Source organism: Mauremys reevesii, linkage group 16, assembly GCF_016161935.1.
Source record: "Mauremys reevesii isolate NIE-2019 linkage group 16, ASM1616193v1, whole genome shotgun sequence".
In the NCBI taxonomy this organism is placed as follows: domain Eukaryota; kingdom Metazoa; phylum Chordata; order Testudines; family Geoemydidae; genus Mauremys; species Mauremys reevesii.
Genome location: NC_052638.1, coordinates 23,086,570 through 23,584,069, shown reverse-complemented (window position 1 = coordinate 23,584,069; position 497,500 = coordinate 23,086,570). Strand labels below are relative to the sequence as shown.

The following is a 497,500-nucleotide window of genomic DNA, read 5'->3' as shown; positions in this document are numbered from 1 at the left end:
GATTTTTTTTCTTCTACACATTTTAAAATGTGTGTGTATATATCTTGGATGTATGTCATATATCCCATCGCTTTAGATCCCAAAGCACTTTACAAACTAGAGTCCTAACCCCACAAGGATTTACATATGCTCTTCAGTTTACAGAGCGAGAGCAGTCCCATTGAGTTTCTTAGCCCTGATCCAAGGCGCCCAGGGCCGCTTCCACTGAAGTCAATAAGAGCTTTGCCACTGACTTTGAAGGGGAAAGTGGATGAGATCAGGCCTTGTATGTATAGGAATCACTAAGTCATGTAGCTGGGGTGGAGCTTGGCAGCTGTTTAACTATGCTTAGTAATGAGTGCTTAGCACTTTAAGGATAACATTTTAAGCATACAAGTATTTAGAACAAGCAGTAAACAGGAAGTTGTGTGTGTGTTTGTGTGTACTTAGATTGTAAGCACTTTGGGGAGGAGACTCTCTTCCTGTTTTGTGTTTGTACAGTGCCTGGCATAGTGGGGGCGTGGTCCGTGACTAAGGTTCCTAGGTATTACTGCAGTACAAATAATAATAATGTATGTATGTATGTATAATGGGATAGATTCTTTCCTGCATCCAGGAGCCCTTGCCATGAGCAGGAGGAGGGGTCAAGGAGCTGGCCTCGTTCTGTGGGCTGGTCTTCATCAGCCCCCGTGTGACTTTAGATACCATGTGCCAACTTATAATTAGTGGAGTAGAGTCACCTTCCTCCAATATGCTCCCTACACTGAGTGGGGGTGGTTGACACAGGTGCTGGCTCCCCCAGCTTTATGCCAGATTCTTAGATGGCATAAAGTGAGAATGTACTCAGTGGATGTATGTGTGTGTGTGTATGATGGTATATGCACAACAAAGGCTAAAGTACTACATGTGTGTGACTGGTTTTAAGTGCATATTTTATGCTTGCAAAATTAAAAAATGGCTTTAGCTTAAAAAAAACATATGGCTTATAATGCCATTTACTTGCACTAGGATTGAATCTGGCCCTGACTGCCATGTGGATTCAGTATTACATCACCATTATAAACATGGATAAACTGAGCTGCAGAGAGGTTAAATAATTTTCCCACAACAAATTAGTGGAAGAATTAAAAGTAGAACCCAGGCATCTTGACTCCTCCACCCCACTCTAAACACTAGACCATAATAAGTTCCTTTTCAAAGGTAGCTTTCTGACTTTTACTATGTATACTCAACAGTTTACACATTTCTAACAGGTGTATTTCTGCTTTTTTGACTAGTTCAGGGAAAGGCAACCTATGGCACACGTGCCAAAGGCAGCACGTGAGCTGATTTTCAGTGGCGCTCACACTGCCCGGGTCCTGGCCACCGGTCCGGGGGGGCTTTGCATTTTAATTTAATTTTAAATGAAGCTTCTTAAACATTTAAAAAACCTTATTTACTTTACATACAACAATAGTTTAGTTATACATTATAGACTTAGAGAAAGAGACCTTCTAAAAACGTTAAAATGTATTACTGGCACGCGAGACCTTAAAGTAGAGTGAATAAATGAAGACTCGGCACAGCACTTCTGAAAGGTTGCCGACTCCTGGACTAGTTATTCCTGATGAAGTAGAGAAAGGCCATCCAGGGGGACAGTACAATGCAAGTGTGCTGTTTAAACAAAGTTATCTTTCATTTATTTCATGTTGAGGGAGGGGTGGAGGTGGGGGAGATTCAGGGTGGACATAACTAAAATGAGTTTCTGCTAGAGCTGAAAACAATTGACAACTGATGTGACTCTTCATAAAGCAACTGAATTGCAGGTTGCAATCAAAGATTTAGTATAAACATGTGTACCTGATATCTCTCTTCACAGTAGTGTGCAGTCACATGAGCAATGGGTAAGACTAAAAGAACTGCCACACAAAGACCAATGGTTCTTTTACACTTAGGTTAAGACTCCAACAAGACTGTTACTTGAAAATAGGCTTCATTGGGTGTACACACTAAAATATTATTTACATCCATCATACATAAGTTTTTAAATAATATCATTAAAATGTTCTTTAGCTATAATTGTATGAGATGGATGCACCTGCCTGATGTAGATATTACACCGTTATTGCTGTTGTACTGTAAAAGGCCTTTTTTAAAGATTCCTAATGGTAATGAAAATATTCTGATATAGCATTAAGGATTTTGCTACTGAAGTGTGTTTAATGTAAATATGCTGTCAGATACCCTTCAAGTAATTGACAAGAGCAGATGATTAGCAGTGTTCTCAATAGTGTTTTTGCATAATCTTACATTTTGACAGAACTCTTCAGCGGCTTGTTATTGTCAGCGCTCTGCAATCAGTATTACTTTTTCCTTGACAACATTTACTTTGTCATTATAAATCTTGTAAGTGGTCATTTAACTTGTTCAGTATGCATGTAAGAGTATCATTACTAACACAGTTTCTTAACAGGAAGACATTTTTCCAAATATCGTGAAAGTAAACTTTAAAAAACTCTGAATGAAGTAGGTTGACTGCTATTTCTCTGAAATACTCACCTGTATCAGTGGTAGTCTTATTTATTATATGTTTCAGTGATTATTTTGTTCAATAAGAAGGAGATTACATTCTCATGTTGCCTGTCAAATTCATCTTGGTGGTTTTGGGCTTTTTGTCAGTGTTTTCATTCTTTATTGTTATTGTTTTAGTTATCATTTACATCTAACTGGCCAAAATTAAGCAGTTGTTATCCATAAGCATTCATAATTACTTACAGTATGTAACATTAATAGCCAATATAATAAACCATCACCTTTATTGAAGCATCTCTTGTTTCTACAGCAGTTCTTTAATCTGTCTCAATAGATTTCTAGTGTACAGCTCATATAGATTTGGTCAGTGACAAGGGTTAGAGTAGTCTTGTAGAACATTTACTTGTAGCTGTGAAAAGCCCACATTCATCAGAGGATTAGGTCGATCAGATTGTACCAGGATCAATGGAAGGCCTGTGTGATCCCTCTTAGGCTGTAATGTGTTCACCTTCTTTGGAGAGAATTCACATACACACACATTTCTCTGTCTTAAAGCCATTTATCTCAGAATGTCAAATTGCAATAATTAACCATTATTGATCTTAAATTCAATTAACTTCATTAACACAGGTCATGATGAGGGTGCTTGTAAGGGAAAGGCACTTGACAAGTGTCTTTTCTTATGTGACATTGAATGTTCACAGTTGTGGCTATAAACTACCATAGGAACATCTTTTAAAAATGACAAGAGTTTGGTTGGTGACTAAGAGGAGATGTTTTAATCCCCTCTCCCCTCACTATTTAGATTTCAGGTTTTCCATTGTATTCCCTTTTCAGGAATCCGTGAACCTTGTACTTCCAGCTTGTGATTTTAGTGGGGTATTTAGTGAACTGCCCAACAGTGCAGTTCATTAGCTAATGCAGGACAGAGACCCATTTCCAAAATAGTATGATTAGCAGATGAATGAAATGAATATTCAGTGTCTCTCTCTGTTGTACAATACAAAACAAAATGGAAACATCTTGTACAGGGAAATCCTGAAGTCTTTACTCAGTTCTTAGTCCTAACTCAGGCAAAACTCTCTTATTGTAGCCGTTAGGAGTCCCTAAGTAGGGCTGAATAGAAACTGCGTAAGGACACCAGGTGTTGACCCATAACAAAGTCTTTTCATGGAGTAACTTCATTGGAAGTGGAGATTCACAAAGCTGAAATGCAATTTGCACAGTGCAGTGCATTGAAACAGTTTGGGAATTTCATTGTATTTCACTGTTCACATATTGCACAGAGTTCATTATAAGCAGGAGGTGCACCTAAAACTGCTATTGAAGCCACTGTATAAGCGACTTCAATTGGAATTTAAGGTTCACCAGGAATTAAAGATTAGGCTTGAAGGCCTTTTAACGTAAGGAAAGAATTAGCCAATGCATTTTGAACGTCTTGAACTGCTATGATCATTTAAAAAATACTCTATTAGAATGATTTCTACACTCCAATTGAAATAATTTTTAAGGTAAAATCATTATTGTACACCTGAATTTTAAAATGTAGCATGAAGGTTTTGCTACACATCCAGAGATCCATGTTTATTTTTCATCTTGCTAATACTAACACAGAGCCACTGTTCAGGTCATTAAAAAGGTTGCAAGATAAGTACAAATTAAAAGCAACCAGGAACACGGGAAGATTACAGAGAGTAAAGATGTAATATTTTTTCCTAACATTCTCAGAAATTCTAAGTAATAATTAGAAGAATAGAATCAGATAAATTTGGGGAGAGGGGATACCATTCATGAACAGATTTCTGAGACAATTAAATGGTCATTTTGTCACTGCATTTGCTATTTCCACTCCACTATACAAAACATTTGCAGAGAAGAGGCAGGGCAGAAGCAGAATGGTTTGATTACGGCATTTGATCATATGAAGAAACTAAAGTTCCCTTGCAACATCTGTTTGCTTAGTGAAGGATTATAATAATTAAGAACTATTAGAGCCATATTGAGAACTTTTATGTTCATGACTATTTATCCTGGAGTTGGCTGTGAATCTTGTATTAGTTTGTCAAATGCCCTATATACCTCCCAATGATTAAAAAACGCTACCCAAATGTTGATATCAAGCCAGGAGTTGTGGCATTGTTTTTGTTTGTTTTTGTTTTTAGAATCCATTCATTAAAGGGTTTAGTGCATGTAACCTTGTGCTGATAACAACCTTTTCCAAATAGATTTGTGTTTCCTGAGGATTTGATGGAATAATTTTGCCAACAAAAAGAAATTGATAATTTTGAGGTCAGAAAACCACCACGTAAAGTGTGTCAGTAGCTAAATATATGGTCCAAATCCAAACTATGGTTAAGGCTACAATACTGTCTCTCTGTCTCTCCCTGCGGACACATGACTCTCATTGTATTATACACCTGCATAGAGTGGAGAATTCGACACAGTTCTGTACGTTGCAGCCAAGGAACCTGCCCTGGAAACCAGCAGGAACTGGAGTTATGTCTTGCTTAGAACTGGTCACATTATTCATAGTGAGTAATTCATACAAGAAATTTAACTTTAGCTGAAATAGCTGCAAATAGACTAATTTTACTAGTTTATTTGTTAATTGGAATTGTTGCATTCACTTCAGCAATTAATGATTTACCATTTGTAATTGACTGCTTTGCTTAGTATTGTTCCTACTTTCTGGTTGGCTGACTGATACTTGAAATATTATAAGCGGGAGGAGTACAGATATTGAATACCATATTCACCTGTGAATAGCTCTGTTCTTTGGCAAATAGGTGTATTTTTACAGAGAACAACCATTCTCCAATAATTTGTGTGCACTGAGCTAGGTGGGTGGGTGAACTGTTTGCCTTCACATGTATGAGACGTGAACAAAAAAGGACATGAATGTGGTCAAAGCAAACAGCAATTCAGAACCTGAATGAATGGTCACAAGCACTATTTTTCTGGTTGCCTTGCTCTTACTGTGATGCTGCTCATAAAGGACAAGGTTGTGCTTGGCTATTACATGCATGCAGTGAGGGGAGGAGGTAAGAAGCCTTTGCACAGATTGCAGAACGGCCAGAAAAAATTCCAGTCCCTGAGTTCACAGGACCACAGGGACTGGCTCAGCATGTGTAGTGGCTCAAAGGGGGCAAGGAGGAGGCAGGGTCCTAGCTCTATCCCCCAACAGTGTATGGCAATGGGCATACGTGGTGTTTGCTCCTTGGAGCTGCATGAAGCAAAATGCCTCCTGGAGCTCCCTCTAAGGCAGTGTGGCTTTACACTGCTCCTAATGTAAATGGCACAGTGCAGGTCTTGCTGCTGTCAAATAATAGTTTGCTCCAGAGATTTGTGATCACAGATTCTGGGCTTTGCGCAATGGACACAATTGTGGGCATTTCACTGGGGAATTCAATCCTTAATTATTTTTAAAGATTAAAAGTGTCAATTATTTCTAGTTTTGCGCACATGCAGAGGAAGTTTAGGAACAGAAACTAGAACTCCAGATTCCTGGTTCTGTTCTACTTATGTGTTTTGCCTGTATCCCTTCATTATAGAAACTAACTTAACAGGTGATTTAAGAATTCTAGGTTCCTTTCCTAGAGTTTCTATGTGACCTTAAGCAAGTAGCTTAACTCTCTGTGCTTTCATTTACCCTTTCTACAAAATGGGGATAATAGCACTTACCTATACTACAGGGGTGCTGAGAGGAATAGTACATTAATGCACGTTAAAGCTGTTGAGCTCCTTGAATGGAGGGCCTGACTAGAAAGGCCAAGATGTTATAAAAATTCATCTGCTATAATAACTTCAGTTTTTCAGGTGTGTGTTAAATGTGTTTATTACTACTTGCCCTGGGGAAATACATTGTGACTAAGGGAATAATATAAACGAGAGATATGAAGAATCATCTTTGACTTATCAAACTTTTAAGCAGTAGTTGGTTTCAGACAGGAGAATGCCTTCCTTATCTGAATAAGTAGCCTGAGTAAGTGCCTTCTGACGACTTAGTCTCATTTGTGGGCTATGCTTGTTCCAAACTGCATAACATGGAGACGAGATATGTGAGATTTTTCAGACAGAAGTTTACTGAACCTGAGTAATTTGAATGGGAGATTTGGGTTCTGCTGCTCTTTCATTTGAACTACACCTAAAAGCAAGGAAGCATGGGATTCAAGTGACATGAGAATAAGGTGCTTAGTGTAGATTTCCTTCACTCTGTGTTCAGACTGGTCCACGTTTCAGTGTAGCAGAAACTGTTCTTGTTATCATCTGTTCCCTATGTATTCATGTCTATGTAATTCTCTTCTCTAAATGCTAACAGTTGATTTGCGCTCTCTGAAGTTGCTCCAAATGTAATACCAGTACAGGATGCTGGATTAGAGCAGCTGGCTAGCTTCCTGTGGCCTATTTCTGAGCTTTCTGTATCAGACAGCTGCAGTACTTTCAGCAAAGAACCAAATGCTAATACACTTCAAAGTTTCTGGCGCCTAATGATAGCCACCCATTACACTGGCATGTTGTCACATCCATCCCCACTCCGATCCCCAATAATTTAATACCACATTATTATTGGCATGAAGAAGCTGCAGATTTATTAACACACAAAATATCCAACTAAACAAGCATTAATCATGCACATTACATCAAATTAACATGTAGAAAATTAATATTCTTGACCTTGCCAGTGGGCAGAATAATAAATCTTGGAGTAGAATATTACTCCAGTGGAAGGTACCAACTACTCCAGCCAATGTGTGAGAGAAGCATGGATCTCTCCACCTGGAAATAACATTTCACTCCAGCTACAGACAGTCCCACCCCTAGGAAACAGAGCCTCTCTAAGCAGGAATAATAGCTAGATTGCCATGCCTCTTGTAAAGAAAGCATTGCCATTCGCCATTTATGTTGCCACTCTTGGGGGAGGGGGGGAAAAAAGGCAGTCCACCCCTAATTTCTATTAGATAGCAAGGCGCTTCTGAAACGTGCCGATTGACAACAACTTGGGGATCTTCTTTTTAATCCAAATAATTAGTACATTCTGGACAATGATGGTACAAGCCTTTGCACAGCATTCACCGCCACTAGGCTTCAGGTTGATTTTCAGTGGTGTATAGCTCATTCAGTGCTCCACCTCTATGCAGAGAATGCCAGTTCTGTTGGTTTTTCTGTGATGTTTGTATACATCTTCAAGGAACTGGACTGAGATACCGATTCATTTTCCCTATGTTTCAAAATTTCCATCGGACAGTAATCATTTTCATTCACTACCAGCCTGGGTTGGTTTTCATCCAGTGATCTACTCTAAAGGTGAAAAGTTCCATTCCAAACCCCGTGAGCTCTTCCCTCCTAAATCCCTCACTTTCTTAGTTATTTCATACAAAAATGTACAGGCAGACCAACAACAGGATATCCCTTGTCTGTTACTGATAGCAGTGAACACTCATTGTGTATGTCTGGTCTGTAATTTATGTGCTGTCTATTGAAAGAAAATAAAATTTTTCTATTGTTGTGCTCAACATTTTGTGCTGGAATCAGATCCCTGTCCAAAGAACCAGCCATATCAACTCAGACTGTGATCTCCTGAGATCTCAGACAATAAGCAACATCAGGCCTGGTCACGATCATTTCTGCTCCCAACCCCTTTCTTTTTGTCCTCCCTTTTTAATGGAAGAATTTAAACTGCTTCATATTTTTTAAAGGGCTTTGAAGCTTTTGCAAGGTGCACTGAAAATCAACTGAATGCTTGGGCCCTTCAAACAGATGGATTTTTATATCTTGTATAGATAAATATACATGCAGAGCAGATTCTGCTTCCCCTTTCTTCCTCTGCAGAACATGGTTCTGCTGCTCAGTGAGCAGGGGATGGAATGCCCTTTTACGGGCCCTGTGTACCATGTTACTCAGTGACTTCTATGCTGCCGCCCAACGGTTTTTAAGGTGGAGTGGAGGATATGCTAAGGTGTGAATCTGTCACAAAGCAGATTCCCTGGCTGAAAATGTGACACCGATGTATGGAAGCAACCTGAATTTCTGAGGCTGCAGTGATGGCGATGGAGCAGCTCCATAGCCAGCGAGGGGGATTTTGTTTATACTGGGCTTGGCACCAGGAATTACCCATAATAAGTACAAAGAGAATGTAATATTAGACATTATTATATGGCGTCTTTCAAGTGGAGAGGAGAATTGTGTAACTCATAAGTATTTGAGCAAAGTGAAACCCTCTTGAGTTGTGCTGTGGTCTTTCCAAACTAATTAAATTAGAGCTGTCCCTGTTTGAGTCATTTTGGGCAGGAGAGAGGCTGTGTTCACAGTGTGTGAAGAAACCTGGCATAAATGAGTGCAAATCCATTGGCTTCAGTGGAGTTGTGCTTGCTTACATCAGGGCTGAATTTGGCCCAGGGCGTCAGCAGAGCCATTACCAGTATAAACATTTTGATTTAGCCGCACAGTAGCCTCCCATATTTATAGAAATACGATGGACTGATATTAGTTCCCATTGCTTGCATGGTGTCCATGGTGTGTGTATGGAGCATGTCTGTGAGTATATCCATGTATGTATAGTATGTGCATGTATAGATTGTTTTGGGCAGTGATGTAGCACATGTTATTTCTGCTAGCGAAGAAATGATGCATAACTCAGTTATGAAGGTAATTCCCTCTTGTAGGAAATGAATTCCATTATATTACAGCTTACTGTTACGTATTTATATTAAATGTGTTAATTTCATTTTTACCTGGCAGTTTAGTTAATAATTATAACAAATGTTAATGAGGGAGCTGTCTGTTCTCGACTTCTCTCTACCTGTACCAAGGATAGGTTTCTTAACTCTTCTGATATCTTACTTTTCTGTACAAACCAGGGCCATTCCAGGAAAAGCGTTTTCCTGGTTTTGTCAAATGGTCTGTCACAATCATAGACACATTTGGGTTGCAAGTGACTTCAGCAGGGTCACCTAGCCTTGCAGGATGTAAAGTGAAAAGTTTTGTGTGGAGTTTGTTTGTTTGTGTGAAGGGGAAAAAAGCCAGAACAGAACAACATAATTGCTTTCATTTCAATTCTTACTAACTTACTTTGCCTTTAGAAGCACCTTTAAAGTCACCCCCCCAGACTGTGCTGTTGAGGTGTTTAAAGAACAGTCACACACACACCTCACTGTTTCAAACATTTACTTTACATATGAAAAATATTAAAATAGGAAAAAGGACAAAGAAAATAAACCCACACAAATAAACATGGGAATGGGCGACAGGGGATGGATCACTTGATGATTACCTGTTCTGTTCATTCCCTCTGGGGCTCCTGCCATTTGGCCACTGTCGGAGACAGGATACTGGGCTAGATGGACCTTTGGTCTGACCCCGCATGGCCGTTCTTAGGTTCTAACATTGTTGCGGCTTGCATTTAGTGGCCAGAGCGGATAGATGGAATAAATAGGTGACCAGCTCCGGGATGGCACCAGCTCCAGTTGGTTTGGATGAGGGTGGTTTACGTCTTGCTCCTTCTCATAGGTACCCTCATCCTCAGCACGAGGGAAGGGCATAGAGGTTCTTAGCACAGGTTAGTTCTCTAGTGGAGAGAGTTGTGGGTAGAACTAAGTGTCATCTTCCCTGTCACTTGTTTAACTGGATAACCTTACTGCACTGGACCCAAATAACTGCCTAGAGCTGAAGAGGGTGCAGTCCCCTTTTCCCCCATGTTGTTTTGGGATTAGTTCATTAAAGTTGCACCTTCATATGCTGAACCAATTCCTCCTCTCCATGCCTTATTTCCTGAATCAAAAACTCTGATGTCACAAACGCAGCTTCATGACTCCAGCTTGGGAAGGAGAAGGGCAGTTATTGAGGCGGTAGCTCCTAGTTAACAGGCAGATATGCTTGATAATGGGTAAAAAGGGCAAAGAAAGCACAAAAGGGAAATGGATTTAAATTTAAATGCGCTACATGCTGGAGAATTCCAGCTAACATAAAAGTTACTCTTCTAAAAGCGGTGAATGTGACAACACAAGTGGCTCGGACCAAGCAAAATTCCAAAGGTTTCAATAGCCTGAGAAACAGAAATGTAAGGAAAACCAGCACTAATCAGGGACTAGATTGTTCAAGCTTTGCTCACGCTGGTGAGCACCTATTCACACAAATAGTTTTAACGTCCAGGAACTACTCCTATGACTACTCACTGTTATGAGGGTGGGTGGCACTCTCTAGCCCTACATGAATAAAGGGAGAAAAAGCCAGGCACACTTATAGACCGCCTCTGTGTGCTGCCTCAGGATACAGGTGTGAAAAGGAGATCTTCCTAGGTCAGGTAGTGTGACAGTCACTTCTCTTTTCCTTTATGCCGTAAAGAGGGTGTGATTTCTGTTCGGTAAGGGAGGCACAGGGACAGGAGTTTTTATTTTAAACAAATATGAACAAAAACACACCTATTTTTACAAAGAAGATTCCACAGAAAAGGATTGTACTATTTCAGGCCACATTTGCTTTTACATCATATGGCCTGCAACATAATTTCTTTCTTCCTTTTCTTTTAAAATGCATGTTTCTTGGAGCTTTGGAATTGTTCTTCAGTTACTGATCATTGGTAGCCAATTATTCAGATATTGTCATTGTCTTAAAATTCTCACTTTCAGAGGGTGGTTTTCACCTTTTGGGTCTGCTGGGCTACCTGATTCCACTGGAATTGAGAAATACCCTGATGCAAATAACGAAAATAAGACAACTTGTGTTGCTCCATAAGAGGATGAAAGTGCTGAATGAATGACATTGTGCGATTGTAAACACTTTGGAGCTTGGACTGTTTCTCTGTCAGTGTTTATAATATATATAATATAAATATTTCCTAGTAATGATTAGAGAAGGCTTACAATCAACCTAAGTATTTCCAGATAGCATAAAATTACAGCAAAATAGATAGCAGTTACATTGTCTTTAGATTCAACTTACGTATTTTTAAATTTAAAAATACAATCTTGACATCTCTTCAGATACATTGCACATTTGATCTGCAACACCTATGCACAGTTGTGTGTTGCTCTGACTTCATATGTTTGTGCTTTCAACGGTTTAACTCAGAATACAAGGGCCAGATTATAACCTCACATGGTTTGAAGCAGTTTTGCTAAAATCATCCACGTGAGAAGGCACTAGTAAAAAAAATTTTATATTTCCCAACTGATTGCACCATACTCCTTTTGAAACTGGAAGTCCAACTTCAGTGTTACTTTAACAGTTATATTGTCATTAGTGCTTCACTTAAACACAACCACCCTGAAAAGAAGCATGAAAGATTTCTAATGATAGATACATGGTACAGTATATATCCATTATACTTTTCTCTTTTTTCCACTGCCCTGGATGAAACAGCTTCATTTGATCAATATAAGGTGTACACTCTTGCTTGAATAAACAGGCTGCATAGATTGTTGTATATGCTGAACTGTGCCATGCGTGGCCAGATGCCCTCACATTCCAGGTGTGTTGTGAAGCCAGATGCTTTCAGCCATCTGAAAACTATGGATACGTACTGCAATTGCGTTTTTTCTAAGCATATTATTATTTTGGTAATAGATATCTAGCAAGTTCTCCATGTATGGTTATATGGTTAGTTTAGTTCTTTTAAAAAAAACCCAAACTGTTATCTAATATGCATATATTTATATGTATTTTATCTTTTCACTTATCTTTAGACTAAAGCGTTCAGTAGAAATAGATTAGTTTGATCAATTACTGATCGTGCTCTTAATGTTTTGATAGAATTTTCCTTCCTAAAGGCATTACTTTTATGTGTAAAATACACATAGAGTGCCAGTATGAAAAACGAACATAAAACTAGTCAGTTCCTAACTATCCTATTCAGGAAGAGTGTATTAGATTTACATCACCAGTTGCATTACTTAAAAAAAAAGACAGAATCCCTGTTGGGTGCCCATGTAGCTTATGCTGAGTAAATATTGACAAAGTAGTCTAAAGAGCAAACACTTTGACATTTGTAAGGTCCAGTGGAAGGTCTTGTATATATTTATACAGCAAGAATGAGTACAGCATACCAATTTTCTTGAACTTGCTCCTGACATAATTCTGCATGGGCTTTCTTGTTGGGGAGAGAAGTGTGTTTAAATGTGAATGGGTCATTTGTTGCATCCATAATGAATATCTTGAATCACTGTTAGTCAGGTATTTCCGAATTTAGAGTCACCAGCTTTACCACAAAAAACAGAATAAAAAAAGAAATCTTGTTTTTTAATGTATTGTAATCAGCATACATTGTTTTTACTTTGTAGGAATTTTATTGATAATTTTGTCCTTTATATTTATTGAAAATTGAGTCTCAAAAATGTAATGAGTAAAAAATGCTTGCTTAATTTAAATTGTGAATCTGTCTGTTAAGAAATGCATTAGGGGTAGGAGAAGCATAAGACATATTAATTGACAGACAGGAGCTGCTGTCTCTGAGGTTGATACAAGTAATTTATTACTTTAGAAATGAATGCCACCTCCAGAATGTGCTTCATTAATTTCAAATTTAGTTTTAATTTCAAGCTGTTGCCCCTTGAGAAGAATAAGGTGGCAAATTATGTTTGAAGAGCAGATTTTTTTTCTTGCTCTGAAGAAACATTAAATTTTAACTGTTTAATTTTACAAATAAATGCAGTTCTTTAGCTGAAATATTTAAACAGCTGATGGAAAGTATGATCAACAGTCACTAACTCTTGTTGTTTTTGTTTTGTTCACAATAGCCTATGTTTCAGATGAACTGAAGGCTGCAGCACTCGTGGAGGAAGACATGGAACCTGATGAAAATGCAATTGATGGGGAACCTTCAGCAAAATATGTGTGCCCGGAAAAAGACTACAGTAAAAACTGCCAGAGCTACCAAAACTCTCCAGCTGCTGAATTTTCCAGCCATGAAATGGACAGTGAGTCACACATCAGTGAGACAAGTGACCGCATGGCAGATTTTGAAAGCAGCTCTATCAAAAACGAGGAGGAGAGCAAGGAAGTTGCAATACCACTTGAAGATTCTGCTGTATCTGATAGTTTAGAACAAATGAAAGCCGTATATAATAACTTCCTTTCCAATTCCTACTGGTCCAATCTCAATTTGAATCTCCACCAGCCGACTTCAGAAAAAAACAACGGTAGCAGCAGCAGTAGCAGCAGCAGCAGCAGCAGTTGTGGAAGTGGTAGCTTTGACTGGCATCAGACTGCTATGGCAAAGACACTGCAGCAAGTTTCTCAGAGCAGAATTCTTCCTGAACCAAGTCTTTTTAGCACAGTTCAGTTGTACAGACAAAGCAGTAAGCTTTATGGCTCTATATTTACTGGAGCCAGTAAATTCCGTTGTAAAGACTGTAGTGCTGCCTATGACACTTTAGTAGAATTAACAGTGCACATGAATGAAACAGGACATTATCGAGATGACAACCATGAAACTGATAACAATAACCCTAAAAGATGGTCCAAACCTCGTAAACGTTCTTTGCTTGAAATGGAAGGGAAAGAAGATGCCCAGAAAGTATTAAAGTGTATGTATTGTGGCCATTCATTTGAATCTCTTCAGGACTTGAGTGTTCATATGATCAAAACAAAACACTACCAAAAAGTGCCTCTGAAGGAACCTGTTACACCTGTAGCAGCAAAAATTATCCCAGCTACTAGAAAAAAAGCGTCACTGGAACTTGAACTTCCAAGTTCTCCAGATTCCACAGGTGGGACACCAAAAGCAACAATCTCGGACACCAATGACGCGCTACAAAAGAATGCAAATCCTTACATTACGCCAAATAATCGTTACGGTCACCAGAATGGTGCCAGCTATGCTTGGCATTTTGAGGCAAGGAAATCACAAATTCTCAAATGCATGGAGTGTGGAAGTTCCCATGATACTTTGCAAGAACTCACTGCCCACATGATGGTGACAGGACATTTTATAAAAGTCACCAACTCTGCCATGAAGAAAGGGAAGCCAATTATAGAAGCCCCCGTGACGCCAACAATAACAGCTCTACTAGATGAAAAAGTACAGTCTGTGCCACTCGCAGCCACCACTTTTACATCTCCCTCCAACACGCCTTCTAGTGTCTCCCCAAAATTGAATGTTGAAGTAAAAAAAGAAGTAGATAAAGAGAGAGGGATTGCTGATGATAAAATGAAAGAGAAAGAGAAGTCAAATGAAGATGAGGAAAAGTATGATATATCCTCAAAATATCATTATTTGACTGAAAATGACCTGGAAGAAAGCCCTAAAGGGGGGCTAGATATTTTAAAGTCTTTAGAAAACACAGTAACATCAGCTATAAACAAAGCCCAGAATGGTACACCAAGCTGGGGTGGCTACCCCAGTATTCATGCTGCCTACCAGCTACCTAATATGATGAAGCTGTCGTTGGGTTCATCAGGAAAAAGTACACCCTTAAAATCTATGTTTGGAAACAATGAAATAGTGTCGCCGACTAAAAACCAGCCCTTACTGTCGCCACCAAGCAGTCAAACCTCCCCTGTGCCAAAAACGAACTTTCATGCCATGGAAGAACTGGTAAAGAAAGTCACTGAGAAAGTGATTAAAGTTGAGGAAAAAATGAAAGAACCTGAAGGAAAACTGTCTCCAGTGAAACGCGCGACACCTTCGCCATGCAGCAGCGAAATCAGTGAACCCCTCAAAATGGATGCCTCCAACGATGGTGGTTTTAAAAGCCAACAGAACAGCCCAATTCCTCAGAGGGATAGTTGCAAGGATAGTCCAACTATAGAACCAGTGGAAAATGGTAAAGAGCCTGTAAAGTCAATTGCAAGTACATTAAGCAGCAGCACAGCTATTATTACAGATCATCCTCCTGAACAACCATTTGTAAATCCATTAAGTGCACTGCAGTCTGTCATGAATATTCATCTCGGAAAAGCAGCAAAGCCATCTTTGCCTGCTCTGGATCCAATGAGCATGCTTTTTAAAATGAGCAACAGTTTGGCAGAAAAAGCTGCAGTGGCCACCCCACCTTTGCAGTGCAAAAAAACAGACCACTTAGACCGTTATTTTTATCATGTCAACAATGACCAACCCATAGATTTGACGAAAGGCAAGAGTGACAAAAGCTGCTCTTTGGGTTCAGCGCTTTTGTCATCCACATCAACATCTTCTGCATCTTCTTCATCTACAGTGACAACAGCAAAGACATCTGCAGTCGTGTCATTCATGTCAAACTCGCCGCTACGCGAGAATGCCTTGTCAGATATATCTGATATGCTGAAGAACCTGACAGAAAGTCACACATCAAAATCTTCCACACCTTCCAGCATATCTGAGAAATCTGACATTGATGGTACCACAATAGAGGAACCAGAAGAGACTACACCAGCTCAGAAAAGGAAGGGACGTCAGTCTAACTGGAACCCTCAGCACTTGCTCATTCTGCAGGCCCAGTTTGCAGCCAGTTTACGACAGACATCAGAGGGAAAATACATTATGTCAGACTTGAGCCCTCAAGAAAGGATGCACATTTCAAGGTTTACGGGACTCTCAATGACCACAATTAGCCACTGGCTAGCCAATGTGAAATACCAGCTCCGAAGGACGGGAGGAACTAAGTTCCTTAAAAATTTGGACACTGGGCATCCAGTGTTCTTTTGTAATGACTGTGCTTCACAGATCAGAACTCCTTCAACTTATATCAGTCACCTTGAATCACATCTAGGTTTCAGGTTAAGAGACCTGTCCAAACTGTCTAATGAACAGATTAACAATCAGATAGCACAAACAAAGTCACCATCTGAAAAACTGGTGACATCATCCCCAGAGGAAGAAATTGGAACTTCCTATCAGTGTAAACTTTGTAACAGGACTTTTGCAAGCAAGCATGCTGTGAAACTTCATCTTAGTAAAACACATGGGAAGTCACCAGAGGATCATCTTCTGTATGTTTCGGAGTTAGAGAAGCAGTAGCATTTGGTTTTGATTAAAATAACTGTAATTTGCTTTGAGGAAACTGTCAAAGACGCCTTAAAGCTACTGTTTAGTTCTTGGCACATGTTCTTATTTTAACTCCAGAGAGTCACTCTGGCCTGAACTGTTTTGTATAATTGTACAGTGTTTAATAGAGGTGCATAATCAGCTGTTGTTACTGGTAAAATATGAAGGTTAAAATGCAGTGGTAAGTGTTTGGAACTTTGTGTAAATTGGATTTAGTTGCTGTGCATCCCTCTGATGCATCAAGCTGCATGCATTAACAGACAGTTTAATTAAGCATTTATAACTAATCCTGGTGCACTTTTTTCATGTGACCTAAGTGTGCTGGTATTTCTCACCCTATAATCTTTAGCCCTCTGAGTACTTTGAAACACCTTTGCTTTAATTTGGTAAAATGTATGGATATGTTTTTTTAAAACCCTTACCAGCTTAGTTCTAATTACTAATATGAACCTCCATTTATGCAGAGGTGTATCACACCTTGAAATTTAAAATATTATTTTCACATTGAAACATAGATGTATATATTGTATAGATTTCAAAATCTCTTATGGAAATGTAATTGTGATTAATGCCATGTTTTTCTTCAGCATTTTTAGCAATGACGGTTTTTGTACCTGATATACCTCAGGTATAAGCTACACCTATATATAGTGTATATTTCTTTTTTAGGTCTAGGGGTTTTTCTTTTAACATCCAAACATTGTAAATTATATGAAAGGTACCACAAATAGCATTTATAAAGTATTCAAAAACATTATTCTTAAAGCAAAGTATGATTGTTTTGTTTTGCTATACAGTACATCTATATTGATAGAGGTTCATGTTTAAATTATACATATTTATTAGTATCGTTATCATTTGTTTTTAAACCAGCTGAATAACAGAAGCCACGGACTGCATCCTTGGCATGCATTATAACTATTTTGCACAACATGACTTTTAAAGGTATTTATTAGTAAAAGAAAATTTAAATAAAATAAAAAATGAGAGAATTCAAAATAAACTCAGTGCTCAAAGGGTTAAATCTATTTGAAAAACTTGTACTGTATTTCCTAAACATTGATAAAGCCTTTAAAATGTTTGTACTGTAATATTTTGCTTAAAAGTTATGAGGCATTCTGTGATATAACCTTTTACTTATTTATAAGCGCTATTGGTTGTTATTTCATATTGTAGAATGCCTTTTTATTTCAATTGGTAACTTTCTGTTTTGTTCTGCCTAATTATTCTCCCAAGATTCCATACTGCAGCTTTATCTTTAGGCATATGAAAGGTAACCCGTGGTTACCAGCACACTAAGTGATTCTGTTCGTCTCCATTTTTGGCAGTTAATTTGCAGAAGTAACTGACAGCTGACACCATATGAGAATCTATGTATAAAATATTGGCATGTAAACAGCACAGACACTGTAATGCACTCTGTGCCCTGTTTTGTTGTTGACAATGAAGCACCATTATATGACTCTTCATATAACCTTTTTTTCTACAGCAGCATTAAAATTGTCTTTTTGCTATAATTTTGTGTTGCATTCACAATTATGTCTGAAATGTGCTACGACTAACGAGCACATTAAAATTAAATTGTATGCTATCTGTTTATGACTGAAGCTTGAGTAGGTTTCTTCATCTGCCAGGTGCTGGCAGTCAAAAGCTGCACATAAATCACTGGAGTTTTAGTGAACTTTAGCATTTAAAGAGCAGGGTAGCACTTATTCAAAGGCTGCATTAACAAAAATTTTCCCCAAGAAAAGATAAATGAATGTTATAACTCCACTTTAGAAATCGGGTAAGACTGACTGTAAAGAAGAGAGTTTATAAGCAACATGTGTGGCAAGGCAAATAGGTGTTTTGCTTTGCTGTACATTCAGACTCAGACAGTGATGCTTAAATGAATTCCTCTGAATATACTGAATAGAGTCTGCAAGTAATATTGGTAGGTGCTTCATGTCCAGATTTTTATTTAATAAAAAAAAAAAAAACAACCCCAAATAATCTTTTAAAAGTGACCAGTTACCTGCCTACTATTATTTCTTTCTTTTTGGTTGTCCCCTGTAATGTAATTGCTGGTATCTATTTCTTTTAAAACATTAGAAATCAGTCTGTTCATTTTATAACTAACACAACTTGACGTAATATGTATTATTAGTAAACAGGCCCTATGAATAGCAATAATCAAGTCCAGTACTTGGATTATGGACTAGAACTCTGGGGTGAGGAGGTTTTTAGATTTTTGTATTGTTTTTTTTTTCTTTTTTTTCTTTTTGTCATTTGGCTCAATATTTAAATCTGATTTTAAAGACATTAGTGTATTGAAGTTGATGGTCTCAATTCGGATCCTAATGGACAGTTATCTATATGACAAAACTGCAGCGCATAATTTTTGCTGATTAGCTGTATCCTCTCAACTGTATGATCCTACCTTCTTAGAAAAGTTAACCCCTTCAGGCCAGGGCTGAGGTCTTTTTCTCTTTAGTGAAACATTCCTTAAGGCTGTCTGTATTTTTAAGACTAGATTATCTCAGTCCACATTGTAGCCAGAATCCTTCCTTCTGGGAACACAGATTTTCTCCTTGAAAATTAGAACATCTTAAATATAGCATTGGATTTCAGAACAGAATTTCACTAGTTGTGAGGTTGGCAGATTATTACATACATTGCAACCCTTATATTTTCAAAAGGCACCATTTGGTTGTAAGGTGGCAATGGTAAACAGCATTGTACAAATTTTTTCTATTTTTACAGCTTGAGGGAAGGGAAAAACAGGAGAGACAAACTCCTCAGTCCTTTTCAGTGTTTGTTTTGTTTATTTTCAAAATGCAGATGGGAGGAGGTAATGATTGTGAACATCAAATACTACATATGCAGCCCCTCCTCATTTGTGGTGATAATCAGTACCTGGGGCAAAATATCATCATATCAATATGCAGTGAGGAGGGGAACTAGTAGAAATACAGGGAGCAGCCACATCTATTAGCGTGCACCATAAATGACTTTTTCATACATTTTCAAAATATGTCTGAAACATTGCAAATAGCTAATCAGGATCTGGATGCCCCAAATTTATTAAAATAAAGTTCAGCTTGCATCTTTGAAGCTCCAAGACTGGCATACCAATGTGATTTCACATTATAAAGAATTCAGAGAATCAATGATCTAGTGTAATATCCTTTTTCCCCATACACTGATATGTATTTTGGCATGGTAACTCTCAGTCCTAACCAAATCATCAGCCTCTCTCTGCTGGCATACATTTCTCCCGCTACTAGACATGAAGATAAAAATGCAGGATTTTAAACTACATTTGAGTCCCTAATTTTTGCTTTGCTCCTGATATTTTATCTAATTTTAGAAATATGCAGCTCAAATGTGAGAGAGAACAAAATGCCTAAAGAAAGGAGTTTTAAATGAAATTGTGATGGGGTGGAAGAGCTTTAAATCACAGGTGTATAAAGGTGACCCTGGTCTAACCCCACCCAAGTAGTGGCTTGTTGCAGCATACTGTATATCTTCCAGCCATCACATTTACGCAGTATCTTAAAATAACATTTGTGATAAATGTGCAATTTAACTAATTTATGGTGCTATGATGTGCTCAGGGCTACATGCAAGATGAAAATCTTAAATGGAGCTTGAACAGCTCACTTCACAACAAGAAATCAATATGCCAGATCTTAGAGAGCTGTTCTCTGGAGTCAACATTTAGCAAAAATATCAGTGAATGTAGCTTTAAGTTTTAGGCAGCAAGAAATCTATAATTAACTGAAATATTACTTTTAGGTTGGTGTAAGGAATTTTTACTGGAACCTAAATCTCTCCAACATTTTCATTATATTTTTCTTTTGGCATCAAAAATTGAAGATATGTTGTTCTAATTATACAGTTGCTTTCACGGTGCATACTACAATGTAATTTTCTAACCAAAGCAAGACAGATTAGCGTTATTTAAAAACTTAATATTCACACTATTGGGATTATCTATTGCATTTTAATATGGCTGTTAATAAATGCTTAAATGATGTTTTTAAAAGTTAGAAACAGATATATCTATACATTTCATGGCAACAAGAGGTTTTGCTGTTTCTATCATGAGGTCATTTAAAAAATTATACACACACGTAAAACTGAAGCAGCAATTCTGCAAGGCTTCATTTGAAAGCTACATTCAACTGCAACAGAAAATTAATGAAGTATTCTATGTAGTATGAGGGGAAATGAGATGATAACAACAGCTAAATTTATTAAATTTTGCATTTTAGAACTTGTCTCCAGAGAGCTTTGTAAGTTTCTTAGTAAATATCAAAATATTACAATTATTTTTTCCTGCTTCATCCCAGTAGCTTTTTATTGTAAACCTGTGATAGGGCTTTACAAAGTAGTCTGATACCTGTACTGTTCAGCAGAGCTGATATAGCATATGTTATAATACAGGCAATGATCATAAAACTAAAAAAAAGGTTCCAAAGTTATTTAATGTTTAAAAAGTCATCGTATTTATCTTTTAGCAAGCAGTGAAATCATCCATTGTATTTGACTGGACAGTTATTCCTTTGGTATTAGAAGCACTAACCTGTATCTCCCTAGAGTATTATTAGTAAATATATATAATCTTTGGCTAAAGGAAACCAGTAAATTCCCCTCTCTTGGGACTTCATGCCAGGTTGTGCCTTCCAGCCTTTAGTTGACTGGCTGTAGGTAAATGAGTGAACAAGACATAATTATCTTCTGAATATAAAAGAGGTTCTGAAGTTCAGGGTGTGGTAACATGGTAACAGTCTGTGAATTCCACTGAGTTTTCATAACTGTCGTAAAGTAATAAAAATCTTGTATATTCGCAACCCTGATATTGCAGCCCTTATTGGGGGAAACTCCCGATTAAGTGAATGCCTGATTTTCCCAAATAAGGACTGAAGAGTTAGGGCCCTTTATGAGAGGGAGCAGAATTCTGTATTACATGTGCAAAGAGTGTGTGTGTGTGTGTGTGTGTGTGTGTGTGTGTGTGTGTAATGAATCAGTAAACATAAGGAATCTATGTGCATGAATCAGGAATGTACAATGAGGCTAACACATGTTTTCAGGTCTTGATACTGAGCAGTAATTTTAAACCAACTGTGTAGTACAACAAAGATCACTAACATTTATTAATACCTCACTGAATGATTTTATAGATAATCCCATACACCCACAAATTAGACATAGTTGCACAGATACCATGGTGATGAGAGTGGTATAAAATCTTACTTTATACACCTACAGTGTATGTTTTGGTATACTGAATATATGTACAACATAATGAGTGTAGAGAAACAAACATTAGAGAAGGTTGTTTTTTTTTAAGCAATAGATTACAACATTTACCTGGGACATATTTAATGTTTTCAACAGCTGTTGCTTAGTTCACTGTGTTTCCTTTGCCATATTTATAACTGGAAATGTGCTTCTGCTTAAATAATCTTTTAAGAGAGTTAAATTTAGATGTGCACTTTGAGATAGATGATGATGTGCCTACACCATTAGCTACCTACATACATGCACCCTTGTGTGTAACCAAAATATGTAACTGAGGATGCATAGAATATTTTAGTTCTATGAAAATGTGCCTATCCTTCATTCTAGGTGTACTTATAAACAAATGGATACAAAAAAGTTTTTTTTTAAAATTACAACCTGAGCGAAGCATAACAAAATATGAAGCCTTTTGGGTAACTATATAACAAACCATTCCTTTAGTAATCAGGTTTTAAGGGACACTTGGCTTGTTAAAATAAGATACAAAATTCTTCTGGATAGAGGCAGATGGGGTAAAACAGAATTCTCATCTGTATTTTACAACATACAGGGGGCCACCTCTTTACATATAGGTAGGTAAGTCTTCCATAACTACGGTAAAAGGGTTATCTGCACTCCCCTCACTAGTTAGATTTTCCTACAGTCAGATTAGAATGAGGTTGTACATTTTTACTATGAGACATCCTGTGTGGTAAGGGGACTTGGTAACACAAAACTCGGGTAATTTTCTGGTTTCTTACATTTTAATACCTGAATTTTAGGGCTCTATTGAATTGAATTTCATATGATTTAGCACTGAGGGAGAGCTTGTGTTAGACCTGTCAGCCCCACGCTACTCCCCGGAGAGGGTAGAGTGTTCATCTTTTTTTTTTTTAAATCAAAAAATAAATGGAGAGAGGATAACTCTTTTTTAACTTTTTTTGTATAAATTAACAATTAAAAATACTTCTTTATTAAGCTTCAACATATCACATTCATTTTTTGCCCAGCAGGAAACTGGAGACATGTTTATAGCCATAATAATTGTGAGTTAGTGACCTTTCTAGCCAAGTGAAATGAAATTACTTGAAAATGAAATTCTTTTTAATTGGCGCATTTGTGGGGAGTGGGATGGGAAAAAGAAAGAGGATTTTATATCTGTATCTATCTACATGTATAGATATAAAAGCCCAAGGAATGTCCCCAGATTTAAACCTGTGCAGAGAAGGAGAATGAGGTAGGTGTGTCAGGAAGCAGAGTCATATTCTCGGTGCTTTTTTTTTTTTTTTTAAACTGGAGGTACAGTCACTGCAGTTACGCCTCAATGACCATGAAACCGAGTCGGCAAAAGCTGAAGGACTGAGCTCCTGAAAGCCTCATCAGGACTTGTCATCGCTCTAATGAATATCATTTAAATTGCTTTGTATATTGGTGGAGTTTGGATGTCGATTTAATTTGTGCATGTGTTTGAGTTCTTCTGCTTGGCTAGGCTAACAGAGAGCAACAGCCTAATGAAAAGTGAGTTGGTGACAGTGTGATGAGCCCCAACCCAATCAAATGTGTTTGAAGGGCTGTTTTGACAGGGATCTTAAAAGTAGATCTAGAAAAGAGGGTGTAGTGCTTTAGTTTAGTGCAATTGTTTCAGGCGAAGACGAGTGCTTTTTGTCTCTATGAATGGCTGAACATTTTCTATGCAAACTCCAGCTTGTGATAAAACATGAATTCACTACTGTAATTATGTTCGGAGGAATCAGAAGAATGGTGCTCCTAAGTGTCTTTGAAAATCACTCTAGTTAAAACACAATGACATGTTGATAAAGTCATTATTGGGGCACTCCCATTAATTGAGAGAAAAATGAATTCCTTACACCGGGGTTCCAGTGTCCGTCTCTGTGTGTAAGGCTGTGTCACACAGGGAGGGTGAATAGGGGGGACAACACAAGAGGGACTGGTAACACTGGAGGGCAGAGGTCATCCTTTTAGGGCCTCATGCTGGAGTTGTCATGCACATTAATTCCCATTCACGGCAATGGACTTATGTGTGTGCAAGGATGGAGGAGCTGACCTGGAGGGCAGAGCAAATGGAAACATCCTGTAAAGTGCATTCCAGTGCCACTCCGAACATCAGGAATACCTCTAGGGCCAGATCCTCAGCTAGTGTAAATCAGCATAGCTCTTATTGAAACAGATCAGTACTGATTTACACTGCATGTTTGCCCTGACCTGGTGGGGGTTAGGATTTAGAACTTTCCTGTCTCCTGACAAAGTTACTATATGTGTTGGACCAGTGGCATATTCTCTTGACTAATAAATCACATTTACTGAAAAGTTAATTTTACACACATACGGGAAAGGACCTACGGAATTCTATATGATTTGTTTTAAAGGCCAGTAGAAAAAACAGTTATTCAAAACTGTATTAGCCATCGGCATAGATGGGTATTAACTGTGCACCTATCACTGTGGTATCTGCACTGAATGTCATTGTGTGACCAGGGTTGATTATTCTTACATTAGCTTCAAATCTAAGTATTTCCAAACCCCAAATAAGAATCATATTCAATTTTATTTAAAAGATCTATGCAGCTGGATATCTGCATTGACTACATGGAATTCCAGTAGGATTAACAGGGAATGGGTAAAATAGCCACATTAATCTGTAAGCCAAACTAATGCCCCCGATCTCCTAAACCTGCTTTCTCTGCTCCCTCCAATGCACACAGTTTGGAATGTGGGGAAAAGGAACATGCGCTTGATCTTTACTTGCCAAGATGAAGATAAATCAATTTCCAAAACACAATTACTGTCAGAGAAGGGAAATAAATATTAGCCCTTGTTCTCTATTGCATCAGGAGTCATTGAACTTAAGAATAGTGCAAAAAATTCTTGTACTCTGTCATTCATCACAGAATACCACAAAATGAGCATACAGAAAGTTAAACATAAACATTAAAAAATGCAATTTTATTTTCTTTGAATGAGCACAATAAATGTGTACATTGGAGGAAAGAGCTAAAAAGAAAAATCTGCAATCCCGATCCTGGTTTCTCAGATATGATTAATGCATCAGATAAATTGTTCAACAATGGATCATGGAAACAAGCCCTCTATAATTCTGCCAAAGTTCAATGAGATCAGTGGGTTCTGTTGAGTGATTGCTGCACTGGCCACTCAAAAGAAAGCACCTAACGGCAGATGTAACTTATGCTAATTTTTTACTCCTTGTGATTTCAAAATACTTTTGAGATGACATGATGTGTAATGTTTTTCTCCCACTCCATTTGGGACAAATTCATTTATGACCCTCAGTGAAATCAACCGGAGCTGTTTGGTCCTAATTTGGTGCAAAATTAGGTCCTTCATATTTCCTTTTTTGGGTCTAAATTGAATGCACATCCTCCTTCTCTATTTGATAAACGTTTTAATGTGTACATCAAACTCCAGCCAGGTTGTTTGCTACCCCTAATTTGAATGATGGGACTCCATTATGTCACTTAGTTAAATAATACAAAGATCTGGGATAGGCAAAGCATACTTCTGGGAAGAATGCAGCCCTAATTCTTGGTAGGAAATACTTGTTATAGGACATGTGTAAGTCTGCAGCAAAAAGCTATTATGTTAAACACTATGTATAATCAAATTCAGGACATGTGATGGAGTATTTAATGTTAAAAATCGTAAATTAGGTGTTGAAGAAGCACAAAGCACCCACTTGTACTTTCTTAATAGGGCTTTTTATTAAACACACTAGAAGAGATTCCAAAGAGGAAGAGATCAAAACAGCAGCCTAATCAGCTTTGTGTATTATCAGCTTCTCAGGAAGCACTGAACAGCAGACACAGCCACACCAATCCACAAGTGCAGGCAGATTATAGTGTAAACAATTTTGGTCCCGAAGGAACACAGTACACACACGAAATACTCTCTTTGAGCCCATGTGCATGCACTCTGAACAATGCTTTAACCACTCTGCTGTTGGACTGCAATATTGTGCAAAGCATGCACCCACCTCACACTCCTCTGTAAACAATACCTTCTATATGTATAAAATAATGATTTCCACATTTCCCTCCTGTCAGACGCTGTCTGAAGCCATTTTCTGTTTCCTTTTGCAGGGTCCTCTCTTTTAAGATGCTGAGCACCTCATGAGAAATGCTAAGTCCCACCTTTCCCGTATGGGGTACTCTGTACCTTACAAGATTTGGCCATTAGTAGGGCAGAATTGTTTGTAACAGTCTGTTGCTGCTGAAGAACTTTGAAGTAGGCCCAATAACGTGAGAGAGACTGCTGAAATTCTGCAAGTCCTCTGAATCACAGCAAGCCAAGCTGCTCCTTGGCAAGTTTCACCCATAGATCGTGCTTCCAAAGTATGCAATGCCTTTTAATGTTCAATCCTCTGCACCTGATTTATAGACACCCCCCATCACTTAATTATTTATAATCACAAGATACAGACTTAATTCAAGGACCCTTTTTATTACACACTTACTCCCCTGTAATCTTTGCTAAACACCTGTTTAGCAGCAAGTATGTGGACTTTCACATTTTTCTGCCTGTCTGTTTTCCTTGAAATTGCTTTGCTTTTGGGGGTATTAAGAGAAATCTAGGTTTTTAAAATAACATTTGAAAAGCAACTCAATTGGGCTTTCCTGGTTTCAGGAGTTGCACAACAAAAAAAAGCCTATATGATTGCTCTCTTACATCCCTTTTTTTCTGTTGCTTTTTCCATGTTTGGACAAAACACTCTGCCAACTCTGTTGATCTGAGATGGTAGCAGTTGGCACTGTATGTTCTATACCAGATGTCTTTAAGGATGCCTGTGTGATGTTCCTCGCTGAGGAATTGAAGGCCAGGGTTTGAGGCAGCTTGTGTAGCAGCAATTTCCTCGAAACTGCAATAGTTTTGCTAGAGGTAATGGCATTACTTTGGGACATCTCGGATATCATTGACTGTTAAGAGGAACAGTTGCTCGTCCTTTTCTGCAAAATTGGTACGACTTTCTACCTTGTGTTCTGAGCTCATTGCCAACAGTCAAAGGATTTAATGGTGGGCATCTAATGAACTGGTTGGGATAAGTGGCACTGCATACTCATCAAGTCTATACTGTGGTCCACATTTGAAGCCCGAGCTGACCATTTTCATTTGAACTATTCTAGTGTGGTTTTCATGCAGTCTTGTCAACAATCTGACTTACCGGGGTGGTCATATGCCTACCCAGATGAAACATTTACTTTCCCTGTTTTTTTGGAATACAGGTGACTTCTTAGCCTCTTTAGCTAATAGTTTGAGAGTGAAAGCAACTGGGCTTTCATTCTGGCATTTTGGGGTGTGACTGCACTTCTGTGTTCAAGAGGTAACAGTTCTCTGACAGTTACTCCGGACACTGCTTCATTTTTTTTACACTGGCAGAGGTTTAATGCGTTCCACATTAATTGTAAGACCCAAGGAAGTTACTTGCGACTAGACAAAGGCACCCTTCTCTTTCTTCACTAATAGCACAAACTTTTTTGCCCGTTTCAACACAGACTTCAAGTGGCTCAGATGAGTTTCCTCATTTACTCCTGTAGTAAGTATGTCATCCAGCTGGCAGACTGCACCATTTAACTCTATAATCTTTAGGTTATTGGCAAGTTGGAACTCTAGCTACTCTCCAGGAAAGGTTGTTATACCAGAACAATCATTTATGGGCATTAATGAGAAAATATTTCTAAGAATCTTATTTGAGCTGCACTTGCTCATAAGATTGAAACAAATATAGTGTGTTTAGCTCTTGTGCCCATATTAACAGATCCTGCCTTTCGTACTTATATTGGACTACATCCAGCCAGGTGTTCACTATTACCATATAGTCTCCCCAATTGCCTCCAATTTCAGAATACACTCACTGTGTGTGGTTCATTCCCAAACAGCTACAATGACAGGACATAGCTTACTTTACCACACATGATATCCATCTAGCCTTGTACAATTTGGGTAGGTGCTTGCAGGCTAGTGTAATGCAGTTTTCCACGTTTACCAAACACAGCGTAGTAAGGAATATCTCAATCTATTTTTCATATAAACTTCTAGAACATTTAGATGATCTATCCTGAATTAATTTAGGCCAATGTACTTTAAAGTGTAATTATATTATTTTAATACGTTTTTACAATCTGAGTAGTGATTGCAAATTAAAATTACTGTTTTTGTTTGAAAGAAACCTTTATAAATATTTTGTCTTTACCTTATATGTTTTTTTCCCCACTAGGGCCTGGCTTCCTTGGGTGCAGACTTACAACATATGACTTCCTGTTTGCCCAGGGGGCCCTGTGGGCCACCAGCCAGAAGTTGTTAGACCATAGCAGGAAGGGATCTCACATGTAGTTTCATTTTGTCCATCAACCCAGGTTTTGGAGTGGCTGGTAAAGCTAGGGCACTACTTTGGTGCATTGTGGGGATGTCAAGGGCCTGGGGCAAAGAAAAGGAGAGATCCATTTGCTCAAAAGTGGATGTTCAGGCCCTGGAGAAATTAGTGGGGCTGGGGCACCTGCTTTGGTGGGAGAGAGAGAGAGAGAAAAGTGCTGAGGAACTTTGCCTATGTATGGGTTTGCAACCAGGAAGTGGGTCACCTTAAGGGGAAAAAGAAAATACAAAGTACAACTAAAATATGAAGTAATTATATATACACACACATTTATTATTGTACTTACCAAATGTTGTCCAAAGCTTAGCTACCATACACTTGAAACATAACCCTTTATGGGCCAACAATAACAGTTTTGATCCTTCTGTTATGATGAATCCAATTACCACTGGCCTTAGGTTTCCTCCATCATTCTTATTCTATGTTTCGCGTACAGAACTGTGTTTTCCCACAATGTTGTTACTTTTACCTTAGGGCTTCTCTGTTGTCAAAGAAAGCACAGCCACAGCACCCACTTCTATTTCCACAGAACAGTTGTCAGAAGAATGTGCTGTTGCTCTGTATTAGAGAGCTACAGCTGACCAGCAACTGGAGCTACCTTCTGTAGGTCTGCAGATTAAACAATGAGGTACTTTCCTCAGCCTGAGGATTTCCATCTCTAGTCAATGGTGTCCCGTGTGAGGTTGCTCTCCTTAATTACCTCTTTCAAGCATGCCTAGATGGCTCCAGTTGTGGCAGACTACTCTTCAAAAGGTGATTCTAAGACAGGCCTTAGGTACAGTAAGCAGTTCCCAAACTGCTATGCCGTTCCTTATTGGAAGAGTTGTGAAGTGTTTGTGTGCCATTACACACAGGGTTCAAAAACTTGGTATATCTCTATAGCCAAAACTAGTGTAAGAAGTGTTTCTTTAGCTCACTAGAGACAGACCTGTGTCAAATGGTCTTTCAGTCAGGAATTGCTCAAAATGAAACATCCCTACCATTGTCTTTGCATTGTCAATGTACTCAAAAAGTGCCTTCTAGCTGAATTCACAAGTGCATCATGTAATGTTCTATGATAAAGTTTGTTCTGGGAACATAACATCTCTTTCAAATTTTAATTAAGGTCTTTAATCATTTTTCACTTGTTTTTTTATGGTGGCATTAAGTTTGCAAATACTCTCAAATTCACCATCAACGAAAGTGGGCACAACTCCATTCATGTTAATGCATTTACACCTGTTATCCCAGCACTGAATTTGGTCCCACATATTTCCTGTCTGTCCCCTGTGTATTAAATAAAAAACAAAAACTCAAACCATCTTTTGTCCTCCATCATCAGCAATTTCATTGGTAAAGGAATACTGCTTTAAGCATTCACCATATGCATCAGGACTCTCCATTTTCATAGAATGAAAATCCTCTATTGCACCTAACACAGCTATTTGAACAGCTCTTCCTTTTGAGACTTGCTGCTTCCTCTTTTGTGGGTCCCAGTCACAGCAATTCTTCTGGGAACCAATCAGAAATTGTTGTCATCCACTCTGGTTGATCTAAGAGGGTATTAGCTTCATTGCTCAATATTCCCTCCTGAGTGCTGAAGAGTCACAAAAACACCCTCCCAGCTTGATTTTTTTTCTGAGCAAGGCTTAACCTTCATTTGCCTAAAAAATAAATTAAAATAGATTTCAAAGAGAGAACAAAACAGTGACCTAATCAGCAGCAGAAACTCCCCCTAACCTCATCAGCAGACAAACTTGGTTAGGCCAGAGCTGAAGGCAGATTGCTGTAAAATACTTTGGCCATTTAGCTAAAAGGAGCAGCAACCATACCATTTAGTTCAGTCCACGTGTGTTCGCTGTGAGAACTTAACTGACCCTTTGATCGCTGGATTTCAGTCATGTGCTGAGGTATAAATATATCACTTAACATGATTTAAAACAAATCAAAAGGGAGCCCAGACTGATCTGGTTTCCTAGTGGCTAGTGCCCTGTGCTGTCAGGTGCCAAACTTGGAGCGAAATTGAGGCCTCATTGAAGTCAAAGACAAAATTCTAATTGACTTCAAGGGAGTCAGGATTTCACCTATTCACTTGATCTATAGCTCTGAATGCCTTGTTCTTCTGCATGTCAGGGGTTGTGAATGTCACTTGGCAGTGATTCTTCTGGCCAGTTCACAGCACTATCAGACCTGGTTTTAAGCTACTCTATTTAGGTTCTTATATCATGCCCATCACCATAATATCTAAACATGGATGGTGTTGCCAGGGGTGGTGGTGGGTGTAAAACAAGCCCTTAAGGTATTAGAGTGGGGAATAGTAAAGAGGAGAGGTCTTTATTGTTCTGATCTATTGTGATGACCATGAAAAGACAACACCACCACTTCTCCAAATTGCTATTCAAAAACTGTGAGCAGGATCCTTATCTGGTGAAAATCAATGTAGCTCCGTGGCAGTCCAGGGAATTACACAGACTTACATCAGCTGAGGCTCCATCTCTATGCCTTTTCCCATTTATAGCAATTACCTGTATATCGTAGAATATCAAGGTTGGAAGGGACCTCAGGAGGTCATCTAGTTCAACCCCTGCTCAAAGCAGGAGCAATCCCCAAGTAAGTCATCCCAAGCTTGTCAAGCCTGACCTTAAAAACCTCTAAGGAAGGTTTTTGTATATACCTGCGTATATACATGTATATTGACCCACGTATCCAATTATGCATCCTTGTACCTTCCCATAAATAAATAACTTCTAAAAACACAAACAGTCAAAATATGGTTAAGAAATTTAATGCTTCAGCATGAAAAATCATGGCACAAAAATAGGGGTTACAGGAAATTAATTTTGTTTGATTTCACTCTCTTGAGTGTATTATATATCATGACTCTCCTGCCACCAACACACCTACTGTTCAATCCATCCGTATTGATGTATGTTTAGCTATTCATTTTATGTATATTAATTTAAGCAGAACATTTATTTGGCTTAAATTTTACTTTCAGTGTTGGAATGTATGTTCCAAATGCAAGCACAGATGATTTGCTAGGATTTCATTAGAAGGAATGTGGAATGTTAGTTTACAAAGATAATAACTGAGCTATTAAAGCCAACAACCCCTTTTAAAGCAAACATATCATTAAAATATAGGAACGGTTTATAGTATAAATAAAATTGAGGATATGGATTACTTAAAGATAAAAGATTTTAGGGGTAGCTATGAGAGAAAGTTGAATAAAAATGTGTTTAATTGCATTACATTTTTTCCAAAGTGAACTTCAAAAATGCAAATAAAGGAAGATATTTTATTTTTTTTAAAAGAGACAGAGTGACTTGACTTTTATTTTCCAATCTGAATAAGACTTCTGAAAAAAAAATGTGCTTGAACTCATAAATGGCAGCATTTATCTTGCTTGTGAATCCATACAGTGGAAAGAGAAGCAAGACATTTGCTTCTAGATCATTCTCCTGAGCTGAATGACAGATACAATAATTCCCTCTATTAGCCAGATCCATTGTCTTTATTTTGCACAGAAGTACTGTATTGCTGAGGTAGACTTCCACTGCTATGCATATTTTAAGGGTTATTTGGCAACACGAGTAAAGCTAAAAGTAGCCTCTTAATCTAATTAATTGACATTTCTGAATCTTGCTTTCACAACAACACATGGTTTCATGTTCTGGGTTTTAGCACTTGTCAAGCTTTTTTGGAGAATGTTTTGGTCAGACTGACAAGATAATTTGTGACTGAGGCTCCAAGCTAGAGAAGTGTTTAAGGCTATAATGATTTATTATCATCACAGAATAACAAAATTTACAAAGCGTTTCATCAGAATTTTTGAAGTAAGTTTGCCACCGTGGTAGAAGCATGCAGGGAAGGAGGAGGGAGGGCCTAATCTTCATACACAAATGCCATTGTGACTTATTTATAATCATTACAATATTGCATTTATTTTAGAGTATTACTTGACAGACTTGCAGCATGGTCAGAGGAGAAAAGGTGAGAGAACTGAAACAATTGAGAAGGTAAAACGCTTTTTTCCCCTTAAATTAATACTCTATGCAGCTGAAATTTTAAAAATATGTATGCTTCACACTATCGATAATGTATACATGGCTGCATTAAATCACAAATGTTGACATTTTGGCAAGGGACATAGAGAAAGTAGCTGCACTGTCTGTGTAAACTTTGTGACAGAAATGTTTGTGGTTTTGCCATTCAAAGATACAAACTAACTATTTTCTTAAAGGGTAAAATAAGTGATATTGCTGGGTGACAGCACATTAACATACTGACATTTGCAGACTTTTGGAGCATTACCATAAAAAGAAATAATGCAGCATCACTAATTTTGACTTCATCTTTATTCCTTCCTAGGCAAGTTAATGATGCCAGACTTTCTGAGAGAAAATGTCTGACTTTGAATGCAAGACATTTCCACTTATTTTCCATGTTTCTATAATTTGCTTATTATGTAATTAAATACCTAAAAACCTGAGGCACTGGTTAGTTTAGACAGAGTTGTGACAGTTATTTGACTTCAGAGGCCGGGAATAGAAGCTATTTCTCCAATGCCCTAAAGTGATTTTGTTGCTGTTGTTTTGTTTGACTATCAAATACATACCTTTCCAGAGAATTTTTTTAAGAGGCAGTCATGGCTCATCAAGAGATGAGATGAAGAGTAAACACTTTTGGCAACAATAGTATAGCTTTTAATAATAACAATGATAATATTGTACATTCACAGAGGGTCTTTCGTCTCCAAGGATCACCAAGTGGTTGCTGTACGGTGATCTTCCAGCCTTTAGCATATTTAGCACAGTGTTCTAACATTAGGCAACTTCCTTGCTGGCACAGAGACTGACCCCTTGTGTTCCAGGAGGTTTTTTGCAGAGGAGTGTACAGGCACGTGCACAGAGTCAGCTGGAATGTAAAGATCTGTGTCTTCCGTCTCCTACAAGTGCGTGCCAGGTTCAGGCTCTGATAGATTTCTGGCAAGAGTCAGTTCTGGAGCCAAGGATATATCTATTTATTTAATCTCTATACAGGCGTTTCTAAAGCACTCTTCCCAGGACTATCAGAACATGTCACAAGAATTAAAGGTACATCTTGAATTAAAGGTATGTCACTGACACCTAGAATGCCCTGCCTTGCGGTTAGGCTTTCCATGGGGACTCCATAGCTTGAGACAGAATGCTAAGACTGTGGTGGGAGCCAAAGGGAGAAGGAGTAACCTCAGGTAGCTGGGTCCCACACATAGGATAGTAATAAATACTTTGAATTTTACTCATTTTCTGCCATGCACATGCCTGCCAGTATCAGTTTCTTGACAGGGATCTGCTTGAGAGAGCTTGTTTTCATCCAATCTTCACTTCCACCAAACCCTGGGAAAGTGGGAAGGCTGTGTCCAGGCTCGTTGAAAAGGAAATAGATCACTGAGGTCGGTGTGACACACAGATGAGCATCTAATGACCTCTCCTGGAGGCTTCACACAGATGTTGACCAAAGGGGGTGGGAAGCTTGAGTTCTATGACACTTCACATTAGAGAAGCTTTCACAGAGGAGGAGCAAATTGCCACAGTCATCAGGAGTTTCTTGGAACAGAACTTTGCTCTTGTAAAACAATCTTTCTCACTTCTTCCCTGTCCCATTCAAATTCAGCTGCGCTTTCTGATTAATGAAATGAAGGCAGCTGATAGCTCTAAAAATATTAGCAGGGCTGCTTGGCCTCTGTCCATTGCCATGAGGAGATAATCAGTTCCTTCCCCCCAGATCAACGTGTGCTATGGCTGTAGCTGAAGCTTAGGCAAGGGGCTTGGCTACACTTACAAATTTGCAGCGCTGCAGCAGGGTGTGAAAACACACCCTCTCCAGCGCTGCAAATTGCGGCGCTGCAAAGCGCCAGTGTGGTCAAAGCCCCAGCGCTGGGAGCGTGGCTCCCAGCGCTGTACGTTATTCCCCACAGGGAGGTGGAGTACGGACAGCGCTGGGAGAGCTCTCCCCCAGCACTGGCGCTTTGACTACACTTAGCGCTTCAAAGCACTGCCGCGGCACCGCTTTGAAGTGTAAGTGTAGCCAAAGCCTAAAGCACCAAAGGCAGTAATGTGGTGCTGGAGTTAGCCTTGAACCCCTGCCCAATGATCTTCCCTAGAAAGAGGAGTTTACAGACCAGGCTGTAGTTGGTGAGGTCATTAGTGTTAAATTATGTGTGTGTGGGGGGGGGGGGGAGGAGTTGTTAGGAGCCAGACCATCTCATGTGTAACTGTAGCTGGCATTTTGAGGCCTCCCTCAAGGACTGCAATGATCCCTGTCTACAAAGGTCTAGTTGCCTGCTGACTTTTAACTGCCCTGAGTGGCATGGACCAAACTCACAGGTAATTGTAGAGGCTTTTCCCAGTCCCATTGGCAGGGCCGGCCCACAATATTTTGGCACCTGAGGCAAGGAGCTCAAATTACGCCCCCATGCCCCCTCTCTTGGGCCAAAACTTTGAAAGATCTGAATTCTGCCTTCTTCCTGTTCTAGTCCTCTCATGGCACTGCTCTGCTACCTACTCCAATAAAGGAGAACCAACAACTTAAAATGCCTTGTTCAAAAATTTTAAGTAACACTTAACTTTCAAACGCCTGAACTGCAAATGGTGCTTTCCGTGCCTTCTTGGTTGCAAAGATTTGAACTGCTTCCTGAAGGTCCACAGTCTGGGCCAGCTAATCAGTGGTGTAGCCAGGTTCTAACAGCAGGGGGAGCAAACACATAAAAAAGGCACCACCTGCCACGAAGCAGCCAAGAGAAAAAAAGAAAAACTCAAGTCTTGCCACTGAAGAACCCGCTGCCGAATTGCCACCAAAGACCCTGAGCGACTGAAGAATTCACCACCGAAGTGCTGCTGAAGACCTGGACGTGCTACCCCTGCTTGGAAGCGCCCCCAAGTGAGTGTAAAAATTAAAAAGGCGCCACTTTTGGGGCATGTGCTCAGAGGGAGTGGCCACTCTCCCTGATCCCCGCCTAGCTACGCAACTGCAGCTCATGTTCTATTGAGATGGTTGCAAGGCTGACCAGCCTCTCCTGTGCCATTGTGGAGCGAAGATGTGTTTTTATTAACTTCAGCTTGGAGAAGCTGCGTTTTCCACTGGCAACTGTTACAGGAAGTGTTAGAAGTATGTGCAGAGCAACAAAAGCATTTGGAAAGAGGGTGCTCATCTTATTTGTGTACATATATTCCAGAACAGCCTTTGGAGTTGATCCTGCTGAAATGTATCTTGAAAGGGCTTTCTGTTCATCACCTAAATCACTCGCATCAATATCGTGCATGTCATCATGTGTCAACACTGTCTCTAGTGCCCTGCATTGCTGGTGCAGGTCTTTTTCAGGTATAATGAGGAGTTTTGGAATATCATACAACATCCCAAATATACTGCTGTGTTCCTTGAGCTGCATGAAACGTTCTTCAACTGACTGTATTGCACAATCTAGCACCTGGTTACAGAATTCAACTTTGAATTATTGTTTGGGGTCTCTTATGGGATTATCCTGTGCCTCGTAATCAAAATGTCTTCGTCTTTGGTGACTCTTGAATGGGTGGGAAAATAGGTTCAGTGTGAAGTTCCTCTGCCAACTTCTGTGCACTCTGCAGAACGTTTTGAAATCCCTCATCTGACTGGTAAGACTGTAGGTATGACTTTCCTTTGTGCAGTTATTCCATTGCTCCAGATATATCAAGGTCAACACCTTGGAGTCTCTTGCTCACAACATTTATTTCAAACAGTATGTCAAGCCACAACACTAAGCCACACAGTAATTTGAAGTTATGTATATTTCTGGTAAAAAACAACAAGGAGTCTGGTGGCACCATAAAGACTAACAGATTTATTTGGGCTTAAGATTTCGTGGGTAAAAAACCTCACTTCTTCAGATGCATGAAGTGAAAATTACAGATGCAGGCATTGTATAGTGACACAGGAAGAGAAGGGAGTTACCTCACAAGTGGAGAACCAGTGTTGACAGGACCAATTCGATCAGGGTGGATGTAGTCCACTCCCAATAATAGATGAGGAGGTGGCAATTGCAGTAGAGGCAAAGCTGCTTTTGTAATGAACCAGTCACTCCCAGTCCCTATTCAAGCCCAAATTAATGGCGGTAAATTTGCAAATGAATTTTAGTTCTGCTGTTTCTCTTTTGAAGTCTGTTTCTGAAGTTTTTTTGTTCAAGAATAGTTACCTTTAAATCTGTTACAGAATGTCCAGAGAGATTGAAGTGTTCACTTACTGGCTTTTGTATGTTACCAGTCCTGATGTCCGATTTGTGTCCATTTATTCTTTTACATAGGGACTGTCTGGTTTGGCCAATGTTCATGGCACAGGGGCATTGTTAGCACACGATGGCAAATATAACATTAGTAGATGTGCAGGTGAATGAGCCCTTGATGGTGTGGCTGATGTGATTGGGTCCTCTGATGGTGTTGCTAGGGTAGATATGGGGACAGAGTAGGCAATGAGGTTTGCTACAGGGATTGGTTCCTGGGTTGGTGTTTCTGTGGTGTGGTGTGTAGTTGCTGGTGAGTATTTGCTTCAGGTTGGGGGGTTGTCTGTAAGCAAGGACTGGCCTGCCTCCCAAGGTCTGTGAGAGTGAAGGATTGTTTTCCAGGATAGGTTGTAGATTGTTGATAATGTGCTGGAGAGGTTTTAGCTGGGGGCTATATGTGATGGCCAGCGGTGTTCTGTTGTTTTCCTTGTTGGGCCTGTCCTGTAGTAGGTGATTTCTGGGTACCCGTCTTGCTCTGTCAATCTGTTTCCTCACTTCCCCAGGTGGGTATTGTAGTTTTAAGAATGTTTGATAAAGATCTTGTAGGTGTTTGTCTCTGTCTGAGGGATTGGAGCAAATTCGGTTGTATCTTAGAGCTTGGCTGTAGACAATGGATCGTGTGATGTGTCCTGGATGGAAGCTGGAGGCATGTAGGTAAGTGTAGCAGTCAGTAGGTTTCCGGTATAGGGTGGTGGTTATGTGACGATCACTTATTTGAACTGTAGTGTCCAGGAAGTGGCTCTCTTGTGTGGACTGGTCCAGGCTGAGGTTGATGGCAGAGTGAAAATTGTTGAAATCCAGGTGGAATTCTTCAAGGGCCTCCTTTCCGTGGGTCCATATGATGAAGATGTCATCAATGTAGCACAAGTAGAGGAGGGGCACTAGGGGACGAGCGCTGAGGAAGTTCTAAGTCAGCCATAAAAATGATGGCATACTGTGGGGCCATGCGGGTACCCATAGCAGTGCCACTGACTTGAAGGTATAAGTTGTCCCCAAATCTGAAATGGTTGTGGCTGAGGACAAAGTCACAAAGCTCAGCCACCAGGTGTGCTGTAGCCTCATCAGGGATACTGTTCCTGACAGCTTGTAGTCCATCTTCATGTGGAATATTGGTGCAAAGTGTTTCTACATCCATGGTGGCCAGGATAGTGTTTTCAGGAAGATCACCAATGCATTGTAGTTTCCGGTGATTCCATTTCCCTCTGCCACTGTTGTCCCACAAACAGTTCCTGTCATAGCATTATCTTCCATAATGGGAACTATGGCATCATCTATCTTCCCAATTTGGTGTTTGATAGGCTTTATCGCCTCCACTCAACTTTCCCATCGTGTGGAACTCAGTGGTTTCAGTGTCAGAGAGGATGTTTCCAGATGTTGCTTCAAAATTTGCCATCCATGAGTTGATGCAGAGAAAAATACATAGATGCTTTGAATTATATTAAAATATTCAGCAGCCTCACTAGAAGCTGAAGCTGCATCACTGACCGAGTTCAATGAATGAGAACTGCATAGGACAAAAAAAGCTCGAGACTCTCGGATCCATGTCTGCACTCCTCTGTTCTTTCCTCTCATGTTGGCACCATTATCGTAGCCCTGACCTCTCATATCAGCTATTGCAATTCCTGTATCTTCCAGCTTTTTAAGAAGCACATTTGTCATACCAGCTCCTGTAGTATCATCAATGTCAATAAATTCTAGAAAATGCTCTCTGACAGTCACCATTGCAGGGACATTTTCACTAGGTTTTCTTGTTGTACAAAACGCACCATTAAAGTCATTTGTTCCGTATGGCTGACGTCAGATGTGCAGTCCAGAATAATGGAGTAATATCTTGCTGACTTCAGATCTGCCACAATCTTCTGTTTGACTTTTGTTGCCAGTAACTGTGTGATCTCATTTTGAATTGTTTTTCCAAGGTAGTGGTGTGTGTGAATTTCTTGGGTGGTGACTCTTCTTAGATGCTCCTGGAGTACAGCATCAAACTCAGCCATCAGCTCCACAATTTTAAGGAAGTGTCCATTGTTTGGCATATACAGCTGATCTGAAGTGTCACGCAGTGCTAGGTTTTGGGCATTCTCACAATGCAATGAGCCTTTTCAGAACATTTTGCCAGGAAAGAGACTCTGATGCAATCTTCTCTTGATGCTGATCATCTATGGTGGCCTTTAACTTTAATCTCATCTCAAACTCTTTCCACCTATGGAATGCTCTCTGGTGATTTGCTGCCTTCTCAAGGCATACTAGATTTCTAGCCAGATTTTTCCAGTCCTTTGTTCCTGTAGAACCCAATGTGGCTGGAATATTAGACTGGAAGAGTTTACAACAAAAACAGTATGCAGCATTCTGGGTTTTTGAGTACATAAGCCATGGCCTCTCCACTTTGTCTCCATTGGGGATTTCACACCAGTAATGTGTTGGATGGAAACTGCTATTTTCATTGTCTTTGGGGAACATGAAGTTTTTCACTTGGTGTGGCCCATGCAGTACAAGGAAGTCCCTCAGGCTACTGCTTAAGTGGGTCCACAGCCCTGGATGATCTAGACTTAAGGAACTAAACTCAGCAGCAGCTGTTTCTTGTGCCTCCCCCACACTCTTCTCTGATCTACACTTTTCTTCAGGAATGTGCATGGTTACATCCATTTGAGATGGAGATACGGATGCTGCAGTAGCTCCCAGGTCACCTGCACTCTGACTAACTGGAAGATCAAGCATCTTCTCACCACTCACATCCTCACTGGGGCCGGAAGGCTCACCATGAACATTTGTGTCTATGTATCTCAGGAGAGCTCCTTCCTGCTTAGATAGAAAAGCTTCCTTTGCTTGCTTTCTTTTTCTGAATGCTGCCCCAGAGGGGCGTTTTATTCCTTTCACTCGTGACTGCTGTTCTGTGCCAGCTATAGTGGCTCTCAACACTCAACTGAAGAGGACAAATAAGCAGGCTGGTAGCAGGGCCTGAGTGAGGGAAGATATCAGTGTCTTAAGGACCTACTGGCTCCTACTACTTCAGTTGACGGCCTGTTCTCCTCAAGTGGGTTCAGGAAAGCAGCAGGAAACAGGAAGCTCCCTGAGAAGTTGGTGTTAATCAGTCCAGGCTCCTGGGGGTGCTAGAGAGGTACATAAGAGGCTCCTCCTCTTCTTTCTCCCTGCAGCTTCTTCTGCTTTCTGTTATTCCCTTTCACCTTTTCTCTTATCTGCCTGTTATGTCTCTTGTGCCCTACTTCCTCGAGCAGAGCACTCCACCATCTCTGTGTATCTAGAGCAGAGAGAATACATATGCACCAGCACAATTTTCTACACTCTGGGTCCTAGTGGTGCCCCCTCATAGTCTGGCACCTGAAGTGGCCGCCTCAGTTCGCCTCTTGGTAAGGCCAGCGCTGCCCATTGGAGCACTACTTGTGACAATGCATGAAGACTGTGCAGTAGCTCAGCCACTGCAATTGAGCACCACAGAGAGACCATCCTAAATCCTTTTACTTTTGTCTGCAAAATAGGTTGTGAGTTCCTTGTAGGGAGCAATACTCTGTGCGTGCGTCTATCTGTCTCTCTGATAATAACAATAATACAGTACTTATAGGAAATACGTTGTGGTGTTGTGAGTTTAGATCGACTACATTGCACATGGTACGATCTCTTAACATTACCCTGAAATTAAGTCACTTCTGGGGTAGAATGTAGTGACTTCCCATCAACAAGAAGTTTAGGACATCTTTACACATCTACTTGTGTGCACCTCCCTTATCAAAATATTAATAACATGCTTTTAAACCCCAGATGTCCTTTTCATAGAATATCAGGGTTGGAAGGGACCTGTAGAGGTCATCTAGTCCAACCCCCTGCTCAAAGCAAGACCAATCCCCAGACAGATTTTTGCCCCAGATCCCTAAATGGCCCCCTCAAGCATTGAACTCACAACCCTGGGTTTAGCAGGCCAATGCTCAAACCACTGAGCTATCCCTCCCCCCAAAAATATTTTTCAAAATATACTTATGTTTGTACAGCTATATGTATACTTAACACTGAGTAAATTGTCCAGTGTTGTACTTGGTGTTTGTTTAAGATACAATCATTGTTTGTGAGTAAATACAACCTTCATAAATGTCTTGATCTGTTTTTCTCACTGTGGTTTTATTGATGCCTTTTCCTGGGATTCTACATGTCCACTTGGTTTAATACTATGTATCTTATGATGAATGAAAACTCCTTCTTTGTTTAAGCAACGTATTTATCTGTTCAAAATCTTGGTGCATTTGACACTGCATATGTAAATTTGACAAAAACACAAAGGTAGGTAGAAATAAACAGACTGCTCCTTAGGGGGTTCCCAGGAACGGTAAGATATGTTGCACACTTAAGACTGATCCAATCACACTTGGATTAGCTGGAGAATTGCTGTGTGGTTAACTAACTTGCAGGGTGATATGGGGAAGCAGTCTCTCAGAGCGTAATTAAATGATAAGTTCACATTCAAGGGACAATTGTAAGTTACTGAGACTGTCATATACAACGCCAAAAATAGGCTGTCTCATGATGAATACCCTTATTAACAGCTACACTGCTCTGTGTTCATAGGATATGGCTGGGGAATTTGGCAGGATGTAGTCCTGTTTGCTGAAGATCTCCCTGTAGATTTTATAAAGGATTTATATAAAAGACGACGACATCTGAAAAGCAAACAGACCATATAGCTGTAGCCCATGTTAGTGTGACTGTTAATGATGTGTTAATGGATAAATTTGATCTCCAATCTTCCACTTCATTTGATGTAATCAAAGCCCTTTTTCTCAAAATGCATTGATAAAGACTTTGCTAATGTGAGAGAAACCAGTTATTTTCCTGTGTATCAAACTACTTACTATGGAGGCAGTTAGTTTGGTTCAGAAGACTTGCACCTCCAGCATTTTGTTATGGCTTTTGAAGTTGGGTCTGTGGGGGATGGTTCATTGGCTTTCATTTATATTGTATCTGTTATCGTCCCCAATTTGTACTCTGTCAATAAAAAAAAATGTGCCTCTCCTTTATTCCAGTCATTCCTGACACAGTTTAAATATATGGCTATAAAAAATGAATACTCCAGTAACCCCCTAGAATATATTTAATATCTCCAATCCTCCCAGTCCCTCACAACAAGAGGAAACCAGTTTTGCAATGGGCCCTGAAAGTGCATAAATATAGGATGATTTCTGCCTGGAGCAAATGAGTACCTCTGCCAGCTGCCACTCCTCTTTGGTATAACTTGGGTGCCAATTCCACATTGATCTCAGTTGTGGCACTATGGCTAGAGGAGAGAGACATGGGCCTTTAGACAAGTAGGCCACATGCCATCTAGAAATGTATAGGTCAAAACTAACATAATAAGTTCTATAAGGTGTGTAACATTGGTGTAATGTGCTCATGGCAAGATATAATAAACTAGCTACTAAATAATGCCCCTGTTTCAATTTCTGGATAGATTTAAAACGTCACCCTACATAGAGCGCATTGCAACCTTGTTTATTTAAATTAATTAAGCTTTATTTATTTAAATAAAACCAATGTAGACTTTTTTTAAGCATTCTAAATGAATCTGGTTTTACAGTAAAGAAACGTACATCAGTTTTCAGCAGACAGACAGGCTTTAGGGGAGTATAGGTAAGCGTATACAAAAGGCCTCATCCTCATCAAAGGAAGAACTCTTCTTGACTTCAGTGACCTTTGGATCAGACCTACAGACATCAAAGATATGAAGGAAAGGACAGTCTCGTTTCCTTTAGAAATCCCAGTCATGTAATCAGTCACTGGGATTTCTTCAGATCCTTGTTTAATTAGATATTGGTTGTAGGGAAAGAGAAGCAATTGGGTATAGAGTATATTTTGAAAGAAAACTCATGTGACTCCTGAACAGACTCTGGGGGTGAAATCTTGGCCCCACTGAAGTTAATGGGAGGTTTGCCATCAACTTCATGGGGGATATGAGCCACAGCAAACTGGGAACAGGATGGTTCTCACATGACTTTGTGGTCATCACCAATGAAGGTCTCATGCACAGTGTGGTTCATTTTTCCATCCCTCTCACAATCTGATTTTACTCATGGCAATTTTACAGTGGTGTCTCTTCATTGACTTCAGTGGAGAGATCCCCGATACTACACCAGTGTAGGTGAGAGGAGAATCGTCTGAGTAGAAGTGAAATCTTGCATTTCAGAATCAATTTTACTATTCTCACTGTCTGTAAACCAGCAACAGTTGAGGGTAGTGCCAACCTGAAGAGATGGGAAAGAAACACAACTTTAAGGTTAGAAATTTTTTATTTCCTTTGAACCGTACTCAAATGTTTTACTGTATTTCCTTGGCAGAAAGGAGGGAGTCCACTTAAAGACAAGGGAAAATGTATAGGCTGGCTGTGTCCTTGGGTCATAGAAAGGAAAATTCTTAGGCCAGTAATACCTGTGTTTGGGTTGAGAGGGGAGAGTGGCAAGGTGAGGAGAATGGCTGATCAAACTTGTCTTGGGGAAGGAGATAATACTATCACCTTGCCTCCAATTTGAATGTGAAAGGGTATATTGGGAGGAGAAGGTAAAGCTATAGCTGGGACCTGGGAAAATAAAAATGGGGAGGGGAGTGCATGGAAGTGTGGAAGAAACAGTAGGAATAGATGGTGTCTTGTTTTTTCAGCACTGTTTGTTTTTTTCACCACAACTTGAATGAGCCCAGACTGCACAATACCTATGATACCAGCCAGAATGCAGATTCTGAAACCATTCTGTCCATTGTACCCGGGTGCACCTTAAATAAGCCCCAAATCTACCTAATGCTCAATGTAACAGTCCAAAATTTGCATTGATTCTGATCTGACTGACACTGATGAAACTACATTAATGTCAATGGAATTGCTCCCAATTTAACCTGATGTCAGTGAGATCAGCATCAGGCCCTATGGAGTATAGTGTCGAGCTGGACAACTAGTAAAAATAAAGTAAAACAAAGAAATCCCTGATTATTCATGAATCCTGAAATTTTACTACAGATGTTTATATGTCCAAAAATTAGCATTGTAAAATTAGTCTCATTGACTTCAATGACTGTAACTGCAGAGAGAAATATATAATAGGTCCTGCTTATGCTAGAAAAGTGAGCATCCATATTATAGCAACTGTCACCTGTGGTAGCAGCTATGTAGACACTAGTGTACAGAGGGCTCAGGAGGTTTTACCACCATGCCATGAAAACTTGCTCTGAGAATAACAGATAACAGACTTCCCATGCTTACTTTTGGATGAATTAACGTATCTCACAAGTGCTTAAAGATAGGCATGTGCATCTTTCAAAGATTGGGATTGTACAGAGCAGTTTAAATTTTAAGTGGTAGCTTTATTTTAGAATTCCCTTATTTTACTTGGCCACGTTCTGCTTTGTGGTAGATGGGCACCTCCTGAGTGTCAGCCCCATTGCATTGGTTGGGTGTCTCAAACGTGTTTATTTGTATTCATTTTACAGAAAGGAAGTGTGTAGGGATGAGCCAGATGAACTGTTACAAATTTGCATTTTCTCAGCTCCAGGTCAGAGGAATTTTATTATTATGCTGCATAATATTCTGTTGTGTCTGTAAGATTCTGCTGGTTGCTCTTCCTGTTGGTGTCATGGCTGCCTATTGTAAGACAGAGCATGTAGGTTTGCAGAAGAGCTGCCATAAACATATTCTATTCTATTCTACTCTTCTGTATAGATTCTGATACCATGCTCACTGCTGTGGTATCTGCACACCTTTCAAGAGCTCATTAAGCAGTGTGACTAACAGCTACCATGTGTTTGTTCTGTCATCCTGTCCCCAGAGTGTGTGCTGAAGTATTTTGTTTTGGTAGATTATTTTTTAAAATGTACACGGTGCTTTGTGATTGTGTTAGAGAAGGTAATGGCAAAGAAATGGACATTGCATTGGCTGTGGAAGGTGGTAAGCTATGGGATGTGCCTTAGTTCTTGGCGAAGTTCATTCCACAGTAGCAGACCTGCCCCTGAAAAAGTTCTGTCTCCTGCATGGATGAGCTTTACCCTTACCGTAGAAAGTTTCATTGCTGGAGTAGCAGACTTGTTTATCATGGCCCTCATCCTAGAGCTTTTAGATATCCTTGGACCAGGTCAATGAGTGCCTTGAAAATAAGGAATGAGACTTTGAACTTCATATGATAGTCTGTGGGAAGACAGTGTAGAGAGAGTGCGGTTCCAGCAGTGGGCTTTACAACTCCGCACAAGTAAAATGTTACCAAGGGTACGTCCATACTACCCGCCGGATCGGCGGGTAGCAATCGACTTCTCGGAGTTCGATATATCGTGTCTCATCTAGACGCGATATATCGAACTCCGAACGCGCTCCCGTCGACTCCGGAACTCCACCACCGGGAACGGCAGTGGCGGAGTCGACGGGGGAGCCGTGGACTTCGATCCAGTGCCGTAAGGACGGGTAAGTACTTCGAACTAAGGTACTTTGAGTTCAGCAACGCTATTCGCGTAGCTGAACTTGCATACCTTAGTTCGAACCCCCCCCCCCAGTGTAGACCAGGCCCAAGAGGAAGAAGATTGGTGGGTGGGAGGTAAAGGGAGAGCTTTCCGGGTGTAGTGAGCATAGTCCAGAACAGATTGCTCCGGTCAAACCGCTGCATGTCTGTTACACAGACCAGTGCTTCTACTGAACCCAAATTCTATACCCAACCCATGATGCCAGACAGAACTTCAAGTGAGCCCAGATTCTGTGCCCTTGCTCATGATACCAGAGAACGCAGAAAGTGAAGATGAACATTGTTTTCTGTTTAAACTGCAGGGGGAATTCAGGTAGGCAGAATATAGTAATCCTAACTGGAGTTTGGCTAATGGTTTGGGATTAACTTCCCCAAAAGGGTCCATGGGAATGTTAATAACTTTGTCAGTATAGTTATTACAATTTTTACCACCAGCGCAAACAGCAGGGCATTTGTTGAGTGCTGACTGGCTCTTCAGGATCATGTGTCCTCTACTGATTCATCAACCCCACTTGCTGCAGCAACCCAAAGCCCAGATTCTGCAAACTGCTCCAACCCCCTGCACTCATGTGTAGCCCCACTGAATCAATCTGTAGGATTTTGGGGATGGGGAGGAGTGTCTAAATTTAATTTGTTTGGGATCTCCTCTCCCAGCCTAATTCTGCTAAGCTTGTGAGAACATGACAAGGTCAGAGTGCCAAGTGCTATGAATGTAAGAATTTTCTAAGGATCAGAGCATTTACATGGCAATGGCTTATCTTTGTTATTTTAAAGATCTCTGATACCAATCTTGTTTTGTTGGTCTTGGGTCAGTCTGAGGATGTTCAGTCATGCCTTGTAGCAACCCAGCCCCTAGCCATTAACCAACCCTACTGAGGGATCAGTGCTTCTGTCCTGCACAGGCAATAGTTAAAAGAATATTGTGACTGTTGCACCTACCTCTGTGCTTTACCTGAAGATAAAGAAGCCTCTCATAGGTTGGAATTGTGACTAAAGAGCTGGAGCTACTCTATTCTGCAAGATCCAATGGTGGGAAAAGTGTGAGGAAAATATGTACAATTGTTGGCTGAGTTTTTCAATAGAAACTCAAGGAGTTAGGAACCTAATTGCATCGCAATTCAGCTCTGGTGGAGCTAGACTGCTGTGGTGTGCAATGAACTTGTTTCTGTATTTTTCTTGAAAATGTATTAAAGCGTGGGGGTGAGGGGAAGGGGTATAAAATGTTTGCAAAAGGTTTTTTACACTGTGATTGATGTGACATGACTGCCAGATGCTGGGTTTTTGTCTGCCTCTCAAGGTCTTGAGTATCTTATTTGTTATTAATATTTTTTATTTGTTCAAAACAACCTATTGCCACATAATTCCATTGCCTCATCGTGGAAGGGTGACGAGGAATTGAATACTTTATTAAAATCCCCAAACAAATAAGTTTTTTTCCCTTTACAACAGACTTTCTGTTTTGACCATGCTCAATTGCAATAAATTGGATTGTCATGGTTCACTGGGACACACAGGACATGTTGGTTTTGCAAGCCAGTAGGAAGTTATTAATCTATCACTTACTACTAAGATGACAGTGATATTTAGATTCAGAACTCAACAGGAATGTCCATCACAATTGGATGCTGCTGGATAACAGTACCAGAAGCTCCTCTGTGATATGTGATAGATCTATAAGACAATTGTTTCAGGGCACTTTCCTGTATATTGTAAATATGATGCATGATGACGTGACCAATTATAGCAGGCTAATGTTCAAACAGCATGTCACAACCTGTGTATCCATGTATTAGATCTCTTCTCTCAGCAAACAAATGACACTGAGAGCAAGAGCAACTGCAGAGTCATTGGCCTAATAGAAGGTCAAGATATTTTTTAATGGCCTCTGCAATACTACAACATTATTACATCACTATTTAAACCAGTAAAGGAAATTTGGTGTTAACCCTTTCAATCTATTTCTCTCTTCATGGTGGCATTCTGCACTGCATACAAAGGTCAAGACCTACTCCATGGTTGAAAGCTGGCTTCTGCCAGAATGAAGCTTGGCACAGTGGTGGAACATTTACCAAGGGAGGTGGTTGTGGCAGTGTGAAGTGACTGCAAACTCCTTTTGGGAGAGGGCTGTATGGCGTTATCACCGCTTCAAAAATGGGTAGCCTGGCCAAGCTGGGAAGAGGCCATACAAAACCTGGTTTGATGGGGAGTATACCAATCTAGTGCCTCCATGGGGGAAAGCCCAGGGGAGGTCTGCAGCAGAAATGCTGCCGCCCATCTCTCAAGGTAAATGTTCCTGGGGAAGAAAGAAGTTGTCTCTTTCTTTTCCTTTCTTGCACTAGTTGTAGTGAAACATGCCCAGGCATTGATTTGTCAGGTTGCCCCATTTAGGGCCCTGCTGTGTGAGGCACTGAAATCGATGAGAATAGCACCTGGTGGGATTGGGCCTGTTGTGTGTATGTTTTTCATTCACTAGATATCAGGAATTGGTGGTTTTCTTCTTACACAGATGGACTCTGTGTCATGCTTACCTGTTTGCATTCAATTACTTTTCTGCTGAGAGCATATTGCAAGTTGCCTAGTTTTGCTTCATTTTATATATTTGTTGTAGACAATGGAATAGCTGTGTGCTCCAAAGAAAAATCTTTGTATGTGCAACCTCGTCCCCGTTGAGTTTCTTAGTCCACATCCATTTGGGCACAATCAGATGCACCGTGCAGGGACAGTGTTTCAGCAATGTGGCTCTAATGAGACAAACCTTCCACTTTAGAATACTTTTGGGTCACTGTGGTCATTCCGAGTACTTTATGGAGGATTTGTGAGCCTATGGTTCTGTTGTATGAGCAGAAACTGTTATACGGTAACATATAAGTTGAGAGGTAACCTTTCAGCAGAATGGTTTGAGTTAAAATAAAGGGATTGAAAAAGAGTACAATGGCCAAAAAAATCTATAAAAATGCAATTGCGCTAATATAATTTTATCACTTATTTAAAAATTTAGTCGACCCAAAAGACTACCAAGTGTGAAATTAAGGAACAGCTCCTCTACTTTTATGGAAATCACTCTTCTTCACTTGTCTAATAGCCTGATTTTGTCAGATCATTTATTTCCATGGTTTTAAAATGAGCTTGACAGACAGAATTTTATAACACCACTTTACTGCAAATAAGAACATCATTTTCGCTTATTAAAACTGAAGCTTAGAGAAAGCATTAAAATTAACAGTTCACTCTGCTTTAACCTTTTGAATACTACTGTGACTTTACAGTCTGGACTATGTTTAAGGAAAGAGTAGGGTTCAGAAGTAGGTGGTAGAGAGTTCTTAAAGGGCATCTGAGTGAGAATCAGCCTGAACTATTTGCTGGACTTTGCTCACACTTGCTTTTGACAGTTCTTTATATGCAAATGTTTCAAATCTCACACACAAATGAATTCTTGCCAAAGTGACTTCAGGCCAGAGAACGTGGTGGTATGGAGCTAGGGTGTTATACCAAACCTGATCTGAGATAACAGGCATGTTGCCCCACACCGCAAATCGTGTAAAATGGGGCTTATTTTCCTAACTGATATATTAGTTTCCTTTTTGAGCAGTAAAATTTGTGACTACTTTTGGAGGTCACTGACAGATAATAGATACCTAGTACTGGCTCTAACTCAAACACTGGGGGATGGTGGTCGGAGAGTCAAATGTCTTTTCCATAAGTACAGCTGGACTATATCTGCATTGGTGGAATCAGAAGGGACAGTTTAAATCAAGTTTTCCCATGCACGTTCAAGCTGCCTTGTTTTATTTTATTGTTTTGCTATTAGTTACATGCCCAAAGTTTCTCAGTAGCAGATGTATTCAGTTATTTTTAAACCTAAGTTCACTACAGAAATAGGAGTACAAGGTCACACACTGTTTCAGGCCGATCTGTCTTAGCTAGGTCATCACTATATCCACCGTGGTTTTCTGTTGTAACCTATCTAGTTAATGCTGATGATAACTATTACTTTCTTCAATTTGTATGATGTAATTTGTAGACAATGAGCCAGATCCGCTCCAGGGTCTGCGCTGGCACCAGGTCAAAGGACCTGTCCAAGGACCTGTCAAAGGCCATTCACCCAATGTGGAGGATGCAGAGATATAAGGCACCCAGAATCTTTTAGGGCAACACTAAAATTTTTGGGGCAGGAGGAGGGCTAGCAAGAGAGGAATGTGGCCAGCGGACGTGCTTGATTTGTGTATGCCTCATCAGCCTCCATGGCCATGCTCTAAAGGAACCCCAGGCAGAGCAGCAGATTAAACACACTCTTCCCTTCACCCAGGGTGGGATTTCACTAAACGCAGAATTAGTGAAGCTGGAACAGAAAAGTGCAGTTTGCACCTGATTTCAATACCTCTTTCTCTCTCTCTCTCAGTGGTACATACAGGAGCCACACTGGCAGGGCCAGGTTATTAAAAGCCTGCAGATGTCAGGTGTGGAGAAGAGTGTTAAAAGGAGAAGGCACTGACCGGAAAGGAGAGCAGAGCTCTGTTTCTCCCTCGGTGAGGGAAGCCTGGTTTCAGCCTGGAGTCTGAGACAGCATGCTGGCTGGACAAGACTCTGGGTGTGTGGGGTGACAGGACCTGCTGACACAAACCAAAGGAGTGGAGTTGGAAGACAGGCCCTGAGTAGAAGGATGGGATCTTGCCAAAGCCTCATTGGATCATCCTGTTTTGAGTTCTTATCTGTCTTTAGTTTATGGACTTTAATACTCTGAAGGGGTAGCGACTCAAGTGGAGGGCTAAAGCATGACTGGGTTGGACCCTGCAAGAGGGGGACTGTCAGAGACCCTGCATCAGGGTGAGTAGTGCCGTGTTGAACCACAAGGGGGCAACATAGAAGCTGTGATGAGGTATTGCCATGTGCTGCCAAAAATGCTGAGAGTCTGAATCACAAGGAACATCTTTGTGTAACAGTCTATTGACCTTTTTCACAGTTGATTCCACCTTGCCAATACTCTATTGGAATGCTGGGGAAGAGGTGTGGTGGTTACCCTCCTGTTTGCCTGAAAATTCATTTAATTCTTCTGAGGCCACCGGGGTCTGTTGTCAATGGATACAGTCTCTGGAATGCCATATCTCACAAAGTGGGCCTTCAGTTTGCCAATCACTGACTTGCTTCTTGTATCAGACAAGACACTGACCTCTCAAATTTGAATTGTAGTCCATTAATCTGTGCATGTGACTACATTGCATCTAATCTAACTCCCTGTGGTCAGGACCAGCTCCAGACCCCAGCGTGCCAAGCGCGTGCTTGGGGCGGCATTTTACCTGCAGGGCGGCAGGCGGCTCCGGCGGACCTTCCGCAGTCATGCCTCCGGGAGGTCCACCAGAGCCGTGGGACCAGCGAATCTCCCACAGGCATGACTGTGGAGGGTGCGCTGGTCCCGCGGCTCGGGTGGACCTCCCGCAGACATGCCTGCGGATGCTCCACCGGAGCCGCAGGACCAGCGCGCCCTCCGCAGGCACGTCTGCAAGAGGTCCCCCGGAGCCACGGGACCGGCGAACTGCAGCGCACCCCCTGCGACGTGCCGCCCTGCTTGGGGCGGCCAAATTCCTAGAGCCGCCCCTGCCTGTGGTGCCTGTTTTCCTTGTGTTTTGCCAATAACACTCCCTCCAATGAACATGGGCCCTATGATTCCAGTTCCACTGATCATGATAGAGTCACAGGTGTTTTGGACATGCTCAGGTTTATAATGAAGTGAGAGCCTACAGATAGTTCACAAGCCTGTTCACCAACATTCATTGCAGGTCTACATGTAGTCTGAGTTCTAATCGTGGTAGCTGTGTGGTGTGATTAAGCCATCATTCCTTGCCTTTAGGGATCAATCCTCTGGACTAGAGATTGCGAATCAAATTGCCACTGTGCCCTGAAGTCTGCGAATCAAATGAAAAAGTTTATTGCACTAAGGTTACAGATTTTAATTGCACTAGAGTCTAAAAAAATGGCCAGAGAACTTTTTACTGTGATAGGGAATTAATCTCCCATTACTTCCAAATGATGAGTTGCACACCAAACGGTACAAAAAATAAAGAAAGAAGTGGCTGTAGCATTGGAAAAGTACAGCCCTGCATTGTCTTCACAAATGAAAGAAACAGAGCTGTATAATTTTCAAACAGCAGTCCCAAATTCAAATTATGTTTGATGGTGTAGGAAAATCTAACATTCGAAGTCTAACATGCATCTCCAAACTTAAGTACTAGATAAGGAAAACAAGTTTCTGTTAAATCCCCTGGCTGCAAGTATGGAAATCAATACACTTTTAAATAATCATTTCCCAACAAGGGATCTTCTTAGAAATGCCTTCAGATAAGGTAAAAATATCTTATTGTGAGCTACAGCTGTAATAGCCAATTAGCCATCCAGTCGTCTAGTGTGCCATAGAGATATCATCAATCCAGGATGAATATGTTCTGCAGCTATTCAATAACACACCAAAGAAATATAACAGCTGTAGGAACAAGTGGCGATGAAATGGTGATAGAATAGGCTAGTAAATGCAGGGAGGTTTTTCATCATATGACACCATCTTGCAAAAAATGCAGAGCAAGAATTACAAAAAATGAAACACTGTAACTCATAATTCCTTCTTGAAGTGACTGGAAAGCTACAGGTTTTTAGTCTCAAAAGGAGGATTCTGATATTTTTGAACTTCTCCTCCAATGGAACACACATACATTAGTTAAGATTTTTAAGTTTAACGTAGAGCTCAGCAGGAACCTTCTTTGGAAATCAGGCCTACTGGAAGGAACTGTATTTTGATATTTTCCACTTATCTCAGTGGGAAATAGAAACATTTGGGTGTGCCAATAGTGTAATTGATGGAGATTATACAAAAATTACATGATTTGCACATGGAAACACAAGTTTATGAACACAAATATGGGGTTTTGAACACTCAGACAATGAAAGCAAAATTTTGTAGGTGCATCTGTTGTATCTTAAATTTTTTTTTTCCTAAATGACACCTAAAAAGTCACTTGCTGGTGAAAACTGCTAGAATATCAGAAAGCAAAGAGATGGGTTATTGGGCTCAGAAAACCAAAACATTATCCTGCAGCTAAATAATGAAGAGGGAGGTGAATTTGACTGAGATTTTATGTAAATCCAGTCCAGGTAGTCCACACCAGAGTTTGATTTACAACTGTAATGGACTGTGAGGGTGTGCAGAGTGCCGATAGTAAGCAGAAGAGCAGTTGCTCTGGTGGACTGCTAACCAAATCAAAAGATGGACATTCCACCATCTCTTTGGTGGGTTTTCTGTTGGTCCAGCAATATTTGCTGTTGAGGAACAGCAGAACTCAATTACCTAGGGCTCTAGGTTTGTAAATTCATGACAACTAGCAAAGCACAAGCAGTGTGCTGGATCCTACAGGTACTTCCTACTTGACAGCACCAGGAGTCAGAGCAACTTGTATTCCAGTGCTCAGCAGCTAACAGCACTTAAGTTACTGAGTTTCCTAGTTTATTTAATGTCATTGGCTTGCTCAAAAATCTAGTTAACTTCATCGAGGTAATATGTTTCAATCTGTAATACAATCCATCTCATAGACAAATCCATTTCTATATCAGATGGAAGTAACGTAAGAGTTTGTATGTCTGAAACAACTCAGCATGAAGGAACAGGTCACCTGCCGTCCTTCCTAAGTTATTTCCCTTCACTGTGGCATCAAAATAAAAATATCCAGTGGTGATATGAATTAGTATTGAGATGTCCCACCACACCAGACTTATTAAGCAGGAATGCCATTTTTCAATAATAGTGGACTATATTATTGTGGTTCTTAATGGGGCAGCAAGCTGAATCTAAAATCAGGATACCAATAACTGGTGTTGATCTCCATTGCTTGCTATATCACACAACCTTCTCCACTCCTGGTAGTTTCTGGGGTTATAAAACATCTTGGGTGAAATCCTGCCCCATTGAAGTTATGAGGATTTTGCCATTGACTTTACTGGAGCCAGGATTTTATCCCGAACATTATCTTATCATTTGCCGCCAGAGTTTTTCAAGATCCTACTTGACAAATATAAATCCCCTTCTATGGCTCTACCCAGGTAGGGCATGGCAAGCCCCTTAAGCTACATTGTATGAACAGGAACTGGCCCTTCATTGTAAGAAATGTGAATTTTTGGTCACAATTTGAGTGTGAGGGCCATAAATACAAATAGTACTAGAAATTGTGCACACACTCTTTTGCAACATTAGAAATTTCAGCTTCTTTGGGACTCTTCCTCCCCCAGTAAAATTAGCAGCAATTTCACCCCTGTTTTCTCTCTACTCCAGCCCCACAAGTGTTACTCAACCTATGAGAGATTTGGGAAAATTAACATTAAAATTAAAAAAAGCTGCCTGGAGTGCATTCTGGTAAAGTGCTCTACAACTTTCCAGACTTTGAAGCAGCTTATTTGAAACTGTAGAAAAATTTAAGGTAAGAAAAAAATTAGGGGTCCAAGTTCTCAGCCAGTGTAAATCAGAGTAGTTCCATTGATTTCAGTGGATCTCTGCTGATTTACACCAGCTGACTGCCTGGGCCTAGATCTCCCCAAGTGGTGTAAGGATATATATTTAAAGTAAACCTTTATTTCATCAGTCTGTTGGTGAGCACTTTTACGTACCATCTTCCTTATCATTCCCCTGCATAGTTCAGTTGTTAACATTTTCTCCTTTCATGGTCTTTAAGATATAAATAATCACCTGATTAAATATCTCTTGAGAAGATTATGCTATGGATACAGGACCGTCATTGCAGCCCTCATAATCAATGTTTCACTTGTTTATATGATATATGTACACCTGCGAGTTGTTGCCATTACCCTTGATTGCAGTGTGGGAGATTCTTAGTTTCAAACATAATCATGCAAACTCATTTTTTTAATAGTGTCTAGTTGCAAATGCAAAAGTAAAGAAATGCACCTACTGTAGATAAACAAAGCAGCATGGCTGTTGTAAAAGAAACAAACAAACCAAAAAAACTCTAACAACAGTTGTTGAGGCAGCTTTACTACATTCCTCTTATCACAAGCGGGATGGGTTTATAAAGGATACACCTTGCCAGAAAATCTTAATTTCTTTTTTAAAAATTAATCAATAAGGAGCTGTGTTAGATACAATATATCTGGATTTTGGTGCGGCATTTGATGTTGTCTCTCACAAAATCTTATCTGAAAAATTAATTCAAATCAGCTTAAGTAGAATCACTGCCATGTGTATTGAACCCTCAGCTAACAGATTGTACAAAGGGTAACAATAAAAGGCAACACATTGAGCGTAGGGGAGGTTCCTAGTAAGGAACATGTTAAGTCCAGGCTTATTTAACAGCTTTGTTAATGATCTGGAAGAGGGGAGTAAACAACCACTTAATGAAATTACATACCAAGGACATAATTAAGAAGAATGCCAGTGTGGACAAATGCAAGGTAATATACTGGGGAAAAATAAACTCAGACACCAATACTCTATGGGAGGGACAAACCTGCAAAGTAGTAACACAAGGCTGAGAATGAAGAGCAAATTTACCAAAACTCTGCTGTAAAATAACCAAAGCAGTTCTGGACTACAGATATAGAGGTACTGCTAATGGTCGTACCCTTTATGCCAGAGGGGAAATGATACAGATACTGAGAAAATGACTCTGCACTACCTGAGGATTCTTCCACTGGTTGCTTAAATAGATTTCAAGGCTGCTCCATGCTACCCAAGAGATGCAAATAGCTTTAGCAGACCCAAGAACTGGGCCCCAAGAATAAAGGAGAAATTACGTTGGATTGCCCAAAAGAGGAAAACTACAAGTAATGTGATATTTTTGGGGAAAAAAATTAGAAAATGTATGCTGAATATCAGGCGGTAAAACCTCCCAATGGTGAGCTCTATTGGGTTGTAGAATAGTCTGTCAAGGAAAGTAGTTCAAACCCCATCACTTACGATATTTAAACACTGACTGGAGATAACCCCAGAAACAACCCTGCATTGTCAGAGGTTGTCCTGCTTCTTACACCTCTAACTTTTATGATACTATGATATAAATCACTAATATTACTGCAGTGTTTTAATCCCCAGCCACTACACTACATAGACACACGTGATTTTTTTTTTAGAAGGTTTGGAGTATTAGCATCTCAATTATGGAAACCTTTGTGCTAAAATACTTTTGTGATGTATTGAGATAAACCACATAATTCAATAACTCTCAAAGTCTTACTTATCTTTTTCTGAATGGGTGCAGTTGTTGAACTTCAGGGTACATTAAAACATATTGAAATATTGACACAACACCTGTTAGAGGAAAACTGCCTTTATGCTATTCTTTGCTATGTACTATTTTGTTTTTCAGTGTGTGTCCATCCTGAGTTCTGCACTCAGAACGTGAAAAATGGCCAAAGTAGGTTTTGAGAAATTTGGTCTTGTAATTACAGTAAAAGGGCACCTGTCAGGAAAATGCATCAGAGTAACCAAACAGATAAAAACATAGCTTTGAAGTGGGAGAGCCAATTCAATCACACTATAAGAAGGCACAACTCCCACTGAACATTCTTACACTAGAGTAGAATTTGGCACCGTACACAAATGCATTGCAAACAAACTGCAGCTGTAGACTTCATAAATAGGTGAAAATGACTGTCAGAGTATACATCTGAACTACACTGTCGGCATAAATATTACTCTAACTAGTATCTTGAAGAGAATTTTAGAAGGCAGGCAATCATTTATAGCTAAAAGACTGGAAAAGGGTTAAATAAGGGATTATGAGGTGGAACTACTAAGATGGTAAGATGCACTTTCCAGGAGTAAATATAGAGCACATTTTACGAAGTAAATAAATAAAAATACACCCAAGCAATTTGTATCCCATGCACTCAAACTCTTATTGGAATGGCAGGTCTCATATCCTCCTCAGAGAAGAGACTGTGAGTGTAAGGTTTGGGTGAAAAAAACAACCTTCCTACTAGCAAGATTCTTGCAAATTTTGAGGCACAACAATTTCACAAGACAGGTATTCTAAATCTCTGCTGATCATTTTCACTTCCCTTGCTTGCAATAATTCTACAGCACTGCTAATATTTGATTGATCAAAAGTAAGCTTGACATGAAACTGTCAGGAAAATGAGAGTGGGACAATATTTTTGGTTGGCTTTACACAGGGGCTGTTTGCCACAGTTTAAATGTCTGATTTACAGACCCTGGCCTATTCTTATGCATGCACAAAATTATTCATGCACGTACATACACCCACAGTTTACAGGTGCAAACACGGGCCAAATGCAGCACTGAAGTCAATGGTGGTACATGAGGATTGAACTTGGTCCTATGATTTCAGTAGAGTTATTCCTATTTAAACCAGAGTAAGTGAGAGGAGACACAGTGGTGTCCAAAAGTCACCTCTCGGTGGTAGTGGAGAGATCACAGTTATTACTGATTCCAAGTGTAGAAGCACTACAGTATCTCAGTCACTGTGGTGTGGTAAGTGTCACTTAAATATTGACTTTTTAATGGTGATCACTGTAACCTTCTCAAAACAATAGCTAATGGGTATGTTATTGAAAGGGTAAAATAACACCAAGGTTGGGAAGACGTTGTATTAATTAAAGGAAAATTTATGCTGAAGATCAGCAAAACATTTTGTGATGGTGAGATCTAGCAAGCTGGGCCATAGTGTCCCAAAGAAAAAGAGAGAACACATTTACATTTTCAAAGGATTATACATAGACAAACTAATAAGGCTTCCTACCCCTCAGTGATCCAGGTAGATAAGTATGATCATGAGTCCCATTTCACAGAAAGAAAACAGAAGCACAGAGAGAGATTGACTGACATTCCTATGTCACACAGCAAGTCATCCAGGGTTAGATGCTACAAATAAGTAAGTAGCTTTTTACAGCTGAGGAATCTGAAAGAGAGGCCTAAACTCATCATTAATGTAGCTGCACTAATGTCACTGGAGCTACCCCAGGAAGAAATGTGAAAATGTGGCAAAAGAGATTAAATGACATGCCTGGGAGGCAATGGGGTAGTCTGACAGATTAGCCATTGGCTACTAGCAAGTGCTTAAATAACCAATGTCACCTAATCTTTTCCCATCTGGGATGAGTTTGTAAGTGGGAAGGGGACATTTTTAGCCGGTAAATGGTGAGTGTGCCTGGCTGGCTGCTTTGTGTCAGGTGGGAGAGTCTCTCTGAGAGTGAACAGATGCTCTTTGAGCTCCACATAGTTGTGTATACTCTGTTCCCTTAACGTTTTGGCACGAAGCCAGCTTTACCTCTTACAGATGTGCTGGATCTTCCCATTTTATTACCCAAACAGTGGTAACCCTAATAAAACAGACTCCATCTTAATGGCTCATTGGAAGGTAGTATCCCCATTTATAGCTAAAGAGCGACTTCAGATAACCTACACTGGCTAAAATGACACAACCAACTGCTGCAGGGTGACTGAGGTACCTCTTGCATAGCACAACTTGGCAAACAGGCCTAATGCACTGGTAGTCCAGTAACAGTCAAATTAACACACTGCCATGAATCCTATACTGTCTCCTATTCTAATCAGCACGTACTACATTCTCTGTTCTCAAAATGATATATTTAAAAACATATTTAGCACAATACAATATTACATAGTTCTACCTGTGTCACCTGTCTCTTGTTCTAGTGTACATATAGGGCCCAAGTTGTTGGACCACTACAAGCACAATTGTGTGGCAAAATTTAATATAGGCTTCGGCTCAAGCCCTAAATGTATTTGTTACTTGTGTGCTAGTAACTTACCTACCCCATAACTGTGTCTTCTACTGAAATACTCTGACAGTAAAACCATACCAGTTGTTTCAGGAAGCTGTGTATTTGACAATTTAATCAATCTCTTGCTCTTATATATAGAGAGTAAATTATATACATATATATAGTATTTTCCATCCATAGACTTCAGAGTGTTTTACGAAGGAGGAAAGTATCATTATCCCAGTTTTACAAATGGGGATACTGAGATTTTGAGTATTACATTAGTCCACTTATAAGTAAAATACTAATCAATAGGGGGATACAATGTATACATAGTTTACATGAACTACTTTAACGGCAACAAGAAATCTGTAAGATATTGAAGACTGACACTTTTTTCATACATATCTTGTTTACGTTTTCCCAAGTAATATGGCAGGTGTCCTGGATATTTCCTTGAAGGGTGTGTGTGTGTGTGTGTGAGAGAGAGAGAGAGAGATCGGCATTTCAATAGACAACCCCTTCCCCCCCCCCCCCCCCGAAACCTTCATTAATGAAAGCTCACAATGTGACCATGCAGTAGGTAGATGTTAGCACATCCATTGTACAGAGGGGTAATTGAATCGCTGTATTGCTTTAGACATGTCACAACAGCCTGTGTATGAGTGTTAGAGTTTGGAATATACTCCAAGAATTGTGTCTTCTACTACTGTGCTCTAACAGATCCATTGCTATGGTATCACTCCAGTACAGTCACAGAGCCAATCTTTTCCCAAAGCCACTTTTACTGACATACTTTAATAGAAACTATCTGGATACAGAAAATCCCTGTCTGATCAATGGGACACTCAAAACAGTTCATATTTCCTGAAGATTTATGGAGTGAGCTGCTAAAGGAGACTTCAGCTTCTGTAGCTGAATTCTGGCATTGGGGTCCAGAGATGGACAAAAGTTGTGTGGAGTTTTTTCAAGTTACTACCAAACATTTACCCTAAATCTTGAATTACCATTTATATTAGACATTTCTTCTCTTTGTGTGAATTACCAAAACATGTCCAGAAATTTGGCTATCACTAAGAATGGACTATTTAAACCCAAGGAGTGAGAGTTCCTAGCATCTCCCTGCCAGCCACATTCAACATCTGAAAATACCCAATATCCATTCTGAATCTTTGAAGTGTTTTTCAAGCCTTTGAAATATTGAAACAACTTACTGGCCATTTTTTTGGATTATTTTAAAGATCTGAGCATTCAAGTCTCTTTTACTTGTCCCATTCTTTATTTCCCTGCTAGGCTCCAAACACTGGAAAATACATGGGCTGCAATGATGCAAATAAATGACATCCTAGCAGAACCTAAAAGCAGGAATTGGTTAGGTACACTAGGGAAGAACAAACTTCCACAAGGGATAGGTGAGGAGCCTTGTGCCATTTCATGTAAACGCCTAAAATTATTGTAGGCGATCAATCCACTTGCCTGAAATATTTTGTAGCCCAAGGAATGAATTTGGCAGGGAAGTTAAATGATTTATTTAGACGCCTTAGGCTTATTTTTAAAAACAAATTAATGAAGAGAGTGTTTCTTGCTCTTTGAAACTTTCTTCTCTGTTTTCTCAGCTCCTGAACATAGTGAGTAACTCTGTTCACCCAGGCCCTCTCAAAAATATTTCCCTTTTCCTGTATCTAGGTGCTGTTTGCAAGTAGCAATGCACCAAACAATTTGTTCTGGACTATATTGCAAATCAGCATTTATAAATCAGAACTTTGAGTTAAAGTAAAAGTAGGATTTCATAAACTAGATCATTATTGTATAGCTTCAATGTTATAAATCAGTCAGTTGTATCCTAAGTGCAGAGTGAGGATTTGTAAATCAAAGCATTTTATTTCAGAATTTCTCAGCTTGATTTGTAAATCTGTTATAGAATTTGTAAATCCAGATTGTGGTATGTAAATTGATTTTGGGACCTATAAAGCAGTTGAATGTTTTAGCTAAATCTAATGTTTAAAATAATGATTTCTGAATCAAAATTTTCTGCTGAAGATTTACTGGCAAGTTTTATAAATCAGAGGCAAAGACATATAACTCAAACTGTGAGAAGTGCAGATTTATAAATCCAACTTGTAAATCAATGGAAAAAACATCATGTTTTGCACTAAATATTTTACAAATGGCACCTTGTACATCATGCAATTGCCACAAATCTTTTACATGGAAGTCAGGGTACATAATGTGGGACTGAATTGGAAAGAAAAATTATGAGAAAATTTGCTTAGTGGGTTAAACGCTCAGTACAAGCTTCTTAGATTGGGCATGTGTTATCAGGGAAGAATATTCAGTTGTGTCGACCTAGTCAATAGTGGACGTTTGTCCAAATCAATATACTGTGGCATGATTCACAGTGTTGGCAATCTCAGTTGAGAGGAGGCCGCACACAGGAATAACAGTGTGTTGTAGATCATGATTGTAAAGGCATAGCTGTGTAGAGAACCTTATGCAGCACCTCTCTGCAGTGCACCTGTTATAGCAGCCTGAGAGAGCGCCAGAATCACTGAAAAAACTAAATGTTACCACTGGTGCATATACATGAATGGGAGAAATTTGAAGCAAGAGCCTAATTCAATGAAAACATTGTTAAGGGGATTTGAAAGACAATTCTCAGCTTTTTACTTCTAAAGGAACTTAATCACATATGCACAGCTGAACTTAGATCTAAGAGCTGATAATCACAATGTACGGCTGGTTTCTGTGCATGGAGGCTCTCTAGACACTTCTATATCTTGGCAGTTGGAGATTCTAATATTGATTTGGAGGACCTGGGGTTATCATTTCTGTAGCCACGGAAAACTGTGTTTTTCCTTCACCTTTTGGAACCAAAAATTTCTGGCCCTACTGATTGCCAACTGGTAACACATCCCAGTGCCTTCCCCAGCCCCTCTTTCTACCATCTCCAACACGGACGTGAAGCAGAAAATCCTGGTCGGGAAGATTATGATTACACTTACTTTTCTGGTTCCTTTCAGCAGTATGGGGATAACTCGGTTAGCTCCTGTTTTCAGTAATATGAATTCCGTAGTGTGACTCAGTGGGATTCTAAGCAGCCATCAGGCTTTTGCTTTTCATCTGGAGTCTAAGAGGCAAATGGTAGTAAGCTGGAAAGGTTTGCCTAGTGAGTATAGTATCCAAGGTACTTGTTTGTCAGACTCTGAAGGTATGTGTACACTGCAGTTAGACAGTATAGACGCCTATGGCCTGGCTGAACTGGGCTTACGGGACTCAGGCTGTGGGGCTATTTAATTGCAGTATAGATTTTCGGGGTTGGGCTGCAGCCCGAGCTCTGGAAGCCTCCCACCTCACAGGGTGTGGGCTCCAGCCTGAATGTCTACACTGCAGTTCAACAGCCTCTTAGCCTGAGCCCTGCGAGCATGAGTCAGCTGGCACTGGCCAGCTGTGGATTTTTATTTGTAGTGTAGACAAACCCTGAGTCAGACAAGCGCTACCTGAATCAAAGAAAAATTGCACTGTGTGAGGTGGTGAAGTTCAGGCTTGTGTTCAACTTTTTATATGGGATCTACATTCTGTTGTCCACTTTCAAGGGGAAATATCTTGAATCTCAAAATATTTTAAAAGGTTCTAAATGCTGGACTGCATGACGTTCAGGAATGTTAAGCTGGTGTTTGTGAATAAGTATCACTAACTTTTTAAAATGTAAAAAAAAATCTTAATAGACTATTGTAAATTTTCAAAGCAAAGAAATTAAATGTTAAAGTTGCACTGAAATATGTTCTAACAGATTTTAGTTCTGGAACACAAGCAGCTCAGTATATTCCCAGAGAAAAAAAAGTTCAAATTGGGTTGAAGTTATGAACACTTATCAGTATTGAGGGTAAAAATCATTACAAGGATCCTGTAATTATCCCCCAAACCAGGACATTCAGAGATCTGATTACACGTGACAGAAATCCAGACTTGTATGAGTAGAGAAGTACACAATGAGGGCCTAAACAACCTTAGCTCTGTCCTGTAGTGACACCATGCAATCACTATACAATGATGATTAATGCATTTCATAGTCCTTTAGATAAAACTGATATTTGAAGACACGTTGGGTCTTTCACATTTTCCCCCCTCCTAGTGTAGTGAAGTGGTTATGTGCGAGGGGGTCAGGGAGAGAGTGAGGCTATAGGCGGAGGCAGGGATAGATGTAATCAGTGCTGGAGAGGAGATGGCAGTGGTTGAGGAAGGGGGCTATGTAAGGGAGGCTGGCAATAAACGTGAAGGTGAAACCTGAGTTAGGGAAGACCCGGCACTGAGTCCCAATGTGGCTGCACTTTAAAGGCTCCCACTGCACCCCTGCCAGAGCTTCATTAACAGTGCTGCCTTAGTGTCCAGTGGAGCCAAGCACTATCTGTGGGAACCTGGCTGCTGCACACTACAAGTTCTGTAGCGTGCTTTGACATACTGCTATTTCACACCCCAGCCTTCAGGTCCACTAGAAATGGCTGCAATCCCACACAGACATTCCTCTCAGCTCTCTAACCTACCGTGGAAATCAGGGACAACACTGATAAAAAATAATCAGGGAAATATTTGAGGAGGAGTAACGAAGACGCAGACATTTAAGTGGCTGGGAATAAAGAAGCTCAAATATAACTTTAATATTTGGCTCGACTTCTTGACTTACAAAATTTGTGTTTCTAATAGGAGACAATGTTGCCATTCAAAGTCAGGTCCCTTAAGTTACATTATAATATAGTTGAATGTCTGTGATGAAAGTGAAGCTCTGTCTTGTGGAAGTAGGGAAAGAATTAATAAGGATTTGAAGGGGATCTTAATGCATGTCAGTCAGTTAGCAAGAGTTAGGCCAGCTGTAACCCTAATGACGTGAGACTTCTAGAAGCAAGGATGGTGTGAGGCGAGAGGGAAAGAACTGTGTAAAAAGTTATTACGACCTTGCAACTGATAACCAAATATGCAGACTGGTGTCTTCTAGGAGTGAGAACAATAAGATAGCAGGATGGCTTATGTATAAACAAAATGCAGCTGTTGCTCATTATTGTCTGTATTATTGCTTGTTATTGTCTGTAACAAAGGTATAAATGCTTGCTGTAATTGTTTACCTGTTGAGAGACCTGTCCGGGACTGGGGCGACCCTGTGTCCTAGGACACTCTCTCCCTCCATTGTAATTACTGGAGAAATAATAAAGTATTTGATTTTGCTGCACCCAAAGAAAAAGCGAGAACTGAGTTTTTCTCCGACAGTCTCATGCCATTATTCCAAGTTGCCAGCAACACTAACTTTGTTATTATTTGACCCTGCTTATAAAGGTTCTTTCCCCCCTCTTAATTTTCTGTGGGTCAGAGCCTGAAATAGGCATTGTTATGGGTCTGAACCTGGATACACCTCTTCAGCCCAGCTGAGCTCCATGCCTATCCAAGTGCTGGTCAGATCTTGGAACCATCCAGCCGCTTCAAAGCTACCAGGTCCTATCCCCTCCCTACACTTGGACTTTGACTATTGCCTTATCACAGATGAGCCTTTCCCCCTCTACTGTTGCTACCAGGGGTGCAGAAAACAACAGTGGAAGCACTAGACAATGCAAAATACCTGCAGCTGCAACCATTTTATCTACTGTGTCATTGAAATTTGCTGTGAGCCGAGTTAGATAACACAGTGGTTCAAATACTGGTGGCTACGCAGTACCTTACATATATTAGGAAAGAAAAGGCTAAACACAGCTGTCCTTAGCACATTTTGAACCTGTTGTGCACAATGGAAGCAGCTGCACCGGTGCTGACAACTGACCTGGTAGCGTGGATGGGGCTCAAATGTTCCAAGCCGGTGTTCTTGACAGAGTGCTGAAAAACATTTGAGCTGTGTTTACATCAGAACTTTCATTGCTATCACTATGGGTGCAAGTGCACCCATGACTGGAAAACGGGTAGAGAATATGCTAGGGTAGACAAGACTAATGATAGCTAGAGGTCCTATTCAGAACAGAGGGTGGGGGAGGGAAACAACCAAACCAAAACACCACGGCAAGCTAAATTACAGGGACTTTGATCACCAGGTGAAACAGAAATGTTTTCTCATACCACCAGAAAATTTGCATGCAGTTCTATGCTTGTCTGACTTTAACTCATGCTAGCGGAGTCAATTATGCTTTTCATACACTGACCCACATATGAGTGATTCACATCAAAACCACATAGTTCTATTTACTTTCTTTGTTGATGAGTTAGACCCTCCTGAAAATACATTAGAAGAAAGCAGGATCCTGGGGTAAAAAGAAATAGAGAGAGGTTAATAATAAATAGGTAAATGTTGTTATTTGTATAGTGTTTACTCTCAAAGGCCTCAATCATGTTCAGGGCCACATTGTGTATGATTTAAAATAGAACAGGCTGCTATTAGCAATGCTAATTTGCATGTATATGCATTATTCACTTTCCAAGGTGGGTAAGTAGTTTCAACCCACTTTTAAAGACAGGGAAATTGATACACAATGTTTAAGTGACTTATCAAAATTATATGAGTTATTAGCAAAGTTGGGGAATAGAAACAATATCTCTCAACTGACAGTATCTTTTTCTAATCACTTTACACTTTGCTGCCTCGCCAGTCAATAAACCCAAATCCAATTGCAAATGACATATTTTGGGATTAAAATATACTTTGGATTTACCCAATCATTGTTACTTACGTGGTCTGATTAGTTATGTAGTGAAGCCAATGCAGCTATAATGACTAATGCCAGCTTGAGGATCTGGCCCGTTATCTAGCTCATCATGATGTATAGCTAAACAAAGTATAAATTCATTATGGTTGACTAGACCTCCTATTTGTTGTTATTAAGGAAAAATTTCAATGAAAATGAAAGTCAATGAATGTGATAGAAAGCACAGAATATATTGCATGCTATAAACAAATCTCTAAAACTGGGATCTCTATAGTTCTAGAGCAAGTCAAACCAAATGGTCAAGGCAGTTGTCAAGAATGATTGTGATCTAAGTTCTTGCAAACAGTAGCTATAGTTCTTCCAGATTACTGGCTCAGATGTGCAGCATAAATCTACACGAGTCTTCCCATTTGTGATGTCACATCCCAATGTAACTAGCGGTACTAATACTTGAACTCATTTAAACTCTGAGCACAATAGCTAGCACTCCAGCTAATTGTACACTTACAATGTGCTTTCAACATGTCCACCTTTGCTAACAGCTTTGGTCTTTTTGCTGGCCTTTTCCCTTTTCCTTACTTGTAATTTTCACCTAAAAAGGACTATATCATTACACAATCAGTGACCATGACTTTCCTTGTATTTGCCCTTTTCCAGGCCACAAGTAGGCAGACAGAATCTTTACTTTTTTCTGGCAGTAAGTGGATTTTCACACTGTCCATATCAAACACTTCATCAAAAAATACTCATCAACTTGAAGCTTTGCGTGCAAGAGTTTGTCAACAAGATCTTGCCTCCTTTGTGACTGACCTATTCCTGACCAGGGACAGTATATTAGTGGCTGTTATTAACACACACATTCCCATTTCAAAAGGAAGAAAACAAGCAAAACAAAAAGTTGTTAAAACTTCCATTCCTTTTGCAAAGCTGCCATGATTTTGTCCAAATTTCAGCAGTGATTTCTTCCATGTAAGGTCTGGCTTCTGAGCTTCAGCCGGACTGAACCTAATGGAACAGAGACAGCCAACTTTATTGGCTCTAAAAATAATTGGCAACACTGACTCCTGGAGGCCTGCAGGACATTTCAGGGTGTCATTGAACTGAGAGGCAAAGGGAGATGAAGTAGTTAACCTTTCCCTAAACCTTACTTATGGAGGAAAAAGGCAGAGCAGTCCCACCAGCTAATCTGGAGCTGGGATTTCCTGTTATGTGCCCTTTGTCTCCTTCTGACAACCCTGGCAAGCATGCTGGCCACCCTACATTTAGATTTCAGCATAAATATGTTACTTGATTTATGGTGCAGTGTATTGTCTTCATTTGTGTGTGTTTTGTTTGTGAGCCAGGAGTCAATCTGGCTATGCAGACAATGTCAGGGATACTCAAGCACAGGGGGCCAGTAATAGATTACAGCTGAGGGGAAAATAGCAAGACAAGACTAAAGGACATGCTCTTTTACTAGCAGGCTTAAAAAACCGCATTGTGAGATTAGCATAAGAATGACCCCAAAGGTCAGATACCCCATAAAACATCCAGCGAAAAGCTTCTATTAAAAGATATACAAATGTATGATGCCATTTTGGCTCAAAAGTCAACAGATGAAGACTTTGTAGTTGAAGAAGCTGTCTTGTGTTTGTTATGATTTTTGTATAAATGACTTAGTGGTTCCTTGATTATTTACATAAAGTAAACTACTTAGGCATAAGGAGAGAATCTTGCATCTCTGCCATCTCCTTGAGAAACATATAGAGGCACAGGGCCCTGTTGTTTTCCTGCCATTAACACCCTGGTTATATCTACTGATAGCATGTTTCTACATCAGAGAGCCATGTCAGGAGTATCTCATCCTCATCCTCTTATACAGCGACATTTCCCCATGATTGAACTAAAGTCCAGGGGCGGCTCCAGGCCCCAGCAGGCCAAGCGCGTGCTTGGGGCGGCATGCCATGGGGGGCGCTCTGCCGGTCGCCGGGAGGGCGACAGGCAGCTCCAGTGGACCTCCCGCAGGTGTACCGGTGGAGGGTCTGCTGGTCCCACGGCTCTGGTGGACCTCCCGCAGGCATGCCTGCAGATGCTCCACCGAAGCCGCGGGACCAGCAGGCACATCTGCGGGAGGTCCACCGGAGCCGCGGGACCAGCAACCGGCAGAGCGCTCCCCGCGGCGTGCCGCCATGCTTGGGGTGGCGAAATGGCTAGAGCCGCCCCTGCTAAAGTCAACAGGAGTTTTGCCTTGTTGAGGTGTGTGGGATAGGACCCATTGTTAATCTCATTCAGCCATTTTGCTGAGGCCTTTTTCAAAACTTCTCCCAGTATCAAGTCACATTCAAGGGACATAAGAGTGCCTATGCATCCAACAAAAGAAGTGTTATTAAGAGATAGAGGCTGCCAACAAGGAAATTACTTGAATTTACCTTGTGAGAAATGGAAAAGATTTTCAAGAACAGGATGTTCTATATACCATTAAGCAGTACTAGAACTGAGTCCCACCTCTACTTCATTTTGCACCTGTAAATATAACTGAACAAAAAATTCTAAAATAAGTTTCAGGCCCAACACTTGTCCAAAATACCAACACCAATCTAATTAATCAGACACACATTACGTTTACACACTAAACTATAGGCGCCTAGAAAGCCATTTTGCACAAGGTAAGGAGGTATCCTCCAACTAAATTGAGTTACACAGTGGAAAAGGCTCATTCATATAATTCAAGCAATGTTTTCTCCACGACATCACACTTCCACAGTGATTAGGTGCATTGTTAGGGGAGAGGAGGTAAAGGGGACCAAGCTGGATCCATATTAATTGTAGGACCTGATTTCCAGAGTGACTTGCTACTGTGTACACAGCCTTTTGCCTGCAAAGCTATTTGAGGACTTCTCAAACAACTGCTTTTACAGTTGAAACATTTAGCACCTGCACAGATGAGAGAATTTTCACGTACAAATCTCATTTATCCATCTGCATGGCCAGATTCTTTGGCGTTTCTGTAGTTTTACTGCTAATAAGGACTTATAATAAGACTAGTTCTATGATAATATTTGTGGATCTGACTAAATATATACCCATGTTTTTCTTTTCTTTTCTTTTCTTTTCTTTTCTTTTCTTTTTGTTAAACCACCCCATGGTACTTGTGTGATAAGGATGTTAAAATACTCTTGTATATACATTCTCATTGGAGATAAATATTGATGCAAATACAGTAATACGGGAGAATCATAATACAGTATTTTTAAACAGTATTATCTTATGGAAAGAGAGTCATTATGTCTAGAATTTTTTTTGAGCTTTTAATTATAATTTTAATATTTGTGAGACTGGAAACCTGCTTTTAAATGTGGGTTTAAAGCTTTGACTGACCAGGGTATAATGGTTCAGCATGCTGCCTCCAAACCACTTGAATTCAAGTGCTTAAAGGACAATAGTTAACTATCCCAGACCTGAATCTATCGAAGAGCTCACTTTGTAGTCTGCCAGCAAAGTGAGTGGTTTGACATTAAGGGGGGGATGGGATTTGGAGAAAGTGCCATGGAATCTATTTTTAAAATGCACCTGACATTAAAAAAAAAAGGCTATCCCAGAGGAAGTAATTTTAAATTAAACCAACAGGAGAAGTCAGAGATCGTGTCACTTGACTTGATTATATCTGTTTAGCAAAAGAAGGGGATCTTGGGAGTTTAAAAAGGGATACCTCTGCAGACACAGCTTCCAGATGCTCTGCTCTTCAGTGACCCAGCTGTTGAGATCCCCAAGTGCATGGATTGTAAGTATCTGAAGTTTCTGCTTATCTTTCTTTTTTTTTCTAGTTAAGTTTCTTTTCAATACCTCTTAGTGAGTTCTCAGAAATAGGTTTTCTGCATTATTCACTTTGATATTTGCATGTTTCCTTTATTGTGTTTGGCTTTGGACATAGTGTAGCTAAATTGTGTGTCTCCTCATCTTTGTTCTTGAACTGCACTGGTTAAGGCAGTTCTCTTGGGAACCTTTTGATGGTACATTTCTAAAACATATCCCTTAGGATGGATCTGTTTGCTCTTCATTAGCTGGGACAAACTGCAGTGTGTTTGGACTGAAGCCCAAGCACCTATACTGTTGCCTTATTCTAAGTCTTTGAGAAGGGGGAGTTGGCAACACTGAGTAAGCTTGGGCATCCATTAAATGTTTCTGGCTGTGACAAAAGGGCATGTGTGAAATGCATGTAGAATTGGGCATATAGGAAAGAAGTTTGTGACAATGACCTCTTTTCCTTCCTAGATCTCTTTATAAAGAAAAGTAGGATACTGAAGAGAAGCTTTAGCTTTTTCTCTCATTCCCTGATGTTTTTCTGTCTTCCGGCCTTTGTTTTCTCAAGATGGTGTTTCTTGTCAGACTCACACACCCAGATGACTGGTAGTGATTTAAGAAATGCACAGACCTGTGTTTTGTCTTCTGGATATGGGATTCCTCTTTCTTATTCTGTTTTCTTTATCAGTTCGATTGGGCACTTCCTTCTAAAACTGCTGGATAAATTTGTGATTGATAATTAGGAAGAGCAGATAATGCTGTATAAGGCAATGCAAATGGGTGCTGATAAGAAGAAAGCCATTAAAAGAAAGATGAGACTTCTCCTTCTACATTGTCTATGTTGTTTGTCTCTGTCCCTCAAAATCCTGAGCAACTTTAGGAGTTCTATTCTTTTCTATCATCTTCTTTTCTGAATTGCTTCCCTTTCTAGGGGTGCTTTGTGGCTGGAAGAAATGATGTAAAAGAAGAGCTCTTTCGGAAGCAGACAGTGTTAGTGGTGGGGAACAGTCACTATTGATCTGATTTTTAGAGGAGGCCAAGCACCCTCACCACTCACTGCAATACATTGGGCAAACTGGTGCTCAGCTTCTTTGAAAATCAGTAAGTATGGAGGGATGTGAAGAGGGTATAGAGAAGCAAGTTCATTCATGGGACAGCAAGGCTGCTGTTGTGGAGGAAGAAGAAGATGATTGAGGGCTGGATGTGGGTAAAGAAAAAGATGGAGGAGTCAAAGATGGGCCCCATGTTAAAGGTCTGGATGACCGTGAGGATGGTGATTATGCAAAACCTTAAGGAAGCCTGCTCAGAGGAAAAGCATGATAAGCATAAAAGGCTGTCCTGTCATATCAGTTCATGTCTGTATCTCTTAAAATGTTATCCGCTGCTTACTGTTTTGTGTACCTAGGATTCAAAATGTAAAATAAATTAGTGATGGGATTACCAATTAAAGTCCAAGGTTCAGTTCAGTATGGTTTAATGTTTGGATTCTTATTGGGCAGGTTACACCCCAAATTATTCTTATTACAGGTAACTGAGACCAGATAAATCAATTAAATCACTCTTTCAACCTTGGACTCAATTATGGTGTAACTGGACTTTGAAAATGGCAATAATTAGGTAATTAAAATGTGCTTCAATTCCATTATAATATCCATAAAATTCCACCATCTACAAACTGTGTTTTAACATATTTTACTAAATATAATTCATGTAATTGTGAATTTTATACCCTACCCAGTTATGCAATTAAATAGTATTTGACTCTTTCTTACAATTAAAGATTACAAAAATCTTCCTACATACAGTATGATATATTGAACAACTTTTTTATGATAAACAGTTGACATAGTTAAAGTTATATTCATTTAATTCAGTTTTAATTAAACAGTAGTTTGAAAATGTGAGCTTTTCATTAATTGGCATTGCTCGTATTTTTGCTAGCTCTCTTTCCATAGTTCTTTCAAATTATGTATGTGCAATGCACTAATGTTCAACATTATTATTCTATTGGATGTGATGCCAAAAATGTTACCTACAGTAATGTTAAATATATATTTCTATATATGTGGCTTTTGATAGGTGCAACTACAGCCTGAGATGAAAATCAAAGTTACGAATAAGTATTAATCCTGCAGAGAAATCCACCACCCTGGATCTCCATGAACCTGAGTCAAACAGCATTTCTCCTCTTCCGTAGCTAGCTGGAATAGCACAGCAAAAGCATGCGAGTAGGGTGCAGACAGTTTAATACGTCAACTACTGGGGGAGGGGGGGGCAGGGCTGTGGAGAAAAGACAGAAAGGGGCTTGGCAGAGAGCTGACAGGAAAGAGATTGGGAGCATTTAGCAGTCACAGGGGTCCAAGTTAAGATATCATCATTGACTAGTCATGGGATTTAAAGAATCCAGGACAGAACAACTTAACTGAAAGGACTTTACACTTTAACAAGGATCCAGAAGTAGCATTTCAAAAGGGACTATTCCCAAGGGAAGTTGTAACCGTGTGGCTTGAAAGCTTGTCTCTCTCACCAATAGAAATTGGCCCAATAACAGATATTGCCTCACCCACCTTGTCTCTCTATTTCCAAGGGATTTTAATAATTTATTGTTTGAGTCTGAATTATAAAACTGGGAAAAGGTGATATTAATTTGAATTTGTTATAATACTTGCTTTGCACAGTTAATGCCAGTATATATATAGCTGGGGAAAAGATTCCAGCTGGTTATAGGCTAGAAATTACCATATTAATGTTTTATTTGTGTGGCAATCTAGTTGTGTTAATTAATGTTTTGATGTAGTTACCAGCACTAAGTGGTCTCTGAATGTGCATGCTCTGCTGACTTATGAGAATTAGAATTCTCTAGGTGCAAATGGTACAGCATGGGCCCCATCATGAAATCTCTACTCAGGTCAGCCTCCCATTTATTCTAATGGGAACCTGTCCAGCATAAGGACAATGGGATTGAAATTTAAGACAGCAGAGTGGAGTTCCTCCTGGCGAGAAGCAGTGAGACAGCAGTACTCATAGAGAGATGCCTTGAGGGGAAAATAGTTAGAGAGAGATATTAAAACCTTGACAGGTGTTTCCAAAAAGTGTGATATTTTGTTGTCTGTAGCTACTTTACTGCAGCTTTCCTTCATATCAGTTTTATCTTACATTTCTGTCTCACAATGATTATGTTCCCTCTATTCAGAAAATGTTTCTTTAGGTACCTTATTGAATTCTGAAGGGAACTGTTCATTGCTTGAACTGTGGAACTATGACTGCTCCTCTTTCACAGGTCACAGTTGTCTCAGTTTGCGCCACCCTCTTTCTTGAATTAAAGCAAACTCTTCCATCTTTTTGCTTGATCTTTTCTTCCAAATGAAAAAAACAATGACATGTAGAGACATAAAAAAATATAACGTTTAACCTTAAAATTGGGTGTCATTTACTAGTTTTTCTTCATTTCCTTCTCTTCCTCTCTGCCTTCATCACTCTCTTTCTCTCTCGCCCCCTTTTTATTTTTTTTTCTCTCCTTCCTCTCTGTATCTGTTGGCAAAAGCTTATTTTTTTAATGGCAACTGCCACACATGTGCCTCTGACTGCTCTACTGTAGTTGGGCTGTGGCACTGAAAGAGTTAAACCTAACAGCACTGTGTAACTTAGATAAAATGTGTGAATTTTAATGTCTAATACAAAAAAAAGTCTAGCAGGTATGATTAGCAATAAAATTGCTCAAAAATGTTTAAATTGAAGGAAAACAATTGAAAATGGATTTAGAAATATAATGTTTAGCTCAGCAAGCTATAATGTTCTGTTATTTTAATCAGCATTGTAAAGTAATTTGAATTATGCAGGAAGAAATGTGTGTGTTTTAATATATAATTTTTTTCTCCTAGCATTGATCAAAAGTTATTTCATGTTAATGTTTTAGTAGCATGCTATAGGTGCTAAAATTCCCTCTACTGGAGGGGGGGCAGGTGTTCTCATTTTTTGATAATTGTAGATCTATTTCCTACAGGCAGCACACTGGAAAAAATAGTAAAATGTATCTCCGGTACTGCTCCACGACCTTCACCTTGGAAATGTTGATGTTCACATCAAATGGAAGCCTCAAGGTGCTGGCCATAAGATGTTTCTTTTCACCTCTTGATCACTGGTTTGAATCCAGCTGCTCGCTGATACTTGTGACCAACTCTTATTACCATCTGGTGGCTGCTCTGTAGTCTGGGTAAAATAGGTGTTTCAAATCAATCAACAACCCACTATTAGAATGAATAGCCCCAGCAGAGAGGGAAAGAATTGAGTGGCTATGGACACTCGTGATCCTAGCAGTGCTTCCACATTAGTTGATGGGCTATTGTGGGGAACGATTGTCATGGCACTGCCTGCAGTTTGACTTCCAATTCTATGACTAACTAGAGGAGTTCAGTTTCCATGGCTTTGTCTGCCACTGTTCCCAGCCATGACATTGACTGATCCCATTTTACAGCAGGAAACTGGTTTTTAAAAGTCAGGTTAAAAATAGTTCAAATTGACAAAAGTTAGGGAATTTGAGTGCTATTATTATACATGTCTGGACTCTACTGGCACCCAAAGGCCTCCTAGCTCCATTGTTTTAGATGCTATATCGATGCACAAGAAAACATGGCCTTGCCTGAAGCAGCTTACCCTTCAGTGCTGGCTTTCTATTCTTACTATAGGTAACTGAAACTAGTGAGGGGCAACCTTACAAGGTTCAGATAAGCACTTCCCAGTTCATATGTTTGTCTGGACATTATTCAGACTAGTCCACCCACTTTCTGGCCTCCCTCCCACTTCTGCAATGCTTCCTCTCTTTCTCTACCTCTGTTGTGGGATGATTCAACCTTCCCATCTGGTGACAGCAGGACTTCTTTGTGGGGGGCCTTCTTCTCCCTGACTTGCTTCCAACCCCTCCCATCTCCTTTGGGCTGGTTTTGTAGGCCTTGGCACCATTGGTTGCATTCTTCTGGGTAGGTTACATGACCCTTGCTCTCCTTGCATGGAGGAGTTCCATGTACCTCCAACTTCCTGCCATCTTCTTGCCACAGCAGGGGAGAAAAGAGGGCTTTGCATATCCATTCTGTGGAGCCATCCTCCCAGGTCCTCTGAGGATATGTCTAAAAACACACCCACGGTTGTTCCGTGTCAGCTGACTTGGGCTCCCCGGGCTCAGACTGCAGGGCTATAAAATTGCAGTGTAGACATTGGCCCTGGAGCCCCAAGGGTCCCAGAGCCCAGTCTTCAGCTCAAGCCTAGATGTCTACACTGCAGTTTTATAGCCCCACAGCTCATGTCCCGTAAACCCAAGTCAGCTGATATGGGCCAGCCATCTCATGTTTTATTGCCGTGTAGACATACCCTTAAAGGAAAGGTTCTGCTTCCTCCACCTTCAGGACTCCTCTTGTGGAGAAACAAAGAGTCTCTGCATTCTCCCATCTGGTCATACCGGGGTGTGGTGATGGTGCTATAGCCCTTTCACAGCAGCAGAGAGAACACTGCTGCCCCTTCAAACTTTCTGCCTCTGGCATTTCCCCAGTGGAGAGACTGCAAAGTGTAACTGAGTGGGCCCCAGAATGGCCACGTTTGGGAGCTATTTAACAGCACCGTAACCTTTGGGTTCTCACACCTGAGAAATCTGCAGTGTGGTCTGATGGAGAGGGAGCTGCACTTGCAGTGAGGAAACCTGGGTTTCTTATTCTGGCTTTGTCACTAACCTGCTGTGTGATGAGGGGCAAGTCACATCCCCTCTCTGTGTCACTTGTTACCTGCCAACCATTTGTCTGGTCAATTTAGATTCTAGAAGCAATTCAGAGCATGGATTCTCTTTATGTGTTTGTACAGCACCAAGCACAGTGGTGTCCTGATCTCAGTTAGGGCCTCTGGTAAAACAATTAAACAGCAGCAGCTCCAGTGAGCAATATCCTGGAGGCTGGAAGAGACCGCAGAGAATCTCCTTTCTCCTCCATCAGCTCTCTCCTGACTCTGCTAAAAGTCAGATTCGGTTCAGTTGAAGGAAATGTTCTCTGGTGTTTGTGGGCGGGAAGGGGGGAGATTTCTCCTTGTTAGCTGTGCACTTCTCCTGTTGCTGAGTACACACAGCACTTTAAAATGCTTGCACCACCGAGGCACCAGGGGGGGTGAATCAGACATGCAAAGGCACATGTTGTACTAAATAAAGTCCTTACCAGTTTTAAACAAGGCTCTTTAGTATTTAGCATGTATCCAAGAAGATTTGAACTTTAAAATACACACGAAAGCTCTGAAATGTGCTGAATTCACTTTCTGTGAGACTTCAGTGCCAGCGCTGAACTGAGGGGAGGCGGGTGAACTTAAATTAACCCAGGAGAGGAGGGTGAATGCAGCTTGCAAGAAGCAGATGCTGCAACACCAAATAAGCATATTGCACAATAAATAGCAGTCATGGCTTTAATTAGGAATTCAATTGAAGTTGGAAACCACTTGCCTACAGTAAAATTGTCCTATTTAACATTTCTATCAACATTTTTATCATTGGCATTGTTGCTTTTAATTTAACTTTCCATTTTAACTTTCAGTGTTACTGATAAAATCTTTGTCTTTACCCCATTTGTAATTCTTTCTCATGAATCTATCTCTACTTTACATTTGAGTCCCAGGCACAGAATGAATCAGAGGAAGATGCAGACCAAAATATACAGTCCATCGATCGACCCCCCCCTTAACACACCTGGTACTAAAAAAATAAAAAGTGTGTGTGTTTAGTACCTGAACAAAATGCCGACATTAAAGTTCTGTTGAAATGAATGTGGTTATTCATAGTGCAAGGAGGAATGAAGAGCTTGACCCCTATCAGTGCAAAAGTGGAGTAAAATGCCACCATTGTGACATGGTAGCATTTTACACTCACTTTGCACTGAGGTAAGCGACTACACAAAGTTTAGGGCACCAGCAAATTGGGTCTGAAGTCAACCTGGTGCTACCTTTATGTTCACAATAGAAAATACATCTTTATATACTTTCTCCCATCGTTGATCAACTTGTGCTAATTAGCCATAAGTTGTTATTTCCGATCCCTTTAGCCTCCTCACTTCTGCCCATAGGCCTTTAAAGAAAAGACCGTCATTGGTGCCGTGGGTCAGAGAAGAGGTGAAGGGCAACAACCCACAGGTGTATTGTTCAGATTAGGGATGTAGCAAGCTTATGGGTTGAATAACGACAGCTGTTGAGCGATATGTACCAATGCTCAGACAAGAAAATCTTGCTTGATATGTTTAAGCAACGCACATGTCGCGTATCTATTGCGCCTCAGAGTGCAGGGGTTTGCTGGGGCCCTGGGCCAGAGCAAGTGGGGGGCCCCACTCACTCCTTCTGCCTGTGGCCCCTCCCCCATTCCACCCCTTCTGCCTGTGGCGCTGCCCACAGCCCCACCCCTTTCTGCCCCTTCCCTGGGTCCTCCCCACACTGCAGCCCTACAACCCCTTTTGCTCCTTTCTGCCCCCCACTGCGGCCCCAAGACTGGAGAAGCTCTGTCCCCGCGCCATGGCCCTGGGGCGCAGCAGGGAGTGAGAGCTCCTCCACTTCCAGGGCCAGGGGGTGGATTTTTTCTGGGGCCTATCAGTTGGCTGGGGCCCCTGGGCACAGGCCCCATCAGCCAAGTGGCAAATCCGCCACTAGGTGAGCGGCAATGGTGTAACAGGCTAAAAGAGAGCAGCAGGCAGGGCAGGTGTTTCATGCCCTAGGCAAAACTTCCACCTTGCGCCCCCCCTTCCGAGCCCTGTGACAGCCCTCCGCCCTAAGGCGCCCCTCCCCCACGGCAGCTTCCCACCTCCTCCTCCGCCCTGAGGCGCCCCCCCCCCGCGGCAGCTCCCCACGGCCCGGGGAGCCATGCAGCAGCTCCCCGCCCCAGCTCACCTCTGCGCCGCCACCACCCCGAGCACGCCGTTGCTGCTCCACTTCTCCCACCTCCCAGGCTTGCGGCACCAATCAGCTGTTTGGCACCACAAGCCTGGGAGGGAGAGAAGCAGAGCGGGGTGACATGTTCAGGGGAGGAGGCGGAGCAGAGGTGAGCTGGGATGGGGAGCGGTTCCCCTGCACGCCGCACCCCCCCTTACTTGCTGCAGGTGGCCCTCCCCGCACCGCGCTGCCCCAGCTCCCTCCACCTAAATGGCGACAACGACCGAGGCGGCCAAAGATCCAGCCGCCGCGGTCGCCACCGAAGGACCCGAAATGCTGCCCCTCAAATCGTAGCGCCTAATGGGTTGCACCGGCCCTGGCAGCAGGTTACAAAATCTGCATGTACAAGGATCCAGCACCACTGTGCAAGTGGTATGGAAGGTCTGTGGTTGCTAATCCAGCAAAAGGTAGAGATGGGATAGAGCATCTGCCAGTGGGGAATCCTCTGGATCCCTGCCTGTAATTTAAAGGGACCCTCCCCTAGTGGAGAGCTATGGTGGTACAACCGTTTGTCCTAACTTGAGGGAGAACCTGTATTCAGGAGTAGTTAAGAGCAGGGGAGCAGCTGCAAACTGCACCCTACAGATGTGAATCAAGCCCCAGAACTGAATTCCAAATTGCATGCTTCTAAAAGTATTATAAATAAAAACTGCGTAGGCTTCCACTCAGTACCACTCTGGCGAGGAAATAATGATTCATAAGTCTGCTTCCCAAATCCTACGGAGCACACCACCAATGCTTGTGCTGAGTCTCATAACAGCTTACAAAGTGGAAACTCATCCAGCAGGAATCTGGATATAATCTGTTCAAAAGTACAATAGAAAAATGCTATATTAGTAAATGTACCAAACAACATCTCCTCCTCCTTCCCCCCAAAACCCCCTAAGAGCAGAGAACCTGATAATGTGTGTGTGAACATGTTGCTGAAGGAAAACATAGTGAGTTAAAAATACTCAGGAACAAATTTTCTTCCCATTTGTATACTATGGAACTCTTTTGGAATAAGTTTAGTCTCTGGGTTAAAAGGCTGATGTACCCATTACTAAGCCTTCTAAAGACATGAGGCATCTGACATTCTCTTTTCCTCAGAGGTAAGAGGAGTGACACCTTTCCAAATGGGGCTGTAGTTTGGGCAATGATGCAAAATTAATAAAGTATTCCTATGCTGCAGATTGGTGGGAAGAGGAAGCAATAAGAATAAAAATGACACTGGAGGGAAAAAATTTACCTTCTAAAGGTATGCAGCCACTAGGGACCTGGCTACTGAGGTTCATTTTTTCAACAGAAAACAGCTTTTCAACCAAAACAAAAGGTTTTGTGGGAAACTCTTCTTATGGTTGATATTTTACAATGTTCAAACCAAAAAATAGATTTTTTTCAGTAAAAAAATATTTTTTTTATTACTAAAAATGATTTTGAAAACCATTTTATTTTTTATTATGGCAAAAAAAAGAATTTTTTTGTGTGTGTGAATCTTAAAAAAATATTTATGGTGAAAAATAATGCAAAGAGCTCTGAGATCCTCAGAAATACAAAGTTTTATTTGTTATTATTTTGCAAATATTTTTAAATGGAGACCTGTATATGTCCATAACTATGAACTAAAATAACAGTGACCAGGTTCAGAGTGCAGATCTGGGAAAACCTGCCTCAAGACCAGTCTGCCCAGAATCTGATATGAATTCTGCTGCCCTTAAACCATACACAGATATGCCCAAATTGGATTTTGCATTTTGTTTGTCACTTTAATACTCTTCTAGCAATGAGAATAGTTTGGATGCGAGCTTTGCATTTCCCTCCCTCCATTCCAAATATTACCTGGAGTGATTCAACAAATGCAAACTGTAGCCTCTCCACTGCATTTGTTAACACAGAGTTTCTTATTAGAAGACAATGTAGCTTTTAAAAAAATTCTATTTTTTTTAATTTGCATTCTGTTTTTAACACCCAATAAAGAAATGTTTGATACAAAAATAAGAAATCACAACATCTTTTAATGGCAATTCTTCATTGCCTTTGGCTGAAGATGAATAATAACTTGCCTCGAATTGCTCATCTCCTGGAAGAATCCACAGATGTGGGTACAATATTGTATAAGAGCAAAACAGTATTTTTGCATAGCTAGTACAGACATGTTTGAAACCACTGTAATTAGTGTAATCTTTTTTCGTTACCTGATTTCTAGCTAACACATTTAACTGAGTGTGTGTGTATCCCTGCTGTATCACAGATTTGCTTTATAGTTCCTGTGTGATCTTGAGCACTTAACATATTTCTGCCTCTGTTTCCCAAAGCGGACTTTGCAAACTTCACAAGATTGTTGAGAGAATTACAGACATATTTGTAAAGCACATTGAGACTCTCAGATGGAAGGTGCTGCATACATGAAAACAATTATCATTGTTTGTGATTAAAAAAAAAAGTTTGAGAAATCACTCCTGGAAAATGACTAGGAAAACTTGCGTGCACGTTGCTATGAGAAGTCTCTTGCTGACCACTATTATTGTTTCTAAGTAGTAGGTCTTAGTGCAGCTGCTATCTTGAAATGCATTTATTTTATTTTAAATATCATAGTATTATCTATTCAGCAATTTCCTTAGATTAATATTAAAAAAAGTTAACCTTTTAAAATGTTATTCTTTGCACAGAAAAAAAGTAGGCACTGCAAAAATAATTTTTTTCTTCTTATGTTAGTATAATATTGGGCTAATGAAGTTCAGAAAAATATTTTAGGTACATACCCAACTGTGTATGTGAGACTGATATTGGTTAACCCAGTACCTGGAATGGGTGAAGAGAACATTTTTTTTCTCTTCCATTCTGCTCTACTGACCTTTTGCTTAGCTTTTTGCTAATGTCATTTTCACTCTTGGTTGGGCTTTCTTGACAGTTAAGATGGCTTCTTTATGAAGATACTGAGATAAACTAGGGTCATGCATTCATTCACATCACTAAAACCACTTAATCAGTTACTGCTTCTGTATGAAATACCCCTGATCTAATCAAGAAAACATCAAAATCCTGCAAAGCGCCCTTGTTAATCCTGTCACTTAGTACCTAGCCAGATTTTGAAAAATGTAATCTAATTAAAAAAAAAACTTAATCTTCTTTCAGAATTATTCACACAAGTTAAAATGTATGCTTTTGCTGAAGATATAAATAATTTGCATAGGAAACTAAGTGAAATGGTAACACACGTTTAAAAACTGGATTGGAGCCTCCATTTTTTTGTTATACTACAAAACAAATATATGTCTAAATTTTATTAATGTTACCAACCCCCCCAAACCTATACCAAAATTCTACTTTTAATAAATACATAATAGGAGGCTGGGGGAGAGAAATTCTAGACTAAAAGATCAAATATACATAGAAGAGTATGACCTCTGCATTCCAGCCTTTAGTTTTTATAAATCCAACATGGCCCATGGACCGCAAATTCTCCAGTTACAATAAAAAAAAAAAAGCAGCCATAGAGCAGAATGCACTTCTAAACAATTATTTTTTTTATATATATATATTCCATTTTAGAAGTGGTTGCAGGAAAAAAGCAAAAATAGCAATGAGCAAATGCCAAGTGATCCTATTTTAACCCTAGCAGCATTTCAATAAAATGTAGACCTAATTTTAAATGTACTCTTTATTACTATATCACAGTTATAATATCAAAGTGCTTCTAAGGTGTAATTAAAGATTTACCTAGATTTATGAGACTTTATCATTATCAATAGGGTTAAAGAATGCCAAGGAGACCCATTGTGCAAGGATTTTGCTCAGCAGTTTCCACAGCAGTAAGGGCATTACAGAATTACTTTAGTGCTTTAGGAAAACTTGACTGTTAGGCACTAATATGAAGGACATTATTAGAAAGGGAACACTCTGGACACGTTAGTCAGGCCACCTCGTGTCTTATGCTCTTCCCCGAAAGGGAAAGAAGAAAGGGGCAGTAAAAGGGAACTGGGGGGTAGAATTCTTAGAAGGTGTGAAATTAAATAGAAAATAATAATTATAATAATCAAATAATAACAATTAGTAAAAATCCTGCAAATAGATGTTGTCATTCCTCAGAGGGATCCTGACAGTCCAGCTCAGTGTGTTTCCTTAATAAAATTCCTAGCCATGGTAATGTATCAATGCCCTTCAGTCTAAATATTACATAACTGAACATTCAAAATGCTGATGCTGAACATGATAGGTTCCCAGACATTCTCCGCGTTTATTCTAAGATTGCCTAGCATTTCCTGCTAACTAACTTACATGTGCCCTCCTAATGCAACCTAAACTTTGTTTGAAGTGGGAAGATGGGAGCCATTTTCACTGGCATTTCAAGACAGCATTCTGTCTCACCTTCCAGTTTAATCCTATGGTCAGATATGCTAAACTCACTTTGAATAGTAGCTTACTCCTCAAGCAATTCCACTGATTTTAATGGATCTACTCAAGCTGTAAGGTACAATTCATTGTTAGGGTTTCACAATCTAGCCCTTACCAAGTCAACTGATCATAGCCACATTAATGCATTTAAGAAGTTATAGTATGGTTGGATTAGAAAAGTGATTCCTGTATTAATGGTAAACTCTTTGAGACTGGATAATGTATGCAGTTATCTCCTTTACTGTACATAGACCTCACTGGAAACATCTCAGCTCTCCTACGCACAGAATCTACATGGCCTAACAGTTTATCGAGGGCAAAGGATGAAATTCCTACCTGAGTTTCATATAATACTAGATTCTGTACATGGACTGGAAGCACTAATTGGTTGTCTTGCCCTCTAATATTAGTCTTTTCCACTGTGGATCTTTGATCCTTTGGGCAAACATTTCAGTTTCTATTTGCTAAGGAAGGGTTCCATTCTCTGCATACATAGTATTATGGATGCCTGCTTCTTGTCACTCTCTCCGAGACAAGGTAGAAAATCTAATATTTGTTGCACATAATTTGCTTCATTGTTACTGCAACTTACATTCTGTCCCTTCCCCTCTTTGAGAATTTAGGATTCAGATTGCAATGGAAATATTAAGTCATGGAAAAAGATTCTCATGAAGAAAGGCTGACTCCTTTTTTAGCTAGACTGTTGCTTTGAGGAAGCTAGATAGGGGAGACTGGTGGCAGTGTAGAAAGCAATAACATTAATCTGCTGATTGGGTTGCTTTTCTGTAAGCAACTCATTTTTCGAATTGCTTTCAATAAAACCCTTACGTGTGTGTGTGTGTGTGTGTGTAAGTACATACAAAGAAACCTAGCTACTTAGCTATGGTAAAAGACTATTACAGTTGTAAATTCAAGCACTCAAAAATTTAAAAATGCCAGAATTTAAGTTACCCAAGCAATCTTAATTGTGCCCCCTTTGTGCATATATTATGATACAGTCTTTAACTATCTGATCACATTGTAGTTTTTTCCATAGGATTTCTGCCTCACTCAGTGCATGGGATGGACCGTGTTCTGGTAGTGCATTAGCGTTTGTACTGAATTATATTATTTCAGTTGTAGGACCCCTACATCGTTTGCTTTAGAATTTGAAATGTGGGTGGAACACAAGGCAGAGAACTGCTGTAAGAGAGGGGATGATTTTGTGGTGAAGGCAGGTGAAAGCCACTCAGAAGAACTCATTTCTATCCTTACCTTTGCAACAGATGTAAATCACTTAATCCAAAGTTTCAGCAGGTGGCCATTAATTGCACATTCCTTATTTTCTGGGTGCCCAACTTGAGACACCAGTTTCCTGATCTGCACAAGTCCTGAGCATTAACAGTGGCAACTGAAATCAGCTGGAGGTGCTTAGATATCCACCAGCACGGGCAGTAACTTTGAATGCTCTGAAGACATGACCGCATGGCGCAAGTCAGGAGGCCCTGACTTATAACCCTGTCTGTGTCACTGCAGGGCCTGGGATGAGTCTCCCTGTCCCAGTTTCCCCATCTGTAAAATGGAGATAATTGTACTCTCCGATCTCACAGGGGAGAGGTGGAGATAATTCATTAATATCTGTGAGACATGCAGATTCTGTGCCGATGAGTGCCATAGAAAAGACCAAGAGGAACGAAGTAATTCTGTATTGAATGCAATAAAGAAAGCAGGGACCACACACTGAATGATGAGGATAAAAAGAAACACTGAATAGTTGGCTCATTTCTTGAGCACCATCCAACTTGTGCACCAAGTGAGGCACAGTTTATGTGGAAAAATAGCATTTAATTAAATGGTTTTGCACAAAAGGACAGAATAAAAGGTGGCTGGGCGTCCTAAACTATGGCATTTCCTAACTTTTAAGTGCTTTGCAGACTAAATAATATTCTTTACCATTGTGTGTGTGTGTGTGTGTTAAAGAAAAAAGGTACAAACAAATTCTATTTTGTGTAACTGAAACAACTCGCATCAAGAATAGGATTTGAACCTTGATCCCTCAGAACACACTTAACTGAGTCACAGGACTAGTTATGTTAGCTGGTACAGGAGAAGGCTATTGACTTGGAGGGGATGGGCTGCTGAGGTTATGTGCTGATTCTGAGACACTTAGCTCTCTTGCTTGACCCTCTCCATCCTCAGGATATGGAGGGAGCTCTTTCCCTACGTTGGGCCCCCAGAGGTGGGGGATGGGACACTGGGATCATATGCTGAGTCCAGAGGTATGGACTCTATATCAGCGGTAGTCCTCCTATTCCTCTCTTTCTTCCTCCCAGAGTTCCAGTCGTGTGTGTGCTGCTGCTGTTGCTGCTTTGTCAGTGGTGTGGCCCTGGCTCTTTAGACATTTGTGTTCATTTATTTTGGCATGGTACCAACATTTTGCTGACAATACAAGTGACAGAAAGACAACTGATTTTTTTGTTTGAAGTTTATAACTCAGCCAAAGTTGAAAAGAATTTAACAAGACAAAAAAGATACTTCTGTAGGCCCAGGACTTTTCTCCTTGTCAAATTTCAAGGGATTGCTGCAAACAATTAGTTTGTGGGAGCTTCTCAATTAAAATAAAAGTTGCATGAATCTTTTATAATAAAGCAGTAAATAAAGTAATAAAGTGTAAATATAACCTAAATTACCACCAGCTCCCCCAGGAGCAAGGTTTAAAGTAAGAGAAGACTGGATTCTTGCAGCTTAAAAATAAAGTCAATACAATGTTTTGCTTCTTCAGTTCCCAAACTCAGAGTTAAATAGAGTGTGCATGCTGATACAATAAATAAATCTTTAAGTATTCTAAGCATCTAACCCTTTAGAAGGCTGAAGACCTGAAATGACTCCAATAATAAAAAGCCAACTTGCAAAGTATTGTCAAGTATAAAGAGCAATGGGAGTGTAGTCGGAAGAAAGTCCTGCAAGGACAAGTACAGAGGAAAAAAATATCTTTTTATATTTTCTCTCTATATATAATCACTCTAAATCCATGTGAGAGGAATGTTTTACCATTTACAAGTATTATCTCACATACCATGCCTTAAAGAAGAGATATACATCAAAACTTAAGCCATGTCTTTTCCTTCAGCAGCTAGAATTCAAACAGGACAGCTTTCCAACAGTGTACAGCAGCTTCTAATACATTGTACTGTGAAGGGATAAAAGTCTTAATATAACAATGTAACTAAACTAAATCCTGTCATTTCGTTTCTTTCACAGCTGCAAAATCATGGCAGCCCTGAACTGGCCACACAGCTGCTTCTAAAAAAACCATTTAGTAACAACAATAATAAAATTCTCCTCTCCGTTAAGAAACCATATATATGAAAGAGTCACACAATGCCATCTCCTTCCCTCCTCTGTGAAATACTATCTTTGACTTCTAAACTTAAACAGCAGCACTTCCCTAAGTGAGGGAAAACAGCAGCATGGCTGTGTAGCTGCAAAAGGCTGACTGGCTGGGTAGCCATCACACAGGGTGAACTAAAATAGTACAGACCAGTCCTACTGAAAGCATCATTCCACACTGGAGAGTCAAAGAAACAGACTCAAATGGGCCATAATCATGCACCAGCATGAAATGCCCTGGGGAATTTCCCCAGCACAGAGCACCCCTCACCAAGTGCTGCCCCCACAGAAATCGCTTGGAACAGCAGGTGTTCCCAGGTGGATTGAGAACAGGTTGGAGGTGGGAGGGTAGCACTGCAGCAGAAAGCAGCACAGCTAGTTCAGTCGTGTTCCCCAGAAACATTTTGGCTGTTGCAAAGCCCAGAGGTACCATGACACCCAGGATACAATTTAGGAGACCCCTTGCTTGTGGCATAGGCCAAATCCAACTCTGGTGACCAGATGTCCCGATTTTATAGGGACAGTCCTGATTTTTGGGTCTTTTTCTTATATAGGCTCATATTACCCCCCACCCCCATCCTGATTTTTCACATTTGCTGTCTGGTCACCCTAAACCCAACCCAGAAGCTCTGGGATCAGAGAGGTGCATGTATTAGCACTGGTACAGGAGTGAATTAGCCCCTCCTAGAGGAAGTCTGCTCTCTGGTGCCTGATGACCTTACAAACAGCAGCAGATACCTGAGGGTTAAGGTTGTTCTAAAATAGATTCTATACATTGGGGGAGTTGTTTGGGGTCTGGAAGGTGAGGATGAGAAGCGTGAACATAATGCAGAAGGTGAGGAGAAGTCAGTGAAGTGATTCAAAGAGGAGCATGACCTGGGTAGAAGAGCTAGAGAGGTGGAGGATTTTAGCTGCAGAATTTTGTGTTAATTGTAGTAACAATGAAAGCATCTATGGTATTTCATAATAGTAATAGCACAGTGTGAAAACTAGGGCAAGCAGGACTAACCTATTGCTGTACGACTCAGTTTCTTAAATGCTGATAAGTGTTTTTAATTCCATTCTATCCAGGTTAGTTATAAGCTCAGTGATATCAGACTGTAGCGAATCATGTGGCCAGCCCTGTCATCTCTCACCTTAATGAGCTCTGAAAGCGAATAACTAGAAATTGTACTCAGTACTCTGCAGAGTAGTTCATTATATAAGTTCTACATATAGTTAAATTAGTAGCCTAGTTGACAAGAAGGTGACATAGCTCAACTTATTTTTTAAATTGCTTAACTTTATCACTCTATCGAACAGATTGTTCAAGTATTTATAGAGCAGTGTGCGACATCCAATGTGATCTGTAATTAAAGTAAAAATGGTCAGATAAAGTAACACGATCAAGTCGTTTAAAAATTAGTTGACCTCTGATTGTCATCAAACAAAGGTTCAGGCTTGACCCACTAAATCTCATTTGGAATCTATTATACGTATTATACCAGAAGCCTCATTAAAAGACATGGCTTCTGCTGCTCTCCATTTACTAACATGTTGTTGAGTCCCACCGAGGAGACATCAGACTTGTAAATATAGGAGGGACCTAGTTGCCATGAGACTCTAAGCCAAGAATCGGGACTTTCTAAAAGTTTCTTGCTCCTGAAGGATATGGACGCTAAACTTCACTTCGGCAGAAAGTAGGGGATTAGGTAAGCGTACTAAGGACCTGATCCAAAGCCCTTTGTTTTCCACGGGAAGACTTCCATTGGCTTTAATGGGGTTTGAACCAGACTCTAAGTGGATAGGGAAGGCCTGTCTATATGTGCATATCCCTACCTCCCTAGATGTTAGAACGCAGAGCAGATAACAGTATATCATATTTCCTGCCAATAAACAGAATTATCTGTTCTTAAACTCAAAGATAATCACATTTGAGTAACCAGGGAGAAGACTGCAGCCTGTTGGTGGTGTTTGGGAAGTGCCACCTTTTATCATAGTTGCCAAGTGGTACTTGCTCACATTTAGTGTTCGTTAGTAGTATTTGGCAAAGGTCCTGTTGCAAGACCAATGACTTGCAGAAAACATTGAATGCTGCTGCCACCCTTCTTATTGAGTAGGGACTGTACTCAGACATTTCTATGTCTGCATCTCTTATCTAAGATCTAATCCAAGCTTTATAATGGTTGTTCTGAGTGATGTATGGAGGCCTGCAGCTGTGACAATGAGTGTATCTACATCAACCTTGCTTTTAACAGAGTGTCAATGTACTTTTCTACACAGGTGCAGAGTTATACTGTGGGATCGTGCTGGTCACTTGATAAAGCATCGTAGATTTACTATCCAAAAGAGTTTTGGGTTTCCCTGTAAAGCTGTATCTGTATCACTGAGGATTTTTGTGTATATGAGGTTTACAATTTTTTGATAGAACCAATTCACACACTGGTGGGCCAGGGTCATCCTAAACTGCATGTTTGTCAAGTAGCCACATTCTTGAGGCTGCAAGAGGGGTTGTTTAATTATGCAAAGTGATTTAGTAGAACATCAATATCACAGTATTTAGACTAGCTGGTTTGTCTGACTAGCACATTGAATCACTTGGTTCTGGATACTCCACTGGAAAAAAAGGCAAAGCAGAATCAGAGGTTTTAACAGAGAAAGCAGATTGACCCTCTGCCAGCCTAGTGTCCATAATCTTAGCCTCTAAAAAGGCATTTTTCTCACCTTTACAGGAAAACATCCTATAAATCCTGTTGTATGATTTATTGGTTGCATTTTCCAACCTGAAAAGTCTCATGTTGAAAGCCTCTCTTTCACACAGATTCACTCAATATCGGGGAATCCTTCATTACCAACAGAACTGTCTGTTTCCACTGCATCTCTGTGAGGCTTGGCAGGCCAATGCAATAAAATCACGAGTCACTGGCTGGTCCTTCAGTACCTTTGGCAAAACTTTCCAAAGTTCTGGGAAGGGGAGTGAGAAATAGGTAGAGGAACTGAGGACAAATTCAGATAATAAAGAGGCATCCAGAAATTAGTGCTTTGGGACCTTATGAAAAATGTTAGTTGTATGTTAATGTTCCCCATAAGTACCTCGACCCAGTGAATGACTTGGCTCCAGAACATTCCCTCTGATAAGATCTTGGGCTAATTAAGCTGTTAGCCATTGAATTCTATCACAGGAATCTGTTAACTAGCTAGACTTGTACTCCTTTCTCTGGCATAACTGTAGCTTGCCTGGCCCAACCTGAGTAGTTAGCACATGGAGGGAGGGATCTTTGGGGATGGGTGAGGCAGGGAAGAAGAGACGCCGTAGACCCTACTCCTTGCTGTGCACATCACAATAACAGATTGTGCCCGAAGGGCATCTTGACATACCACTGAAATTAGTAGTACTGCGTGAAGCCTCTGCAGCCCTCCTCAGGGATTATTATATCCTGGTATGCAAGGGTTTTTGAAAGGATCTTTGGGCTGTTTTTGAGAAGGGGCTCGTTTGAGTAGGGGATAGCTTTCCATCACTGAGAGGTGGCATGGCAAACTGAATTCAACAGCTCACCTTAATTGAGTCAGATGGTGCCTGCCATACACTAAAACTTCAAATTTGATCTGGTCAGCATGGCTGTGCACTGCAGAGGTAGTTTGATGTTGGATTTATCCTGCCATGGGAACTGTCTTCATCAATGAAACAGTCTGTGAGTCTCATGGACTGTGGCAGGCTGGAACTCCAAACTCAAATAGGTAGCTGGGAAGAGGAGACAGATGGGATCCTAGTAGTCAGCTACTAGCTACTCTTCCTTCCACTCCTTTTCAAAACTTGGTTTTATTGTGTACAAATCCATGCAGGGGTGGAAAAGCAAATGCATGCATCAACCCTAGGTTGGTACACAATGTATTTTTGGGCTTGGCAGGGCAGGGTCCCTTTTATGGTAAGTGAACTTTGTAAAGTCAACCTGCCTGGCTCCCTGTACAATCATGATAATTTTTTTTAAAAGAAGAAGTTCAATGCTCCAGTGTGATTTAGCTGTACCTGTCTAAACTTCGTAAGCTTGACATGTCCACATCAGAATATGACACATCCTCATCAGAATGATGTGTGAAGCCTGGGGCATTTCAGGCATGCTGTTTAACCACACTAGTACAGTTAGCCTTAAAATGCTGTTTTAATATTTTAGTTTTCAGTACCATTCAGAGAACAGCATGAGTACAATGGCTTTACACATAGGGAGAACGGCGAAGAATCCATGTCAAGCAGGGATATGATGGGGCCACATGTTTCTAGCATCTATCCAGCTAATCTAGAAGGAGCCAGATGACAGGAGGAAGAGAGAAGGATCATTTGGACAGGTTGATTTCACACATGCAAAACTCATTCTCTGCATGTGCAGGGTTAGTGTGCACAGGCGTTAGTGCCCCAGAAGTGTGCATGCATGTGCCTTGGTGCTTGGCTTAGCACATGCACAAGTTGAGTCCCAGCTGAACAGAACTTTTTGATTCCAAACCTGGAGAACAATGTGCATTAATGGTAAGATGAAGAAACCGGTGGAGGGAAGGGAAATGACTGTTTGTCCATTACTTGAAGTGAAAGCAGCAAAGAATCCTGTGGCATCCGAAGAAGTGGGTATTCACCCACGAAAGCTCATGCTGCAAAACGTCTGTTAGTCTATAAGGTGCCACAGGATTCTTTGCTGCTTCTACAGAACCAGACTAACACGGCTAACCCTCTGATACTTGAAGTGAAGCCTTTGGGAAGATAAAAATGATAGTTTCCCCCCCTCTTTTGAGCTTTCGCCTAGGACTTTCCATAGTGGGTTACTCCAGTAATCCATCTAGGTCAGTATTTTGCAGATAGGATTATAATTCTGGACAAAATAGGCAGAGCAAGTGTCCAAAGAGAAATATATCATAGTATAGCTGGTCCTGAATGGTACCTCCCAGGAGTATCTGAGTGAGTCTGTATTCATGAGATTTCCAATCCAGTTTGGTTGATCCAAGAAAATGGGATAATTTGCATAGAAGGACATTTCCCGTTCACTTGATCCCATGCAGTTTTGCTTTAAAACCGCTTTGCAAAATTCTGCTTGCCTAATACCTCACCCTCAAAGATTGAGTATTTTTGTGTGAATCCTGAGGTTTCCCCTCCCTCTCTCCCAATGTCATCTGACATCATGGCAAAGGATGAAAGCCAGAAGAGTTGTGATAATCTAGTCTCTTCTATCACACAGGCCTTAGAACTTCGCCAAAATAATTCCTAGAGCAGATCTGTTACAAAAACATCCAATCTTGATTTAAAATTGTGGGTGAATAGCTTTGGTGTTTGGGCTAGTCTATGTTCATGATGATTTTTCAGGGCTTCTTTTGAAACATCAGAAAGGAACAGAAGTTCACAAAGAGTATTTCTGCTTTTTTTTAACAAACTGTTCGATAGCATATGCACCACTTAATATGGCATATGCTAACTTCAGTGTTCTTAAATGATTAGCAGAGTAAATAGACATATATAATAGGAATGATCTGTCAGCAGATAAGTTACTGGTGTCCTGAGGCTGCAGCAAGGTACATACTGTTCTCACTCTTTTTCATCAACGCCCTCCTTTGTTGTTGCTTTTGTTTCTATTGTTTTGTATTGTATTGTTGAAAAATAAAATCTCTAATGTCACAATAACCATTCTAACCTGCATTTTTGCCCTCACAAACTGTACAGCCTAATAGTATCTAAGTGTAAGGTGGCATTACAGATATGAAAAGTAAAAGGATTTCATGAACTACAAAATATATAGCAGAGTAACTACAGGAGTCCAATTCTAAGAAGATGGTATTATAGTAAGCTATGGTACATCCAAAGGTTTGTATGTGAGTGCAATTGGACTGGGCTGCTGCAGAATTGGAGTGGCGAGCAGGGGTCTTGGAGCTGGTGTGGATGGAGAAGCAGAGCCCACATGTGCTTCGTCCTGCAGATCCCAGGGATCCATGTGGCACATGGACAAATGGCAGGTCTGAGGTCTAATCCTCTGCTTTTTTTTTTGGAGGGAAGTAAACCCTGCTTCCCCAGTGGAAGAATTTAAAGAAGACTCTGTAAGGAGAATCTTGCAGAGTTCTCTTCCATGTTCCCCTTCCATAATCCTTTCTACGCGGATGGAGGCAACCCCAGTGTTAGAGTTAGAATTAGAGCTTTTGGTCTTGTCCAAACCACTGGAGCGATGATACTGAAGTGCGAATGTTAAAACAGATATTGGGAGCAGTTATTGTACAGTATACAAAAGCCACATCTCACTATGTAAAGTGACTACACCGAGTGAACTAGTGGACGTGAACATAGCAGAAACCACAAAAATAAGCTGGATTTGGGAAATATATTACTCTCCCCAAACTTGTGTTGCTTCCCTTAACATTTGCATTAATAGGAGTTCTATGCCTGAACAGGAGGTCAATATGTTCATTGTTTGCTCTGTGGCAAATTTAGCTCTAAGTTTCATTAGAAAAATTCAGCTCAGACAGCAATGCTCAACCCTCCTTCCCACCCTTGAAGAATTCCATTTCTGAAGGTGGGTTTGCAGAGTCTGAGACATTTTGCAGGTCGGCCTCTGAGATCTTAGGCATAACTCTTCATATACAACTGTTATTCTTAGTTACTGCTCTGTGGACAGCTTTCCTAAGAGACATAATCTAAACAGTTTCCCTTAAACCAATCATTCTATCTAAAATATTGTAAAAACATCCATGACAGCTCTAGATAGATTATTTTAGATACAGTAGGTAAACTTAGTTGTTTTTAACTGATACATGGGACATATTTCTTCACAGTTTTGATAACCTTTATGCACATAGCAGTTAACAGCTGAAAACAATTTTTTTCCTTAAAGTGTATCATCAAAATACAAAACCCTACATGCAGTAGGACAAAGGCATTAGGGACCAAGGCTTCTTGTTACTCTCTGCATGAAGCTGACCTTGTCTGTATTCTATAATGGAAGTTTTCTACATCATTCCAGCTTTGGGCCTCTCCTGAGCAAATGCTGCCAATCACAAACAATTGTGCCAAATGGTATACCAGCTTTGTTATGTAGACAAATGTCCACTATGGACAAACATGAGATCATCATCCCTAACCCTAATAGGATTTAGAATTTGTTTTCTTTCTGGAGGAAAGGCAAGTGTCTAAGCCTACAGGGTGCTTTTGTTTTCACAGCAGCCTTTAGTGATTTAGTAGGGAGTTTGTACACTGCCAAACATAAAAGAAATGAGGATGTTTTATGGGTTCTTCAGAGTTTTGCAGACAACAGTGGATTCTGTACACATTGGGCCAGGCCCTGTGCACAATACTTAGGTAAACTCCCAGACGCTTTGATGGAAGTTTGCCAGGTTAAAGTCCTCAAGTTCTGGCCCAATGGGTTTGCTTGATCATTATTTTGACTTACTAGATAATTTCTGTATCTTTACTTTCTTGTTTGTATTAGTTCTGTTTTAATGAAAAAAATGTGAGGGGAACTGGATATCTTAAGGGGCTGGTTATGGGAGACAGAGCCTTTCACAATTTTAAATCTTAAGTTTAAATCCCACTCACATCTCTAGTAATTGATGGGACGTTTGCAATTCTGTGGTGAAAATGGGGAAACCTTTATTTACCTCCTGCATGGCCACAGCATAAGATTTCAACAATTATTTCTACAGGAGTTGGTCAGACTCAGGATGTCACTTTTGCCCTGCCACTCTGCCTTTCTCCCTTATCACTTCATCAGCTGCAGATCATCAGAATACTATGCTGATCTATGACAGCTAAGCCAGTGAGAGAGACAGCATTTAGCAGCCAATGGTTGTGGGCAAACTCCGAAGTCCCAAAATTGATAAGTAGTGTTCTTCCTCATTCAGAATCCTTTGGACTTCCTCAGCTTCCCAAGGGTCAACATCAAAACAGGTCCTTTTCCCCAGAAGGAAAAGTACACCCTGAGTTCTCAATGCAGGCAGTAATGTTTGATCCATTACCTTCAATCCTATCCTCAAAATTGTAACCAATTTCCAATCAATGATATCAGCTGAGCCAGGCACCAGCAGAGATGGTCCCACATTTGACATGGTGGCTATTAAAACTGGTGTTAGTACACGGGAATCATCACCAGTCTGAACGCTGTCTAGTCCAGTCTAGTCTGGTCAGGTTCTTATACCATGTTTGTCACCATGGTATCAGAGCACTGATGTCACCCACAAGATTCAGGCTGTATAATTTAAAAATAATCCAACCATTTTTTCCAAATATTTGAAATCCACCCTCCCCCAAAAAACCCAACATTGTTTCAAAACAAGGGCCAAACTCCATTTCTGGTTGTGGTATGGGCAGTGCCTGCTGAATTCAAGAGAGGCTATGGCCACTTATTTGGGGGCAGGATTCTGACTGATTTCTTTTTCTTTTTCAAGACTAGCTGCTTAATATGTAAGTAATCCTCACAGAAAAGGGTTTATAATGGAAATATTGGCAAATACTAGTGTTACCAGGGTGAGTTAGAACTTCCTCATCTGACTACGGGCTCCTTTCCAAAGCCAGGGTAAATACATTTCATATACCCTCTTTCTTTTAAAACATTTGAAGTAGTTCTGAGAGTGGAAGGCTAATGGCATTGACTAAGGCCAAGTATAATGCAGACAGTTGATGTCTCCATAGAACTTTTCCAATGTAACATAGTGCAGATCTGTAATAATGGCGGTTTCCCAACAGCTCATAAACCATTAGGATGGTGATATTTTTTCAAATCATGAAAATTTTATAATTTTGATCTTTTATATTAAGTTCCTCTTCTAAAGAATTTTTGCTGTGCAAAACTAGTTGATTTCTCTATGTAAGGGTTTCAGTGTAATTAAAGTGATTGCTGAAAAAGACATCATTCTTCTTTTAATAAGGCAATTTACATATTCAATAACTTTAGACTCACTTGCTGAAAGACAGTTTGAAAGTTTATTTGTGTGTTCTTTCACTCAAATGTTTTCAGGGTTTCTTGTCATGTTTCCATTAACACTATTATAAATGAAATCAAAATATAAGGTGATGAAGTTACAAGATATAAGTTATTTTTGTTGGTTAGCAAAACAAGTTACAATAGGGCCTAACCCTGCCACCAGTCAGGTCAGGGGGAATTTTGCCATTGACTTCCATAGGAGTAGATTTTGGCTCTAATAGTTATAGCAACAAATAGTTTTAGAGTGATCTGGGAAGGTAGTGTTTTGCAGAGAGAATCAATGAGACTGAGTCATTATACAGTTCTTCAGATCACGTACTCCATTATAGGTGTGACTGAACAAATGCAGAGGATAAGCTTTACGTTTTTAAATGCTTGTTATCAGAGCTCCAGTTTCTAATAATATCTTCAGTTTAATTTTAAAATATACCGTGATTTGATTTCTGGAAGGATTTTTACCAAGGAGAAATTATTGCATTTGTTCTTATTGCTAAAGCAAGACTCTTAACGGTAGGCAAGTGTATACAGTAGAACCCCATTAACTGGGACACTGGAATGACCTATTTGTCCTGGTTGTGCAGTTCTGATCAAAGCTATTTGCACTAAATAACTTACTCCATGAATGTTAGTTCTTTTTTTTTGCTGTGCAGATGATCCACAAATAGTGTTTGATCGTTATAGATCTGTTTGTTATTCAAAATCAGTTGACAAATGTATTATGCTAAGAATTTCAGCCTATGCAATATGAACTCTTGTTTTATGAATTAGGCACTACAACTATTTGCTATTGGTAACTTGCACTTTGATAGATCTCTGGAGTCGCATAGTATTGTCTCTGCTTCTCTGATTGTCTGACTGCAAGCTTTATAAGCACAGGAAGGGCTTGGGTAAGCTTTTTGAAGATTCCCATGGATTTAAACATTCACACAAATAGATATTTCCATGAGTATGGATAGCTCTTCCAGCATGAAAACTCAAGTGCATATATTTTAATCATTCAGGGTAAAATTTGTACCTATGCAGAGGGCCAACACAAGGCCCATGGACCACTTAAGTTCAGTTTGGACTTCAGTGAAATTTAAATGGAGTAAAAACTTTGTCTGGCCCTGTACCTTGTGCAGCACCTCCGTCTTTCTAAATGGAAGAATTTATAATTCATGTGAAATTTCCTCTAATGAACAAATTAGGGGGAAAGTGAGTAAAAGAGGTTGTAAATTTTGTCAAAGTGAATTTGAATTTGAATGCACAAGTGAATAATTTTAAGGTTCTTTACAATGAAATAAAAGACTAAAATACTATTTATTGAATTACATTTTAAATTCATCTCTATTTTTTCTTATTTGGCAACTTCTTTATTAAAAGAACAGAGATTAGAATTTCACATCCATCTAACACCTGGTTAACCACTTAACCCCTTAGCACTGGCCAAATGCATCCCTATTAAGCAGAATTTTTGTTACTACCATCCCAATTAAGCAGCAGACATTGCTATTCACTAACATTAACCTAAATTAGTTTCTTGGGAGGTGCCTTAATAAAGCAACCATCCCAATTAAGCCCATCCTCATTAAATGGTACAATATTACTGTTTTATTGTAATTGAAGAAAGGCTCATAGTCCCACTTCACACAGTTTAGCTATGGAAATATTAATAAAAAAACAGTCCCAACTAATATATTACTGCTGACTCAATATCTAACGAGAATGACCCATAAACTGTGGCACTTGTATATAATCAGAGGCATCTTACTTTACTTCTGCGAGCTACTGGAATACAGTAGAATTTTGCCTTGTTGTGATGTCCTTGTTCTTCTCTGTTGACATCATCACATTTAGTCTGTACAAAAGAAGTGTTGAAAAAAACATTGACATTGCTGACTTAGGCTCCTTGGAGCTTTTTGGAGGTGATGACTATGATGAGCTGGAATCATATGAGCTTATGGCATTTTCAGTTTCCCAAATGTAATTCAGTTGCTTTGCTACCTCTAATTTTTAGCTTTAGCTCCAGTTGTTTCCTAATACAATCCTGAAAGGGTGAATTTGGACAATCTCATCTTGGCCATTTTGAGCACATATGCTAGAACTAAGTCTTTTTGGCTCAGCTGCTACAGAATCTAATGAAAATGACAGATAATGCAGAGCGCTGTGTGCCTGCCAAAAAAGAGGATATTTCCCATGAGATAGCACCTGGTGATGCAGAAATAGACACTATAGATTTGTGATTGGCTGGTACTTACCAGTATTCATATCTAGTCAGTATTATCAACCACACAAGATCACATCTTGGATAATAACAGCAACAATGGCATGCATAAAAAATTACTGCAGCAAAAAAGGGAAAAAAATAGATCAATTATGTCAATTATATGGTAGCACTTTTTTCCCTCACAGTTTCAACACTGAGAAAAGGTGGCATCTATCTCTGATCTAATTATTCACATGCTTATTCGTTTTTTTCTTTCACTTTTCTCTTTTTTACACACATATAAAAGATCTTCCTTTTTAAAATACACTGTAGAATCAAACATGCATACATTCGGTATGTGACTTACATTTTAGCAGCTGAATAGTTGGCTACTTGAATCTAAAGCATAAAAAGCAAATCTTGTGTTGGCTTTCTCTAAAGGGATATATATTGAAATGACCTTACCTGAGAGCAAAAATGCCATCAGCCCCAAAAAATGTCATAAATTAAACTGCTATTTAAACCCCACTTCTAGTAAAAGGTCCAGATTTCCAAGGTGCCCCTAATGGATCTCCGTTCAGTGATAGTGGAGCTGTCCTGTGAGGGAATGCAGTCATAAAACTCTACAAACACAGTGTCAAAGGTATAGTAACCTCCTTTTATTTGCACCCTTTATATAAAAATTTGAGTAGGTCTGGGTAATTTCTTTCTAGGTTGAATTTAGCTTACTTAAGATGAGATAATGAACAAGGTAATTTTGAAAAAGAAATACAAAATCATTAAGCAGATCTGTAGAATTTTTACCGAATCTTTTCAATTAGATTCAGGCAGCAGCAGATGTTAACTCATTTTGGCATGCCCAAGCTTTGAGGGTCTTAGGCTGATTCCCTTTTTAAAAGAAACTTGATGAATCTCACATTTAGTATTTTGCATGAAAAAATATGTGTTTATGTAAAAACAGATCAGACAGAGTCTTCATTTGCTGATTAATGGGTCAAGCCTCTGTTTTGATACCACAAGGGGTTTTTAATGTAAGCAAGTGATAATAGGATCACAGAGACAACAAGCTAGGGCTTAGTGCTGCTGTTGAACTCTGTGGTATTTCTATGGGGTCGCTGGATATTTTCTCACTGTTGTCCAGCTGCACTATGTCACAATTCACATCCTTCATATATTTCAATGTAGGGTAAAGCATTAACCAGTCCCAGTAGACATGGTGGGCAGCTGAGCTAATGTAATAATCTGGGGGCTTATTTCTCTTAAGATAAAGCAGAATCAAATGAAACACACACACACTAGGTGCTTAAAAATGTTTGCATTTTAAAAGTCCTGCATTTATCAACAGGGAGATTGTGGCACGATGTAGGATTTAAGATTCTTCTCTCATGTTGTTTTCCTTTCTATCCAAAACCATTGAATGCTAACTAATATCCCTGGACTCTATCTTGCTCATTCCTCCCAACCTCATCGGCCATCATGAGAAGGGTACTATTTGTTTGCATTGAGCAACTGAACAGATGCCTCCATGATGACACTGTCTGCCTTTGTACTGGAAGGGAATTTCTGCTGGCTCATAACATTTCCTGAAAGAGCTGTCTCTTTAAGGAGTTATCTCATATTTTCAGAAATTGACTGTGAAAATTCTAAGTAATGGTGTGACATGATCACACTCACTTTCCGTAGTTAATCCTTCACTAGGGGTCAGGCGCTTTCCCTGCTCAATGACTCATTTGATTGTCATCTACCTTGCACAAAAAACTCCGAAGCCCCAAGCACTGTCTGGTAAGGATGACAGGCAGTCACAGTGCTGAGCTCTGTGCAGGAATAACTGAGTTAGAAAAAAGCTGCTGGCACTGTAATAAAGCGTTTAATGGACAGACAGCCTCCTTTACCTTCCTTGGGGTAACACTAAATCCCTTTTTATTGTAGTTTGCACAGATGTTAGTGAGTTATCCATTTCTCTAATCATACTAGAAGTTGGCACATCCATCTTAAGTAAGAAGACCAGCCCACTCTGTTTTAGAGAGTCCTTTTTCTAATAAACTTGTGTCAGTTTCAGGTCAGTTTTACCAATACAAATAAAATTCAAACAAATAAAAAGTATATTGTCTCATGATGAGATGTATGTAATCATGCCCCTTAGGTCAGTTTAAATTTACAGAAGGAGTTACACTCTGTATAACCCTTGCTGCAATCTGGATTCTCCTCTTGTTTCAGCTGCACCTCTTCCCCTCCTGCCCCCCAAATAACAAAACAAAATACCTCCAATATTTAAACAACATATTGCCCTTCAATGGGGTTCTCATTGTTGGAGCTGGTCATTGAACATTCATTTTACTTTACAATTTTTTGTATATAAATGCAAGAGATTCTGGGAACAATCTCTCCCCTCCTCCCATCTGTAAATCTTCGTGAATGGAATCCACTTGTTTTGGTTAATTCCTCTCCAAAGTGAAGCTAACGGGCTCATATACAGAATATATATTTGTTGTATTCTTTTGCATGGAGTTAAAGTAATTGTATCCCTTTGTTGAAGACTTTATTTATCTTCAGATATTTACTCTGAAATGCAACCTTTTTATTAATGAAATAAAATAAAAGCATCAGTTGTGGAAAAAAGAGATTGTACACAACAAGGTGCTACATGCTTCAACTTTCTAGCATGCTTGCAAAGGTCAGCTAAAGTTCAGGGAGGGATAAATGATTGCTAGTTTGAGGGGGTCCATGGTAAGCCTTGTTCTTTTTTTGCACTGAGTTGATGGGTTCACAGCGGTGGCTGAATTTTGATAGATTGGCAGACACTGAAAGGAAATGCTAAATCTGCCACAGGGACTCTAACTTCTGTTTCTTGGGGCAAAGGGTAAGAGACAAGGGGTACTGTTCAAGGGCAGGACATCATATGACCTGATCAACAATGCTACCAGTGTTGTTTGTTTGGAGCATTGCCTTGTTGTACCTGGCTTCTTAACAAAAGACCTTACCAGCAGGGTGGGCTATCAAAATAAACATGAAAGGTTCAGGGGTTGATGCTAGTCCTTTGTGTATGTAAATTTACAGCTCTCCAGGGTCTCACTGTAAATGAGAAGGCCTGTCTCTGTTTTGTTTCCTGGTAAAATACTTTTAATAAATAAATCAAAGACTATGGAACATTAACTATTTCTCACCAAAATGGAAAGAGAAAGATCAGGCAGTTATTTTTTAAACGGTGTCCCCAGACATAACTTTAAAAAAAAAGACAAGAGCTGTGATCTTCCAAATACCCAAACCAAGTTGTATTGGCAATCTTGAAAAACCACACACACACACACACACACACACACACACACACACACACACACCTCTCTCTCTCTCCCAGGTTGCCTTTTGAGTTTTACAGAATGCTAAGGCATTAAATAGAAAACCTCAAGTTTTTATACATAGTTTTTTCAAACATAAAACAATTAATCAAACTGAAGGCCACATTTCAGAAAGTTTAGTTGTGCCATTGTACATGCAAAATGTATGCACAATTAGACATCCAGTTAGCACCTGCAGTTGGAAAGGTTTCATCCAGAAACTGGGTAACTGTGCATACATGGTTAATTAGGTGGATTTGCCTGTTCTACCAGCCAGATTGTGTGCACAGTTGTGGTAATTGTATATGTCTACATTATTTTTCTTTTCAATCTGGACCCAAATGTTTTTGATTTAAGTTCCTTTGTCTTGTGATCACTTAAGAAAATAATCTATGATTCCAGGTAACATACTAAAATGCTAAGTGAGAAGTGTTGGCAAGGGAATCTGAAACCATGTGAAACTAGCCAGTTTTCAGGTTTTGTTACAAACTAATAATTTACACCAGTGGTTACTCCATATGGCAAGCATTGATCTAGTGTTCAATGAATATAGGTTGATTTATAGCATCACACAGAAATTGGTCAAAATTGGTGGCTTCATCCAGTCTCTAAAGAAGAAACCAGGTGATACTTGGTGATTTGGCAGATTTTGGTGTTTGGTGTGAAGTCAAATTTCAGAATGAAATATGGTGGGAAGCTGAGCTTACACAACTCCCAACCTTGCCCGGCTGTGTTACAGATACAACTATAACTATGATTGTCACACTAGCCAACTGCAATCAAACCCATTGGTTTCGTCTAACATTGTAAAGGTTATTTATCTTCCTACAACACTCCAAGAGGAATAAGAAGTGCCTTTCATTTTGATTGTTGCTCATAAGGCAAACTCACTCAACGTTCTAGATTCAAACACTGCATAACTTTTGGTTAATTTAGCTTTGTTTCCATTTTGGGAATTACACAACTAACTTCATTTTGCAGGGATTTTTTTCCAGCAAGGAGCAGGTCCCAGAGCACTCTGCCTCTCACAGAACAGATCCAAGAGAGATTTCTTGAAAGACTACACCCAGCCTGAGTCCAGCAGCACAAATGAGGACACACATAGGTGAGCTCTGTTTACTGGGGTAATTGAGAACTGGAGAAGGACAAGAGGGAGAGTCAGAATGTGTTCTACACGAAGAAAAGCCAATGACTCATGTAGTTTGAAAGTAAATCACTTCCCCTCATTTTTCTCCATGAGTAGACAAAGCTTTTGAGTGGAAGTATTATGTGTAATATTGGAGCCAAAAGTGATATGTAAATAAAGCAAGAAAAAAACTACTATCTTTACAAGTTGTGTATCTGTTTTGTACTGTAGCTAGTGAGTGCAATGAATTTTGGGCAGGGATTTTTAATAAATTATTTCAGGGGAATTTCAGAGGTTATTCTAATCTGATATATATTTTGGTTTATTTTAATTTAAATTTGAGAAACAAAGTTGGATTTCAATTGAACATGCATTTGTACAGTCAGTTCACCTGCTGTAGTTACCAAATCTGTCGAGCTTTTGTCAGATCTTTCACTGAGATATATTGAGATCTCTGATCTCAAAGTTTTATATTTGGATCCAGATACTTTATCCAGATCGCTATATTTCATTTAATGATTTTGTGAACAATACAGCAGCTCTGTCATACACAATGTAATTGGAAGCTATAATTCATGTATTATTTCAGAATTAACCTCAGTGAGCCAAAAAGTCACAAATATGATTAACAAATCATGGGTGAAATCCTGCATCCTTTGAAGGCAATGGGAGTTTTGGCATTTACTTCAATGGAGTCTGGATTTTATCTTCTGTGAATACTTTTCAATGCTGTATCTTATGTTGTGAGCTTGTTGGATCCCTATAGGCTTCTGCATGCTCAGATAGGACCAGGACCATCTGTACTTGACTGAAGCAGGAGAACACCTTTGTTTTGATATGCACCCCAACACAATGATTTATAGCTTTGTCACCTTGAGGCTGTGTTACTGCAATGTGCTCAACATGGGCCTACAACACCCAGAATGTGCAGAATGTGGTTGACTCACACTCTAAAGTCACTCTCATTCCCCTCCAAGATCTTATCAATTGTAGAGTCACCAATCTTTCCCCATTTGCTTCATTTTCCCGTTTGCTGAGACAGCTGTACAATTTTCTACTCTGTGAGTGGTGCAATAAACTTGGAGCTGCTGCTTGATAATGCCGACCTCCTTCAGTCAAGCCAGCTCATTTATTGAACTAACAGTCCAATTTCTTCAGAACCCATTAGGCTTAACTCACAAACCAGTGCACCTTGCTTTATAACAATAATGTTAAAGAAATTCATGAACCACTAAATTTTGACATTGTTAAAATCATGAATAATTTTTCAAAGGAAAGAAATTGATGATCTGGATTTAGTACACCCTTTCCATGGGTGCTACCTCCTAATAACGGTACTTCTATCAGCACAGAGCCAAAGGTCAATATATTTTTCCTTGCTTCTAATGCACTGATGGATAAATATATCCTGAGGTAATAAAATCTTCTGGTTATTCATTCTGGAATACCTCAAGTATTTGTACATTCCAAGAAGATTCAATATTGTTTCAATCAGGAGGGAGAAACAGATTTAAATTGAGTGACTCTGATAAGCTTGACAAAAAGAAAAAAAATTATGTTGGCTAGTAGAACAAATATACTAGCCTGATTTTCATGGTGATATAAGTGTACTGAGAGATAAAAAGGCATGATTTATTACATTTTAGCCATTTGAGTGAACTTGAGAGTAAGATGATATAACTGGTTTTCACCGGTTCTTTGTGGTCAATCACAAGTTCCTGGTACCCCGTGATGGCACAATTAAGAACTTGCTAGTCCAAATTCAGAGGTGATGTCAATTATGGTGTAAGTTGGAACTTGAAATGTAGGCCCCCCGGTAGTACAGAGTCCCCTCCAAATGGGAAGGCTTGTATTGGCACAAGGTGTTCACTACCACATTACAGCCAAGAGATTGATTGCCAGCCAGTGCACCTCAAAAGCAGATGGCACAGGTCTGAGAGGGGGCTTGGCCAGAGCACCTGGGAGGAGTTTGGATTCAGTGCAGAGCACACCCTACGCAGGCAGGTCCCAGATAGACCCGAGACTGCATTTTAATTGGTGCCCTCTCCTGGTGTGGACCTCTGTAAACTGCACAGTCCTCCCCATGGGGTGAATCCCCCTGGTGTACCACTCGCCTGTACTTGCAAGGGTGAATCAAGTCCAGTGAACATACGCGGGAACCATTGCATGCTGAAAGGTGGGCTGTAATGATTATAGTAGGACAAGAAATCACCATGAAAATGTAAGAGAAAGAGCAAGCGGTGCTTTATTTTATAACTTCCTGTACTTTCTTCTAGTTATTTCTCCTGTAACAATCCCAGCCTTCCACCCCTTTGGCGTGTAGGTTACACTGACTTACATTGACTGGACCAGATGTACATATTCCATTTCCATGCAGCTACTCGGTCCCCTTCTACTCCTAGTGAAATTCACCTGAGGGAAAGCCCATTTGCCCGCTTTTGCAGACTATGCATGGGGAAGGCAGCTTGATTTTCTGCAGATAGGCCCCCTGTTTGCCTTGTGCCACTGCAACCCTTTCCTGAAGGACTTTTCACTACAAGAGGCCCTTCTCTAGGGTTTATGTGGATGGTCTGAATCAGACCCATTTACCAAGATACGATTTACTCTTCTACTTACGTTACCTCTGAACCTGCCTCTCTAAATGTACCTTTCAAAACACATCCCCAGATTAAGAAGGTCAAAGTCCAAGAGGTGTTTTGTGAGAGGGAGAGTAGCTCATTGGAAGTCTGAATGCTGAGCACATGGGTTGTGATATCTCATTAACAGAAACATTATGACATGTGTCCTTTTTCATTATTAATTTTTACAGGGTGGCCATCTTTACATGACAGCAGAGAGACACCCACTTTTAATTAACTGTGAATCCATTCTTTTAAAAAGTGGCCCTAACAGATACATAAATAGCTTCACTGAGATTGGGAATTGATACAGTAAACAGCACATTAGAGTTCTTTCTAGCAGAGCCACTGAAGTTTACTTTTGTCACATTATTGTTACATGTTTTCAGCCACAGCACTGGAGAAAACACTAAATCATGTCCGAAAAGTCCACTGGAAATAGATATGGCATAATATCACTGAGTTTTAATTCTTTGTGTGACATTTCTGGAACATGTTGAAAAATAACCAAGGATCACCTAGATATTCCTAATCCGGAAACCCGGGTAAAATTGCTTACTTGCTGAGTCCCTAGACTTGTCCATTGTGATGAGACCATAATACAAAAAGTATAATGATGTAACAGAAAGATCTGCACCTATCTTCAGTGTTAAGGTTAGCTACAGCATAATATATATTTCACTTTAATTGTTGTTCTATTCAAATGCATTAGGACAGTCATAATCCTTGATTCAAACTGACATCCCCTTCTATTGTCTTGTTATAAACATCACACAAGAGTTTCCCCTACAGGAGTCTCTTAACTATGTACAGTCTAGATTTGGCCTAAGATGCAGATACTTTGGAGTCATTCAAATACATTTCTATTCAGATGTAAGCTTTTAAAGTAGTTTTCAAACATAATTTTCTGGCTCATCATAAATTTATTTTATTTTTATTTCCCTTTCAGTATTTCATGTAATTCAACAAGAGCCTTTGTGAGAAATTTGGAACTAGTTTAGACAATCCTCAGACCCACTGTTTGAGAACATGACAACTATGACCTCCATTCTGTGCACATTAATGGGCCCACCATTATCTGTCTCTGGTAAATTCTGTTCTCCTCCCAAACTGTAATAAGAATAGGGTGAAGGATTCTTTCTTTGCTTTACTCCCAAGGGAGAAACTTCTGTAGCAAATTGACTTCTTGTATCTACAAAAACAGCATAACAAGATACCATACATGGTAATTGTATGCAGTGTTCAAAATATTTTAAATGAACTTGTTCTTACAAAGAAATAAGTTATGAAGTTAACTTTTACGTGTGTGTGAATAATTAAACTATTGTCACTACTCTAAATTATCATCCATTGTTAACTTACATCATTAAATCTTGCCTCTTTGCTAAAGAATAATGAAAAATACACTTAATTAACAGTTATTGCAAGCTCCAGGCCATTGATAACACAGTTCTCAGACTGAATTTCACAAGTGTGTTTTGTACTTGACTTGAAATTACTTGCTTTATACCAGACCCCTGCTTGGTGATGTGGGCATAACAAATTTTGTATCAGAAGAACAAATTCCCCCAGTAAATTATGTCACTATTGGTTAAAATTAGGTTGCTATAAGCAAACAACACCAGTGTTATTTTTTCAATGCAGAGGGTGGAGTTATGATCTGAATCTGCTGCGTTAGTTCCTTTTAGTGAATTTATGAAAGGCCTAAACTAGCTGCAAAATCTGACTAAATCCCACTTTCTCTGCCTTTGAGCTTCATTGTAGCCGTTCATCTGATGATTTTGGGGAGGTTTTGTAACAGCTCCCTGAGGAACAAGCCAGAGTTTTCGAGAAGATGACTGTTGTTAATTTCCTTGTTGTTTCGATTAAGGAGGTGATAGATTTTTTTTTCCTTGGATATTGTTAAAGAGGCTTGCCAGCACTGTAAAGAATGTGCTGCATTCTTCAGATGAAATAAGGCCAATCAGTGGAATAATGAGGAAAGTAATATCTCCCCAGAGAGTCTGATTGGGTTTTCATCAAATCAGCCAACCTTTTCCAGTCATTTACACCAACGTTCACTCCATGCAGGGTGTTATGCTGTCTCAGATCCTTTCCGCTTTTTAAATCCCTGGTGATTATTACTGATAACTGAATAATTGGGATGAAGTCAATTTCTGTATATTGTATATGTTCTCTATTTTAAAATTACTTATTTTGGTCTTATATTTTTTAAAATATATTTTAAATGTCTTTCCTATCCTGGAAGCAATTCCAAAGAGGAAAGGGATATGCCAGGGCTCTGGAGGATTTTCCCTTTCTGACAGTACATGCCCTTTTTATTTTTAATGTGTGGGGTTGTCTCCCACGGACTGAAGCTTATTTAGCACTAGGTCAACCAGCCTGTGACAAGACACCCAATTCTTGTTGTAATTAGAGACTGCCACATTTATTTTTATTTATGCATTAATTTGGCTCTCCAAGATAAACCTCTAAAATAAGCCATTTAATTTACCAGGGAGTCCAACAGTTACCAGGATGTTCCATTATTTCACTTTTTTTTTTCAATCAAAATCACAGTATAAAATGAAAGTACAGCACCTTGCTGTAGACAGACACAAATGTGCACACGCACAGGCATCTATTGTGCAAAACAAGAACTTTAAATATTGATAATTCTAGACTGCTATGCCAGTTTTGCCCCTCTGCCTCTGATGGTTTCCAACTGCACCTGTGCAAATCAATAATCTTTACTGACCAATATTAAAATAATATGAAGGTTTAAAGGGCCAGATCCTCAGATTGTGTAAATCAGCATAGATCCACTGAAGTCAAGGGAGGCAGCTGATCATCTGGTCTGGTATGTGTCACTTAGTGTATATGTAAATGTATGGCAAATGACTGGCTCACCAGGGCTATGCTTATGCAGGATTAATAATCCATTTCCTATGAACCCATGACTTCTTTGCCAGCACCAGGAAACAGCTAGTAGCACAAAAAAGACAGGCTGGAAGAGAGCTGTGCCACTTAAATGCATCTGTATACTGAATGTTGGCATTCTTACTGTCTGGCTGGCAGCTGCATACGTTGCTACACAATGTATTGTGAAGACATTTCTTTTTCTTTTGAGATGGTAGTCACTATATGCAGGGTATGTGGAGTAGCTGAAAATCCAGCATCCTATCCAAGCTAGCTTCCTTCTATGGACGAAAGAGTCAGAGACAGTGTGGAATTGTTATACACAAACACATTTATGGCATATTTGACAAGCTCCTGGACCACATCAGGCATGATCTGATTACATCACTAAAATTAATGTGCTCTTTGGATATTTCACACAGCGATCTGGGAGGCATTTATTTCCTGCATTGGGGGAAACATGTTTAGCATGTGAAAGTTTTAAAAATTAACTGAGTTCCATTCACACCAGTCCTCCCACACTGCTCAGCAAATGATTCAAAGCCTTCAGCGTGATTTCATCTGTGCAGGCTCTAATCCACTTACTTAATGAAATACATAATTAACATATTATAATTGCAGTAAAGATGGTTTTGACAGAAATCATTTCCCGTATCTAATACCGTGGTAATTTAATCTGTTCCCCACTCCCTAACACGACCCTCCGTGATTAAGTTTCATAAGAATTTTTTTGATTGATTGATTCATCTGACGTGCCTGGGCCCTGCTAAAGGAGTGTCTGTCAGTTTACAGAGCGCCACGTGATGTTGTGGCAGATGGTTGTGGAGAGGCTCTTTGCGCTGTCTCCCTGTGTGGTCGTTTTTTTGAATTTTTTTTCCTTCTAAATGCCCTGATAATCCAAATACAGCTAGCCTGATCCACTAAATCACTACATGTTTTTATATGCTGTCTTTTTAGTTCTGTGTATGGTTATTAAACTGGGGAAGGCAGGATGTGTTAAACTAGGAGGTCTAAATCCTAATGCTGACATTCACTTCCACAATAAAACAACCCACACAGATACTTTTCATTTGATTTTTCTTTCTGTTTGTTTTCAACACAATCTCTCTAGTCTGTCATTCATGCGCAGGCAGTTACTTGAGTTGAAAGGGCCAGCAAGCCAAGTCATATAGACCTTCTCAGCTAAAATATCACTTGTTACCTGCAGGAATGTATAGGAGGTATTATCAACCACTGGCTTTTCAAGTCAGACTCGAACTGCTGCTCTCTTCATATGGGTCAGCAGGTAATGTGCTGCAAAGGGGCTGTGGCAAATTATCATGTCCTTTCCATGGACTGAAACCCTATACTTCTTTTAATACTGTCTGTCTCGAGGAGGTTATGGCCTGATGGCACTGTGAAAAAAATGACTAAAGTGAAGAGATGTTGCATGACTTCCAATGAAATGTTTGAGAATACAGTGCATCCTCCCCTCTAAAAGAATTCTGCAAGCTCTGGTTTGCAATGTTGTTGTTGTTAGGGCTCTCACAATAACATTCTCCTCATGCAGCTCCTTCAAAAACAGGCTGCAAGGAGCTAACCAGTCCTCAAACACCCCCGTGTGGGAGCCAAGTGTGGTACCGTCCACATTTACAGTCGAGGAAAATGGGACAGAGGTGCTGAGTGACCTGACCCATAGCCACTAGTGACTCATTGCAGAAGTTGAGATTAGAAGCTCCTGGCTCCCATCAGGCGCTAAATGCTTTAAGGCATCACACTCTCTAGTGGAGTCAGACACTTGACTAATCTAGTTCTGTGTGTCTCAGGAGTAGCAGTCTGTCATCACTAACTAAAATGTGTCTGTACACCTGAGAACAGTGGCAACATTTGCCCCTTACCTGCCTCTTGCTTTTCACAAAATACCTGCATGCAGGTTTAGTTAAAAGGTAACATTAATACTCAGCAATAAGACAGCAGGTCTCAGTGATACCTCACAAAACACTTAACAAAGATGGTTATACATTATTATCCCCACTTTACAAAAGGGAAAATGAGGCACAGAGAAGCACCCTGGTGAGTTAATGGTTGGGCCAGTCCACTGCAGAAAGTAAATCCACTGTCATCCAAGAAAATCAGGAAAATGTTTGTTTCCAGTTTTGTTGTATTATTTGATGATATCATTTAGTGCACCCGTTCGCAAATTGTGGGGTCGGGAACTCATTTTAATAGGGTCACCAGAGCCAGTGTTAGACTTGCTGGACCTTGGGGATGAAGCCAAAGCCTGAATGCTTTAGCCCAGCGCCGCAGGGCTCAGGCTCTATCCCCCCTCTCTGCCCCTGCCCAGGGTCATATCGTAATTTTTATTGTCAGATGGGGGTCGCAATGCAATGAAGTTTGAGAACTGCTGACACAGAACAGCCAGCGGGTGGGTGAAACGCAACTCCGGAGAATTCCCTCTGCATGGAATTGCCATAGAAGCTCCTACATCACTCATGGCCTGTTGAGTAGGTGGTGCACCTAGGACGACGGGCACATGGCTGGGATGTTACTGTGCCCTGGATTTCCCCAGGTACTATAACAGCCTCAAGGGACTGACTCTGGTCACAAAGTACATAATTCCCTCTATGCTTGGATGAGCCCAGCAGCTGACAGCTGCATGGGTGGGGGAAAGGAAGGGATGAGATGTACCACCCTCTACCCCCCCACCTGCCACCTTCCTTAGCTGCACCCAAATATAGCTCATCTGCAGCCCAGGATTTGGGCCCATATGGTGGTCATAATGCACCAAAGTGCATATTTAAAACTAGAGATAGGCCTGATCTCAATCCTCCACATCTCTAAATAGTGGGGAATTGTGAATTTGGACTAAAAGTCCCTGACTGAGATTTGCCTTTATAAGGGACAACCAGAAAAGGAGAGCCCAACCTCCTCCCACCCAGCTCCGGGGGCATTCAGAGCTGGATTAAAGTCTGAACCTCACTATAGCCTGTTTAAAGGCCAGCCTGGACCACCAAAGTTGAACATCACTGGAGTCTATGACTCAGGCCCGTCTCTATTAAAGAGTGATTTATTTTAGTCCAGTAATTTTTGACACATTAGCACTAACCTACATTTGATTGTATCCTCTTCTATAAACTGAATGGTAGGGAATACATGAAAGCACTCCATCTTTTGTGGAATGCAGTAGCTGAAATGTGACAATGTAAAACGCAACGCATTAATTCTTCTACATCTATGCTTTTAATACAGGATACCCCAGTGTTTCCTATATTGCCCTACTGTGTGTGTTTGTAGACTCGATCACTGACTTGTATACTAGTGGTGTTGTGTTCATATAAGAACTTGGGCCAAGATTATCCTGTAGTAAGTGAAGACTTTCCACTCCATGGCTAAGTCTCTCCCATGAATATGCTGATCTGTGCCCCTGCTAGTGCCTTGGAGAAATGTACATTACTATTAACAAAGACTCTGCCATCCCAATTGTAACGTGAAGTACTTGCCAACGAGCAGCTACAGCACAGAATGCAAGACAAATTAAGAGCAGGAGTTTATGTGAAAGGAGAGGAGCACAGCTCAAAAAAATCAATGTGAATGGTCAGTTGTTTAATACACTCTCACAAACCCACCCAGCGCACCCCCATCGCCTTCTGCAAACCCACCCAGAGTTCAAGAAGGTGCATGCACGTGAGTGCGTGTATGTGCACACACACTCACACACACATGCACGCAGAGTGATGCACAACAATTCCCACCTCCAAGTCATTGAACTTGAGTCAAATTTCTTTTGCCTGGGAGTGGGAGACAGAGCGGGAGGCTCCTTTGTGAGTGGCAAGTGTACATGAAAACCACCACATCAACTGCCAATATGTTATGAGGCCTTGGTAACAATCTGGAGTCTCTGGGGAGCTCTGCTGCAGTTCAAGTGAGTATCAGACAGAGAGAAAACAATTTCTGGTGCCAATAATGCAGCACAGATGAAAAATGTTTTAATATTTGAAGCTGCTTTATGGCAGAAGCAATGACAGTGATGGAGTCAATGTCAGCTTTTTTCCTTTAAATGTCATCTTTCGTCTATGAGTTTTTTCTGCTCTGGAGGCATGCAAGCCTGATGCTGACTGTTTGCAACCATTGATCATTGATTTTATTCTAAATGGAAGCTTGCCAGAAGACTAGAAATTCTGGAATTTATTAGGATTTCTTTAAGAGGCACTTTAGCTCAACAGTTCTCATTACTGTCTTTACAATGTTACTTATTTTTCTTTTTATGTCATATGATTTGTAAAGGGTTAGTGCTCAGAGAACAATATACGATTAAACCATTGTGCACGCTGGAGTTGCCAGCTTAGGGGAAAAAAGCATTCTTACGAGAGCTAAGTATGTATTTGAGTATTAAACAGCAACTAATGTCTGTTTCAGAAGCAAAAGTGCTATTTTGAAATTTGTAGACATAGATTTTGATTAAACTGCAGTTCAATTGCAGCTTTGATTAAATAAGGTCACTCTTAAATTAATAACTCTTAAATACATAAATAAAAAGGCTAAAACATCTTTATATTTTGACATTTGGTACATAAACATCGTACTGTATGTACCAAATGCCAGAATATAATGAAAGTTTGTCCTGTTAAACTAATACTACTGATGGGCAAAAATGTCTTAGACTCTAATAGCATTTCAATGTATTTATTTACAGTGACATTATTCTGAGCATGCCAACAAGGAGTGGTTTAAGGCTTTATTACATATTAACATTTAACATATTTGTGTGCTTATGTATAGGTGATTAGTCTTCATTTGGTTAAAAAGAATCCATTTACGATTATACAGTAGGCTAAATGTTTTCAGTTTCTGATGTGTTTCCATTGGCACAAGACTAGTTCAAACAGGTACGTTAGCTCTTGGCTGAGATGTCTGACATTCAAGCTTTATTACAGAGCAATGTATCCAGGGAATGTGAATTATAGTTAGTATCAACCTTGGCCTACTAAAAGCATCATTCAGCCTAGTTGATTATGGAATTTACTCTGGGGTTTGGGCCTGAAGATCCATCTACTGAACTGATATTGTTTATTTGTGTAGTCACAAATATGTTGCAACCCAGACAAAGGAAAAATCATAGAGGAAAATATACTCGATGAAGAAGGATGACCAGAGAAATACATAAGAGTAAAGAGCCAGAAGTGAAGTTTATTGCCACTGTTTAGATAAAACTAATTCTGCCAAACCCTTTAATAAACCATCAAGTGCAGCACTTGAAATGTTTAAAAAAAAAAAAAAAGCTTTCCAGAAAACAAACTGACCATCTTGGAAGCTGTAAACTGAGTTTCCTGTGTACCAGGGCTGATCATATCCCATTGATCAGACTGCTTTTAATGTTTGTAGAATATGAACTGTCATAGTCTGCAATAACATAGTCTGTGTAGCATACTGCCTGAACTGTAACAGGAGCTATAGAAACATCAGAATATTCTCTGCTTGCCTCACCACCATCCACTTTTCACAGGCGATATCCCCACATACCTCATATTTGTTAACAGGTGTGTTTCTGTGTCTGCACTGGTGACGCTAAGGTAATAAAAATGGCATATTTCCTTGTTATTGCTGGATAACTATGTTTACTTCTGTATAAATTGCTGACAGAAAGCCCATTTAAAGTTGTTCTACAATCAATGATCTGTTATTTCTGGCAACATTTTAGACATTCTCAGACAAGATCCTATACTTTGACTAAGTGGGAAATAATGAATATATACTCCATGATTGTTCATGCAGCCATGTTCTTGAGAGCACCATCTGAAGTTCACTGGTATGAGGAATGTCTAAAGCCACAAAGAAAGACACTATTTGCATCCATAGCTCATGTACTTTTGGAAGACAAATCTTTAGAAGTATTTCATCAAATGCCCTGAAAGTTTAAAATTTGAACTATCATTTGAAAAATAGCCATACATTTGTCCTAAAAAACAATTGGGGCTTTACATTACAATTTTAGTATTGGTTTGTGAACTAGAGCATCCCATAAAAATGGGTAAAATTTTCTATGCATGCACATTGCAGCGACCCTCATTATTATTATTACAACAGCACCTGGAGTCTCTAGCTGAGATCAGGGCCATGTTGTGCTACATTCTGTAAATACATATAATAGGAGACAATTCCTGCACCGAAGAGTTTACAATCTCAGTAGACCAGGCAGAGCAGAAACAGGGATGCAGAAAGATGAAATGACTCACCCATAGTCACACAATCTCTTGGGACTAGAGCTGAGGTCTCATAAGTGTCAGTCTAGTGGCCTATCTAGTAGACCACATTGTATCTCTAACATTGTCCTGCTCATGTATTTTATGTACCTCTAGACTTCTGCATTGGAGACCTGGGTTCATTTACTGATTTTTGGCTCTCCTGTCACTGAGTCTGTGTACTGATATGGAGACGGGTCAGTATGCTAACCTCCACAGAAGAAGGGCAGCCACGACCCCCTCCAGCTGACTGAGAAATAACATACATGTACTACGAAGAGAGTTTGAGATAATCCTCTATGGTATTATTTGTTACTATTTGATAGGTGTTTACTGGGCTGTAGTAGGTGAAATGAGCTAGTGGCATCAGACATGTTACTGAAAGCTATCTCAGAATAGAGGCCAAGAACTGTGGGCCTGATTCTCTGCCCATTGAAGTCAAAGTTCCCACTGACTTTCAGTGTTGTGGGATCAAGCCCTGATTGACAAATGAACACTGAATTATCTCTTTACATGCGGGCATGGTGCTTCTAAGGTAAGCCTGGGGCACATTATCAGGGTAGTGTGGGGATACTTGCACAGCCATGACTTGTCCTGTGCTTGTTCTGGGCAAGACTGTCACTTTATGAACTGCCAATGTAAGGGGTTGCAAGATGTGGCTAGAGGAGCACTGGAGATTGTGATCCAGTCCCCTTGTTGCTCTGAGTAGGGAGTAAACTACATGGGTCTATACTAAGTGCAACAAACATTCTCTTATGCCACTGGGTGCAAGGCTCAGCCCACTCCCTACCCCGCTCCTGCCCTGCCTGCCCACTTGTGAGAGACTGTGCATGTAGGGGCTGCATCTCACCCATGAGGTGAATGACAGTAGGGTACACGACCATGCTAGCCAAGGTCCTAAATGAAGAAAAAATTTCAGCTTCCAGGGTTTATAATCTGGTACCTTTCACTTAAAACAAAATCATGAATTGCTATCTCTTTTATAAATGGCTTATGTATTATGATATAATTTAACTGAATACAGCAAAGTATTGTAGTCACCGTAACAGTTTTACATTTCTAGTTTTCATAGTGCTGGTTCTATAAAACATCTACAATCTCTATCCCTTCCACCTCCATTCACATTACAGTGTAAACTACGTCACGCTCATGTTTGTAGTTTTCAAGCCCCCTAGACTTTCATGGCTTTACCCCTTCCGATAGAGCTGACCCTACTGAGGTTCATGTTCCACTATGAAGGCTAGCTACTTAGGGACAGTGCCAATTATCAGGCAATAGCAAAGGTCAGTGTTGTGGACAGGGGGAATTGGGGAGGGTGTGGGAAGATGAAGGAAGTTTGGAAGGAACAGAGTGAATTTCAGCAAAGTTAGGCTGGCCTGGAGAAAGAAAGAAAAATACCTAGATATGAAAGGATTGTCTGGATAGAAGAGACAGAAGATCAGCATTTAGAAAGAAAGAGCTCATGCAAGCAAAATGAAGAGGAATGATCTTTAGAACTTAAACAAGAGACATTCTCAAAAAACGTATGTATTACAAAAAAATTCCAGGAAAGGTGAGGGTACAAGACATGTTTTATAATGCAACTCATTTTCATATCACAATATAAGCTACAGTATCAGGTTTTGTTTGCATTGAGAAGTCCTGTTTTAAAAAAAAAAAACAGCATTGCTTTTGAAGCTTAACATTTAAAAAATATAAATATCTGCAACTTTTGGGAAAGGGGGCAAAGTAATTATTTACTTATTTTAGTTTTAAAAATCTGCAAAGTAACTTAAAATAACTTTGTATCCATACATGCAATATTTTGCGAATCAACAAAAATAGTACACGAGATCAGACAATCTCTCCTTATTAACTATCACATGTTTCCTAATTTTGCAACACTCCGTTAAGAAGTGACCAAAATATATAGTAAGTGTTCTATTTGTTTCAGTTTTCCCCATGCTGAACCTGAACTCAGCTAAATGAATACCTTGCCATAATGTAATGCTTTCTGAACTAGCACCCCTGTGAATAACCTTGTTCTGGAACCCTCCACGTAAGGTACTGTGAAATATAAACTACCACCATATAGTTGCCTGCCACAGCGCAACAGAAATTTACAGGCATTCTTAATCAATACACTGGAGGAAAAGATTAATTCATGATTATCTGTCATGTTCATGTACAATAAATGCAAATATTTATCAAGGATAAACTCACAAACTCCATTCATAAAGGAATGAAAAATGCTCACAGAAATTTTTCAGGACTGGTTTGGACATAGCTGGGTCAAATTTTCAACTGGGTCTTCCAAAATGTGTTGGCAGACTTTGCAAAAGCACCAATTTGAAGAAACAAAACCCAACGTTTGTATGGAGAAAGCAAAACACACATTTTTGTAAGCAAACAAGTCTTTCTCACAAGTACATACATACTTCATAGTCCGAATAGGCAATTGTGTTGATAAGTTTCTGTTTAGATGTGAAAATACATGTTTTCATACACTGGCTTCACTTGTAAATCTGGCTTCACTTGTCAAGACCATTTTTGGAGACACGTTTTGTAATTTGGCCTAATATCTAATATCTTTTTGGTGCATGCACTGGCTTTGTGTGTTTTTAATCAAGAATCACTCCTTATCTGTAAACCAATCATATTTGCCAACTGGATTGCTTGTGAAGCCCTCTTATTGTAATTAGCGGGCCTCAGATGAAGAGTAAACAAACATTCTAACAAACTACTATGACATAAAGGTTGATATTTCAGTTACTCAATCACTACTACTGTGAATATGGGAAATTTTGAATTAAATGCCTCTGAGATTTTAATGATCTCAATCAATAATGTTTTGATTAAAGCTACTAAAACTTTTTTTTTCTTTAACAGAGCATGAGTAGACCAACTAGAGGGAATTATATCACTGTGAAAAAGATTTTTTACAATGATACAGACCCAGGCAATGTTGAGAACTGGACTCTACCATTGTGAACAAAGTGGATTATTTACCAATGGCTGCTGAAAACATAGCACAATTCAGAACAGTCATTATGATAAGCCTGAACACACTACAGAGCTCCATAGGATTAGGCTTCTGATTATAAGGTCATGACTAATACCAGTGACAAAACCACAGTTCTCTCATCTTAACGTCTGAGGTAACACTTACAAATGTCCAGGTATTTCAGCAGATATATTAACAATGTGTTGGGAGGTCTAGGTGGTGCAGTGGGTTGACTGACAGTCTTTTCAGTTCAAAAGACTTGGGTTTGAAATCTGGCTGAGCTCACAAGTGAACTGTTGGACGTCTGTAACTAGTCTTTGTTCCTAGTGATTTTCAGCCACGAACATTCATGCCTTACACTGGTTCATTCACTGTGCTGTACCACCTCTTATTTTAATAGGCCCATGTCATAGGTCTCACCCCCACTTGGAACTGTTGGGCTCCAATGTGGGATGAAAGCTGTATATAGAAAATTGTATAGCTGCTATACTTGACTGTAGCTGGTAGTATCCTTTACTTACAATTTACACTAAATTTTGAAAAATGTGACCACATGCATACACACACACACACACACACACCTTTATTGGTCAAAATATCTGGAAAATATGTCTTGTAAAGTGAGTTTATTGTCAGTGTATTAAGAAATAGAAGCTTACTACAAGTGTCCCAGCTGACATCTCCTCATGTTGAAATGTCAAAATATCTGGAAAATATGTCTTGTAAAGTGAGTTTATTGTCAGTGTATTAAGAAATAGAAGCTTACTACAAGTGTCCCAGCTGACATCTCCTCATGTTGAAAAGAAGACATTTTCAAGGTAAAAGTGATCTGAGAAACAAGTTTTTAGATGTTCATATATCAGACTGTGTCATTGTTCATACTCTTTAAACCACGACATGCCACTGTCCTAATCTTATCTGTACTCTGAAGAGAGTGGAATGGCCAAAACATCATCAACCAAATACACAAAAAACTGTTGCATTTGCAAAGCAAGTCCTTTACTTGGATTTAAAAATAGAGGCACGACTGTTTCTCATCATAATGGTGTCCAGCCTCCTTAACCTTCTTGCATCACCCCACTTTCCAGACCCTTAATGTGTGTTTTCACAGGTGAAAATAAGGTCTCTAGAGATTAAACTCACAATGGGTCAGAAAACTGGGCTCCAATAACAGATGGGCTCATTCCTAAAATATTAATCAAAACTAAAAATTATCTGATTTGCAAATGGAATTACGTGGCTAGACTGAAATCTGGGATAGAGCGAGGAAGGCAGAGAACAGAGCATATTATTCAGTGAAGGGAACAGCAAACTGATAAAAAGATAGGTGTGTCTTTGACACATACTTTGGAAATCTTTTCTTCTTTCACCTCCACAGCTTCAGCAAAGAAAGTGAAAAATCCTTCATGTCTGGGCTAGTTTTCTAGAAAGTGGACATTTCTTCCAACCCTCATTTAATTCTAGTGCAACTCTGTGCAAATCATTACCAAATTGTCACTGTTATGCTGATGACTTGCAGATATACCTCTCCTCTCCTCTCCTGACTTGTCTACTTTTAACCTTCTTGCAGCTCCTCATGGATGTCCAGCTGTTGGATTAAGCTCATCATGGTTAAAACAGAGCTTTCTCCCATCCTCTTTTCCAGTCACTGGACAGAACATCATCTTCCCTGTCACTTATAACCTAGGAATATTTTGTGTCTCAGATCTCTCTTTAAATTCTCACAGCCAGGTTGTGTCTAAATCTTGCTATTTCTAAAATTTTGCCCTTCCTTTCTGTCCACACAGCTAAACCTCTTTGCCAGGCCCTCATAATTTTGTATCTCGTGCTGCAATCACCTCCAGTCTTGCCAAATCCTATTTTACCCCACTTGTGGCTATTCAAAATGTTGCTGCAAAAGATCATTTTGCTGGCTCCTCACTTCACCTCTCGCATTACATCCCTTCTTGGACTTCTCCTTTCTACCACTTCAAAAATAAATGACTTTTCTTCTCGTGTAAGGCTCCTTGTGGCCCATTCCCACCCTACGTATCCTCTCTGATACACCATCTACATGTTAATCCTTGCCATAGCTCTACAAATTATGCCAGTTTTGATTGCCCATTTAAAAAATTCCAGCAAGCATCTTTGCACTTTCTCCCATGCTGGCCTTTAACCACAGGAGGTGCTCCCCATAAAATTCTGCATGCCTCCACATTACCCCCCTTTACATCCCTCTTTAAAACTCTCCTTCACCGCGATGGCAAATCTCAACAGTGGTTAGGCAGCTGGTGTGCTGTGATCACTGCTTTTTGTGCAAACCACAAACCATTTATTTCCCTGTTCTTCTGTCTGTCTGCTGCATCCACCTGTTGTCTCTTGTCTTATACTTAGATTGTAAATGCTTTGGGGAAGGGACTGTCTGTTATATGTAATAGTTGTTATAAGTATCTAGTATTATGGGGCCCTGGTCTGTAGGCACTATTGTTGTAATGATAATTAATTAATAATTAATGAATAATAATAAAAATAATGGAATAATGACAGTGGTTTCTCAGCTCCCAGCCAAGGGCCTGCTCCAATACCCATTAAAGTCAATGAAAATACTCTCATTGATGTCAATAGGCACTGGAGTAGGCTCCAACCTAGCAGCCACAAAGCAGCCTGTCTGTGGTGGCGAAGTTCCTTCCCCCACCAGCAGCCTCACAGCTCCTGTGCACCTTCAGATGGGCTCAACTGATCGCATACCTCAGTGAGTTTCAAACCAGCCAGCAGTGTGACGTCAAAGCCTAGAGAGAGCCTTACCTGTTCCCTCCACAAAAGCCTAAAGTGGAGAGGGGAAGGGTTTTTAAGGTTAAACATGGTGTGCAAGATCCTGCATGCTATTCGCAGACTCTGAATATAGAGCCAGGGCATCTTGCCCTGTGAGATCACACCAACGCAAGGAAATTCTCTGGTGGCATAGGGCTGGCAGAGGTATTCCTCTGCATGCTACCCATATAGGGCACATGGCCAGAGGAAAGGGAGCATGCCAGGAATGTCCCTCCCTTGCCTTTGAGTTCAACCCTTTGAGCCCAGTAGCATCCAGTGTGAGAGCAGTCCTCTTCCCCTCCAGCTTGTGCTGTACATAACTGGATCCCAGGATCTAGTCAGCTGAGGTTCTATGCAACCAGGAACCAGATCTGGAAAGGCCAAGTGATATTCACCGGGAGATCAATACATACTGAAGCTGCATAGCTGTTTACAAATGCAGGCAGGAGGAATGACACCAAAGAAGACCAGCTGTGGGATGTAGGCATGGCACAAGATACTTGGTGATACAAAGCCCAGCAAATGGGAGCCCGTAATCTGTACAAGGAGGTAGTTAAAAAAAATGAAGGCATTGTACTTAAGAGATACCTTGTTTCATACATATTTCGCCATATTTGTAAGCAAAACCATGAGTTTCTATTTGTCTATGCAAAAATTTGTTTATGCAAAATTTTTGCATCTTCATATAGTGTGACCAGATGTCCCGATTTTATAGGGACAGTCCTGATTTTGGGGTCTTTTTCTTAAAGAGGCTCCTATTACCGCAACCCTCATCCTGATTTTTCACATTTGCTGTCTGGTCACACTATCTTCATACCAGAAACTGTGCTCATTGGTACAAACAGGGACAGCTCCTCTGGATCAGAGTCATGAACACTCATGAAAGTCTCAGCTTTTACTCAGGAATACTTGCAAAACAAATATCAGTGGCTTTGCCTCTCTCTCCTTAAAGGAAGGAGCTGCAAAATAACGCAAGAAAAAGGGACACCAATATTCATGAGGGAGGCTATTAAGTATGCAAAGGAAAACACTATCGATATTTTGGTTGAAACACTAGAGACGTTAAAAATAAAAGTTCAATGGAAATAAAGGCAGTCAGATGGTTACTAGCTGTTGCTATAAAATTCAAGAGCTGTTAGAAAAGGGAGATCAGGCTTTGGTTTAAAAAATGACAGGACTGTATGAATGTAATATTTGATTGATATAAATGTTAATTGTTCTGATATTTATTGGGATGACAATTATTAGGAAATGAAGTAGTGACAAGTGATTGTCATGAGACTTGAGGCCAGGGGGCATTTTAGCTATAACCCCACAACCGCCCCTCCCCCCCCTTTTTTTTTTGGTATGCTTCTCAGAGGCTTATTTGAATGATCTTACCCCTTGAATTTCAACCAGATTTAAGTAACCTTTCTTGGAAAATGGCAGTTCCTTTCCCCTTCTGGTGAGGTGAGAAACAACGTGTTACTGAAATACTTTGCTCTCCACTCTCTTTCAGAGTTTATGCAGCCTAGGATAGGCAAGAAGTACCCTCCAGACATTATTTGCATACATAATTGTCCCAGATGATAGATTTACAGACACAATTCATTAGGATAATATACATGTCAGTCAAACCAGCATCTTCCTTAGACGTTAGCAACTTTGATGCTGTTTCCTCTAGTACTTCAAGTCTGATTTTTAAGGGATCTTTACCCAGCCTTCAATTATGTGTACACAATTTTGCATCACCAATAAAGGATGGGCTCTGTTCTTTGCAGGCAGAAATGCTAGTATTTAACCAGCTAATTACTTGATTTCTGTGCACAATCAGGCAATAGAGGACCAAATTTAAAAAAGTGTCCACTGAATTTGGGTGCCTACATTTTCTGTGGCCAAAAATCAGTCCTGGGTACCCAAATAGAAGCAGTAGGTGGTCAGCAAGTCTAAAAATAAGGCCACAGATGCCTGAGGTGGGCCCATCATGAGCCAGTCTTGTTGCTCTATACATCTTTCTGCTGCATGTAGAAATCAAATAGTTTAGCAAAATAAAAAATTCTGACGAAATGTTATATAATGCACCATTCTTATTTCTTCTTCTTTTAATCTTTATTTAGCAACTTCTACATTAAAAGGCAAGTGATTAGAATGCCACACCCATTTAATCCCGTGGCACTGGTCAAATGGAGGTGAACTATTTTGCAAATCCTGTCCCAGTCATTGCCATTCATTATCATTAGCTAAACCAGTTCCCTCAGGGATGCTCCAGTGAAGTGTTTGTCCTAGTTAAGCATTGATCAAATGGAGTGTGTTGTATAGTGAAGGGTGTATATAAAGTCTCAGGACAGGTAAATGTGGCATTTGTGTGGTTATTTACCTTAAAATATTAGGGTGATGTATAACTGTAACAGCTGATATTGTTGAAAACTTATTGGGAAAGGTTGTAGCAGGAAAGCCACCACTGTTCCGCTAAGAACTGAGGGCTGGAACTGCCAAAGATCAGATCTCAAACAAGATTCAAGCAGCCTTCTATGCTCAGCTCTCTTTAGGGGTTGCTGGCTTAGCAGAGAATGGTACCAAGACAGGCTCTGGTGCAACACTTTTGATTTCATGTTCCCAATGTGTCTATTTGGGAGCTGTATATAAGCAACTCCGCCATAAATCATTAAGGAAAAATGTGTAAGAGTCACTGACACAGCGCTGTCAGCAAAGGTCTGAGGGATGGAAGGAAATGCGGCGCAAGAGAAGCTGCTGGGATAGGCGAGAAAGGATACAGCAGCTTGTACCCTAATGGCTGAAGGAAAAGGACCTGGATTCATTCAGAGGCACTGGGCGAAAGGAAAGATGGGATTGAGAAGGACAGGGAACAGATCTAGTTGTGTTGGAAATAGGAGGCCCCCCCTTAAACTTCAGATAAGCATGCAAGCTTTGAAGGGCTTATCTCAAAAACATTTCTGCACCTTTTAAATGTTGTTTGCCCACCACTTTCACACAGGCTCGCCCTCTCCACCTCTCCAGTCTCTGAAGTCTTTCTCTAGAATCCCTCCTTTCCCTTCCCTTCCCTCTCTCTTTCTCCATTCTCTAGCCCCTTTCCATTTTCTCATAAATCAGACATTCATGGGAAGCTAGTAATTCTGAAATGATCATAATACTTCACAAATGCAGATACTTCAGAGGGTACATAACTCACTAAACACTGAAATGGTAGGTTATGAGAAAGGTTTCATTGATGTGTTTGCCTAACCATCAAAAGATGAACAATGAGTCTGTATGTTTCATAAAATACATTCCCTATTTATTTTAACTCCTCTTTAAAAGTATTTGGCATCTTTTAGATTATTGCTTACATTATCTTTTTGTTACAATTGATCTTGAGTCAACAAAATTTTGCCAACAAAACATTTTAATAAAATAATTACAACAGTACATTTCTGTAATCAATGCATTTTTTTCAGTGTATCCTTTAATTCCAGTATTCTTTCTTCATCTTGGAGCAGATACTAGCCAGGTATTTGCTATTTGACCACAGAAATGGGCTTGGCTCAGATTTCATGAATTTGCACCTATAAATCATGGCAATTTTTTTAAAGGTTAAAAATAGTTTAGTTGAATAATTCCCCAGCATGTTTTTTCTTGACTCTGTAGTTCCTGGTTTGGATTAGGACTAGTAAGAGTAGCACCAACTATTGTGAGATAGTCTGTTCCAGCAGGGTTTCCTGCACGGTTTAGGAGCTACAAGACATAGCTGATGTAGCTTGAATAATGTTTGAATAACAGGTAAAGCCCCCTTCTGGGGCACCCTGATCCCCCAGGGTAGTGGAGACCTTACTCCACTCTCCTCAGGGACTTGCTGAGTCCCCCTTTAGCTGCTTGGTGCCTCCACCTAGCGGCTAGGTGCATAAACCCAACCCCTGTTACCTTTATGATATTCTATTCACAACTAAAAGCCCACAAACTAAATCACTAAAATGAGAAGCCCTCCCCCACAAGTTTTGTCTGGGTGGTGGGGCTGGAGCATAATGTCAAGGCCTGGTTTCCTTCTTGGGAGGCCAAAAGCTCTCCCTTCCAGCTAGTTGGAGTCCTTAGCAGACTCGATCCTCAGGCTCCTGGTGGTGGGAAGGCCTATGGGGCTCAGCTGGTTTTCTTTCCACACCGGCTCGGTGTCTGTGTTGTGGAGCTGCAGGAGTGGGTTGGTGTTTGACAGAGAATCAAAATGGCCACCTCCCCTTCTACTCTCAGGCTGGGTCTCCAGCAGCTTGATTCCCTGCAACCAGGTCTCTCCTTGGCCATATAGTCTCTGCCAGGCTCAGATTATAGGGCCCAGCCATGTTTAGGCTCTCAGGGGTCACCCAGGCATGCCAGTGTGGTTCCTGACCCAGCCCCTGTAGGCTATGTGTGTTGTTGGGTAGTCTGAGGGTGCTGGGCAGTGTTGGTGGCCTCTGGCATACAGGAGGTCAGACTAAATGATCTGATCTTTTGGCTTTAAACTCTGACTCTACGTGTGTCCCTCCAGCACAGGTCAAGCCGGCATTCTCAGATGCAATCCCAGTCTCTGCCTACATGCTGATCTCTGAGGGAGCTGCTCCTCTGAAGCCCTGAGCTGGAAAGGGGACTATCTAAGTATTTCAACGTTTGGGTGCTTAACCAAAGGAAATCTTTGATCCCTGTGAAGTTCACCCATCACTAATGAACAGCAGCCTCAAATGGTCCAAGCTAGACCTAGATAGACAGTTCACAAGCATTTTTACAGTCCATCTAGCCCTTTTCTTCTGTTGTGAATTGTCTCTGAACAGACCATCACATGTTAGCTACATGTAACTGTTCAAATATATTTTGCAAAGAAATTTCAGCAAGTTTCATGGCAATTGCTTTCTGTTCCCTTGTTATATGAATGTAGGTGAAATTCAGCCCTGTGCAACAAGACAGCACAAGGTCTGGATGCTCCTTAAATCACTCTCAAGCCCTCAAAATAGGCTCTAAGTAGGACTATCATGGTGCATAGGCCTGTTGCTAACCCTATGCCCAGAGGTGAATTTAATCATGTGGTAATGTCTTTCTTCCTTAATTGGGGACCTAACCTTTAATAAACTAATCGTACTTCCTGCTGAAATGGATTGTGTTTAGTCATGATACAAATTGCAGTTTATGATTAAACAACTCTTGCTAACATGACTGTTTACAAAACGTAAACAGAGATGTGAGCACAGCTGAAGTTAAATTCCATCTCAAAGTTACTGAACTGTTCATAACTGATTTTTCCCATATTTGCTCATCTTGAGTCGAAGCCAGTAGAACTAAAGAAGTCTAACCTGCAGTAGGGAATAGGTAGCCATACATGCTTCCAGTAGGCATTGGTTCCCTCTCCTGGTTTTTTCCATCATTCTAACCTTATGTCTCCTGCTAAAATGCCTAGAAGCCTCCATTATGTTGTCTGAGCAGTGGTATTTTGAAATAATCCAGATATGCAGGTGCAACTAATGAGGACAATAACATGGGAGAAGCAAACTTCAGAGCATTTATGGATTTAAAAAATACTATAGAATTAACCTGTCCAGGCTTTGACAGATGAAATCTAAAGACAAATGATTTGTTTGTCTTTGGAGCAAATGCATTTTAAAAAAAAAGAAAATATAAATATAATGCACGAGGAAGGGTTGTACTGATCTGAGAAAGAGGGTAAACTGATCTGATCTTGATTATAAGTGCTTTATGCTGCTACTTTGAAACAAACAAACAAAAGTTAATATGAGGGCAGGGAGTGGCTTTTAGCAGCTTAGCCCATAGGGAGAAAAATGTAACAGACAGACCTTGGGAATGTTTGAATTGTCTTGATTGTGCAAGATTTATGGTCTTTGTGGGGAACAGAGGGTCACATTATGATTCTACTTACTCTTGCTGTCTGCAGAGCTGGGGGAGGGAAAGCAGCTAGAAGCAGCCTTCCCCAAATGTTTCCTGGAGCAGTGGCTAGAGTCAAAAGCCATTTTGTTTGGCTCTTGTTTGACTAAGCAATCAGGTAATGCTGAATCTGTGACACTCCAGTCACTTCTACAGCAGAAGTCTTTGTAAAAAAAAATGTGTTGTGAGATTGCTAAAATGTGCTCATCCCACAATCTCTGAATGCTGCTACAACAGAAACACCTATAACAATACATGTAAATTACTGACATATGTCAGCCTTATAGTCTCCCAGACTGGGGGGGTGGGAAGCTGTACATTTCCCACAACCACTCCCTCAGGCAAAAGATTGAGCAAATACAGTAGACGTGGTGCGATAAACCAAGATTATGGCACTTCACTTCCTAAGTGTGGCCTTAGGCACAGGCTAAGTAGGCAGTTACCCAGACGCTATATTTAAAGGGACACTAGAATAACATGGGCAGCCATGATCACTCACCAGTAGTCCAGTTCTGAACATCTCTTCTGTGGCTGCAGAGCTTCCATACCACCCTGTATTTTGCTGCAGCTTTTGCATATGAGCTGGATACCTTTGTGTCTTAGGTCTTTTAGCCTAGGGTGTAGTGCACCAGTGCCAACCATTCATATAGACCAGTGCTGCTTAGTTCAGATTCAAACCAATGCGCATCATGCTGCACTGCTGTAAACCATGTCTACGCTGGGGTTTGCAGCTACAATAGTGGCTAAACCAGGGAAATTTTAAGATGAAAGGACTATAAGCCTGGCCCCGAGGGCAAGTTAGAGAGTAAAAGCCGCCTGACAGAAATTACTGGAGCCATTATTGAAGCACAAACATCTTTAATAGTAGCAAAAGGTAAACAAAAATACTAACCAACTCAATGTGTTTGTGTACAAAGGATCACTTTTTCCTGATGTGAAAGTCCCTCTTAAAAATCATTTGAATAGGAGGTACACTGGATAGCTGTAAATTGTCTATTTAGTTATTGTTGTTTACATCATGACTCAAATTTGAGGAAAAGATCTTAATATGAGAACATTTAGTCCTCAACACTGTTATCATTTTGCTTTCAAATAAATGGTCCTAATCTCAGATATGTGCACATGGAAGTTTTTGGGTGCTTTTCAAAGTCCAAAAAATGTTGCTGTTCAGTACTACCTGAATCTCATTAAGCCCACGCTGTTAAAATAAATACAAAGTACTTGGTTTGAAAATAACCAAACTAAGCAGGGAAAACATAAATCACATTCCCCCCTCTCACTGCTGTTTTCCTCAGTATATTCTCCCATAATGCTTCAGTGATAGCTGACAGTTGGATACAGCACAAGACCCTGCTGGACAACTGTCAGGTTTGCTGAAGGATATTAAAGAGAACTTGATCATGTGTCAGCTCTCTTCAAAATACACTCACAATGGGAAAGTGATATATCTGTCAAAGCAAGGACTTCAGCATTTGGCAGAACAGGCCATTTCCACAAACAAAACTGTCCAATTACATTAGAGGGCATGAACTTCAGGTGTGTATGCCAGGGACAGAAAGATCTGTAGCCACACATCACAGAGACTGTCTCCTTATACCATATGGTTGGATGCAGGCTGAATCTCAAACATAGTTTCTTTATTCTTCATAGATTAAGAGTTAATTTAGAACTATCAGAAACATAAATCGCAGCTTTGAACTTCTACATTAACTTTTTTTGATTTCAGTCAAGGCTGCCAAGAATTCATTTCTGGAGAGAGTGGAAAATTTATGGGGTTTGATTAGATGATTAAGGACCAAACTATGGCACAGTTAATGCTTGTTTTGTTTTTTAAATGCTTTTAAGAATGCTAGTGTGAGTTTTGATTAAATATCATTATTGGTTGGGAAACAAATTATGCCTGACACAATAACAGCAAAGACTTTTTCCTGGAAATATGTTATAGTTGAGTTGAGGTCTTTCTTGTCGCTTTCAAAAAAATGCAGGCATTTGGTGGGAGTGAGCTTTCAAGTTAAAACTGTTTGTTTCACGTACAGTATGTTTCTGTGGATAACTAAATTCGAGGAAGCCATCAAATTTTATGGCTGAGGGTGGAAACTGTTTTGGTCACATTGTCTGTGCCAAAATGCTCATTTTTGTGTACATGAAATATAACATTTCATCTGTGTATAAAGGTAAAATCCTGCAGTTTAATATAGTGCCCGTGGAGACCTTGAGTGGGACAATTTGCAAAGAATATGCTCATTTTCAGGAGACACAGTCTACTGTAAAGTGGGTGCTGCTGGCTTTATTTGAGTGTGTACAATTTTGTTAAGGAGCTGTAAGCATTTATTTAACCCTTTAAATAAATTGCATTAGAAAACGGAGAGGAAAACAAAATACAAATATCCTTTTGTTCAGAGTGGAGATGTGAAAAACACCATATTAAGTTGAAGCCCAGCTAAACATCTGGGCCAAATTCTATGTTGATTTACATCCTGTGCAATTCCATTGAAAGCTATTTTTTTGAACTGACTCCTTTTAAAACTACTATTCTCCCAATCCTTCCCAATTCCCGGAAGCAAAATGCTCCCAATTAACAGCCCCAGTGCTGCCTTGTCCTCCTCCTCTGAAATGGAGCATTCCACTCTAATGTTTGCAGTTCCTGTTGGCCAGGGTATATCTGCTTCACTTCCTCTCTTCCACTGACTACAGGTTTGTCTACATGGTGCACTAGAGGGGTGAAAAATTCAAACAATACTACATTAATATTCACTAGGGAACTTTTAGAAACACCACCACGAACCACAAGGGCCCCTTAGTGTGTACCATGTTAGTGCACATTAGAATTTACACCCTTCATTGTGCAGACAAGCCCTTAGTTTCCCAAACTTTAGCAAGTTGAGCCTCTTTCTTGAATAGGAAACCAATTGTGTCAGCCCACCATGTGCTGTTAAAGCACTACATATTTTAATGTATACACCTTCTATTCCTCCACACCACTCTCACTCCTCCCCTCAGCCATGGCTTCGCTCCATTCCCCATCAGGAAATACTGGCTTCACTCTTCGAAGGCTTTGTCTCTGCTGCCAAGAAAGGTAGGTTTTCACAGCAGGATACTGTTAATTAACCATACATTACCCATAATTCCACTCTTCTGGGACTACTTGCAATATTCCAAACTGCTGAGCTGCTTCAATAGCCACCATTTAAACCAACCAATCAGCTGGTGGCTTCATTTTTTGGTCATGCTGTGTGCTGTAACTGATCAACTGTTTGAGGCACAGGGAGTTATCTGTATGAGACCTTCACTAGGGGCCTCAATCATATGTCTATCTGCTCATCTGCACAGGCGAGTGAGGGAGCATAAGAAACCCCTTAACCATCTGTGTAGGCTCCTTGCATTACCAGAGTTGGGCGTTAGGGGAGGGGAGCATAGCTGCATTCTTGTTCAGATAGGTAGAGTGGGTGGTACAGGCAGCAAGTAGGTGGAGCTTTGGTTCTACCCAATGCTCCAGCAAATGCAGCTGAGCTGATACAAAAAGAAAAATAAGATGTGACAGCAAACGGGCATGTGCAAATTCCTGACCCCTGGTGGCCAGGGAAGGAGTAGAGTTCAGACTGAGATTGAGACCCAGTCTTGTTCCTGGCCTGACCCTCAGACAGCACAGTTACATGTGCTTTCACTGAACTGCTGAATTTTTTCAGCAAAATTTCACTGCCCGGGGCCTGGACAATAGTCAAAACTTGTTCCAGCAGCAGATTTAATATCTCACAAACCATCAACTGTAATAACTGGTGCTTAAATAGATAGAAAGCTCCTCTTTTCATTGGTATTTGGTTTTGTTTCTAGCCCGGCTATATCACAAGATATCATGTAAGACCCTCAAACTATAATATTATGGATAAAAAGCTATTTTAGGTCATGTTAGTGATTTTTAATATACCCTGATTATAATTTTCCTCTGACTTCAAGGACTGAATAGTTGGCCTCCTGTGGAAGCATGGCTTTATAGATGGATGGAAACAAGTATAGGAACCATAACAAACCTTTCTATTGTTTGCTATTTGTGTACAGCACCATATATAGCACATACAGAGTGAATGCTAGGGTTGTGTGGTACAGTTATAAATATTTTTTAGTACTTATTTGAGAGGAATTGTATATCACATGACTTTGGAACTCATGAGTTATATGGCCTTCTGAAACTCATGCTGATAAACCTTTTTAACTACACAGCACTAGCATGTATTAACTCTCACGCTCATCTTTCTGTTTGCACAGTAGGCATGACAATAGAAGAGTTATTTACACTGCCAGTACAATTTTAACTTTGCAATAACCTCAGTTGACATGATGGCTGTGTGGAATATTCAGAGTTACAGGTATGGAAACCTTCACAGGTTTCAGTTAGTGAAGTTGCTCCTTCAGTTGGCAGCTCACTTGCCTGAAAATGCTACAGGATCTGAAATTCTAGTTCCCCTCTGCCTTTCCTCCATAAATTAATCTCTTAATTGGCAAGCACAATATGCACATTTACTTAATGAGCTGTGTGGTGGCCTAGCCTGGTTCTTAGAAAAGATCATGCAAGTTCAGCTACGTGAATAGCGTAGCTGAATTCAAAGTACCCTAGTTCGAACTACTCACCCGTCCTGACGCCGCGGAATCGAAGTCCGTGGCTCCAAGGTCGACTCCGCCACCACCTTTTACAGTGGTGGAGTACCGGAGTCGACCGCGGCGCTTCCGGAGTTCGAACTATCGCGTCCAGATTAGATGCGATAGTTCGAACTCCGAGAAGTCGAACTCACCGCGTCGACCCAGCTGGTAAGTGTAGACTAGCCCTTAGAATCTTTACCAGGCTTTTTGCTGTAGCTGACAGACTCTTGGGCTAACAGTCTTGGAGTCAATGGATTTCACCCAGGTTTACCCTCATGTGAGAGCAGAATTGGATCCCTTCTTTGGGAATGCTGGAGTGACATATTCTAATGATACCACAACAGTGTTCCATGAAATCATTGTCCCCCCAGGCCCAAATTATTGACCAGCATATCTGATTATTTGATGAGAGGTGATTCCCTACTTAAGGCCAATCACCTAGCAAGCATCAAAGGGTGGGGGGGGAGGGATGGATTTAGACATCTATACAGATAACAAGAATATCCAGAAATATAATCATTAATATTTTTTAAAATGGAGAGGAGTGGAATAGATATACAGTCTCAGGTTCAGGGCTTAATCCAATCTCTAACTATTTGGGTCTAGGACAAGACAGCCCTTTATGAGGACAGGATATCCCACATCGGCCTATTGTGTGGTTTCTTGCGCATTTCTCTGAAACCGCTGTTGCTGGACATTGTCAGCAGTAAGACACTGGACTAGACAGATCATGGGATCGATCCTGTTTGGAAATTCCTATATTCCTTCAGGTGGATGTCAAATATTTCTTATATATCCAAGGCTACATGTGTTGGAGCCAAAGCCCATTAAAGGAATGGAAAGCCTCCCATTGACTTAAATAGAATTTAGATCAGGCCCTGAAAGCACAACTCACATTATAAGAAGTTTTTTTACAAGATGTGGTTTTTTTAAAATAAATCTTGCAAAGTTTTGTTTTGTTTTTACGTAATTAGAAGTGCATTCAGATGTTCACAATATGCAATAAAACCAAGCAGGAACAAACAAGAAAGATCAGACACTCGTTGTGAGTTGGTGATAGCTGGTATGAACTTGCATGGTAGTACCAGTGCCTGATCTAGACTGTGCAGAGCACTATAATGGTAGTGCTAGAGAGATCAGAACTCTACTTGCCCTTAGGCAGATCGATCAGACAGGTCTGAGCCTATAAACCATATATTCAGAATGGAAAAGCCGGGAGAAGGAGGAAAAGGAAATTAAGTGTACTCATGTTTGTTGTCTTTTTAAAGATCTGAAATGCACAGAATAGTTAGAGTACCAGCAATTACGGGACAAAAATATTATACTGGGAGTGAGATTCCCTACTGCACTTCTTAGGGGATGTCTACACTACTACACTGCTACACTACTATTTTTAGCTGGGAGTGTGCTGAGCTAGCCCACTAAAAATAGTAGTGTGGCAGGGGTGGTGGCTTGGTCTGGCCTCCTGTGTATATACCCGGGTAGGTTTGTACTCAGCTGGATTGGCTAGCCAGAGCTGCCACCCCTGATACCCCCAGCTCCACTGCTATTTTAGTGTGCTATCTCCAGCAGAACGAGCACATGTCCATCTACCCTTGTTGAGGCACAGCACAGAACTAGCAGCCCACAAGAAAGGGGCTATTGTGGCTTTAAGACACACTGTTGCTCCTGGTCTTGGGCTACTTTAGGGGCTGGAGAGGCCTATGGTATAATTTAGACGATACGGGGTGGGCTGTCTAAGTTACAGCAGCCTTTTGGGGTTTTCCTGTGGGCTGCAACGTTGCCTGGAATATCCACAATACCGAGTGATGTGGCCCTGCCCTGGACACAGACCTCTTCCAGCCACAGCCCCAGTTCCCTTTATACTCCTGTACTGGGACTTACTTATGTGGGGTGGGCAGAGGCGGCTCTAGGAATTGCGCCGCCCCAAGCAGGGCGTCATGCCGCGGGGAGCTCTGGTGGTCGCTGGTCCCGCGGCTCCGGTGGACCTCCTGCAGACGTGCCTGCGGGGGGTCCGCTGGTCCCCAGGCACGCACTGGGGTCTGGAGCCGGCCCTGGGAGTGGGGGTCCTCAGAGAACAGCCAGCTGTCTTCTGCAGTGCCTCAGAAGGAACTGGGGCTTGAGACCCTTTACATTGCTCTAGCCCTTATCTCAGTGTAAAGGATGCAGAAAGGGGGTGAAGATTCCGTGCAATGAATACAATAGATCTTACAGGCTATTTTCCCTTTATTGAGCAGTCACTGTTACACACATGAATCCAGTGCTTAAAACCAAACCAATATCACTAAGATTTAGATTTAAGCCCACAACTGTGAGAAATAGTTACCTCTTGAAATGTAGGTTATGATCATAGCTGTGAAAGCTTGGAAAAATTTGCTTGGCAAGCAAACATGCTCAAAAAAACTCAGAGCACTGAGTGTTTAATTAGCTTAATTTACTTCCTGTTACTTTAAAATATGCCCATTTGAGCTTGACATTACAGTACTTCCAGAGGCTCCTGCTCTGATACTGCATCAAAGCAATGTTGAAGCAAGAAGGGCTGTATTTTAAAGTGGCAACTCTAAAAATTACTGTTCTCCTTTTGCCCTCCTCAACTCCCAGCAGCAAAATCCCAACCCGATTAGCAAACTGATTTATTTTACATAAAAATAGTCTTCTCCTTTTGCTCTTCTCCTCCCAGTTGGTGAATTTCACTTGACATTTGCAATTTTATCTGGATGCTGTACTATGAGTTCTTCACTTCCCATCTTAAACTTAGGTAGTGTTGCTGGGCGCCGTTAAACGTCTGCTTCAGTACACCTCAGAAGTGGGTGCAGTTCCATGATGGATGAAGTGATTCCTTTAGATAAATAACTTGTAAAGGTCTATTTCGTATCCTTCATGATGAAATATACTCTGATCCTACCATTTTTATTTATTTTCATTGTATAGTATAATCTTGTTACATTATTTCTATTGAACTCATTTATTTAAAACAATAATGTGCCTTTGCTCTTTCTCTCACAGCTACAGAATTTGTGCTAATTCTTAGTTATCAAATTAATTTAATTAAGTGAAAACAGCCCCCAATGCAGTTTTTGGGTCAGCTCTTCACACCTTTGCATCACACTTGCATCAAGGAGCCCCCCTCCCCAATCAGATAAAGTCAAAGGAACCAATTCTACTCCACTCGATCCTCCCTGACATAACTGGAGCCCAAGGTTCTGTGAGTGCAATCCAGAGATGGTGAAAAAGGCCGTTCCAGACAGCATAAATTAGAGCTACCCTGAGGCCAAACAGGCCCCAGGATTTAGTGGGCAGCAGAAGGTTGAAAGCCACCCGTTTTCCACTCATGTGTGCAGAATGTACCTCCCATGCACCCAAGGAGCTGGCCCTGTAATTGCAATTGATGGATCTGGTTTTCCTCTCACTTATATCAGAGTGAGTAAGGAGTAATTCCATTGAAGTCAAGAGAGTTACCCCTGTATAAAACCAGTGTCACATCAATATGAGGCCCAACATTTCTAAGCCTACTGGTGGTAGCCATGGTACTGAGAGTAACTCAATATGTGACACCATTGGAGTGGTAAATAGAGCAATACTTTCCTGTTTGGGTTCCAGGTGGCTTCAGTGAACCAAACCATTTTGTTCAGTTTACCAGGTTTTCCATCTTCTGATGTTGACTCAGAGCTTAAACCTTGTGCAAAATCCCCAAAACAATCTCAGCAAACCTTGGCTAACCTAGTTAGTTTCCTAAGGAAACGGGTGAGTTTTGTTGCTCCTCTGACCATAAGTTCTGAACCCTCAGGTAGCAACAGGTGGGATTTGGAGGTCTTCCTTCTCAAAGGCTTCAGAGGGTGATTAGCAAGTTCTATTCCCCATGGACTTTGTAAAGAGTTACCTGTTGGTTTGGTCCCACCAAACTCAGTCTTCAAGGGGACTAAAAATGGGGCCAGTGCCTCCCATTCTATAGCAATGCTTTCTAGAGAAGTAGATGATTTGCTACCCCCATTTAGCAGCAGGAGTGAAAACAAGCCTGCTTCCACTGCAGCCAGTGCTTTCCTGGGTATGACCATAAGGTGAGGACTGAGATTGTCCCATGGCAATAGGCAATATACCTGATATAATGAAATTCTTCACATTACTGCCATGCAACCTTCATGACTCAGAGTGGACAAGAAAGGAAACATCTATATATATTTTGTTAATATTATATGCACCTCAGTTTACCTGTCTATCATCCTGCCTGACTAGGAGTTAAATCAAAGAAGGCTGTAAAGGGAAAACCAGTAAGAAACCAAACAATGGCAAAGATAACATACTATCATAGGGAATACCAAGGGTCTTCGGGGAAACAATAGGGAAGCTATTTATTGGGGAATACCCTCAATCTGACTTCAACCAGGTTGGCAAAGTTTACTCTTCCCAGGTGGACCCTTGGATCAAAGGAGGTGCTAAAACCTTAAAGATGTGGGCTAGGGAAAAAGGAGGTGTGGAGAGGAGAGAGAAGTGACTGAGCTTGTCAGCAGTTGCCCAGGAGAAAGAGAGACAAAAACTGCAGCAAGAGGGCTATCCCTCAACCTAGGGATGGAGGTAACTTGGATGGAGGGAATTTACAAAAGCTTGAAAGCAAAAATGATAGCGTAGGTAAGAATTATAATAGAATATCAGGGTTAGAAATGACCTTAGGAGATCATCTAGTCCAACCCACTGCTCAAAGCAGGACCCATCCCCAACTAAATCCTGAAACTGCTGTCTCAAGGATTGAACTCACAATGCTGGATTTAGGAAGGTAATGCTCAAACCACTGAGCTACACCCCCCTCCCACAAATATACATAAATCTTTTTCATTCTAACTCTTTTTTCTGCATGCTATGTACCTTTGGGTAAATAAAAAGAAGCTGTTTTTGAATCACTGTAATCAGCTCCTTGGTCACAGACTCCTGGCGGGAAAAGCGCTTACAGGAACCACACACATTTGGGCCTGTGATATTGATGTGGTTGGTAAACAGGGGGCTGCAGCCCAGAGAGCCAGTCTCAGAGTAGTTGGGTGATATGGGTTCACCCTTAAGAGAGGGGAAGGAAGTCAGGCCTGTCACCACAAGGAAGCACCTTATGGGGAATAAAAGTGGTGCAAAGCATAGCTTGCCCTATAACCCTGACACTGGGACTGTAGGAAGGCTAGACCATGTCCTTGTGCCACATCTCAATGGGTGAGGAGTGAGTAGGTAGCAGGCTCCCCTGAAGACTCTATGGACTGAAAGGGCAGCAGGCCTTAGGTTTGCCTAAAACCTCTGTTCATCCCCTGACTGCCAGCCTGGCACAGAAAATGGGGATTGGGTCAGCCACCTGTCACCAAAGATGTTGGGGAGTAATGAAAAAGACCCTTTTTATACCCCTCCCCCAGATGATACCTAGAGGTATGTGGAGAGGGGTTTGTGTGAGGGCTCCTGGAACCAATTAGGTAGAGACGTGCTCCTTTGGGATTGAGGGGAAGGAAGGATGTATAGGGGAGAGTTAAAGGTCTCGAGTCAAACCAGGGCTGGCTGAAATTATCTGAGGTTTGTGCATCCCTAGAGAGAGTTGCTTTTACATCAAAACCACGAGATCTTCCTCTGCTTTTGAGGTGAAAGTTTTGCTCAGTATTAATCACACTGGAAATCAGTTTTCATCCTCCTTTGTTACTGGCTTAAGGGGAGAGAGAACTTGGAAAGTAGGAGAATAAAAAAGAACTTGATTGAGATATTTAAGACTAAGAAATATGTTGTGAAAACTGATCAGTCCTTCCTCTTCATGGTATCTCACAGTACAGCAACAACTTGTCATTTGATAAAATTAATGGCAGGTAAATTTAGAACAAATGAAAGGATCTGTTTCTTCATCCAGGATGTCATCTGCCTCTGGGATTCACTTGCACAGCAGGTCATAAGGACCAGAATTGTAGCAGGAAAAGAGCTGGATAAGTTTATGACCAAATAATACCATTCATAGTTATACTTGCAAAGATAAAGTGTAACTTAACCACAACTCAAGTTCAGTGCCCAAGATGAACTCCGAGCTGGCCAGTAAGGAAATTGATCCCATAGATAATCCAAGGTGGCAGACAATATTATTGTTCTTGTACTCTTTAATTTTTTCTGGTTTTGTTATTTTTGTAGTTCGATGGCTTTCATTTTTACATATCCTTTAAAATGATAATTATGACCAAAATAGTCTGAGATATGCCATGAAACTTCTACTCACCAGAAAGTTTTTAGTTCCACCACGGCAAACAGCTGCATGAAAATTGAATATAGGGTGCTAAAGATCGATGGGCACAACCGATTGCTGTTCCAAATGAAACGACGAAGCACAAAGACATTGAGAAAGCAAATTGATGACCTGTAAAAGATAAGTTCCGATTAAGAAATATTGAGTTGATAGAAATTCCTGCAGGCAAGAAGACAAGGGAAGATGAAATATTTTTGAGAGTGAATGATGAAGCTGTTTGGTATGGATGATTTTTGAGCTCCCTTTACAGTGTGTTAGAACACATCAAATCCATGGCTGATCAGACAACACCTTGCATAATGCGTGTTAAGTCCGTATTCCAGTTTGTTTAGGCTGCAATTCTGAACCGGCAGCCTGTATAGCAGGGGTAGGCAACCTATGGCACGCGTGCCAAAGGCGGCACACAAGCTGATTTTCAGCGGCGCTCACACTGCCCGGGTCCTCTCCACTAATCTGGGGGGCTCTGCATTTTAATTTAATTTTAAATTAAGCTTCCTAAACATTTTTAAAACCTTATTTACTTACGTACAATAATAGTTTAGTTCTATGTTATAGACTTAGAGAAAGAGACCTTCTAAAAACGTTAAAATGTATTACCGGCATGCGAAACCTTAAATTAGACTGAATAAATGAAGACTCAGCACACTACCTCTGAAAGATTGCCGACTCCTGCTGTATAGCCTAGTCCCCTCAACAAGTAAGTGTCTTTGACACACAAAAATACCCTCACTGCATATAAACATATATAAGAATGTTCTTCAGTAATAACGTCTGTACTGCAGTATTTGGAGCATTACTATAGAATTTAACAGTGATTTTTTAATGAGAGGATTTCTGCCTTCTGTAAGGCAGTGCACTGCCTGTGCAGGATCAGGCACCAAATCAATATGCAAATCCTTATTCATGTGATTAGTTCTTAGTCAAGCAAAAGATCTGTTGACCTTCATGGCACGACTCATATGCATAAGACTCATCTGAGTAATGATATGCAGGATTGGGTCCTCTGTTTGTAAACTCATTGAGGGCAAGAAGTCTCCTCTTTGTTCTGTGCGCACTTTTAACTCTCCAGAAGCCAAATGCAAAATGAGCCAATTTTTCAAACAGCAGAGACTGAGGTTGGCTTGTCCACATGCACCGACATTTGTATTCATGCTGGATAATTGCACCAGCAAATGCCTAACTGCTTGTATAATTAAATAAGTACAAATATGGGTTTCTTTTGTTATTTTGCATGCTCCTACTTTTGAAAATGTCATGCCATGGGCTGATTCAGTGCTGAGTTTCTCCAGGTGTACACCATGGTAACTGCAGAGCGAGAAGTGGAGATACACCAGGGCAAATCTAGAGTAAGGCAGTGCTGTATCAGGCCTTGTAGGTCTTTCTCTTACAGAAGAGCTGATGTTTCCAGAAGAGTGGAGCCAAATAGTACCTGAACTTTGTGTACCCAAAGGCTATTAGGGGATCCAGACTCATGGAAAGTTCATCTTTCCTGATGTGGATTTTCATTTGCTTTTTACTGTATGTTTTCTAAAAGTACTGTCACTGTGTTTGTTCAACCGAGTATATATGATGTTATAATTGTTTTGTTTAGTACTGTAAATAGTATGTGTGATTAATCTTGTCCATGCTGGAAAGGTATTTGAGTTTCTTACCAGGCGGTATGTGTTTAAGGTTCTGCTTTATTTATGTGTAACAGAAGAGGACAAGTACTATAGTTGGGAGTACAGAAAAATGAGGAATGTGGACTAAAATCTGTTTTGTTTTTGTTTTTTTAAGGACAGAGAAAGACTGGTTTGAAATTGGGCCAGAATTATGAGCTCCTGCTGTGCTTCAGGTTGAGGTGAAGCTGCTAGTAGGGGCAGAGCGCTGGAGATTGCTGGCGTCTGTTGCACCCAGCGTGAGATAAGAAATTAACGGTAAGGCGCAAGATGAGCAGGACATAACCCTGAAGGCTAAGGAGAGTGAGCCAGTGAGGGCTTGCTCACCAGAGTTTAAATCTTTTGTAAACATCTTGTTCCAGCAGTGGGACTGATACCATGACCCTGAGCTATCGAAGTTGCTGTTTTCGATAGATCCTGGCAGTTCCATTAATACCGCTAGATTATTCACACTGGGTGACTCAATGGTCCTTATTTTATTTATTTATTTATTGTACTGCCTGAACAGTGGGTGTTTTTTTTAAAAAAGCCTTCTTCAAGAGAGCATCTACTTAAAATGCAATAATAAATTGTACCCCATTAGAGTTAATATAAACATAGCTACAGCCCAGCCATACTTTGGGGAAACACCGCTGTTCTATTTTATTTCAGTACTGCAGGAGTGTTTTGATCTCACTCCACACCAGCCTCACAAATCACTGGTGCAGTGCTCTCACTAACTTGTCTGTATTATGTTCATTTTCTGGGTGGCAATAAATATTAGAATAAAATAAACTAAAGACTGCTGGCTGAGGCTCTGTTAGCTATCTTTATGGTTTCCACGGCAGCTGAATGACAGCTCAGGCTGGAAGCAAGCGGCCCCTTTTCACCAAGTAAATTTAGCCTTGGGAAGGATGAACATCATCTAACTCTTGAGCTGTGATGGTTGATGCCAGTCAGTAAATCAGTCAGATTTTAATTATCGGACACATGACAGGGAGCAGTGACAGGCTGCAGTCCACTGGAGAGCATTCCTTCAAAGCAGCTTTAAAAACAGAACAGCACTTGAAGAGAAAAACCAAGTGAACAGAACACAGTCACAGCTGAATTGCAGGACATTAATAGCATGATGGAATTACCTTCCTCATAATTTTAACTGTTTGTTGGCTGTCGCCCTACAGAGGGACAGCATTACTGGGAGGGTTTGGGGTTTTTTTTAAGCCCTCTTCAAGAGACCTGTGGTTTCTAATAGTGTTTCACACAGTTCTTTGCATAAGCAGCTGTTAAGTGCAATGAAAGCAGTTACAGATTTATAATGCAGAAGAAACCTTTAATTGGTTAGATGAAGTTGCGTTTCTGACAGTGGCCCCCTTATGAAAATTGGTAACATACCTTAAAATGACTTGAGTATGTAAGAACTTTAGTATGTATGATTGTTTTGCATTTTAATGATTAATTCTCAGATAATTATCTAAAAGCACCTTCCTGAAAATCTCTTTAGATAATAAGGCCTCATGTTAGGAAAAAGTTTTGGGAATTTCACCAAATCTATTTGGAGAATCCACAGAATTTTTAAAAAATACTTTTGTAATTCCATGTGTGTTTTGGGGTAAGAATGGGAGATGGCAGAATGGCAGCTAGATTATTGTCTGAAGAGTCTTCTAGGGAAGTGTTTTTGGAAATCATCACTGAATTAATAATATGAATGTCGATGACAAAATAAAACAAATAATATTAATTAATTAATAATATATCATAAAGTTCATAAAAACACGTCACCTTTTTAACTGAGCTCTCCATAATGTGTGAAGGGGAACCTGAATGTCTGTAATCTTAAAGCTGGTGAGATCTTTTTCTTACAAGGCATAGGTTCAAGTTGAATCTTTGGGCACACGCATACACTGGAGTCAATAGGGAAGTCCTACATAAAGCTCAATAGCAGGACAAGTTGTAAAAATCTTTCATAAAAGCAGCATATTGCTATTACAGCAGGCCATATTATGGAATCTTCAGACACAATATAGCCCACTTCAATGCAGTGCATAGTTTCTGCTCAGAATACATGAAGCCTTGGAAACAAAAATAATGTTCAACTTAATCTCAGTGAAGACCAATAATTTTCCAATGGGTAAGTCACAGCAAATACAAATGAGTCCTACATCAACACTGGATCCCTCTCCTTCCATGAAACTAAATGCTTCTTTCTTACTGACACAGAAATCATCTGGTGTCTGAAAATGTAGCCCATTTCCCAGTGGGACTCACATGATGCACTTAAACTGGGATTTGTGTTTGATGTTTTAGGCTCAAGCTTAAAAAATAATTTTAATTTAAAGACTTCTGTAGGGAAAGCTTTATAATAGGAACACAGGTCTCCAAAGGATATCTCTCTCTGCATCCTTCCTTGTGGTTATCTTCACAAATCTACATATATATATATATAGATGTGTGTATGTAAATTCCATAAAGTAGCAACCGTTCAGGTTTTGTTGTATTTTTCTACAAGAAACAGGTAGTGTTTCTTCATGTCCGCATTTTATAATTTATAAATAAATTCAACAAATACCAGCCAACTAACTGACTGATGAGATAATCTCTAACTCTCTAAACCAAACCAGTATTTCTTGGTATTAGGTTATGACTGTGAAGCACTTTATTATTATTATTATTATTACTGTAATATCTAGGAGTTGTAGTGGTGGAGCAGGACCTCACTGTGCTAGGCACTACTTGGTGGTAGCATGTGGAGAGCTAGATGGTCACATGGGCCCTCATCCTGCACTATTAAAATCAATGGGACCTTTCCTATTGATTGAAACGAGTGTAAGATCAAGCCCATGGTGCTGGCTCTTTACCTCGTTTCCAGCTGCTAAACTGTATTGGAAGCTAATTAAAAATACATTAAATAGACTCCTAATGCTACTTCCCCAGCTAAGCACTTGCTGCAGTTGCCCAAGGGATATTATTTGACTGCACATGGGAGTGGAGATGGTCCTTGTGACTGGGAAGGGGAGGTTGTCCTAGTGCCCATAAATGGGAAGGGAAGTGTTCATGGCTTCAATTTGTCTGTTAATATGTGGTTCAAGCTATGAAAAAATGGTGACCATCTGGCTTACATCAGTTGATAAGAGACAGATTGGACTAGAGTCGGGTTTCAAATACACCAGTTGTAAATGAGGTAGTCATTACTCCAGGGAAGTCAATAGAGTTATTTTGGATTTACACCAGTGAAATTTATAGCTGACTCTGGACCAGGGTAATATATCTGATAATATAGTAATATATTTTTACATGGGAGCACCAGGGCTCAGGGCTTTAGGTTGTGTGGAGTGCTGGGGCTCGGGGCTTCAGCCCTGCGGCTCTGCTCCCGGTTTCAGCCTCACAGGGGGCATTGGGGTTTGGGGCTTCATCCCAGCGGCTCCATTCTTGGCTTCTGCCCTGGGGGCGTAGGGGGGGATGCCAGGGCTTGTGGCTCCAGCCCTGCAGCTTCATTCCAGCTTTTGCCCCGAGAAGCAGGGGAGGGCATCAGAGCTCGAGACTCCCCACAGCTCCGCTCCAGTGGCTACAGTTTTAAGCTTAATAGAGTGAAAGTCATTTCTGCTACTTGCTTCAGATTTAGAGTCTCTAGGAACACATAAAGACCAAGGGTAGTGACCACACAGACATTCACAAGTACAAGGTTTAGTTTATTTTACAAGTTTTATTAAAGTTACAATTAAAGTTATGATTACCCAAGCATATAACATTCTACAAAGACCTATGTAAAAGTTACACATATAGTTATACTCACATCCTTAACAATAGTGTCAGGGTCTGATGGGTCTTTTATGGATTGATCATCAGTAGAGGGATGGTTCCTGCTGGAGTTTCCCACAGGAAGCTCAATTTTCCTAATCTGGGCACCCTCTTTTTATAATGAGATTCTGACTCCTTACCTGAGGAGGTTGTGAAGGCTAGGACTATAACAATGTTTAAAAGGGGACTGGATAAATTCATGGTGGCTAAGTCCATAAATGGCTATTAGCCAGAATGGGTAAGAATGGTGTCCCTAGCCTCTGTTCGTCAGAGGATGGAGATGGATGGCAGGAGAGAGATCACTTGATCATTGCCTGTTAGATTCACTCCCTCTGGGGCACCTGGCATTGGCCACTGTCGGTAGACAGATACTGAGCTAGATGGACCTTTGGTCTGACCCGGTACGGCCTTTCTTATGTTCTTATGACTATGCCTCATTAGCATTTACGCACATTGTGCACTTTGCAGTTAGGGCATGTGTTAGAAAAATGTGATTATCGGGTATCTTGTAAGCAAAAATTTACTCTTACTGTTAATTTTTTGCAATATCACCCATTGGTACATCTTTTTCCATAATGTTAAGGCATCGGGTTATTCTTTAATCACTTATTTTTATCAGCATTTCTTAACTCAATGGCCTAGTATGGCTAAACCAAAATCTTACATGCCTCAGCTTTGCATTTTAGCCCTACTTACTTAGATACCTAATACAGGATTATTTAGTCTAGGCCAGGGGTGGCCAACCTGTGGCTCTGGAGCCACTTGCAGCTCTTCAGAAGTTAATATCGTCACCGACTCCGGGGCTGGAGCTACGGGCACCAACTTTCCAATGTGCTGTGGGGGGAGGGGTGCTCACTGCTCAACCTCTGGCTCTGCCACAGGCCCTGCCCCCAATTCACCCCTTCCCTCCCCTGAGCCTGCAGTGCCCTCGCTCCTCCCTCCTTCCCCTCAGAGCCTCCTGCATGCCATGAAACAGCTGATCTGGAGGTGGGGGGTGTGTGCTGATCATCAGGGCTGCCGGTGGGTGGGAGGTGCTGGAAGCCGGGGGCGGGGAGTTGATGGGGGGCTGCTGACATATTACTGTGGCTCTTTGGCAATGTACATTGGTAATTTCTGGCTCCTTCTCAGGCTCAGGTTGGCCACCCCTGCTCTACACACTGATCAATCTTACACAATCTTATACTTCTATAATCCTACAATTTACCTGTATTTACCATATGATTATATATGAAATAACATGTTAGTTAAGTATAACATCACATAATAAATGAACATAAACTAAAATCACTGGCTACAAAAGTTTTCAAGCAATGTGAGTGTGATGGTCAGTGTGTGTGTGCACGCACACGCATGGGTGGGAGGGGAGGGCAGGGGGAAGCTAGAGCTTCCAGTAAATTGTGTCTGGGTGGGGCTAAAGCCATGATTCACACAGCCTCCCCCATCTTGACTCCCTAGTCATGCATTGGCAGGGCTAGAGTGAAGGCAACTGTCTGGCACTTTCCCTCCTAAGATCCTAGTGTAACCTAGTGTAACCATTCACACCTATGCAAAGTGAATGCAAATTGTGCCATTTTGATTTGATAGTATTTTAGAATGATTTTGCACTGTGTAAATGGCTGCCCAAGGTGCAAAGGAGACTCATGCCCAGTCATGTCTGGCTGACAAAATGTCTCCAGACACTGCTACTTAGGTTGTTCATCTCCTTCTCTACTACCTAGAGAATGAAGGGGTAATCATTAGCGGCCAGCATGGATTTACTAGGAACAAATCATGCCAAACCAGAGTGATTTCCTTCTTTGACAGGGTGACTGGTTTGGTGGATGGGGGGAATGGGGTGGACATAATATACCTGGACTCCAGCAAGGTTTTTGACACAGTCCCACATGACATTCTGATAAGTAAGCTGGAGAAATGTGGGCTTGGTGGCACTGCCATTAAGTGGATTCATAATTGGTTAAACAAACACAAACAAAGAGTAAGTGTTAATGGAATGATGTCAGATTAGAAGGAGGTCTCAAGTGGGGTTCCGCAGGGATCTGTTCTGGGTCTTGTGTTGTTTGACATCTTTAGTAATGACCTGGATGTACAAATAGAGAGCAGACTGATCACATTTGCGGATGACACAAAGCTAGGGAGGCTTGCCAACACTTTGGATGATAGAACTAAAATTCAGAGGGATCTTGATAAATTGGAGAACTCAGCTATAGACAACAAAATGAAATTCAGCAAAGACAAGTGTAAGGTGCTACACTTAGGGAAGAAAAACCAAATGCACAAATACAAAATGAGGGATAACTGGCTTGGAAGCAGCACTGCGGAGAAGGATCTGGGAGTTGTGGTGGATCACAACTTCCACATGAGTCAGCAATGCGATGCTGTCACACACACACAAAAAAAAGGGCAAATGCAAGTTTAGGTTGCATTTACAGAGTCATAGCATGTAAGTCCCGGGAGGTGATAGTACTGCTCTACTTGGTGCTTAGGCAAATTTGATCACCGCTGTATAGGAAGGATGTAGAGAAACTGGAAAGGATCCAGAAGCAAGTGACAAAGATGATCAAAGGGATGGAATGCAAGCCATGTGAGCAACGACTGAAGGAACTGGGTCTGTTTAGTTTGGAAAAGAGATTAAGGGGGACATGATAGCAGTCTTCAAATACTTGAAAGACTGCCATAAAAAAGATGGAGAAAAGTTCTCACCTGCCACAGAGAGAACATTCTACTACGTCTACTACAGTCCAAACTAAAGCACAGAAGATTTAGATTAAATCTCGGTAAAAACTTGCTAACTGTAAGAACAGTAGAACAATGGAAAAGACTGCCTAGGGAGGTTGCTGAAGCTCCTTCACTGGAGGTTTTTGAAAGGAGGTGGGATAGCCATCTGTCGTGGATGGTTTCGACAGAATAAATCCTGCAGCTTGGCAGGGGGTTAGACTGGATGACTATTGCAGTCCCTTCTAACCCTATGATTCTCCTCCCCTTTATCTCTGTCTCTGAAGAGGCACATTTTGGATTAAAGTGTGTTTCCCAATATGAATTCATTCATTAAAGCTCACAACATCCTTGTGAAAGAGGTAAAGGCTCTCTTCACCCATCACCGACATGTAGCTGCTCTTTTAATAGCACACAACAACATTACTGAACAGCTTGGAGCAGGAAATGAAGAACACTGTATTCAGTTTAAAGTGTAGGTAGGCAGAATGGAGCTGGCATGTGGCCAGGATGCTGAGGTTCACTGCAAATGGGCAGGAATTCTGCTTTACATCTCATCTGAGAGATCCCAATTCTAGCAGAAGAGTACCTCCTCAAACACCCAATGTGGTTGTTTGCTCAGTTGTTGACTCAGAGAAGCATATGACCCATTAAATCATCCTTACAACTTCCAGGATCATCTAGGTGCTGACTGATCTTGACACTGCTTAGTTTCTGAGTTCTTACAGGGTCTGAAAACCTTAAAGGTTTCCTGAGATGTGATGAGCACGTTGGAGTCAGAGCTCTCCAATCCCCTCATAGCCATATAACAAAGCACTGAACAGTCTCTACTACATATGGCTCATTTGCTAAATGAAAACTTTGCTTATTACCAGGAGAAGTGACTTTATAATGTAGGGAACAATAAGGTGCTTCTACTATTGTGTCTGACTGTGAGTGCACAGATCTGAACATCACCCTAAATATTATGAAAGATTGGATCCCGAGCTGAACTTTAGAGATGATGAACACCATACCCCAGACCCAAACAGCACAGAACTTCTGGGAAGTTCAGACCCAGATCCGCACTTTGTGGCAGGAACCCACCTCTAGTTCTCTGTGGTGAGAGGGTTTATCTCATGAGAACTTTAGATAACAGAACTGCCAGCAAAAATTGCGTTAACTGCAAAATCTTCTGTCCCCTCCCACTCCACAGTGCAAAAACTACCTTTGGCACAGTCAGACACCAGAGCTTTCATTCTGTGGGGCTGTTCCAGACAAAAGGAACAATGTTCACATCCTTTTGATGGTATTAAAACCAAAACTTTATGGAAGTGGGAATAGTAACACAAAGCTTATTATAGTCCTGAGCATTTGAAAAGCACCGGGACAGCTGTCTGATATATTTTTCTAACTGGTGGGATCACATTAGACTCACTTGCAAAAAAAAGGAATGACCGGGTAGAATCAAATTACACAGAGTGACTAGAGGAATGGGAAGAACTGGAATGTATAGTGTGACTGGTGGGATAAAATACAGCAGAAGGTGGTGGAGGGTTCCACACCCTTCTCCTCCTCCCTCCCCCGCCTCCCCAATTACAGTTAATTTTAGTGGACTTGGGCCTACAAGTCCCTGGCCTAGGGCACTTTTCACATCATAAGAGTTGTGGGGAGGGAGACTGCACAGATGAAATGCAGCCATTGAAACCTAGCCCAAAGCTGTTCTTGCAAATAGACAGAATTTTCTCATTTTCATGAAACCAGTGAATATATAAATTACACTGGATTCACTTTTCCGTGACAAAGAAGTTAACGTAGTTCAGCTTGGCATGTTCAAAATTGGAAAGATTTGATTGACAGAAAAGGGAGATGGCAGATTTACAATATTCAAATCTTGCTGATGCACACTTCACTACAATACAAAAGATGTACACACAGAGAACTATTGCTGACAGTCCACTTCCCTGTGCCATACACACTTACACTAAAGTCCCTTAAAATATTTCTTGACTATTTAGTGTTATATGGGCTCTTTGTTAGCTCGTTAACCTCAATATTATATTTTCACAGCTTTTAAAGCTTTTTTAATGTATACAAACCTCATGGGTCACCTGAAAGTGAGAGTCTTGCAATTCTCTGCTTCCTTCTGCTTTGCAAAGGCTTCACCTAAACGCTTTTCACATTTCCATAAGTTCTAGCTCTTCCTGAGTTTCACTCCTAGTTTTTGGATAGAAGGGAAACAAAACTCACCCCAAAACTGCCAGGTGTTCCGTAAAAATCATGTTTGGCAGACTGACAATATCCTGCAATGTCCTGGAGAAATCTTATGGAATTAAAATAAACTGATTTAAGTTAAACCTTATTGAATTAGGGTTAATACCTTTGAGGTCCATTGTATTAAAATGCAATTGTGTATGTGTGTGCACGCTATGTAATTCCTCTGGTATCAGCCCTTTTGAAGCCATCCCCTGGAGAAGTTCACATATACTAGTTCAAACTTGAATCTCCAGGGATTAAGAGCCAAATAAAGGATTTTTGGATAAATAGCCTGGTTTTACACAGGGCCAGGGCCTGCTTTCTTCCTGGACTGGACCCCTGGACCACAGAGTGCCCTGTCCTTAGAAAAGAGTTAGGAGGATTTGGTCTACTAAGGCCCCATAAGACCAAGTGCTTGTTCTGAGTGGAAGCTGTGATGAACTTGAAACCACAAGGGCTCCCCTTAGATGGGGTTTTGAAGGATTGCTCTTGCCAGAGCCCATGTCAGTGGTGGGGTGGTCTTGGTAAGCTCATTAGCATGCATGTAGGTTCTTTTATTGTTTTAAATGTTTTATCTGTAGCGCTGGATCTTAAGAATAAATAGGCTGACACAGGAAGTGCCGTGTGGTACGTTATAACAGCGAGTCACACTTTTAGCAGTCTCTGAAGAGAAGGCAGGAGAAGCTTGCTTAGGCAGCCTGCCTTTTGCTGTGGCTAACACAGTGAAGGCAGGATACTATTCAGCCTGGAAGTTCCCTGGTTGAGAGGGAGAGAGACATAGGTCTCCACCCAAGAGAGTTGACGACCAGGGGAGCTGGAAACCTGAGAGTGGGTGCCCTTGCTGGACCACTGAGGGGAAATACAGGTGAAGTTGCCCTGAACTTTGACACCATGAGACAATGTTAGGTTAGGTGTCCTTTCCAAGCCATAATTCCCAGGAAGCAAATATGCAAAGTGCGGGTGATATCCCCTGACCAAACCTTTCAAATGGTCAGAGAAGAAACTGACAGAGAACTTATTGAGGTTATACCGTGAGACCATGCGTGGTGGAAGAGGACATTGGAAATGCAACCAGTAGTGTGTGGATGATCATGCCGTGAAAACACTGGGGCTGATGTTACTCCACTAGTGCGGTTTCCATAATCCAGAGTGTGATTCTGTTCTATTTCTATTCTTTATTCTATTTCTATTCTTCTATTCTTTCAGTGGGGCCCCTTGATGATCGAGATACAAAAGGAGCGCTTAAAGATGATAAAATCATTGCGGAGAAACTAAATGGATTCTTTGCTTCACGGCTGAGGATGTTAGGGAGATTCCCAAACCTGAGCTGGCTTTTGTAGGTGACAAATCTGAGGAACTGTCACAGATTAAAGTGTCACTAGAGGAAGTTTTGGAATTAATTGATAAACTCAACATTAACAAGTCACTGGGATCCGGTGGACATAGTGTACTTAGATTTCCAGAAAGCCTTTGACAAGGTCCCTCACCAAAGGCTCTTAAGTAAATTAAGTTGCCATGGAATAAAAGGGAAGGTCCTTTCATGGATTGAGAGCTGGTTAAAAGACAGGGAAGAAAGGGTAGGAATTAATGGTAAATTCTCAGAATGGAGAGGGGTAACTAGTGGTGTTCCCCAAGGGTCAGTCCTAGGACCAATCCTATTCAATTTATTCATAAATGATCTGGAGAAAGGGGTAAACAGTGAGGTGGCAAAGTTTGCAGATGATACTAAACTGCTCAAAATAGTTAAGACCAAAGCAGACTGTGAAGAACTTCAAAAAGATCTCACAAAACTAAGTGATTGGGCAACAAAATGGCAAATGAAATTTAATGTGGATAAATGTAAAGTAATGCACATTGGAAAAAATAACCCCAACTATACATACAATATGATGGGGGCTAATTTAGCTACAACGAGTCAGGAAAAAGATCTTGGCGTTATCATGGACAGTTCTCTGAAGATGTCCACGCAGTGTGCAGAGGCGGTCAAAAAAGCAAACAGGATGTTAGGAATCATTAAAAAGGGGATAGAGAATAAGACTGAGAATATATTATTGCCCTTATATAAATCCATGGTACGCCCACATCTCGAATACTGTGTACAGATGTGGTCTCCTCACCTCAAAAAAGTTATACAGGCACTAGAAAAGGTTCAGAAAAGGGCAACTAAAATGATTAGGGGTTTGGAGAGGGTCCCATATGAGGAAAGATTAAAGAGGCTAGGACTCTTCAGCTTGGAAAAGAGGAGACTAAGGGGGGATATGACAGAGATATATAAAATCATGAGTGATGTGGAGAAAGTGGATAAGGAAAAGTTATTTACTTATTCCCATAATACAAGAACTAGGGGTCACCAAATGAAATTAATAGGCAGCAGGTTTAAAACAAATAAAAGGAAGTTCTTCTTCACGCAGTGCATAGTCAACTTTTGGAACTCCTTACCTGAGGAGGTTGTGAAGGCTAGGACTATAACAGCTTTTAAAAGAGAACCTGGATAAATTCATGGTGGTTAAGTCCATAAATGGCTATTAGCCAGGATGGGTAAGGAATGGTGTCCCTAGCCTCTGTTTGTCAGAGGATGGAGATGGATGGCAGGAGATCACTTGATCATTGCCTGTTAGGTTCACTCTCTCTGGGGCACCTGGAATTGGCCACTGTCAGTAGACAGATACTGGGCTAGATGGACCTTTGGTTTGACCCGGTACGGCCGTTCTTATGTTCTTATGTTATGTTTACCTCACTCTTCACTGTAGTATCTGAGTGCCTTCCAGTAGTGCATTAAGTAACATACCATCTGTCATATGGTGTGTGCCCAAAACAGCAAACAATGACCAAGTCTGGATTGAGTTCTGGGTTTGTAAGGAAAGCAGGTTAGTTCTGGCAGGGTCTGGGTTTTGTTATGCATTTTTCACACAGCTCTAGTTAAAATGTTTTTTATTCCCTGCTTGATTTGCCACCAAGTGATAGTTCATCAGGCTTTCTGTGTTTTGCATCGTCACTCACTTCTCCTGTCTTTTTCTTTGGCAGGTTTCATGATTTTCAAACACTGGTTAAAAAAGTTAATGCATGTGGACCTGGGATCTCATTTTAACAAGTGCGCTGTCCATCCCTAAATCAACCAAGGTTTGTCAGACTCTCCATGCCATTTATTTCATATCAATCCCATGATTAAATGGTTTTACCCCAAACCCACAGAAAAAAGCCTCCTTACAACACACAATAATCTTCACATGAAAAGTTTTCTGTCAAAAGGAGATTTCTAGGTATGAGACATACAGTAATTAATGCTGCTTGGTAGAATCTTTACATTGTAACAGTGTTATTTGCTCTAAGCACTGCTTTAAGCAGGAAAAGGCAATGGATTCCCCTTCCAATAGCTGAGTTCATGTTTAAGAGCTAATGAACTGAATTCTTCGTAAACAAGGCAAAAGATGCAAATGAACAGACAGATTCTCCAAATGCAAAGGGACACATGAGAAAGAGCTAATTTTACACAATTGACTCGCTAACCTTTTTGGATCAGTGGAATTAGAGGCTGATTAATCTGCCATGATTAGCATTTATTGAAGCTTTTTGACACTGCTGCATTGTTTTTCCTTTCCTATTCTTTTGTGTCTCTGAGAGTTAACAGTTTATAATACATTTAACTGCCAGTCCATCACCCTGACAGGGTCATAGCTTTCCTTTATGGACTTTTAAAATTAATAACAGACAGTTCTATTTTGACATGCCCTTGCTTCTGCTGCAGAACTTGGCTGTTTAATTGTAGAGCTGGCCTCTTGTGGCCAAATGCTCCCAATGTTTAGCAAGGGCTGAAAATATGGATGTTAGGAGAAAAACTGGCAGATGGCTGACAAGGCATTTTTACTCATAACACACCAGTAAAACTTTAACTCGGAAGATTTAGTGCTAGAGCTTTCCAGTCAGCAAGCTGCAGCCATATGCAGATTTTTTTTTTCAAACTTCTAAACTGATGGTTTTGCAAAGTGTGCATAAGCAGCCTTTATTGATTATGATGTTAAAAATTGAAAGCGTCAGTATCATTTAGCTTGAGACACTTTTAAAGAAAAAATGAACATTCGTTTTCATTATGAACTCCTGATAGGTCAGATACTAGAGAGGGCCACGGCCTTTATTTTTACAACTAAAGCAAGGAACTCTCTCGACTCTGGTTGGTTAAAAAAAACCAAAAACCCATAAAATATATATTGATGTATACGTACATAAGAATATGAATCAAGCAACACCTAGCATGCATAGCATAACTGTTGGCTGTTACACGGTCAAAGGTTCCAGATGATGTCAGAACCCATGAAAGTGACTTGTTAGCTGGTTATAAAATCACAGACACCATAAGCCTGGGTGAGAGCTTCACAGCCCAACTTGCAGACACAAGCTAGTATTTATAACATACTCAGTGCCTATCTATCACCACAAAAAGCAAGTTAAATAATATTAACGGCCTGACAAACCCACAAAACTAGCAAATTCAGATTTAGGAGTATTCTGTGCACAGATTTGTGCCATCATGCCAAGGTGTTTCAGCAGACATGGACATGACATACATTCTTCTTATGTAATTGTGACGTAATGAGAGCATATTAGCACAGATAACTTGCGGTGGACTGGTACCTCTACTCACTATTTTTGCATCGAAAAACAACATTAGTTTTGCTTGTTAGCAAAGAATAGTATGAAGAAGCTGGTTGTTTTAATTTCTTATCTTTTTTCTATATCCAAAGGCATTAGCTCACATCATAGGCTGTCATAAATATTTTAGATTAAAAAAAGGAAATATGTTTAAGTTAAAACCTGCACAAAGAAGAAAATTCTCCTTGTCTCTCTTCAGTGTGAAAGGACTAAAGTAGATTCTTTAACGAGTTCTTAAATAAAGAGAGTGAGAAGGAAAAACACCTTCTTGCCTACAGTCTGGTGGGTCAAATTTTCAGCACTGCATACGGTGTTGGTGCAAAAATGCATTTCTAGTCCTTGTTGCTGACAGGCCTCAGATTTGTGAACGCACAGCAGCATTTGTGGATAAAAATTGGGCAAAATTATGCACCTGACTAGCCAATCTATGGTTACAAAGTTTGAATCTTCACCTGTGATGTTGTGGGTGCAGTGGATGCAGGTGCCTCTTTTGCTGAGTCCCCTATTGCACCTAACTCTGGCCACTTCACAGCCTTTGTCAACCTTTAACCCGAAGTTGATTTTTACATCTGAGTCTAAAAATAGAAGTTTGTAATGGAAGTTCTGAAAGACCCTTCACTATAATGGTACTAGCAGGTGCTACTATATCGTAAGGTGACTTAATCAACTATAGTTTGCAATTTACCAAGGGCTCTAGAAGTCCTGACAAATTCTGTGCTACCAGCAGAAAGATTTGATTCAATGTTAAGGAGAGATCCCTCTCCACCCAAACTACCAGAATCCAGATTGGGATTTTGGAGCAAGAGGATACCTCCTTTGTTCCAGAGATTCTGGAAGAAAGACAAGACATTAGGAATGTGGTTTAACTAGGCTGCAACTTTATTAACTAACACATCTGGGAACTATCTGGCAACAACTCATCCTGGGCAGGTCATCCTTCCTTTGTAATATGTAACACCTGGTGGAAGTCTACCATCAGTCCTACATCCCACCTGGTGGGAGGCTGGCATCTGCTTTTCATCCCACCTCTCTCTCCCCTCATATGAAGGTTAATGCGGTGGGGAAGAGAGGGTTGTGTCCTCAGTGTACTAGACATTAGAAACACCAACCTCATTCCCCAGCTTCTTTTTTAGATGCCTCTTCCTAATCCACTTCCAACTCCAGTTTATCAGGGAACCAGACCACCTAAGAAATGAGTACTTGCATTGGACACCGGCCAAGTTATGACTATGATTTTTACAACCTAACCTACCCACCAAGACCCTGGGCTGCTGAGAGACAGGCAAAAATACCAACAATACCCTGGCCAGTTTGGCAGTGAGAGAAAAATTCTACCTATCCCCACAAAGTTATCCCAAAGAGAGAGGGGGAGCTTTTCTTCCCAGTGCAGAATGGCAGTAGCTGAGCAAGGATTTTGAGCTTGCTAAATATTGGATTTAAAGTGGGAGTTAGGCCCTAAGTTCTTTGTTGATCTGATCCCAGGGGTTTTCTTTCCTTTGCAGGCCCACAAAGTCTCCCCACCCCTGAGACTGATAGGGTGGGGGACATTCTTTGTACAAACCAAGCAGGAGGGTCAAAGGAATTTGCTGGGAGACAAGATTCCTAAAAGAAAACATCAACTTTAGAGTAAAGCTGCTTTATTTCATAAATTCCAGGCTTGTGGTTCTGAGACAATAGTATTGATGTCATTGATAGAACAATTGGGTCCATGGCCCTGGCTTCCCAATTATTTTGTCCTCATAAACATATTACTGCATTCTATAGTAATAATAACGGTGCAAAGTGCTTTGCTATTACTATTGTTAGATATAGGGCTACATCCTCAACTGTGGGCTGATCAAACAACCCACTGAACTCAATAGGGTCTTTCCACTGACTCCAAAGGACTTTGAAGCAGGTTCTGATGTTCTTATGTGCAGGTCCATTGACTACATGAGCTGAATCCAATCGTATTAGCTGGGGATCTGGCCCAGGGTGTTTTGAACCATTACTATATAAAATAAAGATTACTACAGTACTCATTAGGAGTAATTACATTTCATATATATATATATAAAATATCCTTTGCGTTTTGAGCATCTTAAAGAGATTACAACAATAATTATTGTGAGGTTTAATATGGAGGCAAAGTCAAGTAGCCTGACATAAGAATGAATAACACAATTACATAGATGAGGCAGCCTTTAAGTGACGAAGGTCCGACCCTTTCAAGTAACTGTGAGTCAGAACTGCTGAAAAACTGGCTGTGTTCCTAATTTAGGAGAACTTGCAGACATTTGCCCCGCCCATTGCCATATAGGGTGTTGAATTATTTCCGTTAGAAAGGACTGGAGTCCATTTTGCAAAATAAACGTAGGCCAAATACCACTTTCCCAGGGAAGCAGTGGTGTTTGTTAGCGTAAAGCACAAACCCCTTTAACACCAGGAGTTGGGATTCCTCAGTTTTTATCCTATTGCCAGTATTGGGATGTGCCAGAGCCCACCAGTGCCAAGGGGCTAATGAGGTAATGTGCCTGTGTGATAAAATTCTGGCTTGCTGCCCAGTATATATGGTGGCACACACCTATCTTCATCTGGAAAAGCTAGTGTGGGACATTCCAGCAGCTTTTCAAATAATTCATCAAAGAATGAATGAATCAGGCATCTGACAGAGAAAAATGCCTTTAACTGTTTATAAAAACGAAAAGAAAACTGAACTTGCAGAATACTGGTCCATTTCTAACCCAAAATCCACATTATCTAATGCTTGTTGGGTATTGAATTACAACAGAAAGCCTATATTAATGCATGTGAGAGTCACATGAATATCAAACAAATTCATTATGATTAGTGCTATTACAGTGAATACCAAATGAGTTCATAATGATGGAACAATGAAAGTGTTACCGAGAGATTTTATTTCTGCAACAAATCCTCCATGTAAGGGTCCACTCCTGAAGTATTAATTCTAATGTAAGATTGCATCTGAATATTAGCATCATCAAATAAATTATACCTTTCAATAGCCTCAACTATATGGTTCAACATTTTTCTCTCCACCGATACATCAGTTTTCTTTAGTCTCAATTTGTCCTTAAAGTTTGATGACTATTGTATAGGGATAACACTTTATTTTAAGTGTCCAATCATTAGGAATTCATTTAGTATTCATTGCAATAACACTAATACAATAGAATGGAATGAATAAGAAATTCATTTAGTATTCATATGGATGTGATATGTACTTCTAAAAGACTTCCATTCTATTTCAGCATTAGTTTAGCATTATTTAATGGACACTTAAAATAAAGGTACTGGTAAAGATGACTTAATTTCTACACTTCAATAGCTAGCTTTTTTTTATTAAAGAAAGGCTTAGGAACTTATGGCAACTTCATTGGAATATGAAACAAAAGTCTCAAACCTGTGCAACAGCATCAGACTTGTGAAAATGGTTAGAAGGAAATCTGAAACCTTTTTTCTGATCCATTGTGATGTATTCACAGAGCCAACTTGCCACAGAGCTTGCAAGAACTTTGCAATAATAACTTTGTACCGGACACTGCTACATTCAATAGCTATCGCACAGATTTGGTACTGAAATCACAGCAATCAACAAAAAATGATTAGCACAGATGACCTTCAATATACAAATTGCACTAGTTAGAACAAAGGCAAGTCAAATTTCTTACAGATTATTGTCTTTTGCTTTAGAAAGAGCTCGGTCTGTCTGCAACTTCTCCATACAATATAAGTAAATGGACGAAATGCCTCTAACCAGCAAGGGCAAAGGTTTATAGATAACCTACACTTCCTCTTTAATCCAGCTCCCTATTATCCTTTAGTGATGGTTACCAGCAAACTGAAGGCACATCACTGAAGCTGACAAAGTTATTTTGAACCCAGAGGGATTAGAGGGATTTTTCTATAATTTTTGTACTGCAACAAACACATTTATGAAGTACCAAGTATCCTTTCAGCTAACTCTTCATTAAAATATATTTAGATGTCCTTCAATTTAAAAAAAAATCATCTTAAACTGAAACTCAAACTGGCTGATTCCCAGGCTTACAGTTACGTTCCTATCAAGAATTAATGCAATATCATGCACACACCATTACTGAAAAATTCTACGCTGTTTTTTGCCAAGTGTTCCTATATAACAGTTTTATCACAAGGCTGACAGCCGCCATAAAAATTCCAGGCATTCTATATCAACAGCCCTCTTTGTACTAAGTTATTAAACATTAAATTTTTATTCGTCATTTGTATTCTGTTATGCAAAATAAGCTCCTTGATAAGATGTGTCTTCTTAATTGGGCCCTTGATGCTTCTTGGATCGGAGTTGTCAGATTAGCTGGAAGAAGAGGCTCTGCATTGAGCCAGCTCTCTATCAGGAGACCAATAGCTTTGTAACAACGATATTAAGTTAGAGGGGCCAAATGGAGGGCAGCACTAGGCTCAGGTGAGACTCTACATCTGTGCATGTCTTATGCTCAGGCACTTTTCTCATAGCATCAGCAGGGCTGATGGAAATAGATTTGTTTGTTGTTTACAGCATGCAGCTGTGGCGGCGGCTGCATGGGAGTTGTATAAGATTGAAGCAAATTTGTACTGAGACTAAAATATTGAGCTTTTCTCCAGTCAGCAGTCTCTGGAATCTTATTGTCGAAAACTTTATCCAGTTGTAACCCTCCCCAGGGTGATTTTCATTTGCAGCTGCCCTGTTCTGTCTCTCGCCGCCTGTCCCATGCTGCCTCTGTATTAGTCAGTGCAAAAGTAGACTCATAGTATACAAGCTACTGACTAGGCCATGCAGAAGGAACAACAACTGAGTCAACCATTTTATTCATTGAAAATGTTGTGGTTTTATCCAAAACGCACTCCCATTTCCACTAAAGCTGTCATTTATGGGGTTCACCAGCTTCTTTTTTATCTACTACATGAAAGAAGGCATGCAGTATTTAGTACTGTTTAACAACAAAGCATAATCAGAAATCTCGCAAGCACCATGGAGAAGAAACCTTAAAGAAAATGTAGGATTTATTATTTTCATAAACTAGGGCAAATTCTGACAACGAGATTGTATATTTCCAGACAAGGGCTATTTCATTGTTTAATGCTACTGGCAGTTGTATGGCTAAATTCTCCCATAACATGAGGGAAATTATCTTTTCAAATTATTAGCACCTAGAGGCCCAAATAATATTGGGGAGCATTTGTGCCTGGCACTGTACAAACACATTGTAAGCAAGAGTTCCTGCCCCAAAGTGCTTGCAATCTGAACAGATATGACAGACCAAGGGTGGGAGAAAGGAAGTACTATTGGCTCTCATTTGCAGATCAGGAACTGGAGATTAAATAATTTGTCCAAGGTCACAAAGGAGAATCTGTGGCAGAGCCAGGGATTGAACATAGATTCCTGCATTCAGCCCAGTGCCTTAGTAAATACAATGCCAGAGTCATTGTATTTACAGCTGACATGTTCAGGAGTAGTTTATTTACTAAACTACTAAATTTCAGGCTGTACTCTAACCTGTTAGCGCACACGGGAGGGTGATACAACATCCTTTTGGGTTTTTATACAGGAAAAGTTTAGAGAGTTTATTCAGATGTTTCAATATTTACATGTATGATTTTCCATGAGTAATTTTTTGCATGAGAATGTGTCGAGCCATGTTTTGATCTGCACGTTTACATCTTACGGGGTGAGCCCAAGCTCATTAAGTCCAGCTTTCACCATACCACCGCATGAGCCACTGAGATGCTACAACTTGCATCCTCTACACTAGTTAGGTGGATCAATTTTTTCATATCCGGCCTAAGAAACAACCTCTACACCACAAATCAGAAATAATAAGTTCATCGTACACATCACACACACATTGTGCAAATAACAACATATACTTAAATATGCAAAATCAGAGTGACTCAAGACTAGCTCTGCTAAATCTCCCTGTATGGTTTTGTATAGGGGCCTTCCTCACTAGACATTTATGTGTTTAATCTGTAGATATTTGCTTGTAGACTATGTAATTACAGGACCTCAGTGTGTCCCCGGATATTGCAACTCAATAACAAAACGAGAATATCAGTTTATACTTGACATAACTTAGCAGGGTACAAGATTCAAATAGCAGAAGAGTGAAAAAAAAGCTGCTCTAATGCATAGTGAGGAAAGACAGTATCTAAAACATACATGCTTTGGCTCAGACTAAGACACATATGAGGAGGAGTCAGGAGTCACTACCTGCTCCAGTCCTATTATAAGAGCATGTCATCTGAGACTGATGTGCAAATATAGATAAAGATGTTGTCCTGTTCCAGTGGAAGGAAGTAAAAGTACTCCAGTACAATGGAGAAGATGCTTGCCTACATGGTGAAAAAGCCCACAGTAGCTGGTGCGCTCTCTCTCTTCACTAGCTCTGCATGCGAACACACTTACTGCACACTAAGCGTGCCTGTGGCACATTATCTCACTGCACTTTGGAAGGGTATGTCTACACTATGAAATTAGGTCGAATTTATAGAAGGCGGTTTTTTAGAAATTGTTTTTATACAGTTGATTGTGTGTGTCACCACACAAAACGCTCTAAGTGCATTAAGTCAGCGGACTGCGTCTGCAGTACCAAGGCTAGCGTCGACTTCCGGAGCGTTGCACTGTGGGTAGCTGTGGGTAGTCATCCCACAGTTCCCACAGTCTCTGCTGCCCACTGGAATTCTGGGTTGAGATCCCAATGCCTAATGGGGCAAAAACAGTGTCGCGGGTGGTTCTGGGTACATGTTATCAGGCCCCCACTCCCTCCCTCTCTCCGTGAAAGCAACGGCAGACAATTGTTTCGTGCCTTTTCCTGGGTTACCTGAGCAGACGCCATACCAAGGCAAGCATGGAGCCCGCTCAGCTCACCTTCACCGTACATCTCCTGGGTGCTGGCAGATGTGGGACTGCATTGCTACACAGCAGCAGCTCATTGCCTTTTGGCAGCAGACGGTGCATTACAATTGGTAGCCATCGTCGTCATATTCCTGGGAGCTCTTTTAGCCGACCTCAGTGAGGTCAGTTGGGGCGCCTGAGCAGACATGGGAGTGACTCAGCCAGGTCATTCCCATCTTCTGCCGAGCACCCAGGAGATGACGATGGCTAGCAGTCATACTGCACCATCTTCTGCCAAGCATCAGGAGATGACAATGGCTAGCAGTTGTTCTGCACCGTCTGCTGCCAGCCTAAGATGTAAAAGATAGATGGAGTGTATCAAAACAAGAAATTGACCTGATTTGTTTTGTGAAATCAACAGCCTGCTAAACCCAGGTTTTGAGTTCAATCCTTGAGGGGGCCATTCTGTGTGACAGTTGTTTGTGTTTCTCCTTGATGCAACGCCACCCCTTTTGTTGATTTTAATTCCCTGTAAGCCATGTCGTCAGTCACCCCTCCCTCCATCAGAGCAATGGCAGACAATTGTTTCGTGCCTTTTTTCAGCGCAGACGCCATAGCACTGGGATCATGGAACCCGCTCAGATCACCACGGCAATTATGAGCACTGTAAAGATCACGCATATTATCCTGGAGTATATGCAGAACCAGAAGCTGCAAAAGCAAAACCAGGTGAGGAGGCGACGGCAGCACAGTGACGAGAGTGATGAGGACATAGACATGGACATAGACTTCTCACAAAGTACGAGCCGGGCAATGTGCCCCGGCAATGTGCAGCTCATGCTGATGAGCTCTGCATGGTCACCTGTGCTGATCAACTCGCCACGCTGGCCAAACAGGAAATGAAATTCAAAAGTTCGCGGGCCTTTTCCTGTCTACCTGGCCAGTGCATCTGAGTTGAGAGCACTGTCCAGAGTGGTCACAATGGAGCACTCTGGGCTTGCTCCCGGAGGCCAATACCGTTGAATTGCATCCACACTACCCCAAATTCAACCCGGAAGGCTGATTTCAGCGCTAATCCCCTTGTCGGAGGTGGAGTAAAGAAATTGATTTAAAGAGCCCTTTAAGTCGAAAAAAAGGGCTTCGTCGTGTGGACGGGTCCAGGGTTAAATCGAGGTAATGCTGCTAAATTCGACCTAAAATCGTAGTGTAGACCAGGCTGAAGTGTACTCATAACAACACATTAGTGAGGGAAAGGAGGGAGATTAAGTTCCCATTTCCAACACATTTTCTCTCTTTCCTGAACCATATGATGCATCTTAGCCTCAAAAGACAAGACCTGCTGTGGGAGACAGTTCTCACATCAGTTCCAGCTTTTCTTTGCTGGTTTGTTCTACAGAGCTTCCTGGAAGCAAGCCCTAGGACGTGTCTGGAGAAAACTCTTTCCAGATCAATGTTGAAACAACAGAGCTCAGAACAGAATAGCTTGGCTCTATAGACTAGGTGTCCACCTCTCAGGCAATGGATTGCACAGTATAACTGAGGATAGAATTTGGCCTTAGGTTAGACAGCGTATAGATTGGCCTATATTAGTGAGCAGATTTATAACCCTCAGCTAGTTCCATGGATGTTGAAAACCAACAACACGATCAGTCAGGCATTTCCTGCAAAATACTGAGCACTTTCCCCTTCCCCCACCCCTCTGAAATTACAGGTATGATGAATGAGATACTTGCAGGACTGGACCTGCTTCTGCCAGCAAGTCTCTTCGTAGAATGGGTCAGAAGACCCCTTTTGTCATCCAATGCTCCTGCAGTGCTAATCTACTCTACCTCAGGTCTCAAGAGGGAGGGGTGTAGAGAGGTAGTGTGTTGAGCTAGTCACCAATATTGTCTGTCATTATCACCCTTATTTTTGCTATCCTTGCGCTCTATTTTACTGTACATTAATATTGCTTAACACAGATTTATCAGACTGTCCACTCTTTTAATGTCTTTGTTCTTGTGAACACATAGTGAGAGGCAGTCCCTGCCCCAAAGAGTTTTCAATCTAAACAGACAAGACAGAAAAGATGAGAGTGTGTATGTGTGTGGGGGAAACAGAGGCACAGAGAGGTGAAGTGACATACAGTAGCAAAGAGTAGGTCAGTAACAGAGCTGGGACATAAACCTCAGTCTCCTGACTCCCAGGGACATGCCATACACTGGAGACAGACTGTAGCGAGAGAGCTACAGCACATTTGATTATGGTTCTCATTCTAATGACTTCACAAATCCATTCAAGTCTTTTTATGAGCCTTGTTGCTCCCCTTTGAAGGAGTTTCAAAATTAAGAAGATTTTGAAAGGGAGAATGGTCATTAAATTCTGCTAGAGGGGTAGCCCATTCAGGTATTAATAAAGACCTGTGAATAAAAATATCAAACAGCTTGTAGTAATCCACAATCCTTACCATGTACATACATTACTCATGCCTTTACATTGTTTTAGAAAAGCATGTGATTTGAGTGGCCATGGCTCCAGCATCTGGCTGTATTTTGACATTTCGAAGATGTAAAGGTACTGTGTGGAATTGGAATGTTTAGCTAAAACATCAGTGATAATATTCCTGGCATGCTCATGCAGTGGATAGTCTTGTGCCTAGATACCTCATTATCTGCAGGTGCCATAATGAGAATATGAATGCTGTCAATCACTTTAAGAGACTTGTTAAAGCAATAACATAGAAAACTTTTCCTTCATTTTCTCTTGCTGTAAGCATGGTGGTTGGAAAATTAAGAAATGTCTGCAGGTGTTCTGGTATATTGTTCAAAAATCAAGTAACTTGTCCCCTACCCCTGTCTCTCTCCATAGCTAGAAATAACTTGTTTCTTACCAGTAGAGAAGAAAATATTTCTATGGTCCTGGAAAGGCATAACCTTTCTTTGACCCGCTCTTTAAAGACTTGATCCTTCAAGGTGCTAAGCAACTCCTGCAGATTCTGAGTGCCAGTTCTTCTCAACTGAGTGCCCCTTGACTTAAGTAGGAGTTAATGAGACTTAACTTGGAATTGCAGAGCACCTCGCAGGCTTGAACCCGAACCACCTATAGAATAGATGCACTGGATAAACCAGAGATGTGACATCAATGGCTTCCTTTTAATCATTCTAAGTTCATGCATTTGAGGTCTGTGGACCCTCACACTCTACTCTCTTCTGCAGACAGCTCAGGCACAAACTGGAAAACTATTGTCTCATGGTAAAAAAAAAGCGATGTACTCTAGGCTAGATAGAAAGCCTGAATTTGTCCCTGGAAGCCACCTTTTTATTCTGAAGGACAATAGCTTCTTCTGTATAGGTGTTATTAAAACTCTACAGAAATAAACACAAAAATATCAGACATTCTTGATGGTGTCACAATTTTGTTGAGATTGATTTAGAAAGGAATATTTTGTAAATAACCATCTTATTCTTCTCCCTTATCAAAGGGGAAATACAGGGCCTGAGTCTCTTCTCACTTGGGTTTTCCATCAGTGCAAAATTGTGGTACTATAGAGTGATACATTGCTGGCACAAAGCTGTCCAAAACAGGTGAAGCCAGCAGGATAGCTCGCCAAGAGAGGCGAAACTTCCAGTAGAACTGAGATGGTGGTGCTTACATCACTTTCCTAGGGAGAAGGTCAGGGGAAGGATGGTATGGAAGGCCTACTTTACATTCTGTCAATTCCCAATTGCCATTATTAACCTCTTGGGGTTAGTTGCTGGTATAATTTAGAGCAGGCTCCTGTAGGTTACGCTGGGTCCATCTGGTTCAGGGTTAGGGGAGCACAAAGACCATCTTTGTCTCCCCAAGCTATGGTGGCATTACTAGCCTAATGCACACGTGGAGAGAATCAGGCCCACTGTATTCCATAGAGATGGTGATTTTCCTGCTCAGTTTCTGAAGGCTCATATTTGACATCCCATCAGTAGCTTAGCTACTGAAACTTTAAAGATGACAATGAATTTAAATAGGTCTGAACTGAACTGTTAGTGCTGTTTTATAGGTTGGAAGTGCTGTTTTTATGCTCAGTGCCATTTTCATGAAAATATCATTAATACATTAGGAGGTGGGCAAAAATGTTGAAAGGGTTCAGATATCTGAGCGGTCATTGTTCTAGGGCCAGGTGAAGCTGCCTCAGTCAACTGCAGTACAGTAAGAGACCCAAATTACCCACTGACTAGCTACCAATACTACTATATTGGTAGTGTTGTAACCACAAACCAATTGTGCCTTTTGCCACAAATCAGCTGCATTTTCATCTTGACTTCACATCATCCCCACTTGCAGTAGGTTTCATTTTTATAAAGCTATACCATTGTCTAACACACTTGCAGTGCATTTGGTGAACTTTCCCCTTCTCCCATCTTGTCCTGACATCTAACATCATCATAGACATAAACTTGCATTGATCATTTTCATCAGGACTAGGTACTACAATGCAAGTATAGTATATAGATTGTCACTGAATTTGTTTTCCCTTTATAATCTCATGTTGTAATGGAATCGCCTTGGGGAGGGTCACCACAGACTTGCACAGAAATCATGTTGTCATTCTAAGCTTCATGGTAATATGATCTCCATAGGAAAGGGCTGAAATTGTTGTGATGACAGTAATGCTTCATTCAAGCGAATGTTGAGTTGGCATCACAAAAGGCAGCAGAAAAACAAGCAAGAAACCTGAAAAATGTCACTCTTTTACAAGGCAGAGAAGAGATCTGATTTATCTTGTTCCAGAACTGAAAGATAGCTTAAGAATTGAAACTATTTTAATAGTTGTACTACACCAGCAATAATAAATGTGAATCTCAAGAGATCAATAATAATTTATTTTAATCAATTTCATATATAGCAAAATACTTATTTTGAATGTATTTTATTCAAAAAAGTAGGCCCTTTGCACAAAAAAGGCACATGGAATTACCATGAATGCATGCACAAATAGGTAACTGTGCAGGCAAATGCCTCTTTCACTACTTAACTAACCTTTGGCATAGACCACCACACGTTCTACTGCTGCAACTGTGGTAAATGTACATTATAAGTGCACAATTGTGTGCAGACCTTTGGTCTTCCTTTTGTAAAATTTGCCCTTGACTATCAAATAAAAGAATGTGTAATTTGTAAACCCACTTCTTCGTGTGTGCCCTTGCCACAAAGTTTGTGTGCAAAACGGTATTAACATATGCACAAATGGTTGTGTAAGATCAACTGTGTGCAGACTATGGTGTGTACTTCTGCTAACTGCAAGTACAGAGAGGTATGGATTTTCAGTTTAAAATGCTGGCAACTATTACCTCCAGCAGTTTGGATCAGCCAGAAAGTGAAGGCGGGCATATTTTATTACCCTGAAAATAGAGGACATTCTATTCTATTTTACTCAAACTTTTCTTGAGCATTGGAAGTATTTCATTTCTAGTTACACTGATTTTTTTTTCTGACAGTGTTCTTAAGGACTGTTTTTTTGTTGTTTTTTTTTTCAATCATGAAACAGAATTCCTGGGTTTAAAATATGAAAAGATTTGTTGTATTATGTTCCAACTAGACTTCATCACATTTTATCTTACGGGACACAACGTTCACAATGTGACACAGTTTAGCTTTTTTAATTAAAAGAAAAAAGCCTGAACAATTCGTTTAAATCCTAGCTTAGCTTCTTAAGATGGGCAAATCACTTTGGGAAAAAACATATCATCTTGAATGTTTGCCCTTGCCTACTTGCAGCCAAACTTTGTTATAATGACAGATTAGTTTAGCAAAATCCTTTGTTCCCCCCACAAACATGCCTCTAGTTCCCTTGCCTGGACCTCCCTGCTGGTTTCCATACTTTATAAAATATGGTGGCATGTAACCGCTGGGCTCTGCTACTGCTCCTTTAAAATTTGCAGCCACTGAGTGTTTCGCATTTGAGTTGCATCTCTGGAAAGCATGGTGCATGTCTGTGATTCTCAGTATTATTTGTGGCTTCCTAGATACATAATACAGAGAGAGGCTGCTCATCCACAGAGCCAAATCATCTGCCTGTGTGGAAGAACGAGGGTTGGTTAAAACTATTATTTAACCAAAAATTGGGTTTCAATTAAAAGGGTATTTTTGTGGTAAATTTTGAGTTTTTATGAAAAGCTTTTCAGTAAAAATGGATTGGGGGGAACCAAAGTTTTGGGGTATCAGTTTTTCAATTAAAAGTCAAAATTTTTAAATGAAAAATGGTGATGAAAATGATATTTTTTTCCCACTGTAAAAAACCCACCATTTTCTGACCAGCTCTAGGAAGAACCTCTAGCTTATAACTTCAGGAAATTGAGCTCCTTCTGAAAACTTTACTGTTAGCATATTTTTAAAAAGCATATTCATCAGTTCATTCAGAGAAGTAGACTACTCGGTAAGGTGTACTTATGCCTGTTTTACAGATTGTGAAGCTGAGGCAGAGAGTAATTAAGTGATTTATGCAAGGTCATAGGGTGAGTCAGTGGCAGAATTAGAAAGCAACACCAGGAGACCTGAACTGCCAGTCCCTGTTCCAACCAGTAGACAAGACTCTCTCAGGCTGCTTTATTACTCTGGGGAATTCAGAATGCTGACTAGCTTACAAGTAGATTCCGATTTATATATGGAATATTTAATTGACTCTGCAGTATCCATGAGCTATGAGTTAATGACTGGAATTTTAAGTCTATTATAATCATGTGCTTTTAGAAAGGCTGAGAAAGGCAGGTACAGTATTTTAAAATCAATGTTGATAAGAGCTATAGAAGAATAAGGTATTTTATGTATTTATATCACCTTCCATTGAAGGATCTAAAAGCATGAAAGAATGAAACCTATCTGAATTAGCTTTTATATCCATATAACAAATGGGTAAACTGAGACAAGTAAGTAAAGTGACCTTGCAGGAAGTCTGTGGCAGAGCCAGAAATATAACCCAGACATTCTGACTCCTAGCACTGTGCTTTCACTGCTAGGCATGCTGCTTCTCTACCAGTACTATAGATTGTAATTTTATGGGTGGCCCAAGATTTCTACCATAAAGTTAACAGGAACCATCAAACTGGTCCTCACTCTTTCCTTAGATATATTTCTCTTAATGTCACTGATTGTTGCCTGCATGTGTTTCCAAGGACAGAATCTGACCCCTAATGCCGATATTAAAAGAAGAGATTGCTTATTAAGGCAATGTGATTTTTAAACAGCTTGGCTCATTGTTAAGCACATATGTGATTATGTCAATTTAGCTTTTCTTTACTATAAAGGCTTCAAGCAAAATGTTACACAAGACAAAAAACAGAATGCATTTGAGTGCAAATGACATCCTTTGGACAACTATCATAAAAACCTGCATGTGATTATACCCTGGGCTCACTTTTATTTTGCAGTACTGTGCCCTGGACTGAGGTCTACAGTTGCTGACCACTGCTGTTGATTATCTCACTGTAGCACATAATGTTTTGTACCAGGCGAATGTATTCTAGCAAGCCCCTAAATTGTATTTGGACAAAGAATAATTGAACACTGGACAGAATAACAAATGCTATGGTCAAGTTTGCTTCATGGGTTTATCGTGTTGTATTAACATGATAGAAATATGAATACTTAAATCTTATCTCAGGTATAGTTTATAACTGCATTAATCATTTACTGTATTATATATATTTCATGTCACTAAGATTGTGAGGAAAAGATTCCATTTTCCCAGTGCAGTCAGTTGAATGTGCTTTAGATAAGTTAAAGGCATTGCATTAAACTATTCCAACATGGCTTTCTCTTACAGATCCTTCAAAAGGATGGGGAACATATATCAAGCAGTAATAACCAGTATATTTTATACTTTTTTCTTTTAAAAGATGCACCAATACATTTTCCATGGTCAGTGAAATCAGATAAATGAAGTTACAAAGTTTTCTATTTATATTGACAGACACTTTTACCACTCTTACATGACTATATTTGTTTCCCCTTTGAGATTTTAAACACTCTTGTACCAATTAAGGTAGTAGTTGGAAAGACACCAAAATTACCTGGAGGGATCATAGGAATAGACTACACATACCCGAAATATTTAAAATGACATTTCACTTGATTGGCATTTTTTACAGGGGTTGTAAAATTCAAGCCCTACATGTAGGGAGGGGATTGCTTGCATGCATCTGTGAGACATTAGCAAACAGGAGAGCACACCCGTTTTAATCCATATAAAATAAATATGTACCAGGATATACATTATGCCCTGCAGATTGTCTTTTTAGGTCTTATATGAACATTGCACATTCATTGCCCAGGAATTAAACACATGCCCTAGTTTGCAAGACTGATACTGATTAATTTCCTCAAAATCAAAGGAAAAAAGCAAAGGAAAAGGAAAGATACTCCAACGAGAGGAGAGAGACAGCTGCTACACCATTTTCTGCAGTTTGTGGGAGGGAAGAAAGGCCAGATTACTAGCCTACGTGCTCAAAGAAGTAACCAGATCAGGCTCCTGGTGGCACAGCTTATGTGTGAAAACTGTTTCATAAATCTAAAGTGAATGTAGACTGAGCAATTAAGCCTGTTTTCAGTGCCTATTCTTTTTTACTATCAGTGTGATATATGGCCAGTAGGGCTCATATCCTGGGGTACAGTCTATTCACTTTGTGCCACCACTGATGGTGGAATTTGGCCATATAAATTCACCCCAATGCTGGAGGAACATCCAACCTGGTAGCTCCTATAACAGCCCTTCTTCCTGCTGCCATTGTTGGCCAGGAAAACAGGCCTGGTCAGGGCTTCCCTGTTGATCCCCAGCTGCCATATCATCTCAGGGCTACAAGCAGCTGGAGTAACTTGGAGCAGCTCTGTTATAAAGGGAGATTGGCTCAGCAGACAGTTAGTGCAAGATCACCAAAAGCTGCCTTTGCAACTCCTTCTAAACTACACTGTGCAAGCCTCAACCATAGCCAAGTATCTGGGCCTCTTCAGTGGGTTCCAGAAAATGTGAGGCTTTCAATCTGATCCTGCTCTCATTGAACTAGCCAGGAGTTTTATCACTGATTTCAGTGGGACCAGAAGTAGGGATAATCCTTCCTTTAGCAGGGACTAATTCTGCATGGCCTAGAGCAACTCCCATTCAAGCCAGAGAGTTATTTTTCTTCCATACAATACACTTGTGGACTTTATAACCTTCTGACAGTACCCTGCTTGTTGGCAAATGATGCAAATTCCTAGAGTAGCTGAAGCATACATATGCATAAAGTCATAGCTACAGTAAGTGGTTTCTGTAGAGACCTCGAATGAAGATTGTGATTAGGGAATGAGGTAAACTGGTCCAGCAAACTAGTTATCTATGTATGTTTAGGTGTCCAGTTATATTACAAAATAGGCATTTTATACCTTCATCGCTACCATTATTTTTCATCATTCTCAGCACTCCTGTTTTCTAAAGTTTTACTGCTAAGAAGCCAATTGCAATGCCAAAAATGCTTACGCAAATGACCATATTCCCAATTATAAAACTTCCTGAAATGACTTCTCGCTTGTATGTCTACTTTACTCTCTCTCTCTCTCTCGTCTGTGTAAAGAGCATGTATTTTCAAAGTATCTCACCGTGCTCACTTATTTTCTAGCAGCTTCTCTCTAATTGAGATCATTTGAGCTAATCTTAATAGCAGATTCACTGCCATAGAATGTTTATATGAATTGAATGTTTGTAAGTGGTGAGCAAAGTGTTTGCCAGTACTCAATTAGTAGCTCTTATGTCATTGTTGAATTTGTTTTAGGGTTTTTTGTAGAACTTCTTTGAATTACAGTTTCACAGGCTGCCTAAATCAATGACATATGTGTCTTCATAACTACCCTGTAAAGATGACTATCGTGATTTTTTTTGTGTGGGCCTTTAAGACTTTATGTTTACTTCAGTGAAGTGAAGCAAAGGTCATAACACAGTGTAACTTATTTCTGAAAGTTTCAAAAAAAATCAAAACAGCAGGCTGTAGAATAGAAAGGTGAGATTCAAAGACACAAATCACTTCACAGTCACAAAAATTGCCAAAAAATAGCAGCTTGCAGCTGTGCACAGCAGGGACAGAAAACATTAAACACATGTTAAATAACAAATAGGAGACTTAAATATAGCTAAAAGTGGACCTTATACTGAATAAATCATGTAAACTGCATCTTAATGGGCCTAAGGAATGTAATGGATCATGTGAAATCTTCTAAATTTATACTGCTTAAAAAAATCCATAGCTTAGGCCCCTGATTTTAAAAAAGAGACTATTGAGTCCACAAGTAAATATTTTTTCTTTCATTTTCTTGCAACATGTACAGCTGGATTTGAGAAATTTCATTTTAGTTAAAGGCAAAACAAGACATGCATTCAAATCAGTTTGAATTTTGGGTGTGAAACTATTTAACATTCTCTTTACACTCCTTTGGCTTTTAATGAAAATGTCCTTTTCCTTTTCTGCCATTACAAATGCAAAGAATGTGGCTTATCCCATTTTTTTATATACTCCTTGTAAAGTGTTTGAATTGGTCTATCCAATATCCCACATTCATTTGTAGTGTCTGTGAAAGGGCAGCCATTGCTCAATGGGCAACAAGATTCTCATCCCATCTTTTCTACTGTCTGGGAAAGAGGAGGGGTGGGGGGTAAAATCTCTTCTTTTTATGAGAAGCATGACAAATAAATCACCAGCTTGAGTATTCAGATCAATCCTGCTGGCAACTATCCTTCCCTTGAAATATTTGTAGCCTGTATTTTCTGTCTTCTGAATATTTTCAAGCCTTCTTGCTTGCCTTCCACACGGAGAGTTACAGTTCAGTTTTTCTGTGTGTATCTTTTTTGAGATTAATGTTCTTTAATGACATCATTGTGTGCTATGACGGGAAGGTCCCCAAGTTTGCCTTTCTTCCCATCTCAGTAGCACTTCTTTACAAATCAGCTGTCAGACTTTGATGTTTTTCCTTTAGGGCTATCTTTCTTAAACGCAATATAGCTTACCTATAGGTTTAGCAAGCCCGCATTCTCTCATTAGATACATTTTTTGTCATCAATAATAAGTTGCCAAGGAGCGTAATGTGAGGGGTAACTGATACAGTGTGGAAGAGAGCCATTGTATGCTAATGCGACTGTCTCTCACAACAATGTAAATAAGAGACTGAATATATTTCAAGGCTCCTTTGTTTTCAACATTGTTAGATGGTGTTCTATTTCCAGTCTGAATATTCATAATATGCTCCTAGAGTTCAGCGGCGAAATAAGTGGCTTTGAGGAAAAAAAATTAAAAAGTGGAGGGGGAAAAAACAGAAAGAAATGAGTAGTGTTCTAATGAGGAACAGTTGAGTAGTATGATGTAGCATACTTCTGAGGTTTCTATCAGCCTGGAGCCGTTCTTTCTTGGCTTGTATACAGTGCATTCACATGGAGCTGTGTTTGGATGAGAGCCTTCCAAAGTCAGTAAATGCTCTAATGTACTGAAAAGTGATAAATATGAATACACACACACACACACACACACACACATCACATAGTTATTTCCATTTCCTCTATTTCTAGTAGACGGATGAAATTCCAGAAGGCAGTGGTGCAGCTACAAAATAAAATGATTTACTTGGTGATCACCTGGCATTATGTAGTACGAAAGTATTGTTTAAAGACAAGCACTCCAGTTATACATCTTGTCTCAGTTTGTGCATTAACAATAATAATAAACAAAGTGGAATAAAAATTGTGTGAGTGTTGTCACTTCCTCAGTGACATGCATGATCCAGTTAACCTGCAAATGTAGCAAAGAAGGGATCAGTTTTAGACCTAGGCAGCAAGCAATTTTGCTAGAAATATGATATTATAACTTCAGACGAGGTAGGAACCATGCATCTGTTTACCAAAGGAAGACTCTTTTGAGTGACATTATGCACTAACAACAGTAATGGCAGCAGACACTATGATTGTGATTTTTATGGCCCAGCTTTTGTTAATTTCTTTTGACATATTCCCTGGAAATCTTAGGCTACCAAAACAATAAAATAAAATAATAAGGCTGAATAGGTTAATGAAATCACAAAAGAAAAGTGGCCATAATGGAAATGCAATTGCTGACTGAAATATTTATTACTTACATTTATTTAGATCCTTTATGGAAGATGTGTCTGTTTTCCTATTCTTTGATTTTGCTCTGAAGTTTCTAGGAGTTTTTGTGCTTTTTCATCTAATATTCCTCCTCTTACTCTCCCAATGTGATTCATTTCTTTAAGATCTTGTTTTATTTTTAAGTCATCAATTACTCAAACTTTGTTGGCCTATCTATTCTCTGCCATCTGGACCCCATACCTTATTTTAAAGCATGTTCAAATAATGACAACCTTCTTTTCTCAATTAATTTATGGGCTGTGGGGACCATTTTTCATTTGTTATCATGCACTTCCATTTGATCTCTCGTATCTTTCTTCTGCATCTGCAACCATAGTGTATAAATCTTCCTCTCTAGCATTGTCATGGTGTCCAAGATATATAGGTATAACTCCCTATTAGTTCCACAAAACTGACCTTAATTTCTAAAAATGGTATCAGATGTGAATAAAGTTTGGTAAGATGATTTGTTTTGATTTACTTTGTACCACTTATCTTTGAGTTTTCTTCCTACTTTTCTTTTATCTAATTTAGACAGTACAGTCTTGCAAGCCCAGTTGCATGTTTATCCATTACCTTACTGCCAATGCTGTTCCGTGGAGAGATAGGACTGCAAGATTTTGGCTGTTAGGAATAATAAAATGGCATTTTCAGTAACCTGTAGGCTACTAAGCTTGCAATTTCTTTTTGCATTTAAAAATGGTAATTTTTTCTCAAAATCCACAGATTTTTGCAGCTATTATTGAGGCGACACAAGTCCTATAAAATAAACGGAAGCAGACAAATCCAAAAAACTTTCCTTTTATTTTGCTGTGTTGACAAATGATAAGACTTAAAAATCTAATTCTCCCACCGAGCATTTACAAGAAGCTGGTTTGGATTGCTGAAGGGCTGTGCTCACACAACAAAATCTGAGCCGTGTGTGTTTTGTTTTACATAAACAGACTTCAGTCCAAACTAAAGAATGCTAATTAAGCAAAAACCATGACCAGATGTTTATTAACACCTCTCAGGTTCATGGGATTTCAATAGTGTGCAGTTTTCATGGACTAATTTGAGAAGAGAAACACCTTTATTGGAATAATGGCCAATTATAATTGCCTACTTTGCCTATTTTTCTTTTATCTCATGTGTAGGGGAAAAAATAAGTTCAACCTATCATCCTAGTGCTGTTGATATTAATTCTGCACATCATTTGGTACATATTATTAATAATAAATACGTTGTAATGTACAGATGAAAAATTCCTAGTCCATTTACTTTACGACAACTTTTTTTTATTCGTTTATCATGTGCCAAAATTGTTAACCTATTTATATGTAGTCTGCCATCAGCTTTGCCTCTGCCAAGGGAACGATGCATCACTTTGATGCCAAAAAGGCACCAAAACAGGAAGAGTTGCTGTTGGGTCCCAGCATGGTGACTTCATCACAGGCCACAGCTTCAAACTGTGGAGTAATAAAACTGAATAGCACAATATAAAACTCCATGTTTCATAAGACAAATATTGCTTTACGCATTCATGTCTCTTGTACTATGTTAACTGTAGGAAGAAATGGAATACAGTTTTAGTGACCCCCTGGGACCTATAAAGGCTATTTCTGAGTCTGAATCTTGCTGTTTAATTTAATCATTTATTATATTAATATTCAAATGGGCTGCATCTTATTAGCTACTGCAAAGATGTTAGTATGTCTGAAATAAATACCTAATTATGCTTTTGAAGAGAGAGGTTCTAAAGACTTTCCTATGTTTGTGCTAATAGAACAGTTCATTTGCAGATTTTTTTCTGCAGAAATAAGCAGTCTGAGCATCTTTTCCCTCCTTTACTTTGAATAAAATAAAAACAAGGCTCAAATATACCATTGTGATGCCTAAATAGCAGGTATGCATTTTCCTTTTTGTGTTTTTAGGTTTCATTCTCCAAGCTGGTGAGTTATACAGAAGCAAACTGACCAGTCCCCTCAGCTCCTAGCTCAATAACACATTAATAAAAATAACTGCTTTAACCAAATGACCATGAAATTAAGTATGTTCTTCTTCAAATTAAACAAATGGATATGCTTTTGAAAATACACTTTGAGCCTGACATGGTCGTGTTTAAAACACATTGTCATTTTATTGTTTTAAAAACCCATCATTATTTTTTCCTTGCATGCAAAACAAAAAGATGAGGACATTGGCTTTCACAAACAATGGGCACTAGCATCTTGCAAAAATGATAGTTGACAAAATTCATAGCAGGGCACAAGCATGTGGGCAGAAGGAAAAAGAGTGAGTGGATTTCTAGTGTCAACTTTTCTCCAGGATCTGTAAGAAGTCCATTTTACCAAGTCTTCATGAGGATAAACTGAACTGCTGGCATAACATACACAGACAATACTAACAAATTCTAAATTAAATCTATACACTGCATTTAGAGTAGTACAGAAATTTGCACTAAATGCAAAAGTTACAGTCTGCAAAACTAGGAATTAGAAGTTACCATCTTTCAAAAATCACCACTACCAAACCTTCAATAATCCTTCAAAACAATCACTAAGTATGAGGCGCTAACTAAGACAATTATTTGCATCATAATTTATTTTCTCTATGGATGCGGGTGCTAATAAAAGGTTAAAGGAGAGAGAGTGCTGGAGGATGAACTCCTCATTTTATCCACAAACAGCCAAGTACAGCTGACTGCAGCATGGGTTCCTCCAAACTGACCTGCAAATGGCCTTATCCTTGACTAGGAACTAGCTTAGTTTTCTTGCGACTGCTTCTATGCATGTTTTATAAGCTGGAACTGCCAGGTTTGTTTAATTATCACAGGAGTTATTGACATGCAAATTATCAACCTTTAAGAACTGGGGGGGGGGGAGAGCGGAGCAAGAGGAAGGGTGAGCTGGGTCAATTTCCATTATTGTTAAGGGAAAGTTTGTGTGACACATGCAACTCCTGTTATTGCTAATGAGAGTTGTGTTTCTGTCCCAAAGGTAACATGGACTCCTAAACTGGGGGTCCATTCCATAGCCCATTCATTAAATCTACCAGCGCTTTCCTGATGTTGTCACTTCCTATCCCTATCAGCCCTACAGTGTTACAACAGACATGTTACTATACAGTAGCCACCCTTAAAATAGATGCGATAAAATAGCTAAATAGATATGGTTAATCACAACCTGCATTATTTGCTATACTGGGGTGAAAATTATGTAGTCCTCTAAGGCAAATCACAAGTTTGTAAGGATGACTACTGTATATTATACTTTTATTCTTAGTTACTGACCAGTTGATGTTACTAACAGTGATTATCTGATGTACACCGCGTATACAACAATAGCTTGTTAGGTTTTACTTGACACAAATAACTCTTCACCAAGGAACTAACTAGCTGATATATATTTTCTTGTCACTAGATACTTGAAATATACATCATCTTAAATTCCAGTTTGCCTTCTTTTTTTTCCTCTAGAATATTTAAAGATTAGATTTTCATCCTAGAGCTAATGAGTAGAGGCATAGCTTGCTAGAGTATCAATAGTTAACCTGTAATATACACTTATATTACCCTCTGTTGAACAGACAATGTAAGGTTTTAAATATCACACCACTAAAACCACGTATTCCCGCAGTTTTAGACTAGCCATAAGAATGCTGTGTATATGTTTTCCTCATTATTTGGATGTGCTGTTTGAATGTTGTGATCAGTGATTCAGAGCACATGATTCATCAGGAAGACATTTGCTAGGCAGACATGTGAGGAGCTGTCTGCCTCTTCAATCTCACTGACAGGGCAAAAATGCTGATTTATAGTAAATCATTAAAATCTGCTTATTATTGCACTGCTTGTTCCTCTTCTCCACTTCAAGCCAGCATCTTGATCTGCATCATGTCTCTTACAATTTTATACTACAGCAAGCAGTTATTTAAACAAGAGAGAAATGATCCTTAGTCTTTATTAGTGCATAGGAAAGGATATTTTGTTTCAAGAAGACTAATTAAGAATGCAGACTATTTTCTTGCTCAGTTTAGGGAAAAATAAAGATTTAAAACATCTAAGCACAAAGAATTATTACACTAAAACAATACTGTAAAATGATTATTGAATACCTCCATTTTTAAAAAAAATCACAAAGTAACAGCTCACACATCACCAAAAATATTGGAAAAGGAGTACAGGTGGTATGGAGGTATGCTGTGAGAATGGAGTCAGGCAATACAGAGCTAAATACAATCTGAATACTGATGAAAAGAATAGACTGGTATTATGTACCACTCTGTTACAGTTGACAATGGGAGCATTCTTTTACCATCATTACAAAAAAAAAAGTTTTATTTGTTTACTTTGAAAGAGATGAATTTGGTGAAATAATACAATATGTAAATACACTGTATGCTAGAAAAACAAAGAAACAATACAAAAAGGTCCATATTGTGTATGTGTTACTTACAGTAAAAATTTTAATTTGACGCCTGGGGACAGAAATCCTTGCCACTGAATTACAAAGAAGTGAATAAACTGACTCAAAATTAATCCATACAGATCTGTCCCCTTAATAATACTAATTCCAGAGAACAAAGCAGTGCATAATGCATTTTAAATTAACTTGGAAAATGCATAATTTATATTTGTTTTATTTCCTAATATTTGAACACAGGTACATTTTAGAATTCTAAGGGCAAGAAAGAGAAGGGCAGATTTTTATCCATATATATTCAATTTAAAAAAAAAGGCAATATTTTAAGCTCTCCAAGAAAAGGACTTCAGCTGTGAAATATTACAGAGAAAAGATAAACACAGTTAGGGGAGAGCAAATGATTTTAACATGCTGTGAAATGAATATGTTTGGTTAAAATATAAAAAGGGTCCTAATTCCTAATAAAACATTCTAAAATAGATAATTACATATTAGTTTGGATCTGAAATAATGTCCTTAGTCATGAGAAGCAATTGAGAGATACCCTGCAGGGTGCCCATGGTGGGCATGGCTGGCAGATAGAATGTTGTATGGAAGAGGGATAACCCCCTTTATGAGAAATGCACATTATATTTAGGAAATTGCAGAATCCTACTCCCTCCCCTTACTCATGCCCTTCACTTGCACATGTGACATCATCACCTCTGTTTTACATATCAGACTTTTATAGCTATAGAGATATATGCAAGTCAAAACACAGGCATCCTGTATGTAATCTAAAAAAGATGTGTATGCGGTACAGGTATATATTTATCCCTAGTCACTGTGGTATCACAGTATGCTACCTCCAACCTAGAGCATTCAAAGAGCAAACATTCAGTAACCAGAGCACCATGTAAATGTGGTGGAAAGGAAATAATTTTACATACTGATATTGTTCCTCTTCCACACTAAACATGGATGGTCAACATATTCTTAATCATCTCATGATCATTTGCTTGCCTTTAAATGTTTATTCTATAGTTAAAAAAGAATAGGAAACAAAAACAACCAAAAGGAGTGCAGTTTTATTATTAGCAGGGAGGTGGCCGCTGAGGTGCAATTAGTAGTGAGCATTTGGAAATGAAGTGCGCTAGTCTGAAAAATTAATCCTCAATATTTTCTTCTCTCCCTTTTTCCCCAGTGCAACTTTAGATCTGATTAATTGGAAGGGCCGTTGGTGAAATTCTGGTAAGTGGGTGTCTTCTACTTATTTACATTCTTCCAAACACTTGCCTATGACTTAGCTGATACTATGAGGCTTTACAGCTATCAGTGTATACTAGTATCAGAGGGGTAGCCGTGTTAGTCTGGATCTGTAAAAGCAGCAAAGAATCCTGTGGCACCTTATAGACTAACAGACGTTTTGCAGCATGAGCTTTCGTGGGTGAATACCCACTTCGTCGGATCCAAGAATACTAGTGTATACTAGAGAGGTGGAGTGTGTATGTGAGAGAGGCAGAGATGACATTTCTCTCCTTGGATGTCATTTTGAGTAGTTGTTAATGAAAGAAAGACAACATTTAAGCCTTTTCTACACCAAGGAAATTTTGCTAGGGTTTTCCATTAGTGGGTTAGCTTTACAAGCATGAGCAATGTTAGAAGCCCAAGCAGGGATAGGCCATCAGTTGCTTCCAGTTTTTTAAAGTGCCACGTTGATTAGACCTGCTCAGAGCACTGTTGGATCACCCAGTGTTTAAAATGTTGGTGGCTCATATGCACTAAATACAAGTGGGATGGAATGGATGTTAGAAACGAGTTGCAAAAACTGCCCTAGTGTAGACTTTAGGGGCTAATCCAGCTCACAGTACAAATCACACAAATACTAGATCATTATCAAGTGACCATTCACATGGCAAAGAACAGGTTTGCCAGAGATCTGCTAAACTTTCACAAGGAAGCACAAAACCAGAGTGAAATTTGCCTGAGTCCAGGCTTAGTTACAAACCTGAGTCATAAACACTTCTGGCAAGCTTAGGCAGAACATTGAATTAACTTGAACTGAGTCTTCCCCCAAAGATGCAATGTGGTGATTTATAGTGCATCAGAAACCATGTGGTTTTGATCTTAAATCAAGAATGCAGATTTTATTTCAAGTGTACCACAAAAAGTGGGAAAATCAAGGAGTAAAAATCTATCCAAAATGAATCCTTCACCTCCCAATACTGGTTGAACACTAGGTTCCTTCATGAACCACACTAGCTGAATTTTGCACAGATCAACTATTTATCTTTTTTCCTTCCTTTGCATTTAAAAAAATCAACTTGTATAGACCCACTAAAAGCCCCAGTCATATGCAAAATGTTGGCTGTGCAGAAGAAAATCTATTTCTAGTTAAATTCTTCCTTGGCACTGTTGACGTGAGTTATTTTCAATAATAATTCAAGTTTACAGGATAGCCTTATCGTGGGCTAATGCAAATTAATGCTTTGAGTCATAAGTGTTTCCCTTGGAAACAGTAATTTCAAGTTAACATCTCTTGATGTGAAATGGAGTGCATTGTCACAGGCTCTCTCTCACCAACCTACAAATTAACTCGTGTCCCCACTCTACACAAATATGGATGGCATCCCACTTTACTTCTTCATCTTAAGCTACAGGGCCAAATTCTGCTCTCAGTGAATTTGACTGGTTTAACTGAAAGCTAAAATTGGACTATAAGGCCTTCTGCGGCCATTAGTAGTAACAGGATGGATAAACTGCTAGCGCCTGCAGAAAATTACAACAAAAATGATTTCTGTAAGATACAATATTTATCCCATGCCCAGACTCATTTGAGCAAGTGTGTGTGGGGGGGAGAGGGACTTTACTCTTCTAGACAATGAACATAATGAAGTACACACAAGAGCCTTAAAATGATGAACTAAAAATGCTGCTTTTGGGGGCTTCAGAAGCACCCAGGGATAACTGGTTACCTGCCCTAGTTGGTGTCCACCAAAGTACAAAGAAGGTATTTGCCATGATAACAACAGCACATTTATCTAGAGTTAGAGTCATAAAGAATAAGGGCAGGAGGGGCCAGCAGATCATCTAGTCTCACCTCCTGTATATCACAGCCCACCAGCACCTGCATCCCACAGAGTTGTTGGATCAAGTTCTATCTTCCCATCAACATTTATTACCATTATAAGAGACAGAAGAAAATTAAGAGAAAAAAAAAAGATAAGAAAAGCAAGTAGAAAGAAAATAATAATGAGAGAAACGTTTGTTGTTTCTTAATTGTATTGTGGACCTTTGTGTGACACTGGGAATGAATCAGTGGTGGGAAAAATAACAGGGAACACAGGGGTTGTGATGCCATCTTCCACTGCTGGGGAGCCAAATGGCAGAGCATCAGTGGTGCTATGAGCCACAGGGGAGTAAGGCAGTTCAGCAGAGAAGCCTCAGCACAGCTTTACCAGCAATGTTTCTCTGCATGGATCCCGACGTAGGCAGCTGGGTTCCAACTACAACAGAAGAGATGGGCAATGGGAGGAAATCCCTGTTCTTCTGGAAGTTCATGTGTAGAGGGTGGGGGAATGCACTGGACGGGAGCTATCTGAATTGAGCTTAGATTTCTATGCTATCCTTGGTAGTGCAGGAAGGAGACAGTGTGCCCTGCAGAGACCTCTCCCCTGACCTGAGTGAACACAGAATGAAGTGAGAGTACAGAAATTGGTGGCAAAGGACAAGATGGGGTGATCTGGGAAAGAAAAGCCCAAGGCAGTGATGGGAGTGGGGATAAAAGGGAGCATGACACTGGAGGATGAGGGAGAGGGGAGTAGAGAGAGATTAGAAAATAGAGGAAAGAGGGATGGAGGATGGAGCACCGAGGGGCAGGGTAAGCAGCAAATGGAAGAAGAGTGGTCAAGATAGGATAAGGAGGGGGAGTGCAATAGTGGAGAGATACAGGAAAGTGGACAGAATGTAATAAAAGGGCAAGGAAAACAAGAGGCAAAAGAAAAGAAACACGAGTAGGGGAGATGAAAGGAAGAAATGGAAAAGTAAAGAAAAGTTAAAAGAAGACAACCAGGCTGATGGGAATGATGGGTAGGTTGATGGTGTCAGAAGGGCTAAATTATGTCGGAAGGAAAAGAAGCAGGGAAGGGAAAAGTGTGCTGCTTCCTTTGGGGCTTAGTGGAAAGGGACACTGTACAGCTGTGCCTTTTGGACTGTGCCTTGTTGAGGAGGCTGATTAGAGAAGGGGAAAAGGAGGGTGACTGATCGTGGAGGACATTTGGGGGCAGATATGAATAAAAATTTTCTGTTAGCACTTTCCTTGCACAATACCAATATGTTGTCTCCAATATTTGTTTTTTGAGACCACTCCAGTGATATAGGACACCAAGCAAGGATTAAAGAAAAAATACTTGGATTAGGATTTATGTATACACTTTGACTTTATAGATGTCTTGGAACACCCCAAACTTTATAAAAAACAAGTAAAAATAATAAATAGCCTTCTATGAAGTTGGGAACACAGTGGCAAGTCAGATAGGAGGAGGTTAATGAAATCAGAGTTCATAAAATTGAAGTGTAGTTGTATTAAAGAGAATGAGTTTAGATGGTAGAATATGAGAAAGCTTTCTAATTGCAAGAACAATTAAACAACAATTGCAAGATAGGTCAGTGGAGTATTCAACGACAGATCATATCATGCATTGAGAGGAAGAGCACAAGGGATAACGGGTATGCTTACACTGCAGTGTAAGCCCAGCTGAGACTCTGGCTTAAGCCCGGACACCCCCTCTTTCTACACACTATTCTGTCTAACTTGGGCCCATGCCCCAAATCCCTGCAGGCATGGAGGGTTCACAATCCATTGTTTTGCAGTGTGGATACAGCTCAGGCCTGGACGACCCAGACTTAATAAATGGAGATATACCTATCTCAAAGAACTGGAAGGGACCCTGAAAGGTCATCGAGTCCAGCCCCCTGCCTTCACTAGCAGGACCAAGTACTGATTTTGCCCCAGATCCCTAACTGGCCCCCTCAAGGATTGAACTCACAACCCTGGGTTTTGCAAACCAATGCTCAAATCACTGAGCTATTGGGTTCTGAGAGTCTAACAACACTATCCCACAATTCCATGGGAGAGTGCCCTCTGTCCTTTCCATTCCAAAACTGTCCAATTAGCTCCCAGGAAATGGAAGCAATCTCCCTGCTTAGCATTTAACCCTTCCATTTTGTTCTGACCACTGTGCTGCAAGCAGAGTGAACCTTCTTCTGCATTTGTAATGGCCACTGACAAGACAAAGTCCTTTACCAAGCATGCTGCTGGCTGTGTTCCTGTAACATGCAGGGTGGACAGTCAAAATTTTTGACACTGCACCATGAACCAGGGCTACAGCAGCCACAGCTGGGGAGGGTGCTAGAAAGACTGAGATAGGGTGGTTTGCCTCAGGTATGCATACTGCAGTGTGGATGCTGGCCAGGGGCGGCTCTAGCTTTTTTGCCACCCCAAGCACAGCAGGCAGGCTGCCTACGGCGGCTTGCCTGCAGGAGGTCCCTGGTCCTGCGGCTTTGGCATACCCGCCGCCGAATTGCCGCAGAATCTGCGGGACCCACGGACCTCCCGCAGGCAAGCCGCCGAAGGCTGCCTGACTGCCGCCCTCACAGGGACCGGCAGGGCGCCCCCCACAGCTTGCCGCCCCAGGCATGTTCTTGAAGCGCTGGTGCCTGGAGCCGCCGCTGATGCTGGCACCCCATGTTTGGGGCCTGGGTCCATAAATCCTAAACACAGGGTCAATTTGCAGTGTGGACGCTCAAACCTTGGGCTTGAAAACCAGGGTCCATGGACTCAACTACCACTAACCCTGTGCTTACATTGCAGTGTAGACTTACCCATAGGGTATAAGGTAAAAGGAATTGGCCTAACTATCCTACGAGGGCTCTTTCAGACAAACTATAGAAGGGAATTACCTGTTCAACATTCAATACATCTTTCTACCATCAAAAAGATGTTTCTTATTGTCAATAGATGACTTATTTTGTACAACTCTAAATCAACTTTATGAATATGAAAAAAATGTACAATTTTGATTTTTGCATTTGGCACAGATAATTCATCTTGAACAGACTGGATAGGATTTACGGGAAGATTTCATTTGATATTTTGACCTAGATACTTCAGCACAATTGAAAACACACACACATATACAAATATAAACACTTCAATGAATTATATTTGCAACTGAATTTATGATGTCCAGAGATATCACTGTAATGTACAAACATCATTTCTCCCTTTTGGATATTTGTCTTGTGGCTTAATTCTTAAAATTGTTCAGAATAAGATGCAGCACATAAAGTGTCTGGTTATCATTTCTCTTAAGTACTATAATACATTTAAATCATAATGTACATTACACTGCAACACCTTGCTTTTCTTCCAACTAGTGGCAATTCTATTCCCTAAGGACCATCATTCTTTAGAGAAAATAAGAGATTTCATCTGTAACAATCCCAAAGAGAATTCTTGCACTTGAGGGTGTTTTTAAAAAAGACAATTTACACAGAAGAGTAGGGCTGTTGATGTGATAATTGAGAACCACTTGGTGACAATGTCTTTCTTTTCACAATTACTACCTTTATACTTTGTTCTATGGAAGAGGAAAATAGAAGGGCTGGCAAAATTTCCTGTGGCCAAATGATGAAGGAAAATTGGCTGCTGCTTCCAGAAGCTTGTTGATTAAGCACAACAAAGAGGGAGTAAGCCTTGGGCCACAGAAATAAAGAGCAATTAGCTTGAATGACAATGGTGGTCCTAGTGTCATGCAAGTCAGAGCTCTCCTCAGGCTGCCTTAACTCAACCTGGGGATCTGCCATGTTCCTGTCCCCACCCTCTTCATTTTTTTAAGCCAGTGACTAATCAGGAAGTAGGACATATTGATTTTCTGAGTCGAGATTTCCATAAGCTCAAACTGCAGGTATTTATTTCTAAAAGCAATCATGTAGTTAAGTTTTTAGAAACAACCTGATTCAACAAACAGGTTGCTAACTTGTTAGACTTTGCCCAACAGGGTAAATTATTCTACTCACAACATCCCACCCTTGTATCTCTGTGACACACAGGCACAGTCCTGATGATGATGTTTCAAAACTGTGATGTAAGCTACGGATACATCACAGCATTGTAGCCTTGTATTGAACCATCATCCAACATGATGAGACAATATATGAAAGTGCTTTTAGGACCTGGAATATTCCACATGATACCAGATGTCTTACAAAAATGGGTGTGTGATCCAGGAAATACCAGGGCCTGGGGCAGCCCTTGCCAAACGTATTTCTGAAATATTTAAAAAATGCATTCACATAGGGTGAAATTGACCCCTCCTGATTGACTACTGAGTAACTGGGCTCTGTCTGGATAGGATGAGGAGGCAAAATGCATCCTTCCCACATGAAGCATTTGAGCAAGTCTGGCTGGAATAGCAGCTGCTGCTCCATCACACCAGTTGTACAGAACACTGGGGTCACTGAATCCATGCAGATGTGGACTCACTAGCCTTCCTCTATTGTGCTTTTTCATACTGGGCTACGCAGGGCTGCTGCAGAGACCATTTCTGCAGCATGAAGAAGCTCTAAAAGCTCCCATCTATGACTGCTGCATCTACTTTCCCTCTGCAGAGCCTCAATGTGGGTCTTCTGACTAATTTCACCTATAAGTTACAGGGCAGCCCCTTTCTGAAAAAAAATCCACACAGTTCAAAAGTTTTCCCTTTTATAGCACTGAGTTTTCTCAATTCTTTACTGAAAATAGCTCTGTTTAGATTTTCATAGAGCAAGTCCAGCAGTATTTGTACAGCTAACAAGTCAAGCCATGAACATCGGTGGGTTTTCCTCTCCAGAAGAAAGGTCTATAAGTCTGGAGACTTGTATGCTTTTCCCAACTCTGCTGTTTACTCTCCGTGTGACCTTGGGCAACTTACTCAACCTCTGCATGCCTTCATTTTTGAAATTACAGGTCAGCTGTAATATTGGACGAGTGATATTTCTGAGATCTCTGGATGAAAATACTGAAGTTCTAATTATTTTGTATTAAAAATATTTGTATAATCAGACCTGATTTCACTGAACATTATTTTACATGTATATGTCACTGTATTGCTAACAATCCTATGATACCATATCGTGTATCAGATTCAAGAGGGATTAATAGCTGAAAGCAATTTTTTCCCTCACAATTCTGCCAAACAGCACCAGGGAAAACTGCATATGTACACACAGAGATACTGTGAAACCGCATCTGAGAAGAATGAGTTTAATTCAAATAGTTTTCAAAAACAGCAATTCCAATTGTTGTAAATGGGAGAATCCCTGGAGAAGCAGATGTTAGTTCTACTGATAAACAGTAAAACATCTGAACAAAAATCTTGTAAATATGAGCAAACTTCACTGATGGAGTGAAAGAACGAAAAAGCTACTGAGGCTGTCATTCAGCTTTTCCAAATAGTATCATGTGTGTCATTAAAAAAGAAATATTCTCTTAAATGCCTGTTATTTAGTTTTGAAATGAAAAATATCGAATAGTTAAACTTTATTAAGTGTAAAATTGGTTTTGAGACCACGTGTGAAATGTTACATACGGGAAAGCAAACTTGAGGAAGTGCTGAAATCAGCTTACTCCAGAGATGTTAAAAATACCAAAGCTAAAAGGATGTTTTTAAGTGCAGCGAGAGCTTATGCAATGATGATCTCAGAAGAAGGATGACTGGGGGATGTGATTTGATTAAATAACTGCAACGTCATACTGATTACAAGATATTCTGTATGTCAAATATAAAGGGGACGTAAAGTGGGAGAGCTTTCCAGCCCATATAAGGCATCTTTACATTGCCAGAAGTGCAAAAGGGCATTACCGTAAAGGCCCCTCCAGTATATTGTGGCTCACTATATCATAGAACCAGCTTTTCACTTTATCAAGTGCACAGTAGAGCACCGCAGAAAGGTCTGCCAATTTTCATCTTGGTGTTGCAAAGGAGCAGTATGACTATTAAATAATTATTGTCAACAAATGATAAATGATTTCGGTAACTCTTCAATTGTTGTCCAAGTACACTGTTTCACAGAGCTCTGTCAATTTCTGCAGTTTGCTGGGCTAGCTTTTCAGATGGAGTGCCAATATGCACATGTATCGTAAGCTATAACAATGTACTGTACTTGATCCACCAAGATAGGTGTAGGACTGTAGTGCAACTATACCAATAAGGTGAGTAAACTTCAAATTGGTACTGTGCAAATGGTAATACTTTTTAAAGAACTATATAAGCTTTCTACACTTTTAAGCACATACTGAATTTAGTCGGCCAGATTCTCTCTGCTCAGTGCAAGAGAAGGGGAGGGGCACCAGGAGCCATTTATACTTCCCTGAATTCTCAGAGTCTTCTTTCATCTGTACTAGCCTTGGAAATATATAGAGCAGCTTCAGGTCTGCTCTAAATTCAGCCACAAGTGTTGGGTCTTTAAAAGGACTCTACATCTCTGGACAATAGGCATAGAGGAGTTACACCAGTTGAGAATGTGGCCCATTAGTTTTAAAGCAAGAATCTATATATTTCAGTTCCCATGCAGATTTCCATGTTATTGATCCATAGAGTTTATGGACATAAGGGACAATCAGATGATCTACTCTGGCCTATATATATTTTTAGAGATAGAGAGTGATTTAAAATATTGGTGCATAGCACTACTTCTTAATCCTTCAAAGGAGCACAGTGCTAAATTTTATCCTAACGAAAGTTACAAAAAAGTAACATTCTATTTATTGTATCCCCTTTTATAATATATTTCTTCATTACACATTTTGTTGAAATAAATTAGGGCTCCATTCAGAATAAATTTGGCTCCATAGGTGTAATAAAAATTTAACTGGCTCCAGCCAACCCATTACCTTCCTTAGATGCTTTTCTTCAGCTATCTATTGTCATATGACAGTAGTGCAGGTATGCCCACTGGAGCCCTCTAAACAGACTAGACTAGGCCCCGATTCTGTAAAGCTTTATGCACATGCTTAACTTTATGCCTTGTAAATAGTCTCACTAAGTCAAAGGAAGTACTCACATTTCATAAAGTTAAGCATGCATATATATCTTTGCAGCTCTGAGACATTACATTTAAGACAAAGCAGAGCACAAAGGGTAATCTTAGCTACCAGCAACAAGGATGGCTACAATAGGGCATGTCTTTGCCATTAAAATAATTGTGATTCTCTGGCACATTAGCAAAATGTGGCTAAATCTCAGTAAATATTTTTGAAGAAAAAAAATCTTAGGTTTCAGGCCACATGTTTAACATGTAATTGTAACAGATTTTACAATAACAAACTACATTGGTAAACTACACTGTGACTTGCAAGTGTGACATTAGAAGAAGGACAAGGTATTTTAAATGTGTGAGGCTATAAAGATATTCACCATCTTTAATTACCCTTGACTAGAAGGAAAAGTTGCCATATCTTATTGGTAATCAACTCCATTTCAAATGTCAAATCACATTGGGTTATTCAACAACTCATCATGGGATGGGCTGAAAGTCATCTCATTTCTCCAGAGACTTTAAATTGCAATTAAGGCTATTGAAAAAAATCTGGCAGATTTGTCTTCTGAAGAAGACCTTATTGAGAGTTATACAAAAGCTATAGAATTCATACTCATGCTGATAGAATGTGCTCTGTTTGCAATTCATTCAACCTTTTCCCTGATTTTGATGTATCTTCACAGAAATTTCCCATAAAACAATTGTTCTAAGGTACTAAAACCAGGTATTTTTTCCCTCTGTCTATTGGCAAACTGCGTATTCTATCTCTCCATTTCCCAGTCTCAGTCAAACTGCAGGGTACTAATAAAACAAGTCATGACTAACAAATTAAATTTCCTCTGTATTAATCTTAAACTCTGTGAGATTTATCAGGGTCTCTGATTCTTGGTTATAATGTGAGCAAGTATTCCTATCTAATGATTACATACATCACCAGGCGATAAAGTTTTGATAACAGATCTGTTGTTGTACCACAGCAATAACAACAACATTTTGAGGTGAGCGTGACTCATTCTGGTCATGCCTCAAGGTTTCATTGTCCTGGATCAAAATATATATTATTATTTACATGTTCTGTAATTTCTATTTACCCCAAAATGCACAATTAGTCATTTTGTGGGACTTTAATATCCTCCATTCTATCGGGGTTCAAAGAGTGCCAAAAGTCACAGTTCTAACAAGTTCAAAGATGCTGTACAAATGCAACTCCAGTCCCTAACCATAGTTGAGCTGCATCTTTTTGAAGATTAATTCATAAAATGCAACATGAACTATCCGAGTATATAACAGCTTATGTTAAATTTCTTGGATCATACGAAGACTGACTCAAAATTGACCTGAAATCCACACAGTACTGAGGATAATGGATCCAATCCAGTGACCGTTACTCATATAAGTAGTCCCTTCATATAAGACAAGTGACTTAATAGACATCAATGGGCAAACTTGAAAGTGTGAGTTAGGGTTGGAGGACTGGATCTAGTGTATAACTGTACAGTTACCACAGACTCACTCTCAACTTATACTTTCCTTTATTTTACTATTGGCTTTCATTTTTTTCATGTATTATTTATGAGTTTCGGTTGACTATTGTGTTACTTATATTTTTTGTGTGCAGGTTAAAACCTATGACAGATAAAATGTACAACCCTAATTCACGTTGTTGAGCACTTTCATTGGCTCGATTTTGCCACCCTTACATATGTTAAGTGCCCCTTACTCCTCAAGGGATAGCCTGCTGTGCATCAGTTATGCACTGACTTCACTTAGAGCTCTTCCTGGGGGTGAGTGTTCAGTATAAGGATTGCACAGTTTAGCCCTGCACTTGTACTTTCATCTTCATGGTCACAATTCTGATTTGCACTAGAGCGCTGTTGTGCCACTTTGAGAGTGTAAAGAGGCCTTAAAGTGCTTGTAAGCACAACTTGTGCCCACTTTAAGGTCCAGATAGTCAAGGTCAGAGCAGTAAAAAAGAGGCTTTAGTATCAGTGAGAATAAGGCCCACTGTGTGAGTGCTATACATCTTATTATGGCATCTCAAATTAGTGAAAATGTTTCTAAACGTGTAACTAAAAGATTAATGTGATTTAAAATATGCTTGGGATAAAAGCTGCATGTAAGGAGAAGCAGTGTCAAAAAGTAAAAGAAAAGCATCACAAAACCCATTTTATTTGGGAGGACCACTGAACCAAATTTATGAAACTAGGATTTTAATGAATTAAATGTCATTCTTATTTATTATGTGCTAATTTCAAATTTTACTGAAAAGTAATATTGAGAATTATCACATTTCTACACTTCTAGAAAAACAGCACTTCATATGTTCTGAACTATGCTATTATCTATACATGTGCTACCTTTCTCTAAAAATATATAAATTTGGTATTTGCCAGTAGAATTATTACAATTTAAAAACGGATAAATAATGACTAGTAATGCCATTTCTTCATTAAAATTCCACAAAAGAAAAATATATACTCGTTATCCCTCTCATGAATTCAGCCCATTGAAGGGTCATAAATAATTGTGCTTCACAATTGTGTCTAATTAGCAATGAACTTAATCCAATGCATCCAGAAGCCTGGAGCAAAGGAATCTTTAGTTTGCTTTATGTCACACTCTCAGTGACAAAGGTCTGATTTCAGAATACACCTTTGCTGATAAGAGCTAATGATGGATCTTCAAAGATTAGTGTCACATACAAATGTCAGATATTGTCATTTAAAGAACTGATTCTTAGCCACTCCACATGTGGAACTTAGAGTTAGCTCAGTAGGAGTTTAGCAAATGTAGTGGCTACTAAATGGGTCTTTAAAATACTACTTTATAATGAAAAATTAGCCAGAGATGTACATGTATTTTACTCCATAATGCAGACTGTCCTGCAGTGCTGTTATGTTATTCCCAGAAGTATTGCTTTCTGGGATTACTCCTTGGAATCGAGTTAAAGCATTAGCATCTCTTGTGGGGAGTGGGAATTCCAGCAAGAAAGGGTTGTGTAAAGGTACAAAACGGCACTTCCTTTATCAGCTTGGTGCAGTACCACCATATTTGGAGAGTCATTGCTCATATTTTATTCATTGTACAGGGCTAATCTATTAGATCTGACACTGTGTGTGTGTGTATTTGTGTCCATGTTTTTTTTCCTAGAAGAATTTGATAGACACAAGCAGGAAGTTTTAGAAAGAAATTGAGGAGTAGAGCTGACTGAAAAATAAGAGAACAAAATTGGAGATGTTTCATTTTTTATCCATTGTTTGTAAAAATTGGTAATTTTGATGAAAAAAATCTAATATTAATATTAAATTTTAGAAAATGTTGACAACTATGTTGAAGAATAATTGCAGCCTGTCACTTTTCTGCTTGGCTCCTCTTCTTTATTCAGAAGGAGACAATATAATTTCTTCTATATGCATCTGACAAAGGGGTGAATCATACAAGATCTTGAACAAGTTGACAGAGTTTGGTTCAAAGCCACTCAACACAATCAAAAGCCTTCTTGGCATCACCAAGAGAGGATCAGTGGAATGTTCGCATAACTATGTGTGGTTCATAAGATGAAAGGTCATCCCAGTAGCCTCACCTACTATAAATACTACTGATTCTGACTGATTGGAGTAACTGAAAGCTCATAGTGACTTCAATGGCAGCAGAATTGGATCCTAAATCTACAAGACAGGAGGGAAATTGATAAAAATGTTACATTGAATAGTCAATAAGACATTCAAAGCTGTCTTCACATCACTCAGGATAATATTGTATTAAATATAAAATCTCTTTATAAACCTGCCACAGGAAAGGGAAACATTTCTAATGAAAAACACCAACATTTTAGGAAAATCCACTCTGAGGCGCATTGGGACCTGGAATCTGATGCACCACTGTGTTACTCCAGGTTTATGATGGTATAATTCCATTGAAAGTGAAATTATATCAGCATAAACCTGGAGTAATGCAGAGATGAATCATATGTCTACATCATCTGGCTGATTGTTAATCTCAGTTTCCCACCTACCATCATTCTTCTGGTCTCTGATTTTGCGGTGAAAGTTTTGCAGTGTTAACTAAACAGCCAAAACTAAAAATAAGTTAAACTATATCTTCATTTTATTTTTTACAAAATGCACTCTATCGTTTTGTTAATAACTCACATTAACGTGCAGTGCAAAGAGAGCATTGTGCTCTGTCTTTGTTATTTCAAAGCTCAAGATCTCATGTATTCTTTCCTTCAGAAAGTTGTTTGGTGTTCTGGTGAAAATCTAAGAAAATGTTCTTTAAAACCATCTCAGTCCTTTTAATCCGTATCCTAAATTCTACTTGCTCCTTTTGTTCTTCATTAGGTTTATAGCCTCTTATCCTCTACTTGTCTTTTCCTTTCTATTCACTCACTGAAGTGGATTGTTTAGTCTCTTTGGATTTCCACTTTTCTTGTGGTGAAACTTGAATATCAATAAGCAGGTGACAATAAGGTGAATGTAAAGAAAAAAATGACCATGTGCTTACTAGATATTTCTCACCTTCTAGGCATATTCTTATGCCTGGAAGCATCATGAGATGCTTAGAGAATAATATATATTTGAACATTTCTCTCTTAGTGTGGATTCTCCATTACTGGAGATTAGGTGGTATAAAATTTAAGCTAGAAATACAAAATGGCCTATATCACTTTCATCTCTGAATAATTGTAATGTCTATGGTGTCTATCACATGCCTGTACTACTGCTCCCCTCTACAGATTCGTCTTTAAGCTTGATGAAAATCCTAAATATAGTCATTGTTTTTGTCTCTTCCCAACTAGTCAGTCATCAGTAATGCTGTCATCTTTGTTCTTGGTACATTTTCAAAGGGGCTTAAGCTCTTACTCTCACTGATTTGATGTTATCTGATTCTTAAACCATCGCCAGCTATGAAACATCTAAGTCTGTTATGAATAGTCATTTAAACAACCAGTACTTCTTTATGAGACACCAGCAGGTTATTTGATTATATTACAATCACATGCCTTGGAACTGAACTTTCCTGTTACCAATGAAAAGCAGAGGAGGGGGAGGAGGAAAAAGATTTTTGCTTTTCTTAGGGAGGTTTTTTTTTTTAACTTATAAGACTTATACAGTGAGCACACTAGACAATGTCTTTGTTGAATTTATGCCATCAAACAGTTTAACACAAAACATAATATATTTTTAACTGGCATTATCTTAGAAAACAAAGACAGAATCCAACAGATTTCCTAAGTAAAAGCCTCTCATATCACAGCTTCAACTAAAATAAACATCCCTTTTGTTTTTCCTTTATACCCCAAAGAGCAAAGAAAAGGCGAAAAAAAGAAACTCCCCGATGGACCAAATTTACCTAAAAAAACAGCACAGGACATCATTAGAAAGATACCTGCTCATGCCAAATTAAGAAAGAGTGACACTGACAGTCTCATGTCATCCTATTTCAATCCTGAAACATACAGATCCTTGGATGAGTAAAAACTGTAAAATAAAACTGTAAAATGGCTCTTTTGACATAGGGATAGGATTAAAGATCACTTACAGCCTTACTGTGTCTGAGTTCCCCATCTCTAAAATGAGCATAATAGTACTTCCCTACCTCACAGGGGTGTTATTGGCATAGACCCACAAATACATGGAAGGTGTTTAGATACTACATTGATAGAGCCGTATAAATAGGTAGACAGCACCTTACACCATTTCATTCAGGACACATCCTTACATTATCTACCTCTGGCGTGAGATGTAGGTGTACAAATATATTGTAGTGGCTTACTACTGTTGTATGGGATTTTAAATCTTTTCCATTTAGACATTTACAGAAACTTGTCAAGCATGCCACACATAGCAGCCACCACTAAAAAGTCAACATTTACAAACTGTTGCCACACATCTGTCATGTCACAGTTATTTCTGATTTGAATTTTAGGGAAATACTACAGAATCTTATAAAGCACAGTGATCTTTGATTGGTGTTCACTTTTTAATTAGCACCATGATAAACTGAATAACTAACTAGATAACTAACTAAATATTGTCTACATGCCTACAGGGCAGGCATGGGGGGCAAGGAAAGGATGGCGATCAGGAAGGTTGCCCTGATGCCAGCTTCTGGGGGCACCAATTCAACCTCTGGGTCTGTGGGCACACTGCACATCATTCAAATGTTTAGCCTTCTGTTTTTTAGGGAATTTTGTTTGTTTTTTTTACTTGGCCACTCAGGGGGTGCCAAAAATGTTTTCCAAACTGGACCTGGCTTGTCCAATAACTACTGGGGAAATATTCACATATTCTCACCTAGATTTAGCTTGCAAACATGGATGTGTAAGATATGTATTTGCATATACAAAGCACGTAAAATCTATGCAAAATCTATTACCCATTTGCACCCATGGTTGTCTGGCTGCATATGACTATGTAAAGTCTTTGTTGTTGCAACTTAGATGCAGAGCTCTGAAAATTTGCCCCTAATGTCTAGTCACCAGTGAAACTGAAATGAGGCCAGCTCCATGCAAGATGCTTTCTGATTTCCTTGAAATATACTCAGCACATTTTTAAATGATTTTAATTCTACAGTACTTTTAATATAACCCTTTAAACATGAGGGAACACAAAAGGGAAGGTTAATTGGAATGGCTAATTAAACATAGTGAAATTAAAGAACTGGAACACTGGGAGTTTGTTTTGATATTTAGCAACTTCTCATAACCCTAAGGACATTGATTTAGCCCAGGGTCTGGTATTGTTATAAATTGCCATGTAGCCTGGAGACCCAAAGGAGAGACAAAAGGGTTGAGAGCTTGTAACAACTGATTCCCAAAGGAGCAGTAATAACAATTATAAACCACATTATTATTTGTATTACTTAAAAATAAATCCATATTTCAGGTTTTAGTCATTTTATACGGATCAACTAGGCTATGGAGTCAGAGACAGTTTGCAACCAAGGCAAAAAGGATCTCAGGATCTAAGAGGCAGATTTCATATGTCAAAAGACTGTCATCTTTGGACCAACAGCCACAGACCATTGTTTTTCACTGCATAGTTCCCAAATGATTTGAATGACTTTAACAAAAATCTGGGAATTCCCCCAAGGAGGTAAAGGCTCAAGGCCTAAGACCTTAAGGGGCTGCACTCAAAAAGAGCAGAAAGGAGTCAAACATGCTACTATCCCTATAAGCAGGACACTCACTTTGGACTAGATTCTGCCACTCCTGCTCATGTTTACTCTGTGAGTAGTCACACTGATTCTGGGCTCTCCATGGCCTATTACCACTATCGAGATGTCAACTCCTGCCTCTGACTGGCCCATGATGCCAGTCTCCATTGTGCACTTGTTACATTTTCAAAGAAGCACCTTATACTTTCTCCCCTGCTGCCTCTCATGGTTGGGAGAATCTCTCCGTAAAATCCTTCAAATCTCTATATTTTCCATAAAAAAATACCCCTCGTCAATAGCTAGGTTCATTGTTTCCTTGTACTCTTTTATCTGTCTGTATCCATGCATTGTATCTTACCATATTCTCGATTGTAAGTTCTCTGGGGCAAGGGCTGTCTTTTTGTTCAGTATTTGTATAGCACCTTGCACACTGAGGCCCTGCTCCATGACTAGGGTGAGCTATGGAAATAATAGACTTCTTGATTAATTGGCAAGTCCAAAAGATTGGAAAAAAAATCATTTGGGGTCAAAGAGACAACAAATGTTTTCAATTTGGGGGGCAAACTCACAGGTCAATATAAATTTTGTTTCATTTGACCAAAAATAAAATGTTTCATTTTTATTTCAAGCCTTTTGAAACATTTTTGCATTTTAAAAATGAAATTGAATAAAGTTTCTAAATGAAAATCTGTTTCAAATAAAAAATTGAAGCATTTAATTTAGAAAATGTCAAAAAGAAACATTTTGACCTTTTCAGAACTTGTTTTTATATAAACAATTTGGTGTTGCCAAATCTGCATTCTTCACCACAAAAATTTTAGCTGAAAAACTGCACCTAGGATCTACAGCAATACAAATAATAAATAACATCAATAACAACTAAGATAGTCAAAGGAGTTTATGGGTGACAGAATCTAGCTCAATGCAAATTACCTTACTCTCCTGTTACTATTGCTGAGACCAATTCTGCTACCCATTGGGTATTATCTTACTGTGCAAACGTCCCACTCATTTCAGTGGAATTACATGTGGGGTAAGGTTGCTCCCAACATGAGTAACGATGGCAGAACATTCGACCAAACTCTGCGCACATAACAATGTCAGTCTTGCAATTGGATCTGTGTGTGAGGATCCTTATGCCCCTGGAGAGTTTCATTGAAATCAACAGGGCTCTGCCTGGGTGCAAGGTCCACTGGTTTGTACATACAGTACTACTGTTTTCTTTCTATGATACCTTCAATAAAGACCCAAAGATGGGTAAAAGTGAAAGAACAGGTCCAAACACCTTTGAACATTAGGTATATTTGGATTGGGAACAGAATTGAGAGGTTTAGTTCCCATCTCCACAAAGAAGCTCTACTGGTGTGTTCAGGTATCCAAATGAATCTCTCTCTTGCTACACATAATTGATTCCATGAAAAGATAAATAGCATTAAAGGGTCACATGACCCAAAATTCCACTTTGAAAGAATCTGTAGAAAAAGATATTCTGACACCTGCTAAATGCTGGCCCATTGAAAGAAGTTAGGCCTGTGGTACATGGTATTTACTGCCCTCCCTTCCCATTGCATGTTATTTACACAGAAGCTACAGATGTTTTTTGGGGGACCCTGAGTTGGGGCCCCAGTACAATGGTCCCCCCTCTCCCCACTGGTCTCATCAGCCCTGCATAAATATGAGTGCATGCAGATCTACAAGTATGCTGTTTCCATAACACTTACAATTGCCAGAGAGCAGTGTCAAGAAGGCTTTGTCCTCTATAATGAAACATTTAACTGAAAACGTATCACTAACAATCAAATGTTATATTGAGTGAAACCCCACTGCAATCCAAAAAATCAAGGACTTATTGCTGAGATGGCTGACAAATTACTTCCCATTCCTAGATTTTGCAAAGTTTCATCACCATTGCATTGCAAAAGATTTCCACGGGAACTGCAAATCATCCCTGCAAGATTCTGCAGGAAAGGACAACTTTCCAGCTGTCATTGCACATTTAGAAACATAGAAAACGGCTTGGCAATGATTACTTTCACTTTAATTTGTTTCACTCTAATTTAAACTGGAGCAGATTCTGCTCTCAGATACACTGATGTAAATACAGAACAACTCCATTGATCTCATCCCAGTATATATGAGAGCAGAACCCAGGAGAGTGTATTTAAATGGATTAATCAGAGCAAGTTAAATCACACAAAAATAAATGAGAAGAAAATTTCTGCACCCATTTTATATGCAGGTCAGAATTTGGAGATTTGTTCTAGTCATTTGCTAGTGTTTTAGAACTAGGAAATAATATCTGAGAATTCTTTTCTCTTTCTTGACAAAAAGCGCTAGTCAAAAATTGGGAACCAGATGGCTGCTTATATATTTCCCTTTTTTATTTACTGCAATACTAAAGCCACTATAAAAAAGCAAAGTTGAACAGACAGAGCTAATAATATAATCATTCAAAACACCTGCAAACAGTGCAGATGGGCAATTTCTGTCTGCAAAATCATCAGTGAAAGACCGCCTTCCCATATGGGCAAATCTAGCTGCCTCAGAGCTTCCTAAGCTCTGTCCCTCACCTTAAGAAAACCTGCATTGAGCATATGCAGCCTTTTTATAGCAGAGCAGAAGTGTCTGGATCTGCCTGTTTATTTTAGTTAAATATAACTTAAAGTACTTATACCCTTCTATCAGTGCATTTGATTTGTCCACTGCATGTCCCAAAAGGGCAGAAACCATGGATTTAAAGGCAAAAGGCAAGCAGTAGAAAAGCAAACAGCTTTTTATCAGGCAGAACATTTGCAATTATTAGTGAACCACACACCCAAGTTTCATTCCTAAATGTGAACAACCAAACAACTGTAGAACAAGGGGTGTGTGTGTGGGTGTGTGTGTGTGAGAGAGAGAGAATGTTGTTTCATTTTTATTTAAAAAAACCCTCATCCTGGCATCACTGTTGTGTTTCGTCTCTGATGCTAATATATGTCTAGGGATGGAAAATGAAACACAAAGCATTCTGGAGATAATGCCAGGGCTACCCATTGATTCTGCAAGGTGGATGGCCTGATTACATGCTGCAAGATCTTTCTCACTTACCAGCTTTTCTTTACTTGAAGTGTCAGACTCACTTCAAACCTCAGCCAGTGGGGAGCCTACCAACTGAGCTTCCCAATCAGAGGAGTGGTGACGGGAATTGAACCTCTTCTGAATTCAGTACAGCATAAGCAGCCTTTGTGGCCCTGAACTTCTCATTTAATCTTTTGCCCTCTAATTTATATGAAATATTCTCTGCTAATATTAAATATTATTTTTGAGTTTGAATAATTAAGAAACCTTCCCATTTCAACTCCAATATTTTACACTAAACTTTTGTAGTTAAAAATGATTCCCCTCGATGATGTATTATGCTGTGTAATACCGTGAAAATGAAAGCAATGATGATCTCAGCTGAGTGAAAAATTTGCAACAAATTATTTATTTGACACATTGAGTCTCTATTGTGTCTTTGCTCTCTACATTAAGAACATGGGGAAATGACACAGACAGTTAAATTCAAAATAATTATGTTTACTAATTATATATAAACATACAAGGGCCAGTTTTATACACACGCACACAACAGTTCAGAGTTGCCCTGTTGGCTTCTGTTGGCTTCTGTAATAGAAAACAGAGAGCCCCACCAGAGGGTTCCCAAAGTAGTTAAAGAGATACTACCTAATTCCTATATAGTACAATCCCATTTCTGGTTCTGGAATATCCCTGAGCAGACCATGATTTCCTGGAATTGTTTCTGTCATTCCAATTTATTCAACAAATACTCTTTTTAATTATTTATTTTTGCTGTATAGATTAATTGTGGATACTTGAAATTCAGGCATGTGGTTTAGTTACAGCCAGTCAGATCATTCACATTTTTTAAAGGTTCCCTGACTGGACAAGTGTACATTGGCTAAAAATAATGTATACCGCAGCAAAATATCCCAGTAATGCTGCTCACCACAGCTAGGCACAAATTCTTGTGTATGGGAGGTAAGGCCCTAGCCCTTCAATAAACTCCTCCTTGGGCAGACTCCGTGGTTCATGCACATGCAAGGGTCTGTCTACAAGGAGCTTGTTGCAAGAACAGGGCCTTGTTTTTCATTTTCTTCAAATACATGTGCAACTCTGAAATTTGCTTCCTGCAAATATTTCCACCAATGAAAAATGATTCTTTGAATATTCAGGGGAAGGATACAAAAGGGGCACGAACAGGGCCAAAATAAACTCATTAAAAGTGACCGCATCCACAGAAAATGCTCATTATGTGCCTAGCTGTGGTGAGCAGCATTACTGGGATGTTTTGCTGCGGTATACATTATTTTTAGCCAATGTCACCGGTTTAACAAAACTCTTAAAATGATGAAATTAGGGAGAAAAAAAGCTAGCCAGGTGAAAGACACCCTGCCTGCATCATATTGATTTAAACTGTATGAAAACCAAGTCTCCTGTGCTTAGCAATATCATTGGAGACTGCAGATTTTATAATTCCAGCTCTTGTAGGCAGGAAAAAAAGATGTAAAGGCTTTGCTGGGGCCTCCTATAGTGCAGTAGCTGTGTTATTATTATTAAACATTCTCCTTTCACAGTTTCCCGGGTTTCCTAAATGTAACAATAATTTTAATAATTACAAAACTGAGAATACTTTTTCTGTAACTGACTGTTCCCTGTTTTCCTCCAAGCTAAAGCTCTGCTTTCATGTAATACATAAAAGAGCAACATTGCTCTGATGAACTAAGACACATGAAATATCTAATTAACATTAAAATATTGTCTCTCGTCATTAGCTTCATTTGCACTTTAAGTGCCAGATCTTGAGAGAGAGGTTCAAAAGCAGTGACCTGACCCTTGCACAAAAAAAGTAAAGAAAGAACTGTATATGTAAAACTGTACATACAAACAAAGCTGGTTCCATTTGTATAGTTTTCCTCAAATTATAGATTTAAAACAAGACTTTCTTTAAAGAAGGGAATATTCCTGTTTTTCATTGGCTTTTATTTCAGAAATTCTACCTCCACTGAACCATAAGAGAATAATAATTTTTGGTGCTTAGAGTGGCAAGTGGTCAAGGTGAATGTAAGTGAGATAATATCCATCTCTTCATTTTTCTCAACTCCACATCAAGATAGACTGGGAGATCGACCTGCTAAATCAACGGCAGAGTGCTCTCCAGTTGATTCCAGTACTCCAGCTCCCCGAGAAGAGTAAGGTACGTTGACCAGAAAGCATCTCCCGTCGACACAGCATAGTGAAGATGCCGCAGTCAGTCAACCTAAGCTACGTCAACTCCAGCTACATAATTCACGTATCTGGAGTAGTGTAACTTAGTCAACTTACCCCGGTAGTGTAGACAAGGCCACGCTGTAGAGCAATTGGCCAGAATAGCAGAAGCTGATTTCTTCGCATTAGTTTTCAGCCACGAAGAGAACTTTTATTTCTGGTTGGAAAGGTGGAAATTGCAAACCACACTCAAGGTTGGTCCATGACAGGCTGGCGGGGATGTTCCAGGAGTGATACAGCTAACATGCTACGTCTGGGGACCAAATAGGAGTTAGTAAAACACTTGGTCTCCACTAGTCTGGGAAACAAGGCACCCCAGTACTGCAAAGGCTGTAGCACTAGTCTATATTCAGTATGTACCAAAGATACAGGACTGTGCAGTGCTGAAAACAGCATTGTCCTGCTTCTGCTGGATAACAACAATCAAATCCTTAATTATTAACAATTAAACCTTCATTAGAATTTGGACAATGTCGAGTTTCCACCAAGCTCATACGTTACAATGATTCTGCTGTTAGGTGCATGCCCAGTTCACTTCCGTCTTTCATGATGATTGAATTTATCTAGTTGCCTCAGACAGGTGCAACAAACACGGCACTGCAGTGATCACCATCAAGACCAGTCCCCTGCTGAAGAAAGAAATTGAGATTGGCTTCATGGAGGGGCCCTTGGCCCCAGGAACTGGGGCCAAATCAGAAACCGGGGTGAAAACTGCCTGGTTGGATTGTCCTTGCTTGGTAAATAAGCCAGCTTGTTGAGTCTAATTGATTTATTAAAACAGATCATCTTTTGTAATCATCCGGATGGGAGCAGGAAGGCAAAGGAAGATCATTATTTTCATTTTAAACTGACCAGTTTGTTAATTGGGTTTTGATTATTAATGTTGCTGGGGAGGTTTGTGCCAAATGAGAGCAGCATTTTTTGTACCTGGCACTAAAGTATGCCAGCTCCCTTTGCGCCGCTGCTTCATTGCAACATCAAAGCACAGTCTGCACAAAGCAGCATGGAAATTTGTGTGGACACTTTCCAGCATAAGAACTGAGCTGCAACATTCTGATTTGGATTTTTCATCTCCCCCAAATTCTGGGATGTTTGGATCCAGCATTTTGATTTGGCTCCTTCTAGAGGAAGAGTCTATCAGACTCTGAACACTCTGACTTCTGAAATGTTGTGAGTGTTCAGATGCGAGGCTTTAGTTCTCACCCATCTCCAGTAACAATTCCTCTAACTCACTCACTCTAAGGGCACTATGAACAAGGAGAGAGTGGCAGGGAGGTAGCGAACATAGGGTGAGTTAGCAAGTTTGTTTGCTGGCTTCCTCTCCCTTGACACCCCCCAAGCATTCAACAAGATACAATTTTCATGCAAAGAATCTACTCCCATGCTGCAGTACAATACAGACTTTTAGAACATTCTGATTTGTCTTTGTGCTCAGATTGTTTTATGGAATCTCTTTTAATCTCTCTTAAAATTTATTCCTCCTTGGTTTGATTGGAAACCCAGGAGTTTAAAATGAGATGTGCTATACTGTCCCCATTCACTTGGCCAGCAGAGTTCACATATGTTGTTCATTTCTAGTCAGGGAAATCTGTTACTGTGGGTGAAGGAACTCCATTACCCTGAGGGGAGGGTATCCTGCTGTGAGCTAGCCAAGGAATGGCACTTGCACCAATTGCAAAGACATTTGTTTTCCATCCAGGGCTAGAGGAAAGATGTTTGTTATATTGAAAGAGGCAAGGAAGAGCAGGGGAAAATACACACATCGTTCAGAAATGTCATTCACAATGTTTTCTGTAATTTCCTTGTATTAAAGCTTCTTTTATCTAGAGATTAGGATTAAATGCCAAATGTCTAAAACTAATCGTGTCAACATAATTCTCTCAATCTGCAGACTTCTCAGTTGCATTGCAGTTATCCCTTTCCACTTGTAGGTCAAGATCCTATGGGTGAGCTTTTCAAGCCTGTAGTTACTGCATAGTTCTTTTTGGAGTCCAGTAATGCCTAAAGCAATTGCACCTTAAAATTGCGATGTAATTGCAAACTTGACCTCTGACAACTGACCTTGCAAATCTATTCATTTCCAAACCAGTTATGACTTGTTGGAACTGAAATGTTTTGGTGCAGATCAAAGTCACTACCCAAGAATAAAATGCCAAACAACGGCTTTTGCTGAATCAAAGGCACAAATGGAAATTTAAAAAAAAAACCTCAAATATTTTTAAGATGATTATTAATTTTATAGCAGTCAAGTTTAGAACATGTTAAAAATCAATTGCAGTTAAAAAACAAACCATATTCTATGTTTAGTTAACACCAAGAATTTGACTTTGACCTACAGTACCAAAGCAAAGAAATTCACAGTTAAGACTACATACCTGTATCTAGTCAATACTCGGTTTTTGACTCACACTTTTATTTTTTTTACAAGGGTCTGTATGAAATCTTAAGTACCATATGTGCCAGGGAAGAAAAAGTCAACAGCAAAAATAACAAAAGAAATCTGCCTTATTAATAAGAGAATTTATACTTTGCACAATCTACTACAGGGTAATGGCTCCATCTGATTATTGATCTTCATTTTCCTTGGTAGTCCTGAAATTGTTCTTTTGAACTACTATAGCATGAGACGAAGATTGCGTTTTTTTCTCTCCTTTGTTGAAATATTTTGAGTTTGTGGCTCATTGAGCAGAGCATCATAAATTAATGCTAATGACATGCTTAGGAGCAAGTCTATTTGATTTAAAAAATATACACATACTTTTAAATATTTAAAATAAGGAATTTCATGGAGAAAAACATGCATTTAAATTAAATAACCATTACTTTTTCTAAAGTGCAAAACCAACATCATGTAAATATGACATATCTGGGTGTGTTATTATATAATCGGCATACACTGTTATGAAGATTAAACAAGCAATTGCCTGCACATTTTGCACGTGCTGTTGTGCGCATTAATGGCCTGAAAACATAGCTCAATAATTTTTGAGACACAGAAGAAAACACACCTGATATTGGAAAACGAGTGCCTAAAGGTACGCTCCTAAATGCATCTTTAGGCTCCTAAATGCATGCTCCAATTTTCAAAAGTGCTAAGCATACAGCAGCAACCACTGAAGTCAATTAGGAGTTAAATTAGTGTAAATTTAGTTTTACTTTTTATACTTTTATGTTTATATATAATCAAATAATTTTAGTGTAAAGGGGGCAGTAAATCTCACCAAGGAGAGACAGATTTCATCCTTTAGCAGATTTTAAAGGGACACTACTAAGTTACAAAAAAAATCATATCATTTATTAAATAAAATCCATATAACCCCCTAGTAATTAAAGCTGAAATAATTTTAAAGGCTGAACTAAATTTTCAAATTCACTCTGCTGCAACAGTGAAAACAGGTTGGTCTTTTTATAGTTAGTTTTATTTTATGGTTCATACCACTGCTATTAGCACTATGAACTTTGGTAGGGGCATCATTTGCTATGGGGAAAGGTGTCCCCCCACCAGCATTTTCATAGGCATGTATACTCTATATTTTGCAGGATATAAATATAATCACATATTATGATTATATTATATGATATGATGCTGACACATCTTTGCCACCTCCAGAATTTTTCTGAAATGATGCCCCAGAACATTGGGTCAGGTCTTTGGTCTCTTAGCTTTGTCAATGTTATTTGAGAGTGCTCACTGCCTCACAGAATTAGGCCTTTCCTTTGGGGATCTCAAAGCACATTACAAAAGGTGGCAATATTATCATCACCCTTCTGTAGATAGAGTAAGTGAAACACAAAGATGTTAAGTGACTTGCCCAATGTCACACAGCAAGTCAGGCCTCCTAATCTGCAGGCATCTGCTCTGCCTATTAGACCGCAATGAATGCACTCGCACAAGGCTGTAGCCTTTGGGTAACAAAAAGGGCTGGGGAATGTTTAATTTAAAAAAAAATCTGATTTACTTTCTGCTTACTTATTAAGATTTCATATTCTAATCAGAAGTCAAAGTGCAGGTACAAAACCTGAAAAAAAAAAATAAAAGACAATATAATGGACGTACCATGCAGATGTGAGGCCAAACCTCACCTAACACCCACCCCTACTCAACACCTTCGTCACATCCAGTAAAAGCCCAGGAAAACAGAGGATCCTTGCAGTGTGCTATGAAAGATCTTAACACCAAGGCTTTGGCAGAAAAAATGGGGAATACTTTTCAGGACCTTTCATTTAGAACACCCGGCAATCATAGATTCATGGATTTTAAGGCCAGAAAGGACCATTGTGATAATTTAGACTGACCTCCTGTAAGACACAGGCCATAGGATTAATCCTCTTTGAAGTCCAGTAGCTGTGGTTCAACTACATCATATCTTTTAGAGAAACATCCAGGCTTAATTTCAAAATGTCAGCAACGGAGAATCTACCACCATCATTGGTAAGTTATTCCAATTGTTAATTAGTCTCATTATCATAAATGAATGCCTTATTTGTAGTCTGAATTTGTCTAGCTTCAATTTTCAGCCACTGGATTTTGTTATACCTTTCTCTGATAGATTGAAGAATCACTTGTTATCAAATTTCTGTTTCCCATGTAGGTACTTACAGACTGTGATCAAATTACCCCTTAACCATCTCTTTGATAGAGCTCCTTGAGTGTCTCACTATAAGACATGACTTCCTAATCCTTTAATCATTCCTGTGGCTATTCTCTGAACCCTCTCCAAATGATCAACATCTTTCTTCAAGTGTGAACAGAAGAACCAGACATAGTATTCCAGCAGCAGTCGCACCAGTGCCAAATACAGAGATAACAGAAACTCCCTTCTTCTATTTGATAGTCCACTATTTTTTACAGACAAGGCTAGTATCAGGCCTGTTAGCCTCAACATTTTGCACATGGGTACTCATGTTCAGCTGATTATCTACCATGACCGCCCCCAGATCTTTTTCAGAGTCACTGCTTCCCAGAATAGATTACCCCCATCTATAAAAACATCCTACATTCTTTACTCTTAGATGTATTAATTTATATTTGGCCATATCAAGGCACATACCTTTTTTTTGTGTGCTGTGTACCAAGTGATCCAGATTGCTCTGTATCAGTGACTTGTATTCATTGCAGTTTACAACTCCCCCCATATATATGTTATCTGCAAACTTTATCACTAATCATTTTATGTTTCCTTCCAGATCATTGAATTAAATGTTAAATAGCATAATATCAAGAATGGAGCCCTGCTGGATCCCACTAAAAATACACCCACTTGATGGTGATTACCCATTTATGATTACATTTTCAGACCTATCAGTTAGCCAATTTTTTATCAATTTAATGTGTGCCGTATTGATTTTGTATTGTTCTAGTTTCTTAATCAAATGGTGTGCAGTACCAAGTCAAATGTATTACTTAAGTATATTACATCAACACTATTATCTTTATCAACCAAACCTGTAATCTCATAAAAACAATATAATAGGTTCAATTTCCTATAGATCTTAGAGTGTAATCCTGTGTAGACAGCTTCCAAAATCTCAGATGGAGATAGCACCATCTAGAAAAAAATGGCTGCAACCATCTTGTCTAATACATACAATAAAAAGCACTCAAACAACCTACCTGCCCACTCAGCCAGTATATCTGGATCCAATACAATTCCTAGGTTGCAATCCTGCACAACAAACAGCTAACAAACTAATACTTCATAAATGACACACAGAGAAGCAGATTTCCAAAATGTTTCACTAGAACTGCATTTTTCCTATCAATTAAATATCCTAAATGGACTATTTACCATATTTTTTTCCTCTAGGAGAATAAACCAAATTTCACTCAACTAACTAAAATATTTGATCAACAGAAACTTCCTTTGATGTATGGCTTTCAAACCTTCACATCTTGTTGAAAATTATAAAGGCAAGTTTGGTCCATGTCATTATAACCACACAGAGACCTATCCTTCCTGATCCACAGGAAAATTATCAGCACTATGACTTTCATTAGTCTTTTCATACAAGATGTCATTTTTCAGGAATGTACAGTAGTTATCTTGTAGTGAATGCAAACAAAGTTATGAAGTCTACAAATTAAAGATGAATATCCTGTTCTCTGACTAATGCAATGTACAGTATTCTATACTTCCATATCAAAATTTCATCTATTTTAATATACAGTAATTACACCAGATAGGATTTCTGTCTCAGCAGATGATAAATGTCTTACTGCCAAACAATATGGCACCTCATGTGGTCCTTGCCATTGTACAAAGAGCAAAAGGAAATGTGCTCCCCACAACTTTGAATGTGGGCAGGAGTAAGGAGGGGCTTTGTCTGGCCAAGTGAAACAAAAGGGGGTCATGACTCCTTTAAAGGTCCTCACCCAATTGGGTTAAGAGGAGAGGGACTGGAGCATCACCTGAGCCAGGGGCTGACAGAAAGTGGCTCAGCTAGGCCATAAGTCCATAGTCACCTGAGGAAGGGAAGGTATTTATATTTTGTTCCCACCGTATAGAATCCCCTTTCACCCAGAAGAGGGCATGGTAGGGAGCTGCCAAGCTGCCATGGGTTGACAACACCTAGGTGCATGAATCAAGAAGTGGCTAAATCTGCATGTGAATATGGAGTATCAGTAATTATCCATCAGAAAATACAGTAATGGACACCTGAGTTATTCAGGGATGACGGTATACACCTCTCTGACTTGGCAGCAGATACACTTTTGGTTAACATTAGGGAGGGAATTAATTGCAGCCTAATTAAACCACATCCCTAGCATCTTGTCTGTCTTCCCATGTGGCTGGGGCAATGAACGTTTCCAACTACTTGGAGTTAGGAGATACAAAGTTCCACCCTTCTACAGGTTTTTTAATGGAGTGCAGAGCAATTCTATGGGATAAAGATGTTATACCAATACAGTTTCCTCTGGATTTTGTGGCAACCAGAATTCAAATCAGTTCCAACCTGGATTAGTTTTAAAGATCACACTGTCCCCACATGATATTAGCTTGTACAGTCTTACAGCTTTTGGACTTGGAGACAGGAAAATTTAAGCATAATTTTTTTTTGTAAATGAAAGAATAATTCATAATTCAGACTATTAAAACACAAAGGTGCAAGGAGAAGGGGTGAATTGTCAAGGTGGTCTCAATTTGCCTAAAAATCTTTGTAGTTTTGCACACACAATCACTTTCATATACAAGTAGCAAAATTTCTGCATACAACAAATATTATATCCATGTATGCAAAACAGATATCTACTACCCAGTTAAAATGCACACATTCCAACTGCATGCATAGTTCTGTGGCTTCTTTGGGCCAATGATTGCATATATGTACCTTTAATAGTAGCCTACAAACATAAAAAGATGGAGAGGGGTGAATAAAGAAAAAAGTAAAATAATTTTTTAAATCACAAAATACACTGCAGAAGAGTTACAATCTAAATAGAACAGACAAAAAATGAGAGAAAAGAATTGTTAAGTAACTGCCTGAAGTCACACAGTATGTTAGTGGTAGAACTGGGAATTAGAACCCAGTTCTCAAGTCCCCATCCAGCATCTTAGCCACAAGCTCATCCTTTCTCTCTATATGCTCTAAAGTGCTAATCATGGAGTGAGAAGGGTCTTAGATTGAAATAAAAAAACAGTGATATGTCTTCTGTGATGGGTCCTTGAATTAGATGGTCTCTACTTAAGTGTGGTTTTCAGCGGGAGTTTTGCCTGCGTAAGGACTAAGTAAAAGCTGAGTAAGGACATGAGGCTGTGGCCAAAAGATTACATGAAAGTCAGACTAATCAGTGTATGTTTCTCATTTACATAAAAAGTACAATGGCAATTCAATCTGCTGATTTTGTGGGAAAATATAGTTTGAAATATATCACTTCATACACACTCATGGAAATGTGCATCTTAGATTAAGTGCTCTTGTTGGTAACAAATTTTGTATCATCCTAACACAATAGTCCATCCTCTCCAGTATCTAGTCTCTGGTTGTGTTCAGATCAGATAATTCACGGGAAAATGAAAACTCGCTATATTGCAATTTGCCAGTTTTAGCTGACAGGAAGCATGTAGAATGATTAGAGCATGAAACCAGAATGCAAACTCCCACATTCGCTCTGTGTAAGCTCGAAAGCTTGTCTCTTTCACCAGCAGAAGTTGGTCCAACAAATGCTGCTAACTCACCCGCCTTGTCTCTCTAATATCCTGGGACCAACATGGTGACAACATCACTGCAAACAGGTTTAGACATATCTTTTTTAAAGCCAAGCAGCCAAAACTAGATAAAATCTACAGGATGTGGTCATGCCATTGATTCCTCTAACACCGTTATAAAAGAAAAGCATTGAGTCCCAAGGAAAAGTAGAATTCTTGATCCCATTTCTAAATGAAATAATGGAACCTTTTTTAGGCAAATCTCACTAACTTGCTAATACTGAAGGAGTTGAGATTTGAGGAGTAATTTCCTAAAAATCCTCTCTATCAAAAAAGCCAATAATTCTCTATTTTTCTTTCAAAATGAACCTCAGAAATGGACTGCGCTGAATGACAAGAAAACCAACTAAAATTAGTAACAGCATACTCATTGCCTAGAGCAGCATAAAACTGATGGGTGATGTGATGATGACAGACAAATCCTTATTCCCATTCTAAATTCTGTCTGCTAAATAAATAAGTAATGTCATCAATATCATTTCAGCATTACATTCAGCTTCTGTAGCAGCTGCAGTATTGCTACATCTCCCCATTGCCTTTGCTCCCTCGCTCTGTGGCACTACTCAGATTTAGTTTGGGCTTATTTAGGACAGGTAATACTGTAGCCCAGTGTTTCCCAAACTTGGGGTGCCCCTTGTACAGGGAAAGCCGCTGGCTGGTTTGTTTACCTGCCCCGTTTGCAGGTCCGGCCGATCGCAGCTCCACTGGCCACGGTTCGCTGCTCCAGGCCAATGGGGAGCTGCTGGAAGCGGCGCGGGCCAAGGGACGTACTGGCCGCCACTTCCCGCAGCTCCCATTGGCCTGGAGCAGCGAACCAGTGTGAGCCACGATCGGCCGGACTTGGGGACAGGGAAGGTAAACAAATCGGCCTGGCCCTCCAGGGACTTTCCCTACACAAGTGGTGTCCCAAGTTTTGGAAACACTGCTGTAGCCAATAAACTTGTGCCATTCAGGCTCAGAATCCAAATATAATCACTGGAGGTCAAACTACATTTTAAGGGCATAATAGAAGCAAATGCTCCAGTACTCTTGCCACTAACAATGTCTCCAATATTGACTCCTGACTCTGCCTCTTGTTCTTTTACACCAGAAACTTTGAAGTTGTCAGTGAGAAGGGTACTTTCTGGTTCAGCATCCCTTTTTCTTAGAATCATAGCACTATAGGGCTAGAAGGGACAGCAAGGGTCATCTAGTCTAACCCCCTGCCAGTTTTAGATTTATATTTGTTGTGTCTAAACCAGGGCAGGCAAACTATGGCCTGTGGGCCAGATCCGGCCCGTTAGGGCTTTGGATCCGGCCCATGGGATTGCCACCTCCATGGCACCGTGGGCCCCCTGCCACTGCCGGAAGCAGCTGGCACCATGTCCCTGCAGCCTCTGGGGGGCAGAAGGCTCCGTGTGCTGCCCTCGCCTGCAGGCACCACCTCCTGCAGCTCCCATTGGCCAGGAACAGGGAACCCCGACCAATGGGAGCTTCGGGGGAGGTACCTGCAGCAGAGGGCAGTGTGCAGAGCCCTCTGCTTCCCCTCCCCCAGGGGCTGCAGGACGTGGTGCCGGAGCAGTGTGGGGCTAGGGCAGGCAGGGAGCCTGAAATTCACCCCAGAACAAAGGATAGGAACTATGGTCAAGATTTTCAGAAGAAACTAATGATTTTGGAGTGCTCAGGTTTGGGTGCCCTACTGAAGATACCTGAAAAGGGCCTGATTCATGCTCGGCACTTGGGGCTACAATAATTCATATTGCAAGATAACTAGAACTTCTTGCATAGCTCACAACATTCACAAACAAAGGCAAGGGGTTTTTAAAAAGCCCATAGTGATATAAGCTTTATTGTAAAGATATGAGGGTCCTCAACTACAGGTGATCACTCAAAAAGAGAAAGTCATGCCTTTATACAGAGTAGTCACATTATCATCCAAGATACTGTAGCTATTTAACTCATATTTGAACATAAGTACACTGTGGTATAAAGTTAGATCAGCTTATAGGTAGATTTAAAAAAAAGAGGCAAATAACATGATGTTCAGACAATTAGGCCCACACTGCTCTCTCAACATTTCTAAATTGTCATTTTTAATTTGGAGTTGGGACAGGAGAGCAACCAGTGAAAGATGTGATGGTGAAATTGTACCAATAATTGGGAGCACAACTGGGTAAAAAGGGCTGGCCAAGAATTGGGAGGATGCTAAAAAAAAAATCCATGGGAATTTTCTTCCATTGAGTGTCTCCCATAGGAGGGAGTGATCCAGTCTTTTCCCCATCCTACACTACAGGAGAAAGGGAACTACCTGACACTGTAGAATTCTCCAGTAGCTAGTCAAAGGTGGCATCTCAAGCTGAGAATTTTAGGCATGGTAGAGAGCAGGAGGCATTAATGACTCTCCGTGGGCACTTCACCACTTTGAATGGGTGTGTGATATGTCAATCAGTATGCATATTTTCTCTGGTTTTACCTAGGCGGGAATACAGGTTGCCTGCACATGCCAGCCATGGTGGTACTTTACTACTCTTTTGGACATGAAATCTTTAAAGATTGTAACTATTTTTGGCCAAGTGCAAAAATGAATTGCAATTATTTGGCGTGTATGGTGGCTATATAAATACCTAATAAATCTAAGGTGCAGTTCAAAAGATGTCTTTGTCTGATGCTGAAATAAAAGGATCTCTCCTGTCTTTGTGCAGTATTTTATTTATGGTTACCCCTCCATCACTGAACCCTTAATAGGGAAGGAGAGCTATTGTCAAATTAAGTAGACCCACATGCGTGCAGCATAAATCCATATAATGAAAGGAGCCATGCATGGGAGAGTGAATGGCTGCCTTAAAGAAGAGATAGAAAATATGAAAAAAAAAAACCTGCTGAGCTGGAAAGGTACGAATCTCTGTACTCGCCGAATTGTTATGGTATTTCATAAGGAGAGATATTGAGTAGCTTTTTGGAACGAGCATCCTTAGTCTTGTGAGCTTCTGAATCTGGGTCAGAGTAGAGCTTTGCAAAAACTCTATTGCTTAGGTTTGGCAGTTTTAGTTTGCAGGTCTTCACACCTTTTCAGATGAATCTGAATATTGTGACAGGTGTCCACCAGTATCATCCTGGGGGGAAATTCAGGTCAGGTGCAAGGTATGGCCAGTGATCCAGTGCAGTGAGAGGGACTCTGGGCTGAAACACTGCATGGGACGGCTACAATCCACATTCACTCCTCCTGTACACAGTCTGAATGGACCGCCTTTCTAGTTATGCCTGAGGACTCACGTACTCTCTCCACCTCCAATGTTTCTCTCTCTCTCTCTCTCTCTCTCTCTGAGCAAAGGCCTTATATGCAGGATTTGATCCGTGTCTAAGATTTGACCCTCTACACACGATGCTAATTTTTCCAGCCTGCCTTTTGTCATCAACTACTGCTGAAAATTACCCTGCTACGTTTGAATGGCAGAACATCATTAAGAGTATACATTTTTTACCAGTCAAACAGAAAATTCACAATGAGGATGAGCTTGTAATTACACACATGTCAGAACAGGGAGCATGATAGTCTGCTTAGATTTTCTTGAACATTTCTTTTGAAGAATTTTTTGGGGAGGGAGGGAAGCGCTTCCTGTAAATCAACTTTGGCATGAAACTTTTGTAAATGGTGCCCAACATCCATCACATTCTTTGTTCAATGTTTTTCCTACACATAAAGAGCTGACAACCTGCTACTCTATGATTGATGTACTTATTTCTTCTAAACTATCACTAACCAAGCATATCATTTTTATACAGTACATGTATATTCCATTTCCTACGGTTTTGACTATTAAGCAGGCTCAGCCGTGGAAAAAATGTTTATATACTGTTAAGAGGATCTAACTTAAAGCCTTGAAAAACTTTTCATTCCAGTTTTCTTTGTTTTTAAGGGCAATGAAAGAAACAGAAGACTAGACACTCCCAGTGATGCAGGATGACACTCTTAAAAATGCATATCAATATACATTAAAAGTTCTATTTCCAATGGATCCAGCCAGCAGCTACTTCAGACTTTACACAGTGTTAATGGGAATATTATAATTCATATATTCTCACATTATAAGAGAATGACATTTCAGGTTTGCAGGCTCTCCTGACAAGGTATAACATATTTATCTGGGTTTTTATACCATGCTCTTATCAACGTAGGATCTGTACTACTATTGACGTAATTACAATTCATGTATTCATACAATGCTTAGGGGTCTTCCAGTGACATTATATTGAGCATCACATTGCTCCTCTACATAGATGTTTGAAAGAACATATACATTTTAAAAAAATTTAAAATCCCATTGACTTAGCGTCAGGTCTCGGGCACTTTCGGACCTGACATGATTGTAATGGATCTGTTGCAATTCATATGTGTTTATGATATACGAGGCATTTGAGCTGACATTGAATCAGGTCAGTGGGTCCATTGGACAGGAGGCAATGTCAATGGAACAGTTATGTGTTATTGATGTCAGTTGCAGAATAGATAAAAACATTATCAGAATAGCTTTTGTCTCTATTTAAGTTTTTTTTTCTTAAAAGGCAAACAGCACCAGCCCATAGTAACCATTAAGTGACTACAAAGTTTCAGTTTTTCAAACAAGCCATTTTGAGTTCCAGCAAATCAAGGAAGTGACTGAAACCATCTCTATGCAAATATTTTCACATGAGAAAGGGATTAAGCAGGAATATGTTGTGCCTGTAAAACTTATATGACCACACATAGTCCTGCAAATCCTTATGCATGTGAGTAACTTTACTCACATAGGCTAACGTTTTTGCTGATGCCCAACATAACTCATGTGTACTGTCACATTGAATTCTATGGGCCTGATTCCACTGCTGCTTCATGCTGCTCTGGCAATATAAAGGGGCTTTCCAAAGTGAGCAGAAACCATGTTAAAGCTCCTTTATCATGCCTGCCACATGTGGTATAAAATGGCCTGACTGTAAATGAGAATCAATTACATTGAGACTACAGCCATGCTTACAGTAAAGAGCATATATAATTGTTTACAAGCTCTGAATCACAGGCAGTCCATTGAATAAAATGGGAAAACCCCTATGAGTAAAGTTACTTGCGTGATTTATTCTTTTATGTGGGTGACATTCACCCCTATATCAGCTGCCAGAGTAAGGACTGCATATGACTGAAGTCCCACTTCAGCTCTGTGACCCTGAGCCAGCAAAGCACCTAAAGCATGTTTAATTTTAGGTGAGTAATGCCATTGATTTCAATGGAACTACTTGTGCTCATAGTTAAGCACTTAAATGCTTTCCTTCATCAGAATCTAGATGCATAAATCCTGCTCTGGTATAAGACAGTTGTGCACATGAAGGGATAGGCATGCGTGCATTTACCCAATTTTCATATTCAGATTTACTTTTTTATGTGTTATAGAGATGTGTGTAGCTTTTACAGGCTCCTCTGTGATCTACATCCCTGCACTTGCCCCCAAGGGAGAAAGTCCAGAAGAAAATATGAAGACTGGTTTAAAAAAAGATGATGATCTCCACGAAATGCAGGGAACAAGATTGCTGTGGCCCCTTTATATAAGGCTAAAGAACATGCATTTAGAAATGGGAATGGCTATTTGCCTAGCTCTGCCCTATTGTACAGATTTTTCCTCTTACCATGATTTTGAAAGAGCACAAATGCCAGTTCACTGAGCTCAGGAAAAGTGTAGCAACCATAACTGTTAACCATTTGAGCACCTACCAGCAAGCCCGCAAGTGTCACATGCTGAAGCGTCAGGAATGTGGAAAGTGAGGAGACAGTCTTATTACTGGTTTAATAGATAATCTGATTGATGTTTTGTTTGCTTTAGTGATAATTCCCCTTTATTTCCCTTGCTCCTGTCCCCTCCACATTATCTTTTCCTCCTTGGGGCCCTGCTTTGAACTAGGAATGCTTATTGGGTCATTAAATCCTTAATATTGTATACTGACAGTGCTCTCAAAGATAGGGTGCCACGTTATCTTGAGAACTGAAGGCCCAGTAAAAATAAATATCACTAACTGAGGATTCTCTGTTTCTAATGCCAGGGAGCAGACAACACCATGAACAAGGTCAATAGCACCCCAGCAGAAGTACTCAGCCTCTCACACACAAGCCACAAAGTGGACTGGGGATTACAAAGCATTGTGAGCTATGATTTCATTTAATCAATAGCTTATGAATCTCAAACTATAGTTGTTACATCTTGAACAAATATCAGCTAATATCAATTTTTTTTAAACTTCCTGCTACTGCAGATTTAAAAAAAAAATCACCAAAAATCACTTGTATTTGATGGCTTACATGAAATGAGTTTGTGGTCTCAGACCCATTCATAGTGGGCAAAGTGACTGCTTCCCACCATCTTTGGTGGCAGCCTCAGTAGAAAGGCTAACACATAAGGCCCTGATTGTGCAAAAAACCCTGAAGCATGCAGTAGTCCCAATGAAGTTAGTCAATGGGACTACAATAGACAACTCATTTGCACGTGTGCATTGCTGGGGTCTAAGTGAGCATTGAAACTGAATTATTCTCTGCCTCTCCCTCCTCCCAGACCTGAAGAAGAGCTCTGTGTGGCTCGAAAGCTTGTCTCTCTCACCAACAGAAGTTGGTCCAATAAAATATACTACCTCACCCACCGTATCTCTAATATTCTGGGATCTACACAGCTATAACTACACTGCACATCTCCCTCCTGCAGGTAGTCTCTCCAGAATAGCATTGAGGCAGAAGAGCGTAGGCAGACTCACACTCTGATTCTGGGCTGTGGCTGCTAAAGATGACTATCCTATATATAGAAGGCAGTTTGTAGTGTTGTTGTGGCCATGTTAGTCCCAAGATATGAAATAAGAATATAGAGGCCTATCAGTTCAGCTCCTTTCATAAGCACCACATTCCATAGTCTTATAGTGTACCTGCCATGAACATTACCACTTTAGTGATAAAGACTGAAACCTAATTGTTCCCTCCACTCCCTTGCCTTCCCCGAGTTTTTAAATACTTTGCTGATAGTAAGTGGCTGCAATAGTTACCCTAAAGAAATTCGTCTCAATCGCTCTGCTCATCATTTTTCCCTCTTCACAAACTACACAGTCTAGTATCATAAAACAGATAACTGAACATTTTTTGCCACCAGCTTCTTCATTTTTTTAAAAAAACATTCCCCCCCCCACACACACACACTCTTTGAAGTAAGGAGAAAAACCCGTGAGGTCTCTATCCTTATCTCCCCAAGAGAAAACAAAGAGAGTTAAAGGAAAATGTCTTCTGCAGAGAATGCCTTTTCCATGCTTCTCTCCCTACTGTGTGCCAAATAATGGCATCTGTTCCTGCTGTTCTTTTGTTCCCTCATTCAGCGTGTCTTCAATTTCCTGTGAAAATTTGTGGTTCTTAAATCCAAAGGTCAGGTATAACATTAAGTTTAGTTTGGAGGATTTGGACTTGTTTCTATTAGAAATATTTTTTCCAGACCTCCTTTTAAAATTCACAAAAGGCTTTAATTTTCTTTTGTACTGTGTGTGCATCACATGCTATGGTACACTTCACTGGGATTCTGGTCAGTAGTTTGGGAGAGAACTACTTGTGCATTGATAAGCATTAAAGGATTTACATTCCCTCATCCACTGGTGAAGTTAACTGTGCAGTCAGCAGCACAAGCTCCCACACACTATCATAAGCACGGAGAAGGTACCTTCACCGGGGCTAAGAGGGAATTCAGGATGCATGTAAATCCAGCTAGGCTTCTTCTAAGGACAGGTTTTAATAGTAAATAGCCAAATTTCTACTGAATTATGTATGATGGTTTTGTGCAAGAGAAGCTGAACTCAGATCACGAGATTCATTTTTCTTAGTGCTTCAAGTTGGACTCAAACTGTGATCCCTGAGCTAAAATGTCAAAGCTCTGTCCAGTAAGCTACTCAGCCCATCTGTTTGCTGGCTTTATACACTTCATAAGAGACAGCCTGAAATGGTTCAACCGTTGATATATTGTGTGCAATCTAGGCCTCCCTTTACTCAGTATTTTCCCAAAATTGTAATAAAATATGAAGGCTGAGAATTGCCTTCACTGATTTTTTTCTAACATTAAAAAAAAATTACCAGTGTACGTTGCTGCATATTTACTTCAGTGCTAATAAAATATGTTAGACAATGAGGCCTAGTGGGCAGAGCACTGGACTGGGACCCAGGAGACCTGGCTTCTATTCCCAGCTCTGTTTCCAGATTGCTGGATGGAAAGTCATGTTACCTCCCTGTACCTCAGTTTCCCAATCAATAAAGTGGGGATAATGATGCTCACCTCCTTTTTAAAGTACTTTGAGATCTATGGATGAAAAGAGTTAAGAGCTAGGTATTGTTATTATTCCACATAAAAGGTGACTTTTAATAAACATGTTTATAAAAATTGTGGCAAAAAGAATTTCTTAAAAGATACTGAATTTTAATGAAAGTCAGAATAAGTTTTTAAAAGGAATAGTACATAAATTATTCCTTCTCCACTGCTGTGGGCTTGGCTCTGAGTAATACCTGCCCTTGATTCTCAGGTATAGACTCCAAACTGCACGTCTTGACTCCTTAGTTCAGACACCCTATGGATCTGGAATATTCTCTCTTGTTTGGCCAAGAGACAGATGCTATTTTTGGTTTGAAGGCTAGTCTTAAGACATTTGTTCTCAGTTGCATGCACAGTTCAATGGGATTTTAAGGTGTATTTGTTAGGGATTGTAAAGCACCTTAGGATACATTGTATGAAATGGCCAATATAAGAGCGATGTGTATTGTGTTACTGTACATCACATTATACAATACGCCTCAATTCACTATTGGGAACCCAATATATCACACAAATCTGGCCTGTTTTATGAACAATTGTAGACACCTTTGAATTATCTCAATAACGTTTAATGATTTTCACAAAGTTCTCAAACAGCAGCTGATTTTCTCAGTTCTTTCAGTTGCTATCAAAAACTCAAATTCTGTTGGATAATTGAAACATTCTCCCCCACTACAAAAATAAAAAGTGTAAGAAGAATGCTCACATCTTTCCTTTGTAACATAAACAGAGACTGTATGAATTCACTACCTGTAAGGTGTATTGAATTTTTAATCAGCTATATATTTATGGTAAAGAGTAACAAATTACTTATAGCACACAAAAGCTTATGGCATACGATTATCCTTAATTAATGGGTAAGTGCAAGGCTTTATTATTCAATGAAACTGATTTATTATCTTAATTCTCAGATGTTCTGCTTCATGTTTCCATTGATACCATTGTTTGCACCATGGTAACCGCCAACCACCATATGTATGTGATCTCTTTAATGACCTATACCTAATTAGATTTTATTGTTATCTTAAAGCTAAAGCATAAACTGTGCAAATAGTGCAGTGGTAGTTACCGATAGGCCACTGTACCGTACTGTGTTGTTTCTGTAATAAGCAAAGCATACTTTTTGTGTTATTATAACTCTGGCTATTTTTTCCTCAATGCTTTTGTATCTCTCCCTGTTCTTCCTCCCTCTGTGTGACTGTACACTTGCCTACCTGTCCCTTGTCTCTGCTATTAGGCACAGCTAGTTAACTGAAAGGAAGTGAAAAGAGCTGAAAGCTAGTGGGTGTCGGAGCTGCCTAGTCGAGAGATCCCCAGCTAATTGCTAGTCCTAACAGGCACAATTAGCCGCTACAAGCCCTTTGAGATGGCCCTGGGCTTCTCTCGGGTAACAGCCATCACTAGATAAAGGCTGAAATATGCTCCATTTAGAGAGACACTTGCAGACAGGGATGTCACAGGCTGCCAATTATGTTCTGCCTGTACACAGTCACTTCCAAGAAAAGGCAAGACACACACACCTGGAGTTAAAGGGACAAGAGGTGTACTATTTTGAACTACACATGTACAGAGCTTGTAATGATATAACCCTTTCAAATTAGGCTGTGTCAATTTTTCAATGATCGGTTTTTCATCAATATCAGTCATTGCTTTTAAAGTTTAGTACCAGGAAACTCTGTGGGAGATTGGTGTATATTATGCCTGCTGTACTTGATGTTGCTTTAAGTAAAGTTCAGCCATAACCACACAGACGAAGATGATATAATCAGCCTATTCTCAACAAGCATAAATACACCTGTGATATATGTATTGTTCTAAGTGTAACCCTTCTGCCATGTGTTGGTGGCAGCAAAGAGAGTCAAATATCTGGGGGTATCTTTCCCAGAAACCTGGGAAAAACTAAATACCTTCCCTGGGCTGCCTTGACAAGCAATACTTCCCCTCTCACAAGGAAAAGTTTAAGGAACACAGCATTAATTTGGGAAAACATAACAATCACATATATCAACAATATGTTTTTACAAAATAATAAGCAAAATACCTACTGTCTCAGTATCTTTGGGAATAGTCCTTTGCCTCAGTTTCTCCACCTTCCGACATGAACATCCGGTGGACAAATGTCCCTTTTCCATGCCGCATTCCCTCCTCCTCTTTCTGTGCACCCCACTCACAGTTAGCAGTCAGTGGACAGTGAAGTCCTGAGCCCAGGAGTGCACATGGGCAGGTCCACCTCCAGCTCCTGGGGGGAAGTGCTTCCTGCCTTTTGTAGAAAGACATCTTTCCACTGCCTCATCTCTCACTGCCCCAGAATCTCCACACATCGCCTTTAAACACAATACTGGGTCTAGGTCCTCAGGCTTCTAACCCAGCATTAAGGGTGTTGGCTAGGGGACCTTACCATTACCTCTACAACCCAGATCCAGGCCCTTACCAGAATTCACTCAGCACTAATATTAGTATACAGAGGGGGTTAAATAGCTTATACAACCCTTGAGCAGAGTGCTTGATGCCAAGGATTCCCAGCCTAACCACAAGATCATAGAATCATAGGACTGGAAGGAACCTCAAGATATCATCTAGTCCAGTCCCCTGCACTCATGGCAGGACTAACAATTATCATTCTAGACCATCCCTGACAGGTGTTGTTCTAATCTGCTCTCAAAAATTTCCAAATGGAGATTCCACAACCTCCCTGGGCAATTTATTCCAGTGCTTAACCACCCTGATAGCTAGGAATTTTTTCCTAATATCCAAAATAAACCCCTCATTGCTTCTTGTCTTATTCTCAGAGGTTAAGAAGAATATTTTTTGTCCCTCCTCCTTGTAATAACCTTTTACATACTTGAAACCTGTTATGTCCCCTCTCAGTCTTCTCCTTTCCAGACTAAACAAACCCATTTTTTTCAATCTTCCCTCATAGGGTCATGTTTTCTAGACCTTTCATCATTTTTGTTGCTCTTCTCTGGACTTTCTCCAATTTGTCCATATCTTTCTTGAAACGTGGTGCCCAGAACTGGACACAATACTCCAGTTGAAGCCTAAACAGTGCGGAGTAGAGCGGGAGAACTCCTTCTCGTATCTTGCTTACAACATTCCTGCTAATACATCCCAGAATGATGTTTGCTTTTTTTGCAACAGTGTTATACTGTTTACTCATATTTAACTATCACCCCCAGATCCCTTTCTGCAGCACTCCTTCCTAGGCAGTCATTTCCCATTTCGTATGTGTGCAACTGATTGTTCCTTCCTAAGTGGAGTACTCTGCATTTGTCCTCATTGAATTTCATCTGATTTACTTCAGACTATTTCTCCAGTTTGTCCAGATCATTTTGAATTAGAATCCTATCCTCCAAAACAGTTACAACATCTCCCAGCATGGTATCATCTACAAACTTTTTAAGTGTACTGTGTATGCCATTATTTAAATCATTGATGAAGATATTGAACAGAACCAGACCCAGAACCGATCCCTGTGGGATCCCACTCGTTATGCCCTTCCAGCATGTCTGTGAACCGCTGATAACTTTCCAACCAGTTATGCACCCACCTTACAGTAGCTCCATCTAGGTTGCATTTCCCTAGTTTGTTTATGAGAAGATCATGTCAGACAGTAGCAAAAGCTTTACTAAAGTCAAGATATACCATGTCTACCGCTTCCCCCCATCCACAAGGCTTGTTACCCTGTCAAAGAAGGCTATCGGGTTGGTTTGACACAATTTGTTCTTGATAAATCCATGCTGTTCCTTATCACCCTATTATCTTCTAGATGTTTGCAAAATGATTGCTTAATTATTTCCTCCATTATCTTTCTGGGTACAGAAGATAGAAACCTTTCTCTCCTCCCTCCTAAGCATCCAGCCCCACCTCCCAAGCATGCAAAAGTGAGGTTTTGGTTACAACAACTCCGCACTTAGGGCATACTAAGCATAGTTTGTTGCCCTTTTGTCACACTGTAAAGATTATAATATTTCATTACTCCCTACATCCAAAATTGAAATTAGTCTTAACCAAAATGCCCAAAATATTCACATTGGGATGATGGGTAGCAAATATGCAAATAAAGCCACACTCATTCCATCTCTTCCTCCAGTTCACCATTAGCAGAAATCTCCTTCCCTAGAGCTTCAGAGTGCCATAGGCTTACATCAGTTTTGCAGAACAATTAGAAGGAAAAGGAACAATTTCAGGTGGACTCTCCAAAATACAGTGTGCATGGTTAATGGTAGCATCATGCAGAGCTGAAATGCATACATATTTACACTAATAACTTCACATTTCAGGGGTTTACAATGTCAGCACAATAGTAACTAGTTGCAAGTCACAGCCAATATATTAACCAATTATTTCCCATTGGGAAGGACACGTTCAAGCCTACATTTTCACATTTGGGTCACCAAAGTTAGGCCCCTAAATCAGGATTTAGGCTCCTGTGTGACATTTGCCTGATGTTCAGAAATTCTGAGCACCCATAATTCCTATTGCAGCCAACTTCTGAAAACAAAGACATTCATTTTAGGTTCTTAAATGGTTCAGTTGCCTAACTCAGACACACACATTTAAAAATTATGGAAATCCTTGTTTGAAATCCTAAAGTGCCAATTTCTCTTTGTTTTTTTTGTGGGACTGTACCACAAAGCTAACTTTACATTGGAGAAATGTTATACTGTCATTACTGTAATACATAAACAATAACAATAACACTGTAACAACTAAACATACTAGAACATAGTTGTATTAAAACTGAAATCAGGGGAATCCCTAGAGATAGCCAGATGGATACAAAATGAAGTACTATCAAGTAACTCTATGACTGCAGAATTCTTACTCCATATTCCTGCATTGCAGTCGAAAGGAGGCACCAGGAAAAAAAACAGCAGAGGAAACCACAACGTTGTTGTAGTATCCCGGACTAAAACACCATAGGAACACTTAGAAACAATAGAAAAACCTTAGTAATTCACATCTAATATCAGAAAAACCTTCCATTTTAACCTATACAATGATAAGCACACAGTTAATTTACTGCCAAGCACGTCAAGAAAGAGAGAGAGGATGGAAACAGGATGATTCATAGTCTGGTAGCGGATAATTGTTTAAAACATCCTCATTTAAATGAGATGCCTTTTGGCCTAACTCTGGGTCAGATTGTGCCATCCGGTTTTAAGTAGAAATCTTCACTGATGCCAGTATAGTCCTGTGTTAGAATATGACATCACAAATTTGAAAGGGTGTGGTCTTTATTATTATTAATGTCTTTAATAAGCATCACTTTCTTCAAAACAAAACAAAAACAAAAAACCCAGAGAAGTCTGGAAACCCCATGACAAGAATTCTGGGTGCAGTGCCTGTAGTTTTTAGTTTTGCTTACATCAGGAAATATATATATATGTAAAAATAAAATTAAAAACTGTGTATTCCATTACATTTGGTGTATGGTGATGAGACATTCCTGGCCTCAGAACAATGCTGACGTCACTGTTACCTTCAAAATTAATAGACAGGAGGGACACAATTTAATGTGGGATATTTAAGAAGTCTATGGAATATCTTTAGAAAAGGAGAGGAAAATAAGAGGATCAAATTAAGCAAGGATTAAATAAATAGGTCCCCATCCCCAAAGCTCTTTCTTTCTTTCTTTTTTTTTTTTGAAAGATCCCAGAATACCTTATGTTGGATAAAGAGTTAGAGTAAAATCCTGGCCCTCTGAAGTCAATGAGTGTTTTGTCATTGACTTCAGTGGGGGCTTGAGATTTTATAAAGTTTTCAATTATATTAATCTTGCCATGTACAAAAGCTGTGTCCTTTAGTCAAACCCTGTTACAGATTTAGTACTAGAAAGTTTTGCACCTGTGCTTCATTAATCTTGTCTCCTAGACCTTTCAATTGTTTTTTGAACAGTTTAAGGGGTCTTTGTTCCAGATCTAACATGTCTGATGAGAGCAGATCCATCTTTGATTTAATCAATCAAATTTAGAGATAGTAGGCTTTGGAAAGCTGAAAAAAAATGTTACTGATGAAGCTTTTTGAACTGACCCTGTTGTAATTTGTTCAGGGGTAGGTCTCCAGTTGTCTAACTGCTTCAAACGCAATAATGGAGAATTGAGAATGGAGTGAGAAAAGTTGGGCTTGTGGCTAAGGCACTTGACTGGGATCAAGAAAATATGATTAATTTCCTAGCTTTGCCACATTCTTCTTGTGTAACCTTGGAAAAATCACTTCCTCTCTGTGCCTCTGTAAAACAAGGATAAAGACATTTCCCTACCTCACAGAGGTGAATTCAGTAAAGGATTTGAGACACTCATCCACTATGTTTACTGAGAATTAGAACTGGTGCATTTTTTTTTTCAAAGTTTCAGTAAAAATTAGAGGGTAGAGGGCAACTTAGAGAGAGGCTGACATTTTTTGCAAAACTTTTAGATTATGACAAAAAGTTTTCACAAAAAATTCAATCTTTTCATGAACTGTTTTCTGCCTTTTTTTGTCCAGCTAAAAAGTACTAGTCTTTAGAAAGGATAAATAAAATCCCCTAACCCCACCTTAACTCTGAGGCTCAAACCCAGGTTAACAGGGAGAATGACATATTTCACACAAAGGAAACTTACAAAAAGCCAGTCCAACAGTAGCAGCCAGGAACATACCCACACAAGAACAATCCATCCCCATCCATCCCCTCCAACTTTCAGTGCTATCACAAAGGCACCACAGTTCCATCCGCAGAATCTGTACATCTGATTTGTGTGCATTGGAATCATAGAACCACAAAATGCAGAGCTGGAAAGGATCACAAGACGTCATCTAGTCCAGCCCCCAGAGCTGAGGCAGGAAGAAAGTAAACCTAGACTGTCCCTGACAGGAGTTTATCCAAACTGTTCTTAAAACCGCCAAGGATGGGGATTCCACAACCTCCACTGGAAGCAAGTTCTTAACTAGCCTTATAGTTAGAAAGTTTTTCCTAATATCTAACCTAAATCTCCCTTGCTGCAGATTAAGCCCAATCCTTGTGGACATGTAGAAAATTGATCACCATCCTCTTTATAACAGCCCTTAGTATAAAAGCTAATACACCCCAGAATATTAGCTTTTTTTTGCAACTGCATCATATTGTTGACTCATATTCAATTTGTGATTCACTATAATCTCCAGAGTCTTTGCACCAGTGCTACCGCCTAACCAGTTATAATCCCATTTTGTAGTTGTGCATTTGATTTTTAATTCCTAAGTGCACTGCTTTGCATTTGTCTTTACTGAATTTATCTTGTTGATTTCAGATCAATTCCCCAATTTGTCAAGGTAAAGTTGAATTCGACTCCTGTCATACAAAGTGCTTGCAACCCCTCCTAGCTTGGTGTCATCTGCAGATTTTATACACATACACTCCCCTCCATTATCCAAATCATTAATCAAAACATTGAATAGAACTGGACCCCACACAGACTCTTGTAGCACCCCACTAAATATGTCTCCCCATTTTCACAGCAAGCTATTGATAAATACTCTCTGGGTATGGTCTTTCAACCAGCTGTGCACTCCACCTTATAGTAATTGCATGTAGATCACATTTCCTTAGTTTGTGTCTGAGAATGTCATGTGGTATTGTGACAAAAACTGTATTAAAAATCAAGATACATCACATCTACAACTTCCCCCAATCCACTAGGCCAGTAATCCTGTCAAAAGGACATTAGATTGGTTTGGCATGATTTGTTCTTTACAAACCTATGATGGCTATTACAACACTCTAATCCTCTAGGTCAGGGGTTCTCAAACAATGGGTCGGGACCGCAAAGTGGGTCACAACCCCATTTTAATAGGGTTGCCAAGATTGGTGTTAGACTTGCTGGGTCCCCAGGCTGAAACCAAAGCCCAAGCCCCACCACCCAGGGCTGAAGTGAAAGCACAAGTGCTTCAGCCTTGGGTAGGGAGGATAACGTTACATGCCCCCTGCCTAGGGCAAAAGCCCTGGGGCAGCTTTGGTCCCCAGGGACTTGGGTGGGCTCAGGCTTCGGAACCCTGTCCTGGGGTTGTATAGTAATGTTTGTTGTCAGAAGGGGGTCACAGTGCAATGAAGTTCGAGAACCCCTGGTCTAGGTGCCTACAAATTGATTGCTTAATCATTTATTCCAGTATCTTTTTGGGTACTGAAGTTAGCCTAACCAGTCTATAATCCCTCAGTCCTCTTTGTTGCCCTTTTTACAGATAGTATCTATGTTTGCCATTCTCTAGTCTTCTAGGATCTCTTCTGTCCTTCATGAGTTCTCAAAGATAATCACTATTGGTTCCAATATTGCTTCAGCTAGTTCTCGATGAATTTCATCAGGACTTGATGACTTGAATACACGTAATTGATCTAAATATTCCTTAACCTGTTCTTTCCCTGTTTTGTGTTCCTTTCTCCTTGTTGTTAATATTAATTGTGTTAAGTATCTGGTCACAATTTACCTTTATAGTGAAGATTGAAGCAAAATAGGCATGAAACATCTCAGCCTTCTTGATGTCACCTGTTATTAACTCTCCTTCTCTGCATAGTAGAGGACCTACGTTTTCCTTCACCTTTCTCTTGTATTTAAAGACCTCTTCTTATTGCTTTTTTATGTCCCTTGCTAACTCATATTGTGCTTTAGTCATTCTGATTTTGCCCCTACAGTCTTGTGCTACTATTTTGTACTTATCCTTTGCAATTTATCCATATTTCCACTTTTTGTATGATTCCTTTTTGATTTTCATGTCATCAAAGAGTTTCTGCTGGAGTCATATTAGCCTCTGATTATTCTTTCCATCTTTTCCTCACATTGGGATAGTTGGCTGTTGCACCTTTAATACTATGAGAAACTGCCAAGTCTCCTGATCTCCCTTTTCTCTTATATTTTCTTCCTATGGGACCTTATCCACTAGTTCTCTGAGTTTGTTAAAGTCTTCTTTTTTAAAGTCCATTGTCCTTATTCTGCGGCTCTCACTCTGTCCTTTCCTTAGAATCATGAAATCTATCGTGTCATGGTCATTTTCACCCAAATTGCCTTCAGCCTTCAGATTCAAAACTAGTTCCTCCATTAGTCAGAATCTAGTTTAAATAGATCCCTCCAAGTCTCAGTGATGCCAAGAAAGTAATAATTTAGTTTACGCACTCTAAGATGGTGAATAGAATCCCCCACTGTTTTCCCTCTTGTTGCAGCTATGACCTTACTGTAATTTTCCATTCTCCATCCCCCTCCCCAACATCTAGCCCTCTGTTTTTGCATTCCTATCTGTGAGATTTTGTCACCTGCCCCTGCATTGGATGTGGAATTCCCATCACTGGAGGTTTTTAAGAACAAGTTAGCGAAACACCTGTCAGGGATGGTCTTGGTATACTTGGTCCTGCCTGAGTGCAGGGCTGGACTAGATGACATCTCGAGGTCCCTTCCAGCCCTATTCTTCTATGATTCTATGGGATTCCGTACTGTGGTTAAAACACAAGACTGCAAATGAGATTAGAATTCCTAATTTTGCCACAGGATTCCTGTGTGACAGGCACAAGATACACTAAGGGCTAGTCTACACTTACCAGCCGGGTCGATGCGGTGAGTTCGACTTCTCGGAGTTCGAACTATCGCGTCTAATCTGGACGCGATAGTTCGAACTCCGGAAGCGCCGCGGTCGACTCCGGTACTCCACCACTGCAAAAGGCGGTGGCGGAGTCGACCTTGGAGCCGCGGACTTCGATTCCGCGGCGTCTGGACGGGTGAGTAGTTCGAACTAGGGTACTTCGAATTCAGCTACGCTATTCATGTAGCTGAACTTGCGTACCCTAGTTCGACCCCCGCCCTTAGTGTAGACCTGCCCTAAGGTCTCCTAAGAAGAGCTGTTCAGCAGAAAATCTCCCATGTGAAATCAATGGCAGTTGTGTCTACATATCCCCTCTGAAATCCAGGCCCCAGACTTCTGTGCTGTCTCTCTCTCTACAGGAAAAAAAAAATCGATATAAGATACACAGTCACAGCGAATGACGAGGCTGAAGTCGAAATATAATATATATATATATACCCCTCCCTCGTCCTCGCAGGGATGTCCGGGGCTCTCTCTCTCATCGCCGCGCCCCGCGCCGTTCGGGCGGTGGGTTCGGAAATCGGAAGCGCGTCGCGTCGATATATACGTCAGATAGATGATGATATATATATCCCTGAAAAATCGATCGCTACCCGCCGATATGGCGGGTAGTGTAGACGTAGCCTCAGTTTCCCCAACTTTATTATCTGACAGGAGTTGTGATACTTAATTCATAAAGATCAACTTAAAAAAAATAAAAATAAAACAGCATCCTACAGTGTGGTGTCTAAGTCTAAGTGCATAGTTAGCTCCTAAACAAGCAGGCTAATGTGGAGTGCTCACCACACCTCCCCCGATGACTACAGGGAGCAGTTGTGTGTAGCACACTTTGACAACCAGACTATTTATTTAGGAGACTAAATCAAGGCTCAGGAGCTTAAATTTTAGGCCTTGTTTCTGAATCCTGGATTAATATTTTTTTCAGGAGCTTAGAGATCCTCAAGAAGTTCTACTGAAATGAAAGGTACAATTACTACATTATTATGCTCAGATAAATTTGTTAGTCTCTAAGGTGCCACAAGTACTCCTTGTTCTTTTTGCTGGTACAGACTAACACGGCTACTGCTCTGAAACCTACATTATTATGCTTTGTGAATAGAAAAAAAAATTAATTGCTCATGTTGGTATTACCTTCTTGAAATCAAGACTGAGTTTGCTAACTTTGGGGCCTATGGGTGGCATTAAATCCTGTTGAGGAAAGATATTCAGGTGGTAGTTTTCCTATGTGGTTAGGGGAGAGAAAAAATGCTAGCGTTAGCAATATATAAATAAATTTAGTCTCTACTTACTCTCATCTTCTTGCAATAATCAGATTGATCTTTCTTGCAATAGTTTCGTGATTCGGATTCTAGATAAAGAAATCCTGAGAACTTGTAGGTACATAACGCATTACCTCTTTATCACGATCAGTACTTTTTTTCCAGTCAAGATGTTTTTTATTAACTTTTCTACAAAAAATATACATTCCATATTAAAGGTTACACATCTTTCAAACAGATCTAAGCCTATTACAGTAACAATACAAGGCAAACCAAGAGGTTACACCAATAAACTAAAATGAACGAAAAAGTGCTTTTACTGTTCACTTTGCTAGTTTTAGTTGTGTCTTTCATATATTTTACACATTTGCAACCAAATTAATAACAAGATATTCTCCAGTATAAATTAAAAAAGCCTTACGCTTACCTATTAATTAAGAATAATGGAATGCCATAAGCTTTTGTGTGCTGCTGGTACTGTAATTTGTTTCACTTCTCTGTAACAAATATATGGCTGATTAAAAATTCAGTATACCTTACATATATTAAATTCCTACTATACTGTGAATTGGCTCACTTTACTCATTCTAGTAGTTCTTCTGAATTCAACATAAGCAGGATTTGGCCTGTGTATTTAAAAAGAAAAATATGAGCATTCATATTAGTGTGTGTGTGTGTGTGTGTGTGTGTGTGTGTGTGTGTGTGTGTGTGTGTGTGTGTGTGTGTGTGTGTGTGTGTGTGTGTGTGTGTGTGTGTAGGGGGTTAAGGATGTGGGGGGAGAGAATGGAGGGAAGTGTTTAAATTATCCAACAATTTGGCAGCCACTGGAAAACGTGAAAAATTCAAATACTGTTCAAAATCCTGATTGGCACATGCCCACTATTTTAACACTAGTGGAGTTACCAGATAGAGTCAGAGTAAATATAGTTATTATTTTAAAAATTCATCATTTGTCCTTGTAAATTAAACAGTTCTATCAAGTCAACAAAAATGTTTAACAGTCCTAGTAGACCATCTGTACAGAGACCATTGATATTTTACAACCTTGAAGTTAAAGGTAAAATCTCAGACATTCCCGTAAATCTGGAGGAAATCATCTCTCTCACTACATATGGCACAAATTTCAACTTCTAATAGTTTAGGAAGAGTTTATGGCAGACCATCCATACATTCACAGTACTTAAATTTGATGACATATGGGCCCCATCCCGCAAACAGATCTGCACAGATCTCTATCCTTATTCCTGTGTGGAGCTCCACTGATGTCACTGGAGTTCCACATGAGTCTAAGGGCCTGCGTGTACAGCTCTGGCCCCAGGATTGACCCTATGGTATTTACCAATTACTTAGCCCTGGTCTACATTACACAGTTAGGTCGAAGTAAGGCAGATTATGTCAACTCAACTCTGTCAGTGTACACACTACTGGCTTGCTCCTGCTGATGTAACTGTCCTACTTTGCCTTCATAATAACTCCACCTCCACAAGAGACGTAGGGCTTATGCCGTGTAGTTAGGACGACTGCTTACTTACATTGGCTGTTGGCTGGGTTTTTTTGTCAATTTAATGGCTCTAAATTGACAAGAAAGTCCTCCAGGCTCCCAGGCAGGCTGCTGCCCACTGCCCAGGCTCCCTGCTCCCAGCCAGGCTGCCCCTCCTTGCTCCCAGTTCCCATCTGGGCTGCTTCCCAGGACCCCCACTCCCCACTAGGAGCCAGGCTGCTCCCAGGGTCCCAGCTCCCTGCTCCACACCAGGAGCCTGGGAGGCTGCTTGGCTCCAGGCAGGGAGGCAAGATTCCAGGTGAGTGCCCCGCTCCCAGTGGGGAGGTCAGAGCCCCAGAGGCTGCTGTGCTCCCAGTGGTTAGCAGGGAACCGAGAGCCTGGGGGTGAGCAGCTGGGCTCCCAGTGGGAGCAGGGAATGGAGAGCTGGAGGGGGAAAAAACAGACAGTACGTAGTGGGGAGCCCATGAGGCAGCTGGGCTCCCAGTGGGGAGCAGGGAATGGAGAGCCGGGGCAGGGAACAGCCAGTAGGGAGTGGGGAGCCCTTGAGGCAGCTGGGCTCCCAGCAGCAGCGGCGGCTCTAGGCACCAGCGCTCCAAGTGCGTGCCTGGGGCAGCAAGACATGGGGGGCAGCCTTCAGCGCCTTGCCTGCGGGAGGTCCGCTGGTCCCGCGGATTCGGCGGCAATTCAGCGGCGGGTACGCTGAAGCTGCAGGACCGGCGGACCTCCCGCAGGCGTGCCGCCGAATCCGTGGGACCGGGGACCTCTCGCAGGTGCGCCGCCAAAGGCAGCCTGCCTGCCGTGCTTGGGGCAGCAGAAAAGCTAGAGCCGCCCCTGCCCAGAGTGGAGCTGAGCGCCTGGGCTCTCAACTCCCCACACTGCTCCTCTTAGGTTGGCGGAAGTGCTCCTGGAGAGGAAACACACCACCAGTCAAAGAAGGGTAGTGTGGACATGAACCAGCACAGTAAATACTTAAGGTTTTAGTGTAGACATGCCCTTAGTGTAATATTCACCATGAACAGGGAGCCAGCACAAGGCCCACTTAAGTCTTCAGAATCATAGATTATTAGGGTTGCACTGTGGAAATGCAAATACTGTTTTTAGTGAAACTTCTGAAGTTGCCCCATTACAATTTACTTAGGGCTTAAGTGGTATGTGAGCCTCATGCTGGCCCTCTTTACAGGGCTGAATATCCCCCTTGGAAGAGAAATGGAGCAAGCTGATGAAATTTGCTGGTTACAACATTATATTGGACTGTAAAAACTTTGGAGGATTGTAATAAACTACAGCTGGTATAAAGGCATGACAACAGGGCAGCTAATGGCAAGTGAAATTCAGCTTGGATAAGTTGATAGTAATGCTCTGGTGACAATAATCTAAAATTTCCCTTGTAAATTGATAGACACTGAACTCGTGGGCTGCTCTGAGGAAAACAGACTTGAATCATTCCAGCAAGCTCAATATGCACTAAAGGCCACGAGCAAGTGAGCTCATCTCACACATCACTGTGTGTGTTGTCACACACATTGGTTATGTTCCCCCTCCCATGTATACCATCGTAAATTTAGCTCGGTACATTATAGGGGCATTTTACACACTGAAGAATGAGATATCAGTCACTAATAAAATGATATCCCAGACTTGATGGACCAATTGTCTTTTCCATTATGACAACTCCTATGCTCCTAAAATGTTATCTTAAATTTCCATGGAGCATTTAATCCTGAAGGATTCACAAACATTTTAAATGTTATGGACTGAATACATCAGTAGTGTCAAGCATGAGGCCTGCAGGTAGGTCAAGCCCACGGGATATATTAATGTAGTCCATACCCAGATTCCGCAGAATCTAAGGTTTCATTTTACAAAGTTAAACTTCTAACCTATATGGTTGAGAAGATAATCTTCTAGATGTGTGCTCAGTGTAAACAGGTACAGTTTTATCTTCCTGAGTCTGCAAAAACAGACAGCCTGAAACAACAACTGAATAGTTTGAATTCCCCTACCATCTCCCTTTCCACCACCACTATGCATCTCATCCAGTGTCAATTATTAAACGTTGCATGTCAGTGTTAACTATTTAATTGCTAAACATTTTAGCAGATGAGAAAGGGGTGAAGCCCACAGAGAGGGAATATTGGGAGTTGCTGTTGGGAGGGAACCACAGAAGGAAGAAACACGAAGGCAAAGAAAGTGCATAGAAACAGAGAACGGATGGAGAAGGAAGAAAAGCAAAGGGAAGAAACAGTGGTTTTAAAGTTAAGTACCTTTTCCCACTGAGTGATACCAAAAGTAACAATCAGGTAATTAAAAATAAATATGCTAATAACTAAAAAATTATTTACTGCATAAAGGCCATGTGCTTCTAGCCTTCATCTTTCTACAGACTTCTGATTAACATAAGTGGGAGAACTGCTATGGATTGAGGGTAGTACCTAGTCCGTAGCTGGACAATGGACCATAACTATAATTGGAATTTGGTACTCTCCACAGAATGAATTTGACTACCCTGATAACCCTATGGCCAGAAATCTCTTCAACCCACCATGGTAGAAGGATTTGGGGGTAGACCCAAGGAACTCCACCCAATAGGCAGTGTGTGGGATAGGAAGTGAAGAATACCATATACAGTTGAAATTGTTGGGGAAATTTTAGGCTGGCACAACATAATTACATAAATTGGGGTGTAGTTAAGATGCTCAGAATAAAATCTCTCCCCATCAGAAAGTGCCATGAAATCTTTAAATGGTCAAGACTCCAATTTGATATATTCCTGAAAGACAGCACCTACAACAAAGCAATGGCTGAAAATACCAGGACAGAGCATTTGTTCATTACTGACTCAGAAAGAAGAGTGATACCAATTCACCAATAATGCTTCCTGCACCTTCGCTTGAAGAGTTTAAGTACTGACCATCCTGGACACAGTTTAGTTTCCAACATCTGATAATATCTCAGCCCAAAATGGTATGGCTGTAGGCCATAAAGTAAGACGTGAGAAAATGGAGAGCCAAGGACATAAATTTTGTGAGCCCACCTGACCAGTCTAGCATAGGCGAGTGCATGTTTCCTGAATCACACTGAACAGGCATGTAAAATATCTGTTCCTTGATGTATCTGGCAGATGTGATGCCAGAAATATTTTTCCCCTGATTTATTTTTGTAGCTGTAACTAGTTCTCTATACTAAACCTACAACCCTAAACTAATTTTAGGGCCATTTATTTTTATGTCTACAAACAGCAGAGTTACCCAAATGTTAAAAGCCCATGTTCATGTGGCCATAAAGCACTGCCAACGTAACTATTATATTTCAGATTTTAGTTATCAAACACTGACACTTGAGCACAGTTTTCATATGTTTGTGTCCCAACCTTTTTAACCATTTATTCTGTAAAATATACTTCAAGTAGATTAGAAATAAATAAAATAAAAATAAATTAAACATTGTAACTAACTTCTGCTTATGAAGACAAGTATATATAACTTTATCATACACTCTAATTCAGTCACATGCTACAGTCAATGGTGTCAAATAACACACTATCAAGCTGTCTAGATTTCTCCTGATGCTTTAAATGCCATGCTTTATCTGTCAAAGTTGACCAGTCATTACTCTAGGTCTATAACGTGGCATCCAAATCTGCAGCAGTAGGAGTAGTAGTGGATACCACAGAATATGGATGAAATATTTTAATGTTCACCTTTTAGAATGTCATTATTCTATTATCCTAGTATCAAACTCTTTTGCTAGTTAGTAACAATATTTCCAGCAATGCTAAGTGAGCTAGCTTTAACTGACTTGGCTGAAGTTACTGTATAGGAAAGTTGGATCTTGCTTTCTGTTATTACTATTGTTTGTACCTGGGTATTGCTTAGCTTGTACTATTCCTTTATATATTCCGCAGGCAGAAAAGCTTGCATGGTCACTTTCCTATGGTATATGTGTCAACAAAAGATACATTTGGAACAATAATGGAGGCAACAGGAATAGATATGGGAAGAAAGAGAACTTAGGTAGTTGAATTCATGACTTGATTGATAATGCCTGGTAACACTGCTAAAACACTGACTGATGTAAATTCTTTGCTGAAGCTTTTTATGCACTGCACAGGCTTGATTCCAAAAGATATGTGTTTTAAGGAAGCATATACTTCACCCTTTCTATTGATATCCCATTGTTAATACCAACTACAATTCCTCACCTGGATCATGGGGAAAACAGTGAATTACTCATCATATGTAATCATGCATTATTTGACTCCTCTTACTACATATTAATTGTGACATGAGGCAAAATAGACCTTGACTAGTTAGTAAACAATGGACCGAATATTTCAAGCTATGTCTAAAACTGCTCACCAACAGCTGGAAGACGTTAAAAGTAAGAGTTTACCAAACCCCATTAGTTGTCATTTCACTGATATAGAATTTGTTGGGGAAACTGCTGGGTGGGCCTGTATTTTGAGATTAATTCTTCGGTTGCTTTGGCTGAGGAGACTTTCATCCTCTTCTATAACCCATTCAAACACAGGCCATTCTTAGATCATTTGGTTGAGAATCACATTGATAGTTTGCATTTCCACTTTGCCTTCCATCCAAGGATCTCAGAGCATCTTACAGACATTAATTGATTAAGCGTCACTACACCCCCATGAGGTAGCCAAGTATTGTTACATATATTACTACGGATGAGCAAATTGAGGCACAGAGTAAGTAACTTCATAAAGGTCATAAAGGGTATCTATGGCAGGACTGGAAATAGAACCCAGGTATCTTGAATTCCAGTCCTGTGTTTTAAGCACAAGACCATCCTTTCTCCTCTATTAGCATATTGCTTATGTCTGGCTGCACTGTCAGATTACAGCGGACAGATGGTTTAGAGAAGGCACCAGTCAATTTCAGCTAGGAAAGCCATCATATGAAATATAGCACAATAGGGTTTTGAGCAAAATAAAATGGGTGGCTTGCATTGTCATTTATAATGCCCTCAGAATATTTTGCTAATCTGTTGGCTGAACTGAACGAAAATGCCTACCCTACCATACTGCTTACAGGGTACCTTGTGATTTAGAACTTCAGCTAACTGCTTTTGTTTTTCATTATTCTACTGAAATATAAATGCTGGGCTGTTTCACTGTAAGATTACCCTGAGGGGAGAAAACATTCCATTTTCATAAAATAAACTTCAATACATTATTGCATTCTTTCATTAGTCACTTTTGTCACTTCATATTTTGATGCTTTATAATTAAGTTATATGGAGCCCTGAGCATCTATGTCTAATAGAGTGGGTCTCATAAAAGGGTTATCTGGGGTAGACCCATTCACATCTGCTTCACATTCTTTAAGCCCAAACCAGAAGTGTTCATAAAGACACATTTTAATATGCTGTAAATACAAGTGACCTGAAGAAGCCATACACAACAGAACCATACTAATTTGCATTGATGAATGAGTGTAGATAAAAGAGGTTAGTAGACTAGCAAATGATAGGATGGAGCCAGTGCTGGTGATGGCAAATTTCCCATAGGACATTGCAGAAAAAGCAAGCCATCACTTGCCCTGTCCCTCCACTCAATGAAGCTCTAATCAACTTACAAATGGGTTGGAGACCAATTCAGGGTCTCACTGTACTTATGGAGCTAAGCTACAGCAATGGGAGCAGAGAGGAATACCCTGGTGGCCTCCAACGGGGCTAGAAGGTCTTGAGAAAAGCTACTGCTCTTAGGTGAGCTGACATTTCCCCCAAGCTCCCCACAGCACTGGGCCCAACAATGGTACAAGTTAAAGATAGCCACCAACTTTGTATTGCTGAGGACAATATGGGACAATCCCAGTTCGATTCCCTCTCCTGGGCTCAATGCTACAGGGAACATGAAGAAGATAGCAGCTCTAGGAACTATTGCAAATGAGGTAGGTTGGAGGGTTTCTGGTTTTCCTGGTTCCACTTAACTTCTTGGCTATAGCAGAGCTACAATAGGAGCAGTGAGACTCTGGCCTTACTCTTCAACCCTCAGAGCACCACCAGCAGCTGCCTTTTAAAGCTGATTATCTTGGTCTGAGATCTTCAGTGACTGCTGCCAGAGATGTGGCCAAGTGATGATACGTTGGGCAAGAAGAGAAGAAGATAATCTCTTCTTGCCCAACATGGAGCAGGATGTCACTCAGAATGACCCACCCACATAGCTGCTCTGGATCACAATAAACTGCAAACCTCCAAATTAATTTTCAGTGTGAGTTTGCAGATTACTGCAGTGCCATTAGGCAAGGTCTGACTGTACCTTCCAGTTACAGAAGGAGCCAAGTTATTTGTTCATTTTACAACAGTTGCATTTTACTACAGTACTGCAAAAAAAAGAAAAGAAAACGAAAAAGAAAGAAAGAAAGAACAGAACAGAGTTTTCTACATCAAAATGATCAATTAACAAAACTCCTTTATATACTAGCATCTAAATGTTTTTCCAATAGACTTCTAATCTGCATTATTTTCAGTGTGCTTTATTTTTACATTGGGATTTTTGGCACATCCCCAGATTCTGTAGTTTTCCTAAAGAATATGGACCAAAGTTTCACTCTGGACCAAAATCTCACCTCCAAATCCAGGGCAACAAGCTGTGATTTGTGCAAAACCCACACAATAAAGTCAGGTCTTGATCCTGAGATCACTTAAGTATGGGACTATTCACATGAGTAAAACTACTCATGTGTTTAAGCATTTGCAGACTGGGGCCTGATATTTTAATGAGCTCAAGGGACCACCTGTGGTTAGGGAGACCAGACAGCAAGTGTGAAAAATTGGGATGGGGGTGGGGGTAATAGAAGCCTATATAAGAAAAAGACCCAAAAGTCAGAATTGTCCCTATAAAATAGGACATCTGGTCACCCTGCCTGTGGTTGTAATCTTATTTCAAAACAATTCTCTGTCTTGGTCCTAAATAGATTACTATTAGAGAATAGGTAATGATGCATCTCAACATGGATTCATTAAAATATATGATCCTCTTAATAAAAATAATCTAAAAGAACAAGAACAGTCTGAGGATATGGTCAATTTAGTATTTTCTAGAAAAAGGGTCTGAAACAAAACTCAAGATCAGTCTGACACCTTCCTTTCCCCATGTCTAAATGCATTAGGGGACAAGGGGATTTGTAATAAGAACCAGGAACTTGTAACAAAGCTTGTGGTTACTATAGCTGACTAAATCAAAATCTCAGAGAGTCAAATACTCCTAAACCTTAGAGGTGGGTTTAAAATCCAAAACCTTTGTGTCTTGGGTCTACCTTTGTTAAAAATATTACATTTTCTATAACAAGGGACCAAAACATGGTAGCAATTCTGTTGTAAGATGCAGCCTTTGGGAACATTAAGCTACAATACCAGTGTTTGCATTTTTAAGTGACATTTTTAGGATTTACTGTGGCTGGCTGGGGGAGGACCTCTCCTTCTATAATATTTATTGTTGTCTGCTATATCTTATAGTAAAATGGCATTATTTCCCCTATTTGAGGCATTTAAACTGCACATTGCATATACAAAATGGTGACAGAAAAGATACATTTGTATAATGGCATCCACCATCCTTATACCACAGTTCTAATATGAACACTCATCAGTACCACTGATGTTCATTTTAAGGGTGTTATAGTGCTTAGTTTGTAATATTTCACAATGCATCATTCACCACTTAAATCCCTTCCTTTATTCACTTTACTCATTGTTCCTTCTTGTGCATGCTGTGTTCCTTCTGAGGCCTCTGAGTCCAATCCATTAGTTGTAGCCAAGATTGCAACATTCCCTTCTGCTGGCCATCCACCAACACAGCATGCTAACTTTATGACTGCAACAGAACACTGTGCCTAAACAAGCTCTCATGATTAGCTACTTCGGTCAACATGAATAATGGATCGCCTGGGCTGAGTCAGGCCTGAACAGGCTGGATAAGCCCTCTCCCTGGACCTACATGATGGTCCTTAAACACAGTCTCAATGTAATTTTAAACTTCACTTCATCATACTGATAGGCTACAAGCTACCCTCCTATGAACACAATAAACACAGGGAAATAGATAAACTACTTTGAGAAATACTATGACAATACTGCCTGGGTATGGAACACATGCCAGTAGGGCCACATTTTCAACTGTCCTCAAAGGCAGCAGCTGAAATTGTCTTTCCAGTTGCAAGAGGCTGGGTGGGCAAAACACATATTGGCCAGTTTAGTCAGGCTGGGATGGCTAGTTAAGACAGGCTAAGTACTCTCTGTATGAACCAACCCTCATTTTTAATTTTCTTGAATTTTGAAGATAATAAAGTCTGAGTTTTTTTTAAACTTCATTGTTGTGTCTGGTGTATCAACCTTTCATTGGCCTTAAAAGTCCTGCTACAAGAAATCTGTTTGCTTTAATGAATTTTGTTTGCATTGCTGACAGACATCAGGTTAAGCAGTTATTGCAAGGTAATATAACAACCTAACCAATAGTTAACAGGTATAGAAGCTCTGACAAGGAATAGTCTGAAACCCACATACGATGCAATTCTTTCTGGCAAAGGGAAAAAGACAAGTGTAGGACCAATTTATGCATAAATTGGTCACATTTTCACACATAGCCCCAATTATCTAAAAAGGGTTTAACATTATATTTATATTGATAAGCTTAACAATGTTGAACCACGACTCTCGGATGATCTGTTACAATTCACATCCAAAGAGACCAGAAGGAATAATTGGAAACCCTCCAGCATTTCAAGAAATAGAAGCAGCCTTGAAAAAGATGAAAACTGCTGTACAAGGTCTGCCTTTTGCTGAAATTACAACATAAATTTCAAATGAAGGATGGCTAAGAATAATTCAACAATTACAAATTCCCTTCTAAAGACAGAAGGAATGCTACAAGATTAGAGAAATTGAGTCATCCCAAATGTCTCCATAGGAGTGGGGGGAAAAAGGAGATTGTAATGACTACAGGCTGAATGAGACACTTGATAGACTGTATCATTGATTGATTGCAGGAGGATTTGAGTGGAACAACCTGGTTTTGTGTTCTGAATATCAATAGTTGGCTATAGAAATTGTGAAAATTCTTGCAAATAATTATGGAAACCTCTCATGCTAATCAACACTGTTTAAGTTAACCTCAAGATGCACTCGACTTTTCTTAACTGACCACAGTCTTTTGACATGTTTTGTAAGGCAATGGCATTTCTAAATGCCTAACTGATTTTACTTATGAGTCAGGACTGCAAGGCCCACTAAAGAAGTGTAAACATCACAAGTAAATCAGTAACCAAACTTCTCTCCCCAACCCTTGCTTTAGCTGATGAGCTTTTGATTCTTTTTATGAACCAGTTTTATTTTCCAGAATCAGGGTTTACTATAAAAAGGAAGACGCTATACCCAGAGGATTGCCTATAAGCAGCAGTAAAACCAAGGTGAAGTCATATACAGGCTTTTTAAAATGTATTATGAAGGAAGAAAGATAATAATACCACCCATAAATCAATACAATATCTTAGAACAGACATACTGTTTCCTTCCCCCTACTCTTCTTCCAAAACTTGAGCACAGAAGTATAGGTATATCAGAAAGTCTGCTTTGGTTGCAGTATCTAATAAAGCTGTGTTCTCATTTTTGTTGCAATAGCATTTGCAAGTGAAAAATTATGTTTCAAAGAGAATTTGCCAAAGTCAGATTTCACACACACACCATTTCAAATTAAAAACGAAAGGCCAAAAATTCTGAAAATTGGCTAACGTTGGATGACTAAACACATATATAGGCACCTAAAGTAGTGGCATGATTTAGAGAGATGCTGAACAACCACACCCCCACGTATGTACACAGATTTAACAATCTAACTTTAGATAGACAGTTATGAACATTTTATCTTAAGTGTAGACCTAAGCCTGGTAGGCCTTCCTTTGTTTGGGCTCAAATAAACTCAGAAAATAATATGCCATATAATATTCTAAATAGATTCTTATACCATGCTCATCACTGTAGCATCTGAGCATCTTCTATTAGTGCATTAAGTAAGATGACTTAACATCTGTCACACGTGGTTAGTTCTCTCATCCTCTCCTCAGGGGCAGAAGTATGTGGAGCATTATGCTACTGGTGGGTCCTGCCTAGTCTTGGAAGCCCCCCACCCCGATCCCTGTTGGGCTAATAGGGCTTTGCACAGTATCCAAGAAACAGAAACACTTGCAACTTCCAGCTGATACTTCAGCCTCAATTAGCTGGTTTCTTGAGATCTTGGAGCCTTACCGGGCAGGTAGAGCCTAGAATTCTGCCCATTTGTATAAACTGGGTTTTAAGGTGTCAAAATCTGCCTTGTGAGAAAGCAAATAGCCAAATTTTCCATGGAAGCCACGTAATTCCTTAACTCATGTCAGTAGTTGGGTGCCTAACTATTCAGATTTGTACAAGCAAATGCCAATTTACAGTAAGATTATAGTGCCATGATTGTGCGTGCGTAGGAACACACACAATTATAGGGTATTCATTTAATGATCTCTAAAGCGTGTTAACATCATTTACTAATGGATCCTCACAACACTTACTCTTTGAGGTATATGAATAAATATTATTGTCCCATTTTATAGATGGGAAAACCTGAGACAGAAGTTAAAGGATTTATACGGACTCACTGTGTGATTTTAATATAGAGACAGGATTACATTTCAAGAGTTCTTAGCTTCCAACCCCATATTCCCAAAAAGGTAAAACCAGACTGGAATGCATCAACTGAGAGTTTTGAAATAAACAAAGACTTATGTGACAAAGTTGGAAAGGGATAGCTCAGGTGATTTGCTACCATAGAAGGAGTCTTTCATCTCAAGTCATTGATATGAATGTGACAAAGATTAGTACTGGATAAACACCACCACCATTAAAGGGTGTTCTACAGCCCACGTGAAATTAATTGGTGGCCTCAATTATATTTAAAAATATTACCATAAACCTATAAAGAGACTGGACTGCCTAAAACAGAGTGGCTCCCCAATGTAAGGACCCTGGAGCCCAGGCTATGGGCATGAAAAGAACGTACAGCAGGAAAGCAAAGAAGAATCTATAAAGTGTCATGATAAGGACAATAAACAGAACCCATATGCTAAATTTCTCCCCCGCAAGTTAATGTCCATTTCAGCCTCTACATTTTTCCATGCATCTCGTTCACTAGCATTCTATAAACTTTACAAATGCCCATCACCGGAAGGATTTTTAACTACTCCCGTCATATGTCTTCATTAAGCTTGTAGATGAATGAGTCTGAATTGACTGGAGTTAGATATAGATGGGCCGGGACCATAATCCCAGAGCTAAATAAACCTTTGAGCAAGTTCAGGTTTAGGTCCAAACTACACAGTTCTGTCCCGTGTCTATAGAGAGAGAAATTAAAAGTCCTCTATTCAAACACACTGAGGCTTTGTAAAATACAAATCCAGATCTGAACTGTGTGCCCTAAATGCATCTTTAGAGTGATACAAGATAGGAGTTAATCCCATGTGGAGTTCTGTTACTGAAGATCAAAGTATGCCGAGCCAGACAATGTCTAAATCACCATTGCTTATTTTTTTAAATCTGTGTAGGCTAACTGATAAACAAATGTATATAACTGACTAACATGCATAATAGACAGTCTTAGCAGGCTAGGAACACCATGGTCCTGTTGTAGAGCAGTGAATGTCTTGGAGTTGCAGAACACTTGTTGCCTATGTGACTAACCCAGAAATACAAAGTAAGGCAATGCACTTCAGAAAACATGATGCCACTCTTAATTCCATTCCACTCATTTCTGCACTTCAGAAAACATGATGTCACTCTTAATTCCATTCCTCCTCCTATTTTCCTTTCAAATATATGTTTTGTATGGAGTTATCTATCAGACAGCACTCTATCAATGAGATGCGTCATTGCTGTGTGTGTGTGTATCCTAATAAAATGAACCTAATGCATATGTAAATCTGCCTTCTCAAGAAAAGTGTGTGGAAACATATTTGACTTTAAATCTTTCACTGCAAAAAGATTTCAGAAGGGTACAGATGCAATTTTTCCCCAGTTAAAGACTGAAGCTGGAACCCTTATAATCTGAAGAAATGTATCTTATAATGAGAAAATGTTATTGTAAAAATACATCCAGAGCCTTCTTTGTGGCTAAAGGGCATGGAACACAAGTCAGGGAGCAAGTGTGCAAAAGTGGCTTAAAGGTGGCTGGTTGCTGGGCCAATCTCTGGCTATCTTAGAGCAGCCTAGGAATTGAAATGGTCACAGGAAGTCAAAAAACAGCTGAAAATCAGCATACTGCAGCCATGCTCCATTTCCTCCAGCCACAATCCCTATCCCTGCTGCGCAGCAGAGAAGCGGTGTAAGAACTCCGATGATAGCTTTAGACTTACTGATGAGCACCCTTATATTGAAACAATCCTATTTGAGTTCATTAAAATAATGGCTTTTCAGCCAGATAACACTTGCATGGCCACCTTGCTACACTTGCCTGAAGTTGATCTAATGGAAAAAAACTGATTTGGCCCTTGACCAGAGAAAAAGGGAACATATCACCCCTCCAGTGTCTGATGGTTCCCCACAAGTCCTTCCCAATAACTCTTCCTTCTTCACAAAAGCAAATAGTACAGTTTTCATAACATAGAAGGCACACCTACCATGCCACTACGACTCAGCCTCTGCCCAGGGGAGAGCCTTGTTTTCAGAAACAGGGAGTTGCTGTGTTTGTGGCCAGACCAAGGTAGGTGTCAAGTAGCAGTCATAAGCACCAACATGGAAGCTAATGCAAGCAGATGGCAACAAAGTACCCAGACAACAACCATATACCCCTGTGAGGGTGTTGGGTGGCCATTCTAACAAAATCCTGCAGACTGCCATCAGACACTATTTTCAAGGATCTGCACTGATAGGGATTATTCCTTTTTTTTTTTTTGATAGACAATTGATCATGGAGGCATACAAAAAAAATCAAATCCCCATCACAGTAACATGGATTTCACTCTCTAATTGATTTTTAAAAAAGGCAAAATCATCAGCTGTTTTGAATGGGCTCTTAAATATGACCATTTACAATAATGCGTACGAAAAAAATGAGGAAAGGATTTAAAGATCTCATCTGGCAAATTGCTTTGCTGACAAATAGGTATTAAATGCAGTTTATCCTGGCCATAATTAGACATCACTTTTGTAGCATTGTGATCATTACATCTTTCCCCCTCCTTCTTCTTCCTCTTTTTAAGAATTTACAAAAAATGACATAACATTAGTGGATCCCTTTTGGAAAGAAAATACACAGGCTAAGCAAATAAGAGGAACAATGTAAAATTCTTGTCTAATGATAATGAGGATAATAATAATATCCTCCCACAACTAGCTAACCAAATCCTTATAGTGTGATTCAGCCAATTTAAAATTAGATATAAACTTCTGCACTGATCCATTTGCAAAAATGCATCTGTGATGCAAGCTAGCATTTACATGCACAATTTTTGCAGTTCTAAGTGTAGAAGTCCATAATATAGAATAAGATTTTCTTTTTTATACCTCTATGCATCAGCTACTTTGAAACAATACTGTTCCTAATTCTTAATTTTAACTCCAACTTTATATAGAATGTTAAGGACTACATTTATAAAGAAGGGTTTCTTTTATGTAACACCCATATTTAGGACCAGCTGGATAAACTTATATAAATTGCCAGCTTTGAGACCACAAAAGACATCCTTTTTAGAAGAAAAGTGGAAGCCAAAACTTTCTGTTTATAAAATATTTTCATGAGGTCACAAATATCAGTTTGGGTAGAAAGTGGAAAATATAAACACAAGACCGTAGCGATCTGAAGATATGGTGCATTTTAGCTGCGCCTTTTAAAAAGATATCACAATAAATGAAACTCTTTTGCTATATCTTCCTGTTTAGAGCAGCAAGGTACATCCTACTACAAGTAATTCAGTAAGTCACTTGTACTGCATATCCCTCTGAATAAGATTTGTCTGAGTTCAATTTTTGTTTTTTTCCCCCCTCAAATACATTCTTATTTATTTGAAATGACACAATATTTACATCTCATAGCTTATTAACTCCACTTCGGTAATTAAAAAAGACATTGTTGTCTATTGACATCGATCAAAACACAGAAAGATGCGGTGAAATGACTCTAATGAAATATTTTTGTAAGTTGTAAGAGTGGATAATTATAGGCACAGAAAAACTAAACGTACTGCTTCTTTTAATGAAATCAATATCATATTGTTCAATTAAGTTAGTGAAGCATAGCTCAGTGATCACATAGTTTGATGTGAAATTGACAAATATTTTAAATGACTGTATAGCTAACAGACTGTTTTATGCAGCGGTACATGAAATAAACTCAGTTGTTTGCAGAGTTCACCATATTACATCAGAGAGTTGATGAAATAAAGTCAAAAGATCTGTTGTAAAATACATTAGCCAAAAGGTAAAAGAATCACATTCTAAAGTTCACCTAAAGGAAATGGAGAGTTTTTGTCATTCAAAGGAACTTTTTTTTTTCTTTTAGTGGTGTCCATCTGTTGATTTTAAAAGAGATTATGTTTTCAATGGAAACACAATATTTTAGGACTTTCCCCCCATATGCAGCAATGTTCAAATTTCAAAGGACATTATATTTCATAACTAACACTTATTACTTATTGCCCTTTACAAAATATTCTTGGCAGAAGGTTAGAAACTGACATTTCCAGCTGAAAATAATGCACTGTCAAATAAGAAAACTGCAGGGTATAATTTTTAACACTCATATCTATTATTTTAAACATGAAACATTGCATCAGCTTGACATTAATTGATATAATAGGGACAGAAAAGGATAATGCAATTTTAGTGGCTATCTACATTTAATTAACTGCAGCAGTAGCCTGTGAAAAAAGCAAACTCTACTACAAAAAATAAAGCCTGTTTGTACACCTCCTTTCATGCATTATTGAAACACAGTGTCATTATGCGATATAATAAGTGCTCCAACAGTCAACAACTAATAACTGCAGACACAAAACTTTCAGAAAAGTTAGTAAATACAGTATTGTATGGAAATTCTGATGCATATTAGCTCTCATGTTCACTGTAAAATGTTTTATTATGAAAAAAATGGAAAAGATACTTATCTTTTAAATTGGAGTTTAATATTTTATTAGTGCCAGCACATAATTCTCATCAAATGGCAGGAAACTCTTTTTTGTATGGATATAAATGTCTAGAGTTTAATATTTCAATGATAAGTACCTACTACTGCATTTATCACATTGCAGCTTAATGGAATTTACTTTTTCTTAAATATTTATACGGTATGTGTGTTTGGTCGTCAAATGATTGCATAACTTTGAGGTAAAACCGATAAGGCAGTTCAACAACCTTGTGAATTATTAGTTTTTAAAAAATCCAAGTATTTAAAAAGTTTAATAAGGTATGGAAATGTAAATCCTGCCAATTTTCTAGCCTGGGATTCCCATGGAAAGGTAGCACTCTGTAACGGACAAAGAAAAGTTCTTCTAAGTGAACCTGAGATTGCTAAAATCATCCGACTTTACCTAAACAAATTATATTTAAAGAAAAACAGAATGACATTAGTGAGAAATATTTCCTGTGAATCCAAAACTTGCAGTAGTGAGCAAATTAATCTGAGCCCAGCCTCTGATATTTGTACACAGTGTAATGTACAGGCAGCATCATTCAGGTTCTGCAATACTGCAAACTATTTCATCAGTTCTGAGAAATGCTTTCTGATCCATGCTGATACAATTACCTAGCCTTTATTGGCAATTTAGACCTGCTTTTAGGGACATTTTAGAGCAAATGATGTTTTCTTGATATTTTAAAAAGCAGCACTATTTGCTATACCTTTGGGATAAGGTAGAAATGGAGTTAGAGGCTCATTAAATATCTGATTGGTACAATGTGTTTTTTGTTACTGTGAACTAAACTACCAAAAATGAAGACACTTTACAGAAGGTTTTGCTCCCTCTTGCAGCTAGAAAGTATTTTGATTCTGAATATTTCTGGAAAATAAAAATTGGCATTTACAACTACTGTACTACTTACAAGGGTCTTTAAATCTGCCCGTTAATTGTAGGATGTGGAAACTTACCCAATAAAATTTTTAATATGAGCACATGAGAAGGACATGGTGTATCTTTCTTGGTTTATATAAAATATGAATATTCAGTTTATGATCCACAGAACCTGGATTTCTTCTTATGTTTCTAAGAGTATTAAAAAAAAAGAATGGTTTACAATGATGGAAAATAAAACTGGACATTGTTAAATGGTTTTAGATAGAGATTAAAATTAAGTGACTTGGGAAGCTATACAATAGTTTAATGAATGATGCAAACCCATATAAAAGATTTTCTTAAAACTGGAATAATGTTAACTTGTGGTTAAACTTAATTGTGGCTGAATTTAACTTAAGCTTTTGATTCAGAATTTGCTTTTCTGAGACTTTTCTGAGACAGTAAAATGGTAAAATTATATTCTTTTGTTCTCTTCAGTGAAAATAATACAGAGCTGAGAGTGACTTCAGAATGTAAACTACATTAAAAAGGTTCTACAGATGTACATCTGAATTTTGCATTTCTCTACAATAATCCTGCTGCTGGGCATTTCACATTAGTATTGTTGAGTTCCCAATGTCACACAGTTGTTTTCTGCCACACTGGTCTTTGTAAATAACATAAAAGAAAGTGTGATAGCCCAAGAGCATAATATTGTGATAAATAAAAGCTGCTAATTTAAAACTCTTTTAGACAGAAGTGAGATACATCTCAAGAATACTTTTCTGGTAAATAAAATCTGCTAATTTAAATCTTTTAAAATAATGGTTTCCAGCTGACACAAAATGTAGTACTATAATCTACTTATTTGGCAGACCTGTAACTGAAAAGGCATTATTGCTGAAAACGTTATGGATTAGGAAACTTTTATGTTACATGTAACAAAGTCGATGGGCTTTATTCTATAGAGATTTGGCTCTAAAAATCAGCAAAGTTACATGTTTTCTTTGAAAACCAGAAGGTTTTAACTCCATGTTAATGGGGAGGCAAAGAATTAGTCCTAACTTCAGCAATACTGAGATCGGATACGGTTCAATAAGATGAAAAAACATTTAATAATGTTTGTTTTGAAATGCCAGTTAAACACTGTTTTTGCAGCATGTTTTTCACTTCCACATTCTGCAGTGTATTGAAAATGTTATTGCTTTAAAAAAAAAAAAAGGCAGCTGGAAAGCCTACCATAAAGCCTACCATTGCTGCAGAAACTACAGCAGGAAAACAGGCCAGAGATGCAGTTTAGCTTTGCAACTGAAAGAGACCTGGAATGGATGCCAAATTCCAAAGATCTCTGATAGAATCCACAGCAATTGTCATATTCTGGAATGCAGAAAAATACCTTCAGGAAACACTGACTAGGAGGCTACTAAGTTTCATATAGCAAGAACACACATGCAAAGCAAGATCAGCCGTTCAAACTTCATTCAGTCAGATACTATAGTTAGGGAATTATATAAACATCATAGGTTTACAATCATAGGTTAAAAAAATAGGTGGATGTTTTGTGCTTCTCTGACCTTTCCCCTTATCCTCTCCCCCTCTGCAAACACCCCTCCAGCACAGATCCATGGTGGAGCTAGACTTCACCTACTGTATATGTGTGATAAGGGCTGTACTGACATGCCTTGTTAATTTTTCTGGCAAAGACCTCTTATTCTGCAGCCAGTCAGCAGGAAATTTAGGAAGACTGAGCATTACAGAGCTCTTTAAAAATGATGGACCCGATTCTCCTCTGCCTTGCACCTCATGTAGGCATTTACACCTGTGTGCAGTAGTGCCAAGTGGGTGTAAAATGCTACCAGTTGGCTGTGGTTGCAGTTTATATCAACACTACATAGTGACTAAACAAGGCTGCAAGACAATGAAGAATCAAGCTCACTATCTTCATCAAGTATCAGAGGGGTAGCCGTGTTAGTCTGGATCTGTAAAAGCAATAAAGAATCCTGTGGCACCTTATAGACTAACAGACGTTCTGCAGCATGAGCTTTCGTGGGTGAATACCCACTTCTTCAGATGCAATTCTTCATAATTCATCAAATTATTGAATGTGAAAAATAAACAGATTTGAAAAAGAAAGTAGTACATGGTGTACTTCTGGCTTCTATCGCGACATCCTTATTCAGGCAGAAATCCCCACTGACTCCAGTGACCATCCCTTTCTATCGCACCTCTACAGAAAACAGGTTTAGAGTTTACTTTTTACAGAAATTACTTTTTTAATGTTAAACGTTCATTCCTAGCACTTTTATCCTCCCATTTATAAAGACAACCCTGTTCGTCATATTCACCATATACATTACTTGTACTATAAAAGATTATAATTAAGGGCCCGATCCTGAAAGGTGCTGTGCAAGAGGGATTAGGCATGTTTAATGGGAGCTGGGCATACTTAGAAACCTTGCAAAAAGTGCTCAGCACATTGTAGATTGGAACCATAAGTAATATATCATGGGACAAATCCTGACCTTTCGTGTGCAGGGGCACAAGATGTGAAAAGCAGCTGAATTCTCAGGGCTCTCAGGGCTCCATTGTTGCGGGGAGAGGGAAGCAGGCACAGAGGAGCTACATTGCAGTATATGGTCTCTCTGAGCAGTGAACCAGTGCTCCGTGGTAGTAGACTCTGTGGGTCAGTGCACAAGGTAGGCTGGAGGCGTGTTGAGGAGATGGCCAGTGAGGCCCAGGGAAAAGTGGTCCTCAACAGTGTTCCCTCTAATTTCTCCCACCCCTGTGCAGAACGAATTTTGTTATGTGCATCAATATGGAGGGGATGTGTGATACATCACATCCATATTGGTGCACATAACAAAATTCACGTGTCGGGGTGGGGGCGAGAGGTTTGGAGTGTGGGAAGGGCTGAGGCAAAGGGTTGGTGTGGGGGGGTGAGGGCTCCGACAGGGATGCGGGCTCTGGGGTGGTGCCGGGGATGAGGGGCTCAGAGCTGGGGCAGAGGGTTGGGGTGTGAGGGAGTGAGGGCTCCAGCTGGGGATGCAGGCTCTGGGGTGGTGCCGGGGATGAGGGGCTCAGAGCTGGGGCAGAGGGTTGGGGTGTGGGGGAGTGAGGGCTCCAGCTGGGGATGCAGGCTCTGGGGTGGTGCTGGGGATGAGGGATTTGGGGTGCAGTGGGGCTCCCCAGGGCTACGGTGGGAAAAAAGGACCCCCCATCTCTCTCTCCCTGCAGCAGCACCTGAGTTGTGGGGGAGAGGCGGCTCTCACCCGGCCGCAGCAGGTTCAGGGCTGGGCTGTGGGAGGAGCGCCTGTCCCCCGGCTGTGGCAGGTTCAGGGCAAGGCCGGGGGAAGAGCGCTTGTCTCCCGGCCGCAGCAGGTCTGGGGCTGGGTTGGGTTGGGTCAGGCACGGGGGAGGGGTGCCATGGCAGGTCCGGGGTTTGGGGAGAGGTATGTCTCTCCCCCCCGCCCCAACTACGCTGCCACCTGCTAGGCAGCTGCATGGCCGCACAGCTTAGAGGGAACTTAGCCCGCATCCTACATCTAAGTGGAGACAGGCTCCATAGCCCACATTGAGGAAAAGCATTCCCTCAAAGTGGGCTATGCAAATCCTCCCTATGCTATTATTAAACTTAAGGTCACATTAAGAGGCACCCTTCACCAGGCATGCAAGAGGCCTTGTCATCATGCAGTTACTTAAAGACCACTCAGAATGACTACACCGCACCTTTAAGTGGGGAGGAGGGGGTTTGTCCAGCTTGCTGGGGGAGAGGGACTAGAGCCTTAGGGCCAGGAGGGGGAGCGAGGCTCAGAAGCTGTTGCAAAAAGGGGGAGTTGCTGATTCATTCCCAGGGGCCTGAGTTCAAAAAGGGAAGCAGGGCAGAAGATCCTTTTTCCCAATCCAGGCAGATCATGGAGCTGAACACGGGGTTACCTGCACTGTACACTTTTATCTGCCGGGCAGTCCCAGACATCTTATAATTAAGTTGTGGCCTGATTAAAACCATATCAAGTGTTTCCTGTCCTTCTTTTGGCATAGCTGGACAACAGCAGTCCCTGGGCTCCTGAGAGTACAGAGACTCCTCATTCCTGTCCCCAAGTGTGCAGGGAGTGGTGAAATCATGGCTCCTACACTGGCCAGCAAAGAAGGGGTGGTACAGTTGGTGGAGCAATCTGTACACAACCCATACACTAGTGAGATCACATCTCTCTGAGGCAAAAATATTCCAGCACTCATCCGTGGGCAATGCGGCTCCTACCTCCACCTATGCAGAGCAGAGGCATCGCTGCCAGAATGTAACAGGAAGCCTTTATTCATGGGAACAGGACTTGCCTCTCTGAACAGATATTAGCAACATAGAAAAGTTTGAAACAGTTACGAGATAAAGGCAACGGAGAATTATTGAGATGCCATGCTGCATCTATATTAACACGAGCAAATTATTTTGGTAGAGATTCAATTTCATAAAAAGGGTTTCAAAAGCTGTTTCATGAGCAGTAGAATGCTTGTTTTTCTTCTCACCAAAATGAATAAAAACTTTATGATATGTTCAGCACAGTACTTAAGTATTTGTTTTGTTAATTTCTTAAAACAAATTGGATTCCCAGTAAATACAAAACTTGGACAGCTGCATTAAGCAAGCAGTGGGGAAGCAATCTCATAATGATTATCATGTAAAAGTGGCACTACAGAAGAATTCCCAGAATTTCATCCTAACAGTTATTGGCTCTATTATAAAAACTCCTATAAAATCCAATATAGATATTCCTGAAGGAAGCGAGAGAATTTCTAAATATGTACAACTACCCTCAGGTGATTAAGGAAACATAGAAAAGATGAGACATTATTAAATGACAATAGAATTTAGTTGATATACTCTTTCTCCTTGATTTATTGTATTTGTAGGGAATTTATTGTATTTGTAGCAGTTGAAGTGGTTTCCCTTCCAGTCAGGAGGTTGACAGGTCAGAGAGAGTAGGTGGTATTTAGGGTTGAAAGAATTAGATTTTTATCAGTAAACAATGATAATTATTGATTTTGCCATGCACACACAAATGACGAAAATATTTCCATTAATAATAATCAAGATTTACAGATAGGCAAAGTAAGAAAAATGCCACTTGAGAAATTATTAGAGTTCGATTTAAGGATATTTACTTTGTGTATTTTGACATGTGATGTTGTCAATTGGTGTTTCAACAGTTATAAAGCTTCAACTTTTTGAATATCAACATCTACTGTCATGTCTGAGTCCCCCATAACTTTCTGCAACTGTGACAATTTAAATCAATAAAAATCTAAAAGTTGCTTAAAACCAAGTTATAATCTGCCAAAACTTTCAAAGAACTAAAAACCAAATTTTGCCAAGCCTAGTGTAATTGGACCCATGGACAACACTCAAACATCATGTACAAATATAGAGTTTGCCTGTCTCTGTGGGGAGAGCAAACACTGCGATGTACATAAGTCACTTGATAAGATTTTGATGCTTCACTGCCAGTAGGTAGTGATATTAGTGGTGGTGCTCTCATAGTTTTATGGAGCATCTGATGCTAATGAGTTCCAAATCCCTTCTCTCTTAGTCTCTGGGATCTTGGGCAAGTTATATAAACTTCCTTTCCTGAATTTCCTCATCTGGAAAAAAAGGGAATAATGGTACTTTTCCTACCTACTTCAATGGAACTTATATTGTGAAGATTGATTAATATTTGTAAAGCATTTTGAACAAGTGTTATTGATGTATTAGGCTGTATGGTACCAGCAAAGGTAATGAGGAAGCATGGTTTATGCATCTATATACTAAAGTTGTCACCTGTTGCCTCCTAACTTCTGTGCTGATTCTGTCTTTCAGAAACAAATACAATAGCATTAGATAATGATTTTCATTTGGCTTTAAAGGGATCCATGAGATTTGTGTAGGGATATATGAATATGCTTCCCTTGGGGCTGGCATAATGGAGGTCAATAAGTAAATACTCCACACAATTGACTTGAGTTAGCAAACAGCCCCAACTTTAATTATAATTTCTTTAGCCTTGGGGAAAATCCCTCTTAACCTTCATCTTATGGAGCTACTCTTTATTTATGTAATGGCCATAACAGGATGCCATGACAAAGGGGTTCCATCTACTGTATCCCCAAACAAATAGGATTTGGCCAAAACTGAAATCTTTCTCTCTCTTGCGAATTATGAGACTCTGACAAGAGCTGCCTCAAACTGTACCCAATGTTAAAGTTATTAAAGTGTCAACCCATGTCCTATCACACTTAACATAAAGTGCTCCCATTCATTCCTCCCTCTGTGCTTAGGTTTAAGATAAATTATGGTCCCCCACAAAAGTTGGCTCCTGTGAAAGTTGTGAAAAAGGACTAAACTTCCATCCCTAATGAAAACACAGCTGCCAGGCAGAGCCTAAGTAACCCAACATCCAAAAACCGAATAAACCAACCAGTCTAGCCACAAATAATTGAGTTGGGAGGGGATGCTAACAACTACCAAAATGACATTTTGCAACAAAGGATCCTTTCATTTTGTAATGATGACCCTAATGATGTTAGTAGGTCTTGAATTTTGCCTTTCTGGGTCTAAAAGCATGAATTATTACTGCTTAAGCTAAAGGATCAGGACTATTAGCTCATAGTCAGGTGCAGACTCAAATTTCAATGTATGATCTAGCTACTAGAGCACAAAAACCCACATTGAAACCAGCGTGGATTTCATCTACCTCAAACAGTGAGCACCCAGAACCAGTAAGGCAAGTTGATAGACAGGCGCATGGGTTTTCCTGTCTCTGCAGGGAGGAATCAGTACACCAAAAAGAAAATTCAAAATTCTGCTCCCTCCCACTAAAGTGGCACCCCACCAAGATAGAGCAAGTGGGACAAATATTGCTCTCAGTGACAGTGGTGCAAATTCACAGTAACACCACTAACGTTGATAACTAGCAAAACATTATGCAAACAAAGGATTAATTTACTCTGTGTCTACTACTGTTTCATTAAATAAGACTTTTTATACATTAAAGATCATAACTGAAACCAACCCTATGGGCATGGCGTTTCCGTTGCAATTGTCACTAAAAAAACCTCATGCTTATGCCTGCACTGTACATGGACTTATTTTGTTCTCATTCACATACAAAGGCACCGCATTTCAAGAAAGATGTGGAGAAATTGGAGAGGGTCCAGAGAAGAGCAACAAGAATGATTAAAGGTCTAGAGAACATGACCTATGAAGGAAGGCTGAAAGAATTGGGTTTGTTTAGTTTGGAAAAGAGAAGACTGAGAGGGGACATGATAGCAGTTTTCAGGTATCTAAAAGGGTGTCATAAGGAGGAGGGAGAAAACTTGTTCACCTTAGCCTCTAAAGATAGAACAAGAAGCAATGGGCTTAAACTGCAGCAAGGGAGGTTTAGGTTGGACATTAGGAAAAAGTTCCTAACTGTCAGGGTGGTTAAACATTGGAATAAACTGCCTAGGGAGGTTGTGGAATGTCCATCTCTGGAGATATTCAAGAGTAGGTTAGATAAATGTCTATCAGGGATGGTCTAGACCAGGGGTAGGCAACCTATGGCACAGGTGCCAAAGGCGGCACGCGAGCTGATTTTCAGTGGCACTCACACTGCCCGGGTTCGGGCCACTGGTCTGGGGGAAGCTCTGCATTTTAATTTAATTTTAAATGAAGCTTCTTAAACATTTAAAAAACCTTATTTACTTTACATACAACAATAGTTTAGCTATATATTATAGACTTCTAGAAAGAGACCTTCTAAAAAGGTTAAAATGTATTACTGGCACGCAAAACCTTAAATTAGAGTGACTAAATGAAGACTAGGCACACCACTGCTGAAAGGTTGCCGACCCCTGGTCTAGACAGTATTTGGTCCTGCCATGAGGACAAGGGACTGGACTCAATGACCTCTCGAGGTCCCTTCCAGTCCTAGAGTCCATGAATCTACTTTCTCATATCTACAAAAAAGACCCATAGAGAGTCACACTGTTCTCATTCAGACCTAATTTGTGCACTTACAAGTGTATCATGGTTAAGAAATACAGTAGGCATGGAGGATTATGATCTCTTTTTTCAAGAGTGGCTAGTGATTTTTGGTGCTTCTATTTCTGGGTATCCACCTCAAGACACCTAAATGGGACCTGATTTTCAGAGAGGAGATGATCAGCAGTTTCTGAAATTCAGGCCCCATCAAGGTACCTCAAGTTGGTTCCCCGAAAGTGGAGGCACCCATAATCACTAGTCCCTTTTGACAATTTAGACCATGTTTTTTTCAAAATATCAGGCTTAATTTATCATTATGCGTGGTGAAGGGACTATTTTAACTTGAAATTATAGGACGGGGTATGTTGTGGGTCAAAGACAGAAAAGAACACATGCTGCTGGGTGCACAGAGAGAAAGAGCTTGGACTTCTGAACAGAACCTCCACCCAGTTTGGAACCTTGGGCGGTTTGAATGTGAGGTGTCGCCGTTTGGCTCCTGAGGAGAAAGGGAGCAGGGTCACAGAGGGGGTCAGAAAGCTAGACCTTGCTCATGAGGGGAAGCACTGCCAGGCTCTTACAAGAGTAGGCTTTCCCTCCGGCAGTAAGAAGGGTTACTGAAAGCTACTGTAATGTTTATGTTATGTTTACTCTGGTTAAATGAAAGGTTAGTGGTTTTTGAAATTCAGGAGTTGTAGACACAGTCAATCAGTGGGGTTTTGAAGAGATCTGCAGAGAGCTGAAAACAGAGTTAGGGAAAGGAGCAAGGATTACCCGGTATTCACAGGCAACTGTCATGAGCGGAAGATTAGAGGGGTAAAAAGGCTGTACTAGCAACCAAGAATCCCTAAGTGCCATCTGACTTCTGCATATCTATTTTCTAAGGCTCTTCAGGCTGTGACTGTCCATACTGTTGTGTATTCCATAGTCAGTGTGAAACAAATACATGAATAAAGAATAACCACCATCACCACCTTAGTGATACCAGCATAGATTTACAATGAACTATTATTTCAAATAGTGTTTGATGTTTACTACTCTAGAATTATGGATTTATGCACGTTATACAATACAATAAAAGCTAGTGAAAGAAAGACAGAAAGAAAAACATTTTTCCCAATCAAGTAAAATGTCCCAGGACTTAGCAATGGTGAAATGAATACTATGTTAGGTATCATGCGAAAGGGAAATCAAATGGTGCTTTGTGCATCATCTAAATCTAGCTTCCCTACTGTTTTGTTTATATATCCCCAAATTAGAAAGCTATAATTTTGATTTTTTAAATAAAAATGATGGAAAATATACCTTGCAGGTAAGATGAACTGAATGTGTTTTTAATCTTAAACACATATAGAAAATGCATGAGTCTCTTGCATGATTTATAAAAATATAATTGACAGAAGAAAGAATATAATAGATTAATGCTACATAAGTCATTGATTTTCTAGAGAAGTACAGTACAAGATTACTGTGCATGCTTACTTCATTTTGAATGCTTTCTTTCCTTAGACTCAGAGCCACCTAGTATTTTAAATTCCTTGCACTACATCAGGGTTATGGTACTATGTTACAAAGTTATTCAGAAACCTGATTGGCCATGTTCCTGCAATACATTTTCCTAACCCCAAGATAAAGATCCATGCATCTCTTTACCCTTTAAACAAAAAAGCTATTGTAATAGCATGTAGTGTGATGCATGGCATGAATACCAAAACATGTACATGCACTGCTAAACTGTTTAAGTATGGAAGAAGTAGTGTCTAATAGCATCAGGAAATTGAAATTTAAAAATTTTTCTCACTCACTTATTTGATGAGAACTGGGCTGCTGACAGGTGAAGCAGAAAGTCATTTTTCAAGTTAAATGCCAAGTGGTTATATAGCATAATATTCAGTCAAAATTAACCACCTCACTGCTGCATTGACATACAGCATATTTAATGGCAACAGTTTCCGCAAAGAAAACTATCGACCTTGGGGAGTCTTCGGAGAACGGAAAGAAAATTTTACTAATATTAAAAAAAGTGGTAATAGTCCCAATACCTCACTGCAGATATAAAAAAAATTAACTCAATGCCAAAAATGTAAGTATCTCACAGTGGTATCTTTATAAAGTGGCTCACATGCAGCCCGTTTGTTAAGTTTTCATAATTTTGGTTAGTTTTATGTATAAACCATTTGGGATCTTCAGCAAGTGATATGCGCAGAAGACAAGTTTATTGCTTATTAGAAAAGCTTTGTACTTATTTCCATTTAAACTGATGACCACATTTTCAACTATCTGTTAGATATAATTGGGAAATAACTTTCAGCTACATGCAATATGCTAGACATAACCCGAAGACCCAGCTACGGCAATGTCATCCATGTGTGCCAGCCCCTCACCTGTACAAAGCCCTGTTGACATCCATGGGACTCTACTTGGGTGTATGGGACCACCTGAATGGATCAGATTACAGGACTCATGATGCAATCCTGGCTCCTTTGAAGTCAATGGTGGTTTTGTCACTGTCTTCAAAAGGAGGCAAGATTCCACCCTTAAAGTTTGCAACAGTAAAACATATTTACATAGATTTGTCAGTTAATGCTTTATTAACTTTGCTTTTTTAACCATTTATTGAAAATGCAGGTAACTAGAATAACCACTTAATCCTGGTAGAAAAAAACATTGCTCCTAGTTCATTTCTGTAAGTGTCCTGCATCCAACCACATTTCAAACTATTGCAGCTGTGCAAATAACTGCTTTTCCATGCAGTGACTAAACAGAAAAATAGTAATGGCTTGAACAAAAGTTTTATTTCTGCTCAAAATGAAATGTTTTATTTTATTTGAAGGCTTTTTTTTGTTTTTAAAAGTTTTTGTGATTAAATTGAACCAAATTTCAAAACAGAACGTCATTCTGAATTGAAAAGTCTAAATGTTTCATTTAGAATATGTCAAAACAAAACTTTTTTATTCTTTTTCTTTGATTCAATTCCACAAATGCAACATGAATTCACTAAATGTTTTAGTTGACCTGAATCGGCATTCTTCAGCCGTAAAAAGTTTTAGTTGAAAATTTCACTCAGCTGTACAGCATAGCTCTTCGAATGTAGAAGATAGATACCAAGGTGGACTATAGATAGATACCAAGGAGCTGCACTACTCACTGCCTCACAAAATAAGAACTACATACCTAGCTTTATTGGGCAAATAATCAGAATGCATAAAAGTAAATTCAGAGATAAAGCCAAGTTTACTCTTTCACATCAAACCCGATAAATAGGATTTTAAAACATAAATACAACTCCTGAATGTAGTAGGAAAACAGGGAGGGAGAGGCAGGCAATGGCAAATTGTAGCAAATGTATATAAGGTTTTCACTCTTTCTGCTAATCTTCCCTCATAAAAATGTATAAGCAGCAGAAGGTATAGGTAGGAAGGTGAATGGCAGAGCAACAATTGAGAAACAGGATCTCAGGTGCTAGCATCTCCTGCTTTTAGGGAGAAGGAGATTTTTAAGGATTCTCATTATTGGTCTAGCTCTGTTTACACTGAACGAAAAGGGAATTTGAAAATGCCACTCTAAATATCTCCAGAAGTGAAAAGGGCCTCGGCTGAAATTATCAAGGTTACTTAAGAGATTTTTGGACACGAGTTCCCAAAGGTGGCTTCAAAAACTTCAGGTCGGGGCGGCTCCAGGCCCCAGCACGCCTGCGGGAGGTCCGCCAAAGCCGTGGGACCGGCAGACCCTCCACAGGCAAACCGCCGGAGACAGCCTGCCTGCCGTGCTTGGGGCGGCAAAATCCTAGAGCCGCCCCTGCTTCAGGTCATTAGCATGTTAGCTTAACGTGCACCAAAACCCACAGGTCTTTTTCATACACAATTTTCAGTTATTTGGGGATAAATAATTGTACATTCCAGACTAAATAGCACAAACCTTTAGCTAATGAAAGTAAGAGAGTATACATTTTTAAACATTGAAACTTAAAGTCTTCAAGGGCAAGGAGAGAAAAGGAAGGTGTTGTAGAGAAGTTCATACATATGTCCTAACAGACACTTTTCAGACTTGCTTCTTGAGGCAGAAGATTGTGTTTGTGGAATTCTTCTTAGGAGAGAGATAGTAAGCTACAGAGACACATAATTTAATGTAGAAAAGAGGCTGGATAACAAGTCTCCATAACACCAGCTCTTGTGTTTCTTTCTACTTTACAGCTGCATAGATGAAAAGTTTAAACTTTAAAAGGTACTGTACATTAATCCTTCAAATACCAATCTTATCTGTTTGAGTGTCCCACAAGGAACTTTTTCCCTACAGACCTGATCGTGACATTCCATTTAGCACCTAAAATGTGACCTACAGATCCTTCTCCAGCTCTACCCACCTTTAATTCTGCTCCTCATGCCTCTTCCACCCCCCCCCCTTTTCCCCATTCCTTCCCTTGTTCTCTCACACACAAGTACCCTTCTCCCATGCCGGCCAATAAACCTGGAATGTCCTCTCTGACCCAATATGCCTCCCAAATGTCTTATAAAACCCTTTTGAGACTTCACCTTTTCCCATAATCCTTCATTAAACAAGGATCTCTGCTTAATTCCCCATAAATAATGCAGTAGAAAAAATTATGAAAGAAATCTATGAATGACATATACTGGAATATTCAAGCAGTTCTAGAACCTTATTGTTGGTATTGTCTTCCTCCCTCAATTGCCTTTGCCTCTTATTTCCCCACTTGCATCAAGATCAATTTAAATTGGCTGATTCTTTCAGGCTGGGCTGTGTTTTTGTTCAGCATAACCCAGATCCTGCAGTGAACTCTTTGTGGGTAGACCACTGTGGCTAGGCAGAGCTCACTGCAGGATTAGCGCCTACAGCCTTGATTGAGTGTTTAGCTTCAGTGCTGCATCAGGGGTGATATATAGCTGCCAGAGTGTCACAATCCTTTCCCTGCTCTTCTCTTGCAGTGGGGTGGACAAAGAAAGTCCACTATAGTCACAGAAGAGAAACGCTTAAGGCCAGAGATCTGGCTGTCCCTTCTCACCAGTAAAGTCAGGCTTTATAAAAGAACATATTGTGAAGGGAGATTAATAAAGAGAAAAACATAGATGGCTTTCTGTATATCGCTAAATTCTTTCCTCTGCCTTGACAGGATCAAGCAAAGAATTCTTTAGAAAGTCACAGAGCTATTCAACAGGTGAACAGCTGCCAAGACAATCTGAAAACTCTAGATTATGGTCCATCGTGTAACTCATGTTAGTATTATTCTCTTGGGACATCTTGTGCAGAGAAACAGATGCCAATAGATGACCCAACCTTTTCCTGGTCTTTCACTATTGTTTATGGAAAAGAAATAGGTAAATCTTCATAAAGAGAAATTACTCAAATCTCACTGAAGTTATGTTTCCTTATGTTTTCTATCCTCTCTTGTGTAATATATTTGAGGTTCTGTTGTTTGAACTGTAGGGGGTGAAAAAGACTGTAGCTAATGTGTACATAAACTATCTGCAGGATTTATTGTATATGGGAAGAAAAGTAAGAACCATAGATGTGTATAATTTTTACTAGAAAAGATGTATTGGGCTGGTGGTAGCACTAAGATGAAGGGAAGTCTTGAAATTCTTCATAGTATTATATGAAAATTGTCAAAGTGTTGGGATACCCTAATCATCCTCAAGCCAGCTGAAAATAATGTGTATTCATACTAGAATTTTTCAGTATCCTTGGACAGTAGCTTAGCTTTTGTTTTAAGTTATAATGTTTCACAAAATACTGTTTATTTTATCTTGTCAAAGAATGTAGTAATAAAAGAATTGTAAATGTATCTTTTTTATCAGTACAATTGTGTATATTGGTTATAGGGTGACCAGACAGCAAATGTGAAAAATCGGGACAGGGAGTGGGGGGTAATAGAAGCCTATATAAGAAAAAGACCCCAAAATCGGGACTGTCCCTATAAAATCAGGACATCTGGTCACCCTAATTGGTTATCACTAGAGACAAGACTTGGGGTTTTTTCCCCTTGAAGGAACTGAAATGTCTGATAGTTACTTTTGATGAAAATTCTAGAAACATAAGGCACTATATACACATACCTCCTTGTTGTTGTGTGTGTGATATTTCCTAACAATTATATCTTACACTCTGTGATTAGGATATGGGTGAAGTAGGATTGTGCATACGACAAAAATAAGAATACATATGAAATATGTTCCATTGTTTTTAAAACCTAGTAAACTTCCACTCCATGTTGGAATCAATATATATAATGAATCTGCAACTGCCAGTGATTAGTTCTTTATTTAAATTATCTAAAAATAGAATTGTAATAAACCAATGTTTATAAAATCATAACTATATGTTGGCCCTTTGTTCCTACCAAGTTATATCTCTCTGTATTCATATAAGGAAGTAATTTGCAGCATTTTTGCCTCCTGTGTTTGGGAACATCTAACATTTGACCAATTTGTATCTCCCAACTGGGTGGAGGTGGGGTCCTCCATTGAAGCTGGAAATTAGTGTTGATTCCAAATGACTGTAGAATGATATTCAGTACTATGTTATTATTTGACATATAAACTGACTACAAAACCAGGATAGGTTTCTCCATGGCCCATCAGTGCTACTATTGTATTAAACTATTTATAATATGAATTATGGAGCTAAGTCACCCTCTTCTGCAATACAACGAGAGGAAGGGGAAGGAGGTCACAGTGAGGAAATGTTTATGTCCCTCTCATAGCTTCTCCCTAGTCCCTCATTGGGATAGGAGAAGAAGCGGGTTGGCTCCTACGAAGCACTGTCTGTAGGGCCCACCCCAAACTGGAGGATCCCTAGCCACAGGAAGCCCTTTCTCTCCGCACTAGCTCGGTACCCCTGGCAACTCTAGCTCCACCCCCTAGCGGTGTTAGCTTGGCAGTGGCTACTCAAGTGGACCCTACCCTAAAGGGTCCTTCCCACTGTAGAGGAAGCTTTGCTGGAGCTGTATTACCTTTCAGGGGGATCTCTGCTGGACTGGAGAAGTTGGGGGTAGTAGACAAGGTGTGCCCTGACTCCACTATTGCTCCACTCTCCTCCTAACCCACCCCGTTCCAACTCACCCACAGTGTACACATCCATGAACCAACAGAGAACACTCCACAGGGCGAGGGAAAGGGAAGGATGGTGGTTCAGAGGTGACAGAATTCATTCCACGCAGGGTAGAGGAGGACACAGAGTGGTTAAAGAACACTGTGCAGAAGCTAAGGAGGAGAGAATGTGGTGGCTCACACAAGTCAGAGAAAGGAAAGGGATCTTTCCTTTGCTTTTACAAGAGGTGGAGAGTTCTTACCCTTTATTTTAACCCCTGGACACATACACACAGAGGATTTCCCCAAAGCTCTTAACTACGGACCCAAACCTACTATTTACACTAGTGACTCTTATTCACACATGAAGCTCCCATTGATTTAAATGGGCCTATCTGTATGTGTAAGTATTTAAAGGATTTTTTTCCCCTAGCTCTTTCAGTTACTTAGGTAGGAGCAGTTTCACTGGAGTTTTCCTTAAATTCTGTATTTAAAGAGAAATAAACCTATGTGACAATTAGAATTTATTTAAAATCAATTATCCCTTAAGCTTGTGCAAATAATTTTTGAAGTTAAATGACTATAACAAAAATATCTGACAATGACAAAGATGAAAACTAGACAGTGAGCTAAATAATGACAGCTACAATCTCTTGCTGTAGAGACAACAGAGCAACATTTTATCTCCTGAGGAAACAGTGAGCAAACTTTTTGATGCATAACTGCATTAGTAATATGTTCTAGAAAATACGTCCATTTAGTGATGCTTAATGCCTTCACCTACTTTCAGTGGAGTCTGAGACAGTGAAATCTGTATTTTAAGATTTGATAAAACCTGAAATGAACTGAATTTTTTAGTGAGGTAACTGTACAAATTGGTGTGATGCATTAGTATAATTGCTAAGTGACCAGCATATCTCAAAACAGGTTTGCAATGATCATCTTATTAGCTCAGTAAATACCAGTGGTTTGTGTCACCTGACTGCAGACAGAGAGACTGATGCTAATGTATGACTTCTCACCCTTGACTGTTTTTAACAAAGATGGCAGCTGAAGAGATTATTTTTCACATATATTTGCTTCAATATTTTATTACAACTAAGACATAGCTATTTTCTATCATTGATTATACCATTATATCATGCATATATTTGAAATTCAGAGCAACAATGCTAATACAATATTAGAGTCACACAGTTGTGTTCTCGGGGACAGTCCTGATCCCTTGGAAGTCTATGGCTTCAGTGGGAATAGGATATGGCTCTCAGTAAAAGCTAAGGTTGATTTTACAGCCCTAATTCTTTCCCTTGTGCATATGTGTTGTGTTACTATATGAATCTACAAACTTATATGAATACTACTTTACATATATAAATATATTACAATCATTCTTCAACATTAAGTATATGGGTATCTATAACAATAAAGATTACATAATTAATGACAGTATTATAATGCATTTTAACAAGGGAACAAACTTTCCCAGCTCCTGTACTGAACTGTGAAACCTTAATACTTCATTAACAAAGAAGCAGCAGCAAAAAACCTCTTGTTTTTAAAGGGTGGGGAAAAGGAGGAATAAAGAGCAAAATAAGTCCTAGCTCCATACTTAGCAGCCATAAACCAACAAAAAGAAGTTGGTACCAGCAAACAAACAGGCATTAGTCAATTGAAAGACAGGTAAGAGCCTAATTCTGGGTGAATGGGTGTTCACCTGAGTGAATGGGTGTTCACCTAGGCTCTCAAAATAAGGCTTATGTGATGCACAGATCTTGTGCTGACCTTATGCCCGGTGGTGAATTTTACCCATAAGAACTAGATCACAAAGGCTGTAAATCTAAAACTTTTTTTTAAAAGGTATCTGAAATAAGATCACCACCAGAGTAACATTTACTGTGTAACTCCCACTTCGCAAAATAATTCTGCTAAGTCATTTTTGACACAGGGCTCATGTCCAGTGACCATGCAAGAAATGCTCTTAGATTGTTTTAAAATTATCATATCTATACGGTTAATGGTCATAGAAAGATGGAGCATTACTAAAAACAAAGAAACAAGCAAAAAAAAACATTTGAAAAAATAGACAATACTGCTTTTTCCCTGCAAACGTACTTCCATCTTGTTCCCGGCTTATGTTTAAATGAAAAGAACAGGTCAGGGATAACACAAAGTAATTTAAAGGACTTACACTGCAAGACGTAGCATTGCCCACAGCTACACCTTGCAATCACCCAGTTCATATTTTAGGTCCTGACATGAGAGTTCATAGTATTTTACAATTCTATGTTCCATGTCAGTGGCTGACTGTGGAGCTGAATATCAGTCCTATTTAAATCAGCAAGAAAATAGCTGCAGGTGACATAACCTTTCATGTAGTACCACTGTGTACATATACAAATAATTGAGGCTCTTGACCCTGTCTACGCACATACAACTGTAAGTACAAACTTGACATTTTGATACTGCTTGTAGCCTTTCCCGTTGTTATTTTCTGTTTCAATAATCCATTGCAGGTAGAAAAATGAAAGAAGGAAGCATGAATGATTAATGCTGTCAAGCTAAAATAATGTATTTAGAAAAATCTATAAATCTGTTATTTGTGGCATTTTAAAACTGAACACGACACTCTTTGGTGCCATTCAGCCTATTTTACAGCAGATAAATGTAAACGTTATTCAGCAACAATTGCTACATAACCCTTTGAACACCAGGTTTGACAGAGAAAGCCAAAGCAGCAGCAAACTTTCAGTCACAAAGGAATATTAAGCTTATATTGAATATTCATAGGTGGTTATTAATATTTATTGTATGTATACACAGGAGGCAAATGCAACGTGAATAAGTTTTAATCCACTCCTTTTGCCCACCCTTTCTGCCTTAACCTCACTGACCAGGTCTGCAAACCAGCTTGAATGTGAGCTGCTGTCTTATGTAATATTTTTCTGAGTAACACAGTAAGCTCTTTGGTCAGGGCTTCTTATACATCTTTAGTAAAATGCTATATGTAATCTACCACTCTGCAAAGATCAATACTCATAACTTTTAGAGGGAAATTGGCTCATTAGCGTCTAACTTTTTTAGGCACATTCAGTGGTTACCATTTACTAAGAATGGTACCTGAACAGATAATAAACATGATCTCAGATACCACAAATTATAAATTGTTAGCAAACACTGTTTTTGTTTGTTTGTTTTTGTAAATGGTGACCACAGGATACATGGGTGCTTCAGAAATACCAAGTTTGACAGCCCTCCCTGTGGACACCTTGAGGCAGCAGGCTGCCTTTCACATTAGTCTAATTTTTATTTTATCACAGCAGCAGGATTAAAATTCCTATAGGGTCTCATTCAAAGCCCATTGATGGTGATGGGAGTCATTCCAATGACTTCAATGAGCTGCGGATCAGGTCTGGAAGTCAGAGTCAATGTGTCTATTGCTTCATGTGTGTGAAAGTAACTAATAATGCAGCACAAATCTGGAGAGTATTGTGTTTAGAAGAATATTGCATTTTATAAGAACGGTATTATGAGTGCTAGAGTACTAGAATACTAGAGTACTAGAATTATGCCAGTGCCATAGGCAGCACTGCCACAGTTTTCCTTTCTCCCCGAAAATTACAGTCAGGCAATCAGTGAAAACATTAGTATATAAACAAGACATTCTCTTTTAAAGCACTAAGGGGCCTTTCATGCTAACAAGACATTTTCTTGCTACGTCAACAAGTCTGTACAACAAAGCCGTATCTATCTGCTAAAAATGTCTTGAAGATGTTACGTTTGTCAGGTGCTTTAGCAAGTCATTTAAAATTAAACTTAATTAAACAAAGGTGATATTAGCTCAATTGTTTCACTTCATAAATCTGTAAACCCCAAACTGTGCAGCTCACGTTTCAGTAGATGAGCAAATTAGTAATGCATGTAAATGATCATGGCTGTTTCCGTAGTAAAAAAAAATAAAAATAAAAATTAGAACCAGATCTATAGTTTGTACCAAATTTCACCTGAAATCACAGCAACTAAACTGCTCTAGATGCTTCTGGTTGCTAGACAGCCACACCACCCTTAAAAGAGCAACTTTACAATTTTAAGAGAAAATATAATCAGTTACATTACATTTCGACAACATTGAAAATATTGTAAGCAGACAATCTCCCTTTATGTCCCCAGGGTGATGAGATCTCAGGCACACACTGTAATTTTTGAAAATTTTTCTCTGCTTTACTGTTAAGATAATACATTGGATTTCACCTATGTAAAGAACTACTCTGTTGGTACCAAGAAAGATAGTGATTGCTCTGTGGGATAGAGAAACAGTAGTGTAAGTCATTTCCTCAGTTCAGGAGCCTGAAGGAATGACCATCACTGGATGACTTAAGTTATGCAGGAGTCAGTGGTCTTACCCAAACCATGACACCACCACCAACTGACAGGAAGCAAATGTCTTTGAAGTCCAAAGTGAAACAATTCTGCTGCAACAAAATATATTAAAACAAAAGTTTAGTTACTACTTTTTTAATTTAAGGCAAACAGGATTATTAGCGGGACAAATTATTTTCCTATATAAATAAATTTAAGTTTAAGTGTTCTCTTTTTTTTACTTTAGCTTGATTTTTTTTAAATCAAAGCATGTTCCTTCAGAAAACATACTCATAATTACTTATGTCAGTTTCATTGTCTTTAGTTTGAAAAGCAACATCATCTGTGTGCCTTGGGACAGACATAGGACAGGTTGTTATTTATATTGCTGTTAGCATGTTCATCTGTTATTTAGCTTCAGCTACCCCAGGACAGCAGGTGAAACCCAGAATAATAACTGTGCCATATATAAAAATTCAAGACACAAAGGCAAACAGATCGTAATCCAGTTTGTACTTGTACTCTGTTAGCATACACCTGAAATATAGAAATTTGCTTAAAGATGCTCACTTCATGCAGCCAATAGGGTTTAATAATTTAAAATTAACTAAACTTTTTCAGTACAAAATGTAATGGCTCTGTCAACCAAAGTGCAGAATGCTAATTTAGGATTTTAAATAATAATTCTGAATAACTGGAAATGTCATTAAAAGGAAGGGGTTTTTTTTATTCTATTTTAAGTGCATAAAGGGACACCTTGAATTAATATGAGCCATTAAAGACACTCCTGGAGCAAGCAAAGACTTACAAATGTCAAAACCTTGAGTGAGCTAGAAAGAATTTAGCTCACCATTGAAATATTCTGTGCCATAAACACTAAAATGGTCTTACTGACAATCCTGTAAAAATCATATATATTTTGCAAGTCATATAGTTACTAAGGGGACACTATACTGCTCATTTCCTAATTTGAAAGCAAAGCCCCACTTCAGGAAAGTGAAAACAAACAAACTCCTTTTACAGCCCCTCCATGTGTTATTAAAGATCCACACAACTTAATGAATACACTTACTCTGCCATCCATGCCCCATTCTCCCCATGCTTACACATTTTTGGAACACTGGCATGAATCTTCATAACAGGAAACTCTCCTGTTTCATATTCTTCAATGAGCACTGATATTATCAAAAGAGCTGGCAATGACCACTATTTTTCCATAACAAAGGATTCTTTCTGACCTTTTTCTGAGAATCTTTAACACCTCCATTGTTGCTTGTGGCAGGGAAAAAGTCCTGGAGCTAGAGAAGTAACTTTTCTTTGTCCCATGAAATTCATTCAAATTTTTTTGAGGTATAAAATAAATATATAAAGATATAAATAAAAGATAGAGATTTCGGTTAAAAATTGCCTTTTCTCTTCTCTTCCTTGTGTGCATCAGGAAACTTTTTCTGTCAAAATAATAACTCAGCATGAACATCGAAAAGGCCAGGCTCTAGGGTGACGATCTTTTCAAAAGGCAAAAGTGGGACACATGTAAGAACCCTGCACCCACCACACATCCTGGCCAGGCTGGAAGCCAGAGCCAAGCCATGGTAAGAGCCACCCAGGGAGCCTGGGCTGCTGTGGGGAGCCCCAGATCCTCTACCTGCCCTGGGCGGGGTGCCCAAGAGCAGCCCCTGGTCCGTGTCCCTGCTGCCTGCAGCATGCCACCCAGAGAAGGTGGGTCCAGGACTCCAGGGCTCCCCACAGCAGCCCGGGCTCCCTGGGTAGCTCTTACCATGGCCTGTCTCTGGCTTCTGGCCTGGCCAGGGGGCAGGTCTTAGGAGAAAGAGGAGGAGAAGGGGCGTGGCCTCATGGCCCACCTCATCCCTACCACCAGGAAGTGGCTGGACCACCCATAAGCCTCAGCAGGCGTGGAGCGGCGCCGCAGGGAATCCAGCACAAATGTTGTCCTGGAGTCATTCAGCCCAGGACTGGGACTTGAACTCTGCATTTCGGGACTGTCCTGCCCAATTTGGGATAGGTGGTCACCCTACCAGGCCTACACCACTGCCAAAGCAGCAGCAGATGACGACACTGGAGAGCTGCTGGAATTCCACTCCAAACACTCCCTAGGCTCAGCAGCCCTTTCTACTGCCCCATGGATAACAGCCTACTCCAGGTTGCTGCCAGATAATGGAAATAGTTTTACAGTTCACGTGATAGAATTCTGTGATGCAATGTGGAGGATTTTCACCCTACTCTTGGTGCATGATGGGGGAGTTGTTACAACTGTATGTTAAAAAAAAATTATACATAAACATGCATTAAAATTATTTAGATTATAAAGTCTAGCATTCAAATATATATATATATATATATATATATATATATATATATATATATATATATATATATATATATATATATATATATATATACACACACACACACACACACACACACATACACCTCTACCTCAATATAATGTGACCCTATATAACACAAATTTGGATATAACGTGGTAAAGCAGTGCTCCGGAGGGCGGGGCTGCGCACTTGGGTGGATCAAAGCAAGTTTGACATAACATGGTTTCACCTATAATGCGGTAAGATTTTTTGGCTCCCGAGGACAGCATTATATCGAGGTAGAGGTGTATATATAAACTTCAGAATATAGGTAAACTATGTAATTTTAATTCTCCCCCTCCTGTGCAACTGCATTACAATTAGAGCTGTGCGAATAACTGATTTTTTTAGTTCACTGGGAGTTCTGACAATTAAAAATTCAGTTTTTGGGTTGAATTTCAGCAAAAAAAAAGCAGAAAAATTTAGTTGTGTGAAACTAAATTATTTAATTCTACACAAAATGAAACACTTCATTTTGGGCATTTTTAACCTTTTAAATAAAAGCAAAGGAAACAAAGGGCTTTAATCACACAATGGAGGAGATGGTGCCTTATACCCAATAGCCCAGCTGTGACGGCATTCACCTGGAATGTGGGAGATGCAGGTTCAAACCCCTTCTCTATAGTGTGGATTTGAATCTAGGTGTCTTCCCCTCCCAGATGAGGGCCATAACCACCTACTCACTGGCTATTCCCAAATAGGGTGGTTTTCCGTTTCTCCTGTTAAAACTGTTCCACTTTGTATAACTAATTAAATAGTAATTGGAACCAGGACCAGAATGTGGGTGCTGCCTCTCCCGCGATGGCCCTAACTACCAGGCTATACAGTCATTCTTTCTCTTGTCCAATAACTATTCAAGCAATTTATACAAGATGGAACAACTTCAGCAGGCTTCCTAGCTTCAACAGCCAAAATCCTAGCGGTTAGGCCCCTTCTTTAGGCGGGAGGAGGATTGAGTTCAAGTCCTTGTTCCAGGGTGGGGATACGAATCTGGATGTCCCTCATTCCAGATGAGTAACCTGGCTATTGGATATAAAATGGAGAGGGTGCCCCGATGATGTCTCTTTTGTAAATTACATCTAAATCCCCTTGTGAATCTAGCTCCAAAAAATCAAAATGTTTCATTGGTTCAATGTTGAAACAATTCATTTAGACATTTCCATATTTTTTTTCTCTTTTTGTTTAGACCAAAATCTATATGAATTCGCAAAAATGTTTTGGTCAACCCGAATTTGCATTTTTTGTTGAAAAAAAAGTTTTGGCCAAAAAATGTCACCCAGCTATAATTAGGATACCGTCTTTAATGACATGATCACATGCTAATTTTCGTACAAGACTGTGCCTCATTCAGTGACAGGATGGAGCACCTCTTTTAAATGGAAGCTGTGATTCTAGAGAACAATTGGCAGGTCTGTCCACACCACTACCTCTCCTGGCCAGTCTTTCATGGCACCGCACATTTGGGAGGAAAAATGTCCTAGTCTAAAAATAATCAGAATGCTCAGTTTTTAATTTAAAAACAAGAGGCCAGATCATGGCATTAATATTTAGGCAGAACTACTCGTTGATTACAGTGGAGACTTCTGCTCAAAAATGGATGGCATAATGCAGACCAAGAACTGCACTCTGAACGGATTAGCATCAGTTTGACAGCAGCATTCAAGCAGCTTTTCTTTTGTTTTTATACAAACTAAGTTTGAGTTGCAGCGAATCATGATTTGAAATAGAGAGAGCATAGAACCTAAGAACTAAGATCTAATAAGAACAAAAACCCAACAAAACTGGACAATTAAATGAACCACAAAACTTAGACTGATATTTCTACATGTTCTTTTCGCACAGTTAATATTTTATTATAATTGGTTTGTGATCATCTATTCAACAAATGTGTTCATGTATTATCCAGACAACAATTTTGATGCCTTCCTCTTCCTCCTCCCTGTACTGGTCTAATTGCAAAGGCATCAATCACCCTTTTCAAAGTGGACCAATATCTGTGCCCCATAATTGTCATTAGCATAGCTCAGAAATGACTGAAAACAAACCAGGCAGGCTGCAAATATTCATTTCAACTGTATTGGCATCTCTTTTTCTGTTCATTTTCATACATACCCTTCCTAGACCCTGATCCTGCCATTGACAACATGCTGCACCAGAGCAGAGCCCCTGTAACTTCAATGGTGTGAGTGCAGCATCCCCTCCTCCCCAGCCCACCCTCTCAATTGCAGAATCAGGGCCTAACGGCAGGAATGTTATAGAGAACGTGTCTGAAAAGCAAGCTCTTAACTTCTTCTTATTCCAAACCCATATTCTCTGTAGGTTTCTCCTTCAAACTTCCATACTCTTAAGGCTTTGCACTAGAGTACTTGAATCCTGGAGGCCTTGGATACTGATCCCTGCCATATAATAGGAAAACCTTTTGTAACTTTTACTCATTCCATGTAAGAGGAGCCAGAAAATAAAGATTGTTTTCCCACCAGCATCCCCAGGAGTCATACCTCTACCATTAGGCACCTTCCGTACCACTGTGTGGTAACACCAGGTGCAGTGGAGTTTAAGGCAGAAAGTTGTAGGACATCAGGAGAGCAACTGCAGAATCAAACTATGTTGAGTCAGTTCTACATTTTGCCTTGAAACCAAATTGTTCCTGACCCCTATACTCAGAAAGAGACTGCGTCTTTATTGTTTGGGGATGTGTAAATTGTTCCATGTACAAAGAATTCAGATATGGTAGTTATCTTATGCATTCAAAAAGAAAGGAAGAATCCAGAAGATGTCTATGGCACATTTAATTTGCAATTCCAAGCCCACAGTCCTCCACAGCCTGCTAAGATGTTTTTTATTTTGCTGGACTGAGTGACAACATGAAACTAATGCACGCATAAAAATCTGAAGATACACCCATGTAAGGGGAAAAAATATTAATAGGCCTATGATGTGTAAATTTTTATTGAACTCTAAAATCATAATAGAAATGGCTTATCTGAAGCACCATGATATTCAGGAGATGCAGAGACTCAGTAATAATGAGAGGCTTCTAATACTGTCAGAGGGGTTAGATTAGGTATAGCTGAAGGGGTAAAGAATTCTGTGCAGGTGACTATTTTACTTTTAAATTAAAGATATATATCAAATGTAGATATGGAGTGAATTAAACCCTGGATCAAAACACCCTTGAACTTTGAAGAAGTTTGAATCCAGGTCTGAACTGTACAGCTTTGACCCATCTCCAAAAGAAATAAATAAGCAGCAACTCAAGCATTCAGAGATGCACAGACACTTATCTCCACACTCTCATCAAAATGAACTGGGAAGATATGAATAATAATAATTCATAATAAGTAATAGAGAGATAGGTAGAATGGGATTTTTCCCCATGATGTTAGGTAAGAACGTTCAGCAGCTCAAACACGTCTATAAACAACTAGTAAGGAGATATCTAATTACAGGTATAACAAATCTGAAAGGGCCCTTTAGGATGACTACAGTTATCACATTTACTACTGTTTTATTTTCACACCTTTTTGTGCATTCACTTGTAGTAGCCATGCATTTGGTTGCTGCGTGCAGTTTCAAACCTACTCCTGTATCTTTGTTATTTCCCAAGAGCTTTTTTCCCCTTCATGTTTTTAAGCAATTGCTAGGTATTCCTAGGATTATATTGGTTGTGACTTAATAATCTTGTTATAAACTCACTTATCTCTGTATGTTCGAGTCTTCAACTCAGACTCATATTACTGCAGCACTAGGACCAGATTACCTGAGGAGCAGCTTGAGGAGCTAGGTGACTGACAGCAATTCTAAGGACTGTTTTATGTTTGGACGGTTTGTTTAAATGCTGCGTGCTCAAGAATCATGAAGAATCTACTCATTCTTCCCCAATAAAATGAGTAACAAGGCCAAAATGTTGAGAAAAACAAGCAACATTCTATACCAGACTTCCAAAAACATTAGAACTGAAGACTCTTCTCTCGCACTTCTCAAGAGCTGTAGTTCTGCAGTCTCCAGACTAATTAAACACAATTCAAACTTCTGGGAGTAGTGGATGCAATGACTACTCCTGGTTCCAGTTATAATCCCCATTCTAACTCCATTTAGCGCTTGTGAAATACCTATACCTAATTCCACACACACCAGACAACACTGTATCATCTTTTGTCACTACCCACACACTTGTAGCTGAGAAGACTGCAGCAGCCACCTGGAGTTCTCATCAACCCATGGATATGACTCAGCTTATTAACCTTCTAGAATCTAAGGTCTTGCACGGGAATTCAGTCATTATTATGGTTTCCCTTCCACTGTGCTCCCTCTCGTGCTGCAACATAGAGGCTCTATCATGTCATTATTTGGATCAATGGACCCTTTTCTTTGTCTCTCTGATAGCCCTCCAGAATGGTACTGCCAATAATGTGCTTTGACCCTTTCAAACATCCTTCCTATTCAGAGCTGGGGAGGAAAACTAAGGAAGCACATCATCATTCCCAATGAGTTTGTTACTGCCTAGACTTAGCCACTGGGAAAGAGGTGGGATGGAATATCCAGTAAAGAATTCCATAAGCGCCAATGATGTATAGATATCAGTAGTGGTCTCCACAGCTGCAGGATGGTGAAACTCATCTGAAATAGGCCATCTTAAGAATATGAAGGACCTATCATAAAAATGTTGCCTCCTTGTAAAATTGGCCAACATTATAAATTTAGCCTCACTCATCCTCTACCAAGATTTTAATAAATAATTGATGACAGACAAAGCTCTACCACAATTATTGTTATTAGTAGTATGCAAGAAAAATGTTGACTGGGATGAATATTGACAAATGAAATAGTTTTTAAGGCTCATCTTCATTTCATGTCAAATAGACGCCATTCAAGGCTCCATTACACACACACAACCACAACAGCATCAGCTCCTGGGTTCCTAATATTATGTGCAACCTATATACAATCACAATGAATTTTTTGTTTGTTTTATCATACTTTACTCATTTACTTCTGCAAACCATTTGGGGGAGAAAGGAAGACTACTTTAGCAGCTTTGAAACTGACTCATATTAAGAATGTTATGTTTTTATATATCCACTCTGAATGAATAATATGAAACTTATGCAATATTTACTAACTGTGATGCATAAACAACAAATCAGCTCTTTTCCATTAAATATTTTGGTAAAAGATATTTTTAATAAAATACTGCAGCTTGCAATTTAATTACAACAAGTGATTAAAACTTGGAGGATAATCATTTTTGGCAAAAAGTCAGTTTTTGTTAAAATTTTAAGATAGAAAAAAGATGCATATTATGACCATAATACTGTTAGTAATTAAGATAAATGCATCAATTATTAAAGATGCAAACATGTCAAGCAAGCATAACTAATTATTTGAGCATGTTAACAGTTGTTTAATGTTAACAAGCAGTGAATTATTAAAGACCCATGTGTCACATTTTGGACTGCATAAAATATAATGTTTGGAAGGGTTTATGATTTTTAGGTTTTGCTTAGTTCTTTTCAGTCAGATAAGCAATAAAGATAACTTGCATTTAAACAGTATTTCTAAAATAATTACCTGAAAACATATAACAAAATGTTATATTTTGCAGTTTATGAAGCCTTCACAATACAGTTAAAAATAACCAATGTGCTACATGCAGTAAAATAAATATGTGGGAAATTTCAAACATTTTTTGTGTAAGTTCTTCATAAAAGAGAGATACAGTAGTAGAGAGGTTTAAACTATAAAAAGTAGTGACAAAACCAAGATGAAAGAATATGTTTTATGTGAGATGCTGTTTATACTGGTACCTAGCTATGTATATCAAATCATTTTTATATAACATTTAGATATAGACCTTCTAAATGACAGCATGCACTCACATACTGTAATCAAGATGCCACTTGCATAAATCATACTCCTAGCAAAGATCAACAGTAGTAGCTTTTATTGTTAAATGGAAACCTTTAATTTAGGCTTATTCCAGGAATCAGCGAATCACATCCACTTTGCATTATAAGTGAAGTGAGTTTGTTCCTTCTCATCCTAGTTCTTAATGCAGTTGTCCACATAATGGTATTATTTGTGGCTGTGGCCTCTTTGAATCCTTGCAAGGAACCATAAACTACCATGGCCTGAGAAATAAACTAGCCACAGAAAACTGCCCCTGCTAGGAACAAAGGCGCCTATACTGGAACCTCCTCACATATTTCCATGCAGGAGTCCCCAGTATAGTGTTCATTCTGGATCATGGTGGCATGTGTGTGCATGCACAGTTAGCATGATCTTGTATCTCTGTTCTCCAGCAACTGCAATGCTCAGAGTGGTCATGGGTATCCAACACAAGCTCCCCACCCTGGGAGGAATTGGGACATGTAAATTCACCAAAATGTCACATCAATGTTTTCATATTCTTCAGTCTCAGGTTAGGAAAAGCCCAGACCTTAAAGTGCCACAGTGATACATAAGTACATAACAAACAGGGCAATTTTCCTAAGTTTCATGTTGCCTTTCAGAATGGACATAAAAAACCTGAAAATATGCTTCTACCACTGCTATTTCTAGTACAGTTACATGGCCAAAACTTCACTTAAAAAAAACCCCTAGCAAACTGACACAAAATTTTGAAGGAACCACAGAGATAAGAGGCTGTTTTCAAATATAACTACATGGCTATAAAAGAGAAATTATAGATTCCAGTAAAAAAGGTTTTAAAGTATTTACCTCCTTTTCCTTACTTTCACTCCTTCATTTGAGATCACCATCAGATCACTCCTAAAGGTAGCACCAAAGTAGCTGCTACTTATGTTTTGCACTGCTGCCCATTAACACCTGCTTGTAAAACAGCAACATCTGATACTTGGAAAATACAAAGTAACTTAAATCTAGAGTTGTTCAAACTTTTCATTAGGAAACCTGAAACCATACACAACATGGCTGGCTGTGGGTTCTCAAGCAGCAATGAAACTAAATGTATTTCAAGTGAAAGAGAGGTAGTTTGAGCCATATAATATTTCAGTGAAAGAAGCAGCAAAATCTTTTGCAGTCTCTGACTAAGTGTGAGGTTTTTTTAAAACTGTGTGCTAGGGAGTCCATTATGAAACTCAAAGGAGAGGTCCCCAGATAAGAGTCACATGATCCCAATTTGAGTCTCCAAGCACTTAGGGCCGACTTTTTAAAGTTACTTAGATGCCTAAGTTCCAAATTCCTTCATAAATCTGGCCCTTAGATACAAGTATAAACATTTATTAACATTATGGACAGACAGGCTGAGCCTACCTAACTAGAGGAGGCAGCCATAATGCTAATGGCAATCTGGTTCTCACAGGGAAGAGTTACACTTACCTGAGCTCTGTACCTAGTTTTATAAAGTACAAGTCTTCTCTCACACAAAATTTAGATCTACATTTACACCCAGGGGATCACAAGGTTTGACTGGCTTGTGAGGCAGCCAGGGAAAGGACAAGGGAATGTTTGTTTCTTTTTTGTCTTTGGCTACACATTCAACATGAACTCATGATTGTTTGTAAAGCTCTTTGAAATCCTTAGATGAAAGGTCCCAGGGACACAGATCAAAGTCTATTTGTCATGGTCTGTTTTCTAATTAAAACAATCACCTCCCTCCCCTGCCCCAAATATCAGAAAGCTGCTGTACTGAAATAGAATTGGAGTTTATAAATCCCAACCATCAAGGAAACATAGGGTCAAAGGCAGACACACCGGTGGAAAGACACCAATAACAAATTTACAAAAAAGTTAGAAGAGCAGCACCTAAAGCCCATGGCATCACTGGAATTTCATAGTTTTTAGAGGACAAGAATGTCTCTTGCTGATAATTTACGGTTCTCAAACACACAAAAGAAGTTTGGGAGTGCAGATATACAAGGCTTGCTTCTTTTTAGTCTATCTTATTTAGTATTTTTCCCCCAATTTTTCTTCCAGCTTCTAGGTGACCTCCCTCCTGTGACAAGGTCTCCCCATTATGACAGTGAGCTCTGATGATAATGTAGGTAACATTCAGACTGAGACCAAGTGCTGCAGAAAGCTATATTTCACTCCTGACCTTCAGCTCCCCCTCCAGTGCAATGCACACATTATATTTCCTTTCACTCATGGCAAAACTAGTGAAACAATGCCAGGTGAAGTAAGTGACATTTCTTTAGCTAGGCTCCAAAAATGAATACAATATCTTTGCCAGTTTCACTATAGGTGTGATTTTTGCCACACAGCTCTCCTTAGGTCACATTAGATATTTGGATTAATACCTAATAGAGACAAGGAAACCTGGACAAGCTCTGTGTAGCTTCACAGACATTTTAGAACTTTCCAATATGCTCTGTTTATACAGAGTTTGGGGGAAGTTCCCCTCAAAATGACTGTTTTGCCTCTCATTGAATAGCCAAAAATAACTCCCCTTTAAGATGTCCCAAAAGATTCTGCTTCAGAGAAGTTCTAAAGTGTTCTAAACTCAATGTTGTGGGTTCTCTTATCTCTAATACCAACTGCTAAATTATAGAGTAGCACTGGCATAACTCCAAATGTATTCCTTTATGTGTCAGGCCTGAATCTCTTCATACATTAGGGTAGAGCTGCATGTACAGTAGTTTCTTTACTTGCAAGGCGTTTTTACCATCTGTTTCTATTATGGGAGTTTATGGCACAGAATACCTCAGACACTACTACAGTGTCTGTTTCTTTTCTGTGCTGCAGTTATAGTTCTGTAGTGCTTTATGAACAGAATAATAAAACATAGCGCCTTCTTAATTCTCCCCTCCCCTTATTTTCTTAACACATTGCAGAAATCGAACAATTTTTACAGTTCATATTATTAAGATGAGAGCTGCTTTGAAAGAAAAGTAGGAAATTATCAGGAAATGTAAATGTGACTACATGGCAGCTTTTTGAAATCTTTTAATAATATCATGATTCAGAAGGTTTTCATGTTGTTGTTTCTACTATTGTACTTTGAAATGTAGAATTTGGGTGATCTGAAATTTACCTTTTTGGAGGTGGGGAGAAGTTTTGTGATATTCAGAGACAGTCCCCCATCTATATGCATTAAAACCTTGCACCAAAGCAGGGATACTACAAGGCCTTTGCTCAGTGGACTTTCATGAGCAATGTTTCAGAGTTCCTCACACACAAAATCCAAGCATTTAGTTCTTAAAGCAGCATGGTATCAGTGCACTGAAATCCATCTTATACAAATTTTAAAACCTTCTTTCTTCAGAGAGGAATTGTTGTTCTGCTAAGAAGGCCAGAAAGACATTTTTTGTGACTTGGATAATTATTATTTGCATTCAGCAGAGTCTTCAATGTAAACAGAATTTACATGTTTGCAGTCATCATCATTGCCTATGTGCGAGGTCTGAATGTTGTGTAGCTGTTACATATGTCTTAGAAAAAGAACACGACAATGAATGAATGCAGGCTTATGGGCAAAGATTAGACATGTATGGATTTGCCAAAGAAATCAGATCTAGACACAAAGAAATATCCTATTTGCCTGTGGCTGGGTTGATCACATGGTGGCCATCTGGAATGTACATCAAACTTTCAATAGAATACAAGGGACCACACTTCTGCAGCACTCTCAACAATAAATTAATATCCATGCGGTAAGTACTGCTAGAAAACGGTGATAAAGAAGAAAAAAGCCATATCTCACATACTCCAATTGCATTCCATTTCCTGGTGTTTCTTCACTCCCCCCCCACCCCATTTATATAAACATTATATGTGAAACATAGTGAGAGCAATAAAAAATAAATGGCAATTAGAGCTAAGTTCCAGCATTAAGACAGGAGGCAAAAAGGAAGAGAAACATTGGTCCTGATGGCCTTTTCCTGTTCTAGTTTTTTTTTTAAATGTTCTTCTGACCTTGATTAGACCTGCAAATTTTCCTGTGAAGTCTTGGTATGAATTCTATATATAGGAAAAAATATGGATATTACTGAACATGCAGAGGCCAACAAGTATTTTGCCTCTGGTATTTTATCCATTTTCTGAATCACCTGGATAGCACGTATTTGTGACCCTCACTTTGTTGTCATATTTGTGACCCTCCTTCTCCAGCCCCACCCCTAAAAAAAAAAAGTACCCAACTAACCAACCAAGCCCTTTACTCAGTAATAAAATGCAATGTTACTTGTGAAGATGCTCTTGCAGTGTGAGAATCGCTGATTGCCTGGTGAATGTGACTCCCATTCCTGGAAGTATCATCTTCCCATGGTGGCACTGCAGTTCAGCACACCAACAGTCCTGCAGTTGTTTTGAAGGACCCTTGTGGCTAGTTTATTCCCAGCCTACATCTTCACAATGCAAACTGGACCGGATTTTCAAGAGTGAACAGAACCCAGCAGCTCCCACTGTGACAATGATAGCCAGACGGCCCAATGTGCTGAGCTCCTTTGAAAATAAGTCTCCAACTGCAGAGCTCTGATCCACAGAGATTGGCCTAAGTGGACCAGCTAACATCATAATAAGCTCTTGCCTTAAAGAGCCTGAGTTACATACTCAGAATATTCTGTAATATGTCTAAATAGTAAACAAAATGTCATGTTGATTCTACCATTCTTCAATTCACAGAAAAAAAGCAAATGGATTCTAGTTCACATATTTCCACCAATACGTACCCAAACTGTGCTTCACAGAGCATCTTGTAGATGTGCTGATATGGAAGGCTTGCTTTTCCCCGAATGGGATGGAGTGATGCATCCATTAAGATGTCTGTTTGGAAATCCAGATACTTCATTTTCAATCCATTCCAGCTGAAAATGAAAGACTGGCCTCTGAAATTGGCCCACTAAGGAGACCATCTTAACCATCAATAGAAGAAAGATTCAATCAGGACAGAAAGAGAGGTCTGATGGGAAAATAGAGGTGGTGCTGTGTGTCACAGTTCAGCAAATAAAATGCTCATAGACTATGTTTTAATTTACTGTTGACAGATGTAATGTTCACATCATCTGTGATTCTCCTTAAGCCATTATTAAAGGGCAGTTACAAATTCCTGTATATTTGTCATTTTTCTTATCCTGAAAAATGTTGTCAGAGAACATATTTAAAAAGCTAACCAATATATAGATTAAAAAAACACGATAGGTATTACTTGTAGCATAGGTTTAAAAAGTAGTTCTGGCTTCCTGTTAAGATCAATACATTATCTCAGTAACAGACATATTAATGTCCTTAAATCTATACTTTTATCTGCAAATCACAAAAAAACAAAAAACAAAAACAACAACAAAAAAACAAAACAAAAAAAAAACACCCCAACAACCACACCTCTCATGGATTAGGCCTCCCTACCAACTGATTTAGTTGTGTCAGGGAAGCCTCATTCTCTTGTTTTTTCTCTTTTCCAAGTCTCACAGAAATGCTTATTGATCCTGTACTTTAAATCTTAGCCAATGGATAGTAATCTTTCACCATTTATCGGCTCTTGACATATTTTTATGTAAAATGTTTCAAAGAGAAAAGATTCACGTATGTTTTATGAACTCCCCTAAAGTACAAATAAAAGGCATCCAAGGTTCAAAGAGTTAAATTAACCAACTGTTTCCCTCTCGACAATAAATCCCCCGCCCTAAGCCCCTATTGTCTCTCAGGGCTATGCTTGATTTATGGTGTGATCCATCCCTGTTGGGAGTTGACAGTCACTTTCATTTTCTTGTATTTTTTTTCTCTCTGACTGCCAAGGTCACAAGAGAGAGGGCCCTCCAAGTTTTTTGCATTCGTCCTCCTTCACCCTTCCACTGGGTTGGCCTCATGAATCATTCCGTCTTCACATTGAACTCCTGATGCTTCTCTTCCACCAAACTGCCCGACTTCCGCAATTTTTCTTCATTCTCACTAACAATTTGGTAATGAAATATTGATTTTTAGTTAGATTCAAATAGATGTTATTAAGTTTGCATTGATAAATCGTTCCCTTTCTCAGGCTGGAAGTACCTCAGTCAAATTCTAACTGCACTTTCATACCTGGTGATGTATTAATTTGACATATTTGTCACCCAAGCTGCATGGCTCAGAGTTAGAGGAGGGCATCTATCCTAATTGCTGCTATTTGCCAGAGAAGGTGTAATTCTAGCGGATTTCTTCCAAGGATTTTAGCCCTAAAATGAAGGCTTGGTATATATTTTCTGTGGGATTTTTATTTTTTTTTAAATCTTTTCCCTATGTGGTTCATTGACAGTCAAAAAAGTAATGGCCAAGTAATTGAAATGCATTTCAGTGTGTTTTGCTAATTGAAATGTATAGCATACAGCATGAATTATTATATAGTTAAAGACAGAAAGGCATGTTTTTATTATTCTGTTTTTTAAAAGATTTTCCCCAATAGAAGCTGTTGGCTGTTGAACAGTTTCAAAAATATGGCCCTGAAAGCTCAATAAAATCACCCTTCTAAGTCAGAGTTGAAGGGCAGAACAATGTAAGGAAATACACCATGTCTGCCTTGCATCAAATCTGACTCGCAAACGGAATAATTCACGTTCCCAGCCCTCAGACTTTTGTGATCACAGATGTATGTACACATTCAAAACAGACTTCTGACTTATTGAGGACAAAAGCTGCCCACTCTGACATACCCAAAGCTTATTCTCTGCCTTTGTAAAAGATGACTACGATACTGCTTTGCAAACACCTAATTCTGAATCTCTGGTTACATTTACATTTTGCTATAGTATGTTGTTAACAATAGCAGCACAACCTTTTTTGGTTAGGTCAAAGTTCAAAGAAAATATTATTCCTCAGCTTAAAGCCAACAGAGACTGATACATAATTTTATTCCTGCTCCGTGGACCTTTGATGTAACAATCAGTTTCAAATTATGCCCTCACCTGACTCTCTTAAAAGTTTAATTTGGGGGTTATAGCTGCATCATTTGGACTGCAACCTGATCTCTCCTTCTATGGATGTGATTTTGCACCTGTAAAAACTTCCACTTACAAATATTATTAAGGCAGATATCTGACTCGTGTTGTAACTACTAAATTTTCCCCACAATGCACTGTAGGTCAAAGACATGATTTTGTGTCTACACACACAGGAGCCATCTCTAAAAATGAGGCGCCCAAAGAGTTTAACAGTAGCCACTAGCGTTGATGGATACACTGACTCCTTTCATGTAACAGGGGTAGTGTCCTTTGGCATCCTGACCCATTTCCAGAGTCAAGGGCCAGGAAATAAAGTCCAATTTCTTACCAATATTCCTTTTATTTTGAAAATAATTCAATGGTGAAAGAAAAGGATCAGCTTTGAAACTAGCTTTTAAAAGGCCTCACCATTAAAATCTTGGTACTTAGCTGGAGTTGATAAAAATTTAAAAAATGTAAAGCTTTTAAACTAAGAAAAAAAAGACTTTTTTTTGCAAAAATGTTTGCACTATTTCCCCTCAACCTTCCTTTTCCTCCTCCTCTCCCCACCCCCTCATTTTTTGACCAGCTCTAGTATTTACTGCACATAGTAGTTAAAGTTACTGTGGTATGTGTAGTATTCCCCATGTTAAGTATATTAGATAGGTATAAGTAACAGTGGAGTAAATGTAACATTTCCATGACATCTAAAGACTCTTTGAACCGTACACACAAAGAGTTGCAAGCTGATACATTTGTTAAAATAGGAAAAAAAGATATTGCAATCTAAAACGTACTTAATTACTGAATACTGGTAGAGCTGCAATAACAAGACTGTTTAAATGAGTAAGAGAATGAAGGAGATGTATGAATTCTTTCCATTAATAATATAACCCCATTCTTTCTTTCTTCTATTTCTCCCCATATGTACTTTCTAGAGCTATTTAATGCTATAAGCAATCATCAATCCACTTCGGAAAGGCAGTGCACTTTTTATATACTCTCTAAAGCTGCTGCTGCTTTTATTGTTACTGATACCAAAAGGGAACGTAAAAAAAGAGTCCCTGTAAGTGCATGTTATAGTGAGCTCAGCATTCAGAATACAGTTTGAAACACTCTGTCCTTATCTCACCTTATTATGGGTCAGGTATTGCAGAACATACAGGAAGGGAGATCACCCACTGGGAAGAACCCAATGAATTAACTAGGCTCAGTGGAAGTGTGACGGATACATTGCTAGACCAAGTTATTAACTCAATCAGATAAATATGCACTTAGGGAATTTTAAAAGAGCACCGTGACTATATACTGACTGTAATGACTCCTTGGGACCATCGAGGTACAGTAGGTAAATACATGTGTTAAAGTAACACAGATTATTTAGGGATCACTTATGCCACTTTAGACCCACACTATGGTGGTGCTGAGATATGCTGCCCCAGGGGCGCTCCAAAAGGAATTCTGCCCCTAAAGGCAGAGTTTCTTCCAGAGCTCAACAGTATGAGGGAACACACTCGCTTCTATACCCCTTCCTCATAAACACCGCTCTCTCTGCCCTTGCATGTACAACCTGTGCCTAGGAGGGAACAGCACCATAGCCCTCTCTGCCCCTTTGGGGTTTCTTGTGCTTCATGGGGCATGTATGGCTGTGCCTGGCTGCTGATGAGACATGCAAGAGGAGGGAAGGGGAAGAGTTTCTTCTGCATCCTAATCTGGCCATTACCCAACAACACTTGTCAGGGGTTAAGTATGGTTTTTTTCATTCAGCTTATGGAGACAGATGTGTAAATACCCATTATATTTCTTTAGAATTATACACACCAACCCATTAAAAAAGGAGCTCTCCCTTGCATAAGCCAGTAAACACCCAATGAACTCAAGGTCTCTGGGATGTCCAAAACCTTCAAGTTCTGACAACAGAGAGCTCCACTTCTAAAAATGTAAAAAGTTTAAAAATGTAAAAGTGTAAAAGTTCTTGCCAAAGCAAGAGAAAAGCTCAGCTCTGCTGTGAGAACATGGGTAGATCTGGTAGAGTGGCTGACACCAGAGGAACCAGCAGCTTCACTTATCTTTGAGAGCAGCTCTGCACAGATCTGCCACCTCCAATACCCCTTTCCCTGTCTGACCTAGAGTATCCTCACTCTACCCTGCATACTGCCTGTCCTCCACCCACCCTCTGTAATTCCTGTTAGGAGCAATTAACATGCAGATTAGTAGGATTTACCTGATTTAGTTCTGCAGAACTTACAGGGCAAATAATATCCAATAATAATTGTTCCCCCACAAGCTTTTGCTAGCAGCTCATCAAGTACTTCCTGGGGCTTAGTGAGCAAAATGAGCTAAAACAACTAGAGAAGACATTTTTGCTTCCTTCAGACACAACTCTGCTGCCTCAGAGTCAGCTCAGCAGCTCCAATTCTGACTGATCTTATTTATTAAATAGATGCAGGAGTGATTGGTCTGTACTGCTCAGGGGGTGGGGAGTGGAGGGGATGGGGAAGAACAGCAAGATGCTTGCCTTCTCTATGACATCATTTCCCCCAACATCAAACCCTCAGAGGGCTTTAGTAGGCCAGAGCAGTCATTCTGCTTACCTACTCTCTCCCACTGAAACATGCAGCTTCATAAGGAAAAGCTAGTTCTGGGGGAAGTGGGATGGGGTGGGGAAGAGAAATCCCTAGCAGCTCAGTTTCAGGCTAGGGCACACCCACTGGGAGGGAACAGGGGCTTCCCAGACACATACTTCACCCTGGATATGGATTAGGAATCCACTAGTTTTAGGGTCTGAACCCCACTTCTAGAGTGGAGGCACCCTCCCTACAATGGAAAATCCATGAGTGGAAACTCACCGGGATTCCAATCACTGCTGTGGGGTTCGCCATGTAGAGAACACCACCACTCTATGTTCTTTGGGGGCACAATGGCATTATCAATAGTCACACAGTATATGGGACTCTATGAAGTTAAGTAGCCTGGGTATTTTCACTGATAAGCAATACAGAGCCCCAAACAACAATGATCCAGAAAGGCTAGCTCTATACTACACCCCCTGGTGGTGGCATGTAGTATATAGGTAGCTACATGCCACAGTGAAAAGCAGGCTGCGATGTGTAGCTAAGCATGTTGGTGAAAGGAAGGCAACAGGAAAAGGCTTCAGAATCTCCCCCCTGCCAGAGCCTTTCTCAGCTGGGAGCATCACGGACAAACCCAGACCCTTCTGGCATGTATTTATTCTACTTGCCTAAACCATGCCTCATGGGCTACACTGCTGTTTATGCCTATGCACCAGGGGCCTGTGCAGGTATGTACTCTACACGCTGCCAAAAGAAGCATGCAGTATGGACATCCCATAGGGCAGACTTTCACTTGGGTTGACAAGACCCGGGCTGGAAGGTTTTTGATGGTAAACTGCACTGGACACCCATCAGTAATAAACAGAAGCATAGCATGTATCTCAGTAAAAACAGAGTTATGGATAAACTTATATTGCTTGGCATTCAGCAAAGCAATTAATTCCTCAACCTTGCAATCACGACTGGCAATAAGGCAGTTTACTGTATTCTATTTTAGACATCTAATGCAAAGCAATCCAGCCTGTGAATATATCAGTAGCTATTCTAAATGGAAAGGTAAAATCTACCTGAAATTTTAAATTATACTAAATTTTAGCTTCTGCCTAATTTCACCACCACTACAATTTCTTGACGATTTTTTTTCTGGAGCATAGTATGTTATTAGAGCTGTCTATAAAATATGAATGCCAATACCACAATCATCATCAAAAATCATAAAATTCTATGCCTGCCATGAAAATATTAGATGATTTATTTTGTGAAGTACATATTAAAACTAGGTATTGGAATGGTATTTTGCCTCACTGACATAAAACACTTTTAATGACACACAATTTCCTCTAAATTGCTATTATGTTAAGCCTCTTTCCTTATTTTAAATCAGATATTTCAGATCCTATTTATAGATTAAAGATAATATTTAGATCACCATACGCTGTACAATATTTGTTCATGTACCTTGTTCAGTCTTGTTTTGTATGACATATGGTACATTCTTTATACATTGCATAAACCTAACATATTGCATATGCATATATAATTTAATACACATAGTGTGCATGCTGGATGCAGTTGAGGAGATAGGGTTCTGGATTCCCTGATTCTGGGGCAATGCCTAAATACCTATAAAAATCTGGGACCTAACTTCCAGATCTTCAAAGATGTACTTAATTTGGCAATGTTTTTTTCCAATCGTAGTAGTTTGTAGGTTGTTGTGCATCTCATGGTAAATATCATTATTCTTTGGGTTTTTTTGATCTTGCAAAGTCTGGGTTTGTTGTTTCAGTGGAACATTTAGGCCTGAATTTTTTGAGAGGTTAGTTACAGGAATGAATCCCAAATTAGAGTTAAGAAAAAAATAGAAAGTTTTAAATTTACAATTCCTTGGGACTCTTGACTGTCATCTATACAATGGAAATGCACAGGTTACTACCAGACAACTACACAGTTATTTTCTCAATGGCTGTTAATTACTCAAATATTTGAACCCTAACTGACTGGGTGCCATTAACAGGCCAATCAGAACAGAAGGATTTGTACACCGATTCTAGTATTTCTGAACAAATGCACTGTTGATATTAAAATCCCTCCTGTGTATTGGCGGCCTTTATAAATTGTCATTCAAATATTCATAATCAACGTGGTTACGTTAGGAGCCCACTTCATTCCCATCCTGTCACCACACACACAGTCTTGGTCCTCTCAATCCACCTGCTCAGTTAATTAATATCAAAGCCGAAGAACTCAGGATACATTTGGCTCAGAATACAATGATTACATCTTGGATAAGAAAAACTAACTAACTAACTACCTAGCTAGCTAACTATTTAGTAGATCTATATCTAATTTCACTTTCTCAAGCTCAATGAGACTGCATCCTTAGATGTACATGTTTCACTGATTTCAGTGGGTGTCTGGCACATACATCTAAGAACAGAATTTGACTGTTGTGGCCCAACCTAATAGTTCTGTATGTGTCAAATTCCCAGTCAAATCAAGGGGAGTTTTGCCAGCAAGAGGAATGGAAAGTATTTCATCCTAGAACAGTGCAACCTTATAAATAAGTGGTCAATCCAAAGACTCCGTGAGTATCTCCATTCTGCAAGGGACAGGTGAAAACAACAGGACATCATACTACCAGAGCCACGACACAAAACGTCACGCTAAGATTGGATAGGCTTCTGAAGCTGATGGGCCAGGATCCACAGGTGATGGTTCACACCAGCATTAATGACACTGTGTCGTGGGATATCTCACAGCTAGTAGATGATTTCAGGGAACTCAGAAGCATGCTGAAGTAGGATGTCCAAGCAATCTTCTCTGAGATCCTTCCTGTCCCATGAGCAAAGGAAGACAGAAGGCAGAAGATTCTGGAAGTGAATTACTGGCTAGTAAGTGGTGTAGAGTTTTGGTTTTGTGGAACACTGGTCCACCTTCTATGGGAAGAGGGGGCTCTATAGTTTGAATGACCTTCACCTCAGTAGAAGGGGAACCAGTCCCCTGAGGGACAAGTTGGCTAGTGTAGTCTGGAGGGAGTTAAACTAATGCAAAAGAGGAGAGGGAAAATAGGAAAAATATGAGCACTCAGCATAATTTAGAGATGTGGACAATAGTCAAGAAACCAAAGAACATGGAGAAAAAGTTCCTGAATTGCCTATACACCAATGCTAGAAACTTAGGTAACAAACAAGAGAATTTGAATTACTCATTTATAAGCAAAAATTCAATCTAATTGATATTACTGAAACCTAGTGGGATGAGTCCCATGATTGGAATGTTAAAGTCAATGGTTATAACCTATTTAGAAAGGTTCAAGTGGTCAAAAGGGGAAGGGCAGTGGCACTCTATGGCATTACGTGTTTTCAAGTCACTGGTAGCTTGGAAGAAAATGATCTTGAATTCTTATGGATCAATATCCTAACAGATATACTTCAAGATGGGATACTAACTGATGTCTGCTACAGACCACCAAATCACACTAGGGAACAGGATGACTGCTTACTTAAACACCAATCTACAATGTGTAGGGGGGAGTGTGTGATCATGGGCGACTTCAATTTTAATGACATATGCAGGAGTTCTAATACTGCCAGTACTAAAACATCCTTGGAATTTATAAACATTATAGATAACAATTTCCTAACTCAAAACATGCTGCAGCCAACATAGGGGAGGTTTTTATTAGACCTTGTCCTAACAAATAAAAAGGAACTGATCACAGAACTAAAAATTAATGGTAGCTTAGGTACAAGTGATTATCACTTGATCACATTTATAATGTGGAAGCAGAATGAAGTCAGACCAATATTGTATATAGTTGGTGCTTTAATAGGGCCATTTTCAAACAATTATGAGCCAAATCAGCTGTGAGGGAAGAATTTAACCAGAAAAATTGGAATGATATTTGGAATCATTTAAAAACAACTTGCTAGATGCCCCAAAAGTGTCTAGAGGAAGAAGACCATACTGGTTAAAAAACAACCTGGCTTAGATGGGAAAAAGGGCAAGCTGATAGCTAGGAATATAAATCAGAAGTTAGGAATTGTAGAAAATTGATAAAGGAAGCCAAGGTACACAAGAAGACCTCTATGGCCAACAGAGTTAAGGACAATAAGAAGAAATTTTCAAGATATATTAGGACCAAAAAGCATCTTTACAATGGCATTGGTCTGTTATTAGAAGGAAATGGTAGAATTATAAATAATAATGCAGAAAAGGCAGAAGTGTTCAATAAATATGTCTGTTCTGTATTTTGGGGGGGGGGGTTTGATGATATAGTCTCTCATGGTGATGATGAACCCTCTTTCCATTCCATTAGTGTCTCTGGAGGATGTTAAAGAGAAGCTACTAAAGTTAGACATTTTTAAATCTGCAGATCCAGATAACTTTCACCCAAGAGTTTTAAAAGAGCTAGTTGAGAAGACATTAATGTTGATTTTCAACAAGCCTTGGAGAAGTTTAGAAGACCGGATGAAAGCTAATATGCCAATTTTTTAAAAAGGTACATGGGATGACCTGGGTAACTATAGGCCTGTCAGCCTGACATTGATCCCAGGCAAGATAATGGAGCAGCTGATGTTGGTCTCTATTAATAAAGAATTAAAGGAGGGTAATGAAATTAATGCAAATCAATACAGGTTTATAGTGTGTGACAGACTATACCCCATTTTCACCACTTTCACAAGACTACGATACATTTTGTACAAAGTATGCCTTGTGAAGTATCATTGGAAAACTCAATGTGCTGAACATTATTGTCCTGGTAAAATATGTGTATCAGCATTGTATGTAAGGTTATAATTTTCTACTGTATAAATTGCTGTAATATGTTCCAGACTTAGAAAAGCAGGCCCAAACCAGTTTTCAAAGACAAAGACACATTGGCATCCCAACCAGGTGTTAATGGACTACAACCTGCTTAAGTGGCCATTCTCTGTCGGGGAGAAGGCATGAACAAGAAATTTGCATTTCATCACAAGGACAGTTCAAACTTCACATCCACAAAAGACTGTTTGTCACCATGATTCAGAAAGGATGTATCTAGCACAAGAAAATGAATATAAGGAGGGAAGAAAAAACACTTGACCTCACTCTCCTCCTCCATCTCTGCTAATGAAATCAACAACCCTTAAAGAACTCAACTGGGGTGGGGGGAGGGAGTCCTGGCTGAAGTAAGCCAGTACAGACTGCTGTAAGCTTATGGTGAAAGAAACCTTTTGCTTTTATGTTCACTTAGCTTATTAAGTTAGGTATTTAGCTTGCGGGTTTTTCTAAAAAAAATTTGTAACCAGTCCTTACCTTTATGCATCATTACTTGTAGTCTTGCTTTTCTTTCTGTAGTTGATAAACTTGTTTCACTGTTTTATCTAACCAGTGTTTGTGTGTGGGAAACGCCATTAGGGATAACAAAGCTGGTGTATATAATTTTCCATTGATGAAATGACGGACTTTATATGAGCTTGCATTGTTCAGTGACGTGCTTGGCAATATAAGATGCACATTTCTGTGGGAAAGTCTGGGACTAGAGTATCTGGTGGTGTTCTTCTGCAGTGTAATTCCTGAGTGGCTAGCTAGAAACACTCAATTCGGTGCAGCAGGGAGAAAGTTACTTGGTCAGGATGTTCACCAGTAAAGTAGGGTAAAAAAAAAAAAGCATCCCAGGTTGGAGAACTGAGGAGACAGCTATTCAGCAGTCCAGATTGATATTGTGACATTCCCCAAGGTACAAACTAATTTGATTTTTTTTATGAGGTAACAAGTTTGATTGATAAAGATAATAGTGCTGATGTAATATACTTAGACTTTTGTAAGGCATTTGACTTGGTATCGCACAACATTTTGATTAAAAACATAAAATATAAAATTAACATGGCATACATTAAGTGGATTAAAAATTGGCTAACTGATAGGTATCAAAATGTAATTGTAAATGGGGACTCATCATCAAACAGGTGTGTGTTTTCAGTAGGTCCCTCAGGGGTTGGGTATTGCTATTTAACATTTTTATCAGTGACCTGGAAGAAAACATAAAATCATCACTGATAAAATTTTCAGAGGACACAATATTTGCGGGAGTGATAAATAATGATGACAGGTCACTGATTCAAAGCGATCTGGATCACTTGGTAAACTGGGTGCAAGCAAACAATATGTATTTTAATATGTTAAATGTAAATGTATACATCTAGGAACAAAGAACATAGGCCGTATGTTCACAGTGAGGGACTCTATCCTGTGAAGCAATGACTCTAAAAAAAGATTTGGGTGGATAATCAGCGGAACATGAGTTCCCAGTGTGATGTTCTGGCTAAAAGAGCTAATGTGAGTCTGGGATGAATAAACAGGGGAATCTGGAGTAGAAGTAGAGAGGGTATTTACCTCTCTATTTGGCACCTGTGTGACTGCTACAGGAATACGGTGTGCAGTTCTGGTGCCCCCAATTCAAGAAGAAAGTTGATAAATTGGAGAGGGTTCAGAGAAGAGCCACAAGAGTGACTAGAGGATTAGAAAACATGCCTCATAGTGATGGACTCAGGGAGCTCAATCTATTTAGCTTAAAGAGAAGGTTAAGGGATGACTTGATAACAGTCTATAAGTATCTACATGGGGAACAAATATTTAACAATGAACTCTTGAATCTAGCAGAGAAAGGTATAGCAAGAACCAATGGTTGGAAGTTGAAGCTACACATGTTCAGAATGGAAATAAGGCATACTTTTTTAATGATGAGAGTAATTAACCTTGGAACAATTTACCAATGGTCATGATGGATTCTTCATCACTGACAATTTTTAATTAAGATTGTATATTTTTCTAAAAGGTCTCTTCTAAGAATTATTTTGGGGAACTTCTGTGGCCTGTGTTATACAGGAGGTCAACCTAGATGACCTCCTGTATAATGGTCCCTTTTGGCCCTGGAATCTGTTAACTTCAAAGGGACCTGGATTCAGCCCTAACACTGGAGACAGGGGGAGAAAAAAATGCCCTGGAAATCATTATTATAAAAATATTTGCCTATCAAAAACATATGACACTTCTGCCATCAAAAAAAGCCAACTGAACAATCTGTGATCTTGAAAAGCTACATTTCTACCAGGAATGGTAAGAAAACACGTACTGTAAACATTTCTTCTGGAATTACAAGGTTTAACTATTCTAGCATGTAAAAAGTACCTTCAGTTATCTGTCGGGAGTTTGGAAGGAAGAGCCAGGACAAGATACAGGCGCCATCATGAAAAATAATTAAGGGTTTTTGGAGAAAAATAAAGAAAGATAAACAAATCTGATTAGGAAAATAAATATATGCCACAATACATGTATAGGCATGTGAATGGGTGGCAGGTTACTTTAACATGAAAAAAAAAACCCAACACAACCTAAGGTTATATCTCGCTTTGAGTTCCTATGCTAGCATCCACAAAACTGGAAACCTGTTTGCCAGGGCTTCAAGCAAGAAGCTTATAAAAGAATATTTGTGCAGTTAAATTCTTCTTGTTTTCCTTGGCTCTTGAAGTCACTACTTAACAAAAATCTAAGTGTAGGGATTTTTCAAGCCACTTTTCTGACCCACATTGATATCTATCTGTTCAGAAAGCATAACTAGGTAAGATGATTATTCTCTAAAGGTCCCAACCTAAATGAAAATGTAGGTGCATGGAAATATAGTAAAGTGCTTTGAGAGCTACAGATGAAAAGTGTTATATAAAAGCTAGGTATTGTTTTTGTGATTATTAAACAAAAAAAACCCCCAACAAATTTGACACAGTAAACAACTTCGTATAGAAGAGTCTAGACAACTGAATCTCTCTTACTGACTCCACGTGATTAAAAAGAAGCAGGAGCAGAGGTGTGGGAAAATAGCTCTGCCTCTCTCTTTGTCCATATTGTGTTCCAGATGCAGCGGAGAGAGTGTGCTCATGACTTCAGTTGCTACCCACCAGGAATTAGCAGCAATCTACACATACATGAAAATGTGATGACCCTTATTTTAAAGGAAAATATTTAAACTCTGGGGATATGCAATGAGACACATTCTGCTAACTACTGTACACTTTGCCCAGAAATTGCAAATGAATAAAACCAGCCTTTGCTAAAGTAAAAAAATGCACCAAGACAACAAAACCCAACTGAATTGTGATTTATAGTAAATCTGTGACATTTTTATGTTTCTCAAACCAATAATGGAAGAAGAAATAGCAGACAGTGAGCCCTTGGCACTGGTATTGACTTCAAGGTCAGTGGAGCACAGAAACCTATTGGTTACTGATAAAATGGCCTCTCCTCCACCCAGCTGCTTCTGGTTTTCAAAAGAGAACTCATTGGAAATGTGCAGGTGTTTGATACTTAGCTCCCTATTGCAGTTGATAGAATAATTATTTTGTTTAAACTTTTCAAATCAACAGAATTTCTTTCATTGAGTCTGGAATTGCCTTATTTAGTATCGAGACTCAAGAAGGTAGGTTAACAGCCTTTAACAACTCCCATTAGTTATTCATGTCTACATAGGCATCTTATTCTTAAATCAAAAATGGTATTTCCATTATTATTATTTTAACTCATATGTAAGGATAATATGATTGTGTCTGTAAGTAAGTGCCATGCTGAATTTAATCATGCTATTTATTTGCTTTGAATTATTCTGTATTCATTTTTTCTGTACTCTTAGGCATCGATAAAGTGGCTCTGACTATTACAGTAAATTAAATGCACTTTAAAAGATTATCTCTTACATTTGTCATAACAAGAATTTACACTGATGTTTTTTCTCTCTCTTTAAATGGGAATAAAGAACTCATATACATTTTCTAATTTATCATGGAGTATTTATTACATGAAGATGGGCTTCTTGTCTAATCACAACTCATTAAAATCACAGATTATTCAAATTATTCACTATGGTAAGAGACCATCATGTCAGGAGGGGGGAAAAGGATTTTTGGTTAAGAAATTAAAACTTATTTTTCACTGTTTTTCCTTTTAAAAATAGTTTAAAATGAAAAACTATCAAATTTAACATATAGGAAACACAAAATCTTCACAGGATAGAGAAAGCTATGTGAAAACAAGCCATTTGAATGATAAGGCAGAGTGAAATGTGCAGTACATCTTTAAACTCTACAGTCGGTAAAAAAGTAGAACTGGATCAACAGAAAAGGGAAGGTAAATTTCTTCAACCCTTTATTCTTTACACAATAGATTATTCCTATTTATACCTTGCTACTAGCTGTATGTGGGGTTCATGGTTGCTTTTTATAGCCTCATATATGGTAACCAGACAGCAAGTGTGAAAATCAGGACAGGGTGTAGGGAGGTAATATGTGCCTATATAAGAAAAAGCCTCAAATATCGCGACTGTCCCTATAAAAATCAGAGCATCTGACCACCCTAGCCTCATATCACAGTGCCTAATGGCTATCACAATTATTGTTACCTGAAGCAGGCAATCTTCTAATGTACATAGTGTATATGAATGTTCTTCATACAGCTCTAAAGAGAGGGCCATCTTAGTTGTTAAATATTGCATTCAGCCGCCTAGTTAATTGTCTTTTTTGCTTCAGATATGTGGCATTTTCCACGTTTAGTAGTGGAGCAGACATTTGTTTGGACTGTATGCCTATGTGTACTTTTTTAATGTAATAAAATTGACAGATGACTTCTTTTTGCAACAGGTTTGGTAGAAGAAAATGTTTTTTTTTCCTTGATGGCTGTTTAGACAGCAGTCTTAAAAAATGACTAGTCACTAAAATTCCTCATGCTCATTTCATATTGTGTTGATTCATATTAAATTCATGACAACAAAAAAGCAACTTGAGGCACTTTTGGAAATGACCACTCTTTAGTGCTTCTCTCCTCCAGGCTTGATAGGCCCAGAGTCCATAAAGCTGCCTGCTGTCTTGTGTCATGAAAAGAAACAGCTTTGCCTGGGAATGCCATTACTGTGTAATGAGGCATGCAGCAAAATATACCTTCAGCAGCCACTTGATGAAGGCTTGCTGACACACCAGACCAGACAGAAATGTTTTTTTGTGTGTTCTTCCTTATTTTGTCCATCAATCACATCATTAGTCAAAGCAGACAGCCTTGTCAGCTGGGCACAGATGCAGACTGGCAGGCGATCAGTGGACAGGTGTTAGAGCGTTCCCAAAACAAGATCTTGAAATGAGAAAAGGAGTGAAGACCTTGTTTCAAGGGCTGGAATGTCAATAAAAAAAAACCACCATGAGGGGAAAAGTTCAGAGGGGGTGCTCAGAGCAACTGCATAAATAATTTGGGAAAAGTTAAGAGAACCTGCCGCTTAATATTACATTTTAATTTCTGTCCACATTAGTGGATATGTATGGATTGCAACAACGTCCAGCATTTGCTGTTTGAAAACAGTCTAAAGAACATTGTGTAAACAATACTGTACTTCCATTTCATTAGGAAAATCCTTCATGGCATATGGATTTATTTGTCTGAAGTTTCTGTCGTTAAGCTGAGACACTAATGCCTATGACGAGCATATATTCTTTCAGTTTGACATGCAAAATGGTAGAGAGCTACTACACAAGGGATCTCATTTTCATTATAAGAATCAAAAACATAAATGCTCTGAGATACCTCCCAACTGCCCCTGATTACAAGGAGCGCTAATCACGTCGAGTGAAATTCTGCAGTCCTCAGACCTTACTCAGGCATTATTGCCTGAATAATGATTTGGACCCGTGAGCCTTACTCTATGAGCATCTGGCACTGAGGTCCATGTGTATTTTCCTGAGACATTTTTCTGACATAAACATTGCTGTCACAAGAGTAGCGAGGGAATCTCAGGGTTCCTTAGGATGTTGTTAGATTTGAACTCCATCCCAGGCAAACCTGGGATCCTTTCTGCTATTACGGCAGCAAGGTTAATATCAGAAGCACTGTTCCAGGAACCAGAGACTGTAAAACATATTGGTTACATTAAAGCAATAAATCCCACGCAATTTAGGTTTCCATAACTACTTCCCCCTTCCCCTTCCTGTGTGGGCCTTTGTCCCACATTTGGGTCTTAGGAAAAACAACAACAGAGAACAGGTATGACATAAAATGAGTAATTGCTAGTTTTTTAGTTGAGTACATCAATAACACACGTAGGATTTTATATCAGGGTGGGACCAGTGTGCAATAAGTAGTATACCTGTATATTCTATATAATTTACAGTGAATGAAGCACAGTGGAATGGCAAATATCTAGCACTCACAAGCTGATTTTTGAGATCCTGGCTGCCTTGCAAAGTCATCAATTTTATCCCGTTGTTTGTGTCTTAGATCAACTCTTGATGAATAAACATTATCGACTGAATAGGTCATTAGTCATTATAGTAGTTCTTCAAGCAAGCAAGAATAGAAAAAAGAATATTCCCTACTAGCTATAATTATAGACTGAGTAGCAAATATCCTCTGTGATATGTGGATATTAGAAACAATGTATCTGAACACACAGAGGCAGAGTTTTAGGTATGGTCTTCTGGTCTAGTAAGGGGTTCTTACCTTTCTGGTGTCAGGATGCATGGCTGTGCATCAGTTTCATTCTGGCATGTTGGATAGTTTTGGTGATTTTCCTCTCTAGACAGGTAAAAATTCCCCCTCTTCTTACCAGGATCCAGTATCTTCCCCTTGATGTGGGTGAGTGATGGGTGGGGCATCTTCCCACATTCTCTATGACTGCTAAATAAAAGAGGGTGCCCATTACTAGGCCTGAAGCCAATTCTAGTTCTGTCATCCCAGGATAAGTCTTTCTCCTCGCTCCACCAAAGGTCTAACCTTTAACCCCTTACTCAAGTTCATTACTGTTGATGCAGAGCTGGTATCAATAGTCATTTACACCCTCCCCAACCTAAGAGATAAAGAATTCCTTGGTTGCCTGCCTCTTCAGGTCGCAAACAAATTACCTCTCCCAACAGTTCCTGCTTCTTCACAACTCTGTCTTTATGACTCTTTATCAGGCTCCTTTCCCGGCTGCTCTCTGCAGGTCCTATACAGACCACAGCTCCACCCATAACTGACGACTGTTTCTCCGCTGCTGGGATTCCAGGGCTCCTGCCTTTTCACAGTCTCCTCCCCTATGTTGATTCCTTCCCTGGCTCTGTGGCATAGCCTGGTCCTTACCTATCCTCTCTCAAAAGAACCACCACTGTAGGCCCTTCTCCCTCCCTGATGTCACGCTCACTAAACAAATGGGAATGCCTTAATTTCCTGCCCCCTTCCCCAGTGTGCAATTCAGTCTGTGGGTCTCTGGGAACTAGATACGTCACCATGCCTTGATTCTGAACTGAACTGGCATCAAGGTTGTGCCTGGCCTGCAGCCTCCTGAAAATAGGCCCAGTTACAGTTCTCTTTCCTTGGCAGCAGATACCATTTCTAGTGTTGGATTAGTGCAGCAGTTCTCCAACTATGGGTCGCGACCCCGTTTTAATGGGGTCACCAGGGCTGGCTTAGACTTGCTGGTGCCCAGGGCCAAAGCCTGAGCCCTACCTCCCAGGGCTGAAGCCGAAGCCTGAGGACTTCAGCCCTTGGCAGTGGGGCTCAGGTTACAGGCCCCCTACCTGGGGCTGAAGCCCTTGGACTTCAGCTTTGGTCCCCTCGCCCGGGGAGCAGAGCTTGGGCAGGCTCAGACTTCAGGCCCCCTTCTTGGGATCGTGTTGTAATTTTTGTAGTCAGAAGAGGATCACGGTACAATGAAGTTTGAGAACCCCTGGATTAATGTATTGACTAAAAATGAGTGCTTGCACTTCAGAAAAGCTTCCACTACTCATTGCACTAGTTCCACCAGAGCCCATATATGTAGGTCCATTGAAATCCACCCATATGGTTTGTAACTTGATCAGCATTTTCTCTCTTACTCCTCTGCCAGGCATAAAATATATTTCTGTAAACTGGGGGAAGTCCTCTCATGACATTATTGTGTGAATACCTTCAGCAAAGGTCCTTCCCCGCCCCTCCCACCCCCGGCCCAGTCTACAGTTTCATCTGACTCTGAATTGTGGTTGACTTTAATAAACATAGCAGTTATTTCCTGACCAATACACCTAATTAGATGTTTTTGAACAGCTTTGCATCATCTACATTTTAGATGATTCTCCACCTGCTTGTCACCAAATGCCTGACAAGTCTCATGCAGAATCCCATAGTTCTGAGCCAAGTTATTCCCCAAGACCTAGTTCAAATAGAGCTCCCATGGAGAGCAAGGGCAAGTTCTGCTGATATAATTGTACACAGAATCCATTTCCCTCGTATCATTAGGACTGATTTGGTCTAACTAAATACAAATATCAACTCTTCTACTAAGGCTCAAGTCCTGCTCCCATTGAAACCTATGGCAAACTCTCAGTAGCTTCAATGAAGCTTTAGAAGTTCTATACCAGCTCTGTATTCACTTTGTGATTGCCTCCTTGGCTGTGATCTGACAGTATATCCAGAATTCTTTGCTTATATCCCCAGCTTTGTAAACCTCAGGTCACTATGCTGCTGACCAAACCTCCCACTGACTTCACTGGTGCAGGGCTTCACCCCCAATACATCAGATAATTTCCATCACTCTGTTCTCCCCCTGTCTGTCATGTTTACTGTGGTTCACAAGAAGTCACAAAAAAAAGACCTTGTGAAAGACCCGATGCAGAAGATCTGACTTTGATCTCCCATGAAGCTTATGGGCAATGCTAAACTGTAGCCACACAAACCATGACAAATGCAGATACCTGCTGCACAAATGGAAAGTTGAAGATTCTTCAGTGTGCGACTGCGTTCAGCCAGAACAGACCATGGAACATATAACAACTCAATGTCCAATTCGCAAATATAAAGGAGGCATCTCAGCAATACATTCTGGCTTAACATGAGTTTTGTTACAATCACGCAATTGTCTGGCTTAACAATCTAAATATAAAATTACAGTTGTTGCTCTACATTTACATCAGCCATAGGAAGAAGACAACAGTGGCCTCTTGCCTTATAGTTAGATTGTAAGCTCAGGAATCAGCTTTTTGTTATATACATGTACAGTTCCCAGGAGGCCTCAATCTCTGACTAGGTAATTTTTGGTAATTTGGTAAAATTTGGTAATTGTTTATGACCAAGATGTATGACCCTTTACCTCCCCACTAGGTACTGCTACCCATTAATTTTCTCTCTGGGACAAGGAGGAAAAGGGCTAGGTGTTTGGGACACAAAGCCACTAGGTCTGACTGGAATGGAAGACCCTACAGAGACAATGGAGGCCTTAGTGGTCGAACATTAACTCCCACAGCAAGTTATTTCCCACCCACCTCTGTGCAGGGAAGCAGAACAAAAAGCCCCTACTTGGAGAACAAAGGCAAGAGGTGTCAGGTAACTTTGTCTTAGGGCTGATGCTGGAAATGGGGACACAGGAACTGAGAGTGAGAGAGAGAACTTGGATCTCAGGAGACCATGGCTTGGGCCATGGTTTCCTCCCCACCACCCACATTCAGAATGGACTGTCTTACCCTTACCTTTCCCATACTAGCATGTCTCTCCATTGCTGCATTCCAGGAAACTAATAAATGCTACTTTGTTTTGAAACCTGCATCACTACAGATACTCACTGTTTGCACTGCTTCCAAGAAAGAAAAGCCTCTCTCGGGTGTTTAATCTCAGTTGGCTTCACTATTGGGAGCCATGGTGAGAAATAGGGGTTGCTGGAGCCCAAAGGCCCAGTCAGAAGTTGTGGAAGCTGCATGGTCTGCCTTGTGGAAAAGTTAGCCCCATGGTGTCTGGTGCACTAAAAGGGTACTCCCAGCTATTTGGTCACATGTTTTTCCCCAGCAAAACATTTTAAATTTGGTTCACTCTAGTTTGTTTAACTTGTTTAAAGGCTGGGGCATAGCCTATGGCCTGTAAATCCCGGACGCCTTAGTCACTAATTCTGATATTTGCAGCTGGGCATTGAGGGTCAGGCTCAGGCAGCTTGGATGCTGGTTCCAAATCAGCATCTGAATAGGATACCCGAGGCACAAGAGTTCACAAGAAGAAGGAAAGGTTGGAGTAGGTAAATGTTGAGGTAGCTTCACTGCTGAAACAAGTGATGATGGGATGATTCAAGTGCTGGAATAGGGAAGGATACCAGTATAGTTAGTTTGGTCATTTGGATTCCAATTCTGCAATTTCTCGTTGAAGTCTGTTTTTGAAGTTTTTTTGTTGGAGTATTGTGACTTTTAGGTCTGTAATTGAGTGACCAGGGAGGTTGAAGTGTTCTCCGACTGGTTTTTGAATGTTATAATTCTTGACGTCTGATTTGTGTCCATTTATTCTTTTGTGTAGAGACTGTCCGGTTTGGCCAATGTACATGGCAGAGGGGCATTACTGGCACATGATGGCATTTATCACATTGGTAGATGTGCAGGTGAATGAGCCTCTGATAGTGTGGCTGATGTGATTAGGTCCTATGATGGTGTCCCCTGAATAGAAATGTGGGCAGAGTTGGCAAAGCTAGGTACCTGGGTTAGTGTTTTTGTTGTGTGGTTGCTTGTGAGTATGCTCTTCACTTTCTTTTGCCTTCTGCTCTCTCTAGTTCTCTCTACCCTCCTACCATTCCTTGAGCCTTTCCCATTCCTTCTCCAGCATTGGTCCAATCTACCTTCCACTGCACCTTGTCTCCTACCTCGGTTGATCTATTTTCCTTTCCTACTTGGTTCCTTGCCCTCCACTGCCCTTCCCTCTTGGCATTGTGCACTCCATTTCACCCCATTACCCAGCCCTGTTCTATTCCTGTCCAAGTTTCTCTCACTGGCTGCTACAAGATTTATGAACATTATTTTTAATGTGTAAAAAAAAGCTCCTCCCCAATTAAGTGTGTTACTTTAATCAAAGCAATTTTGAAGGAACCCTGACCTTTTCCTCATTTCTTTCCAGCTGCTCCTGGCTTTTGTGTTCTGTTTGCTCAGTCCTCAGCCCTGACAGATCTCGGGGTATTCTGAAGTCCTTGGGGCACTGCACTCAATCAGATAGGCAGTTAAGGCCAAGGGGAAGATAAGGTGGACTATGCATTCATTTCATACATCCTCTCCCTGGGTCCCATGGATTTCCTGTCCTCATGCCTCCTGGGATTGGAATAGGCTCATGTCGCCCTGCAACTCCCTGCCTGCAAAATAAATGTAACAATCTTGACATTTAGGTTGTCCTCTACATTTTGAGCTAGATTCCCTGATCAGATCCATCCCCTTTGCATCCTTGGGGAGGCACAAAGGGGCTACATACTGCAAATGGCCAGCAGAAAAATTCCCTGCTGACACAGATGCACCAGCCCTGGGCCATGTACCTGCTGCTCCACCCCCGCACTCAGTATAGTGAGTAGAGAGTGGGTCAGCAGATCTCTTCTATCATAGGCCTAACCTCTACCAATATGGTGTCCATTAAGGATCATACATTAATGGGGCAAGTTAGGCTTGCTCAGAAGCAGCCCTAATACTTGCCAGGCTGGGGCTAGCTCTGGTGCTAAGAATTAGGATGCACTTTCTACCCCCAAAACACATTAATAATAGATCCACCACCAAGAACTTCAGTAAGTTGAATGAGTTAACATCTCCTGGTGTAACACAAAATGTGACACTATTACACGATACTGCCGTTCAAGTTTTACACAAAGGTATTACTCTGCAAAGATATGATGCCTTATGAAATATCAAGGTAACCTGAATATTAACTTGTGTCATCACTGCCTTTGGTCACTTCTTTTAGAAACTATTAAAAAAAACCAAGATCCATTCAGCTTCAATAAATAATAGGCAGGATGATGGAAAAAAAGAAAGAGAAATTAGGATCACTGAAAGGTCAGGTGCCTTTATCCAGCACAAGGGAAAAGGAACAGATTCTCAGATCTTTCCAAGAGCTGACCTTTCTAAAGGTGTGCTCAGCATGAAGGGGGAAATACCTGCTACAGATCCATACTTCTACCTTTAAATAAGAATTACGGTAATGTCAGATATATTTCTCCTGAGATATCATTAATCTAACCAGCCATTAGAGGTCACTATTGTGCTAAATAGATGCAGGTAGAATACATTTCTTGGGGAAATGAAAATAATGGCTCTCTGAACTTTACTGTAGTCTCCACCAAACGCACGAGCATTATGAATAAACTTTACTCGGTTGCCCTTTTTACAGAAGGAGAGATGCTGTTAATAAAGAAGTTGTATTACTAATTATAAAAAAGTTATTATGGATGTATGAAGACAAACCCAGGCCAAAGACACCTAGCTTCAAACATCCTGGATTACAAAAGCCCACCCAGAAAAAACCCATCCAGATTAAGAAAGGGGATGAAAGAAAATAGGCTAGCTGGCCACACTCTGTAGGATCAGAAGGAAGAGTTGTAGGGCAGTAAGCCCTCCTCACCTCTGTGGAGATGCCTAAAGGAAAGGGAAAGGACCTAGTTTCTGATGAGAGAGGTAGGGAGGAAGGATGACCAAGCAGATAGGGCACTCAACTTGGATTATGCAGACCCGGGTTTTATTCCTGGCAGTGTCAGACTTTTTTATGATCTTGGGCAAATCACTTCATCTACCTGTCCCTCGGGTCCCAATCTATAAAATGGAGATACTTTTGGGCTGCTGCAAGGATAAAAAAGACTGTAGGGTGCTCAGATAGCATGATGCTGAAGGCCATATAAGGATCTTGAGAGACAGACTAGATATCGTTATAATATTGTTGATTTTTCAGGGTTCACATGAAGTTTTGCATAGAGCTTGAAGTTTCAAGTTGATGAAAGCCTCAGTGCCTGAAGGAAGACCCCCATGGGTTGCAACCCCAGGGTGACCTGAACCTGCCAATTTGAGTTAAGCAAAACTTCAAAAGAAGCCCAGCCTTAGTTGCAAATACAACATTTGGTCAGACTGTCCTATACCTAGTGGCATGAGAGGCGAGACAGTATGCACCAATATGGCACATTATCCCTGCTATACTTATGCTCTAGTGGCAGCATGCAAAAATCGTATGACATATCCCCGCTCTGCTGCAGTCTGGATCCTGTCTCTGCACTATTATCATCGATCTTTTGCTCTACATTAGGCTCCTAGGCAGCCCATTGGGGCTGATTTGTCAATAATTTCAAAGGTTATTCAAACATTCAAGCTTTATTGTGATTCTTAATGGATCATCTCCATAGAGCAATTTAGTAATGTAGTAGAGAATGTCATACAGCAACACTGAGTACGACCAGACTGGGGACAGTGCAGCTATAATGTTGCATGCTTCCACCACAAGACCTTAAATCCAAGGGAGGTATCTGACAGATCCTTGCATGCTTTGGATCTATTGATAGCTTCAAGTAAGTCATCCACATATATTATGATATAGGAAGAGGAGAAAATCAACTGGATTAATAAGAATCAACAGTGTAAACAACTGGCATCAGCTGTCAATGCCATGTTGGAATTCTACAGCATGGGATTGCTTAGTAACAAGAACACAGATCTAGTCACACTCAGACCTGCCTATTAAAAGGAATACATGAGGTCCACAAAGAACCTACACAGCCAGAACTGTCATTTGGCATGAGCTGATCAACACTTTTCTTGAAGTGAGGAGCAAACGTTCACAACAGGCTGATGAACTCCTGGTGGGTTCATCTCTCTCACATGTCACTTTTTCAAAGTGCAGAGAATTAAACCCAACAAAAAAGCATATTTAAATAAAGTTAATGTTCAAGATATTGGTCCTGATTCTTCCCTCACTTAAACCATTGGAATCTAGGAGTAATTCCTCTGCAAATCAACGAAATTAAGTCAGTGCAAGTGAAAGTAGACTGAATTCCACTGAGACACAAAATGCAAGACAAAATATCCTTCCTTACTGCACCAGTCAGGAATGGTCAGACTGCAGGACCGATCACATTACTTTTCTCACCTCAAACATCAGAGGAAGAAAGCAGGATTTAAGATCAAAAGGTGAAATCTTGACCCTACTGAAGTCAATTGGAGTCTTGCCATTGGGTGAAATCCTGGCAACACTGAAATCAGTGGAGTCAGAATTTCACCCAAAGTGTCAGTATCATTTCTGAATGTACTAGCTGTTCTTCCCACAAGTCAGAACCTTGTCTTTATTTAACCAGTTGAGTGCTACCAAAAGAACTTGGTATGTTTGGAGGAACCAGGGGCTGTGCCAAATGGCACAGTTAGTCTTTAGAAATTATTTGTTTAGGTGCTTTAATTAAAGCAGTTTATGTACTCAGAGAATACAACCAACCAACAAGTCAGACAAACAGGTTCCTTAGAAGTTTTCAGTCTAAGTAGAAGTCAGTACATTAAAGCAATTCTTTAAAAATAAGAACTTCTATAATGAAATAGCTAAACACAGTTTTCACAATTAAAACAAACATCTATTATTAAATCATAAGTCCAAAAATAATAGTTTCACAAGTCTGTGAAAATATCTACTATACCGTAGAACCTCAATAATTCTTACTTTCTTCATAAGCAAGCCCAATAATTTCCCCAGAAAAATGGCAGCCCCCCACTGCTCAGTGAAGATTTAGTAGCAGAAAACCAAAGCACATTATATTATGAAGACTTCATTATTTTATAATATATGCAGCAGTAACTTTACTAATATAGGGTTCAGTTCTTCATGTTCCTTCCATACGAGTAATCCTATTGAATTCAAGTAGATTAATCCCATGACTAAGGACAATTTACATGAGTAAAGATTTCAGAAGAAGGGGATCAGTATGAAGTATAAATAGTTTTAACTAAATTTATAACACATGAACAAAGTACACTCTGCAATGCAGATTACCTGCTCTGTGTGCATGTTTGTGCACCTTCTGGATTGCTAGTTCACAACATATGAAAATCTGCAGTGGATCTTCCTTGTTATTAAGACAAACCAGATTCTACTGTATTTGCCATACATGTTACAGAAGGACAAACAATAATAAAGGTCACAGTAGCTGAAGATTTTTTTAAAAATATGAATCCTCCTCCGCTCCACATAGAGGTAGAAAGATGGGCACAAACCTAAAAATACAAGATAACTCAGTGCCCAGAGCTACTTGTAACTATGCTCCTAAACACGAGCTACAAACTGGTGACAGCTGCCTGAATTTTCATGCCATTCCCTTTGGAAGCTGGACCTTGTAAAAATGATTTGAGGATTGCCTTGTCAGTATCGCTCAATCCTATGTCATTACTTTCACAGAACTTGTGGAGATGTCAAATATGGCCATGCCCCTACACTGGTTCACAAGCAGGCTACCAATCCAAGCTCTGCAATTCTGATCAACCTGTGGCCTAGAGGTAGATAATGTGTATCAAACTATCACACAATTCCAGTTTATTGCCAATGCCAATATTGCTTTTTATTTCACTTTGTTGTTCTAATTTACAACCGCAATTTAGTCAGGGTCATTGCATTTGGACTTTCAGTGTTTTTAAAACACTGGGGCAGCAAAGGGAGATATGTTACAGTTATCAAAAGAGAATATAATGTACAGTGTAATTACCATTGTTTTCAGAAGCATTGCTATGTAGTAACTATGTAGCTTACATTACTCCATGGTAACGATGCAACTGACTTGCATCATCCCTCTCCAGTGCCTAGCAGAAGGCTAAAATTCCTAATAGAATAATGTGCTGCCTATAAATCTTAACACATTGTGTATTATTAGTAAAACTTTTTAAAATTCTTACTTGATAAAGTAATAAACTTGTTTGATGAATAAGACCCCACATACCAAATGGTGAAATGCAATATGAGTTGTTAAAAGAATAAACCTGTTGAATAAATCTGCTATGCAAAAAATTATCTCAATGTTATATATAATGAAACCCTTCTTAAACAAAAAAAAACTGATAAAACAATAAACCTGTTCAAAGATGAAATTTGCTGCACTCCAGAGCTATACTTCTCTGCAGTATTTGGAGCTGCCAGACAACTCTCAACCTGTTTAATCTCAGTAGTCCTGTTTTTACACCAAATTTTTGCTATTCTGTTTCAATCATCCCTACACTTGTAAAATGTAAGAAACATCCCGTAGTCAGAGTGATGATCACTATAAAATTTCTGCCACTAAAACTCACAGATAAACTTTCTATCTTCAGGGTTTTTTTTTTAAACAAATGTATGTCTAGCCATGAGTAATACTGGCCTCTCAGTAAGGTATGCAGGCAAGGATGAAAGCAGAGTTTGGAGGGAGATCTATGACCCACGAGCATTGCAGAATGGCCATTGCAATTTTTATCCCATCCTGGAGAGATGATAGTGTATTTATGCAGCCTCCTTTTTAGCAATGATACAAAGGTTTGTGGAGGGGTCAGGGTGTGAGGGCGGGAAGGGCTTGTGTTTTTTTTTTAACCAATCAAACATTCTGCAAGCCTTTACTCATGAGATCAGGTCTTACTCAAGTGAGTCAACAGGACTATTTGCATGAGTAAGGGCTTGCAGTTGGGCCCTAACTGCATAAAAGCAAAAACCACAAGCAAGAGAAAAGCTAAATCAGCTATCGTAAAAGAAATTTCAGAAGATACACCCATAACTATACCGAGCACGTCGAGTGTTCTTTAAGGGTGAGTAATGACATTTCTTTTGTCAGACAGCTGGCACCTTCTGCCTACCTTTACCCTGTAACATCATTCTTACTCTGAAGGCCTTTGTTAGACCCTTTTTTCTGCCAAGTTTGTCTTCTTCTGCTACTCTCACCATCTGGAAATTATGGGTGAACTGGTCCAGCTCTTCCCCAACCTTCGCCATAAAAATAGGATCAACAAAGTTTCAACCTGCAAGAGTTTTTGGTTTTTTTTTTTTTTAAATTTAACTAGGTTTGGCTAAAATACTCTCCTGCAGGAGAGGGGGGACATGGACAGACCATTAGAAGGTAATCCTTTCCTATATTAGTAATCGCACATGCCTAAATGTGTCTTCCTACTTTCGATAGCCAGACATCCAGAGAGATACTAAGGAACCTGACAAGGCTGTTCTGAAACTATCTTGTTTTATGAGTCTGAACTATCTCCAAACTTGCTATGCAAAAAGAACACCCCATCCGTTTTTGAGCTCAGCTCAAGTTATCAGTGCTGCTGGGATAATGGAGGAAAAAGCTCAAGTAACATTGCTTCTTTACTATATTGCTTACATAGTATCTTTCATATGAGCCTTTTAAAACTGCTTTATAAACAAGCAAGTAAGCCTTCTCAGAACCCTATCTAAGAGCTAACCCTTCTCTGGGTCTATGCATATATCTTGGGCCTGATTTTGAAGCTGAGCCTCACTTAATTGTAACTGTACACCTGCCTGCACAAATAATGAAAATATTGATGGTTGGACATCACCCTACCTGGATATGTGGGTACAAAACTGGAGACGCAGGGATAAAAAGACTTTTTGAAAATCTGGCACAAAATGTCACCAGCAACATTAGGGACCTTTTTCGGGGATTTGTTTGAGATGAGAAAAAGGATTTCCAGGGTATCTTCCTCTGGAAAGCACTGTGAGGCAGCCCCAGGTACTGCTGCAGAGCACACCAATTAACACTTAGCTCACTAGAAAGGGGCTGCAAAACTCACCTCAGAGGAACATTTCTGGTGTGTGGAGGGGTGGGATTCCCCACATGTCTCTGGGCTGGCAGAAGGGCCTTATACTACCCATATGCACAGCCCCCCTTTTCTCAGTCCCTGACATAGAGCAACTCCTGGGGCTGCTCTCATTTATGAGAGAATTTGTGAGGAACAAACATATCTTAAAGATGCCCTAAAGGTGTCTTAAAAGACATTTTTGTCCCACTTTGGGCTATATCTTCAGAGAGGTGCTGCTCCAAATCCAAATCAGGATTTAAGTGATTTCTGGCTTGCACATGAACAATGGACTGTTTTATTTTAAACTGTTATTAGAATGTCCATATTGAATATTGAACTGTCCTCATGAGCCAAATGCTGCCGGCTGTCACAATTGATGTAACTAATAACATGTAGAACATGCCATAAAGGTAGGGTTCCCAGGCATCTAGTTTTTGACCAGAACACCCAGCTGAAAAGGGACCCTGGTGGCTCCGGTCAGCACCACCAACTGGGCCATTAAACGTCCAGTTGGCAGCAGAGGCCCCAGGGCTAAGGCAGGATCTCTGCCTGCTCTGGCTCCGCATGGCTCCTGAAAGCAGCCACCAGTCCCCTGCAGTGCCATCACACATGGGCGGCCAGGGAGGCTCTACGCGCTGCCCCCGCCCTGAGTGCCAGCTCTGCAGCTCCCATTGGCCAGGAACCATGACCAATGGGAGCTTCCCTGGCCACCCATGCACAAGGGGCCACAAGGACCCAGAGGCCGCTTCCTAGGAGCTGCAGTAAGTGCCACCAGGACCCTGCATCCCAACCCCCCTCCACACCCCAAACCTCTGCCCCAGCTCGGAGTCCCGTCCTGCATCCAAATTCCCTCCCAGAGCCAGCACCCCCCCACACACACACCCCAACCCCATGCCCCAGCCCTGAGCCCCCTCTTGCACCCCAACCTCCTCATCTCCAGCCCTACCCCAGAGCCCACATCCCCAGCCTGGAGCCCTCTCCCACACCCTGAACTCCTCCTCCCCCACAACCCTTTGCCCCAGCCCGGAGCTCTTTCCCACACCCTGAACCCCTCATTTCTGCCCCCACCTTGAGCACACACCCCCAGACCAGAGTCCATACCCTCCCATATCCCAACCTCCTGCCTCAGCCCAGTGAAAGTGAGTGAGGGTGGGAGAGAGCGAGCGATGGAAGGAGGGGGGATGGAGCGAGCAGGGGTGGGGCCTCGTAGAAGGGGCAGGCAGGGGCAGGGCATGGTTGTTCAGTTTTGTGCGATTAGAAAGTTGGTAACTCTACATATAGGCCATTGATTCTCAACCCTTGCACTGCCAGCAGTTGCCTTGTGGGGCTTATGAACTAGTCTTATTTCCTGCCTTTGATCTTCTATTGAAGTGTACTTGCTCAGTCACTTCCCAATGATCCTTCTCAGACAACAGCATCAACCCATAATCCATTGTACCAATTCCCACGGTGCCTCCTTCCAATAGTTAATAATAGCTTTTACAAAGTGCTTTATGTTGGCCAAGCGCTTTAGAAACATAAACAGCCCTGTGAGGTAGGTGAGTAATATCCCTGTTTTACAGTTGCAGAAACTAAGACAGAGAGATTAGGTGGCCTGGGAAAGGTCATGCAATGAATCAGCAGCAGAGCCAGACTAGAGGCCAGATCCCGACTCCCAGTCCAGTGTCTAATCAACTAGCTCTTTCTTTCTTTCTTTCTTTCACCTCCTGTCAAGCACCATATAAGGGAAAGGAATCATATCAGGACAATCAATTATGGGTTGCTTTGTGTGGTGGGATCAAGTTAGAAAACTTTGGCATTGGGAGTTTTGGCATAGCTAAGAGGAAATCTAGTGTGTGTGCATAGGTGGGAGACAAGGTAAAGCTGTAAGATGCTAAAAACTGTGACTTAAAGCGGCAGAAATTAAATCAGGCTAATTGACATGACTAAAAATACAACTCAAATGACATTAAAAGAAAAAAAATATTGTTCTTCAGGATGCAGACAATGTTACCAGGTACGTGATTTATAATCGGCATTTTGATCTCTAACACTAAGAGGAGTGTTAATGAGAAATGAATGTTAAATGTAATGTTAAAATTATCAAGAGCAATTAACAATAATAGTATCAGTAAGTCTCCATAGCAATTAGAGAATGAATCAGATTGCTGTAGCCTTGTGCAGTCCTTCCCCCATCACACTCCTGAAACACACACACACACACAAACACACACACATATACACCCCGTTAGCTGTTCTTAGAAGGCTTGCCAGTTTGTCGCTCACCTAATATTTGTTTGTTTTTTCTCTCCCCCTTTCCAAACAGTAACTGGACTCAAATCAGGCGCTGTGATCTGTAATCTAGCAGCCATTTTTCTGAACATAAGCAGCTTGCATTTAAAACTCTCCTGCTCATCCGTCTTCATTTGAAGACTGGGTTAAAAAATAAAATTAATGATTGCTATCAGAGAGAAGATGAGCAGCATCACCAGTGAAAAGTAGCACTGCCACATTTTTCCAAGGCTAACATTTTTCACTGGCTGGAAATGGCTGGATATACTTGTAAACATTATTAAAAATAATAACTTAATGTTTCCTTCCTGTGACTAGCTAGCATTAGCAAGGTATTTTCAATTAGCATTTCCTCCAAGCAATGTAGGTCTTTTACTTCATTTTATTTAAAAAGGGATTTGTTTTCTAATTTTTTTTACTTCTGCTGTTGTCAATACTAGAATTCAGTGAAATGACTGCGGCTTTTTCCTTCCATCACTTACAGTTTGTAAAACGACTGAATGGGAATGTATGTGTTTGATTTTATTTGCTTTAGCATAGCTGTCCAATGAAAGGAAAAGACATAAGTATGCATTTTAATATACTGTATATTATGCGAGGCTTTAAAATACAAGTAAATAGCATCACACACTTAAATCAAATCATTTTAGGTTTAGGGTAAAGAAACAAATAATAAAATCATAAAATAATATAGATGTTTTGTGCTTCTTTTTCAAAAGAAATGTATTATGAACAAAAAACTAACTAAAATCCTCAGACCAACAGTTAAAATCCCTATATACAGCAGATTATTACATTTTGCAGTTCTAACAAGTCTTTCCTTAATGGACTAATCTTACTTCATTAAAGAGTGTGTGTGTGTGTGTGTGTGTGTGTGTGTGTGTGTGTGTGTGTGTGTGTGTGTGTGTGTGTGTGTGTGTGTGTGTGTCTATATATATAGAGAGAGAGAGAGAGAGAGTTTTTGAATGCTAAATAAGGCACACATTATTGTAAATGCAAAGTTGTATCATAGATTTGGCAGCCTCGAGGTAATAATTTCTTTCAATTTCAACACAAAGTTGTATATTTCAAATCAATTGCATTGGGCAATTCAGTAGTCATTTAATCATATTAACACATAACTTGCATATTCCACATGATTGTACATCCTATCTAATCCTATTGAGTATATCAGGATGCAACACAATACAACAAGCTCTATATAACCATGCCCACTGATATGCTTTTTAAGTTTTAGCTTCATATGTATATTTATTGTTTATAAACCAGTGCAACTGATTACCTGTTTTCTTCTTCTTCCTTGCATTAAGCCCATCAGAAGGGGTCTGAATGAGTCCTCACCCTTCACACTGCTCTGGTCAATGCCATAACCTCTATCATACCACATGCTAACAGGTCTTCCTTTATGACATCCAATCACTTCTTCTTGGGTCGGCCTCTCTGTCTTTTTCTTTCATTCTTGATCTATTGGACCTTCTTACTCACACAGTTGTCAGGACAGAGCTTTACATGATTAAACCCTCTGAGCCTGTACCCCCTCATTTTTTCATTGATGAGTATTACTTTGAGCATGTCTCTAACACACACATTCCTCACCTGGCCTTTCTTGCTTACACCATTCATCCACCTCAACATTTGCATTTCTGTGGAACAGATCATTTGCTGATGTTTCTACTTTGTTGCCCAACATTCAACACCATACATTAAAACTGGATGGACCACTGTTTTATAGACTTTCCCTTTTAATCTTATTGGTATCTTCCTGTCACATACAACATATACCACTTATCTCTTTCCACTTGAGTCAGGTATTTATTATCTTAGCTCTAATTTCATCCTCCATTTCCCCATTTTCCTACATTCTGAAACCCAGATACTCGAAACGTTGCAGTTACCAATTACTTCTTTATATTGATATAAAATAGATTTTGAATCCATTTATTCATCAATCCCAGAAAAAATCATATGCATCCCTTTTATTCACACATCTGGCATTAACAAACTTACTTTGCTGCTTAAGTACAGCATAGAAATGGCAGAGTTCTTAAATATTTCATGCATATCTGAAAGTTAAAACCTAGTGACCTATATAGTAGCTTACAACACTTACCAAAATGGGTCCTGATTCAGCGAAGCTTTTAAGTATTTGCTGATGTCTTGCTGACTTCTGATAGTGCCTAACATACCTATAACAAAATAGCCCCAGCTATTAAGAAATGTAAAGGCAACTTATCTATTCATCTTACAATTCTCTTTCATAACCCCCAGCGCAAGGATTAATGCCTTACTCTTATCCATGTAAAGAGTATGCCAAATCCAGCCTTTTATACAGCTTTACATAACATGAGAAATCAGACTAAACAAATTTAATGCAACAGTAATCTCTTTCCAATACACAAATTCTATATAACCGTAAATTAGACAAATATTGTTAGCACAAAAGTAGTATATGAACATATCCTAATTTTAACACAACTTCATAAAATCATGGCCCTTCCATGGAAACGGCATTCTTGGTGTCATAGTCAAACCAATAAATTTATTATACAGAACAAATCTCAGCCTTGATCCTGCAATTCATTATGTGTGGAAAGATGTTGTATCCACATGGAGTCACACTGAAGTTAGTCAACAGTCTGCCCAAATGTAATACATTTCTGGAATCTGGGCCTCATTCAGTATGCAAATTGATGTACATAATGTATGTGACCAATTGTACAGTACCTAGCACGATGGTACATAATGCATGTGACATTCCGTACAGTACCTCAACCTTAATCCAAGACCGGGACCAACATACAAATACGTATCAATAACATTTTCAATTCCCTAAATGGGAAATATGCAGGCCTACTAAGTTTTCAAATGCAATATTTAGATATCAGATTAAACTAATACAGTTAAGGTTGTTTGGGGGCTGGTCAGCAAGAATGTTTCTGAATCTGTAGTTAGTTAGTATAGGACTGGATGAAATGGTGGCGTTTCCTTAATATTTAGCTTTCACCACTCTCGGAGACGGTGTTGATGGAAAATATACTTCTGCAACCATAACAGCAAACAAATTTTGTTTGGAAATAAGTATAAAATATATGTGTGTGTGAATACTATATCCACATACTTGTTTCCACACTTGCCACAGAAAGGAAACCATTATATGGCAAATGTCCAACTCTTCAAATTATTCCACTGGCAAATGCTAAAATGTCTGTCAACATCATGTAAACAGGCTGGCAGGGATTTTTGAAGGAAAAAAATGAAAGCTGCCATTTATTCTGTGCATGACACCATTTAAACATTTTTCAAAACATTAGATATGGCATTGCCATTTAAAGTTTAGAATCATTTATCAACATGACGTAAGGTGGGATGCATATCCTTATAAATTCAAACAGATCAATCCCAGAATTTCCTACTAAAAAGTAAACAAGAACCTCAAAGTAGGTAAAGGTGCTATAAACTATCGCAGATAACTCAGTGATACGATGGTGTGACAGTCACAGTCAAATGTGACTTAGTCTTGCAGTACCAAAGGCACAGCTAAGCCAGAACAATTAGTATTTTTCTAGGATGGTGTTGGCATTTAATCAAGTGGCCTCTTAGCTACTGGGACTTGTTTGCAAACCTACATCAGTTCAGAGGTTGATGCTCCTGGTGCAGTTTCTTGTAAACAGCAGCAGTACATTAGAAATGCTGCAAGTCAGGTCTCAGAGCTCATCCTAGGCCAACCAGTGAACAAGCAAACCGGCAAAGAGTACTCTCAGTTCTCAGAAGAGATGTCTTGCTCAGGTCATGGTGGAGTTATATCAGCCAGAATCAGACACTTGTCATCTTGCATTGTGTCTAATTTGTGGGCACATAAAAGTTTTCAGTTCTCGGTCTCAGATTTCACACACAACACACTTGAGTTTTGAAATTTAAATAACAACTCAAGAAAGAAAGAATATGATTTTAAAAATTCCTTTGAACACATCCTGCTGATCCTAATGATTTGTTGGGCACTTCAGTGTTTGTTGTGTGACAAGTTGGACTTTGGACAAGGTCAGCTCTTGAATCTTGATTATGTTTTTTTTTTCCCTTGAGCCAGAAGACATTGATTTGTACATCTAGTTTACCTTGTTTTCTTAGCCATTTGTGACACAGTACAACAGTTCCCATCGAAAAAAGTGTCATGTAAATAAATTACAACTTCGGACGTATACATTAAATAATTTTATAAATGAACTTTAAAAATGAAGGAATAAAAAATGCCAGTCCCAGCTTCTATGGCTGTAGTGATTATTCTGATCATGTTGTCATGTGTAATGAAGCACAGTCCCATCATTAATCAAAAGAACCAATCAGATAACTAATTTAGGCAATATTCTTTACCACAGGACATGTCGGTCAGTAAAAATGCATTAAAATAGCAAAAGATCAATAGTAGACACTAGGGACTGTGTTTACTAACCAGTCTTAAACTTTAGGGTATTATTTTCTCAGTCATATTGGGCATCCGTTTTTAAAAGATAAAGGAAAACTTCAGATAAATGCCAGGATTTTATTTTTAGTTAACAATGTACATTAGAAGTGCCCTGTTATAAATGTATAAATTATTATGTTATTCCGTGATTTATAAAAAGTGGGCTTCTAAAACTCAGTAAAATATCTAAAAGTACAATATAACTAGGCTGGATTGACACACTGGACATTAAATGGTTGGCAATACAAGATTGTAAAGCTTGTGTGTGCCTTGGAGAGAGGTAAATAGTGGTGTCCCCCAGGGTCTTGTATTGGGACCAGTCCTATTTAACATATTCATAAATGATCTGGAAAAAGGGATAAACAGTGAGGTGGCAAAATTTGTAGATGTTACAAAACTACTAAAGATAGGTAAGTCCCAAGCAGTCTGTGATGAGCTACAAAAGGATCTCACAAAACTGGGTGGCTGGGCAACAAAATGGCAGATGAAATGCAGATTGAAAGGACCTTTTTGCTGGCACCAAAACACAATTTTTTTTGGCTTGGCTACTCTTTATAATGAGAGTTTCCTAAAATTATTCCAGTCATTGGAAAGCATGTCTTAGGTGTAAAATTTCACTATTCATTTAAACCTTTTGAAAAGTAAAACTAAGAGAGAGTGACATACATTAGAGCAGTCTGTAGTATAAAGAAAACATGTTCTACTACCATCCACATAGCATCTCACCTACAGATGTGCGTCACAGGTTGACTGCTTTTGTACTTGAAAGAGCAGCCATTTCAAGTTGCCCCACTGTCAGAATAGAGAACAATTATCAGACCCTCTGATATTAGTGTAAAGTATGAAAACACAATAGATTACTGCGCCTAATAAGTTTTCTCAGCAACTAACCAAAATCATGGCGAGACAGATTTTCAAACTGTTCTGTGGAATACGCATGTGGAGAGAAAGCTAAAATACATATGCTGAGATGGTCAAGCATACAGTGATTTAGGCAGACACAGTGCATTTAAACTGTGCCTTTGGGTACATGACACCTAATTTCTACGAGTACTCTGAGGTACTCATCACCTCTGAAAATCAGACCCATGAACATTATCCCAAAGTAAAAGATGGGGCTATAATATAGCTATGCATTGGTTATCTTCAATCAAAGTTGCACGGACAGCTACAATTATGCTCAGGCAAAAGGGATGAGCTACCAAAGTGGCTCCTCTCTTTAAGTGCCACCTCAGCAATTGAGACTGGTTGGTGTTCTTTCTAACAGTCCCTAGATTTGGGCATGTGAAGGTTGGTGGCAGGGAGTTTTCTAGACTTACCTCATGTCCCCCCCCCCCCCTCCGCGCTCTGGTGAGGAACTGTGGGAGGGGAGGGAAGTGCCAGATGACCTATTAAGTCTTTGCCATTAATGATTTCTATAATTAAGTTAAATCATTTGAAATAATAAACTTTGTAGGGAAAAAAACCAAAGCCAGCAGTTATCTTATTCCAAAATGGTAAAATACAATTCACAGATTAACAATCTTGGACAATCATGTGGAACTATGACCCCTTAAAAATGTACGGCCATAGAGTTGGAACTGTGTCTGGCTACTGGTGTTAAAACTGGGTCCTTATCAAATGAGACACACATACAAAACATAAAACTATTTCTCCCTCCCCAAATGGAAAGGAAATGTCCCAAGGACTCTCTCTTATAGAGCCAGAACCAAAGCCCTTTGAAGTCAACGGAAAGATTCCCAATGATTACCCCAGGCTTTAGAGGCCCATGATACACAGGAATATCCAGAATACCACAATCTGAAGATAAAAGCAATAAGAAAGTGTGTATGGAGGGGTATGTTTGCTCTTACTTTGTTCATTTAACAGAAAAAAAACCACATGCATTTTTTAGAAATCCTCCTCCACAGATACTTGGCTATGTACTGACATGGGAATTCAAACCACTGCTAGGGTTCCTTTGAACCTGCTTTGAAGTTCTGGTTCAGCAAAGCACATAAGCAAATGAGAATTCTCGCTGATTTCAAATGAGACTACTCACACGCTTAACATTAAGCACATGCTTATGTGCTTGCTTGATTTAGACCTGAGCCATTTGCTACAAGAGCAAACAAAAGAGTAACACAGTAGTCTAAAATACACCTAGTAATATTTATTTTCAGAGGACTGGGAAAGCAGATCAGAGGTATTTTGGCATGCTTGGGAGCCTTGAGTTTGTCAAGTATTCTCCTGTCATTCTAAGTTTTTTATTTTTACTAGATACTATTTGTCTATATTCTTTCTCAAAAACACAGGAGCTTATTTTACTCTATGTAATTCAATTACTTTCTTTCACCCAGTAAAATAAGCTCATTCAAATAAAATCAGGATTCCTTTCCTTTTTTTGGCTTGAATACAGCATCTTTTGTACCCGGCTAAGCAACCTTCCCAGTGTTTGGCAATGATCCTGCTTAGAAGGGCAGGATTTAGAACAGATGTAGGCTTCTCCATGTAGAGGTGCCACCAAATTCTCTTTTGATCAGGAAGATGCATAATTAAGTATGACAGAATATAGCTTTCCACCTGAAAATCACTTCTAATGGGGGAAGCCACTTGCTTCATTACTGAGGACCCCCACTTCAATTAAAGATAGGCCAAATCCTCTATGTTAGGATGTTAACCTTGTGACTTCTGATATACACGTCAGCTGGTTTTAGTACCTGGGACTCTCTATCCAGTTGTAATTACATCACTCACATTGCAAGAGAAACAGCCATTAAAATAATGCAAAAATTAAAAACAAAATAAAAAAAAGATTTGATCAGAAAGCAGTTACTAATGTGGTACAACATCTCATGTATACATGCTTATTTCTGTGTGCAATTGCAGATGCTATGTATGTGCAAATTAAGCACACAAGTCTTTGTTGCATGTTACCCTCCCCCTCTCACAGCACTGAAGGTTTAGAAAATCAGATCTTTACAATTTGGCCATTGAGCAGGTTTTTTAAAATTAATGGAGTATTTTCATCTCTTATAGCGATGAAGTCTGATCCATAGCCCATTAAAGTAAATAGAAGTTTTTCCATTAACTTAAACAGACTTTGAATAAGGCTTATATGTTGGTTGTTGTATGCTCAAAAGCATTAACAATGAAAAGATCTTTTCTCAGTTTTACTAATCCATAAATATTCTTTTAAAATCAACATTAAAAAGGGATATTGTCAAATACTTTTTGGTAGTTACATTATTTGTTTTTACTGTCTGTGATTTGCAAGACCCTCTGACGCTCAAAAATAAATATCCCTCCAACTCCTAGTTTAGAAGACGACATTCTTTCTTGTGTTTTGAATGTTCCCAAACCAATATGTCACTCTCTGCAAGTTCTTGCTTATATAGTATTCTTGAAATGGGCTCACTCTATCGCAAAAGAAATGTTGAAAAATATTGAAATTTAGCCCTAATTTTTTTCTGCTTGAAAAGCAATGGGGACAAACCCATCTTAAATCCTGCTGGCCCTCAGTCATGCTCCATGCTGGAAAAAAAGGATTGTAAGCTCTGCCATCATTTTATAGCACAGGTTAGCAACCTTTGGCATGTGGCTTGCCAGGGTAAGCACCCTGGCGGGCTGGGCTGGTTTGTTTACCTGCCAAGTCCGCAGGTTCGGCCAATCGTGGCTTCCATTGGCCACGGTTTGCCGCTCCAGGCCAATGGGGGCAGCGGGAAGCGGTGCAGGCCGAGAGATATGCTGGCCGCCACCTCCCGTTGCCCCCATTGACATGCAGCAGCGAACCACGCCCAGTGGGAGCCGCGATCGGCCAAACCTGTGGACGCGGCAGGTAAACAAACCAGCCCAGTCTGCCAGGGCGAGCCACATGCCAAAGGTTGCCGACCCGTGATTTATAGCAAGGATTCCAAATGGAAATATTTATGAACTACATATACCCAGCATTCTGTAAGGTTATCATCAAACTGCGCTGCATCTTAAGCGGGGTAGATTAAAGTGCAAATAAACTGTTAACATGTGTCAGCAAGGTCCACATGGACAGTTTGTTCATGGCAGGCCAGTGCAGGGTAGATTCACACACCAGCTTGCTGCGAACTAATTGTTCCTGTAGACAAGTTCTTATTAACTATGGGTTCCAACAGAAAGAAAAATGGTCCAGAAGAAACAGATGTTCCCTGCAAGTTGCTTTTGCCATCCTATACACCTTTTAAACAATATTCAAATTCAGTTTGGCACTTATCCTAATATTTTTCCCCATCTTTAATGCCTTTGTAGGAAAATTAGTCTCTTATCTCACTGCTATAAATTTAATAGTAATACTAGACTACATGACTCACATTAAATCTAAGAAACTGAGACCATGATAATGGTACGTAGTTTTATGTTAATACCCTACTAACATTCTTGCCCTGCATGCAATCTCTTGCTTGCATTAATACTCTGCTCAATGTAGATTAGTCAGTGACATCCTGTAGGTTTTCAAATAGTATGTCTGTTGCACTTTACTAGAGATTTTACACCTGAATGTGGACTTATCTGACAGTTTCTTATCCAGCATGATACTATAGTGAACTCTTCTGGATTCTGAGAGGTAGACAACAGGACACATCCTTGGCTGTTGTAAACTGGCCTATGTCCCACTGAAGCCAATAGAGTTAGAGCAATTTACAGCAGATGATGATGTAAATTAACATGCTAATTTTCAGTGCAAATGCATGTTGGAGTAAATGGAGTAACAAAAGGAAGAGTAGATGAACCTTAGAAGAATTCTAAAATATATCTGCAGCACAAGTAAATATATAAAATGAAGTTTGATAGAAAGATACCAACCATAACACCTTATTTCTTACATGTAAATGATTTTCAAAAAACAAAAGAATGTGTGTGTGTATATATATATTATACAGTTTAATAACTCTGCTCTAACTACGAATTAATTCAAATTTTGTACTTGCATTAAAAATGAACTCTATTTTATGTTGATCATTAACTCAGAATATTTCACACTAGAGATTTGTCATATTAAGGAGAACTGAAACCACTTATATCAATTAATTGTATTATGCATAATCTCTACATAGATTACCAAAATAATTTAGATTCTGTAAGGAAATATTAAATACGGATTTTTGTAATGAGTCATGACCCAAACTCCTATCTAAATAATCCATTGGAACAAGAGATGGGATGAAAGGAAAAGAGGTGTTAATTGATAAGTAGCACCACTTACCCATGAGCATAATAAAAATAAAGGTAAAAGCCATTAAATAATTAAGAGAAAAACGCTATCTATTCTAAGTTACTCTGGCAAGATCACAAGAACCCAGGAGACTATAAGAATGAACATTCCCTGGAGGCCATGGAGCCAAGAAGCCATCAGGGCAAGTTGAAGCAAGTGCCAGAAGGTGAGAGGCAATGCAACAAACACTAACATGTTTAGAACTATTATCCAAAATCATATTCAAAGGAGAAAGTTTACTATTATATCCAGGAGCAGCTCCAGGCCCCAGCACGCCAAGCGCATGCTTGGGGAGGCAAGCCACGGGCCGCGCTCTGCTGGCGCCGCGAGGGCGGCAGGCAGGCGGCCCTCAGCTGCTTGCCTGCGGAGGGTTCACTGGTCCCGCAGCTTTGGCGGGCCTCCCACAGCAAAATGCCTAGAGCCGCCCCTGATTATATCCTCTACCCTGCTAACAGTGGATGACAACCACATCATCAGAAAAGTGCAGGGGACAGGACAAGCAATGCTGGATTAGGGAAGCAAACAAACTGGGTGGGTGTATGAATTCAGACTGCCAGGTAATTGTACAGTAGTAAGTAAGCTACACCTATGGACATGAGTCTATTAAGAGTTATAAGGGAAACAATTTGGAAAAGTGATGACAGCTGGTGTCATCTGGAACCTGCCATCTCATTTCCTATTATATTACACTGGGACAGGATTTTCTGTTCCTCAGACAGATCAGGGATTATTAGGAGAATGACCAAGCCAGAGGTGGTCATATATGGAAAAAAATAATTCATAAATATTTACGCATATTTTCTACTGAAATCTGCTTCAGCCAAATTCACAGGAAAAAAAGGCTAAGTTCATTGGACACATTATTCACTGTGAATTGTTCACTCAGCTCTAGTAGCAGCAGTAGCAACATTGAGCTGAAGCAAGAACATTGGCTGAAGTTGCATAAACTGTTTCACTTTGATGATACAGACTTTTCTCAGCTAGGAGACAAAGTCCATTGGTTTTGAAGCAGATCCATCAACTGAGATAGCAGCAAGATCCCGGCTCTACTGAGCTGCCAGAAATCAACACATCCAACAAAACATCTTGGGACAGCATTCTCACAAGTGACTAAGATGACAGAGTGGCCCAAATTCTGGTCTCAGCTACATCTATTCAACCCACATCTGCACAAGGGTGCCAGTGCATGATGTGATAATCACCACATTTGCCTTTGTTGGGCTGTTGAAAAACCTATGGATAAGTTTGCATGGTGGTCACTTAAGTGTGCATGCCTGCAGAATGTCAGAACATGGAGTTTTAACTGTGCACATTTGCAGAGGGGAAACAGACCTTTCCCCATTTTAGGGGTGGTTTCCCTTGTAGTGTTCTGGCACTGGGCAATGTTCTTGTTTGCAATCATATCTCCAGTAGGTTGTAATTAAATATTCAGTGGCCAGAGAAAGAGCCCAGAAGTTAGGGCATGCACCTGGGAGGTGGGAGCCCAAATTTCAAGTCCCTGTTCCAGTGACCATTTCATTATTATAAAACATGAAACAGCTTCAACAGGAGAGATCGAGCAAGCTCTAGCTCAGAAAACCCTGTAACTCAGTGATTAGGCCTCAATCATGCAATGTGGGTGAGCTAAGTACAAGTCCTAGCTCAACATCAGGTAGGGGGGTGGAATTTAACCTGGGTCTTCCACATCATGGATGAGTGCTCTAACCACTGAGATAACGGTTAATGAGGGGGCAGCAGCATCTCCTCCTCCTGTGCTGTTTTGCATGAGACCCGAGCTAGTAGGAGGCCTCTGAAAACACTTACTGGATCAGACCCTGCAGGCCAGATAGACAAGGAAATGCCTAGTTTGAATATATTTCCAAGGATAAGGTGTGGGATAGGTGTCTGGGTGTCATAATGTAGGTGGCAGTGTGCATGCTCACCTATAGAAGTTAGGCACCTAGCAGACTATATGACAGAAATTTAGGCACCTATAGGCTTAGGCAGAGCTTTCCAGATCTACATTTTGGATTTAGGCACATCAAATGGCAGTTATGAATCTAAATCCCTTTATGGATCTAGGCCAGGGCCTACCTGCAGGGATCTGTGAACATAACCATGGCTCATTTTGCAGGCACATAACCCCCACTTTTCAGGATTCCATCTTATGTGTCTTTAGGGGTGAAGTCAGGCTGTGTCAGCATCAACTTTGGTCAGAATCAGCTCTAAAACTTTTACAGTCCTGTCTGAGATGTAAAAAATAAAGGGGAGTGCAATATTGCCATGGAGGGGGAAGGACAGATGGTAACAATATTATACAAGAAGAATCTGAAAAGGGACTAGGTTATTCTCAGTATTAGCAGCATTAGAGAAATATTTCATATCACATGTCTGAAACAATGACCCTAAGGAAATGGTAAAAGCCCTATAGACTTGGATGATTATTTCTGAATAAAAATGTTTTTCCATTAACAATGGCCTTTCTTACATGATTTTTTAAAAAATATTGTCAAGTTATTTTTGTGAAAGATTGTGGCTTTTTATTTGTTTTTTTAATAAAATATGTAATCATAATGTTCACAGAAATTTTTTTGGTAAATGAAAAATTTCAAACAACTATCTCAATAATATTTGCAATAAAAATATAGAACAAAAACCCCTAAAAAGTCGCAAATTTGAAAGCACAAGAAATGGGTCTGTGTTGAACACTTTAAAATGAAAATAACTTTAAGATTACCAATTTTTTTCAGGGGGAAACAGTTTTCAGTATTTGACTAGTTTTATCCAGGTCTTGTCCAACATTTTCTATTCATACATCTCAAAGTGCTTTATGAAGGCCAGTAAGTATCACTGAAACTGAGACACAGGGTTGTGAAGCAACATGCCCAAGATCACACAGGAATAGAACTCAACTCTCTTGACTCCTATCCACATTTCCTCCTGAATAAATTTGGTTATTTCAAGCAGGACAGGACAAAGTAATGGAAAAAAACTGTAGAAACAGCAATGTTTAACTAGGGTGACCAGATGTCCTGATTTTATAGGGACAGTCCTGATATTTGGGCCCTTTTCTTATATAGATGCCTATTACCCCCCATCCCCTGTCTCGATTTTTCACACTTGCTATCTGGTCACCCTAAATTTTTTAACAGACAGTGAGAGGGGGTGGAGTAGCTGATCTAACAGGGCTTTTTTCCTCTCTAGATGTGATGATTCTACAAAACACTTCAGATTAAATTCATTGAGATTTTTCTGGAAAAGGTCCACGTGCCTTGTTTTTATAAAATAAGGCAAGTTTGAGACTGTAAGAGGATAAATACCCAGAGAGAGAGAGAATAACTGCATCCTCAGAAAAGACAGACTACTAAAACCTAATGCAATTATTTGATAACCAATGTAATTCATACTGTGGCAGAGCTCTGACCTTGCTCCCGTGGGTCCTGCGCTTCTAGGCAGTTTATGCTAGCCTCAGTGGCTCACTGTGACCCTCCACATAGCCCTTCTCTCTCTAGGGCCAGGGTTACAGTCTACTGAGCCCTTTTCATCATAGGCCTGCAAGGAGGTTGGTGAGAGAACTCCCACAGTCTCTGTTCAGCCTCCTGTCCTGACAGGGACCTGACTTCCCCTTCCAGGAGATGTTCCTGTAGTGATGGGTTGGGGGGAACCCGGGCCCGCCCTCTACTCCAGGTTCCAGCCCAGGGACCCTAATGGTAGCAGCTGTTGGCAGCCAACCTTTCACTGCCAGAGTTGCTACATTTCCCTGGGCCACTTCCCCACAGCTCTACTGCTTCTCCCTTCTTCACCCTTACCTTAGGGCTCCCTTAACGATGGTTTGAGGGTATCTTCAGTAACCAACCCTTCAGCCGCACTTCCTCTCCTCTGGCTCCCTGACTCCCCTGCCTGACTGGAGTGAGCCCTTTTTATAGTATCACCAGGGCCTTAATTAGAGTCAGGTGGTCACATTAACTGAATGGCCTCACCTGACTCTTTACAGGTTAATTAGAGTCAGGTGTTCTCATTAGCCTGGAGCAGCCTCTGCTCTGGTCAGTCAGGGAACAGAAAACTGTTAATCCAGTGGCCAGTATATCTGCCTTCTGCTATTCTGCTGTACACAACTGGCTTGGGTCTATCACAATACCTTTATGCATTTGACATATAAAATGTGTGTACTATCTATCAAAACCATGCCAAGTCTTTACAACATTAAAAAAGTATAATTTGCTTCATTGCAAATGAATGCAAAACTCCAGCTGCAGCCCTTTCATTTTGAAATTAGAGAATAACCCTTAAATATTTAAAAATTGTGCTTGGAGTATGTATATTTAATACTATCCTACATCTAGATGATATTGTTACTCATAGCCAAGAGGAAATTTGTTAACAAACTTCCTATTTTCATCTAATGTTGCAATCTCTAAATGACTGTATATTTTACATGTACATTAGCAAAACAAGCTCTAATCTCACTCACCTACAGCAGGATAAAGATCACTCTCCATAAGACACTCGCCGAAGGGAGTTAGTTATGTTATATACCTATTTATGTTTAGTTTGTACCACTAGCAAAAACATTGATCCTGCAACTGTATGAAGCCCAGAAACAGAGAGGGTCCTGATACCCAGCAACTCAGCTGTGAGTGTGGCTTAGGGGAAGGGTCTTAAAGTGGTAGCACATGAAGTAAGACATTAAACTAAGTGTTGTAGTATGTGCACTCTGGTCACCGAGTGCAATCAGATGAACCATAAAAAAGGACAAAAATAATATTAAGTGACAGACCTAATTTTAATTAGGATAAAGCATCTGTCCAGGAATAAACATGAAACCATGGACAACTTCTCTTGGGTTGGCGGAGGATAGATGGGTTTCTTAAGCAAAAGGGCTGACTGAGAAGAATTACAGACAGATAACTAGATGAAGTATGGATAAGACTAAGTTTTACTTTTCTTCCCCATTATTGTAAAGCATCAAAAATTTTATTGTTTATCACTCTCCTTTCTGAAAACATTCAAGATGTCTTTAACAATGTAAAATCCATAGCCACCTAGGATTCTGTGATTACTTGGAATATCATAACTGCAAGTATATAGAGGTTCTTGTCATTTGAGCTAAAGGAGAATTTCCATTAGGTGTTAGCAGTATAGGGCCTATGACACACAAGTGAACCGTTCAGACTAACCAGTAAAGAGCATTGGTACGCTAGCACACTAATCATACATGCTTGTAACGTTCTTTATAATATTACAGATGCTATAGAAATAATGATTGTATCGTAACTTACTTATTTTAATCCGTTAGAAAACTAAAGTAACTGGAAACGAGAAGTTTCCTGCCCATTTTCTTGCAGTTTTAGTCTTCATCTCAGCATTTCAAGAGTTCAAAATATTTAACGGTCCCATGTTACCATGTGCTATAAATTGCAATGTTAGTCACTCCCGTTGTAATTTCCTAAGACTGTTCAAGATATACAACAATTGCAGTTAAATATATTGGACCCAATTCTTCTCTTGCACTGGTGCTAATAATAAGTAAGATTTATTCAGAATTAACAATGATGTCAATGAGTCCCACACTTGAATCTGTTAGGGTGACTTTGCCACATTCTTCTCTTGCAAAGTGGTCCTAAGCCTGGCCTTCATAGTGTGATCTTTACCTGCTGTTATACACTAGCTTTAAGTATACCTGTGTATCATGTCTGTAAGCTCACATTCACGAATCACAGCACCTCCACTGTCAATACTTAAATGACAAAATGTATAACAATTTGAGAATAACAGGCTACTAATCATGGACTATCAGGGTTGGAAGGGACCTCAGGAAGTCATCTAGTCCAACCCACTGCTCAAAGCAGAACCAATCCCCAACTAATTATCTTAGGCCATGTCTACACTACGAAGGCAAGTCAACTTCATATAAGTCGACACTGAGCCTCCAATTTACTAATGCTACAGATATAACCAATATATGGATGAAACTCTGTTGGAAGGAAGGTGTTTTGAATGGAGTAGCATCTCCTCACACTTTTCAGAGTGGAATCTCTTTGATACTTTGGTTTTAATCAAGTCTGGACATCGTGCAGCTCAGGTGTTGTACAGAGTCATGCAAAATATTTGCATTGATCCACTTGAACTGGGCCTGGGATCTGAGGTTTGAGCATTTCCAAACTTCAGCCCATGCTTGTGAAAGTTCAGCAAGGGGTGGACTGAGATTGTTTCCACAGTTGATAAGTTGGCAAACCCACCCTCACCCCATTTGGCCTCCCTGGCTCTCCCCCAACAATTTCTACGCCTGTACCCAAGCATATTAGGTAAGCAATAAGGAGAAGCACTATGTCTTATTGATTCTGGAGGGGATATCTATCGGGGTTTCATATTTCCGTTCAAGGTGCAAGTGCATTTGAACATAGATCTGCTAGCAAGCAAATAGGGTTGATTTGCTTCCAGCTCTGCAAGCCAAACGGCTGGGTTTAGTTCATGGACAGCAATGTGAAATGAATCAATCAGGGTTCACACAGCTCCTAATAACATGAACTCAGCTGATTCATCAAGTGGCTTCCATTTGTCCAATAGTGTATAGTGCATTATTGCAAATTTGGAGTCTGATTCTCTTCTCATTTCTACCAATATAAATCAGGCAGAACTAAACTGGTGTCCAACTATGTAAAAAAAAAAAAGCAGAATCAAACCTCTGGACTTTTTCTTCTCCTTCAATCTTTATGTTCAGACAGATGGATAAAATTAGAAACGAACAGATAATACTGATATTCATTCAACCAGTTTCTTTGTTTACTCTCTGCCACCTACTTTGTCTAGTGCTTTTTTCAAGTAATACACCTAACTCCTCTTTTCCACCCACTCTGCACTTTAACTGACATTTGACTAACAAATAAACTCACTCCTAATAAGAAAACTATTGTTTAAATAAGGGCAATACTTTAAATTATGTGCTTTAAATACACCTAATTATGTATTTAATCTAGATGTATCAGGACATGCATTGTATGCTAATTAAATACAATTAGATTGCTTAAATGGTATTTATCAAGGTTTAAAAACTATGTAGACAATAAGTATTTGTTACATTATTTAATTTACATACCAATAAATTTAAGTATACCTCATTGAGTTAAGCAGTGGTATTACATATGTTGCATTAACATCTCAATGTACATTATCTGTAGCAGCAAATGGTTTATATAGAATATTATTTTTCACAATTGGGCATCACTTTAAATAGCGATGTCAATGAAGGGCTCTAAGACCCTTGCACCCAGGAATGTATGCTCTGCTTCAAACATAAACAGGGCTTGGCTCAGCTCCTCAGCAGTTTATTTCACCTACTCGCAACTGCCACACAGAGGCATCACCACCTGCAACAGAGGTGGCTATGACAATGCTTCAGATATAGCTTCCCATGTTGTATTTCTATCAGCCCTGCCTACCCCTACTTCAGCTTCGTTGGAAGAAGCTGGAGCAGGAGCCTTCCACAGCCAACTATTTCACAGCTGACCCTGACTCTGTTCCTCTTTAGCTAAATGATAACTGATTGAGAGGTGAACAAGCAGAGCTGCTTGAGGTACAATCTGCCACCACTTCTCAGGCCATCTGCCCTTCCCAGTTCCTCACCCAACCCTCAACTCTTGACTATAGACAGCAACGGAAGATCAACACCAGGCAGAGCAAGGGCACAGCTTGTCTCTAGGGTCCCTTGACTGCCCTTTCCCCTCAAAGGAAGATTTGCTGGCCTGACACAAAGGCTTGCAACCCCAAGGACCCATCCAGGGTTATCTGGGTAGGAGCATCTTCCTCACTCCAGCCTTCCTCACTGCCTCAGCAGCTCAGGTAACATGACATGAGCTCTTTACCAAAAAGCCTTAGGCTCCAGCACTCACAGACACCAGGGCTTCTGACTGTCTAGAATAGGTGGGGTACTCCTCTGAAGAAAATCCTAACCCCAGCACATAAAACAAAACAAAATGTGCACCAGAGTACTGTGTTGGGAATCCAGCAAGCTCTGCCTTCAAGGTCTTCCTGCCTTTTTCATTGGGGCCTACTCTCAATTTAGGCCAACCACCTCTACAATTTTTAATGGCTAAGAAAATTATTCCTAACATCAAAGACATAGACTGGAAGCTGGGGAAACACGATCCTGTGTTGCACACAGGAGACTGGAAAGTGGTTGACAGAGTGAGGCCCCCTATACTGGGCTGTCATGAAGTGGAACTAAAGACCAGCAAGTACAGAACACTGACTGAAACTCTGCTTGGAGAGAGACTTCTTGTTTTGCCAAGCGTGCCAAGCTGTCTCTCTTCACTGTGGGCCAAACATACTGCTGTATACATGATGCCAGGGTAGACGAAGTATTCCAAATAGCAAGTAGGCATGTTTCAGCACCCTTTCTTCTGATGTCATTACTGAATGGAACTCCCAGTTGTGAAAAGTAATATGTCGCTGTTCTCCAGAAGTAGCTGTTTTTCAAATCAAAGGTGATGTGTTTTGCTAATAAAATAAACAGTGAATTAAAATTTGTCTATTGAAGTCAGCATGTACAGAATACATGACCACCGCATAGTTTCAAAACCATGATACTTTAACAGTAATATTATTGTAACAGTAAATATACCAGGGCATCTGGGATGAAGACTTCACTCCTCTGGCACAATGGAAGTTTCTACAGTAAGGGAGGGGAAACAACACTTTCTTGGGGGAGGGGCACTCTGAAACTGTGGAATGAACTCCCCCAGGAATTTAGGACCATTACAAACCTCACCACCTTCCATTCTAAGTGCAAGGCATATTTCTCTGACCTTACCTTTGCTAACATAAACATATAGTGATATGTGTGTATAAAATAAAAATGCCAAAACACACTCCACTGCGCACACTTTTCCCCCTGGGACAAGAATGAGAGAACAACCACATGACAGATGTTAATGACGTTGCTTAATGCACTGCTGGAAGGTGCTCAGATATTACATTGATGAGCGCAGTGTAAGAACTCATATAGAATAGAACCTACATAGTTCGTTAGCCTCATTTAAAAAAAAATCAGTAATTGAGTGCCAAATGTTGCACTCACTTGTACCAATGAAATCCAGATGAAATGCATTGTCTTCTGTGAGATTATTGCAGATTTACAGTGCTATAACTAAGGACAGAATTTGGCCCTGTGATTTAATTAACATAAAAATCAAATCCAGATTTGGAAAAGTTCCAAAATTTCAAATGATCATAAATACCATTGGTCTACAATATTAGACTAGGGCATTTTTGTACATTCTTTGCTTTAAAGTTGTGTATTTTTCTTATCAAGGAATAATTACTGTTATGCTTGAAATGATCATCCTCACATTCTTCGGCGAGGTTAAATGACTGCTGAATGTTACATTTTTCCTTTGATCAGGAATTCAAAACAATTTCTAACAAAACATAGGGAGCACTAGGGATTTGGAGAGGTTATGTCATTAAAGGCTTCTGTGCTCATTCCACTTATATGCTTGTTCTAGGGAATCGTTATTTTCAGTAATAAATAATGTTTTGAAACAAACAGGTGATTTCTATAAGAAGAATTGACAGTATTTTTTTTAAGGCAGTGGTTTCTGTAGAAACCTTTCCTCTCTTTGTCCTCTGCTATCTGCAGGGTATTGACAGCTCTGACAAGACTTTGATTATCTAGTCAGCAGGAGTCTGAGACTTGTCACTTGTCAGGTGTGAGCCGACAGTCATGCAGCTGATGAAACAATTGAAAGGAGATAGGCTGAGCACCAGGAGGATCAGGGTCATCAAGCCCAAAATGTACAGCTGTCTAGTGAGGGGAATGGCTTACACCCTTCAGAATGACTCAAATAAGGCAGGAGAGGGAGGCAGGGAGGAGCTAGATAAAGGGTGGGGATGGTGGAAAAGCTCCAGTTGTCAACATCTGTTTCTTCCATATGGCTACACAGTTAGGGTCAGATCCTGAAAAGGGCTGAGCACCTGCAACTCCAGTTGAAGTCAATGTAAGCTGCAAGTGTTCTCCTTCTCTCCAGCTTTGGCTCTTAGTTATTACAGGAGTGTAAATGTGATGGTGCCACTGAATAATAAAGTCCTCCAGCACCCAGTCTGTTCTCTAATGAAACTTCCTTCTTCCCCCCATCTCTGACCCACAGAGGAGCTGGACTATTTTCAGATACATCTTAAAACTGATATTGAATGGCAAGCCCATTCAAAACAAGAATGAGGAGGCTATGGAGGGGGAGAGAGAGAGAATGATTCAGATGAACACCTCATTGAACAACCATGTTCATCAGTGCAAGCTTTCTATTGGGTTTTCAAGCTGAGATCTCAACTGTAACACCAAGTAATTTATTCCTGGTATTAAGGGAGAAAAATTCACTAACCAACATGAGTGAAAGGTCAGCACAGTGGCTTCACACACACTGAGAGAATTAATGCCAACCCAGACCGCTTCTAAGGGACCCTAGTTCAACAGCCTCCAACATTAGATAGAAATTTCAGCTGTGATAAGTGGCTTCCTTAGTCAATATGCTAAGTAAGAGGCCTGTTTAGCAGTATTTTCTAGCTACGCATGATACAGATTTAGTGTACTGGCAATGCCGATGACATGCCTAATAATCTACACTTCAGAACTATGCTCCTCACCACAAACCCCCAAAGGGAAACATTTTATCCTCAAACACAGGCACATGACAGTGGGATCTGTAAATGTACATCACAAGCACAGCACATTTAGTATGCCACACACACAGCTTAGATAATGTATATAATAATATTTCATGGGAAGGCTTAGGCAAAGAAGGCAATATATAATAGTATTCATCGGTTGGCAATTGGCAGGGCTATTAACAAAATGCTTTGTAATAAATCTCCATAATCCATAACTAATATCCTCACTGTAAATATCTTATACAACTAGTGGGTCAGTAGATAGGAGCTTACCCTAAGAACATTTCACATAAAACTGGATTAGTAAAATACGCTGTACACTTGAAGATCATTCAGAAACTTCAACGAGAAGAAAAACCAGGTGGTTCATTTACTCAGTGGTGATTCTCAGAGCACGCTATGCCTGTTTTCTGTGATCTGCACTAGTTATCTGCATCTATTGGGGTGCCATTCAAGGTGTGCTCCCCTTAAGCTTTAGCAGCCAGAAGAGTGCAATTGTGCAAATTAGCCAGGACAGCCATTTTTTAAATTAAATTATAATATATGTTATAATACAAATTTAATTAGTGGCAGAAAAAGAGATCTAGAGACTCTAGGACAAATTCTGCTGTCAGTTATACCTGTGTAAATAAGAAGTAACTACTGATTTCAACACTGTTACTCCAGCTTTATACTGGTGAACCGTAACTGACAACAGAATTTGACCTTCTATCACACAGTCTTTTAAATCATGAGCTGCATTTATTTGTTTACCTGAGCTGCAAACAAGCCCCTCTAAGTTCAGGAGTTTGCTGCTGTTCCCATAAGATTGGTTATCGATGTTCATTAAACCTTTGGGATACTTGGACATATGTAGAAGATAAGCATGGATTAACTATGTCTGACTGTGCATATCAATTAGGGAAAAAATTAATATTACACTAAGATAAGATGGTAATGAAAACCCAGAAAGCCCGGACATGCAGAATCATAGACGGAGATCAGGGTGAATTAGTATATGACACATATTATAGGATACAATGCCACAATCAAAGAGAAGGGTCTTAAACCAAGGAGAGATAAGGGAAGAAAAAAGGGGGAGGGGAGCTATAATATGCAGTGTAAAATGCAGAAAGAAGTTTGTGGGAGTTAACTGGAAAATAACTTTAAAAGTTAACTTTTTGCATAACTATCTGTGTAATGTCATAAACCACAAGACAGCTTAGTACAAAACAGCTCCGTGAATAGCTGCTTAAAATGTCTGATACAGTGAACATTTCTGGCACAAACTATCAGACCATGTTACCATGTATGGATCTGGAGCCGTATGTGGGGCATTTTTTGTTGAGGATTTCAAAGCACTTTCTAAAGGATTAGTAATTAATGGGAGTTACATATGTGAATGAGGGAATATTATCACAAACTGCTCTACAACCAAACACAGAACTCCCATTGATGTCTGTGCAGATCCAAGGTTGAATATGGCGTATGAGTAGGACATATAGCATATCTTATGTAGTAGGTTTTAAGGTTACTCATAAAAACAACGCTACAAGGAATTTTTTCGTAAGTAAGCTAGTTCTGAATTGCCAATCAGTGATCCACTATGGAATGGATATTTGATAGCAGAATGACAGTATGATAAATAAAACACTCTTCAAGAATGTTAGGGCACGGTGAATGACAGGTACAGATCAATGGACTATCCACAATGGTTTCAGCCTATTTTTATTAATACTTTAATTTAATCTTCAGCTTTAAAATAAATGACAGCGCTTTATTGATGCCTTTCAGATTTGATTTTTCATCTCTAAAACATTGAATCAGAAATCTAACCTGAGAATGATACATTTACACTAGTGAAATAAACTCATTGAAATGAATTACTTATGTCATACTTGGGGACATATTCTACCTGGGCTGGAGCTATCAGAAAGAGCCAGGATGCATCTTATTATGTCTGCTAGTCCTGAGATCTTTCTGGGTAGGGCAATATTTCGTGGGTAGCACTGTATGGATGTGACTTGGGGCAAATGTACCTGCTCCTTTGTACAGGAGCAGTATATCCCTCTGGCTAGTGCATGTTGCAGATGACAGTACATTCATTAGTCAGGTTGAGGAACTCATCACACTCCCTGAATAGCAGTTCATATGCCCTTGGGACTCTGGTGTACTGCCCAGCACAGTAGCTGCCTTGTCAACCACTAGGTAGAGTAGAAATCCTGCAAGTGAGGAAAGGGCCTTTGGTTTCTCTACTCCATTCCCATAACTATATCTGCACAGCCATAAATGGACAGTGGAGCTTCACATATATTACGTGATAATAAATTATGGGGTTTAAAAGTAAATTTTGATATAAATCTTATGAATTTACATTACATTAAAATTAAGGGTCAGATTGGGGGAATGGGGGTGATACTCAGTATCACACTGTCTGGACCGGCTCATGACTGAGGTGCCATCCTCAGGTCAGACTTTAAAAGCAGGGCAGACACCCCAAATTGATGGTATGTTCTATAATTAGATTTCACCAACCCAGTAACTGTAACAGTCTTACCATGGAGTCACAGAGAATCCCCTTGGGCTCTCCTGTCTCTCTTGCCACCCAGGCAATTGGACTTTGTGATAAATGGTCACGTATAACAAACATCACAATACAGGCTGCTCCCAGTACCCAGAGAGAGCAGTCACTTACCCCAGATCAATTTGTACCTCAGATCTCACACCAAAGACAATGCTGGTAGCCAATCCTATAGTAAGCTAATTAAGGATTTATTAACCAGGGAAAAGAAATGAGAGAGTTATTTACAGGTTAAAGCAGGCAACATACATACATACACACAAATGAGTTCAGCCTATGGTCCAAAATGTGACAGAGACGTAGTCATCTGTCAGCAATTAATGCCTTTTTAGTGCTAACCCAGGTTGACCCTGGGGATCTCTGCTTTTTGTTTCTTAGCTCCAGCTCTTGTAAGAGTTTGAACCACAAAAAGATGAACAATCTTCATGCCAGCTGTCTTTATTTCCCTTTTCCAGGATTCAAGCTGATGGGACATGCTGTCTCGCACATAGCACCTTCATGGGTGAAAGAGGGCAATTAAACCAGCCTTTGTGTTGCAATGTTGCACAATGGCCACTTAGTCTTGATAGTTCTAGATGGGAGGGAGAACCATTGCCTATGTTCACATGTTCAGAGCAGGAATTTTTAAAATTATAAACCAAAACCTACATATTACCGTATAGCAGGATACAGACATTACAAGTAAGATTAATGCATGCAGCAACATACAAGCATTACCCAGTCTAAACACATTCTTACAAGTTCAACACCTATATTGAACAATATAGGTGAGCTGGTCTTTGCATGAGCTGAGCTGGTCTGGTTTCCAGCTATGAATTTGTCAGTGCTCAGCTCACACCTATAGACTTGGCAAGAACTAGCACCTGGTTTACCAGCATCACAGTCAGATGGTGGCCTTAGCAGTCCTATAGCATCTCCTTCCCAGCTGTTAGCTTATGGAATGTGGCCATTGCTCAAGGGCATCACCAGGGCTCTCTTATGTCCTAGTGACACCCAGCTAGTGGCATATCCCCTTGGCGCTGTTGGCAGTCAATGCAAATTAGAGCAGCATGAGGGCTGCTCTATGTTGTGCAAAGAGACTGGTCCAAAGCAGTGCAACTTCAGGATTGTGAAGCACATGCAAAGATGGCTTAAAGCAGTGGTTCTCAACCAGGTGTATGCATACCCCTGGGGTGTGCAGCAGTCTTCCAGGCGGTACATCAACTCATCTAGATATTTGCCTAGCTTTACCACATGCTCCATAAAAAGCACTAGCAAAGTCAGTACAAATTCATACAGACAAAATGAGAAAGTAAGCAATTTTTCAGTAACAGTGTGCTGTGACTTTTGTATTTTTTGTGTCTGATTTTGTAAGCAAGTTGTTTTTAAGTGAGGTGAAACTTGGGGTACATAAGACAAATCAGACTCCTGAAAGGGGTACAATAGTCTGGAAAGCTTGAGAACCACTGGCTTAAAGTTACCTTTGCAATAATCTCCTGAGCTGTACCAATGGCTCTTTGGGCCGCAGCTCCTACTTACTTAGAGATAGGCCTGTGCTACAAAACTTGGTTCTGATCATTAATCCTACAAGGTTCAAGGTGTTGACCACTGATGTTTTGGTTTGGGGCCCTCTCTCTTTATGGCCAAACCTAAAAGCAGATGCAACACAGTGTAAATCTATACTGCTGCCTGATTTTATAGCCCTAGCCAATACATTAGAACATTTTAGTTCATTGGGGAAGTTCAATCAACATCTATTGTCAGTCAGAATAATTTGTGAAGAGTGTCAAAGGGATTTGTATGTACTCTTTGATCATTTTCTCTGCTCTCACCATTTTGTTTCAAGAGTCTGAGAAATACTTAGCTATAAAGCTATCAAATGCACAGTTATCTATGTATATGTTTTCAAGAATGTTAAATCCTCCAGTTAATATAAAACAATTGTGGAAATGGTTGGCAAATTAAAGATGGTTGTTATAGATTCCAAAAATACTTTTGCTTTCAGCAAAATACATTTTTAATTATTTTCCTACTTGCTGTCATATTTCATAAACCAGTCTAGACAACTCGTGCCAAATCATGCAAAAACTGATTTCAATGAAATGCCTTCCCCTAATATCAAAGATCAGAGAATGTTAGTGTTTTTTAATACATGTAGAGCTTAACAAAATAGCCTTAAATAAGCTTACTCTCCACGGAACTCTAGCAAAACCAAAACTTCAATTTTTGAAAAGAGTCGATTTTTAGAGTAAATTATAAAATAATTCCCATTGTCTATTTTGAAAGCAACATTAAAATATAAATAAATATATCATTATAGTATGCCGTTTATTTTGCTTTTGCTTTTTCTGATAATTTATTATCCATAGATTCAAATTTCCTTTTCCCAAAACAGATTACTATAAAAGATCAAACTAGCAAAATATGTATAACCCTAGCTGCAAAAAATGTGCATTTTCCTATCATAATTTTAATGCAGAACAAAAATGAAAAATAATCTGAACTTTTATTTCCTTTACACTTTTGATTGAAATTATTAAACTAAGTTGTAGTACCAGGGAGAAAAAAAATCATGATGTAGTAAAGAATGTAGATTTTGCTTTTAGCATCAGAATCAATGTCCAAATCTAAAATTGATATAATTGACTGTTAATTAATTCCCTTGATATTTTCATTAGCACATCCAAGCAACAAGTCATCTGTTTGGCACTTCTGAATTATTCAGGAAGTATTCCGATTGCTATAATGAAGGCGTTATGTGCCTGATACTATGCCTGCTAATAAAGTTAAATCCAGGACCTGTTTTATTTTTCTATACTTATTAGACAATCATAACTGTCCCCTAATATATGGTAACCAAAATGTCATACCTATGCAACGATTTAAGATTTAGAAGAGGAGAGCAAGCCCATCAGGGGTAGGGATGGAGATGGTTACACCTAAATGTGTCATTATTTCACTTGTCTCTAAAAGTCCATTGATTTATGGAGCAAATCTTGCCCATTTGACTCCCTTGATTTCAATGGGGTTGCACCATTCACAGGGTGAAATTCACCCCTGAGTAGAGGGCTGGTACATGGCTTGTGCATCACTTACAATTAAGACTCACTTAAGCTCTCCCAAATGCAGTTTAAGTGGGAATTTAAATTGTGTAGGTGAATTTCATCCTCAGTGAGGAGAATATTTGCTCTATTGAGTGAAGTTTGCCAATGGTGTTACACTAGAGATAAATTTGACCTGATATCTTTAGCCTTGTTTTAAAGTTTGTGAAGCCCTTTCCCTATGGTTCATTAGCCTTTCTCTCCTCAATTAGGCATTGGGCCTAATCTCATGAGTAGCAGGTAGTCCTTAAGCATGCTGAATTGACTACAGTGGCATTACTCAGATGATCAAGGACTACTCATGTTAGTAAGGATTTGCAAACTAAGTCCCACTACTCATACAAATCTGTTAGCCAAATCCTGAACTCTTGACTCAGACAAATCTTCCATTGACATCAGTGTGGATTTTGCCAGAGTAAGGACTTCAAGATTTGTCCCAAGAGGCTCCAGTATATTGCCGTGTCGAATCCCAGAATTCCTGGTAGGGTTTATGCCAAATTTGGCGGCTGTCTCTCTTTTTTAATACTGTTTTTATGTTGCAAGGTACTAAGTGGCAGAAATCCCATAAATCTTGCCACTCCAAAAGACGAGGCTCGAGGGGACTGGGTGGTACTCTTGATGGATGCACTGTCCTTAATGCACTACCCTCTTCCCTAAGGGATTGTGGGTTTGAATTTAGTGCAGAAAGAATGAACTGATCCTCAACGGATGGCAGTAAAAGTTCATAAGCAAAAAGGAGTTTTACCTTTCAGTTTGTTCTCTGACTTGAACCTACTCTGCACAGATTCTTCAGCTCCAGTCTCAAGACTAAATAACCTCCGGTGATTCTAAGCAATCCTCCCTCCCTCCCCCTGCTTTTTGTAAGTAGAATATTGCTAAACCTACTTAATTTAATATTCGTGACAATCTCAAATTACTTTTCAAAGATTAAGCATCAGTACATCCCCATGAAACAGGAAGTACCTGAATCAATTCACTCTGTTTTGAAACGCAGTCACTTCTGGGCTGGAACACGACAGCTATTTAAACAGCCTATATAAGACTGTGGAAGAACAAGGCCAACGTTTCAGTTGTGGCGTGTAATTATTTGGAGTATAGTGGCATAAACAAACAACATTAAACTAAGTCTCTTGTTCAGAAGGAAAGCTAACTTGGGAAGTGTAGTTCCATAGAGGGCCTTTGGGACAGCTGTTCATTGTGACCCCATCTAAAAGATCAGCTGTTCACCCTCCCCCTTCCCCCCAAAAAAGAAGTGAATCACAAGGGTTACTTAGGGAGACAAAATGAGGCCCTCAGATCTTCCTTTCCTTTATTGTTGGGCAGACAGAAAAGCCCAATCCAAAGGGAGTTCAGGGCAAATTGGAGTTGGGAAGATTTGTATACAGAAAGGAAAGCCCTCTCCGCGGGAGTTAGGGGTCCACTAATGATGGCATTAGCCTTATTACAATAAAGGTCTTTTCCACTTCTCAAGGTTTCTGTGCCCAACCCTTCTGTCTGTTCCGGGAGCTATAGGAACAGCAACATTACACAGGTGTAGTACAGGGCGTAAAGGAAAATACTATGTCCAACTGGAACTTCACTGACAATGTTCAGGTAGAATATAAACCCTGAGATTAAATTTGGTCTGGACAATGGGGTTCCCACCCCTGTGAAAAGTGCAGTGGGTCCTTAAAGGTCAGAACTGGTCAAGAGCTGGGTTTTAGGTCTCATTTGAAAAAGGCAGCACCTGCAGCAGCCATGCTCCCAAATACTGGATAAGGTTCACCCCATTCAGAGAACCAGCCCAGGAACTATATGCCAGTCAAACCCTACTTAAAAAAAATCTCAAAGTAGAGACTTAAGTAGAAGTTAAGTCAGAGGTGGGCAAACTACAGTCCGCAGGTCACATCCGGCTCGTGGCACCGTCCCGCCCAGCCCTTGAGCTCCCGGCCCCTCCCCTGCTGTCCCCCCTCCCCTGCAGCCTCAGCTCGCCATGCCGCCGGTGCTCTGGGAAGTGGGGCTGCAAGCTCCTGCCAGGCAGTACGGCAGCATAGCTGGCTCCAGCCAGGTGGCATGGCTGCCAGTCCTGGTGCTCTGAGTGGCATGGTAAGAGGGTGGGGAGCAAAGTGGGGGGTTGGATAAGGAGCACGGGATTCTGGGGCACAGTCAGGGGACAGGAGGTGGTTGGATGGGGTGGAGGTTCTGTGGGGGGGCAATCAGGGGATGGGGAACAGGGGTGGTTGGATGGGGGTAGAGTACCAGGGGGGTGGTTAGGGGCAGGGGGTCCCAGGATGGGGCAGTCAGGGGATAAGGAGCAGGGGTGTTTGGATGGGTGGAGGGTTCTGAGGGGGGCAGGGGCCAGGCTGTTTGGAGAGGCACAGACTTCCCTACCCAGACCTCCATACAGTTTTGTAACCCCAATGTGGCCTTCAGGCAAAAAGTTTTCCCACTCCTGAGTTAAGTCCTTGTGCTACTTCTCTGCACCGGGGTGAATTTCATCCCCTGAGATTTGGAACTAGTTTATTACTAACTCAGAGAAGAGTATGCCTGCTGAAGGACAGGGTGGAACCGCCTGGATCCAGGAGGAGCCCTGGGATGTAGAATGTTTCCCAGAATTCTCCATCTTGCAGGAGGCATGTTCTTGCCACTACACTCTCCCACAGGTGCAATTTAGTCCCCACTCTGTACCAGACCTGTTCCACTCACCTTTGTGAGAGGAAGGCCTTTGCCCCAGTGAAGACCCATGAGAGTAGAGGTGGTACATTCCTATGCTCCCCTGGGCACAGGGACTGCAATTTTATCTTGTTCTTGTGCAGGCTGCCTAAAGGCCAGACAGGATCCGGCCCTCAGAGAGAAGAGTGCTATTTAATGGATTTTCAACACCACTGTCCTCCAGCAGAATCTGAAGAGAAACAGTTTTTGTACAGAAGCAGGATGTTACATTATGTATTTCCTTTGCTCCTAATAACTTGGAAAATTATGCAAATCAGAAATAAGAGTCTATTTTTGTAGATGCAGAGAAACGATCTGGTAAGCTGACATCATAAAGCCTTTTCTGACAACTGAGTCCCAATCAGCCTGGCAACTGTATCAATAGCCTCAGGATTGCTGTCTGATTGACAGGCAGCAGATGGTAGAGGAATGAGGTTGTCACTGTGGCTGCTGATCGCCCCTGAGTTGTTTGTAATGACAGCAAACAAAGAATGGCTGCCCAAGGTGATCTCTTGTTTTACAAGCAAGGCATTAGAGTAAACCCACAGGTACTTGTGTAACCACTTTGCCAACATGCTACTAACTATCTGAATTGAAACTCCACTTTTCTTATAGAATATACTGTAGTCAGGTTTTGGAATACAAATTCCTTTTGTTATATAAGGTGTAGATATTATACAAGCATTAGCATCACTCAGCTATAAAGTGAGCTTGCATATATACTATACTTTTTATCAATTAATTTGGACTCATCGAAAAACAAAAAAACCCCAATCAGGATTAAATATAAAACCTGACTATCTTCAAATTAATCAGGCACATGTTCCGCTTTTTGTTTGTTTTAAATCCCACTGTCTCCAGAATGCTTACTGACAATTTAGAAAAAAAGTGTTTTGGAAAATAGTGAAGGGAAATATTTAAGTTAATTATGGTGGTCAGATTGCAAGGCCAAGTGAAGTAAAATAGTGTAATGCCAACCTATTTTACAGAATTGTTTATTTATTTGAAAATACAACTAAATCATATTTCACTAAATGGAAGTTTAATACATTGGGATGTTTCTATTGTGCATTTCCTCCTCAGAGTACATTCTTTGCAAAACATGAACACAGTTTCATGATTCTGTATGTTCATTTGCTGTAAATGTATTAGTTTCAGTTAATTAATTAATGCTTATTGATAATTGTTAATGACCAAGCAGATTGTTATAGTCACATCTTGCAAAACTCCAGCCCAATTACTCTGAACGCTTTAATTACCAGTTGGTGGAAGTTGTACCTGTACAAAGGCTAGCACAGGTTCTAGGCACCATTTAAGTCAGGCCAATCCCCCGCCTCTCAAAAACAAACAAAAAAAACCCCACAACTTAAATGGGACTTACCTGTCACCTTGCCCTTAGAGAGTGTGGTATTGAATTCACCTCTACACCTCTGAGAGTGTGGTATTGAATTCAGTGGGGCCAGGATTTTACTTCAGTGTGATCATAGGAACATAACACCAGGAAAGTTCTATCATATGATTTCCTGATTCCATAAGATGAATGGGGATTGAAAAAGGCTCCGCACTGGCTAGTTTTGCTCCCATTTAAGTCAATGGGAGTTTTACCATTGGAATGAGAAGGAGCAGAGAGAGGCCAACACTCACTACTTTTAAACGTTCAACTTTATATAACCATAATGTCCTAAAAGAGAAAGTTAATAAATTTATAATACAATTTGATTAGTATCAGAGGAGTAGCCGTGTTAGTCTGGATCTGTAAAAGCAGCAAAGAGTCCTGTGGCACCTTATAGACTAACAGACGTATTGGAGCATGAGCTTTTGTGGGTGAATACCCACTTCGTCGGATGCATGTCAAGGTCCTGAACTTATATATCAGATTGTATTTGCTTTTTTTATCTGATGATTTGTAATAATTATAATTTATCTGACCATTCAGTGCTTAAGGTACTTGCAAGAGATCTCCTTTATTCTGTGTCTGGTTCCAACTAGCTGTGCAAAATAAGAATTTCACAGCACCCCACCCAAGACCAAGCCCTTAATAACATTACTTGTGTATTTCCCATCCAGAATAAATGGTGATTGCTCTAGAACACACAGTACTACAACAGTCACCTGATCTTTCCATCCGACACTCAGAACACGGACAGCTTCTTTTACTCAAACACAAATCTGTGACCTGGATCTTCAAAGAAATCCCTGAAAGGCAGATTAAATGTTTCTACAATTCTAGTCACTTTAAAAACATTGCAGAGATATGCTCTAACGTTTGTTTAGCTACAGAACTCAGCTATCAAAATTTTCCATTTGGTTTAGCTGTTTACTAATCCAGCATGACTTCATTCTCCATTGTTTTACCAGCTTCAGTAAGAAAGCGACTTTCTGCAATTTCAACAAGGAGTCCTTGTGGCACCTTAGAAACTAACAAATTTATTTGGGCATAAGCTTTCGTGGGCTAGAACCCATCTAGCCCACGAAAGCTTATGCTCAAGTAAATTTATAAACCAAATCTGTAATTTCATAAAAAAAGGTATCAGGTTAGTTTGATAGGATTTATTTTCGATAAATCCATGTTGATCGGTATTAATTATACCACTCTCCTTTAATTGTTTATTAATCAAGTCCTGAGTCAGCTGCTCCATTATCTTGCCCAATGAACAACAAAAACCTATTGGATTACAAGTTATTTGGACCTGCTGATATAAAAATGTCTAACTTTAGTAGCTGCTGTTTAACATCCTTCTGAGATGCTAGTGCAATGAAAAAGGTGCTATTATATGATATGACTACATCCTTTCCCCCCCATATACAGAACAGAAATATTTATTTTACACATCTGCCTTTTCTGCATTATTATAGTAGAACCTCAGACTTATGAACACCTAGGGAATGGAGATTGTTCGTAACACTGAAATGTTCCTAACTCTGAACAAAACGTATGGTTGTTCTTTCAAAAGTTTATAGCTGAACATTGACTTAATTCAGCTTTGAAAACTTTACTATGCAGAAGAAAAATGCTGCTTTTAACCATCTTACTTTAAACTAAAGAAGCACCGAAAGTTTCCTTACCTTGGCAAATATTTTTTTTTAAACTTTCCCTTTGTTTTTAGTAGTTTACATTTAACACAGTACCATACTGTGTTAATTTTTTGTTGTTGTTGGTCTCTGCTGCTGCCTGATTGTGTATTTCTAGTTCCAAATGAGGTATGTGGTTGACCGGTCAGGTCATAACGCTGGTGTGCATAACGCTGGGGTTCTACTGTATTGATAATTCTACCACTTTTAGTAATGGACCAATACCTTTGCCAGGATTCTTTTAGTTTCTGATATACTTAAAAACACACACACCTCCTTATTGCCCTCAACTCTCCTGGCCGTGGATTTGTGTGTCCCTTTGCTTCCTTTATCTATTTTCTACAATTCCTATTGTTCCCATCTTAAAGTTGCAATGGACTTGGAAACAGTGCTTAAAACAAGTTTCAGATTGGGATTGGGTTCATTTTAAATGCATTTTCTCTGAGGGATCCTTTACAAGATTCACTATGCTGAGACTCATTGATTTCTTTGTCGATGTATCCCATTCAAAATGTATCTGGTAATTATGGCCCACTGTTAAGACAAATGTTTAGTTTCTGTCTAAGGTCCCAATCCTGCAAAAATTTACCTCTGTGCTTAATTTTAATGCACACAACCATTTTGCAGGATCAGGTCCTAGCGTGATAAAAGAGGCCTAGCTACAGGCTTGCAGCAGAGGTGATATTGAACCACACAGGCAGTCAGGCAGAGCACTTTCTTACTGTGGCTCAAAGAATTAGTGTGCAAGATAGATTTTTCTTCTATTTTATGATTTGTATGGAAAATAATGTACACATAGAGCAGGCTTCTATCTAGCATACAATGTGTACTCTGACAATGGCTTTCCTGTTATCTAGGATCTTTTAATAAAGTATTAATTATAAAAGGCTTCTAAATCATTGTTTAAAGAGTCCTAAAGAGAAGTGCATTTTTCCTGTCAAATGCTCAGGGTTTTGCAGCAAGTGAATTTGTTTTGTATGAGCAGAGTTGTATTTTCCTGTGAAATGATTAATTTAAATGGGCTACCGCTGGTCCTGACTGTGCCTGGGTTTCTTTTTTCCGCCCTCTGCTTTTTGCTGGCTTCGTCAGGGGACGAGTGTGTGAGATCAGGGTTTCTGGAATAGAATGGATGGATGGAATTCACTCAGCTGCAAAGTATCTTTAAATGGTCCCCATATCACCTAAGTCCCATATTGCACCTCTGTACAGAAGAGGGGAAGGCAAGAAGGATGGGCTGGAGGATCAGTCATGTGGGGGTGATTCACAGCCCCTGTATAAGAAGTGAGACGCTGCAGCACCTGCAGATAGACTGGTATCTAAGTATTTATATCCCATCACCATAGCATTGAGCACCTCAGTCTTCAATGAATTTATCCTCGCAACACATTTGTGAAGTGGGGAAGGACATAATCTCTGCTTTACAGGGGGAGGGGAGGATCAGGGGAGGATCAATGGGTGCTAGCTGTTTCAGCTGTTTAGATACTATTGAGAATCCCACCAGGATCCATCTGTTTCATTAGGTGCAAATTTGGACCTAATTGACTTCTCCAAGCTCATTCAGGAAGTCTGTGATGGAGCTGGGAACTGAGCTTGGCTGACGCAAGTCACAGGCGAGCACCCTCACAACTGGACTATAATTCCTCGCTGTGAATGAGGCCATTGCAATCAGGCTAGAGCCACATCTACTGGATTCACACTTAGACAGGCCCAGTGGCCCAAGTCCTCTGCATAGGGGAAGGCACTGTTTCAGCCCATAGATGAAAACAGAGGCTATGAAAGGGCTGAGATGCAGATTCGTGGCTGTTTAGGGCAGGGATTCCATCCCCTCCCCAAAAATGAGCTTTGTGTAGGGAATGTGTGTGTTGTATATCGGAGACTCGTTAAGTAATGGGTCTTCGAGCTAGCAAATATAAATCAAGGGCAATTTCTCCAATCAAAGTCACAAAGGAACAGCAGGTTAGAAGATGGGATGCTAGACCAAAAACAGCCTCTAATAGGAGATCCAATATTCAGCAAACTGTGACTTTCAGCTCTGCTACAGACAGTGTCTTCAACAGGTGAAAAGAGGCCCTGTGTACACACCGAGAGCTCTGGGGCAATCCTGCACAGTACCTGCGGTCCTGAAGGCCTCCCAACCCATCCTGGCAATGAGTTTCCTCTGGAATAGCACTGCCAGGGACTCCTCTTTGGCTTGGCTGTCTTTAGTACCTCATGGGTTGGGAGGGAAGGAAAGCAGAGGGTCAGCAAACAGAATACAATAGTTGTTTTGATCCTTTCATCAATTAGCTCCTTTTTAGTGTCCTTGGGTGTCTTTTGTACTTGTATTTTGTGGAAGGGTAAAAGACATCACCCAACTGGCCTCCTTTAGACTACTCATTATTTTAAATACCTTTATCACATCCTTACAGCTCGGTGACCAGACCCTGGATGCAGCTGTGGTCAAGTACCATGGAGAGCGTAGATGAGTTAATCTATCTAGGCTGCAAGTAGAGTTAAAACAGTTGCATGAAACTGGCTGTTATTCGACAAACAGGTCTGCTGCATCCTGAATGAAACCCATGTCCTGCTTATGCAAACAAAAACATCTGTGTGTTTATACAAAGTTTGGGATCAATCAAGCTTATGTACTACCTGTATTGCTATATTGGTCAGAAACCTGGATCCTCTTACAGGCAGACTTGGTGCAACTAGAGGCATTCCATGTGTGCTGTCAGCATCCAAACCTGAGCTGCTAGTCCTGGATGGACTGGGAAGGAACAAGACTTTCTCTTTCCCTGCACAGGCCACTCCTGGGGCCAGGTCAGACCCACCTCCGGGAACCTCCCTTGGTTACAGGAAGCTCTGCTGCTGCTGGCTGGGAGCTCAGTACTGAAGGCATCGTCACCATCAGCAACACAGAAGTGAGGGTGTCTTGGTATGGTATTGCCACTCTTACTTCTGCACTGCTGCTGGCAGTGATGCTGCCTTCAGAGGTGGGCACCCAGCCAGCAGCTGCCCTCTGGCTGCCCAGCTCTGAAGGCAGCAGCAGAGAAGTAAGGGTGGCACAACTGAGACACCCCCCCTTCCCCACCATGACCACCTTTTGGTTCAGGACCCCCACGGTTACAACACTGAAATTTCAGATTAAGATGGCTGATGCCATGACATTTACAATGTTAAAAATCCTAGGACTGTGAAATTGACCAAAGTGGGCCGTGAATTTGGTAGGGCCCTATTTACTATGCGTTTGAGGAAGGTGATGATGAGGATGATGATGTCCCCTGTTGTCACTCACCGGAAGAGTGAGCAGATTGGCTTCCTTCTGCATTCATTTGTCAGTAATAGGGGAACATGCAGTTCCATTAATTTTAGCCAAAATGGAATGCAAAGTCTGAAAAAAACATCAGAACCTCAGCTGAAAGCAGCACTGTCTGTAGTATGACAAGCCGTGTAAAGTGAGCGTTCAAAGGAAAGCCAACATCACTTTGTAATGCTGATATTTTGCTGAGTTATTTATTTTATGATAAAAGTTCATTGTGCCGTATGACTGCTTATGAATTTACTACAAACAAGAAAATGCCAGAAATTTATAAGTTTCCTTTTAAAATGTTCTAGAAACTACCACAACCTAGAATTAAATGGGGGGGGGAAAGGATTATTTTATGGTTCTCTCTTTTGTTTTGGTACCACCCAAAATGAATCTATTGGTTTTATAGTAGAGACTCATATGTAGCTATGCAATGCAGAATAGTGGAAAGATGCAGCCCCATGTATAGAGGAAGTGATTGAGAGAGCAATAATTTGCACTTCTATAGCACCTTCCATGCAGAAAATCTGAATATAAATTAATGATTTTGGATTCACTATAACCCAGTGAGGTGTGCTATCATCAGTAGCCCCATTTTTACAGATGCTGAAATAGAGGCAGAGAAATTGCTCCTGGTTTTCCCAAAGTCATATGGCAAGTCAGTGGCAGAGAAGGGAACCAAAGCCAGATCTGTGAGAGAGTCTAAATTCAGGCAATGGCTGATGAGATTTAAGCATTTAGATCCTGATTCACCAAACCATTAAACACACGCTTTAGGGGTTTGCTGAATTGGGGCCAACAAAGAATGCTGAGTATGCAGATTAGAGTGTCTGTGTTCAGCTCTTACTCAAAGTCTTCTAGCAGCAATTAACATGCTTATATGAACAGGTCATTTTTACTTCCTCAGACCCACAATTATCTAGTCAATATAATGAAGCAGGAAGAGAGTCTTGCTCCCTTTTACTAACAACCTAATTCATATTAGGGTCACCCGAGGAGCCTAAGCCCCCTCTATCTGCAGAGAGTAGCAACAACAACAATCTTGCTAAAAACATTTGCAGCTGACAACTCTTGCTATAAAAATATTAGCAGCATAATAGCCTTCTGAGTGCCTTACCGGCCTTCATTTTCACAAAACTGTGTGCTTAATTTATAACATGCAATTACAGCACTTCCAGAGGATGCAATTGCAGTGATTATATGTGCACGTTTGCCTGAAAGTTTAGGCCAGAATGTCCTACAAATGCCCAACGTATGTCACTCTTACAATGGTGATATTATCTGCTAATGATGTGTAACATCATGAAACATAAATTGTCACTTTTGGTTACCCACAATAGCTTTTGTTATCATAGGCTGACACAAAATGGCACCCAAAATCACTCCTCTGTTCAAAAAGGCACTACAGAAACTGTCCTACCTACTACATTGCACAATAGTGATACTGCAGAGTTTGGAGCAATTAATACAGAATTTGGTCTCCATTGTTTATTAGGAAGTAGATGGGATGGGGGGAGGGCATTGCAATGCCTAGATGTGGGTATTATAAACTCTACTCCACTGTGCTTCTTTGAAAGCTAGAAGATAACCAGTATATGAAACTCACCCTGCATTTTTATTGAGCAGTGCTGTGAAAGAATCAATTTGCATGCAATATAAATCCACATTCATATTTTACTACTGCACAATTAGGGAGTTTTAATGTAAAATACATTTCAAATGCTGTACGCTTTGATTGCTCTTTGTAAAAAAAAAAATCACTTAAATAGCCATATAATTCCATTCCAAATAAGTATTTTCTAAATGATACATACAGTATTGATATGGAAAGTTTCACAAAACCTGTATATGCTAGTGTGTTAACTGGCCTTTCCCAAGTACATTATGTATTGGGGATCTTAATAAGCAGTGGTATTCATCAACATGGATTACTGTGGGTCATTCTTATGTTTCTTTTTATTCTGTCTGATACAAAGGTGTGGAGATTCACTAGCAATTTATTGTAAATCATGAATAGAGAATGTAGGCATTATTTTGAGGCACATTAGCTTAGCCACCAGTGAAATTAAGTGATTACCAGACTACACAGTGTACCTTAAGGCTGGAGGCCTGACTTTCAATGAGCGTTGGGTGTTTAAGTCGTGAAAGTCCCTCTGAAAATCCCAGCCTGGGGCATTTTGACGGTGAAATATTTACAAAATAATTAGCTGTTCTTGAAATTAAATTTTATTCTGATACAGTTTTCAGAAGATTCTCTTGGAGCCTTTCAGAAGCCTAGGATGGGGTCTCAACCAGGGACCCAGGCAGCCTTGTTGGGTAACACTGAAGCAGAACACTGGCTTGAGCTTGTCTTGTAGACTTTAAAAAAAAAAAAGTTCAAAAGTTTGTTTCAAACATTTCCTGTTTCTTGTACTTAATTGCTTCTGGGTTTCAGAAAGAGAAGCACCAAAATACTGTGAAACAGTCTGTTCCTGAGATATTTCTGATCCAAAGAAAGACCCAGAATTTTCACAAATCTCTGTTCTCATTAGATTTCAAGCCCAATTTTGAAGAATCAAGGAATTTAGATGGGATCTGGAGAAGCCTCCGAGTGATGTCCTACAGAGCACTGACAAATCTTTTGAGGCTCCCAAAACCTGTCGCTGGTATTACGTTATCAGTATCTGTGGCTTGGTAAAGACAGACACAGTTAAGGGGGAAAATCAAATGCTTTCTTTAGCACATATGTGATTCTATGTAAATCTGAACTGTTCGCCAAAATGTTTGCCAATAAAGAAGAAAGTCCCGCAACATAATCAGAAGATGATATCTATCATATGGCTTCCTGGCTGTTGTGCCTGTTTTTGCTGTGTGTAACTGACTGTGTTGGTGTTTCACTACCTAAAATTTGCATATTAGCTAAAAGGAAATGTTCTCTATGGGCTTGATTCTGTGAGCTGCTGAATCAATGCCTTCAGCTCCCACTGAAGGTGAAACACACTCCCACCAAACCTGCCAGAGACGTGATTAAAGAGACAGAGGTCAAGATTTTCAAAAGTAACTAGTGATTTTGGGTGCTGAAGGTGGGACATTTTAAAGGGGCCTGATTTTCAGCAAGTGCAGAACACCCACCCTCTGAAAATCAAACACTTTCAAGGCATCTCCAGCTGAGCACACAAAAACAGGGGCACCAGAATCACTCACTTTTGGAAATATTTGCCATCTGTCTCCAGTGCAGAGCCACAGAAAAAACAAAACTATGGCAAGTACCTCTCACCCTCTAATAGGGAGAGCATTTTCTGAAACAGGGGAGAACCTTGTTCCTTCGGATTGGGCCATTTATTCTCTTGCAGTTTGAGGATGATGGTAAATAAAGCCAGACTCCAGTACAGCGAATCGACTGTGGCTGGCTAATTTGTGGTCTTCTGAAGATCTGAGATTCAGTTTGGATACATCCTCTCCCCTTCCCCCCCGCACCCCAATTCTGGAGACTGTTTGAACTGTCTCAACTATTCAATACATGTTGGTCTAAAAATCAGGTTGGAAATCTAGAGAATTTCTTCTGTTCACAAATACAGTGAGAACAAACTCAAACAGAAGCAGGGGGAACCAAGCCATGGAAAACCTCCCTCCCACTGTCTTTTACAAAAACAAAAACAGTCGTCATCTTACTATCAAGACGACTGAACTTTCCTAAATTCAAGCACCATTGCTCTGTTTTTGGCATAGCCCTTGGCAAGGCAGACAAACTGTCTGTTCCTATAGCACTTTGTGTCCACCACTAGCACAAGGCAGTTGAACTGAATCAGGAGTAGAGATATGAATTTCATCCACTAAGCAAGTACAAGGCATCAATAGAAATTACCTTAGCAGATGACTTGGCTGCTTCTTGCAACGAAGCTACATATGTTGCAACAAGTCGGCGAAGGAAGCACACCAAATGCTAGTGGAATCACAATCCTGGGAAGAAAAGATGGCATGTTGCTAGCAGCTTTGGTTATGGGAGATGAAAGAAGAAGATGCAGCACTTACTGGACCTGCTGCTATCGCCATTGGAGCATCTGCTCTGTTACTATGATTAAAAAACGTGTTCTCACTTCTACTGCTGCTACTTCCCTGGCATTTTCTCTGTCTCTTTTAAACTGGAAGGAAATCCATAATGTATCTAAGCAGGTTCAAATTACTAGGGCACAAAGGACTCAAAGGTAAAGCATTATCAGCAGGCTCTTAGGGTATACAAGTTAATGAGCCATTTAAAAATAAAATCTTGACCACTAGTTAATAAGGCCTCTTGCAGTAAACTCCAGTGTAAATACAAACACTCAGACAAGGTGCAGAGGTCAGTGGAGGCTTGACTGTTTAAGGCAGATAAGTGGGAAGTTTGGATTCTAGTCCTTAGAACAGAATGCAGCTTCCTAAAATACCATCGCTAATTAATTAGAATATCTTTTTTGGCTCACTCCTCAACAATTACCCAGACAGAGAGAAATAGCATGTAATAAAGGCTTTAAAAAGGTCTCCATATATTTTACATTGGTCTCAAACACACAAGATGTATTTAAACTTGTGACCAGAGACAAGCTGCCAGAATAGAAGGTAAAATAAAGGAAGGAACAGTACATGTTAGGGTGGAGGGAAGCCCTTCTGGTTCAGCCCCTCTTTTTAGTTAGCAGGACACAATAGGGCAGCTGCATCCCTGCATTAGTTTAGACAATGACAAGGCAGGAACCAAGGTAAAACAGCTTGTACTGCCTCTGTTCTGGGGCTGCTGGTGTAAACCACCAGTGCTTAGCGCCTGCCTTCTGCACTTGGAAAGTCCTTTTGGAGGAAAAGGTTGCAATGATGGAAAGCTGTCAAAGCGTCCCTTCTGCCCAGGGCCAGGCACCACCCAAAGACTAAGCAATGCTAGTCAGCAGTGCCCAGCATATTAGATGATTCAGCACTTTCCTGTTGCAGTCTTCACACTGGAGCCATCAGCAGAACTGAAGCTGCCCTAACTGTTGTGCAAGGGGCCTGCTGCTAGTGGGAATAGCCCTTTGCTGATGGGGAGGGAAATTCAGCACAAGTGAGTTAGTTACTCTGGATTTACGCCAGTGCAACTGAAAACACACCTTAAGAGATTAAACCACTTTAAGTCCTCAAGAGCTTAACATACCTTAAGTCTTCTGAGTGGATCAGGCTCTGAAACTGCTTTAAGGGCCTGATTCAAAGTTCACTGAAGTCAGTTAAAAAAAACCCACTCCCAATGATTAGTCTGGGCTTTGAATCAGGCTCTAAATCCTGAAAGTTTTGAATGTAAAGCAGTCACCTTCCTCGGCCTCCAGAGCTTTTAAAACTGAAGCAGTTTAGAAGAGCATGTCAACTTCATTAAAAATAAAAACAAAAAAGAAACAGAACAGAACACACACACACACCACATGCTACCCCTGCCCTGTTCCTTTGCCATTTTTGTGGCATTACAATCTTTTCCTTTCTCTGCCCTCCTTTCTTGCCTTGGGAAAACTGGCTACAGAGGAAACTAAGGTCCCATCCCAGCACTGCAAACACTGGTATGTGTAACTTTAAATCAAGTGAGCAACTCCACTGAAGTCAGTGAGCTACTCAGAGTTAATCACATGCATAAGTGTTTACAAGATTGGGATGTAACTGTGGGAAAACAGTGAAATTGACTATAGACGAAGTGCTGATAAATGCATAATGTGAACAAACTGACAAAAGAAAGTGTTTTCCCACTGATGTCTCTCAGTTACTATAATCATATGGGGTTACTTTCAAAAACACCAAATAGAAGTGGGATTTTTAAGTTGGCACTGTCCCTTTAAAAGCATCAAGCAGTTTAAAAACTTGAAATGTTTTGAAAAACTTCAAGCAGAACAGAGGCTACTAGAGCTAACTTAAGAAACAGGAAGACTGTCAATGACATCCAGGTTAGATAACTCTACCCATAACTCACATTTAACCCTCTCCTAACTCACTAACAGTACTTTCCTACTCTTTTGGGATGGGATGGAATGGAATGGGATGGGGAGGGTTGTTTTTGTGCTAGTGTCATTCCCTGATTATAATTCATACAGCATAATTCAGCCACGTGCCTAGAATACACCTCTAGCCATGTCATCCTCAGCTTTATTGGCCTAATTTTTAATTGACTGCATCACTCCCCTGTTTTGTACAACTAGCACATTTCTTTACTCTGTATTTTATGTATAAATTAGGAGTGAATTTGCTGCTCAGATACCTCTCAACCTGCCAAGCTGCAAATGTGGCAGACAATGTGTGAGAGAGACAAAATGAGGCACTCAAAAAAAAAAGTATCAATGCTGTGAGGTTCATTCCTTTAGTATAACTTATCTATAACCTTCTCTCTTGCTTTACAATATAAATAAATCTCAACAATAAAAAAAAGGGAATGGTGGTAGTTGAGACTAAAATGAATGGCAGTCATCAAAATGAGAAATAGTCAAGAGGTATGATAGTGGTACATGATCTTTCTCCACACACTTCCGACAATGAACCCTAATTTTACAGCATCTCCACTGACCCAATGGTAGTGTCAGATTCTGTTTTATGTTTTGTGTAGTGAACAAATGAGAACTAGGACAAGAAAGAAGCAACCACATTTTCTGACTAGTGGTGAATTGCCCCCAACTGTGTCCTCTTAGTCTCTTAATCAGCACATTTCATAGGGTGACCAGATGTACTGATTTTATAGGGAGTGTCCCAATATTTGGGGCTTTTTCTTGTATAGGCTCCTATTATCCCCCACCCCCCGTTCTGATTTTTCACACTTGCTATCTGGTCAGCCTAACATTTCATTACCTTCATGCAGGCCTCTATTCTTAGGACTTTGGAACTGTAAATAAAGTGATCTCAATTAGCTCACTTTTTGATCTTTGTGGAACTGCTCTAGCCAGATTTTTGCAAAGAGGGGAGGTAAAAGGCCAGAATAGAGCCGAGGCCAAAGTTATTTAGAATTAGCAGCTAATGGATTGGATTTCTATAGCGATTTTTAATACCTGTACAGTATGATGAAAATGAACCACAAGAGACTCTCATTTTTGTTTTTCATTAATATTCACTTTGTTAACGTGAACAGATGATTTCTAGAAGCTCCCATTGCCCTTTTTAATTTGTCTCTCTGTAAGATGGAACAGGTATTTTCCATTATTAATCTGATTAGTAAATTCTATTTATCCCCCTTGTAGTTTCCTTCATTATTAGAGATGCAGGACAGTCTGCTGGACTTTTATGAACAAGACTGAAAAAAGGAAAACAATTTATAGGAGCCCAAATAACTGCTAAATCACAGACCTGTTATAAAATGATATGCTTTAATCTCTAAACTTCTAGGGACAATATCAAGGTGGCCATTTGGTGCAAGTTGGTAGTGGTATCCAGGCACTGGAGAGTTCTCTCCAGTGATAAATGGAGACGCTAAAATTCTCTTTCCCTGGAAGGGCCAATTTCCACCACGAAAACCAGAGCTGAAGATGTTCAGCCCCAGAATGACCTTTGCTGAGCTGAAGGCTCTTTACCCTCAGGCACCAGTTAATGCTAATGAGGGGGTGAAGTCTTTGGGAGCCCATGGGCAGGATCTTATTTTCAACAGGGGCCCTCACTATAGGCAGCAGCCTTTCTCCAGGAAGAGAATACTTTGCCAGATCTCTTATAAGACACACACACACAAAGGCAAAAGTCTCAACACTATTGGCCACTTTGGAAGCCTCTTTTCCAGGCCTCAGTACCAATGACTCCAGAATTTGAGAGGGGACCCTGGCAGCCCCAAACATAAGGTAAAGGCAGACCATTGAGAAATTGGAGGGGTGCAGGATGGAAGACCAGTAGAGTTTTATTTGAGCATTTAAAAATGGGGAGGAAAATAAGAGAATCACTGCAGTTATTTAACTCATTTCTGCAGCTTGACATTGAATTCAATGGGTTTTCCATGGCCACAGAATTATGGCAGAGTGGAAGTTCTCACAACAAGGAAAAAAAAAAGAGATGAAGTTTATAATTAAGCAGCAAAGAATCCTGTGGCACCTTATAGACTAACAGACTTATAACTAAGTACTCAGAGTCCACAGATAGCATGAAATGGCTAAGGTTTCTTATTGCTTTTCTGTTCTCTCAGGGTCCTTTGCCTTCTTGTGAGAATATATTGATGTCCTGCTGATCTCAGCATCACACCAAACATCTTCCGAAGATCTTTATATTCAGTCCTACCTGGGTTTAAGGGAAATAGGGCAAGGCAAAAATCCCTCTGAGTGCAATGGGTTTTGGAGGCAGTATGTTGTGGAGTTGTCTGTATCAATCATGGTTTACTAATTTTAACATGCTTAACTACAAGCTTGGTTCAGGAGTGAGCTGACCCTAGTACGGTCACAAAAATTAAATGCTCCCTGAAACACCAAATGGTAACATAGAAATGGTGAGAGCTATAAAGCCATTATCCATTAGAGCTGTTTCACTTGGGGAAATTTGCACAAGTTTTGCATTTCCATCTGTTGGAAAACAGAGTCAGACAATGGAATGTACAAAGTATCTTATTTCATTTTTAATTTCTGTTGTCTCTTCTGTCTAGATTTCATTTCCTTAATCTCAAGGGAGAAGTTGATTTTTTTTTTTAGCAAAGGTATATGAGTAGTTATTAGTAACTCAATTTTGTGCAGCAAGGTTTGTCAGACCATAAAAGATTAACATAGGCTTATTCTTAAAAAGGCTATTTTTTTCCAACTTGTCCCAAATTGATGTTCCTTTAAAAAAAATTTGTTGATTTCTCTAGTGAGTTCATTATTGACCCCCACTTTTTTTCTTTAAGCCAAAAGCAAAGTATGTAAGGCAACTTCTTATGTTTGTCTTCTCATTTGTAACTGGATATTTGGGACATTTATACTGCAAGAGCAAAAAGGAATAAGACTGACAAGAACATCTGATCACCTCCTCCTTCAAGCCAAAACCAAGACCTAGTTACACCCCTTGGAAAGTGATAGATTTTTAAGGTGAGACGGGACCATTAGATCATCTAGTGATCTGACTTCCTGTATATCACACGCCACATAATTTCACCCATTAAACCCAGTGACTTGTGTTTGAAGCCTATGCATTGGACTAGCCCTGTTTTGATGGTCTCACATCAGAGATAAAATGGAATTTTTGGGCTTCCAGATAATCCTGAAGAACAGTAATGTCACATCTTTGTACCAGTTCATTGAAATATAGCCACCATATTTTAACTACCACCATCGTGCACTGGTCCCAGGTACCATCTTCCCTTGCATTCAACCTAGCACTTCAAGTTTCGTTATGGGCAGGTTATTCCATCATTGTCCACTACAGACACTAGTGCTGGAGAATACAATCTGTATCCAAGTGTGACAAACTAGGTATTCTTAATACTCTTAATCCAGCACTATGGTGGAGGCGAACATATTAATGATCAGAAATGGCAACAAATATTACAACGAGGAGAATAGTGCCTAAAGTACTCCCCTACTCTGCTACATATAAAACACTATGGATATTTGCAAATCATGTTATTTAATGTTAGCCATCTTTGCAGAAGAGAATGGCACCACCATGGAAGTCCAGCATAGGTATATTTCCTGAGACAACAACCCTTAGAAGCTTTTTAGCAAGATGAATTGTGAACCATGGAGATTATGATTCAGCTCTTATTCGCTCTATCATTTATACAATAGTTTTGAGATGTATCTAACATTTTAATAATTAGAAATTGTGTAAAATTATTATACCTGCATTCAGGTGCCAAGATCTGTCTGAAATACTTGGCTGCCTGTAGGGTTCAGCAGTGGGGTCCCTCCGCGGCTGGGTCTGCAGGAGGCCAGTCCGCCCGCCTTACTACCTCTTTGGGCGTCACCTGTCGTGGGGAATTAGTGGTGTGACAAGAGTCCATAGCTCAGGCCTGTGGTCAGGGGTTAACTGTGGACAGTTAAGCAGTCGGGTAGCCTAGGCCCTCAGGCAGGGTGGGGGAAACAAAGGTCTATGGCTCGGGCCTGCTTCATGGTCAAGCAGCAAACACAGTTAGATGGCCCAGGCCCTCGGGGAGGGTGGGACAGCGAGTCTATAGCTCGGGCTTGTGGTCAGAGCTGAACAACAAATCCAATTAAGTATCCCAGGCCCTCAGTCAGGGCGGGGCAATAGTAGTCTAGTCCACTGGGTCAGCAGGGGTTCTGACCGCAACATGCTGACCTATGCTCAGGCGGTGCTGTAGCCAGACTAAGGTCAGCTGCCCCGTCCCATTTCCTAACTCCCCCTTGGGTTGTACTTGGTCCTGTAGAGGGTTGTCCAGGTAGAAGGTCTGTGGCAGTGCTGGCAGCTCCTCCGCATTTAGGTAAGTATATGGCTCCGGTGGCTCTGGCCATCCCACAACTCCCCAGGGGCCAGTAGCAATCTCCCAGCTTGGGAGCAAGCAGGAGGCATCTGGCTCCTCCGGCGGCTGCAGCCCAATTGAGCTTCCAGCCCTGCTTTTTATACTTCCTGTCCCACCTACTGACTTCCGGTGGGAGGGGCGAGCATGGCCTGGCTCCACCAGGGCTCAGTAAGGGGTTCCTCCCCATCCTGGTCCATGGGAGGCCACTCCACCTTCCTACACTGCCCAAAGTATTTGGAGGAAATGCTTCAATTATGCATTTTCCTCCCATTTTTGTCTATTAACAACCACCATGCTTTTGCTATGAATGGTCATTATTACAGACAGAAATAGGAACATAAATTTACCGATAATGAAAATGTCAGTCGGTGGTGCAGTCTATCACACGGTGCACTGATATGGTCAGACCATTTTTAGCTGTCTTACATCTTTGCCTTGTTTCTGAAAGGCAAGCATACAAGAGGAAAGAATCCTTCATTTATAGATACCTGTGAAATGTCCTTTTAAATAAAAAAAAAGGAAGGATTTTCAGTATTGGAGAAAATTTTGGACTGATTTTCAAATTGTTCTCCTTACTTATCAGACATTGTAGTCTTTGCCAAAAGAACCTCCCTGACGGTCTCACTCCTTGGATTGCCTTTTTATTATTAAGTTCTACTTCTAAAGCAAATTTCTTGGTGCTTCTAAGCTTTGCTTGGCAGCTTTATGATGCAAGAGATTTTAGCTGATATGCTCACCATCTCTGAACGCTATTCCACCCATGCTCAGCATCTCTGGAACTCTATTCCTCCTCAATATGTGCAGCTCAATCTGTCACATTTTTTAAATCTAGGTTGAAAATTATCTTTTTGATTTAACTTTTACCACTTACTGAATTCAGTGTTTGTGTTAGACGATCCAATAGTGTTTCATCTGTTGATTAGTTTTATTTGCTAAAGCACCTTGTGATGCATGGCATGAAAGGTCCTATTAAAATTGAGCCACCATACCATAGAATTCCATAGTGAAATCTCACATCACTTTAATATTTATTAAATCATTATATAATAAAATGAGATAGGAAGAGATATAGTTGTGAAGAATCCCTTTGGGGGGAGGAAATTCTTCATTTTACAATTGTTGCTCATTTATCGCTTTTTTTAGTAAAATAATCAAACCTATCAAACGCAAGTGTTTGATGTTCTCTTTCAAGAGAAAGCAAACTGCACTCTGCACACAGAGAACTCGGGAAAAACATGCAATGCTGTGAGAATATAGCCAAAGGTAATCTTTTGCTACTCCGCTGAATGACGGTGCAATTAAAATATAGTTTTCAACCTTTGCTTGACTATGGGCAAATATAGCGTCTTTCCCTACCCCTATTTGATTTATGTGAAACTGCACACTCGCCTACATCTAAAAGGAATACCTGTATGCATCAATGTAGAACAAATTGCCAGTTTTTCTTCTTAATCAGGCATACAATACACATCTCATCTCATGTTTAAAAGATTAGCAGTAAAACTGTATTGCTGCATACATATCTATTTTTTTTCCTGAATTAACCAGAAACTTTATTCTTCTTACCCAGGGTTTTTTCTTGATACTACTTGTAGCAGATAGGAATATCTCCCTGAACTAAGTCAAAGTGGTCAGTGTGATGTGGCAACCATGTGCTGATTTTTTTAGAAGCACATTTGAGAGGATCACTTCAAAATACAGTGTTTGCTTTTATGCAAATGTGGACATTCTCCCATTGTTTAGTCAGAAGAAAGTAAAATATATGAAAGATAATGCGGGGGTGTGTGTGTGGGAACTATAGTAGTTTGTTATGTTTTCAAGATTGTCTTTGGAGAGTTTATTTTTGTGCGGCCATATTGAATACAGATGTAAAGTTCATGGTAGAGTCATTTTCAGAAAATGTCTTAATTTTTCTTAAAGACTGTAGTGAGATTTTTCAGAACTTTTCCCAGAGGCTTGGCATACGATATGATGAAAATGTAAAAAGTCTGGTTTTCATTTTTCCTTTTTAAAGTTTTTGGGTGTGTAATCTGTGTTCATAAAAATACCAGATTAGTCACCAATGCAATCAAAGTACTTCGAACAAATTCAGTACGCAGACAGTGCCTCTTCCTTACTCTGCCTCAACACCAGCCTGGAAGGTCATCTATAGGAGTGAGAATATAATTCAGTCTCTAGTGTGTATTAGTCCTTGGCCCTCAGATTGACAAATGTCCCGTTATCTCAATTTGAGAGCTGGTGGTTTTTGAGATGCAAACATCTGCCCACGGGGAACTGGTCTGTTTACAGATATGCCACAAAAAACAAGAGCTAACAAATTTCAGTCACTACCAACCTATTTACGTTTGACTGCCACCTAGAAATGGCTCATATCCCATCACCTGAGACATCCCCAAAACTCCCATGTTCAATATAGCCAGAGGTCAGTCAAACACCAGACACCTCCATGTCAATACTACTTTCTTTAGTGACCAGTTTGCCTACAATTAAACTAATGCATCAGCTGTCTTAGGTCAGTAGAGCAGTTGCGTGCTATTCCTAGAGACAGATACATCCAATACTGACTGGTGGAATGTAACTCCATCCCCAAATCAGGAAATGCAAACACTACTGTGAGACTTCTACGAGTAATCATAAGTAGCCAGCGTAACTCAAATTTAAAGTACTGAATACTCAGGGAACTATTCACAATCAGAATTTTTTTTAAAGAAAATTTGAATATATTTGAGGAAATTTAAATCTACTTGTGGAAATTAAGTACATTATATGCTGCTAATTATTCAGTGAGCTCAAACTTAATGGAATGACATCATTCCATACCACTTTTAGCCAAAATCTGTATGCTTCTGTTTTGCTGTTTAAAGGTTCCAGTCAGAATTTATTCTGATATCATCTACCCACCTTATTTACATCCACTCTGATAACGATCATGCAATTTAGTGGTAGGGAGCAATTTCTGGCTCAGTATAAAACTATTTAGAAATGTAACAGGGAAACTGAAAGATGTAGTAAAATATACTAATACGGGGGGTTAAGTTAATTCACTCCCTTATCTTCTTGTTACATATTGACATATTTCAGCAATGCAAAAAATCTAAGTTGTCTTCCATGTGTGCATATCAGATTATAGACAATGAAAGCAATTTAACAGCTTATTTAAATACTACAATGTAGTAAAATCTGAGGATGTGTTTCTTTACTTACTTTAGCTGCAGAATGGTCTACTTTTGTTTGCAAGTGGACACAGATGTTTTCTATTTATTTTGAAAGATTAAAAATTGATACATATATCTAGACATAGGTGTCGTCACTGGCATAGGATGCTTTCCTCTGATTGAGGCACTTCCCCAATCCTTCCCTTCTTGATCATAATCCCGGACACCACATCTGTGACACCGAGCTTTATGAATAGCAGGGAACAAGTCAGTGGTTTGCCTGCACAAGGGCCCATATAGAGAGCCTTCTCTTTTTGTATGGATTTGTAGACGTTCGGACTCACCCCGCGGCGCTTCCTGCTGGTGTCTTCCGGGAATTAGCTCATTCCAGCTCTGGAGCGCCCTCTGCAGGCCAGTGATCCATCTGTCCTCTGGCCCGGGTCCCTCCCAGGGCCCAGTGCCCTTTTACCTGGGGTGCTGCCCCCTGGCAATAGCCCCTCAGTCTTAGTGTCTCCCTTCCCTGGGGAACCCCCACCCACTAGTCCCAACTCACCTCAGTATAAGGCTATTGCCAGTCATCATCTAGCCCCACGCCCTGGGGCAGACTGAAATATCAGCCTACTCATCACTGGCAAGGAGGGTTTGGACCTGCTGCCTTGGCCTACCCCTGGGCTGCCCTCTGCAACCCCAAGTACCTGTTGGCCTTGTCCTAGGCCTTCAGCCTGGGGGGTTTCCAGGCCAGAGCTCCCCAGCTCCTCTTGCCTTCTCCCAGCCCTGCTCCACCTTAGGTACCCAGGTACGCTCCCTAGCAGCCAGGCGCTTCTCCCTCTACAGGCAGAGGGAGACTGACTGGGCCTCTGGCTCACTGCCTCTTATAGGGGCCAGCTGGGCCTGATTGGGGCTTGGCCACAGCTGAGCCTACCTTCCCTAATCAGCCCAGGCTTCTTGCCCCAGCCCTCTCCTGGGGTGTTTCAAGCCCTTCAGGGCAGGAGCAGGAGACCACCCTGCTGCAGGATTCTGTGGACATTTTGTTTATTTTTATGAGTGAGAAATAAAGCTATTTTTAAACCGAGTTCTCTGAGAATGACTACAGTACTCACTGTTTGTCTTGTTCTTTACATATTTCCTTTGAAAGCATTTTTACTCATGCTTTTTGTAGTTTAGATGCTGCATTGATAAAGCAGTTGATATGTTTCACTACTCTAGGTTCCTATTTTGTGGCCAGTACTAAGGAATTAAGAGGTGATAGCTGTAAATAAAATTGTGATCTCATTACAGAGAGCACAAACACCTCTTAATTCCCACACCAGGACTTGAGCTCACAGGACCAAACATTCAAGTGATGTCCTACATAGCTTCAACATGTGTAGCCTCGTCAAGTAATTGACTGACTAAACACCCAATGCCAGATAATTTTTTGGAGACGGACTCCTAAACTTTGCACTCAAAGGAGGATGTGTCAGGGACAAGTTGATAAGGCAAAAGTGTTGATGGAATATACCTCTGTAGAATTCTGTCAGGCATTTAAGTTGGTACCAGATTATTAAACTAGAACACAAAATTAATATAGAACATATTAAATGTATTAAGAACAGTAACTGATAGGCTTCAAAATGAAATTGCAAACAGGGAGTCATCTTCAAGTAGGTGTGTTTTTATGGGGTCCTGCGCAGTGATTGGTTTGTTGCCTTACGCTATTTAACATGTTTTTCAATGACCGGGAAGAAAACATGAAATTCCTGATAAAGTTTGCAGAAGACAAAGATTTTGGGGGAGGAGGTAAATAATGAAGAGGAGAGGTCACTGAAACAGAGCAATCTGGATCGCTTGATAAACGAACAAAATGCATTTAACTATGGCCAAAGTAATACATCTAGGAACAAAGAATGTAGGACATGCTTGCAGGATGGAGGTCTCTATCCTAGAAAGCAGCAACTCTAAAGAGACTTGGGGTCATGGTTGATAATCATCTGAACATGAGCTCCCAGTGCAGCACTGTGACCAAAGGGTTAATGCAGTCCATAGATATGTAAACAGGACAATCTCAAGTAGGAGTAGGAAGGTTATATTATCTTTGTATTTGGCATTGATGCAACTCCTCCTGGAATAGTGTATCCAGTTCTGGTGGCCACAATTCAAGAAGGATGTTGATAAATTGGAGAGAGTTCAGAGAAGAGCCACGAGAGCAATTAGAGGATTTGGGGGGGGGAAGCCTTATTGCGATAGATTCAAGGAGCGCAATTTGTTTTACTTAAAGAGAAGGTTAAGGGGTGATTTGATCACAGTGCATAAGTACCTACATGGAAAACAGAAATTTGATAATAGAGAGCTCTTCAATCTAACAGATAAAAGGTATAACAAGATCCAATGGCTGGAGGCTGAAGTTAGACAACTTCCATCTTTTAAGAGGTTATTCCTTGCCCTGAAAGGGTAAAACACACATCTTCTGTGGCCGTGGGATGCTAAAGTAGAGAGTCTTCTTAGCTGCTTTCCCCAATACCAATCCCTGACTACTAAGAATTGAGCAAAATGTATATTGCATGGGAAATTTTGCTTGACTAAGGAATGCAGATTGTGTCCCACTTAACTGCATTCAGTGCTCTAGTCTGTCACAGAGAACTAGCTCTATTGTACTTTAAGTACTGTTCTGCCTTTGCCTGCTGACCACTTCTGCACTGCCCCAGGCAGGCACAATGCCTCACACAACTCCCAGTGCACTCAGCTACAGTGCCCCCAAGCAATGGCTGCAGAGACTGCTCATGAGACAATCTGCCCTCTGAGGGGAGGGGAGTTCTGGTTGCAGCAGCTGCCTCTAGCAGTCCTTGTACTCAGGAGAATGCAGTTGTGCATGTGGCTGTGAGGGAGTGGCTCCTTGTTCCCCTTTGTGCATCCATTTAGAGGTTGAGCACAATCTGACTAGGGTGACCAGACAGCAAATGTGAAAAATTGGGACTGTCCCTATAAAATCAGGACATCTGGTCACCCTAAATCTGACACATGCTGTTGGTTGCCACAGGATGTTGAAATATTAATTGATACTTGCATCAATGAAATACAAGTTACTCATATGTTATACATTATTCACATGTCTCATTTACTTTTGCATGATCCAGAGGGAACGGCATAATGGTCTAAACACCCGGCTTGCAATGCTATAGGTCCCTCCAGTCCAAAGCCCACCAGAATCAGTTTGAACCCTTCATCTTCTGAGGTTCTACAAACGGGTCTTTCAGAGGAGACCTTAAAGGTTGTAACCAGCTTGCTCGCAATGGAATTCCATGGAAAATAAGGATTCCATGGAATTTGTCAAAATAATAGGATTTGCCTTGGTGTCTGTGGCCAGAATTCCCCATCTCCCCTGTGCTGCCTCTCTGGCTGCTGCCCTTTTAATGCAGAAGGGATTGAAAGCTTCCCCTCTGTAAATACACTGCTTGGAAAACACTTTGGAGCTATATTTGGTGCAATATTATAATCAAAGATGGTAACACTGCACATAGATAAGGTTGTTCAAGCCTTCGCAGTGTAAGACCCTATTTTCAGTTGTTTCTAACTTTGCCAGACTTGAACCATGTGGGCTGAAGTTGCCCATGCTGGGTATTTGCCAAAATCTGAATATTTTTTTTTAAAAAAAGAGACAATTTCTGCTAAAGCCATTCAGTCATGTCCAAAAATGACATTAAGAAAAATACTTTACTTTGTCCATGGTTGGTAAAAAAATAAATAAAAAAAAATTCAATGTTTTCTTGAGCAGCTTCGGAGCAGGGACTTGACATTTGGTGGGTGGGGCAGAAGTTGCCCTGCATGTCAGGTATGTGGCTCTTTCTGTCCCCATGAAAAGCCATCAAAATTTGGCAAAGTTATAAGCCTCTATAAGAGTCTCAGTTAGTTTGTGCTCAGAGGTTTACTAGAGTTTGGCAACTAAAGTTTCCGAAGATTCCATCTATACTGAGCATGTTCCAGCCTGCAGTTGCAGGGCTGAACAGAACTTCCCCAGCAATTACTTCTTCTGGAAACCAGTGGTTGCTGTGCTGTCGGTTCCTGTGCTTGACAACTGACACCACAATTATCTCCCTGCTGGTGCCCAGAAAGAAGTACCCAAACTGAAATGCAGAGGGGTGAGAAAAGTGGGGGGAGATGAGAGGTGGTTTCAGGAGCCACTGCGGAGAGGCACAGAGAGGGAAGGGGAGGTAGGAGAGCCAAGAGCCTGGGTCAGATCCAGGCAAAGTGATTGTGTCACATCTCTAAGCCTCTTGATCCAGGGCTGTCAGGGGGCCGAACCAGTGCAACTTAGAGCAGCTCGAGGGTTGCTCAAAGTTACAACCAGCAGCAAAGACATCAAAAGGCCCTTTCAGAGGTTGGGAATTGCTGGAGAGCCACAGTGCTACAACCGTGTCCCGTATATGCATGTCCTTTAAACAGGGGGCAAAGAAAGGGGTTACAGATCTGGGGCACAGGGCAAGCTACATTGTCAGGATTCCACTATGCCAGGGAGCCCTCCCCTGGCCACTCAAGCTAGTTTTAAGTCTACTTTTGGGGGCTGGAGCAAGGCAGAGGCAATTTAGTGGAGCCCAGGATGGTTCATACAGCTGTACAGCTTTATTCCAGTTATACTGAATAAATAAGGTTAATAAAGTACAGATTTATTTATAGTTCTCTCCAGTGAGGAGGGAAGCTGTTAGAAAGGTACGTGGTTAAAGCAGTACTGTATACATTTTTTCCCTTATCAATTTACATTATGCAAACATCTCATGCATATAAAAAGTGGGGTTTTGTATCAGTGGAATTATATACAGTATTTTGCGGTTCTATACACTCAGGTTAGTACATATTTACATGTAGAATGCACATAGGATTATGCTCGGGCCAAACACTAAAAGAAAACATGCGGTAAATGGTTGCTTTAATAAGTCCTGTTCCATTGAAAGGAAATAAAACCTGAGTATTAATGAGATATAATTATATATTTAAAATCTTTTCCCTTGTGCAGTATACAGAATTAATGCCAGTAAACTCACAAACTGCAACATTCTACTCCATTACATCTGCAATGATTAGAGATAGTTTGAACATCTGGCATATAATCTGTGATAGAAAACAGCATTCTGCACTTTAATGGACGTCTGGAGGCTACACATATCTGATTTTATTTCTTTGCATTAACTCTTTACTAGGAGGAGAAGATTTGGTGCCAGAGCACCTTCTGTCTTTTGCTGAAGTTCCACTTACCTCTGCTATTTAGCTCTCGTCATACATGTTTACTTTTCTTTTAACATCAAAGCTAAAATGGAATCCATCAGATTTATAAGGTGCTATTTGTAAATTAGACAATTGAACAACATTAATATTTATATGTTAAAAATCTAAGAAACTCAGCCAGTGAAAATGAAGACCATTTCCTCATTTTCGATTAATCAAGAACATTAAAATGAAGAAACATTCACAGTTCCTTTGTTATTTCAAAGACATTCAGAATAGCCTCTCTTAATTTGGTTTCCTTTCATAATCTTGTACATAACTTGCCTGTCTATGCTAAGGTTTTCAATATTTGTACATTTTGATGTATCCTAAGTGCAAATATCCAAGAGCGTCTTTGACTGGCACTGACTTTCATTGAGAAAATTAGATTTCTCTGCTCGTGTAGGGTGTGTTTTGCCCCGAGCTAAACAAGCTAGGTTTTAGCCCTACTGTGTTTTATATAGAAAAGAAAGACACTTGGCTGAAAAGAGAATGAGACTGACAGTATTATCTTTTGCGTTATTTATTGAAATATTAGCTAATACCAACTCCTAAGGAAGCCTTGAAATTGGACTCTGAGTAGTAAATGAGACTGATTGAAGTATAGTATCAGTAGAGATCTGCATCACTGTTGAAAGGGTTTAGCATTTAAGATGACCTGAAATAGGAATATTCTTGATGATCATATGTTGGAAGGACAGAGAATACGTGCTTGTGTTATGCTAGTGTTACATGGAGTTTTGTAATATACTAACTTGTATCTCAACTACTATGGTGTAATGAAAGCAATGGTTATGAGCAGCTTCTGTTCAGGAGTTTAATAATTAGCCAAAATACAGGTGCAAGAAGCAATCTTTAGGACCTGGGACCTTACTGCGATGGTTCACAGGGGGAATTCAAAAGGTTTCATGGGTACATTACTGTACAGAAACACTTAAGCCACACATTGTACATAGAGAAATGTTACAAGAAAGAACTGGGGATAATCATTTAGCATGAAGACTACCTAAGCAGAGATCACATGCAATACATTAACCTGCTACTGAATTGATTCCTGTGTTGGTAGAAAATGGAAAACTTCCAGTTGTATGAAAATGAGAACATTGTTCACTTTACAAGTCAGGCTGAACCCAGTTCAGCAAAGATTAGGAAAAATTAGCTTAATTATAGCTCATGGTCTAATACAACGTGGGCCATATTTAATGGGAGTCCCACACAATGCATCTGAAGCCGGAAAGTTGTGGGTGACTTCTAATTCTAGTTGTCTTTGACACAGGATGGAAATAAAATTATTAGCAATATATTTGGCAATTTAGAAAGAAAGCTTTGGATTTAAAGTGCTAAAGGATACAGATAAGTTGATGCTTATTTGGGAAGCTGCTTACCTGGATCTATTAACAGGAAGGCTGGGTTTCTGATCTCCCAACACTGGGATAACATTGATCTGTCATTAAGTTATTCTCTGTCATTTACACAGGAAGATCAGCTAGCAAGTGTGCATTCTTAGGGCCCAATCCTGCCCGCACTGAAGTCAATGAAAGCTCTCATTAAATGGGAGACTGGGCCAAACTGAGACTTGGCGTAAGCAACTCCACTAAAGTCACTGCAGAAAATAAAGATTCAAACTGAAGAATTTAGAAAATCCCATTGGTATCCTGAGAGCAGACTTTGGGTATAAATCAGATCTTTCTTTGCCAATGAATTGTACCCCTTACTTAGCGGCCTGGTTCGAAGGTAGCATGAGCTTCGCCACCCCAGAGGGACCTTGAAGAGCAATTGTATCTTCCCTACCCGAGCTCCCCAGAGTGTGTCTGTGGAAGAGACAAGAGGACAGGAGATTTGCACAGGCAGCACCATACTTTAATGGTGCAACAGACACTTCCTCTTGGGGAGTTCGGTCTGACCTGGAGGCTGGTGCAGAAGGAGGCTGGTGGCCTTGTTAACTCCCTGCTCTCTTTAGGGCAGACCCTGGGGAGGCACAGAGGAGGCAGTCCACGAGCTCCAAGAACAGGGACTGCTATTAGCCCTAGCCCGTTAGTGGACCGGGGGGAAAGGGCAATGCTCCAGAGAGAGGAGACAGGCATGGACAGTGAGAGCAAGACAATGACCAAAGTTATTAGGCCACAGGTTATTGTGTAATGTACTTACAGAATCCTGCCCTGCAGTGATGCAGAAATTGGGGTAGAGGGCATAAGACGACTCTTCTGCCATGCAAGCAGGAGAGCAGAATCCTTCAATAATGCACAGAAGAATGAAAGGGGGATACATTTGGTAAATATGCTGGCCCGTGCACCACATTCGAGTTCACTGGTCAGGTGGTTAGCACCTATTTTGCAGCCAGCTTCAAGTACTGCTCGAGACTGCTCACAGAGAATTAGCAAGAACACACTGGTGGCTTTCAGACAGTCTGCCCTACAAATGCTATTCCACTGGACGCCAACCACACTACCTGGGACCATGGCGTTACCCTATATTTGAATTCTGCATATGGTCTTTTGTAAATAAGATGTATATCCAGTGGTTTCAGATTTCAAAGGGAGGAGGGTGGACTGGGCTAAAAATCCTCAATTCTGCTAAGAAACACATTCTGGAAAAAGAAGGAGTAGTGCATTTTTTCCTTGCTTCTTGAAACCATCTGTATTAAGAGATTAGTGCCTCTTTACCGGAGACATAGGCCAAAAGCGCAATTAAAAAAAATTTAATTTGGCCCTGGAGCTCTTAGTTTAAAATCAGTCAACACCAAAAATACTGTGATGGCCACCAAAATGAAGGAAGAGAAGGAAATGGTTGGAAGCAGGGAAGTGAGGCAGGATGGGTGTGTGTGAGTGGGACAGACAAGCAAAGCATGGGGGCATGTTTATGAGAAATTGATGTAGATTTTCCTCCCGAACAAAAGGGATACTATTTTGTTGGTGTGCTTAATATCAGGAGGAAACTAAAGGTGTAAGAGGGGAGCTGGAGGAGTGGCCCCAAAATAAGGGAATGAAGAAGAGCCCAAATATGAAATAATCAGGCTTTTACAGTTTGACAGAAGACAAAATATGCAATTCTCACAGAGTGTGTGAAAATTAATAATAAGAGCATGAGACTTGATTTGGATGGTGTCTCCCTCTGTGTTTGGAAAGCGCCAAGCACATTGTGTGCTGTCGCGGTAAAATTAAGTAATCATAGTCTATACTGCATCATTTCCATTAACCTCGAATTATAAAGTTAGAGCTAATTAACTTACTAGTAAGGACTGAGAAAAACAGACCAGTCCCTTTAAGCCTAATTTGCCATGATCATGCATAACATCCCTTTCAGAACAGGGGAATCGTTGGTCAAATGTCCAGTTAAAGATGCTACCGAAAAAATATTTCCTTTTTCCGTACATCATTCTACGTGCATGGGGGAGGGGGTGAATGCATGGCAGGTGGTGAGCTCATCCTGAAGTCTCCAAATATAGACAGAAGAAAAAACAGAATGTTCATTTGAAAAGATTCTCCTCTCTCTCTCTCTCTCATACACACACACGCTCTCTCTCTTCCACCCAGAGATTTGGAACAGACCAATTACTTTTCCTCAAATTCTGTAGGCCTTTAAAGATGGAATAACATCCAGTACTTTGACTCCAAAGGGAATAACTCAACACACGAAGTGTGATGCTACAGGGCAATGCCAACACCAAAGAGTATTTCAAGTATTTTAGCTAAAATGTGCCCCAGGTTAAGAGGCCCTCTGGAACGGCAGTGATCCTCCATGAAATACTTGCTTCCCCTGGAACAGAGGTTCGCGATCATTTCATACTGGGAAAGCACATAAAAGATGTAGCAAAAAAACCTCCTTGCACTTCTCCACTTCCTGGCACCTTATGCAGCTGTTTACACCTGTGCAAAGTGAGTGGGGAGTGGGTGTAAAATATTACCAAATCAGAGTATGCCACTTATTCACACCAGTCAGAATGTTTTTCACAGCAGGAAGTGTTGACAGTTCTCATGATAAAATCAAAAGCCTTGTGATATTTAATGTTTTATGTAAAATCCCAATCCTGTGGAGTCAGGACACCAAAAAAAATCTCAGTTTTGATTTTAAAAGCTGAAGTTTCTAGTCCTTATTATTGCAAAGAAAAGCTTGTAAATATGACCCAAGTGCACCCTAAAGGATCAAAAAACAGAAAATAATTTAAAAAGATGCTTGTATTTATTATTTTAAAATAAACTTGATTTTTAAGCCACTATTATGATTTTGGGGGCCTGGTTCATGATTTTTGGATTGGCAATACTGCATAACTCACTACACAGGCTGCAGTCCAGGGGAGACTGAGGCTCTTGGATTTTAAGGTATGAAGCCTTGTGTTGTATACGTGTTAAGAGGGCCATGTGTTGTTAGGAAATCCCAACTCACAACTACAGAGACTTGTGTTGTGCATAACCCCCCCACAAGCAGTTTATCATAGAATATCAGGGTTGGAAGGGACCTCAGGAGGTCATCTAGTCCAACCCCCTGCTCAAAGCAGGACCAATCCCCAGACAGATTTTTGCCCCAGATCCCTAAATGGCCCCCTCAAGGATTGAACTCACAAACCAGGGTTTAGCAGGCCAATGCTCAAACCACTGAGCTAGCCCTTTCCTCATGCTTTAAGCAGGGACCATCACACAAAAATGATGTCATCAGCCCACTTTCTGCAGTCCTCACATTGGACAGTCTCTCGCCCTGGTGCTGATGTGCTGTTTGCTCCAATATCCTCCCATCCTCTCCCTCAGTTTCCAAACTGATCCAACTCTCCCCGCTTTCTTCTAATAAACCCACTATAGGATTTAAACTACAATGACTCATGGCACTAACATGCCATTTGCAGCCATCATGCTGTTCGGCCTGCTTGTATGTTATATACCTTCTCCCTACTCTGTCTTGTGGCTCTTTAGATTGTAATATTTGGGGCAATGACAAAGCTCTTACCATAGGTTTATAAATTACCTAGGCCAATGGCCCCCATTCTCAACTAGCCCTAGGCACTACCATAATACCCAAATCCTCAGCTGAGGCTGAGTGCATGGTGCAAGTCAGGAAGTGGGGATTGAAAAGATGGGCGTAAGTCAACTTTGGGCTCCCCTGATCCTGGGCCAGAAGTATGCTGGGCTGCTTCTCTGGCATAAGTTAGAGTATTTACCCTAGGAGGCATTGCATGCATAGTTACTTTGCTTTGGGCGTGTGAAAAACACCACTGAGCTGATTGGTGGGAAACTTGTTCCTTTATGCACATTAACAAAAGTGTTAGGGGTATAGTGAGGGAAATACTTGAAACCAGGTTGGAAGTGATAAGTACACTTCCAACTCAGAAAATAATCTTGGTTTTCATTAATACATCAGTAGAAACCAATGGAGAAACACATCTTGTTATCTGGCTTCTCAGATAGTAGACACTGGTTCATTAGCTTTAAAGCATATCAACTGGATAACACTATTTATTCCATATAGAATAATGATCTACTTTCAGAGAATACAATATTGCACACGCAGGAATGAATTCATCCATTATTCACTGCTTAAAGACACACACTTACGTAAGGGAGAGAAAGAGAAAAGGATGGAGACACTAAGCAGGTCCTACAAAGGAAAGGAAAGCCGAGGAACACATGTCCTGGAGCTATTACACAGCATACAGTACAGTAACTACTGTTTACATCAGATTAGGTTACATTAGATGGATTTGTCACCCTGGTTCTGTAGTCATATTTAAGAGATGGAGTAAAGATGCAGGACAAAAGTGTTCAGATCTTCTTTCTGGGTCCTAACATGGGGCTTCTGTCTAGTGGAAAAACAAACTGTTGTGCTGTTAGAAGTATATATATCCATTGAGCTAGTTTAGATCTGTGCAGTAGGAGATAATTCCACAGACATGTTAACAGCCCCTTCAGAAATACTGTGATGTTAACTCTACCAGCCTGCAGTAGCTCTGCAGTGTTCAAGCTATATAGTTGACAGTAAAAATATTATAAAAAAGATAGCTACTGCATGTTTAAAGTGTGTCTCAAAATTAAATCTCAGCCATTAATTTTTCCTCCCAAATTACTAAAAAGCAACAGTCCACACTAAAGACTAACCGCTTGTAAAATTGGATTTTTAAAGATGAAGTCTTTTTTAAGCCAATGCTGGTCCAAAGAAACATTAGAACAATTCTACTACTGAAAAAAAGGCAGTTTAGCTAATTCACACTATGAAAAAAAATGGATTCACTCCGATCATATCAATGTTTCAGACATTGTGATTTAAAACAGCTGGGATATTAAGCCTCACAAAATATAGTCTACTGGATGATTCAGAACATTAGTAATGAGATATTGATCCTTTCACCATCAGGTCATAGGTTCAAATTAGCTTAGGCTGGTAGTGAGTTTGGTTGTGCAAATTTAATCATGTTTAAAGTGAAACACTAGTGCCAGGTGCTCTGGTCTGGTTTCGTTGGGGTGGGCTTTAGGCTTGATTTTTGCCCAGCTCAGTGCTGGGTTGGGTCCCTGGCACAATTATAGCCACCTGAAGGCTGCTCCAAACTGCACCCACTGTCATTGGCAACCACCAGCTGTTCTGACATACAGTACACAGGAACACACTGGCCACGTCCCTACATTATTGGCAGGAATAAAGTTAGGGAGGGGGACAGGGGCTACAGGAGCCACCAAGAGCTCTGTGCCAGCTAGGCATTCCCAGATACAGAAGGACTCCTCCACTGGCCTACTGCAGCTTTTCACTGGGCAACAGACACACAACTAGCCTGATGGACTGAAGAATCTGTCCCTTACATTTTCAGAAACTCATAGGGTGGGGAGTAGGAGGATGCTTTGACTGTCTCCTTCCTTCTTCACTCAGGGGAAGAGACCCGAGTGCCTTTTAGGTCTTGTAGGCCTGACATTATATGGAATAGAGTTTTAAAGGGATGCCTCACATCAACCAGGACTGATACACACCAGCACTGACCATCAGCACCTGGCCAGTGGGCTGAGCAAGAAACAGTAGTGTGCAGTGCAAAGCACAGCAACGAAGTGCCCCTAGCATTCTCATTTCTCTATGCTGGAGCCCAGGAGGCCCAGATTTCAGGTGGCTGTCTCACCAAGTACAAAGGCAGGTTGGAAAGGGAGGCTATTTTGGCACTGCTGCTATGCATTTCCTTGCAATTTCAGTGGAAACATGAATTTGCATGTCACCAGAACTGTACATTTTTATACTGTTATATGAAAAAAATGCCTGTCAGCTGCTACATGATCTAATGTGAACTGATTTGGTGGTTTCAGTACCACTTCCACTGCACAAGACTATATAGCAAGAGTCACCACCATAATTGACTGGCATTAATTTGAACCTCGATAATTTATCTGGTACCATAAAGGTGCACAATCTTCATTACAGCCTCATCTGAGAGACTAAAGAATTGATTTTGCTACTCCACCACAACTGCTCAGATCAGATTTGACACTTTGGTGATGCAGATGCTGTACCTGTTCTATGATATAAAAGAGAATTTCAGGACAGTAAGTCTGTCACCTTTCAGGAGTACTGAAGTTTAGAAGATCCCATAAATCCTGGGAAGCCTTTGATAAAAGATAATCACAAGTGTACAGGGGACGGAGATGTGTAGAATTAGTTACCAGTGTGCCTATGGGATATTGCTGGTCACTAAGAGGCTAGAATGACACATTATTGTGCTTCATTTGTCACCTACCAGGCCATCCACATACAGTACAAGTGTCAGTGGCTTCCTCCTATACACTAACAGTTATAATTCCTGGGGTTCAACAGGAGAAAACAATATACCACAAGGTGTATGAACTGACCGTTGTGTAATTAAGCTAATGTGAACAGTGATTTAAAAACTAAGCCAACACAGTCATCACTATGACACTCAAAGTAGGAAGCTAGTAACTGAAGTGTCATCTCTCTGCAGTTGGCTACTGCACTGGGAAATGAGGAGACAGCATCTTACTGGAAGTGGAAATAAAAACGATTGTTAGTAGATCATGGTGTTTTCTGCTCTTTTCTGGATCATGGCTATTTCATGCTCACTGAGAGCTTGAAAATAGTTTGTTACTTAAAATATTGATGTATGCAACTAAATGCACAAAGTCCAAAGTTATATTGGATCATGCTATGGTATATTCAGGTAATCATTGCTATTAGCTATGGAAGAGGTGTATTACATTACTCAGTTGTAGTCTGTCTTTTTGCCAGTGCAAACATGCTCCCCCAACTACTGCATCCAGTCTAAATTTAAATGACTCCAGTGAGGGAGCTCCCACAGGTCCTATAGGCTTATTGTTAGAAATGGGATGACACAAAGAAAAAAATCCTACTAGTTATATTCCCTTGGACTGCTCCTTCTTTGGATTTTGCATCAGTAACACTTTTACCCAAATTGGCATTGGGCTTTGCTGCTGACACAGGTTTCCCCGCTTCCAGACAGGGGTGGCAGGCTGGGGAGAAAACCCACCTCAACTGCTAACATTGTTAACATGAACAACAGCTCAGCTAAAACCTAGACTTCCCTAACCTCCTCTAGGTTCATCATGCCTGTCCTGAGCTCAGCAGCCCACAGGACCCTCTGAAGGATTTTGCTCCTACCTCTCACTGGCAGGTGCATCCATTCTTCCCCGGGAAGGTAAGAGGAGTCTTTCTGTGCAGAGCCATGCAAACGGCCCTCCTGCTCCTTTCAAGTCTCTCCTTGAACTCAGCAGACTCACTGTACTCAAGCTACTCTACTCAGCAGGCTTGGATCTGAGTCACATGGTCCTATCATGTGACACTCCCCCCACTTATGCCTTTCACCTGAGGAGGTGGGCTAACCCAAGTCCCTTAAAGGGCCAGCCCACTGTGTGACTTCCTAAACTTGCAGATGCTGGATCACTCTATCCCTCCTTTGGCTGAGTTACATGCATTTGGTTGTTTTAATATTTCCTCTTAATTCTAGTTGCTCTTCTCTGTTTCTTGATATCTTGCCGATAGTGAAATGCTCAGAATTGTGCACAGTATTATAGGTAGAGTCTTACCAGTTCTATTAAAAGAGGAACTATTCCCCCCATATCAAAACACCATGTTTCTGCCAGTCCTAAAGAGCACTGGAGTTTATTGTCCATGCTACCAGCCAACATTTCAAGATCATCTCCAGCTTCCTGCCGCTAGCACACCTATATTCTTTTTTAACATAATGGTTTCTCATGTGTCTCCATTTCATTGCATATCTGCATGTTGAATAATTTTCCCTAGATGCCTTAACTTGCATTCCTCTAGGCCAGGGGTGGCCAACCTGTGGCTCCAGAGCCACATGCGGGTCTTCAGATGTTAATATGCTGCTCCTTGCATAGGCACCGATTCCGGGGCTGGAGCTACAGGTGCCAACTTTCCAATGTGCCGGGGGGTGCTCACTTCTCAACCCCTGGTGCTGCCACAGGCCCCACCCCCACTCCATCCCTTCCCTTCCCTGAGCCTGCAGGGTCCTTGCCCCTTTCCCCTTCCCCTCAGAGCTTCCTGCATGCCACGAAACAGTTGATTCAGAGGTGGGGGGGGGGAAGGGGCACTGATCGTCGGGGCTGACGGTGGGTGGGAGGTGCTGGGACCCGGGGTGGGGGGGAGAGCTAATGGGGGAGGCTGCTGACGTATTCCTGTGGCTCTTTGGCAATGTACATTGGTAAATTCTGGCTCCTTCTCAGGCTCAGGTTGGCCACACCTGCTCTAGGCTGAATTTATTTTTAATTCCTATCCATTTTTCTAACCTCCCTAGGCTCCTTTGTATTATTTCTCTGTCCTCTGTGGTGTTTGCAACCCCTCCTAATTTACTATCATCTGCAAATTGAATTACTGTGCTGTTTAGCTCTTTTTTTCAGATCATTAATAAAAATGTTAAACAAAACTATGCCTTCATCAGATAATAATGCTTATGAAGTAGCTCCAAAGAGGTGAGCCTGTGGAAATATAATAGGATGGAAGCTCATCAAAAATTATTTGCTCAGATTTTTGGTTGCATTGTTCAGCATTTGCCCATTTGATATTAGCAGATGCAATGAAAACAAAAAATAACTTTATAGCTTCAAACCTAAATAATATTTATCTACAACAGTGGTCATCAATAGGCAGACTGCAGGCCAAATCAAGACAGCCAGGTGCTTTTGAATGGACCCTGAACTTTTTTTATTTACTTATCATAATTGTAATTTTTTATTATTATTATTTTCTCTGGAGTCTGGACCTTGGCCAAGAAACTTGGACCTTGACAAAAAATAATTGACTACCCCCAGTCTACATGCTACACACACAGGGCTGGTGTCACATCGCAGTGAGTGCCCAGTCACACCATGGGGTCTATTCTAAATGAAAAAATGTCAAATGTAGATACATGGTAAAATTCTCAAAGGTACCTCAGTCCCATTTTCAAAAGAGCATAGGAACTTAAGTGCATTGAAAATTGTACCTATCATGATTATTGCAGGTACCTCAGTCAGTGGATACTGTGTTTTAGCAGTGCATATTGTATATATATATCATATAATTATAATTCATAAACGGGGTCAAGTCTATAAAATACTGTGTGTCTCCTGGGAGGTATTGACCATCCTCAGCTCCTTTTGACATCAGCAGGATCTGAGAGTGCTCAGGAGCTTGTAAGATCATGCCCATGGTTGTGATGTAGATATGTGCAATATTTCTGTGATTGTAGGACAATGTATGAATTTAATTTATTTTTCTAGAGAATGTAGGTGAAGTGAAATCATTTTTCTCTGTCAGTGCTTTCCAACCCTTCTTTTCCTAGCCAATGAGGAGAATAATGTGAAAAACATACTTGCATGCAAAACCAGAGTAAGAAGTAGAAAGAGTTCCAATTACCAGATTAACAAATTCCAAGGCTTTGTCCCAAGATATGTTCAGTTTAAAGCAAAAATCATTATTTGGTGACCTTTGGCATTAATGTGTGCACAAAGAAACGTCTGATTGTGATGTGGGAAAGAGGACTACTAGATGAACTTTTGGATAATTACTAGTTAACAGTACTGGAAACTTCCACAATATGGTGAAATTTTGATTTCAAATTGCTCTAAAATAACATCTTTCTTCCTTTCTTTCTATGCTAGTGATTAACATGTGGGTTGCTACTAAAAAACAACTGAGCGAGCACCACACTATTGTGTTTGATTTTACCATGGTATTTTTGGTATCTCCTGTGCATAGAATAGGAACCACAGAGGTAAATTCAAGTGCAGAACTATAAAACTTGAGAACAATTTGTTTCTTATTCTGTTATAAAATTAGAGATTATAGAAGATTGAGGAAGATCCTGAGGTCTCCTTTTCCCGTTCTTCTCTTGTTTCTTCACCTCTCATCTTTATCACTTTGTCCCTTCTTTCCATTACCCTGATCCTACTCTGTTCTTTATAGGTCCTATACAGCACCCATCATTATGATATCCAAGTGTCTACCCTAGCTCCTTTTCTTTAACCTGGGACAGACCCAAACTCCTAGTCTCCAAAAAGGCTCCTTTGGCACTTGGTGATCTTCTGACAGTGAGGAGCCAGTTTCTAGTCTCACAGAGGCTCTGCTGGCCTCTGATTGGACATTCTGTTCAATTCTTTGATGCTTGTCAGTAGTTCTTCTGCTGGACTCTCATAAATATCTGGTTAACTTCCATTAAAGCTAATAATAATCAGAAATTTCTTGAGTGTTGATATGGCGACTGTTTCTGCCCCCATTTTAGTACAATAGATCTTTATCACATTAACTTCAGTGGGGGTAGGATTAGGCTCTAAATGCCAGAGACTATAATACCAGAAGGCCTGCGCCTGTTCTCATTGATGCCACTAGGATTTTAATGGTCTTGACTTCAGTGGAAGCAGAATCTGGCTGAAAATAATTAAAAAGCCAACAAACATGATTTTTAAAGTTTACTGAAAATTAACAAATAATTTAAAATGGACTCATAGACTTTAAGGCCAGAAAGGACCACCATGACCACTGAGTCTGATCTCCTGCACATCGCAAGCCACAGACCCTCACCCACTTATCCCTGTAATAGACCAATAACCTCTGGCTCAGTTACTGAAGTCTTCAACTCGTGATTATGTCACAACATAATAGATAAAATTCTCCTCTTGGTTATGCCAGGACAACCCACTGAAGTCTGAAAGGAGAAAGTGAGAGGAGAATATGGCTCATGGATGAGAATACATTTCTCCACTGAGAAAATATGCAGCACTTTGGGGAAAACATAATACAAATGTTAAGAGTCAATGCTTCAGCAGATTGGAATATTTCTCATATAAGGCCTGCTTCCAAATCCAGTGATGCTAGTGGAAATTGAAATTCTCCCACTGATTTCAGCGGGCACTGGAAAAAGCCCCTATTGAATCCAGGTCATAATACATTACTACAGGGTCCTGGCATAAATAAGCTGCATATTAAAGACTAAAACTAGCATAATTCAGCAAATATTGTTCTTGCCTTCCTTACTGCAGACATGATGGCCAAGACATCTTATGGGAGATTTTAACACAAGAGCTATTTCTTCTGTTGGCATGAATATCACAATTTTTCTTTATTAGTCCTTGTGTTTTACACATCATAATATGAATTACTCAGAAGACTCACACAACACTTTTCCTTAATAATAAACACCAATGGTAATAATGAATAAAAAAACAAATTAAAAAAAACAGTGGCGTAACTGTAAGAAAAGCATTATATCCCTTGTTGAAACATTTCTCAAAATGTGCAGTCTGCATTTTTATGTATATATCTTTTTCAACTAAAGGTTTTTTCTCTAATTTTATTAATATTGTGCCTGATTTGCCAGGGCCCTCCTTCAATTTTCTTCTTTTCATGTGACAGCTCCATTACTGGGGGTTTCCAACCATGTAGCCCATTCTGTACCATCCTGTTATTCTGCAGCCCAGCATCTCCTGGAGTGCTGGATGTCCGGCCTGCTCCCCTCCACAGTGCACCTTAAGGAGACAGATACCGTTTTGGTACCACTTACTTTGGCCATGCCTGGTCTGCTCCTGCTTGCTTCTCCTCCCTTGCACTTCCTTCCTGTGCTCTCTTACCAGTCTCCTTGCTAATTAGCTCATTAGCTGCCCAGCTCCAGTCTGATCTGGTAATCAGGAACTCCTCTCCTTCATCAGGCTCTCCCCGCAGGGGATCTGAATCAAGAGGCAGACTGGCTTGACAGACACAGGAATGCCTGAATCAGGAGGTTTTCAATCTCACCCTTCAGACATTTGGCCTGCCTTCACCTGAACTATTCATCAATAATCTGAATGCAAAGAGGCCTAAGTACTTCATCAGGGCGACAATCCCCCCAGATTCATGGGGCAGATGCCTTATTGCACAGTTGACTGCAAGACCTACTCTGTGTTTCCACCCTTTCTGCTACTGGGGAAAGCAATCCCAAAAATAAAATGAGAACAGGTGAGGGTAATACTGATAACCCTACACTGGGTGAGGAGACCTTGGTTTTCAGATCTAACAGAGCTGAAACTGGAGACTCTGCTCCAGTTTTCCTGGAGACTGGACATTCTCTCACCATGTCCTCTTCTTCATCTGGACCTGGTTCACTAGCACCTTGGTTATTGAGAGGGAAGCACTAGAAGGTCTGGATCTATCCTTCAGAGCATTAAGACGTTGCTTTAATCTAGAAGAGTATCACTACTAAAGGTGTACTCCTCTATCTGGTCCAGATGCAACCACTGATGCCAAGAGCACAGTGCAAATCCCAGAAATCCAGGAATTTCAACCATTTTGGATTTTCTCCAAGAAGGCATAGACAGAAGATCTTCAGCTCAGTACCATTGTATGTCAGGAGTCCATTCATAGTAGTGTGTTATTTGCTGGATCCTTGGGTTCCCTGGCTGACAAAACCCAGGTAGCCAGATTCCTTTGAGCAGTCCAGTTAGCCAGACTGGCAGTCAGGCCACTTGTTCCAAAATGGCATGGTGTAACACTGTCTTTCAGCCTGGTGCCTCCTGCTGACAGTCATTCCATTGCTGCGGTGGTCTCCCTTCTCGTAACTCAGCCCTCCAGCCACTCTTTCTGGGGTAACAGAAAGCCAAACATCAAACAGTCCAATGTCCTCCCAAGAGGGTATTTGGTCCCAACTCTGCACTCATGCCACTTTGACAGTGATTGGTAGGGGAACCCGTGCCTTCCCACTACACTGAGTTCCAGGGACCCTATAGCCAGCAGCCAAGGTCTGCCCAGCCCCACTCCTTCTAGCTATTGTCCTGGCTCCTTCCGACCCAGCCTTTTTCAGACCTTCTTCTCTTCCTTTTTCAGGGCTAGGACTCTTAGGGCTGGGCCCTCTCCTGGGCTTCCTCATCACTACCTCCTATTACCAGAGAGTGACTGCAGATTCACTCTCTCCCTACAGCTCTTCTGCTCTCTATTTCTTGGCTTTATAATCACCATGCAGCCCCTCCTCAGCTATTCATCCCTCCCTAATCATTAATTAAATCTAGCTTTCTCTCTTTTACAGGTCTGTTAATTGGCTTCTTAGGCCCACATTAACTCATTGAAAACGGGTGTATGGGGTACGCATCCCTCATAGGGACCTGCCCCTAGTGTTCAGGATCTTAACAAGCCATCCCTTTGAGCTTTTGACATCAGCGTCAGCATTTTACTTATCCATTAAGATCTGTTTAACAGCGATCATGTCAGCCAGCTGAGTGTTAAACTGGCAGCCTAATCTATACATGAGCCTCACTGCATGTTTCACAAGGACAAAGTAGCACTCAGGACACCAGAATCCTTTCTTCCTAAGATAAATTTCTCCTTCCACACTTCTTCCCAAGAGGTTGTGCTTCCTTTGTTCTGTCCAAAAGCATCCAACTGAAAAGATGTGGCACACCTTAGAGGTCAGAAAAATCTTAAAAATGTATTTCAATGTACAGAATCCATGAGAAGACTGGACTCCCTATTCATGTTCCTCCATCCAAAATTCCAGGGACTCAGAGCTTCCAAGTCTTTCATTGCTAGGTAGATTAGAGTAGGCATTGCGGAAACCTACAAAGTATCAGAGGTTCCTGTTCCAGAAGGGATCAAGATGCACTCCACGAGATCCTTAGCAACCTCATACAAGTGTATTCACTTTGGAAATTTGCTATGTGGCCACTTGGTCTACAGGTAACACTTTCATTAAGCACCCTAAAGTGGATTGATACAGGTATTTATGCAAATTAAACTGAGAATGTACTAGTAAACTAGCCTGGAATAAATTATGCTTTATGTCAACAGGAATAAAAAGTCTCTGTTTTGGTGAATTGGTAAGTACTATACTAGATAATAATGGCCTAGATAACACTTAGCTCTACCTTGAGTGCAGGGGACTGGACTAGATAACCTCTTGTGGTCCCTCCCAGTCCTACGATTCTATGACTTTATGTCCTCTGCAAAGATCTCCTTTGGCAGGAAAGTGCTACAAACGGTGGCACAGAAATAATGTAGCCCTTTGAGTGAGTCTACAGAAAGAGGAAGTACTCCTCCTCTTCCTTCCTACGGAACTTTTTCACTCCTCACTGCATCCCAGGCATCCAGAACTGTGGGAGACGCTGGGGTGCAGAATGGAAAATGTCTTACTGATAATTTCCTTTCTGCTAGCAGCATCGCTCACATTTCGACCCAGCCTAGATGGCTCGTAAGCCAAAGGTCAGATGTTAAAGTGAGATCATTACCATACACCCATCTTTCTTGGTCTAATGTACATAGCTATTTCATTACCTCCAGAGCATTTCTTAATAATAATGTTGTGCAAGTTTTACAGGTTTGGATGAACCCTTCTGGATGCAAGTGGGAGCAGAGGGGGCGTGGCCAGAGTGTGTGGTGGCAAAACATTGATCCTTTTCTGTAAGCTGCAGAGTGGAGGGGAGCAGCCTGGACATCCAGGATTCTGGGAGGTGCTGCTAAAAGAAAGGAAATTGTTGGTAAGAAATTTTCCCCTCTCTTTGTGGATGAATAGTCCTTTTGATCCATCCAGGATACTACGTAATCCATCCAAGTTCTTCAGTTTTACAGATGTGTAACTATTGATTTGAATGGAACTACACTACTATAAAACTGTAATAATGCAGTGATTCATCACATTCCAGGGCTAAGATTTTCAAACATAGGAGCCTAAAGTTAGATTCCTAAGTCTATATTTAGAATCCTGAATAAATGACCTGATTTTTCAAAAGTGCTGAGCAACCATTGATTTAAATTTACTGCTCTACACTTCAGGCCACTTTTTCAGGAATTTTAATATGGATGTTGGGGCCAAAATTAGGCTATTTTTATAAAAAAAAAAGTTTGCCTTTAACTTTGTATTTATGAGAAATATACATATTTGCATTCCTTTAGAAAGAAATATACTTAAATTCATTTAAATTTATTTTCAAAGCTGTCTTATTTTTAGCAACATTTCTAAACATTAAATGTACCTCCTACCTCATCTCTTCAGATGTACCTCATTGACTACCACTGTCTGCACAAGAAACAAAGCTTTTGTAATCTATTTCTGCAGGAATAATTGCTGTGTAACACACAGAAGACAACCCTTTATTACTTTGTTTCCAGTCTTCTTCCTATATTGAGAAACTGTAGATGAAGCAAGAATTAATGAGCATGAACACAGAGTAATTTTCATTGATTTTCTTGTGATATCAGAGAGTAGAGGTTCTCAAAAAAGTTTGCAAATAATGTGGTATAACAGAAAGTTAATATTATTTTCAGCTCATCAGAATGCTAAGCAAAGAATAAATAAAGTTTTTTTTCTCTTTCCTCTACCCACCCTCCTCAACCCCCCACCATCTAAAAAAACCCAAATAAACAAAAAACAGTAAGAAAGGATTTCTTAGCCTTTCAAAACCCTGGACCAGATTCTCACTTGGTGAAAATCAGTGTAATCCCATTTGATTTACACTAGCTAAAAAGCTAGCCCTCTATTTGAACGAGCTGTGGAGTTAGCTTTCTCTGCCAGTGTTCAGCATCATTCCACATGATTCTATAGAATTCTAATATAAATTCTGGTGATAAACAAAGAAAAAACAGATGGACAGAGAATATGATGAACAATTTGTGTCTGTACACATTTTTTCTCCTCTGTTAGCACCATTGAAATGCCTGATTTTTTTTATCTTTAGACTTCAGTTTTGCATTTCTCTTCATCTTGGTTTCTAGATACATTGTAAAAATCTTTTCAAAATATGAAGGAAATTACATCTAAGTCTCACTTTTAATATGCGTTCCATGTTTGCAAATGTTCCTTCATACATCAAATGTGTTGCTTCCCACCAGGTAAACTACATCTTATTGCTTACCATGTCTGTCTCTGCACAACATTTAGTTCACAAGGCATAAATAACAGTGTGTTATATAAATAATTACATGCATGAAAGGTTGTAAAACACTGAAGATGTATTTGTACTTTTACTTACGAGAACATTTTAAAATGATTGCCTTGTTCAATGTGTGGGTTTTTTTGTGTGTTGAATGGGGCACACACGCAGAACATGTTCCAAAGTTGTTTTTTTTTCCCTTTCCTTCAGGTCACACTAGCATTATAGTTAGCAAATTGATAAGGTTCCACCGTTAAGCTTTATTACTTGTGACATGAGCCTATGACACTTTATAAAAAGAAGTAATCCAGAACAATCTCTAGGTAATTAACACCTAGATAAACAAACATAAATTTCTATATTGCATTTATTTGGACTACCACTCAAATATGCGTGAACCATGCTTTTTTAATTAAAAGATAAATCTATGTGACACTTAGCCTCAAACTTAATTATTCAGCATAGTATAATAAAAAATAGAGCCCATTAAATGTGTCTTGCTCTGTATTTCTGTATTAACAGCAAAACAGTTCACTCTGGGATCATTTAAATTTTCTACCTCCTCTTTTCCTATTATTTCCCTGTTCATTGAGACTCTTTAAAAAACAAAAACAAAACCAAACAAAACAACAACCAAAATACGATTAGCAACACCAACAGGTGAGAAGCTGCAGAACTCTTCACAATCCCTTTGTATAGTGCTCAGCTGGATTACACTTTTAATATTACATTACACTATAGTTTTGCCTTCCCCTTACCCCCACCCAACCTTCCCCATGGAAACATACTTCCACTTTGGTAGCTCATGCCAAGCAGTGATACGCAGAAATGACAAACACAATACTTAAGAATAATTTCACTGGGATCGTGCTTACAATACACAAGGTGAGATTTTTATAATATACGGTTACAATACAGATGTTCAACAGATAAGGGAAATATTCAATTCCCAAATTACAGTAGACGAAGAGGTTATAGTCCTTATAAAAGTTTCAACAAGAAACATTGTCTGAAAGCTGAGAGCAGCTTTCTGATGTTAGGTAGAAAGACTCTTGTCAAAACATTCACCATCTGCATATGAAGGCTGCTGATCAGCTGGGCTAACAGAAAATCTTTACAAATTTGAGACAACAGTATTTAACTCTTTCAGACATTCTGTTTCCCGTGGAACAGCTTGGCTGTTGTTGCCATGTTTTCTGGTACAAGGCCTCACGGTGGTTCTTTTCCATGGTTCCTAAAGAATATGCAAACCATTTAATCATAGGATTCTATTATGCATATTGGATAATAAACGAGATTGTGTTTGTGAACATTTCCATCGAGGTGCAGAGAAACTGTTTCCGTTCAATATATCGGGATCCACATTTTCATTTAACGTCTGTTGAACCTGAAAGAAGGCTTGAAAATCTTTGGAGGAAAAAAATGGTTTGTTTTCCCTGGCTCCTGGAAACAATGACCTCTTGATATGACAGCACCCCTGGAGCAAGGCAGAGTAGAATTCATATACTGAAGCAAATAGATTTCGCCTTGGCATTTTTACCTACTATACTTCCCAGATGAGATAATGGGTTACATCAGGAAAGGTTGTGAGAAACCCCAAAATATGTATTAGTCATTTTGACGAACTTCTTGAATTTGAACCCAAATTTGATCTCCTAAAAATGCAATTTTTCCTAATTACATGTAGCTTTTCATTTTTCTCTTAAATGGTACTGGTCACATGATTTGTCATGGCAATATTTGCATTCCGCCCATTAAACTGAAAAGTCAATTCCTAGATGTAACTTTCAACAACTGATTAACTCTGAATTTCCTCATTGCTAGTCTTCTGTTCTTAACACTGCTAGGTAATTGTGTACATTAGCTCTACTGGTCACACACTCACAAGGATTGGAGAATCTGCTCAGCTCAGCAGTATGACCAGTATGACATTATTAGCAGAGTGTGAGTGGTTTCATCTAATTCTGTTAAAATTTCCCATTGTTGTTTCCTTCTCAGTTTTTCTGTGCAAGGCTCCCCTCTCCCCCTACTTTCTGCACTTTAGAAGTATTTAGTCTGCTTTGGTGAATCCATTTATTGATATGAGTTAATTATTGTTACTCTTTTCAATGAGTGTCAGTCAAGAACTTCAGATCCTTTAATGTAGTTGCTTCCAAGTATGAAAATCAAAACATATACAGGAAGAATAATGATGCATCCGGTAGAATATGAGGGCTCTTGCACTTGCAAATTCCTTTAAAATGTAGGCAATTTTCTTTACATGCACCATTACAATAAACCTCACAATTTTCTAAAGCCAAGTATATGATCTATACAAACAAATGTGTTTTAACATGAAACATGACTATATACATTACAGTATATGATACACACTTTAAACACTTTAAAATCAATGCTTGATAGACCCCAAGGCTTTTTTTCTGTAGTACATAATTAGTATTATATAAAACAATTATTACTACATGCTAAAACAGATTTCCACAGTCTTTCAATTAGTCACAATATATAATATATCTATATCTATATACTGTTTATATATTTGTTCTGATTAATAAGTGGACTGAGCACACACACCCAGCATAGTACACTCCAGTAACTGCCTAACAACAGTGAATTTACTGACATTATTTTTTAATATCTGACAAATCTGCAGAAAGTAATGTTTTAAGTGTTCCTAATAAACATATGCAAGTAGGAAAACTTTTTTCAGAGGTAGAGGTTTTATTGCGTAAAACACTGGATAAAACTGTACTGCTTCAAAGACAATTTTTATTCTAACAGCAGAAAGAAAACAGTCATTGCTGAAAAAACAACTTTTAATACTTCTATACCAGAATAAAGTTCTGTCAACTGATGTATTATAATAATAAATAATGACCAAGAATAAACTTTAAATACAAAGTTTTCTAATTGTTACAAGCATAGCAACAAAATCCTCTACTCTATTATTCTCAGATTTCCTCCAAGATAGAAATTTTTCTTTGTGTAGGAATGTAGACAGTATTATGACCAGTATCACAGACTACAGAAGTTACAGAGAAAAAACTTGACATGTTTAGATATGAGAAGCATGATGATATTCAGAAACTGACAATGCATCACTGCTGCTGTCACTTGTTTGTATTACAAGTTACAAATGTTCTGGAAAAAAGGTCTATGTCAGAGGGGAAAATAGGGACAGTAGCACCGGACCAAATGGAATCAACACACACATCACAAAGAACGGGAGATGTTTCCAGTGTCACAAACAGAATTATTGCCTGTCGTATCTGAAAATGCTCAGAAGACACAAAAGAATACTGAAAGAGCTCAAAAAGTGCAAGAAATGGAATGTGGGCTTTTTTTGTTTTTTCTTTTTTTTTGTTTTGTTTTGATGTTTTTTTTTTGCTAAGATATTGAAGGCGGCGCAAACACACAAAAGCAAGCGACTGACACAGTCACCAAACACAGTAGTGCAGTTAAAATCCTAAAGCTTACTACAGTCAGAAAGTTTTCAATAACATTTCAATCCTTTATCTAGGATCATAGAAACAGTTGCATTAAGTTTATCAACTCGATTTAAGTAAGGCAGTGAGAACTATTCTAGAAAAACAAGAAAAGCAGCTTGCTCTGTGCCAGATGGGTCCAAGTTACACAGTGACCTCATTCAAACTGAAACTTCAGTTGGATGACATCCTTTCCGACAGCATATGCAAACCGTATTCCTTATTAGCCTGAGATTTTTTTTCCAGTCTCAGGGTAGCGCTAAGAATTTTATTTACATTGATTGCAGTTTAGTATTTTTTGTAAACTGCTTTAGGCAGAGCTGAAGTTTTAAGGCCCTGGGGTTTTACTCTGTGCTCCCAGCCTGCAAAGAAATATTGACTTTTTTTTTTAAAGTCTGGATTATTTTGTTTTAGAAGAAGTTTATACTTCTCTGCTATCATAATAAACAGATAAACAGCACCGATTTTGCTTCTATCAAAGGAAGTACATTAAAAGGCTAAAATTGTATGCCATTCAAGCAGATTTAAGAATAAACCATTACCTATTATTCTTACTTTTTGTTTTTATTGTGGTGTTTCATTGTAGTCTCTCAAAAGCTTCCTATATGGCAAAGAACTTAATAAATTTGGAGGATCCAATCAGTAGAAAAGCTAAAATCTGCAAAAATATAGAACACATTTGTTTTACAAAAACAAAGAAATATTAGCAAAAACACTTTTCTTCATTAGAGACAAAGAGCAGGATGTTTGGATTCATATTTTAGGTCAAGCTACTTTATAAGAGCTTGCTCCAGAAGAAACTCCTGCACTATGTCTGTAACACTTATAAAACCTAACAAATGAAAACTAACCATGACTGGGGAATCCTTCATTCAAGTAAAAAAAGAAAGAAAAAAAAAGAAAGAAAAAGAAACCAACCCGCTAGTTAATAATATTCTGTTTCTCACCAGCACCTTCTACAGATAAGGTTGACTAGTTTCACTAAACAATGTTTTTTTTTATATATTGTACTTCTACTTTTACAACAACCTACTTCTTCATCAACAAGAAAGAAAAGAATAAAAGAATTTCCCTCAATACTGAAAGTTGATCTAAAAAAAAATGGAATTACACAACCAATCTGCAATCACACATTGGCCTTCAGATTCTTTCTAACCATTGATTCATTTGGCTGTATATATAAAAAAACAAACTGAAAATGTAATATATCACAATCCTTTCCAATATAGGTCAGTACTGACCCCAGCTTATGGGCCGTCTAAGATTTCTCCTATAGTGCAGTTGCAACACCACTTGAATTGATTTTCTCTGCAATGACAGCTCCAGTCAGACTGGCACCATGGCAGTCTACCAACACATCTCATTACTATGCTAAGCAAATGACAGCAGCTGGTGTCATATTATAAAGGTGTTTTCAACAATGAAAACACAGCCCCTCAATCTTCAAGGCAACACTAAATCATTTAGACGGTATCGTTTTTCTGTTAAGAGCATTATTTTTGGACAAAGACCACTTTGAAGTTTGAAATCGCTCTGCTTTTTAAATAACTAATGACCTCCTAACATTTTAAAATCACTTTATTATCCCACCTACATTGTTTGGAAGTACTTGTTGCCAGGTAACAGTTTAGCAGCCATTTTCAAGGGCTGGGAATTATTTTTTTTCTTTTTGTAATATATACGTGTAGAGATATATATATATATATATATATATTTAAATGTTTTAAACATCCTGTACACCACTGGGAATTTGTACACAATTCTTTTCCTTGGAATGCAGTTATCAAACTCTTACCCAAATGCACACCTAAGAACTGTGTAAAATAATATTGCAATATACAGATTGATTTGTTCAGCTGCATTACTCTTGGGCCTGGCTGCCCTCCTCTGTTAGCTCTGCTGAGCTCCCAGGTTTGACAGCTGCAGGTTCCTCTAAATTCCCAGAAGCCTCGGAGTCAACTCTGGAGCGCTTGAACCTGCGATCTGGATACTGGCTGTTGTCAAAAGGCATGCGATGGACACAAAGAACATGGGTCTTCAGATTTCCCTTCTGAGAGGCACTGTATGGGCAGTATCTGCACTGGAAAGGCCTGTGACCTGCATGACAGACAAAAGTCTGGTTAGTTTTTCTCATATTTACATTTTCACTGCAAGCCAGTTCTTTGCAAAGTGTAACAAAGAAATGCTGCTATAAGGAAGTGCTGCATGCATTGAGCAACAATAAGAAATTCATAGTGCTTTTGTTGAGTTCTATTCATACAAACTGTATTGTTAAAAACTCTTTTTCTGGGACATTAAAGAAAACTAAGCCATCCCCCCCTCCCTTAGTTAACATAATTGTTAAGCATTCACTCTGTGATCCAGTCTGAACACTTGCAAATAAAGTTAACCATATAATAGGTTTTTTTATATTTGTTGATTATCTAGAGCAATGCACGAATGACAATGTGCAGACCCAACTCTAATAAACATACTTTGTCTTTGGGTGGGTTTCTGAGGATAACATTGTATGTTTCATTTGATGCACATGGAGTTGTTGTGTTGTTTCATGATTTTCTGAATGGATAGCAATAATGCTGCAAATACTTACACATGTGTGTAACTTCACTGCAGTGGGACTACTCATGTGAGTAACGTGATGCAGCTGCATGAGTGTTTGCTGGATGGAGGCTCAAAACTATAGCTAATTTAAAAATAAAATATCCACTCTAGATTAGAAAAGGAAAGTTACTGCACAGAACCTGATGTGTATGAAATAGTGACTGAAAAACAGGCATGAATGAAACACAGCTCTTTTTAGGCAGTCTTGCAATGTGCTTTACATTATTTTTCATAATATTGTGACTTTGAATCTTGGTGCTGTATCTGGTATTGGAGGTTATGTTTCAGCAATCACATTTCAACCTATGCTGGGAAGTTGTTGATGTGCTTTACTGGAACTTTATGAGCTTTGTCTCTCAAATTAACTTAAACCAGGACCATCTGAGGTCAAATGCGCTTAGCTTGCTTTAATTTGCTCAAATAAATGAATAAATAAATGTGCCAGACCATCTACATAAATCCAGGACAAGTGAAAAACAATATCCAATATCCACATTAGAAGAGCACTTTCCTCCCTCTCCTGTTTCTATACTACATACTACCCATGAAGCAGAAGGAATAGTAGTAAAGTACTGTAGGTGTGAAAGCACTGCAGTGCACGCAGGGTGGGAAGGGGCCAAGAGTGGCTAGCTCGAGAAATGTCACAGGCAGGTGAGCTGTAGCCAATCATCATTTACGTGTTATCAAGTTAGTTTTACATAAGTAAGTGGAAGATGGGTAGCCTGGTCAGACGTTATTCCCATTAGAGAAAGAGGTCTGAAGTGACGCCAGGATTACACTGGTGGTGTTCTGGATGGTGTGTTGTCAGGAAAACTCACTCCATGTAAGAGATGTCATCAGCTGAACTAGAGTGCTTGGGCCCCTAAACCAACCCACTATTTTTAATGGAAAAAGTGGGAATTAGCACCTGAAGACTGAGTCCACACACAAGATTCTAGCTGCTCCTTGGGAGGAGGGAAGTGTTGTACCCAGAACACAGACCTATGGGCGTGTTTCCTCAAGCAGGGATACGGCATTTGTGTATGGAGGAGATGCCTGCCCATCATCAATAAATTGATGTCAGTTATGTTAGGACAGTGTCCTGCTCCAGAATACAAAATATTTACATTTGCCTAAATGGATCCACAGGACACAGTAAGTTGGTTTCTACCTAAGTCTCAGGCTTGAAGCACTCAAAGTTCTTCTGCTCCTCAGACAGGGAGATGAAGGGAAATCTTCCAGACAAGGTACTCAGGGAAAAGAGATGAAACCCCGAAATCATTAGTCTTAGCAAGGGCAAATTTCCAAGGAAAATTTCATCTTGGAAAAAGTAATAGGGAACATAATGAATAAAATTAGGAATAGTGGTTATAGAAATAGGAATGAGTCAGGAATTTTAGAGAGGAATTTCAGCAGGAGGACTACAAACAGAGGTCAAGGAAGAGATTACTAGACCTATTCAATGCATTTCAAGATCAGTCCCTTAAATCCAATGGACTATATGTCCATAACTGCACTCACAACATGTTTGAAAGTATCAGTTATATTCTTCCACAATCCACTTTTGTGCACAGAAAATGGGTGCAAAACTGAATGGGTTTAAAGACGGAGATTCACTGAAATTATTATTTGCATTGTTTTGGAAATTCTAAGCTAGGTTGCAAAACTCAGAAGAAAGGTCCAATAAAATCATTCAATTTCACAATTATCCCTTCAGTTCATAGAAGGAAACATCACACCTTGGAAAGAGACCTCAGTGATAAGGTATGAGTTTGGTCTATTTTATCCTGGCAAGGGTGTTTGTAGTTTTGATTTTAAAAATTCCTTTGTTTGTTCATCTGGTGGTTTATGCTGAGGATCACAGTACATGTATTTTAAACTGAGGGCAGAACCTGTACTGAAAATCCTGGGACCTTTATTTGCTGATAATAAGTAATATGTTGATTGATTGATATTATATATATATCTATATATATATATATCTATACACACACACACACACACACACACAGAGTACCTTTCATCTCAGGATCTCAAAGCATATAGAGAGGTGGGTACATATTATTACTCTCTGTTACAGATGAGGAAACTAATTTACAGAGAGATTAAGTGACTTGCCCAAGGTCACATGGGAAGTCTTTGCAGTCAAGAATCAAATGCATATCTCCTGACACCAAGTTCCTTGATATCACCATAAGACTACACTATGTGCCTGTTGTCAGATTCCTTTATGGAAATGAGGTCATCCTATCTGATTAAAAGGACCACTGGAATTTATACACTGACAAAATGTTTGTCACAAAGTGCATGTAAAACAAATTCTTCCTATAGTGAATAAATTAGCTGTTACTGCGTTGTAGTGAATTTATATTTTAGGATATATAGTAGCAGTAAATACAAGTGAAAACATCAGTATAATGAAGTCTCTATATATTATTAAAGCTAATTTGCTATAAACAGTCTAGTGTCTGCAAAGGTTCCATGTAAGAACACTTAAAATTGCATAGAGTAATACTGTCATAATGGGGACCTCATCCAAAACCTATCAAAGTCAACAAGAGTCTTTAAATTGTCTTCAGTGAGCTTTGGATCAGACCAATGTAGAACAGTGTTACCGGTTTCTTTACCTCCTGTTAAGGGAAAGTTACCTTTCTTTCCCCTAACATACTTTTATTCATCCATCCATTACATTTTAATTGATTTAAATTATCTGCAAACAGATACCAAATTATATTTCTGCAAGCTTCAGTTTGTACATTACAAACACACACAAAAAGCCCTATGTTCAATGAACATTATTAAGGTTGCAAAGTCAAGCAGCCAAAAAGTTGGGAAATGCCAGAATCAATGTTGCCTTTGCAACCTTAATTCAGCCCCCTTGTGTGGCTGCATTACAACACATGATCACAGTCTATTTTTTCCACAGGAACTCTGCCTCATTCAGTGCACAGAAGGGATGGTGCTCACTTAACGAGCAGCTATTCAATATTTCGTTTTATCTTCACTGCTCAATGTCCAGCCATAGGCCTCATTCATGGAACACTTTTCAATCCCTGCTCTGGAGACTGAATTATTCGTTTTCTCATGGGCTTTTCTGTGGTGCTTATCACTACAGTATCTGAGTGTATCACAGATATGAATGAATCACAACACCCCTGTGAGTTGAGGGGGAGGTCGTATTCTCATTTTACAGATGGGGAATTGAGGCTCAAAGAGATTAAGGTCCAAAGTATCAACTAATTTTGGGTGTCCAATTTGAGACACCTAAGACCTGACTTTTCAGAGAGCTTAGCATTATATAGCGCTTCACATGTTCAGAGTACAGCTTCCTTTGACTTCAGTTGTGGCGATGCGTGTGCAGCACTTCTGCAAACCAGACCCCAATGTCTCACGTCAGGCACCCAATTAGCAACAACTTGGTGAGAAAACTGGTTTAAGCGACTTGCCTAGAATGACACAGGAGCTCTGTGGCACAGGCTGGGATAGAATCTAGTTCCTCCAAGGCAGCAATCAACTGCCTTAACCATAAGACCACCCCGTCTCCTCCTGCAATCCTTTGTGAATCTTTTGCATTCACTATATACCTTCCAACTTCTGCAACAAATGAGGCCGGAGTCCTACAAACAACAGCCTCTTATTCAACGCTGATTCATACCCAAAGCAGCTCCATCCTGTGCATTGAATGAGGCAGGGGTCTTGTGGAAAAATTTGTATGTGATCATGTGATTAAAGACTATCATAATGCATATGTAAAAGCAACCTTAATTCTGGCATTTCATAACTTTTTAGTGTTTGACTTTGCAACCCTAATAAGTCCCTTTATTTTAACAAGCAAAATGAAAACAAAAACCAGAAATTCTTTCATGTAGCATCATGAACCAACACCAACGGAGTTGGGGCCTTTACATTCACCGTACAGACCTCTGCCACTTGAGCTAACAGAATAACTGACAGGAGTAGTAGGTTGACATCCTCTATGTGGACCAGCATTTAGAGAGGGACAGCTGGTTTCTTAGATTTTGTTGACCTCAGAGGAATGGGGAGACTCAGGAATCTTATTTTCCAGTTCAGGCTCTGAAATGGAGTGGATCTAGTGGGATTCTTCTGCTCATTTCCCTTTTTCATGACCCCTTCTGCTCTGCCCCTCGTCCTAGTCCTCTCTTCCCCACTTCTCGTTCCTCATCACAGCTCTATTTCTTCAACTAGCCAGTCCCAGTCTCCACACAGCAGGCTTCTCATCCCAGTCTCCTCAGCCAGCAAATCTAGTCTCACCCCTCCTGACTCACCCTCCCTGTCCCAGTTTCCCCTACTCCCAGTCCCAGGCTCAGTTCTCCCTGAATCTCAGTCTTTATCAAATCTATCTCCCCTTCACCTCTTTACTTCTCATCCCACTGGTTCTCAATCCCAGTCTCCTTGCCAAGCTAGTGATAGTATCCCCCGCTGGCTCCTCATCCAATTTTAGTCCCCTCACATTGGCTCAGTCCCCCACGCCATTTCATTCTCTGGCCCAGTATCCTTGCCCAACCAGTTGCAGTCCATCTTTTTCAGATCCTAATCTCAATCTCCTTGCCTAACTAGTCACAATCCCCCCTGGATCCCAGTCCCACTCTCCTTGCCCAGATAGTCCCAGTCTCCCTCCAATTCAACTCCCAGTTGTCTCCACCAGCTTCCAGTCCTGGTTTCTGTCCCTTCTGTCCCACAGGCTCCTTGTTCCAGTCTACTTCCCCCTCTAACCCCACCACAGATCTGACTTTGGTTCCATTCTGGGTGGGAACATGCCCAGTGTGGCCGGAATCTTTTGCAGAACTTAACTGCTGAAATCTAAGACGTCTCTGCTGAGCATGTGCAAATCATGATTTTTTTGTCAAATTAGGGCAGATTTGCACAGGACAGCAAAAGGCATGTCCCTGACACAAAGGCCACCCACTGCCAAATTTCAAATCCCTGCTCCAAAGCAAGAGGGGTCCCAGAGCTTTTCAAAACAAGGCCACCATTTTTTTTTGTAACAGTGGCAAAACAATGTATTTTCCTTAGCCTTGCTCTCAGAAATGGCTGAACTGGTTTGGTTGAAATTTTCCAAAATATTCCACCTGAAGCAGACACCCAGAATGGAGGAATTCAGCTCAAATGGTTAAAGGTTTGGCAAGTTATAAGCAACTGCAAACAGGGTCTTATAATAGGAAGTATAGGCAACATTAATAACAAACAACACACTAGCCCTGCCTACAAAATGTGATGTCATTTATCAGTTCTTTGGGGTATTAGCTTGACCATAAATACTGATCATTAAAAACAGTAATACCAATTCATACACTGATCCATTAAAGTAATATTTAAACAAAGAATTCACAAAGCATGGAGTATAACAGCCCTTAATATTTGTAAAAACCTCATTCCATTCAGTATCACAAAAGGTTCAAAACTGTGCAACTGTATATGGGGAACATAATTTATTAATTCAACAAAATTTAACAAATAAGACCATATAAAATGCACCTAAATGGATTCTGTTCAACGTCTTTTTTTCTATTGCTTACTTTTTGAGGCCATCAAAATTTCACATCACTGCCATATGAAAAGTAAGTACACAATAAGTTAATTTGTATTGTCACAATACAGTACAACTGTGGTAAAGAGCACATTCATTTTTAATCCAGTATGAATAATATATAAATATGTATACAGAGTGAGGGTCAAAGGAAAGCAAGAGGAACATTGTTTACAGCAGAAGTAGTACAAAAACCAGAGATTATTCTTACTTGCAAAGATAACAATATCTGCAATTTGCTTGTAACTAAGGGACAAAGGAAAATGCCCATTTCTCTTGGGTAACCCATCCATTAATTACGGCTCAAAACTTGTTGTGGGCAGCAGGTTCTTAAAATAACCCTTCCTAGATAAGTTGGCAATAAATTTATAATGTTTTATCTAGTGGTGGTTGGTGGGTTCTTTCTTTGCAAGTTATAGGTCATATGTATTCTACCTTCTATATATCTTCCAATAAAATTATTTGAAAGCCCTTTAAGAAAAAGAACCCTGCCTGATGTTTTCAGAAGATAATGTGTAATGCATTGTGTTGCAGTGTGGGAGAATCAGGTTAGAAGCAGGCCAGCATGGAGAGCAAATTATGGAGCATCCTTCTCAGATATGAAGGAGGAGTGGGAGGACACTATATTGCTTACAACTCAAACAACCTGGTGGTAGAGTAGCACACTGCATTGCTTGCACTTCAGTGTTTGAAGACCTTTCAACCCTGTGGACTGAGAGCAGAGATTGTAAAGCGATGGAGCTACAAAAGAAAAACAGGAAGGATCGACTATAATTGGAGTAATGGTGTCTGGAAGCAGTTGTGGAAGATGCAGAGTGCCCCTGAGAGATGACGAGTACCCTCAGCACCCACTTAGGCCAATGGGAGTTGACAGCACTCAGAACCTTGTAGGTCCAAGCCTAGAAGTGGAGAAAGCACTAAGGCCAAGATCCTCCAAGGTATTTAGGTGTCTAACCCCCATTGAAATTGATTTCAATGAGAGTTAGGCATCTAAATACCTTAAGGTTTTGGGCGTAGGACTCAGGCTTGGGCTGTCCCAGGTTTTTGTGTATCTGCCCTGGGAAGAATACAGAGCTTGGAGAGGATGAACATTCTAGTCTTGAAAAAGAACTAGCAAATATAAAGAAAAAAATCCAACCCTTTACTTTCTTCTGCCTTTTAAACAAATATGTTGCTTTGTTAATTTAGACTTTGAGAAAAAAAATGTTTGTTTTGTTTTGTTTCAAATTTATGATCTGATATGTTGCTTTGTGACATGTCATGTCAGCCTGCATCAGTCACATCGTGTTAGGTTTCATAACATGGCATGACTGATGCAGCCCAACATGGTGCATCAACGGAATGGAATTTGAAAATGTAGGTTTTGAGAAAGGCACAGATCTCAAAGTAGGTTTTTATGACCATATAGGGGCAACAATGTCTACAGCTGGAACTGAGGGCTTGTCAGTGGGTTATTTGCCAAACCCATTTTGCATTGGTATATCTTTAAAAATCAAACAGTGCCACTGTCACATGTAAAAACCTCAATATCAGTATAATCAGGTTACTGACTGTACTCTGTACACTGCTGATAGTTGCTAATTTACCAACTTCAATATGGATCTATTATTTAAGATTCACACAAACAGGAGAGTGAGAGAAAAAGAGATGAATGCTGAAGTTTTTTCATTGAAAAAAAATAATTTACATGGTGAAGCTGCATTTATTCTCCACTCCTAAAAATATTTGATTGGCATCCAAATTCTAGAAAATTTTCCACAAAGAAACATCTTATTTTGTGGTATTACAGGCACATATGTAAGGGTTTGCATTAAAATGTTAAAATGGGCATTGGATTAGTCACATGGATAAGATCAGGAATTTATTCCAGATTGTTAAGAGAGTACTAATAGCAGCAAAATCATGGCTTTCTCCCAAAGCAACAAGAAATCAGTAATTTGAAAGAAAAATGCCAATAATACATCATACACACAAGCCGTCTGTTGTCCCCACTACACTACTTTTTATTATATTGCATGTGTGTACATATATACACACAGGGAAAGAGAGACAACTGTGTACACACAATTTTACTTATAAACGTAGAGAAAAGGATGAAGAGGAATATAATGATGAATGGAAAACAAATGCTGTGCAATGTGCTATAAATTATAATTAAATCCTGAGAAAAATGTTTACTAGATATGACATTTGTTCCCTTAAAATGCAAAAATGACAATGTTCATATGACAGAATGCTCTGACTGTTTCTCATTAGGTGGCCGATGGTTCTGAAACATTGTAACAGTATTACCATGTGTTATGATAAGTTAATTTCAAGTTTCTTCCTTACTGTAAGTACATGCTTTTTGGTGAAACTTGACAATAAGTCCCATCACCTCTTGCAGATGACCACTTTATTAGGTCACTTTAAGGTTTTTGAGTCATGACAATGGAAGACATGTCATGCTCTTTTTGTATTTATAAAGTCTACTTTAATTTTCCTCTAGGAGAAGGAGGAGGATGGTCCAGTTATTAGGATACTAAGGCTCCAGAGACCTGTGTTCAATTCCTTGCTCTGCCACAGATTTTCTGAGTGACCTTGACCAAGTCACTTAGTCTCTCTGTGCCTCAGTTCCCTATTTGTGAAATGGGAATAACAGCACTGCCCTACCTCACAGTAGTGTTGTGAGGATATCTATTAAAAAGTGTGGGACACTTGGATACTCTGCTAATGGAGTACCCATGGATAGATGTCAAAGGGGAATTGTTGAAATGGACTGGACCATAATTTGCTCTGTTTGCTCTTGATACAGTTGGATTTCCAACTGGAAATGTGCTCTACAGTTGCTAGGAGCAAATAAAGGAACCTATTGATTCCCATTTAGGTACAGTTAGAATTTCAAGCGGGAGGTAGCAAGCACCAGTAGAGGCATATAGAGAAAGGTTTTTAATGTTCAGAAGCATATTTGACCAGAGGCCAAGAAAACACATCAAGGAAACAACCTTAGAACATGCTTCTGACCAACCCAAATTTAGGTTCTTCTTGCCACCAACTTAAAAATCATTTCTACCAAGAACAGCTGCTTTTAAATCTTTGTTTCCCATGAAAATCCATATCAAAGGTAGAATCGTGATTTAAATGAACCCATGAGCATTTGCCATCAGAAGGAACAATTCCAAGATGGTGGCCATATGCTTTCTGCCTGACAGGACACCCTTTCTGAATGACTCTGAATGAATGGCAATCCCTGTGGCCATCAGCTTGGAAGTAATTGTGTAATGCATCTTCATCGCTCTCACAGTTTGGCGTCTCAGGAGAACTAAATGCTTGCTACCATATTAAGGTGACAGCAGTATAACATACAAACAAAAATTTAAAAAGGGAAAAATATTTTCATTTAAAAATTGGCTACTACTCTTGTGCATTCCATTTTTTTTACCCACAAATATTCATAAAGATTTTTACTATTCAAAGCAAACATCCTAAATACGGTCTGTATTACCCAATAGACCAAAATGGCTCTAAAGCAGCCATTCCAATTGTGTGCATAATAATATGGATGGATAAAAGCTGAATACATGTATTTGTCCAATAGACAATAATGGCTCTGACTGAACCATTCCACTTTATTGGTCTCACACTATGCATTTATAAAACTCCCTGAATACCAGACAGATTAGAACTGCTACAATCAGATTGATATATGCAATAAAAGTTTTCCAAAATTTCTGAATATACATTTAATCACACACAAGCCCTGGAACACTTCATGGAATGTTATTATTTACCCAACTCTTTTGGGTAAATAACAACATTCCATGAAATGATTTTTCATTTATTAAATTACAACAAAGAAATTAAATTTAAAACCCCTAAATGTAATGTTGAGCAGACAAGCTTTTTAAATTAACAGAACTGTCTGATATTCTAAACAATTGACAGAATACAAGTATAGACAAAGAAGTACAAACAAATGAATTTTAGAAATGATTGGAAAAGTTTTCACCTGTCATGACGGGAGCTCAGGCTTCTGTGCTTTACCTGCAATGCTTGATGACATCTCAGACACTACTCAGGCTGAATTTCCTGTGTTACTATAGGGCTTGCTTCTGCAAACATTCTTAAGAACAGCCAGAGAGACTACCGACGGTCGGAGGCACACTAAGGACATGATTCAGACAGTGTATAACCACAGGCTTAAGTCTCACCGATGTGCTTAAGCACTCTCCTGAGGAAAGATGCTTTCCAGGTTTGGAGCCGAAGCCTGGTAGTATAGATCTGCATGCATACAGAGTGCAGAATAGCCTTAGTGTCAGGTTAGCTACTACTGAAGGATCTCCCCTGCACAGGGAAGTGTTTCACGTGACTCCAAGATTTGGGGAAGGGCACAAAGAGCACCTCTGTGTCACTTCCTCACTTGTGCTGAAGCTAAGAAAATGGTGTAATGGACCTACTCACTTGAATAAAAGCATAAAAACGTATAGCCCCAGGCTCTTAAAGATGGTTAAGATGTCGTTGGTTGTAGCAGGGGAAACAAGCAAAGTAAGAAAACAAAATTCATTATTAGTTTTTAAATGTATTTGTAACATTAAAATCTACACGATGGACCAAATTATACTCTCAGGTACCTACTTGGCTCCCTCAGAATCCAAGTGAAGGTGAAGTCTATTCATTATCTGGGATCTTTAGTACTTCTGAATAAGCATTTCAGTTCACTATTTAATAATTTTAAAGGTATAATATAAGCCTAAAGAAGCCAGGAAAGTGCTAATGTTAATGCTGAATTACTTTCATTGCACCATTAAAATAAACAAGTTATGTTACAAAAATGGAATTTAAAGCAACAATTCAATGTGTATCTTAGGTCAGTGATTCTCAACAAAAGGTCTTCATAAAAGAGGGGCCACGAGCAGGTTTCAGGGGCCTGCCAAGCAGGGCCAGTGTTAGACTCGCTGGGGCCCAGGGCAGAAAGCTGAAGTCTCGCAGTGTGGGGCTGAAGCCCAGGGCTCCCAGCCCTACACCTGGGGCTGAAGCCAAAGGCTGAGCAACTTAGCTTTGTGGGACCCCTGTGACACGAGGCCCCAGCCAGTTGCCGTGCTGGCTACCCCCAGGGGTGAAAGTAAGGCGGTACAGGCTGGTATGGCGTACCAGTAAAAAGTGGCTGCTGGTACCGGCCCATACAGCTGACTTTAAAGTGGTGCTGCGGCAAAGGACCCTGCTTAAAGTGCTGCCATGGCAGCTCTTGAACGTCGTTGCCCCTTTTGCCCCCCCCCCCAGGCCACTGACAGGCAAAAGGAGCAGCTGCCCTGGGGCCAGCAATTTAAAAGCGGAGCCCCGGGCCCTTTAAATCACCTCTGGAGCCCCGGGTGGCACGGGCCAGGCAGTGTAGATGGGCTGGCTGGGGGACGCTGACCCCCGGCCCTGCCTCTTCTGGGGGCTGGGGGCCGAAGTCGAGCCCCGTACCAGTAAGAGTTCAATTTTACTTTCACCCCTGGCTACCCCCTAATGCTGGCCCTGGCTTTTATATGCAGAAAAAGTTGTTGTGACACTGTTGGGCCATGGAGACCAAAAGAAGAAAAACAAAGTAAACAACTCCATACGTAAAACAGCCAGAAGTAAATCATAACAATGTAAGAATGGCCATACTAGGTTAGACCAATGGTCCATCTAGCCCAGTATCCTGTCTTCTCACAAGGGCCAGTGCCAGATGCTTCAGAGGAAATGAACAAACAGGGCAATTATTGAGTGATCCCTCCACTTTGGTCCCGTACCAGCATCTGGAAGTCAGAGGCTTAATACATGGGGTTGCATCCCTGACCATCTTGGTTTATAGCCACTGATGGACCTATCCTCCATAAACTTATCTAATTCTTTTCTGAACACAGTTAGAATTTTGACCTTCACAACATCCCCTGGCAATAAAGTACTTCCTTTTGTTTGTTATAAACCTGCTGTCTATTAATTTCAAATCAGTGTCAGACAGAAGCTAACCCTCACGCTGATGTAAAGTCACTCTTAATAAACAGAAACAATTAGCAAATTCTATCATTTTCCTTCATATTTATGCTTTCAAATCGTTAATCAAATCAGTCATCAAACATGAGAAGAAACGTCTCTAATTTCACCATTTTTACCTTGTTATCTATTGATGGCAATAAAAATATAAATATTTATTATATGAAAATAGATGCACTAAGATAGAGGAGTTTGTATGCTGTGTGGAGTAATCTAAATTCCAGAAATAGCTAGATTAAATTGCCTGTGGTTAAATGCAGACTGTATTTCATATTCCTTGAAAAGATCACCTGACTATAAAAAATAATTTTTTCCACAGAGTAAGATTTTTAAAACAGGAATGTCTGATATAAGAATAGAAACAGATACAAAATCATCTCTTGTGGAAGAAACTGGTACATTCAGCTTGGGAAAAGAATAGTTATTATTTGGTATAAAATATTTTTTCTACAGGTATGTTCTCATCTCTCTACAGTTTCTTTCAAATATGTACTGAACATTTTATGACACATTGCACACAGCACAACACAACACATAAATAAATACTTGGGACTTCATAAAACAAAGGCTTAAGTATTTTAAATTGCCTTCCAAATTCTGTATATATCTGGTGTAATGCAACATTTTTGTGCACAATAGGACGCCATTTTGTTTTTGACACAACAGTGAGAGTTAAGAGCAAAATGCCCGAGAGTACCCCAAATGAAGTTAGTGGGAATTATGTCATTCGCTGAGCCTGGAATGTCAGCCATAATTCTGATTGTCCAATGCTTTGGTAGATTTAATTACATTTAAATAGATTTTCAAATTTATTCATTTTGGTTTATATACACACAAATATATCAGAGAGTTCATATTAAGGGTACTAGGTGGTAAGCTAGCCTGGAAAAATTTAGAAAGGCAACTGTTGTGAAAATTTATAATTCCCACAGTAGGCAGGCAAAAAATATAAACTTTCATTCCTCCCCCATGTCACCACTCTCACAATAATTTTCTCTTTCACCAAAGGCCAGAAGGAATAGATGGGCAATTCACTGTCCCAAGATCTGTAGGTTCTGGCTAATTCAGACAAAAGGGTGGGAGTGAATTCCAAAGTCAAGGATAGATTATACACTGCTAACACATCCCCTTTCTTTCTATCACTCCGGTTTGAGTGTCTGGGTAGATTGCAGCTAAGGAAGTGTGGCCAAGGAGAGATGTGGTCTCAGAGGTAGATATCATTTTGTTCCTTAGTATAAATAACTGATCGATACAGAGTTCTTCTAAATACTGTACCTTGCAAGATACATGTTTAGGTAATACACTCCTACCCAGAATCAACTCATGTTTAACCCAATCTATTGTTTTACTTGTTCTACCACTTCTTTTAAATTTCATCTACTAATCATATCACTGGTATTCAGTTCTGAGGAAATACACTTCTCAATTATTACTCTTGACCAAAGTATCTCAAGGTCTCCTGCTAGCTCTTTCATGAGAAATTTCAACCTCCTGCTCCCTCAAGTGCTTTCAGTAGCCCAATAAACTTTTAATCTTTCAAGGGATGTTTAGCTTTGAGCAGAAGCACTATGTTCACTTAAGTGAGGGTTTCCAGGATAAACCCTGCACTTTGGGGATATGGGACTGTAGAAACAGAGATTACAGAATTACAGAAGTTACTACTGGAAAAGGCCTAATCAGTGATCTTGTTTTCCTGCCAGTATATTCTTACATCCTATGTTCAGTCTAGTTTTAATATATGAAGCAATGAAGATATTCCCCCTGGGAAATTATTCCAATCTAATATGTTAAATATCACTGTTATATTTCCCCTAATATTCAGCTCTTCTTCTTAGTTCAGTTTTATTGCTAGTTGAACACCCACCTCCTTTAGACCACCATAACAATTATCTCCCTTTTCACTATTTACACCTCGTAAACAATTGAACAAAGTCAGTTCATATCCCCTGAGGGTATGGTGTTGGGAATATGTGAGCATATGAGTAACCTTTTTCCCTGTAAGTAGTCATATTGACCTCAGTACACCTGATCATTCAGATACATAAGACTTTGTGTCCTAAATCTTGCATCATTATTTCATCAACATTTCCTTGTAAGTTACAAATGTTTAGAACAACCAACAACTAATATGGGTAACCACTGATTCAAAGGACTTAATTATTCATAAATATAGTAGTGCTTTCTCTATCACTGTTGCCACTCTCTTGAATTTGTTTATTTTATTTGGTGGAGTGGCAGTAAAACAAAAATCTCATTCCCAATTTTCTGGGAAATCTCAATCACAACTTTAAAAGGGCCAGATCCTCACTCATTCTATCAACAAAGTTAGGCAAATTCACATCAGGTGAGGATCTGGTTCTGTGTGTGTATCCAGGTAAAGATTAGGAATTTCTCCTGTAGGCCCAGATTCACCAAATCACTTAAGTATTCAGTTAAACAATGGGATTAGATACATGCTTAATGGTAAGCACATTCTGGAGTACTTGCTGAAAAGAGGCCTTAAAATGTACTAAGTGTTTTCTACATCCAAGATGTCACTTAGGATGAACATGTTCTTTAATTTTAGTTGTTGCTTAGTTATGTAAGTTAGGTAATGTAAATGTAACTTTGTCACATTACAACTTTCATTTAACTGATGATGCTCTATCTACGGCGACATGTTAGAAAAGAGTCTCAGGAAAAACAGAACACCTTAAGTAAATAAATATCCAGCACACTAAAAGCTAATATTTCAGATTATCTGGGGATAACTCACTACCCACTTATCATTCTACTGAAAACATTACTACTATCTATTTATGGGGTTACGTGTGTGTAGTTTGCAGAACATCGCTATCAACAATGCAATGGCATTACATTCCATCACTGTTGTTGCACTGAATTAATATGAGTACCTTTGTGAGTGATTACACAATATAATTTATATCTCATTAGGTATATTATGTATATCTACATTTAGCATATATATATGCATCTATCTTTAATATATATTTTACACACACAGACACACACACACACACTACATTTTTTATCATATCCATACTGAACAAATCAGTAGCTTGAACAGTAAAAATTAAAAGATTGAAAAGGATAAAATGAGCACGAACTTTTCAGGATCTTTCTCTTTGGAAAGTACTATTGATGATGTCACAGAAAAAGTGTCTTTTTATTAAGTCACAAAGGAAATGCTCTCTTTCCCCCTGCCCGCTTCCCTCCCTCCTCTCTCCCCGGTTCTCTTTTCTATAAAGGATCTCTAAAATGAAAGGTGTCAGACTTGGCTTTTTCTTCTTGGCATGATCCAGAATGTATGGCTGAGGAATGACAGATGTCTGCAACCAGCTGCAGTGAAGCATGCTAAAGTTTCAGTCTAATCCACTTATTTCACTGCAGTCACGTAAACCAAAACAAATGGGCAGTGCCTTACATTATAAAAACACAGCAGCATTACTTTGTTGCATAATGTAGCTGATACGCCATCTTATCATTTTTTCTACTGCAGAAAGAATTCACCTCTTTATTAAAAACATTCCCTGAAAGTTCTCTCATTCTACTCTCCCTTATTTTTTCTTTTAAGTTCACACAGCATTCCTGCTATGCTCCAGGTGTTAATTTGCTATAAAAATAATATGTTTAGTGAAGACTGATTATTGTTAAGAAAGCATAAGATCATTCAAAAGATACAGAGCCTGATTCTGTTCTCACACTGATTAAAAAAAAAAAAGATGCAACTTTAGCTGGTTTATGCTGATGTGAGCGAGATCAGAATTAGGCCATTGTCTCCAGTTCAAACACATGCTGCATAATACCTGTATGCTCACGCATTTACCCTATATTGATACAAATAATAAAATGTGCATATATGTTTTCTTACGTCTCAAACTGGAAACATCAAGGTATGCACAAATACTAATTTTAATCAACTTGAATAACCTCTTTCAAAAAAAATCTGGTTATTAAGAGGAGAATTCTTTGCCTTTACATTTAATTCAATATTTGAAATAAAATCCCCTTTTCTATTTTGTTATACCGAAGGGAGTATAAAGTAAGTGAACATGGCATTGCTTCCTGGAAAGGGAAACCTTGCCTCACTTTAACATGTAGTGCAACAACCTTTTGAACCTTCCCTCCTTTAATCCTTGTAAGGAAAGAGAAAGGAGAAGGAATCATGTGGTTCTCTCCCTGCCAGCAGTTTCAACAGCTGTGAAGCACTCTTTCAGCACAATTCATAAAAAAAGATGTGTTGGATTTCGCCTATGGCAGAATGGCGTACAATTTCTGGCCCTTCAGGCTATAACAATAAATGCAAAGAGGAAAATTTTGAGATTTCCCCCCTTAAACTTCCCACAACAACCTCAGCAAAACCACATGACTTGTCTTGTACAATCTCCCTGGTGTTTTCAGTGCTACTTTGGCAGGAAATCAGAATTACTGTTATATAAATTCCATCTGATGCCAGAGCTACCATCTGTGAGTAAAACTGCTTCACCTACGTCTGCCGGCAAAGCCACTCTCCCAGAGACAAGGGAGAAGGAAAAAAATTTGATTAATTTGCAGAATGCTTGTGATTTGCTCATATATTATTATAACTGCTCATCAGCACATGACAAATTCCCAGCACTCTGCACAGGAACCCGTTCAGTTTCAGCAGTTTTTTGCGTCGGCACCTGACAGACTGCAGAGCCACTAATGACTTTCAGATGCTTACAAACAGTAATTCTATCTTCAGAATAAAAAGAAAAATCCGTAGGAAGAAAAGAGTAGAGTTAGTCTATTTCACTTCCTTCCTGTATATCAACATGATTTAACTCTTAAGGGCAGCAGTGGCTCCAAGATCACAGCAAGGCTGCTACTTGCCTGTAAAAGACAAAGACTGCCAATCTCAAGAGGAAAGGTGAAAGCAAAAGCCAGTCTCTTAAGGCTTTCGTTGTACCAGTACCAAAGCCAGTGAAACACAAAGCAGGTATTCAAGGAAATGACACACCTACTCTGCATTATTAAAATAAAATAACTGTTCCTTTAGGTGCTTCCTAATTTTATGTATTTGTCCTATTTTAATACTTCTGATAACCTTTTGCATTTTCAGGGAACACATCTGCTTCTTAACTGCAGCTGAAATTTTTTTCTCTTTAAAACTATGATTATGCTTTCTGAAGCACTGTCTGTTTGCTTGATTGCCTGTTTTAGATTAGAGACTTTAGCAAGGAAACAAAGACTTCAGAATGCACATCAGTCCCACATATGAGAAACCACAGAAGGAATAAGCAATAAAATGTGATGCACCATCTGTCCACAAACAATAACCTGCATGTTCTGAAGGCTTACAAATTATTTAGCACACAACCTCACCGAATTATAGGACCCTTAAATAGAGCAATAGACTGGGAATGAGAACCTCTTTGATGTCCTTTTGCATTTTTTTTTAAATTCAGTCTCAATTGATTGCTAACAGTTGAGGTATTTCTCAGTGACTATTGGAGCAAGTTGATTTTTATTAACTAGGTCTCGGTAGAATATTTGGCCACAGATTTGAGCAGTGTGGTATATATTGCCTCTCTGGTCCTAGTCTACTGCAAATGGCTTGTTAATCAAAAGACAGTCTCAAAGAATGGCCATTTGGGAAATTTGGTCCTGAGGGTCAAATTCTGCTCTCAGATATTCCTCTGCAACTCCAATTGGCCTCAGCGGGAGTATGCATGAAACTGAAGGCAGAATCTGCCTTTAGAAAGTTATTTGAAGGTTTTTGACTGTGCTCTGATAGAATAAATCCCTAATGACAGTTTGATTTAAAATGGTAAATTGATCTCACAATTAAAAAATAAATATTACATTTCTCTTACCTGTCGTAACCAACCATAATGATACTGCATGCAAAATGTATCATGCCAATGCCCTTTTGATAATGTAACCTCACAAAACAGTACCTCAGAGCTACAAAGTTGCCAGACAAAACTCAATATCCTTTGGTAATTTGGGTGTGTACTATAGTCTCAAGACACAAGGCTCAAGACACAAATTTCAGATTCAGATGGCTAAAGTTTGGGAGTGTTTGGGACATGGAGTTTTGGTTCATCCAGCTACAACCATAAAGACCATTTGATAAATTCAGATCAGATTTGGATTTTGAACACACCCAGGATGTCTGGTCCATAGTTTATAAACTCTAAAAGCTTCAGCAAACACTTTATAATTTATTTTCTTCCCGATGCAAACACACAACTAGTCCCATATGCCCAATTGGCGATGCCTGTATCAGCAGGCGAAGCTCTCCACTTTATTTTAGCAAAGAGGGAGAATTTTCCTACCAATTAGATGGAAATTTCCCTCAAAATTTTTCAGGCTTTGTTTTGTCCAGATTTTGTATTTTTCTGCAAATTCCCTTAATATAATGTTATTTAGGTTTGCTCAGAATTAGCAGATACAGAGACCTATTTACTCTGGACTTTTTTAATGTGCCCACTCTTTTGCCATCTATGTAAAAATCCATTTAAAACAGATGTTGGAAAACAAAAATAAAATAATTTTCTTTGGTCATGTTTTCTTCGAAGAGTTGGAATTAGAGGGGGCAGTACAGTATAGTTCATTTTTGATGTGCCAATGGGCTCCATTACCATACATGAGTGTTATGGAGACACACTGAGAAAAAAATATACCTTTTACTCCTCATCTGCATTTCACAAAGAGTGTCACAGTGGAGCCACTACTATTAAAGATTAAGCATTAGGGCCACAATCCAGCAAGGTACTTCAGTACTTTTGTAACCTAAAGGATATGAGTAATCTTACTGACTTCAATGGGACTACATGTGTGCTTAAAATTACATGTGCTTAAGTTCCTTGCTGAATCAAGTCTAACCTTTGTTTACAAAGATTCACAACAGAGCCATAACATTTTGCCCAGAACCTTGCCATGTGAAGCCTAGCACCATATCTTTTCTTTTCATACTACTGTTGTTGGTTTGTTTGTTTGTTTTTCCATTTGGAATTGCTAGCTCATAGGAATTGCTAGACTGATAGGCCTGAAGACTGAGGTCTTCTCTTTTTTCCCCACAAAACAGATACAGCGCAGGAAATGGCAAGAGAAGCCTCTCTATGCTGCTCTGCCAATGTCTCCTTACCCTAACTCAAAAGAAGCCCCTGTAGCAGTGCAGGGATGGAAGGCGTAGTTTAATTTCTATGTCCACTCAGGCATGGGTCTTGCAACTTATGCTGCCAACAAAGATGCTAGTTAATGTTAATTATGATGGTTTTTTTTTTAAATGTCAACACTTGTCCCCTGGGACTGGGACAGAAACCACTAAACTCATTTCACACAGGCCAATGAACTACCATCAAATGGCAACAACTTTTTGTTGCTACCTATTTTGTACATATCTTCTAAAACAATTACAATGGAACTGGAAAACAGCCCTTGAATCTAGATGAGAGATGTGGTCTTTTGTTCTCTTGTACAGTAAATTAAGAATAAAGGGCCACCAGCTCCCAAGTTGCGGGTGAGGAGCACTCAGCACACCTTACGGTGATGGCCTGCAAAAATGTCCTAGGTCCTCCTCTTGTCCTCAGCAGGCTCTGTGCCAGCTGGTCCCATGGTGCATATTAAAGCAGCCTAACTAAACATTGCTATAAATTGCACTGGTAGCCAGTGTCCAATGGAGGATGCCCAACCATGCCTTTGCTCTGAGTGATGAAGGAGATCAGGAGGGCGTGGTTTAGGAGTTACTCTGGCAAGCTCTCATCAGCAGGTGTGGGGAGCTCAAGTGGCCAGGTAAGCAAGCTTTTAGGGTTACTTTGGATCACCAGAGCAGAGGCCAGGATGTGAGCCAAAGTATTTTGTTTTTCTGGGGTACAAATTTCCTACAACACATTTAAGAGTAAATTTAATATCCATAGAAGCAAGGAGATAATAGCATTTGATGAAGCCAGGCTTATTTTGAATGGGGTAGATTTAGTCTAGGGAGGCAAGTTTCCTCACTCAACTCCAGTCTCCACCTAGGAAAAATCTTTTTTTGCTAACTTACTGCACAGTTTAGAGAAATCATGTAGGTGTATGCAGGACTGGACATTAACTGAAGGAGACAAAATAAAATTTCAATCTACCAAGTTATTGAGGTTTTCATACACACATGGTCATATTTTTTCATATAGGTGTTTACTACAGTTTGTAGTAAAAGTTTCATTCAGACAAACATGGATCTCTGCATAAGTTTGATCTACTGTACGGTATGAAGAATAACAAAAAGTCCATGTCATGGTTCCAACATTTGCTAATGACAAAAAACATTTAGGCTCTAATCCTGCAACCTGCTGCAGAGAATTGGACCCATGCCATCATGCACAGACCAGCTGAATTCCACGGGGCGTTTTTGGGGTGGGCAGATCTACTCACGAGAAATCAATTGCAGGACTGTGGCCTTCAAGCAAACTGGTATACATTAGTGAAGAGTTCATAAGTGCACAGATCAAATTCACTTTATAAAAAGACTGTGTATATAAAACTCATATGGGCCAAATATTTGTCCTCACTTAAACCCATACAATCCTATTGACTTCAAGGTATAATATGATCCATATCTATTGCAATGCTACCCAGAACAAAGAGGCCTTCAAACATGCCCAGTCAGCCAGATGAGCACAAGTTTTAACTGTACTAAAAAAAACAATAAACCACAAAATATTCTTCATTGAATGTGAAGTTAACCCAACTTATTTGGAGTTAAATTGGAGTATGTCATTAAACATACTCGCTGTCCCTAGGTTTTGTTGGTAAATATAAAGTAAAAGTATCAAGGACCAAATTCTGCTCTCAGTTAAATGTGTTCAATGCCATTAATTAATGTCAATGGGGTTACATGGGAATAACCAAAAACAGAGGCTGGCCCCATATATGGAGTCCTCCCAACCCGAAACATTTTAAAATCATGAATCAAGCCCCTCACGATAATTAGATTGGCTTAAAAACATGAGATATTTAACAAATAATAAACGTAGCATTTCCCTCTGTTTTTGTCAGCCTTTTCCAAGTATTTTTCACAACCATGAAGACTAGAAACTTACTACATTTAAAAATGAACGGAGAGAGAAAGAGAGAGATTCTCATATAATCACATGGCTCCAGACACTGGAGCTTTACAGAAAACACCAACTATCATAAGACTCAAGATAAAATCATGAGAACTGGAAACATGGCTAGCACTTTCAACTTTCAATCACAGTTTCCTCTTTTGTAGGCAGAAATCGTATCCATAATCTATTTTCCACACAGAAATGTGTTGGCAAATTTCCAACTCTGAACTAATTTTTATATTCTTTAAAACAAATAAGTAAATAAAGTAAAGCTAGACTAGCATTTTATGCACATCATAAAAACATTCTTTGAAGTCTAATACCTAGAAGATACATAGCAGTTATCTTCAGGAATAATGCTAAATGGTTAAATAAAAGAGGTAAGGGTCAGATTTAAATCCTGCAAGTACAATATAAAAATTGAGATAAAATTGTTTACATGTATTTGTGTAGGGCATGTATCCTGACAGTGTTCCCATCAGTATGGTCACTAGAATTCATAATCCACAGTGCTATTTTTAAAATAGTTTGATTTGTTTATTAACTGTACTTTCCTATTTCCATGAGATATAGCCATCGACAGTGAATAGACCTTTTCTAATTGAACTGATAGGTTGAAAGTGAACATGTCCTTGAATTTACACTGAAAGATAGACAGTGATTATTTATAATAAGGGATTTAGTCAACTGCCTTTCCATTTGTACTGCAAGGACTTTATCAACAGACCATGTTTAGGTAAATAGTGCCAAATAAGATAAATTCTGTATTAAAGGACGAATGTCTCACAGCGTCAGATGTACAGGGAAGAGACATTTTGGTTGATGACATGTCCTGTAAGTATACAAGGGAGTATTAAGATAACACTTCATGCTAGCATTAATACATCAAAGTTCTGTACTGACCTGTTTCATCCAAACTGAATGTGAGGATGCTTTTAATTTCTGAGATTAATTTAATTTCAAATACATTCAGCCTTACATCCTGTTTTGCAGCTTTATGAGAATTGCTGGATTTGCAAAATAGCAGCGCTGTGTGTGCATTAATAAACGGGCTGTATTTGTCTAGCCAGAGTTGAAGCCTTTCTTTAAAAAAACCCACACAACTCTGTCTCTGTGAGCTGGCTTTGCCCACAATATTAGAGCTTAGCTATCGCCTTGCTGAAGGGCCTATTTGTCTGCTTTAAGTGAAATCACTCAATTCTCAAAAGTCAGTGGAGGACTTTGGAAGGGGGAGGGCTGGGAGAGGCCACTCCAAATAAGTTCCATTAATCAAAAGACACAGTCTAATGTAACTAATATTTTACAATTAGAGAAGACAAGATGGAACTAAAAGCCATCTATCTCTCTTACACCACATGATCATCGATTCATAATCAGAAGACTGAGAGTCGCACAAAGATGCATTTACAGGGGCTGGGGGAGGGGGAATTGGTCTGAGCTGGAGATAATGAACACGATGAGAAGGAGCGGCGCTGAAGGCTGAGGAAAGATGACAGAGTGGTTCAATGGTGACGGATGACATGAAGATGAGTACTGATACCTGACAGGCAGCGAATGATGACTGCAGTCCTTTCCCACCATTATGATCCTCAATTATCTTGGTAAGGACTAAGAGAAAAAAACGAAGTGGCTCAGCCCATCCGTTTATTTATAAGCTAGGATAATGCTAGATTGTGCCAGGCTGCTGGGAAAGGCCACCTTTTCACAATTTGATCAGCACTTTATAGGAGCTGTAGTTTTCATTGTCAGTGCTCATGGGCACAAGGGGAAATGGGTAAAATACAGTACTTGTCCATCTGTTTTGTAATAAAATTCCTAAATCTTCAAGGGGAGTTATTTTTTTTCTTTCACTGCCACCTTCAGGAAAAAAAAACTAAGCTAGCAAAAACGAAAAAAAAAGGGTTTCTATGAGTTGGCTATGGACAGCTTACACACTAGAAATTATATTCACAGATCTACACAAATGTGTAGTATACGGTTGGAAATGAGCCAGTGTGAGTAAATGCAGGAACTGAGAAAAATGGAAGAGTGAAATTGAAGGGAACTTTTTAAGGATTCCTCACTGATTTAGGGAATTATTAATAAAAAGGGAGGAAAGTTAGCTCGAGATTGCTTTGTGGTTGTGTAGTACGCCACAGGCTAGCATTTCGATACCAAAGAATATGCTGTTCTGCTACATTATTTGTTTTTAAGGATACAGACCTCCTAAACTAAAAGCTGATGTACTCAGCTTTTGAAAAAAGAAAAACAAATTAAAATTAATATCATAAGCAGCTCCTGTTGGCAGTAAATATGTGACCAGAACAATTCACAGTACAATTTTGACATATTAAAAATCATATCTTGAAAAAAAAATTGCTCCTTTGCTGTTTGTCACTTTCCTTTTGCATTCTCATGCAGATAAAAAAAAGTCAGAGAATAGAGTGCTACGTTGCCCAGTAATGTAAAAATGAATAGCATACGTAGAATGAAGTAGGTCTAAAACAGCTATGATTTTTTAAAATCACACATGCTATATAGACAACACGTGTTCTACAATTTGCCCTGCCTTTTTCCTCTTGCACTTTTATCCAAAGCGACGAACTGCTTGGTTTAACAATCCAACAGACAGAATATGAACCCTGCTGCTCAGCTCAGCTGCATAGCAACCGTGTTCTGTGCTATCACATCTGAACCACTTGGGCTCAGGGAGCATCTCCGGAGGACTCCCATTTCCTAGGACATTAAAGAGCAGGCATGTCGCAAAGGTGTCTTTTTTTACCTTTGGGATGACAGTGGTTTACCACATAACAGCAACAGCTTTACAGGAAGTTTTGCACTGTAACTTCTCAGGAGCAACCTAGTAACTAGGAACTGAAATAAGGGAGCAACGGGGTCAGATATAGCACCAGCCCCCAAATGTCAGAGGGGGAACAGTGAACAATCGGAAACTTTGAGACAGACTTCAACATTCAAAAACACAGATATTAACATGCAGCAATTCTCTAATTCCGCATACAAACCTGCTGAATACTCCACCTGCTTTCAGGAGTGCTCTGTACAGTAGTTATGTCACAAATAAAGAGATTATAAGCTCTTCAACAGAGATCTTCATAGGTGGTTTTTGCTGTCACAACATAATAGGGCCCCAGTTTCAGCTGAGCCATTTTGTGCTACCATAATAATAATAATAATGGGCCGAATCCAGCACTAAGTTACATCAAGTGCCTTCTACTCCTGAAGAAATTGAGGGTGCAGGGGGTACAGAATGTTAAACAGAATAAAACAGATCAAGAAAGAGGGAAAATCAATATACAATATTTAGCTAAATATATTTGTGATTGCTTGCATCAGTAAATGCTACCTTAAACCCTTGAGTGCTGCACTGGACATAATGGGCACTTAGGGATCACACTGTTTCCAACTGGCAACTTTGATGCAAATGGAATGCAAGGAAATATTATGGCATATGTCTATAGGGCTTTATGGGACACCATTTGGCTGACAAACAGCATGTCACCAAAAAAGTGAAAATATACTACATGATATATGGTACCTTGTACAAAGTTGTTTTTTAATTATTGCAGCTTTCATCCTTATTTTTGTACAGAGCATTAAATATTTTATATCAGTCACCACAATTTGAAAGTGAACCCACAAGATGACCCAAACTCAGCAAAAAACAATACATAATATAATTACGACATGTTCATCTCACATGTACCATGAAAGTGATGTAAAAGGTGGATTTATAATTATATAAATATCGTAAAAAATATTTTCCTGTTTCTCATTTAGAAATTACATAATTATAAACAAGTATCCTACTATAAATATACAAGATTTAAGGAAGGTTTAATCCATGATCAATTTTTTCAAATTAACACAAACAAGAGCTACTAAGTATTTCCAGTGTACTTGTCATAAACAGCATTTGATCAAATGTTCTGTAGTTATACATCAAAATTATAACTGGATTTCAAGTAATAAAATTATCTGGTTTGAAAACAGAAATAATAGAAACATTCTACATTATTAACCAGGCTTTTAGCCAATCTTTCCCTACAAGAATGCTCTTAATTTGTGCACATATTGGGCTTGATTCCCTGCTGCGTTATTTCAGTTTTGTGATAGTGTAACTCCATTGAAATCAATGGAGTCCCAATTGTGTAAAACTGATCTGACACAGTGATGGATATAGCCGACTTACTTTGATTGTACATGCAAATAAAGTAATTGCACACACAGATGACTAATATGGTGATCTGTGCATGCAATTGCCTAATTTGCACATGCAATCATGCTGTTTGGGTAAATTAAGTGCACAGTTAAGAGCACTTATTCTACACATATCTCCATGCAAAAACCGCCTGAAAATTGCCCCGTTATTTATATTTAATCCAAATAAATACCTATTTATGGAATGTATCAATATCACATCTATTTTTCATGTGAGCTATCATGGTCAACTATGTACAATACATGTTATAGTTAATCTCTTTTATTCATAAGGACGTGAAAAGCAAAATCTCTTGTATAGAGAAAATAGCATGGGCTTGATCCAGCCATTCTTACTTGAACAAAATTCCTGTTGATTTAAGTGTTAGAATTTGCTTCAGTAAAGAATACAAGACCAAGGCCCTTAACCATTTTTTAAAACTCTTTTTAAAAGAGTTTGTTGGCTTTATGCAAAAAGAAAAGATTCAGTTTTTAATAGATGAAAATTAAGATTCTAACATTTAATATGCCAAGAGTTAAGTCCACAATAGAAATATACACCCAGTAGTGTCATGCAATACATGGCAATAATATAAATTTTAAAAAAGTTGTGTGTTTTATGTCATGCAGAGTTTTTAAACTGGAGCAAATAAGCATTAATATCTGAAAGCCACTACTAGTTATTGTATGCAAAATTAATTAGGAATCTTCTTCAAAATGAAAACATAATAATATGTACAGTTATAAATAGAGCTCTAAATACATAATACGTGAAGAATTCAAAATAATTATTTAGGCAGATATTAAACCTAAAAGCTATCCAATATTTCACTAAAATGCAGATTACTTCAGGTTTTTTACCAATTCATGTACAATTTGACCCACATTTTCCTTTTTTTATCCTCACGTAATCTGATATTAAACTGAAAATATTGTTCAAAGGCTAAAATTCATAATCCCCCTAATAATCAGCCTCCTAACTAAAAATATGCTTTAAAATTTCGGAAAAGAGGTTTGAATGTCATATGGTGGCTTGAAAAGTGGTCTTTAGCTCCACCTAGAGGAACTAACGTAACTTTACATCCATGCCACACTGAGGAAAATTAAATACAGCTGAATAATTGAATGAGAGGGCAAGTTCAATCAGGGGTCACCATCTGCTTGACTAGAACTCTTGGCACACTTCAGCTAAGCCTCACTCGCATCATAAACATGCTTACAGTTATCATAGCTCAGACTGCCCGAAAATAAAAGAAAATTGCTTTTACAAAAATCTTGAACTAATTAAACATACACCGTCATGTTGTCATGGATACAAAAATGAAGATCACAAAATTCAGATGCTACTAGGCATCGAATCAGCACCAAACAAAAGCAGGTTCTAACTTAAAAACCCAAAGAGATGACAAAATCTGTTTTTGAAGCTCCAAAGGTTTTTTGTTTTTGTTTTTTGGTAGTCAAAGCTTATACAGAGAGCGCGGTTCATGAGTGAATGATATACATTTAAATTTTCCAACCTTCTTTTTTTCATATATGCAGGAATGGAATTAGAATTGCAGGTAAGAAACAAACCAGAGGGCAAAATGAACAGAAGGAAAAGAGTCATCTCTTGCTGTTTGAATGAATAAACCCATTACTGCTTGCAGATTAGTCACATAAAAGATGTTACAGAATATGAGTGATGGCTGTGACTATGTACCAGGAAACTGGCCACTTACTAGGTGGTAAGGAATGCGGTTAACATGTTATTTTAATGCCTATTTAATAAGAAGAGAGAACCAACCATAATTAGCCTGCCTCATCAACAACAATTTGATTACACCAGCTCTGATTTTGGCCCAATATCTCTAAAACATAGAAACTCTTTTGTCATTGGTGATGAAATCCATTCTGGTAAAAGCTTTATATTTCATGACAATGGTCATGACAGTGCTTGGCTGGACAGCCTGAAGTGAGGACTGTTTGGACTGGTGACACATGAAGGGCATTCTTGAGGCGGGGAGGGTGGATCGAGATTTTTGATTATGCAACTTCAGACTCAGTGTTTGTAATATCTTGGCAATGGGCAGAGACTCCTATCCCACCCTGTAAGGTGCTGTAGTGGTTGTAGAGGTATGTTGCAGCCTTGCATCCTGACCCAGGGTTGCAGGGACAGCTTTTGTTTCCAATCTTCCTGTTCCCTCACTTCACCCCACGGGAATAGACCAAAACTCTTGTGATTATTCATTAAACCTATTTTAAAACTTATTTCATTAAAAAACCCACAAACAGATAATGCTTTATGTTGTATTTTTCATGCAAAAAACATAGGGCCAAATTTTGTCCTCAGTTATACTAAATCTAAATGGTGTAAATCTAAAATACCACCAATGAAGGAATTAACTGAGTAATTAACTCCACTGAAATGTAACTGAGAATAGGCCACAGCTATATTCAGTACTAAAATTGGGGGTTTCTGTGGTATTGACACTGATCCTGGGCCACATCCTGATCCCACTGAGACCAGGAGTAAACTCTCTTTAACTGAGATCTGGAATTGTCCTACTGTCCTCCTGAAGAGAAGAAAGCTGATATAACAAAATTAACTAAATGAAAGGAAATGAGTGGATCTAGGGAATAGGCAGCATTTGTAATTAAACAGTAAAAGATGTTTACACCATCAAGTTTTGTATGGCCATTCCATTATTTTTCCTGGGAATGAACTCAAGAAAATTATCCTGGAATAATTACTTGGGCCATCCCATTTACCCTTTTAAAATATTGGCACAATATTAGCTTTCTTCCAGTTCTCTGGTATTTCCAAGACTTGTTAAAAACCAACATTAATGGTCCAGAGACCTCATCAGCAAGCTCTTTAAAAAAGTGTTGTATGCAAGTTATCCAGACGTGCTGATTTAAAGATACCTAACTTTAGCAGCTGTTCTTTAATATCCTGCTTAGTTACTGTTGGAATAGAAAGTATTTCATCATCATCATCATCATCATAAGATATTAATACATCATCTGACTTTTTACAACTACAGAAGAAAACAATAATTGAATACTTCTGCCTTTTCCACGGAGCAGTCAATTAATATGTTAGGCTTCCTTTTTTCCTGATAGCTTTAAAAAAATTATATTGTCCTTAACTGTTTTGGTCATAGATTTCTCCTTTTGTCTTTTAGCTTCCCTTATCAATTTTCTACAGTTTCTAGTTTCTAATTGATTCTTTGGTATTAACTTCCCTTTTTTTCATTTGTTATTTTTATTTCTATTTTTATGACTATTTCCACTTCCCCTCTAAGCCAGACTATATTTTTTTTAATTAGTATAGCAGTCTGTCTCAATTGTGTGACTGTGACTTTTTAGGTATCTAGTAAAATGTTCCCCAATTATCATTCACAGTTTTCTATTTATATTCTTTCTCTCAGCTGATTTGGCTCATAAATATTTTCAGCTTTGTGAAACTGGTCCTTTTAAATACCAAGTATATATGTTGAGACTTTATTCTTTTTGCACATAGCAAATGTAATCAAGTCGTGATCACTTGCACAAAAGCAACCATTAACTTTTAGTTCTGTGATCAATGCCTCTTCACTTGTCAAGATGAGATATAATACAGAATTCCTCCATGTTGGATACAATATTTTTGAGTCAGGAAATTGGCATCTATAATTTTAGTAATTCCAAGGACATTTTAGTATTACGGTCTGTGGGCTAGATCCTACTTAGTTTAAGAGGCCAGCTAAGGGTTTTACTAGCATAAGTGAAATTCTCCCAAAGCATCCTTTTTTAGTCAGCCCTATTCCATGCTCCTCTCTGCCCCTGTAGGAATGTAGGCAAAGGGGATGTTGCCAGAATGCTATAGGATTCATTGCAGCCAAGCATAAATTAGAGCATCACACAGCCTACCCTAACTTACACTGCGGGCTGAATTGATCCCAGGCTGCCTCAGGTGTCAGGGGACTGTAAAGATGTAATGTAGTCACCTTTGACAAACTCCCACCCTACCTCAGCATCTGCACTAAATGTAGCTCATCCAGACTCCTGGAATGGGGACTCTAATTCTGGCCTGTTTACTAAAATGCTTTGAAAACTGATTTTTTTCTTTGTTTCCTAGATATTCAAGATCTACATTCCCAGCTCCTGCTTTTGAAAAGGATCCACCCCCAGCACTTCAGCCCTAGAGATAGTGGAACAGGATGAGAAATGTGGAAAACAGTTTCAGAGATTCAGTAATTTATATTACTGTAATCACACTTCACGCTTTGCTTCCAGCATGTTTTTCCTGCTGCTCATGTTTAAAAGTGTGTCATTCTGAGAAAATAGGACAAATTAACTGCATGTAAGTTACTATATGATAAAAAGTTAGCAAAAATATAAAGAAAAAGAATATAATGTTGATTTTTTGGAATTCTTTCTTCTGATGTTTTGCATGTGCATGCATGCATATAATAGCCTGGATGAATTATGATAAATTTGTCTTTAATTTTAAAAAGCCTATATTGGACAGATATTACTACACTGGACTGGATATTCCTGAATTTTAGACAGTTGTATTACATTCAGTTGGCCTATCTTATTGCCACGTACAATTCTTTTTCGGTGTACAAATTCCCATTTTGACTGTTTGGAGGGAGGGCATTGCAACGGTTATCATTAAAAATTAACATTCATCTACAGTTATCACACCATGATACCCAAGATATCGTACTTCTTAGAAGATGAAATGACTGAACTATCTCTGTTACCACACTGGTGGGCTCTTCTCAAATGCTGACCACCACGTTAAAGCAGGAGTGGTTGGTCACCTTGTGCAGTAACTGGAGGTCTTCGAGATGCGTGTCCCTGTGGGTGCTCTACTTTAGGTGCACATGTGCCCCTGCATCTTTGAGCGGGGATTTTTGGTGGCAGTGCCCATCCTGACTGCACATGTGCTCCCTACACATCCTCATACCCTGTACCCCGAATATACAGGACAGCATGGGTGAACCGCCCTCAGTTCCTTCTCTACTGCAAATCCCACAGAGGCAGCTCCAGTGCAGAGGGGAGGACGGCAGGTAGTGGAGCATTCCCAGGGACACATATCTCGAAGAACTCCAGTTACTGCACCAGGTGAGTAACTGCTCCTTCTTCCAGTAGTGTTCCTGTGGGTGCTCCACTGTAGCTGACTCCCTGGTAGCAACCCTGTAAGGAGGTGGAAGTTTTGGAACAGAGTCCATCACTGAAGAAAGAATAGTATTGCCTACTTCTAGGTCTAGGATTCCTTGATGTTAGTCTCTTGGTATCCAGGGAACTGAGGACAGCACCACCAGTACTGAAAGCTTCCCACTCCCAGTGTAAGGGAGGGAATACGAGGAGCAAAACAACAGAGTGTTCCTCATCAAAGATCTGGTCACTGGAGACTTCAGGCCCTGAGAGGAGTGCTAGTGAAGTGAGGTAAGAGGGGTTGAACTAGGATGTTCTCAACTGCAATCTGATAAAATACCCATAGAGCATAGTCATAAGAGGTATTTTAAGAGCTAGTGATTCCTATGAATTTGAGCTGGTCAAGGAGACTGTTGGAGACCAGGGTTTCAGTGATGTCTTCCCCTTGAATGCTTTCACTGACCATATTCTTGATGACAATGGGACACTGGCTGACACAGAGGGTCCGTGTATAGGGGGTTCTCTGTACCTGTGTCTGAAGCCAGTTTTAAAACTTGCTCCATCATTAATAATCTATACATAAATTCCCTGTTTTTATGGGATCTTCTCTTAAAAGAGCAGTTTTTACACTTGCTGGGAACGTGAAAGTCTACCAAGCAACAAATGCAGTGTGAATGTCCATCACTAACAGAGATTGCTTCTCAACAAGAAGTGCAACTTTTAAATCCTGGGGAGCCCAACATCCCCAACTGAAGAAAAAGTTGTTCAAGCTCCTCAATAAGGGGGAAAATATTTTTTAAGAAAAGAAAAGTGGAAGAAACATTTCAGCTATAAGCTACTAAACCTACTACTACAAGGAACTAACTATAAAACTAACACTAGTAAAAGGGGGAAACAGGTACTCATCAAACAGGCACATGCTGGATTCTGTCTCTGGCTGAAGGTGGTTGAGAAAGGACTGAGGGCAGTCCTACATAGCCATGGTATGGGCACATATGGGGTAGAATGGGCACTGCTACCAACAAGCTCCAGTCAAAGGTTCAGGGGTGCACGCGCACCTAAAGTGGAGCACCTATAGGGACATCACTCAAACAAGAATAAGATTTCTTTACAGTACTAGGAACCCCCCTGCTCCACACACTTTCCGCTTTTCAGTTTATGCGCCTGCACAGAGAGGCAGGAATTACATGCCCTAAATTCTAACATTGATAACATTTTCCAGACACCCTTTCATCTATATTCAGAACTTCTCTTCCATATATACTCAAAACTTTTCCAGTACATAAAACCCCAGGTGTAAATATTTTTTCGGTATAAAGTTTATATGAAACAAAACTAACTGAAAGCAATTGGTTTTTTTATAAAACTATTTCACCTGTATTATAGTTATTCCTTCAATTTAAGGAAAGATATTCATGACTTTGAGCCGGATTATTCCCTATCTATTATCCCCATCAAAAAACTTGCAAAAGAAAAAAGAGGTTCCATGTAAACTCTGTGATTTTTCTTACCATTCCCTCTGCATCGTTTTCTCAAGGGGGAGCAGTTTCTGAATGTACAGAGGGTACTGGACTGAAGCGTCCATCGAATCTGTGGGGAAATGACTCTCCGCTGCTGCAGATACAGTGATGTTTGCACAGGCAGAGAGCCACTCATGGCTCCCTTTGAAGCCATGGTGCTTGTGGCTCTGTCTTCTGCCCATATTTGTTCCCTATTCTTTTATGAGGCTAGAATAGAGGATGCAGAGGAGGAAATGGCCACAGCTCTACCATTTCCCATCTCTGATCAATTTCTGTTCCTCTTTCAAGGGCTAAGATCTTTGGTCCCTTTGTACTGATTTTCTGCTGTACCCTATAAAGATAGCACCAGGGTAATACAAAGCTACAAGTGAAAAGTCATTCTGAGCCAAAACCCAGAGTTCTATGGTGGCCTCCACAGAGTTTGTGGAAGATTCAGTGGATCAATTATTGCTATAACTTAAAAGCTGTAAGTCTCCTCACGCTGCTTCCACAATGTACTAGCTTTGCCAAATCCCTCTGCTAGCATACAGCCAGTGTCCATGTATGAAAGTTGATATAGAAGGATGACAGAGAATTTACTAAGTTAAGCGCTACAAGAGAACAGTGATAGAGTGACAACCCAGCATCAGAGTAACATTGAAGTCACCCAGGCAGCTGATTGGCTTTTTTCTTGGGCCTGTCTACTCTCTACTAACAGGCATTTTCAGGCCCCAGATCACAATGTTTCTACCCATGGGCCAAATGTAAGTCCAAGTCGGGTTATTTTAACTGCACTAATCTTTCGACCATTCTAAATTTACATCAATTGCCTGCACAATAGGGATTATTTCTCATGCAGAATAATCAGGTGAAAAGTTTTTCTTCCAGAGTGAATAAGCACCAAATATGCTGCTGTAGAGCAGCTGTGGTTATAATTCTAGTGTTGGTTTACCCACTTCAAAGGGTGAATGAACAACCCCATTACCACAATTCATGTGGTTGAGTTTGTTCCTGGTGGTACAACCTTCTATGGTCTGCTCTTCATACAGATTGCTTACAGGCTGTTTACTTGCATTACAATATAATATTTGGCCTTACTCGGTTTTCCAAGTTCCCTCCACAGCACTACTCATCTTTTTAGAAGCCATAAGTGCCCATAAAACTCTGACTCTTTCTTGCTTTCTTCTACTGTTCACATCAGTAATATAGCCAGGAACATTTCAACTGTCTCTTCTGAAATTATGACCATTCTATGGTTAAAATAAATGTGCTATTGATAATCCAGTTTTTGGATGGTTTAGCTTTCAAAAATAAGGAGTACAGTTGATTGGAAAATGGATCTTTTTCCTGTGCAAAATATTAATTTTTTAGTGGAAAAATCCAAAACCTAACATTTCTAGACTAAAGCTTTCAGTTGAAAATGGAAATTTTGATTCAGAAATGCTGCTCCAATGCTTCATGGGAGTTGTAGCTTTCACTGTCGTGAGCTACTACATGCATCTTAGAAGATCTTGGATGTGGTGCATCATGGGACATCCAGCTAGGGAACCTGTCCAGTAGAGAAGCAAAAAGGCCTGAGACACCTGAACTACAACTTCCATGAGGCTAGAAGTGGAATTTTCAAATAGTAATTTTTCAGATTTGGGGTATTTTTTGATCAAACATCTAAATGTGTCTATTTAGACAATTTTGTGAAAAGTTTTATTTAATAAAACTCATCAAAAATCAGTTTCAATGGAAATTTTCAACCAACCCTAATAAAAACTCACTTTAATGTCAGTATACAGAGAGTTTTCTGCCTTTGTTGAAGCTGTACAAATCAGAGAGGATGGATAAACAGAGATATTCTACTGGCTTTTTTCTCCTCATTTGACTGCAGCTCACTTACCTGTTCAACCAATCAAAGGGAAGTTTGTGCAGTCTGGATGATTTTATGCTGACTGTGTTTGCAGAACTATTTTTCTGTGTCATGCAACTGATGAATACAGAAAATATTGCCATGTGCATGTAACAATTAAATATAGTTACATTTTCTTACCTGGACAGAACAGGATGATGGCATTACAGCATGCAATTCTATCGTCCACTGCCCCATCACCTTTCTTGAAAGAAAGACACTAAAAACACCACAGCATAAGCGTGTTCCATTTCTGCTTGCTGTATGTGCATCATCTTGCTGGGAAGGCGGTGTGAAAAGAGAACATATTCAGAGAAGATTTTCTTGGGAAAAATTCTGACACAGTGGTGTCGGGAGAGGTGCTGTCAGGTTATAAGGATATGACTCCTTGAATATCTGGCTCTCCCTGGACCCAGATTAGGCTACAATAGCCTGAGGGCTGCTCCAACTACATTAGCTGGCAATGGGTTTTTCATCTTGGGAGAACGAGCTCTGGTTACACTTCCTTTTGTGCTGGAGCTGCAGAGGAGCAAGCAGGGAGACAGACATATTTTGCCCACTCTATGCCCACTGGGGACTTCCTCATGCCAGAGGAATCTCCAACTGGGGAGATGTGGGTGTTTTTTGTCTCCTTGTGGCACCTGAGTGGGATAATGGAATGGGGCAAAGGAGGGGAATGACTCTTCCCTCATATGTAGAAAAGGGGAAAAAGGGAATTGGCTGATAGCATAGTCCGGAATCCAAAAGCATGCACAGCTACAAGGTCTGGAAAAGCATGGGCCATCGATGATAACTAATCTATGTGGCAAAAGTTCTGGGTCCTGATTCTCCACTATCTGGCATTAGTTTTACACCGGTATTTCAACCTGGAGATCAAGCCCTCTGACTGCTAGCAATGAAGGCTTGAGACTCCGGGCAAAATCCTTAGCTGCAGGAAATTGAAAAAGCTCCATTGACTCTAATGGAACTATGCTGAATTTCACCAGCTGAGAATCGGTCACATATCACCTCATCCGTGATTTCATTTACAGATCTTTTGTAGCTGATTTACCACCTTTTCCAAGTGTGTCTGTATAGTATTACGCTACTGCAAATCCACAAACAAATATTTTTGAATGTTTAACATAAAATAACTATTTATTTTGCTTTCACATACCATAAGAGGTTTGTTTAGGGCCTCAGTATGGTGTAATCTCTGTCCTAGACTCGCTCTGTGCAGTCCTGATTCTAGAAAGTCAGAGCTTTATGACTTATATTTTTCTCTTTTCTCATTAAACCCCAATTTTATTAAGACATGTCTAGCAGACACTGCCGGGTGTTGATTTACAGCTACATCATGGGTCATTGTGCCATTGTGATATAAACTTAAATATTTTCTTTTGAAGGTGACCGTAATGTTCAACCTAAAGTTTATTAAAAAGAATATGTTGAATTTTTCTAGCTTAGAAAACTTCTACAGGATGTCAATAATCATTTGTAAACAAGACAATATAATAACATTGCCTCACAAGTGAACTGGACACTTTCTATGGCAAATCCATCATTCCTATCCCCTGGACTATACTAGAATAAATTAAAGGCACAATGTTTATTAGCCCTAGCATATGTATCTAATTCTACTATTATCATAGGTGATGTGGCATCCTTCATATACCGTAGCAAGAGCTACGGTAACGTGCTATGTCATATTACGGCCTTCTGGTCAATGTGGCTTTGGCCATACCTTTTTGTATGGCTCTCCTTGATTATCTTACATGCAATATAATTCATGCTTTCAGCACTTATGGCCTGATCTGCTCCCATTACTCATGCTGAGTAGTATCTTAGTCTGCATGTAGTCCCCCAATCAGTACTAACCCCAGAACCTCCCTGCAGTGCAGGGAGACTAAGGGTCCAGTGACCTCAGAGGAAAACAGGATGAGCTGACAGATCACTCTTGTCCCCTGCAGAAACAGAAGCCAGAGTAGAACAGGTAGGCGTCTTGGGCCTCTTCCCACACCCTACAAATCCATCAAACCATTCACTGATTCATCAAATCCAGCTTTCTGCCTCATACAGATTCAGTGCCTGATGCTTCAGAGGAAGACAAGACTCACCTAGCCATGATGTAACATGGAGAAGGGGAGCTATTTTGACCCCTACAGCAGTATTCCTCTCACACCTGGAGTTCTGAAACTCACTATATTTTTGAATGTGAAACTACAGATCTTATTCTGAGGCATCATCTTAAACAGCCCTTCTTAAAAACAGGGTTTGACCTGGTGATCTGCACTGTAGGTAAATTCAACAGGTTGACTACATGGCAGCTGAAGAAGCATTTCCTATTATTTATTCTAAATTTGCATGCCACTAATTTCATCAAGTGACCTCTTGTTTCCGTATTATGGGACAATGTAAAAATGAAGGACTGATCAGGGTTGGATACATGACCTTATATATTTTTATATGGTCTCCTCTAATTCTTCTATTTCCTGCCAGTCTCAAAATTTGCTGCACAGGAGGAGGGAGTTGGTTGTGAAGAGATCATGTATGAGGACAATGCATCCCTCTGTATTGCAGTGGTCTGTGGCAGCACACTCTGTTCCAGTGCACAGGACAGGATAAGATGCTTGGGAATGATAGGGATATAGCTATAGTTTCCATGACCACATGAATCCAATGACCGTATCTACTTTAGGTTGTCCCACTGCTTTGTGCACTGCAATCAGCTCAGGGAATGGCTGTTTTCCTGATCTCCAAACTTCTGTGTAAGCAGAACACACTTCAGCACTTCTGAGTTTGCCTATGAAACAATTTTTTGTCCTCTCTCCCAAATGTAACCAATTAATTTAAACTGTGATCACACAACTGTGCTTAGAGCTGGAATTAACTCAGTGCACTCAGCCCCTGATCCAGCAAAGGTCTCAAGCAAGTGCTTAACTTTAATTGAAAGTCAATGTGGCTACTCACGTGCTTAAAGTTAAGCACATTCTTAACGGCCTTGCTAAATCTGCACCCTGAAACATTTCTATGGTTTTGGGCAATAATACTGGTTCTATCCGTACAACCCATTTTCAGAATGGGGAACCTCTTTCGAGTCAGAAAAATCATTCAAAATGGAAGATATTTTTAAGGCGTGAGCACTATACTTTGAGTTCTATCAACTTATATTCTCTGGGTTTTCTTTGCACACAAAGAAATGAAAAATGTGATTCCCCTTTACATTTCCAAGTTCCTCAGATCAGAAGTAACATGCCCTTTGCATGCCTCACTGTCCAACTCTGATATCGCTCCTCTATGAAAGCCCATTTATTCAGGCTTTGGACATAAGACCAGGATTTAACTCTGTCCATTGATCTACTCTGAAATTCATAGGAATCACTAGCTCTTAAAATACCTCTTATGACTATGCTCTATGGGTATTTTATCAGATTGCAGTTGAGAACATCCTAGTTCAACCCCTCTTACCTCACTTCTTCATTTTAATTGAATTATTATTGCATTTGAAAGATTTATGCATCTGTTGGCTTTACCAACAGGGATGGGAGTCCAGTAGTTCAGTCTTAGTACTCTTTCCGTTTTGGCTTCTCTAATGAGATTCCTGACAATGGTGCTAATAAGTGCTAGTTATGATAGTTATTTTTGAAATCCTGTCCACTAGGAACTAGACTGACAGCCACCAAACTCATTTCACATAGGCAACTGAAGAGCCAAAAAATGGTGATGCCTTATTATCACTTCCAACCTGTGCCAAATTTGTAACTGGAGGGGAAAAGCTCTATATAACCTTAGCCTGTCCTTTGCTGACAGTAAGAATGTTTCCTCTTTAACCGATGATACTATGAATCTGTAGTAGGTCTAATTATAAAGCTATTAGCTCCTCCCTCAATCACTTCAAATCAACTGAAGCTCAGATTTTTTAATCACAGTGTTGCTACCTTTTTTAAAAGACATCCATCTTCTTATATTTGAATGACCTATATGGCTTACTTCACTTCCACCTCTACATACATTTATTACCATTGTTTATTTCTTCTAAAGAATGTCTCATATTATGGAGAACAATTCTTATATATGTCACACCATGAAATTAACTAAGGAAAACGTTCACATATGTCTGGCAAGAAACTTTTGTGAACATATTCCAGATATGTTTTAGTTCAAAGAACTTTATTTGCAATAAAGTCCTCAAAATATTAAAAGTCATATTTAAAGCATTCTCATAAGCTGTGTATTGAGAAAAGACAAGTTTAATTCTCAAAGGCGCCATTATTGAAGCAAAAATTAATATTTGTACTGTTTCTAAATTGGAATAAAATTGCAAAGATGCAAACGCTATCCTATATCATAATCTATAAACCAGTCACAAATGTTAAATCAACTGTAAAAATGATTTAAAATCTACAAGAATAATTTTATTAAACTGATTTAAAATCACACTTTGTGCTACTTTCATTTATTAACTGTATCTTAGACAACAGTGCATTTATAGTGGATTTGCATGAACGTAGATATATACAGAAAGGAAATAGTCTATTAAAAGAGGACCTCTTCTGTGCGTGCTTTCCTGGCACATATTTGTGGTAAATACATTTAATAGAACCATATAAATTAAAGCTGCAAAGCCCTTGATAGATCATCTAGACAATTCTCTGCCATAGTGAGTTTGTGCTCTTCAATATACTTATTTGTAATAAAAAAAACCCCATACACTTAAAGATTTTCTGTTATCTCAAGATCACAAAGCACTTTGCAAGTCATTAATTAAGTTTGTCTGTATGATTATGTTGAGTTAGTAAGGGTGTGTTTTCATTGCAAAAAATGTAATTAACCCAAGTTAGCTAACTTGGTTCAAAATAGCAGTGATGAGACAGCAACTTGGCTTTTAACTTGTGTTAACGGCTTGAGTTCAACCTCAGCCTCCCTTACAGTATGTCTACACTGCATCTGGGAGTGAGCCTCCTAGCCTGGGTCCACAGATTTGTGCTAGCAGGGCTTGAAATTAGCGCACTAAAAAGGGCTGTGTAAACATTGTGGTTGGGCTGGAGCTCTGGCTTTATAGCATGTCTACACAAGTATTTTTACCATGCTAGCGCAAGTCCTGCTAGGACAAGGCTTGATCCCAGTATCAGATAAAAGAACCCTGCAATAGGAAGAGATGGAGTAATCTTTGCCTCCATTAGGTCTAATCTAGATCATAGAATCATAGAATATCAGGGTTGGAAGGGACCTCAGGAGGTCATCTAGTCCTACCCCCTGCTCAAAGCAGGACCAATCCCCAACTAAATCAACCCAGCCAGGGCTTTGTCAAACCTGACCTTAAAAACCTCTAAGGAAGGAGATTCCACCACCTCCCTAAGTAACCCTTTCCAGTGCTTAACCACCCTCCTAGTAAAAAAGTTTTTCCTAATATCCAACCTAAACCTCCCCCACTGCAACTTGAGACTATTACTCCTTGTTCTGTCATCTGCTACCACTAAGAACAGTCTAGATCCATCCTCTTTGGAACCCCCTTTCAGGTAGTTGAAAGCAGCTATAAAATCCCCCCCTCGTTCTTCTCTTCTGCAGACTAAACAATCCCAGTTCCCTCAGCCTCTCCTCATAAGTCATGTGCTCCAGCCCCCTAATCCTTTTTGTTGCCCTCCGCTAGACTCTTTCCAATTTTTCCACATCCTTCTTGTAGTGTGGGGCCCAAAACTGGACACAGTACTCCAGATGAGGCCTCACCAATGTCAAATAGAGGGGAATGATTACATCCCTCGATCTGATGGCAATGCCCCTACTTATACAGCCCAAAATGCTGTTAGCCTTCTTGGCAACAAGGGTACACTGTTGACTCATATCCAGCTTCTCGTCCACTGTAACCCCTAGGTCCTTTTCTGCAGAACTGCTGCCTAGCCACTCAGTCCCTAGCCTGTAGCAGTGCATGGGATTCTTCTGTCCTTGTTGAACCTCATCAGATTTCTTTTGGGTCAATTCTCTAATTTGTCTAGGTCCCTCTCTATCCTATCCCTATCCTCCAGCGTATCTACCACTCCTCCCAGTTTAGTGTCATCTGCAAACTTGCAGAGAGTGCAGTCCACGCCATCCTCCATTAATGAAGATATTGAACAAAACCGGCCCAGGACTGACCCTTGAGGCACTCCACTTGATACCGGCTGCCAACTAGACATGGAGCCATTGATCACTTCTCGTTGAGCCTGATGATCTAGCCAGCTTTCTATCCATCTTATAGTCCATTCATCCAGCCCATACTTCTTTAACTTGCTGGAAAGAATACTGTGGGAGACTGTATCAAAAGCTTTGCTAAACTCAAGGAATAACATGTCCCCTGCTTTCCCCTCATCCATGGAGACATTAGTAGCTCTCCAGTAGAGACTGGCATAATAAACATTCATAATGTTTGTTATTGTTGCAGAAGAACTGCGCGGGTGCAATCTGCCCATCTTATTTACTCCTACGAGAGCTTTTCCACCTACAGGTTTAATGCCTGAGATCTTTGAACAAAGTGAGCTCACTGCACTTAACAAAACAGATGAAACAACGATCCATCAAGTCTAGTAACAAGCTCCCAGCAGTGACAAATATCTGATGCTTCAGAAGAAGGGGAAACAACACTCTCTTGCCCACCTATGTGAAATATGACCTACTGTGTAGTTCTGCATATGTGTGGGTGGGGTGGGGTGGGGAGGTATCCTTCCCTGATCTCTGGGGTAATCAGCTGGAATTGGTTAGGTCATCTGGAAGTATCTTTTTATAGTTTACTTAATGTATAATGCTAGAGCCAGTACTGTTAAGTGAGGGCAATGTGCTTGGAGTCCGTGGTAGACATAATAAAAGTTTAAATACATAAATACAATGAAATTATTGAGATAACCCATATGTAGCAGTATGTATATCCACTTCCTTGCAGATTATTAGTGTCATCCTAGCCTAATATGTTTTTATAGATCTGTTCTGCTGTTAAATTGCCTCAGCAACAACCAGAATCACTAGCTGTTGCTAAATAATACTGCTGCATGAATAGTTTGGATGGAAACCTCAACAGAACAAAAATCAGGCTGGGTTTACGTTCTACTCAAATTCAACAATTTCAGTCCAGGGCCACAGACGTTTTCACAGCCTGGATTCCCTCTCTTTGTTAGCCACTCCCTCCTCTCCAGGCCCCAGGACTCCCTCCATTTATCAACTCTTCTCACTGCAAGATTTTGGGCACCACCAAAGAGGATCACTTGTATTGTTAGCCTTCATCAATACTCCAAAGTCTTCTGGAGAGAGGAGGAGCAGGAGATGTCCTCCCTCTCACATGCCGGGCAGGGGGCTCTAGGAGACAGTTCTACCCACACTGGCCTGCATCCATGAATTTTTAGTGGTGGGGTTTCTCTACCAACTACATGTGGCATCTCCCCAATAACAAGGCATCAGTAAATCCTTTAGCCCTCCTGTTGTCCCTTTGTGGTGGACTCCTGAAGATCTGTGGTGGTGGAACAGCTCAGCTCCACTTGAAGACATGAGGAACAGGGAACAGAAACATGGGCATAATGTTTTGGGTACAGACACTGGGTTGAGTGGGTGGCTGAGCTCTAAAGATAAGAGAGTCCCTTAGACCTTGGATTAGCTGTGAGGTACCAGGGGGATGTGGAAGAATTTCATGGAGATTTGGATTCTACACAAACCTGAACTTCTTTGTGAAAAGCAGGAATTGATTTGATACCAGTCCCTGCAAAACAAACTCTATGGAATTTTGCTTGCACAACCCCTGTGAACTAAACACTCTGTCAAAGCCCTACTACGCACATCACGGGGGGAAAAGACTCCTATTAGGCATAAAAAAAAACCCAGCAGCAGTTCTGTGTTCTTAAATCAGCAGATTTCACAGAACTTTCTTTTCAGCCTTTACCTCCTCATTTGTAAAAGGATGTAACTATAACAGATATGATAAAACAATCTACATTCTTCACGCATATAAATACTCGAATGCACTTTATCTTAGAGATGCCATTAGCGTGTATATAAGATAGATACAGTTACTGTTCCTTCAAGACTCTGTGTGACCTTTAACATCATTTTCCCCAAAAGTTAATTTCTGTACTGAATGCAATATACTAAAACCCATAAATTGGATCACTTGAAGAATTCAGATTAGGAATTATTGACAGCTGATAGAACAGAAGTGCAGAGATGAGGCAGATTTTCTCATCTGTCCATCTAAATGTTGGAATACGTATTGATTAAATTATGACATGGTATAGAGCCCACCATAAATCTAAACTCTATTAGATTAACACAGGCATTTAATTAACATAAAATGACAACCTAAGAGAAAGCACTGAATGTCAGTCTTCTCTCAATCTGTAATATTTTAACCAACCTAAATAAGCAAATTTTGAAATAAACAACTACAAGGGTATGATTTCTGATTGGCTCCAATATTTGCCAGTGCAAATTGAACCTTTAGATGTACACATGCGTAATGAACTGTGCCTGCCAGTCTGAGTAATTGCACCTCAACTCAATTTATATTTGCAATGACTTAATTACAGGTCATCAGCTCAGGTTTGCACCTCTAAATGAATTATAGGTGCAAAATTGTTTCAAAAAAAGGGTGGCCACCCTTCTGAAAATGGGCCCTGTTGTATGTGTATATTATGCATACAGTGGTCAAACTCAGCCCATTCTGTTTTGAAAGTCTCTAGCAGTTAAGGTATGTCTACACTTTGAGCTGGGGGTGTGATTCTCAGCTCAAGGAGACATACCCACGCTAGCTCTGATTGTGCTAGCCTGCTAAAGACAGGGTGTAGCTGTGGCAGTGAGAGTTGCAGGAGAGGCTAGCTGTCCAGAGAACATTCCTGTCTGAGACCTTAGGCACATACTCGGGGCAGCTAGACAGACCTGTTGCCATGGCTACATTCAATTTTTATCACACTAGTTCATTAGCGCTGGTGCCGGTACGTCTCCTTGAACTGAGAATCACAACCCCAGCCTGAAGTGTAGACATACCCTTAGAGACATATACCCCATTTTTGGTACAGGGAATACCACTAGTATCAGTAATACTGTTAAAAATGCAATTAACTTTTCATTTACAGGCCCTTTGTACAGCATACAGGTGAAACGCCGCCCCAGTGGGACGTTCACCCATTGCCTCTAGGCAAGGGCACTCTCTTCTGGACAGCAGTCCTCTGGCTCTCAGCAACTCCAGGCTGTAACACAGATCTGATGGAGCCGCTATGCAAGACGGTAAATCAGTACCAGCTTGAAGAATGTACAGAGCCTCCACCTGGAGAAGCAGTCTGTGCACTCTGAGTGTGGGCATCAGTCTCCCTCCCATAAAACTTTATAGGAAATCCCAGAGCATCTCACGTACACCAGTGCGGGAAATGCATACAATCTAAGGAGCTGATACAACACACACATTTGGATAGTAACGAGCAGATGGCAGGCAGGCCACTAGGCATGGCTTTAATTAAACTAGGGGACAGGAATACCAAAAAAAGGGAAACTGTAGGAAAAGGCTGGGTAAAAAAATGCAATGTAAATAGACTAATAAACAACCCCCTCACCCACACCCACACACATACAATTTTCTCTTCCAACACCATCACTGGAGGGGTCTCTTTTATGCAAAGATTGGCTAGCTGTACATGCAATGATAATTGCCTCAGTGTTCAGTGTACAAATCTTGGTTGGCTTGTAGGTGATAGGGCCTATGGGTAAGGGACCCAACTGACTGGGTGGGAGGTAGGGGCAGAAAGCAACAATAGGGTGGAGAGACCTCAGGAGTCACTTATTCAGGGTCACTTATCTCTGATTTTCAGAGATGCTACATACCCTCCGTATCAAACCGAGTTGGGGGTGATTAGCAGCTCTGGAAATCAAGCCCCCATGTTTGTGTGTGCACCTCTGGAGCCTGCTCAAGCTATTGTCAGATGATATCCAGATCCACTCATGGTTTCCTTGTTCCTGCCTCAGACAGGAGCAAGGAATCCTGGCATTTCTGAGGATGGAAGAATCAGGCAGTCCCTCTGCCTTAATAATAGCCTCTATTTTCCTGTTTCTGATCTGGAAATTTCCCGGATGCTGTTGCTGGCAGGAGCCTAGGCATCCCTTGTCTCAGCAGCAGGGTCCATGTGGTAGTGTTATTTTGACTGCAGCTTGCAGAGGCGATTTAGAGCTCTGGCTAAACCCTCAGTTCCCCTGGAGCTACTGTGGACAATTCCTCCTAACACCAGGGTGGTTTTCCCAGTCTTCTCCACTTCTTTTTCCTTCCAGCAGTCTTCAATGACCTTTTCCACTGACTACTTTTGGAAGAGTTGAGCTTTCATTGCTATTGCAATTGGAACCAAAAATCTGTGCTCAATCAGTTTTCCTCTAGGAGTCACTCTTGTAGGTGAGAATGTATTAACCCCCAAGGCTCTGAAAGGAGAGACTGATCAGGAGCGTCTACACTTGGAGCTAGGGTCCCAGCTCACGTAGACACACTCACACTAGCTAAACACTATTAGTGTAGCCACTGTAGCATGGGCAGCATCAAGAGGCAGCATGGACTAGTCACCCCAGGTACAGACCCATGGGGTCCAGATAGGTTTGCACTCAGGGCAGCTAACCCGTACCACTGCTCACAAATGCACATTCTACAACAGCTACAATACTATTTTTAGCACACTAGCTCAATGAAAGCTAGCATGAGTATATCTGTGGGATGAGAATCACCTCCCCAGCCCCAAGTGTAGATGTAGCCTGACCGGAGGGATAGACAAATGTTAAATCCATATATGAATTACATAAAATATTTAGCATGTATTTTATGTTTAGGTTTTTTAAATATCTTAATTCTCTCTCTCCTCCATTTTCCCCCTCCCCGAAGTCCTAAGATATTGGACCTTAGATTCACATCTATGGGAAAGCTATTGTAGGTATTTTTATGGTTTCTAAAATGTATCCATTATAATTAACCTGTTTTCAAAACCCAGTCCAACTCAAGCTCAACTTTGTTTGAGGTTGTTGGGGGGGTTTTTAATGGAATCTCTTTTGCTTATTATTTTTATTTTCATTTTCATTCACCTCTGCATTTCTACTTCTGATCCCAGCCAGAACCATGATGTGCCAAAAAGGCTGCTCCTGAAGTATTTCCAGCCTGACCACGCACCAAATACCAGATATCTCATTAGAAAGCCTGTCCTCGTGAGATTTCCAGGCTAGTTCTGCAGACTCAGGTAGGTCAGATACTTCAGGTTAAATCTGGTGAAGCACCCAAACTTCAGGGTGTTTTTGTAAACCAAACCAGTATTTTTCCTTTATTTTATTTTTGTGCTTAAAAGAAGCCAAGGATTAGGATTGAGTGAGTGTATAATTAGTATAAATGGAATCTGAATTGTTTCCTCACTCCAGAAACAGAACGCTTCTTGAGGTTAATTGAAAAAGCAAAGGAAAAGCACTTCACCACAAGCTTGTTCTGAAGAACTGAGGTAACATTCATATCATAGAAATATACAGAACTGATGCTTTTAGTTTGTTACCTATGACGGACTGCACTCCCTCAAGGAAAAATTAATTTTAGATGAATGAAGAGAGTCCTTATCTGGCCAACCTTTGGCTCCTCCTATACTGTATAGTCTGGGCTAGATTCTGCTCTCAGTCACAGTCATGTACATTTGGAGTAACTGCACTGAAGTCATCACAGGTGCGGGATGTAAATGGATTTACACTGCTGTAACTGAGAGCAGAATCTAGGTGCCCCAATTGTCAGGCGATGTGTAGAAATGAAGAGATGTTGAATGGATTGTGTATTCTGGACAATACTTTTACATTCCTCTTCACTGCACAGAATCTCAGTTACTTTTTTCTACCAATTCACCCCCATCACTCCCTTCTTCCCCCTTTTATAACACTACAATACAAAATGCATTGATTGACACCCAAGATTTAGCCCTGTCAAAAGTACAAGATATTTCTGTGGTGAGTCAAATATGTTCCTTACTAAGCAATACAACTGCAGTGAAGTGAGCAAACAAGAAGTAAGCAAAATACCTCACATACAATGATTTACTATAAATATACCACCTCCTCGAGTTAAGTACCTTCTATACAAACTGACAGGGCAGACTTCAGGTTAAGAAAATAAATGTGTTCTCTTTATAATTATTTTGATTGCATTGAATTAAAGTGGCAGCATACAACCTTGTTTGCGTGATAATGATAAATTGACAACTAAACTCTCATATAAAACATTCACGTAAACAAAGAGACGGACCCAAACCGAGGCTCTAGATCCCAACTGACTTGAACACAGGAGGAATTAGGATCCAGAAACGAACGCTGTGGTTCTGATCCATCTTTGCTTTCTAATTATATATCTGCTATAAGTCAAGACAATGGGACTAATCCTCTGCAGGTGTAAAATGATGCAACTCCATTGACTTCAATACAGTAGTGTCAGTTTACACTGGCAGAGAATTGGAGCCAATATGTATATGACCTAAAGAAGATATTATCCATGGGGGAGAAAAAGAAAGAAATTCCTCATTATTTTCTTATAGGATTGATAATATTGCACATTTATGGGGAAATCCTCAGCCCAGCATCCAGACATGAGACACTGGAGCGATGCAAGGGAATGAGGGAAGGAAGGAGCCTCTCCCTCAGGCTGAGGAGATATTTTGCAGCCACTACTCCAACCCTAAAACTAATCTGCACAGCAGTAAATCCTCCAGCCCCCACTAGGTGCTGTCCTACAGGAATCACCCACAGATGGTGGGGTGCACCCCTGATGCTCTCTCCTTGTCCTGCCTTTTACATGGCTGATTCTGCTGCTAGGGGACTTCCAGGTAGAGCAGGCTGAAATGGTGTGATTTTGCTTCACAGCTGTGTAGATGCACCGATGAGGAATACAGACATTTCTGGCAGTATACCGGAAGCAGGACAACATTTCAGCACACATCAAATATTGCTGTATGTAATCCCATTTTGACAATACAAAAGCAACTGCACAATGTGTGCATGTGGGTTCACTGCTTTACATCTAGAAAGAATCTGCAGCTAGTCGCACTAAGCAGGAGCAGAAAGGTTCATAGCAAAAGGGCAACAGAAGCTTGTAAGCACTGATTCTGCAACTTCTGTCTCAAATGTGGTGCCACTTCACAGTGTCAGATGATGGGTGAAAGAGACACGTTGGACCTTCAAAAGCAAAGATGAATACAAATCCATTTCAACCCCTGGAAGTGGGAAATACTAGTGAGTCACTTAAAAATAGAGAAAATTATCAGAGGGGTAGCCGTTTTAGTCTGGATCTGTAAAAAGTGACAAAGAGTCCTGTGGCACCTTATAGACTAACAGAAGTACTGGCACCTAAGCTTTCGTGGGTGAATACCCACTTCGTCAGACGCATGTCAGACGCGTGCGTCTGACGAAGTGGGTATTCACCCACAAAAGCTTATGCTCCAGTACTTCTGTTAGTCTATAAGGTGCCACAGGACTCTTTGTCGCTTTTTAAAAACAGAGTGCGGCCTGTGGGAAAGCATGGCCTGTTTGGAAGAGAGACCTGGAGAGAGACAAGGATGACCTCGAAGAGAAGGTGTCATGAACTTCATTGGAGTTACTGTGGATTTACTGAGTAACTGAACACAATCTGACCAAAAGTTAAACAGGAAAAAGAGACATGACTGGGAGCAGAGAGGATTGAGTTCTTGAAGAGATTTAGCGAAAACAAAGATCTGGGAGCTTAGAGGCAAAGAGAGATTACAGCCTGAAGACTGAGAAATGTAGCTTTGGATACCCAGAAGAAGAGAATCTTAAAAGCAGGGGAAGAGAGAATGAGAGACTAAGCACACCAAGAGTGCTAATATAATACACTGGCCTAGGGGTGACCACCTCTCCCTCCAGTGGTTGGTCCCAGAATTGATGCAGCCTGCTTCTTTATCACAGTTAAAGGAGCTTCCCTTTTTTCAAGTGGCGTAGGCAAGTACTTTTGGTGCGGAAGATCCTGTGTTTCATCCACACTAATGGCCTTTGTGTCTGGATGTACGTACAGTCTTGGTAAATTGGTCTATTAATGGTTAATTACACCATAAAGGGAATTAAAAAATAATAAACATGCTGCATTAGAAACATAATTCCCCAATTCTAACTAGCATAGATTATAAAAATGCCAATATATTGATATTATATAAGAAAAATGATAAATGAATAATAATAAATTGTTTGGCATCACTATGCTGCCTCTAACAAAAAAAGCACAGTTCTTGCTGACGTGTTAAGTGTAACAAAACATTACACTGCATGCACACTTCTCCCCCTGGGGACTGTATACTAGAGTAAACTACAGGTGACAGAGGTTACCTACATCGCTTAATGCACCACTGAAAGGTGCTCTGATACCACGAAGATGAGGGTGATGTAAGAACCTCTTAGTTAATGCCAGGGGAATGCTCCAGGCACTCACAGCAAGGAGGATACTACAGCAAGTATTTTTAAAAATACACATGTATATTAGAATAATAATGAAAATTATTAAAAAGCAGACACTGTACTGTAAAATCCAGACAGATCAAATTCATCCCTGGTGTAATTCCAGGTTGAATCAGGCTCAGAAAATGTTAACTGTCTCATACCTTTAAAAGCACAGTTGTTTAAAGAGTGTCTGATATATTCAGACATGCTGTGAGGTAAAATTACTTTCTATTGTCTATTCATACTTTTGTTATGCTGCTTTTTGTTTATGTTTTATGTGGTGTTGGGAGGAGAATGGACTAGAGGAGAAATTTAAACTACTGTAACTTGAAAGAAGCTGACATTAGTGGGATGTATCTAAGAAAGACTCAGGGTTGGAAAAATGATCCTCATAATGTGAAATATAATGTGAAAACTAAGCTCTTTCACAGAGGAAGTGTGGAATAGACTAAGTGCAGTATAAAAAACAAAGGAACATCCCAACAGAATGAGAGATGTTAAAAAGGACACTCTACACTTTGTAACATAGTCACAAAGTTCTCTCTATGCAAATCCTTTGGATCACAAAGATTTCTGATCCAGAGAGTTAACATATTTGATGATCACACTAATGTTTCTTCCCAGTGAAAAAGTGGGCTTGTCTACTTATCAATTCACAAGTATGCACATAGAGAAGGTCAATGAAATCACCTGTAAACCTGCAGTAGCCACATGACAGGGGCAGTGCTATATGTAACAGGAGCCTAGAGTATTAGGCTGTCTCCAAAAGTAATTCCACGCTGGGAGAGTAAGAGCAGATAAGGAAAGGCTGATGTCAAAGTACCAAAAAGGAAATATCCTCCTGGAACCACAGTAGAGAGGAGGGAAAGGGACATTAAATGATGTCAAGAGGTCGCAGGGTGTTTTCTTTCTTATCTTAATAGAGAAGGTGGATATTTGTCAAGAACAAAATTATTCTCCACTCTTCCTCTTCATAAATAACTCAGCTAGGGGGGAAAAACCTTCTCACAATTAAACTCTTATGCATGTGCAGTTTCCAAAGCAATTCACTTCTCAGGACTCCATAACCAAAGATTTTGTTTCTTCTCTTCCAAAAAGCTTAAATTACAACCTAGAATGTTTTGCAAATCACTGCGCTACATCCAACAGGCCAAATTTATCCCTGCTGTAATTCTAGTGCAGCCCCGGTAGTCACACCCAGGATGAATTTGGCCCAGCATGTACAGGTACGGCAATACGTAAACTTCCAGTTTTCAGACTTCTTTTTTTTTTTTAAACTTGGTTCTTCTTCTTGTTTGCAGGTTCTGGGCTCCCTCTTGTGGTCATCTACAGATTTCCAGCTATTAACCAAAACCAGCTAAAAAGAGTTAGAGTATTAAGCTACAATAAGCACCCACTGTGAAAATGCCAGACCAGTCTCAGATCCACGCAGATGTCTTGAATAAAGCTGTCCTTTGTTCCCATATCTCACTCTCTCATTCCTCAATAGTTCCCTTCAATGCCGTCAAAAACTTAAGTAAAGGAAATTTACACTCCAAGTCCACAATGACACCAATGAAATGGTAAGACTTGGCTTAAGGGCAGCTCCTGGCTAGCGATGCTGGCCCTTACCAGAGGGGCAGGGAGGGCACAGGACCACAGCAGTGCCTTATGGGTATTCTCTCTGTGCCTGGGAGCCCTGTGAGGCACAATGCCTCCCAGAGCTCCCACTGGGCTAGTGCAACTCTGCACCCCTCAAAAGGCAGACCAGTGCCTTCGTCACATGAGTATGCCTGAAATGAACAACCGGCCCAGAATTATACCTGCCTGCAAGAGGAAGCTTGAAAAGTCTCAGAGTTTCCCAAAGGTTGAGTCACACACACAAATTCCTTCCTCAGGCTTTTTTCTTCCTTTAGAGAAAAACAAAACATACTGAAATCACTTATTATTAGTAGTTTAATCAGTGCTGTAATACACGCTCAACTTTAAGTAAATCTGGAGACTAGTGAGGCTCAGCAACTGCCTGTATAGGACCCTGTCTCTGTAGCCCTGCTCCATTCTATTTGAGGTTGCTTCTCCGCCTTTGCCCATAGCACCTCCAGCTGGCGTCACACTAAAAATCATGACACGTCTGAGATAGTTTTGCCATTGTGAGAAATTTCTCAGCAGTCCGGGGGGGAGGCAGGTATTCTCAGAAGCCTGACATTCCCCTTCCCTGGCCACTAGGTCATCACTTCCATTCCACCGAAGTCTTTATGACCAGTTTGGCATTTGAAAGATTTTCTGCCAAAGACCCAGATCTTTCCAAGTCTTTGACACGTTTAACTCTACACGTAGCAAGTGTCCCATTGAGAACACAGGGAGTAAAGTAACCCACACATGTAAGTTTTTACAGGATCAAGGCCTAAGTTTGCAGGACTCTGAATATATTTCTGATTCAGGCCAATGGAGCCCAAATGCATAGTGCTGCTATTATGAACAAGTAAATTACACAGCTTTTCCTAGTGCCTCTAACTGATTTTTATTTTTCATATTGAATTAGGAAACTTTCTTTGGCAGGGCCTTTCTTTAATTGTTTATACGTGATTTCCATGTACAAGATTTCACATCAGCATTTACTGAAATGAGATGGCATGGCGTCTTATTGGTACTAATGCTCCAATCAGGAGGTCAGCAACCCACAGCTTGAAAGCTCTATCTGACCCTTTGCATAAATCCTGGCTCTCCTGGCTTTGACCTTTGGCCATAATACATGCAGGTTAGCAGCTCAGCCACTGAGTAACATTGTCTAGGTGAAAAAAAAACGTAAGGGTATGTCTACACTACCCGCCGGATAGGCAGGCAGCGATCGATCCAGCAGGGATCGATTTATCGCATCTAGACTAGCCCCGAGCCCTCTCCCGTTGACTCCTGTATTCCACTGCTGCCAGAGGCGCAAGCAGAGTTGACGGGGGAGGGGCAGCAGTTGACTCACCGCAGTGAAGACACCGCGGTGAGTAGGTCTAAGTATCTCGACTTCAGCTACGTTATTCACGTAGCTGAAGTTGTGTAACTTAGACTGATTTGCCCCCCACTCCCCAGTGTAGACCAGGGCTAAGCCTAATAGCCTGGTTAGGGATTTTTCTTAGCCTAGTTTCTAGACTAGACGTGATAAATCGATCCCCGCTGGATCGATCGCTGCCCGCCGATCCGGCGAGTAGTGTAGACATACCCTTAGAGAGAGAAGAGAGAACCTGGAGGGAGATGTTGCAGTGATAGTCATATAGATGAATTCAGCTGTATTTGCTTTTATATATACTGGCCCATTAATTTATTGTGAGGCAAGTTCTGTCCCCGTGTCCACAGAGGATCCCATTTTTTAAGTTGGCAAGACATCGATGTTTGCTGGATGCCTCATACTATGCATTAAACTGTCAACAAAACAGGATATCTCCCATGATAAGAAGATAGAGAAAACAGCAGCCACCCCCCAACAATGCAGTAACTGGGCATGTGGAAATAAGTTCAACTCATAAAGAAGTATTTCATTGAGGTAGCTTATATTTTTGAACTCGGACCAATATAATTTCCTTACATTCCAATGGAGAAATTGATGCAAAATTAATGTTTGCAAGAGGGAAACTTATGAGGAAGGGTGACACTCTTGGGTTCGATTAGTGTCTCTGTCACCTGAGCAAGATTTTGCTCTAGACTCGTGACTGTTGAGGGAATGCCTAGAACCAAAGGCTACTGCAGCCTGGTTTTGTGCTTGTTCTTGTGAGGTGAAATGATCTGAGACACATCTGGAACCCTGACGATTGTTGCTGGCTTCTGAGGATAAAAAGATGTAGTGCAGGACAAGACCATGGTCAAGAATCAAGTGACAGAAGATCAGAATGTAAAGCAAATACAAGGCCCACATTTTAAACAATTAACAGGAGGTCCAAGTTCTATAGTTGGACATTCAAACTGACAGTTAGGCATTTAAAACAGATATTTATGTTTCTTGGGGGATGTGAGCAACCAAATATAGGATTCAGATGACCTATGGGGTTGAAAATTGGGCTCCCCTTATGAAGAAATAGATCAGCTACCTAACCTAATAAAAATGTAAGACTAAAACTAGTTCCCCTAATCTCCATGCAGCAGCACGTGTCTGCACCCAAGGTTGTGGCTTATATATACCAGAGATGGGCATACACCAAATCCCAGGATCAGGTGTTGCATTCCTTATAATGTGCAGAATTGATCCTGGATCTACAGACCTCCACCTTCCAAGGAAGTTGGGTTCTGGACCTCAACATTGCATCTTAGGTCCAGCTCTAATAGATACCCACATTTGTGACATGAACGTCTCCTTCTTCCCCAACTTGATTAAGAGCAGAGAAAGTACAGATTAATCCATTGTAGCTGTGAGATGAATGTGTACATTGCATTAGATGACTCACGTTCACATAACGGAATATTGTTGTTGTCCTTGAAACGGCATCTGCACTTGCTTTGCCCAATCAGTGTCTGAGTCAGAAACCCCAGGTAAAAAAAAATGTTAACAGTGTTCTAAAAAAGGGTCGACAAAGCATTATGACAAGATAAGTGATGTGGCCTGGAAAGGGCCAACCCTGAAAACCAAACTTTGTTGAACTGTGCCATGCAGTCACAAAAGCTCTTGCCTCTGTTTTGCATGAGTAAGCTAAGGGCCTGACTCTGTGTATGGCATAGGTAAGGGTAATGATAAATGTGCTTGCACTTCCTGGTAAGTAATTAGGTTTGAGGTCTGAGCTGATGGATAATAGCAAGGTGAAGAACCTGGAAATGCTAGTCTCAGACTCCATTTCTGAGACTGAAGTCTAAACAGTATGCTAGCATTCCTGAAAGTCAACCTCTGTGAATCCTCTGTAAGGTAAATACTGTACATAACTTTTTTTTTGTGCATATAACAATTCACTCATATAAACCACTTGAGGGTCAGAAGAGAAGCTACATCTTCATATTCCATGTCTGACAAAGCTAGAGCACAATATCAGTGGTGATGAATAGAGAGAGTTTTGTCTGTATTATCAGGAGTAGATACTGTGAGTGCCAAACGGCTGCAGCTTGTAACGCCTTTGCAGACAACACTCTCAGACTTCTGCTGAAGAGGGCTCTGAGTTGGTGACCACTTCAAAATTCAAACAGAAAATTTTAAATTTGAAAACGTTGCATAGTCTTAACATCTGTTTCCCTAACATCTTAACTCTTCTTTTGATCTATGTGGCACTCAATATTTCCACGTTTTGTAAGACTGAATATTTAAAAAATTCTGCAGTTCTGATGGATTGCACAGTTCTAAAACAGCATACACTAAGATACCACAGCAAAACAAAGCCATGTCAATTGTGGAAGGTACTGAGTGCCTCCATCACCCAACTTTAGTAGGACAGAAGGCACTAACCACCACTTATCAATACATCTATCCTATTGTATCTTTTGCAGCTGTTGAAAAACAATATTGGTGCTTTCAGAGCAGTTTCATCACAGATTAAAAAAGCCTAAAACAACATCAGCAAACAAAAATAACCATATGCCTACTTGACCTAGGATACATAAACCTGTTGTTCAGTACAGAGACAGGATTACAGCATTACTTTTTAGTAAGTTGCTTTTCATATGGAAATTTCTTTTCATAGTAAAGATCTGTATTTAATGGCATCAACATAAAAACACCCCTATTTTTAGTTCCACTATCATGGACATATAGATTTTCATAGTGTCTGCAAGCTTACATTAATGTTAATTTCACCATTCTCCTTTGTATTTTGTTAATGTCACAATCTGCTGTAAAACCTTGCCAAGTTTCTTAACTGTCATGTTAATTCCAAAACCTATTCTGCACACTTTGACATTTCAGGACAGAACATGGCAGTGAAAAAAGATTAAAAACAGCTTATAAGTATTATAAAATCTAGAACTTTACAGATGGTGGAATTATATCTGCTGAATAGAAATGCAGCTTGGAACACAATAATATTAGAATAGCCTATTGATTTCTAAGGTAAATATTTTTCAGAGGTACCATAAAATATCTAAATAGCGGGGAAACACTTCAAAAATGTAAGAAAGTTATTTTATTTTAAACATCACACTGGATGTGTATGTTGTATCTGTGCTAGTATTACGTTTCAAAGGTTTTCTGTACCATATAAATAAAAGGCATAATAAGATCTTGATTTTATTCACGGTCAGTTCAAAGTTCACACAAATTATTTCACACAGGGGATTTGTCTGAGGGTTTTTGTGTTAAAGAACTGAATTAATGTACTTTAGATATTAAATGACAATGCCACATGGTAAGAAATTTGCACGAATGAACAGGAAATTAGACACTGTTTTTTTAAACTGATTGCTAAAGAATGTACACTGTTTAAATGCATACTATCCATTTCAAAGGGAAGCATTTGCTGATTCCAGGAAGTTTAAAATCGGCTAATCAGAAAGTAATACAAAGTTAGAGTTGAATATGCCCTTTTTTTTTTAAAGGAAACTGTTTCTTTAAAAAAAAATCCTTTCCCCTTTTCTTTAAGGAGTGCTTATTATTTCCATCATCCTTGTTGAGTTGTTGATGAATAGCTCACATCGTTTGCCAAACTCCACCCTCTGTCTTTTTTCTAAACCCTTTACTCATTATTTGCTCAGTCTTTTTCCCACAGCCTAGACAGCCTGTCAAGGCAGCTTAAATAAAACACTGTATTAACATTAGGAAATGGCATTCAGTTCCCAATTGATCTCCTAATACTTTATGTTGAAATGATAATTGGTACAGTCTTCATTGAAAAAAAAGAGAGAAAAACTACTTTTCAGTCACCACAAGGTATTATCTTAGCTGATGTATTCAGAACCAAACAGATACATTTTTAAAATCTCCCCCATCTGCTGGAGACTACAGTCCACAATTCTTTTCAGCTGACATAATCCACATTGATTCGTTCAGCAGATAAAATTCAGGCCACTTCTGCCCTTTATAGGAGCAACATAATACCAGTCTTTATTCAGTAACAATGTAACATAATGGGATCGGAATGTGCAAAATGACTGTTCTTAAATTACTGTGACACACAAGGGTCCAACACAAGCTGTGGTTTAATGTAAAAAATCATTAGGCACAGATTACTAAAGTGTTCCTGCATTAACAAGGTCATATCAAGACTATTTATGATATTTTTCAGGGGGCGGGGGAGCCCTGTTTACTAATTTCTTGATTATGAATGTGCTTTTAAGAGGAAAAAATCTGCTGTTTTTACATGAAGAAAATACCGTTTATTCAATAATGAGTGCAACAGTTAAACATCCCATAAAGACCTTTTCCAAAGAACCAAATTAATCTATTAGACACTGAAGCACACTCACAACAAAATCTAAATACCAAAAAGATTGTTAAGAGTTGATATAGAGTTGATACACTCTATATCAAACACATTAAAAGAATCTTCAAAGATTACACTTTTCCTCTTTTGATCTAACCACAGACCACTAGAAGAAATCTAGCAAGTTGTTGCAACACAGTTCAGGGGTTTGCCTCTATGTATGTCATCTCTATTTAACAATCTTACCCTCATATACTTACAAATCAACCTATCAACAAGAGAAAGCTCCAGCGAAGGAAAGCTGTCAATTTCATCCCTACTAGACCAGTCTTTACGCAGTAAGTGTTCTCTATTTGGAGCACAAAAATGTAAGAATCTCTTTGTACAATTGTTTCCTTCTGTGATGAAAAGAATGGTCTATTAGAAAATCTAAGGTTTAGGACATTTAACTTTTGATTAAAAAGTATTTCAGAACTATTATTACTTGCTTTAATAAAAGAACAAACAACCCTTTCTTGCCCCTACCAAAAATTATCTACCCATGTAGTCACTGGGCTTTGATGTTAAGGCAGATAATCTAACTAGCTCACATTAGAGTTAATGGGTCAACTTTCTGGCACAGTGGTAGTCACTTTTGGATGCACAGTTAGTGGAGTCTTGCCCTAAAGCTATTGTAGCTCAGGCCCAGGGAGATCAATGTAAGGCTGATCCTGCAGTAGCATAAAACCAACCAACGACCTTTCGTGACTCTAGAGTGACCAGATATCCCGATTTTATAGGGACAGTCCCGATATTTGGGGCTTTCTCTTATATAAGTGCCTATTATCCCCCCACTCCCTGTACCGATTTTTCACCCTTGTTATCTGGTCACCCTACATGACACACACTGCTGCCAGCATAGCAGGGAAAAGGGAATGTGGTCAGAATGCCTTAGTGCCAGTTAAATCCTCAGTTGTGGTTTTGGTCCTTGGAGCCTGTTGCAGCTAGCATGAATCAGAGCAGCTTTTAGGCTTCTCTAACTCCATGCATGGAGCACACAGCAGCAAAATGACTGGGAAAAAGCAAAAGCTTTAAGCCATCTTTGGACATGTACACTTCTGACCTACACACTGTGTACACCAAGTGCACCCCAGGATACGGCCCAATTGATTGCTGCATGTGTATAAAGTGGGTGGGCCAAATAGTGCTCATTCTCCTCTCACACGGCGACTGTGGGAGTAATGAGAGCAACATGTGGCTGTATTTTACGAGTCTTGCATCCAAAAAGCTACTAGAACTGGGTGAATTTCTAAATAGATTTGCTTCATCTCTACTCACACTTCTTGTGCTAATTTCCCATGAACATTTGAGCAATAGGGTTTTCCTGGCATGAGTGTTTGTAAAAAGTAAACTTCAAACATACAGGCATATTTGTGGAAATTAAATCTTTAGATTCAGACATGTGAGTATTCCCTCCCAAATTGGTTTCACACTCATCCAATGAATTAACAGAATTAACATCATGAAACTTAGCTGACTAATCACAATTAACCAACACTGGAGCTGGGTGGGGAAAGAAAACCTCATTTTGTGGAGGATTTCAAAATTTGGTTTTGTTTCAATTAGGAACAAAAAAAATTGAAATTATCTGGGGAAATGAAGACATGGAGCCATGATCCTGGGAGCCAGAGATTTCAGATCATCTGCAGCCCCCTTTGAAGGCTGATGTGAGCTCTCAAGGAGTCGGTGGTGAGCTGGCAGGAAACAAGGCAGGTTTCCGTCTGACTCCTGCCTGGGTTTCCTTAGAATTTCCTTGATATCTAAATGCCTTTGTAAAATATTTAGATTTTGACAAACCGGCAAAGTCCTACAAAAATGTTTTGTAGGGAGTTCTCTGAGTAGTTCTAACCAACACATCTTGAATAGCGAGTACCTGTAAAAAGTTGTTCACAGTCAACCCAAAGCATTAAATAAGCCACACACAAAAATTAGCTGGATACTTTTGAATAATTTTTGAATAATGTGTTACATAAGCAGCTCACTTTTGTTAGATAGTTACTAGGAAATGATTTTAAAAGATATGGCAAATCAACTTCATGATTCTAACCTCATTTGAAACTCACTACATTAAAATATTTGCAAATTCTAGTGAACCTGAGATGTCAATCTGACCGCACAGATCCAATAACTGAAACATGTGGCCTTAAAACTTGCAATCAATATAAACCTTTTAGAGCCCAAGCTTCACAAAACTGTATCAAATATATATTTGATGAGAAGAGGGTTAATTGAATAATTGATTACTGAGTTGCAATTAAGTGCCTTTCAGATATCTTTGGGAAATAATGAGATATAATAGTGATAGATATTTATTAGTTTATCAGCTATCCCTGATTTATAGGTATAATTTATTTTTTAATTTCCAAAGTCAATTTTTACATTTATATATTTTAATAATATAGTCCCCAGTGAGAATCAATATAGAGTGTATTTTCACCATAGGGCTATCAACAGCTACACGAGAAATCTATACTTACCAATTCAGCCAGTTCCACTGCAATCTTCAATACTATAAATACATTGTGTAAAATATATTTTGCTAAAACTTTCAAGCTTTGCCTCCTAATGGCACTCATATAGCATAAAATATTTGTTGTAAAAAAGGTTAACCAACTCTAATTGTGCTTACAAATCCTGAAATAGATATTTTTAACTACAAAAAATTCACAAGATCTTTAGGAAAAATGGAATTTGCATTGTATGTATGTTTCACCTTATGATTAATTTTTATGCAAATGGAAAATACTTCCATGGGAGTCACATTCGTATCAATTGCCAAGAGGAACACTGGGACTCTTTTAAGTGGCCTAAACACTTAATCTATAAGAATCTGATCCTCAGAGTTGTCTTCCACTAACTCCTCAAGACAACCATTATTGTTATTTCTTATGTACATTGCAGTAATGCCCAGAGGTCCCTGGAAAGCTCTGGGCCCTGTTGTGGAAATATACAAAAGGCCCTGCCCCAAACAACCTACAATTTAAGACAGGATAAGATTTGGTAAAATTGTCTAATTGCTCAATGGTTAGTAAGGAGCCATTGAGATTAACTATAGCCCTCTTGTTACAGAAGTTTTGAAGTTAAGGGCACTCAAAACTTTGTGGCCTTAGTCCCGCGACACTATAATCACTCCCTGCCGCTGACTGTCATTTGAATTACTGCTTAATAACCATCATCAACAAAAACTAACTTTTAGGGTCTGATCCTGCATTCATTCCAAATGACATCCGCTGACATCAGTGGCAACTCTGAAACACGCCACAGAAGGAAGGCAGGTTCTAATTAGTTTAGGAAAATATTTCAGCTATTTTTGATTGGTACTTCCAAGATGTGATGAGAATGATGAATCAAGTAACTTCACATTTTCACTGAACAATCTGAATCTTTCTTTTGTGATTGCCACCTTATAATTAAGCGTTATGAATTAGTGTGGGGAGTTAGAGTATACTGTGAGGCATGAAGCAGAAGGCTGAAAGGAATAAAATCAAAATACTTCCCTTTCTTTAAGTTAAATATCTACTAACAATAGCCATGGATATATTAAATGCCCATTTATATGATTTCTTATTGTGCAAATTCCCTCAATTACAACAATGTAAATCCAGAGTAACTCCACTGAATTTCCTCATTTAAATTATTCTGCCTAGGAGCAGCAGATGTCTGTGTGGGATTGCGGGGTGCATGGGGCCAGGTATTCTCGAAAACAACACCCTGGCTCTTAGGCCACACCCATAGCAACACTTACTGGTTGAAATACATCACTGACTTTTTGGCCTTTTATCCTCTGACCTATTGAAGTCTGAGCAGGTCCTTTAAGGTCAGTGAAGCTACTGTGAATTTACTCCAATGTAGCAGAGCTACAGAGAATGCTATTGTTTAATATTGCCTATCAAAACAAAGCACTCAAATTCCATGGACACCTGGAATAACCTCCCTTATGCACTGCACTTTATATTGTGTCAAGGGTGATGTACACTTTATGTTGGGTCTCACAGCAAAATGACAGGCACTGCTGTCCATTGAAAAAGCCACATGACAGTTAGGTGTCACATACAGAGAGTGCAGATGTATTATCACTCTGCCACTTAGACAGCAATGACATCCTTTGAATCTCAAGAGACAGTGTTTCAGACGAGCTAACCTAAGTGTGCCAGTTGTACACTCAGCAATATTGACAGTCAACAATTCTGTGCACATCGATGGTGAAAGAATACTAAGACTTAAAGACAACTGATTTCAGTTTTTATAACTGAAATAATGATAACATAAAAAAGATGAATGTGGATAATATTCTTTTAAAAAGGAATCCAACATAATATTGTTTAAAAGATTGTTTCAAATTTGAATCATACACTATATCATGAATCATGACATTACTCCTCATGCTAGTGCTAATGCGGCTCGTGTTTGGGTTTTTTTGGGGGGAGGTTGTACTTTTAGTTTCTTTTACATCCAAATGAAAATATAGTTTTCACGTGCCAGGCACGGCAAAGTCCCTTAAAATACTAATATTATAATAACAATCTAAAACACTTGGGGCCAAACTCTCTCTACAACATATGCTTAGGTGCATGAGAGGAAAGCTGCGTGATTCAGACCTATACAGCTGCTATGCATAGGTTAGCAGTCATTGGACTTACAGACACATTATTCAGCAGGCATTTCACAGCTAAAACCTATATAGAAATGCAGGAGTCTTCTGCTGAATCATTCCAAGGTCAGGTACAAAACCTTGCTATAACATGCAGGGAAAGGACTGCCAAGTCATACTAGCTGGAGTGGGAAATGGGGTAGGAAAGTAATTAGCTTCAACTGTCATATAAAAAAAAAGAGTTTCTGTGAGCAAGAAGGAACTAGGAGGTTAGGATGGAAGAAGTCCTGAAGGGAAATCCTAGGAAACTGGACTGGAAGTTTGGAGAGAAATAGCTCTGACGACAGCGACAAAGTGTTTGTATATAAGCTTTGGCTGCATGAAGCCTTATTCTTTTTGTCTATGGCTATGGAAGTTTGGTGCTTTATCCTTTATTGTGTTTTAGAATATCTTAATACCCAATCTGTGCAGGTTCCATTTGTACCAGCCAAGACTCTAGAGTTGCCTGTTTCAGTACAATACCTATTTTATCCTTGTACAAGTTTAAAGTGACTTTAAAGCTTGCCTAGAGATGTGGAAAACAAATTCCAGAACTTCAGAGAAAATCGTACTTTGAACAGTTTGTAAAAAGTGAAATGATTTTGCGGTTTGGTTTTGAATTTTTCATAGTTTTCCAGAAAAACTAAAAGTTGGTCTTCACTGCCAAAACTGAGAAATTTCTTTACAAAAGGGGTAAATTTTCATTTGGGACACAAGTCAACAATTGTGATTTGTTCTTAGGCAAAATATGTCATTTGTAATGATAAAAAAAGTTTTCGCTAGTGAAAATGAAATGTTATTGGTGAAAAATCTCAGTTTCTCTTTAAATTTGAAACTTTCAAATTTTGCATGTGGAAATTTGTAAACTGGAAATTGATTAATGTTTAAAGCTGTACAAAGCTACACTAAATGTCTTAAGTGAAAATGAGTACATTGTTTTAATACAACCATCCTTTGGACCTCACGAATATAATATCTCATTGTGTCATTAATCACACCATATTTTTCTACCAGCAAAAGGACAAGTAGAATCATACTTTAATGCATCAGCATTTCATAAGGCAAAATAAAATCATTTTAATTTAAAACTTAAAGAGAATGGAATGTTCTACACATATAACACACAGCAAAGGACTGTGTGGAATAAACAAATTATTTTCTCACTTTAGGAATGACCATGCCTAACTGATTCATGGCTCTTCTGTGCTTCACCACTTATCACTTTGGCTGACTCATGAAAATAACATTTATGAATTCTCTTCCTTCCTCTCAATGCATGAAATTTACCTCTCACTGCACAAAGCCTGAGTAAAAGGAGCGAAGCAGGAGATTGGGGGATGGAATTAAACCTTTCAGTCCCCTGGAAGGTTGTGGGGCTGCAGTGAGGGCCTTCAATGCTGCTATTCCAACCTATGGGCTGGAAAAGCTGCTGAAATTCCTGTGTGTTCTGGCAATTGGATCAAATCTACTGAACCTTCACAGCTCTCCATCCCAGCTTATTCAGACCCAGTATAGAGGCTCATTTTGTCATAGGTAAGGGATAATAAGGTAAATCTGCCCACGTTTCTCCCTTTCTCTCAAAGGGGAATGAGTCATCTATACTGGGGTGAATTTAACCAATTACGAACACGGATGGTGATCCTGCAGCCTTTATTTAGATAAAATGGTCATTAGAGTAACATGACTTTTGTCTGGGTAAACCATACAAGATTAAGCATATATGCAGTCTGAAATGCCTTCCATGTTTAAAAAAGGGGCCACATTTCTGACTGGGACAGCTCTGCATTGCCATAATACAAATACAAAATAATTATATTTTCCAGCTTTAATTCTCATTCTAACTATTCCAAGGTTTTTGAATAGCCAATGTAAAGAAGGTCTGCAGTGTGGGTACTTCATTCATATGGCAGAATTCAAGGAGGACTTCAAAAAACTCCAAGTGGCCACTGACACAAGTATAACCTACATGCATGAAACACACAGCCATGGATTGGGGCTGTTTGGTCTCAGGTGGCAGGGTAAAGGAGCAACCTCTTTCTGTGGCACATTCCACTCTGTACAGCTTGACAATTACACAGGAGGAACTGCTGGTGCAATGAGCAGTAACTGACCATTGCATCTTCATCTCCCATTTTACAAACTTCAAGGGGAAACCCAGCGGCAGCATTACTCCTAAGATGGGGCCTCCTGAGCACTGTGAGGAGACTTGGATCTCCGGGGATGTAGGCTGGTTTTCCTGGGGAGCCATGAGCGCCACCAGATTTATAGACCTCACCCTTTCCCCCTCTCTGTGATCTCCTAAACCCTCTTCCTCAAGGGCGGGAGGCAGAGGAAACACCACAAGGTGAATCTTCTCCTCTGTGTTGAGAACTTTTCTTCATTCATGGGTTTTTCCTTTGGAGGGAGGTATTTTCCCCGAAATAATCAGTGAACTGTTATTGCATGAGATTGTAAGTGGTTTTCCCATTCCATGTCCATTAACACTTTAATATCTAATAAAAATCAGAATGTCCCCTAGTAAGGAGCCTTGATACTATGGTGATGAGCACAGAATAAATGGATAGATAGATGGATCCTCAATATTTCCTTTTATTAACTTTATATAGCACAAAAATTCAGTAGAAATAGTGACAAAAACATCTACAATTATAGAAAGCTTTTGGGGTATTTTACTCCTATTCAGACACAACATTTACTAGTGTCGGTTTAATCATAAATATAATTATTTTTGCGTGCTCTATTACAAAAACCAATAAACTAGGCCTCAACAGAGATTCTGAAATTACTTAACTTTTCTTTAGGAAAATATTAAAACAGCATTATCACATCAATGAGAGGAAAAGACAGGAAGATAATAAAGTTATGTTAAACCTCCCTGTATTTACTCATGTGTGAAACAGTTATGTCTGGTCACATAATTGCAATGGTTCTGAGAAATATTTCATATTTTATAATGAACATTAAAAGAGTTTGTGGATCATTACTTTATATGAGTTCCAAAGTTATTACATAAAATCCAACAGGAATGGTTATAAATTATTTGATCCTCTAGTCTGGCCTTGGTAAACATAACATGAAGGCTGAAGCATCTCAGCAGACAAGATTCATGGTAATAGGTGAAGTGTTTCTACAGTTAAAGAAGAAAACACCAGAGTACTTGTAAACAAGACTCTTAACATTTTTTGTTTGCTGTTTCAAAGAAATTCTTTTCAGCAATGAGCGTAAGCCATTAAAAAAAAATAGCTTTGTCTAGAACAAAAGGAAAACTTGCTCACAGGCATGTTCTTTCGCCTACCAATTTGGCATGGCCCTAAAGTCACTGTCAAATTCTTGAACTTTCAGCACAGTATGTGTTAAAAATACTGTACTTAGCCGGGAAATACTATCACAAGCAATTATTTGATTTTTAAAAGGATCCTGAAAAGCATCTCACTGAAACACGAAAAATACAGTATACTAACAAAAATTACATACTTGACACAATTATGTGGAATATTTGTCTCCAAAATAGAGTTGGCAGGCAGCATTTTAATTAATAAATGATCATTTGTGTCAGAGATAAATGTAATACCAGATGAATTGTGTCCCACTTCCTCCTATTTGCTCATATTTGTATCAGGCTATTATATTTTGTGTCAAAAATATGGAGTGTTTTTTGGTTGGTTTTCATTCGATAAAAGCTTTCAAAGAATATTAACATGGCAAAACATTCAATAACATTGGAAAAGTAAGTTTAGATATTCTTGTCAATTAAAAAAAACATGTAAAAATAAATTTAGGAAGGTTCAGATCAAACATTCAAATCCTGCAAACTCTCAAATGAGTATTCCCTAGTCACTTGAGTGGTCCAATTGGTCATGTATGAAAATCCCTTCATTGCAGGAATTACTGGGTGAAATTCTATGACCCATGTTATGCAGAAGGTCAAACTCGATGATCCTAACGGTCTCTTCTGACCTTAAAAATCTATTAATGGGTTTTCAAGTTTGAGCTTTATGGGCCTGATCCATAGGCCATTGAAATTAGTGGAAAGACTCGGATTGACGTCAGTGGTCTTTGGATCATGGCCTGGGGAGTATCTGATGTAAGTCTTATTAGCTAATTGTTTTTCAACTTTATTCCACAAACTCCTAAAGTTTGATTAAAGCAATAAGCCACAATTCTGTGGTTGCTAAAGGCACTTAGCTTAGGCACATTCTTTCATCACAAAACACTTGGGTATGATCCTGCATGCCCTGCAATCATCTACCCTTGATGTCGACGATGTCCACTGTAACTTCACTCCCTGTTGAGTGTTCCCAGCCAAAAGACATTCTGTTTTACATTGTCAGCTACCTTACAAATGTCTCATTGGGAAAATGTAATTCTAGAAGTTGAAGACACAAAATTTGCACCACATTTTAAATGTCTTGCTTTAAATGTTATGCTATTCTTTATATTTTTGGCATCAGAGCCACCCAGAGTAGTGATGAAATATTTTTAAGATGCATTCTATTTTCTCCCTCATTTTCTTCATTCACCTGGGTTCTTTCAGTACACTTGAGCATTTCATCTTCACTAGTTGTCCACCAATTGTTGTGTTTAATTTGTTAAATAACTACTTTCTCCTCAACTCATTTCTCTTTAGCTTTCTGGGAATTTTTAATGAAGATACAAAATGACTTTAGTAAAACTCTCAGATTAAAATGAGAATGTTTTCAGTATTTCCCAAGTAAAAGAAAATGTTCATATTTTAAAAGAATTCTTTTCTGTATGTAAAATGCATAGCCAACAGTATAGACACGGAAAGACCTCACAAAAGTACCAATTTGCAATGTAAGGAACAGTGTGAAACTGGATAAAGCAAGAAAACTACCCAGTATTCCTATAATGTACCAAACCTATTGAATTAAAGTATTCTGTTAATTTCTTTGTAATTTCAGAAGTACACATTTATGTCATTACACTTTTTCTTAGTTCATGGAGCTAAGCTATCTGGTTTAATTTAGACATAGATATAGATACAGATAATATAAACAACATGAGAAAGTTTTTAGAGGTTTTTTTAAAGATACCTGTTTTTTAAAGATAATATATTCATCATTGTTTTTCTTGAACTGAAAATATTTTAAAAATATTTTGCTATGTCCTCTAGGTGGTGCTAATACTGCACAGCTTTGACTTTTCAGCACAATGAAAACATTAATTTGCTATGAGATAATTTTTGACGTAAATGTAAAATGGTGCCCATTCGAACTCAGTAATGAAGCATGGTGCATTTCTACAGCTCCTAATTTGACTAGTTAAATGACTCCATTACGTGTCTAACAGACAGAAGCAAATAATTTCTGGTCAGTTGACGCTCACTTATCCGTATCATTTTACCCTGAAAATAAAGTCTCTAATCTACAGTTTCTTTGTCTTAGTTTTTTTTAAATATTATTAAAGCAAACATACTTAAATAAGAGAGATTAAACCAACACAAACTAACAATTAAGACTACAATACTGAAATCAAATTTATGTAATATGGGAGGATGAATAAAAAATATTTAAATTGAAATAGTAAATTAAATGAATGCTTGTCCTGGTTATTTCAGCTGTGTTGTCTGACAACATTTCTATTTTTTTAAATAAACTCTTTTTCAAAATCATTGATTTTGAAAGTCCAGTTAAATACTGTTAGCTACTCTATTAAACTTTATCACAAAACTTTGAGAATGTTTAGAAAGACCCTTTATGGTGTAGAGCAATAAAATAAAAATGCTGCCTTAATAAATATCAGGTGATGAATAATTTTACCCTGAGGAAAAAAATGGTTAATGCTGAATCTTAATGTTCCTCATCTAAATGCTTTTTCTTCCTGCTAAAAACAAGTTTAGAATTAAAGCATATCACTTTACACATATTGCATGCATATTAGTGAGACACAGCTGCTTATGTCCCACTCTTAAGAGCCATATGATTAAGTTATGGGATATCAGATAATCCAACGTCTCTTTCTATTGGTCACCTTTCACAGACAAAGGCTTTTTAGTTTTAAGTCCATTTAATGACAGAATGTCCAATTCTATAAATGTGTGAGTAATTCCAGTGGAACACCTGTGGCTCCCTCCACTAGAATACAGAGTGGAAGATATAAAATGTCATTACAGTAACATTCACTGTCTGACTTTAACTGACAAAAGCAAAAATATTCAGAGTCAAGGCTGCCACTCCACCCCAATGTATTCCATCATGCTCAGGTTTCCAGGGTCTCAGAGCAGTAAGTGTGATCTTACATATCATATCCAGTACCAGTTTTTAATCAAAATGAGGTGAATTAAGGACAGAGTGGCTGTTTTCTGGTTTAAGTTGCAGCCTTAGGGGGGTTCATTTCCATGGAAGTTTGCAGGGACAGAGTCACTTGACTCCTATAGCAGTTAACAGGAGGGATGGGACAAATTCTTCCTGTGCCATTTGGAAAATTTAGCATCTAACCTTATTTTAATGCTTTTTGCATTTACATTTCTCCGGGTTATTTTAAGTTTATATATATATCTCTATAAAATAAGATAGAGAATATTACAAATATTTTGTTTCTATTTTAATACCTTTGATGAAAGTCTGAGACTTCTAAAGAATGGTGGGGAAATACATTCCAGGGGATCTAGACAGGCAAAGGAACTACTTTGATTCCTCCCTTAGCTGAATCTTTTCTACTGATGTTGTCTTTGCAACCCATTGCAGCAGAACTGCTATGACCCAAATCTAAGGCTGAAGGGTTACATTAAAATTAATGGGCTTCTTCTGAGTATTCATTCTTTGCATACAATATGCATACATCGAGTTAGGACCAAATTTACAACTAAAAGATAACGCTGTTGACAGAAGTTTCAGTGACTCTCAAGGCTAGCTCCTGCTCTCAAGGAAGGCAATGGCAAAACTTCTAATTGACTTCAGAGAGAGGAGGAGCAGATCCTGTATGGAATAAAAGAAATGGAAGAAGTGATTCTATATGGAAATGGCAGATGTTCAAAGAGTAGTTAATATCAGTATAAAGAATATACATATAACCTAGCAAAAATACACTAAGGACACAAAAGCAACCTCTAAATTTGTGAGTCAAAGATCTTGGATTCATAAGAGGAAGGATGGTCTACTGGTTAGAGAGCTAGTGTGGGTCTCAAAGATTTGGGTTCAATTTCATGCTTCATCATAGATTTCCCATGTGACCTTAAACTTAGTCCTTCTGCACCTCAACTCCCTATCAGTGGACTGGGAATAACAGCACCATCCTGCCTAATTGGGATATCGTGAGGATAAATACATTACAGATTGTGAAGTGCTCAGATACTACAGCAATGGAGACTATATAAATTCCTAAGATAGATATGTGTGCTGATCTGACTTATTCAAAAGTTGGGGTGAGGCCACCTTTAAAAAGAAGCTCCAAAAACAATGAAAAGTTCATTTGAAACCAACAAAGCTGGGCATTCCCAGGCTCCTGCTCCTACTAGTTTCAACAGGAACAGGAGCAGATCCATGTTGTCACGAAACACCAGCTACCAAGGATTAGAAAGATTAACAAATGAAATTAAAGGTGAAGCGGTAAAAATGTATTGGGAATACAATTTAAGATCCAAAATCAGTCACCAAAGATGGGCTCCACGCCAGAATTTTGCAGGAAGAGGCAAAGGAGCAGGGAAGCTTTAGCAAATATCTTTGGAGGGAGAGGAAATGCCACTGGATGGGAGGACTAATGTAATAACAGCTCTAGGGAAGATCAAAGAAATTAAACACTAGTAAGCCCAACTTCAGCAGTGGGGAAGGTATTGGAAACACTAATCAGGGACAAAATAGGGAAAGTTATGATTTAATTAAAGATATTCAGCATGGATTCACAAAAGGGAGATCATACGTAACAAAACTAATAGAATATTTTGAAAAAAAAAGAAAGAAAAAATAAAATGATGAAGAAAGCCGTGAGCATGATTTACTTGGACCTTAAGAAGGCTTTTGCTGCACTACCTCCTGAAAGACTAATTTACAATGTGAGTAAGTTTTGAAAAGAGGGTGAGCTGAATACTGGATAAAGAACTGGATAGGATATTGAGGGCACAGCTTTTCCTTACATTAACATAGAGAGATTAGGACTATGGGTGGTGTTGGCTGGTGTCCCACAAGCATCACTAATAAGCTGATTTTTTTCACTTTCTGTATCAGTGACCTCAAAGAAGAAATCTACAAGAAGGCGAGTGAAATTTATGCAATATAGAAAATGGAGGGGAAGCTGCAGACAGTAAAAATGAAGGTGGCAAAAAATGGAAAATCCAGAATTTCTTTGAGGGAATATGGAAAGAGATTTGATACAATTCAATAAAGAAAAAAATAGGGTGAACTACATACAAAGAGAAAAGGGATGACATGCTTAGAGTTCTCATCAACTAATGGGGACACAACAGAAGTGCTGTGAGGAATTCTGAATAAAGTGCTAAAATCTTAAAAACAAGACCTAACAGCAGCACAAAAAAGTAAAGATACTTCTGTGATACACAAACAGAGGTATTGACTGTAAAGTGTTAGAAACCATTTGCGCACTTTATAACAGAATAGCAAAGAAATAATTTGGAATATTGTACATCAGCTTTGACTACATTATCATTTAAAAAATTGAGGAAGTACAAGACAGGATATCAAGTGACAAAATTATCTTAGTCAAAAACAAACCAGATCTATATTCCTTAGAAGAGGAGGTTAAGGAGTACAGAACTGCTATAGAAGGCTACTTAAGCTAGTGTCATATCTAACGGCAACTGGGTATGAACTGATGCTAAGAGAAAGCAGGCGCAAAAGGAATTCAGATGGAGTTTCTTATGGAATATGCCACCAAGGACAGCAGTGGCAAAAATGTGTGTAACAAACTATTATAGAAGGAGTTGCTCAAAAGAAGGAAAGACAGAGAGTGTAAGTGATGGTTGTCCCTGACCTTCCATCCTAAATAACCTTAAAACATATGAGCCATGATTTAAAACATAGACATTTGCAGGCAACTGCATGCATATCATGGGCCAGATCCTCAGTTAGTATAAGGTGGCCGAACTCCATACACTTCCATGTGTATATATGATGTACGGGTCCAAATAAGTGAAATGCATGCAAATTAGGTGTAGGCATTTACATATATCCAGGTAGGTATCTGGCTGGACATGAAAATGCACAAATGCCTGACTGGACAGGTATCTATGGCCCAGACCCCAAAAGGGAGTTGAACGCCCCAGTACCTGGCAGGATCTTGGCCTGTGTGCATAGGTTACACATATACAAAAGTCCATGTGCTTAGAAAACTGATACTTCTATTTTTCAGATTCTAAGAAGATATATAGAATGAATTTATGCCTCAATGGCATACACACTTTTTGATGACAGTACTGGGTCTCATGAACCATGTATGAAGTCAGTAGAATGATTATGCCAAAAATCTTATTCCACAACCCTTCATGAAAATAAATAGGATTTACATACTATACTATCCAAGAGCCCCCATCCCAGTCAGAATTAGTGCCCCATTGTGCCAGGTGCTATACAAACGCACACATATACACACATACACATATAATCCCTTCTGCCCTTCAACCTAGACATCATTAATTGGGTGTTTACTAAGGGTTTGTCTACACAGGGAGTTATTACAGACTAGCAATTCCTGATTAAGAGCATCCACACATGGAGTTATTCTGGAATAAATGTGTCTACACATATTGTTACTCAGGAATAGTTAATCCACTTTAAAATTCACACCTTACTTTTTTTTTGGATTGACTTTCATGTGTAGACAACCTCTTTCAAGCACTGTTCCATAAGTGGGTTTTGAGGAAGGATTTCAGTGACAGATTGTACAGGGATAGTGTAGAAGAAGCAGGTGCAGGCAGAATGGGTGAGAGGCACATAAGAAGGTAATCAAGGCAGACATTGCTGTTATAGCAAAGGGTGCAGGAAGTGACGTGATAAGACAAGACAAGGTTAGAAGATAGAAATATAAAGGCTCTATATGCTATAAAAACTGATATTTTCAGACCAGCCTGTAGTGAAAACCGGAAGCCTGATCCAAACCTGACTGAAGTCAATGGAAAGTCCCCCACTGATTTCAATCATTCGATCAGGCCACAAATGCTGCACTCATTCTTACTTTCTGTCCATCAACACTTGTTTTATTTTTAGCTATATTACCAAACAGCACTAAAACTGGCAAAAAATGTAACTGCCACTGATCTAATATTACAACAGGGATTAGCCAGTTTTTATATTGAAATACAGCATCCGGTCTGGATATTCATGTAGATGCAACAATATACCTATAACTCCAATTAATGGAAATGAGAATGACACATGCTTTGGAAAGAATTATCGCCAGCTATCAGCCTTGTGTATTTAAAATGGCTGAATTACAAATCCCTAAAAACTGTGAAACCCCAACAGCCCCTTAACTACAATGTCACAGTCTCCAAGTTCAGTGTAATAAATACTAAAAATATATAGATTGTAAGACTAAGAAGTGGATCTATAGTTAGGGACAGAAGGGGGGAGAGAGACAAAAATAAGTTCATAGCACTTAAACAGTATAACAAGAAATTAATGAGTATATTAAAGGTGCACTGTCCATTATGGCTTAAATATTCGAATAGCTAATTGGGAAATGACAAACAATCACCTTCAAAATTGTAAAGAAGAAGGCAGCTACTATACATTATTTGCAGTTAAAACAAAACAAACAACCAAATACAAAATTGGAGTTTGTTTGTTTGTTTTCCATATTGCCCGTTCCTGTGAGATTATATCCTGTGGATATAAAGTGGGTCTCTTTAACTTTGGCCTAACTTTATCCCCTGCAGCTTCCCTGTAACAGGATGATGAATGGCACAGGAATTCAGGGTTCCTCTGCTGAATCACCCGCACGTCAGGTGCTTGTGTTCTGTATGAAGATTCAATCTAAATTACTGAGGAATCATAGTGGCAGGTGATCTCCAACCAGGAAATAACAGGAGGGAGGGGTATCAAAGTGTCTTTCTTTTTCTTACTGAACAGAGGGTGCTATGGGTGGAACAGGGGGCCTTCAGGGCAAACCCTACAAGCAGCTGACCTTGGGGAAAAGGCTTAGGCTGAGCTGTCTATTTTGTTGTTATACTTACATTTGTTACTAAAGCCGGGAAGGGAGAAAGTTTGAAGTATATACCTGGTATATGCATGCTTTGTTCAGAGGAGGGTGGGAACCTAATTTGCTTACACTTCCCCCAAAAAGATTTTCATAAAGATAAGAATATGGAAACTGATTCAGTTATCTAAATATACTAAACCTTTAATTTACAACAGAGCCTAGTTCAGTGCCCCTTAACGATAACCAGAACCATGAATACAAGGCTTCTTGAATGAAAACAAAGCGTTAAAATACCTGTCTGGATTTTCTCTTGAAAATCAGTCATTGAGAATCATCTGTCAGTAAGACAAAATTAATTACTACATGTAAAATTGAGAAAATCAACACAAATTTAAATATTACATAATATTACAAAAAATATTATAAAAATCCTATTGTTAATTAGTGATGCATGTGTACCTTTTTTAATAACCAAAAATAGCCAAGATTTACCACTGTTATACATCCATTTAAAAAAGTGTTGTTGTTTTTTTTAAATTTCATTGACTATAGAAGCTTTGGAAAAAGCCTTCTATGAAATACAGTAACTTGCAAAATTCAGTCATCTTTTTGAATATTTGTTAAAGGGTTGGTGCTGAAGAAACCACGTAAGCTTAAGTGTTAGATGCATGAGCTTAGCAGATAGAGTAAATAGAAGCCCTAACCACTTCATTCCCTAAAATCAGGGCAATTATCATGCTATCCCAGTGCAAATATTTTATTAATTTATGCAAAGCTGGTTTTACTTAGACAATTAAATCAATTGCTGTAAATACATTAAACATGTTTTTATATTTAAAATGTGAATTTAGCCCTGTATTAAATTTTTAAGGCCTTATTCGAGAAGATTGTATATGTTTACAATTAAAAAAAGATTTAAAGGGCATTTGAAATCTGGCAGTGACCTCATGGACAAGTCCCCCTGACTAGGACTCAGTGGAATCCAACATCCCCCCTCCAAAAATGATTTTAAAATTCTAGCTGTCATTTTATGTACAATATATTTACCAAAAGTAATGATTTCTAAATATGTATATATACCGTCTCTCTATAATGGAGGCATCGCATTTGCATTATCGCCTTAAACACTGCTTAGCTTAACCACTTTTCAACACATAACCTGCTGTCCTTTCAGTGAAAACAATTCTATGATTACAAGGGATAAGACGCAAGCTTGGTCTGGAATTCTGGCCTTGTACTCACAGGGCTTGACAAGTACCGATTTTAAGTCTGACTCTATATGCTTTCTTTTTTTTTTTTTTAAATAGATGACAGTTCATTTCCAACTTCATTCCCCCTCCTTCCAAGCATCCCCAAGCCCCCAAACAAGAAAGATTGTTTTGTGAATGCTGCATCATGTTACTCTATTCTGTTTTAGGGAGCAGAATTATACATTGTGTAACAAAATGGAGAAATAGATTTATTCACCCTGAAGAGGACACAAGGGATAACAGCAAATATTTCATTTCACTTTTCCAAACTGACCCTTGTGATGTTTAGCCCAAGCACCTAATACTACTCCACTAAAGTCGGTAGGACTTTTGCCATTGACTTCAGTGGCAGCAGGATTGGGCCAGAGAGCTCACACTGTGAGGTTCTGAGTGTCTCAGGTTAGGGACTGAACATCCTTTAGTTTCAAATCAGAATGGAGGACACTCAGCATCTTGCAGTATTGGGCCTCAAATGCTCAGCTTTGCCTCAGAACCAATTCTGTCTATGAGTGCACTCTCGCTGAGAACTGGGTATTTAGCTCTAACTATTAGTAAGCAAGGGGCTTGTGGCATTTCATAAATTAAAAAGAAAAAACCTACTGAAAAGCAACTAAAATGTAGTCCAAATCTTTGTAGAGCTGCAGAGCACTCAGGCCTTCTAGGAGGGAATGCCTCACATTAAAGCAATCCCCTCTGGCATTCAGACTGGTGTTGACAGGCTCTGGAGGGAGCTGTTACTAGCCTTCCTTGACCCAAGGGTGTGACTCCATAATGTAGAGCCCATAGGTGAAAAAAAGGGGGTGGGGACAGATCCTAAGTTGTGACAAATGTACACCAGTTGAAGATCCATCCCAGAGAAATCCCATACATCCCTTCCCCAAAAGTGATCGCTGTACTGTCTTGTATAAATTCTAACCTCACTCTTAAGTTCACTGCCCCAAACTACTTTAACGGTGAGTTGCTTTTTCAATCAACAATAGACAACTAATTAACTTCCCTTTCTCTCTCTGTGATATTTTGGGAATATACTGTACAACTGTCGGTAAAGCACTTTGCACATCTATGGAGTGATAGAAATAATTGATTTTCAATGGGATTTGTATTCTTAAGTCATTCAGGTGCTTTTGAAAATCCCTTCCAATAATTCTAATAATGAGAAATTTCATCCACCTAACCCGTTGCTATTAAGTACCAGTCTGGAAAAGAGCAGATTTCCAAAAACAAAGTGACCACACAATTAAAAATGAAAAACACAAAGTCGGTGGTCAGTATTGCTACTGCCACTGCCACTACTTCAGGACAGAATCACTCCAACATGTTCTTCTTGGCTAAATCAAATGCATGTTACAAAACACTGCTCCTACTGCTAGAACAGCACCATCAAGAAAACTCCTACAGCCACAGGTGCACTAGAAATATGTTGAATATCATATTCAGAGAGACAACTCCGAAGAAAAGCACTGTGGAAAGCACTGTGAATTGCCATGGCAAAGGCCTAGTCTCAATTCTCTGGCACTTATTCTTTCCCCAGACTGGCAAGGGTTCAGCGCGCAGCAGGCTTAGTTCCTTTTGGAAGGCAACACTTCATAAGGCCAAACAAGGAGAAGCACTGATAATTTGGCAGATCCAGCACTTCATAGGCAAGGAAGGTTGGAGTAAGAACCGGGAGGAAAAATTTCCTCAGATGAGGACATAAAAAGAAAAAGGGGAAGAAAAAAAAGAATAAACACTGGCTGCCAAATTTGAAAAATCAATTATTCTGCTGAACACCAGTAGTGATAAATATAGCTGTCTCTACCTCCTCGTCCTCCTCCATAGAACAAATTGTTAAAAGACCCAACAAGCTGTTGAACTACAACCCTCAGTACCGTGCCATCACTTTAAAAGTACAAACTAAAAGATCTTGTCAAACAGAAGCTACAAATCTCCAGACATGATTTTAGATTTGCCATCGGTGAATCCCCATGTCTGTTCTGTTTAACACTTCCATTCTGCATTTGATGTGTCACCGAATAAGTGCAAATCAAAGCTTGAAAATCACCCAACAGAGTCCAGATCATGACTACAGTTTTTGATTCATTCCATCTGAAGAGCAAATCCTCACAGTCACTTAAACACCCCTAAGATCTTCAGCTTTGAAAAAAACATTTGTCATCATCATTGTCTTTGGTCCAAATGTTGTACTTTTTAATGCAAAATAAAGTGGTGATAAATACTGCTCCTCAAGCAATATGAGTAAAAAATGATGGTGACAAACTGGTTTCTGCGAAGCTAGGTCCTACTGAAGACACTACACTAGTATTAGCAGGCACAGTTATATGCTTCACTTCTTCAATGTATGGTTGATGAACTAGGGAAAATTTAATAAAATGGAACACACTCATATGGTGGGGTGACAACACTGGACACGAAGCCAAGAGTAGCACATGGACAGGCAGCTCTGCCCACACAGAGCCCCACTGAAGGCAATAGGAGAGTGGATAAAGTCAGTGGGGGTCTGTCATGTCCCTGTTCCCTTCATAGTGCAGAAACAGGGCCCAACTTTGCCCTTTTTGTGAAATTTCTCTTTTAAACTATAGTCTTTTACAATTTTTTACTTACTTTTAAAGTGACAACACTAAGTGAAAGTGGTGCAATTCCAAGTGTCCAGGGCCACAATGACAATCTTCAGAATACTTCCTTAACCAAGAAACCCATGAAGAGATATGCATAGATAGAAATGGAGCTGGGACCCTTCAACGTGAGAGAAACCAACAAGCAAAAGGCAGAAGTATTATTCTAATTGGGTGTTTTGTTGCTAGTGCATCTAAATAAATCAGTCAGTTGGACCTTGTAGTGACAAAGGCCACCATGTGATTTCTGATTGTTTTCCAGCTTATGGCTGGTGCGGAAGGGCTGGTACATGAATATCTGTTAATAAAACAGTAACTCATGGCAAGCCTCAAAGCTGTCTTAACACTTCTACACTCAGGCATTATCTACAAGGAGTGCATATGTGCCAATCTGCCTCTGGTTGCCAAACTGAGAACATGAATGATAATTCTGGACACCATTTTTGGTTTCTCCTCTTCAGCTGTGTACACTTAAAAAAAAAAACCAAACCCTAAGAATCTTTATATAAATTGAAGAACAGTCAACAGATGGTATCATCTAGGCCCATCTAATTCCAGGCCAGAAAATCTAAATCCCAGTTGTAGACAAGGAAATAAAGAAAATTTTATAGTGATTAATAGGGGAGAATAGTGACAAATAGAAAACTCTGAGGATATTGTCTCTGTCTCAAGCATGAAATCCTTATAGAAGAGAGTTATTATATGTAGTGATGGAGGACATGGATAACATGCAAACACACAGTGTGACTGATTCTGATCTTACTCATAACTGTAAATCCAGGAGTTATTCTTGATTTACACTAATGTAAATAGGATCAGAATCAGACCCCATCTCTCTTTTTCTCACTAAGAAAATCTGTAAACTATTAAAACTATGAAATGAAACACCAGTTTCCCAAATACCTGCACTGACAAAATATATTCCACTGCTGATCCATCTATAGTATTTGTCAGTTTCTTTCTTTAGGTACCTAATGAGGAGGAAGTGAGGAAGGCCACAGAAAAACTGGGAAGAACCATGATTCCTGCCTAGTACATGCAGTGAAGGGGCTTATATGCTTTTCACATAAGCACACACTATGTTTTCCATATTGTTTAAATGTGGCCACCTTTGACTTCTTACTGTACACATAACTAAATTACAATTGGCTCATGCTAACAAACCACAGCAAATAAAGACAGAATCAGGTCAGACTTCTGTTTTCATTATCTAACTGGTTTTCCAACCTTGCACAGGATTTGACCATAGCCAAGAAAGCGAAAGGCAAAACAAAACACAAAAGATGGAACCTGCAGCAGCTAAGGACTGAGAGTCAGAAGTACATTTTTACAGGAGGCTGGGACCCACATTCCCTTTCTGTGGGTGCAATTTGTATCCACAAAATGAATTTTGGCCACAAGTCTGAGTAGTTTCATTTCCAACTATCTGATTTTCACCAGCAAGCAGGTAGCTCAAAGTTCAAATATCCAGATTCTGCATTGAGTTGTGGGTAGAAATTTGTGGGTGCAAACATGTCAAAGGGAGACACCACCTTACTGTAATTGTACCCATAATGGGATAACAGACACCCCCAGGGCAATATATCATCCCATATAATTATCTGAAGTGGAGAACTAGAATTCACTATAATTTGTATTATTAGAGCTACTATTAAGGCTTTGGGAGGGAGTTGCTTAGTTATTTGCTTGTTATTCATTTCTATCATTTCAAACAAACTTGGCGAATTTGATTCTTTCCTGTTTTCATGTACAGTGTTATGGGGGAGAGGGGTCTATTTTCTGAAGCAAACATTTCAATTTTCTTTCCATAGGTTACCCTCAGACCAAGAGTATGAATAAATATATGTACTGTAGCTACATAAATATAAGCACACTAGTCCACTTTTCCTAATATGAAACATATAAACCCTAATTCATTCTCTGTATGAAACATAAAACTTCACGTTCTGTTCAAGCTCATTACTGACTAGTACCTTAAGCTTGTCAAGTGCTTAAAAGGAGCTTTCCAAGAGAAGTTTGTAGTTAAGCATATGGTAAGCTCGTCCAGTCCATATGACTGGTTGAGCATCGACCATTACTGTTGACACACGTTTCCCTTAATATTATGACAGTATTTGTCAATGAAAATTAAATTGCTGTCAAACTTTTCCCACTAACTTACAGCACAACACTCTGAGAGAGCCAGCTCTATGACTCAAGCCAATAAGACTTCTTCTAAATAAACATCCATTTTACCCGCTTGTGAAAAGGTCCTTAAGGATTTATTTGTGGCTTTAGCAATAACTAATATGAGTTTTCAGATTTTTCTAAATATTTCACTTTACTCCAAACCAATATATATGAAATCATATTTGATTTATTTAAGGTGGGCTTCCTTAATTTCCTCATTAATTGGTTCAAAATTTGTGAGTGTATCTGTGCAAAAGGTGTGTGTAAAATCCCACACAATTATTTAATTGTGTATGAAGCTACCTATTTTGCATGCACATATGTGGCAAACTAGCTGCATTTGCAAATATGAAGTCTGATCATGCAAACACTTACACTTGTGAGTAGTATCATCTGATCAGATGTGTTTGCAGGATCAAGGCCTTAGTTGGTATTATTAAAAAGACTCAAGCAAAATTTGACCCAGAAAGTCTAAAAGACTACACATTTAAAATGAAAGATTACTGCATTTACTCTGCTAAAATAATTCAGTAGCAGCTTATTGATGCTATTTTATTGGATTTTTTTTTTAAAAAAATATGCTATTAATTTCTTCCTCACTTTTGAACAAAATTTCACCTTTCATACAAATGACTAAGAACAGCACCTACAAATATAATGCATTTCTGCATGGAATAATTACATTGACCATGCCTCTATTTCTTCAAGTTTATTTAAACTTCCTAAAGAACTGTGTTATAAGCATTTCTGCATTTTTACATCAGACTTAAAGAAAGATGTCAGTGATGAGTAAGTAGTTTGGCAGGAAAAATATATAGATAGGTATATCAAGTGCAACATAATACCTACTTGCATCAAGTAATCAGAGTAATGGTTACCATTTTTCATTTGGTGTGTAACCCTTGCCCCTACGCACACATGAATCCAATCTTACCTACCATCTTAAGAAAATACTTTTATAGTGAGGCTGACTTATCAGATCAGTGTGGAATTTTACCTCTGTTATTGTTCTCTGTAGCTTTCATGAACAAATTTTCTCATTAGAACAAGCCGCTAGTACCTTAACATCTCTAACCTATTTTCCATGTTTGCACACACATTTACTGAAAACAGCTGAGCAAAGTTTTTACCAATTTTGCTTATAATCCAGGGAGTTGTTTGTTGGTGCACTAGCATTTTATAACAATTCCTATGGATTTTCCAGAACAATAGTCTTAAAATGTGGAGATGTCTATTCTAAGCACTCACATGGTGATTTTCAAAAAAGGCCTCTGGGAGTCAGAAGCCCAACTTTCACTGACTTTCTGTGGCAGTTGGGTACCTAACTCCTTTAGAAAACTCCATCCATGAGGCCTTTTGAATTAGTGGGAATTAAATCAAACACTTCAGCAGAGACTTTTAAATTCATCTTATATGCAGCAGGATGTATGAATATGCAATAGTAAGTGGTGTATGCCTTTCAAACCCGGTCATAGCTGAGATGGCTACAGATCCTAAGAACCAAACTTGGCCTTCGGTAGTATATATGCGACACCGATTGGATTTGACCACAGAATGCAGTAACTAATATAGTATTCAAATGCAATAAGTAATAAGTTCCCAGGGATCCATATCTTTTTAAAAGTCATAGACATTAAGTGCCCTTTCTGGTGCTGCTATTAGTAGTGGAATAAACAACAGGGTGAGCTTATATTGTGACAAAAGCCAAAAGCAAGACATGTTTCATTCGTTTGATCTGGGGCTGCAGAAAATCAAATCAGAGGGCATGCGGCTTTTTTAGTTTTGTGATATCTCTGTAGGGGGTACAGGAAAGCCCCCGGGTGCTGTTACATGTTGAGCTTTTCACATAAATAATTTTCTATCTCTAAACTCAGTGGGCCAGATTTCAGTTGCAGCCAGGGCCGCCCAGAGGGGCAGGGCAAGAGGGGCAATTTGCCCCAGGCTCCGGACCCCGCAGCAGGGGCGGCTCTAGACATTTTGCCACCCCAAGCATGGAGGGTCCACTGGTCCCGCTGAAGCTGCAGGACCAGCAGACCCTCCGCAGGCAAGCCGCCGAAGGCACCCTGCCTGCCACCCTAGCGGCGACCGGCAGAGCACCCCCCGCGGCTTGTCACCCCAGGCATGCGCTTGGAGCGCTGGTGCTTAGAGCTGCCCCTGCCCCGCAGGGGCCCCCATGAGAATATAGTATTCTATGATATTGCAACTTTTCTTTTATGGAAGGGCCCCCCGAAATTGCTTTGCCTCAGGCCCCCTGAATCCTCTGGGCGGCCCTGGCTGCAACCAGTAACGCAAAGCCTAATTTTGGCAGTTTGTTGTACTTAGCTACTCTGCTGGGAAATGCATCATCATCCCCCCAAATCCAGACATAACATTAAAATCTGGAGAAAAAGGCGATGTCTATTTATCTCTCTTACCTGGAGAGAGAGACACACACAAAGATTAAGACTCTAAAAGGGATACAGGATAAGAAAGAATTCCAAAATGACAAGTGCACATAAAGCATCTTTTTTAATCTGAGATATTTCTTTGAGGAATGATTTGCAACTCAAAACGGTACTTGTGTGGCATGCACATGGCTTGGATATGATGAGCAGTTGGAGCAAAGATTAGCTGGAAACTCTAGCTGAAAAAAATGGGAGAGGGCTGATTTTTCTCTGTGTTTGAAGGCGATAATGTCACACCAGCCCATCACAATTTCAGCAGATAGATGATGGAATTTCAGTCCCATTCTTGACATCCAGTACACAAACAGGTACATTTTGGCAGTTTAACAAAAGCCAATGTGGGTGGCAAGGTAGCAACAAATTTAAGCATGAATGCTCTGGATGTGGGGGCTTGCACCTGACTACCAGATGCTTCAAGCAGATGGCCAGGGAGACAAGAGAACAAGGCTCATGGTTAGTTTGATAGGGTTACGAAAAACACCAAAACCAGAGAGAACAGAAAAAAGAAATGTTTCCCTGACTGAACAAGATACCAAGATCAACTGAACACAAATACATTTTACACATTCTTTGCCCGACACAAGAGGTAAGTCCCAGAATTTGACTGATGATTAAAAATCAACAGTAAAGTTTTCAATAATGTGGCTCAAAAAAATGTTGGAGCTAAATACAACTGGAAGTTGTCATTTAAGCACAGGATATTAACACACAGTAGGGTTTCCTCTTTGGAAAGTTCATAGAAAGTTATAGGAGACTTTACAGTGCTGAATAACTCATTATATGCAGAAGGAGAGTCAATATATGCTCTCTGTGAGTGATTGCAAATCAGCTATTTAACAAACAGTCAAAAATGGCCGAGCTTGCACTGAAGGGCCATTACAGATGAAAGCCAAAACTAAACAATTTGTTTCATTTTTACAATGAACTCAGATACCAGAGCAAATTATTCTCTCTAACAAAAAGACAGTATCATGGGGGGAAAGGTGGTTCATCATTGTGTGACTTGGGGTGTAACTTTACAAGTCTAATCCTCCTCCACAACAGCAAGCATGTGGACAAAACCATGCAATGGCTTCAATCCTCTATTATATCAGGAATGATTGTTGCCTCCCTAAAATCATTCCCATAGCAAGGTTAGGTAAGTAAGCATGGCTCTGGTTAGTATTTGGATAGGAGACCTCTCAGGAAATCCCAGGCACTGGGATTTTAAAGAAAGCCCCTCTTATAAACTTAGATGTCTGATGTCACTACTGAACTAGTGCGGCAGAATGGTGTCAGGAAGTGGTGATGTGTTACTTGTGTTGATTCTTTCATAAAATGTAAAACACAAAGAACTGGTCACCAGAAATCAATAAAAATGTCATGGCATGTTTTGTAAAAGTAGATGTTTTAGCCCTGGTGTCCTGGCCAAAATCCCATTCTAATACTTAAATTCTGCCAATTTAACTTCCTATTGTCATTTCATTTAGATATGTTATCCTTCACAACTCCTTCCCAACACTTTTGTATTGCATTGCCACTGTGTTTCCAACCAGAGGTGGCTGCATTCCTTTGGGGAGTGAAATGATCCATGCATTCACAGGTGCTATATAAATGTATAACATTAATATTATTAATACATGGAAAAATCATCTCTCTATGATAAACATATAGGGACCATTTATGCAGTCCTCACACAAAACTCCCATTGACTTCAATATGGGCAAAGACAGCAGGATTGGGTCCATATACAGAAATATGGTAAATGGAAAATATATTAACTGTGAAAGTCTATGTTAAATATATATGTAAATATGAATACATATACATTATTATATTTAACATAGTTTGAAATATCTAAGCTTAATAGATACAAAAGTGGACCAAATATTTATATGCAACATATTATACTTGTAAAATATATTCTTGATTACATACGCCTGAATCCGGATCTTAATATTTCACTCACTGGGCCAAGAAGAGGTAAGAACATGGCAGAGCTGAAAGACTCTGTGGCTGGGAACATCCCTAATGGCTGACTTGAGGGGGCAACAGTGCCATAACTCCTTGTTGGTCTGCGTTTGAAACAGAATGAAACTTTTTGCTGGAGGGCTGGGGCTCTCTTCTTTCAGGTGTGAAGTAATAGCTGGTGGGAAGAGCAAAAGGGAGGAGAAAGTCCAATTACTGACTCCTTCCTGCTGCCAAGGGCTTGGATCCCAGTGTTTGGAAGCACCCTATGCTAGGGGGCACGCCACATGAGGAAGCCAGATGGTACCTGTGTAGGGGCTGGGGAGGCTTCATGGTGGACGAGTGATTGTCTCCACAGCCAGAAAACAAACAGACAAATAAATAAATAAATGAAAAATAAAAAATGGATGTGCAGAATTCCTTAAACCATACTCTGGCCACAGGAATTTTTGCTTGACATCTGACTGACAATCTGACAGATACTCTTTTTACTTCCCCAGTGTCAGTAATCTGGCATGTTTTTAATACATACAGAGCCAACTTGTGTGTGTGTGTGTGTGTGTGTGTGTGTGTGTGTGTGCGCGCGAGCGCAAGTAATACGGAGCACAGCACTTCAAGGAATGACATAAAGCGGAACATGGAGGAAAATGTTAGCTATATTGAAGAAACAAGAATCTTACTTACTGCGGCCTCTCCTCTTTAGCGTTCTAATCATTATAGCACATCCGCTCAGCATTACTTTTTCCTTCTGTACAAATAATTAAGACACCTGTGTTCTTTTTATTCAGCAATCCACATTTTAAAGAAAGCCCCTTTTCTAAGCTTAGATTTTTTTTTACTGTGTTCCGGCTAACAAAACAACAGTGACTCACATTGCTAAAGATTCATAAAGGGGGGGAAAGTAGTAATTTTTTTTTAAATTAACAACCCCACCCCCCAAAAAACCCTTAACATTAATCTGCTTCAAAATGGCCGGTGGCCCCATACAACTTTGAAATCTGAATAAACTCCTGGAGGTGACTCTTTGCCAGCATTTTCTCCTATGCCAGCTCTCTCACAAACGAACAGCTTGTATCTCCATGAAAACCAATGGATGGAACAAATTGTATTAAATTATGTAAAATGATACTAAAGAGCACAATCTATCAGTGAAAAAATATATTTAAAAAATGGAAAATCTTGTTTTAATAAATTTGAGAATATTATAGAAGACAATTAGGAGGGGAAAATTCTAAATTTTTATTGCACTTAAAGGGATGTCTTGTGGCTATAAGCAAGAAATGAGATTTATCCTCTCATAGGCCAGACAAACATAATTCTTTGGTGCTTTTGACACCTGAGTTATTTAGCCTTCCTCATACTTCAACATGTAGAGAAATCCAATCTCTATGAAGCTGAGCATAGACCTGTGACATCTCAAATTGTCCCTCCCCATCACACTGTAGGAGCTGTCATAGCACATTATGGATCCAAACTTCCTTCCGTTTCATTCAGATACCCCCCCACACACCCTTTTTTTGGAGGGGTGGGAGAATGTAAGTAACTGAAATTAGCATCAAATTTGCTATATAGTGAGAAAATTATTTCAAATATTTTAGACACCTCTATGAGGACGTTGATAATCTAAATATACTATGTCTGTGCAGAGATCATTCAAGTATCTTTGGCTGATGGTTTTTAAATTGATGATTTCCAAGCATCAGTCAGTTAATTAAGAACAAAAAGATATGACTATTTCTGTACCCAAGGAGGCAGAAGGGGTAGAGGTGTGAGAGCTTTTGGCTGATTTGAATATTTAAAGGACACTGTATTGACATATGATCGGAAGTCGTAATTCATGGCTTTGTTCAGATAATACACAGTTTTGTGGTTGTGGAGACACAGAATTTCTGCAGGCTTGTGCCCAGTTTAGAACCCAAGGAGCCTAACCATATTTTAGGAGATAAAATTGTCTCCCTATTATGGTAATGGCACATGAGTTCTAGTTTTCCTTTCCTCATTGGATTAATCCCCTTGTGGCTATCAGACACAGTATAGGGCCAAGGATGATGATGTAAGGAGCCTCCACCAAGTCTGCTCAGGTAGATCTTGGGAGCTGTATTAGAATAGTCTGCTCCTCTAGGGCTGACAGGCAGAAATCCTGCATTTAAACAGCTGGACAATCTTAAAACTGTATCACTACTAGTGTAGCAAAATAAAACCAGAGTATTCAGAGGTACTTCCCTCAGTCAAAGAGAGAGAGAACCATTGAGCCAATCTTAAAGTTAGTTTTAAAAAAAGGTTTTGTATTTTTTTCTTGCAAGAACATGAATTGCAGGCTCATGATCCTTGGTTGCAGAAGACAGTTAATTTAATCTGCAACCATGTTAACTCCCTACCTATCCCTATCACATCTGTGGAAGGACACTTTTATCCCATCTGAATCAGGGTTAGTTTTAACTCTCAATTCCACCCAGTAGCTCTCCACTGCAGATCTTTACAATCCTAAAAAGTAAAAATAACTTCTACAGCCAGTAAATCACATACCAGAACAGCTCAGCAGGACAAACATGCATTGTAGCTTCCATAGTCTTACACCCCACAGGGAGCCACAAATAAGTTTTGCTCTGAACAGAGCTCATAGAGACCTGGAAGTTTAAAATTGTTCCTGGCTTTCCATTGAATAACACTGGAGTCCTGCAAAAATGCTCTCCCTTCTTGTGGGACAGGAGGAATTTTAAGACCCCAGGACAGAGGGTAGAGGACTTGCAGTGCATCTTCTCAATATAGTTATATGCTAGATTTATGGAACCAAATACAGCTAATATTTTAAATAAAGAAAATATGTTAAAATCCACACACATACCACAAATAGCTTATGAGGTTATTAGAGCATGGGAGCGAAAGCGAGGCTTTCCTAACGCAACATGACAGTCCATATTACATTTTTGCAACCTGACAGAGCTCAAAGCCCAGCTTCAAATGGTTAAGTCTTTGATTTTACAAATAATATTTCCCTGCCTTTGTGATCTAGTTGCCACTGATAGCCTACCCTTGTGACTCACAACAGCTGGAGTTTCTAAACTGGCAGCATCACAGTGTGGCATCAGGAAATTTAGGACGAAAACATACAAAATATAAAAATAATTTTAATAAATTCTGAAAAATGTAGAGGCGTAAAGATCCGAGGACTAAAAAAGCATCCTGCTAGAAAAACTATTTTTAAAAAGGCTATTAAGAGGTGTGAAAGCAAAGCTGTCTATTATGTTTCTAAAGAAAGGCACCAAACACTTTTTATACCAACAAATTCTGAGTGACCATTTTTGACAGACAGTTAACACAAGGTCACTGCCAGTCAGTGGGCTGGAGGCCAGGAAAACCTCCTGGGTGTAAATTATAGAACTTTGTACATTAGAGTGCCCAAACAATTGAGAAGAAAATTGAACTTGCCTAAAACTGTTGGTTTTATATCATCTGAATTAAACATGATCTTCACTGATATTTTCAGGGTTTCTCTTTGGTATCCTTTAAACTGCAGGATAATTTGATTTTTTTCTTCATTATAAAACTAACAGCGATTGTACTTACATATTTTTCATGTTGTAAATTGGAAAAAAACCAAACCCTTGGGAAAAATATTTCCTCTCCCTATGTGTAACTCCCATTAAAGGCAGCAGAAAAGCCTCAACGCACGCATTTGCAGGGAGATGAGGACAGACTCACGACTGGAAATACAAATGCTCCTAATTTGAATGATCAAATTTACCCATAGTAACAGTTTGAAGCATCCAGCTTTTTATCCTGCCGAGTTTGGGAGTGGGTGTAGTACTTTTCTCCTGACTAACTCCAAACAGTTTATGCTTTAAAAAAAACATAGCCATACAGTGACCAAATAAACAAGTGGATTACTCAAACTGGGACAGAGTAACACAAACAAGGAAAGCAAACTTTACAGAACTGTGCTGGGACACTGACAGTCTAAACAGTGAGCCTGGCTCTTTTTATGGAACATGTTGCCATTTTGAGCATGTGAAAGTTACTATTTGATCTAATATCTAGTCTAGGGTGCAGCAAAGCAGTGCATTCAACAATTCTTTAGCTCCAGGTTTATGTATGTAATTTAACAACATTTTAAATTATGACTGTTTTTTCCAAAACTGGCTATGTTATTACATAGAATTAAAGCTTGTATTTTCTAAGACTTTTTTTAATATGGTATTTAGAAATGGCATGAAGGGGGCAGATTTCCAAGGAGCTGGCAGTCCCTGTGGCTCAAATTTCAACTAATATCAATTGCCTGATGTCATTCCGAAGTAGCAGATTCACAGCTCTATTTCATGATTTGTCTTTCCTCCCTAAGGATTAGGACATGCATGGAACTTTATGAGCAGCATGTCAAAGATTCAATGCAATACCATGTACATGTTCCCACTATTGTGGAAAGACTTCAGTGGGCTTTGGATCAGACCCATAATCTGTGGCACACATGTGCAGACATTCTTAATTTGGTATAACCCTATCTGTTTTTCTGTATGAAAAAAAAGTTTTCATTAGAACCATCTACATTTCAATGCTCTTCACACTCCAGGAGAAAACACACCCTTTTTTATTTTATTTTATTTTTTATCTATTAATCTAAAATGATACATCAAGTGCTTCAGAAAAGCAAGTTTAACAATATTTGTTAGAAGTCTAAGATCTGATTCTGATTTCACTCATACCAGTACAAATTAGAAGTCACTCCACAAAGCCAATAGAATTACACTGGTATAAAAGCAATATAAATGAGAGAAGGATCCAGCTCACAGGTGTTAGAAGGGAAACGTATTGATAGAAATTCAAATAAATTCTTACATGTATATTGCACTATACATGTACTGGAAGTGCCATTTAAACACATAGCAGTTGAATGAAAAAAGGCCTTTCTAAAAACGATGATTTTAAATGCCATTGCAAAACACCATGGGAGCAATTGTTTTCCATTCTCTCCCAAATGTTGTCTGAAAAATCCAAAGAGTACATTTGATTAACACAGACCTTCCCTATATTCAGCACTTCTAAAAATATAAGGACTATGATAAAATACTTATACAGGTGATACATAATTTTTCCATCAGACTTTTATGCAAGAAATTGGGCTTGCATATTATGTATGATTCAAAAAGAATAATTAAAGTCCTACATGGACACATATCTGCCTCAGGGCAGACCTTTTATGTTGTTTTGCATTCTGTGTGTCACTCAGAAGAATTGCAACTGGGAAATGATGTTGAACTAAAATAAGACAAGAACACATTGACTAAAATTATACCCTGTCCAATTTGCTGACACCCCTTAAGACATCTCACCACGAATGCTCTGGTGCAACCACTGTTCCACATATGGGTGACATTTAGACTAGTGCATAGTTGTACACTGACAGCAAATAGAGGATCTGGAGAAATGCAACCCCCCCCCTTTTTTATTTGCACTAAAAGATAAATGATACTTACAATTCAAAAGTAAAAGAAGGGCATATTTCTGTATTGGATTATATTTATCTTAGCAAAAAAGAGCATTTATTGGTTTTGGGCAATTCATATATTTGGGTGAGTATAATAAGGAACCTGAGCCTACACAACAGAAGTTAATGGAAGATTTGGGTGTGCAAGGACTACAGGACTGAACCTTGTTCTACCAAAAATAGTCTTGCAAAAGCCTTGACACATGAATACATTTAAGTACCGTACTATGTTCTCTGTTCCAGTGCCTTTGTCTACTACTTGGTTCAGCCCCCCGAGAATCTGAACTATTGTGGTGCCATGTATATGTAGCTTTATTTCTGGGGGTGCCATCCCACCCCATGTTTTCCTGGCTTGGTCACAGTTTCTTGTGAAAATGAAGATCACTGGATGATACCCTAACCATTTTCACTACATATGGGATCTCTATAAACCACTTAGAGCTAAATTTAACACATCCACTGCATGCTACCCTTCCCCATACTACCTTTACTTCCTACCTCTAGCCTTCTCTTCGGATGTTTTGTTTTCGCTTTAGTTTCATTCACTTCCTTAATTAAGTTGATAATGTAATTATGTCACAGCTGTAGCATCCTCCTCTTGCAGCCTGTTTTATGACGGGTTGATATAGAAAGAGCTGACCGGTCAGAAATGTTCTGAATACTTTTTTTAAAAAGGGAGGCGTGGACTGAGGCAGAAGGCAGGGGCGGCAAAGTTTGGGATTTAAGGGTTCTTCACATCTTATGAGAAATCCATGCTACTCACAATGAAGGCAGAAGCAGCAAGAGAATGCTCTTCTCCAGCCTCAAATTCTTGACCACCAGAAGAGGGATAGCATTTGATTTAGGAGGATGAAAATAAGTGAGCGGAGACCTACTCCATACAGTAGTGACTGTTCAGGCAGATAAAAGAATGCAGTCACTTGCTCCCTCAGCATAATCCTAGTCTCAGTATCATGCTCAGAAAAAACACACAGAAGGATCTGTGATTAGCTACCATACATTCTCAAATGTAAAAACCTGATACCTACACAAAGGGTTCAAGCTAATTTGACATATAAGTTGTAATCAATATATTTATCTTCCTATTTTGCTTGAAAGTAGAATTTCCCGTGCGGTACTTGATATATGACTCTTGGTAATAAAAGAATAATATGCCTGACCTTTTATTACATATGGAAACATTTAAGTGTTTCACATCAACATATTATGGCATATTAATAGGATACAATCTAGGGGAACAGTTAACTGGTTAGAGCAAGGAAGCTTCATCATCTACTCAGACTTCTAAAACAGGACCAGAAGAGTTGCTAGTCCCTGTGAATAAACTGCCTGTACCCCTGGGAAATGTAAGCAGCTTCAACATGGCTCATGGGTCCAGTTTCCGTTTCATATAAAATCTGTGAGCAAACATATTTCATTAAAAAAAATAATAAAAAAAAATCAGCTAACAAGAGGTCAAGGTTGCACAGTGAAGCAATCCAAAGTCAGAAAACGCCAGTGCTAAGGTTGGGCTTTCTCTCCTTTGGTGTGCATTTTACCAACCTGCCTCCCTGTACTGCCACTGTTCCCTGCCTCATTCAGTGTAGGAGATGGGCATACAAGCAACATGGTCCTATTAGGCACACGCCTACATGCAGCACCGCCTACATTCCTTTTGGACTGCTGGAGTGTGTGCATTTTAGGGGGAATCATTACTAAAAATAATAATGCTTACATTTTACCGTGCATGCACAAAGTTTCATCTTCAAAGCCTCATAAGTTAGTCACAATTAACCAATTTTCACTGGAAATACAAAGGCACTTCCTAATAGCAGCTATCGCCATACCATATTTCAACCCCAAGACATAACAGCTGGAAACCAGTATCAGCTTCTAGGATTCTGCACAGAAGTGCAGAGCTCTTTTGCTGACTTACCAGCTCTGAAGCCAGATCAAATGGGCTCTATTAGCTTTGACCCAGGAATATAAGAGGGTTTGAATCGGTCTCTGAGACAGAAGAGACTAGGGACAGAGCGGGAGAGGCAGTCTAAGGAAAAACCCTTAAAACAGCCAAGTTCAGGCCAAGCATAGGCAGGCATGTATTTCTTACTGCTTAAGTCAACCATGGAGAATTTCAGGAATCAGATAAAGTGTGGACCATATCCAATATGAGCACACTGAATTGCCACTACTCCTTCCACAGGTTTGTTGAGAAGTAGGCAAAGGTTACAGCTAGGTTGTATAGAGCACCCACAAGTCAGCAATCTCATTCTTCTTACTATTACTGATCTGTTTGACCAAAAGCGGGGCAGAAAACTGTTATGTTGTGGATGGAATCTGGAATTATGATTTTCTCACCCACACAGAGTTAGCAGGTCTATGTGAAGAACACAGTGCTGTTGTTTCCTATGTCCTTGCATGAGTCATGGGAGCAGGATTACATTTTTCATAAATAGTTAACTTGATTTCATGGGTGTTTTGGAAAACATGACCTCCAGGGAGTGTCCGCAACCAACCTGATGTGCTGGATTGCTAATGTTTGCTTGGTGAACTTTCCATTAGATGATGTATACATGGGGACATATATGTGTCCATCCATCTACCCTAGAGTCTCTGCATCTGATGTGGCTGCTGTGCATCAATTTCTCCACCTACGGGTTGGAATATTTTTTCTGCCTGACATGGTAATCATGTCAACCAATCTTAACACAGCAGAATCTATATTTATGGAGCACTGGGCTAATAATGTCTCTTCTGGAGATCCTTTGAGACCTCTTTGGATGTTATTGTTGTGCAAGCTGCATATATCCTGCGCTGGAGCATGGAAGCATCTGGAGAAGCAGCATTTTCACATTACAGCAGTTATAAGTTTCTGTGTATGGTGCCTGCCTCAGATCCACAGCTCCATAAAACAATTCCAGAAGCAAGAAGGAGGGTCGGGAGGGAGATGGGAGAAGAAAAGACCTTGTGGAAAAGTGCTGACATCTATAACCAGCTTAGTTAGGGTAATGGACTACATCCTGAAGTGTGTGCAGAACATTACATAGAGCAATAAAGGTGAAATGGAAAAAAATGGGTTGCCATTTTCATAAGATAACATTAGTTAAGGTAACCCTCCTCTCTATGAAAAAATATTACACACATCCTTTTTGTGAAACTGTGTGTACGTTTTCTCATTGGGGTATGAGTTGGAACATTTTCTCAAAGTTGTTATGGAAGCACAAGACATATAATGTGCTTGCAGGCCAGGAGGGGGGTTACATTTTAGGTCTCTATGTTTTAAGGCCAAAAGTCAAACGATTACAGTTGCCACAAGAAGTGCCCATTACACACTGCCTAAAGTGTCTTCCTGCTATTATACAATGGAAATTACTTTTAAAGTAAGGTTAAAGGTCACACACAGGCATCACTGAGAATTATTGACATAGGTATGACATAGATGATAGCTAATCAAAAAGCAATTTCATAAACATTGTTATTAAACAGAAGGGTAATTGCTTTAAGTACTAGAGGAATGTCAGGGTCATATACGAGTTTTGTTGGTGTCACATTTTTTGATTTGACACTTAGTGGATCAATGACACTTAGTATATTTATTCTGAAACATGAGCCATGTCACTAATCTAGAAGTTAATCCCCCCTGCACATTTTGCCCCATATTTATAAAGAAATAATTTCTGATTTTATTCCATTCACTAAGTATCCAGAAATGCAAGCGTCAAAGCTCTCTACACATAAAAGTATGGAAGTAATTAGGGATTATGTGGTAAGTGTACAAATATAGTTTATATTACTGTGTATTAGAAAGGACCCCTTTTATGGCTGCCTTTGTCAATTTGACGGAGCAAAGGGTTTTAATGTACTGTAATAAGAAATGTAAGAGGGGGCAAAGGACAGCCTTGCTGTGATGCCTGTTTGTAAACCAAGTGGCCCTGAGGTCCTCCCACTCCTTTGCTCACCCATGCTCCATGCTTATTCTATGGTCATATACATTTTAACTGAGCTAATAACACTCTGATAGGGGAGGAGGGGTAGAAATTGCTCAAATGTCTGTTGTCATGCTGCCTGTAGCGCTTAACTCAAGGCCATAACTAGGGCAGATCATAGAATCAGAAATGTAGGGCTGGAAGGAACCTCAAGAAGTCATCAAGTCCAGACCTCTGCGTTGTGGCAGGACCAAGTAGACCATCGCTAACAGATGTTTGTCCAACCTGTTTTTTAAACCTTCCAGTGAGGAGAATTTCACAACATCCCTTGCAAACCTATTCCAGAGCTTAACTACCCTTATAGTTACAAAGCTTTTCCTAATATCTAACCTAATTCTCCTTTACTGCAGATTAAGTCCATTACTTCTTGTCTTGCCTTCAGTGGACATGGAGAACAATTGATCACAATCCTCTTTATAACAGCCCTTAACATAGATGAAGACAACTTATACCTTCAAGACGGTGGCACTGCTATGGGTACCCGCATGGCCCCACAGTATGCCAACATTTTATGGCAGACTTAAGACAACGCTTCCTCAGCTCTCATCCCCTAGTGCCCCTCCTCTGCTTGTGCTACATTGATGACATCTTCATCATCTGGACCCACGGAAAGGAGGCCCTTGAAGAATTCCACCTGGATTTCAACAATTTCCACCCCACCATCAACCTCAGCCTGGACCAGTCCACACAAGAGATCCACTTCCTGGACACTACAGTGCAAATAAGTGATGGACACATCACCACCACCCTATACCGGAAACCTACTGACCGCTACACTTACCTACATGCCTCCAGCTTCCATACAGGACACATCACACAATCCATTGTCTACAGCCAAGCCCTTAGATACAACCGAATTTGCTCCAATCCCTCAGACAGAGACAAACACCTACAAGATCTTTATCAGGTATTCTTAAAACTACAATACCCACCTGGGGAAATGAGGAAACAGACTGACAGAACAAGACGGGTACCCAGAAATCACCTACTACAGGACAGGCCCAACAAGGAAAATAACAGAACACCACTGGCCATCACATACAGCCCCCAACTAAAACCTCTCCAGCACATTATCCACAATCTACAACCTATCCTGGAAAACAATCCCTCACTCTCACAGACCTTGTGAGGCAGGCCAGTCCTCACTTACAGACAACCCCCCAACCTGAAGCAAATACTCACCAGCAACTACACACCACACCAGAGAAACACCAACCCAGGAACCAATCCCTGTAGCAAACCTCGTTGCCTACTCTGTTCCCATATCTACTCTAGCGACACCATCAGAGGACCCAACCACATCAGCCACACCATCAAGGGCTCATTCACCTGCACGTCTACTAATGATATATATGCCATTGTGTGCCAGCAATGCCCCTCTGCCATGTACATTGGCCAAACCAGACAGTCCCTACATGAAAGAATAAATGGACACAAATCGGACATCAGGAATGGTAACATACAAAAGCCAGTAGGTGAACACTTCAATCTCCCTGGACATTCTATAACAGATTTAAAAGTAACTATTCTTGAACAAAAAAACTTCAGAAACAAACTTCAAAGAGAAACCGCAGAACTAAAATTTATTTGCAAATTTAACACCATTAATTTGGGCTTGAATAGGGACTGGGAGTGGCTGGCTCACTACAGAAGCAGCTTTGCCTCTCCTGGAATTGACACCTCTACATCCACCCTGATCGAATTGGCCCTGTCAACACCGGTTCTCCACTTGTGAGGTAACTCCCTTCTCTTCATGTGTCAGTATATAATGCCTGCATCTGTAACTTTCACTCCATGCATCTGAAGAAGTGAGGTTTTTTACCCATGAAAGCTTATGCCCAAATAAATCTGTTCGTCTTTAAGGTGCCACCGGACTCGTTCTCAAAACCCTTACTAAAATGAAGATATATGCCCACCCGTGCCTTAAACAGTAACCTACTGAGTCTGATTGTTCCATCCAGATGTTATCTTTGATTAAAACCAATTCAGGTGAAAATGGGACTGCAGCCTTTTGGCCACTTCCTCACATGTGAGTTGTTATTTTTTACCAGTCTGGCAGAGTGCTCAGCTTCACAGAAAACACAGGCTATGACAATGGTGCCTGGTCCCAAGGAGTTTACAATTTACTTTATAACATGAATTGAAATATATCTAAATATATCAACTCATGCAAGGGCCACAAGACAAATAAAGGTCTTGTCACATGCACGTTGGTGATTCTTAGCTCCATTAACAAAGAAATCAGCTTGACACTGACACAATGCTGGTTCCAGTGATGTTATCTCATTAAAAGGGAAACGGTGCCAATTTTCTTCCCTAGCCTACCGATATTTAAAAATAAATAATAAAGGAGTCACCTCTCAGCCTGTATTTTAGATAAATACATACACATTTTATTGGACGTTTGCTTTTTGCAGATTCAGAAATGTAGCATGACCAAAATGGAAATAGTTTTCTTCCTGATGGTCTTTTTAACCCCGTACATGACAGAGCACACAATGGAAATTGTTTAACCAAAACACGGAAGGAGGATGGAGTATTCTGCAGCAGGGACCTCACTGATAGCCCTTGTGTTTCCGTTACGTCATGCCACATAAAGTGAGCCACGCTACAAGCAGCTAATAAGTGTCAGCTAACAGGACTTGATGGAAAGTCCAATGCAGGAATTACATGATCTGTTGTCTGAATGGTTACATATAATGGAGGAATGTTAGTGATGACATAATTGAGGCCTGCAGCTGTCTTCATCAGTTTCTGAAATGTGGGAGCTGGGGCCTTCAATGCCCTTTTATATTGCTCTGGCTCTTTTACATGCCATACCTGGCATTCCTTACTGATGCCAAGATACAATATATAGTCAGAAGCCTATTAAATTCAGCTCTGTTTGAAAATGGTACTATCCCCATTTTGTCCACAGTTTATGTAATACTGGAGGGCAGTACATTATGGCTGGAGACTGGAGGAACTGTTGGTACCATGTATCTGTAGGAAAGCTGTTAAATACCTGGTCTACATGTGCAGGCCATTCACAGAAGTTTGGGTTATAACATTTCTGTCTCCTTCCTGGAAGCAAAGATCCAAAAAACAACTCCTTCCAGGAATAACATTAAAACGATCAATTATGTTCTGATGTTCTGAGGCACTTCAGGGACTGTGATAATTTCAAATGGGGGAAGCTGCTGGGTGCTCTGAACTTCAGAAAATCAAGCCAGCTATGGATTTTGGAGTCCTGAATCCATGGACTACTCTCACTTCAATCACCATAGTTTTCATCCAGGGATTAAACTCAATGCGAACTTCTCTGTTGATAAGAAACTCACATTAAAAATAAAATTATGGATTTCTATTAGGTGTACAGTATAACATGTATGATGAAAGAGAACAGATCAGTCATTTAAAAAAGAGTTTAAAAGATTCTCTCTTTTGCTAGGGTCTACTATTTTATAAAAAAAAAAAAAATTGAAATGTGTTTCCCCCCCTTAATTTGTACATTTCCAGAGACAGACATATAGTATGCAATTTGGGTGCCCCAAACCATTACACTTTAATGGGTATTGGGCATCCAGTTCTTTCTCACCTTCGAAAATCTCAGCCATGATCGATTTCAGATCAGGGAAATATAGCATGTATATGTTTCCAACTTCATTAGCTATAGCCTATTGGTTACTGCTATCCTAACAATTACCTCTCTCCAATTTCTCTGATACTCTTTATAAGAGCTAAAAGACCACAGCGTCAAACAAGTTAGGCACACAAGATTTATATCTAATGATGTCATTTGTGCTCACGATGACTGTGTTTGTGTGCATACACATATGACCAAAACTGGTCGTTTCCAAATGGGGCCCTCAGTCCAGGATTTTGGATACTACCATAATATAAAGCATGAACAACAACAATAATCTGGTTATCTAATGCAAAGATGGCAAGTTTTTAACAGTAATTTGTATGAATGCAAATGTATGCACAGATTGAACATGAAAGTGAGCACGGAACTTCTTTGAAAACCAGGCACTTAGATACCAAAATTATAAGGGCTTTAGAAATAGCATGAGCCAGGAAAAAAAAAAAGACACCAATTTTTGTTTTGTGGTTATGCTGATGCTTATACATATGTATCCACTGAAAGTTTCTTATAAGTACAATACATTGCTCTATGACATTTTCAGCTTTCAATTCTTTTCAGCACTAGAGCAAACATACAGCATTCATAATGCTTGTTTTTGTTTGGACAGAAATATGGAACAATTCATATTTTAACTGCTTGCTAAACACTATGAACTGTGACAGACAGACAGTAAAAACACAAAATATTGTCCCTGTGCTTCTGTGGTCCCCATTTTCATTTCATAACACAGTTATTCTAGAACAAGTGACGAGCACTTAATGGAGACATGGAGTAAATGAAACTCAGCCAGTGTAACAAGTCTGGTTGTATGTTTGTAACACTGGATAATGGCCACACCACGAGTTTCTCCCTGTCACCAGAGAGATTCTATCACATACTGATGGGGCAAGCTGCCCCCTGAAGACTGCCCAGCCCAATTGCTGTACGTAAGTCAGGCGTTTGAGGATGCTGCTGAGGAAGCACTGTGTACGCTTGTTGCCTTCCTGACCTCCCAGTAAGAGGTCGGTTCTTTTTGGCTGACTAAAAGTCAGCTGTCAGAGACATAAAGGGGCCACAGGTGATCATTCCTGACTGGTAACTCTAAATGGAGACTAATCAGGCACCCCCTTGTAAGTCTGTCACCTCCTCCAACATCGAACAGTTCTCCTAACTAAACCAAATTCAAAAACCATACAAATGAGCATGGACCTGTCCTGATCTCTCTCTCCCCCCCCCGCCTTCCTATTCCTGCTGACATGTCATTAACCCTACAACTATAGCAACTCTCCCATTCTCTGCAGCTTCAGTGGGAGGCAGAGAGGGTCAGGGATATACACTGGGCTTTTCCCCCGCCCTCGGAAGAAGCTGTGGAAGAAATCCATCCTAGGCCCGAGGCAGCTGAAATCTGGTTGCCACTTCTTCAGCAGTAGTGGAGTATGTGGAGGAGGGAAGGCAGATCAGCACTGACCAGAGCAATCTAGGACTCAGAGCAGGTATGTCAGAGCAGAACAGGTGTGGTTGTAGCCCTGCCCAATTACACAACACATGTAACATCTGCCTTTTTAAAAAGTGCTCCTTACAACTCCTCTGAGGCAATACACCTGGGCACCATTGCATAGGCATAATGCCTCTAGGAGTCTCCTCAGGTAGTACTCTTCCTTCCTTCTTGCATGGATTTTAGTCACAGAGACTTAACACGGCTGCATTTTGGCCTACGTCTGGACACTACATCCGATTTAGACATAATTTATCATGCAATATCATTAAAATAGTCTAAAATAACCCAGTACTTGTCAAAGTTCAAGTGGAGGCTATGGTACAGACTTCCACTAGGCCCTGTTGTCTACCGTCCAGCTGATTTAGTGTTTTAGAATTCTGCTGTGTCCTAAAATCTATAATTAGCCTTACATTTGGATTCTATTATCTGTAAGATGAGCAGAGAAAGAACTGAAAGTACAGAACTCCATGAGGGTGGATGGAAGTGGAGGAAGATGTATTAAAAAGAAATTTAAAAAAAGTAAAACAAAAGAGCAACAAGGTACAGGAGTGAAAAATAAAAAAGGCAAAATAAAAGATTAAAGAGTGCAGGTAAAGATAAAATTTAAAAATGCTTTAAATGGTGAGTCTCTGAAACACCCTACTGTTTTTGTTTCATGCCACATTTTGATGCGAACATCTAATTATTCATTGCAGTGTTTTATCTCCACCATTATAGTATCACCAGATTTTTTTTATTGGCACTTCCTTTATTAATGATTTCGACACCTACGTTTAAGAAGCTAAATGAGTTCTCTCTTTTCCTGAGCTTTGTGAAGAAGGGTTAGCAGAGGAAAGAAAATTATTCTGTTGTATGTAGATATGTTACCTCAGAATATTTTTGACCACTGAAATGACTCCTAGGAATCATTGAAACAACAGGGAAATTCTCTTCCAATTCTAGCTATGATTCATAGCACACACACACACAAAAAAATCTTATCCTAAATAAAGGGCCAGAGATGGGAAAAGCTATTGCTTTTACCAAGTCCATCTAAAAAGGAATTCAGCCATTTTCTCGATTCAGTGTGAACTGTCTACAATGTCCTTTAAATAGTTTTGTTTAGCTGGATTGGATTTTCTTTCCAGGACTATATGGCACTGAAAAATATCCACCAAAAATGTATTTATTCTTCTTGCTCTGCACTATAGGTCAGATCCTGGCCCTTGCTGCAGTGTAAATGGGCTTGACATGTGCCCTAAACATGTATCTGGCTCTATGAAACCCCTTCTTGCAGTCCCCAGTGGAGGGAGCATGCCAGGAGAGTGACTGGGGTGATGTTGCACTCTGGTGACACCCAGCTGGCATAATAGGCCCGTTCTGGGTGTTACCAGCTGGGGTAGATTAAAGCAGTTCTCAGGCTATCACAAGGAGGAGAAGAGGTGCGCACCAGCTCCTGCCAGCTTCAGAGATCAGGGAAATCCAAAAGTGGCATAAAGCCATCTTTGCTCCCACCACTCAGTTCCTCTACTGACAGCTTCTTGGTCTGATTCCCTGCTGAGTTAGTAGGATATTTGGTGGTGCTGTACCATCCATGGATGACGGGTGTTGCAGTGCATTGCACTACACAACTCCGTCTTGGGCAAGACAAACAGCTGGAAAAAAATGCCAAAGATACCTTCCTCCCACCATGGAGGGGAGGGGAAACCAGATAAGCCACATAGAATTTGTGATAATGATAGGATAATGCAAGACATAACAGAAAAAAATATTTTATCACATTATTTATCCACCAGGCAGAAAAGCCAATTGACGGTGGAGAATCCCATTGCAAATAAAACTCTTGCCAAATGCCAGACATTTTCACACCCAAGTGAAGCTGGCAAAAATCCTAAAATTCACTGGTTTCACTTTGAATGTAATTTTTTTCTCACAGCTCTGAAATATGTCTAGCCTTCTATACCCAAAGAAATAGCTATATTAAAAAGTTGATTCCAAATGTAGTTTTTCTGAGTATTGGTTTCTTTGCCATTATTTTTAAAACTAATAAATGCTTTAAAACTTTACATTGGAACAAATTAATGTAGATCTGTTAAAGGATGGTGAGTGTTTTAAAATCACTGATTAAGAAATGAACATATGTTTATATGAAAATCTGTTTATCAAATGAATAATTGTGATCAGTGCTTAGGTACTAAGATAATAGGCAATATGATAGGATCTGCAGAAAGATCTTATAGGCAGACAGATTTTTGTGTGGAAAGAAAGCTAAAGCTTTCTTAACATATAAAATGTTCAATGAATAGGGTTAAATACTTAATGAATAAGATAAGACAAATATTCTTTGTTAATATTTATAGAATCCCATCAGGAATTCTTTTGTCCTAGCGTCATTTCCAGAATTCAATCCCTTGGTTATGGCCGTCATTTGTCTCATGATTAAAGGAGTCTACATTTGCTGCGTAGTCTCATGAACGAGTAAGTTAGATTTGGATTATTAAATCTTCTTGGTTGGGACAGCAAATGTAATATCGATAGTCCAATGCATACAATTAAAAAAACAAACCAAAACCCACTGATTGGATAGATGTTAGATGTAAAATGAAGTTAGAAATCATTCTGCAGTTCTTATTAAGGGCAGAACCAGTATTATTTTTAATTAGCTAACATTTTACACTTTTAAACAATAATCCTAACAGTACCAATTGGAGTTTACTAAATGTTCCCCCAAATAATACAACCTTGATTCTCCCCTCACTTCCACAAATTTTACAGCAGGAATTGACTGGAATGGATTTACCTTCTAATTAGCGCAGGTGTAAGTGGGAAGAGAATCAAGCCTCCTGGTTGTCTGCCACACTGGGAAAACATACCTGAGCATGCAGCAAATAAACAGGAAGTGGAGCATACCTTTACCAGCCATGTCTCACTGACCCATGAGAACTGGAAGACATTGATTTCAAAAGATCAAGTGTAAGCAGTGGATAGTAAAATAAATAGGATAATAACCTGCACTACATTGATTGTAACACCACTTATAACATTAACAGTGAGTGTGCATGTTATATTACATGCCACTTTGCATTGCTATGTTATGTGTCTGTTTTCATTTATGGAACTCCAGGAGAGGGAAAGAAAATATTTCACCTTGACAAACCCCAACAACTAAAAGACTATAACCAATAAGTAAGTAAGGGAGACAGGAGGGGACGGGGGACGCAACATTTTGTTCTTCCAGGTCTACTGAAAACTATCCTGAAAACTTCAAATATGAGAGCAGGGGGATCTTTTATTGAAGAGTCAAACCATTATGTTTGACTCCAAAAGGCTGGTGCGAAGGAAGAGATGCTTATTTGGAAGATTCAGCCTAGGTGACTGGAGGAGTCACTGGCTTTTTAACAGAGAATTCGGCTACTCATCTCCGTGTGTATAAAATATAATGGCAGAGGGCAATGCCATTAAATCCTCATAATCATAATGAATAATTAGCTCTCTGTTTTAATTAATATGGTAGTCAACAGAAGTTACCTCATAGTTAGCAGCTACCATTCTGCAAGACAGTAAGCAATGAAGGAGGTCTGGAGAGTCAGAGCTAGTTCCAACAAGAAAAAGACTGGTGATTAGAGTGCAGGTGAGGGTGAAATGTGCTTTAGTGCCATTTACCACATGACTTCTCAGTCTGTCACATGGACGTCATCATCATAAAGAGAGAGGTAAATAGTGGTGCCCCCCAGGGGTCTGTACTGGGACCAGTCCTATTTAACATATTCATAAATTATCTGGAAAAAGGGGTAAACAGTGAGGTGGAAAAATTTCCAGATGATACAAAACTACTCAAGATAGTTAAGTCCCAGGCAGACTGCGAAGAGTTACAAAATGACCTCCCAAAACTGGGTGACTGGGCAACAAAATGGCAGATGAAATTCAATATTGATAAATGCAAAGTACTGCACATTAGTAAATATAATCCCAACTATACATATAAAATGATGGGGTCTAAATTAGCTGTTACCATTCAAGAAAGAGATCATGGAGTCATTGTGGATAGTTCTCTGAAAACATCCCCTCAATGTGCAGCAGCAGTCAAAAAAGCAAACAGAATGTTGGGAACCATTAGGACAGGGATAAATAATAAGACAGAAAATATCATATTGCCTCTATATAAATCCATGGTACACCCACATCTTGAGTAGTGGGTGCAGATGTGCTCTCCCCATCCCAAAAAAAGATATATTGGAATTGGAAAATGTTAAAAAATGATTAGGGGTATGGAACGACTGCCATATGAGGAGAGATTAGTAAGACTGAGACTTTTCAGCTCAAAAAAGAGACTACTAAGGGGGATGTGATTGAGGTCTATAAAATCATGACTGGTGTGGAGAAAGTAAATAAGGAAGTGTTACTTACTCCTTCTCATTCACAAGAACTAAGGGCCATCAAATGAAATTAATAGGCAGCAGGTTTAAAACAAACAAAAGGAAGTATTTTTCGCACAACACACTGTCAACCTGTGGAACTCCATGTCAGAGGATGTTGTGAAGGCCAAGACTATAACAGAGCTAAAAAAAAACTAGATAGAGTCATGGAGGATAGGTCCATCAATGGCTATTAGCCAGTATGGGCAGGGATGGTGTCCCTAGACTCTGTTTGCCAGAAGCTGGTAATGGGCGACAGGGGATGGATCACTTGATGATTACCTGTTCTGTTCATTCCCTCTGGAGCACCTGGCATTGGCCACTGTTGGAAGACAGGATGCTCAGCTAGATGGATCTTTGGTCTGACCCAGTATGGCCGTTCTTATACAGTGTGTGAGTTTAGGATAGATTAGATACAATGCAAAATATGTAAGAATTAGGGCCAGATTGTACCTGCCCCCAGCAAAGCTGCACAAGGACTGGGAGAAGAAGATCCAATTATCCTTGCCCTCCCATGCCATCCCCATTCTTAAACACAGTGGGTGAAATCCTCCATCTTGTCATTGACTTAAACTGGGCCAGGATTTCATCCAAGATTTGCTCAGGGCTTGCACTATTACTGGTCAGCCATGATGGGAACATACAATGGAGCCTTCTCAAGAACTAGTCTGGTGCTTTCAGTGGGATCAGATTGTCCCACACCACTCCCAATACAGTCCTATATTTACTGGGAAGCAGTAAGTTCCAGCAGATAAACCACTGGTCTGGAAATCAAAAGACCTACATTCTGTTCTTGGCTCTCCCACTGTGTGACCTGTGACCTGTCTGTGCCTCAGTTTCCCCATCTAAAAATGAAGATAATGATATTTAATTTGCAAAGCACTTTGAGATCTGAGTATGAAATGTTCAATATGCAAGATAAGTATTTGTTACTATTAACTATTAACACAAATATTATAATCAATATGACTGCATGATAAATAGTGTTACCTTAGTTCAGGGGTAGGCAACCTATGGCACGTGTGCCGAAGGCGGCATGCGAGCTGATTTTCAGTGGCACTCACACTGCCCGGGTCCTGGCCACCAGTCATGGGGGCTCTGCATTTTAATTTAATTTTAAATGAAGCTTCTTAAACATTTTAAAAGCCTTAATTACTTTACATACAACAATAGTTTAGTTATATATTATAGACTTACAGAAGGAGACCTTCTAAAAACATTAACATGTATTACTGGCACGCGAAACCTTAAATTAGAGTGAATAAATGAAGATTCGGCACACCACTTCTTGAAAGGTTGTGGACCCCTGCCTTAGTTGATTAGAGTATACTTTCACTGAGGTGCCCGCTATACTGCATATCTCAGTTCATTCAAAGGGTTGAAGACAAATTAAAATGTTTCCCTGTATAACTTTCAAGCATGCAGGGAGATCTTCAGAATACATCTGCAATCTGCATTCTAAAAGAAAGAGCTGCAGACTGCAACAGTATCATCAAGAAAGCTAGAATCAGGTGTGAAGGGAAAACGAGTTATGTAATTTAAGATCACTCTTTCATTTGGGCATTTTTGTGCTGGGAAAACAACAGAAAGTATGTTATTTACTTTCGTCCCCAGGAAAATCAGGCTGCACGTTTAATTTTCCTGAGCCTACTAAAAAGTTTTCATTGATCTGGCAAAAGCCAAGCTCTTGTTGATCCAGAATATACAGAACTTTTTTATACAGAACTTTTCTAGCACCTTTAGAAAAATAGATAATTATTTCAGTTAATTTCAGCAAAACAGTTGAAAACTCATCAGGGCTCCACAAGTATAATTTACTACTCCTTCTGACTTATTGTTTTGACTAGATGTAGATTGATGATTAAAGTGATAAACAGTAACATTTTTATAAAATGGCTGACTCTGCCAATGGCAACTGAATAAGAAACATGCTGAAATAGCTGTGCTGTTATTGTGATTGTACTCAAGGCTGTCAACAAAGAATATAAGTATTTGACAAGGTGTTATCTAATTGTGTTTTTAAAAGCCACGATACATACATCTTTTAATGTGTCACTTTAAGCAGCAAGAGGATTTCTTTTATTAAAAAGTACAAAGGAAAAATGAATGCCTTGCATTTTCTTGTTTCTTTCTCCCAAGCTCTGCCCTTTTGCCGTCATTCGGTGAATATATTTGCTCTTTAGTCAAATTGGCTTTTATTTAAATGGTTGCCCAAAATAGCACAGCAACATTAGGTTTATAAGAAAAAAGAACAGTGTGTCCCACAGACAATTTTTGCCTCGGTCCTGGTGGGAATTAACTGATCGAAACAGAAGGCTAAGAATAAAATCCTTTTGACACTTGGAGCTAGTGACACAGCATTTTGGATCAAGGAAAGGGGCTTTTTTTAAAAGAGGGATCAACAGGAAGAGTCACATTAGCTGGTTGCCCTTCTAACTATCTATGGTACTTATATGGTATCTGAGCATGTTCACACCTTTAATACTTTTAACCTCACAACTCTGTGAAATAGTGAAACGCTATTGACCCCATTTTACAGATGGGGAACTGAGACACAGAGATTTAGTGATATGTCCAAGGTCACACAGGTAGTCTGTTGCAGAGCAGTGAACTGTACACAGGTCCTCAGAGTCCCAGACTAATGCCATAACTACTGGATCATTCTTCCTCTCCTGTGGTCTCTTCATCAAACTGCTACAGTGGGTCAGTGGTAGGGAAAAGCCTGAAACTCACGAGGCAAGAGGTTAGTTTGCTTGGTAATGAGACAAAAGGCACCAGGGACAGGTGGACTGGTGATTGAACATAACTGTGTGGAAGGAACAATATCCCAGGTGCTCTAGCATTAGCACCAATAAAAACAGAGATAAAAAGGAAAAAGTAGGTTAAAATAGCCTGCAGAGTGAAAAAGCTGAAAATGCCACAAAGAAAACAAACTGCGGCTTCTGTGTCCTTGTCTTCTAGCGAGACAATAGCATCTCTGAAATGCTGTAAGGCATGGAAGAAGAAACCGGATTAACTGTTTGGAAGCTGTTTTTCTGAGGGGTAGTTTAGATGGGGAAGTAAATCTAAGTGGAGGATCACTGGGGCAGTTCCGTTTACAGAAAGGGCTGCTGAGGTGCACTGTGACCAGTGTCTGTGCAGTCTCAGCTCTTGCTTGCACTATATCTGCAGAAGTCACACCTGCAAAGACACTTTCTATCTCCGCAGCTAGCTGAGTAACGGAAGGTCCAATAAATAATGAAAAAAGGTTGCTACTACAGGGGCATCTGACTATCGACATATGCCACCCTGGTGCATCTAGGAGGCTACAGTATTTCTGCTGGCAACAAGCCAGGCTGCCAGCCAAAGGAGGGAGGAAGGAACTGAACTTGCCTGAGACAGAAAGTTCAACTTTCACCAGTCCTACAGAGGTCTCAGCTGGACATCAGTTTGGGAGAGATCAATGATATAGGCAAAGTACTTGTCCATGGCATCGCAGTCATCGGCAGGCAGTGAGTCAAGCATTTCATTACTATTTTGCAGAGGAGTATTAAGTAAGGGAAATTTTACTGGAAGTCGGATGACAGCAGTTATGGTTCTGGTCTAGAGGGCATATTTCAGAGTAAATATTTTAGGGTTGCAAATAGCAGCATGTTTATTCTGGATGTACCGTTGTGAATGGTCCAGAAGATCTGGATAATGTTATTCCTATACTGCTTTTTAGCAGCAGCCTAGTGGCCAACCTGATCTATGACTGGGGCAACAAACCAGACATTCTAATCCCAAAGATACTGTAAGCATGGGATAGAGGTTAAGGTCCCATGCTGCATGCAATGGGGTAGGAGAGAGTCCCAAGCAGCAACCGGGGACTTGATAGATACAATAGCCAATTCGGGCCTGAGACTGAGAGACAAGGGTGCTTTGCACCTGCCTAGACCCTGTCTAGACCAGGCTCTTTGGGCTCATGTCTCTGGAGGCACATTTGCTACAAGTTACAATTCAGGGCCACCATTTCTGAGGTTTGGAACACCTGCAACTCCCACTGATTTCAGCTGAAGCTATGGGTGTGCAGCACTTTTGCAAATCAGCCCCGTAATGCTAAGGCAGTCAAATCTTCACAGTACTGAACTGATGATTCTCACAGAGGAAATTTCAGTTTCTTGGTGTTTATATTTGAATAAGGAGCATCAAAAAGACCAACGCAAGAAAATCCTGCCCATTGCTTAGATTAATACAATCTGGAATGCATATGCTTCAGCACCTGGTGTAGGTGCAGTAAGATTCATACAGAGAATAGCTAGGAAACTAGCTAGTTTACATTACAGGACATCTTCTCTAGATTAAGATGATAACCACTTATAGAAATTTCTCTACAGTTCAAAACCAGAAAACTTCTAATGAAAAAAATCTGTGCAAATAAGCCATGGTGCTAAAGAATTTATTGGTCTTTCACAAAGACCTTTCTGGTTGACAAAAACGTCAAGGGCCATGTTCTGCCTTTGAATGCACATGTATTGCTCCCACGGACTTGAGCTGGAGATGAATGTGCATGTATACTGAAGGACAGAATAAGACTCCTCATTTATGTGATACTAATTATATACAAGGCACTGAAACTTATATTTCAGTGTTGGAGACTTTAAACAGAAAGTTAGACTAAAGGAAGCTCTAGGACACTTCAAAGGTAGTGCAGAGATTGAACAAATGTCTTCTATGATCCAATGACAGATAAAATCTCTCTGTTACTTTTAGACAAAACTAAAAATATTGCACAAGGCCACTCCTCCTGAAAGAACCCATTCTTGAAGTCTGCCAAGTGTAATGGCTCAAACTATGAAAACAAAACTTCAAATCATACCTGAAAATTCATAGGACACAGTGTCCAGGTGATCACAAAGAATCCAATACACCACATTTAAAAAAAAGATTGAATCAAATAGACATGAAAATGAGAAGGATTTATGAAAAATAAATCAGTATGTGTCTCTTCTTTGCTTTAATTGCTGGAAGTTACTTATTGTTTACTGCTGTTCTCGGCCTTGACCCATTCAGCCCATTGGTTAATACACTACGGCCCGGATTCTAAAATACCCTCCAGGGGTAAAACAGTTACCGGTGACTTGTTAGTGTTTTAGCGACTTGTTTTATTTTTCGTTCCTTTAAGGTACCGAGAAGCCCTTAGGTATTGGGCTCCAAATTAAAATATCCTATTATGAGAGGTTTTAGGGGTGCAAGAGGTGCCTAGAAGACAAACATGGGAAGTTGTATGATCACAAAGAGATCACATAATGTGCACTGAGGTCAGAAAGAATGGCTGCCTCATTTTCACTGTCTCAGACAACATTCTAGAAGGTGAGGAAATATTCTTGGTGCCTGGTTCTGAAAAAAAGAATTCATGCAGATCAAAAAGTTTATATTTAATGGACAATATTTTGTGATTAAATCTACATACCTTGCAAGCTGTCATGCATTTTTGAAGATTACAAATCCCCTTTTGCACTGGGGCATTGTTTTGAAATTTGAAGGCACTCCAGTTCTCCATTATTTAGAAGATGTTCTGTTTGTGGTCACTTTAAAACTGTCCTGACTTTGCTGCATTTCAGGGTGTAGCTTGTGAATTTAGAGCTCTTTTGGAAGAGGAGAAGAAAATAGAGGGGCCTGAAATAATTATGATATTTTTAGCTATTTAGTTGGATTTAGGGAAAACAGGGTCAACTTCCTCTAAATAAATTCTAAAATCCCCAACTTTGCGGCTTCTCAAATGCTTAATGGCAGAACTTAAGACGCCACATAATTTCCTTATAAAACTAGTAAAACAAAGATTTGGGCTGTCTTTTGGAAAATGTCAATGACATCACTATGTGGCATCACAGGGGATGTCTAAAAAAGAACTAACCTTGTTTACAGGTGTGTCAGTAGGAAGAGGTTTCATTGCACACCAAGATCCTTGAAAAATAAGCAAAGGATTGGCCAGGATTATGGAAAAACAGAGTCGTACGGCAAGTTACATTTTTAGAACTTCTCCACCCGCACCCTAGCTGTAGCGTCAGGGAAAATGGCTAAGGTATTGCAGGCTAGTCCTTTAGTTAAAAAATTCCAGTGTCACAGAGACAATTAACATGCAGTCCGTAGAGTCTGAAGCCAGGGATTAAATTAACAAAGGGGTTTGGTTTTGCAATATTTTTCAGGACTTGGTACAATAAGTTCTTGGAGGTTTTAGACAAATTGCTGATTCTCACTCTCTCATTTCCAGAGATCTTGTTTCAACTTGTTGACACTGTCAAAGACTTTAATTCAGCAGAGTTTCTTGCAACTTGTTTAGTAAAGTCATGGGGGTGTCCTACAGAAATTGAGCATACCACCTACTGTAGGATCCTTCCCAAATAGTCTTCCTTCTGAAGGAAGGATATAGGCAAGATATGTCAGACTCATGACAGGTATATGATTTTTTCTAATATCCCTGAGCAAGGCTGGCTCTGCTGTTCTAAACCGGTGAGCAGCAGTCAGAGGTGGGTATTCTTTCAAATTATCTACTGGTATAAGGACTCTGTTAACAAGAAGTTATTCAGCAGTGCTAAATGATTTTTCAGCTTCCCTGTTTGGGTCAGTTTTATATAAAAGTGAGTCTGTTTTGTAATAGTGTCCAGCTATTAAGGGCTAAACTAATCTTAACAAGTGAAATTTACACCAGGCACGGAGGATTAAACCAGGCATTGTGACCCACATGAGACCCATGGTCACACTAAAAATTTGGAGGGAAGGTGAGTGACTGCATGAGGAAGTGTCTGTAGAATGGGGCCCCATGGCAGCTCGGAGGGCTCAGATAACTGAATCTGAGAGTACAGGCATTGGGGATAAATAGAGATTGTGGAGTAGCAGGGGCCATAGGCTGGAATAGTAGATACAAATAGGCAGGAATAGAAGCCCAGTGACCTCCCCACAAGTAGGGGAGTGAATTCGCCAGTCTCTTTGTGTTCTCCAGGCATTGCTGTCTTCAAAGAGGATCCATCAAGTAGGTCAAACACTCCAGAAGAGCTAAACTGAGGTAACCCTTATAGCTGTTCGGTTTGAGTGAACTAGACTGTAAGCTCCTTGGGCAAAGATCTTGTCTTCTTTTGTACATGCAGAGCACTCCTCTTGCTCAACAAATAGTAATAATAAACAATAATGCTAACTGGAGCATGTCTAGGGATATGATTTGGCAATGTCGTCTCTTCAGAAGACAATAGTGTGAGATTCACACATGCCCTTCTGAGATGCATTAAAAGGGATGGAGGACCATATTAGAGAACACTCTCCATATGTTATCTAGCCTTTGCTCTGATTTCTATTTTTGGCTTGTTACAGCTGACTGTTGGAAGCATACCACTGGCAGAAGTATGTATGTTATCTCCTCTTTTGGATCTTAGAGACCTGGGATAATCTTTTCATATACAGTATATGAAGAAGTTTCCAGTTGTGTAATATCAGGGATTGGTGGTAGCACTTCCATTACTCAGGGTCAGGAGTGTCTAATAGCCTTTAATCCATAGTGGAATGTTATTCTCTCATAAAGCCAAAAGAATTAGGATTGATTATTCAAACTGTTAGGCCCATGGGTAGTCTCATTAAGCTTAATGTGACTACTCAAATAAGGACTACTTAGCTGAGGAAAGGTCTTCAGTATAAAGTCCTTATTTTGTATGTACTGATTTGGAGGTTTTGAGCATTTCTCTACTGTATAAATTTGCATTGTGGAAATAGCTCCCTACATTTTTCCTTCCCATACCGGTGTGCTTCTGATTTATTGCAATGTGGGGCCAGAAAATAAGACTGTCAGTGTGAGTATGTGCCTGTTATAAGTCACTCAACAAAAATAAAAAGGATTTTAAAAGAAAACAAATTCAACTCAGTTTTAATTCTGACACTGATTGATGTCGATATCTCTGACCAGTTTTATGCTGCACAGATTTTAAACAATATCTTCCTCTGATCTTCAGTGCTGTAGTTATAAATACTTGATAGCATTTTCATAAAAGGATCCTTTTACAATATGCTTAATGAGCAGTTCTGTTTGAGATATACAAGTAAAAAGAAACCTAACCTAATACAATGATATTCTGATATTCATTAAGTGGAATATATTCTGAAAAACTCTGCCAAAAAATAAAGGTTCAATTATTATACCTATTCATTCACACCCACTTTAATGTACCAATTATTCATGTAACACCAAATAAAAATATGTTATATCTAGCAATCACTTTTAAAATTCTCTAAACAGTAGCACGACACATGATGTGGTCACCATAAGATCATTCAACACCTGTCTGTAATCATGAACTTGCTACAAACAGGGGAAAAAAAGTTAATTTAATCTTTTGGTTTTTATAAAAAGTTATTTGTCATTATGCAACATTTGTTTTCCATTTCCACAGCCAGTTAGGGTTCACAAACATGAAAATCCATTACGGAATGGTACATAAAGTGTGACCGATTCTTGTTCAGTCAATTAGTGAGCGAAGTCTGAATATCATGTTTATCTGATAATCTGCATCTTTAGTACAGGCACAAGGAGAGAAGGTATTAAGAAAAGATTGGCTTTAACTTCTTGGGAGTAACTGGTTAATCAAATTGCACTTTTGCTGATTATATGTATATACACACAGCAAAGCAGCCTGTTTTCGTCTTTGATAAATATGAGTAAAATATACAGAATAAATATAAGTAACAGAAAATAAAATGTAACATTAGAATTATATTACTTTTAGAGTTATCCACAGATTTATGAAGTTTGTTAATAAAATAGGACTTCTCTAAAACCCTCAACATGGCCCCTTTGTTTCTGCTAAGACACATTTATTAAATATGGACATATTATTTCTCTAAATCCAATGCTATTTTTGTTTTACAAGAATTACTACAGTGACTTGCACATGGAAATTATCTCACACATCTGTATTCTGATTATGATATTTAGTGCAAGGGTCATGAATAATAAAATTGCTAAATATGCTTATTGCCATCTATAAATAAAGGTTATCATATTCGAGAAGGTTTTGTTTTTGGAGTGTTAGAACAAGTAGGGTTAGTTGCAAGACAATAGTGCTATAATTTTACTATGAAAATAAATACTTAAAATTATAAATATTCAAATGATTTCCAAAGTGCAGTAAAACCAAATTAATACTTGCAAAATGAATGCAACAGCAGAACTGCAGAAGTTCATATTATGTGTCTAGAAAGTTCACAGTTCTAGTAGAGATAAATGTCAGTGTCCTATCAAATGGGAGATCGCTACTTAAAGTCTGATCCCCTTGAAGTCAATGGCAAAAGTCTCCATGAGTTTAACAGGAGCAGAAAAACAGTCCTTTATGCTGTCTAATAATAATGTAAAACAATGAATAAGCATTTTAGTTCATTAAAATGACTGTTTATCCTATAGTTTTAATTACAGTATTTTCTACTTATGTTCCAATGCTCCATTAAAGCAGCCTGTCACTCAAATAGAAGTAGCTCTGCAGATACCCCTGAATGGCCATATAATGCAATTTTCAAAGGAATGTAGAGTAACTGTTCAGGAAAGTGTCTATGAAAGGGCTTTCATTGAATTGACAGGTGCAATGGCATGGATGTCCAGACAGTAAAAGCTATAAGACATTGCAAATATTCAAATAAACTTGATTAGTTAGAGTTAAGGGTGAGAGAATATTTTATTATTAAAAAGACAAAAAAACCTTACAAGAATGTTGTAGTTCCCATAAAAAAAGATTACAAGCTCAGCATGGCTCTTGCTTCCCCTCCTTATGAAAAAGTCCTACTGAATTTAAGATGGAATGCTAACTGGTATCTTTTCTATAGGTTTCTTGGACCATCCTATAAAATGTAATAACAAATTATATCCCTGCTATGGGATTTTATAGGATGATTTAAAATATTTAAATGTTTAGCAGTCTCTAGTCAGTTCTATAGGTTTTTAGAGTACGGTAAATTCTATAGAATTGGTTTAATCCATATTACATTTTTATAGAAATGTTATTTAAGGGTAGCCTCTGTGTGTCTATTCTGCTCTACTCCCAAACTGATTTTCTCTCTCTCTCTCTCTCACACACACACACCCAACCTCGGCAGGCTCCATTCTGTGACCACTTTCCCCCTTCATACTTTTGTCTCTCTGTGGACATTCTGAAATCCACAGGCCTTGCAGCAGACCTAAGTAGGTAATTAAGGTACCACTGGGCAGTGTAGCCTCTCCTAAGACCCAAGTCTACTCCTGCAAACTTTAAAAGGCCCTGGGAAAGCAAATTTGGGATTCGGATTGGGCAATATTTTCAAATATACTGAAGTAACTTTGGAGCCAAAGTCCCATTGACTTTCTAGGTAAACATAACGGTCCCTTCTGCTCTGAAAAATCTATGAATCCCTCAAAATTTGCCAATTATCTGAATCATCTCAATTCCTGAGAAATCCCTGTGTTCCCACCACAGAACACAAATGCAAAAATTTGAAACTGAAAAGACCTTTTTTGAGGATTTTAGGGTGAGGGATTAAAATCGGGCTTATAATGGAAAAAAGTCTCAACCTTAGGTCTTAACAGGCTGCTGCTGCTTCTCCATTGACTCTCTACATTTACATATTATATTAAATAAAAGCATATTACATATGTGTATTTTAATTGGTATTTGAAAGAAACCCAAAACTACCAAATCCAAATCTATACTATCTAATTTGTCTCTGAAATTAAGGGCCAGTTTTCAAAAGAGCTCAGCTCCCATTTAAGATTGAAATGAAGCGCCCAGCTTTTAAAAAAATTCATTGAAAGCGAAGGAATTTTCTGGGTGCTGATAACTTTTCAAAATATGGCCTCTTCAGATAGTGCCTTAATGAGAGCTGCACTCTTGAACCTCTGATCCTAAATGTACAGCTTTTGGTGGAAAGAATACACTTTATTCTGTGTTTAGTAGTCTTGTCAACTCTCACCATTTATGGTGAGTCTCACGATATTACAATACGTCCTTTGTAAGCCCCATCTCCTGGCGTCATGACTACATGAACATCTCAGTTTTCACTTTATAAAATAAGTAAATTTTCTGACTATGGTGAAAACATGCAAATGTGAAGCAAGTGCACCCTCAAGGCTCAGAAACCAGAAGACCAATAAAACGAACCCTAATTTTATTTATTTTAAATGTGATTTTTATTTTGGGGGCGCCTGAGTCATAATTTTTGAAAGCTTGATGTAGGCAATATTTGGTATAGCTATATGTAAGACAGACATGCAGCCAATAAGTGTATGAGATTTTCCTGTATAAAGAAAAAAATCCCTGCAATTAAATAAAGATTTTGTACAGGATCTGATCCCATGCATATATCATTTTCACTAGTTCCTAGGCATCAAAAGTGGGTCCAAGTTAAAGAGCAGCCTGCCATGCCAAGCAATTCAACCATACAAGAAACCCGGAAGCTGCATCTCCAGAGCCATTAGCACAGCTGCTTGTGGAGCTCACCAAGAACCCATATGTTACTGCTGGAAGAATAACTTGCACAATTAGCATGTTGGTCCTCTGATATTTAGCCATACACCATGTCACCATATGGGTGCTGACTATGCTGCTCATGGAGTTACAGTGAAATAGTCAGAAAACAATGTATGATATTGATGAATTTATTAATAGCATTTAAAAATATTTTAACAAAACATTAAAATTAAATGTTGTGTCATTGTTAAAAGTTGTCCCTATCTAATTCTGTAACGACTGAAACCATTGAAGAATAATATATGATTTAAAACAGAAAAGGTGTGAGGTGTTTTTCCCAAGGGCAATAATGCTGTTTCACTCTGATTCTGATCTTGCCCCCTTCACTCACGGGAGAACATTTTTCCACATTCAAGTAAACGAAAAAAAATTCAAGCATGAGGACAGATTACTCTCCATGTGCAAAGGTTGCAGGATCAGGCCCTATGTCAGTAATATCTTCTTCACTAGGATGTTTTATAAAATATAGTAGTATACACAGTGGTGAATTTCAAAGTGGTCTCCGTGTTGGAATGTGTGAGATCAACAGCTCAATAAAAGATGCCCACTGAACTATGCTGTGTGGTGGCTGTACATTTTTTCCATGGGGCTTGACATTTGCTGGGCTAGAGGGATACTGACAAACATTGCTCTGGCCCCCAGCTTTGCATTATATGTATGTGTTATAATGTGTATGTGTTATAATAGTAAAAATCAAGTACTAGTACAAATGCTAGGAACTATATTTTGGTAACTACATACCTAGAGGTGCACAGTGGGTGTCGAGGAACTTGTTCACCATAATTAAGAGGTTCGGAGACTACAGGAACAAATGACAACTGATCTTGATTTAGTTGGGAAAATGAGTCATATCACTTATTATTAACTATTAAAGTAATTTAAACCCTTTTGAGAATAGATCTAACACGGCAATGCTTTGAAGGTTTGATATGTCTTGTAATCCATAGATTATTGAAGTTAATTTCTCTGCTGAGATCATGCTATCAGTAAGAAATGTATGTATACTTAAAATGGTGTGTGTGGGGGGGGGGGAGTTATACAAAGATGTATTTTAATTGGGTTTCTATTTATACTGCACTAGATAAAGGTACAGAGGCTGCAAGTGGGATAAACCTTCCACAATTCTGGCTTGCAAAGCATACAGAAAAGAATTCCATTCCCCCACAAGTACACCCAAACCTTTCATTTGGGTTTGGGTGTGCTTGTGGGTGCACAGACTCCTTTCCTGTGTATTTGTTCTACACATATAATTTAGGCTACATTTTGCTTTAGAGACCCATAACGGATAACAAAAAGAAGGCAATAACAATATGTTGATTTATATCACTGTGAAACATTTTTTCCATACTTCAAAGTAATTTTAATTGAATTTAATCCTCTTGACTTTCATTTACTTATAAATGAGTTTTAGTTGTAATGTTAGAATGAAACCGACTTCAGCAGTTAACAGGTTTTTAGTGCTTTGATTATAGATTATTATATAATATTTCCTGGACTAGAAAATACTATATATTAAATACTGTCCAAGTCTACATTGTTCTAAAACCTTGGACTATTTTACTGGTTGGAGAAAGGCATGTTAATTTAGATAAAAATGCAATTCATTTTGAAAAGGTACAAATGCTTGAAGAAATTATTAAAAAGCACTGCAAATAATTTACCAGTTTATGTCTATGATCAAGAAAATTTCTAAGCAGAAAATTGAAACACAAACAAGATTTTTATAGGCATACTCTCCAAAGAAGATATTCTATTGTATAATAACAGTAGTTGTGTGTGCATCTATCGGGGGAGGGGGAGGGGCTTGGTCTTTTTTTTTTGTTGTTCTTCATCCATAGATCACAGGACACTAAGAGCTCAATTCATTAAAAATTGAATACCCTATTTAAGATGGATGTTCTTATAGTTGGAGGAAAACATAGAACAGTTTTTCTGTGGAAAATCACATTTTTGCCATTCAATAAAGCCGTTTCTTTCTGTTTGTAACTGGACAACACGTCTCAGTTAATCACCAGATTTACAGCTGCATAATTTTACATGCAAAAGAAAAAAAAGAAAAAACAAAAACCTGACTGCTGAAGAAGCATATGGTATGTTCTCTGTCACTTATTGACAGGCATGGCACCTACATACACTTGCACTACAGACTATTCTGTTATGGATGCCTGGGGATTTAGGACTCAGTCTTGCAGCTGCTTCAGGTGTAGAACTCTTATGAAGTTTATGGTTCTTCCTTAAGGAGTGGCTGCAAGATTGGGCTCTTAAATAGTTGCACTGCATTAACACAAATGGGAGATATGTTTGTAAATCCCCCATGAATTTGCAATCTTTGCTCAGTCAAATCTTTTTTGGATTCCCACTAATACTATGACTAAGCATGCTGCTTCAGACAATAACTTCAGAGTGCTGAGCAGGGGTGATAGAGCCTTATACCAGTGATTTTCAACCTTTTTTCATTTGCAGACCCCTAAAAATTTCAAATGGAGGTGCAGACCTTTTTGGAAATCTTAGGCATAGTCTGCGCAACCCCAGGGTTCCGCGGACCACAGGTTGAAAACCACTATGATCAGTGCAGACTTTGACTCAAAGAGACATTTCAGAAAGTGAGGTATGGAAACCTACAATGATTTGGTCTGCCCAGGAATAAGTGGGTTATGTGCATGAGTACCAAATGGTTCATTCTGGACTGATCACTAATGGGGTTATGAAGGGAGAGGGAATCCTTTGGAAGGTGTGTATCAGCTGACTTCTCTGTCATTTTGCAGAATCCAAAGTTAGATGTGAAATTTCAGCACCACTGTATACCACAGTTATTTAAATATAACTGCATTCGTCTAAGAATATATAGGCTACCAATATTTGAGATTATTCCTTACACAGTCACATAAACCATAAACATATTGTTTCCTCTCTGGCTAGCCCTTCTAAGTTTATATTGCTTATTAGGCCTCGTATGATCCATGCTCTAGGTACAATGCTAAATTTGAATAGTGCTTTCAGACCTTTCTTGTAAGCTTGGACCTTGACTTGTTTTCCCCTAGAACATACCATGCACAGAAAGTCCACATATGAAACAAATAGCAAAACCAAGCAATTCCTCCCCCACCCCCAAATAACCTACCCCCTGAATATCAACTATTTATTTTCTTGACTCATAAATCATGCATTCAGTAAGTTGTTATTAAAATTTGTTTCTGATAATCAAGATAAATCTCCATTCATAAAACCTGAAACTTCTCTGTCTGTTACAGAATTTTAGAACTTAACCATTGTGTGCATTGCAGGCATGGCACCTTTACTGACCATGCTATGGCACAAACCCATCGGCTAATTTTACATAATACAAGGTGTTGTATGTTTTCTAAGGATGAGCCCATTAATACCAATAGAAATTGCATGGCTAATTCTGCATGCTGTTTTGAAAATGAACAGAATGGCAATATCCACCCACATACAACAGACTTAAAATAAGACTAAAGATGCAGAGATATTGGTATGTTATAGAATGGGCACCATCCAAAGCTCGACCTTCATTGCTCAAGGTGTTTACTGTAAGCATAGTATCCGCCTATATTTCCTATTCAAATTACTGAGGATAGCAAATGATGAATTTCTAAGGTTGCCCATTCTGAGCAGCAGAAACTTGTAAACTGAAAATGATGATCTTCTCCTAAGAGATATATATGTCTATAAGCTCTGCCTAGGAAAATTAAACTGGGCAAATTTATAAACAAAGTTTACAATAAAATGCAAATTAAATACCCCATGGTAAATAGGCAAATGTAGATTATTTGAACTGAAGTTTTGTCACTGTGCACTAATTTTGTACTCAATCCATGAGCTACATAGTCTCTACTGAAAGGAGTCCTCTCCCGTGGTCAGTGATGACCTAGGTTTGGTTTAACAATCTTCCTGCTCTTCTGTCTAAAATTATTGGCAAGAGTTTGTTTCTGTTTTATTAGAACTGAAAAGATAGTGACAGGCATGAATCAGGACTCAAGGTTCAGAAGAACAACTGGAAGGAAGGAGGTCCCTTGCTATAATATATTGGCTGGGATTTTTAAAAGAGCCTACGGAAATTAATTGGAAATTGGGCTCCCCCAAATTCCTTAGGGTCCTTTGAAGATCCTACTCTATATAAATATATTTGAGAGAGGGAAGGAGGGTTCTGGGAAAAAGAGAGACCTTTTGAGGGATCTTCATTGTCCTCCACTGTTTCTGTTTCTTGTCCTATACTGTCTATAATAATGGTCAGAATAATGTACCCACTGACACTATTATGGCAGAGTATGTCTCATAACATAGGAGTCCTTTCAATATGAGCTGTGGCTCCAGGAGCACAAACTGGATTAAAAGAGTGAGGTTATTCTGAATTTCCTTTTTTCCGTTTAAGTTCCTTCCTAGGAGGAAACTAGAGTTAGAAGTGGCCCCTTTTTTCTTGTACATACAGATGCACATTACTAATTACTGTGGTTGAGATTTTTGACCTAAGAACTGAACTGCAGTGAGAGCTGCAATATAAGCTCTTGTTCACTGAGGTCATAATACTGATTTTAACAGCATGAAAGGCACATTTTAGCATTTGTCAGATAGAATGAGCCAAAGCATTTCAGACTTTATTGTATAGAATCTATTGCTCTTAACTATCTGAGGTCATTCCAAGAGCTTGTCTGTTATGGTAGGTCAAAAATGGAAATTATGATCAAAGAAGAGATTTGCAGATCTTCCTATAATAGGAAAGAGGTTGTTATGGAGCAGCTGTAGGGAAGAAACACACATACCACGCTGCTGCATAGTTGGCATAAAAGCAGCCAATGGAGGGAGTAAAATAGCAATATCATCTACCAACTACCACCAGGATGCCCCAAACCTACCAAAGGTTATGGAAATAAAGGAGCAATAGACTGAGAATTGAAAAGTTATGAATAAGAAGCAGGGCCACCGGGGAGGGGGGCAAGTGGGGCAATTTGCCCCAGGCGCCGGGTCCTGCCGGGGCCCCCACGAGAGTTTCTCGGGGCCCCTGGAGTGGGGTCCTTCACTCGCTCTGGGGCGGCCGGAAAACTCTCGCGGGGCCCAGGCCCCCGGAGCTTCTTCCGCTCCTGATCTTTGCCGGCGGGGGGTCCTTCCGCTCCGGGACGGAAGGACCCCCCACCAGTGAATTACCTCCGAAGTGGGACCCGCCTCCAAAGTTCAGCTCGGTCTTCGGCGGTAATTCGGCGGCGGAGGGCCCCTTCCGTTCCAGGACCTGCAGCCAAAGTGCCCCGAAGACCCGTGGCGGGGGCTCCCCTCCGCCGAATTACCGCCGAAGACCGGGCTGCACTTCGGCGGCGGGTCCCGCTTCGGTGGCAGCGGGCCCCTGCCGCGGGTCTTCGGGGCACTTCGGGGGCGGGTCCCAGAACGGAAGGGGCCCCCCGCCGCCAAAGTCCCCAGGCCCCCGGAATCCTCTGGGCGGCCCTGATAAGAAGTGTATCTATGCTTGAGAAAGTTTTAGCCCTGGATTGGCAGCCACAAGAATGGTTGTGGCTTCCAGATTCAGGGCTACCCACATCCAGCGTAAATTGAAGAAGAAGTCCTGAGCTAATTTATGCTGCTGATATAAGACCCATTTTGGGTGACCAGACAGCGAGTGTGTAAAATCGGGATAGTGGGTGGGGGGTAATAGGCTTCTATATAAGAAAAAACCTCAAATATCATGTCTCTCCCTATAAAATTGGGACATCTGGTCATCCTACGTCCATTAAAACAGGAAAAGATTTGGCATAGCAGAGCTTAGCTCTGCCATGTCCCTCCCACCCCCGACACACCCCATCCTGCCTCTTACACTGGAATTGGGAGAGTGTCTCATGTAGGAAGTGCCACTTCCACCAGCTCTATACTCACAGAAAATTTAATCCTTGTAATCTCAGAGACAAGAGTCTGTGCCTAGAGTGGCAGGAAAAAAAGGGTAATAGCTCCCTTAACAGTCTTGTGTCCTCCCCACCTTCCTGCCTCTCATGCCCAGATCTCCATTTCTGATCTCTTGTCATTTTAAAGTCTCTTTGCATAAAGTGGCCTTAGGCAGACCCAAGAATGTGCCCTCCTCCCTGCTCCGTTACCATATTAGTTCTACGTTACAGATTTTAAAAGATTATACGCAGAATAAAGTTATAAAACAGAAGTTGTTTCATGTACTCCTTTAGAAGCAAACAACTTAAAATAATGTAAAGCTGACTTCCTTTAATGGCTAGAACTAAACAGTGGGATTAAACTAGCAGAAGGTATGAAAACTATCCAGTGTCCAATTACTTTAGCTCCAGCAAACCAATATGAAATGGATTGTTAACAGACCTATTTTATCTGTGTATAGAGGCAAGCTGGATTCTAAATACTTGCTACTATCAAGTTTCTTCTGATATACTCAAATAGTTAGCAAAATAGTGAATAATAATTATTATTATTAAACAAATACAGAAACCATTGCACTGCAACATCTGGAAGGGTTTCATTTCAAGAATGATGCAGAAAACATAACATAACTGATCAGAAAAAGATCAAGGCACTAGATAGACAACGAACTAACTGGATAGACAACACCCCTTTATTAGGTATACATACATTTTTATGAATTGGTTGAACCCATTTCTAGTTGTGTATTAAATGGATTTGTGGATTACTATGGCCATGAAAGGTTATGCAAGTAATTCAGCATTATCTTAGCATACAGTTCACTTGGAATACAACCTAGAATATAATATCTGTGAATATTTGGTACAACAGGAAAATAGTATTGAACCATAGATGGCACAGTCTCAATACTTAATAGGATATCGGTATGCTGTAGAAATATTAGCATATTCTATTCCATATTCCTCATCTATATAATACTTGGCTCTTATATAGCACTTGTTATCCATAGATCTCAAACCTGCTTTCTTTTTACATCCTTGATTGCACTGGGCTGTAACATGAAAATGTGATTATAATGTGAAAAACTATAAGCACCTAACTTTATCATACTCGCATAGTATTATGCTAATATGGTAGTGTTAATGAGATATACTAGGAATATTGAACATAGTATTTCAATGTAGTATTGATTAAAGACTGACATGCCAGCCATTCTACTTCACTTACAACCATGCCTAGCAAATTACACATAGCACTTTCCTACAAGAAACATGTTTGCATCTTTCCACATTTTAAAACAATATTTCACCATATACTTGTGTATATCTTTTTCAT

The 497,500-nt window shown here is 39.7% G+C and overlaps 3 protein-coding genes across 11 annotated transcripts in view; 1 reads left to right on the top strand and 2 right to left on the bottom strand.

Annotated features, from left to right (window-relative positions):
- The window catches only part of TSHZ3 (teashirt zinc finger homeobox 3), a 69,110-nt gene extending 51,176 nt beyond the window's left edge, over positions 1-17,934 (top strand). The window contains exons 1-2 of one of the 2 annotated variants that reach the window (XM_039503967.1): positions 10,758-10,784; positions 13,221-17,934. In XM_039503967.1, the coding sequence (XP_039359901.1) occupies positions 13,268-16,420 (3,153 nt within the window). In that variant the 5' untranslated portion in view covers positions 10,758-10,784; positions 13,221-13,267 and the 3' untranslated portion in view covers positions 16,421-17,934. Of the gene's footprint in view, positions 1-10,757; positions 10,785-13,220 lie in introns of those variants that run through there. The other variant, XM_039503966.1, reaches the window with a different exon arrangement.
- A 107,165-nt stretch (positions 17,935-125,099) lies between these two features.
- On the bottom strand, positions 125,100-363,870 carry LOC120384666. The gene is made up of 4 exons (XM_039503649.1): positions 363,793-363,870; positions 288,128-288,304; positions 133,562-133,699; positions 125,100-125,415 (listed from the first exon to the last, which is right to left on the bottom strand). Exons 1-4 carry the CDS (start codon positions 363,813-363,815, stop codon positions 125,100-125,102), a joined length of 654 nt encoding a protein of 217 aa, XP_039359583.1. The 5' UTR covers positions 363,816-363,870.
- Positions 363,871-374,271: 10,401 nt separating this feature from the next.
- The window catches only part of ZNF536 (zinc finger protein 536), a 521,459-nt gene continuing 398,230 nt past the window's right edge, over positions 374,272-497,500 (bottom strand). For all 8 annotated transcript variants that reach the window (XM_039503707.1, XM_039503708.1, XM_039503709.1 and 5 more), the window contains one exon: positions 374,272-378,103. In XM_039503707.1, coding sequence (XP_039359641.1) covers positions 377,868-378,103 — 236 coding nt within the window. In that variant the 3' untranslated portion in view covers positions 374,272-377,867. The remainder of the gene's footprint in view (positions 378,104-497,500) is intronic.

Bases quoted from the DNA above. Each gene is read 5' to 3' on its own strand.
- LOC120384666 (XM_039503649.1), bottom strand. From the start codon at position 363,815: ATGGATGCACCTGCCAGTGAGAG. The intron at 288,305-363,792 runs GTAGGAGCAAAA...TCTTTTATTTAG, and splicing joins GATGCACCTGCCAGTGAGAG to CAGTCATAGAGAATGTGGGA. The intron at 125,416-133,561 runs GTGAGTAGAAGT...TCACCCCTCTAG, and splicing joins GTGGAACTAAAAACTTTCTG to TGCACCATGTAGACAAACCT.